Source organism: Falco punctatus (genome assembly GCF_963210335.1).
Source record: "Falco punctatus genome assembly, chromosome: 2".
Taxonomy (NCBI): domain Eukaryota; kingdom Metazoa; phylum Chordata; class Aves; order Falconiformes; family Falconidae; genus Falco; species Falco punctatus.
The window spans coordinates 102,435,526-102,902,805 of record NC_137581.1 but is presented as its reverse complement, the minus strand read 5'-3'; the positions used below and the strand labels follow the sequence as shown (position 1 = coordinate 102,902,805).

At 42.0% G+C, this 467,280-nt stretch overlaps 2 protein-coding genes and 1 long non-coding RNA gene across 10 annotated transcripts; 1 reads left to right on the top strand and 2 right to left on the bottom strand.

Moving 5' to 3' along the window:
* Positions 1-31,413: 31,413 nt before the first annotated feature.
* APP (amyloid beta precursor protein) lies at positions 31,414-260,683 on the bottom strand. Of its 5 annotated transcripts, none has more exons than XM_080374444.1 (17): positions 260,485-260,683; positions 213,361-213,528; positions 180,811-180,940; positions 147,428-147,540; positions 145,728-145,921; positions 127,184-127,386; positions 116,718-116,885; positions 104,090-104,223; positions 95,416-95,490; positions 94,178-94,336; positions 83,412-83,540; positions 81,220-81,319; positions 61,994-62,215; positions 55,074-55,127; positions 44,231-44,331; positions 41,000-41,146; positions 31,414-32,670 (listed from the first exon to the last, which is right to left on the bottom strand). In XM_080374444.1, the coding sequence occupies exons 1-17, from the start codon at positions 260,539-260,541 to the stop codon at positions 32,569-32,571; spliced, it is 2,256 nt and encodes a 751-aa protein (XP_080230570.1). In that variant the 5' UTR covers positions 260,542-260,683; the 3' UTR covers positions 31,414-32,568. The 5 variants fall into 5 exon arrangements, with proteins under 5 accessions (XP_080230570.1, XP_080230572.1, XP_080230571.1 ...); XM_080374446.1 differs by lacking the exon at positions 260,485-260,683 and adding an exon at positions 222,292-222,429; XM_080374445.1 differs by lacking the exon at positions 55,074-55,127.
* On the top strand, positions 44,338-50,872 carry LOC308058551. Its single transcript, XR_013925877.1, has 2 exons — positions 44,338-44,636; positions 44,672-50,872. It is a non-coding gene; the product is annotated as an uncharacterized lncRNA (long non-coding RNA).
* Positions 260,684-333,589: 72,906 nt separating the features above from the next.
* CYYR1 (cysteine and tyrosine rich 1) lies at positions 333,590-397,396 on the bottom strand. Of its 4 annotated transcripts, none has more exons than XM_080374468.1 (5): positions 396,724-397,396; positions 394,546-394,651; positions 347,303-347,380; positions 338,344-338,501; positions 333,590-334,591 (listed from the first exon to the last, which is right to left on the bottom strand). In XM_080374468.1, the coding sequence occupies exons 1-5, from the start codon at positions 396,812-396,814 to the stop codon at positions 334,458-334,460; spliced, it is 567 nt and encodes a 188-aa protein (XP_080230594.1). In that variant the 5' UTR covers positions 396,815-397,396; the 3' UTR covers positions 333,590-334,457. The 4 variants fall into 4 exon arrangements, with proteins under 4 accessions (XP_080230594.1, XP_080230595.1, XP_080230596.1 ...); XM_080374469.1 differs by having other exon boundaries at positions 394,546-394,648; positions 396,724-397,395; XM_080374470.1 differs by lacking the exon at positions 347,303-347,380 and having other exon boundaries at positions 396,724-397,389.
* Between the last annotated feature and the right edge of the window lie 69,884 nt (positions 397,397-467,280).

Genomic DNA, 467,280 nt, shown 5'->3' with positions numbered 1-467,280 from the left:
TTTGGTTTGATGCTGTATAATATTTTTTTCCTTTGGAAAAGTAATTTTTGATATAGATGATGCTAAACAGAAGATTACTTAATAATTAAAGGAAGGAACGATTGACTGGTTTTGTGAGTTGTAATGCAGAACGCGGAACATCAGACATATTATGGCTCAATTACATTTTGCATCATTTCAGGATTGGAGCCCGCAGCACGTAGTCAGCAAACTGAAGTTTTATCGCCTTGTAATTTCTGAGTATTGACATCTCAGCCATTAATAATTTGAAAGTAAGGTTAAAAAATGCTGAGGAGAAGGAACAAATACTGAGTGCTTAAATTAATTTTGGTTTCCAGAAGACCAGTTCCACAAGTAAAGAACAATTCTAAGTGGTGCTAATGGCAGTGGTATCAGAAGATGCATATGTAGCCCATGAAATGGATCTTACTTACCTGGAAAAGCAGAGGATTCTGTGGTTGGTTGTGGTCTGTCACATACCACATCCAAGTAAGTTCTTTTTGTAGGTGGTGTCACTGTAACTGGCTATGATGGGAAAGAAAGAATCCAAAGGTACTTAATTATTGATCATAGTTTTAAGCAACTTACTTATGTAATTACTTAATAAAAATGAAATCTGTTTAAAAGAAGAGATAACTCTTATTGCAAACAGCTGGAATACTCATGTGAAATAGTGATCTCATCACCAGAAACAGCTAAAACTACCTACAGTGCATTTGTTTTTAATTGTCCAACAGTTCCTGACTTACGAAACAACTGGACGCTAGACAGTAATAAAAATTCAGTTTGTAGTCTTTTTCAGGTTGCTGGAGTTGAAATGATTGTTCAGAAACAGCAGGAAAAATGGTTGGTTAGTTTAGCACAGATTTGTTGAGTGTGAAAACTTGCAGAATTGTTTAATTTGGTTATTGAATTGCTTCAAGTATTTGCTGCTAATGATCTAAATGAGCTGGGAGTCTTCAGTAGCAAAAAGACTCATTGTTCATAATAGATATCTTTAGGACAGCTTTTTTTTTTTCCTTTTTCTTCCTCTTACCTTTGCAACCTGCCTTGTAACCTAAATGGAAGAAATTAGGATTTAGGAGCCGTATTTCTAGTCCTGTGTGGGCTGCCTATCAGAATTCACTAGTCAAAGTAGGTTACCCCCATTTCAGTAGACAAAAAGCAAATTATATAAATTATATATATTACAAGAATATGTAATATTTATCAATTATAATGAAGCAAGCATGGATGGCACTAAAACATTTCATAGAAATTACAAGATCTGTTGTTTATTTGAAATTCTTCACAGTTAGGGAAAGATATTTTGGGATGAAAAAATGTTTCCTCCTCATCCCAGTGAGCTTAGGTTTTTGAATATTCTCATTTTCAAGGGCTACAGGAACTGCTTCATAGGAACTGGGTTTGTAAAAAGGTTCTGCTGCAAAAGACAATGAGAAAGCAGTATGTTTAAAAAAATATTTTAACAGTGAAATCTGCAAACTGTGCATAGGAAAAATTAGTCTGGAAGGGTGAGAATGCAAGAGATGAGATTTAATGACATTAGGGGGAAAGACTGCAGGCTGCAGTTCTTTAAACTTCAGGGTTAGGATGGAAAAGGTATTAATTACTGGGGTTTTCCCCATGAAAGCAATGTTCTATTCCAGAAGCTCAAAGCTGTGTTATTTCCAGAATGAAGCATGCTCGCTGGCACCCGAGGCATGCCAGTGTATCGGGCTTCACAGGAATGGCCCTGTGCAGGAATCCGTAACACCCACCTCCGGGCTTTGGCGTCCCCACGGAGACCAGCGAAGGGAGGGCAGAGACAGTCGGTGAAGTGCAAAACTTGCCATGTACCTTGAGTGTCTCCCGACTTGCCCGCTAAAAAAGCTGAGGGAGGCAAAACTGATGGGGAAGCAGTTTGGCGAGCAACCATAAGTTAATAAAATGACATGAACTGTACCTGCGAGGAGGTACAAGCTGTAACAGGAGCTTGAACTTGTCCTTGGGAATAATTCACCAGGCCTAAAGTGAGCTCTGTAAGAATGAGGGGAGAAAAAATTCAGCTGGGGAACACTTCTCGAGTAGAGGGGGTTTTGTGGAGAAGAGGTGTGTCTGTCTTTCCTGCTCTACCAACTTTCCAACCCACGGGCCAGTTACAGCTGAAGGGTTACAAACAATAAACGTTTGCAACCCTTGAGAAACTGAAGAGCTGAGTAAGTGCGATTGTGCTTGAATTAATGTGCCCAGGTAGGAAAATAAAGTGTAATTCAGCCTGTTTACAATCAACAATATGCTTTTGTAGACTGGCCGCTGGCTGACTTTTGCTGAGCAGGAGAAGCAGTTAAAAAAACAGGAGAGAGCTTTTCCCCAGAGCAGAAGGCAGGCCTGGACCAGGCTGGCAGGTGCAGAGGACAGACGGCCTTTGCCTGGATGCTCTGCCAGGGTCATCAAAGGGGCTTTGCACAGGACTGGCATAAAACATAATATTGGCCTGTGTAAGTGCTGTGCAAGTTTCTAATTATATAAATATATATACATATGGGGGTGGGTCGGAGTGTCCCCCTAGCTTTGCTTGGTCGGATAGTATTGCAGCCTTTGGACTTCACCATGGCAAACAGATAAGTGGTTTTATGTTTTTCAGACAGACTTGGCTGAAAAGAACGAACTGAGGGAAGAACTGAAAACCTCCTCAGAGGTGCAAAGGTGCTCAGAAACATCAGCTGTGAGGCTGTTCATGTTATTTAATAGACTGAATATAAACGCAGGTAGACATTGATGACGGCAGAAGGTGCAGGTAAGCCAGAGGTGAGGGAAACAGACCCATGACTAAAAAATAAAAATGTAGGGAAGCAAAGAAACTCTTGACTCAGCTGAAGTAGCTGTGAGAAAAACACCGTGAATGCCGTAGCTGTTGCTTGCTGGCACTGTATGCCAAGGGATTGTCTCCTGTTGGCTCTGTAGCTCAGAGAGCTTCTGTTACTAAAGCAAAAGCCGTTAAGGTAGTTCTTGATTATATCTTCACTAGCTGCTGACCAAAGCAGCCAACATTGATTATCTCCTTGGGCCAGGAAGAGTAAACAGATAAAGGCAGGTTTTAATTTTCAGCAGCATACATGTAGAAACACTTTTTCTCTCATTATTGAGTTTCAGTCAAGGGGTTTGAAAAAATTGCTCTAATTAAACTTTGGGCATCCTACGCAGACTTACTTTCAATATCGGCTAACAGATACATCCAGTGAGCTGTGATCCTGGGGAGCAGACAGCTTCCAACAGATTCTTATATTACAGCATTTTCCAATGAACCATATTAAATGACTGATTTAAAGACTTTGATCCTGAAGCCTCTACATGATGGAGGAATCCTGCATTTCACTTTTTTTAAACTGTATTTGGACTTGTGATCACAGAAGGGCTCTTGCTAGAGAGAAGCGCGCTGTAATGCTCTACACTTTTCCTGCAGTCTTCCATTGTTTGAGCTACCAATCACAAATTTCTTTCAACCAGCAGCAAAACTGAAGTTTGGCCAGAGTCTGCTGCAGAGAAACTCGCAAACTTCCAGCCAACTCAATCTGACTTTCATAAATAATTTGGGAATTACTGAAGCTATTTATTCTGGTAAGCACTTTGCTCCTTCCCTTTCCTTATATCATCTTGGAAACTCTTCAATGAAATGGAATAACTAAAGGTATAAAATATCCCTTTCTCCTGACAGTGGTCCCAGGGAGTGTGCCAGCTCAGCACCTGTCTCTTCAGCAAAGGGCACTGGTGCCAAAAGAAGTCCAGGAGTGATGCTCTCCTGGGAAGCTCAGCTTTTTCCCCTCTCCCAAAAGACATGCTGCGTGCAGACGGGTTTTCATCGGATATTTCCATTGTTTCTTGCATTATCTTGTGTCTAGGAAGTGTTTTTTCCTGTGATCTTCAGGGCAATTAGTTTTCTATATGAAAAAAGGGCAATTTCCCTTTGCAAGGCTTACCTTAGACAGTAAAAAAAGCCTGTCACTTGCTGGAACTACAAAACTTTAGTTACTAAAACAAAATCCTAATCAGAAGCCCTGCTGTCAAGGTTGTGGTGGTTCTGCAAATCAATAATAGATTTGAGAGTAATGATCATCACTGGTATTACCTAGTAAGAGCTCATACAGCTTCTTTTCCCAAGAGATGAGCTCAACTGCACCTATAGAGATTTTTGGCTGAAAAAATTCCATAAACATTAGTTTCCTGCCCCAATAAGAAGACGTCTTTTCCAGTGCTGATCCGAGTCTCCAAAGATGTCTTTACCTATCTTCCTCTTTGAGAAGGGTTTCTCCAACCTCACCTATCACATAATCAGAAATAAAGTATGATGCTTTCTTGCCAAAGAAAAAGTCTTGATATATTTCCTGCTCATCTGTGTATGCCAGAATTGTCCAAGGTACTTTACAGCAATTGTTTATATCTTTGAGAAGAAAATGTAGTCCTGATTTATGGCCAGGTCATATGAAACACATTAGGCTCTTGCATAGTAACGTGTATTCCAGCCAGAAGTAGAACTTATTACAAAAATGTGTTGAATCACGTATTGTTGCAACTGCCTTGCCTTTTAATGAGAAGCCTATAGTCTTAATACAACGCTAAATTAAAATTGCTAACACCAGAAGGACCAAAAACCTATCAAGCAGCCAGCCCTTCAGCGTGAAAATTGCTACCTCCAGCCCCCCAAGAGCTGATGCTGAAGCTTCATATTTGTGTGACTGAAAGAGAAAACCCCACTGTGCTCCACTCTGTCCCTCAATGAGGCTGGCTGCACTGTTGTGCTCTGGTTCCCTCTTGCTCCTTCCATGTATGAAGAATTTACTGTTAAAATGAATAATTAATTCACAACTTCATTTGCTATTAATTTGGGTAACGCTCTTGAAGAGGGAGGTCATTGGTTACTTTCAGTTTATGGAAAGTTACAATTTGCCTGGGATTTTTGGATTTCAGAAGAACTGAGGTGTACTGTGCATCATTGGGGGAACTTGCTCTTGGGTGGAAAGAAATTCCTTTAAAATAAAGTTCTGTTCCAGTACCAGCTTTCCCCAGCTGATGTCACTCTGACAATGAAATCTGAAGCACACCAGCTAGAAAAGCTGCACTCCATAAAATCTACTGGTGCTCCCGAGCAGGGAGGATACTCGTCCTTGGGGTGCAGGAAGGAGATGTACTGTCACACGTGGACACCAGTGGTCAGCTGAGCCCCACGGTGTCGCTTGGCTGCTGCGGCATGGCCAGCAGAAATGGCGTGGGGCATTTCCAAGGTGATGGGACCACTGATCGTGGCCACCTGCTGCCCTCGAGATTCTGCCCATGCTGGCCCTCTGGCTCACGGTGCCACACGGCAGAGGCCCCTGCAGCAGCCTGGCCACCGCCGCTGCAGGCTGGGGCTGGGTGGAGGACATGGCCAGCAGCCTGGTACCCCACATCCTTCCTGCGAGAAATAGCATGGGCAGCGTGTGATTGCTGTGGGTCTTTGGCAACTCGGTTGGAGAAGTTTCTTGTTGTCCAGATCTCAGTGATGTCATCAGGCATCTGTATCCCAAGTACGTTATTGCCAGCCAAGAAACACATGAATAATTGTGTCGAGGGTGTGGGCAAGATTAAATCCAGAGAAGAGGTAATGATGAACATACTCCAAGGCTTTGCATGTAACTTGGCAATATTTCACATCAAAACAAAGTCCAGAAAAATCTAAGATAACGTGCAGATCTACAAAGGAGCATAAAAAAAAACTGGAAAGCAAGTGAAAAAGGTTTATAACATGAAAAACAAGGAAGAAATTAAAAATGGGCAGACTTAACATGTGAGGTAAGCAACAGAAGATTGCTAAGCAATGGCAACTAGCAGGATGTTAAAAAAGGGGGAAAAAACCCCTTCATCTTCCGTAACTTGTCAAAACTCCCTCTTATATTACGGAAGGTAGACCATGTCACATGGCAAAGTTCTCTGTTGGAGACAGACTCCCCTGTGAGAAAGATGTTTGTGTTGGTTAATTACTTAACTGGGTGCCTACAAAGTGTCAAGGAGGTGGGGACCACAGTGACAAAGCACTCTCAGGGCCCCTGGTCTGAATTTGCAGGGAGTCTGTCACAATGGCACTGAGAAGTACGAGCCACTCACTTACTTTTACTGGATATTTTTTTTTTTTTATTGCTGCTTCACACTATTTTGTCACCAAGTCCAGCAGAGAGCTTTCCATTTGCTGCTGCTGCACCTCAGCCCTTCTGAAGCTGCCTGGTTGGGTTGCACCTCCTCGGGTGGATGCACATCCCTCCTCCCCACCACCTGCAGCTGCTGGCTGTGGGCACAGAGCCTTTGCCTTCCTCACTGCAGGCAAGACGTCTTCGGGGGCAGCAGGTAGTGAATGCAATGAATCAGCTAAAAATGGTCATTTTCAACCCAGGGTTTATCCAAGTATGTGAAAATTACTCCCATCCTTTCTAAACAAGCACTTTGTTTGTCCGCTATGACACATGCTGGAGATGGTTTGTCATGGTTTCTGAGCTTTGAGCTGAATTAGAGTGAAGATGGTTGGCTGAAAACTAAAATCCCAACACATCTCTCTTCCCTAGGGGACAAGCATCAGGGAGTAACATTCATACCAGCAAAACTGCTGCAGACAGGAGTGCTGTCCCTCTCTTCACATGTGATACGGTGGTGCATCAACAACACTCCTCTTGATATTGATTTGTTCTCTTGACATTTTCAGTGATGTGCTTGAAGCACTTCAACTGAAGTAATGCAAGCGGGGAAAAAAAAAGCAAGCTGTGAAGCTGTAGTCTGTGTAACTCCCATGTTACAAAACTCTGCTCCAATGCCTTTGCTGGAGAGGCACTCAGATTTCCCTGTGACAATGGGTGTTCCTGCACCTTTCCCTCTGCTAACCTTGCGTTGCTCTCCCAGTGTTTTGCTGGTAAAATCCTGAGTGTATGTGCCAGAAAAGATGGATGATGGGTATATGTTCTCTTAAGTGCATATCCAAATTATAGGGAGATTAATAGAAGATTACAGTATCAATAATTTGAATGAAAAAATTAGAACATCATCTTTAAAATTCCTACTCACCTGTGCATAATTCCAGCTTCCTAATGAGCTCTTTCTAAAGATTTATGATCTTTTTACCTCTGGCTTAAAAAGCAGGGCCTTTTTTATTAAAGAAATAATTTTCATTATGCTATCACACAACTTGATGTTTTAGCGCCGAGGAATGGGAAGCTGTGGGAGAAGCCAGGAGACTACTCTGGGGCTGCAGCTCACACAGCAGAAGAGATGCCCTGGCCTGGCCAGCCAGCAGCTCCGCTGCCTGTGCCTCTTCCCGAGGGAGGTGAGGCCCTTGCAAAGTGCACGGGCACAGCCCTTCAAGCTCCAGTGGCTTTTTTGGGAGGGGAGTGCTGGGAAGGAGCCACTGCCAACCCCTGCTCTGCCTTTCGGCAAGCACCTGGCCTGCCCACAGCCAGGGAGCTGAGCAGAATCAGAGGCATCTCTCATGCCTTGTTTCTCCCCATCATTAGGTCACAGACCAGACAGATGATGGAGGGGAGCGCTGGTTCAAATGGGTAACCTTTTGGGTGGCCGTCGTTGTCACCACCTGGATTTTGTGCTTGCTGGGTTAGCTAAATGATGTGTCCTGGCTACAGCCTGTGGGCTGCATGCTCGTGAGGTGAAAGAATCCAACTGGAGTCCCAGCTGGAAAGCAGTGCCGGAGGCTGATCAGAACTAGCAACAGCGCATGGCAGAGGCTTTGTGAAGTATAGTTTTGTTAAAAATGCTATGCTTCACAGGAAGGTAAGCCACAACAATGAACTCATCCAGGTTAAAAATGACAAGTTTTGTTGTTTGGGCAGGTATAGTAAAAAATATGAATATATATGTGTGAAAACATATCTAGTAATTATATGTGACATAATATATCATTATATATACCTAATATTTGCATAGAAAAGATAAATCATTTAAAATAACCCTCACAGTATGTTTGTCAGGGTTATTTTTGCAGCTGAATCAGTTCTGTGATCCTGTCAACTATGTGTACGTATAAGCTGTTGTATGGACTCAGTGGAGAAGATTGCATGGGGATAGAAACATACACCTGCGTGTCACAAGGGCCAGGCACTGCTCAGCTTGGGTTTGCCACTGGCAGCAACACCCTTGGGACCAGCGCCCAAGAGGCGTTCTCAGCTCTTAGCCCTGATCCCTAAACTTTTTCTTGTCAGTTTACTGGAAGTGCAATTTGCAAAGGGAAATGAAGGATCAGCCAACACCATGATGTGTCATTAGCATGCACAATATACAACTGCCCACATCTCCCAAACGTCATCAGCTACTAAAATTACACTTGGACTCCAATAACTGGCCTAGTGATGTTGCTAGACAATTGGAGGGGATCCTTCTCACCTCTAGTTTCATGAGAAGTGGTAGGCGGCTCGTCTCAATGTGTTGGCACTGAGCTGTCTTAGAGGGTGCCATGCTGTTGCATGTGCAGCGATTGGAAGGAAAGACCATCCTTCTCCATCAGATACTTTTTTCGTTTCCCCATTTAAAACCCAGGCTAATTTTTGTTGTTACGAAATGTCACTGGGATGATGCCAGAACATATAATTCAGTAGCCAGTGGCAGCACTTCTTGCATTCAGAATCAGAGCAGGAGGCTGTGTTTGTGGATACCTAAAGAGAACTTAAAATGGAATAGCTGTTTGCAGAGATTGATTCACTGAAGTGCCTCAGTAAGCAGTAATTTAGAGACGCAGGAGTCTCACATTTTGTAACCATTATGGTTTAACAAGATAGAAGGTCCCCCCCTTCCTTCAACCACCATATTAGTCTTTACTCTGTTAAAACTATGATATTTTTCATTTTCAGAGGCTTCCTACTGGTGTCTGCAATCACACCGAACCCCAAGACACCACATCATGGATTTTCAAGAATCCTCTCTCTCGAGACAAGCAAGGCCAGCAAACCCAAACAGATGACTCTGCATGTTACTTACATCGCTGCTTTCGGTTCGGCTCATGTCAGCAGTCTGCGCCAGCCTCCAACGTCAAGCAACACCGGCAGACTGAGGCCATGTGTGAAGGCAGCATGGTGCAGAAAAACTGATACTCACAGCATCTGTAGGTTCAAGCTGCTTGTGTCAAGGTGAAGCTTTTTCCCCTTCAACGCTGGCTGGGTAGAGGCAGCCTATAAGGCAGCAGCAAAGTAGCGTGAAATGCTGGCTTCTTCCTCACATGGAGCTAATAGAGCCTTGTGATACCTTTTGGGTTCAGGTTTTTTTTGCATGTGGTAACATGCAGATATAAATCACTACCCTACTCAACCCTAAAACAGGGGGCTATATGCGGTCAAGGTTATGCTGTTATCATACAAGTCTGTTATTTCTGACAAGTCTGATGCATGGGTGGAAGTCAGCAAGCCCCCCAAAGTCTTTCTGAGCCTTCCAAGACCATCATCTGCACATGCTGAAAAGGGTAATCTGAATATTTTGTCTGAGCAACCTGCTGCTGTATGCCTGAGTAGGGGTTACTCAGCAAAATCTTTGCTGCTGACACCTCTTAAAGGACATTGGGATAGCCTGATCCCTTCATCTTTTGTCATGAGAGTAAAAAGAAGAGCTAAAGGAATAATGAAATATTTTCCTACGCACACGAGCTGTCCATGTAATAACACCTATTATGCTGCGGTACCTGCTTTGAAATTAGTTTATATTATTGAAAAGGAAGATACGAATTATTTAGATGTAAAGGTTTGTAACCACGATAAATTGAGCATTGACTAAATAATGCCAAAAAGGCTGTGTAAATCATGCAAAAGCGGGATGATAAATACCGGTTGCCAGAGAGATTACTCCTAAAAGCATTTCCACCAACTGAAAGAAGAGAGGCAGCAGCCTGGAAATGTGTGGCTGGGGACCATTTCCGCAGGCTGCAAACAGAGTAGGTTTTCAGGCAGTGCCAAGACAAATAGATGAAGCGACCCTCGGCCTAAGGAGGGACCCTGCGTCTGGGCAACACGGATGCCCTTGGGCTGCTTTCATAACTGGGAGCTCTGTGAAAACTCTGTCCTGCCATAAGGAACTGTTCACACATATCTCCCAGCTTCACTGGAAGGCACATGGACATATGGAAGATGTCAGGAGTGCTATTTCATATCTATCTTTCATTGCGAGCATCGAGGAAAGAAAATCAGTAGCTTTGTAAATAAAGGGATGCAGTCAGGAATGCCTTGACCAAAGCAGTTTATGGATGATGTATCTTGTGCTGGCTCTTTCTTTTCTCTCGTTTCCTCACCCTGACGTGAAACCTGGCAGCTACACAGGTGACCCTGACAGTGCACCAACAAGCCTCGGCTTGAACTCTGAATTACCATTTAAACCCCTGCTGGCCTTATGTATGGGATTTGACTGAAGGTATTAGTGAGTTGTTAGTGAAAACAGCAGTTTCCAGTGGGCGTTTGATTAATAAAACTGCAATACAGGTTGTTAAAATTGCTGGGTTTTGACCAGGAAAAGCCCACACAAAATCAGAAAATCAGGGCTGCACTGAGACAGGTCAAGGACTGCTGTGTGCTGCTAGACCTTACAAAAGGAAATTAATGTCTGACACTAATACATCCACTTGTCTCCCTGTGTTCATGACCTCCAAAGTCCCCTGCTGTTATTAAGATACAGTGCAATTTTTTCTTAAGTGCGTGTTTTAAATTCAAGTGGGTATTATGGGCTTCCTGTGAAATGGATGGATTCCGCATGCACACTTGTCTGTGGAAACATCTGAAGTGTAAAAGGGTCTGTTAAATAAACCTCATTATACATCTGTCTGGTTGAATTTATTCAGGCCTTTAGAGTGCAAGAGACATCCTATGCCTCATTTTTCTGAGTTAGAGGATAAAAGGACATGACCAAAAAGGAAAGAAGAAACTTTTCCATGTCAGCATCAATGCTAGCGGAGCTCTCTGTCAGATTTAGGTTTTTGATTCAGGTTTTTGCTAACAGAAATTTTATTCTCTGAAGAAAATACATGGGTTTGGGCATGTCTGTCTTTCCCACTGACATCTCTGTGGGTCAGACTTCTTTTTTTTTTGTTTGTTTTCTAAACATGGACATATTTTGCCTGAAAAACCTGCATCTAGACTTTCAATGGAGAAAAAGAGTTCTACCTATGTGAGTCATTGCTGGAGAGGGGAAGCTATCTTGGGCCCACCTCTCCTGCCCCTCAACCCACTCTGCAGCAGCAAGGGTGGGAAGGACATTGCTGATGCAAAACGCAGAGGTAGCTCAAAGCTCTCACAGCATGGGCAACAGTGAATTTTGATGTCCAGAGGCTGAAAGCAAAATCCTAGTCCTTGCAGTAGCACTGTTCAGTGGCAGCTCACAGCTGTGCCCATGCCAAATATTGTGCCTGCTGGGTTTGTCTGGGGGATTTTCTAAGTGCATTTGGTCTAAGCAGCAAGAGCAGACAATACAAAGAGAAGGGAAAGCTGATCATGGGACCACAGTCCAGCAGGACGCAGTGGAGGTTTGCCCCACATCTGAGCAGGTCGGGATGTATTTGAAACATTTACCTAAAATAGCCAGAAGGAAGTCCTGGGGTCCAGCGTCTGGGGTGTAGGGTCTCCTTCTCCAGTTGAGCTCAGACAAGGTCATTTTCTTCCCCCTGGTGTTACACTTGGCTGAAAGAATACTTTTTTTTCTCCAGAGGATGACAATACCTGATACTGCATCACCAGCTTATTAGAAGTGACGGATGGATTACCAGGGAGGTATTTTCTGAAGCTTATTCTTTGAAGGGATTTATTTTCTTTCCAGTCTGCATAAATATATTGCTTTGGATGCAAAGCCAAAACCAGTGGGCCTGAATTTTATGTCATCGCATTCTTCCAGAGCAAGAAAAGTCTATTTTTTTTTAGCTTGTTGCTTTAATGTCATATGTTCATGGAAAGAAGATTGGAAACAGTACTGACATAGGCTGAAAAAACAGCTTTTCTGCCTCCCTCAGGCCTTCGCTCAGTCTGCTTAGCATTATTTCCAGCTGTGTTATTGCTTTTGCCACCTCTCCAGGGTACTCTGAGATATAGGTAAATAGTATGCATCACTCAGTGTCAGGGGTAGCAGTCAAGCAGTACCTCAGGCTCGACCCCGAGCCCCTGTAAGCAGTCTCTGCAGCCACACACCCTCCTCTGTCCACCCCTTCAGTTGTCACAGGGGCTGGCTGTTTCTCAAATGATAAAATTCCACTAAAACCAAATTTTGCTGTGAGCGCCTCGCTAACACCGCTTCCCCGCACAGGACAACCCATGAGGCTCAGCAGCCTATTTTGTGCCAAGGTGAACCTCTCTGTTAAGTGCCAGGGGACAACCTACAGCCGTTCGACCTGAGCATTGCTGTGCTTGTGTTTTCACTGTACCTGAAAGCTCATTCGTACTGTGTGTCCATCCCGCTGCTCTCTGATGGCTCTCCGGTGAGGGATGCTCTGCAGGGTACAAACATACACGTTGGTTTACCTCCTGAAAAGCAGGCAGAGAGGTGTAAATCTGATATCGTTGAAACTACCTGCTTCAATAAATCTTGTGATATGATTTGACTCTGGAGATTGTCAGCTGAAACTGGAGAGCTCTGGGATCAGTGTGAGAAATGTGGGTGCAGGAGAGCTGTCTCCCAGGGACAGGGTGGCAGGGATGGCCGATGGGGATGGCCGATGGGCAGAGGGGCTGCACCAGGGCAGGGAGGTTGGTAGTCATCCCAAAACCTTGGTTTGGTCTAAGCCTTTAAATGTTTTTTCTGCCCCAGGAGACACTGTCAGGACAAAGGAGAGTATTATACAGTGAAACATCCCAGAAGATTGGGAATAAATTGGGAAGTGCAATGTAAAACAAGAAAAGCACTGCCTGTGCCACCGCCCAAGTGCCGTTTTCCCAGGGAGCCCAGGGTGCATCCCTCGGGTGGGGTGGGTGCTGTGCTCCACAGGCACAAGCAAGGATCCCCCGCAGCCACGGAGGTCCCCGTGCCAGAGCAGGTAGGTATTTCCTGAGGGACTGCAGCCTATGGAGAGCCCGTGCTGGAGCGGGGGAAGAGTGTGCAGAGGCAGGAGTGGCAGAGGACTGACCACAACTCTCCATTCCCTATCCCAGTGCAACACTTGTGGTGGGGAGCAGGGAGAGGCAGAGAAGTCGCGGCAAAGGGAGTGAAGTTGAGCCTGGAAAGAAAGGGGAGTAACAGGAGGGTGCTTTAACGTTTGCCTTTGTTTCTCACCATCCAACTGCATTTTAATTCACAGTAAATTAAATTAATGCTTGCCTATGACAGTAACTGGTAAGTGATCCACCTGTCTTTGTATTGTCCCATGAGCTTTTTCATCTCATTTTCTCCTCCTGGCCTGTTGAAGAGGGGGAGTGAGAGGGCAGCTGGGTGGGCAGCTGGTAGCCAGCCAAGGTCATCCCACTACATTCCCCTCCCCTTTGGTTTTTTTTTGATGGAGCTATCAGTTCTCTGGAGAGTTAACAAATTTGACAGCCTTTAGGGGACAGGAGGGTCACTGCTCCTTTTCACTCAGCCCATAAATTGCTACTCCCTGCCTGAGAGGGCACACAGCTTCTGGCTGTAACAGCTGCTGGTGGCAGTCGCTCCTTTGTGTCTCTGTTTTTTTGTATGCGATCCCTGGAAGTATGCTGTCTCTCCTAAGCAGTTTAGTGAAAACTCCACTTTCGGGTGCTCCCTGCTTGCCTAACAGATTTATTAGCCCTCTGCAGGTCTGTCCTCACACTGTCTCCTAGTGAGTCATCTTGATGCTGGGATCAGTGAAAGCTATCATCCATTGCAGCCCACACGTTTTCCTTGGCCTGCTGCCTGCCTTTAGTCAGAGAAACCTGCTACTCCTGGGGCAACAGCCTGAGCTTATTGCTACTCAATTCCTTTTCTTAAAAACTTAACCAAAGCCATTTTAAGGGATCTATTTTCTTGAGGGTACTGCGCTATCCCTGATACAGATGAAACAGGATGACAGGTTGCTTTGGGTTTGCGTGGCAAGGTTCTGGTAGCCAGGGGGACTACAGGGGTGGCTTCTGTGAGAAGATGCCAGAGGCTTCCCCCATGTCTGATAGAGGCAATGCCAGCCGGCTCCGAGACAGACTGGCCAAGGCTGAGCCAGTCAGCAACGGTGGTAGTGCCTGTGGGATAATGTATTTAAGAAGGTGGGGGTTGGGTGGGAACCAAAACCCTGTGTAACAACAGCAGTGAAGAGTGAGACTGTGTGAGAGCAACAGCTCTGCAGACACCAAGGCCAATGAAGAAGGAGGGCAGGGGGTGCTCCAGGCACCAGGGCAGAGATTCCCCTGCAGCCCATGGTGAAGCCCACGGTGAGGCAGGCTGTGCCCCTGCAGCCCATGGAGGTGAGCAGTGGAGCAGGTGGATGTGCCCAAAGGAGGCTGGGACCACGCAGGAAGCTCCTGCCAGGAGCTGTGAACCCACGGAGAGAGCAGCCCAGGCTGGAGCAGGTTTGCTGACAGGGCTTGTGACCCCATGGGGAACCCACACTGGGGCAGTCTGTTCCTGAAGGACTGCGCACCGTGGAAGGGACCCACGCTGGAGCAGTGTGTGAAGAACTGCAGCCTGTGGGAAGGACTCACGTTAAGGAAGTTCATGGAGGACTGTCTCCTGTGGGGATACCCCATGCTGGAGCAGGGGAAGAGTGTGAGGAGTCCTCCCTCAAGGAGGAAGGAGCAGCAGAGACAATGTGTGATGAACTGACCACAAGCCCCATTCTCCATCCCCCTGTGCTGCTGCAGGGGAGGAAGCAGACAATTCGGGAGTGAAGCTGGGTGCAGGAAAAAGGGAGGTGTGGGGGGAAAGTGTCCTAAGATTTGATTTTTATTTCTCATTATCCTACTCTGATTTCATTGGTAATAAATTAAATTAATTTTCCCCAAATTGAGTCTGTTTTGTCCATGATGGTAACTGCTGAGTGATCTCCCTGTCCTTATCTCAACCCATGATTCTTTTGTTATATTTTCCATCCAGCTGAGGAGGGGAGAGGTAGAGAGGCTTTGGTGGGCACCTGGCATCTAGCCAGGGTCAACTCACCACAGAGGTACACCCCCAGCCACCCTGCCTGCCATGGACAGTCCTGCAGAGAAGACTCAAGAGAAGGAAAACCCTTGTCTTGTGGAAAGTTCCCCTTGACATTTTTTTTGTGGGCAGAGGTTCCTGTAGGCTCCCTGTAAGGATGGCTCAGATGGTGTGTTGCTACCTGGGCATTGCTAGTGCACCCATGTATCTAATCTGCCAGCTGCAACAGAGGCAGTAATGTCCACCTGACCCCAGATCTCCCCTTACCACATGGCATGTGAAGTCTAATCTACTGTGCCGGTGCTTTCTATTAAGGGCAGCCCAGGGACTGCCCTCCAAACTGAGCAGCCTACCTTTTCTATTCCAAGCCAGCTGTCACAGTCTTGGGCGCAGCAAAACTGTGACCACCAGAGCCCACGAGAGCCTGCGGACCCCAACCGTCTGGGGCTGTGAGTTGGGGTGAGCCATGCCCAGAGGCTGGCTTTAAGGCAGTCATGGGGCAGCTCGAGGCAGAGCCTGCAAGGCTACAGACTGCTCGGGAGGATCTTCTTTCAAAAAAGCATAGGAGCTACCATGATTTTTTTAACCGGTCATAGCAAACCACGACCCTTGCACGAGCAGTAATCGTAGAGCTGCACCTCTCCACACAGGGCATGATGCTCTGTCATCTGCCTCCTCCCTGTCCCAGATGTGGAGAGTTTTTATAACACTGACTATCAACTGCTGATAAACCAATTCATAGGGAGTATTATGAAAGGTGCTGACAGAAGAGGTATGCACAGATGTTGCCTGCCTCTCCTAGACTGCCGCAGCATGGGCTCTGGCTCCCTGTGAGATGGAGCTGCAACTGCACACACAGCCACCTACCCGCTGGGGAAGCTCACACCTCCACGGGCTGGACAGAAGGGGCGGTGGGATCCCAGTCTGAAGTAGAGAGGCTGTAACAGCACCAGCGCTTGGTGAATTCCCTCTTGTGTATCCTCACAGCACAGCCTGTTCCTGCCAAGACAAGCAGAGGCACTGACACTCCCTGGAGACAGGGTGTAAGGCTAAGTTAGCTTTTTTCGTTCCTTTCCTTCCATTTTTTTTGCGCACTTTTAATAACTTCATTCCAGCATTACACAGGTGATAGCTTTCATTTTCTTTCCCAGGGTTTCATTTCAGCATCATAAAAGCCACGGAAGACAAAGAAGTTAAACCCCAGGGAAGCCAGGGGCTCCCTGTAACTGGGGGAGAAGCGAGTGCTGGCTGCGTGGCCACAGTGCTCAGCGTGGAGGGAGGTGAGGAGAAAGCGCAGGACAAAGAAAAGGGAGAACAGCCCAGCTTAGCCTCTGCCACTGCCTTCTCAGGAAAGCTCACAGGAAATGTATGGTGTTAAGTTATAGGATTTGGTTACATGATTTTGAAGTGAGTTTCTCAGTAATGAATAGTATTATTTTTTTATGCTTATTTTCAGAAAGAGAGATTTCAGCTGGTCTGACAAGCCTGTTTTGCTGCCCACCTTTGACTAGAGCAGTGGTGTGTGAGTCCACAGCTTCAGCATCCAGCTAAAGTCTTCCTGTGAAGACAAGAGAGGGAGAGAAATCTGAAAGACTAGTGAGGACTTAATGATCTGCTGGCTTCTCGAACCTGCTCCTCCTTCCCTGAGGCTTCCATCTCCCCTCAGGACCAGAAAGCCTCCCCTGGTAAATCCGCTGGGTAAAGCCCAAAGGAGAAGATAAGTCCTGGCTGTTGCCTGGTAACTGCAGGTGTAGCATCCCACTGCCTTTAGGTAGCACCAGCAGAAAGACCTGTGGCTATCAAAAGGAACAAGTTATTTTCTTCATGTTCTTTTTGTAAAGCTGCTTTAGTCCTGTTGACTACAAACGTTATTAGAGCATGGGGGTCCTAACTGGGATTTGAATGCCACAGTACCTTAAAGATGGTGTAAAAAAAGTAACCCCACGTTCAAAGGCCCTTTAGTGTGAGATGGCACTTACTAGTAGGGAGAGAGCAAGTACACAAACACACACACGTATGAATCAAAAGTGACAGCCACATCACATAGTTGGGTGCTCAACAGGAGGGGTGCAAGCAAAGAAACATGGTCTGTCCTGCCACATCCTGAATGGTTACTTGAAGGCAGTTTTTTTAATCTCTGATACAAACTGTAGCATCACAAAACCCATCTGCAATGGCTGCTGTTCAGCAGCTGGTCCCCAACCTTCAGTGCTACTGGGTGGTCCAAGCAAGCTTGCACCCTCCCAGAGATCTCCACCTCGCACCCGTTCACCTGAGCGCCAACAGAGATCAGCCCTCCTTGCCACTGTTTGGTGACCAGGTGATCCAGGCCACAGCAGCTCATCTGTCCTCCTCTTCAGCTCTGTATCACCGTCCCCAGTGATACATGTGGTGGCTGCAGCAGCAGCAGACTGAGCCAGAGTGGCATGGACCACATCTGCATAGAAGGGAAAAGCAAACCATTTGCTCAGGGGTACCTGAGGCGTTGCACCCCTGTGGCAGTGCTAGGTATGCTCCTGTACTTCCCCCATGGCCTACACTGCTTGATTTAAATTTGATCAGTGAAGGCAACACCAACTGTTGGTACCCCTAACTCTCCCTGGTTAGAGTTTTCTCCATGTCAGCGCTGTGGTGTTATTCTTCTATTTCAGTACCCATTCCTGCTCCAGAATTGCCCTCATCTGAATTTTCATATTAATTTTCTAATGCACATAGAGCAGGAGAAAAGAGCAGCAAAATGACCCTGCCAGTGATCTCTGCTGTCAGCCCATCTGAAATATTATCCCCAGTGCTTCTTCAGTGCTAGCTGGCTGCAGAGACCTATCAGGGGGGATGGGCTTAAGAGTGTAAGCAGTTCCTGAGGTGGCCAGCACTGTCAAAGCTCCCAGGAGTGTAAATGCTCTTTGCCTCTCTCACCTTCCACAGTCACATGGAAGGGCTTTACTACTACTACTACACCCCCACCCCCCCAGGTTATTTGTAACATGGCAAATGCCCTCCTGAATCAGATTAATGGGCTATCTCAGCTGCCCAGCATCTTAACTCTGATAGTGCCAGCAGGAGATGCTATTTAAGGTGAGCATGTGAGCCTAGCTACCAGCAGCAGTCCTTCCTCCTTGCTCTCCTCATATTCCCAGGTATGCTACTGGGGCTGTTAGAGGGTACATCCTCACCTAGTCCCTTTGATATTTTTTTTATGGACCATTCTTCATGAATTTTTCTGGCTGATTATTGGACCTGATGATCTTGTCTGTCCCCTTGAGCTCCCAAGGCAATTAGTGCAGGCTGACTGCCTGCGGTTGTAAAGATGCACTTGCTTTTCCCCTGTGGGGTTCAGCAGATGACCTCAGGCTCTGGCTGTGCACAAGGTGGTGGGTAACAGTTCTTCATCCAGCATCATGATTTTGTAAACCTTCAGTTATACCTCCCCACCCGATGGCCTCTCCAAAAGATGCTTTCTGTGCTTTTCCCAAGCAGTTGATAAGCTCTTTATACGCTACATGATGGGGAAGGTTGTTGGCTTGTTAGTGTTAGGAAGAGATCATGCAGCTAATGTGTAGGATGTGTACGTGCATTTTTTTAGGAGGTTAAAAATAGGATCCTGAAATGTTGAAATCTCAAGTTATGCATATAGCTTTTTTTGTGTGTGTCTGTCTCCTTACTGAGGTTTCCATAAGTTGTCACATGTGACTGTTTCTGGTTTACTTCCATATTAATGTTGAGTAATGGTGCATTAGTCTGAAACTCTTCCTCTAATAAACTGGGCAGCAGAATGTGGATGCTTTAGATAGACTTTATTTTTCAGCTGTGTTTTGATTTGCTCAAAGGAAACAAGAACTTCTCCCTATCCCTCTTTCTGCCCACCTGTGCATAACACTGTTGAGTGCAGGGTTTGTTTGTGGCTCATTTAAGGACAGGTACCAGCAGGCAAAATAGTTTTGTAGTACAAGGCAAAATTGTTGTGGAACATCAGTTAGCTGGGATGCCTTGGGAACTGCAAGCCAATCTCAGTGGTTTCTGGTCCACTTCTGTCTCTCTCCAAAGCCGCAATCAGGGTTTCCTGGGCAGGAGCAAGACCTTTCCTGGCACTTCCAGCAGTACACTGATAGGCAGCTTGAACCCTCGGTTTTTGTTTTGATTGCCCCTTTGATTGCCTTAACATTTTAGATATTAACACCACTTTGCACCTATTCTGCAAAAGCCAATATGTTTCTTGTGGCATTTCTAACACGCAGCTGCAATTTAGTTACGACTGAGATATTTCTGAGTGAGCCTGGGATGCACTGTGCCCACAGATAGCATAGGGACTGTGCCTGCCTGGAAAAGGTTTGGATCTAGTCTCCTCTGTGTAACCCAGCCATGAGGGGGGGACACACTCAAGTCAGACTTCCTTGACTCACCCCAGAAGCTCTGTCTCCTTGCCCAAGGAGCAAGTGTGGGATGGCTGTCCTAACTCACAACCTGAAAACCCAAACCTTGCGTGCTATCATTTCTCGTCTGGTGTGATAAGCAGCATCCACACACCAGCTGTCTAATTGTTTGTAGGCATGAAGGTGAAGATGGTGTCCTACAGTCAGAATGGAAAAAGAGGAAAATGTTGCAGCTTTGCACCAATAAATGTTTATTGAAGAGTGAAGCTTTCTGAGGCAGTCATCAAAAGCAAATGTCCTCACTGTCTAGGTATTTTGAGCAAAAGGTTTAAACTGGTGCCTGTAGGAATACCTGCTTCTTTCTACCTTCGAAGTGGACTCCTTTGTCAGTAAATTTACCTACCGGGGTTCATTTCTGGCCAGCTGGTAAATGCACAGTACATTTATCAATGATTTACAAAGCCTCTGTTTTTGCTAGCTACTGCACGCTAATTTGGTACTTTTGCTCCCAGTTTTGAACCAGAGTCCCTGTTGTAGAGCTAGTGACCCCTAAAGTTAGCATCCCTACTTACTCCACCTTACTTCATTTTAAATCCCTATCACATAGCTGTGAGTAACACAGAGTGTAAGACCCGTGATGATGGTCAGTGGAAAGGCTGCTCAGAAGCAGATGTCTATGCTGTAGACTGATATAAGGAAGCAAGAGGAACCCAGAGTCTGGAAAGAGATTATTTTCTCCCATTCAGGCCAAGGTTATAATTCCCTGACTGGGACTTTTATAATTTGTACTGCCATGAGAGGCGTCTGTGACGACTGTAGCCCCACATCCTACCATGCTGGCTGTCTCCTCTCATTTCAGTCTATGGTGATCTAGTTTAGTATGCAATTCCTGTGACCAAATGTATAAATTTGGGGTTGAGATGATTCTTTTGTTTGACTTCACTGTCTGTAATGGATAGTGTAAAAGCATAAAAGCATTGACAAATTGCATGGCCTAGGCTCATACGACTGGGATAGCAGTAAGATGACCCAGTGCAGTTTTTGCTTTTTGCTGCTGTGCCTGGTGAATTCAAAGGTTTGTCCTGTATGCTTGTTAGATGGCAAAAGTAGTTATCATGCGCAAAGTCACGACACTCCAAAGGGTAAAAGAAATATCTGTAAATGTCTGTCAGGCAAAAGCAAATCTGTGTTCTTGCTGAGCTGACTTAGGTTCAGCTACTTTAACTTGTTCCAGATTAAAGATGGGAATAGGTGAAAAAATTACTTGGCGTTTGGAGGGTAGCGCTAACATTCTTACCAGGTGGGAAGGAAGAGTGGAAATGGAGAGGAGAGGAAGACAGTAAAGACTGACTGTATCTCACACCTGAAAAAGAGACACTGTGTTGACTCTAGTAGCTTGATTAGGAACCAATGTGTGTGGGTTTGAAACGTCTCCCCTGAGAGCCTCTGTTTCCCTTGGTGATGTGTTTGTTTCTCAGAGGGATTTTGGTGTATGTAAGATCGATCCCTTTCAGAGGACATGAACCTGCAAGATCTGTTTCTAAAGTGCATCGGTGCCTGATGGAGAGGTAAGGGCTCAAATCACAGAGGGCCAGGGAGTGTGTAATCCAAGTACCTGTCATGTGCTTGTAGATTGAGTGTTACTTAGGGGTGAGAGAGTAAAGCAGGAAAATCTTAGAGGAGGGTGTGTGAAGGCAAGGATAAACCACCTCTGAGGAAAGGGAGTGGAGAAAGATGACAGAAAGAAATATCTGGAGTCGTTTTGTATTGACATTACATTTACCACAATGACAAAAGCATCGGTGATTAAGTAAGTTCCCCACCCTGCCATGCAGTCCACTCCTGGTGACCAGTGTGTTTGTGGCCCTCGTCAATGACAGCCATTTGCTCCATGTGCTGGGTGCCATGGGAGGACTGCCACACTGTCAGTGACACAGGGCTCTCCTTCCAGCAAGAAACAGCCATTTGACTTCCACCATGCACGTGGTGAGGGCTCGAAAAGAAAGATACCAGCAAAGCTGTTGAATCCAAGGCTGGAAGCAGATGCCATGCAGGGTCCTTCTGCAGAGATGCCCATAACTGTACTGTGAGGGTCCACAGCAGTCCGTATGTGACTAGGCAGCCTTGGCACTCAGTGCAGTCAAGTCCTCCCTGAGCAAAGCTCAGGACAGGAAGGTGAGCAGAGCCAGCAGCTCCCGCAAGGGAAGAGAGCCTGAAGGATTGACTTGTAAACCCTGAGCAACACCTCACCCTGGCAGTCTTGCCTATCCCAAACTGGGTAATGGTTCACTGGCAGGACTTGTGTGGTGAGATGGCCCAGGGCAGTAGCTCCACTTCTGATCCTAGGGATAAGCTCCCAAAAGGTGACAAGGAGCACCGGAGTCCACTCGCAGCTGATGGCCTGGACTGTGGCCACTGGCATCCAGAAGCTGGATGTTTTGCAGGCACCCCAAGGGTGATGTGGTCCCATGCGTCCCCAAGGCCTCCTCAGGCAGAGGAGTCTGAGTGTGGTGGCCCACTGAGGAGGAAATTGTACTGTCCTCATCCTTTGGGGACAAAACAGCTCAAGACAAGAGACATCAGATACCCTCCAAGTGCTGCCTCAGGATTAGGCTCCCAGCAGGCATGCAGCCCCTGGCGGATCACACTGTCTGAACACAATCAGGGAAGTAGATGGAGAAGCCAGACTCATGATACCACTCAGGAGCAGCACCAGGAAAGACAGAAATGAAGATTTTTCTGGTATTAAACCTTAAAAGGGAGATGATGTGTATACAAACTGATGTGGGCAGTGACACATTGACAGAAGACAGATGAAAGGGCAGTGCGGTAGTTTCTAGAAGGGGTGGCAAGTGAGGGAGACAGAGTTTGATGGGGTCACTTGGCTCCTGAAAGTGCCAGACCGTACGTGCAGTTGAATTGTTTAGCCCTGAAGGCTAGATTATAGATACTCTGAAATAAACACCTTGAATTTAGGTCGTAATGGGGACATGAGATGCCTCAGGACCAAGTGCTTTGATCAGATCCCCACTTATTACACTGCATTAATTGCTAAGGTAGGCTGAGCCAGATGTCACACCAGCTTTCTTTTCATGAAAAGCAGCAGCAGCATGAAGTTTCCTATGTGTCTCAGCACTCATTTCCTGCAGAACAGCTTTTATATTTCATGGTTCCCCTGCTCTCTTTTCCAGTCACTTGAACAGCTCTGTCTAATTCAGCCCTGGAAGAACTTGCATTTCTTCTGCAATATTGAGACCTATGCACTATCAAGGAGTCCTGAGCTGAACGCTCCTAAGCTGGAAGTGATACAAAATGAAAAACATTACAGGTTTACAGAGACAATACTTTGCTTGCTTTTAAACTAATTAAGACCTTTGCTCACAGATATGAAAAAGCTAACAGTGCTTATTGGGGTCTAATTATTTATTATTGAAGTAGCACTGATTTTGGACCAGAGTTTCCTTCAGCTAAGTGTCATCAAAGCAGATTAGAAAAACACACTTTCAAAGAGTTCACAGCTTATGTAGTCTGCAGCCAGGTTGGAGGAAAATAATCAGAGCAGACTTATAAACAAATACTTGAGCTCATGTTCTTGTGTTGTGTAATAGCTGCAGCACTATAAAACTGAAGGAAACATTATGCAGTAGCAAAATGTTGAGGACTTGATTGTGTACATTTACAAAGCAGTTTAGTCAAAAGCATATGGAGCCATTTAAAATGCCATTTGGCTAACACTGACTTGCCTACACTGTGCATATATTTAGTGTTTATTATAACTATAGGTTCACAGAGATGAATCTACAAGTGTGTATTCTTAACACAGTTGACTGTGAGATAGAGGCCTATTTTTATTATGGCCTTTGACTTACAGCATTTCCTGAGTTGTGTATTTAAATCTGAAGTTTTAAATGTGGAAGTCTGTTAATGAGAATCTTGTGTATTTTATAAAGCTACAGAGCTGCGGACCTCAAAAACCTCCCAATTATTTCACGATAGTAATAATAGTAGCATTTTCTGTCTTCCCAGCCAGCCAGCAAGAGGAATTGTTTGATTAGTTATCAGCTGTGTTTGTGGTTTTGCATGTTATTGGGCTAAGAAGGGGAGTTTACTGGGAAAAAAAGTAAATCTTCATGCTCATTTCTGAGCCTAAAACCCTGACTCCTGGTGTCTTGCCTTGTATACAGGCATTGCATTTTGAACAAGTATGTATTTCAGGTATGCTGATTTGATAAGACTGATGACACAAAAATTGCTTGCCTTCACAAGCATGCTATGGAAGTGGGTTTGGGTTTATTTTTTTAAGGGCAATTTTATAATTGCAAAAGGGCAATATGATCTTTTGCTCTGTTTCAGTCTCGGCAGCATTAGGTATCTCATTTGGGCTGACGGTGGACTGGGCTAATCTCACAAGTATCTCACCTTGTGCTTTGGCCACAGAGTCACAAGCAGGCTGTAGTCCATGTGACTGCAGCTGAGCACTTGGAAGTGAGATGTGAGTATACCTTCAAGGTCCTGAAATCATGAGGCAGATAAGAATGCCTAATATATTCAAGTCTCAGGATCTTGCGTTGCCCAAGCACATGTTTTGAATGCATAGGACTGCTAATGCTGCCGAATGTTCCTTCTTTAAACTATACGTGGTACAGCTCTCACATATGGCTATCAAAGCCATATGCCAGGGCTCATGATTTTAGACAGATCGATAGAAGACTGATGTACATAAAAACTGTGGTGGATTTTTTTCCTAAACTGTTTTGTTCCCAAGCCATAGATGAGGTCTTACACTCAGGATAATGATTAGAAAGCCCTCTAGAGCAAACCAGTAAGAAAAACTGAGGATGTGGGTGTTTATTCTGTATCTTCAGGGCTTCAGAGCTCTGTCTCTGCTTCCTCTTAAAGTAGGGCAATAAATCCTCCCCAGAAAGTAGGCTTGTATATTTCCTCCTTCCAGAAACTGTGCAAGGTTTGCTCTTCTGTTCATAAAATACAGTTGAGGTTTTTGCCCCTTGCTTATTTTATATTAAGCTGATCTTTAACACAGAACTCCACAGCTTCCCTCATCTGGATGAAAAAAAAAACAAACCCTCATGATTACCTTACAGGAACCTTCTGAGGCTCTTTTTTTCTCCCAGGCTTGGTTAAGTTCATGCTGTAATATAGCTCAAGCTGGGCAGAAGAGCCTCCTCGCAGTGCTTAACAGCCGTCTCACTGCGTAGGCAGGCTGCTCTGCTGGGATAAATAGGAAAAGCATGTTTGAAACCTTTGCAGCTGAGGACTGGAGCCCTCTTGCCTCCCATATGCTGAGGAGGGCACCTGTCACTGGGCATATCTCTAGAAAATAGAAACCATGATGAGACTAACTCTTCATACTCTGAAGTCATAAATAGCTGCATCTCTTCATTACGGCATATCGAATAGACCCGAGTTGGTAGGTGAGCACGGGGCTGAGCCCATACTTCAGGAAAGACAAGAAGGAAAATCCCGGCTTCCTTGGCACGTCTGCCCGCAGGGAGGGGTAGGCAGGGAGGGGTGGACACTGCTTGCCTCGTCACCTCCTTGTATCTCTTCTGTCTCAGGAGCAGTGGTGTGAGATCACAGGCATCTTCCCAGAATGGCATTCACGTGGCTTTGCTGCAAGGACAGAAAGGACTTACAGACTCACAGAATTTAGCTTGGGGGGGGGTAGGGGGGAGGGCAATATTGGGTGAGTGAGGTGTGGAATCTTGCTAAACTCAAGCCCGTTTTTTTGACCAGTATCTGAGACTCGGTGTACACAGGCTGCTCTATTGTTACTGTGACAGTCACCCATCCAATAGATTTCTAATTGCACATACTTTTTTAAAGTGGCATTACAGAGAGCATTCCAAAATGCTACTTACTCACTGCCACAGCCCTGAGACTACTTTTCTGTCTCGAGTTGAGATTTGAAAGCTGAAGCCACTTTCAATCTGCATTTATATTGTTTAACTTACCCATGAGATAAGTAGCAACTTTGACTAGAATCATACTGAATCCTGATTCTCTAATATCGCCTGAAGGCTAGAGAAGGTGGGAGTTCTGCGGAATCTGTAAACTTAACATTCTGATTTGCGTTATATTTAGAGGTGGACTTGGCAGTACTAGGTTAACAGTTGGACTCAATGATCTTAAAGGTCTTTTCCAACTTAAACAATTCTATGATTCGATGTTGTGTAACCATTATGTTTAAGAATTATGTTATTTGATCAAAGTTTTTCTCAGAATGGCAAATCAGTCCTTTGGTGGGACTGGTGTATATTCAGACAAATTAAAGAGAATTAATTCTCAGCATGTCATTTGCCTAAAAGTGCTGGGTTTTATTCTAATGATTCTGTGTCACAAATGTGATTCTGCATTAAAATGTCAGTATTCTCAAAGGCAGTAACAGTTATCCTGGCTAGATACCTACATCCCATCAAAGACCCACCTTGCACTGCCAGGTTCTAGATGTGCCTATCTGGACTATGAGGTTTGCACCAGCTACCGTATGCACAGTCGCTAGCACCCTTCAAGGAGTCCTGACAAAGTGAGGCATATGGGGGAGAACGCAGTGGATACCTATCAATGTCTTACACCCTTCCTCAGCCTTTCCTTTTTGGTCACCGTAGGAAGCGGGATGCTGGGCTTAGGTGGACCTTTGCTCTGACACTTTATCTATTTGTGTTTCTGCTGTTCCTTACTCTTTCTGTTCTCCTTTTGGTTGACTTAGGAGAGTCTTGGTCATACCAGTACTATGCAGTGCAAATCAGACTTTTCTCTTCCCTACTTTGAGCCTCCATTGCTGGATCCTACACCCTTTGGAAGATGTCCTTTGGTCCCTGCTTAGGACACTGATTATGCATTGAAGAGGGTCAAGGTGGGGGTGTTGGTGGTTTTCTCAATAAACTACAGATCATAAATGGGATTGGGATCATGAATGAAACCATTTTGTGGCTCCAGGTGTTTTCCTCTCTCAGAAGAGGCTGAGAGTTGCTCCACTCTCTGTGGGCACATGAACCTTTAGTGTCCCCCAGTGGCAACAGATTTGATGGAGGATGCTCTGACACCTGCTCTGGACTAGGCCAGCACTGTGGCTTTAGGGCTGACCTTGCAGAGGGAGGCTTGGCCAGCCCTCCTTCACGGAAAGCAGCTCTTCCTTGCTGCCTGTCATTGGCCTGCTCCTCCTGACTTCCCCTTCACTCATGGGGGCCTTTAAGGATAACACCTATCCTGGGGCATTGAATAGAGAGTTTCATTCTCTATATCTAGTTTTTATATACCTTTTTTATATCAACCATGTAAAATTTAGGCTTTGCAAAATGCAGGCTGCTGACTGCTAGACTCTTTTGGCTACTGCGTTTTGGCAGCCTATAGACTTTCATAGCAGATTTTCTTTCACCCCGATTGCCCAAACCAGCCAAGTGCCTTGGCAATGAGCATTTTTATGCCAGAAAAACAAAAGGCAAACCGTATTACAACGCTCTGTACAGGTAATGGGCACAAATGATGTTTTAAAAAAGACTGGGCTAGCTGCAGCTCAGTCTTTTATTGCTCATTGTTTATGTCAGCTCTGGGGGGGCTTTATTCTGTTTCAGATAAGGGGGTTTTAATGCTCATACCTGCAAGGCAGGTGATGATCATCTCTTGTAGTGCTGTGTTGGAGAGCACTGGCAGCAGACCAGGGGCTCCATAATAACTCCCTGGGTGTTAAAGTCAGTTTGGCTGTAGTTTAGGTCCCCAGATCCAGCCCTCACAGTGCCAACAAGCAGAGTTCCTCCAGGGGGTCACTGGGCAGCATGCGTGTAAGGCACAGAGTGGGATTCCAGACCTCGCTACCACTGATACGACTTTGTCACACCAAATTTGTCATTATTGGGCTGAATCCTGGCTAGCTTAAAATGTTGGTGCATCCCTGTGTTGCCTGAGCATTACAGACACCCGCAGCTGTGTCCCTGGGCCATTAATGCTCGGTGAAGGAGCAGCGTATGCAACATGGCCAGCACGGGCAGGCACAGCCGCGTGGCAGGCCAGGCCGTGGCACTCGGTGCACTCCCTCCAGGCAGCCCTCAGAGGGGTGGCTGGGGTCTGCAGTTTGTCCTAGCTGGGTGCCACGGTGACAAGTGACTACTCGAGTCCCATGCCAGAGCCACCAGGCTCAGGCCCGCCGTGGCCTGCTGCCCTGGGGCCGACCCGCAGCCCGGCCAGCCAGCGCAAAGCACAAAATGCCCCTAAAAACAGACCTCTCCCTCCCCACCACCTCTATTTTTAATAAAGCTGATGGAGGGGCAAGGCTGCTAAAAGGAAAGTAAATGCAGATTCTTCAGTATTCATTTGTTCTAGGGTTTTATTTTTTTATTTTTTTAAGGGGTTCTAGAAGTCACATTGTGTTGCCAAAGCTTGGTTCCCTGCTGCCGGCCTGGCAGGGACCACTGCTGGCTGTAGCCTGGGTTTGCTCTCGTCTCTGTCAGGGCCTGCAGGAGGGCAGAGCTTTTCCACGAACCCTTTTTAGAGAAGCACCATATGAGGTAAATGGGATTTTATCTGTTTCTCCTCAGGCCTCATCCTAATTAAATGGAAAAAAGATCCTGCACTTGAAGGATCCCCAGCCAGAACCGCCCTGTCCCGGTTTGGATCCGCAGCAGCGCCGCAGCCCTTCCGAGGACCTGCCTCCTGCAGGGGCTGGTCAGTCAGACACCTGCTGGGGGGTGTCTGTCCTCTGCCAGCTAGTTTTGTCTCTCACTTCTTTTTAAAATTTATTTATTAGCAACATTTAAAGAGTAATGCCTACCTTTTGATCTAGGTGATATCCTGTCTGAAACTGGTATGGATGCTTTGCTCCATTGAGCTACCTTAGAGAAACTGGGTTACAAACACGGGAGGCACTACTTAGGGAGACTTGTTCTCTAATTCAGTGTCCAAATCAAACTTCAACTAAGAATCCCATTAAAGCCAGAATATTTTACCTCTATATTACCTCTATATAAATTCCAATACTTATATTTGGAACCTTAGAAGAATTTTTTTTTGTGTTGTCAGCCAAATAAATTTTCCACGACTATAGAAAGTTGCAGGAAGATTTAGTGCTTGCTTCTTCTAGGAGGAAGATGGAAGGGAGAATTACTGGGAAGGAACAAGAGAGAAGAGCCATCCTGGCCTGATCAAATTAAGACTCTCATTTTCAAGTGGTAGAAAAATCGGGGAGGAATGCAACCAGGTTGCTGCACACAGTGTTATTTGTAATCTGTTCTCATATATCATTAGGATATTTTCAATCTTGCTGCCTGGAGGCATTTTAACAGCAGCTTACCCACCACCACCCACAACATCCATTAGTTTAAACAATAAAAATGTGCCATTTGGCCACACAGTGATGGCCCTAAAATTGTTTTGGTAAATGCAGATGTGAGGATGGGGACTCTGGAGCTGTGTGAGGATCATGACAAACCTAATGGAAAATACAGCTGTTGTGAGATGTTTTCCATAATGACAACACCAGGCTTTGATTTGCTTTCCTAGACAGCCCCATAGCTGGAGAACCAAATTTAGCAAGAGGCAGGTACTGAATGCAGAGCCTGGCACATATATACATGTTTCTTAGGATGGCTCCTCTACTATGTGCCTGCTAATCTCTGAAGCTTCACCTTCCATCTGGTACTCATTAATCTCAGTGGGTCTGTGCAAACCAACCAAGAGTGGGATCACCAGCATCTTCAAAAGCTAGCAGGTGTGCGAGTGACTGAGGCGGCTGAGGCTGGCCCTCATCCCTGCCAGACGCTGCTCTCCCTTGCTGGAGACCACCTTCACCAGCTCCTTTGATGGACCTGCAATGTAAGCACTCCCCTAACCCTGTTCTGTCAAAATAACTCAGGCTAGACAACTTTTCCCATTAAATGTATCAACCCAACAGCCAAGGATATTTTATTTATTCCCCCCTACCCACCTCTGCAAAGAGTAACTTCCTCAGGGCTGGGGTGTGCAGCTTTTTTCCCAGCCCATAGCTGCATGCAACTGCCTTGCTCGGTTTATTGCTGAAGAGGGTGATACCCAATCAATCCCACGCTTGGAAGTGAGGTGCTTAGCTATGGTCCTCTGTCAGCTTTTCTACTTTATGAGCCTGTCAAACGGTTTTTATTCACTCCTAATATAATCTTTCCACAATAGCGAGCTTGCCTGGCTGCAGACAGGCAGGAAGCTGTCACTATTACCTGGGAACTGTGATAAATTACTAGACAGCTTTTGGGGTTACAGCAGCCATGGGAGAACTCCTCTTGAAGTTTCAGGAACTTTGTTCACCTCCTGTGCTTTGCATGCATGTCATGGTGTGCATTTATTGCCTGTCTTTTATGAGTGTGCCTGTGTGGAGAGAATTGTAAAAACTGATCACATAATCAGTGCATAAAACCGAGTGATTAATTAACAGTTCATCCACGAGTAGTAAGAGCAACACCATTGTGTCTCACTGGACAAATAACCCCACACCAGGAAGCTTGACGGGGAATTACTGTTCAAAGCAATTGCATTTTTCTATAACTGGGATTGCATGGGATTATGTTATTATAAATGGGATTTGCTCTAAAGGCCAGTGGCCCTCCGTACTTTACGGATTACTCCAGCTTCTCCTAAAAGGAATTTTGATAATGCTCCTTTAATGAGACTGTGATAAATTGGATTACGTCCTGCCTTCCCCCTGATGTGGGATCTTCTTCTATGATACTGAACATGTGCATAGGAGAGTTTTATGTATTCCTTTCTAGGGGGTATCTTGTGACCTAAATAACAAGACCTACACAGGCAGGAGCCTAATCCTAAATATTTGTAAAAGAAAAAAAATTTTGGTTGTTTTGGAGCAATTTGGGCCTGGAAGGCCTCTGCCCACTATCGCTCATTAATTATTCTGACCAAACAGTCCATCTTGACAATTCCAGCTTGTCAAACTACCTGCCCTGGCTGTCCCCTCGCTGAAGGAACATCCTTCACCACCTGACCAGCACGGCTGTCCCAGGCCAGCAGGTGAACTGGCTGAACAGGTGAGGTTTTGTGGAAGGTCATGGATGGGGAAGGATGAGTCAGTGCAACAGGGCTGGAAACTGTCTTCTCTTAGTTGAGGTCTGGAGTGAGTCACCCACTCACCTGAGCGGTGCAGTCCCACTGCAGCTGTGCTTCCTCTTGCTGTGGAGACAAAAGCTGCAGGCAATGCTGCAGAAGAGGCTGCCATGGCTTCCAGGCAGACCAAGTTAACAAGAGGCTTTCCCTGGATAGATCTTGCTGCCTTTATTCTACTCCTAGGTTCCATTCCTCAGTCCTGCTTTATCTAATGCTTTTGCTGTACAGAAACTGTAATTAGCTTTCCTTTTCACACCATGTGCACCTCCAGTTTTGCTCCATAACCCAGCTTGTAACTGCATCAACTCATCTCCATGCTCAACCTGAGAGGTCCCTGCTGTGAGCTGGGTACAGAGGCCATCTTGAAGATCACCAGGTCCACTCAGCCACTGCGGACTCACCTCTCTCGGCAGGTGAGCCCTGTGGCGTGGGTTACTGTGCTTTCCCTGCGCTGCAGGTGTGCCCCTGCAGGACCTGTGGCTGAAGAAAGCTCTCAGCTGGGCTTCCAGCCAGCAATGGGCAGAAGGTGCCCGGCTGGGTTTTATGTAGCACAGCTCACCAATGGTTTTGCCCTCTTCCTGCAGCTTTTGGGAAAAAAATACTGGTGTTGCTGTTTTGCCCTTCCTGGGCATCTGCTGTCACACCACAGTACCAGGCTGGATGGTCTTGCAGCCTGGGAGGCTCCTTCCTGTATTCACCTACGAGGCACGTTGCAAGGCCCTGATCCTGCCAGGGAGCTGACAGCGGCAGAGCTGGGGGGGCAAGGGAAGAGCTTGCCAGCAAGTTGCTCCTGGGGATGGATGGCGAGGTGGGAGGTTAGTCATTCACGCTGCGCTTCTCTGTGCGAGTGAGGGCAGCTGGTTGGCACAGAAACACACCACTACAACAGGGGTCCTCCAGGAATGTATTTATTTACATTAAAACACTATTATACAAACTGAAAGAAAGGAAAAGAAAAAGAGATGACATCTTAGAAGGGCAGATGTGCCAAAGTCTGTGCCCCTCACTCCCCGTCCTGTCTCACTGCCGCCTTCCTTCTGCTCTGGTCTGACTGCAAGTGCCATTATCCTTGTTGGAAAATCCCTTCCCAACCCCTCTCTCAGTGTGAACACCCATGTTTTCTGTTCAAGTGGCTTTCAGAAATCTCTTTTCTGGCTTCAAAGAAAACTCTTGCCCAAACGTTTTTTTCTTAATTTATTTATGTAACACAGTGTAGAAAGCTATCAATTCATAAGCAATGGTTCTGTACAATCATCCTGCAGAGGATCCCCGTTAATTTTCGACCAGCAGGCACTTCCCCCCCCCCCAAGAAGTGCTCACAATTAACAGGGATTCTTTTTAATATTTTTTTTAAAGATCAAAAAGATACATGGAAAAGAAAATAAAGTTTACCTTTCAATGCCTAAAGTGTGCACATAAAACAGGCACAAAGAAACGAATGTGTATTCCCATGATTTCTACGTCACTAATACAGCAGGAGCAACAATCTGTACAATAAAATGCAGCTGCAGAGGAAAAGAATTTCAATAACTCATCTGGAATACTTTTTAAAAAATGTTGTTTTACTTTAAAATGCATAGTGATCAGAAAAAAATGCTCAGCAAAGAGAAGCAGCTAAACCCCACAGACACGGAAAGCATCCCCCATCAATTCTTAAAGCATATTTCAATTAGGACTTAATTTTTGTCACAAATCACAAGAATAATATACAACTGGCTAAGGAGCTACATGATAAATAATTAGGAAAGAGAATCTATCCATGCACTAGTTAAATACAGCTAACCTCTTTACAGTACACAAAAAACATTCATTAATAATGTAGTGTAAAGACTGAAATGTAAAGAGAAAGAGAGAGAAAATACATTACTGATTTTATTAATTCAAGTTCAGGCATCTACTTGTGTTACAGCACAGCTGTCAAAAGGCGAGAATGAGTAAATAATAAAACAGAGTGTTTTTCTTTCTTTCCACATTATTCTATAACTGAACACCGATGGGCAGTGAAGCAATCATTCTGCTGTCCAACTCATGAGGCTGCTGTGGTGTCCTAGTTCTGCATTTGTTCAAAGAACTTGTAGGTGGGATTTTCATAGCCATTTTGCTGCATCTTGGAAAGGTGGCGCTCCTCTGGTGTCACTGCAGCATCCACCTGTTGTGGGATGGAACAACCAGAGTCAAATTCTTGGTTAACTCACCACATACCCCACTTTTACCCACTTCACAGCCATCCAACATACTCTGTACCCTCCTCTTCCCATGAAACACAAGACAATTTCTTTGATAGGTTCTTCCCTGGACCACCCCCCTTTTCTTCTTTTAGTGAAGCAGGGAAAGTAAGCCCAGTCCAAATCCCTAAGAAAGTCTAAAGTAAAGGTGGCTGGGAAGTGATAGGGACACTTCTCCACTAAACAGAGTATTAAACCTGGCCCCCTGGAGGCTCTCACTTTGTCTGAAGAGACAACAATCTCTGAAAACTGCTCTCCAAGTTTCGCAGGAGGGTGGCCACATGAACAAAATCAATAGACGGCACTGCACCTAGCAATACATGAGAAGCCAGTGAACAGTTTTAAAGAGCAACCTGCAAGAGACGGGCCTTCCAGCTTGGACAGTCAGAATTCATTTTTGGGCAGAGTAATATGCAGGAGAAGATAAGGCAACAGGAGTAACTCTGCAACTCATTTTTTTTACTGCAGGACTTCAAAACCAGCTGACCAAACTTAGCAGTACCAGCTTTTGTTTATGTTGGCTGGCTCAGGAATCATGCAACTCAACAAACTAAAGAAGTGGATGTATTTTGCATCTCCCCACTAGTCTCCCATTATTAGGTTTCCCTCCCCTAGGACATGGTTAGGTACCTATACTTGGGATCAACTGGATCTCGGAAGAAAAGAAAAACCTCACTAAAAAGCTGAAGGAAGTGGCTTGAGGCTGCCTTCTGTCTATACTGTGCTCTCAGATCTGTTGCAGGTGCTGTGGTCTCAAACCCAAGAAAAATTAACTAGAAAAAATAAAATGAGGGTAGTAAGGAAATGTCAGAGTAGCCAGGCACAAGGTGAGCAAAAAATCCCATTGCACTCACAGAAACAGAACCTTTCTGGCTCCAAGGTAGAGTTTGGTTCAGTTTAGTGACAAATAGCTTGATGTGTCTGCACTGGTTTAATTATTTCTGCTTAACAAAAATTGACCTTTCTTCATTACTTGGAAGACAGGCATAAAGACAGCTCGGTCAAGACCTCTCCATTGAATACCGGTGACTCCACAAATTATTTTCTTCCTTCATCGAACATTACAGTAATATGAAACTCCATCAGATCAGAGTGGGCAAGAACAGTCTCTAAACATTAATTAGGTATTTTACCTCTGCTGTATCAGCTCAATAGCTGTTGTGTGTTCAAAACCTACTGTACCCTGGCTGTCTTGCTAGCCATCTATGAAAACAAAGCTAAGAAAGCCTGCTTGTCAGGTATTTAATTTGCTATCTGATATCTCTAGTCTTTGACAGCTCTTAGAAGGTAAAAAGTGAATTTTACATTGTCAAAAATTTGAAATCAGGAAGGTGCCTAAAACTCTACAACAAAGTATTAGGTATGAACATTTTTCTGTGGATTCCTGTAACTACTGACCTTTAGGAAAAACATCAATTTACTTCTAGCATAGGAATAGCCTTTTGAATAATGGAAAGTGTATTGTCTCAAGAAGCCTTATATAGCAGGCTAACTTACCCTAACCTTTTAATAAAAAAGCAAAGGAGAAGCACGTATGTCTGAAACTAATTTTAAATCTACTCTACAACACTGGAAATAGCTTAGTGAGGACAGACTATGACCTCTGGTAAGTTGCTACCTGATACTCTGGAGAAAGATTAAAGGTATGTTTTTCCATGCTTGGGACAAATGCAGGCTGCTATTTTTGCAGCCATTCTTTTACTGCGGTAGGTTCTATCACAGTACCACCTCTCCCACAGTGCCACCAGAAAATGGTTCCTCTCAGAGCCATCTTCTGTCTTGATGTTCTTTTATTTGTTACTTAAGAGAAGAACTGGTTCTGTGTGTGGCACATGTATTGGACTGCTCAGATGAACTGCTAACCCCAAATCTGATCCATTTTCAGATCTGTGCCCCTTCTAAACCTCCTTGTTCACCTTCCAACTCTCCAACTGCATTTTCAATCAGCACTTCCATCAAATCTCTTATTCTTACACAATAATTAAACATTTTTGTGAAGTACCCAACTTTTAAGGGTCACATATTGCTTTTGCTTGCAAGTAAGTTATTGTGAAACTCTCTGTAGCTGGGAGTCCTGAGCGTTCCAGCAAGCCCTTGACTCCTGCCGGCAGGGAGCTGGAAGCCAGGCAGAAAGGACCACTGGGTTGCACTGACACGGTGCTGCCCTGTGTTTCTGATTTTGCAATATAACTTGGCCTTTTTTTTCTGTTAAAATACAACCACTCAAAGGCTTTCTCTATTTTTTTTTAAAGTTGCATTTGCATGGAATAATTCTCTTATGCAACAACCCCAACCTTCTGCAATTTCTTCACCTCATGTTACAAGCTCTCAGGCAGTGACATCATGTTTAGAGAGAGGTCGCTCTTGCTCTAAGCTGCTCTTTCCAGTTTTAGAAGGGGGGGGGGGGCGGGGCGAAGAGAGGAAGGAATTAGTGGTTTTCTTTCCCTGCCCCCCTCCCTCTCCAAAAGTGACAAAAGAAACTTTTTTTTTCCAGAGGATGCAAGCTTTCCCTGGCCAGCCCATGCAAGCAGTGAGTGCTCGGCTTGGCTGTCAACAGTCATTTTGATCCATCAAGGACAAAAGAACCCCTGGGAATTTCACAGCCCGTCTCCTCTTCAACCTCTGCACCCAAATCCCCAGGACATTTCTGTACAATGACTGCTCAGCAGCCAGCATACAACTGTGTGCTTGCATTTTAAAAGCGTTGCCGGTGCCTGCTGCTCAGGTCTCACCTATGCCCAGCAGAGAGGGCAGCGGTGGGGCTGGGCAGGAGGCAGTGATTGAGCTGCCACAACTCACAGCAACTAACAACTCTGCAACCATCTCCAGGGGCTGGGCCGCTTCCTGCTGCTTTCCCTGTCCTTTCCCCAAGGGTTGCCAACTTCTCCCTCCACAAGGATACACCATCTACATCCATACGCAGTGAATCAACTTCTGGCAATTCCTCAATGTTATTGCTGACAGGTAGAGCTGTTCGATCTATGTCATCAGTATAACCACAATAGGGCCTAACAAATCTATTCCATAGAGGTTTTGTACAAACATGTGAAAGGCCTAATCCCTGTCGTCCTGAGGACCATACCAATTTAACAGCATTAACTACTTCCATCATGACGATATTGCTGCATGCCATCTGCTGCTAAAGTTGTCGCTAACAGGGCTGTGAAAGGAAGAGAGGAACAAAGCAGGGAAAACTGCAAATGTCCCCATAGCCTTTTCAACACTTACAGAAAATAACAATAGAAACCAAGTGCAGAGGAAAAGCCACCCTTCCTTGCATTCTTGAAGGGGCTGCTGTAGCATCAAGTCATCCCCGGCTCCTGCTACCGGAGTATCTAAGTGCTTCTCCAAATCAAGAAGTGAGAGCCTCACAGTTCACAACTAAACCCACCGACACGTTCTCTTCTAGCATGAAATTGAAGTGCAGTATGAAGCTCTGGGATTAAATGATCAGGGATCTCCATGTATCAATACACGCTTGAGAGCATCTTCTTTTCTAGAAGGTTCCCCCCCCCGCCCCACACTAGGCTGGGATGCAAAGGAGGGGCAGGCCAGAACCTGCGCTGTACTTCTCCATATTTAAGCTCTAAATAACACTGTGGTGAACCCTGTCACCTGTTTTAGCTTAAGCCTCCCACTCAGCACTTCTTATTCAGGACTAGAAGATGTGATAAGCACACAGCATAAGTTGCTTGTGGGAAAGAAACAGGGTAATAGAACAACATAAATAGAGAAGAATCAAAGAAAATGCAAGGCAGAAGAGACTAAAGAACTGATGAGAAACTAGAGAAACTTAGAAGAAAATAAGGGTGGAGAAAGAGATTAGGAAAAAAATATGAGGAGAGACGGTAAAATCAGACTGATTTTTTAACACCCTTGCACAATATTCCATATTAAAAAGTCTCACTTTGATAAAACTATTTTATAGTGAAAGTCCAATAACCTCTGAAATATGGCATTTATAGATGAAAGGGATTTATCGAGGCTCCTACTTGCAGTCTTAGTCAATTTTTTAAATACATTTCCCCTTTAGCCTTTAAAATGACTAGTGCTAGTACTTCTCCTTCCTGTAGCTGTCTGCTGCAGGATAATCCATCTCACTGCCAACCTACGTGCACTATCACTCATCCTGAATGTCTTCTCTTCTACTCACTTTTACCCATTTCGACTGCCAAACTCTTCCTCACGTTCCTTATAACCTCTGCCCTAGGTACTGCTCTGCCAAACAACAAGCCTTGAACCCGATTATCTCCTTGTCAGTAAATCCCTAAAGCCATTTACCATTTTAAGAAGCTTTTTGCACCCATTATGGAGGTGGCCTAAGTTGAACACAGCATGTAAGAAGTGTGGGTACTCTGGCGCTGCTGAGAATCAGCCTCGACACTCTGTTCGATGTGATGTCTCTTGAGAAAACAGCTTGGTCAGGTAGATAACCTCTTTTGAGACTGTTTGTCCATCTATCCCCTTCTACTCCATCCTACGGATCTTTCATGCAGAAAACCCTGATGTGGAGTCCGGAAGATGGTAATGCTGCAGAAAAATTCATGTACTGCCTCTACACACATGGGGCAGATCAAAACCCAGACAGGAGGTGCTGGCAGCCCTCAGAGATGCACTGAACACAACACTGTGGTTTAAATGATGGTAAATGGATGCTGCCTAATATACAACTGCAGATCAGACTTTGAGAGTTGGACTGCAGTATGCAATCTGCTGCTGCTGTGAGCCCTCCTGCTGTCACCTCTCCCCCCCACGGTCTTGCTGGAGGTGCTTGTCTCTGTAGCAGAACACGCTGGAACAGGCTGACTGACAACTGGTGGAGTCACCGTGCCTGGAGGTATTTAAAGATGTAAATGTGGTCCTTAGGGACATTGTTTAGTGGTGGACTTGTAATATTAGAGGTCCTTTCCAACCTAAATGATTCTATAATTCTATGATTCAAAAAGAAGATCCTCAAAGAGGACAAGTTGAGACAGTCAGCTGTTGTCCAGAGCACAGGAGAGGTGAGAACTTCTCTTTTGCCACCTACTTCTATGGAGGAAGTAACCTCCTGCAGACAGCTGGGGTGGGTGCACCAGCAAAAAATACCTCCAAAATGTTTGTTGGAGCTCCTATATGCACATACAGTAAGTAATTTTCAGCCAATCAGTCATTTATTTACTTAACTGTGGAAGTCCTTTCTCTGGGGAGGCTGAACCACTTTGAAATGTTTTTATTCTCAGACTTAAGAGAAAATTATTCTGACACTTCTATATTCCTCCTCAGAGCTTCAAAAAAGGCTAACAGGATTTTTAATAACATCTTTTGTTGAAGAAATCATAGTGAAATGAGAAAAAGTACTATGGAGTTGACTTTTTGAAGATAAGAATACAGGTGGAACAGGACCTGTTTTGTAATCTTGCATCCATTACCAGAGAGTTAAATTCTCATGGCAACTTCTGACACGCAACATACGGGTTGCATGCTTTGTTAAAATACACTCTGTCAACGTAGAGTTGATGTACAGTTATTTTTACATCAAGTGGTTTTGCTCTTTCGTGCTTTTTGTGCACAGCATGCTAAAGGTGCACTGTTGCTAAATAAAGTAATCTTCTTTGGAATGGAACAACCTAGTTTTGAAGACATTTTACTGTTAAAACATCAATTGTATATGGATCTTTTGGTGTTCCCCTCTGCCACCCCCCAAAGTGCGTGGTACAAAATTTTCACCAACCTAAGACAGAAATAGATGTCATGCCTTTCTTGCAGGCAAGAAGCTCAGTGAGGCTATGCAGTCTGCCAAGACCACTGAGCAAGTCTGGCAGAATAAGGAATCCTGCCTGCCAATGCCAGACACAATGCAGCAAATCTACAAGGCAACGCCATCTACACTGTTGTACTATAAATCGACTAATATTCTTGGTACATCCACATGCTATAGCTTTATGGCATTATCTGTAAAATCTTTTATTCCCTAAGTGATGCTGTCATTTTGACATGAATTACTCGTTCAGCTTGTGCATGCTATTTCTAGTCCAACATTTCCAAGTTCACTCTCAACTGAGGAAAGCTCACAGGAATCCGGGAATAATTTTGCCATGTCATTCTATCAGGCAAAGTCCACCTGAAACTTTAAAGTCGTACTGCAATAGTGGTACATCCACATCCAATGTCTGACTTGGGGCTTTGGCCTAGCAAGCCTCCTGCCCTACTCTGTTGTCGCTAAACCCAGCCAAAGGAGCACCTCAGGTTGCACAACTGTTGGCAGCAGCTATCAGCTTGGTGGTTTAAAACCAATACCTCTTTCAATTTTCTACAAAATGGGCTGGAAACTTTCATATGGAACGTTAAAGCTGAGATTCTCGCTTACTCTTTTCTGCCTCTCCATTCAAAATTCTGCACAGCTTGCTGTCTTGCTCAAGGCTCACCCCAAACAGTTGGTGTTCTTCTGATCATGTCTCTTTGGAAAGTTTCAGACCACATGGGCAACCACAGCACGGACGCAGGGATGCACAAGCACAGGCTTAAGACAAACACTTACCCAAATATTTTTAAGACTCTTCACTGCCCCAGACAGTGGAATATATGCATCAGAAAGTATGTACATCTCCCGCAAGACCAAAGCAAGGTCCATTTGACTCAAGGTGAAACCAACATAAACCATGGACTTGAACAACACCTAGTTTCAATCAATAATGTGAAATACCAGTTTTGGAAGGCAAAACCATGTAAGTGTTTCAAGTCCTTGCTAATACAAGTACTATTGGGGCAATTTCAAGCACAAATACAGGCAGGGCAGAGAATGGACTGAGAGCAGCCCTGAGGAGAAAGAATTGGTGTGTTGGTTGACAAGAAGCTCAATATGACCTGGCAATGTGCGCTTGAGCCCAGAAAGCCAACCGTATCCTGGGTTGCATCAAAAGAAGAGTGGCCAGCAGGTTGAGGGAGGTGATTCTGCCCTCTACTACTCTGCTTTCATGAGACCCCACCTGCAGTACTGTGTTCAGCTCTGGGGCCCCCAACAGAAGAGGACATGGACCTGATAGCGTAAGTCCAGAGAAGGGCCACAAAGATGATCAGAGGGCTGGGCACCTCTCCTATGAAGACAGGCTGAAAGAGTTGGGGTTGTTCAGCCTAGAGAGGAGAAGGCTCTGGGAAGACCTTACAGCAGCCTTCTGGTACCTAAAGGGGGCCCACAAGAAAGCTGGAGAGGGGCTTTTTAAAAGGGCATGTAGCGTTAGGACAAGGGCTATTGGTTGTGACCTGCAAGAGGGTAGATTTAGATTAGCTATTGGGTAGAAAGTCTTTACTGTGAGGGTGGTGAGACACTGGCACAGGTTGCCCAGAGAAGCTGTGGATGCCCCATCCCTGGAAGTGTCCAAGGCCAGGCTGGATGGGGCTTTGAGCAACCTGGTCTGGTGGCAGGGGGGGGTTAGAACTAGACTATCTTTAAGTCTCTTCCAACCCAAACCATTCCATGATTCTATCCCCAAACCAGACACTCACACAACAAACTAGGTATCAATACACATGGGGGGAGAAGAGAGTTACATGAACACCCTTCCAGTTCTCATAATTTAAGTTTCTCTGTTTACAGAGATCTTGTCTTAAGTCCAAGCAACAGATGAGGTATTTTAAGCTACTGTAAACTGACTACAAATTAACTTGGTAGATTGGGAAGGGGCAATGGTTTTCATCTTCAAAATCCAATATAAGAGTGTCGTGTATTATTTGTTTCTCAAATCTATGAGTTTCAGATTAGCCATAAATCAAAAGCTGTTGGTGGCAAAAGAAAATCTTGTTTAGAGAACAAAAAGTAATAAAGTATCTGTATAGGGAAAATCCTTGTGTACAGCACAATCCACAGAAGACCTACCTCAAATGTCTATTTGCAAGCTAAATAAAGAAATCCGTGTGCATAAATTCCCAGCAACAGTAAAACCAGATCTTTCCTCTTGTGCAGCATATAAATTCCTCTGCTCATTGGCTGCTGTTAAATTTCCTATAAAATGAACTTTCACATTATGAGGTGATTGGTTTGAAATAGTTCCAGAGAGATTTTTGTGGTTTTACACCCAACTTAACAAGGTTTACATTCTGTGTGCATTTACAAAATAAGGCAATTTGATTCCACTCTACTGGATGCAACCACTCCAACTCTGAACATTAGGCCAGCCAAAAATATGGTTTCTTTGTTTGTAAATATATTTACAGAGCAGTGTGCTGACTGTGTTGTACATGTGACAGCAGTGGTGCTTGGTAGTCTTTTCTTACCTCCACGACCCCATGATGAATAGATGTGTACTGCTTCTTCTTCAGCATCACCAAAGTAATGACAATGACTGTTGCTATGACAACACCTCCCACCATTAGCCCAATGATGGCACCTTTATTTGAACCCACATCTTCAGCAAAGAACACCTGCAAAAGAAAAATAAAGGAAGGTGGCTAATAAAAAGCTCACTGAATATTTGGCTAACCTGTCCAGCTGCCACAGCAATACAAAGCCTACTGAAGTATCAGTAATCTAACAGTATTGCATGTCATCCTAATTATTCAAAACTGGATTGCTGCACCCCAGCTCTCATAGCTGGAGAAGAGCAATTTGGGAAATCTGTATTGCCTGTGGTGTAGCAGTACTGTGGCTAAGGGAAAGACTCACGTCAATGATTCTGCTTCACACAGGTCTTAAGACAGGAGCTGCTTTTTTTTTTCTTGGGTAATCGAGTCAAACTAATTGCAAAATGACTGATAAGCTTGTGGAGGACTAACCAGGGGGCATACACGTATATTTATTTTTAGAATGCTAATGATGAAAGTGTTTATAAATCTACAAATCTAAAGTTTGGACTGTGATACATTTCTTCTATGAAAGAGTGGTGAAGACCCGTAGCACAACAATGAAACTTGCACACAACCAGCTGGGATAAAATTCTCACACCAAAGAGACTAAGAGTCTAGCAAAATCAAGTGTGCCAATTTAAGTGACCATCAAGGGATGCTTCAGATACTTTTGCAGAGTAAAGGGAGAATGAGCTATAACAGGATCATGACAATACTCATGTGAGATCTAGATAAGGTAAAAGTTCTGTAAAAAACAGAAGATCTGCTTGAATTATATGTATTGATAAGGCAAAAGAGCGGACAGTAAGATGCTTTTACTATGCATTTAATAAGACTGGCTTTTCGCAACAGGAACGGGTGAGTGATTGTTTTAACTGTCCTGCTTTGTATTCAAGGAATATCCTGGATTATTTTACATCTATGCATATTTTACAAACCTATTGTCTGCTTGCCAATAGCAGGCTTTTATTATTACTATTTTTAATCAAAATGGGCAAAAAGGATTAGAGAATAAATTACATTCACAGAATTGTAAGACTATCTCACTCTGAAAGACTAAATACTTTGACAAGTATTTAACAAAAATGGAGAGGGAAGCAGGAAACCAGCTGAGAATTATAATGAGCTGTATAACATTTGCACTCTTTAAGAAACACGATCTTCCTCAGAGAGGTATTAAAGCATGCAGTATAAATATTTATATTGTTCCTAGTCATAAGCAAGAAATGTGTTTGAACAAGGTTAAGAAATCACTAGGAAGTACACACAATGGACAGCGTTGGCAGAAGCTGATGTGAAGTAATAATTTCTTCCATCAATTTTACCTGCCCAGGACTGAAATTCTGTTACCATACTATTTTGGAGCACTGTGAAATGCCCCAGCTAATATACATGTGCAACAGAGGAAGGCCTTAAGCACTCTAAGCCGTGAAAATCAACCTACTGTACAGTTAAAATGTGAACATCCGCATAAAGGAGAAAATAACTGCAATTCCAGCCCAATTCAGAAGTTTGTGTGTAAAATGCAATGTGCTGCTCAATTCAAAGTGATATCCTAAGGAGACTGTTTCAGTAAATCCTACCAGGGCACAGGAGAAGGAGAACAGATGAAAGTATTTTCTGCTTATTGCTTTTGAATTAAAGCTAATGGAGAAGGGCATTGGCTAGGATATGGCACTTGGTAAACAACCAATGCCCTGTACGTCATCAGTCCAGTACTTTCTCAGCAATACTGGACCCCTTGCTCAGTCTCAATTGGAAAGATAACCTAGAGGACAGCTTACTAATTTTTAAATAATGCTTGTACCTATCAGTGAGAAGTATGGCATAAAATACTTCAATAAGATGGAAAGGTCCCACTCTAAGCATGACACAGATTACCCAAGTGCAGGGATTGCAATGCATTCCCTATCAGCCACCATGGTAAGGATAGTTTCCAGCACCAAACTGCTTGGGATGGTATCAAACTGCTTAAAGGTTGTTGCTGGTAAGCGCATGACACAGGATCAGTTAAAATACATTCCTGCAAGTTCATTCCCTTCAGTAAAGTGCACGGGTTTACTCCATCAGGATGTTTAACCCATCTGAGCCAAGCATGTCGGAATTTCCCAAATTAGTGCTAATGCATTTTGGATTAGCTAGTCAAACTGGGAATTCTTAGTTCTCAGCATCAAAGAGATGGCAGAATATCTTTTCACACAGTGATTGCCTAGTCAAATGCAAATTTGAGTCCCATGTTAATTTTAATTTTCAGCGCTACTTAGCTTTAAGAATATATTAAGAAAAAAGTTTTCAAGTTTATTATCAGGATACTGAAAGTCATGGAACGGAAATCTCATCGTGTAATATACCTTTAAAAAAGAGGAAGCAGAAAAGGTCTGTAGTCAACACTGCTGTACGGATTCTTCATTACTTATTAAGGGACTGAAAAGAGCTTTTAGAAGATGCTTGTTCTTACTTATGTTGCTTTTGGTTGTTATTTTTGTGCTCATAAGCAGCATAGTTCAAACGAGGAACAATATTTTGCTCCTACCTGCCTTTCATCTATTCATAATTTAATATACCTTAAGGAACAAAACTCACAGATGCAGCCAAGCACGAATTAAAATTAAGTCTAGTGAAGAATCTCCTCTTATCCCAAGCAGGCAATCTTGTGAAAGGTTATGCTCCATGGAGTTTAGCCTCCTTCATGCACCACCACCATCTGTTTTGACAGAAAATGAATCTATTCCTGAAATGGTGTCACTCTCTCTCTCTTGCTGCACCACGCTGTGTGTCTCCATCAAACTTTTTTTCTTTTCTTTTTTAGCATATTACTTCCTCTGTATCCCTTGTCTTTGGTTACGAGACCATGACAGATGGACCGTGGGACAAGCCCATATGACCATGTCTACTCACATGGCGGTGCAAGGGCAGGAACTGTCAGAATTTCCTCTCGTGTGAGATTTAATGGCTTTCCATCCTCTCTGCTGAAGCTGTTCCAGGTTTACTCTCATTTAAGAAAGAACCAGAAAAATCATCATCTGTTCACATGAAAACTTTTTGTTGGCACTTTCAGCACCCACATTTCTTGGGGGAAACATGGCTGTAATTGACCCACTAGTTCAAGACTGAATCAGCAACTCAGAACTCACGTATGGAAAGCACTGTGTGTTCACTCACCAGCTTTTGATGATGAACTTCGTATCCTGAGTCATGCCGGAACTCTGCATCCATTTTCACTTCAGATATCTCTTCTGTTTTAACATTGGTCAACCCAGAACCTGCATTGCACCGCAATGACAATTCGTTAAAGACATCAACTCAATTACACTCTGCTTACCTCCACCATTACAAGAGCAGAAGGCAATGGTGTCATTCAAGCAGAGGAGGTGTGATGCAACGTGAAAGGGAATGGGGAGGAAAGTGAGGTACATCTGATGTTTAAGTCTCACTGAGGTGACACAGACTGAGCTGGTAAAATTTCTCCTCTGTTAAACATTCCTTAATCCACTGCAACTATGTTGGTACAAGCATCAAAGGCTTCCAGCATGAAATACTACGAAAACTAAGCTGCAAGGGACTAACAGTGGTCTCCTCAATCAGCTCACCCCATGCAGACAGATCTGCTCTGACAGCCTCTTTAGCAATGTCAAGAAAATTTGGTGTTTAGGCCGAAACCTCCCTCCCTCCTAAGCTCAGGCTGCTGTGAGGAAAAAACACATACCCATGGTGTGAGGTGGGGAACCCCAGATACTGTATCTTCTTCTTGTGACTCTGTACCTTTTGCGCAAACATGCACAAATAAGGGTTATTAAAATGTTCCTGAAGTTTACACAGTTATTTGTTTTCATATTTCAGACTGCTCACAATTATGATTATGCAAGTCTTGACTTCTGTCAGAGATGACAACTGCCCCCTTTGATTAGAAACATACAGTAAAGCAAGTAAATAAAGCTTGTAGTGATTTTAATTGTAGATAGTTTGCAGTCCTGTTCTCTCCTTATGAATGCAAAGGGGAGATGCTGCACTTGCCTAACTGGAAAGAAGGTCAGTATTTTCTCCTGGAAAACAGCTTTAGGAGAAAGAGCCAGACTTAAAACAGCTGAGCAGTGCATCCTGTATTGTGTTATCTATGAATGTTCTGTCCCGAAAAGCTGGCTCTGGCTTATAGAGACCATACAGGTATTCACATAGCTGGTCATTCTCCTCAGTACCAAGTGACTGACATATTTCTTAGAGGTACAAACACCGCAGAAGCAGGGTTTTATGAGATGTTATCTCCTCACCCTATCTAATGTAATAAGAACAAACTAGTTCATGTTCCTTGTCTGTACTTATTTTAGCATTTTAACACCCTGACTCCTCTCTCCAAGCCTTCATTCTCAGTATTTTGGGCTGACCTTAAGCTCTGACAGAGGAAGAACCTCTTTTAAAATTCTTAACACTACTGACTGCTCTCGTGCTCCACCATCTCTTTGGACTCTCAATAAATTCCTGAAGACTTCCACGTGCCAATGAGCTCCACAGTCTAAAGTAGCACTCAGTGTAAGAATTATTGTGCTTTTATTGCCTTTGAACATGCAATTTCTTTTTTCATTAAATGTCAATTTATTTTTGTATTATGAATCAGCAAGAACAGATGTTCCCAAGAACTTCTCTGGACTGTACAATCCCGTTCTAAGGTCTTGAACTTTCTCTTCATAGGAAACCATGCAAAGGAGAGAACAAGAATCATCTTTATGCAGTGAAGTATTTATGGTTATTTTCTTGAACAGTCTGACACTTTAAGCCCCATAAATTCTACTTTAGTGTCTTCTTTTAAAGAAATGAAGCACGTAAAATCTCAAATCTCTTTACAAAGAATCTGATTTTTGATGCTGCGTTACACTACTGACACAAGTATATTATAACATTTATATAAAAGAGACCATTTCTAAATGCAAGAACTGTAAAGTACTTAAACGAACTGCAGTTTGAAAACATACCATGATGTGCTGTCAATGAAATGCAGGAGGAAATGGAGGTGAGGGAAATAAAACCCACATGGTACCTGAAAAGAAGTTTAACCTTCTATCCCTGAAGCAGTTATAGTTAGTTTTCCAAATTAAAATAAGAATGAAACGTACTCTCCTTTGTGTATAATCTCAAAATAGCCCTTACACCTGTATCAACGGGAAGCAAAGAAAACGAGAATGTGTATCTGGCTGCACAGAGGCTTGTCTCTTCAAACCCCTGACTTTTTGTTTTTAGGATTAAAAGGGAGGGTGAAAAACCCAACACAGAAATAGTAGCGCTTCATATAGGTTAAATAGTTGGGGGGAAAGTGCTTTCCCAGGACTTGGTTCACTGCCCACAGCTGAAGTGGCTGAAGAGGTGGTGGCTCCCAGCTGCTCGCCACTGTCCGCGGCCACACTTGCTGCCCCACATGGAAACTCCCCCAAGGCAAGGGCCCGAGGAACTGCACAACTCTGGCACTACAGCTGGCAAATTCACTTAAGCTGTAAATATTGATTAGAACATATGCATACATATACGAGATAAATCAGTGATGAATAAACTTATCTTTTGTTGAGGGAAGTCCTGCCTCCCAAACCTCTTAGAGGTCACTGGAAGAGTTAGGAAGCACATGGGAAACAGTGATTTGCCTTGGAGTGAATCTGGATTTCCAAAAAGCCAAAAGCTTTTTTTTGAGAAGGTCCCTGATCAAAGCTCTGGCAGAAGCTACGATGGCAAAGACTACAAGCAAAAATCCTACACGACTTTCCATAACTGATTAAAAGATAGAAAATGAAGTGTTTTTTCACAATGGAGGAAGGTTACCAGCAGGGTCCCACAAGAATCTGTGCTGTGCTGTTTGTAAAGTGATCTGGATAAAGCAGTGAATAGTGATGTGATAAAGTTTACTGACAAAAAATAAAAGAAAAAAAAAGAGCATAGCCAAAGCAAAACCAACTGCAAAGAACTGCAGAAGGATATTACAAATTCTGAGTGCATAAAAAAAGGGAAATGATATTCAATGTTGATATAATGTAAAGTGGTGCTTGCAGGGATATGTAGCCCTAACTATACATACACAACAAGAGGCTCTAAGTTAGCTCTGTTCCACCCAGGACAGAGACCTTGCAGCCACTGTGGGTAACTCTGTGGGCAGCTGGCTCAGTAGCAGTCAAAAAGGCAAAGAGAAAGCTAGGAGTAATTATGAGGGAACAGACAAAACAAAACATTGTTACACCACTGTATAAATGATGCATCCTCATTTTAAATCTGGCTACTCATTCTGGTCACCCCAGCTCAAATAAAGGCAGAACTAGAAAAGGTACAATGCAGGGAGACACGGATGATTGATGGTATGGAATGGTTTCTGTACAAGAAGGACTAGACAAAGCAGGAATCTTCAGAATGAAGAGAAAACCGAGGGGAAACACTACAGAGGCCTATACAAGTGTGAGTGACAAGGAGAAAGTCTGCAGGAAACGGTCATTCATTACTTCTCATAAGAAAGTGCAGGACACAATCATGGCTATGACATAGCAGATTAAAAACTAACAAAAGAAAGAGTGTATATATATATAACTTGGCACAATGCAAACTGGACTGCGGAACTCATTGGCACAAATAATGAGGATGGGCAAAATACAAATGAACAAATGCAAAGCAATGTTCATCCAGGGTTACTAAACACAATGGTAAAAATAAAATTTCTAGTACTGAAATCTATCAAATGCCGGCTGCCAAAAGCTCAGTGGATGTGCCAGGAGTATAAAGCAGAGACGAAGTCTCTTGAGTATCCCTCATGCATCAGTGGTAGAGGTGGGATAATGGACTTGGGTACTTCTGCTCATGGGCTTTGACCACTTTTACTGAAAGCAGGCTACGATAGCTTAGACCGTGGGTCTTTGTTAGTTTCAGTTAAACAGAGCCAAATGCCAAAGGCAGGAGTTACAGCAGCGTTTCAGGGGCAGAACAGGTCAGGAGCCTTCACATCAATGAGCAATCGAGGGTGGTAAGTTCATCAGCTGTCTTCTCAGCTGCTGGAGAAATGCAGGCTTGGGCTTCCCTAAAGCTACATTTCTTTGAAGGTTCCCTTCCCTCTTCCCACTCCCATCAAACAGTAGCATGGGAGCTGTACTTCCAGCATGCAGCAGGTTAAACAATCTTTTGCCTTGATATCAGGCAGAAACTTTTTGCTTTGGGTCAGGTGACCAAGGTCTCGTGGTCTGCTTGGCCTTACTCACGAATCCACAAAAATGCCATGGGTTCTGAACATAAAGTAGGACCTGATATTAGGAAGTTAATGATGTTAGACTTACTAAAACTTGGTTTTGGCAGCTTGCATAGGAAAAAGGTCAGAAATAGAAAAATCTTCTGTTGCACTAACAAACTCTATAGCAATTTTTTCCTTCCTCCTATCTCCCTTCGAAGTGAGAAAAAAAAACTTTTAAAAGTACAACTAGGGTAAACTGGTGGTCTTCTGCAAATACTTGATTATACAGTAAAAGCAGCATGACTCCACACTGTAATCAATTAAATACCTGGTATGAGACAAAAATACGTATGGGGTTATTATATATGCCTTTCGGCTATGTTACATTATAGAATTCAGACTTTCTATTTAACAGACTTCTCTTTATTTCCAGTTCATTCACTTTCCTGTCCTGGTGACTGGGTATTTAGACCTAGATGACAAAATCAAAGATTTATTTTTCAAAGGTACTAACTGAAGGAGGAAAAACTTCAGGATTTTTCAAAAACTTCTATTAGAGGTATGTGAATCAGCAGACAGCTAACAGCTGTCTAATACCATTCTACTCTTGCATTCAAGACAAGCATACAAAGAAAAGTTAACTATATGACAAGAACTTAAATTCTGACACAGAATGATGTTTTTTCACTACAAAGTCTAAAATACACAATCCAAACACAAAAGCCAATGTAAAAGAAGAAACGTGAGAGAACTGCCTCACTGCACATTCACAAATGATTATAATTATTAGTGGTTTTTCTTCTGAATTACATACCGTCTTTAGGGAGTTACATTTTTAATTACTTTGATTTAAAAATGCTACAGTTCAGCTGGTAAATATATTAACTTGCAACTTCTTGGAAAAACTGACAAAACTATTTAGCTATCAAAAACACATGCTTAAAAGCATCTAGCAAATTCCAATAAAACGAGCTATGATGGGCTTCTAATTGTATTGCTGTTGATTAGCAAAGTTAACTGCTTTTATACATACAAGTGTACACATGCATGTACACACACACGCATATCCTAACATCAAAAAGAGCAGTGTATGCAAACCTTGTAGTTCCTTGCCCTTACAGGGGAGGCAAAATAAAATTGTATGGAGTTTAAAACTACTCATGAAATAAAAACAAAGTAGCTGATTTGGGGAACACTTTATTCTCAAACAGATGAACTTTTGCGTTTGTGTAAATATATACATTAAGCCTTTACGAAGGGTAAGAAAAAGAATATAATGAATTCCACCAAGGTCGCATTTAGGTGTCGTTATCTACTATACTGCTTTTAATTGCTTCATCTACCTGTTAAATAACAGCCTAGCAAGATTTTGTTTTCCGAGGATCTGAAACAATATCAGATGTGCCTGTGGTCTTCTGGTTACTTTCAGAGCTAAAAGTTTAACCTCCACTTGAAGCACAGTAGAAACCACCAGACCTGGGTGGTCTCTACATAGAGAAAACCAGAAGTAGCATGTTTAAACAACAGATATAATGACTGCATTCAGGAAAACGTTTAACTCTATGTCCATGAACTGTATTTGAGTAACGACAAGAACAAGAAAAGATTTATTGAATCAAGGCCTGTTACAAGGGTAGTAAACAGTTTTATCTGAGTAAAGCTTAATCTAAAATAAAAGGGGTGGATGGAAGGGAATGAAGTGTTTGAACAACTACCCAGGTAGACAGCCATGTGTTCTTACTAGAAGTTCAACTATTACTTCCATATGACTATCTGACTTTGTGCAGGCCATTTCATTCGGAAACAAAAGAAGAATGAAGATTGTTTTGTAAGGACGACTCAAATATCTTTGAGGAGTAAGTACATTTAAGACTGCACGGAACTAAAACTTTCTGGTCTCTCCATGAAACAGTGGTTTGCTTTTACTCCATGGATTACTACAGGGCTCTTAAACTGGAGAAAGCAAAAAACCAGTGCAAAAAAGAATGTTATCTTTTTAAAGAAGAACCTAATTGGAACTTAGTATGAAATAATTCTGAGAATACCAGGGATTATTTTATATGTGTGTAAAAATGAATAAACAAAACAAGTAAAATCTGGTAATCTTTCTGGCATGCCAAAGGAAATGCTGTGCACATGCATATATAATTGCATTCACAGGTAATAACTATCTGATCTATGAAACAAAGCGACCTTATGGAAAAAAAAATAAATCCATTCATCATTTCTATTTGGGGGCTGCAGACAGTTGGTTTAAGACAACTGTGTTGATCTAACATCACTAAAACAGGAGAAAAACCCTGGCAATTTCTGGCAAGGAAATCATAAATAATTCACTAAGCTGCTCTATGCCCTCACCTCATAGAGATTGCAGCCTATGTGCTAATGATTCTGCAGAACAGCCATTAGGCTTACAGAGCCTCTGCAACCATGTATAAAAAAAATCCCTCAACTTCCATATCATGTAATGAGGATGGACACGTTATGATTTATCAACGGAAGCACCAGAGACACAAATGCAGCTTTATGTGCAATGTCTCCTCAAAATTATTGACTGCAAAAACAATCAACTGACGAAGAGTTGGGAGAATGCAAAAAAAAAAAAAACCAACCCCAAACTATACTACACGGAGGAAGCTACCAGTATCATAAAATTCTTGCATTATGAATTATAGGCATCCTGTGAGTGATATAAGTACAGCTGTTAGCGGTATAATTACAGTTGCAACTGTGCAAAAGATGAGAATATGATCTACCCTGAACAGAGCACTGGTTATTTTCTTTATCACTTTGAATTTCAAGAAAATCTGCTGATACTCAGCAACATCCACTCTGGTGCAGGTTTTCTACTCTTCACTAAATTTCCACAAATCAGACCTGCTGAATTAACATGGGTAAAAAGGAGCTTGCTTATGAGTATTCTAAAGATGTTTTTATACAGGCAGTCCTGGGTTAATGGTTGGACTTGATGAACTTGATCTTAAAGGTCTTTTCCAACCTAAATGATTCTATGATTTATGTGTGTATATGTACACGCACACATACACACAAAGTTACCAATAAACACATACTCCAAATTCAGCTGCAAGAAATCAAATGTTTATCAAGAAAAAGTGACCTCGGGGGCACAGGTGAGAAGGAAACGCTACAGAAAAAGCAGTTACAGCTAGGCTATCAAGGAAAGAGGTACGCTCTCTACTTGAAACTTTTACTAAGGAAGTTCTCAGGCTGGATTGAAGCATTCTAACATCTCCCTGTATGAAGCAATTTATAAAGAGTAAGAAACATGTCATAAATGTCTCATCATTTTGTGTTGTATTAAAAAATAGCTCACTGATGACTACTTGATGCATCTATTTTCTTTCACTTTGACCTTTTATTATCTGTTTACTCCCCTTTCAGGAAAGAGCCAAGAAAGGGATTTGGGCATAATTCTTATTTTTGTTTTCCCACTTGTGAAGTAAAAGGGGGAAGGACAGTGTGTTGAAGCACTAGGCTCCTTTGCAAATACCGCAGATGATGTCTCTATGCTAGGAGATGGCAGCCCCTCTGAAATTACTCTCCTCCTGGGACTGAGGTAGATCAGATTCAAATTCAAGCTTCAACTGCTGACAGCCAAGGTGGAGTGCAACAGAGGCAGGGGTTTGGACAATTGGCTTAAATTTTAGTAAATGCTTTAAACTTGGTCCTTAATAAAAGCTTTTCTGCTCTATGGATTGGACAACTCTTCACTTTTCCTGACTTTGCTCATAGACTATTTTCTGATAAAGAAAGAACAATGTGCTGAAGTAACAAGATTCTAGTTATCACAAATACTAACAAGTACTTGCTCTTTTCTGTACTGTGACCAAACTACCTCTCTTGTGGGAAAGGGATAAAGATCACCTGCACGGTTTGATCTACTTTTAAGAAAAACTTCGTGATCATTGTAAGAATATTACGTGGGCCAAAAGTGATAAAAAGAAAATGGGAAAGAAGAAAAAGGGCAGGTGTTTGTATGCTTGTCTTAGTCCTTTCACAGCTGATATTCTTCAATGGTTTTGAGCATCTACAAAACATTCACTTGTTCTTATTCCAGGCCTGGACTGTGGCAGGTTGACATGAGGCCTGTATGTTCACCCTGAAGAAGCAAGTCACCACCTTTGTTCACCTCAGCAAAGCAAGCAGAAGCACTGACTGGAAAGTCAGGCCTATGAAGTGTGCAAATCTTTCAGGAAATCAACAAGAATCTAGGCAATAAAAACAACCCAAAAAGTTACAAGAAGCTATATGCATTAATCTGCCTCCAGGTCCCTTGTTAATACATTTTCTTTCTAGAATAATACACTTTTCAGATTTTTTTTAATAAAGAATAGCCCCAAACTGTAAAAACTACTATACTGAGAGTGACTGCAAAGAAAGTATCTCTTTTCCTTTTTTAACCTCTAACTTAGAAATTTTATTTATAATTAGCAATTAAAACAATTTTAAAGCACACATTATTAAATTGTCAGGATCTCTTTTGTATTTCACAGTTTAATTAAGCACCCATTTGCTTTCCTCTTCTGCTAGTTCATAAAGCTACTCAGATCAGTATCAGGTTTTTGTTAAGTTGAATTTTTATCACAGATCAATGGTTTTTAAAGGATGATGAAAAATCAGGGGGACATTTATTGTCAGAATTTGTAACAGTAAGTACAAATTTGCCAAGGTCTGGACAAGGTAATTAAAGACATAAGGAATTTAAAGTTTACCAGGAACAGTGAAGTGAGCATGTTTTACTTGCTGTTATGATACATTTAGCACTACAGTAAAGGGGCAAAACCCCCATCTCACATGCACATGTAAGACACTTTATGCTGTGAAAACTGGAATGCAGGCACAGCAGCGAGAGATTTCAATCTTTCCAGGGAAGCAAGCATCACCCTGCATGGAGGAATGCAGTGTGCATCCCTGCTAGGCTGGAGGGGTTCACTCTCTGTGCCAAAAGCAGACCACGGGCTTCTGCAGCACTTCAAATTTTGTGCTAAAAGTGACAGAGGCAGCACAGGCCCCTGGGCAGTGCTACTTTTGCACTTGAGCAGAAAATTGAGGAAATATCCCATGTGTTATTCATAGTGCAAAAGATAGTGTATCCACTGGAAATTTCAAACCTAATAGTCACATGCTGAAATACTTTTTATTGCTCCTTAATGGTCTACCATACACGTTCACAAAGATCACTCACGACCTATGCTAGCCATACTTTTGGTAATCTATGCATTGCCCCAAGTGACAAAGTGCTATGATACAGTGGACTAAAACACATCGTTTCACTTCGAAACTAGAGTGCGGCACCGTGAGAAAATCCTTCCTCTAGAGAAAGGACACCAAAGATTTCGTGTGTGTGTGTGTGTGTGTGAGGGAATAGGAGGGAGGCAAATATAACAAATATAGGCCTCCTAACAGATTTTTTCAAGATGACTGAAATTAAAATGGTTAACAATAACAAACCTTAGTATTACAAGAAAACTGCTAGATTGAACTAACATTACAGAATTCAGATTAACACATTCATGTTTCATGTGTGGTGGTACTTCTACTGCTCTCAGGGAAGAAATCTAATCTAGAAGGCAGAGACTACCCAGTATCAGGGAGATGTTCCCTGATCCTGTGATTTTTAGCACTGTTGTACAGATAGCTCTGTACCTGTTTCCAGGCTCTCTTCACGGAACAAATTAAGACTCTTAAACACAAGTAAGATGTCAGACTGGCCAGCCTCTATCCCAACTGCTATAACATATGAGCTTATTTTACTTGCAACTAGCAATTTCTGTAGTTGGTAAACACAGTGAGTTATCAGAAAGATTTAAATGCACTAGGAGGGTGTTGCCCAAAATGCTACCTAATGGATGTTTGGATGAAAAGATGAAGGAAAAAAGACAAGATTGCTCAGTTTTAAGAAAAAACCCACAATGACAATGCAATACTGATATAATTCTGACCCTAAAATATACCAATCTAATCTCACTACATGTTGGAGAGTAACCTCTTCTGAAATAAAAGGCTGTTTGTTCTTAATGGAACCTGCCATTTCTAGATAATCCTAAACAAAACCAAGGGGAAAACCAATCTAAAAAGCAAAAAACGTTCGTATGAAAAGCAATCTTTTACTTTTAAAAATTGTATTTGTCCCATTTAACTTTTCCAAACATTTGCAGCCTGACTCAAGCTAGTCATCTGCTCTTACTCTGAAATCAATAGGAAGACACAGGTACCTACAGAAGGCAATCAATCACCCCTCTCCATCCTAGAAGGGAATGAATAGCCATATAGAGGTGTCCTCGGTGAATCCAGAGGGAAAATATATGTATCGATTTTTACATATCTGGAGTTAGCTAATGTAAGTATCACAGCAAGAAATCCTGATGTCCCTTACAATTCTAAAACTGTACACATTAATTCTTTATTAGCCCCAACTTTGACGAAACTGTATACTCTACATAGAGGATTCGACACTTCTATCATACATTCCCACATTAAAAATACTCTCTGCACTAGGGGGTACCAGGTCTACCACCTCCTGCGTCTGCCAAAGCATTATTGCTAGAAGGGGCAACAACTTGAACATCAGTTCTGGGTGTCTGGGTCTCTCTGCAAGTACACATCCTGATCACCCTTGACACACGCAGACTCGCACAGGCTGATGGGATTTTGTGTGGGAACACTTCCCTGGTTCATGACAGAGCATTACATATTAAGAGAGGGTCACACCAAAGCAAACATAATCATTTCAGCTCAAGCAGACCACATGCACGCTGGGAGAACACAGGTTAGGTAAAAGCCATGCAAGTTATATACCTGGTCGTGTGGTCAGTCCTCTGTCTGCAGCTGGGCGGGCATCAACTGGCTCAACTGGGCATGTGCAGAAAAGAAACAAAAAAAGCAAACAAAATAAACAAAATCCCCCAAAATGATAAAGTCAACTGCTCTTCTGCTGGGACAGTGCAGAAGAAACATACCGCATAAACAAAGTTACCAAAGCAACAGCTAGAAAATACCAGCCTTCAGTTAATCCTGGAAATAAAAGGAAGGGATGGGTACGACTTCAATAGGAAAGCTTCACAGCTGATGTGCCAATTTTACATCACATTCTGGTTACTGCTTAAAGTAAGAATACACCAAGATCGAAAAATTTCTGTCTATAGAGCAAAACTATATTCATCACATGCAAACTTCTTCCAGTTGCCTGATCAGAACTGACAGCAAGAATGGACACGATGAGCTCTTGCAGCTAACTCTCAATCAGTGCTGACTTACAAACCCACTGAATCCTGACTACTTTTTTCCTGTCAACGTGGATTCTTTACAGCACTAGCTATAAGGTTTGAAAAAAGTAAAGTGCATTTTGAAAATACGATCAATATTTCATTCTAATACGCTCTCATTTGTAGACAGCAAATTTGTCTTCCAGTTATTGAAAGGGCAGCAAAGGAGAAACACCACTTTCTACTCACTTGGGTGCTGTACAGTTTTACAAAACTCTTGTATTACCACACAAAGGCTTTATCATCTGAGACCCAAGACTGATGGAGCTGGCATTCACAGAAAAACCTGATATGCAAAACCCTAAGAGCTGTTTCAGTCATTATTTACTGCCTCAGGTAAGTCCAAACATACGGAAAAATTCATTAAAAATTCAGATTCCTCCCCCTCTTTTTTTGTTGTTTCTCTCTTTTGCCACAATACCGTTGCCTTCCTTACCTACCCAAGTGCCAGTGTCAGAAAGAAACTAAATTCTGAAATAAAAATATTACATTGTACCTTAGAATTCAGAATTTTTAAAATAAGATGTTCTCATTCATTTGCATTTCTAGATTAAAGTACGAACCTTCTAATCAGCACCGAGCGAACTACAATAACACAGGAAATCTGACAAACCCACCGTTTTCAATCACAAAGAACTGCTCGCCGTTTCATCAGAAAAATCACACAAACCTGATGATACGGCTGACTAAAGCAACAGAACTGCCCATCTTCTCAGGAAGTCTGTGTCACTTGCTTAGCGTTCCTGTGGATTTGACAACCAGCCTACCATGCTTGAAAGTAGTAAGAGATCACATGGCATCCCTGCCCTTGCATACAGGAGAGGACTGCAATAGCTCCTGCCTCTACAAGAATACCAGTAAGTCAGCTTTATAGTAGCCGCAGACTAGAAGTGCATCGGCACATCTGACTTGCTTGTGTTTCCAGCAGGGAAAAATTTTCAGAGCTTGCTGGTCTGGTGCTGCAGAGACAAGCCATCAAACCGCTTTCCTTCACAGCAGTTCACAATGGCACTAGCAGACCATGTAATTGCTTTCCTTACACAGCACTATACAAAACCCAATTTCCATCGTTAACTAAAAGCTGCAGTTTTGAATATTTTCCTATTTACGTCTTCTGCTAGGTTTTCCAATATCGTCAGCACCAACCCTCAGGTAGGTCAGCAGTAATTCTTAGTGGAAAGGACTGAAGAGAAGAAACAACCAAGGACCAACATTACTCAAACTGCTCCTGCAGGACCCTCCCCCGTTGTCCTGGTCCCTGGATCCTCCCTAGAAGCCTGAGGGGTTTTATTTCCCTCTTGCTCGGTAATCCTACATGCCCACAGCTATGGAGAACTGAGAGAGCAGGTTGTGGGTAGCAATAAAAATTGGAGTAGGTGAAGGGAAAAAAGGATGAAGTTTCTGTTGTATAGTAGCATGGACCTGACCTCAGGGTAATGCAGTATTTGTGGGGTTAGGTGAAAGTATTAATAATGAATATTTTTTCCTGTTGTCTCTGGTTTTGGAAGCACTGTACAGGGAGGGGAAAACCAAAATGTGCCAGTGCTGTTTGCCAACTGACATGAAAGTGAAATGACCCGCTAAGGTCACAAACCAGTTGCAGGCCAAATACTGGAAGCAAAAGTTCAGAGCCCACGGTTTTCCAAAGCAGATTGTCATTGCATGTGCCTAAGCACAGCACGTCCCAGGCAGCATGGTACAAGAAAGGCTGCTTTCTGGACAGCCCTGAGCTGCCACCTTTTGAATTTCAGTTGCGTTTTAAAACCTGCTTACTCTTACCCTGGTATCGATGTATGCACAAACAGCACTTATCTCTGAAAATCTTGTCTGTGGGTTTCTTCACTGCCTGCCCCACTGGACCACCCCACCCCACAAGAGCTGATATTGAGGGGAGATGTTTAAACCTATTACAGCACTTCTCAATAATCAAAACTCTTTAAGACATACTGTGTATTATCATAAAAACTGCATTCATTTTGATACTGCAGAATCATACTTCGCTTGAACACACCTCCGTGTGCATGGAAGTACACAGAATTAAGACTGAAAATTTATTTTCCAAATAGCCTCATGAAACTCAATTGGTAGGTATCTGCTTACACTGACAACTCCAGCTTCATACAGACTATACACTGCACCTTGTATCTAACGCTAACACATCTCAGAAGAGCATGAGGGAATGTGGCTACTTCTCTTTTCAGAAATAAAAGAAAGGTGAATCAAAAAGCTCAAAAGCTGGTACAAATCAGCAGGTGAGGAGAGCTATGTGATGCTCACCTACCAAGAACAGTGTGGAAGGGAATAACTGGCCAAGTCTAACACAGAACATTCACAAAAATCTCACTTTAGATCAATACTTTGTTGCTAAGGCTAACTGTAACTACATGGTAAAATACAAAGGGTAGAACACTAAACCCAGTTAGGCACTGGCAAAATGCCCAGGGACCTTGGCAGTGTCAAAGCTTCACAGCTGTTGGGGTTTTGCCCCTACCTCTGAAGGTGTGTTTTTCATTGTTAAAATACAATTTCCTGACAGTTTGGTGGTGCCTCCTGCAGTGTCCTTAGACAGCATTTTTTGTTAACCTAATTAGTATCACAATTCGCCAGACATACGTTCAGTCATGCAAGTTGTGTAGTGTATTACCTGGTGTTTGGATTCATTTCTGTGGATATTTACAGGGAAACTACCTCAGGGAAACAACAAGAAGCCAAACTAGAGTTTCAAGGTCTTTTTATTTTTAGACTATTTCTCACTCATTCATCAGAAAAATCAATTTTAGTAAAATAAACTGTTTGCATAAACCCGATCCTTTTACCTAAACATGCAGTTTAGATTGGGAAAATCTGAAATGGAGTTATGAAACCTTGCGAGTATATAGAAATGCACCAATCTAACACAGCACTAATATCTCTGGGTGAAACCTGGTATTAGATCATGGCCACGGAAGAAAACAGGCATGGGAACTAATAACAAATTTAAGGTATTTTTTGTAGTATTTTAACTTCATTGCTTGTATGCAGAATAATGGATACTTTGAAACTAAGACTTAACAGCTGCATTTCCTTCCACTTTTTCCACAATCACGTTTTGGTTTAAGTGTTCCCCGAATGATTAATTAAAAACAAGTCCCCTCGCTGTGATTATGCCAGAAGGGGTGGGATCCCAGGTCCCAACCCAGCCAGCTCCAGGATCTGGTCAGTTGCCTCTCAGACGTCAATGGTTCCCTTAGAAATTTGGTTTGACAGTAGTGTAAATTTGCAATGAGGTAAATTATTTACCTGGTGTGGCCGCTCAGGACTGGAGAAAACTATCGCTTATACAGCGCAACAGTTCTTTGCAGTGAGGAAGTCAAGACTCTCACTCTACCTAGAAACTCACCTGCATATGCCGAGCTGTTACCACTCTGGATTTGTGCTCAGCAAGTTTCAGAAAAGTTGACTTCAGCTTTCAAACTAGACCAAACCACTATCAACAAGTGAACTTGTAACTTGCATGCCATCTGAAACTCCTCAGGTAGTCTCTGTTAGATCTGCTGGACTACTCACTCAGCAGATTTCCCAGACACCAGGCCATTCACACGGAACAGGCTGTGATTTTCTCAACGGTGCTGAGTATCCTCAGCCCTCACCCAAGTAAATGGGAGCTGAGATGTTCAGTTCCCTGACTTCTGCTGGCACGTTCAGCACCTCCCAGCAGCAAGAGATGCTGACCATCACCAATACTGCAACGGTTAGTCACTCTCAGTATTTGAGGTTTCTCTAGCACATGATTTTTGAACTTACACCTTTTTTTGATCAATTTTTTTTGTTAAGAAACAGCAATGACTTACTTAGTACTGCATAAAATATAAAAACGTCCCCGCAAAAGGGGAACGTATGGTGTGCAGGCTATTTAAAAAAAAAAACAAAAAACTTCAGTGGAAAGGGAGAGGAAAAAAGAGGAGAAAATTGTGTCAGTTGTTGTTCTTGCTACTTCCAAAGCATATTATAGCAAGACAGACACACTTTTTTGGAAGCAACTTAGACAAAGCCTGGGATTAGATCACAGCCACAGAAGAAAACAGGCATGGGGAGTGAGAACAAATAGCACAATTAGTCCTGGGTTTTTGGAACAAAGAGATGGGAGACAAACACAAAGGAAAAGGATGAGGCTGTGAAATTTCCCTTTGATACTATGGGCAAAGGTACAGAGAGGGTATCTAGAGGAGGGAAAGAAGGTATTGCAGGCGTGATCACATTAACAACATTGTGGTTTGGGTAGATGACAGAGAAGTGTAAGGGGAAACAAGAAGGACTTGAAGAGGTTGAAGTCATCAAGTAATTTCTATTTCTAACTGTGCAAACTTAAATGCTAATAATGGTTGGCCTAACAGAATTGTTTGCCGCAGTAACTTCATGACAAATACAATCCTGATAGAAAAAAAAATAATCCCTAAACCCCAAAAACTTGAAGGCATGAAAGTTAAAAAGATGTCCCCACAGTAAACATTAGTAAGTGCTGCAACAAAGCATGTAGAGCATTAAAATACACAGGATTCATAATTAAACAGTATGATATTCAAGGCAGGAGAGTTTTTGTTTCTTAGTTGCTGCCATATATTTTAAAGGAGAACAAAGCTCAATACATTTGGCCATGGCAATGCAGTGTTACATTGAAGTATGTACCTTTCTTTGTTAAATTCTGGGCTTAGCCAGGTTTCCGAAGGAAAAAAAGGCTTGTGTGATTGGATTGTGGGTATGTCTGGGTGCACCTGTATACCCAGTAACTTCTGAACTTGGTGACTGCAATCAGTACATTTTGAAAGCTAGGGGACAGACTTCAAAAGTAATTAATTCCGCCCAAGTTTCATGAAAGCCAACAGTGGGTATAGAAATTCATGTCCTGTATGCCTCAGCTACGGGAAGAAGTGCAGCGAGAGCTGTACTGGAAAATTCCTGCAGGACAGACACCACCAGCTGGGCTGTGGCCTGCCCCTGGCAGACAGCCTTGACCGCGCTACGGCGAGCTGCAGCTCACCCCCAGGGAACTGAAGTCCAGCCTGCCCGCCCGGCCAGCCTCAGTACTGCTCCCCAGCACCTGATGCAACCCAGCCAGCTGCTCCCTGCCACTCCAGAAGTCACTTGGCTGCAAGTGCCCTCCAGACACATCTGGAGTCTTGTCACCACGTCCTGTCCTCTGGCTCTTGCTGCCAGCTAGTCCGTTGAGTTTGCTCCAGCTCTCTCTGCGCTTCCACTTGGTCCCTACTTGCAGTGCTGACTCCCCGGCCATTTGATTTTAGCCCCACTCTGGACCAGCCTCTCCTCTCCCCCCTCAAATCTGGCACACTTCTGCCTTGCTGATTTGCTGACCTTTGCTCAGATCTTTTCCTTCCCCTGATCTTAGCCTTCTCTGACTCCTGGGGATGACCCCCTCTGATCACAAATCATTCTGCTTTCACCTGGCACCAACACCCCAGACCTGGCAGACCCATGGACATCCCCCAAGCACTCAGTTGCCCACAGTCACCACACTGCTGGAGCGAGACTAACTGCGTAAGGCTGGTCTCAAAACTCATTCTGAGAGCAGGTACAGCCTAAGCCAGTGGTTTCAAAAGACTTCTGGAGGATGTTAATGTCTGCGCAGTTTAGCTGCAAATCACAAATTTTCCTGAAAAAAGACATTTATAGCTCCAGCCTCTGTGAATCTACCGTAGCTTTGCAGTAACAAACTTTCACTAATGTGATTAACTCAGCAGTAATGACAGTGGAGTTGAACTGATAGAGAAAACCAAAAACAACAGGAGGAACTTAAATAACATGATTGAAGTCCCTCAGGTTTCTGATTAATTTGCTCTGGCACCTAAGTAAACTACCAGTTCCAGGTTATACATAAATTATTAAAGTAGTATACAGTTACTTCAATAAATTAGTCCATGAGCAACATAAAATACTCCTCAGGAAAAGTTTTCACTAGCCATTTGCATTGCTGAGTATGCAGGAACATTTCCGCAGTACATTTCAGACAACCAGTGTGTATGGAGGAATAGAATCAACTCTCATGCTAGGATTGTGCTGGATCTGTAATAATTTTCATGCCAGTAAATATAAAAATTTTTCTTAACTAAAATGCTCCTTTCATCATGGCACAAATCTAACAACTTACTGTCTCCCTTAGCTCACAGTTACGTATTTCGTAAGACTGCCACTCATTATTTGCTGGAATCTAGTTTGATTTGTTTTTAAAGGAAAGTAACCTCAACACTAAAATTTACTGTGTGTCTAAATTCCAAATTTTAGCCAGGATTTTCTGTTCCAAAGAGACACAGCTGACATAGCAGAGCAGTTCTAAACTTACATTTGAGAACCTCTATCCTGCTTGTATCAGAAAGATGTCAATTTTCAGGGAACAAAGCGAAGAGAAACCACAAAGCTGAACTCAGAATATTCTGTGGTTTCTCCCCCTAGTGTACATACCTTCATTTTCAGTATTGGCTGGAACAGAATCAACACCAAAGGGATGCCATGGCTGAAGGTCATCTAGGCTGAACTCTCCATCCACTGGAAGAAGTTCAACTGTGGTCTTGGTTTCCGTCAATGAAGGCATAAGAGCATCATTTCCATAGCTGATTCTGGGTTCGCTGATCATGTTGGCCAAAACATCGTCAGAATAGTTTTGCTCTTTCTGAAGTAATTCATCTGCAAGGAAATTTCAACACAGAGATTATCTCAAAGAGCCTGCATTTCTGAGAACCTGTTTCCAACACTCTTAAAGTAATAATGCTCTATTACGAGATTCTGTTTTCTTATGACAAAAATATAAAGGCTCGGAATAGTCAGAACTCTGTGATAAGTACTGCAGCTAAATCAGGCTTGAAACATCAACCAGACTTGTTCAATACTGTTTCCTACCCACATTTCCACCACAAAGAGATCACAGGTCTGCACTTTACAACTCCCTGGACTCTTCCCCACCACTTTTAAAGGAAGCACAAATCAATTCCCTTCAACTCAACACGTTGCCATAAGTCAACAGGCAAGACGCCCACAGGAAGGAATGTCTTCGTTATTTCCCCTTCCTCGGAAATGCTTGCTATCAAAGCTCATCACAGCTCCTAAATCACCACAGCAGTTACTGTATTAAATTTGGCTTACTGTAACACAATGAATCTGAAGAAATATTCACTCTTTTAACCTATATAACTTCACCAAAACACCAAAGTAGTTCTTTGCTTAAAATCTTAAGTAGTAATAGACATCTGTAGGCAAATTATTTTACAAGCAACCAGGACCTAAAACTGTGCTGTATTATCTAGGTTGGGTTTTGGTGGGTTTTTTTGGGTTTTTTTGTTTTTTTTTTTTTTTTGGGGGGGTGGGTGGGGTTGTTTTTTTTGTTTTTTTACTTGAAGCAAGGCGAGAACAATCAAAGCACTTTTCAGCTCCATCAGGTGTATAGGATAGACTGTCCAACTCAGTGTTAAAAATAAACTTGGAGGTTTTGTGTGTGCTTGATTATTCCAGCTCCCTTCTCACATCGAAGCTAATCTACTCCTGATCACTGCCGGTTTTTTTTTTCTGTAGGAGCAACACATGATTTGCAAGTACTTTGAGGGAACACGGTGCAAAAGAGCACATTCAAGCAAGCAAGCAAGCAATCTCAATGAAGAAGATAAAAACCTGCTAATAATACTCCAATGTAATTAGTAAGCAGAGCTAAATAGTTCAGAATTAAAGACTGTAAAAGTTACATTACTAGAGTGCAAGTGCTTGCACACATAAGCACACAACACGTGACAGCTGATAATACAAAAGCTTTTATTAAGGCTGGCTTCTCTCCACTTGGTTAATGACCCCCTGACTGTCACTGCTTCACATCCACATCTGAACCCTGTAGCAATTCAGGGTCAGGAATCACCACTCTACTGCTAGACTCTTCATGTCACTCCATAGGGGCTCACTTATTTCCTGGTATCATCAGTGAGAAAAGGCATCTCAATTTCTATATGCAGCAGAGCTTCAGAGGCCTCAGTAAAATCTTTTGAATGTTATTTCCTTCCCAACCTTATACTGTGCCGTACCACCAGAGACGTACACTGCCACCATGCAGCAGCTCTCAGTGAGAATCCTCACCAATTCATACACATTACAGCTGGCACTGTGTCAGTGCCGTGACCAGTGATGATGCAGTAGGACTCTGCTTAAAGACCACCTTGAGATATTTGACACAACTCTCCGCCACCCTAATACTACACAAAATTCAGAACACCAAAACGAAACAAAGTTGCAACCTCAGCACTAGGCAAACAGGGGGCCTGAATCTTGTAAAATGATGTTTCAAAACAAATTTTCCTGTTTAAACAACCATTGCTTTAGTAGACAGTAAGCCTAATGTGTATACAAAATTTCATTCTGTGATTTAATTTTTTCATTAGAATGACTTACTAGGACAGTATAGGAAGTGTAACACTGAATTGTTTTTCTCTTTGTGTTTGTTTTATTGAAACCAATATTATTTTGTAAGGTACCTACTCAATTTTCAGCATGGAAGGCAAGTCCAATTTTTGTCTCCCCACTGCACTTACACTAATCCTTTATCAAATTCAAGTGTCTCCTTGTATTAGAGAAGAGAAAGGTGAAGCACCTCGATGTTCTGAGCACACATTCTAGCCACATGACAGACGTTAATTTTCATTAGCTAGGGACAAAGAGATTTTACAAAAAAGGAGCTGGATCTTAGTGGTCTGAGTGAGAAGTCTGGTGTCCAGGTGCCTTGCCAAGAGCGACGAGTGATACCAGGTCAGCACGCTGTAATACCAAGTCATCACACGCTACAGGAAAGTGCATATTTATGCTACCACCAAACGTCTTGCTGCCTGCAAGCCTTTTGGACCCAGGAATCAGAAGGGGGTTTGGGGTGCAGCTCCTCTCGCTCCGGCTGACCTCCCTGTCCCCAGAGGACTGTGTGGGGCAGCGGCAGAGAGCTGCAGCCATGCAGCGGCAGCGGGGAGCGGCGCTGGGGGTGCTGTGCCCCAGTCGCCCCTTTCCTCTGCGTGGTGCCAATCCTCCGCAACTCCTGTCCATTCCCTGCTGCCAATGCACTCTGTTACCTGCAGACAGCTCCTGCCCTCAGAAAGGGAAAAATGGTGTATGGAGGGGAAGGAACAGAGGGAGAAAGACCTGAGCTCCAGCAGCGGAGGAGCGGCACCAGGGCTGGCACAGCGCTCAGCAGGAGGCCACGGTGCAGGCACGGCTGGGCCTGCCAGGCTGACAGAGAGGGGCACCCAACTCCCATCACGATATCGTAATTAATCCAACTCCCTAGAGGCTGGGAGGGACATATACACAAAGTCTCTCTCTCAACGCTACCCAACTGGGAGCACGTCGTCGCCAGCGCTTGCAGGCTCCATTGTTTCCCATTCAGCTGCGCTGCACAGCACGGACATTAACTAACCCACACAATAGCTCAAGCAAGGCAGACAGATATTACAACCAAGAGATTATGATCACATCCATTTTACAAGCAGAGAAACAATGGCCAAAATCAATCAAGCCCATCTGACATGATGAATCAGACACTGAATGACAGTGAGAAATTAGAAGTGCCTGGCTTAGGAACTGTGCTGGAGTCCATCAGACTGAGGCAGCTGTGTCTGCATTGAGTAAATGATTTGCAAACAATTGTTTCAATCTCTGAACTGCTAAAAAACTTTGCCCTAGGATTTCCCAGTTATCGACAGTAGCTGGCAAAGTCCAAGATCAATTTTTTGGTGTTGGTTTTGTTCTGAGTATTGATGGCTACTTGAACCATCAGTTACGCTAATGGAAAGCCATACAGCCCCGCTGTTGCCCATCGATACAGCGTTCCCTCCCTTTTCCACCGTTGCCAACTCAATTCCCCCACCCTGCAAAGACAATTCCCTAAAAAAGCTGGGAGTGCAGACACAGCTCAAGACTAGGATGTGCATTCAAGACTGTTTCACAGGTATTCTTTGTGTGGTGAATATCTTCATTATTAGGTGCTGAAAACAGAGATTCTAGGCTGCTCTTCAAAATTTCATCTCCTATCAAACCAACAGGACAAAAACTCCATGTCAGTCTTCCCATAATAAACTTTTTATTGCTCAGCTCATTATCTTCTTGTAGTGTGCTGCTAAGACCTGCCGCTGAGAAGAATAAGAAGGAGGTCAAAACTTTCTGTCCCTCCAAGAACATGTGCTCAAAAGCAGACATGACCTTGGGAACAATCCACGCTCAGCTGGGACCTCAAACCTCCCAGCAGCTCTGGATCTGGTGTGAGGGCACACAATTGCCACTTTTCCTTCAGGGACACAAATCCCTTCTTTCTCAGGATGAGAGACAGGCTCACGTCTGGTACTTCAATAAAAAGCTCCTCAGACTTATCATCATCCCTAAGCAAGTTTCACTCATTCTTGGACTCACTGAAGACACTTGCCCATGGGTCGTTACTACTTCACAACAGCATCTAGCAAAACTGAAATGAAACTATCGTTGGGGAACTAGATAGAAGGGTAATACCACTACAGCCTCCTTTCAAGCCCATTCTCTTATCCCATGAAGAGACATATGGCGCCAAAAGCAAAGGAGGAACAGAGGAAAAGAAATAAAATTTATTACAAAATCTTCTGGTGGACACTGGATTGTTAGAAGCCATTCATCCACAATGGCCGTGGACCACACTTGTACTGGCACAGCTTTGCAAAGAGCACTGTACATACCCTGACAAATCCCAACAGAGATGATGGACTCAGAGTGGCAACACTCAAGCTATTTTGTAACTTTATCTACTTCTTATTGGCGCACAACATTGTTTCCCATGTTGGACTCTGGGGCATACTTACCCTAGCCCTTAACTGGCATAGCTATAATGACAGTAATTTCATGTGGAACAGCTCCACTTGCTGCCCTGGAATGCCAGCAAAGCCTTAGTTATCTTTCAAACCATCATTTTTATTTAGTTCATTATGTAAAATTTCCAAAAGTAATTCTAACATTTGTTTGTTGTATTTTCTTTTCAAGGAGCCCATCTACTAGATGAAAAGCTCTGCAATCACTATTATGTGCAAGACTTTTGAAATTACTTGAAAAGCTGCTTAAAATTGACAATTGTAATTTTGGAAGTTCTAAAAAGCTATTTAAGGTCTTGAACCAGATTAGAAACAAAATGTACCCAAACCACCTCTTCTAAATACTAATTAAGACACCACCAAATTACATGCCATAGTTTTGACCCAACACCAAACTTCCTTTGTAAAACAAAATCTACATTATAGAATATATATTGACTCAACAAAGACAGGTTTGGGAACCAGCTCAAATAAGTTGGTACAAATGCAGAGTCTTATTGTCCCATATTCATCATCTTATCAGTGACCATTCAGTCTGAACATGTGTTTTTCCCAAAATTACTCTTGCTTTTGAGTATGTGCTTTCAAAATAACAAAATTAAAGTGTCAGCAACCTCCCTATTCTTCTTAATGGCAGAAACTAAGAGTGCGCGAGTCACAGTGATGGCTTCATTTGCATCTGCGCACATAGTATCTTATACCAGTTTGAAGACAGTTTAAATCACACCAATACTGTATGTCACAATTAGGATTCACCAAGAACATTTGCACAATCATTTATTACGGTGCATGTGATAACAAGTAACACGTTTAGATGCAGCTTTCAGTTGCACGCCTACTTTATGGCCTAATTCAGTATGTCACAGTTCGTAACATTCAACACAAGCGTGTGCCTAGAGGAGCTGCACTGGCAGAATGCAACCAGATTGTAACTGAATTTGAATGCCTGCATCTTGTCAGCTGTATGAATCAAAACTCCCCCAAACTAGTAAATATGAAAACAGGACCTCCTTAAAGGCTTTGCCTTGGTGAATAGTTTAAGACAAAACCAAAACATCATTTACCTGTACATCTGCATTTATGTAAGAGGTCTTACATAAACCGCCAGTAACTTGTAACCCACAGTTATGCTAGCAGCACCTCCACAAACTTGATGCAAATGTACAGATGTATTTCACATTCAGAAAGTGACTTCATTAACCCACAAGTCACTTCTACTGAGACGTGTTGTAAGTAAGTGTTTAAGTAGGGAACTTCAAAATACAAATTCTTAGTAGCACAAGTGAGGCTTTTAGAGAGGTAAACCCTATGGTTCAAAGGGCTTTCTGTACCTGCAATGAATGCAAATTTTACAGAATCAGAAAGGTCGTTAAGTCACTTTTATATCCTGTGGGTTCCATACATGTAACTTACTGCATCAAGCAGGAGTTCCTCTTCTGAGGTGAAAGAGAATATGCCAGCAAATACTTCCAGACTCTGTCCAAGTTGGAGGACATTTCAAATAGTTGCTTAAATTTAATCACGCTGAGGTCTGTGCCTTACCACAAAGAGTTAACTCCATTGAATTTCAAACATATTATCATTCTAAGGGTTTTTGCTGAATAAAGCATTATAAGATTATAAAGTTACATATTACTAGGTGTCAAAATTACAACATTATCAAGCTGCAAAACACAATTATGTGGTATTTAGTGTTGAACTAATTAATTTGTATAGTCTAGTCAAATACAATTTAGAGAGCAACTCTGATGAGAACTTTATTGAAAGCGACCTGCCTACTGGAAGGTGTAAGAGTGGTTTTGTTGCCTGTATGCTTTGAAGATGATGACAGAAAAGCAATATGCTCAATCATTACTATGGAATACTGGTAATGAGCCCAACCTGCAACTGCTCAGATCCATACTGACAGAGAAATGCGACCTCCCCACTAGATTTAAGCTTTCTTCTCTTGTGGTCAGTCTGTGAAATCACACCACAGGGCTCCTTATCTGGAAACTTTTACAGTGCAACGTGTCTCACGGGGTTAAACTGAGAATGAAAGCACAAGAACCAGGGAAAAGAGTACTTTATAGTTCTTATTTTCTGTCCTTTAGAGACATCACCACTAGGGCAAGAGTAAGTAGCAACAGTAGTTTTTCAGATTTCAGAAATTTCTTGCGTGTATGAAAATCTTGTTCAATAAGGTGAAAAGACTTTCTTTTTCAAGTTCTCAGAAAATGAACATTTAAGGTGTTATGAACCAGATGACCTAAGAAAAAGTTAGTAAGAGAATAACCATCCCATAGCCTTAGACAATACCTTCTCGCCTAAGAACCCAACTTCAGAAGAAATACACCTCTGAACTTAAGAATAGCTACAATATTTAGAACCATACTAAAAAGAACATGTTTCTAATTATTTAAAAAAAATCCCAACTTTATCACTTTATCATTTCATGCTGCCTCTTTTTCAGCTGTGTGGATTTCAATGTGTCCCAAATCACATCATAAAAACAATTCAAGTGAGTCTCCACTTCTAAGCAAGGTACATGTAATAATGTTTCAGTTAAGATTTTCCTGGCAGAGTATTTGTCTTAAATTGAAAAAAACCTCAGAGATGTTTAACTTCTATAGAGAACATTTGTCCTTTTGCAAGTACATCATGTTATGACAAGTCTTCTGGTAGTGAACAGTGTTCAAAGCATGGAAAGCTTGGAAGATCCAATTCAGGAAAGCATTTATTACCATGTAATGATTACTTTAAATATGACTTAAGTGGCTTTTTCGTTAGTGATGGACTTCAATGCCCATTTAGTTTTGTACACAGCTATGCAATTGCAGAGAGCTTTGAACAAATGTTCATAAGAATTTCCACTCTCCCATTTTTACAGCCCACTATGAACTCAAGGTCTTGGAATTTTGTCTGATTTTGTATGAAGGCTGCTAAGACACTTTTTACCTTAAGTGAAAGAATATTACAGTTACTACAGATGCTTAGCTACCTGACAGCTACACAGATCAGTTATTAACTAAAATTAAATATCAATATTTGGCTATAGATATGTGTACATTTATAATTTATTTAATATTTAACAGCCAGTCATCTGATTAATGACTGCATTGCCCCCTCAGTTCTAAGTAGTATTAAAGGAAGTTCGTGGGATGAACTAAGTCCAAACCCAGAAGCTTATGTTATCTCTGAAAAAGTTATTAAATAGAAATGAAAGACCTTGCTCTCCCCTTACACAACTTAATGCCCTTTTGCCCATTTCTGTGGTCTCCTTCCCTTCTCACACCCCCGCTCCCCCATCCAAATTCAATTTGGTTAAATTAATAATATTGTCTCAGAGAAATAATTAAACATTCACAGCCTCAAAAGCTCTGGATTAGAATGCAGAAAGATCCTACTGCCATGTTACGGCACTCTTTTGGGTAAAAATACTGGATGAAACACAGGTTTTTTGTACACTGAGCCCAATGTTTTCAAGATCGGCATCTCTCAGCTTCAGCATGTGGAAAGTTCCTCTCCAGGTAAGAGGATGGCAGGCAGACCAGGCAACATTAAAAAATGCTTGGGGAGTCTATACCATAACCAAGAACATCCCTTGCATGTCATCATCCTGGTCCACGAGGCACTGTGACAAATTCCCCAGGTTTAAATTTAACTCCACAATTAATTCCAAATTAACATATCATTAAGTGCTTCAAAATAGGTTGAAGAGCCTAAATTAAAACAAATAAACAGCCTCCCTCAATCGTCACTGACAATTCTGCCAGATGAATCAGCATTCATTATTCCCTCTCAGTCTTCTGTGAAGTAGAAAAAGCCAAGTACATTTCCATCCTAAATAAGCAGGTTATAAGGCTTGTAAGTGAAATTGTCCTGTAAAAAAACATTTATATGAAAAACTGCTATGGATTTTTACTCTTATTTTCTGAAATAATTATGTACTTTATTTATTTATAAGTTATTTATTGGTCTTATTTAATGATACAATGATCAGATTTATTTGCCAATTTTACAGTACACAGTAAAACTCAAAACTGCAGTAGAACCTAGAACTCGTACCACTTTCTAACATCTGAAGTAAGCCAGTTACCCATTGTTTTCTATAAATGCTTCTAAAGGTCCAAGTATGAATCCCACAACAATTTTTGATGTGTACTGAACTTGGAGGCAGCTCTGAACATAATTTGTTGCACCTCATTCTCTTGGTCAAAAGAGAGCATTTTTTATGTGACTCACTTTTAATAGTTTAAAACAGAATTAAGCAAAACTGAATTATGCAGCATCTGCTCCAAACAAAAAATATTTTGACTATTTATTAAAGGCAGTTTTAGCACTTCATAGGTCAACTGCATCCTGGGTTGTCCGAATAGTCTAAAGAGATGCATTTATTAAATTTAACAAATATATCCATTAACTGGGATATGACCTATTCTGATGGCTTTTATGCCATTTTTCATGTGCATGATCTAATAGAAGGAAGCAGAAGAGTGAAAGGACTGGAACCCCGCCTAGGTAGCACTATTCAGGAAAATGCATTTTTCAATTAAATTGGGCATATGAGAATCACACAGCAGGAGGAAGCTGTGCTGATGAAAGATTGCTTCATTTGTAATCCCATGCGCAATGGAACTGACTGTTAGGAGATTACTGCAACACTTCCATCAATCCTGCTGTTCTGTAAAATCACATATCCTCAGTAATTCTTTTCCGTTTTTATCCCAATAGTAAGAGCTTGCCTAGCAAGAACACGTCAGATACTCTTGGCCATAATGAGCACCTGTGATTTTTCACTCTGCACCATCTGAAGAGAAACTTATGCTTGAGTAACCCAAAACTTGGTACATCATTGGCATTAGAGGCATATTTAGCCCTCCCCTCCTCAGGATACACAGCAATGCACTTCAGACTTCAGTGATTGAATGCCCTGGATAACAATTCCAGAGACTGCTCTGGGAACAACTGACTGACACACTAGCTCTGTAATAGATAATATATGAAGCTATAAAACACAGGTTGTGCAGACAGTCTGTAACTGGTTCTCACTGGACACTTGGTTTGCTAGCATGTAAGAATTAAGATAATTACTTTGCTTCTTTCACAATATAATACTCCCTATTAGGAACCTGATCTTGGAGTGAATCACACAGAATGACACCACTGTTTCCAAACCAAGTAAATGGAAAAGAAAATCCATCGTTCAACTGCAGGTATGAAGTGGAAGCTGTTGTTGGGAGTGTCTGCACTGCTTCAGTACTTGTGGACACTGACAAAATTAATTTAAGACGATAGGAAGATGATGTATTCATGAATTAAATTACACATACATTCAGTGCATCAAGAACATTTTCCATAACTAAGCATAACGACATTTCTTTAAGTGGGCAATATTCCACCAAGCCAGTGCCTCCCCACCTGAATGGAAGCTACACATCCAGAAAGCCAAGCTCTATTAAGCTAACCTAGTCTCAGATCACATCTCTGAACTGGACAACTGCAAGATGTTTTCAGACTTTTGCTATCCATCCAATCAAAGAACGCATTTAGCACGTGATGAACTAACAGTTCCTTTCATGGTAGAAGCAATCATCAGGAAATACAAAAAGCAAGGCCAAGAGAAACCAAGCCACTTCATAAAAAAGTAAAATCAGACTTAAAAAAAATAATTAAATACCACCACATGCTTTACCTGTATCTTGTCAAAAAATGAATGCTTCAGCTTTTCTTTTCACTTGCACCAAAGACACAAGAGAGCAGGAAATCAACTCAAAGAGTTTTTTATGAACAAATCTGTCACTGTGACATAATCCTGCCCTAGGATGCTTTTTAAAAATCAAACATATCCAATATACTGATTTAAAGTAATACACTCACTCCTATATAGTCAATGTTTTCATACAACTGTAGCCTCTCTACCAGTAGAAACAATGGTCTTCAAGACAGAACAACACCTTTAAACCTCCCCTGCTAAAGGATGAAGTGTTTAGAATGAAAGATTTAAATACCCAGTGAAATAGCAGATGCCCAGAAAAACAGAAAGTTACTCTGTTTATCATCTACAAGTCAATAATTATTATCAGAAATTCCTGGTTTTCAAGTTCTAACACTTGGAGCACAAGACCAGATTTCCTTACAGGTACAAGTCAAATAGAGGAGTGCTTTTCAAACCACAGGAAAAATACTCTCTCAATAAACTTCGTAAGACCTTTTTATTCTGATGAAACTTCTGAAAAGCAGATGGAAAACAAGATGTCCCATATCTTTCCCTGACAAAAACGCCACCCCAATCCAAAGTCATGTGAAGCCATCTATCCTTTTCACAATATCTGTAAGATCTGGAGGAAGCTGGCTCTTTTACTGGCTGAAGTTATGTTCACAGTATTTATGAGATTAAAAGAGGGCTTGTGCACACAAAAATCAGGATTCACATCTTTTCTGAAGAACATTAGCGCCCATGACAAAGCACAATAGACCATTAGCTACAAAAGATGGGGAGGATATAGTATGCTACTAATGAAAGCATTTGAGAACATCAATGTCACTGAAGTGCATTTATATCTAGTTCAATCATCTACTATTCTCTGCCTAATTTTCTATGACAGTTAAATAATCTGGACAGAAAATAAGAGATGCTTAGAAGAGGAAAATGTTGGATCTATTTCCAGGATTTTTTTTTCTTTTTCTCTGAAGCTGCGGCAAAGGACATATTTTACTAGCAGACAGAGCAGCTGAGCCTCCAACAAGAAGTAACTGAGGTTCTTCAGCTCCTCCAAGCTCCTGAATGGCATGCGGAATTTACAAAGCCTCACAACACGCAACTGTTACTCCAGCTGGCAACTACCTTTGCCTATTAAAATATAACACACTAAGGCAGGGCAGTTAGTTCAACAAGAAGTGCAAAGTCCTGCACCTGGAGAACAATCACCTCATGCACTGGTATGTGCTGGGGGCTGACCTGGGGGTCCTGGTGGACACCAAGCTGAACATGAGCCATTAACATCCCTTGCTGCAAAGAAAGCTAATGGTATCCTGGCTTGCATCGGACAAAGCATTGCCAGCAGGTGGAGGGAGGTGATCCTTCTCCTCTACTCAGCACTGGTGAGGCCACACCTGGAGTCCTGCGTCCAGTTCTGGGTTCCCCAGTACAAGAGACACACAGACATACTGGAGAGTCCAACGAACCGCCATAAAGATGATGAAGGGACTGGAGCATCTCTTCTATGAGAAAAGGCTGAGAAAGCTGGTACTGCTCAGCCTGGAGAAGGCTTGCACGGTATCTCATCAACGTGTATAAATACTTCAAGGGAGAGTGCAAAGAGGATGCAGCCAGGCTCTTTTCACTGGTGCCGAGCAACAGAACCAGAGGCAGAGGGCCCAAACTGAAACACAGGAGGTTTCATCTGAACATCAGGAAATGCTCTTTTACTGTGAGGGTGACTGAGCACTGGCAATTGGCTCTGCATGGCCCTGTCTGAGCAGGGGGCTTGGATCAGATGACCTCCAGAGGCCCCTTTCAATCGCAGCCATGCTGTGATTCTGTGACATCAGCTGATTCCCCACATAAACAGAATACATCACCTTGCTCCAACAAATAGGTCAATGGACTTATTGAGCTATTTATGACATTTAAATGATTATAAAAATATTTTATAGAGGTAACAAAGCGGCAACACTGATGGCTTAGTAAAGACCGTAAGAAGCATGTGATGAAAAAAAGAACCACCAGGAAAAAAACCCAAAAAGCTGAGGAGTGTGTGTGTGTGTGTGTGTATATAATTATAAGGATAGCCAAATGCTTTAAAACCCAATGTCCTTGGGTGGAAGAGGTCTTAATTGCTTATCAGGCAGTTTACCTGGGCAGTATCACGTCAGTATTTAAGCATACAAAATCTAACTAAATGCTGCTGTGTAAAGCTTAACATAGAAATAATTTGTTTTTGTGGGAAAACTCTTGCTATTTTTAGCCACTGACCCAGAAATACATTTTTTGCTAGCGTTCTAACAAATCAGCTATTGAGCTGAATGATATGGGGCTTCCAGGGAGGACAATGAAAGATAAATAACCACAGAAAATTCAAACTTTGGAAAACTAAGGTTACGGATATGCACAAATATGTTGAGTCCATTATGGGGAGAAAGCACAGGCATAGTTGGTGCTGGAAGTCACTTCAGGGTACCTGAGCAAATACACATTCTGCGAAGGCTGCTTTTGACTGCTTGTTCCAATTGCATTTCCCTTAAGGGAAAAAACCCCAAACAACGGAGCAGAGTGGGGGAATGGTAAGCCTGTATGATACAGCACAGGCACACCAAACCATCTCTCGAAAACTAGAAGGTACGTTTTACATCTTTACCTTAGGGTAAGATGTACACATAATTGTACTACTTCCAGAAAATCTCTTTAAAGTTTACTGAGAAATTTCTGTATGGTGTAGATATACCCATCAAATCTGAATGGATGAGTTGCTGCCATGGAAAAATGTGCTGGTTTTAGAGAGACGAGGGTGGAAATTCAACGCTACGGTTTGGCAAAGATGACATTCCTTTCTGTCCAAAATTGAAGACACTCCCTCTCAAGTACTAGCCAAGCGCCTGGGGCAATTTAGAAACAACAATTCCAATAGACCTCCAAAATGGCAGAATGTATAAAACTTAAAAGGAATTGTCCAACCTTCCTCAGCTACAGATTTTTATAACTACTGCAGCTGCACACTGGATTTGAGGCTGTTTATTTTACCCTGGGTAAAAAGTTCAACTCCATTTGACTCCTTTAAAAAAAGAAAAAGAGTACTAACTGGAAAGTATGGATAACCAAAGCCAGAGAGGAACTGCTTTCTTCAGAAAGAACATCTCTAGTTTCCCAGTCCTCAGCATGCTTCTCTGCACCTCTGTCTACTGCTAGATATTGCTTGTATTTAACAACCAAGTAGACCTTTCCAATGCTTGTTCTCAGTAAGTCTGAGCCCTGCTTACACTAGCAAGTTGTGAAGTGGAACAACACAGTAAACGCAGACGACTGAGGCATTTGTTACCAGAATGTACTCCTATGTGAGCTAAAATGCTACTGCAGACAGATCCAGGAAGATTTACATTGACTGCATTAAGCAGGTTTGTCACCCGGTGCAAAACCCAACTGTCCTGAGGATGAGCACCACTGATGACCATTCTTCATCTTTCTCTATGCCACTTCACTGAGCTTGGTCTGTCCCAGTACAGATAAATCCTAGAGTGCTTATTCATTTACCCATGCTTCAACATCCCTGTTTTTCTTGACCAGAAAAAAAAATATTAAAAAAAATTAGGGCATTGGTAATCACTCTGATAGATGACATTAATTGCATCAAGCAACTGTTACCATTACTTTTGCCTCTAGTCCAAGAGAAAAACTAGAACTGCTTCCCTCCATGAAGTAGACTAGAACTGCCACCTCTGTGACCAACAAGCAATTTCAAGAATTTTCTAGTGTAAAATACAGCATTAGTCATAAGGTAATTACTGTTCTTACTTGATATGAACTATATCATCCTGTAAACCCCATTCCAAAACCACTGGTAACATTATGACATCCTTTTAACAAGCTACTGACACATTTAATGTATGCCAACTTCCCTTTATTATTCTGATACCTCAATATGGCAACCCAACTTCAAATAAAAGGTGCAGAAATCCTAAGAATCGCTTCACAATTTGAAATACTATTGAAGGTAGAGTTCTTCCCTTCCCAAATCTTAAGATAAAAAGTACAAAGAAGAGTTACAGAAAAATGAGACACTGAGAAGTTCCATTTCAGTCTTAAAGACATTACTAACTACATATTCAACATTTTAAAGGGACAGGATGAGGAAAGCAATCTAAAGGAAGTGGCACCAGACAGGATGCAGAATTTCCCTTTGCAAAGCCCCCAGGGATATGTTTCGATTTTGCAATATAAATCCCCAAACCATAATGGTTGTTGTTTTGGACTGCCTGCCTGCAGCAAGCAGCTAATGCCCTCAGAACTTCTTAAGGATACCACAGAACGAAAGGAGAACAGCATCCTAATACAACTCAGGGCAAGAAATGCAGCAAGGCTGTTGATTAACTACAGGTCAAAATTAGCAGCTAGAAATAAGAAATCAGCAATTACCTTATAAATGCTGAAAGACCAGAAGCAACTGAGGTAGCACTAACTTCGCCCTCCACAGATGCAGACTGACAGGTATAGGGACCTAACGGTTGAAGAGGAAAGGGTAAAGGAAAGCAAGTCTTCAGACATCTTTACTCTGCAGCTTGTCCTATACTTACAGCTTTTTCTGAAAATACTTAAAAAAAATCTTCACAGGAAGTTGTGAACCAAATGTCGAGAGGCAAATCTCTCTTGCTCAAATTCTGTCATGCTAAGCTGGAACACACAAATACTTGAAACAGCACATGACCCACAGCACACCATATGCATTTGGATGCAAGCAGTGATCTGGGGTCTGCTTCTTTCTGTTTATCCTCTCTCTCAGCTACATAATGCGCGTGTGGCTTCCAGAACATGCTGCAGAAGAACAAGATATGCACACTGGAACAGAATAATAAAATAACAATAGTTTGATTTTATTTGTCAAGAGACAAATGAAATCATATTGTCTTACTTACTGCTCATAACTGAATGTTTCAGAGCTATTACGATACTGCTGTGGTAGGCAGTGCTGAGTATTTCATCAGTGGTGGGCTAGAAAACATGGAACTCGGGACTCAGTTTGGAAACAGGAAAGACAGAAATAAAAATTCAGCTCGCTGCCTGCTCATTTGACTGACGCACAAAGATCTGACGTAGCTTCTGATTCAGAAGCTGTGCCTGCTGTGCCCCTCCTAGCAATAAATTGCCTTACATACATGGATAAGCAGTCTAATCAAATAAGGATTTAAAGCAGGATGTGGTCAAAGGAACTACTGATTTCTCTTAAAGCCTACCATTGGTGTCTCTGAGCCTTTGTACTTATTAAATAGTATATGAGATTTATCAGAGGGAAAATGTGAGTACAGATACCTAGGTAAACAAATAAACTGCTCGCCTACCGTTTGCAAATAAGTATCTCTTCTCAGACTTTTTTGGGCTATGCTCCTATTCATGGGGCAGTGCTGGTGAGAAATACCACTTAAGACCAAGTACTGCATCTGCTGCTGCCAAGTGGCCTGGTTTGTAGCACATTTACATCACTGCCCCTCGAGGAATCATTTGCAGCCAGAATTGCCACATGGTCTTCTACACAAATAGCCTGCTTACGCTTTCCATGCTTTGTCGGTCAGACAGACCTCTTTCTGCAACTTGTAACACTGATACTTTTTCCCCTGCCCCAGTAAGAGACAGCCAGCAGTATCTTGCTTACACATGTGTAATTTCCTGCTACAATACATGCCTGTCACCCTAACCGGGCATTTGCTTGCACATTACACACTGGTCAAATGCTCAGCAGAAAAATCCTCCCTTCAGCTAAGCGCTGCTTGCTACCCTTTGGAGTACTGTGGGTCTTCCCATGTATCTATACACTCAAACCAAGACACCTTCTATTTAAGCCAACGGACATCAACTGGTGATGAACACCTGCAGATAAGGTCTACAACTCTTAAATGTTACCCTAACTTCCTTCCACAATCTCTGCTGGAGTTCTGAAAATAACCAAAAGTTTTAAAAAGCTGCTCTCAGTGTAGAAGCTGGATTTCGTATTTTGGATTCCACACCCTAAAACTATGGCTGTAAACCTGCCTTTTGAGGCAGGAACTTCAAACATATCCTGTATTTTAAAGGAACTCCAAACATCCAACTGCTGGATTGTGATTCATCTGATCACCAAGCATTAACTCAAATATCTTCTGATTGTTGAAGAAAACATTCTCTTAAGCAGCTGCTATGCCCCAGGAATAACTCTAGATTCTATTTCATAAAATTAAAATTCATTGCTCAGCATAAAGACTTAAAAAATAACAGACAGAAATTAGAAGCGTGCACCTTATCTTCAAGCACATGTACTTTCCAATGACAGACCACCACCTGTTTCTCACAGATGAACCTTCGGTAGCAAACTCTCAGGAAGACATAAGGGAAATTCTAATGTGTTTCTAGTTCAGTTTCTAAAAAAATTAAAATAATTAAATACCAACACCCGAGATTCAAATTTGTCACAGCTAATAATCGAGAAACTGCAAAATAGGGCATAATATTTCTAGCAATGAGAAAATCTAGTAAAAACCAGCACCTTATTAGATATAAGAGGAATTAAATCCACAGTACCAATTCACAGAAAACTAGATCTCATTTATTTTGCTGTTCACGGAACTACTTGTTCAATTTAGGGAAAAACTATGCCAGAGCTGTGTCTTCTAAAGCAAAGATTATTCATTCCTCAATGTGAAAACTGTTCATGAAGAACTCTCTGCAGCAAAGCAAGGAACTAGAAACCAAAAGTATAATGAACAAAAACCCTGAACTAAAACAATAGTCATCCAACTTGCATCCCAGCCCAACAGAAGAACTATTTCCAACTATGCTTCCTTACATGTAATTTATTATTCAGATACTCTGTATGTGACATGTTCTTATCTAGGTTATTTTTCACCTTTTCCACTGATTCAGACTTTCTAAGTCAATGGTTCTAACAAAAGGTATTTAATGAAACTCGTCTTTTTAATGAGAGTTGCAATATTTCTTGGGAATGTTACAACGTGCAATTTTATTACTATTTTACTTCATGGCTGCTGCAGCTGCAGTAGGTTTCCTTTTCCATGGGTTTACGAAGAGTACAGAGACTAAGAAATGCAATAATTTCAGAATGGAATTTGAAACAGACTGATCCGTGCTCAAAGCTAGGATACGGTCTCCTTTAACAGATGGGAATGATCTCACCAAACTTTCATTAAAAGCAGCATGTGAAACCAAGTATACAGCCAATGTTACCACAAGAAGAATGTTGATACTGAAAGAGAATAGGCTTTCTTCTGATTACTGAAAAGTATTTTGGCTAGTATAGCCCAGATCCGATAGTGATTTTTTTAATTTTTGCTGCCTGGTAACTCCCAGTATGAGAACTTACTTCTCATTGCTTTAAACTCTGCAAGGCTTTGAAGAGTTTTTAGTACACCCAAAACCACAAAAAAAAAAAAAAACCAAGGTAGGGAAAAAGTACTCAGGAAACTCAAGAAACTATGATAGACTTCCTTTGAGATATCTTAGCTTCTCTCATCTTATTAGGAAATAATATCCTACTAATTTTATGTTCTTTTTTTTCCCCTAAAAATTAATATTACATTTGAGATTAGGAGTCAGATTTTTGTAAACCACCTAGCAGTTAATAGACTTTTGCTCCCATGTCACTTCAAAGCCTCTGAAATTCCCTCCGCTTAGGAGGAAGAAGAAAATTTAGAAGAATGTCCTCCTCACCAAGAAGCATTAAGATTACCAAGAACAGAAGAAATTGAAACTTCATGCAAAAAACCAAGGGAATGGTAGTGGTGCAGAAAGAAAACAAACTGAGCGTCTTGGAGGACTAACCGTATCAGCATGTCCTTTGCTACAGAAATGATATGCTTTCAAATGATCAATAAAGTGTGGGCTTCTTTCCCCCAAATGGCTATCTACAACTACAGACTGAGACTGTTGATTATGCCTTGTAACTGGGGAGCAGAACACATGGTGAAGGATAATTACTAATTCTGCTATCTTTTTGTTTCCTCCCAACCCCTCCTTCAATTTCCTGATCTCATTGCCAGCACTCTCAAGCTACCTCACAAGTAAATGCACATCTCCTTCCTAATCTGTGCTTTGGGCAAATGAATCCGCCACTACTCCCTATCCAAACCCTTCACATGTCCTAAATGCATCCTAATCCTACTGCAATGGCATGCCTCCCTGTCTTGTGTTTTAAAGAAATCAATAATTTATTTAGTCAGCTGAAACTGGTTATTTGTGAAACTAATCCATTAACTGCCATTTGGCAGAGTATTACATCTTGCAAAAAAAGCTGTTCCAAAGACAGTGATTGTCCCATCTCCAGCCTTTGCATTCAACCATGTATTATTTTTCTTAAAGAAGTACGTTAGGATTACGATGTCTAGAGCTGTGGCTGTATCTGAAATTAATATAGGCTGAGTTGCCTTGCTACAACACCACAGCTCACAGCGAAGTCCAAGTGCTGTGGATGGAGATCTCTCTGTTGTAGTAATGCCACAGCCAGAAGCAGGAACCTAAACTGGAGGAAAGACCATTCCCCCTCACAGCTATTTGCTGTGACAGCACTCGAGGAAGATGCAAACATGGGACTGTTGCTGTCTGACTGATCTGCAGCTCAGCCTATGCACTGGAAAAACAGTGAAAACAGGAGATACTCATCTGACCAACTAACCAAGAACTAAATGCATGACCATAAGATACTGCCAAGCCAAACATAGCAACTTCTAGTTGATACTTAAACTCTTCTCGAATGATTGGGTCTGCAACTAATTTTTTAGCTGGGGGATTTCCAAAATATCTATAGCAAATAATGTAAATACTCACCAGGTATATTAAATATTCAAACCTTGGAAGGATTTGATAAATCTCATTGTCAATAGCTGCATTGCTAAAGCATGAGGGCTCCAAATGTAAATTAATGTACTTCAGGGAAGACATTTACAACCATGTGACGATGTCACTGCACGGGTTATACGGGCTTTGTCTTCCAAGTATTCATTAATTTAATGTATATTTTAAGAACATTGGCAAGGTTACGCTCCTATTTTTCAGGTTGGACAGCGTATTGATAGGAGAAGTAAGATGCTGTATTTTAGCTTTTGGTGAAAATGTCTCATCACAGAAATAGTTCCCTTTTTCTACATTAACAGTTTGCATACCGACTTCATCCTGGATCTCCTCTGCCACAGCAGGCACATTGTAGAGGAAGGAGAGAGACTGGTTCATGCGTTCATATATCACACGTAGATGTGTCATAACCTATGGAAATAAAAGCATTTTAAGGAGGGGAATACTACTTTTAATTTGACACCACAACTGTTATAGGTTATAGAGAGCAAGATGGTTTTCACTTGTGTTAGGTTTAAGACTTCAGCATGCTCTGCGTACTGAAACTGTCAAATCCATTGCAAAAATTCACGTCTCCCACAGCTGCTACAAAAATAGTGTTCTAGAAGCTCTTCCATAGCAACTACCTGAAATCCCGTGGGAATACAGAAATTTAAAGCAGGAGTTTACATTTGCTGTGGGGCAGAGCATATACCCAAGCAGCTATTGTGGCAGAAACCCACAGCCTCATTTACCCTTTGACAACATTTACCTTTGCCCATACCTGTAAGTTTTTACATAACACACAAACCAAGTGAGGCGCAACGATTGCTGCATCAAAATGTTTCAGCTGTTAGGTTTTTTTTTCCCTTTATTCTAATATTGCAAAAAGAAATGGCGCTTTCTAGAATGAAAACCTTCAATTTTCTTGGTAAAAACATCTGCAAGCATTGTCAGCTGAAAACAAAAATATTTCCACTCAGATGCGTTACTGCATTGTCTCATGCGATTACAGCGCTATTGCCTCAGGTTCATGCACACTGCTATGAGTTGAGTCACGACATCCCATGATATATGCCTCCCCCAGGGTACTCTCCACAAGTATCATCTCTCTTCAATAGAAAGGGAAATTGAGGTGCATCTTAAAAGACTTAGAAAACTGACAGGGCAATTAGGTGCTAAAAGGAAAATGGGCTGCAGATAGCAATTTTAATGAAACAACAGTAGATTTCTTCAAATCCAAATACATTATTTATGCTTCTGAACAAAACAATGTTTTCCATTTTCCACTGAAAAAAAAATTCACAAACAGATCTTCCAGCCCACATTCCTCCAACCTTCTGACCAATTCAAGAAGCAAAGGTACTATAGAAATACTCATCCCTATGACAATATACTAAGCAATTCACTGTACTTGTATTTAAATGTCAGTTTCCATTTTTCACCTGTGCTGCCACACAACCTGTATTCTGCAAAATTTCGCTGGTTTTTGTTATTAAATAATCCAGTGGTTTAGAAATTAAAAAGTCATGTTGGATGCAAAAGGACATGCTTTAGTGTTTAAGACAAAGTAAAGACAACCATCACTGCAGAAGACTGTTAAAACTGCGCATTTTCTAAGCCTAGTAATTTCAAGACAGAATGATCTCAATGTACAAGTCTGACTGGAAGAGACGTTTGAGAAATCTAATACGCAAATTGTGCCATTCAGGGAGGTATATGGTTTTGATTTGGCTTTTAGTGATGCCAGCCAGTTCAGAAACTGTGGAAAAACAGTGCTTCCCCTTGTAACCTGCAGAGGGAACAGCAGCAGAACCTGCAGATTACAGCACACTTTTTACAGCTTATCCATTGTGCCTACAATTTTAATTGACATTTGGAAAGCCAGCTACAACTTCAATATTTATTTTTTTTTGCTTTCTCACCCTCCATGATATACAAAGGCAACGTGAAAGTTGTTCCAAAACATACATATTGAGGACTGGAGTAGCATTCAGCAGTTACAATGCTATGAACTACAGTGCCTATTTTGAATGAACATGTTTAACTTGAGGGCATCACAGCAATCACATTTATAGACACAAGTACCTCTGCAACGACTATAGAAAGGCTGGTTGCAGTCAGATGGCTGCACCGCTTCTGGTTCTGCCACTCAGCTGAGGGAAGCGTAACTACGTGTAGTCACTGAATCTATTACTGACGTTTTCCCAGAGGTATTATTTACAAAAGCAGTAATAAAGGCTCTGGGCATTAATGCCTTGGAGGGCTCCTCAGGAAACACCCACGACTGACCACACTGTCTAGATAGACAGAAACCCCGTTTTCCACTTCGCAGAAGACAAATTAAACCCACCCTATTCCTACATCGCTTTGCCTTAATCTTCTGCCAGAAAGCAGATTATTTTTTCTTGCATGCAAAGCTGTCCACAGAAAGGAGTCAGGTATTTTTTTAAAAAACAAGTTGACAGAAACTTCACAACAGTTACGAAAAAATACAACACCATTAACCCTCAGCTGGGATTACCTGAGATCTGATTTGGGCAGCTTTCTTCGGGTCTACCATGCGGACATGCTCGAAGTGTTTGAGAGTATGCTGTCTGTCTTTCTGCTCAGCACGCACATACTTCTTCAGCATGTTGAATACGTGACGAGGCTACAGGGAAGAAATAGGGAAAAAAAAGAATCAGTTCAGAACACCACATGTTTTATTTCCTTGCACTGGAGACATATCCCGAACTAAAAGCACTTGGCCAGTCAGTGCCTGCAGCTATCTTCTGAAGGCAGGTCTGACTGCTATCAGCAACATCCACTCACCCAACCTATTTGGTAGGAGGCACCTTTAAATAGTAGTCGTAGGTAGCAGGTAAGGTCCCTGGGGAGGGTGTTCAGATTTCCTCCCTGACCATAGGGGGGAGTTTGGTTGAGTTTTCTTATCTAACTGCTCTGCTATTGGCCCAACAAGACAGCAAGTGCCATCTTAGCCTGCTAGTTCACAGACACCCAACATCAATTTCTTTGGGGCTTTGTTTCCATTCTCCCCATCAGACTCTGCTTCTCCTCTCCCCCAACTCAGGAAGCCCCCATGATACAAACTCTCCATTTTGCAACCTTCACCGACACCAGGAAAATCCCCTCAGATCACCCCCCAAAACGTGGACTCCTGATTCCCGACTCCAACAGGAACATTACAAAGATTCCCAATATACACTCTACTATGCTGAATAATCAACCAGTACCAACATCTGTCAACTACAGTTAAACTTTAGCAAGAAAAAAGATTACACATGGTGAATTTATCACCAGTAAACAATGTACACATTCAGATTCACATCAAAAAGGAACCTGCCTAACAGCTGCACAGACCACGTGAATGAAAGCACTACTCTGTCTAGGCCAAGGAAGAATCATCAGGCAGCAAAACGTAAAAATAAATCAGTAAATCAATAAATAGAATTCAGGATGCTCCCGTCTCGTCACTACTGCTGTGCCACCAGGGAGAAAAGAAAGAAGAAAGGAATCAGGAAGGGAATGAGCTCAGCTACAGAAAGTACACATCCAGAATTCACAACTGACTAAAAAGCCATAAGAAAACAGGGTCACCTATGTGGTTCTTCTGAAGGTACTCAGCTTGGGTGCCTGATTTTATAAAAATCTCAGTCTATGTCTATACTGCAGGTGATTTTAATTAGTAAAACCTACTACATACATGCCTTAAGGCACATAACTGAATACAAACAAAGGAAAGGTCTGTACCTGAAGGGAACACGAAAACATACACACACTGGTGATAGAGCAGCAAAGACTAAGAAATGCTTATTTCTACATACCCTCCTATTCTGTACAATAATATGGTTCCAAAACAGGGAACTGTGTTCTCTAGCATTCGGCTAAGACATCCATTTTTAACTCGGTGTTCATGATGGATTCTGGAAATCCTGACCCCGCCACAAAGCTGCTGTGCTTTTGTGCACCCCACCTGAAGCTGCCAAGCAGTGAAAAGCGTGATGCTGAGCCAGGTGAGAAGAAAGGGAAAGGTGACCTTATTGTGCAGCAGATTAAAGAATGAGCAGAAGAGGTGAACAGCTGCTCTGGGCACTGGCAGGGACACAGGAAACAGGGTGGGGAAGCGACAACGTGAACGTCAGAGGCTCCATGCACAGCTTTCCAAAGCAGGAAGAACCGTAGGTGAAGTGGAAGTTTTAAGACTTAGATTCAAAGACAAATATAGAGCCTAAACTAATTTAACATTTACACGAGAGATGAATACTAAGCTATGGAGCTCAAACATTTCAGAATCTCTTCAGTTTAAGAGAAGCAACAGATTTAAAAATGTCTGAGGAAAGTAAACCAAAGGTTATTTGAAGAAGATCTGTCAGACAGAAATAGATGTGAAGCCATTGCCTGCCAGAGGATTAAACTTAGTGGCTCCAGGACTGAAGATTCATTCATGAGGAAAACAACCCCAAGCCCCCAAAGCCAAGCACCCTGGGATGAAGCTGCAAGAAACTGTGGACAAATACTGGAAAGTAAGTAATCCTCACAGCACTGCAATAATGGCCAATGCCAATGGTAAGCTTTACAGGAACAAAGGCTAGAATACCACGAAGTTTAATAATAAGAAAATTTTGAAGACAGACAATGTCATTGCCTTTCCTGACAAGTTAGCTTTCCATTACCCCAAGACACATCAAGACAGCAGGTTAGGGCAGACTAGAGAGGAAAGGATTAATTTCTATTTCTTCAAGAGATGTTCCAATTTAAGTGTCATGTCTAACACCAGAAGGGTACAGTTTTTGTTTTCCCTAAGTGTATTTGTATACACTGCAATACGTCAATGAAACTTTTACATTAAGAGTCTCAAGTAGATTTGTTAATAGGATAGCAATATTGAAAATACCTGTCAAATGCCACTAACAGAAGTTATCACTTGGGCAAACTGACAGCCCACCTTCGGTGCCTTTTCTAACACTGAGGAATGTCCTAAACTTATGACTATAAAGGAGAAATGGATATGCATGCCTGGTCAAGAAATCTCCCTGTGATGGCAGCAGAAAACCATAATTCAAGTTTCAGACAATGCAGAAAGAATATTAGATGCAAGGTGTTTCCTTATAGGGGCAGAGACTTTGCTTTTTCTCAAGCAAAAAATATCCCCAAACCTACCACTAATAACTCACTGCATACAGGTACACAAGCCTAGAGAGTTTCAGTGTTTTGTTTTTAAAACTAGCCATATGCACGTTTTAACCCTCATGGTAACTATTGATCTAGTGATCTCACACTGCCTAAAAGCTTGTGACATTAACAGCAAATGATTCAAAGCTAAAAATCCTTGTGAAGCACCCAGTCACCTTGCACAGCTGCCCAAGGCCCTCCCGGTCAGCAAGGCACCATGCTGCGCGCAAGTTCCTAGGCTGGATGCAGGCACCTATGGAAACGACAGGATTCCCTGAACATACAACATCAACACCTAAGATATGTATGTACCCAGGCTCTCCTGAAGTGGAAGCTGAAATGGGTTAGAAGTCCTAGCACATAGACTTGTTATCACTAAAAATTTCTTTATTGTTACCCTTAGGAATCATGCTCTGCCTCAGCTGTTAAGGTAATATAGCGGGTTCATTTCCACACTGATCAAAAAAACCAAACCCAAAGGTGGCGGTATCCCTGAACATCTGCGGAATGCTAGATCAGCTCTGCTTCCTCGCTGGAAGTCCCAGCCACACTGAATCAGGTCCAACCTCCAACTTTCCTAAGAACTCTGCAATGCTACTGCTGCTGGCCTTAGGGCTGTGGCCGAAGGTGAAGCTGTCAGAGCTGGTGACGGCAATGACAACTCTCCACCGGGCAAGCACAGGGTGAGGGAAGGCTCCACAGGCTTAGGGCATGCAGTCAGACCCTGTCTGAAGCTGGTGTATCCACAGCTGTCAATTATATCCACCCTAGGCAGGAACCTTCAGATTAAGTTATAACTGAAAGCGGTGCAATTTTCAGCAAATTAAGTTTCCAAAATCAGCTAAATTAAGCTCCCAAGGCCTCAGCTCTGACACTGCAGAACGGCAGAACGGCTGACACACCCCAGGGCCCGCTTGGCACTTCTTGACAAACTTCATTAAAAAAATGCTGGGTTTAGCTCTTGAAATCTGCTGCATGTTCTGCCAGGGAAAACTCGGTGCGTTCAGGTCTGTAGTCACCTTAACAAAAACCATCTTGCAGAGCAACAACCTTGTGTCGGCCACCAGAGGCTACCTAAGCCTCATGAAATAATTCCACTATTTTCAGTTGTATGCGCAGGTTTTGTTGGCTTGATTATTTTGGTCTTCCTCTGAAAGCGACCAGAATACTTCCAACATGACTTCTGTTATCCCCATGTTTTCAGTTACCCTGGCTGACGCTGCTGGGGACTGTCATTTATCCAGCATCAAGACCAGCCAGTGACTTCCTAAGCAACAGGATCCAGCACCAAATTCAGAATGCGTATTATTTCATTACCAGTGCCGTTTAGTTAGGAATAATATTGGCTAGAGAGTACTCCAAAACCCTGGACTGGCTGGCAAGAAGCTTAAATTCAGAGTCTTACGGCACACACTCATGACTCAGGCAAATGCAGAAAAAAAGTCACAAACGCTTCTAACAAGGTGCGCAGCCGGCAACGCAGGGTGAAGCAGTGTGAATGCTACCATGACACGCTCTTCCCGACTGCTTCAAGCACACACTGTCAAGCCACTCGCTTCCACGAAACTCACTCCAAAGCTCCCCCTTCTCAGCAGATTCAAACACCCGTTTTTTATCCAAAACTAAGCACAGATCGATTGCAGCCCTTTCACAAGCTGCTGTGACAGGCCAACAGCTGTACTCATGTCTGTGGGTATTTCAGTTGTCAGTTTAAAATCCTGTTTATGCTGGAGAACATTGTTAAAATATTATTTAATGTAGTTTTCATGAGTATGTTTGGACTTGCACGTATTCAATATATTTGGTACAAAGTAGACAGGTTTACAGACTACGTATGTGGTCTATACCGACTGTCTAGGTTGACAATGCACCATTACAAGCTAATTTTCTACCAAAACCTGTAGAGAATATGCCTTGTCTTTATTTGGAAGACTATTATTTCTGAGGAAGAAAAATAAATAAATAAATAGGTAATAAAAAGTGTGTGTGTGTACATATGCCCCAGGGCAGGTTTAAGGACCTGTACTGCACCCAGCCCCCTGGTTTGATAGCTCACCCAGGCAGTCCTGACAGCTGGTTATCAGGTTTCCCACTGCACAACACACAAACTCGAATGAAGCAGAAAATGCTGATGGCTCCTTGGCTACCTGGTGCTGAGTTCCAGCCCCACTGATTGTAATCCAGTGCCTTTATTTCAGGTGGCATCAGCACCGAGATAAGGTCACCCCCTTAAAGGAATCATATATGAGATCTAAAATGCCCCCTAAAATGGCTTCTAGCAAGTAATATATATAATGACACACAGAGAAACATTAATATAAGTATGAATATCTGTGCATGAAGATGCCCCCCATGAACTCCACATTGATCCTAGTCTACTATTTCAGATTATAAGGGAGTAATGAAATTGCATTTTCACTGAGCTTGAAAAATGGAAACATCAAACATAGTTTGGATTGCTACAAATGTAACTTATACTCTCCTCTCCTCATGGAATTCTGAAGTACTTACTACAGAGAAACACCACAAAAATCACATTAAAGTACTTCTAAGTATTTAAAATACAGCTTCCCATCTCTATGCCATGAAACTTCCACAGGAAATTCTGAGCTGGCTTATAATTTTGATCAAAATTCTCTCTGCATCAGAGAGGAAGGTTTCACAATGCTGTATTGTGCTATTTAATCTTGCTTTCAGAGAAAAATCAATCACCAGTCCTTTCTGATTACTGCTTTTGAAATGTGCAACAATTGCTTCTTTTCATTCACCTAGGAATACCTTGTGTACCATACTAGGTATATATTTTACCTGCTGTTATGAACTTGCAGGTCATGTTTCACACAGTAGTAGCAGCTCATTTTAGCAGCATTCAGGAAAGGTTGGCTAGGATAAATGCAAGACTTTTACTTATGGGTGAGACACAACTACACCCTCATCCAGCTACCATTCGTGTGGAGCTAAAAGATGCCTTCTCCTAATTTCTGCTAATTTATAAGAGAACACGTTACCCCACACATCACAAATAAATGGCTATAATGGTGCTCAAAACTTCCCTTTGCCTACCATCTCATGGACTTTTCCTGAGGCAGAATATAATGAAACCAGTATTTGATTCTATCTCATTATTTGCTTTTCAGGATTTGAACTTATTCAACTTTGACAAATTAAGACAAATTTTGTTTCTGCTTACTCTTTTAAAACTTTGCAATTTAGATATAATGAACCTGCCAGGGTTTTGCAGAACATAATACCTGTTTGGAATGGCCTCTTCCGTCTTTTGTTCACAAAAGCCATATAAAAAGCCTACTGGCAAGCCTAGGTGTATGACTATACCATCTGCTCAAGCCCACAGACTGGGAGTTTGGTTTTATTCACATAAAAGCTTCAGAAGCTGCTAGAAAACGGAGATAGCTGACCATGTTTCTTGAAGTCTGACTTGGTTTAAAAGCTGAGCTGAAATCCATGCTACTTCAAAAAAACCCTACAGAATTAAGTGTATGTGAGAAATTCCACAGCTGTACGTCTAGGGCTTTGTAGGAGCAGAGCTAAAGGGTGGAGTATTACAGCTGGACTGCTCTTTCCTGCTGCACAGGAGAATTTTTATCACTAGCGCAGCAGCAACGCTTTGGCCTGCCTCCAACTGCGTATTTCCACAGTAATCTGGTTGGACTCAGGAAAGGCTTCAAGATTCCCGAACGCAGAGGCACTGAGCAAGGGCCCCTGTGCAGATCCCTCTTCCACGTCCTCACAGCCAAACTCAGCTAGTTTCAGCCCACACTGCACTCCCTCTGTATCAACAGACACTGCTCCCATAGCACAAAGGTACCAGGGCAATTTCTGAAGGCAGTAAGAAAAAAAAAAATGGCAAAAAAATTCAACTGGATTAATGTACATGCTAGGGTTGATCTTAATGATCCTGCTCTGTTCAGCAATAACTTCTATTTCAGTAAAGTAGTGCCAAATTAGAAGACAAGCATTTTAAACTGATTTTAATGATTATATGCTCACTTTATGTGCAAAGTAAAGAGGTTAATTAATTACCTTTCAAAGTTTTCCTGTATGTTTCCTTGCTCTGAAACCCTTTATTTCACCACTAGGATCTGGATTTCTTTTCTGCTCCTCTTTGCCCCCTGCCACTGGCCTCCCACAGAGAATACGCCTCGCTTACCAACAAAGATTAAACAGAGAGACATAAATCCAGCAAAACTTGACATGCACGTGAAAGAGGGAATATAAGCAAATTATAGAATCAGTCTGCTCACGGAGAATGATGGGTTTGAATTCCTCTATTTAATTTGCAAAATGAAGGGGAAAATTTCCAACTGTTTTAAAAAATAGAGGCATATTGGTTCCAGCTGCCACTAATCCTCCTTTTCTGTAGTAAGGCCATCAAGCAGGATGAAACAATACAGTGTTTTGACACTGGAAACTGAACAGCTGCACCCCATTTTCAAAGGCAACAAAGTATAGCAGTGCAGTTAAGCTGCATCAGGAATCAGGGATAAGGATCAAAGTTTCTGGGCAGCCTTCATGACAGTGCTTCTGAGAACAGAACAACAGTACAAATATTTGGTTTTGCCTAAATTTATTTTCTAGTAGACCGTGAACGATGGAATTTCATCTCTGTACACTCCTTGCCTCCCTTGCTGCCCTGAGTGGTACTCTGAAGCATGCCTTTGACACTGGCACTGGGCAATCATCTGCATAACCTCTGAAAAACCCCTGCATTTAAAGTTTTTGGTCCAGTACAGAAGCTACTCACATAAAGGATTCCCAGACTTTTCTAGTTTTAGGTAGAACGGCACTGAAAACAGCTGATTTTCTAGGCATGTATAAGAATGTAATGACTACCCTAGTAGCCCAGAGCAAATGTTCCCCTAGTCCTGTATCTTGCTATCCTACAAGGAAAGCCTCCTCCAAAGGAGCACGTACATTATGATACTTCTCACACAGCCTTCCAGCTTCCCCCTGGTCTACAGCTCTGGGACCTTCTGAGCCCTGAGGAAGTTTTTCTTTGGCTCCCCTGAAGAGCCCACTGCTTGAACACAACCGTCACACAATTTGTACACATACAGAGCAGGAGTTTCCCAGTGGAACAGGATTTCGTCACTCATGGAGAACTGTGTGCCACATCCATCATCAGTCTGATGACACCGGCAGTGCCAGACTCACTGTACTCCTATGATAACTGATCTGCAGGCAAAGACTGGTCATTGACTTCTAGACATTCAGGAGTAAAATGAAATCCTGCTGCTTCAAGTGGTTTGCCAGAAGTAAAAAAAAATCTTGGGAAATGTTCAAATTCAAGTACAAGGCAATACGCCCAAGCGATTAAACAGCACATCGAAAATATTTTTTGCACACACATGTATCAATAAGTCTATCTATACATACCAGACTTACGGTAACTTTCCTAGCTGAGTGCAGAAGACATGCACTTCAATAAAAAAGTCTAATTTATTTTTAATTTAAACTCAAACTCTGTCCTTACAACTATAGAGAAAGAAAACAGCACTTCAAAATTCAGAATCTACTTTTGTAATAAACATACTAATAGTAAACCACATAATTTGAAGCTGGCTGGGGAAGTGGGTTCTTAAAAATACTTTGAGAACTCCAGAAAAACCTGCCTTTTTGTAAGATGACTTAAGTCAACAGTAAGGTTATGACTTATTCTCCCAATGACAACACAATTGCATCAAATGTACTTTTGGTTTACTAGGAAACCCACAGAGAGAAATATAGCCAGGGCATCAGAGCTGAATTTTCCATTAATGCCATTTTCTCTTCGGCTAGACAGTCTTGGTTTGGATTCACAGTGTATTCAGATTTCTGGCTCCATACCCTGCAAAGCAGTTAGTGGACTGGATTCATTCATTAGCCTGTTCAGTTATCATCAATCACTCCTCAGGTTTCACCCTCCGTTTCATGACAAAACCAGACAAATCCTCCTGCTGAATTCAAGGTCAGTTTTTTCATGTGCTTTGGCACACACTTGACCAGCAGCTCAGAGGCACATGTATGAACTGTCAGTAACTATGGCGCACACAACCAAAAAATGATGAGGCAAGGACAATACAATCAACAAGACTGGGAAAGGAACTGTTTAAAGACATCGCTTTCAGCTGTTCACCCTCATTAGTTTTGAGATGAGTCCCCATCTGGTAGCACTTTCAGCTGATGTTACCTCCATGCTTGTTACTTGCTGTTTTCAGAATGATTAGCTTTTTTAGGGATGCTATATAGGATGCACTTCAGACTTCTAACAGTACCTTCAGAACTTAGATCTACTGGAGTCATGTATCAAACGGTCTTCTCTGACACAGCCTTTCAAGCCTGATGCTCTCCCACCGACACAGTAAACATCTTATTAATTCAAATGTCCTGGGACTGACTACAAGAAACCCAAACATAAAATGCAGTTTTTTCTGGACTCAAATCAGTGTTAGCATTTTTGCCCCTTAGCGTTCTGCAGCTGAAGTTCACTTTTTTTTTTTTTTTTTTTTTTTGGCAGCGGATATCTCTGCATTCCACAAATCCAAAAGGTTGCTCCCTTGTGCTAGGAATGAAGTTGCACATTGCTCTAGAGACCATTCTGCTGTTAAGTGTGGTTCCCATCTCCACCTTCCACAACCTCAGATACCTGCAGAACCAAGCTGCCAGCTTGATCCACACACAACTTGAAATCAAATAATCTTTCTGGGATACTTTCAGACAGGATTATACTTGCATGAGGCCCAGCTCAACTTCGCAGCAACAGGTGACTGGCTAAAGCCAAATGTGAAATTGTATCTCAGGTCAACTAGCCAAAACCACACTGCAAGAGTACAAATGTGATCTGCAGCGAGTCTTTGCACTCACCTCACTCTCAGTTCTGCACCACAGACTCCAGTTTCCTAAAGGAAACTGCATCCCAGCCTGTAACTAACCGGTAATGCGTCCAAGCTCTTCACTATACTCACCACAGTCAGGGTTTACAATATGCATCTTGCACTTTAAACAGACAACATCCTCTACCAATTTAATACAGACTAACTTCATTTTCCACAAATTACTATGTTGCAAAATACAGATTAACTCCTCCTACAACTACTCTGAAGTCACTCCGTAACAATTTTACCTAAGTAAAAGATTTTCCTTTTACTTGGCACACACAGTAAAAACAAGAGAGTTTTGCACCACTGAGTGGAGAACAAAATTTGGTGATCATGAAGAACTAAGACCATGATCACTTCCATGCTCACTTCCATGCTCACTGAATATGCAGGTTTCTCTGCAGAAGGAAATCCACTTAAAACATGTAATTTTACCAGGTTAGCCATATTGATATAATTTCCTGTGAGGACAAATCCAGGATCTAACGGCTACATCTTACACTGCTGACCCCAAAGTCTTTTAGTAATGTAATGTTTTTTCCATCTAGGAAGTGTTCAAGAGGCGAGAGGTATATAAAACATTTGACTGTCTTCCCGCAGTGTTTGTGCAGATTCCCTTCTTCTGGAGGTCACAGACCAGTTATTTTGGTATTGAATACAAACATCACAGATATGGAGTCATTAAAAATTCCATTCAATCCACATTCTGAACTTAGTTTTTACACCCACGGATAGCCATCACATCTAACAGAGACAACTTTGCATTGCTAGCATGCTATCTTCACACCAGCCACCAATCCTCACAAGATCCTTCACCAAACATTTCAACAAAGAAAACAGAAAATCACAACCACCCTCATCCTTAAGCTCCATTTTGACACGAAGTATCCTACTCTGCATCACTTGGAGGGATGCTTCATTATCGTTTTGCAGGATCTGTGAATAGCTACAATTTCTGACAACCAAATCACTTCCATATTATTTATTTAAGTATCTTTATGTATGTATCTATCTATCTATAGGTATGTAAGGGGAGTGTGTGCTTGTGCCTACATTTATGTACACACACAGTCTAAACTTTTAATTTTCTAACTAGCTGACTACTGTAGTAGCTTTTGCACAGAGAACACGCTCACTGTTCCATAGCTGGACTGCACCTGGGCACACATTCTTTTTTCCTGGGATGACTACGGTACAGACATTTTGACACAGCTGACAGAGCTTGTGGTATTGCACTTACCCTGGGTGGGACAGTCTGCAGGGCTGTGATATAGTTCTCCAGAGCAATGCGGCGACGGTCATTCAGCATGGCTTCCACCCGTGCCATATGAGTCTCCACCAGCTGTTGTCTTTCATTCGCTGCTTCTTGTTCCAGTGATTCTACTTTCTCCTGGAAATGCTGAAAACAGGAACAGTGAAGACATGTTCAGAGACCAGTGGCCATAAACACCTCTGCCCACAAATCACCAAAATCTCGCCCCATGTCAGTACAGCTTGGCTCCCAGGAACTGGGCACTGAGCACACCTTCCACTGATTTCAAGTGGGAACAGCAGATGCCCTGTATTCCTGAACACCTGGTCATAATTTATTCATCTAACAAAATATTCCTGACATGTTCAGCACTACCACCAGTGAATCCTTCATTTGCCCCCGAGACAGTGGTTCAGCGCTAAAGAATTGTGCCTAGAGACGGGAGGAGTTCACAAGCACATGTCCCCTGCCATCAGGAACCATCGATGTGACTTCAACGAGCAAATTACATTGAGGGGGTGGGGGTGTTCCAACCTGATCAGTCACCGTTTCTTATAAACTGGCCACCAGGAAGAAAAACTGAGCCAAACTTATTCCAATGAAGGAAAAGACTGACTGGGTAAAATGTACTGAGAGCAAAGCTGTGGAATCTAATACGCAAAGCAATCTGGTTCTGAACTTTACCTTTTTACAGTTCTGCATCGAAAACATTCCAGCAGTACTGAATAATACCGGCACAGTGGGATTCAAGGAGTGTCTGGCTCGTCAGAATTTTTGAATTATAGTATAATTTTGGATAAAATGATTTTTGGCTGAGGATTTCTTTCAGATAAAACCGATGGAGATTCCTTCCTTAAATCACATTTTTCCATCTCTGCTTTGAGCTTAGGTCCGGCAGCTTTTATTAGTTGATCATGGCCTAGATTTTGAAAGGGGCCCATGGGAACTGAGTTCTCAGTTCTTATGGAAGGCAAATCTACATTCAATCAAAATTCTACCCCTCCATGAAGTCATGAGCAATGTCCTGCACAGCTGTTCCAGGGACTGGCTGCAAAGTACAGAGACACCCAGCAGACACTAAGAGCTGGAAACAAAAATAGCAACAGCAAGAGCAGAGAATAACATTAATCCCCACAGACGCAGGTTTTAAAACTTATTACACCCAGCATCCTTGTATTTCATCTGTGGTCCCAGTTAGTTAAGGTTGTGGCTGCATTTTCCTTTACCTGGATAACAGCTTTCTTGTCAGCCTTCGGCAAGTTCTTTGCTTGGCGTTCTGCCTCTTCCCACTCTCTCATGACCTAACGAACAAAACAAGGAGCATGACTTTTGTACTCTCCTCTCGTCTCAGGGCTTAGCAAGAACCAAGCACTGCAGCTCCCACAGTCATCTTTTTATATTCCTCTCTTCCTCTTATCTCTATTAAAAAAAGCAGTTACAACATTTAACAAAGGTAGGATCCTGTCATCAAATTAAACAAAAACAGTACTTCTTTGTCTGAACATCATGCTAACCTCTCACAACTCCACTGTGAAGCAACACAGCCGTTAACCAGCCCTCAAGTGACAGAGGTGGAGGTCTCTGTGGGTGAAAACACCAACTTCTTTTCATCTCAAACAGAAAGGAAACTGCTTCCGTCTATTTTATGCCCTTGGTCAAAATGAGTGAATTCCAACTTGTTCTAATTGATGCTTCTTTTGGTACCACAAAAACGTTTAGATGTATTCGGACTACACTGCTGGCCTTCGAGTAGGACAGATCAAGAATTACATGCAATTTGTACTATTTTATCCAGAAATAGGTGTCCAACACATCAAGTACAGAATGTATTTATATCTCAAGTATGATGCTGACAGAAAAATGATGTAGGAGAACTTTCAGTACCATTCCTTTCAGCAACATGAGAGGCTACCTCCTCCTGTAACAAAGGGCAGCATTTCAATAGTCAGGGAATGAGCTACTCTTTAACTTGCTGTCATAACATCTGAAACCTTCTTGTGTCTTTACTTAGGGACTTTATTCATTCCACACCGAGACAGCAATCTCCTCTGATATCACATTTTATGCAGGAACAATTGCTCTCATCAAATGCAGTACACACAAGTGACTTGTTTAGTTGCAGGATTAGTACAATGTCCTAAGAAAACAGAAGAAACCTAGAAGAAATTACTCAAAATGTGAATTTTCTTTCTTACCTTTCTCATACACTTTCATATTACTTAATAGAAATAGTCAAACATGCCCTTTCTAAAGGGGATTTTAGAAAAGCTCACAGTCTGCATGCACGACTGAAATTTTACCAAGACCAATACCAAAGGCAGGACAAATTAGACCTGCTGTGTCTCATGTCTGAAACTTGAGCCTCTACCACTCAGATCCTAACTCAGGCTCCCCAGATTTCCCATATGCTGGACACTGCTAATCAGGCTCCTTGATGGACAGACTGTAGAGCACTGGTGGTGCCTCAAGGTACCTGGCTGAGCCTGTGACTTTAAAAAAAAATAATCAACAAACCAAACCTGGGATCAAAGGAGACTTTTACAAGTCCCAGTCCTTAAAATCTAATACCCCCTCAGTTCTATACATGGTTGTAGACCCTAATGATTAACTAGCCTGCGGACACCTGCACTCAAGTTTGACTCAATGTATGGGATTTTGCTGTCAAGCAGTCATCTTCCTTTTGACCCAAAGCCTGGGAATGTGTTTCAAGACACCAATGAACCTGTCATAGTAAAAACAGATCAACTTAGTATCAATGAAATTATCTATCTGTAAGAGATTTTGGCCTCAGTAACAGCCCAAGAGAGTGGAAGCATGTATTTGGGGAAGTTAATGTGGTGCTGAAAACTTTGAAGTGGGAAACTGCTTTGTCTGCTTCTGGGTTTCAGCAGGGGTATGGTTACACAGCAGTTGTAAACACAAAGACCTGAAGTCAAGTACTTTGCAATCACAGTCTTAACCTCACTGTGCTTTTTTACCGGGAACTGTAAGCTGAAACTTAAGTCCCAGGAATTGTACTACAACCTACATAAAGTGGCAGCCTAAAAGTACCTCTTCAGTTTACATTATCTTCTTATCAGACAAATACACATTGGTTTGCAAATTGTAGCCAAGCTCTAAGGAGGCAGGAAACCAAAACTGCAAGGACACATGAAAATTCATCTGCAAGGGGCTGTAGTAGGAGCTGAGGACAGAGAACACAATGCGCAGCGTACCGAAGTTACAGGTTGCCCCACCACCAGCTACCTTCCCCAGTACTTTGGCAGGGGAGATTTTACCACTTCTCTGACAATGCAGGACTAGAGGACACGAACTGACACTACAATTTAGAGCACCGTGATGTGTTCTGGAAAAAAAAAACAACTTACTAATGCTCAGAGTGCTGCTGCGTATTAAATGCACATTAAGTATTCATCTCTTAATTGGATGCTTAGGTCGTATGACCGTAGTGACCAAGAAAACTACATTCATGTACACAGGCAGTACCTTTCTATAGACCTGACATGCCACTGTGCCAGGATGTGAATGTTACACATGACTCAGAAATTATGGCATTAATTCAAGTTATAAACTATGATGATTTGTTCAAGATTGAGCACTGGCCTAGGTTAGCAACTTGATGATTTTCTTCTCCCTCCTCTCCTTTTATGTCTTTAAATCACATCTCTGATATCTTCCTAATACTCTTTTTCACTCTGAATGAGCAGTTGATGAGTTTTCAGAACAGTTTTCTTGCCACCTTTATCCCTCAAACCAACCCTCTGCTAATCCTTATGATGAAAACAAGTATTGTGGGTAATGTGATAAGGAGACCTTTGGATAGACCAGGTCTCTCTGCCTGTTTTATTTCTCTAAACCTTTTAAGGCATGGAAGGCAGGATGACAAACTGACAGCCTACACAGCTAGTTGGGAGGGATGTAAATTTCAGAGTTCAGCTCTGGTGCAACAAGAGCGAACAGCCTGTGAAAAAACCCAGAATGACACGGCTGCTTTCACAAACAACATAAAGGTTGCTGTGCTTTGAGTGCTGATTTTTGCAACTGAGAACACTTCAATAGCTGAAAGCATTTCCATGTGTATGCTAACTAACTGAAGATACAGCTATCTATGGGCAGCCATTCTATCACCCAGAGAAAACTTCTCCTCTCACCGAAGGTCATCGCTTTAGAGAATTACGAATGACTAAGAAATATGCTGTAGCACTCTGTAGGAAACCGAAGAGCAAGACAGGGAAAAAACAATCCCCCAGATACGCATGTGCAGAAAAAGGCTGAACTTGGTCTCTATGTGCTAAAAAACCCTATTCTCCTTCTTTGACAACACAGACCTATCAAAGCCATACAGATTTACAGTTCTTCAAGGCCTGGCGGCTTTGTTCAGGGAAAACGACAACTTTGGTTGAGATTTAAGAAGCAAGCCATTTCAAAGTTGAACTTCTTCCGAACTCAGGACTTTGTGCCTGCCTGACTCCTTTTGAAATCGGGCTGCAGGGGACACCAAGAGGGAAAAAGTAAGTATGGAACATAGCATCACTCCTAATAATGAATGACAAGTACAAAAACCTCATTATATTGAAAAGAGCAGAATTTACTCCCATTTTTACACTGGGGCACCGAAGCATATCTGCAAGAGAAGAATTTAAGACAGACATTTGGGTTACAGGAATCAGACCAGCAGAGGTGCTTGCCTGAAGGTTTGCTTAGTTAGAAGGTCAGTTGTGCCAGTAAGATGCCTACATTTGTCATGGGCTTTTGTGCCTCACTTAAGTCTTGAGCCTTTTTCTGGTAATAACATCATTAAACCTCTCCAAAGAGCCCTGACTGTAACTGAGGGGGGTATTCCTACTAACCTGACAGTCAAGTTTCATGGAAGAAAATAGCCTCTCCACACACAATAATAGAGATGGTGGGATCTAGGGAATACAGGGACCAGTATTATGAATGCCTTTGTCACGGATGCAGACAGTGGGACTGGATGCACCCTCAGCAAGTTTGCGGATGACACCAAGCTGAGTGATGTGGTTGATACTCTTAAGAGGGACCTTGACAGGCTTGGGAGGTGGGCCTGTGCAAACTTCATGAAGTTCAACAAGACCAGGTGCGAGGTCCTGCACATGGGTTAGGGCAATCCCAAGCACTGATACAGGCTGGACAGAGAATGGATTGAGAGCAGCCCTGAGGAGAAAGAATTGGGGCTATTGGCGGATGAAAAACTGACCATGAGCCGGTAACACGCGCTCATAGCCCAGAAAGCCAACTGTATCCTGGGCTACATGAAAAGAAGAGTAACCAGCAGACTGGAGGTGGTTCTCCCCCTCTACTCCACGTTCATCAGACCCCACCTGGACTACTGAGTTCAGCTCCGGGGCCCCCAACAGAAGCAGGACATGGACCTGACAGAGTGAGTCCAGAAAAGGGCCACAAAGATGATCAGAGGGCTGGGGCACCTCTCCTGTGAAGGCAGGCTGAAAGAGTTGGGGTTGTTCAGCCTGGAGAAGAGAAGGCTCTGGGAAGACCTTACAGCAGCCTTCTGGTACCTAAAGGGGGCCCACAAGAAAGCTGGGGAGGGGCTTTTTACAAGGGCATGTAGCGTTAGGACAAGGGCTATTGGTTGTGACCTGCAAGAGGGTAGATTTAGATTAGCTATTGGGTAGAAAGTCTTTACTGTGAGGGTGGTGAGACACTGGAACAGGTTGCCCAGAGAAGCTGTGGGTGCCCCGTCCCTGGAAGTGTTCAAGGTCAGTCTGGGTGGGGTTAGAATTGGATGATCTTTAACGTCCCTTCCAACCCACACTGTTCTATAATTCTACGGTGCCACTGGCACTAAGAATCAGCTGGGGACCTCTCCAGTATGTTGGAACTAGTTGCATGCAATGATCCAAAAAAACCCTTGAACACCACACCAACTCTGTTTGGGCTGGTTGAGGACTGCAGTACTTTCAGATGATTTCTTTGGAAATGAACTTCCAAGATGCAAGACTATGCTATGAGACAGGCTATCATTAAGTTCCTATCATAAGTACTGTACATGATTCCTAAAATACTGTAAACAGCCAGAGGAAGAGTAAATTTAAGACACAAGGATGTCACAAGATGTTTGAGGAGAGAAATGTATAAATATACCGCTCCCTTGAGTAAAGGTTCAATATCTGGTTCTGCCAGGTTATTTAGCAGTAAGTATTTAAACGAGGGAGCTGTACAGGAGTTAACAAAGTGGAAAGAGGAAGAAGTAAAGGGGAATTGTACCAAAACAGGAAACAAGAACCACAGCATCCTGCAGTTTGTTAGCATAATCTCTCCCTGTTACACGTCAGAGAATAATGAACATGTAAAGGTTACACATGCATTGCTGCATGGCTACCCTGTTTGCATGGGAATATAGCTTTGTTGTCATTTGGAGCTGCATTAATAATTATTGGGAAAAGCTTAAAATTGTATGCCAATGTAATTCTCTTTACAGTACTGCCTAGGAAAGTTTAGAAGCCTTGTTGATCCAGGTGCAGTGCAGATGTAAAGGCAGAAAAACTTTGATGGCCTGTAGCCTAAAGGGACAGACACTTAAGAGCAGAAGCGATTAACCATTCTGAACCATAGGGGTGTCAGGTTATCGTACAGAAAGACCACATACTCCCATAGCAAGAGAGTTTTAGGAGCTGTGAACTATGAACCAACACAACCACTGACAGAAGCTGGGTCTCTGCCTGTGTGAATGTCTTCATGCAAGAATAAAAAAATCAAGTTGTCAGAATTTCATGGTAAACAAAGGGAAGTCTCAGAAAGAGGATACACAGAATACTTGCATCTGCCCTGATGTTTTGATCAAAATATTTAATTTTAATTTAATTTTTTAAGTGATAAACTTCCTTACTCCTTAGATGATTACATTTTATGTGAACTAGAATGCATCTGATTTTTTTATTAGTTAATTGGCTGTTGCTAAGTGTGCATCAAATCAAATACTGTTTTAAAACTTGCTGCTTTATTAAATAAAAGAAATATCTGTATTTTGTGAACAAACCAATTCATTTCAGATTATGACACTTACCAAGATTGAAGAATGACGTGATCATTTTCCTGAAACCACTGACCATTTCCTCTTTTTTCAACAGAATAAAAATGGGCATTCTTACTGCATTATAATCGCCCCCCCCCAAAAAAAACCCCAAACCCAAACTATGTCTAGTGCAGCTGAAGAACTTAGCTAGTGACTCACTTGTTAACTTTTTTGAAAAGAAAAACATCGACAGCAAAAGCTTACCGAGTTTATCTATTTAACAATATTTTTAACATTACAAGTAACAGCTTCAAAGTAATTTTTAATTAATATACATTAAGAACGTATCTTAAACATATTTTAAAGAAAATATAAACCACAATTTTAAAATAAATTGCCAGAAAAGGAGACCTGTGGTATGGAACTAAAACATATCAGAGTTCACATGAGGGAACACAGAATGGTAAAGTAGCTGGCTTTTTATACTTCTCTGTAAGATCTTCGGGTTTTAAAATATTTGAAATTTTAACTGGGAGAGGTTAGGTTCAATAGTGTATAAAAATTACGCATAGAAGGGAAAACTAAGTTTTAAAAATTTTGCTCTCTTCTTCAAAACTCTGCAGGGGTCCTGTATACTTCAAGACATACGTACTTTAAGCTGTGATTTCACAAGCAGCTTAAGCAAATTAAAGACCAAAGAGCTTTCTTTCTTGATGTACTTATCGTGCTGCTGTTTCCCAGGTCTGATTTAGCTTGCTGAAGTGGCCAGAGTTGGTTATTTCACTTTTTTTTGGAAGAGTGACACTGCAGTGAGATGAGGGAGCTGACCTGCCTCACCTCGCAGCTGTACACTCATTAGCACTGACAGAAAGGATGGCTGGGAACGTGCTAACGAGGGCAGAACACGCAGCATCACCAGCGTGATGTGCTAAAAAGGGCAGAACACATGGCAACACCAGTGTGATCTTCAGTCAAACCCCTGAACCACGGCCTTCATTTGTGAGGTTGCCCCAAATGCGCATGGCAAAACGTGCAGCGCGTTTACCCCGAAGTTTTCCGATGCTACAGTTCAGTGCTTTTCCCGGGTAATTTTGCTGGCCTCAAGCACTGATGTTGTACGTTCTCTCTGTATGACATTTTCTGGGCGCCACTGCATCTCATTAGTTTTTCCACAAACCATAAGCTTTGCAGAAAACAAAATACACAGTTCACCCGAATACTGCCCTTAATTACTAAGCTTAACCTTTACTTGCTGGGATTTTGGAGACAAACCTGAAACTGCAGTGAGAATCTGAGGACTGCTCCCGGGAAACGTGCCCTTTACACTGACTGTCCTTCACTTTGATGAAATCTGCTCCTACAGCATTTTTTAAAACAAGGCTGTTTCAAAGGGAGGAAATAACCAGCAGCCGTCCACGTGCCTAGCTGGGGCAGGATCTCTCTCCTCCATCGTTCCAAGCTGGCCCTTCCCAAACCAAGTACTACAGGCACACAGAGATTCGTTAGGGAGAGGACTGGGATGAGCCGCTCCCTAGGCAGGAGCGCAGCACACTGCTGCCTTGCCAGCCATTGCTCACCACGCTCCCAGCTCACCCCATGGCTTCATGCTGGCTCTGAGCCAGGTGCTGCACACACCCACGCTCAGCAACACTCACACCTCGGCCACTGGTTGTTTTAATGAAGTTGTTAACCTTCCAGAGGATGGGAAATGATACCACTTTAAAAAAGCATTACATTGGTACTATTTTCTCTCTTCATGAAGGAGACAGCTTGTTTGGGCTACAATGCTTGTCAAGCAGAGGAAGAAGAGGAGCACATGTTTTTCCATCTATTAAATGTAATATTCTCGGCATCTCATTTGCACTGATCAGATGACTGCTTCAGGTAAGATGCCCTGCTCCATTTATTAGAGAAGTGCCAGGCATAGCTACAGTGCCAGTAGACGGGGACGTATTCGAAGAGCTTAACTTCAGGCTTACTCAAACATTTCAGCACAGAGCTAAAGGTTAATGTGTCAAGTAATACACAGGAACACTGAAAATGCAACTGAGGAACAAAGTTACAATGAAAAACTACAGTAAAATAGCTACATAGATATATGGAGTGCATCTGAATAATACTACATTATTTTTTCTGTTTTTAAAAAAATATGCATCACAGGCTTTCCTTTAAACCTCTTGTATTTTTAATTTGTTAGCGCAGAACTGTGACAATTTTTTCATTTTTTAATTGGCATTGCTATTATAAACCTTATTTCTGAGACAGTGGATAGCTCATCCCTGTTTATAATTCCATGGGATTATAAACAGTGTACAGTTTCACGCTACACAAATCTTTTTGGTTAAGGGAAATAAAAAAGTTGATTCAGTTGGATTTCAGTTCAGTTCCAAAGCAGTGATTTTTGCCCTTTTCTTCAGCTTTAGATGCATTTCATGTTACCTTGAGGCTCAAGATCATTACAGGAACATAGGCGGTCTATATTACCCCAGGACATGGCCATGTATGTGTACAAACAGAGAACGAAGCTAATCACAAGCAATCTCTATCAGCTGCTGCAAAGGATGGATGACTAATACAGTGATCAAGATCTTTACTTTGAAACAAGAATAATCTCAAAACCCAGATAGTCTTCCACACAGAAGGCAGTGATTTTTAACCCTTTTTTTTTCTTTCTCCTTTTTACCAGCACAAGTAACTGTAGCGACTTACAGTTGCAGCTGTGACCCAACAGCAAAAGTTATGTCCCAGCCAGCTGAATTTCTAGACAGGGTCAGAAAGGCAGTAAATGGTGTATTTACAGCACTGTAACCAGGCAGGGCAGTGGGCTGAAGCTTTGGGAAATATGACTATTGTATGACTTGACAGACAAAACTCCCACATTCAAGAATAAAGAAATTTCCCCTTACCTGAGACATCCTTTCACGGTGCTTAGCTTCAAGTCTCTCCTTGGCTTTCTGGAAATGGGCATGTTCATTCTCGTCTCCAGGTGTCTCCAAGTATTTGTCAACAGCATCAGGAGTGCTAGCAGCTGTGGTAGGGACTGAGGTAAAATTGTGAGATGGGGAGAGGCAAGGGAGAGAGGAAGAAAATCAGAATTTCAACTTTAGTATAGGTAAAGTTTAGTCAGACCCAGCAGGCAATATCTGCTCTAAATTCCACTGGAATAAAGCCATTCATTTAACCTCAGAGAGATACAAAACCATAGTTTAGGTGGTTATGTTACACACAGAAAACACATCTAAATATACAAGGATTTCACCCCTGCCCCATTTTATAAACCAGGAGAAACTCCTCAGAGTGAACAAAGCAACGTTATTCAAACAGGCTAGAAACTGTTGCCAAAAAAAATATTCTAAGGAAAAGGTGCCTGGCAATGACTAAAATACATAAGCTAAAGAAAGTCCCTGGCAAAGTTACATGCTTTGTGTATTAGTTTATTTTTCAAAGGTAAATTGTAACACTTGAGTGCCAATGTAAATACGTTTTAAAGCACCTAAGGACCCCACAGTACTCTAATGAAATACCTCAAATCCTTCCCTTAGTGACAGCTTGGCCTCACAGACATTTACTTTATTAGCAGCAACTTTGATTAAGAAAACCACTCATGGATGCTGGAAATAATCAGCAAGCTTGCACTAATTGCTAGCTATTTCTGTTGGATAACCAGGTGATACCTATCACACTGGTAGTGGAAAGATTTGCATTTGGGGTAATACAAGCAAAGTGAGCAACAGTTCCCTCTCTACACAGTGACAGCCAGCAACCCCTACATTAACTCGAGTAACATTTCTGTGCTAGGGCCACACAGCAATTTAAAAAACTATCCAATGATGATCAACTATTCCATTTCAACTACATTGTCCCTAAATACTTTATTACATAATTAGTTTAATTTCCCTGGTCACACTTAGTACAACAACTGCAAAATTAAGTTTAAAAATTCTGACAAATTAACAAAGACCGTACAACTGGTTCTGCAGGATTTTTTTTAGAAAATGTGTTTGACTACATGTACTATAGTTCACTTACAGAGGCAATACATTTCAGTACATAGACTAATACAAGTACAGAAAAACCCAGGATCCTCACATCCTAAATATTTCTCGATGACTTTAACAAAAGCAAACTTTAATCTGACCATGAGAGTAAGTAACTAACATCCAATATTTATTTATGACTACTTCCCCCAAACAAACTGAAGCATAAACACACCTATGCTAAATCATTAAAAAAAGTTTTTGGAAAATCATCAGTTAGTACGTGTTAATCTCAAGGCAATACATCCTCAAATTTTATGAAAAATTTAACCTGAAATCCAACCTTTTCCTCCAATTTTCCCCTAGATGTATAACCCCAAAAGCAAAACAAAATTTCAAAAAACAAACAGAAAGTTTTTGTGGTTGGCTTCATTTGAGGTATCTCTACATATTCTCTGCAACAGGCATAAATCGTTTTGGCTGCTGTTGGTATAAACTGTGCAATGGATTTTTTTAAGTTACTGGATCAAAGGGAAGGCCTTGCTTGTCTCCACACAAACAAACAAAAATCTAAAAGCAAAAAAAAATATCCAATTCAGAAGTCATAGGCAGTGCAAATGATCACTCCTCCCACTGTTTTTAGATTTGTTTCATAAATATTTAATTACAAGTTTACATTTTGTGAAATTGTGAACTTTGTTACTGAAGTACTGTAGCAATCAAACAGGAACAAATAAGCTTCCTGACAAGTCACAAAAATCACAGAAATAGAATGCTACTCAGTATTTTCAGTGCTTACTCTCACAACTTCAGACAATTTAAAGTCTGTGATACTGTTATGAAAGCATAAAAATTCTCTTTCTTTTTAAACTCTTAATGATAACAACCTGTCTTCAATGTTAATGTGGTTTGTGCTGGGGTGGTGGCTGCTGGACAGGCTACAGCCAGTGTAAACAAATCCCCAAAACAAATCACCCAAAGCTCGGACTGACTGAAAACATTTCTGTAATGTTCAGAAGCATTCCTAAATATCTTTGCCTTTTAATCTCTCACGGACCAATTAATTTCATCTTCATCTTTCCTGAAGCTGCAGTTAAGCGTAGTACATTTCAGTCCCATTTAGAAAATGAAAATTTTATTTCAAACCAGGAAGGAATTTACGAGTGGCAGTCTGAGCAAAGGCCACCCCTTCCAGGCTCCCCTTTCCCGACAGGGGCTCACCAAACACCCCCAGCCAAAAGCAGTGAGTACCACACTGTTTAACTAACCTTGCTGGATTTTCTTTCCATGACTAATTGCTTTTCTTTTTAGGTTTTTTTTTTGTTATTCCCCAAAACTTGATGAGATGGTCTGGCAATGTGTTCCACAGTTTTATCAGGCTCTGTGAGAAGAGGATTCCCCTCTGCCCACCCCTTCCTCTCACTGCCTCTGCAGGACACAGCAGGGTTTAGTATGGGAAGACGAAATGGGGGGCAGCTCTAGCACATTTGATATCCTTCTCCATCTTTTACAGTTTTTTTTTTTTTTTTAAACTAAAGTCTGTATAAATGTGAGTGGAAAGAAGTGCTGATCTAAATAACTACCAACAAATTATGCAAATTTAACCTTTAATTTATTGAACAGGGAAAAAGGTCACCAGCATTTGCACCGAGATCAGTTAAGCCACCTGCACATTCAAGGTCTGATTTTCAAAAGCTCCCATCTCACATGTGCGGCTTTTACAACCCAGATTTTCAAACAACATGCCTGCTTCTACCAGGATGCTTGCTGGTGTGTTTCTGAACAGGTAAGAGTGCCTGGTGCTGAGGATGTAAGAGCACCGAGTCCCCTCTAAAGCTGCACAAAACCCAATCAAAGCAGCGACAAGGTGGATCTGGATGCCTTTGATGGCCAGGCTGTGCCCAGGAGCATGGGAAAGGCTGTGAGGAGCACACTGACAGCTGACCACAACCTGCTCCTTCAAGCTAATGCTATAAAGGGCAATGCTAATGAAGAATGGTTAAGAAGCCCCATCAGTTACACTCATCCACCAGGCAGTGGACTACTAATTTGATTTAGAAAATCTCTACTGGGAAAAGATTTCTGACAACAGCTTTATCGGAAAGAAGCAACTGAGGTCTGGTGGTTGGAGAACAAAGCTAGGCAGAAATAAGTCTGGAAATCCAGACCAGAAATAAGCCACCCACTTTCAGTAATAAGTGCAATTAAGTATTTGAACAACTTATGCACAGATATGCTGATTGGCCCCCAAACATCCTTGAAAACATCCTGCTTTGGCATCTCCTTCTGAAACCCAGCCAGTGAACAGGTGTGAAAATAAGGGGTAAAATGGCTGTTTTCTCCCTCCCAGCTTGCTGCTGGCACCGGTCCATGCCCAGCGCATGTCAGAGCTGGCTGCGCCTGCGCAAAGCCAGCCCTAAGGACTCAGCCCACCTACCGCTCCTGGGACATTTACTTGGCTGCTTGTGGCTGAAGAGTCCAAAACATGGACTAACAGAGCCTATAAAGACAAGTATGGCCTTCTGTCAGAAAAAATACATGCATGTTGGTACTGACTTAAAGAAAAAAAGTCCCCTGTACAGTAATGGTGGTACACTCAGGGATCACATCTGAAGCAGCAACAGTTCTGAGGCTTGGCGTCTCCACCTTCCATGTTCAGTCTCTTAGCTTCCAAAATTTTGTTAAACTAGATGAATGCTCCTAAAGTGGATTAAAAAGCATGTTGTTTAAAAATGTCTACTAGTTTAACTGAATGAGATTCCAGGCACAGGTGATGTGAAGAGACTTAACAGATGAAAGAGAACCCAGTGTTCCAGAGGGATGGTCTTTCCTTTCTTAATAGTTGGGTTATCTCATTGACTTTATTACCCATCAAGGCTCAAATACTTTGTCATAAAAGATTGCATTCAGTTTCTGTAATATTTCATAACTTGCATTAACAGTCAAAGAATAATTACAGGTCAGTGTTGCAACCTTGGTCTGAAAATATAATTAAGTGTACTGACATAGAGAAATCACATGTTTAGAAGTTACATTCCTTCTTCAACTTTACTTGCAAAGACTGATCCTATCTTCCTTTGATAGTCTGTAATTTAAATAGTTGGTATGGCATCAAAACAACAGGCAGCTTAGTAAATCCCTCACAGAGACTTCTTGGTAAGCAAAAAACCCCACATACCATACTCATTATTCCTTATCTATTGCCTTAACTGAAGTTGATACTTGGCATCTAAACTACATTTAAGTTATATTTTCTCATATAAGAATTCTTCTGTGTAAGAACTTCCTGACCATGCATAGCTAGAAATTGGCAATCATGCTTTCACTGCATCTCCATCAGTGCAACCTCCGTCTCACCAGCCCCAACAAATGCAATTTTGCCTTGCTCATATCCGTCCATTTGACACTCCCCTCAGCCTTTAATTGCTCAGATCAGTCCCCTTGGAGTTCTTTTATTCATTGTATGCTTGGGAGGAGGTCCCCAAAACAAACTTTTCTCAAGCATCTTTGCAATACTCTGCTTCAAGTTCATTCTCTTTTGATTTGTCACCATAAGTTTAAATATTTATGAGGGAAAAACCCCATTAAATTCTTTACTTTTTACATCAAATGAAAATAAATACAAGACAGAAGTATTCTCTTGAGCATGCCTTCTCCCAAGATGGTAAACAAGAGTTATCAAGTTCCACAGAGGGAAAATCAAACCAAACCAACAACAAAATAAAAAACCCCAATAAAACAAAACACCCCCCCCCAAAAGAGAACTGTGATTAGATCCAACAAAACAAATTACAGCAAAAACAGTGTCTACTGTAACACATTACATTAATAAAATTTACAGTGCTTGAAATTATCAATGGTCAAAATCTTGTATATGAAAACATTTGTATAATTTTCCTTTTGAATCCTAAACTGCACTCAGTTGCTTATGAAAAGTCCCAGTCCAACACTAGCTCCAGGTGTGGTTCAAGGGTGAAATGTAAGTGTGAATTTGTATTGATGAAGAAACTGTGGAAACAGAAATTAATCACTTGCATCCACTAAGGGCAATAGTCAAAATAAAAAATTTAAATAGATGATACTAGAACTCATCCTGTTACTTCTCCTAGGCACTGAATGATAAGTGCTAAGCACTCACAATAAGTGAAGAACTGCATAAGTGTGTTTTTCTTAAGATTTCATCTACGCTATTCAAATTTGGCCTCAGCTTCACCAAGATGCAAAATTCACCCAGTTTTCATGCCAGAGAAAATAAAATTCAGCAGATACGGGCAATTCATGCTGGAGATGGTGGGAGAGGGACACATTTATCAAGTAAAGTCTTGAGAGGTAATGTCCCCTTTACTGCTAATTTGGGAAGCAGTAAGACAACTGAATATAAAGAGCCTTTGTGATGAAGCAACAGGTTGTCCCAGTGTGACTGGCTTAGTGAATTTGTATAACAACTTGAGTTTTTTATGAATTCAAATAAAAGATTTCGTACTTATTACATGAAATGCTTTCTTGCAACATCACTACTTACAAAGGCAGATTTTTAGAATTTAAAATGTTAGAATTTAAAATACAGAAGCCTCGTGCTATCTCCTGTAGTACTGTGACAGATTAGTATTGTAGCTAGTTGCTGTGATTAATATTTTCCAGCACTAAAGGCACTGTCAAAAAAAACCAAACAAAAAGCATTCCTGGCATGAAGCAACTTGCAAGCCCTGCTGCTTTTATAGGCAGATGGCTGCCAACCCCCCCATAAAGCTCACAAGCAGTGAAAGGGCAGTATCACCCAGTCCAGGTGAACCTGCTCTAGACATGGCCTGACTTCCATCTTTGAGCCTCCTACTTGACCTGAAGCTCACAGAGTCTCTGAAATTGTACAGATAAAACAAGCAATCACCTGTTAAATGAAACAAATGATTAAAATGTGCTACCTAACTAAAAATTGAGTATACTTTACCATTCTGCTTAGAACGCACTACAGGTTTTTAATGCCTTAGACATGCTCTGGAAGTTGGCATGCAAGTTTAGATGCCAAAACATTTCACTTCATGCTACCTAGGCTGGTATCAAGATCCCAAACAAGGAACAAATGGATAAAGGAAATCACTGACAATCAGAGTATTAAAAAAGTACATACTGCTATTGGCAGGAACTCCGAACAGAAATTAAACTAGATACTGCAAAAAGCTCTATGTCATGAATTTTCCCCTCACTGAAAAGCATGACCTGGAAACACATTAAGAGCCATCTCATCAGTTATCAGTGACAGAGGGATACTGATCTGCATGCAAGCTGAAGTCAGCCTCTATAAAAAGCAGTAAGAGTGGGTCCCCCATACTGGTCTTGTGCACAATATTTTAATCTGTATTTAAGAGGGTGTGAAATCCCACGTATATTATGAAATTGTAGCGTTTAGTATGTTCCTTTTCATATGTTCCATTTGAAATTGAAATAAAGTATGTCACTTAAACATCACCGAAAGATCTAGCAAGTCTGTAAGTTTACAACATTTAGTCTAGAGAAGAAATACCGTTCTAAAATCACCCAGAAATCTGTGATTGTGCTTTAAAATGATAAAAAAATAAAACAATGCATGTTAACATTTAACCTTACAACTAGATTTCCAGGCTTTATGTAAGGAAGGAGGCAACTGACACCACCGAATCCTGTTGGCTACATCTGTTGTTAGCTGCAGGAGTTCAGTGCGATGATAGCCCCCCTATCTTATAAAAGACATTTTAATTATATGTCAGAGTTTTCAAAAACTGACTGTGCCACCAGAGTAGAGTTGACTCCTGGTTTAGATGCAGAACAAACGAAAACACGGCAGCATGAATTCCACTCTGCCCTGAACAGGTCACACTGCAGCTGCAGGAGCTGCGGGGAGAGCCGTCTTCTATACCACAGCTGACAGATAAAGCCCATTTCAGACAATGAATTTTCCCAGCTTTGAAGCTCCTTTTGTCCCCAAATTAAGACTTGAACATTAACGTAATTTCAAAATAGTTTTTGTTAAAAAAATAAATATATTTTCTATAGATTTAAGGATGTTTAACAAGCAACAATTAAGAGAGTGAAAAAAACTGTACAATAGATTATTCTTCAGTATCACAATAAGACAGAAATCATTCTTTCAATAATGGCAATTTATCATCTTCTGCTTATTCTTGTCAATACATAACCATTCTGAGGTCATTAAATCTGAATTAACTGCCTGATAGAACCTAATGACTTCCAAGGAGCCATTATGGCCAGTCACACAGTAGAAGTTTGAGTCCCTATATTGAATAGAAACTGTAGACAGTATTGAACACCCTTATTAAAAATCAACAGAGAGCAAGTATGTGGTCTGGCACGCTGAAGGAATTGGTAACAAGATCCTTGAAGCTTTCTACTTCTAGGACAATTATATAGCAATTCCCATGTAGCTGGATGATGAATGAAAAAATTCGACAGTTAGCTCCTACCTAATAGACAAATCATTTTTGTCACACCTCACAGCATCGATCAGATTTGTGGATAGCAAAAAGAGTCTAACGCCCTGCATGACAGGACAGACCCACTTTTTCAGATCAAAGCAAAGAGACTTCAGAAAGGAAGCAGAATAAAAAATCTTGGGGTTTTTTTTTTCTGTAGACAATGTGTTCAGGTATTAGTATTCAGTATTCATACTTTCAGTATTCGTAGTATACAAGTACTTGTGACAACAGAACATCCTCAGGTTTTGGTTCAGTCCAATTTCAATGTACTATGAGAAAACCAAACTCATATTGCACCCTTTCATCCTTTGCCCACTATTCAAGAGAAACCCAACTGCTGTCCGTAAAAACTAATTTGTCCTGCAAAGCAAACTACAGCTAGACAAAGGAAAGATGTGCTTTTAGCATCCATCTTGTCTCCTGCCTAAGAGAGGCTCACTGTTTTTTTATAGGACACAAGTGAGCAACAATAACATGAGCTATTTGAGATAACTCATATTGGAGAGAAAAAGAATAAAGAATGAAGTAAATAACCATGGCAGGGTGCAGGGGTGTGGTGACAGTTTATTAAATTGATTACTACTTAGGAAAAAGCCTTTGTCTTTAATTAGGGATCCCTTAACTTGGACGGTGAGCTCAGGGAGCACAAGGACAACTTTAATAAGCAGGTGGTGTTTGTCTTGAGCCCCCTGAACAAGCAAGATATGAGCAGGAACATTCAGACAATAAATATTTTGTGCAGCTGTGGCATGATGGTAACTCCACCACACTTGGGCATCTGGCCAATGTCCCTGGCATGCGTGAACCTTGTGAATCATGAGATATTGCATGCCTGCACTTAGCCTAAACTTAAAATGCATACACTGTGTAAACTATTTTGTTTTCTCACTGAGTATAAAGGCGAGCAAGATCTGGGACTGGGCCAGAAGCCTCACCTACGGGTGGACACGCCACATAGGAATTTTCCCAGTTACCAAGAAGCATGGTGCCAGCTGCAATGAGGCTTCCCAGCCAAAGTGTGGGCCTGGATAAGGTGTTAATTGGCGATGTATCCTTTTCTTAGTCTCTGTAACGCTTTGCAGTAATGATCTGATGCTTTGTTCCTATTGGTCTTTTATCCTATTGTGCATAATAACTAGTATTGTTACCTTTTACTATACTGCATGCTATTTTTCCTTTATAGTGTAATATAACAAACTGCATTTATTATATTTGATTTGGAATTCATTTTTGCTTGGTATCCAGTCAATCAGCAAAAGAGGGGGAAGGTGCAAAGAAGATAAAACAGAAAGACTAAGTTAAGGGTGAAGGGGCAGGGGTGAAGACAAGACAAAACAGGGGTGGCCTAGATGGAAACTCTTCTCCAGTTTTTCTTTTTTTCTGTGGGATTCAGGTGAGGGTGGTATCTGCACTACAGCCAGGTAAAAAAAGCCAAGCAACTAATTCAGCAACATTAGAAGGGTATCAAAACCAAGATCTCACTTAAGTGCTAGAACATAATGTATTCAGCACTTTAAATATTTTTCATTACCATTTCTATTCAGCAAAATGATGGAACAATAAGGAGAAACAGCATGGTGATACTGAAACAGCAGATGAAACCAGAGGAAAACAAAGTTATTTTATTAACAGAAATAACAGGTGTATAGCTCAGAGTATAGAACTCACTGAAATAGCATAAAAATACAGGAACTAACTACGTAACTAAAGTAGTGTGGAAAGTGTACCCTAAGGACTCAAACCTTTGAGAAACTACTGAAGGAAAAAAAAACAAACAAAAACCCCCCACCCAACAAAAAGGCAGGAAAAAGCCCTCTGGGATATCTATTTTAAAAGATCAACTCTACTTTTCCTCACGGCCAGCTGTGCAAATGAAGCCAAGCAGCTCAACCTAACTTTAGTTTCCTTAAAGAAAAAATTAGACCGAAAATTGGGAATCCCAAAGTAAACCAAGGTGTCTATGGAAAGGACAGAAATGGTAACGTTCTTGGCATTGTTTTATTGAACTGAACCTAGGGAAAAATACCAAACCAAACCCAGCTTCTACAAGATAGAGAGGAATCTCCCGGGCTTGTTGGACTATGTATTATATCTGAATGTACCTAATGAATATCATATATAGCAAATGTCGACGTTATTTCTTGCTTCATTTCTAATTCCACATGCTGTGAGAGAATAGCCAGTCTTAAAAGAGAAGATCATTTATTCTCACAAACAGCATGAGCTGAACAACTTTGGCTGCCAAGAGACAAGTCTGAAGACGACAGACAATCTGATTTCCAAATTTCATTCAATCCATAATATTCTTTTCCAAGATCCTAGCCGAGGTCACCCTTTGTAGCAGAAGATTTCCTGCAAAAAGGTCACTAGGTTGATTGGAAGTATAATACAGAAAACTCAACTGTATTGCTCTTATATATGCTTTCACCTACAACCTGTATATGAAAGGCAAAACCACTGCATTACTGAAGTAACAAATCAGAATCTCATCCCTCCAGATTTTACTGTGTAAGGATAATCCTCATCAAGTCTGTTTTGTGATGTGACTGCTCTTTTAGTCAGCAATACCATTCCCTCTGTGTAATAATTTTGCAGCACTATGAAAGCCAGAAATGAAACACTCCGGATTTGAAGTACTGAGTGAGTAACTACAGCTCTGTATGCAAGATACACGATCTTTGGAGATCTTTGAGTCTGCACATAGGCCCATTGCAGAACTGGGACAAAGAAACACATCCATATGGCTCAGCTTCAAGGGGAGGAGCCAAAAGCAAGCTGTAAAAACGTGATGTTTAACAAAACTGCAATCCTTCAAAAGTCAAGATCTACTACAAGTCCTTATTCATGCTGTTGTCCAGCCTTCATAAAAATATTAAGATTTTTTTAGTAACACTGACAAAGGCAGTAATAATCCTCAGTTCCTACCAGGTATGTGAAAAGGCTGACTTCTTCCAACAAGAACCAGAGTATGCAGCTTTTAGAAACTCTTATACTGACCATTAAATAAGATGCTCAGCACAAAAGGCCAACAGCTATTCTTCATTTAATCCTACTTTGTTGGACATGAAATAAGGATGAAGCCCCCCCCTGCTTTTTTTTAATTTATTTCTGGGGAAATAAACAGGTTCTCTCACAAGAGGTGTACTTTCAGAGGTAGACGACCTTCATTTGCCTTGTATGGACCAAGACAAATGCCTGCAGTATCCAAAGTTCTATGCAGGTAAAGAATGTTGAGTTGTGTCATTTTCCCCTGCTGAGGCTACTTAGATGCAAAGTAGTAAAAAGTTCAGTTTTTCACCTGTTTGCCATTACTAGTTTTGATGGTCACCATCTTGCCTGGGATCAAATAACCACTTATGCGTGATACTCACCCACATGTGACTGAAAAAGGTAATCATCCTTTACAAATTCTCTATTGGCCATAATAGTAAGGAATGAACACAGCCTCATCTTGGCTACCTGAAACTAAATGTGCAAGCGCTCAAGTGGCTTTTCTAGGCTTACCACTCAACATACACCTCTCTCTGCAGTGTTTTTCCTATGCCTCTAATCTGCATAAGCCATTCGTCTTCAGTTTACTTTTCTTTCCTCCTTCCATGTCTACAATATTAACTGCTCATCAGTATCACATACCTTGTATATTTCACTGCTTAAATATTTCTTCTTTAAAACTACCTTTTTCTTTTCCTACTGCTGTCCTAGTTTAACTTGTTACAAAGTCCCAGTTTTTCTTGCCTGTCATAGGGCATGCAGAGACAAACCACATTTTGCATCTCTGGAGACATCTTGCCTAACACAGCAATGCAATGGTTCAAAATTTCATTCTATTGCATAGTTCTTCTCTCTTCACTACATCTTTCGTTTTATTGCAGAAGGTGATCACTGTCCATGAGGTATCCTTCTCACTTGCCTTGTGGTAGACTTTCTCCGCATCCCTCCATGGCGTTTTGCCATGAACAGCTTGAAAAGATGCCGAGATTAAATGCAGCTGGAGCACCAGAGCAGCAATCCTGCCTCCACAACTGCATTTGCTCCTGCTCCAATAAAATACGGGTCAGCTCCTCTGTTCCATGACATAGCACACCTTATGAGGGCTCTGCCTGCATTTGCGTGTATTTTTAAGCCTTTCTCTTACTGCAAACATTTTTAGGCGCCGCCTGGAAAATATTTTACTGAAAGGAGCCTTAATGTGCTGCTTCTGTTCTGCTCCTCCATACTCTGTGAGCAGTCAGGGCAGTCAGATATGTACTCACTCTTTAACGTGTCAGATGTAAATGGCAGCTAATACTTTCCCCCCCAGGAGTACGTGCTGGCAAGGCAGATGGGAAGGGAGCATACATGAGGCTCCTCCTGAGCTCAAACCCAGCTGATAAATCCAGCATCTGATTTATCAGCTTCAATACTCTGTAATGGAGTAAGCCTTCCTTCTCAAACCAAAAATCACAGTGCAAACACTGTTTCTTCAGGGAAAATGATCATTAAAATATATGGTTCATTCTAAGTGGGAGCTGATTTACATCCATGTGTATCACAGCCCTTAGGGAAACCTGAAAAACCTGATTGTCATTTCTCCCCTTTTCTTTGCAAACACACACAAAGTATTCACTCAAACTAAAACCAATCAAACAAACAGAAAAAATACCTGGAAATAAAAATTCTGTTCTTCTAATGAGCTTATATTGCTTTGATTAAAAAAGGTCAGAAATAATACATGAAAAACCACTGTAAACACTATGAGCTATTTTTAAACTTACCTGAGGTTTCCCTAAGGTTTGTGTTTTTTCCTGCACATGCATTGTAGGTGCACACACAGACACACACAAACATGTCAGTACGCTTCGACAGAAAGTTAAGAGAAGGTGAGTGCGGAGGCCTCATCTAAGGAAGTGTTAGGCTTTCAGCTACCTACTTGCAGACTCCCCATCTACAGCACCACGCAGTCACCCACTACCATGCTGGGTTAGCAAGAGGCTAATGAGGATCTAAGCGGTGAGCAGAGGTGTCGGACAGACCGCGGCCGGGGGTTAGTGTGAGCCCAGGCTCGCTGCCACGCGGTGGGAGCCAGGGAGGCGTGGAGGGGCACTTACTGACACTGCCACAGACCGCCATGCAGTACTCCTCTGAGTCAAAGTTGTTCCGGTTCCCGCCGCAGCCGCCGTAAAAGAAGGGCGCACACTTTCCTTCGGCCACATCAAAGTACCAGCGGGAGATCATCGCGCGGCAGGGACCAGTCTCGGCTTGCTCAGAGCACACCTCTAGTCACAGGAGACCCGGAGGAACCACATTTAGCATGTAAATGGTAGCGTCTCGGTTTCCTAATTAGGTGCCTCTCAACATCCACACACGCAAGGGAGGAAGGAGGTGCACCAAGGAGGTGTTTCAGGGAACGGGAAACCCTTCCCTGGAAAACCACCCCGGAGACAACAAAGGTAAATTTTGAGCTGACAGATTCACGCCACTGAGTCTCCTTAGCCTGCCTGTACTTCTGTGGTTTTAGCTACTTTATCTGCACACACTGCAGGGTGTTGCCCCGAAACAAGCTCCAGTGTGGTGGCAGTGGAACAAGTGTGAGGTTTCATCTGCCTCCAGGCCAGAGGGGTACAAACACTGACCGTCTGCGGGGTCTGCCAATGGACCCAGGCAGATTCCTGCCCAAGCAGACTACTCAGTACCTGTCCGGAAGGGCAACATCTGAAAGCAGAAAGAGACACGTTTTCTCTTATTTTTTTTTTTTTTTTTTTTTTTTTTTAGCTATATACTACCTCCTCCCTGCCCAAACTGAGGTGGTTTCCCATCTTATACAAAAGAAAAAACAAAACTGAAATATGAGTTATAGAAGAAAACAATTATCTTCAGACACCTACTTATATAGTCACTGCTGAAGAAATTCCCCCTTGCAAGCTGCCCAGCACAGAGTTTCTAATTCATAGTTCAAGGGCTCACACATATGAAATTACTGCCATAGTTTTAACCCATCCATGGGAGGAAATCTCATCCCCAGTCAATATATAGGGAAAAAATTTAAATGGTTTGTGTTTGTGTTCACTGTGAGCTGCCACAGTCTCTGCCTACATCCTGCAACACATGAAAACCTGAGGGAAGAACCAAACCACAAAAATTAAAGGAAGACAAAGCAAATTCTGCCTGCAATTTGGAGTTCAGCCAATTACACATGTAAATGTATAGCCCTTTACCAATAATGTTCCAAACAGACAAAAACAGTTTTATCTTTCAATGTGCTGCATAAGTCATTTCAAATCTACATAATATTAAACACCAATACACCCCTCATTTGCTTTCATCCCACGCACTCCATCGGCAGACAAACCGGTATGTTCAACGACAGGCTTCTAAATTCTCTGCATATATTTGAATTTTGTGGAAGGCAGATCCCTAAGGGTTGAAAGGTATGAAGAAATATCAGTGCATTAGCACTGAGAATCCCCCGCATGCTCATCAGCTCTCAGATGTTGGCTACAAAGAATCCTGTTTTTCAGAGTCTCTCCTGATCCATCACTTCACTCTCCCCGGGAGCACCGCTAATTATAAATAGGTTTTATTCCACTTGTCATTGGCAGTCAGTATATACCCACATTTCCTTAAATATATAATACAGGTATAATTTTACATGGGTTTAACATTCACATATCGGATCCATAAATAAAGTCAAGAATCAATTTTAGGGAGCATACATTTGATCTAGGAGGAACAGATCCAAGCATACGCAACCATCAGGGATGTGCTACAAATGTCACAGTTCTGGGGGAAGCAATTAGGGGCAAAGGAACACCAGCTGTTTTTTTTTTTAACTTTAGAGAAAAAACAAGTATATTTAATTGTACAACACATTAATTACAATTAACTGTATACTACCATACGATTAATTATAGACCACATTTAGTATACAAGCACTTCTATTTATTTTAAAAACAAATCCAGCCCTGCCATCCACGTATACAGTCAAATCTCCACACAAATCCAGCTCTGCACAGCCTTGGAAGAGCTGCCAAATGTCAATTAGAGATGAATAGTGACTCTTTACGTTAGAGAGACAGGTATAATCAAGAGAAATTTTGCTGACAGGAAATGTCATTTCAAAAGACACAAAGATCTCAACAACTCAGTCTTCCTTAGTTAATGTTGACTACAGGCTGACCTCTACCCACACAGTAAGCTCCTTCTAGGTTTCCCTCAAAATGCTATTTCTGCTGTAACATCTGACTTATTTTTTTGCACTGTTAAGCGCTATCGGGATGGGAAAGGTTCACATATTTATGAAATTTCCCATAGTTACCTCTCTCCAGAAATAGCAGCAGAGATTTTTTTTTTTTTTGCATGTGCAAAAGCAAAGCTAATTGTCCATCAAATAACTGATGCTAATGATAACAAGGAATTGGCTCTTTGGAAACCAAAGTCATACATACACATGAAGATACACTTGAACAAGCATTCAGGAAAACCACAGGGCAACATATTAAAAAGAGCAAACCTGAAGCTCTGCAGCCCAGCGTTGTGGCCAGAGACCTGCCTCCTGCCTGATCTGTCATCTCCCATCAGGCCGGTGGCGACAGTGCAGGGCAGTGGAGGGACATCCTTCCCTCCAGCCTGTACAGCCAACCATACTGCTGTTGGGGAGACCTAAATGATCATTACTTCACTGCAGACAGAAATGGTCTACTGCGAACAGTTTATGACCTAAATGAAGATTAAGCAAGAGAGGGGAAAAATACTTCGGATTACTGTTTCACAGTTGCTCCGTTTGAGGGAAGTGTGTTGCTGGTCCAGTCTAGGAAACTTCTCAGTGCTGTCACCCCTTTCCCAGTGTCACCACCACCATCCACTACCGCCTGGTCTCTGTGTGGGGTGCTCAGAGTACCATTGCTTCATCCCTGCTTTGGGGTAAAAGTACATTTTTAAACCAGTTTCCATGACTAGGAAATGGTCCCATAGCTCCTGTTAGTGCTGTTGCTCCCCCTGTGCCTCTCTCCATATCCTCATCACTTGTCCTTACAGAAAAAAGCCACTGCATTTGATCCTCAGCTGTACCACCTCTTCTGAGAGGATGGGGAAAGGACGTGCAGAGATGGGAAATTCAACAGGTTTTGTTGGGCTATCAATCCAAATACCATTTCCCCACACATGGCTACAGTGTGGCAATTAATGCGTTATGATGGACGAGCTATGGTATTTTCACAGGTGTTAGCAAAAGGCAGGCAGTATACAATGCTAAATGATTAATCAAACAATTAAAAGCTGTCTTTGCTTTATATATAAATCCTGTTGCTGAAAACTGATTAAAAGATGAGTTACTTTTTGCCACTGTGTAATTCAATTTTACTTGATACCACAAATAATTTTTATCAAGTACAGCATTATTGGTGAGCTTTGCTTTGAGGAACTTGCGCACTCTCCCCCCTCTGAAGATGCATTTTTGCCTTTGGCTCCATGAAACTGGGTAATACTAGAGGACAAGCCTTTGCCACAACCCAGGTTCATAAGCTGTCTAAATTCTGTTTTCAGATGCTTACAGTTTTCAAACCATCCTTCTTCAATAGTAAAATTTCTCTCATCTTCTCTGTGCCCTGAATCAAAGATTACAGTTGCCAATACCCTCCTTCTCTAAAACCTTAGATATGGCAAATTATTTCTGAGATAACCGGGAAAGTACAATTCAACTTTCCTCATTCCAGGCATATTATACTTTATTCTAGCCTCTCGATGCCAAAGGAGCTATTTCTAACCAAGCAGGTAGATCATTCCCTGAAGGACAGTGCTGTGGCAAAGCCTTTTGCTTTGCTTTTAAATTAATAGTTAAAGTGACACACTGAAAACTAACCAGTTACACTGAACACCAGCACTGTCTGTGTTCTTCTGTCTTTGAAAAGCACAGACTTCAGCACCCTAGGAACTAATGCAGTCTTCTAGTATGTGGACATTGATTTATAGGGGCTTTACACAAAGTACTTCCACAAACACCCATTTAACAAAATCCTCAAAGTCGAGCTAATTAGAATTTATGTGCCAACACTTTAGATACTTGCAATGATCAGTTTTTACAGAGGGAAATATAAAATATGGTTCTGAGCGTTTTTTAAAAATTTTTCATTACCATATAAACTGTTCCTTTTCTGTTCCTTGAATAAAAACTATTTTAAATCAAAGTGAAACTGTAATTGCTTTATTCCAAAATCTCAACTCCATGCTTCTTCTTTCACATGGGACTAACACTTACTCTGTGAACAGCAACATTTTCAGTTGAGGAGACTGAAATTTAAACTTCTGATGTGGAAAAGAAATATTAAAGCTACATTTACATATTTCTATCATTGTAAACATCAAGGTTCCTCAGTATTTTCTTCAGGATTTGAATTTATTTACATGATCATGAGAACTAAGCTCATTTAAATGCTGGCACAGTTAGTCTCAAACCTTACACCAGAAATTAAATTTGAAAAGACTTAAGGAAAAAAAGGACCAACAGGAAGAGTTAGACTGCCAGCTCTGACTTGTCTTGGGAGTTGCTGGGTCCTCTATTTAGTTTACATTTCTGAAAAACCTCTTTATCTTAATGATACAGTAGAAAGTTACCATCATGCTGGCTTAGAAATACTACAAGTTCTTTAATTTAGCCACAGTAGTGGAAAGTACATTGTATTGCTGACTTTTTCTATACTACCAGCCCTTCAAGTTTCACGTTGATATTGTCAAGTACATACAAATAAATCATACTGGTGGCATGAACCAACTCACCAGCACTGGTACGTGTTTGCTTTGTCTGTGTTGCTGCTGTTAGTTCAACCTGCGTATCATAATCACAGTGGACCCAAACAAGTCTTAAACAAGGACCTAAACCACTTAGCTGCTTAAGTATATGGAATCACAATCTTATATTTTACCGTTCATATTTCACTAAAAACAGAGTAATCTATTAATGCAAGAGAGGTCAAAGGAATAAACCTCTCAAATATATATCATGAAGTATATGCTCCACTTTATCATGCGCTAGTATATAAAATATTGCAACTGTCGTTATTTTGGCTTCTGTGTCTTCAGGAACTGAGAACTATAGTTTGAGGATACTAATACACACATATCTATATTGGTCTCCATTTTTTAACTTGTTGAGAAATATTAGACAAGAGTAAATGCATGGTTTTCCTTTTAGTTATACTGTTGGTGTTCCAAAAAGGCACAATACTGTTTTGCTCAATGAATTAAAAGGGAATATTTAAAGATAATTTCATTGAAACAGAACTTCCTCATTCTGAATATATGGTTAGAACAGGCAGCCAAATTTCAGTTTTCAAAGACAAAAGCTAATTTCAGAAGAGGTTTTTGGAATTAGGAGAAGACAGCTGTGAAGCTGGCACATACTCTCAGAATAAAGTTTTGTACAAGCTACACAATTGCTAAGATACTTCCTACAGAGAAAGTTAAAAGAGCAAAATGATGACTTCTAAATGCAAAACTGAAGAACAGCTCTTCTAAAACTGTTAAATACCCTAAAATTGTAATTGCCGTCCTCAGCAATTAAGATATAATTTCTCTCTCTAATGTTTATTCTTTAGTTACTGGAGGGAAATATTTGGAATACAAGAAAAAATTAATTGTATACTTGGCTAGAATACAAAGCCTTACAATTCTTAGTGGAACAAGTATGTGAAAATACATTTTCTATTTATTTGTGCACAACATAACTAAATTTTTAAACAAGGTGCCATAGAGTTACTCCTGACAGCCAGAACCCAAACAAAAAGCCCGGTTTGATTTTAAATGTAGGTCAAAAAAATTTCATGAATTTAAGTGTATTTTAGAAAAGGTATCATTTCCACATAACATCATGATTATGCTAACAGGGCCAGACAGTGAATATGAGGATTAGGCCGAAAGTGCATTCCAGTCTTTTTACACAGCAAACCAAAATATTCAACTAATTATTGCTTCAATATAGTAAAATAACATTTTCTGTAGAGAAACAGATTCTTGGGGGATTTCTTCTGGCAACATATCTTTCAAATGAAACCACTCTCCACCCTCCAACCTTACATAAAACATAACTATTACTGTATTTAGTATTTCAGTACTTTTGCCCTTGACCCAAAATAGTAATAATATACTGACTGCTTTTCCATCAACAAGATTACTAGATCATAAAAAAAGATTTCTTCTAATTGCAACATATTTTTAAGTATTGTATTACAGTGGAATAGCTATGCTTTAAATTGTAATGTCTAATTAAAAGCTATCAGTTACTTTAATGCAAATCCATTAGGTTAAATTTATCAGCTCCTGTTCATATGTTAAGTAGATTATCATTCTTAATGAAGATCTAACAAAAAACCAGCAGTTACCACAATGTATACTTAATCATATAGCAACCTACCTATGTTTTCTTAATATGGAATACAATCACACAGTATCACTTTCCAACTAAAGCATACTGCACAGTCTTGAAGCAAATGAAGAACAGGGAACTACTATTTCAAAGGAAAGATAATAACCTTTCAAAGAAGGAAGCAAGGCAAAGCTATGGAAGGTGGAGAAAAGCCCAATTAATCTAGCATATACTACTAATGTTATTCCAAAATTTACAGCTGATAGGTCTAGCAACCAGCGTTACCCTCCCTTGCCTTAGGGTAGATGGTAGCTGTCACTGAATGGATCTAAAGCCTTTTAGACATAAAAATCTTCAGCAAAAAGACCTTATGCTAGGATCAATAAAACTAAGAGCTACCATACAAACATTAGGTTACTTTTCTCTCGCTGGGAAACCAGCATATGGCCTCTTCCTTGCAACTCCAGATTGTAAACACAAGTTAAAATGTCACGGCAAGCAGCACTGCTTAAATTCTTTCCTAACTGTTTAAAGAAATCCAGCTGAATTAGGGAAAGCAAAACCAACTGCTAAAGGGCAACATTATACGCTAGATGAGGCAGGTCAAGCTTATGCTGCTGAATTGCCCGCATCTGCTGATAGGTATGCAAAAAAGCTGCCAAATGTTTTCTGCCAGGCTGCTGCGCTGACCCTGCTGCTCTCCTTTAAATGAGACCCGATTGACTGCTATGTTGACGGGAAGCACTAAGCTGAAATTGCTTAGTCTTTGTTGTACGCCAAGAGAGACTGATTTTTCCTGTCACCTACTGTGCTGAAGGAGAACAGAAACAAAATCACAAACAATTGCACGTGAGGAGGGAGCAGCGCTCCTGCTTGCTTCAGTCACATGCTGGATGAATCACCTGGAGCCTGGATGCCTCAGGAGCAGCTCTGCAACCCGTGACACTGCAATGATGACAGCAGAAATCAAACTGCTCCCTTGCTTAAATCCTGGCCAGCAGAGTACCTCCCTTGCTCCTCGCAGAGAGAAAAGGCAAGAGCCACAGTCTCCCTGCAGGGCTTCATAAATGAGCCACACTTTCTTCAGCACAAATTTGGTGATAATATCTTCCAGTGACTGAAGGCGAAAAATGTAGATGACAGTAATCTCACCATCTGGATCCCTGTAACCTCAGACACACAACCTGCTGGATTTAACATGTAAAACCCAGCAAGAGCATATCTGAACATTTAAACTGGGTCTGCTGCTCTACTCTATATGACGTGAGAGTAAAGATGGTCCCTCACAAAAGTTAGGAAAGTGAATACTGGCATAGTATTTTATGCTACGGAAAGTTTATTCACATTTTCTAACAAACACTATAGCTTGTAAAAATACGGTTACTGCAGAAACTGAATGAAAAGATTGTCCTCCCGCCAATGACCTCTCTCATTCTTGAGGCAAGACTAACTTCCCTTTCACTGAAAATAAGTTTGCGAGTGGATTTACTATTGCTATTTTGATCACGATTCATTGAAATATGTATAGAAATAAAATTGCCTGAAAAATTGATTCTACAATAGCTCAAGTGCCTTTAAAGTATAACATTACACTTATGCTTTTCAATTATTTATGGTTGATGGCAATAATTTCACTGATTTGGGAGAGAAAGCGCTCAGTACCAGCCCACAATTACATCCTACTGTACGTGTTTAGAACAGTTGTTCTTTGTTGATTTCACAAACTCCTCTCAAACCGGGCAAACCCGCTCTCTGTGCTCTTTCATGCTAATGACATAATATTAGCTACAGCTTCACAAAGCGTACATAAAACTGGCTGTAAAGTGTCTGTGAAGAGCATCCTAGGCTACATTGTATGAGCTGCACTGGCTAATGCTTGGGAAAAGTAGCCTGAACAGAGCTCACGTCCCTAAGAATGAAGCTCCGACACTTAAATCCATCTGGAGAGGCCTTCAAGGTGTCTCCACAGAATGGACCACTTCTTAATACATACATTGTCTACAAGGTACCTCTGCCTCTTTCATATTCACTGACAGCGACAAACTTTTCTGTTTGCAACAGCAGGACAACAGCAGATGCTCACCACAGAAGTTCCTATGCTGGATCTGCTGGCTGGATCAGGAGCACAGGGACCCTGTAGGAAGCTTCCTCTCAAGTACAGCAAGGGAAGTAAAAGCAAGGGCCAAGACCGTAAGTTATCTGGACACTTCTACATTTAGAACTAAGCAAGCATTTTGCATAGTGCAGCTCTGTCAGACACCAGTTACACACATTCAGGGACTGTCTCTGCACCCCCTGTGCCCCAGGAGGGCTGGAGGTCAGAAAGTCCAAAGGGCTGTGGCAGAACCGTGCTGAAAACTTGTATCGGCAACAGACTGCCCTCACCTCCCTTGCAGAAACACCGATTTCACTCACAGTCTGCCAAGGTGGGAAATTTCAGACTGGGGGAAAAACAGCACAATAGCATTTCATTATCAGCTACAAGCATATACATTTCTAAAGGATTTTTAAAAGGTGGCTTCAATAGTTTGCCTCATCTCTTTTGTATTTTACATTCATATTATTCCACACAACTCTCCTGAAGGCTAAACATCTTAACCTCTTTGAAATGTCAACCTCAGTAAAAGAAACACGTTCTACCTAATTTGTCCTTATTTCCACTCATCCAAAATCCCATTAAAGTCAAGTGTACTACTTTTTTTTTTTTTTTTTTTTTTTTTTTAAATTCTCTCTCAGTATTCATTTACCAGCAAGAACAGGGCGTTTTATCCCCAGGTGGTGAAAGCTCACATATGGAAATATATTTAATTGGTTTAAAGATCTAAACATAATCTCCTTCCGCCCCCTCCTCACTGAATGGCTCTCCCATAACTGAGCAGAGCACTCAACACAGTTATATAAGACAGAAATGCACAAGACTGCATTGCCAGCCTTAGAAAGAAACATTTGCAAGTGATTTCAGCAAAGCATTAGCGCTTTTGATTAGCGAGCTTATCTGCACGTAGACCTAACAGAAAAACCTAAATGAAGTAGCATCCAAAGCATCCCCTGGGCATCCTTCTGTCCCCAGCGTGTGTGATGCACCGTGGCTGGCAGCCCTCTGCTCCACACCCGCTCCACCAAACGCTGGCACAACAGTTCTAGAGAGTCACATGTGAAACGGGAGACTCTGCTGACACTTCAGTCAAAGCACCCCCAGAGGCAGGGGGTGAGTGGGAAAGCAAGGGGAGAGGAAAGGAGCCAGAGTGGTTATTTTCTGTCTGGTTCCATGACTGCCCCAATCGCTGCCATTTTTCCTCTGCCTCCTGCAAGTCCCAACTCCTTTCTTTTCAACTGTAGCCTTTAATCTCATTTTCTGTCATAATCTCCAGCACTTACTGGGAAAGATGTAAGCACTGTAGAAAACACAGCATCTATCTTACTAAGATTTACACCGTATCAAATTGTACTTATTAAAATAGACATATAAGGACAATTTATTCAAATATGTATCACAGGAGAAATGTGGTATTTAAAAGCATGTTACTATGGTGTCCATCGACTAGGGTAAAATTCAAAGCTTAAAATGCAGTTATGTTAATAGCTACAAAATATCATGAAAAACACATTTTAGAAATTAAGAATTCTTTCTCCCTTCATGATTTCTTTTCTGGGCAATGCATTCCTATTTCCTCCTCCCCTGTTCAATACAACTCATTAGTTAAATTCACTTTTCTACATAATTATCTCTAAATTCACCTAGTTTTACTGAATTACTAGCTCACGGAGAAATACTGGAAACAGGTATATAACAGAAATCACACAAAATGACTAATCACTGTTGTTAATAGAAGACACCAAACCAGCTAGTGCTACCTTCTGCTCTGAACCGACACTCTCCATCCTTCTGCAGCACATGCACATGATAACCCACACACATACTCTTCCAGCGTTATTTGCCACGCATGGCAGTAAAATTTTATTTAATGTCCCTTTAAAATTAAACCAACCCTTCTGCTTCCATCCACATCATCCACAACCACACTTCATAGACACCTCCCAAGAATATTTGTAATGGGAAAGGGGAGGGGATCCAACATGCATATTACAGAAGCCAAAGCATAATAATGCTGCAACGTAAAATATTTTGCTGTTTGGAACATTTTTTGTTGTAAAGGGCAAACATGCAAAGCAGCAGGATCAGCTTTCCAGCCCCAAGCTAAATGCCCACAAATTTACCTCTGACAACCTCTTCCACAGACTCTGTAGTTGTGGTAGTAGTAGTTGCAATACTGGTAGTTCTTTCAGTTGCCTCCTCGTACTCTTCCTCTGTCTCTTCTTCAATTTCATCACCATCATCATCATCGTCATCAGCATCTTCATCTTCCACAACAGTTAGATCTTCATCTTCCTCTGGTTGTTCTTCTACTACCTTATCATCACTAAATAAAGAAATATATAATGATGTGTCAGCAACGAAATTATTTCAGGATAACAACAGAGAACACTTTGTTCAGAAACTCTGTAAGGACAAGAAGTTACCTGTTTCTCTGTCTTCTTCCCTCCCTTTAAATAAAAAAGAAAGAATCAGGGGCTCTGAAACATCCCAACAAGTAAGAAGTCAGAAATGCTAAAAAAAACCCCAAAAGTCAACATTAGCAATGCAGGAGAAAACTAGCAAGACTGGAGCTCCTCCTTTTGCACAGGGATGGAAAAAGAATCCCCATCAGCAATACCCTATTTTGACAGCTGAATAACACTCCAAACATGCTTGCTCCAAGCAACTGTCAACAAATCAATTTTTATTTTGAAAGCAGCTCAAATTAGCTCAAAATGCATTCGGTTGATATGCACATGGAAGCAAAAGAGCTCCTCAGGACTCACTCACCCAGGAGACATCCAGAGGTTCACTGTGGACTACCTCAGTATTCCTCTGTGAAAGACAGGCAAGTGCTAAAGTGATGTGAAATTGTCTACACTGACTGCTGAGTTTTTTGTTCTGTTGTTAAAAGTTTTGTGGTGAATGGAAAAGCCACTTGAACAAGAACCATGCAGAGTTGTCTGTTTTCACAAAGGACAGGACAGAGACAGTTGACACGTTGATGCTGCAGCTCATGCTTAGCTGATTGTTGTCTTTGAGGTTTTATCTCCAGCACAGCAAGCTCAGCTCAGATGTGCTACGCTACCAGCATCACTGTACAGTTGATGCGCAAGGCCTCCATGAAAGACCCATGGTACTGATGTGTACTAGGGTGGCAACACATGCATCCCTATGCTCACAAAGAAATCCCAAACTACTGGGCTAAATATTGTTGTCCATCATGGTGCTTTAAATTCATATAGCCGCCTAAAATCCACAGCCTTGGACAACAGGAGAAAATACTGAAGCTGACTATCAAATGCATTGGGTGGCTTAATAGGTTAAGGATTTTCTGGAATCACTCTTAGTTCTGAATGATATAGGCCACAAGCCAAAAACTGTACTCTTGGGTACTGCTACCGTTCTTTTGAATGCTTCCTAACTCAGTGCCCAGCTGTGGCAAGGTTTCAGGTTTGTTAATCTGATCTACTTGAAATTTACTACTAATGAATAAATGATCTTTAGATATTCAAACATGTGGTGACTCTTTGTCACCTTCATACGCAAGTGGTTTTGCATCTTTTTCATAGCATTGCATATGCTTGAACAGCCTTTTAGGTGAAGTTAACAACTGCTCTCCTTTACCTCGTTTTGAGGGTCAAACCTCTCATATTTCATTTTATAATATGTTGCCTACTACAACTTTGAAAGCAAACTCAGAGCAAAAAGGAGGGCAGTATGATATTTCTTAATAGGATATTAAGAAGAAGTTAAGAAATAATGATAAAAAACTTGTATGTCACAAGCCTGACTACTAGGAGAAAGCTAACTCTACTTCAGTCTTTCAAACACGAATGAATCCCCTGTTCCCTTCTCCCCCAAATATGTGGCCTCCAGAAACACATTGCAGATTTAAGATAATAGTGAAGCTCTCCACTGGGGGAAGCCCAGGCAGGTTATACAAATGGATGTGGCAAAACTACCTTGCAGAAGAGGCTGCATAACAGGTCATCTGTTTCCATTTACATGAGAGAAAGACTGAAAAAAGAGCACAAAGCCACTGGATTCTTCTCTTAATTTTTCTTGTTTTCTAAACTGATTCAGAAATCTCACCGTTGCCACTCTGGTTTCCCCCTGGAAATCTAATTTCAGTATGTCTGAAATTTCCAACTTTATTTTTAGTAACTCCTTTCTGAACAGCATATTTCTTCTGTTTTTATTTTTCTTACCACTTATTTATGAACATGAAATAAATGCTACACATACACCATTTTCAACTGCAAGAGTGAGGTGGATTTGTAAAACCCAGTATGTTTCTGATCTCTAGGTTAAGGGACATCTAGACTTGGCTAGCTAGACATTTAAACTAGACGTGCCAAGTATAAGACATACAAATTTTGATCAAGAGCATTAGACACCATATGCCTTTCAACACTGAAGAAAGCTGCTCTCTGTCTTTCTCTCACCTAAGCTACGAACACAGCGTGCTTTAAAAAACCTGTGATTATTTTTCCTCTTCCTTTCACATGAATGATCACTCTCAGATATTGGCAAGCTCATAAAGTTAAAGAAGGATAACAAAAACAAGCTAATAAACAAAGGAAAGTCAATTAGTCACATGGAAAGCCTCTTCAAAAATAATTTGTATGTGTGCATCCACTATCCATCTGTTCTTAGCTATACAAAAGCAATCAACTTGGCTATGTCAGTTCACAGTATTTTGCTGGGAAATTCTCAGCATCAAGGCCAAGATTTTTTTTTTTTTTTTTTTTTTTTTTTTTGGATATGATGGTGAATGGGGCAGGATGAAGGAAGACAATTCTCTGTGTGCACTGGTTGGCTGTGCCTGCCATCAGCGGGCCTTGGTTTCTTCTCCAGTAGCTTACCAGAAGTAAATGCTTAAAGGATAGCCCCCACCTACTTCCCTTTATGACTTGCTGCTTGCTGAAGAACTAGACATCTGAGAATGTGAAAAAACACCCCAGAAGTGATGAAAGACTACAACAACTTATGGCATCAGGCTCCTGAAAATATTCTAAAAAGTTAGCACAAAACTAGTAGAATATTCTTTCTACTACTTTGATCACTCCTAGGAAAATCGTTTTTCTGCTAGCAACATATTCTGCAAGACTCAAATCACAAGGGTAGTATTTCACCGGATTATATTTTATTACAAGTTTCAAGAAAAAAGAACAATGAAAACAGAAGTGGTTTTGCCTTAGATTTAGATACCTAAATGGAAATGAAAGTCTTGCTATATACTTAGGTGAATTAAGATACCTGAAATTGGGCTTTACAAGTCATTTCCCTATTTAACAGGCTTTAAAAACTTTCATTGTACAAAGTGTGAAGCTGTATCAGGTTCTGAAGAAGCATTCCAGGCTTTCTCTAAAAGTAATTATTTTTCTAGCTGCCTACTTTATTTTTATTTATACAGTGCTCAGTTAGTCTCTTCCCCTATTAGTGCTCTCTTCAAAAGAGAAGGGATGCTCTTTTAAAAAGTTTCTTCTTGAATGAAGCCAACTACCAGAAACTGACTGTCCTGGCATTATTCTGATGCTTTAATCATGCTCAGCTATGTCGCACAGTGTAACAGACCAAACAGCATGAATACACAACAGCCAGGGACGTATCCTAGCAAGGCCTAACAGCGACAACAGAACAGTTTCACATTGGTTATCAAGGCTACCCACTAAGTCACGCACTCCTACGAGTCAGTCACTGCTCAACAGTGCGAACAGAAGATGACCACATCATCCCAAGAGGCCACGGTTATGACAGACATGAGAAAATCAGCAATGCCAAGTAGTCCCTGCGCAGCGTTCCTCAGGGGCCCAGGGCCACAAGGAAGGAGGGGGGCTCCCGGTGTTTGTCAGTAATCAGGGGACTTTGAGCCTCATGCTTGAAGGCCCGCATTTAGTATAAACAACGCTACATCTTGCTGTGCTTCTGCTGCAAACAAAGACAGCAGGTGGACTTTGCATATTTTTACTATAGCAAAGGTACTATGTCTTGTAATAAACATGAAAAAATGTGCTTTTGTTTTCTTGGATTTAACCATGGCTACCATCCTGGCTCTTCTTTAAAAAGCGCACACACGAGAGGGATGATAGAGAACAACAGAGAAGGCAATTAACTTACACTACAACATCTGGAATAAAGCATCAGCTTTTCAAAGGGGGGCAAAGCACACTGCATTGCACAGCCTGCACAGCTGTTTCTCCCTGTCATGTTAAATGCTCTGGTACCATTCACATTTCTCAATTAGCACCACCACAGTGCTATTTCCCAGACAACACATCTAACTTTTGCACACCTTTCACCTCAGTACTCCATTTAAACCACTGTTTTCAAACAAATTTTTACTACCAAATGAGTGTGGATACTACCGTTTTTCTCAAAAGACTTGGAGGTTTATTTACTATGCACAGCAGGTGTGCTTACTTCTTGGTATTATTATTACATTTCACCTTCTTCAGTGAAGAAGTATGACTCAGTTTGTTTCTCCTGGAACCACAATACCTTGACAGCTTTTTCTATATATTCCCTTGATACCATCCCAGCCAGGGTTTTATTAGCACCACAGACTGCACTGTCTCGTTTACAAGAAATTGTTGACATTTCGCTTTATCTTAGTGGTGCTGATGACAGTGGTTTTCAAAGGCTGCTCAAAAGAATTACTTGATACACTGACAAGTTCACAAATTTGTAAAGCTGTATTACCATCATCTGAATTTAACAGTTCAGCAATAAACAGCAGAGGTAAACTGTTAGGCTTGAAGGCAGCCATGAAAATACTTGCATGCACACATGCACACATTAGTATCTCTCAATCTCCTGTCAGTAGAGCCTTTTGGCAAGGAGGGCCAGCACTTTACTTTCATGGTGGACGCAGAAGTTATCATGGCTTTGAACCTTCTGTTTCGATCTCCTCACCTACGAAATATTAACATCCATTCCCCCTATAATGGAAACCATGCTTCCCTTGAGCATTTAAGTAGCATACTGGGTGTTTAATACCAATCATCTGCACCCCTGTGTATGGTGAAACGAGGCATTTGAAGTTTGGTGGGTTTAGATACGTTTCCAATGCCATGGACACACTGGGGTTCCAGGCAGCCGTAAGAGGTAATTGATTCCACTGACTCCAACAGAAACATACCAACCATTCCGATGGCTGTATTTCTGCTTTTAAAACACATACCACTGTACAGCTCCTCCTAGTATGCACCTAAGCACACAGTTACAAGCAATGTTTAAATCAGGGGTCCTCAAACTACGGCCCGCGGGCTGGATACAGCCCCCCAGGGTCCTCAATCCGGCCCCCGGTATTTACAGACCCCCCTGTCCCCCCCGCCAGGGGCTGGGGGGGGAACCAAGCAGCCGCAGATGACGGCCTGCCACTGCATCCGTGCGCCGGCCCCCTCGTTAAAAAGTGTGAGGAGCCCTGGTTTAAATCATGGATCTTTAATGTTATCTAATAACTTCCTTTTCTCAATCCAGCACTACAGTTAAGAGCTGGTACCAATGTATTATTTATCCATTTCACTCAGAAGTGTGCATCATTCTGTTACTTTGTAAAGGTAAAACTGAAGAAATGATAAAGGAAAACAAAGCAAAGCAGATTGGGCTACCTCTTGCCATTCAAGAAATAAAAAAATGTTAGTAAATGAAAGCTTGTTTTCTGTATTCCAGTAACTTTCAACAGGGACAGAGGCAGAACACAGATGAGAATGACGATGAGTTTCCTTTCTAATGGTGTTTCAGAACTCATGGGGCATAAGCTACTCTCTGAGAGGTTTCTGTCTGCAACCATTAATTTCAGACAAAAATGTGGCAAAGCTTTCAATTTAGGATAACAGGTAACTGCCGACTAATTACTGCTATTAGGAAGCAGCTCATGCTTGTCTGCAGTAAATGCTCATCCATTTGGATGTATTTGAACCATGACTTTTGCCAAGTAACTTGAACAAAAACATATACCCCATTAGTGGGTGAAAAAAAAATATGAAAAGGTGTTCAAGACAGGTGTTTCAATATCTGGAAAGATTAGCATTCACTACACTTTGCAACTGTATTTTATTGCAAATAGATTCCATCTGGATTGCAGTTTTTATCAGCCACCAAGCCTGGGCAAATAGCTGGGTGGGGGGAAACTCATTCTAGGAGAGGAACCAAAACAGTTGCTGTCCGCCTACAGAGTGCAAGGCCATATATGTTGGCTCTAGATACTTGTGGGAATTAGTATAGGAGAAGCAACTACTACACATAACTTGCAACCCTACAGGCCAAGCTGACGCTAATTTATGTATCTGTAACTTTTACCCACTGCAGATGCCATCATCCCAGTTTCCAGCCCCTTGTGCTTCAGGTTCCCAAAAGTGCGCACACACACCCCCACCATAGCCTCTACAGCTCCTCCAAATTAACTCCAGGAAACATGTGATGGGACTGGGTCTTGCTTTGCTTCCAGCAGGTGATCCGATGAGCACAGATACATACTTATCCCCATGTACAGGAAAGCTCCAGAGCACAAAGTTCTTTAACTGTGGGAGTGGAAATGGACAGATCCAGCTGTGAGCCTCTATACACCTTAAGAGAAATGCCTTAAAAGAAAATGCACAACAGAAACAAAGAAAATTGCAGGAGTAGGACATATGCTTGGAACCCAAACAAGAACATAAATGCATTTGAGATGGCCTAATCACCAGACTTTTGGTTAAAAGCAAATCAGAAGGCCTACAGACAAGGGAATACATTCTCCATCAGCAAACCTACGCATCAGAGGCCTGGGTATTTTCCACCTAACTTTTTTCCAAACCTTGCATGCTAGAAAAAGTTCTACCAAGGGACAAGATTTCTCAGGAACCAGGTTTGATCCCACCACTGTACTCCTTTGAATAGTGTCACTAACTAAACATACGAGTCAACACAGGAACTACTTAGAGCTAAAACCTAAGCCAACAGTGCACTTTGGCACATGAGCACTCACCTCACCGTACTTTCCATTTACCTTTGGCTTTGGTACACTAGCTGACTTCAAGACTTAAGCTGAGTATACTAACTACATGAAACTGAGTATCCAGGTAGTAAATTTAAACACAAACTACCAAAGTAATTTTCACACAGTAAAAGAGAGGAAAGGAAGTCAAACGCAAGTGTGAAATGAAGATTTCAGCACTTACCTTGAAAGTCTAGGAGTAGGGGGCTGTAATAAAGTCTACTTTCCTGAAGCATGGAGGAGGTGAGAATGGACAGCAGGGCAAGAATTAAACTGCACTGCAGTTGTGACATTAGGCACAGAGCCAAGAAAAAGTGTTATGCCAGACCTCCAATTTATATAACTGATCTTTAAAATGGCTTATTGGCTTCAAAATCTGGAAAATTACAGTGATTTATAGAATTGAAAGTCTGACCCACAAGATATCCCAGCAATAACGTTTCTGGTCTGTCTGTTAAGTGACCACAAAAGCTGAAACTGCTTAAAAATCACCACAATTATTTTCATTAGGGTTGGATTATACTAGGTTAGTAAATCAGGTATCTCACAACAAGAAATAATGTGATACTGGGACACATAAACACCTATTAAAAGACTGTTAAACTTTTTAGAACTCAAGATGGGCACCTTCCATTGCACAGCAAGTCAGGACGAGCAATTCATACTGCCTAGCATTTTTCAGACTTAATTTTGTCACCTCTAATTGCTTTCCTTTTTGTTTTCCTTTACTGAAGAGGTTGCAGTTATGCTTATTTTCACATTTCCTAAGAGGAAAAAAAATTGAAATAAGCTGTTTGAAGAAGTGTCACATAAGATGTTTTTGAGCTCTTAGACCTTATCAAACAACTGAATTACATGCTTCAGACTGTGACTGTCTCTTTCCTTTTACAGTACTTTTATACAAAAGCAATACCAAAAATGTACTTGGTTTCATTAACTTCGACAGAAAACAAGACAAGTTGCACTAAAACTCTTTCAATCTAATTTTTAAATGAAATATTTATAAAAACCAAACATGCATTCCTTGCCCTGCTACCTCTGGTAGATACATTTATCTTTCCTCTCATATTTAAACAAGAAGGTATACTTCATACCATTAGAAATTTCTTTCCATAGCTGACCTGCTTAAAAAGATGGGCATACAAGGTAGCATGTAACATTTAATCTCATGCATTTGCAGAAGGTACCTGTTGACTGATCACAAGAATACTTTTTCAAAACTCACCTAGTCTTCTCTTTGAAACAAACCCTCTGCTGGTGTTACTCTTCTGACAGTTTTCTTTGGAAGACAGAGGATTGAGCAAGAAGTATGTCAGTTTTAGAGAAGGACAGAGTAATAATACATTTAATCCGTACTCTTTCTCCCTTTGTTTTTTTGTTTGTTTTTTTTTTTTTTTTTTTTTTTTTTTGCTAAAGAGAAACTTAAAAACTATAAAAGTAAACATCTGCAGAGACACAAAATCAGGTTCTGTGAGCCTGATGACAATACTAAATCCAAAATCTTGACATCAGAAATGCATTAAGACTGAATGTGATGAAAGTGGGCAGAGTGAAGGGAAAGCGGGCAGATGAAGGTCACCTGCCACAGCCAGCTTGAGAATCAGCAGAAAAATCTGGATCTGTTACAACACATTTGTTTCCATCCAACCTGCTATCCTACAGCTGATCTCAGGCAGACAGTGTGAACTCCGTACCAAACCAAGTACCTACCCTGCTTGTGGAACTCGTTGTCTTGATACCCTCACACAACAACAATAGGGTAAAACTGGAAGAGTAACTTTGTTTTACAATTGAGAAAGCAAACAAAAAAATACCAGAAGCATGTAATGACTGGATGTTCAATTTAAGACAGCGAATACCATTTGTCAAAGAATGTGCCATCTTAATCTTTAAATACAGTTGCTACCAGCAGCAGCTGCAAAAGGACAGGACTTCCGCAGAACAGATTATCTCCACTCATGCAGCCAGAAGAAAAAGGGGCACCTTACACACGAAGTTTTTTTATGGTGGCCACAGCACGCCAAGCCTAGCTGAAGACTTTCATGGCAGAAGCAAGCATAGACCCAGTTCTCCTGGACAAAAGCATTTTACTGTTTTAACCTTTTCTTCTTCACTCAGGCCACAATTTGAGTGTTATTTTTTTCATCAGCAGTGATCAAAATAGAGATCCCATGTAAAGAAATGGCGTGTCATCATGTAACCAAAGCCAAAACATTTGTGTTCAAGATGAGAAACCCTTTATCTCGCAAACAAAAAGCCCGATATGTTTTTGCTGTTTCACCCATGTATTCAAAGTGTGTAGCCTTTGTTAGAAGGCACAGGAAAAAAAGTACTTACTACACAAAATGCTTTACTACACTGCGCTGTTAACAGCAGAGCCTCACAAGAGGTCGAATTCTTCAATTTCCACAAACCACCCCACTGCTGAGCTCTTATTTCTAGTACAGACTGTAAATACCACTGCAAGGTAAGACAGAGCAGGAACTGCTAGACAACTTTATGGAGGGATAGCCAGCTATGCATTCACTGGCACACAGTTGTGCTGCTGTGACAATATGTATCGAAAAACCCAGCTGTAAATTTCTCAATTCCCATTTTTTTCATGCATTATAAATAGTACAGCGCTTGAAATGGGGTGGTATATATCACAATTTCACAAGAACTTCTGAGAACATTTTACAGACATATCAGAAGGGTTTTATAGAGTTGATTACTACCCAAACCTTTCCTTCCCACATTTCAGCCATCACAAGTCATTACAACTGACAGCTTAAAATTTTTGCCTATAGAATTTTTTGCCTACTACTTAAGGAAAACATGGCAGTTAATGGCTTGGTTTTGTGAGGTCAAAAACCCTTAACTTTTCTGAAAGTCAGCTTTTTACTAAATGTGCAAGTCTGATGTCATGAACCTCCTGAAACAAGCTCAACATTCACTCAAGTCCTATACAGGCAGCCTGCACAGCTAGCAAACTGCTTTTATTAGGGGTCACGAAAGTCTGGTTATCTTCTACTCATCACTTCCTCAATTAGATCAATTCTCTCCACCCATAGCCTCATCCATCACTTCAGTCAATGCTTTATACTCAAATGGTGATTGGATTTGCCAGCTCAGCATCACTGTAATTACCTCCCAAAGCAATGCACTGTTTCATCAAATCCATTCTAACTTTACTTGTCCTAAGAAGAAATCCAACACTTAGCAGCAGTCTTTCTAGAGTCACTAATGCTCCGGTGTTTCTATGCTTTCTGAGTTTTATTTTAACAACCTCCACATTAAAAAGCAAAAAAATTGTTATTAAAGACATACCATAAACTATCGGAATATTAAGTAACAGCCAACATGAGAGACAAACCCAATTACTGTAAGAATGTGAGACACAGAATATGCTAATAGCACATAAAGTATGCAAATAGAACAAAATACTTCTGGAGTTACTCAACATAAGCAGTAACATTATGCCTACAATTTGGTAATGCCTTAGTTTAATTTATAAAGAAAAGCAATTAGGTTTTATCATTAAAATACTTACAATAACACAGAAGTTCTTAGATAAGCTCTACCATTAATAATGTTTTAGAAGAGATATAAACCATTTTTTCTAATGGTTCTGCTACAAAAATTAAGAAGATATGAACTTCCAACCAATTAGCTGAAATATTATATTGCAAAACTCAGAACACCTTCCACACTATCTCCCCAAATTAATTCAGTTTCTCTAAAATACCAATTGTGACAGACAACTCTTAGTGCAAAATTAATCTATTTCAATAATTGGCGTTAACCTATACTGATGGGAAACTTCAGAGGAGGGGAAAAAAATACGAGAAAAATTAAGCAAGTTTCTAATTCCTAGTGTTCATTTTAGGGCACTGACTCCCAATTAGGAACAATTTGTATTAGGACAGCTGATGAGAACACTGCCTCTGGCTGCACCCTTTCCCGCTCCCACGTCACAGACTGCTGAACTCCCCACCAAGCCGACCCTGAACCACCGCCACAGGCACACCACCCGTACCGCTGCTGGCACAAGGCTCAGTTTTCCTTAGGTTTTCAGGGGTATGAACAGCCTACATCTCAGTCTGCACAGTATGGAAAAAGGGAATTTTTTTATCCATCCTAACACAAGTCATTTCCTGCTTCTAAGTCAGAACGTGCAGTACGGACGCTTTATCCACCTTCACGTCTGGTTCAGCTTTACTACCTCAAGTGCATGGGATTAGGGGGTGGATTATTTTTTTTTTCTTTTTAATGTTCTGGCTTTTCTAAAGAATCATTTAGGAGAGTCCCACTGGGGCATTTCTCACTGAAATTTTAGAACTGACTTTCCAATTTAATGAAAAATCTGGTATCAATGAGAACTCGTTGTCTAACTTGAGTGACAAGATGGCTCAAAAATAGATGATACTCAAAAAAAATGTTGATTTTATTTTTCCTCCAGTAAGCACGTTTCCAATGAAGAATTTAGCTTCAGCACTTTCCTTTTTCTTGATCAGTAACAGTTTTTCAGCTTTAAAATAGCAAAAACTTCAAAAGGACTCCAGATACCCCATTTCTACATTCTTCAAACAAATCTTTGGGCTCAGAGCTGGAATTCCAATTAAGCCTCAGATTTTTGACTCAGCGCTGTAAGAGAATATGAACAGTAGGATCAATGGGAGAGGAAGAGGAGGAGGAGGGAAGAACGGTCAAGAAACACAATGTCACTACATACTAGAAGTATGAGAAAACAGGCAGAAATTGAAGGATTTAACCAAGTAAGAATCTTGGAAACACCTGCACACCCCCCCTTCCCCCATGATTTCTTCCTCTCCAACTCTCCATATCCAGACACTGCTCAGGGTCTGACTCTTCCTCAGCCATGCGGCACTTCCCACCGCACGGGGACTGTGACAGCCCAGGGCACACAGGGCCGCAGCTGGGGTCAGAAGCCAGCCTCCCTGAAACGAAGGACACTCAGCTGCTGACCACCAAAACAAAAGGTAGGGCTGAAAGCCTGTCCATTAAGGCTCTCCGGGGACACAACACAGAAACCGTCTGTCTCTGAAATAGGAAGTGGCAATGCCTATCAACACCACCACTTAATCCTCCTAGTTTTCCCTTTTTCTTCCTCCATGTTCAAGCCATATTTGTTTCTTCCAGCTGTAGTTGAAATGCCAAAGAGACTAAAGTACCCGTCAGAGCAATAGGTAAGGAAGATTACAGCATTTTTTTGGTTACTTTTTCTTAATCTCCCCGGTCGGTTAACATGCAATGGCCAGAAATATGCCTGAGTCAAACAATCCCCTAAAGGCTCTACTCCCATGCTATATTTCCAAATACATTTTCTGGGGGCAGATGAAGAGATGTGCAGTGGAAAAAGAACGGTGAGAGGAACACAGGACAATGTAACAGGGAGAAACAGGGTAAGAGGATTTCATGTTTTGGATAGTCCCTGTTGATGAACACCATGAGCATAGAGAACACTTAAATGCTACAACCAGCACGGCGGTTCTTAACTGCTTTCATCTGCATTTGCAATTAAAATATCAACAGCTTCTCAACACTTGCCTGCATTAAATCTCCCACTGCTCTGGCATGCAGAGACCCAAATAAAGGGAATTCAGCAGTAGCTAGTCAAAGCTACACTTGCAAAAGGAAAAGAGAATTCCCCAAGTACAAGAAATTGCTAAACCCCATTAAATTTGACTTTTAAAATTCTTACATTGACTCTTGCATACTACTAAATTTACTTGCTTATGTGTCATTATTTAGACTCGGGCACTTTTCATAAACGTGCACCACAGGCAGACATCCCAGTTGCCTGCCTGCCTACTTTGTGTCAAAGCAGAAGCATGACATACCACGAGGACTCGGTGTGTTTGTTCTATCAGGTCAGGGCACTGTATGACCGCGGCCAATTTAAACACACCTTGTGAAAGCCTGATTTAATTATAGCACTCTGGGGAATTTTGATTGTAACTGATTTGGTGCTGAGGTTAACTCACAGACATTTCTGAAGGGAAGACCCGAGGTAAAACAAGCGGTACAAAGATGTCAACACACAAGTCACAGATAAATACATAAAAGCAGCAAGAAAGCTAAAGAAATGAACATACACTTCCTTCATGCCAAGCAAGGATCCCTAACTAATTAGTCGGCAAAGTAATTCTGTTGGGGCCCTGTGACTCCTCTTCCCCAAATGTTAGAACAAGACTGATAATTAAAAGCATAGGGTCTCACCTGGAAGCAATTCAGCATAACAGGCACATATACAACGCTGTTTTCACCATTAGAAAAAAATTGACAAGTTTTAAAAGCCTTTCAGGATTTCTTGCATTAGAGTTGGAGAAGGCAATTCAGAAAAAAAGTCAGTTTTTCCAGATACCATTGACACACACACACACAAAAAGATAAAAGTAAAAAAAAAAAGTGCTGTTTATGGAGACAAAAAGGATACCATACTTTTAACTGCTTTTTTTCAGCATTTGGGAGATGAGCATTCATCCCTAAGCTCAGTCTGGTACAGGGTTACAAAACCAAAGAACAACACGACTACCATGCCATATAGTACATATTTGTTTTAGTTTTACTTCACAGATGCCTAATTATCAGCACAAAGTGGACTGCATCCTTTTGGATTATTTATTGTTAAAACCCTACCATATTAACTCTTCTAATGGCACGTACAAACAAACTATAGAACTTTGCTTGGCAGAAGTTTATGGGAAACTGTAAACCAAACCCTCATAAAACATACTACCCCCTACAATATACTGCTCCTCACAACGCAACATTTACAGCACTACCCAATCATTACATCAGCCTGAACATATGTTTTATACATCGAACAGACAAAACTCATCTGGCCTAACGTGCTGAGCGAAAACCAGTAAGAAATCAAAACTCCTACTTCAGACCTTGAAAATATATTCAGATTGACTAGAAAAATGAGACTTGGCTGAAGTTAAGGCACTATTTTCTGGTCCTGAGCCACAGGACTTAAAAGCTTTCTCTTTAACTCTCAACAGTGAGACTTATCGTGCCTCAGTTTCCCTGCTGTGAAAGAAGGAAAAGGAGAGCAGCCTGTTTTCCCAGTGGGAAGGACAGCCCGGGAGGTCTCACACACTGCGGCAGGAAGATGAGGAGAGGCAGGCATGGGGCAGATGTAGACAGAGAAAACCTGGAATTTTCCAGCTTGGCCATCACTCCCTAAGTATGTTCAACTTTGGACATCAAGGACGCCAAAGCTTCCAGCAAGCGCCCAGGTACAGGCAGGAGGACCACGAGGCTGTGCCGAGTCTCAAGGGCAGCCAGAACTTGCAGGTCACTTGACAGTTGTAGCTACGCACGGAGAGCTCTGCATCTGTATTGAAAGCCAGAACCTGCATCTGGCTGTCCCTCAGGCAGTCTTCAAAGTAAATTTTAATTAAAGGTGTGGATAACAGCAAAGGAATGCCACTGCTGAAAAACGCTCGTGACCTCTTAGAGTCACCTGCTATTTCAGGACAAGCATGACATGATGCAACTTCAAAAGCACGGGTAGATCCTCCCTTTTGGCCTCGTGAACACAAACGGGGTGCACCACACTTGTCACCAAAATACACCCTCCCTCCTTTCCCGAAGTACCGCCACCACGTCACACCATGAGGCAAACCACATGCTTTTACACCCAGACCCTGGTGGTGGCTGGACACTGGGTAGGAAGAATGTCCGCCCGTGATGGCACCGCAGCGCAAGGTGCCTCCGCCTGCCCTCTGACGGCGTGGATACAGCGAGCTGCCGAGCTCTGCTTCCTCCTGCGCAGAAGGAAACACCCCCAACAAAACAAAAATGCAGTGCTCCACAGACAACTGATGGGGGTCAAAACACACCACAGCCTGAAAAAGGGTGTTTACAACATGTCTGGCTACAATGTGGTTTCTTCTAAATATTCAGACTCATAAATGCAAATATTTTAAAATTTAGATCCGAGTAGTTTCAGGTATAAAGTTACTTCAAAACACATCACCTACATTTGTCGGATTCTGCTTTGTCACAACAGGAGTGCTTTGAGAGACGAGGATATAATCATTTGCTTTTCAGGTTGGCACCTCTACCTCAAACAGGTCATCTTCGCTTTGTCCTGGGCGTCTCAGAGCAGCCACAGCTCTTGCGGAGGCCCAGGTGCCAAGGCATGCAGCAGTCACCATGCCGCCACACTGACGGAGAGCTTTGTGCCCAACATCTTCCAGTGACGTTTTACAGAGATGGGAGCATGAAGCAGCCAGCCTGGAGGTTTTGCTCCCCAGGAGTGGTATGGCAGGGAGAGAGACAAACCCACAGCTAATCGAACAGAAGGCTCCACAGCCAGATGTGAGAAACAGGGAGTATGACAAGCTTGCAGCTGGGGTCATTTACACCAGACTGTTTTCTGCTTAGGTGCGAGGAGTGGGTTATGTTCTAGCTGTACCACTCGGTGATTCAAGATACTGGTGACATTGAGATATGCAGCACGGTCAAAAGCATCTTCAGGGCCTTATTATTTGTACAACAGAACCAAACCTACATCTTAATGAAACAAAAAAACCCAGAAGGGCAATTACTGAAGTACTCATGAAGTCGCTAAAATTAGTTGCCAGAAATTGTGACTTCTGGGTAGAAACGGGTAAAAAAAAAAGTCAATCCAGTAACTGCTGCAACAGGAATTCTGTGGAATTGCTGCCACAAACCTGTGGTAGAGTAACAGCACAAAATCCTCCTCCTAAAGGACCGGTTGGTATCTTCTAATTTTAACAAAATTGTTTTCCAGTACTTATAACAGCAGCCACAAAAACAACTGGCAAAGCAAAGACAAGAATTCCTCAGAATGAGCGAGTGCCCCCACTTGAAATGCCCAGCCAGTGTCTCCTGATGTGGAGTGCACCCTGTGTACACTAAAAGCCATCAACTGGAAGACACCAACAACGTGCCCCAACTTACTCACCCAAGTAAAAGCCATCACGATGCCCCAGTGAGGAAAACACTTTGAGGGATACTTTGCCCAGCTGATCTGGTAGCAGCATACTCCCCCTCCCTGCCCAGAGAGAGGCTCCACAGAAACCCCAAACCTCTTCTGACAGAGGGCTCTGCCCAGGAGCTGCTGAGCAGGGGGCTGGCAGTGGCCACCACAAGCTGGCAGTGCCTTCTCTTCCCTTCACAGTGTCACAGCAGGGACGAACTTACACACAAGGGGATATTAAAACTCTCTGGAAGGCTTCAAAAGGAAGCAAGCATTCTCAGTGCGACAGCACCCCTATACAGTAAAAAAAATGGACTTTTGTAAGCACTTCAAACAAAGGTGCTTTTATATGCTATTATAGCAGAGAATTTTGGAAATTAAGCATTAGGAAACTGTCCTCCTACTTTTCATTTCCTTTCTCCTCCTTCCTCCCTCACAATCAGCTTAGGCCTAAGGCATATCTATATTTATATACACACAAACATATGTTCTATATGTATGAATACACACACACACAGAGTCACAAAATTTGAACCACCATCTACTGCTGCATAAGTAATGAGTAACCTTTTTTTTTTTTATATGACTAAATTTCAAAAGTATTTCTGGCTCCATTACACGCAGTTTAAATGCAGTTGGGAAGCTGAAGAGGCAGCAAGAAATATGAGTGAGTCAGTGTAAAAGAACTACAAATTGCTTGGCTCTTCATCTGCAGTTCAAGTACAAATGCCCCATAAAAGGACCATTTCATTTTCCTTTTGCATGCATTTTGGGGGGTGGGGGGTGGGGAGGGGAAAGTAATAAAATCAGTGTTTGCAGGAACTTCAGAAATGGATTCAAATGCAATTACAGGTCCTATTCCTAGAGGATAAAAAATTTATGAAGTTATTCTTGAACTCACGTCTTCAGATATGAAACTGCTTTATGATGAACAAAATGGAATAGAATAGTAAATTAAATGTTCAGTGACCAACATGAAAAAGACAGAAATAAATGGGATATCTGTCTTACAAACAGAACTACTCTATATACAACCCGTGAGCTTTTATGTAAAGTATTTCAGGAATCTTTGATCAGACAGATAAAAAACTTTTCTTTCATGTGTATTTTATGTATAGGTACATATTATAAATCTAAGATATATAAGACAGGTAATAGGTGTAAGGCAGATCTATGTATCTATATTATGTATTTGTGTATACACATATGATGAAAAAAAGCAAATTCGTCTCAATTAGAAGGTCTGCACTCAGATCTTATTCTGAGAGAACATATTCCAGTTAAAATCTAAACAAAATGTACAGAAGTGACACAGGAACAGTCCAAAGGCTGGTTTACTAATCCCACTGAAAGGGTTATAAATTATGACACTGACAGCTGTTGGAAGTACAAGTCAGAAAAAAGCCCGAAGGTATCAAGGTAGAAGATGCAATATTGATGCAGGGTTCTTGCATCAGTCCTGACCATTCACTCTCATTCATGAGAGAAAACTGGAAATTACAGTGGGGAAATATTTATTTTAATTAAATCCTTCCATTATTCACAAAGAACTCTTCCCTCAACACTCACTAATCCTTTGTCAGGAAAGATTTAGATGCCCACTATGACATGGCTTCTTATTTCTCACTGTCTTAATGCCATCTCTTTGCACCAAATTACAGCAATTCCATCTCTGTCCATTCCACATTGTTCCTGAGCTTGTTTCCTTCTGCACTATTAAAAAGCCCAAACGTAATGCAAATCAGAACTATTAACTTTCCACATTATTCACTTCATTTGGACCCCACTTTTATTTTCAGGGTTCTCCTTGAAACCACTTCTAATCAGCCCCAACTTTTGGATTTTGTAACTCATTTGTGAAAGATGCAGTATCGTCCCCTAAGAAGTAGAAACACTGCATTAACACAGTATAAAGTAATGGAAGCCTAGGGAGCACAAACACAATCTGAACATAGATCTTTTTTTGATTTTATGAAGATTTTAGGAAGAAAGCCATCTTAGCTGTTTGAATTCAGCTGCAAGGACATAACATTGTACTTTGTTCTCACAACTGCTAACACACTCAAGACAATGCTATGAAAAGGCTTTGACAGCACCACAGCACTCAGTTACAACACAGTTAGAACCCACACTTGGCTCAAAATTAGCCACGTGCACAGGGGATGTTGAAGGGTAAAGACAAGCACGGCATTTTCCCATCCACCACTGTCTTGCAAATGAAGCCTCCATGCTCCATGTTAACAGCAGTGTATTCATGAATCTGTCAAAGGCTAGATACTAAAACAAATTTGCTTTTAAATCATGTTTAGAAAGCAACTGTCAGCAGAAAAATATTCTTACGGTAGTAATAGCACAAAACTAATGCCTATTATGAATGAAGATGTTTCAAAATCTCCAATAGTTATGTTGGCTGAGTGTTTGCTGCAGTACCCCAGACTGCATGAGAAGCATCTTAAGAGTACAGTATTTACTATTTAGTTGTCAAAAAGTAAGTAAACATTTTCATTATAAACATGGCAATACTTTGCACTAAAGAAATGATGAAGGCATCAAAAGCGCAATAACTATGTTAACAATAAGCTTTTCTGTATAAAGTTAAAAATAAATGAGTAGAACACTGTTTTCAACCGCTGCAGGTGCAAGTTTATTTATAAGCGACTCTTCCAAACTGAGGTCTTTTAGACAGATTTTTGGCAGTTTTAATAAGATGATGATAACAAGTTGAAGTTCTTGTCACTCTTACCTTCCATCTGCATAGTCTGCATCTGCACCTCCCCACCAGACATCTGAATCATCGTCTTCAGCATCAGCTGAATCAAGATTGTCGCTTTCCTCTGCTAGTGGGCAACAAACAAACTCCACACCACGAAACTTGTCGATTCCACAGGGCAGCAACATGCCGTAGTCATGCAGATTCATACTCTTCTCACTACAGGACTACAGAGAATAGAAAGAAAACAGCAACAATGTTGTCATGGAGGAAGGCTGAAAAAACACCACAGACCTTGATTAGGGGCTGTGTACTGCCTTAGGAGGTTGAAGCTGGTGAACTGTATGATCTCAAGAGTTTTGAAACATGACACAGAGTGATCACATGTGCATTCACTACCTGCACTGTAGGTAGCACCCTACCTGTGTCTGCATGACCACTGTAAGCAACAAGTTCTCCCTTCCCCTGTCCTTTAGTCTTTCCCAGTACAGAAAGACTTGTCTCCTCGCACATACATGACAACTCCATATCCTCTGGCCTAAAAATCTTCACAGGCTTTGCCTCATAAAAAGAAAACTTGAAGGCAGAACAATAATTTGATGTATTAATCCTGATACTCATGTATTAATGCTATTGAAGAGTTCATTGCGAGATAGATTAACATTTAAAATACCTGTTATACTGGAAACATACTGTATTTGGTCTGACATCTCCGCCAGAACAGTACCTTCTAGCCTTGTTTGGAAAACAGTCAGTTGTGCATAATTACACCTTAAAGATACGGTGGCATAGCACAGAAAGATACAGCGATGTAGGACAGGTGAAAAAAGGAATATAGTTTAATGGTGCATAGTGATTATGTTCTTTTTAGGCTACGCCATTCCAAGTTTGCATGGACAAAACAGACTAGAATTTGCCTGCATGGAGTTTGGTGCCTTAAACACTTCATTTGAGGGGCAACAGTATGACTTAAGCAAGAACTGAAAATCTGAAAAGCTGCAGAGCACATTTCAATTTTGATAGCCAGAAGGTGGGAAACGTACAAACAAAGATGTTCCAAACAAAACAGCAGCAAGAAATCTTTTGAAGCTCATCTCAGGTTGTATTCCTACAACCTCTCTACATAAGGACAAAAATGTCCAAAACACATTAGCAATTATAATATTAGGTTTATTTCTGTTTTCAGTAAAGCCTGGTAAATTGTAAAAACTCTGTGCCTGACTGCAAAATTTCTTTGGTTAGTCCTGTGTCTTATCAGCTCTCCTAGCCCTTTATGCTGAATTTCACATGCTGCATTCTTTGAAGGTTTGATCTCTGTGAAGCACCTGTCACACCAAATATATTGGGGATGATGATAAAGGCAAAGCCTAGGCATCAGCGATCAATTTTTAGTTCCAGAGCACCGCTAACACAGGAAGCCAGAAAAGGAAGAAAACACAATGGGTGTGTGAACGGATGTGAGGAAAAAACCCAGTGCCATGAAACAAGGTCAATGTCCAAAGGTCAATGTTAAGTATCCAACAGTAGTCTCTGATGTGCTCAGCAGAGCAACTCCCATTTTCTACCTTATAAATCAGAACAAAACATCATTCACTCAAACATTCGTAAGTATTGCTTTTTGTTTTCCTTTCCATGTTTTCCATACACGCCACTGCTGTATTTAAACTTGCTCTCAGAAGAGTGATAGAGATCTAAAGAAGGAAGGCGGGAAATTTTAAGACAGATGAATATACCTCTTTAGCAACAGTATGCCAGTGCAGGTGAGTTTCACACACATCCATCCTTTCCTGGTGAAGGAACTTGCACTTGTCTGGTACCAGAAGAGCATCACTCACAAACTCTCCCACTGAAAGGAAAAAACAAGATAAACCCCAAAAATGTTAATTTTGCTTCCATCACCTCATCCTAAGTTAAATCTTTAGCTAGGCGTAGGGCAGCTTCCATGAATGAGTGGCAGGGTCTGTTTGCAGAGAATGGAAGAGCTTCTAAATGGTGCTTCCATTATCACCTTCTTCAGATTTTCCATTTGAAAGCAGCTCCTGTCTTTGATCTCAGACATGCATTAGATTATGATAACTTCCATATATCCACTGTGAAACTTGCAGGACCCATTGAAGACCTAGAGTACAACATGAATTCAGGAGTTGCTGAATCCAGCTCCTGGAAGGGGAATGCAGGGACAGGGAAGGACAATCACATTCTTCATCTGAGTAGTGGTAGGGAGAGGGTTTGAAGTGTTTTGAAATACTTAGTTTTCCCACACAAAACAAATCTGGCACCAACACATTGTTTCAAACAATTCAAGAGTATTTCTACTGAATTACAGCACTAGCAGCAACACAGTCCACTTAGCTTATTTTTGTTAATGAAGCCTCTTTATTGCAACCTCATTTCATCAGCCAGACAAATTCAGGTTAGCCCGGAAGGCTGATAAGCAACTGGAGCTCATCTGCTAGGGAACAGGATGATTCATGCATCACCTCCATAAATATATATTTTAAAGATATAAATATATATAATATAATTTAAATAAATATATAAATAAAGATATTTTTAAAAGGAAAAATTAGAGTACTTTCGAGAAGTCGATATACTGAACAGACACTGGATTGTGAAGGCACGCGACGCAGCTGGCATAAACCATCAGCACCCTGAAACGTATCTGTAACCTTCAAAAACTACAGACTGTGTGTGTTAAATGAAAAAATGAAGGTGGCCCAAAGGCTGCACAGATGTAACAGGTTAATTAATCAAAACAAAATGACTACAAGTTTACTGTTCAGTAGAGGGTGATTTCAGGGAGCTGATGAAGTGGCCTTTGAGGCTTACAATTAAAAGGTCAGTTTTAAAAATAATCAACGTCCAATGCACTGGGAGAAAGCAAAGTTTGGCCAATAGATGCATATACCTTTGCTAATCACTAGGATGTGTATTTCGCATGAACCTCCTTGCTGCGTTTCAGTGCTTTTGATCTGAAGCCTTTAAAAGCCAGTCAGTTTACTGGGAAAAAAAATGATTTTGTTATCTTAATCCTTCAGTGACATATTCTAATGCCTGCAAATTATCAACAGAAATGCCTTCTAGAGGTGCCCAAAATGAACTTGCAAAAGTAATGAGTTAAAATGCTTTCTTGTAACCAAAAATACAAAATCTGCAGCTTCTGTTAACAAAGTCTTTGCTTCCAGTGGTATCACACCCAAATCTTGCACTGAAATTTGAGTAAATTTGCACCTTGTTTTTAGCTCCACTTGTCTTTGTAGGGGACTATCTTGCCACATACCCAAAGTCACTCAGTATGTAAGTAATTGGTAATTGCTAATGGTTCAATTCAGTGAAGTACCTGAGTGCTAAGCAAGCACCAGTGCTTTACTAAAGACTCACAGTATACTGACTTCACTCTCCTACGACATACAACTTCATACAGAACTGCAGCTATACTTTTCTGGGTGTTCAAGCCTGCAGAACATTCAGAGCAGTCTTTATGGCAAAAATTTCTATAAAAACAAAACAAAATAATCCCACAGTGCATTCTATTCTACTCTGGCAAACTAAGTCTGATTTCTGATGCTAAGCACACAAGCATGTGTGTGAGCTTGCGTGATCTGTCTGACTTCTGACATGCACTGACACAAGAGTTGAAATACAAACACACCTGATAACCTCTGCACGAAACTATTCCACTCACCCTGTAATATTGTTAGAATATTGTGTGCGCAAAGTTTGAAGGCATTAACGGTATACCTCATTGCTGAAAAAAATAAGCCTACACAGTTTCAGCAAAAGTAATGAGTATGGATGTACCACTGAGTTACAACCACCAAATGCAAGGTGGAAAGCTGGATGTACAAAGTTCTGGACAATGCCGCTTGGGCTGTGGTATCATTAACAGTATATATGAGTATGTAATTAGTGGTTTTTTTTTTTTAAATAGTAATTTTTTGAGTGTCTGTATCAACCAACTCCTATCAATACACTAAAGAAATACCAGACACTTGTATATAACTAAGTACAGTATTTGATTCGACTTTTATACATAAAAATGTGCATCTGCTTTACAAAATCACATTCCTTGAAAATAAGGTAACAGCATACTCACAGTAACTAACCCCAGTTCTCATTTCAAATGAGGCCTCATTTTGCAACCAATTGGTCAATTTCACATAAATAAACAATCTGTTGGAACAGGCTGCCCTCTGGTTTTCAGAAGGAAAGAAAGAGCTGGAGAAGAGTGGTTGTTTAAAGTAACACTCCTTCAATATATAGAATTTATAATAGATTACTTAGGGTTGTGAAAATCTGGGCAAGAGCAATCACTTGCAACTTTGCATGTGATTCCTGTTGCTTTCAGTTCAATTTTTTTATTACAAATAAAATTTAATTCTGCCCATTATTTACACACATACAGAGCTTATGCCCTGGAAATTCTTCTCATTCATTTCATTATAATTATTACTGAAGTTTAAATCAAAGCTTTGAACTTTTGATCTATTTTTGTTATTTTGTAAATTTTTTAAATACATTAATGTTCAAGTGGCAGTTTGATGAACTAAACTGAATTTACTTGACAACTGCAATGTTTATTTTCCCTGAGCTAGTCTAACAAAAACAAATCCATCAGAAGAAAGCACTTCAAACACTTGCACACATGTAGACTTGCACACAAGCTTCTACCTGTATCACTCCAGTACACATCTAACTTTGAATGCTGCTGAATCATAAGACTTTGGGGATTCTTTGCTTTTTTGGACAAGTAACGCACAGAATACACAGGGAAAATAAGCACGTGTGAACAGAGAACATTCCTGTGCTTCCTAAGAGAGGGGGCCAAATGTGCATGGCTCTAAAAGTAAGAAAAAAAATGTAATACTAGTGTTTCCAGTGCGAGCCATGACTGAGGTAGCTGCACATTATTACATTTTTTCGACTGATGGAGCACCCCAGCACAGCACTGGTTATAACTTCCACTGTCAGGTGCTGGAATCACAACCCTTAATTAAACTCTAGTATTATTTTTTTCTTCCAATACAGCAACATACTGACTTGCACTGCCACTGGGCTATCCTTATGTCGTGGTTTAACCCTGGCCGGCAACCAAGCACCACACAGCTGCTTGCTCACTCCCCCTCACCCAGAGGGATGGGGAGGAGGATCGGAAAGGAATTGTAAAACTTGTGGGTTGAGATAAGAACAATTTAACAGGTAAAGTAAAAGCTGTGCATACAAGCAAAGTAAAGCAAGGAATTCATTCACTGCTTCCCACGGGCAGGCAGGTGTTCAGCCATCTCCTGGAAAGCTGGGCTCCAGCATGCGTAACCGTTACTTGGGAAGACAAACGCCATAATGTTGGATGTCCCCCCCTTCCTTCTTCTTCCCCCAGTTTATATACTCAGCACAGTGTCGTATGGTATGGAATATCCCTTTGGCTGGTTCAGGTCAGCTGTCCTGGCCGTGTCCCCTCCCAGTTTCCCGTGCCCCTTCAGCACTCTTGCCGGTAGGGCCTGAGAAACGGAAAAGTCCTTGACTGAGTATAAACATCACCCAGCAACAACTGAAACCATCAGGGTGCTATCAACATTGTTCTCACACCAGAGCCAAAACACAGCACTGCACAGCTGCTAAGAAGAAAATTAACTCTCTCCCAGCTGAAGCCAGGACACCTCCACACCCTGCCTGCCAGGCTCAAGCTGGATGAGCATTTCCTCAGGCAGCAGCGTTGCCTTAAAAGACTCCCTGGCCCCGTGCTGTCCCCTTGTCAGTATCAGCACCTGAACTGTGCTCCCCCGCTGCCAGTAAGCCACAGCTAAACCACGACCATGCCACAGACAGAAGGGCTTACAAAATTTGTACCAAATGCACGCCATGACAGGCTGGTATTATTACCGCCACTGGCACCACCGGTGTCAGGCTTATATTTATCACTTTTTGCTGTACTCTTTTGCCTTCTTCAGCATTTCTTGTATTTTGTTTACAACTGTACATGCATGCTCCGCTAAGGTACTCTAATAAGAAACCACAATGGCACAATTTGTCTTTTAGTGAGCTCATAAATTACTCAACTCCCTTAAGTGACCCAAAACGCTAGTATAACAGCTACTTGTTTTCCAGTAGCTGCTTACCCACTCTTGCAGGGAAGGGCTGGACAAAACCAGACCACTCTGGCTCTGAGGTTCCTGACCCATCTGGAGAAAACAGCCCTGAAGAGGAATTTGCATGTTACTGGAACATTGTGTCAGTGTAGTAAGTTGCAGCTGAATTTCACTTTCCAGATCTTGCCCCCTCCAACGTCAGTAATCCCGTTCCTGATGCCCAATTCTCCATGATGTTTCTAGCAGACTTCTTCATATTGCCCTATCCTGGTGTATCACAACAGGGTAGCAGTTCACATTTTTCAAAGACAGTTTTGACAGAGGTTATGACACCACATTTTGCTATTAAATATTTTTACTTTAGTCAAACACGCCCTATTCCCTGAAATATACTCCTGAAACAATAACAGATTTTGTGCTGTAAGACAACAAGTTCTGATTCAGAAGCTTCATGTTTCAACACAGCAAAGATTAAGTAAATACCATTAAGAACCAACCTCTAATAAAAGTTAGGATTATATTGAAGGCAACAGACCCCACACTTTGAAATCTTCTCTAGTAAGAAAAAGGCCCAGCAAGTGGGCATGCTCCTAAGAAGACAACCCCCCATCAATGGCAGATATGGTATCAGGACAAAGTACTTTAAAATAAAAATACAATATCCTGTGTGAGACACGGTCCTGATCAGCAGATTTTCCATTCACTATATAAACCAGATGGGATGGGAGGATTCAGCCAACATTGCACAGAAAGAAAGCAAAGATGATAAAGGTAATAAAACAAAATCCATGACAAAACCAAACACCTGCTAGCAGATGGTTAGGATCCCAATCAAAAAATAAGCACATTCAAATTATGTTCAGAGAAGCACTTTCAAACAAAGCCTGTGCTAAATTTTGCATGAGGTGGCAGCACACACGCTGAGGCTCTGGGACTCAAGGCTTCATTTTCCATGTCACTGACGACAACAAGGACCTTGCTAAAATGAATTCACAAGCTCAACTGCTTGCACCCTATGCATTTAAGAACATTCAGAGGAATGTATCTTTTCCCTGTGACCTTCCAATGATTTTCCTGAGCCATCACATGCTCAGCACGGTGCAGCAAGGAGCTGATCAGCCCTGCACCTTTCCCCAGCCAGCTGCTGTGGGGCTTTGCTCTGCCCTCCTCCCCAGGCACAATAGCTCAGCTCCCTGCAACACCTCTGCTAGCTCTTGTGCCCACCCAGGCACGTTTATTTAGTACATACTATGTTGCACATACATGATTACATTTATTTAAGCAGCCATATAACTTTAGGTGCTTTTATCAAGGGTGATATTTATGTAAGCCTTTATGTGTGATGCTTTCTCTTATTTATGACATTAGTAATTAAAAGTTAGCTGCAATCTGCGTCAGAGTACAAGCCAAACACACTGGCCTCGCGTAAAGAAACAATGTTTCATTGAAAAATGCATTTTCTTTTCTTCAGAAATCTAGAAAAGTAGAGAAGATACAAAGCACTTAAGATACTTAAAAAACACATTTTGTTTTTCAGTAAGATGATTCAGTAAGCACAACTATCTAGCGACATACTGAACCAGTCATAGCGTACTTTGATACTTTAGACTTGTTATCTACAGATGAAGAGGCTGTGCTGTTCAAAATCTGGTTTGAAGGAGGGTTTGCTCCTGTGCCCAGCCCCAAGGATAGATGCCTGCCGCAGTGATAGTGTGGATGTCCTCTGAACTTGGGCACAAGACATGTTAAACCGGACTGTTAAAGATTTCCTATCTATTTTAAAGGATTTTAGCAGCCTATAGTAAACATTGCGAGCAGTGTTGAACAACACTGACCCCACCTTGGGCAGTCAGTAGCGAAGGGCAGGCTGTGAAGGGGGCTTGCACAGGGGAACACCAGAGGGAAGGTGGGGAGCCTGGCACCTCACTGAGATCCCACTAGCCTTAAAAGCTCAAAATCACCTCCCTTGACCCCATCCCAAATGCCAAGTTAGGGGCTTCTTCCTAAAACCCAAGATCACCTAACAAAAAAGCAAGGTGGTGTGGATAAAACACAACATCTGTGTCCCAGCAGCTTGGACCATCCGTATTTTTCTGATGAGTAACAGACTTAACTCCTGTCCATAAAACTGCCCCCCAAAACAGCTCTGTAAGAAAACTGTCCCCGCTCCACCATTTTATCTGCAACCTATGGCATGAATTTCGGTAAGAGACCCATGGCACGGTAGAGGGACAGCAATGCAGACCCGAATTTGAAGGGCAGGAGCAGAAGTGACAGCATGACCTGCACTGCCACCTCTGGGACATGAAGTGGGAACAACTGCAGCTCTTCGGTCTTCCAGGGGCTCAGCCAAAAGCAATACTGACCCTATTAACGTGTCTCTGTATTGACTCTTTCATCCTCACAAAGGTCCAAGAAGTTATTTCCCATAACTACAGCTGGGGGGATTTATTATTTTTTGATCAAAGCCATTTGCTATGTTTTAACCATCTAAAAATAAGGCCAGTGGTTCTCCAACAGACATTTTCACAGCATCAAAGCAAGTGTCTGTTGTTTTACCATCTTTTCTGCTCCAAAGAAGTCCTTGAATGCTTCTGTATTCCTGCTTTCAACCAAACTTGAAAAGGTAAAGAGAGTACACCCACCAAGAAGCAGTTTATTGTTCCATTATTTAACATACATAAAACAAACACCCTGATGCATCAACTCTGCAGTAAATCACCTCCACTATTCACAACATTTATTGATTTATTAGGATACAAAATGCCACAGTTTGAGATGAACAAGGCTATTCTACTAGATTATACTAGATTAAAAACTGACTGGCAATTCTAGCTGTTCTACACCTTAGTGTCTTGACGCTCTTTCAATGATTTTGAGAAATCACAACAATTAAGGTACTTTTCACAAACACTGCGATGGCACATAACATACAACCATACTTGGGACGCAAGATCAAGGTAAAAGAAAACCCACTGTAATGAACTCATTGACTCTAAATATCCACACATGCACCACAACAAGGAGCTCCAGTCTTGAGGTATCATGTGTTCTACTGTGATTTTTTTAAGTTTAAATAGCTGACAAAATCCTGCAGTCAAAAGGCTAAAACTCTTCAGGTACAAGTACATTGGTCTAGATGAAAATAATGAACTATATACCACGAAATATACCTGTAACTCATGTTGCTTGTTACATCCTCATTTCCAAAAGGTACGATACATAAAAAAGGGTTATTCTCGAGCCTTCCTCCTCCTTCCTCTGTAGCTCTTTGATCACAGACATAAATGGAATTCCTGTTCACTTGTTACTTTTTTACCTGACTACATTTGCTGATAAAATTGTCTTACTTTCAAGACAGAATGCAAGCATCAGATTCGATGCATTATGCCAATAATGGACACATCAGTTTACATTCAAGAAGATTTAAATACACATTATCACACACTCTGGCATCTTTATTGACAAAGCATATAAACATTCCTTAAGTCTGTAGCACCTCAACAGTTCATTGAAGCATTAAGTTCATTTACCTATATCCTTTTTTCCCCCACTTGTGTCCCCTATCTTCAAGGAAAAATCTTGCTGGGAGTACAGTAAGATGCCTTTTGTGTCCCAGTCTTGCTCATTAATGCAATATAACAGAACTATGCTAAAGCCCATTATCCCAGCATCATAGGTTATGTCACATGCTGGGATTCTTCCTCTTGCCCCATCTTCCTAAAAGGCCCACAAAATCAAAAAAACCACCCTTCTAGAATTTGTTATCAGTGTGACCAGCAGCAAACATCACCTGAAAAGGGCTATCTGAAGGGTTTCCCCTTCAGTTTACTTTCTCTAGACATGAACTGCTCACACTAGCAAACTTTCTCTCCCTGCCCCACAAATCAAAATGCTGCCTCTAAAACACGATTTACTGAGAAGCAGGCCCAAAAGCAGGGTGTAAAGTCCAGCTCAGGAAGTTGAGAGATTTCAGGTTTCAGTTGCTCTCCCTTCCAATTCTTCAGTGCACTGGTGACATTTGCAAAGCTTCTGCCACAAAAGAAAGTATTTGCTGCAGATACAGGTCCCTGCCTCCCTGTTATACAATCCTTAGTAATTTCTTGGAAATGGTGAGTTAGGAAACAGCAGGAATAATACAAGTCTACAGATGTCACTCTGGATAGCTTGACTTTGTCCTGCCTCAGTCAGAACTTCTGTTTGACACTGCCCAAATAAAAACCTTTTTTCCTCCTCCCACACCATGCCTAACTGCTTATTGTTTCCTTCCCCTCTCTTCTCTGCAGCCCCAACAAACCCTTCAGATCCACTTTTTACTTTTCAGTCCATCATCACAGTAGTCCTGTTTGATAAACCTGTAACAGGACACAAGCAGCTGCTCTGGAGGGCTAATGAATGCATTGGGGACTGAAGCCCAGCTGCTTACAGTGGAAAAAGGTTTATAAAGTGAATGTTGCCACCTGTGGGTGCTTGCCACAGGGTCATTTGGTGGGAGGTTTTTTTGGTGGTTTTTGGAGCAAGGGGATTGCTTTTTGGGGATACCACATCCCATACTAAACTGACAGTATGTCTAGCTAAAACAGATCTTTCACAGTGCTATTAAAAACAAAAAAACCAACCCCCCCCAAAAAAAAAAAAAAACCAAACCCAAACCACCAACCAAAAAACAAACACCAGGCAATGAAAACTGGAAGGTGTTAGAAACCAAGGTAAGTTAGAAAAGCTGTTTGATTCTGCATACAGCATAACAGACAGAACTACTGGGGTCCTCAAATGGGAGGACAGAATAACACATGAATTTATTGGAAATCACTTAATCTACAGAAAACAGTCAGTAAAATTCACAGAAAGGACTAATCCTAAAAAAACAGTACTAGAAAACTTAAAAACCAAATTTTAAATGTGAAAGGTTTAAATGAGACCATTTTGTGTAGATTTAAGAAGACTTTATCAAGATTCCCTGAGCAGAATCCTGGGACAGTGAAAATTACTTCAACTATCCTGGACCACAAGCAAGCAAGGAGTAAAAAAATCAGGATGGAAGCAGGACAGTGGTCCCTTTAAAGGTAACAGCACTTACACTCCACAAAAAAGTATACACACAGGCTATTTACACAGCAGTGTCTGAAAGGTGCAGTTATATGCCTGCATATAACACGCCAGATGCTGTTCTGTTTGAAAAACTTCCTGTCCCTATGTAGCTTCTACCATAAGCTGCAGTAAAAGAAACACAGCAACATTCCTCAGAGCACTGACCATCTCAGCCTGGGAGGGAAGCACAAAGGACAAGAGATCAGAGTATCCTGACCACCTGTGCCTCAAAAGTTGTTGTGGAAAACAAAACCTGAAATGTTTTCTTCATAAATATTTCTTCTCCTTGAGAACAGTTGAATTCTTTTTCTTCCACACTGAAGTGCATACATGCCTGTCAAGTATTTAAGAGTGTGTGGGGTGTAGAGGTGCAAGGAATGGGAAATAAAAGGGAAAGAAAATCAAAAGATTTCTGAACCATGCCTCCTACGCTGAGAGCTTCTTATTACCAGAATGGTGCAGCAAAACAGACTCCAGGTATTAGGAATGCTCCTTTTACCTGGTAAGATTCCCCTGGTCCCACCCCCCTTCTCATGACAGTGTTGTAATACAAAGCACCTCTCCATCATCCAGCCTTTAAATCCACCAAAGGCTTTTGTTCTCCACACCCACTTCTTTTCACAGCGCTTAGCTAATAAAGCCATCATGGAGCTTGTCCGGGACCTCAGAGTCATTAGCCACTGAGTCAACTATGTAAAAAAAAAAAAAAAAAAAGTATACCACCAGAGACACCAAAAAGTATTTGGGGAACTGGCTGAATAGAATTCTTTTCTTAAGGAGGCACTTTCTCCAAGAAGCCCTTTTCAACAGAGGTAGACAGCACAACACTACCTGCACTCACTAAACCAGGCAGGCTCTGGAGGAGGAAACAGGAACGCTGCCCTGGCCTTGCCGTACACAAGGTGCTGCACGTGTTATTGGTAAAGGACCACCTATCACCTCCAGAAAGAACCCATTTCATTCAGGACAGAAAGAAAACAGTTGTTGGTAGACAGCTGAAACGGTCTTTATACCAGAATCATGGGCTCATTGTTTAGATATTGTTAATTCAAAAACCACACCACATCAGGGATACTAAAAAAAAAACAAAACAGCCTCAGGTGGGAGGAATTTTGATATTTTTTTGTGTGCCTTGTAGGCTTCTGACTTTTCTGAGATTCCCTTTATTCCTTGTACTCATGTACTTAAGTCCTCTCCCAATTATATATCTTCTCCTGACTGATAAGCTCCTTTACAGTTCTGCTCACGTGACCGCCAAGTGGGACATTACATAGTAGAGCATGGCATGAGTCAAGCACCAAAAAAAATACCCAAAAAAGCCTGTTGAGGGCAAAGTTGCTCATGGAAAGCCAGCACAGGCCACATGCCCTTGCTTCCCATGGCTGGTGACAGAAACCTGCAGAGCTGCACTGGATAACGCTTTCACGTTGTCGCATTTCCCACCAACTGGTCCTCCAGCTCCTGCCCCTGGCACTGGCAGGGGAACTGCCTGCCTCTCCCATCATCTGAACTCATGAGGAGCACCAGAGACGTGAGCCAGGGTGTGTATTTGGCAATCACAACATGGAAAGAAGAAGGGTAAGGAAAAGTTGAGGAGGTGTGATCTCCTCATTTTATGCTACAGGATCAACACATACCCTTCCCCAGACAGAGTACTTCTTAATTTATAGATTTTTAGTATGAGGTGAGTGTGCTGGACTTCTTCAGGGCTCTCTCTTGCAACATAATGGAGGTTCTCCATCAATAAACACCAGTCAGCACTAGCTAGACAACAAATAAAGAGAAATCCCCCTTGTTTGGTTTTAACTGTTTTCAGTCTGTATGTTAAATAGTTTATCTAAAGTATGAGTTGTTAACCATTCCCAGGCTTATTCAAGGCAACATTCACTCTACTCAGTAATCAGTAACATTGTAATGAAATTGGTTTTCTAAAAATGTCAAAAGAGAACAAAGCCAGCAGCTTTAAAAAAATTAAAAATTTCCAAAAGCCTTATCAGAAATTATTATAAAAAACGCACACCATGATTTGATCGAGATAACTGATACTCCAAGACCCATTTTAACATTCTTCCTTATATTTAAATATAAATACCAAATACAGTGCAATGATATTTCTCGAAAGCAGATACATTCCAAATTTTAAGGAATCATATCTTTGAGAATCTTACTTTTCCCCCAGCTGCCTTCAGGTTTTTACAAGCTATAATGCAGCTGAGTTTCAAAACAGATTATGCTTCATAAATGCTACCAAATGCAGTAATTTAACACTCCAGCTATTAACATCACGTGCTGCTGCTGCCGCTGCCGAGATGCACGCCAAGCTGGACAGCAGTTGGTACTGTTTCTGCTCCCTCCCTCACAGCAGGCAGCAGACATGTTTTGCAGCAAGATCTGCAAGTGCAAATCTCCAAGCGGTTTAAAATTTTGTGCCTCCCTTCTCTCTGAAGTAACACTTAATGCACTCCATTACATAAGATGTACTTGGAAAAATGGGCTCTGAAATGGAAACAGCATACAGGAAGAAGTAATTGGATTAATTAACACCCTGTGCACTCATACTAGTGACTTGCCAAAGACATCAATCAAACGGTAAGATGGCACAAAGATAGAATGCTTAGAAACAATTCAGCATATCTGGGACCAGTAATCCCACTGTGCTTTGCATTATTACACAATAAGATCTTTCTCATGGGCAATTCTTACTAAGTGGGGTAAAGCCTCAGGTACTAGGAGTAAGGCTAGAGAAGGCTCCACTAGTCACTGATTTACGTCAGTTTTGTTTTGGTGTGTCCTGCCCCCCCTCCCATACTGCATGGTTCTTTATAAAAAATTGGATTCTTTTTACTTCAGCAGTAACTTAATTCAGTTATTGGTTGCTCTCTCTCCTGTTGAAGAACAGAAATCACTATGAAATCAAATACAGGCAGTATTTTTTTATGCAATACCATCTTGTGCAAAGCCTCTGATGAGTGAATAAGTAACTCCATAAACAGCAGTTGAAGATCAACTTGGCAGAAATACCCTGCTGATTATTAACAACCTAAGCAATCACTTCCCATAACACCACTGAGCCATGAATATTCTAACTGGCAAGACCAAATTTCCACTCAAATTGTTACTGCTAGTGGGCAGAGCACTTTGCTGTATTACCAGCAACGTGGGAAAATAAGAAGTCACTTTCAGGCTTTCCAAAGTTTACAGGTAAGCAGATTAACAACTACCTGACAAAACACAGTTTTGCTCTACACAGAATAAACCCTTTAATCATCTTGCAGGAAGGATGGCAGGTGTGGTCTGGCAGCTCAGCTACAAGGCAGCTGGGATGGGACAGCTTGGGAGAAAGAGAAAAGCCAACTCAGGCACGGTTCGAAGATAAGCAGTCAGGTAGACTAAAGGCAATGTTACATTCTGCATTCAGCAGGCACCACTTTTTAGAAATAAAATGCTAATTATAAGCAATGGACAACTGACAAACACTGTCATTTCTTCATGTAAAGACAGTTCTGAATGTCTAGTAAGCCATGATTTTGAGCATTAGGGAAATAAAGAACTCCCTGAAATTTGTCTACAGCTATCATGTACCGGTTCTCCAAAGAACGTCTTCATCGTCAAAATCTTCATGTTGCTCGATTTATAAACCAGATTATGATACAAGGTTCAAAGCAAAACCTGACTGATTTACGCATCATCTATCAGCTGCTTCACAGCACTGAACTGCAGGAAGAGAGACTGGCCGTAGTCTCCTATGGCCACAGAACCACAGGAGAGGTTCCTACCAGGTATGTAAGGGGGGTGTGTCAATAATCACAAGGAAAAAAAATAATTAACCATAGAGGAAAAGCTGCCAAGAGAGGTTGTAGAATCTCTTGTTCTTGTAGGTTTTTGAGACCATGCCAGACAATGCCCTGAGTAGCCAATCAAATTTCAGGATCAGCCCTGCCTCAAGCAGCAAACTGGACTCTGGAACTCCAGAGGCCCCTTCCAACATGAGTGACCCCATGATTCTATCCATCCCTTAAGTCTTTCCCACCTCCCCATATGCTAGCAAACAAAAACAAAGCTGCAACAATCCTCGAATTAATTTCAGTCACACTGGCCTTCAAAACATCGTTATTTCTGTACCCATTGTTGCAAACTATAGTAACTATAGTAGCATCTAGAAAGCGGTGTCACCTAGTTTGCAGGCACCGTCACATACTGTGTTTGATCACAGATTAACTGAATAGCTTGTTTTTCTGTAATCTATCCCAAACAAGGGTGATAGCTGAGTCAACTTCATGAACAGACAAAGTGAGAGGCACACTCTCAAGTCTTCTGCTCACAGGAGAGGTTGCTCGCCCACCTTCTGCTGGCTAACGAGGAGGACAGTATGTTAGATCAGACAAATCACCTGCCTTATTAGGTCTACAAAATTTTTGGACTCACTGCGGACATTAGAAAATAGGGGTTTTTAAAAAAGCAAATTTCTGGCTTCTAACATTAAACATACTGACAGAGGAAAGGGTACAGGATCCTGTTCACCAAGATCCAACACGACATGTGCCACCTGCATGGTAAGATGTAAAGTAATGACTGCTACCAATGATGGGGCTGAGTTGCTCTGATTAGCTAAAAGGCAAAAGCTCTGTATTGTCACTAACCCTCCCATGAAAGGACCCAACAACCCAGAAGTCAGTGCAGCATACTTTCAGCATTTGGTGAAAGTTAACAATTTCTTTGAATGCAGAATGCCACATAAATATTTGATGTCTGTATTACTACATACAAAAAAAAACCCCCTACTTTATAACACAACTGCTTCTCTCTAGTTCTCGTTGCAAGAATTAAACTCTGAACTCAGCAGTAGTTACCTAGAACTGGTAGAAGGTCATGTTATAGCAAGTGATTAATTCCAACCTGTTTATTTTCTCTTCATCTCATTGTGGACAGAAACTGAGTCAGGATTAACATGCAAGATCACATTCTATTGAGAACTGAATCCTGTCCTTAAGGACTAATATAAACAGGATGTTACATGCAAATACTGAGGGCAATATAATAATATTATATTCGCTATTTGCACAGACTTTATGCTCAGAAATACTGCCTAGTATCTAAGTCTAAACCCCAACATCAGAATGAAGATTTAAAAAAAAAAATTCAAATACCTTGTATCACACCAACAGATTAAAAAACTCAGAGAGTAAATGGATTTTAGAGTAAGCTGAGCAACAGTGAGGAAGACATTAAACTCAACAAGGACAGTAAATACATCATATTGTAGGCCTACAGCAAGGACGACCAAATTATATTGACTAAATCAAGACCAACCAGTGGAATGGAACATTTCATAATGCACCTGAAAGGTCTACAGAAGCTTATTTTTTAAATCAAATCCTTTGCAGATTTTTGCCCCCAGTCAAATGTGTTTAGCTGAACCATCACTGAAAAGAAATTAATGGCAAGGCATCTGTCCCAAATGCGTAAGAGAACACAAGAATAATATTAAATAAATTGAACACATTTTATATTTTTATATACATTTGATAACGTGTATACAAATATATGAGCTGAAACACATCTAACGAGTACCCACACAGACAGAACAATAAGCTGGCCAAGTGTTTCATGGGCCCTACTCAGGAGAACCCAAATTCCATTAGGAGTTACACATGACACCGGGAAGGAGACAGCTTTAAAGAACAGGTTTGCTAGTTGTTGGTCCTAGTAATTGGTCAGGAGCAAAACTTTTCAAAGCAGCAGATGAAAACTGATGTTACTCTGTTCAGCTCCTCTGATGCTGGCAGTGAGGCAGCATTCCAGATAGATCACTGGCTGTACTGGTAACCAAAAATGGAAAATATACATAGAAAAGTGCACCAGCGCAGTGTCTGCTGGTGGTGCTGCCTCCTCCAGGTAGCGCCTCTGCCCCAGCTGCCCAGGAAGCTGCTCCTTGCTTTTGAAGTCAAATCGCTAACAAGGAAAATTTCACCTTAATAGGGTTTTATTCAGATAAGAATTTCGTACATACTTTCATGGTTAAAACCTTTTTTCTTAGATATATTGCTTGGACCCTATTGTCTAACCAAGGCTACAGACCACAGCTGCTGAAGGAGGTTCAAGGTGGGCCCCCCTCGGTTGCTGGAGCAGGGACGGTGCACAAGCACTTCTTGCAGCATGGCTGCTCTCACCCAGCAATGTGAACCTGGCACGTCAGATAAAAGGGTCAAGTGAGCTGACATCCCAGTTCAAAAAAAAAAAGCAATTTGCTTCAACCAGTACTTAAAAACAAACAACAACGCCCACCCCATCCCAAACACAAACCCAACCCCCCCCCAAAACCCAGCAATCAGTTTTGCCAAATGAGAGGCAACATCAATGAGTTCTTCGGCAGGTTTTCCCCAAAGGTGCTGTTTTACCCATTTCATCCCCAGTTGTCACATGTCAAACAGACATCTTGAGGGAACAATGGGAAATTCCATGAGCAAGGGAGGGAGTGCAAGCGAGGGAGGACAGTTCTAGGTATCCATGTCCCAAGATGGTAATGTCTACTCATAACCAACCTCAAAGAGGAATGTTTGGGCATGAGTTAGCCCACATCTCCTGGTGTGGCACAGAAGCCAAAACACAGTGAAGACACCATTCATACTTTATACTGTGGACATGCAGTAGATACGAGGATTTTTGGGCCATGAGCAACCTCAGAGACACCTTGCAAGCCATATCGCTGGAAGATGGGAGGGGACAAATGGAAAGAGGTGGCACCTCAGAGCACTCAGGAGACTCAGAAAGGCATCCTCCCACTTCTCCAATGCCCTTAACTAAACTAGCCTGCCACAGCAGAGCACATGCTATTTCAGAGCACATTTTTCTTAAGAGCTTTACCTCTGATAACGTACAAAAGCCTGCCGTAAAATTGATTCTGTTGTAACAGACTGGATAACAGTAATTGTACACAGCTGATTGCTCATACATAATAAAAATGGCATTAGAGTTTAACTTGAAATTACACTTTCCATTTTTATTAGAATTTAAAAGTTACTCTTGAAACACCTTGACATAGGAGACTTTTTGTAAATTACAAGGGCAGTTGCATAACTGAAAATTGAAATAAAACTTTACAGCTTCCTATGATTTTAGAGAGTTTTACAAAAAAGGAAAGATATAAGAGATTTCAGTATTACTCCTTTATGATATGCCAAATTAACTTGGAGGATCATTGTTAGAGCAAATGAAGTACTAAACCGGTTCTGGGTAGGCTACAGAAAAACATGTTTCAATCAGGTTTTAATCTAAAAAACTTGTTTCCCACAGTAACTGGGAACAAAGTGGCATATCAATATGTTTATGATTTACGGAACAGAGCAAAAGGGTATGTCGATGGGAATTTCACACTGTAACTAGGCTGAAGTTTGACTTTCTTTTCCAGAATGTGAAACAGGAAAAGAAACATAAAAGAATTATCACTTCAGTGCTCTACAACAATACAACGGTGATTGTGGTTTACACATTAAATGTTTTCTATTTTCAAAGCTGACCCAGTATTTAAGCATATAAACCCCAAGACAGTTAGCAAAACACACTCTGGGTAGCCAAATGTTTCACAGGCCATCGACAAGCTTGCATTTTCAAAAAATTGTGCGTACTGTAAATGTTGTTTTAGATCAGCTTAGGCCAACCCAAGCCAGTATTTCTCTCGAAAAAAGGGTGGCTCTACACTTTCCCCAGCACTACCACACCTGTGACCATGCTATCAGCAAGATCAGAGACCTGGGTTTTAAGACACTCCTTACTGAAAGGCAATTTTGGCATTATTTTGTCAGCCTGGCTCAAATTTCACCAATACTGTTTGGCATTTGATCCCTACAGAACAGAGATGAGCTGCAAAGAGGAAGGCTGGAGGGCAAGCAGCAGAAAGACAAATCCAGATCCATCAACCTCTGAATGCTTTCTCCAGCTCTGCTCCAGCAAAGCATTTATAGATGTCTATTGGCCTCCCTACAGTATTGCAAGTACCATCAGATGGACATCCTCCCCAAAAGATTTCATTTCTTCCCAGACTAAAGAAAAGCTCCATAATTCAATTCAAGCATAGCCAGGTTATGCAACAGATATAACAAAACCTGCCTGGTACACAGAGAGCTGAATTTGAGGTTGATTACAGAGCTTATAAGGGATTTCACTGTAAGAAGGAAATATCCCTGAAGGTTGCTTTCCAAAACCAAAACTACACACACACACAAAAGAAGTCCACGGTGTGCAAAGCAAAGTTTGCCTGTCTTATTTTCAGTACAGACTGAATAAACAAATCCCAGAAACAGGTAAAAGGAAACAGCTCCAGCTGTAGGCTCACACACACGATGTTGATCATTTCTTACTTGTACTGTAAGGTGAAATGCAGGCTTTTCAGTCACAGGGCAGGATGTTCCTGTGTTAAGTATCATTAAAAGTGTAAGATAGTCCTTTTCCCAAAGGGTTTTTAATCTGTTTTGGGTGGACTGGTTCCAAATAGCTGTAGTCACAGGGAGCTGATTGTAAATTATCAATAATCACCTAACAGATTAAGAACAGTCATTAAGAAAGGGGAAGATAATGACTTGACAAAATAAGCTATTCAGAAATTGCATCCTAGGTTAAACTGTAATAAAAAGGTATAAAACCTCATTATATATAAGACCAACTGAATGAAGAACAGCTGAGGGAAAAAACTAGAATAAAACCCAGTCTCCTTCAAAGCACAGAGAATCAGACTTCCGAAGCAGACACTGCTTATGTATTCACCCAAGTACCTTCCGGAAAAAGAAGCAGAAGCTGGTATTACTACAGAGCCAAAAATTAATTTTTGTTACCAAAATTAACTTTGATACAAGTTGTTATGATTCAATTTTCTGTTGACCTAGTTGCAATGATCTAGTAGAAAAATATGGGGTAATTTAAATATTTTACACATCAAGAACTTACTGACAAAGGCACTGGGAGTTAAAAGATAAAACTTATTAGTGCAGAAAGTAAATAGCTTCCAATAATCACGATTATCATTCATTATCTCTAGCACAGGGGTTTTTTGCTATCTTTCAGTATTTCAAAGTGAACAGTTGGGAAGCATTTTTAACGACCAGGTTAGGCACATCTGTTTGAGTGCAAAACTAAGATACAACTCTTGCCTATCAATTCTGCATTTTTAGGTACATACAACAGATTCCTGGGTAGAAAACAACAAAACTCAGGAGGTTAAGAAAAAGGGTTACAACTATAACGTCTTTTTTGAAGCATACTCATGTTCTACTAAAACGGGAAGTAATTTTTATCAGCTTCAGGTTCACATACTTTACTGGAATAAATCCCCCTTTAAGTTCCTTTTTTAATTAAGTTGAATTACATTAAGTTCTTTAAGAGAAATTTCCATATGATCCTGAGCATACTAGAAAATCCTACTATTATTTCTCAACCTGGACGTCAGTAAGAAAGTTCAAAAGATCTGAATAAAGTCTAAATCCACAGCAAAAGCAAAATGCAGACCTGCTCATATATTCACTAATACAGATGAAACCACTCATGAGGAAAGACTATACCATAACCAGTAAATCAGCAGCAATTCTTCAAGCTAATGAAGTATTAAAGCTAGTAGCTTTATTTTTGTTAACAAGCAGGTTGGGGCTATATTAAGTATTATGCTGGTATGATCTACACACAAATAGATCAAGTCCAGGAAGTTTAAAACCAAACTGGTCATGCACAACAGCTCTGCAGAACTAGAATTTTCAATTTCCATCACCTTCTAAATTCCTTACATGCTGGCATCTTCCTTCATTTTTTAACCCAATGAAGGCACAAGCAGAGAAGAATACAGTCCATTTCACATAAAACCAATACAAGTATTCCCATGGAGAATAAATAAACGCAAGCATAGGATTTGAACAGACACTTGCTTTGGTAAGTGAATGCCAGTCCATTCCTACCCCTGGGTACTGCAGTCTTCCTTTAGCTTCATACAAGAACAGGGATGAGTAAACTACAGAAACCTGTGATACCTGCTATGCTAGCAGGCCAAAGACTGGCAGGCAGGCAGATAATAGGAGGAGGAAAGTAACAGCTCACTCCGGAGAGGACAGAGTACTGCCCCATCAGCAGCCCCCCAGCTTCCCAAGGCAAAGCTGGCAGCTCCTCAGACCACCTACCCCCATTCTGACCACTTAACCCCCTCCACGCAGCTTTCTGAGCACAAAAATCTCACACAGAGCGAAAACTGTTCCTTAAAAAAAATACACTGCCGTTCCACTTGTTTTGGAAGAGGGGTCGGATGGAGGGTTGCTAGTCGTAGTCTACTCAGCTCTCAGATTTCAGGGCTGTAGACAAACCATGTGCACAGATCTGAAGAGCTTCAAGAGAAGCAAACTTTAAAAAAAAGTCACCAAAAGTAAGAATTGAGAGATTTTTGGGATGGTTCTAATAAAAACAAAACAAAACCACCCCAACAAAACAAAACACCAAATGCAACTTCATGAGAAAGTTCTTGGGTTTATGCTGCCACTCATCCCATGAGAAGCATATTAAAAATAGCTTGCTTTTCCAATTTCAAAAATAATCTAGTAGCTACGTGGCTTCATCAAAACTTGAATTCCTAGATGGTTAATGGATGCTTTTTTCTTACAAATCACATATAACCATTCTCAGCTTGTATTTTCCATTGCAGAAGTTTCCCACAAGAAAATAAACCCCCACATTTCCACACAAAATGTCTCCTGTTACACAGTAGTTTTTAGCATCCACCACAAGTATAAGCTTTCATATGGAAGAGAAAGGAACCCAAAGGGAATTTCTGCTTGCATGACAAAGATGCCTGTGCTTGTCGGTAAGGGACTGGAAGTGTTGAAGCACGTTTGACCTTCAAATGTCAGCATGTTCATCGTGCAAAGATTTCGGATGTTTACACAAGCATGGAGTGCTGTAACTCTTTCCCTAGGGAAAGACTCCAAGTGCAGCGATCCATTCAGTGGGAAGAGGGCTGGTGTTAGCCCAGCACAGCTCTGTGGACGCAGCCCTTGAATCCCAGCTTGCCATTTCACCGGAACGCTGCTGGGTCTGAGCCTGGCCAGCATGAGGCTGTACCTCTCCTTCGTCTTGAGGCTGTCAGCAATGAGGTCTGATGAATGAGTGTGTGCTAGACCTAAGCAACTTCTAGCACTTTGAGTACAGCCCTGTAATGCTGCCACAGAGAGGCCCTTGCCAGTTATGGGCAATTTATCCTTTGAGGGCAGAAAAACACTGAGGCGTTGTGCTGTCACATCGTAAGTACTACCTTTATCAGTTCTCTTTGCCTGAAGGGCAATGTGCCCTAAATGAGAAATACATTACTGAAAATTAACCAAGTTCTTTCCATCACTTACTAAAAGTAATTTTGCAAACACTTTTCCAAGGTTACAGATGAGCTCTCTGACACAAACTTTATCCAAAAGCCAGGCTGCTCATTGTGGCTGAGAATGTAAGGGCATATTTATAAACAAATATCTTAAGTCTTTTAATGAAGGACAAAATAACTTCCATGGAAAGCCATCTAAATCATTAAACACAGGGGGTTGCCTGCCTAAATTAAAAAAAACCACAAATATAGAGATTAATTCATACTAGCATTCTGACAGCAAAAAAACTAATACATATACTGTTAGTTATAGAACATATTTTTTTTAATTCTGTTGCTATGGTTAACAAATTAAGAAACATTTTACTGTGCTATTTAAAAAACAAACACATTTTTTCATGAAAAGTAATTCTGATGTCTTGGGAAAGTACTGTGACATAAAAATACCCAATCTAGAAACCACTGCAGAATTTAAATTTGAAGTGATAGAGCTGAAATGCAAGGCCACACCTCTAAATTACATGGGCACAATATGAAAAATCCAACATGGACATAACATACAACTCAAGGTGTACAGTAACAGCTTTTGTCCAGAGACTAATACCCTGGAAGCATTGCTAATTCATGTTTCATGCAATGAAGTGGTTCAGCTGTTCCCAGACCCAAGGGGACTCGCTGAAGCAGTAACAGACATATTCAATGACAAAAACCAAGGAACCATGCCCAGCATTCCCAAAGTATTCACCCATTTGCTTCTGCACAAACTAACAGTCAAGTGGAATCACTACCTTGCTCACTATTTCCTGCACACATGAGACAGAGGACAGTGCAGCCTCGGTCAAGAAATGTGTCTTTTAAAAGCACGTCACAAGCCTAATCCACTCTCCCACAAGACTTAGGAAACGCAGTTTCAATAGCATCACTCATAGCCAAGAGGCTCCTTCCCAAAGTTCTGCCCACTACCGTGGCTTCTTCTCCTCTGGGAACGTTATTATTCTGAGTTTCCCTGTTTTATTCAGGTGCAATATTGGATTTGATATTCGACAAAGGAAGGAAAACAATGCCAGCATTTTAAAAGACAACAATGTTCTTCCATCCTGCCTACAAGATAATGGACTTCAAACAGAGACTGAAGAAATCTTCAGCTCATCCAATGTTATAAGCCACATACAGGATACAGATGGGGGGTGGTGGGGGTGGATCTTAAGTCCAATGGCTATTTTTGTTATATAACACAAAGCCATCTTAGTTTAGCTAAGCTTTAAGTAGAATATCTCACAGCAGTTAGGTCAGCTGGCAGAGAGCAACAGGATCTTTCTTCAACCCAAACGCAGCAACAACAGAAACAACCTTCAGTCTGTGTCTCTAATAGTCATAACCCAGAATGCTTTAATAAAGCAAATTTTACTGCAATTTGTTGGGAAAAAATTGTATTTTTGTCACATAAAACGTGACAGATGTGCACAACCACCTTACTGCTCAGAAGCCAGAGCCTGTTTTTGCTGTAACGGAAGGTTTGGGTTTGGTTTTTTCCCCTCTCAAGTGCTTGCCGAGGTTAACCTGGCAGGCAGCTAAACACCATACAGCTGCCTGCTCACTGCCCTCCCCACACACACCCCACAGCGGGATGGGGGAGAGAAATGGGGGGTGGGTGTGTAACATTCATGAATTGAGATAAAGACAGCTTAATAGGACAGAAAGGGAAGGCAAGATAGTAGTAATAATAATAAACAACAAAAGAAGTGATACACAATGCGATTGCTCATCCCTTGCTGACTGATGCCAGCCTGTTCCTGAGCAGTGGCCCGTGGCCAGCTCTCCCCCTAGTTTATATACTGAGCAGGACATGCGGTATGGAATATGCCTTCGGCCAGGCTGGGGTCAGCTGTCCTGGCTGTGTCTCCTCCCAGGTTCTTCTGCTCCCCGCCCGCCCCCAGCCCCCCTCCCCGCCACCCGCTGGCTGGTGGGGTGGTTGAAGAGGCTGCAAAGTCCTTGACTTGTGTAAACACTGTTTAGCAACTACAACTTCAGTGTGTTATCAACATTATTCTCACCCTAAATCCAAACCATAGCACTGTACCAGCTACATTAGGAAGAAAACTACCTCAGAAAAAAACCCCAGGACAGTGCTACCTTGCCTTTGTGCTAGAACATACTGGTCTCATTGCTCCCAGGGAGGATCACAGGGTTTCTCTCCATTTGCTTCACTCAGCATCAGGCAAGATGTGAAATGAGATGACAGGAGATGCATGGCAGCACTGATAAAGAGCTGGAAAGCAGACACCAGTAAGACTGGCTTGGATAGCAGATGCTGTGAGGAGGCAGAAGAGTATGTGCTGAGAGGAGATGGATGCCAGGGTAGAAAGATGATTACTGGATTACTTGGAAGGAAAGGAGAGGTGAAGAAACATCAGCGCCTTGAGGGGAAACGAGACTTGAGTGAAATGGTGATGGGCAAGACCATAGCACCTGGTGAGCCAAAGAAGGGAGGAGTTAGGCTGGAAAACCTGGAGTGAAGAGACAGACTGGGTAAGAAAAGCAGGACAGCAGCAGGCTTGAGGGGATGGTGCTAAGAAGCCTGATGAAAAGCACTCTTTGATATGGGAAACGAACCCATGTAAGCACAAGAATGCCTATCTCAGTCCAAAAAAACCTTTTCGCTCAAGTGGTCAACAGCAGGTACCTAGAACACAGTATCAAAAAAGGATAGGAACTGTAGAAGAGCAGCAGTATTTTCCCAGGACAGTGTTTCACCACCACCTCTCCATACACAAGATTAAGATCCCTAACAACCGATTAACTGTCCTATTGTGAAATGTCCTGCTGGGCTTTGACCCTTTGTAGGCTCTCAGCATACACAAGACACTGTGGCAGAAGGCAGAAGGCTCACATGAACACTGTGCAACAAAATACACAACTACGCAATGACTTCTGTTTGCTTTGGAGCCTGAAGCTTGCTCATCTCATTTGATCACCTGGTCTTGTTGCAAAATGACTGTCCCTCATCCATCCTCTTCAAGCTACTCATGACTTTGCAGAGCACTGTCAGAACCTCCAGGCATCTTCCTTTCTATGCTGGAAAGTTATCATCTACTGTGTCATTTCTTCTACAAGAACCACGTAATTCTTAAAACACTTATCTTCACTCTTCAAATTCTTCAGTTTCTACTATATCCTTCTTATGAGGAAGGCCAGAGCAGCAAAAAGTGTTCACAAATACAGGTAAGTCCATAACTGACACAGTGATACAGTTGTCTTAATTCCCCGTTCCTTTCCTGATAATCTCTAATACTGCTTTTTTGACACTAATGAACCTGTTTTCACAGAGCTGTTAATACCCAAGGTCTCAGTCCTGAGAAGTTAAAGGCTACTCACAGTATCACCATATACAGTAAGATAAGATAAATTTATTTTGTGCTTTTCCCATGTATACTGCCTTTACTGCATTAATTTTTGCCTGTCATTTTACCTCCAGTCAACCAATATCAAAGACCAATCTGAATTTTTTTGGTTTGCCTTTATTAATTCTACCTTGAATAACTTAGTGTCATCATCAAATGGGTCACCTCACGATTTACCCTTTTTCCAAATCACTAATAATTTGAATGTCACTGGCACAAGAACTGATCCCTTGAGATTCTGCTCGTGACCTTTCTCCACCTTGAAGATGGACCATTAATTCCTGCCTTTTTTTATCTTTCTTCTTATTTAGCTACAGAAGAGTTTTCTCTTCTATTCCATGGTAGATTAATTTCTTTAATAGCTTCTGGTAATGGACCTTGTTAAATTTCTTCTGAAAAATCAAAGTAGACACACTATCCATTTGCCTACCTACTCCTTTAAAAAAAAAAAAAAAAAAAAAAAAAAAAAAGGAGCCTCTTGCTCAATATCATACTCACTTGTAAGTCCCAATATTCCTAGGGGCTCAACACTTCAAAAAAGCACCCCCACACCCCAAAACAGATTTACCGAAATGCATTTCCAGGATCTTTCCTAGCACCTTTTAGAAACATCCAGTGATTCCCATCACTGACTCTTCCTTTGCACTGAATAACTGCACCAAATCTGTGGGCAACATTCAATCCTCCTCTGAGACCAGAACATATTTAGCATGAGATCTTACCATGGCTTTCAGTTAGGTGACAAATCTGTGGGAAGATGCTTCATATGCAAATCAATTTAATGACATGTGGTAAGATGTACACTTCCTTTCTCTGCCTCTCCCCATCTTTCCTTCCTAAAAGACTAAGCAGACAACACACTTTAATCAGCAGAATTCTTCCACTGCAAAATATTAAGTACTGTATGTTGAAGGAAACACCAAAAAACCACAACAGGATTAATCAACTCTGTAGCGCTACTAAGATGCTCCGATGAAAGCTTCCTGGCTTCTCTGTTCCAAAAGCTGGATGCATACAATGAACAAGCTATGAAACTTAGGCAGTGGCTTCACGAAATACTCCCAGGTTGTGTGTGTATGTATGTGAATGGACACATTTATCAAAACCAAATACATGTATATGCTTCTTAAAGAATCCTTGGGTGCATGTGCACACACACTGTTTCAAGCACTTTACAATTTGGAGCCTGACTATCAACAGATGCATTTGGTTTTGAAGCTTCTCCCCAGCCTTTCTCCAGCCTTCCAACTACAAACTAGGGATGACGCTCCTAACCCTTGTGACCTTTGTGAAACTAAACCTGTCTCTCCAAAGTGCTCCGGTAAGGTTAGAGAAACTTCTAAGAGGAAAATTAAAACTTCAGGCAGGATCTGAGTGGTGAGCATTAACTAAGGCTGTGGGAGAGGCCGAGCCAGGAGGTCAGAAGAAAACACCGAAGAGCTCATTCAGGCACACACAGCGAGACAGGGCAGGCAGATGGGGCTGCCCTGCAACTGCAGCCTCCCTGATGCCCCTTGCACAGGAAGGGACCCACAGTCAGGAGGCCACCTCAGCTTCCCCCTTTCATAATTTCTGGGCTCTTTTTAACCTTACTAATACTCTTTTAGGATGTCTTTTTGTGGCTAACTCATTTTAAATAAAGCACTGCAGAAAAAGCAGGAAGATGCTGCTTTTAATCCCTGGCACACTCAGATAGCCTGGACAGTTACAGAAAACTTAGACCAACTAGCATTGGTCATTAAAGCAGAAAACTGATTTATCTTTTCAAGCTTCTAAACATTTAACAAAAAAACCCCAGAAACAGTATTTACTACAACTGGTAACAATTTTTACTGCAATTTTTAATAGATAGCTATGAAGATGACTTTCACATATCAGTGAACACTTCCTGTAAGCTGTTCCTATAGTGTATACACCACCTGTTCTCGTCCCCTTTGTCCATTGTAAAGAAACAAATTAACCCCTCATTTTCAACGCTTACCTATAAAGAATTCTTCTACTGCTTTAGGAGTATATCTGCAGAGCTATTGTGTTCAAGATCTCAAGAAGTTTTTTGTGTTGTGACTTGTTCCACAAATCCTTTTCTTATTAAAACCTTACTGCAGTCACCAAACAAGTAAAACATACATACACCCTAAAAATGCACAGAAATATGTAAGTTCAGATTTATTTCTTCTGGGGTTACTATACAAAAATAAGATGTTTTATATTTACTCTTAGTCATACATAAAGACACATTCTGGTCACCACCAGAATGCTGATTTTGCTTTATCTTTTCACTTCAAGGCTTCCATGCCTTCAGCTATGATTTGGCTAAACCAACAGCTGAACGAATGTTTGGCTCAAGTGAGGAGGTGGAAGCCTCCAGAAACAGGTTCCTGACTGCCTGAGGAAGTTTCCATGCTGCTGGTAGGCGATCTCATTCAGGATTTCTCTGCCCACTCCCCACCTCTTCCTCCAACTGATGATATTTTGCCCCCATGACCCACGCCAAAGGCCACTTTAACAGTTTACACAGTCCTCCTCTGCAAAAAAAGTACTTGGAAAGACACAGTTATAAACCACAAGGTAATACAGCTGCTCAGAATTATAATAAAAAGATAAACTCGTTACTGTTTGTACGAACAATTAGTAACCCAACCGATGCTTAACAGCCACTTTATTACAGAAGCTGACCATAAAATTTGGCCCAGCAGAGTTCAGGTATAACAGAAAACCATGTCTATTTAACAAAGCAGGTCAAGGCATGCTCCTAATTACACCGCTGCACAGAACTGCATTTAAGAAAACACCTGCAGAAGTGAGGCTCTAAAAGGTTGCTGCACTCAGCTCAGTCATGAGGATGCAGAAACAGGAGAAAACTCTTGACTGCTGGCACAATGCCGAAGAGCTGCCTGTGTGCAGCCAAGTGTGGTTTTGGACCTGGGCAGGGAGCACCTGCCAAGACTTTGCTGCAGTGGAAGGAAGCCAGTGTGTTAGGACACCTCATTATCCCTACAGTGCTTGCAGTTTTGCAAAAAAAAAAAATGTTTCTCATCCTTCTGCTAGCACTATACCAAAAATACCACTAGTAGGCAGGAAAGTTGTCTGTGAGGGAGCGAAGAAGAGAGATGAAACATTTCTTCCAATGAACAGTTGTGCCTTTCATTGTGCATAGCATTTCTCTACCTGTGGTCTCCCCACTAAGCCATTCAGATTGTCAGTATTTTTGGAGATACTTTCCTTCCTGTCAGCTAGCGCTGTCAGAAAAACTAGACATGTAGTTGCGTAGGCTGAAACTAAGTGCATTTTTTTTTTTTATTTTAGGAAAAGTGTGTGGTATGAGGCTTGTCTGCATCACTCACGTGGCTGAGCAGAGACTGAGGCAAGCTGGAGGTGGATAGCTAAACTAACAAGGACAGGAAAACCCCATGATAATTACTTAATGTCATGCTGTTGATTAGGTGCTGCATGGAAAAGCCAGTGGAAAGTGCTTCCAAAGTATTCAGAAGAGAAGCTTTGCCGTTGCAGTCAAACACGGGCACTAGACAGTGAGCTGAGAGGGGGGGAAAAAACAAAAAGCAAGTACTGCCATGTAGAAGTAAACAGGCATTTCACATACTTGTGTGAAAAAAGCTACAGTAAAAATTGCAAGTAAACTACCAGATGAATCAAAAGAACTGTCAATTACATAGATCTCTATTTAAATGATTAATTCCAGGCATAACCTTGGTGTTTTCTTTGGTATAATTGGCTAGGCATACATATCAAAACTTGAGTATGCCTTTTCTTCTGACATCAACAAGTGGTTAAGTTTACAAGCTTTTAGAGTAATAAAGCATGACAAGTTAATAAATATTTTCAAAGATGTTTTTGTTAAAAGCAGAAACAGAAGCCAGCTTTTCACTACATAACCAAACAGCAAAGTATACTTGTTATATAAACCTAATCCACTTGTTTATGAATAAACGATTGCAAGTAATCACGTTTTGATTGACAGAGGCTACATACATCGTAATATTCTAATACATCTGGATCCTTCAAACACTGAATACAGTGCTTAGCAGCATACATTAACAACATAATGAAACACAGTCACATGTGAATACGCCAGCAAGCGCTTTGCACAGCGCAGTTAATCAATGCCTTCCCCTTTACCCAACCTCGTAGTTGTTTCGTCTGCCATGCCCATGTATCGATTCACAAACTTCTGCATAATTTAGCTTCTCCTCTCTCTCCAGGGCTACGGTGCACAATGAGCAGCTAGGCTGGGATGTATTTCACCAACAGTAAATGAAATGTCATCCACTTAGAAAAGTATATCCATACATTTATCCAAGCTATTCAAACAATCATGGCACTGGGACAAGGATGTCCTGCTCCTGCTGCCAGCTGGGAACACAGAGTGAACTACCTCATTTCACAACCCACGCTGCACAAATTCGCCAGCTGCTTTTTTCTCAGGCAAGAAGTGAAGAGAAGAAAAAGCAAACCAGAACTGCTTATTGCCCACAGTGCCCCAATACAGGCAGAAATCCTGCCCTCCTGTTGTAGCCCGTTGCAGACCTCCTTCCAACATTAACAAGGCCAGGCTTGCAGCCAGGGTATTTTTCAAGAACAGTTTCCAAAGAACAAAGTGGAAATCACGGGCTCCTTTGCACTGCCTGACAAAATCCTGCAGCCGTGCCCCACAGCAAGCTTACTGTTACCATTTTGGAGGGCTCAGCCTCAAAAGCACCTGCTTTGTCCATGCTGCAGGTGTGGGGATGCCAGCACACACACGCCATGCAACACCAAGGAAGCAATGCAGACCACTGTTCCACCAGCACACCTCATGGCTCATCATCCTTGCCTGAGCACTGACACACATATGTGGCTCTTTGTCAAGCAGTACATACCTCACTCAAATATCGTAATTTAACCCTTTGACTCTGTATTACTAAAAAAACCCCAAAACCAACCACCCTCAAATCCAAGATTTCCCCCCCCCCCCCCTCCCCCTTGAAGACAGCAGTCTGGCACCATCATTCAAGAGACCTATTTCTATCATAACATGGCTAACAGAGCATCTGGCCATAAGAAGTACACACTGGAAGATACCGTTTTCTAGAGGAAGGAAGATAAGGATAGTTTTATGGCAAATGCCATCAGTGCGTTCAGAAAGGTAACTGAAGTTTACTCAACAATTTTCTTTTCACAAGAATTTTCCCCTCTTCAATGAACTCAAACTGTACAGTAATCCCCTGCGTCCCTGGAAGCATGTAACAAATACATCAGTAAATCAGACTTATTGCACAAGAACATCTCAAAGCTTGCAGTTTTAAGAACACTGCAAAGCCCTGCACACAAGCACAAAAGTAGATTTTTAAAATAAACCAAACCAGTAATACTGTTGTTCTTTGGGTTCAATTAGAACATTTTTAGGGGCATATTTATGTGGTCACTGCAAAGACACATGGCAGACTCAAATAAGGGGTTTTCATTTTGCCTTGTTTAAATTATTGCTTTTATGTTTTAGTTGTATCCACTTAAAATACAAAGCTGTGTAATCTAATAAATCCGATCAACAATTCTAAAGTATACTGCTACAAATAGATGCAGTAACTACCATCACGCACAAGTCTCAAAGAGAAAAAACTCATGGAGCAGCCAAGCGCTGCAGTGATACGCTCTCTACATGTCTCAGAGTGCCTCAGCTGAAGACTGCGACGCAAATGGACTGTGAAGATGATCTGGCCTGAAAGCAGACACATTTCTGTCACTCACTGTTTCTCACCTCTGTGGAAAATAAATGTCAAGATGGAAGAAACTATAAGCTGATTCAAGATACTGAAAATGATTTTCACAGCAAAGCGAAATTTGTAAGATTCAACCCTGCAATGAGCTGCCCACTACCAAAGTTTCTTTTGGCACCTTAATCCTTACCAGAGTCAACGGATTTAACGTTGATCTATATCAAGGGCCTATACTTAACAAAAATTACTAAGAAATGAGCAGTGCCAGTATCCAGTTCCTGAAATTTCCCACTAGCAGCTACCACACCAAAGATAGCTGGGGCACATGCAGAACTGACAGGCAAAATCCCAAGTTTACAAAAAATTATCTTTTAACATTGAAGAAGTATTAGCAGAAGAGAAAGAAAAAACAGCTCTCAGGACTCCTTAACTCTGTAAAAAACAAGATTTAGGAAAAAAGTTCCAAGACAGACATAGCACTGCTTATGGTGATAATTAATGAAATCAGTATCCTCATACTGAGCTGTTTGTGCAGGCTACAAGATTAGTTAAAACACACATACAAAAAAAAAAAAAAAAAGAAAAGGGGGGGGGGAGCCAAAACAAACAACCCAAAACCAAAGCACCCAACAAAAATAACAATATTGCATAAAATTATTAAAAAATATAATCTTTCAAAGCTAAGAGACATTGACAGACTGAATTCAATCAACTCCCTGCCTCCAGCCTACCCCTTTGATGTACAAGGCAGCAAGAATATTCAAGGTATCTGACCACAACTTTTCGAAAACACAAAAATCAAAGTACTAAATTAAAAGAGTAACTGTCCAACAGGAAAAGTAAATGAACAGTCTTCATTAAAAACCCCAAACAACACTTTTTTCCCCCCTTCAAGACCTCTGCTCTTTTCAGAGGATCTGTTAATTTCATGACCAGCTTCACCACTATGAAGGCAGCAAGCCAACAGGAGAGGACAACATGGGCTGCTACCAACAGAAGAACACCTGCTGCTGCATACTAAGCAAGCCCAACTTCCCACAATGGGCTGTACCCCTAGCCTCACATGTGGGAACATGACCCGCTCCCCTCCAGCCTTCTCCTCTAACGCTTCTTTACCACATGCAAGAAAGTCTTACTTTAACCATACACAACAAACAGAGGGCTGGTTGACGGAGAAGAGACAGATACTGGCCACGGTCACTGTTTTTCCTCTGGTGGCCACTCTTCTCCCAGTAAGCTCTTGGGAACATCAGTATCTAAGGCTTTTGTTTCTGTTAGTTTTATCCTAGTAAGGGTCAAAAGATGAATGGCAGCATAGAAGGATGTCAAACACACACAAGGCAGACACAACTGCGTAAACTCAATTACAAGGAAATAGTGTATGAGGGGATTTTAAAACAGAAAATAGGAGCTAAGGGGCAAGGCATTAATGGGCATGAGGTGCTTAAATGTCTAAAATTTTTGCCTGCAGCAAGCAAAGCCTACTTTGCTACCTAAAGATAGCAGACCTTAAACTCCCAATAATTTTTCATTCAAAACTAACTCCGGAAAGACACCTTAGAAGTCTAAGTTCAGTTCCTCACTCCTGCCGGGAACTGAATATAGCCCTGTTCACAAATTTATGAACTTCCTTCTAAATTATTAGACTTACTCCTTTTATCAGAAGACTGTTGGAGCTCCTTATTCTTGCAGAAACCTCCTTATAATTTCCAGATTAAATTTATTCATGGCCAATTTATATTCATTTGCTCTTGTGATGACATTGGCTTTTATCTTAAATTAGGTTGTAAGTTCTCCAGGGCACTGACCGAATCTGCATAAGCACAGAGAATCTGGAGCATAATAGTTCCATGATCATAATTCAGAGCTTTGCTTATGATGACAATACAATAAATAATTAGTTTTTATAGTTCCACTAGTCTGACCTTCTTCAACCATATCTCTAATCAGTTCAGGTGCACTTGCAGAATCTGATCAAATCTATCATGATGACGCTAGATGAGATTGCAGTTCTGCCTCACCTCTAACAAGTTGCTTATCTGGCTCTACTAGTACAATGATCCTATAAGTTGATGTTTTTATCTTCTCTATGGAAAACTAAAGAAAACACAGCGACAAATGGGGAGAAGAGTGCATTCCTTTTAGCCTTAGAACTTTTGGAGGAAGTGACCAGCTCCAGTCATGCAGAAGTCTGGAAAACACACAAAAAGCAGCAGGTTCCTTCCTGCAGTCAGGATTTGTATTACTAGAGGCAGGTCCATCTCTCTACAAAAAGTCCTGAATTTGGGTTCTCCTTTAACAATTTTGGCTCAGAACAAACTAGTCATTCTTACCTATGGTAGCACTGACTGATACGTTGCAGGTCTGGAAATACCTATTTCATATCTGTACAAACATACATCAGATCTAGAAACCTCACTGAACAATAAAATTTCCCTGATACTCCTCAGCACAGATTTTGCTTATCTGCTGTTTTGGCACCTTTGACCATAGTGGTAGCATACTTGTTACTCTGCAGTCCTATTTTTGTTAAGCTGGCACACTCACTGCCTGGACATCAGGTAGAGCGTGCCATTTATTTTACCTATTGCACTGAACAGAAATTCTAGAGACTGTATTTTCTGGATTTATTTCATTACTTATTTCATGGAATAACTGGCTTGAGTTGCTTTCCACACATTTTAGCTGCCCTGGCTTAGTATAAAAGCAAGTTCAAACTCAGAACTCCAGCATTTGAACATGAAACCAGGCAGCCGATTTACCACAATTCAAATGGCAATAGTAAAGTAACATATTTAAATAGCTCTTGAAATAATCTCAAGAAAATGTTGTGCCTAGAACGTTAACAAAAAGGACAAATTAATACAATTCAGTTTTCTGAATGCTGACAGGAGTAAAGCTTAACAAAAAAAAATAAGTAAGGACTGAACCTCCCTTTTAAATTGGTGAATCGATTCAAAGCACCCAAGGACACAGGAAAGAATAGCAAGCACCTGCAACAAAAATAGTTGCAGAAAGAAACAACAGAATTTATAAAGTAGCTTTTGCTTGCTTTCAATAAAAAACAATTCTCTTGTCTTTCACAGTAAGAGACCAAGTGCTAGATATTACAAAAACAATGGGGGTAAAAAAAGAAGTATTTCTTGAGGGATGAGTAACTTATGAACAAAAAACCTTGTAAACTGGGCGCACATGTGCGTGTCTATATGGAAGGAAAAAGAAAGAAGACGACAGATGATGACAAAAATGGGGGGAGTAAGCAGAAGTCTGGTTTTCAGTCACTCATGAAAATAGTATTGGGAAGAGCAGGAGTATTTTCTCTGTAGATAATACAGTTCCAAAGGACAGAGCAATTAGACAAAACCTGCCTCAGAGAAGATGATAATACAGAGGTTTAAAAGTAATTTATGTAAATTCTCTATCTTTTTCATCAAGAGACTAAAAAAATCAAAGAGCAGGAAAAACCACACTGAAACTGTCACTTACCCAAACATCTGTAGGGAACCACAATGTGTGGGTGACCATTGCACTGCTTCCGTCCCCTTTTGCACCAATTCTGGATTGTAACTGGCTGGTTGGCTTCGACAACATTGGTGATTTGTAATTCAGGGTAGACCTAGAGTTAAAAATATTAAAAAAAAAACGTCATCACAAGTATGCACTCTGGGTCATGCAATACTGTTACACATGTTTGTAACAGGGGTATCACAATAAAATACTCATTCTCCTATCTTCTCCCTCTTCTGAAGTGTAATGTATTAACTCTGTGGCATGAGTACATGCACTTACCTGGAAAGGTGGTGTGTTTGTTCATCATTAAAAACATGTGGCTGCCAGCTCACTGGCTGTAAAAATACAACTTGGCCAGTAATACTTGCTTAAGCTAAAGATCAGCTAAACAGGTGTTTCACTGTTGACCAAAATACCTGCTCCTCCATGTTTAGGCTACTGCTTTCTTCCAAAAATCCATATATGGGATGTAATCTCCATACATCTAAAATTAATACCATGGCTTTACGTTTATCTCAATCACTTTTAACAAACACCATTAATTCTTTCCCACTGCAGTGTGCATAGTGTTAACGGTCTGTTAAATCAGTTATTCATATTTAGGTTTACATCACCAGTATTTCCAACTTCCCTAAACTGCCGAGATCAAAATCCTATCCGTTCTTAATACTGCAATACACTTCCACACCCACAACCACACCACCAGCAACCTGGATGACTAATTTATTGGCAGGCCAAAACTTTGATCAAGCCACATATTTGGCTTTTTATCTCCCTCCCCACCCTTTTTTTAAATTTTACTATCAATAATAGCTCATCTGGCCTCTTTTGTCAAGGACAGGTCTTAACCACTGACCTCTTCTGCAGACCCACCACCCTAGTCACCTTCTGCATGTGCATTTCAGTTCACTGGGAGCCCACTGCTTTGCACTACGCTGCGGTTCATGCTGCGTAAGGATTTCAGAGTATGCAAACTGCATTCCCTATGGATAAAACTTAATAGGAATATGTGCTCCTGGAGCACACCTAACAACTGGTTAGTCCATGCCACCAGGCTAGAGCTAACCAAAGCACAGCCTGTGAAGCACACCCAGTGTGGATGCTGAGCCCCTGCTGCTTCACTTCACACTCGCAACCCTCATTGCACCACAGTAGTTGCTAACACAGCCTATGGATCTTGCTTTTGATTTTTTGAATTGGCAATCTATGAGCCTTAACATCAGACTCGCAAGGTACTAGTTTTCCTTAGCCTTTCTTCATGCAATCCTTAACAATTTCCAAGTAGGTCAGATCTGAGGATATATGTGGACTGAAAACTAGTCTACTCACACCTACCAGTGGAAAAGAAAAACAGAAATGGGAACAAGCCTGAGGGAAAAAAAGTAATTGGAGATGGTCCAAAAAACACCCTACGGAAAAGGAACATAATCCCAACTAAAGAGATCTGGGTTGAGACCGGGTGAATTTTGGCAGTCCAAAACTTATGTTTGGAAAAACACTTTAAGAACCTCGACAGCCTTGCCCCGAGGAAAAAGGATTCGTCTCAATCGCGCATCTCCCCCAAGCTCACAACATCCCAGTGGGCCAGGACATCCTGGCACTCCCCTGACCGAAGGTTTAAAATCTAACTATGGCAAAAATTAAACAAGCAGGCTATTTAACTGGAGCTTGAGTACAAATTTAAACTTCAGAAGACACCAACAACAAACAGCACAGCCTTTTCAGATTTGAGATCAGTAGTCTCCGAATGAATGTAGCCTGGGCCACAGGCATGGTAAAACCAGAAAATAATCAAAGCATTATTGGAAACACTTGAGAAGAATTTCTTACTTTCATTGAAAGACAGGAAGGGGCCAGTATAATTGTAAAATTGAACTATATTAACAGGTTAATGCACAAAACAAGGCCAGGTACAATAACAATGCCACGGAAATGACTACAGACAGAAACGCTACTTAACAATGTATTTTATGCTAAAGAGCCTGAACATCAACCTTGTCTTGTATTAAAAAACAGCGTTTTTTTAATCAGATACCTCATGCTTTGCATAAGCACTTCACAGAAGCCATCTGATACGTTTTTGCCAGCTTTGACAGCACCCTCAGCTCACTACAATGGACGGTTAAAGTGTGCGCAGAGGGCTTCAGATGCCACCTTCTGCATTAACCCAGCACACGATAAACAGTTCACTCCAAGAAAGTCCACAGAAAAGAAAACTTCAGAGTGAAAGTTTCCTGCACTCGGAAGACTGTAGCTTTGCTTTGTTCTTTTTGCCAGGAGATGACCAGGGCTGATGGTCATCATCTGTATTACAAATACAGCATCATTTTCACACTTCTCACAGAAATCAGCTCCAGAGGAATCTGCTGCTCCCCCTGCTCCAAAACCTGAACTCTAAACTAAAACAGCAAGGCTGCAAATTCAAGAAAAGCTCCCCTTTCCTCTTCAATCTCTATCTTTTCCCCCTTGGGTCTCCTCCATTCCACCAAACAGGTCTGCACATGCTCATACTTTTGACTTGTCACAGCACTGCCAAAATGGATTAGGAGGTCACCGTGGCAGGAAATTTCACACCTCAACTGCAGTGTAAATACTACACCACAGGGCACCACAGCACCCTCAAGAGCTAACAAGCAAGATGAAAGAGAAAGATTTTATTTTAACACTGCCTTCAGCATCATCATGCTGCACTCTTCCAAGTTCATACATCCATAGACATCACATCTGAATAATTACAGCCCATGGTTACGTAATACTGGATGCCGTCACAAACCATGCACTTGATATATCACAGTGTCACCAACAGATTCTCATTGGGGACATTTTAAGATTCCTCAGGGTTAAATGTCACTTGTCACATACAGAGGAAGTAAATGCCTTAAATGAAGACAACTAAAAAAAACTTCACAATGGCTGGGGCAGGAATGTTAAAAAAGGAAATTAAGAAAAAAAAAAAACCTCAAAGCAATTTATGCATCCACAGAAACATGTACCTAGCTTTACAGTGATAGAAAATAGGATTCTGATCTTTGAGAACAAAGGCACATTTAGTTGTTTTCCCGAGGTGAATTTCTAATGCGTGAGAGTGCATTATTACGGTAGAACCTTAATGAATCCATAAGTTAGAGAAGAAAAAAGTAATTTATTTATTTATTTTCTATTTCCCAAACCCACTGTTTTAACTTCTGGTTAGTACAGTGGACCAAATTCTAAGTAGTTAACAGTATTTGTCAAAAGCACACAAGGACGAAGAAATACAAAGAAGCCTCTTCTCCTGTTTCTATGTCATTTGCTGAACTCTTAATTTCCTTTGACAGCTCACACAAAGCTCTGTCCACCCGTCACAAGAGAAACAGGCTTTGAATTTCATTATCAATAGGTTAATGCCAGCAACGTGTATGCACTGAGGAAAGTTCCCCTCACTAGACTTACATAAGGTATTTGCTCTGAATTGAAGTGGAACCTACTTAGTGGCACAGAAAACTGAGCCTCGTTATTTATTTATAGTGTCCCTAATGAGCCACTGCTCCTTCTAGGGAGTCAGAGCCAGCAGCTCTAGAAAGTTACAGAAGATCCAAGCTTTCAACTTTATTGTACTTGGCTGCAAAGCAATTCCTTTACTGTATTTTAAAAGAAATGGGGGAAGAAATGGAAGTCAGTGTAATCTAAAAATTTTAACTGGCAATCAAAAGTTACAGTTAGATCTTCATTTACTTCCATTTTCATTACTAAGTTTCCCTATATACTGACTTCAGAAGCAAAAATATAAAAAACCTCTACATCCAGGCTACTCAGAGTTTCACATAATCATGCTTACATTCATGTTTACCACTACCAAGTCTGATAACATGTCGATTTAGGACTAAAATGCAGACGTGCTTAATAAAAGAAAGCATGTTTTGATCCACCTACATACGAAGGTGTAGATGATACAGTGGTGACAGCGTTACAACAAATTAGTCGGGTACATGTTACCTAACAGGAGATGAGGGATTTCTTTTTGAAACAAGCCTGGGAAAAACAAAAAGATATATATGGCAGAGGCAAACGTTAAAGCAAAGCAGCAGCTGGGCCATCACCCACAGGCACCCCTCCCGCCCACAGAAGGCAGGTCAGCCCAGAGGCCTCTCCACACAGCCGGTGCCGGCGGCTGCGTCCCCAGGCCTCTCCTGTGGGACAGGGGACTTCGGAAGGGCCAGCTGGGACAGCCGACCACAGGCACTGGCCAAGGCGAGTTCCCCGCGGCACAAGGGAGGCACAGCCCTCCCTGGAACGCCGAGGCCAGCGGTTCAGGAGGACTTGGGTAAGTTGGAAGGAGTCCAAAGGAGAGTCAAAGGGCAATGCCGAGATCACCTGTCCTGCGCAGGGGAAGCGCCCGACTCCAGGAATAGCCCATTTAGTACAGCCAAGCCTGGCTGCAGCTTACAACCACCTTCAGAAATTTAAAATTGATGAAGATCTTAATTTATTACCCAAAAAGCGAATGAGTGAGTTACCAAGCGTTGAGACTGAACAACAGTGACCCCAAAGCTGCTTCTCCAAGTAGCCTACCCACTATCAGAAGTGTCTCTTAAAACAGAAAACGCCTACCTAACACAGATACTCCTAGTCAGCCACCACAATGACACCTGGGAACATATCCTATGAATGACCTTAGCCACCTCTGACGATCACCCCGATCCATACAGAATCACAGATGGGTTGAGGTTGGAAGGGAGCTCCTGTTGCCCAGGATTGGGTCCAGAGCAGCTTCTGAATATCTCAGGGATGGAGACCTCTGGGTTACCTCTGCGAGCACTCAAATACCAACACTACATGCAACTGAAATACTCAAGAGAGATAGGTTTTTTAAAAATCAATTCCTGATATATGATTATATAAATAGGTTTCTCCACCCAGTCATACATGCTCAGCAGAAGCAACCAAACTCTCTATCCTGGTGCTATCTTGAAGTAATATTTGAGCATAAACATATGAGAGTCGTCTCCAATACTAAAATATATTTAGATTCAATAGTATTTCACCTCTTGATATTATTATGCTCCTCATCTTGTAAACTCTGACCATTCAGATTATTGCTTCTTTTAGCATATTTCCAAATAAAATTTTGAAAGCTTTATGTTAGATGACAACTAGGAGGTTAGTTGAGCTATTTCAATTTACTTCTGCATTTTTAATTACACAAGTAAAATAACAATAAAAATAGAAATAAGTATATGTAAATCTTAAGTACTGTCATAATGCATATGATTAGAATTAGCGGTACAGATTTAGTCTTACTTCTGCTTGAACTTAAAAGATCTTTTCCTGTGTATTCCAGAAGCAGAATCATCAAGAAAACAAGATTCAGTTTCAGAGTAACAAACGGTCTGAATTAGTAATGGAGTATGATCCATCCACTGAAACTGTTACACGGACACACACATGCATGCACTTGCACATACACACATGTACACACACCCCTTCTAAAATACAAGGTGGTGTTACACTTTAACATGAATTAATAAAAAAAAAAAAAAAAAGAGGAAAGAAAGGAAACAGTATCTTAGACCAAAGAATGTAAAGCATAATCAGGAAATGGTGCCATCTTCATCAACAAGTTGGAATGGCAGAGAACTTGGGCAAGAAGCAAAAAAACCCATTTCTTTAAGTGCAAAATTGACATATAATGAAATTGCCATTTTTTATTTAAACACCTTAGCATTTTTCTCCAAAGTGCATCCCACATCAGTTTGAATACTGCCTGTTCCAAACCAGAGATGTGTATTAGTTTAACTGCCACTGAACACTGTAGTAGTCTGAAGTACACATACTGTCTTATTATCGTTTCCCTCTATTCTTTGTCCTTAATTCTTCATTTTTTTGCTGTACCTACTCATGATATCTTGGCTTAAATTAGATCACACATTTGTTTTTTATGTCTTCCTTTTACCCTAAGGTTCAGCACCTGGCATGGCAAGACTTTGAAGCCAGCCTGAATTAAGTGTAATGCTCAACTCCACTTCCACAGTGAGAAAAGGCTGCTCAGTCTCCCCAAGAGCACACTGTCCAGTCTCTCTGCAATGTGCCACTGAAGAACTGGTGCTAATGCACCCCAGATCTGACAGGTATTTATGAGCTGGCATTCTGCTTGAAATCTGTCTCAGGTAGTCAGTGACAGCACCTGTATCACAAAATAAATGCAAGACTGACCATAGAAACACTAGAAAGGAATCTTCATACAGATAAAAGAAATGAAAAACAAATTACTGCTATAAATAGAATAAAAGTTAGGATGGTTTTAGTACTTCCATCTTTAGCAACTTGAATCATTTGAATGCTTTGATTTACTTACAAAAAGGGGAAAATAACTCAAACTAGGATACAGCTTGATTACATCTAGACACTCTCTGCCCGCTCTCCTCCTCCACCTTCCCCAAAAAAGGAAAAGAACCACCAAAGAAGTTGGTCTGTGGATATTTCCTTCCAATTGGACCATTCAACTTTGTACCTCAAATATTCTATACTTACAACATCAATGCTACTCTAACACTGAGAACAGTTTACTGAAATTATCAGACAATTTTCTTTTTAAAATTGTAAATCAAAGTCACAGGCGTATCATAGGTAACCATTTACCTCTGTGTTTGAAATGGACAAAGAAATGTTTTTATTATCTCAGTGAAGTAGTCTGCAACAGTTATCGCAAGCACAAAAGAATATACACATTTAATAAACAATGTTTAGGAAGACTGTGGTCTTACAACTCCTTGTGGTAAACATCCTTTGACAGCAAGTGTATCTGAAGGATGGCTAAATACTGCTTCAACTATGAAAAAAGGCCTTCACTTCCACATGAACAAAAGTATACTTGAATCAAAACTATTTCTATTCCTTTCTATGTATCTTTAAATAAATAAAATCCTTTTGAGATTTTCTTAACAGTGCAGAAAGCAACCTACATGTTACGAACACAGAAAGAAACAAATGATCAGCTGCTTAGCAGTATTTTGCAGATGTTACTGATGAGGGGTAACAAGCAGACACATTGCACTTATTTTCAAGCATTTGGCATGTCCACACAGAAGTATACAATAATTATTTCTGTGTATCCATGCACAGTATCTCTGCAGGCTTTCCAATCTATGACTTTGGAAGCAGCAACGTTGCAGACTCTCAGCTGTCCCAGATCAGCTGTACCAGTGGCATCACATGAGCAGCAATGACACAAGCATAACTTGTGCTTTTCAAATTCAAAAATCTGATAGCTAGTGAGGCTGGAGCCTTTGAAAACTTCAAAAGCCCTGAATTAAATGCACTGTTCTAAGCCTTGCAGTCTGTATCTGGAAAATAGACAGCTATATGCAGATTTAAGTTTTCACTCATGTCTCATGTCAAAATATTCTAGTTTATTACTGGGTTTTTACAACTACTTTTCTACATCACTACAGAGGGTCTCAGTGTAAGGCAATTTTGAACCTTCATTGATTAAGGTTTAAACTCAGAATTAGGACTCAAGAAATAGGAATTTTTAGAGACTTGGGTTTTGTTGAGGTTGGGTGTATGTGTGTGTTTGGTTTTTGGGGGGTTTAGGTAGGGGTTTTGGGGTGGGTTTTTTTTTCTCCTCTACTGCTGCAAAGTCATGTAACTTAAAGACCAAAAATTATGTCAAACTAAAAACCCTCATGAAAAGAAGAACAAGAGCCTCACAAACTCTCGTGGAAAGACATTCCCTTGAACACTCTTATTCACAAATAAGGGGAAAAAAAATAAACACACTTAACACACGCAACTATGGATGCTTATTACTATTATGTTCCCACCCACTTCAACCAGCTATCCTATTTTTTTTTGCCTGTTTCTTCAGTAAACGCTGGCCCAAGTTACGATTTTTTTAACCCTTGCTTTCTGTGCACCTGCTCTAGCTATAGCCTTGATTAGATCTGCAGACTAACCAGGTGAAACAACACCCACAATAACCACAAAGCACAGTAAACATCTGGTACATCAGCTCTGCAGTCCTCTTGCATGGACACAGAGTTGTCTGAATCGCCAAGCCATGTAGAGAACAGAAGGCATGAGAGCTTTAGAAAGATTTTAATACACCAACACAAAACTATGCTATGTGTAGTCAAGTTGACACCTCTGGAGAGCTCTAGGGGTCCAAGATCTGCAGACAGCAGTATTTCACAAGAGATGAACCGTATTGCCATGCTGGCCACCTCCTAGTCTCTTCCACTTTTCCTCGTGCCTGTTTACACAGTCAGTGCTGCCTAACGCCAGCCCACAGCTCTCCTCACAGCCGTCTCCTGGCCTCTCCAACCCAGCACACTCCCAGGGTCAGCAGCAATGCCTTTCCTTCTCTGCCACTTCTCTGCTCCTTCAAGCTATGCCCTGTCATGCCCAACCAAGCTCAGCCACTCATCCCTGGCCTTCTCAACCACACAAGCATTTCTAGACACAGTAGCAAAGCTACAGGGCTAGCTAGCATCCCAACTTTTCCTGTCATTTTCTGTAACCCAAGTAACTCCTTCACTTGTTGACTTTATACATTATTTTTATTTTTCTTTCCGAAGTTGATTATGGCCAAGGGAAGGATTTCCAAACAGTAGCTAATGATGTCTCCTGAGCCAAGCTGAGGCATTGAGGCAAAGAGAATTATGAGAGTCAAATCCAGCACCAGCTGCATCAGTTTCCAGATTCACTGTCATGGGCCAACCCAAGAAAGAGCGAGGCAACCAAGAAGGAACAGCTCTGCTCCTGTACCGCAATTCCCAGCTATCTGCTGCTGCCACTGAATCAGCATAACATTTCAGGTATTTGCACTAATTTCCAGCTGCCAACTGGGAGGAGGGATCCCTTTTAACACAACAGTTTGAAAGAAAACAGAAGTAATCAATTCTTAAAAGCAAAACCACACCCAATTACTTAGAATAAATAAATATTCCCAGGCTGAGTATCTTCCAAACTAGCCACAGAATTTTTTCTTTTAATTCAGACCCAAGGACAAGTTTCCAAAGACCTATCTTCAGCCACGTCACCTAGGATCCATCCATAACATCCTTCAGTTTTCAAAGGCTGCAGCCTCACTAGCTATCTGAATCAACCCTCAGCCTCATCTAGGAGTTTCACATATTGCTCTTAAAACTATTTCTTAGGGCCCATCTTGACAAACTATCCTTCTCCCTTCTAACATCTCAACTGCTTCAACATTACACACAGAGCTGCAGTTCAAGAGTTTCCTGCCATGAAACTCCTCCACTATTTCCACTCCTTTCACCCCAACTCCTGCCTCTCCAACCTACCCATTCTGGCATCCTGTTAGTTGCCTTTTCTATCTATCTGCCCACCCTGCGATTCTTCAGTCCCATGCTAACAGACAAATGCTCTGGCCCCTTCTCCTAGGCATCTTTCAAACCTCTTCATTTTTTCCTCCAAGCATACAAAGCCAGTATACATTTCAACACTCAACCTAGTTTCCTTCGTTACTGATCTTATCCCACAGAAAAGAAAAAACCCCAAACGGGTATGTGCGAGAGGAGCTGATGAACCTTCTAGGCATTATCCACAGGTGGGGAGAGGAGACAGGGGCAGAGAGGGAGAAGGGATCAAGGTGCTGCTGTGGTTTCACTCTTGGTCATAAGAGCATATAGTCACTGCCTTCCTGTGTGAGCAGGGTATACACAAAACCTGGTATGGTATCCCAAGTGTGTTTGCTATTGAGAATGGTAGAAACGTGAGCTGGTTTTATACAGTGGCCAGTTGGGTTGGTTCACCCACACAGAGCTGCATATGTACACAAGCTCTTCTCTTAAAAATCCTGGGATTTCATTGAAGTCTGCCACCTACCTTGTAACTAAAGCATTCGGAAAAAACTGCTAGACATGAGGTAGCCTACTCAACCCTAATTCATGCATAGGGTTCTCTGTGCATTACACAGGCTTAGTTGAACACTCCCACACTGGCCTTCTCTGAGTGCTATCCTCCGCACACGGGGAAGGCAGAAGCCTATGGAAACAGAAATAAGCCTGAATGGTCAACCACACTGTCCTCACTGCCTTTCAAGTCCTTGACTTTCTAACATAAATAGGTTTGCATGCAGTAAGAAAACCAAACCAAAAATCTTAGCCCTGCCAGGCAAAATCTGTTTACCGTATCAGGTCTCTGAAGTCTCTCTTGTGTAATTATGGAGGATATCCAGCTGCTCATACTGTAAAACCCCAGAGTAAACAGGGTCAGTTGGACTTACGGTCTTTACTAAGCTGCTTCCCTCTCCAACCTAAGCACTTACTGGTTTCAATGCAACAAGCACTCCCATTTCTCTGTAGGAAAAAATTTTTATTCACAGAGAGGCAGCAAAGTGCTTTGTCATACCACCATAAGCCTGTTCAGTTTTACTCTGAGTACAAACACAGAAGACTAGACTATACCTGTCTGTTACTCTGTGGCATTGCCAGAAACAGTTAAGAGTTTTGGGTGGGTGGTTGTTAGTTTGGGGGGGTGTATGTTAGTTTGGGGGGGTGTATGTGTGCCTTTTTTGTACGTTTGTGGTTTTTCAATTAAATTCTGCAGGAATAAGGTTAAATATTAAAGCAGTGCGATGGAATAATACCTATTCAAGTTAACAGGCTATTTTTATCTCAGGGTAGCATACCATGTACAAAGGGTAAGGACTGCTGTCCTCCCAAGAGGGGGAAAAAAAAAAAAAAAGGCAGTCACCAGTAGTTCCAAAAAATAACCTCCTCCTTTAGGTATTATACAAGATTTCATCCACTCCATTCCCTCTTTAGGGGTTGCCTGAAACACTGTGGCACCATATCAAGGAAAGTGGGATAGTCTAAGCAGCTAGAGAGGATGAGTCTGGTTTTCCAAGTTCTCCTGCAGGCTGCTATCCCTCTGACAGCACATATCAGTGGGAGGAAAGTGAGGCACAGTGCTCTCCTGGCAGCAGCTCCTTCCTTGATCACACTGAAATGCCAGTGATCTGTATAAGACAACTAATACACAAGGAGGGTGTTTAAACGAAATAGTCTTGGCTACAGTACCAGCATCCAGAGGATCACAATAAAGGCTTTGCTACCTGACATGGATCTTCAGGAGCAGTCCTTAGAAGGACTATTCTTTTAAAAAAGCAAACATTAAAAGAACAAAAAAACCCAACCAAACAACAATCTGACTTTTCTTTCTGTTGTATTATCATGAGGAGGACAAAACATCTCAGGCATAGTAAGTTCCAAAAAGGACTGGTGGGGAAGGAACCAGATCTTGTGCCAGCCATTTCTGCCCAAAGATGGGGTACTGTTCTGAAGGCATGAAATTAAGTTGTTTAATAGCTTTGTCAAAATCACTACATGTGGAAAGTTTAAATTTCCTTTTCCCCAGGTTTTGAAAGAAACTGTCAATATAAAAGGGCTGTAATACACATTTTAAATCGCCAAATTACCTACCTAAACTAGTTAGGCAAATCCCACATTTCTGTCAAACGGGAACATACGTGACTAGTTACTAAGTTGTTAGTTATGCCTGTTGAGTAGATCACAGTACAAAACATATCTAAGCAGTACCATACAAATCTATGAAAATATACTTGAAAAAAAAATTATTGTTCTCTATTAAACTATCACCAAGTTCAACTGCTTACGAAATGACCTACTTTATGTCAAAGTTGTCTTTGGAGCCATGCAAAAACTGTCACAAAGTAACAGGCCTGGGAACTCATTTTTAATAATCTAATTAGTTTATGCATTCTTGAGTTTACTGTGGAACTAGCCAAAGGGTAATTTATTAATCTAAGAGCCTAGATTCAGTTGTATGCATGCCCCAAGAGACAAATGTGGCTGTGATTTCCCTTTTCACAAAATCAACTTCAGGCTCTAGTACCAAGAATATGAAGTGGTAATATAAGGCCATATTCTGAAACAGTGATTGTACTCCATCATCCAGCATACAAGAAAACCATGCATGGTTTAGTTCTGTAGTGAAAGGAATACAGAAAAAGTGTGGGAAATCTGCAAGTTTGAAACAAGACTACCTGATGTCCTAAAACACAACTTAACCTTAAAAAAAAATAAATTAGAAGTTGAACATGAGGAACAAAGCTACAGGGAGCACGTCTGTAGAAAACATTCAAATCAGTAACAGTACTTGTTTGTGAACAGCTCAGGAATGCGCATTCAGCCTTTTTTATTTCATGCCTTGGTCCTTTGAAACAGGATTCCTACAGTAATTACCTTTGTAGCTCTAAGATGACACAGCTTTTTTTTTTTTTTTTTTTCATCTTCTTTTAAATCAAACAGCAATGTTTTCCAATAATTCCTTTCCTGTGCATCAGATCTACGTTATATAGACTGTAGCTTTAAAATACAAACACAGGACATTTAGTGTCAGTATAAAATAGGATAAAAGTTTCCTTCCTAAAGAAATCACATCTTTCTTCACATCATCTTCACACATCAAATATTTATAAATTTGTGTTCTTTCTCACAACATTTAGTCCAGAGTAATAAGAATTGACTCACCGGTCTTGCACAGATACAGCTATTCTGCCTGCAAACTGCTCTCTCAGGACAGTAACCTGGAGAACACATGACTGAAGCTAAATCAGGCATTTCTTCCATTACTAGTATTAACCGTATCTCAGAAATAATGAAGTTCACCGTTAAAGCTCATCTATTGAAACTGTCATTAAGCATCTCCTGAAGCCCTGTCTACGCGAGGGAGCTACAATTTAGAGCCACTACCAAGACAGAAGTTCATTTAGTCTTTTATGTTTTGCTTGTGCCTGTGTTTCAAATAGGGGACTACAAATTAACAATGCTCCAAAACTTAGACAATAAATTCCAGTACTGCAGTCTGAAAGTTGAATAAGCTGAACAAGTGTACTTCAGCCTAATGAGACCCACATGGGCTTATTCAGGATTTCATTTTAAACTTGCATTATACTTTAATCTGAAATAATTTTCAAATGCATAAAAAACTTCACAATATCAATGTTTGTACAAAGATATGCCCCCTGAATCCCTTAAAAAAAAAAATCACTGAGAAAGAAACTCTTAGAAACTTTTTAGAAATTTGGACACTACACTTTAGCAGACCAGAAAACTTCACAACACTTTCACTTGCTTCATATATTCAGCTTTGAAGTCAGGATTTTCAAAGAACCATTTTATTTTTATTTTTTAAAACACACCCCCTTTTCCTCCTTTCTCCTCTACAATTACTGTTGATTTTTTGTGAACTCCCGCACAACCAGCTTCTTTTAAGTCAGGAAAACAGAAAAACAGAACCAAAGCAGTAACCCAAAGAAATGCTTGGTTTCTAAAACAAGAAAACGTATTAAGAAGTTGCATGTATTTTCACAATTTTTTCCAATGTAATTGAGAACTTTGCAAAAGAATGAAATGATGAATTATGAACACTGCTGAGGCTTCTGCAGAAATCCGAGTCACATTTCCACATTGGGAGTAAAAAAAAAAAAAACAAACGGGGTGGGGGGGTGGGGGTTTGAGGGGGGGGCAGGGCTGGCGGGCAGGGGGAAGAGGTGGCAGTAAAGGGTAGTGAGGGTACCAGGCAATGGAGGCCTCAGCAGGTCACAAAGAAGGAAATCTGCTGAGGAAGCAGCTCATACATCTGTGGTGCATGTTCTGCTTTATATGGAATGGGATCTACCGCTCCTGTCTTTGATAACACTCAGAAAGTATTACTGAAATCCAGCATCCAATAGGATATTAAGAAATCTTCATTAACTTTTAAAAGTATTATGACTCCCCAGGTCACTTAGAATTCACTTCTACACGTAAATTGCACTTACTGTTTCTCTAACTGTGCTTCATGACATTTCAAATCCCCAGGGTGACAGAAGAGAGTAAGGGTATAGAGAGGTCTGTAACAACCGCCACCTGCAAATGTCTGCAAAAGCCTGGAAATGTGGGCAAGAAAGATATAAAAATTCTGGCTTATTTTAGTAAACTGGTTGGTGCCTTCATCTCCATTTGCTAAATTGGATTGAAAACCCAATTCCAGTTTCCTGCTAAATACTATAGCTTTTAAAGAAATAAGCCATCATCCTGAGCCCATGAATGATGTCCATGTGGGCATTTAACAGAAGGACCTCACAACCACCTCCCCGTTTGAGAACCAGGGCTTTCAGTCATCAGTCCGATGATGCTGTGCCCTGGAGTCCACAGGTGACTGCTGGTTTGAAAGCAAAGCAAGAAATGAAGTGGGCACCATAATTTGTGCTTTACCATAAAGTAAAGCTCTACCATCCTTTTACTGTAACAGACTTTGAAGTCTGCAGCACTGCACACATGCAAGCACAACACATGCAGTGGCAGACTGAGACAGCCCTGGGTCTGAAACAGAAGTACACATCCAGTGTCTCCCATGATGATTCACCTGCGTAACACTTGGTTTGCACTCGTTTTTTGGTAAGATCATAACATCTTATTCACTGTTTTTTTTCAGAGTGAAAATCCATGTATCAGAAAATCCCCCTCTATTGCTGCATTACCGCAGCAGACCCACCTAGCCTGGTTTATTTTCCGGCAGTGAGAACCTGTGAAATGGAGCCCACAGCCCCTCGGAGCCATGCCCCACCATTGCACATTCGCAGCAAGCCCCACTACTCACAAGCTCCAAGTTGTCCACACAGCACAGCAAAGGTTAGAGACTAAGCTTTTGAGTAATTTTTTCACTTACAGGTAAAAAACATTGCTACAGAGCTGGCTACTGAACCTTGTAGACATGAGGAGGAAAAAGGTTCTGACAGAAGCTGCTCATAAATAGGTATATAAGCACCAAATCTAGGTGTACATGAAGTTCCCAGTCATTGGGCTGTCTATAGGCATCTGTACAGTTAACAGAAGCAGCTCAAAAGCGTGCAAGCCAAAGAACAAAATGTCTTAACGCTCCACCCCCCACCGAAAAAGCAGCTAAACATTTTCTTGCCAGCCTTCTTCCTCCTGCAGTCTGTTCCCACACAGATGGCAAAACGGTTTCTTTTGAGGTCTTGTACTGCATGCTCCACTGAAGTCAATGGGAACCCTGACACCGACTTCTCTAACAGAAAGATTGAATCCACCAACTCAAAGAAAGCCAGAAAAATGAAAAGCTTTTTGTTTTTCTTCTCTTACAAAAGAACAATCTCAAAAGGATTAGGATGGTTGCCAAATGGAGAAACCAGAAGCACTTCAAATTGCTCCCAATGACTCAATTGACCATAGTGATGTTAATCCCCGGAGAACACCACTGTTGTGGCATAACATTATTAAGTCCAATCATATCCAACAAAACTTCCACACCAATATATGTAAGATCTTATTCTCAAGCAGAAACAAGACATGCATTTCCAAGTGCTCAAAGGCACGCTAAGCAAAGACAGTGTTAGAATAAACTTAAGAGTGTCCATGGTGAGTCTTCTGAGATGTGTCAATCCTGAATTTTAAAGGACAGAGTAAGGATGACTGTAATCCTGCATCTACTTTCCAATGCGAAACACTGCGCAGCTGGAGCACACCCATGCCCCTCTGTACCATCCATCTCATCAGCAGATCTCCCAACCCACCTGCACAACGGGCAAACACCCAGGCCAAGAGCAATGAGCACCCACACCAGCCAGACACTGTCACAGAGTTGAAAAGGCAACTATCACCACATATTCCCAGTCTATGTACTGTATGAATAAGGCTTTCAACATGAAACAAAAAGATGATGTTCACTTAACATGAGTAACAACAGGTTGCTGGCAGTGTGACACAACTACGTGCCAAGCTCTGACTCCAGCCCTGGGTGAACTGCTCTGTTACTCGAAATCTGAACCATGCTAGCTCAGTAAGGTGGTCCCAACACACGATACAAAACCAGTTTCTACCATCTAGAAATACATGACAGGAACAGGTAAATAGTTCTTTCATTTTTAAGAGCTTAGCACCAACTCCACTCCAGATATTTCTGAGCTTCACACACCTCAAAGCTTGTAGAATATTTTGCGTGAGGTTTCCAATAGGATTTAATTTCTATTGAAGCTTGCCCCCCGTTCTCACTGAGGCACCATCTCCAAAGAAACACAAAGACAGACCATAAAAAATTCTCTATTGCATTAACAAGACTCCAGGCTTCCAACTGCAAACCCAGCCATTCCTGACTGCTGGCACTCTCAGGTTGGTTTCCTGTCTTGCTGACTGTTATTTTTAATATATGCTGGGCCAATGGTACGGTAACATTAAAAAATCAGGAAAGAAATGCGACCCCAGTTGAACACTCTTTAATAAAAAGATCAAATTGAGAGAGCAGGTCTGAGGCATAGCATCAGTCCTTTTGCTGCCTAGAGCATTCAGTTATTCCTGTGCTGGGTATCAGTGCCCTTCGCACAGATGAAGGACAGGTTCCTCTGACAGGGTCCTACCAGGCAGATACACAAATATCTCTCACAGAGGGAACAGTATATGAAGACCCTCAGTTACTTTACTCTTACTGCTGGTAGCAGGGGTGGGGGGGAACGCACACAACAGACCCACAAAAAAGACATTTAGCATGATGCAGATTAACATTTCCAATTCTGAAGCTAAGAAAACAGAGGCTATGAATGTCCAGGACACCACATGCCGAGTACACCAACTGACAAAAGGTGTTGATGGAGTCTACCAGAGCCCACTATCATTTCTTCTTGTTCACTGTGTAACAATTCCCCAATTAACCAGTTGGTTGAGGCAACTAATTAACATGCAATTGTTGTGGCTGCACCCAACTAAACAAGCTCAGAGCACCTCAAGAACAGGAAGTTCTCTGTAGGAAAGGCCAGCAAAGCCATCAAGGAAAGAATAACAAGAAAGAGGTTTCAAGTACTATTTGGTAAGTACTATTAAACTCAAACTATTAAACCTTTGGCATCAAACTAACTTGCTCTTCCATCATCAAAAGTGATTACTACAACAGTATTTTAGATATTAGAATCGTGAACAGTAGCTAAGTAGGGAAAAAAAGTATTTTTTGTATTAATTGCTACACATCAGGTACATCTGGAGTCATGGTAATTGCGACTTAGGTGGCAGTAACCCAATCAAGTAATTTTTGTTCTTGATAATCCTCCAATTTGCTAGTTCCTCAAAATCCAGAAAGAACTGTAACATTAAACTAAGTATGATAATTTATTGTATGTCTCTTCTTCTACTTTTACTTCTTTACTGGCAAACAATACATTTAATTCAAAACAATCTTTAGCACCGTTTTTCCAACAGGAACAAAGTTCACTGAATTGGACTGAAGTAAAAATAAATAAAGTTTGACCATTCCAATCAAGTACTTCTTGATGGAAAGGATTTTCAAACTGATGAAAAAAGAAGAAACAAGAAATCCTTAACATTCCATACCACCTCGGCTCATCCTGGGAAAGAGATTACTTCTTGCCTCACAGAACTGCACCTATGCTTCTGCTGGAAGCTTTCAGAAACAAAAGCAGCAGATCAAAGTGTTAAATGCTTTTATCTACATCATAGCATAATCTTGAAATCTACTTTATTACTGACTCTGCGGCTTAGCAGTTTCTGTTGTTTAGCAGGGTAACTATTTCAGAGATAAGCTTTCATTTCTTCAGTACTCACAGAAGTGAGATGTTAAAGTAGACTGAAGTTCCTTCTCCAAAGACTAATCTAAGCAAAGTCAATGTAAGGATTTGCACGAACCTCAAATTATCCTGTATCAAACTCCTAGTGCAATGCGAGCAGTTTTGCACCCATCTGTTGCTGCAGCCCTGTGACAACCACCAGGCTGACCCTCTAACATCCCGTAAGACAGCACAGAGCTTCTCCCACAAGAAACCCTACGACATGGCTACACAATGTGATAAATTGATACACCTCACTAATTTGCAAGTATCAAATCCACTTTTACATTATGCTTAAGACAGGATTTTAGTTTGCTATACAACAGCCACAAAGAACCCTAATCTTTGATAACAGCACGAGACTGATGCTCCTGAGTGCAGCCACTCCTCCTTCACCTCCAGCTGCAAGACCCTGGCAGAAGCAAAAGCAACAGCAAAACCAGCATCAGTTGGGACTCTACATTTGAGATGAAGAGTCCAGATACTTTTTCTCAAAATACCTATGGCAGGTCAGTGGAAGAAGAGTTAGCGAATGACCCAAGAAAACTGATATTCAGATTGGATAACCACTGCAAGGATACTACATCAAATTTCTCAGTCTTTCATTCAACTGCCAATTTTCCTTTGTCATTCCTGGTGTCATCATTCTGCCCCAAAATAACAACCTTGTTCACATTTCTTTATTTTCACCTGCCTTCTTTTCTTTCCTTTTCTGCAGATTTTGGTATTTTGAATCTATTTGCTCTCCTCTTTTGTTCCTACTGCTACCCAAAATCAAATGATGGAGCCACATTTGCATCTCTGATTAATGTGTGGCCTGCTCTTCATTATGGGCTTGATTTGACATCTGTCTTGTAGACCTAATAACATCCATTTTTTTCCCCACCTGAACTGTTCATGTTGCCTATTGCCAGAGAAAACTTGCTGGGAAAATTCAGCTTTTAACTGGATGTGTTCTTCTGAAAATATAATTGAAAATGCCAAGAGGTAGAAAGCTGTAATGCCTTCAGAAATATCTAAAAAGCTTCCCCCTCACAGGCAGTTCAAACAGCACAGCAAAGCCATCACCTGGTCAGATGTCATAAGAAGGGAAAGTCCTGCCCTCTCTCTCCATCTCTCTCGTTAGCGCTTCAGCTCATCTGACCCTTGGTGACCTGGGTCAGACACAAACTCGTCCCTTCTTCGGTTTGTTTGGAGGGGTTAGCTTTGTGCCAAAACTCCCTAAATTTCCTCACTGCAAGATTAGACATATGCTAAAATCTGGCAGAGCAGAAATGAGGAGGAAGAGGGGAAGAAAACTGACTCTTTCTGCGACAGCATGTACCACTTAGGCTCAACAATTCTACTAAACCGCTCTGCAGCAGTACTCCTGTTAGTTTGGTAAGAAACTCTGAAATTAGCTCACACAACGTGACCGCCTGCTAGGAAAGACTGTTTGTTCTTCTACAGATCTTAAGCTAACAACAGCTCAAGATGCTAAAGTTGAAAGTATGCAAAAATGGGGACATTCAGGAACTTCAAAGCTGGCTGAATATGGGAGACATCTCTGTCCGTGTTGCTCCAAAGTACAAACCAAAGCAGTGCCCCTGTATGCAATACCTGGGGTAGAGGGGTGGGACTGTGTTACGAACACACCACAGCTCAGTGGAGCGGCTCTGATCTGTACTGGCAATAAAATCTTAAAATCCATCTTCAACACTTCAGCAAGTAATTGTCTATTAGCATATCCACTGATGTGTTCTCAGTAACAGCTCAAAATGAGAGTTTCTATGACAATCTCCTCTAAAATACTAAAAAGTATACACATATTAACTCACATGGTATTACAAGTTTAGCTTTAATAAGATCTGTCTTACCAAATCCCCTTAGGTTCCTTGTTTAGAAGCATAAATCTAATTCCTCCTTCCTGGACAATCCCTTCTGATTATTTTTTTTCCTCTTAGATGGAGTGTACAGGCTTGCCAAGCTGTGTGGGAACTTGGGACAAGCAATGGTAGTTGCAACACTTCACAGATGTTTAAAAAAAATATTCTAAATAAAATATTATCTTAAAAAAAAAGTCTGTAATTGGCTCAAACAAGGAAAAGCAAAAAAAATACTAAAGGATCTTCGTATCACCTCAAAAAATAATAATTGTTTCTCATGTGCAGCTCAGCAGCTGAATTTACAAAGCAGCCATTTATTGACCACAACTCTTTGGCTGAGCTGTCTTCCCAGGCCAAGTGGAGCAAGTAATGAATGGAGGAAATTAAGCATTTTATAAATGCTTAATTATCGCTGTTCTTCAAGAAGACATATGACAGGATAAAAACCAAATAAATTAAGTCACATTGGTTTATATTCTAATGGAAACATTGTGCAGTTTCTTCAAACAGCTGGAATTGGACCTCTTGTACATCATTAAATTTCCATGGGGTCAGTGCTTTTCTGACCTACAATGGTATTTATAGAAAGATAACTATGCTGGCAAGAAAAACATTGTATCAGATGATACTTCCTCATATCCAGGTTAGCAGATTCCTGTTTCAATATTCATACCCAGACAGAGGAAAAAAATTAAACATGGTTTTGTCATTACTGTACAAGTAATTCTCCTTTTTTTGTGTTAACGTACACAACAACTAGCGACACCCACAAAGCTGATACTTTAAAACAGATATTGTGATGCATCTCGTGAACACTACACGGTATCCTTCTAGCAGAAGCTCCAGTCTTCACTAAGGAGAAGGACAATTTCCCTTTCCCTACCAAGGATTCACCCTGAGGCTTCATAACAATTTGGAACAATCCTAGGGACTTCACATCCAATGCTCTGTTTTCAGTTTCAGCATAAGCCAGATGCCTCAAGAACTCTGAAAAAATCTAAAAATCTAAAATCCTCACCTTTTAAACGTTTTCACTACCAATTTTCAGCAACACCCACTGAGTGAAAAATCTCACCCTCCTCAAGTGGAAAAAAAAAAAAAAGCAAGCTAATTAACAGCTAAAATTCTGTTTAAACTATTTAAAAAAACCAACACTGTGTATATAAAGGAAAACGGTGGAAAAATCCATCAATAATTGGCTAGATATTCAGAAACCTCTCCATGATTATAATTAATCCACAACCATCTAAAACAATTTTCTGCAAGGAACACACATTATAAAAACAGATTATCAGTGGGATTTTTTATTAGCCAGAGGTATATAGTACTTGGAAGATTAAAGCAGGCACTCAGTACAGTACTACATAATAATTATAATTGGATAAAAGCTAACTGGATTCATTGTATGAATTAGAAAGCAGTGGTAATAAACTCCTCGAGAAAAAACTGAATGTCCCAGAAATCAAGAAGCATTTCCACCATCCAACCTTAGGGTATTGCCCTGCTATGAATTCAAGCAAGCATCACCTTTCTGACAGCTTCAAAGTCATGGACCAAAAGAAACTGTCTTTCCCTTTTTTATTTTTGCTTGCAAAACTGACATTGGAATCTATGCGCATCATGCCCTTTTACTTGCAAAAAGACAGACATGAACGTGAACCTACTCTGGGCTACCAACTAGACAGATCACCCCACCATTTGCTACTAATAAGCTTATATGCACCTTTACAGTGAAATAAACATGCCTGTAGTCAATATGCAGCCAAATTCCATCTATTTCAAAGACGACAGACAAACGTGAAGAGAAAAAAGAAATAATCCCCCCAAACTCGGTCCCCACCCCCAAGAAGAAAAAGGAAGAAAAAACCCCAGAAGAGAATAACAGGACCACCACAAGGAAAAGCAGTAAAATACAGCACAGGAAAGCTACAGAGCCATCCAAAAGGGGTGTGGATGAGCCCAAAAATACAACCACCACAAAGCGTACTGCCTACTCACACATACACAATCATGCACAGAGACTTGATGAAGACTAGAAAGAGCTGAACCACCTGAACGTTCAAGACCACCCAAACTCTGCAGCTAGCCTCTCAGCTCTCAAAAGTACCATCCCCAAAAAGGAGTCACACTTGCACCCACCCATCTGGCACAGTAACCCTGAAGATGCCAGGGCTGTGGTTTCAGTGCCTTTAATTGGACTCCAGTTTGACACTTCCAGGGGGCGATTCCTGCATTATTGCATCTCTTGCCCATTTACTGCTAACAACTCTCCAAGAGCCACTGCTAACAAGAAGCTGCATCAAGGAACTGACCTATCTCTGAAAACATCCCCCCTATGAATAAAAACTGCATCACAGTGGAAAGTGCCAGGAGTTAAAGAGGGCCCAGGGTGACCTTTAGCAAAAGTCGGAGAGATTTGTGCCAGACTGAAGTGTCCATGCAAGCATGGTCTGAAAAGCTGGAGGGAAAAAAGAAAGGTAAACTAGCATAGACATTTCCTCCTTAAAAGGGAGGAATATATGCAACAGCTGTGTATTTGTAACAGTCTTTTTAAAAAAAGGTAATCATTGCACTTTATAATTAGTACCTCTTAGGCTTATAGTATTTTTTAAGGAATAGCTGCTACCAGTCCACCTCAGAGCTACATAGTGTTAAGATGTGTTAAGATGTCCACTGGAAATACAACACAGGAGATCGGAAACGGCCTAAGAGGTTCCTGGAGTAGGTAATTTCCTACCTGTGGAAGGTAATTTCCTAACACAGCCAGTCAGTGAGTGAACTAGGGAAGGTGCCCCGCTGGGCCTGCTGTTTGAGGAGAGGGAAGGACTAGTGGGTGATGTAGTAGCCAGGGGATGTCTTGGGCATAGAGATAAGGAGATGACAGGAATTTTCAGTTCTCAGGGAAGTAAGGAGGGGGTCAGCAGAATGGCTACCTTGGACTTCCAGAGGGCAGACTTTGGCCCATTTATGAGACTGGTTGACAGAGTCCCTTGGGAGGCAGGCCTGAAGGGCCATGGGGTCCAGGAGGGCTGGACATTCTTCAAGAAGGAAGTCTTTAAATGTGCAGGTATATAAACACATATAGGTATACAAATATACCTAATTTATATTAGGTGTAAATACATAAATACTTAAAGGTATTATTGGGTGGGGAAGAATATCTTTAAGTGGGCCTGGCCAAACAGCGAGCTTTAGCTGGAACTCAGGGAAAAAGGCGAGTTTGCCACCTTTGGAAGAAGGAGCAGGGAGCTCCAGAGGACTATAAGGAGATCCGAGGTTTTGCAGAGTGAAGCTTAGAGAGGCGAAAGCCCAGCTAGAACTCAGGCTGGCCCCTGCCGTAAAAGGTAACAAAAAGTGTTTTTAAAAATACATTAGAAACAAAAGGAGGGACAAGGGTAATCTGCATCCTTTATTGGATGCAGGGTGGAATATTGCCATGAAGGTTGAGGGAAAGGCTGAGGTACTTAATGTTTTCTTTGCCTCGGTCTTTAATAGTCAGACCAGTCACCCTCAAGGTACTCAGCCCCCTGAGCTGGAAGACAGGGACAAGGAGCAGAATGAAGTCCTCACAGTCCAGGAAGAAACAGTTAGTGACCTGCCACTACACTTAGACACACACAAGTCTATGGGGCCGGATGGGATCCACCTGAGGGTATTGAGGAGGCTCGCAGAGGAGCTCACCGGTCCACTCTCCATCATTTATCAACAGTCCTGGCTAACCGGGGAGATCCCAGAAGAGCAGAGGTTAGCCAGTGTGATGCCCATTGACAAGAAGGGCCGAAAGGAGGATCTGGGGAAGTACAAGGCTGTCAGTGTGACCTCGGTGCCAGGGAAGGCCATGGAGTACATCATCCAGAGTGCCATCACACAGTGTGTACAGGATAACCAGGGGATCAGGCCCAGCCAACATGGGTTTGTGAAAGACAGGTCTTACTTAACCAACCTGATCTCCTTCTATGACAAGATGACCCGCTTAGAAGATGAGGGAAAGGCTGTGGATGTTGGCTGTCTGGACCTTAGTAGAGCCTTTGACACCATCTCCCACAGCATTCTGCTGGAGAAACTGGCTGCTCATGGCTTGGATGGGTGCACTCTATGCTGGGTAAAAAGCTGGATGGATGGCCAGGCCCAAAGAGTGGTGGTAAACAAAGGTACATCCAGCAGGTCACAAGTGGTGTTCTCCCCAGGGCTCAGCACTGTGGCCAGTCCTGTTTAATATCTTTATCAATGACCTGGATGAGGGGATTGAGTGCACCCTCACTAAGTTTGCAGATGACACCGAGTTGGGCAGGAGTGTTGGTCTGCTTAAGGGCAGGAAGGCTCTGCAGAGGGGTCTGGACGGGCTGGATCGATGGGCTGAGGCCAACTGTATGGGGGTCAACAAGGAGAAGTGCCAGTTCCTGCCCCTGGGTCACAGCAGCCTCATGCAGCGCTACAGGCTGGGGGCAGAGCGGCTGGGAAGCTGCCCAGCAGGAAAGGACCTGGGGGGTCCCGGTCGATAACCGGCTGAACACGAGCCAGCGGTGTGCCCAGGTGGCCACGGCAGTCAACGGCATCCTGGCTTGTGTCGGAACTAGTGTGGCCACAGGACTAGGGCAGTGAGTGTCCGCCTGTGCTCGGCGCTGGTCAGGCCACACCTTGCATCCTGTGTTCAGTTTTGGGCCCTGCGCTTCAAGAGGGACGTGGAGGCGCTGGAGCGTGTGCAGGGGAGGGCAGCTCACCTGGGGGAGGCTCTGGGGCACAAGGCCTACGAGGAGCGGCTGAGGGAGCCGGCGTTGTTAGCTCTGGAGGGGAGGCGGCTCAGGAGACTGAATCCCGCTCTGCAACTACCTGCAGAGAGGCTGAGGGCAGGGGGGGGTCAGTCTCTTCTCCCAGATAACTAGCGACAGGACAAGAGGAAACGTCCTCAACATAAGCCAGCGGAGGTTTAGACCGGATGTTAGGAAAAATTTCTTCACCAAAAGGGTGGTCAAGCATTGGAACAGGCTGCCCAGGCGAGGCGGTGGAATCGCCATCCGTGAAGGTGTTAAAAACCCAGCAACACAGAGATGTGGCACTTAGGGACATGGTTTAGTGATGGACTCGGCAGTCCTGGGTTAATGGTTGGACTTTATTATCTCAAGAGTCTTTTCCAACCTAAATGATTCTAGGTTTGGGAGACCTATCTGTAAAGAAAACAGCAGACAACTTACTTCAATAACGATGTAAGAAGGAAAAAAGAATGGTGTAATGCAGCGGTAGAGCTCCTCAGGGCACCTGCTATACAACACCACAGATGCAGGAGAGGTAACATCTCTACAGATCACATCCAACACTACACAGCCCTCAGAAGCTCTTGGGCTTCAGTAAGGCCAAGAGTTGGGCAAGTCAAGCTTCACTGTTCCCCCCTAGGCATCCAGAGACTTGTGCAAGGGTGGTTAGCCAGTTCTTTTGTAACCTTAAGGTCTGTAACTGCAAGCACAGAGCACAGCATGCTGATGATAATGTAACACATTTTCTTGTTGTCTGTTTTATCTCCAGTTTGGCAGGTGTCTTTTGACATCCTGATCACATGCTAAATGGTTGTCTGCTAGTTCAACTGTGAACCAAAAAAGGCAGCAGCACGACCCTGCACACAGCCCTGGCATTCGTGTATTTAAGAGAACAGAAGAAACAATAATTCCTGGCATAAAGACTATGCCGGTGGAACCCACTGCTTAAGTTGAGCCATTCATCTAGTCCATCATATCTCTGAAATTCAAAATTAATCTAGGGGAAAATGCAGCATTGCAGCTTCATTAAACACTGCAATACACATTTACCTAAATATATATTTATGCAGGCAATCCTCATCCGTTTTCATTCTGTTTCCTCCCTCAGCTTCAAAGCAGAAGCACCCTCCTTCCACAAGAAAAACATGTTACTTCAAAAGGAGTTGAAAAATTTATCATAAAAGCAACAGCATACTGAGATCCCGATATTTTTCATTTAATTTATTTTCAAGACATGCAAAAAAAGGTCTGTGTAGGGAAGAGCAGAGAGGGCCATTTTATTATCAACAAAAGAAAAAGCAGACATTATCTTGCAACATATGCTCCCCGTTTATAAGTCACTTGATTTGAAATACATTAAATTATAAACTACAGTCTAGGCTAAAAAGCCCAGGCTTCTTTCTCAAGAAGGTTATATGGTGAGCATACTAAGGTTTAACTGCAAGATAAATATACCATCAATAGAAGACTCTGCATTTCTAAAATCTAAGCCTTCATTGAAGCAAATGAGATTTAAGCACTGGCAGACAGAGTGAACCAATTCAACTTTTGCTGTGGACCAAAACCTAAGTAGAACAAAACCCCTTAACAATCAATGTGAAGAGTGCTAAGATACCATGCACCCAAGCTTTTAAGCATGACTGCACACATCTCAGAATATACCAACACACATTTCTCTTGAAAATGTCACTTGTTTTTAAGGACTGTCTGTGCTGCCAAAAATCTGTATGTTTTCCATGCTGTTTCATTAAATAGATTATTTTCCTGAGCAAGTTTCTCAGAGCAAAATGTATGGCTTTTTCGGCTGTTGAATTTAGAGTAGCACAGGTTTAAAATTCATTTCTTTTCTTCAATACAGTGGCTATTTGGTTTGAGAAACTGGAAAGAGCACATTATGCAGCCTAGATTAAAAACAATTCACATTAGGATGAAAGTGACAAGGTAACATGGAGAGAAACCATTATCAAAGCAGCAAGACCATTTTCATCTCATCTCAAATTCTCTAAAGAGAAGGCAAAACTATTTATTATTTTTTTTAAATCATCGGCATCTCTGGCAGTTCAACAAAACCTTTAACAAATCTTCAGGACTTCTTAACAAGGACAAAGACTAGAGAGGGAGGGAACCACTGCCATCAGTTCTGCCTGATTCTGCCTGGCATGGGCCCCAGAGCAACAAGCACAGAGGGATTATTGGAGACTGTGGCAGTAGGAAGCTGAGGAAGTAAATAAAAATGAAGATGGGGCAGTCATTTGTTGGCTGTTTTGGCCCATGTACAAAATAGAGGACCTGAAGACTGCTTTAAAGCTGGGGGTTGTGGGCTGAATTTATGTCAAAGCCTTGTTATGGTCACATTCCAGCTTATACTGGACCTGGCTAAGAAGCGGCTTTGGGCTTCACCAGCAACTTATGTAAACACATGGCATAAACACAGAAGACTTGAGAAAATGACAAGAACATAATTTTTGGAAGTATTATGGTTAGAGATTAGAAGTGTCAACACTTTTTTTTACAGATATAATGAATTACCTGTTATCTGAATTTATCCTACCATTTTCTGCTTCATGTAACACAGATATAGTTAAAAGCATAGCAGCATGCATTTATAATTCATTTTTTTTATTTCTGGGGAGGACTTCCGTAACAAGTACGCACCCAAGGCAAGATGCTCATGGATCTCAATGATGTTTACAAAGAAAGCAGACATGTCATGACTTTACAAAAGCCAAGCAGTCATGATGTGGTGGTTTCAGTGATGCCACGTGTAACACCTGCCAAAGCCAACATGCACTCTATATCTGAAAGTTATTCTAAGCATCTAGCCAAAGATTGCATGGTGAGCCAGCTGCTGATTACAAGACGCAGCTTGATCTCTGGGGTCCCAGGTTTATACTCCATCTGCTCAATCATGCATGTAATATCCAGACCCAAACTAGTTTTACTATAGTTTTGGTTTGTTCTTTGGAGAAAAAAAAAACAAAAAACCAACCAACAAAAAAACCTCCAACCAAATGCAACAAAAACCCCACAAACACCCCACAGTTCCATGGACACTTAAAATGGAGATGAGCACCTTCAAATTAAACTGAGTGGGGGGAAACTACATTCATTAGACAAGACGAATTTTTTGCCAGTTCTAAGTGTTGTTTTTACAATTAATTTTGGACACTGAGTTCAGCACAGATGGCAAAATAGCTTCAGTCCTTCACGGAACTCATATAATGTATCCTAATTACTAGACATAAAATTCAGCACATAGTATCTGTTCAAAATTGCTAATATAATAAAACATATACCAATATCTTCCATCTGAACACTCATTCTGTTTAAGCAGGGAACTAAGCACACCTAAATTATCTTCCTACTCTGCATATTCATGCGACTCTGAAAACACATACTTTGCCAAAGGGCAGTTTTATGAAAACTGTTTAGCAAGTCAAGGAGCTGATTGCCTCTGAAACACGTCTTCCTTCAACAGTAATGTGTCACCCTGGCACTTGAACATGTGTGGGTGCAGGTACCTGGTTTCTTCCACACAACAACAAAAAGCAAAACCCAGGAGCAGCGGTCCCCACCTGGTTTTGGACATCAGCAAACCACTCATCAGGGGCTGTTAGGAAGACACTTTCCCCAGAGGGCTAGTTATCCAGTAATTGTGTATGGCAGGGTTTTTCCAACATCCCTCTGAAACAGCTGGTACTGCAGTGTCAGCAGCACGACTAGATCGACCAAATCGACCAATGGCTTGATCTGAAGTGTCAGCTGGTACACTCACAACACCTTAACGATGCTGGCACACAAAGGTGTAACCACTCCCTTTACATTAATGCAGCATTCCATTTGACAGCTGTTTGCATATCAAGCCCATGTCATTCTACTTTGCAGTAATAAGTACAATTAATATAGCAACCTGCTAGCTAGTTTGACATTAAAAGAAACCACTAGTAAATTGTACTTCTCTAACCAGCATCTCATTCTACCCAAAAAAAGCTTGATTTTGCTGTATTTAAAAAAAAAAAAAAAAGAAAAGCCACCAGCTTAGGCTGAGCACTGCATGAAGAACATGCAGGTTTGAAGGCAGAGGAAATGGATGTGCTGTGTTTTCAGAACCACTTCTTGTGACTTCAGTAGCAGAGTTTACTGAAGTCAAGGAAGTTAGAAGGCAGCATTCAAGTATCTTGATTTCCTTTCAAATAAGCAATGTACAGTCTCAGCTTTGTCATCTTTAAACTGTGTGACGTGTCATCCAAATATAAATTCAGACAGTTCCTGTGCTGCACTGAGCTCCCACTCAAAAGCAGCGAAGCAACAAGCAGCGACATAAATCTTTAAAATGTGTAGGCGGTTCTGCTTATTCCCCATTCCTCCCTTTCTGCCCCTGCAATGCTCCTCTACCGATACCTCCTGCATCAAGACTTCAAAATCCACCTACACTGGCAGCAGATGAGGAGAGGCAACGATGACAATCTCAAGATACAAGGCTCCCAGTACATCTTCTCTGAAGGAGAAATATAAATCCTTCTGTACTCCACAAACCTTCCAGGCCAGTGCTGTGCCCACCACCCAGGCATCAAGCCTTGCATTGTCAAGAAAAGCTCTTTTTAAAAAGAGCTTACAAGGAGGCAAAGGAATGCACCTACTTGTAAGCACTGCTGAAGGGGGAGATACTATTTTGCATCTTCTGAAAGATACCTTTAAAGAAGAAAACAAAGCCAGAGAATGAATGTAGTAACATTTTGAATTAACAGTGAAGGAAGTGGAGTCTCCTGATAAAATATACTAACTTTGTAATTATTTTAGAGCCAAGGAGCCACAGAGTGAGACCTCCACTGCACTTGCTCCTTGAGTTGGCTCCTTTCAGTATGTCCCTTCTGTTCTTTCCCTGGTGTAGGATGAACTAGGTACATAGGCTAGCTCTACAGGATTTACTGCAGTAGAGCATCACCTCTTGCATTACAGCCATAATCACAATGCCTGGCACAGAGCCACATAAGGTATCTGCAACAAAACCCAGGACAGACAGATTTCTCATTAGAGGTGCAGGGAGGGAAAAGAAAAATAAATACCTTGCCTTCTCTTGCTCCCTGTCATTTCAGGGCTCTGCTCAGAGCTGAGGAAAAAAAAAACAACCCAGTACCTCAGCAGAGTGGTACTGACAGCTGCTGCTACAGCAAGACCAAAGAACCAAGGAAGCTGCCACGGTGCAAGGGAGCATAAAGAAAATAGATTCAGGAAGAGTACTTGTCTGCTTGATTAGCAGAGCATCTATGCTCAGCCTCTGCTTATACCAGGAAAAAAAAAAACAAGCCACCCCAAGAAGAAGCAGTTCTTTTGGGGAAAAAAGCATCATGAACAAGAGTGAAAAGGAAGGAAGGGAAAGGCTGTATATGGCAAAAGTAATCTAAATTGAGATTTTACCTGCATACTATTCCAATGCAAGAGGTACCACATCTCAGCCTTGGTTCTTACTGCTTCCTGCTAATGCAAAAATGCAAATTTGCCCCATTCCCTGATAGCAAGTGCTGACTCGCAGAAGGCAAGGGGAAAACCACCTCACTTGTTACCCACAGGACACTAAGCATAATCAGAGGATCAAGCAACAAGGGGTTTCCCAAAGATAAGAAACTAGTTTGAGCTGCATTTACTAGCACTCCTCTACAGATTCATTTCTTTAGTAGAAGTAGGTGCTTTTATCCAATCTGTTTCTCTTGTCAGGTCATGGGAAAGTTTAACAGAAGTAAAGCAGTAGTGCCCTTCCCTGGCCAAAGCCCAAGTCCACACAGACCTGGCTGCAGAGGCATGGGGAAGCAGGGAGGGCTATGGGGGAAGAGTCGTACAGAACTGGGAGCCTCTTTCCATGCTGCTGGGCTGGATCGACTTCCATGTGGCTTTTTTCTTTTAACTTGCTGTCAGCAGACCTGACCTTCCTAATATTTTCTATCTATTTCTGAATTTATTACCAGCATTAAAAATTAGGGTCTCACACAAGTCTTCCCCATGCCCAAACCAGCTGCTGATAGAGCATGCTGGTGCTGCCACGGGTACTTGCTCCCAGACCACCTTGCCCCTTCTCTACCAGTGTCCTACAGCCATCTGTGTTGTGCAGCTCAGGTATGTGTTGGGTAAGGATAGAACAGGACAGCCAGGACATCAGCAGTTTCCCACAAACAAACAGAAAGCATACTGGTGAGCACAGCCAAGGAAAGCAGGATTTTTAGCTAGATTCCCATGTTTAAACACACCACAGCAGAACTGCTTACTTGAAGTTAATGCACACTGCTTAATCTATGTTATTACATGTATGTGATTAACTAAAATCAGTAAGATGCCCGTCCCATTTTTAGGGAGCAGACCTGCCAGCATGTTGCCCCATGACAGAGCAGAACCCCCTAAGCTATACTTTTAACTGTAGCTAAAGAGACACTGTAAAGTCGTGACACTATCATCTAATAGTAAGCTGATTAACTGCCAAGCACACAAATCAAGGCTATCGCCACACTGGAGTTTAAATATTTACTCTTAAAAACTCAAGTAACAGAAAGTCTCCTCTGTTTCTCCAGTCAGGAGAAAATTCCAGATTTTAAAAAAAATAAATCATCAGGTTAAAAGGGACCTACAGAGGGCATCCAGACCTTCCTCTGCTCCAGCCAGGGCTTACATCTCAGCCAGACTCCGTTGCTCAGACCCTTGCCTGGTTTGGCTCTTCCAGTCTTGAAGTATTAGGACTCCACAGCCTGTCTGGGTGCCTGTATCACTGCATGGCCACTCTCATGGCAAAACTTTTCCTCATATGCAGTCAAAATTTTTATTATTTCCTTTGTCACCTAAAAATATATTGCTACCACTTTCTGACTGCTTTGGCTTTCCTCTTCCCTTTATTCTTAAGAGGGTGGGGTTTGGTTGGTTTTGTGTTGGGGCTTTTTTGTTTGTTTTGGGTTTTGGTTTTGTGGACCTTTTACTCCTGGGTGGGTTTTTAGTGGGGGTTTTTGGGGTTTTTTTGTTTGTTTGTTTTTTGGTTGGTTTTATTTTTTTAATGCCACCCAAAATTTCAGTCAATTTACATTCAGCTGAGATTTACAGCTCTGAGTCCTTGTTCTGGAACTGTTCCTTACCTGCAGCATTTGTAACTGGCCTGCCATCCTACTGAGCTATTTATTTATACCTTAAAACCCTCCAAACTTTCTGCTCTTACTTCCTGTAAATTTCTTCCTATAACTTCATCTAAAGAGACTTACTACCTTGTGGACTTTTACTCACTGATTCTCTACCTCCATCTTCTTACTCCTTTCCTCACCCTCAATAATTCCACTATGCATAAATCAACTTTATTTAGATAAATCAAAGGAGAAAACAGAAAACCAGAAGAAACCTCTGAAACTTTACAGAGGTTAGGTTTGGTATTTTTGTTAACGGTAAACAAAAATATTATGAATTTCAAACTAATACTCTTAATGAAAAGACAACGCTACTGGTGAAGAATCAATTTTAATAGCCATTACAGTATCTTCCTTAAAATGAATATCCTAGACCATAAAACCCAAACACAGAAAAAACTGAACAACACACTGCAAGAAATAGAAGGAACAATCAATGGATTAAAGTACAGGAATGAAAAATGCTAAGGCAACAGAGATCTGAAGAGTGAATTACCTTGCTTTCTAAAGAGTCATTTTCACAGAAACTGATTTGACATTTAGGAAGCAAGATATACTGCTTTTTTTTAAAAAAAAAAAAAAAAAGAAAAAAAAAAGGCAGAGATGTTATAGAAAGACATAAGGACTGAAGCAACTCAAGCCATGTCCTCTTGTTTCATGGCATGAAACCCACATTTTCTTTTCAAATTGTCACACACTGGTACGAGGTTATCACGCTATCACAGCATGGAAACAAAACAAAATTAGATCCACAATCTGTTCTTAGGACCTAAGTGAGTGGGTAATAAGTTTCTGCTCTCAAATATGAAATCAGTCACTGTGACTTCATCTGTAGGGCAAGCTTTTCCTATTAAGAAACTCTGAATGGTTCAATGTGCAGCAGAGACCAGTAACTCTGGACTGTCCCAGTGTACTTCAGTATCATGTCAGGATGACAGAAGACATGTTACAGCTGACTTTCAAGAGTCCCAGTGACCACCCCCAGCAACAAATTTCTGAAGCTGTTTTAACAGGCTCTGGAAAGAGCTTCTTTAAAAAGGACAAAAAGGCAATGGAGCAGAGGAGAGGGGAAAAAGAGACAGGGGAAGGTCCCTACAGACTCAGCTTTCCAGCACATGCCTGCTTCACGCTTCAGAAGAACAACCACCATAGCTGTCCCCGAGGACACAACTTACTTCCTGGCAGTACTGGAGAATCCCTTCCTTTGTCCCAATGCAGGTCTTGGTGCCAGAGGGGTCGGATTCCCACTTTGCGTTCTGCACGTTCATGTGCATGTTGAGTTTCCCACAGAACATGGCAATTTGAGGCTCTGCCAGCAACCCAGCGTTTCCATCAGCAGGCACCTGGAAGGATAAGGGGAAAAAAAAGTTTTGATCTCGTGTCTTAAGAGTCCATCCAAAGCAGGAACAGCTCAAGCAAGTCTGAACCAAATCCTACATTTACCCACCCATGGCAACAAGACTGAAATTGTTTGATTCAGGCAGATTTGAGAAATGTAAATTAAGTCTTCACAGAAATCCAGAACACAGATTTTAAAGCTGTAACCAAACTGTTTTGAGGCCCAAAACTGTCCTCCTATCAGCTTGGGCTCAACCTAGAACAACATGCATACCTGAGGCGTAATTACAGAAATTTAATTTTCCATACCTACTTAGCATACCAAGGGGAAGGGTTCGCTAACAATTAAAAAAATTAAGTTTTCCTCAAGCATTTCCTAAAAAAAAAACCCCACCCAAACAACAACAAAACCCCACAAACAAACACACACCAACACCAAAATGCCACAATGTACCCTTTTTTCAAGCCCCTCTCTACTTCCTTTAGTATCATTCCTTGTAAAGATGGTGGGTTAAAAGCACCAGCTTCCACCTATGCTGTGCTTTGAATGAACCTTAAAATACAGTGGCTGGCGTGGTATCAAAATGGGACTACTGAAGGTCTAGCTCACAGCAAAGTATTAAGAATACCACCTAACATTAAAGTACCCACGCTTAAGACAGGCTGCCTGGCGTGCCTCCCCACCGCCTCCTGAGGCACGCTGCCCTCAGCACCCCGACCTCCCCAGCAGCACCCCGCTCCCTCCCTCCTCCTGTGCCTTAAATGCAATCCTGGAACATCTGGGAGCTTCCTACCTGCATTTATAAACCAACTAAATCTTCCTCCCCCACAAACCTCAACATTGGTTTAAATGCCTCCTGTGGAACCACAGCATTAAGACAAATAAAGAGCTCTTTCTTTCAGTCCTCTTCCCTCTGGTGCAGCCAACCTCAGAAGGTATAAGCTAAAAGTACTCACTTCAGTTTTACCATATAAGAAACACCATGAAAAACCAAATCTCCTCATTGCATTAGGTTTTTCAAGGGAAAAGCCAACGGCTCTCCATTGCCCCTCACGCTCCAAAGGAGCATGATTAAACAAACACAAAAAACCTTCATGAATTTTATATGCCTACAGTAATAAAAAGTATCACACCAAGAAACACTGCAGAAGTCAACACCTAACTACCCTAACACATTAGCTTACAACTCTAAGTTAAAATGCCATAATTAAACCAAGTATTTATTTTTTTGTATTTTTTTTAGAGAGAAGGAGAGAATATTTTCCTGCCTGCTTTAAGATGTTAACATGTTACCATGTTACCACAATTTAGCTTAAAAATAAAGCATGAACACTGCTGGCAGAAATTTCCTTTTACTATTTCAGTTTCTCTTCTCCTGTGGAATGAATAAACTGTACAATGCAACAGTAAGCCATCACTGTCTTTCCACTAGGTAATGAGAGAATTTTCCAGTAACTGGGATGACACCTTGTCTGGCTTGTCTTGATCAATAAAACTATCACACGCTTACTCTTTCTAACATCTTCAGAAACTCTGGAGAGCATCTCAAACATGACACATCTATAACACGTAATTGCAAAAAAATCTTCCAAATTAATGAATTTCCCTCCCCTATAGATGCAACACAGCCCTATCAAAATTTTAATAAAACCAGAAGCAAGTCATTCCACAGGCAATGTGTGAATGTGAACTCTATTCACAGTCAGCTTCTCCAACTGAGATCTCTATTAAATTAATAAAGTACACAGCAGTCATACTGTGGCACATTTAAAATTTTTTTTCACTCAACATCATACATTGTAAATTTATGGAGATCTTGCCTTGTGGCTTTATAATAGGGAGCTGTTTGGTATCCATAGCCAAGATGACAGCTAAAGCTGGGGGGGGGATAAAAGTGGCTGTTTACTTGGAGTACTATCAATTTAACTCTTAACATGATAACCTATGACTGTCTACTTATTATCTCATTCCCTTCAGAAAAAAATATGACATCTCCCAGCTTAATAATATTACCAGAGCAAGTCATGATCACATTTAGCTTTCTATATTTCGAGCAGACAGGGGCACACTAATGAACTGCTCAGCACCGCACTTCATCTTATTGATTAGGCCAGCTAAATGTTTCTAATCATAAAGAAATACTGGAGCAATTAACAGACACTGTAAACAGAACTACAGCATTTAGATCACTATCATGAATAATTCAAATACTCAACTTGTCAAGTTGAACTCTGTTAAGAGTGTCCTTAAAGCAAGGATAGTAGGTTAATGGATTTGCCTGTTGCATCTTAGCTGGAGATATAACACTGAGCTTTCAAATTAACTTTCTGTAAACAATCAGATTGGAAATAACACCTTTTTAAACAGTTTAGATCAGGGGAGGAGGACATTGAATTATTTAATGTCTGAAGGCAAGTGCTTGCTACCACCGTGTAGTCCTGGTGTTTAAACTGAAAGCCTCTCACCTTGAGTAATAAGCAGCAATTTTATACATTCCACTTTCAGCACGGTACCTGTGAGACTTGCAGTGACACTGTGAAGTTTTAACAGGAGAACAGACTCATTGTTGAGACAGCCTTTGTGTTATCTCCCTGCTCCTTCTATAAATATACCCCTAATTCAAGTTTTGTTGCCATTTGATATTTCATTTCTGAAGAAAGTAAGCAGCTGACCTGCTATGGCACTTCTTCCGATGAAAACTGGCAGCTGCCTGCCTGTCAAGAAATTACTCTTACTGCACAACCCACAAAAACAGCTAACACTGACGGAGGCTTTTCTGCAGAGATGATGGCCAAAAACACAACAGTCAAGCCTAGGAGCACTTTTTGATATGGTTACCTATATCCTACATTTAGAGCTTCTGCTGGGCCTCTTGACGGTACCTGAGCAAGACACCCCTATTAACAAGTGTATGACTAAAAGATTTCCCTTCACTCAGTTCTGCAAGCATATGCTTCACAGCATTGTTACTTCCATTTACCCAAGAGTGAATGTCACACATACAGTGACTGGCAGTTAATTCTAACATTAAAAAAAAGAAAACATAAATTTTTCAGATCGTTGGCCAAAACCCTACAGCTGCTGCATTAAGGACATATTGCAGTGTGTTCTTCTACATACTGTTTTTCTCTGCAATCATTCAGACTACAACAAAGTTTGCAGGAAAAAGCCAAAATCCATCAAGTTAAAAATCTGTTCCTGGTCCAAAACAGCTAATTATACTAAATAATAGGTAGTTAAGAAGAGTATTTCTGGTAAGTCATTTTCTGATTTCTCCCCATTTCTCTATGCAGCCCTCTACAGCAAGCCTATGTAACACAAAGCCCTTTGTTACTTATACCAGAGTCAAGTAGCAAATCAAAACCTGGCAGCAAGATGCACCACGCTGCCCTTCTTGCCTGCGCCCCATGACTGAACACAAGAGCATTCCCAAGGCACCTGCTGAAAAAGGTGCCTGGAACAGATCAGTTCTCATAACCTTGATTTTATGGAATCTATTTTAATCCAGGGGACATTCCTAAATTAAGAATAGTAAGGTAAGAAATTAATTCAAGAAAGCATTGTTGTAATTTATTTTTTATAAGGCTGATTGATAAGAGAGGACGAAACCCAAAAAACACACAAAGCCTCTCAGGTTCCTTTGGTCCGGACTGGTGCTGGTGGGGCTCTCCAACACTTACTGTCCATGCCTCCTCTCAAACCTGGGGGTCTCTCCCACCTACACAAATCTCAGTTTTATAAACACTTCAGTAGTTCCTTATGTTTTAAAATGCTCATTATGACAAGTAACCCTGAGCCGGTAAGGCCTGCATGCCAATTTCCAACCCTGCATCATCATTCTGCTCAGGTGTTCAGCACGGCATCCATTGGTAGGAAAAAGCACAAAAAAAACCAGTGAAGCAAGGGACAGTACAAAGTTATTGCACACCATTTCACCTCTCACGCAAACGTTCAGAAGTGTTCACCTCCAACATGCTCACCTGCCTGTCTTGTGTGTTTAAACAGATCTTCCACCTTCAGCTCTCATGGCAGCCTCTGACAGGGAATTTTGCCCCTCCCAAAGTTAACAGCTCTTATAACTAAATGATGAAAACTTCTCCAGCTGATTTACTTGAAGCACCTCTAGGCTATGCTGCCATGTGAAAACTAAGCTTCACCCAACACTGCAACTATATTTTCACTAGGATGGTGCTAGAAAAGATTTCCAGAGAATGAGAGGTGGGCTAGAAACTGCTGGTGAGTCTATTCTGAGATCTCCAGGTAAGCAACCAAGTGTCACTTACGTATTGCTTATTACACCAAGAGAAAGAAACAATTCAGCCCTCTCCCTTCCCATCGAGTTTGTACCGAAGGCCTCAAGCATCACAGCACTTGGGGAAGAAACACAGTTTGGTTTTCTCCCCAGGGACTGCATTGTGACAATGCTTCACTATTAAAGCCAAGCCAAAAAAAAAAGATTAAACTTAGCCGAGATAACGAGTTTCAAGAGAGGTCTCTAGTCTGCAAAAGTTACTGATAACATAAAGCCAATGAATTATTGCCGATGTTAACAGAAGCATCCAACAGCAGTTTCATCACAAAGGGGACTGAACAATGGGGAGGAAGTCACGGAGCAGCACTTGCTTTAAAACACATATGCTTAGGAAGATGAAAAACAACTCAAAAAAAAGGCAGGAGAGTGAAATGAGAGTAAAACTAGATGCAGTAATAAGCAATTTGTCCCATACATGCTGTTGTAACATGAATTCATGAAACACTGGTTACATCAAAGGTATATCCAGCTAATGTAAGTCAGTTGGTGAAGAATTTTATGTATCATTCAGGTTTTTTGTTGTTTTTTTTTTTTCCCACAGCCAAGGGTTTAATTATTTCCATTCCCTCCCTGCCAAGAATAATTATCTGCATTACAATGCAATTAAATAATCAAGTGCACCGATCTACACAGATAAGCAGCTTCTATACAGTAATGCTGAACAACATAAAGCTACAGTCCAGTTTGTTACAATAACGCCTGTAGTGGCAAATCTCTCCTTGACTAATCCTAAAGCTCTCAGGCAGATTAGTCTCCCAAAGAATAATTCATGCGACACAAATTACATTAACAGCAACTATTTGCTTTATTAGTATTCTGCAAAAGTAAAAACTCCAAGCATATTCATGAAACTGTAATCACATATTATTTTGCCTGTTTTGCATATGACCTCGAAGAAATAGCATGTGCTTTTTTTCCTGCCTCTTGGCAAATCATTAAATAACAGTTAGACCAATTAGCACGCTGTCTCAAGGTTACTCCAAAAGTTATGCTGGGATTTTCACAGTATATCCAGTTTTCAAAGACCAATCAAAATACTACTCATCACTCTTACAAGACATCTGGATCAGAAATCAATTTCTAGAATGGGAACTACCTAAATGTGAAAAATGACAACTACAGGATTCTGAAAAACATTACCTTAATCAATCATACACTACTTAGAGCTCTACATAAATACATTAGTCTAGTATGTCACAAAACATTCAACACCAGCCTGACATTTTTGATACAGAAAACAAAATTATTAAGTTGTTAGACATGTTTTAATTATTAACTTTCAAAAGTGAAGTAAGGGTACAAGTTCTGAAAGAAAGGCTCGATGGCCATGGTAATGCTCAGTGCTACAGCAGGTTCTCCCTCAAAGAGTTTTACCATTTCAGAGGTCTGTCTTCCAGTCGCAAGACTCATTTCACCTCCACTTGTGTACATCTTCCTGCGTGCTCCTATGTCATGCTTCCTTCTTATGAGCAGCTAAATGCTGAAGTGCTTAAAAATATTATTTGACAGTAAAGAAATGTAAAATACCTTTCAAGTACAGACTTTCAGTATTTTGCCTACTCTCAAAAGAGAAAGCATAATAAGAACTCATTCTTTAGGTGAGGATACAAAAAAAAAAATCCAATCAACACTGAAGACTGGTATGAGAAGACAACTCTGGAAGAGAAAGCCCACTGGGTAACTGCTTATTGGTGATAACTGCTTTGGATAAGGAAAGAAGAGGGATATAATTCAGCTGTTTTCCCACCAGACTGTGTCAAAGAAGTATTTACAAAACTGGTCATATTAGGACAACACAAGATAAACCCTAGCAAAGCCACCTGAATGACACTGTTTAATTACTGGAGGCTGTATTTGAAAATAAGTGTGTCATGGAATTTTTCTGTTTGTTTTGTGAGGCGAAACAGTTATTCCAAGTATTTATTTGATGACAAAATGTCAACTTAAATACAACACAGAAAAAAAATAAGGCATCATGCAAGCATTAAAAGACTTCCCATGTTAAGATGTAGTACAGATCCTCTGTAGTACAGAAGCCTCTGCCTTCCCCTCTTCCAGCCCTGGTAACTCAACACATCTATTTGAGGAGAGATTCAAAGGGTCTTTAGTGCACCTGTGCACTCCACATCCACATCGCATGCTGGATGCCATTTGTACGATTTCCAAGACACTCAAAAAGGATTTTGGTAGCAGAGTACAGAGGACTGAAAGAAGTTTAGCTAATTGCAAATTCTTTTTTTTTTTTAAAATAAATTTAGCAAAAAAAAAGTGTTTGGAGATTTTTAGCTTGTTACCATTTCATCTTAATATCAAAAGACCTTTTCCTACCAAGTTTAAGACAGAAAGCATAGCCTTCTCCCCATCCACTTTTCCTGTCATTGCTTTCTGCAGTTACAGAAGTAATTAGTGTATTTGCTAACAGTTCTCCATAATCCCTATTTCAACACCAAGTGTTGGCTTTGTTCACAGCCAAAGCTATCCTCAGAAAACATAGGCTGCAAGGTTTTACCCTCAAGAGGTTTTCCATCAAGGGACCAAAGTAAACACAACTTCATCCAGATAGCTCTGCTATTAACTTATAATTAATGACAACAACATAATATGAAAATAAGCATCAAACCTTGTATGTGCTATTATGAAACATCAAAACATCAAAAAAACATTCTCCAGAGGTCCCCAAGACTGCTTCTATGACTTAGGTTGTTTTATGCTGCAAACACTAACCTGAAGCCACTTTCATAAGGCTTCAAAGTGTATTTAATTTGTATTAATTGTTTCATTTGCAATTACTTTCAAGGAGAGGCCATTCAATAACAAGCTCCATATCTATAACCTATTCAAGAACAACAAATGCTCTCGTTTTAGGAAACAATTAAAATAACTCCTCCCTGCTTTCCATTTTTAACACTAACACCAGTTCCAGCCCTTCAACCGAGAAGTCAATGACTACAGTTGTAAGGTTTAACAGCTTCTGATGAGAATTATATATATATATATATATATATATAAAGGGGTTCAAATATTGTGAAGAATTAAGCATACTCAAGTAACACGTCACCCTTCCAACCCATGCCTGTGCTTCCTCCAAACTTTCATACCACATTCAGGTTGAAATTTGAGGTTTCTTGGTAATTGGTAACTAAAGTGGCACGAACTTGCATGCAATGCAGTTTGCTTCCTCTATGACTATTAATATAAGAAATTTTATCTTTGAAGTGGGGCTGCTCATAGCTATTTTTTCCTGCAAAGAATAGAGGTAAAAATAAAGTAAGTGTTGAAGGGCTCTCTGCTTGACCTTACACATTTGCTGAGCAAAACATGAGATAACCTTGTTATCCCCAGTGGAAAGACCAAGTTTCTTCCACCGGACTATGTCTGGTTTGCTGCACCCTACAAGTGCAGAGCACTGCTCAATTCCAAAAGTCTACAGTTCAAACCAGGCAAAGACCATGCTAATACAGGCTTGTGTTACCAGACACAAATCCATGGGTTCTTGCATGTTGGTTAACCATCAACTTTACCACAGAGTGTAGCAGAATACAGACTGCCAGACTTCCCATTTAAGCTGTAAACTACCAGTTGTCCTCCTAGTTTTGTTAGGTATCTACACAGAACACAAATGTATTACAGACTACTTATATTTAAAAACCTGCTCGTGTAGGCAAGTAATGAAAAACTATCTTCCTTTCTTATAAATGCAATAAGGACCAAAAAAAAAAATTAAATAAAGCAACCAAAATAGAAAAGGAGAAATTGCCAAATTGTCTCCCCACAACTTTAAGATGGCTCTGTGTCAAAACCAAGAAAAATTTTCCATCACCCAACTTCTCCTTAGAGACAAACAGTGTTGCAAGACTAAGAGGTTGTCAAAATCAACATGAATAATTTAGAAACAGTATTTTATTGTATAATGTTAATATAGAAACAGCAGCAGCAATTATCGTCAACAGCCTACAGAAATAGGTCAAAAAACATTTTACTGATTGCTCAGTAAAATTGCTCTGTACGGTTTCTTCCTCCTGAAAGACAAATGTTTCTGGCAAAGAGTAATGAGAAAGGCCACATCCCTAAACTACTTCCCCTGAGAAGACCCGCATCTCCTTTACAAAAGGCCATCAGCTTTGGAGAAGCTCAACCACCCTGTGAACTAAAAGGCATCTGAAATTTGGCTGACGAACAGACTCCATTGAGGAGGTCCTGCAAAATCAGAGATGTTTATTTGCCCTTACTATAACCTATTTAACCCAAGTGTAAATACTTGTGTGCAGTTGTCCTGGCCTGCTTCATAAACAGTGATGCCAAAATGTCATCACAACAACACACCACTCACCTCTCCACAGCAGCTCAAGGATCGCCTGCTCCACAAATATATTAAGAGCAAGTCTGTCTCCGAGGCTGCAGAGGCAGCAATAGTATCCTCAAAATTCTCTCCTGGCAGCCAGCCATTCTCCTTACCTGCACCCTTCGCAAGGTCCCGAGGCATATGTTGTAATTATTGCATGCATCTTAGTTCTAACGCTTCCGCCAGGTCATGTTCCAAGTACCAGCAGAGCGCTACCTGAATCCAGGCCCAGGCATCTGTCTCCCCTGAAATCAAAGTATCAAAACCAAACCAAAAATACGCCAGGACTAAGCGCTGAGTTTACACAGCTATCTCATGGAGCAACTGGGAGGTAAGTAGTCCACTCCCCAAAGAGCTGAGCAACCCAGCAACCAGCTGCTTACGAGAGATACTTGCAAAACTTCAGGACAAATTTTATTATCATATCTGTAATGAAGAACAGACCTACATACACAGTGCAAACACACCCCCAAGAGGGGAGGGACTTCCACAGCTAGGGCCCCTGGAAACACTAGCAAGCAACAGAGAGACCGCAAGAGCAGTAAAATTCTTGCTCATGTGCAGAGCCTGTCCAGCTTCACCATGCAAATATTTTCATGCTCCTGTGACAGAGACTAAACCCCAAATTTAGCTACAGAAATCTCTGAACATGGCCGTAAACGAGGGACGTACTGGGGGCTGGGGTGGGGGAGGGGGTGGTCCAGCAGTATTCCTAGCAAGTCAGATAAGGTAGATTTTTGTTTCAGCTACATGAACATAATAAAAAGACATTCATCCACAACCAAGTGCAGTGTCAAGAGTTTCTTACTCACCGCCAGCACTACAGAGCCCCCTACCAGCAATGTGGCTGCTTCCAAAAAAATCCCTAAAATCCACCCTCCCAACTTTCAAGTTCAGTGCCTTCATTAAAGATGTTAAGGTGCTTGAATTCATCCAGGAGGGCAACAAAGTTGGTGAAGGGGCTGAAAAGCATGTTCTATGAGGAGTGGCAAAGGACTCTGGAATTCTCTAGCTTGGAGAGGAGGCAGCTGCAGGAGACCTCATTGCTCCCTGCAGCTTCCTGAGGTGGGGAAGCAGAGAGGGAGGTGCTGAGCTGTTCTCCCTGGTGTCCAGTGATAGGGCACGTGGGAACGGTTCAAAGCTGCACCAGGGCAGGTTTAGACCAGACATTAGGAAGCATTTCTTTACCGAGGGTGGCCAAACACTGCAACAGGCTTCCTAGAGAGGTGGGCAATGCCCCAAGCCTGGCGGTGTTTAGGGGGTGTTTGGGCAATGCCCCAATATATAAGATGTTTTAACTTTTGGTCAGCCCTGAATTGGTCAGGCAGTTGGACTACATGATCTTTGTAGGTCCCTTCCAACTGAAATAATCCATTCTAGTCTAACCTCTACATAACTTTGGTCATAACCAGACCAGCAGCACAAGCAGATTGATATGCACGATGATGTCCCCCCTGCCTTCAGTGATGCACAACAGGGGAATGGGCACAACACTGACAGACCCAGCTAGGTCTCTTTCTTAAGAGTCCATAGTCAAATTCATTGATTTTTCAATTAGCCATCAATGTAACAGTAACTGAAAACCCTTATGCCTACCAGATCTCCCCAGCCTGCAGGTACCTCCACATGGTTTAGTCTCATTTTATTACAAAAACTGCCGTTTTGGCAGGAAGAAAAATAATGACAAGCAGGGTGACCAATATTATCCAAGACTGGCATGACTTTCAGGAAAACATTTAAGTCTAGTGCAGCACCAACACTTAACATAGACACACCCCAGAAAAAAAAAAAAAAAAACCAAAAAAACCAACAACAAAAAACAGCAAAATTTTACAAGCCAAATAAAAAGTAGAAGTAAAAAAAAAGAGATGATCTTGCTCCCAAGCTGTTCATTTAGATTTTGAATTTTGAAACAGTCTTGAAAGAAGTGTTTAATGAGACTGATAAATAAGACAATTGTTATTTCTTTTGGTATGCCTACACATGCACAAATGCTATCATACTGCATTTAAGTCTCATCAACTGAAAGTCTGTCATTATGCCAAAACAAACTTAAGGCTGTTTTTCAGAACCAAACTAAGGTTTTGCACTGAAATAATTCACTGTAAACCATCTAACTCCAGCACTGTATTTTCTATTCCAGCTCTCAGCACCACCATCACTTATTTAATCTTAAATAAATACATGAAATAGAAGAAAAAGAGTATATTTCACAGCAACACAGGACTACAGAACTATTCCAAGCTCAGTAATAATTTCTACACTCCTATTATACCCACAAAATTCACTCCTGTAAAACTGAAACTACAAGATGAGAGCAAATACACCAAAAAAGCCCCAAGTAAGGTATAGTTTTTATTTAAAGCACCTTTTCCTTGGAAAAGGGTACCCTAAGAGGGCATAAGTTATATTTTAAACCATTTCAATGCATGTGTAGCTGGGAAGGATGTGAAAAGGAAAACTACTATAAGCAGAGCCAGACTCCATACCATGAAAAAAATTTAAATTGTATCTGTCAGGTCAAAAGCTGAGGAATAATCGCAGTTCAACAAATTTGATAAACAACAAGTTAACATTTGAGCAATGTCAGTTTCTCAAATGAACTATATCACTCAAATGTCAGTGCTCTGTAATTTATTGACTTATTTTAAAAAGAATAGCAGTCTTCAGTTTTCAGAAATCCATCTGAAATAGCTATCGACTTTCAGATAGCTTCACATCTCATTCATCACATTTCCAGCACCTCACTCACTTAAGCATCCCATGGAAGAAGAACTCTTCTGTGTAATAATACCTTCACTTCTTTTTTTATGTGATTTATTTTTTCAACTTTTCCTGCTAAAACTGGGCTACAAAAGGATAGTTTGTAAGAGGATGATATTCCATTTGAGGGATTTTTACATCTTACCTCCATTCTATAAGATTTATTAGTACCCAACTTCTCACAGAATCTTTACCTTTAATTTAGAGGCATTTTGAAGAAGGAAAAGTTATTCAAATTACCTCTTCAGCACTGATTTTATTCTTTTTAGATCCTATATGGGATGCCCATATGGGCAAATCAGGACACTGTTTACAGTACAGTCCCAGAGCAGATGAAAATATGAATTCAAGCACCTCTGTTTAAATGTTTGGACTTGTAACTTCCTAAATAAATAATAATAAAAACTTTAAAACAGTTTGAAAACCAGAATACTCAAGTTGCGCTTCCAAACTTGACTCTTACATGACTGATTTATTACACAGTGCTAACACCCTATAATTTTTACAACATAATAAAGTGAGTTAAAGTATATAATGCACCTGAGTTTTCCTGAAACAAACTTCCTTGAAACTTCCTGATTTGGAAAATCCTGTAGGCTTGCATTGTTTTCCTACTGTAGAAAGACAACACTAATCTAAACCTACAGAATTATTACTGCAGTGGAGGAAATGCAGCGCATTTTGTAAGCTACTCCAAGAAGGAGCAGAAGATGCAACCCATTTGCTCAGCAGATTTTTCTTGCGTTACAGCCTGAACAAACCCTTATCTACCCAAGCAGAAATTCACCATGGCCAAAAGACCTGAAATTTTTCTTGTGAAACAGGGCTCCCACCCTCCATGCCCTGAATTTCAAAGGAAGGTCTGAGGTTGGTATTTTATTCTCATTATTATTTATTTTGCATACAGTTCGTTATCCACCTTCAACCCAGAGGCACAGCCTACACTACTGAAGTAAATTAACACGTTGTTTATGTTAGTCTGCTCACTGTGCAGGATGGTATCCTCCTCTGCTGCCACTTGGCTGAACCACAAACATCTGAACTGAGCCATGTGAGAAGTCTGATGTAACTCACTAGTTTTAACATGAAGTGTTTCAGCTATTTTGCACTGTTACAGCACTCCATACATATATGCCAAAGGTCCTCTCGCCTTCGTTTTATGCAGAACTATTCTCTGCCCCAGCAGCGAGCCTGTGACTCAGTGTCTTCTCTGCAAGTTGTCCGACTGGCTGGCTTACTAAAATTATTATTGTAAGTAAAAATAATGATTTCCCAGTTTCATTCCACTAAATGTGAAGATGAATTAACAAGATATTTCTGGCATTAGCTGACTTTAACCATCAGTGAGTCCTCACCTTGCCAAACACCAACTGCTACAAGGAAGAACAGGTCCTAAGTTCCTTCCTGAGATACTATTTATGCTACCCAAAATGCCACCACGTCTCTAATTAGACAAACAGGTTTTTAGCTCACAAAAACATCAACATGAGCAACCCAGAAGGAACTAATCTGTCAACACTAGGATTAAACAACATAGCAAGTTACCTGGATTACTTTCAAGGCATGTACAGAAGCCCGATACTAGTAGCCATATGACAGAGTCAAATAGATGGCTGACAGATTTTGATTGGTTTTGGGTTGAATTGAAGGTCTAGTCCTCCATAGAAATGTATGAAGTTCTACCTCTCCAGAACAGCAATACTGTGATAAAGGTATTAATACATTACTAGATATCCCATGCTGAAACAGATCGTGCCCTGGATCTGTTTTTAGGGTACTTGAGTCACCCATTACCGGGGGGTGTGTGTGTGTGTGTGGGGGGGAATCATACCCAAACCCTACTGTCCCACTAGAGAGACAAGCTTTACCTACATCACTGTGCAGCCAGCTGCTCTTTTTTGAGCATCTACTCCACGTTCAGTATAGGGTTTTGTAATAAAAATTGCAAGTGTTACGATTTTTTTCCTGATAATCATGTTGCACTTCAGAAAGAAATTCTGGCTTTCAACCTCTGATGCTATACCCAACTCTTACTTTCACCAAAATGAAGCCACTTCTCCATCTCTCCGCTTTCTGGCTCTAGTAGATGGAGACAGCTTGCTTAACTTCATCCACCACACCAAAACAAAACCAAAACCATTATTATTGTACACATAAAATATTAATGCTAAAAATCTAAGTAGTAAAGAAACAGACTTTCAGAAGTGCGTTACAGAAAAAGGCAGAGGATTCTACAGCTTTGGAAAGAACCACAATATTCTGTCATTCTCTCAACTGGGCACATTTCATGTTTCTCCTCTACAATCTGCACTTTGCATAATTTTTTACTCATTAAAATGTACGACACACGCAATACACATGAACTTCATGTCATGGTGCTAATACTCAAAACCAAGAACTTCTTCCTTCCCAGAACTTGCGAGCAAGAAACAGAAGGAAGGAAAAAGAACAAGCAGATGAAGGCAGAGGGAAGTCCTCACAAAAACAACCCTACAGGCTTTGTTCAGCAGCCTAGGTAATAGTAATACCAAAAATTATGGGTCACGGCACAAACTGTCCCTTTAGCAGGGATCACTCAACAAGTTTATACATACCCTCCGCACAATCGCCACAGTCACACAAAGGCAAATCATATAAGCCAGGAGACTTAACCTTATCAGAAATAATAAACCAAAGGAGTTACTGGCTTGACACCACAAGCCAGTTATTCTACAGAACACAACTCTTCTGCTCGAAAAACTAAGCAAAACCGCCTAAAACTGGACTTAAGAGAATTCAGTCAGCCTCAAATCAAATACACTTCCAATGATACAAGAACCAGAGAGAAAAATAATTACGATAAACCTATAACTTCCCAAAATCCGTTATGCAATTCAAGACAAAAAAACCCCAACAATTAATACACAGGAAGCAATACGGGACATGAGAAAAAAACCCTCCAAGCTACCCAATACATGAAGGCCAGTGTCACAAAGTACATTACTTTTTTGATTTGTGCATTTAAATTTTCAAACCCTACCTGTGGTATCCTACAGCAACTGTTTTTTGTGCCTAAAAGAAAAGTATGTTTAAAGACACAGCCTTCATCCAAATTCTTCCACTGATGGTCTTTGCAAAAAGCCTTCAATGTTTTGAACATTGACACAGAAAAGACAGCAGAGTATCCTGTTGATGTTCCCACTCTTTCCTATTTGCAATAAATATTACCACCTTGGGTTACGGATTTTTGATCTTATGGAGTACTGTGGACTACCTGGAGTATTGCTTAGGTCGGGGGGAAAGACTAGATACTGTAAATCCAAGGACTTTCTTCCAGCATGGTATTCTTATAATAACGGTCTAGTAATGCAGCAGTAGGTATCTCATGCAAATTTAGTTATGCACGACTTTGAAACATGAGAACAGTTGCACCAGACAGCTCTTGCTTTTTCACGAGATGACATGCTGTTATTATGGTTAAGGAAGCTTGCACAGCTGCCCCACATACAGACAAGGACACAGAGTAACTGATGGAAGAGGTGCACCAGATGCCAAAATTCAGAATGGGAGTTTCTTGTTTCTTTAACTATATATCCTAAGGACTCCAGGAGTCCTCTGCTAGGTTCACTTACTAACAGTAGCGGCTCTCAGTCTTGACAACCATGAGAAGAGATGCTCACATGCATTTCATTTGAAGGGTTATGAGAAGTACTGCATTCAAGAGCAGCACCCTTAAAGATTATTTTAAATTCAAAGCAATTGCATTTAACAGACTTCTACAGAAGAGGTTAAGATGAACTCTGAGTCACTTTTCAGATCCTCAAATGATGCAGATAAATGAGATTATTCATTGTTAACTATTGTTACTAGATATGAGAGAACTGATCCAAATAAGATGACATAATAAAGACGAAGTGCTGTTTCCTTACCAATAAGTAGAAGAAAATCACCACAGATCATTAAGTATAAAAAACCCAAAAGCATTAGCGAGGGCTCTCTTTGGAGAGGGGGGGAATGTCTGGTTTCTTTAATCATGTTGGAACCACATACTCTGAGACAAAAACACACTCACTTTTCAATACCTCCATTACATTATTGCTATTTTAAATATATAAAACCTTCAAACGGTGGCTTACTTGTGGTGATTTTTTATTTGTTGTCTAAATGAGTCATCTGAAAGATTAATATAACATCATGCTTTTTAAAACTCAGCAGCTGTGGCATCTTGATAACCACCACCACAAACGAAGAAACAATACTATGCTTTCCCACCTCCCGCTTGTTTTATTGAGATGTAATAAGAACGAGTTATACCATGAACGATGTCACACAGTCTCCAGTGTCAAAGGGGAAGAATAATCTGTATTTGGTTACTGAGCCTGAAGCTCTGCTACAGAAAGGCCCCCTGAACACTAATGATGCCCCGTAAGGAGAGTACAGAAGGAAACCAGCATGTAACAGAGAAACAAGCATGACAGCCGTCAACTTTTACTTAAGATTAGCCAGGTCACAACGTACTGTGAAACCAGAAGGAACATTTGTTTTATTTCATTTGATGCAACACCTAAGGACTCTAAGCAGGGATGCTAACACCTCATGGGGAATTTGACCAGAGTACTAGGTGTAGAGCACAAGCTGTACACAAGCTGTCCATGACCCAAACAACTACACAAAGTGGCAACACATAACAGATTATTTCTCCTCCAGTTCTCCTCACAGATATATATGCAGATATTAAAAATCTTATGACCTACATTGACAAAACAGTTGCCTCAAGCTGCAACACAGCCTCTTCTCTGGATACTTTTCCTCTTCTGAAGAATGTGTTCTCTGAAAGTTGCACACATTCATTTTCACACTCTCAGTCTCGGGCAAGAAACCTTTAAATCTGCTATGCCTTATACAACTAGGTTTCACTTATGCTGAGAGGTTGAAAGAAACTGCACCACTAAAAATACAGCAGAAAAAATGCAGCTGACATCACATATTACCTTAAAACCCTGCTGTTACTCCATGTACAGGCTAAGACATTCTAAAGCAGCCTACAGCTGCCTTCCCATTTCCTACCTTCAGAAGACTCCCTATTTGCAGCCCTGTTCAGTTGCTGAAAGAAGCAGCAACTCAGATTACCAGCCACAATAACTTTAGCAGAATTCCTTGAAAATGCCAAGGTGAAGTAAGAAAAGAGTAAAAAGATGACCTGAAAGTGCATCACAGAGCTGAATGTCCACGTAAGGAAGTCTCCAGCCTCTCCAGCCTTGAGACCACCTCAAGCACTACCTTCACACAGAAAGTCACCGAGAATTGCCTAGTGCTTTCAACCCAAGCTAGCTGAAAAGGTCAGCAACTTGTGCTGCAGTTTGGAGTCCTTCTCCTTCCAGGTGGTAACCGCCGCCTTCCAGCCACAGACAAGCCTGACAGCTATAATCAAGCTGCCTTCCCCCAGCAATCCCCTTCCAGCCCACGAGCTCGGGAAGGCAGGCACAGCTTCCCAGCATTTGCTGACACATCAGGAGGGTTCAGCTTGAAACAGCAGAGCAGCAGCACAGTTTTTAGCTCCAGAAGGGCTGGCGACACACAGGAGAGGACACAGCAGCTCCTTTCCTTGTGCCCCGCCTAGGCTTAGCCAGGCTAAGCGTTTATCATCATGTTTAGTCTGCAGCAATTAATACTCTATGCAATGCAGGACCTGAAACTGAGGATTTATTGAAAATAAAGCAATTCCTAGTGTTACATTCCCATATATACACATGCATACCAATGGGTCTCTTGATAGTATATAGCTCTGTATCGACAAATCACCCACAACCACATTCCTTTGAAACTGAATCATTTTTTAAAGTCCCTCAACTCAGTGCAACCAACAGCACAGTTTTCCCTTTTGCTGACATGGCCACATTATCTTTCACCCTCCCCCTCTGGGGTCAGCCAGTGTACATTATGGGGCTCTTCCCCCTGCTAACACAGTAGAGAATACCCATTAACGCTAGCATTGCTTTTTACTTGCATTATTAAAACCATGAGGAGAGCTGAAGTTGTTTCAAGGTAACCAAGAGTATCATCAAAAGAACTCATACTTAGTTGCAGATATACTTTTCTTTTGTTACATAAAGGCAGAAAGTAAGCTCCAAATCTAAACTAACAAACTGAGGTTAAAAGACAGTATGAAACAGTCAAGGACTACTAATATTTCAGACAAGCTGTAAGAATAACCACTTGAAGTACCCCCTTTGCTCTAGATGCACACACTGCAGATCACACAGCCTTTAGCACTGACCTCAAGGAGACATTCACTGGGTCTCATGTACCCATCTCAGTGCCTACTGCGGGCACCTGCAAAGCCTTACTTATGTCCCTTAAAGACATACACACTGTCACATAAAACATACTATTATTTTCAAACATGAAAAGCATATGAAGTAATCCATCACATGATACAGGCATCAGTCAAGTGTTTTAATCCACATCAACATAATAAAAGGTTTTTGAACAGAGAACTCAGTCGTGTCAAATCACAATTAAACCCATTTGCTACATTTCAGAAGTAAGAAGTACAGCAATGAACTCATTCTGAGCTCTAAAGAGCATTAAGTATTAGTAAATTATCATAGGGATTCTTCCTCCTCTCACCATCTCTTGATCTTTGCAAACATCTGTTCACCTTATTGATTCCAAAATGTGAACTACTGCAAGAATGTTAGTTCTTATACAGTAATTTATCAGCTTTTAATAAGAAAAACAACTTCTGTTTTCACCAGGTGTGTCCTTACACATTCACAGTGAATTGGATTCCACATCCATGCCTCTCACCATCTCAGTAAATCTTCAGGATGTTTGCCTGACAAATTTAGAGTCTACAACACATATTCCTTCCCACACTGTATAGCAGAATAAATTAAATGCAGGTTTGTTTTAAATGTCAAGCTATCAGTTCTTAGTCTTTTCAAACAAGCAGGGGATTTTATACCTTTTTTTTTTTTTTTATGTTTGCAAGATTTCACCGTGGTCATGTCACCGGACCTTTTCGGTCTGCTTTCACAGGACCTGAAAAACTCTATTCCTTCACACAGATTACTATGTTCTGTCTCTAGCTCAGGCAGCTTCCTTCTTTCCAAGGTACAAGCTGTCCAAACACGCATCTACCCACTCTTGATTAAAAACTTTTTATTAAAACCTGTCAAAAGCAATTAGCCTGAGTAAACACACATTTTAAGTCCATTTCAACGATCACACAACAGATGCATATGATTATTATACATACAACAACATTTGAAGCACTAAAAAAAATGGTTTATCTCCTGTACAAGGGCTTGCATGAAATAACAAGGTACAGGAACAGCAATATGAAGACATTTTCAGAGGCAGCTATAAGGGAGGGAACAAAACCACCACTAAGTTTCTCTTCTAGGTTCAGGACCATTCAGGTCACTGGCGAAGTACTTCTGCATTGAGGGAAACAGAAGAAGCTTTAACAAGAGATGTCCAAACAACCTTCTGAACCACTGAAAAGCCACCACTGCCATTGAAGAGAAAACTGAGGACCTGCAAGAGTTTAGATCATACTTTCTGTGTTTGCATATTACCAAAGCACGCTGAAAGTCTGGGTCAGAGCTGTAAGGTGGACAGACCTAGAAATGTTCCTACAGTAAGATTCCCAAAAGGGTGTCCCTCCTGCTCCCCCAGAACAACATTACATTTTACTACAGAAATTCAGTATTCATTTTTAAAAGTCCAGATACCACAAAGTGTCCGGGCCATTGCAGAGGCTGGCAGGACACTGTGCCTGCAGGGAGCACGGCCATGCAGGGCTCACCCCACCCTCCCTCCCAGGAGGGGCATCTCTTGGCGATGCAGACTTCATTAATTCTCAAACATTATTTCACGGTACAGTAAGTACATTACTCTGCTTTCCACATCAAGGTGGCAACCTCATTAAAAATGATCAGTGCTTTTGCCCCATCCACACTTGCCCGATATTGGCATCGCCTCACTTAAAATGCACCCCTGAGGAAGGTAGAAACCTTAACCAGAGGTATTGAAAAATCTTTAAAAAAAAATATTATTTTTTAGATAAATCTAGCCTAGGGGATATGGAACTATTTTTACTGTACTATCTGTACATTAAAGTGTTTGCAACATCTGTAAAAAAAATATCAAAGTTATGATGCAATTTATTACTGCTAAAATTTGATATGAAGCACACTTGAGAGTTAACAGTGAACTATTACAAAAGCAAACACTCCAAATCAATTTTGTTTACCAAATATCTTCTTCAGACCACCATTCAAGCACTCCTTCCCTCTTTTTTTTCTTTCTTTCTTTCACTCTTTATTCTAGTGAAAACAGCACATGGCTACAAAATCTGCACTGTCCCAGCTGCCATTCAGTCTTTCACAAATCCCAGGTCTCCAGCACAACACAAATAAATCCAAGCATTTACTCTTAGAAGGGATCAGCGTTACGTGGCTGATGTTTTCATTCTGAACCTGCACATGCAATTTGTTTCTACATTACCATATAAAAAATACATGTATGCAAAGGAAAGATAAGAAGTTCTTCCTCTCTCTTTGCACAGGACGGTTTACAAGGGGCAGAAAGCTACAACAGGACATTTCTTTTCTTGCCATTAGTAAAATGGCACCAGCTGTAACAAAAATACCCCCCTACAACACCAGGTCCCTTCAGAAGTAACCAATTCAGGCTCTTCTCGGAGAGAAAATGCACAAAGGAAGAGGGGGACATAACTGAGGGGACACCAGAGGCGCTGAGGGGAAGGGGAAGGACTCCCACTTTTTTCCTCTTTTAGCCCACTCCAGCTTCACGCCTTACCCAGGCACTTAATGAAAATAATTTCCTTCCCAAACTGAGCACCTCATTTTCACAAACTTATTGAGACCATGAAACTAAACCTAGTTTGAAACTGCCAGCAATTAAATCCTTGCTTTAAAGTTTTTTTAAAAAAGCACATCACATACAACAGCTCTACCAAACACCCACAGAAAATCTTTTATTCAAAATATTCATTTGTTTTCTTGGATCTGCATTCTCCCTCCACATCCCCCTTAGCTGATCTAAGAAAGTTAGTTACTTTTAATAACAACAAATTTGAAGAATCAAAAGCCGTATTACTCCGTATAAAAATCAGTACACAGGCTGTCTAGAATACTCATCTTAGAGCTTTGGACATGGAAGAAGGGAGAAGTAGATGAAAAGGAAGAAAAAAAAGACGACAACCTTTTATTTTTCCAGCACAAATGAGATTGCTATAATGCGTATGCCAGTACAGCAATGACAACTCCATCTCAATACATCAGCTAAATCCACTGGGGAATATGTATCTCTAGACAGTTTTCCAAGGATGCAAGTTAAAGAGTAAAATGTGGAATTATTTTCTCACAAACAGAACAAGCAGTAACTTCAGGATCATGACCCACACAAAACCACAGGTGAAGTGTGAAATGCTCCTCACCCAAACAGATCAACACACCAGTGAGGAGCATCCCTTGCTATCCTGGAGCAGAACAGTGCTTCCCCATAAAACCAGTTGCCACTGAAGCTACAGAAAACACAAACCAAAATGCTCATCTCCAAACAGACCAGCTCCAAGCAGATTTTCTGTTGACTTCTTGTTCTGAAGGACAATATTGAACATTAGACAATCCTAGGAACTGCTAGCTTCTTAAAGTCAGGACAGCGATGAACTGGGCCACCAGCCCAGCCAGGGAGCTTGCTCTTCCACCAGCAGAGTGAAGGGTCGAGACAACTTATTTCGAGCTACCACACAAACGTAACTGAAGTACACATACACATAGATCACACAGATTTTTATTTTTTTTTACAGTAATGTTATTCCATTTTCTAATTTTCCATTCAGTTTATCACAAGCAAATTACAAAAAGCAGAAAATAAACTTGTCTGCAGTCAGGCAGACATCAGAACACTTGGCATAAGCTACAGGATGCGAGTGTAACAAGATCACGCAGAGCAACATTCGATCTGGTCACACCAAGGCCAAATCGATTAAGCAGCAACCGCAAGTGCCTGAGCTAGCAGTACCTGAGACTAAGCAGCCATAGCACAGCAACACACTGCAAGAGTCTGTGCAAAACCCATCTGTCAGCAAAACCGACATACAGCAGTAGCCTAACTAACATCAACTTGCAGTAAGGACAAAACCCAGAAGAAAAAAACAAGCATGCCTCACACACGAATATGAAAACAGAACCTTGAAATAACCAGGAATCTGAAAACTGAAGCAAAATCCAAGGTAATGAAGCAAGCTAATCCCTGTGTCCCCTGGTAATACCATACCACCCTGTCTGTCCCCCCAGGACCCAGCCAGGGTCTCTTCCTGGGACTGCTACACCACAAACATCGCACTGTGCTAACTGCAGGCTGCATCAGCTGCTAAATGCACAAGCAGCACCACAGCATCAAACTCGGGCTTACCCAGCCACCCAACAACCAAATCAAATGGAGCCTGCGTCCAACTCCGAGCCATCATAATGAAGTTTCCTATCCTGAAATTTCCATTCGCAGAAATTGTTCTGGCAATAATCCTGTGTGTGACCACCTGAGGTTTCAACCTGTTTCAGAGAAGACACAAGCTGTTCAAAAAAATCAAATGTTTTACGCAGCACTTATTAATATGCAGACTCGTAGGCTTATACTGCCATGGAAAAGGGAATGTGTGGGAAATCCACTAAATCCACCAAATTAATCTAAAGACAGGCTTCTGCAGAGTGATACAACTAACTAGCTGCGGCATCATCCCTTAACACACTGGTATGAACTATAAGTACGTACAGAATCAAAATCATTTAGGTTGAAATAGACCCTTAAGAACATAAATAGTCCAACCATTAACCCAGGACTGCCGAGTCCATCACTAAACCATGTCCCTAAGTGCCACATCTCTGTGTTGCTGGGTTTTTAACACCTTCACGGATGGCGATTCCACCGCCTCGCCTGGGCAGCCTGTTCCAATGCTTGACCACCCTTTTGGTGAAGAAATTTTTCCTAACATCCGGTCTAAACCTCCGCTGGCTTATGTTGAGGACGTTTCCTCTTGTCCTGTCGCTAGTTATCTGGGAGAAGAGACTGACCCCCCCCTGCCCTCAGCCTCTCTGCAGGTAGTTGCAGAGCGGGATTCAGTCTCCTGAGCCGCCTCCCCTCCAGAGCTAACAACGCCGGCTCCCTCAGCCGCTCCTCGTAGGCCTTGTGCCCCAGAGCCTCCCCCAGGTGAGCTGCCCTCCCCTGCACACGCTCCAGCGCCTCCACGTCCCTCTTGAAGCGCAGGGCCCAAAACTGAACACAGGATGCAAGGTGTGGCCTGACCAGCGCCGAGCACAGGCGGACACTCACTGCCCTAGTCCTGTGGCCACACTAGTTCCGACACAAGCCAGGATGCCGTTGACTGCCGTGGCCACCTGGGCACACCGCTGGCTCGTGTTCAGCCGGTTATCGACCGGGACCCCCCAGGTCCTTTCCTGCTGGGCAGCTTCCCAGCCGCTCTGCCCCCAGCCTGTAGCGCTGCATGAGGCTGCTGTGACCCAGGGGCAGGAACTGGCACTTCTCCTTGTTGACCCCCATACAGTTGGCCTCAGCCCATCGATCCAGCCCGTCCAGACCCCTCTGCAGAGCCTTCCTGCCCTTAAGCAGACCAACACTCCTGCCCAACTCGGTGTCATCTGCAAACTTAGTGAGGGTGCACTCAATCCCCTCATCCAGGTCATTGATAAAGATATTAAACAGGACTGGCCACAGTGCTGAGCCCTGGGGAGAACACCACTTGTGACCTGCTGGATGTACCTTTGTTTACCACCACTCTTTGGGCCTGGCCATCCATCCAGCTTTTTACCCAGCATAGAGTGCACCCATCCAAGCCATGAGCAGCCAGTTTCTCCAGCAGAATGCTGTGGGAGATGGTGTCAAAGGCTTTACTAAGGTCCAGGCAGCCAACATCCACAGCCTTTGCCTCATCTTCTAAGCGGGTCATCTTGTCATAGAAGGAGATCAGGTTGGTTAAGTAGGACCTATCTTTCACAAACCCATGTTGGCTGGGCCTGACCCCCTGGTTATCCTGTACACACTGTGTGATGGCACTCTGGATGATGTACTCCATGGCCTTCCCTGGCACCGAGGTCACACTGACAGCCTTGTACTTCCCCAGATCCTCCTTTCGGCCCTTCTTGTCACACTGGCTAACCTCTGCTCTTCTGGGATCTCCCCGGTTAGCCAGGACTGTTGATAAATGATGGAGAGTGGACCGGTGAGCTCCTCTGCGAGCCTCCTCAATACCCTCGGGTGGATCCCATCCGGCCCCATAGACTTGTGTGTGTCTAAGTGGAGTGGCAGGTCACTAACTGTTTCTTCCTGAACTGTGAGGACTTCATTCTGCTCCTTGTCCCTGTCTTCCAGCTCAGGGGGCTGAGTACCTTGAGGGTGACTGGTCTGACTATTAAAGACCAAGGCAAAGAAAACATTAAGTACCTCAGCCTTTCCCTCATCTTCTAAGCGGGTCATCTTGTCATAGAAGGAGATCAGGTTAGTCCAGTAGGACCTGTGTTTCACAAACCCATGTTGGCTGGGCCCCTGGTTGTCCTGCATGTGCTATGTGATGGCACTCAGGATGATCTGCTCCATATTGTTCCCCAGCATTGAGGCCTGGCTGGCAGGCCTGTACTTCCCTGCATCCTCCTTCCTGCCCTTCTTTTAGATGAGCACCATACTGGCTAACCTCTGCTCTTCTGGGATCTCCACGGTTAGCCCAGACTCATGCTAAATTATTGGAAGTGGCTTGGCAAGCTCTTCCACAAGCCTCCTCAATACCCTCGGGTGGATCCCATTCAGCCCCACAGACCTGTGTGTGTCTAAGCAGTGCAGCAGGTCGCTGACCATTTCCCCTTGGATTACGGGGGCTTCATTCTGCTCCTTGTCTTCCAGCTTGGGGCGCTGGGTATCCAGAGAACAACTGGTGTTATAATTAAAGACTCAGGCAAAGAAGGCATGAAGTACCTCAGCATTTGTTACTATGTTTCCCCACAACATTCAATAAAGGATGGAGATCCTCCTTAGCCTTCCTTTTGTTATTAAAGTATTTATAGAAACATTTTCTTATCATCGTTTACAGCAGCAACCACATTAAGTTCCAGCTGGTCTTTGGCCCTTCTGATTTTCTCTCTGCATAACCTCATGACATCCTTGTGGTCCTCCTCAGTTGCCTGCTCCTTCTTTCAAAAGTGATACTCTCCCTCTTTTCCTGAGCTCCAGCCAAAGCTCTCTGTTCAGACAGATGGGTATCCTACCCACCGACTTGTCTTTTGGCACATGCGGACAGCCTGCTCCTGTGCCTTTAAGATTTTATTCTTGAATAATATCCAACCTGGACCCCGTGGCCCTTCAGGCCTGCCTCCCAAGGGACTCTGTCAACCAGTCTAAGAAGTCTGTCCTCTGGAAGTCCAAGGCAGCACTTCTGCTGACCTCCTCCTTACTTCTCCAGGAATCAAAAACTCGATCATTTCATGATCGCTATGCCCAAGTTGGCCTCCAACCATCACATCACCCCACAAGTCCTTCTCTGTTCACAAACAGCAGGTCCAGCAGGGCACCTCTCCTGGGTTGCCCCAGACAGTTTGTGTCAGGGAGTTACCTGCCACACGCTCCAGGAAACTCCGAGGCTGTTCGCTCTCTGCTGTGGTGTATTTCCAGCAGACAACTGGTAAGTTCAAGTCCCCCATGAGAACAAGGGCTAGCAATCATGAGTCTTCTCCCAGCTGCCTGTAGAAATATTTCATCTGCCTCTTCATCCTGGCTGGGTGGTCTATAACAGACTTGCACCAGGATATCTGCCTTGTTGACTCTCCCCCCAGTTCTTACCCATAAACACTCAACCCTATCGCTACCATCATTCAGCTCTAGGCAGTCACACACTCCCTAACATACAGGGTTCCCCACTGCCTCCCCTTCCTTGCCCACCCCTTTTGAAGAGTTTCTAGCCATCCACTGCAGCACTCCAGTTGCACAAGTCACCCCACCATGTTTCCATCATCACAACTATGTCATAGTTTCCTCGTTGTACAATGGCTTCCAGCTCATGCTGTGTGTTGCCCATGCCCATGCGCACAGGTGTAGATCACTTCAGTTAAGCTGTTGATCCCACCACCTTTATGAAGGGCAGAAGCCCTAATTCCTATGTGACCACTCTCAGGCCCTTCTGCAGCTTCTGACAGATCAACAACCCTTGCATCTTTGCTGCCACATGGATCTCCATCCCCACCTCCACTGAGGTGGCAGAGCGAAGGACCTCACTAGCACACCATCCCTCAAGCACCAGTATGCTGCTCCCAGGCTTATCTCTTGAAGCTTGGTTTTATCCCTTTCCCCCTTCAAATCTAGTTTAAAGCTCTTTCAGTGAGCCCTGCTAACTCCTGTGCAAAGACCCTTTTCCCCCTTTGAGACAGGTGTACCCTATCTGTCACCAGCAGGCCCAGTGTTGTGTGAACTGGCCCATGATCAAAAACCCCAAAATTCTGCCGGTGATACCAGGCTTGGAGCCAGGTGTTGATCTGCTGGCTTTTTGTTTATTCCCTCATCATTCCCTGCAACTGGAAGGACAGAGGGGAAAGTTAATTGTGCCCCTGATCCCTCAACCCGTTGTCCTGGAGCCCTGAAGACTCTCTTGAATACCCTAGGACTTCTTATGCAGCTTAATTGCTGCCTCCTGAAAAATCACCAACAGATAGTAAACTGAGGGCCATACCAATGTCAGAAGCTTTCTCTTCACATCTTTAGCCTGAGCCCCAGGGAGGCAGCAGACCTCTGTGAGAAGCGGGTCCAGTCTGCATATTGGGCCTTCTGTTCCCTCCAGAAGAGAATCAATCTCCTGTGACAATGAGCTGTCTCTTTTTTCTTCATGAAAGTAGTTTTGATGCAGGGCATAGGCCAGCTTAACCTTGACAACATCTCCAAGCTAGCTGAACCACCATCCTCATTTATTGTTCAGTCCCACTTGCAGGGCCTGGTACCTTTTATGAGTGGGCACCTGGGGAGGTGGGGTAGTCACAGAGGAGATGTGCCTGCTACGCTGGGCAGGAACTTGTCACCATTGCCCTGGAGCTGCTCACCTTGGTGACCGAGGTGATCATTTATAAAAAATTATCCTCTTGCAGCAAGAAAACAGAGACTAAAGCCATCCAGTCTCTCACATTTACCTAAGGCTCACTTCTCACCTGAACATTTTTCCTGTCTGTCTTCCTCAAGTACAAGGGAGGAAACATATAATGGTGACGTTATCAAGCATTTCTGTGGGAACTATTACCAGGCACACATGGAAATTCACAGTACGGTAAAGCAAGAAATCTCTTTGCCTTCTTGTCCAGATGCAAGACTGACTACTGCACTAAGAACGGTAACTGGAAACAACTATTTTGCGGGTTTTTATAGCTGCAGCATTGAAAGTGAAGTCAGTGACAGAAAAAAAGCCTGATTTTGGCTGCTCTTTTTATTACCACTCCTGACTATAAACATGATCCAACATTTTATTTTTATCCCAACTCAACAGAAATCTTACGATACAGCAGCAATAATAGATGGGTCTTCCGAGAAGGATGATTCATAAATGTCAGCTGTATAAAACGCCATCCACCTCTAGGCACAAAACAATTTTGAATGCTTGGTAGACAAAAAACTTCAAACAACTCCTAGTACTTCTCGTTTATGCTCATTTTAACTGCAGCTATGGCAGAACAATAAAATTACTAGTAATGCCTGCTGTAGAAGTGTCAGCTAAACCTCAAGACTTAAACCACCTTCAGTTCTTCTTCTTCTTGCACAATTACTGCATCCCACAGGACCCCAAAACTCCCAAGCTTAAGCACAGCGTATAACCTTACACACAACGATGCTCTATTTTCAGGGCAGTTTCTTCCTATTTCAGGATGAACTTAGAACAGCAGAAGTGCAGAAAAGGACAATTCCCACACTGGCAGGACCCTCACCTGCCTTCAAAGTTGACATGCCTATTTATCTCACACCCCCAAAACTAGCTGCATGTGGTCTCTACTATCCAGGATGGCTTGTATACGATACTATTCACTCCTTATGTAGCAGAGATCTCTGAAGCAGCATGTGCACGCCTGACAGACTGGGACCACCTCAGACCCATGCACCCTTCTCTGCCACCAGGCCTGTACCCGTCAGAGCACGTGACTGATGCTATTTGCCTCATTTAACATTATCATAAAATATAGAGCAATACCCTCAATATATCACAAGTGCTGAAGCCACAAGCACAGTCTCATGTGACACATTAAAGCCTAAAATGAAAACACTTCCTATTCATATTTCATGTCAGATAGAGTGCTGAGATTCCAACATACTTCGATTTAGGAGTTCAGCTACCACATCAAACATTTCCCGTGTCATCAAATTTCAGATCTGTTTTTTCTGTCTCTTGAATCAGAAACAACCTCAGTCTAGGTTTCACTAGGCTCTTCAAATCTAACTGGAGCAGATGGACAGTGTCACAGACAAATATAAACTGATCATGACTCCTGTGTAAAGCCCTTCCCTCGGTCTCTTCACTCTTACAATAATGCAACAGTGCCCATCAATACTGAACCTTAATAGCTTCACGCTATTCATACAACAGCAACTACATGAACTTGAGTTTGGAAAATTTCTGTTCCCATGAATTTGCAGAGACCAAAGATCACTCTCTAGAGAACCAACTTCAGACCAAAGCCAGTAGCTCTAGCTTTCATTAGAGTTAAGAACATCTCCCTCCAAAATGGGCAGTACATGTGACTTTCCATCTCGTCTCCATTCAAGAACAGCAACTCAACATTTGCTTTTTGTCAGTCACCTCCATGCATTCCCCTTTTGCTGCAACAACAGCAACTCCAGCAAACATCTGAAAACCATGAGTAAAAGTAATGCTTTGGTGAGAATATTTGTGCATCCATTAAGGTTTATTATACTTTTGAAAACATTGCTTTCCTTCTGCAAAAGAAAAGCCTGCCAGCCAGATGTAAGCTGACATATCCAGCTGTTGCTCTTCATACTTTTACAGCCCCAACCTTTTCTCATTTCTAAGGCCTTGACGTGCAGCAGAACCCAGCCTAGCGTCATCTCTGTCAGCCTGATTTATTTGCAATTACAGTTAAGACAGAAAGTCTCTTCCAATAACAATAATGACCGAGGAAGACACACTGGAAATTGGTGCTCCAGTGGCTGGACACGTGTGCATGCTGTACAAATTCACAGTTTCTGTAAGTACATTCAGCTTCAAGACATGCTAAAAGCATAGTCAACGCAGTACATTCTTTAATTATACTTGGTCATTTATTCCATCTGCAAGACCAGATTTGCAGTTGGCACTCATTTAACTTCACTGTTTTAAGTTATCTACCATTGGAATACCTGATACCTAAGTTGCAGTGAAATACTTCACACAGAGAGAACATATCCCACAAAATGCACATTTATACCTTACTCCCAGCAGACTAAGAAGTGAAGCTTTCTTCTAGGTGATTAAGAAAAAAATAGCATATTTAGCGCCAAAAAATCAAACTGGGACGATCACCTAGATGACAACTGACCATGGTGTGTTCTTCTCACATTGTGTACGTTGATTGTTTTTGCACTTCCGAGCATGTTGGGAACTTTCCCACATCGGGAAATATCTACAGCAGCTGTTGAAGGAAGACATTGCAGCTCTGTCCAAACATCTCCTTTCAAGATCTTTGATCGTTAAATTCTTACAGAATGCTACAAAACACTTCCATAAAGGGGCATGAGCAAGTTGCTCATCAGAAGTTTTTGAAATGACAGAAACTATGACAGCTATATTCCTTCTTAATTTTACATAATAAGCAAATCAAGAAAAATCTAAAATGGCAGCTGGAAACTCTTAACAGATTGTCAGTTTAAGAAAAACACAAGAAAAGATAAGTAGCATCTTAATTAGTTAACTAAAAATTCTGAAAAATACATGATGCTAGAGCATTACTATCAACTCTTCTGCAAGCCACCTGAGTATCTGACCATAAATTATTTATATATGGGCAATTTTAATAAAAGGTGATTACAAACTACCTCGGCTAAAACATAACATCTAAGCTGTGCTGCTAAATCTGACTTCTTAGGAAGAAGTAAAAGATAAAAGTTTAAGAATAACTCAGAAGCAGAAGACATAGCAGTGTAGTACTGTATAGTGAAGTAATTTACCGGCATCACAACTTGCAGCAAAAGAACACAAAAAAATACAGATACACTCTTGGAAACCTTTAACAGAGCTATATGAAAAAAAAGTCAGGGTAGGTTTTATTTATTTTTCCAATTGAGTAACATTTTCATTTTCTTGTAATGCTTTTGTTTGTTGGGTTTCCCATTGAGTGCTGGAGCATTCAACCCCACACATGCACAGTCACTCTTACGATTTTGCCTGATGGCATGAAGCTGACATTACATTTGCTTGTGCAGACAAACTGGCAGGGCAAAAAAAGTCACATCTCTATTATCTGAGGTGCTACAATCCACCTTTCATTTTATTACTCCAGAGGTAAGCCTTAGCATGGTATTAGCAGGGTGAAAGGGCAGGGGAAGGGGAAAACTGTGACAACCCCAAACTTACGTTTTCTACTCAAGCTAGCAAATACAAATTCAGAGATACTAATGAGCCCTGTCCACCTGACACTCCCTTCAGACAGGCACTCTACAGCTAGCCATAATTAGCATTAGTTATCTTCAGTATGCATACACGTCAACATACAAGCACACTGTTTGCAACCTCAACAGCCCACAGTGCCATCTCAGACTGTTTGGATTTTACCTACAACAGGCTTTGTATTTCCACCCTATGATCATTACCTCTTTTAGCAAGGGTCTTCTTATTTTCACATCTATGAAGCTGTTAATCTTTTCACCAAACAGGTAACAAGGGAGATGACTTGGCAAGGATTTTAAAAAAACAAACTACAAGAAAACTAAACAAAAAAAATCCAAGCAAAAACATAAAGACTAGGTCAAGTTAAATGAGCAATAATTTATGTGAATTTCATTAGAGATTCCAAATAGTCAGCACTCGGGGCGGGGGGCGGGGGGGGGGGGGGGGGCGGGAAACAACAACCGAAAAAACCCCCCAAAAAAACACAAAACCACCAACCAAAAACATACATGCAGATGTACTGGTTAGGCATTGAGCTTTGCCAGCTTTAGCCTACATCCAAATATATCATAAAAACCCCATCAAAATGTTCTTAAAACAAGCACTTTGCAGCCAGAAGAGAAAGCAGCAGCTATCCCAAAAGAGGCAGAAAACTGTTTCTTGCTCTTGAACTCCTTTAAACAACAAAGGCCACAACAAACCCCTTGAGGTTAGGGAGGGATGCTCAGGGAGCCTGGGTCCCAGCCACATGCCTGCTCAGCACATTTCCTCAGTGCCAATCCATTTGAAACAGCGGATGTGACTGTACCCTCGAAGGAATGTGCTTGCGGATTACATGAAGGAGTCACTAAGTGCTTTGTAAGAGATATGGATTGCTTTAATAGGTCTTTCCCAAATGGCCACATACCATTTCTTGCCCCCATTGAAAGGAAAGAGGTAAAAAAACCCAGGGTTTTTTTATCTTCAAGCTGAACTTTTCTTTTTGCAAACACTACTTAAGACCATATCCTCCCCATCCCCTTCATTTGGAGCCGTAACAGAAGGCCAGTAGTGCGTAACCGCAGCTGCTGGCCACAGATGCAGGGCCCAGGCAGCTTCATCATACATTATACACCTGTATAGGTGGCACTGGGAGACAGGAGAGGCAGCAACGCCTTGTGTCACAGCAACCGGCCACAAGGAAATTTCCAAAGCAGCCTGATACTCACATTTTTCTTTTTAATGTGCAGCTATATTTCTGACTACAGTTCAGCAACTACACTACCTTAGACAAACTGAGTGACCCTACAAGCTGTCATGGCTGGAAGATATTGTCCCTCCCACCACCTCTGTGGCTATGACTACATTAGACGTGGATAGGACCTGTGGAGCAGAACAGCTGCATTTCCACCCATCCTTTGTGCATTTCACTTATTATCACACCTAGCCCAGCTACATGGCGTGGGTGTCTGCACGGGGCCAGCATGTTTCAGGCACGTTCCTGGACAACATTTTCTGGTTGGGTTCCAACTGTGAAAGAAGCCAGCCCACACATCCCAAGGCCCCCATGCAGCACAGCCCAGCGAGTCCGCCCATCAGCACCTCCTTGCACAGACTTGTGATTTGAACAGAAATGTTAATACCGATGCAGTATAAAGCCATGAACTTTAACCAAAAGGGCTCAGACTCACTGAGCTTCCTGAAACCAACCCACCCTGTACCACGACATAAACCTACCCCATCCCCTACGCCCATGTGGTGTAGCCACTTCAAGGCTTAACATGCCTTTTCAGTGAAGTTTATCAACTGATACCAGCACATGCACATAGCCAGACAAGGCTCAGCACGATTGCTTCCACCTCCCAAAAGGCTCTAAAAATAGGTGCACAAAATGGACATCCTAGTCCAAAAGTACTAGGCTTATGGAACCTGGTGTGTTTTCTTTGCTCACTTTTGTGAAGTCATTAAAAATAGCCCACAGACCTACCAGCCCTGCTAGCAAAGCGACAACTACTGCCTTGTAGTATAAACTCATTCAGAACTGGTATCTGTTGGCAGTGGGGGGAGGTCGTCTCCCTCAAAGCCATTGCAACTGTTCAAAGCTGTTAGGAGTGCCTCACCTCATAAAGGTATGAAAGCAAAGCTGACAAAAAAATGCAGCTAGTAGAGGAATTGTAGTGCCTTGCCAGAGCCTCCTCTTTGGTCCAGCATCACTTCCCTAGGAGAAGGTAATCAGTACACACTCACCCCCACTTCAGGAGAACATCATTTTAAGAACTAAGCTTCACTAAGAGAAAATTGTTTCCTTCTGACACCTCAGAAAAATTATCTGTGTGGGAACTGTATGTGCTCACACACAAAGGGAAAACAACAATCCAAGTTGAGTACACCCACATGCTATTTGCAATCAAAAATTAAAGCAGAATGGCAGAAATGTCATCCCTGCGGAGGGCTCAAGAGAGGTGCTTCTGGAAGACAGCCATGGCATGTAGCAGAAACCCGTGGCTCACACCACAGCTTCAAGGAGGAGGACTGAAGGGAGACAGAGGCCAAGAAGCAGGGGAAGCAGGGGCAGCAGGCAAAGCGACAGTGCAGAGGGCATGCCAAGCAGACTGAACACAGATTAGTAAGACTTTCCAGCATCAAAGCCAACACAGGCATATACTGAACATCACCTTTCCTAGTGATTCTTATTGCAAGCAAGGCATGTAATTTTAACTCATCTTTCCCGTCCCATTATTAAGAACTGGGAAGAGAGAGAAATTCACTCTGAGACATAGGTGTGCCTGCTAACCCAACATTAACGAAATATTTGTTGTATGTGTACCTTCAAGTACCATTGGGTACATACTTTGAACAGTTTCAGGCAACCAAATCCATTCCGTAACTCAGAATTAGCTCTGCAGATAACTCCAGCTACTAAATGCATCATGGCGGGGAAAGTGTTCAGGGTTTATGTACATACATCTAACAACTCACCTGGGAACAACAACAAAACCACCCACAGTAACTACCACCGTTGCATAAAAGCATGCATTTTTATTAAAAAGAAATAAACCTCTGTGTATAACAAATGCAGTATCTATATCCATGTCTACCATTAGACAGCCTATTTCTGCCTATTTTTAAACCAGCCTATTTCTTCACACAAATCATAACATTCCTTGCATTAGCATGGCAACAAACTACAAAATTACAAATTTACTGAAGACTGAGGGGACAGTAGAGCCTTACTGAGATGAAGCAATCTTATTCCATAAGACAAGCTCTCCTTCATTAATATTGCATTTTTTACTATATCTAAACAAAATTTCATTTTCCCAACACACTCGTGGTATGCTGTGAGCAATTTCTCAAAAAATCCCAGCTGCCTGTTTTAAGTGCCAACAATCCAACAATTATGACAAGCATTTCTGAACACCTAATCAAAACAATGCACGCTGTAGAACTGCATTATTTACTCTATTCTGCAAACACAAATTCATAACCAGTGTGCTTCTTTTGAAAATAAAGCCATGATATCCTTTCCATTTCTTGGGTTGTTTTGTTTGGAGGGTTGTTGTTTTTGTTTTTTTTTAAGTTATATTGAAACTCATGCAATTAACTTGTCAATTGTTGATTTACAAGCCATCTGCCCACTATTGTTATTTGTAAGGGCATCTAGCTTGCATGCTTAAACCAAATCTAGGCACAGAATATAGCAAACACCATGTACTGTACATAAACCTGGCTAAGACCAAAAACAAAAATACCAACGACATTTACTATTCTGGGCACCAGAAACACTATTTAATACAATACACGTGATCTGACAAAGACAGAAGAATCAGTCTGGGATGCTTCAATAGTATTTTTAAAGTATGTCAGAGAGGGAGCTATGAAGAGGTGGGGGAACACCACGAAAACCATACACACGAAAAGCCCCACCAAAAAAGAACCTCACCAATTAAAAAAATCATTGTTTTATTTGGTTGTTTTGTTGTTGTTGTTGTTAATTAAAAAGCTTTAAGTATCATTTCAGGTCTGAGAGGAAAAGACAGATGGGTGGGAAAGTTTCTAAGCTGACTGAACCAAACCACTAGCACAGATCTGTACAAATATGTTTAAAAAGACAGACAAGGTTTCAGTTTAACTCTGTAGGAGCTCAACCCCTACTTCACCTCTACGCTCTTTCTGTCTTCTGTTCTTGATACTCAGTGTTACCAACTACAGAGATAAAGCCTCTCTGAAAGACAGAGGGGTGTTGCCAGAATACCAAACTTGCAAACGGTGACACCTACCTCTCCCCACCTCCAATTTAAACAGTCTCCAAAGTAACACGTCTAGCAACAATAAGCATTACTTTAAAGGAAGTTTTTCAGAAAGTTGTGCCCTCCCCAGTTTCCTAAAGGAAAAGGTAAAAATCATACACAGCAAAGCATCTCTTACAGACTTAAAAAGCCACATCTCAACAGGGCACCCCTCTTGCCCCAGATGCATTTTCTCCTTTCAAATCACAAGGGGACATGGCACACACGATCCAAAGCCTTCAATGTTCTCGACATTGTACCAGTTTAGATGCCCTAAGTGATTTGACTGCATAGGACTGAAAACACAGACACTTCCCAATGGAAATTATATGTGGGTTTGTCTATGACATATAATTGAAGTAATGAGAACCGTTGGCTAAAAATACTCCCTCTTTCTTTTCTAAAGATTTTGACTCAAAAACCCATCCATTCTGGATTTCTGTATCACCTGGTTTAGCTAGAAAACTTGGTATCCTATGACATACACTGTTAATTCAAACAAAGCAGTAGAAGGTTGAATCTGCTAGGTACGTGTTACCAAAATCTACAGTGGTGTCATTAGGAAGTGCTAAACCACATAAAGATTGATTAGCAATTCTAAGGCTTTCTCCCTACTTTTCTATTTGATTCTTGCAGCAGACTGACTACATTTCCAAAAACACTTAGTAAGTTGTTTACTGCCTCTTCCCACCAACTGGGGAAAATTATTCAGCCTGGTTTTTACACCACACACCACAGCAGCATATAAAGTCTTCCCATTTTAATTCCTCTGTTGATCACCTTCAGGCAGACCAGCAGTTTGGCTGCTGACATGATTAAAATTAGTCTTTGAATTATGAAGCCAGTGACACCACATGGTTCTCAAAGATAGCTAGGGTGAGAACTGAGGATGGTGGGTGGTGTTTCTTTGGAGCATTTTTTGCTGGGTTTTATTGATTTATTTATTTATTACTAGATGAACTTTAGACTGCATTGTTTCTCCTGAAACAAAAATTAAAACTGTTCAAGCAAAACAAAAGCAGCTCAATACAAAAAAAGACCTGACAAACAGCAATGACCCGAAGACAAATCTAACAAGAATTCCAAAGGAGTTTATTGACGACATGGTAAATAAGAACAGGAGTTTTCATTTGTGTGGAAGACACCCAAAAGCCCTCAGGCCCTGGGGGTATGGCTCCTGACAACACCTATCAGCCACACTGGGCAGAAGATCTGCAGAACAGCACCAGAACCACAGTGCTCAGCAAGGGGAGGGAAAACCCAAAAGGTCTTTGAAAAAGGCAAATAAAAGAATTCAAAGCAAATATTTCAGACAAGCACATTATGAACAAAACAAATGATACTCGGGTGGAGTGGTGAGATAAGCAAAGAGACCCACAATTACTTCAGTTTTCTTCCATCTCCCTGGACAAGCTCACATCTTGCCAGAAGCCTCATGCCAGGAAGAGCTGCTGGCTGCGGAGGCAAGGGTACTGAAATTTAACTTGCAGATTGCTCACGTGCCCAGTTCCTCAAGTTTTAAATGTTTTCCTTACCCAAATTCTTCTCTGTAATTAAAAATAAGTAATGGATGTAAACAAAGCCTGTGCTCCAGCTTAAACACAGCACTCCCCAAAGGCTCATGTGGCCTTTTATACCAGCCTCAGCTGTTGCAGAAACACTTGGGAGCTATTGCTCCTAAGATACATTATTTAGTGATCATCGTCCCAAGGTTGGTTTTGTTTTTTTTTTCTTTTGCAGGCTCAGACATTTAATAAATGAAAAGACTTGAAATGCATTAAGTATTCCTTATCTGTTATGGCCATTTACAGCTCGAGCCAATTCCTTAAAAACTCTTTCCTTCCTTCTTTAAAATTTGTTGGGGAGAGCCACAGAGCTGGGCTGAATGCACAGAGGAAAGACAACCGTAAACATAAAATCCAAACTTGCTTGGTCCTACCCAGCAGCACAGGAAATAATCCCAACCAGCCCAGCTTGCCAGGTCTTTTGTTTCAGCAGGACCAATAAAAAAAAAACCCTATATCCTTTCTTTCAAAAGGTTCAGAAAACTTGTAAATCGCTTTTTCTTGCAATTTAACAGTAAGAACAGGGATTTTCCAACTGTTTCATTAAACAGTTCTGCAAATATTAATGCATTTTTACCTGTGAAATCCCAAACCATACTAAGCAGTTTGTCCCAGAAAATGCTAACTCACAACAGGTTTAAAAAAAAATAAATAAGGCAAGTTTAAGGCTTAATTATGTTTTGATAACACCAAAACTTTATCCTAAAATCAACAAGCAAACACCTTCAGCTGTATTTGCCATCAGTGTTAGTGTCTACAAAACTCTGCACAACCAGACACTGCTGTATTCTCCTCGGGGTGTGTGTTTCAAGACACTGGGAGTTCCCCGTGGGTACAGATTTTATATCCCATGATCTGAACAGAGCGTATCTGATCTGACCTCCTGCACATCACAGACTATTACATTTCTCCCATTTACCACGATGAAGCCAAACATCTTGTATTCATCTCTTTAGAAAATTGGTTGTGCGGTCTTCACATCTGGAGGCAAAAAATATTATTCCCTCCCCTGCTTGTGCCAAGCCCATACTGTTAAAAACATGTCCCAGGTTTCCTATCTGAATGCCTTCCAGACAGCAGCACTCGGCATGCCTTTCCTTGCCTGGCATTTCCTCTTTGTGAAGGGCAGCTAAGACGATATTCAGTCTTCCTTTTGATAAATTACTGGTTGTTCTTCTCATCTAAAAATTCCAGCTCTGGAAGTAGAACCAGAATTACTTATATCTATCAGGGCCATTAACATCCCTGTCCCAGCCCTCTCCTCCCTGAGCCCACATGGGCTCAGCTCCCCAAAACCTTACCTAGCACACAACAAGGTAACCTCAAATCCATGCCGAGGTTACCTAAACTTGCTGCTCAGTTGCAGGGTGTTGGCGGGCAGGAGGTCATGGCAGAGGAGCAGCCCGGGGCTGGGAAGCCTTGCAGAGCACAAGGCAGGTGCCCCTGGCTTGGCCCAATGTTAATCCTTCCTATGGCCCATTTTCCATATGGTCTCCAGGCCTCAATGTCCCTCTTAAAAATGAGGAGGCCACTTAATTACCGGCCTCAATGTCAAAACAGAAAACTCAGACCCTTGCCCACTACTACCAAGTCTCACAAGTCGAAAGCACTGTGTAAGTCACATTTTTCGTCCTTCTGCTTATCAAAGGAGTAAGTAACAGCCTTTTGTTACTCCACAGTTTTCTTTTAAGTGACAAATTAATTAAAGCTTTCTTTCGCTTATCAGTTAAGAGAGACAATTTTCTTCAAACACAAACATTTATGCATGTATTTATATTCCAGCACAGGTAGCCCCACTCACACTAAAGGAGACAGTTCAGATGAGCCAAGCAACATACGAATCAAGCAACATGCGACAGCCCCCATTTTCAGAGCCTGGGACTTGACTTTCAGTGGTTTTGCCCACTGCCCACAAGAGTTTTGTTAGATTTAAACAGAAACTTAGTAGTGTAGAATTTGTATTGTAGCTATAGTTTAATTAAATCTGTTTGACAAATCCTAAGTCTCATTTAAATACGTTTTCAGAAATAGTTTAGACTGCAATTTCAAAGCAAAATGCTTTAATTTTACCCCGCTGTTTATCAGAGATTACATTTTGTCTCCAAACTCAGCCATTCACGGGATTTTCTTGCAAACAACTTCAGAATGAGTTAGCGCCTCTGCCCAAAGGAAAGCCCCATCATCATCAGAGCAGGAGCTTAATGCCTGTTGCCCATGGTGTGCCAGCAGCTCGGTGCATGGTGCCAATGCAAACCGATACCATAACCCTCCCTTCCCCACCGCACAGCAGGACTGCCCACCACGGGCACCTACCCCTCTCCCACCAACCCACCTCCTCTTTACCATTCACCAAAATAAAACAGTTTGTGACCCAGTCAAGCAAGTGCTGATTTTTAGCAGTGTCAGCCTCAGCCCGCATTCAAACAGGCCCAACAGGCCAGCAGTGGCAGGTGGAACGCTTCACCTCAGCAGCTCAGATGTGATCACGATTATGAAGAATACTCTGCACGTGGAACAGGAGCAACTGGCTTTTCAAGTGTTAAGGCTAGCAGGAAAAAGGAAAAAAATCCCCAGAACTTACAGTACCACTATAAGAAATGAAAGACAACAATGCCGAAGTAGAAACAAATATAAACAGAATGGAAAGAGACTGCCAGTGTCCAGGTCCCCCTTGGAGACCTTCAGAAGTCTTCAGAACTCCCTCAAACACACATACACTCTGGATCCTCTATTTTGATCTTTGACTTTTTAGGCTTTCCAACTCCCCTTCTAACTCTCCTGTATAAAATTTAAACTATACCTTCTAAACTGGGGGGGGGGGGGAGAGGCCTGCATATTTTTTTTTTAATTATGTAAAGCTGATGTTCTCATGGTAAGTTGTACTCTTCTGGATGCTGGGACAATCACTCATCTGTAAACTGTTCGCAGTAAGTTCTAGGAGCTACACAACACTGAAAGGAGGACAAGTTGGAGCTCCAAAATTCACAGTTTAAAAAGTTTGTTGTTGAGCAACTTCAGATCAGCATTCCCCTCCTAAGACTTAACGGAACCGAAGACAGAACTGGCAAAATGGAACAGTGATGAAGTTAGGATACTGAAAGACATGTCACTAAAAGCAATTTTATTCCACTTCACAGTTAAGAGAAGTGGGCAGAGGACAGACGAGGCACATACGGCAGAGCTGCAGATGAATATCAAACAAGCTTCAAAATAGCCCAAGAGCTTAATGCATGCTACAGGTCTAGATGCTTACTAATGCTATGCACACACAAACCCCCTCAGTTCCACACCAGTACTCTAAGCACTCAGCAATTAAACTAAGATCAATCATCATTTAGTACATTCAAATTTACAACACCTATAAAGAGAAAAAAAAAGGAAAATACACAAAATAGTAAATGCCATTTTAAAGCCACTGCCTTTTTCTTGCATTAACAGTTTTATTCTCTTCCTTTACCTTCCCCTAGATAATAATGTATTTTTTACTGTTTACATAAACAACCTTACAGGCATTATATGGGATCTACATTGAAAAGAGCTTCCCCCCCCCCCCCCCAAGAAAAAAACCCCACCAACCCAGCCCCAGAAGCCATGACTTGATTTATGAGGAGCTTCAAAAATTAACTACAACAGAATCAAACTTTTAACAGTAACACATGGGGTGGGTGGGTGTGTCTACGTCCCCATGTTTTCAGGTGAGATACAGGGATCAAATGCAGTTTTTCAAGTTACCTTTCAAACGGTAAGAAAGCAGAATGCAACAGAAGTACTGTATATTCCAGTACTCAATATTCCAGATCCAAAACTGCAGCTACAAGAGTAAATTCACATAAGCACAGAAAGAAGATAGCTGTTTAACTCAGACCTGTATCATGGCCCCTGACAAAACAGGTAGGAGGAGGAAGGGGGGGGGGGGGGGGGGGGGGGAGAGGAAGGCCCTTTGCAGAGACCATAATTTAGAGAAAAAAATCAATTTTACAGGGTCAGAGCTTCAGAATGAGTAATCTCTACCTTTAAAATGTGCTGATATGGTAAGGGAAGGTTTGCTGTGTGCACAAAAAGGATGCCATAGCACAACAAGGAGATTGTAAATAACTCCAAAATCCTGCCCCATCTCCATTTTTTTTCTACGTGTGCCCACTGCCTACTGCTTCTAAATTTTGGAGGTGGCTGAGGAGGCAATTTTCACCCTTACCACAAGGAAAAAAATTATTGGTATACTTCAATCTATTAGCACCAAATAACTATTACCTAAATTTGAGCTATGTATGTGTACACTCCTGTTCCATAGTTCCAAAAACCTTCAAGTCCAATATTAATATAGTTCCCAAACAATATGGGTTTTGCTCCCCCCTGCCCCCACCTTAAACCCCTATTAGACATGCGTTTTGTTTTACCAACTGCAATTCCAAACAGAAATTACATAAATCACACTACGTATGTAAACTGCCATACTAGATCACACTGGTAGCCTGTTCTGAAAAGAAGCAATTTTTAAATGCTTTTATTAACAGGTACAACCAGTTTTGCCCCATTCCTGTCATATGTTATCTGTTGTGGTTGAATAGATAAACTCTGCTCTGGGGGAAGACAGACCAGAAAAGGATGAACAGAGAATTTCTATCTGGATTAGCTCAAAATGGGTCAGTGGGATCAGAATGGAGTTATCCATCCCTGAATGCAGCTCCTTGGGGACTTTTGCCTTTTGCAGAGACTTGACACTAACTTTTAACAATTGGGAACCAAAGAGAGGTCAGGTGCAAAAAGACTGTTTGCACCCTGCTGCAGGTCACCAGAGGAAGGCAAAGGGACACCTTAATTAAATGCTATTACACAAACTTCTGCAAATGTGGTTTCAGAGGTTGACACTCTTCCCCAGAGAAGGTGCCTGCTCTTTTAGCTAGGCCAGTTCGACTGCTTGTGGCCTTTTTCTGACTCAGGTCTCCAAAGCCAGAAGATGACACCTACTAAAAAATGCACAGCTCGTTTCTTTCAACATGGCACAGGATCACAAAGCCTAGAGAGGGGTCAAAGAGCACTGAAGAAGCTGAACTTACAAAGCGGTGGCCACCAGTGGAAGCAGGAAGAGAACAGTTTTTAGCAGCTAGCCCTGAGCTAGGTCAGTTGCCAGCCAAAGAGCAGTGTTTAACTACTGTCTGAAAGGAGCAACCAGATTACGAAACCACAAAGCTCACTGGCTCACCTGCTCCTCTGTTTAAAGCTCGGCTGTCCCACAGTTTGTAAAATGCCATCAGCTGACCAGAAGGTTTGTTTCTTTTGGAACTCTTCATGTATCACTGCAATCTACGCTTATCTTTGAGTATTGAGTCCTCGGGAGAACATCAAGGTCTCCTGAACTTGCCGGGAGGACAATCAAGAAAATACCCGAAGTCCTGCTTCTCAGCTGAAATAAGTCCCAGTGCTTACAAAGTTGTTACACTGGGAGCTGCAGTAAAGAAACCAGCAATATCTGTGTCTATCACTCTCTCCTGTTTCTATTCATTGATGCAGGGCAAGAAACCTGCAACGCACAACTGTGGAACAGTGGTGTCCTTACCATAAGTAGCTGGTTTAAGGTTTTCCACCCTTCTAAAAAGCATCACTTATTTTAACCTCTTTATATTCATACACAAGCATGTGCCTGTCACCTGGAAAGAGCCACCGCAAGATACTTGCATTAATCACACACTGTGGAGTGTACTGCCCTTTACCCATATTGCCATCATGTGAAATTGTGTCCTGTAATTATTTGAATCATTGCAGCATGGTGTTATTTCTTTACTAAACACATATATACATACACACTTATGTCATTCAATTTGATCCCCTGGGTCATTATCCCCATTTACTTTGTGTCTCTTTTGTTACGTTACTAAATTCTTACCTAGAGCGACAGCAAATTTGGTAACTGGAGGCTTCTCCAGAGCTTTTGGACTCTACAGCAGAGCACAACAAGATTTGATAATCAGGTAACTCTCTAAAGGCTTTTAAATCAAAATGAACAAAACAACAAAAAAAGACACATATCCAGATTCCTGAACCAATGTCACATTACAAACAAGGGCTACAATCAAGGGCAGAAAAGTGACGTATTTACAGCTGAAGACTCAAAAACACACACCAGCCATTACTGGTTGATATCCTCAGCTGGTTTGATATCACCAAAAGGGATGGAAAACGTGTTTTCAAAACCATAACTGTAGGCATTTCTGAAGGAGAGTCAGGGCAGGAGAGCAGTTTCCAGATCAAGTTGTGAGAAGGGCTCAGACCGACTGCACTCAGCTTTAAACAAAAATAAAAAGCGGGTCAGAGCAAAAGTTTGACTCCTGTGAAGAGGAGTCCTTTATCTCCCAATCATTCCAGGCTCGTGCTTCTTACCAACATTGCTTTTAGCAATTCTCAGTCTGGCAGCAACCGTTGTAAACTCTCATTGCAAAAGCATGCTCTAGCAGTTCACCAAGCTTACAGAAAGTCATTTGCTATTTTTTCAATTTGCTTTACTTTTAATCTTCTTACACCACAGGATATTTTTTTTTTTTCCAAAATCCCCAGAATTTCAATCCAATAACACACAGCTTCTAGACTTAAGTGTTAAAACCACACCAGACAGTTCGCCTAACAATTTCAATGAACCTATTACCATATGTAAACCCAATTACATTTTCATCAGTAGCAGTCTAGAACTTCCTTCATTGCCTGAATATAAGGAGGCATGTAAGCGACCATTGGTTTAATACAGCCTATACACTAACATAATGTATATACACAGATGTACACGTGTGGTGATTCTAATGTCACACATTCGATATGCAAATATATTGGGGATCTCTACATATATTTGCACACATATTGACACATCAGATGACTAATGCATTACATGTATGCATTCATGTGTATACACACACGGACATTTGATAGGTATGAATGGGTTTTTATTAAACCCAAATACAATTTTTTCAACTCTTGGTTATAACATATTTTTTTGGAAGATGTGACAGATGTCAAAATGACACTCATTCAGTGTATTCAAGATAAGGATGTAAATTAAGCCCTGAGACACTGCCTTAAAAATAATCAAATAACAGCTCAGGATGCGTTTCAACAGAAGGCTGAACCAACCACACCGTGGATGGAGCAGCTTGCCACCCAGCAAGGTTACACAGGCTCTGTCCTTGGAGCATCATTTTCAAGACCCAACTGCAGAAAGCCCTGAGCAGCCTGGTCTGATCTCAGAGCTGGCTCTGCTTTGGGCAGGGGGTCAGACCAGAGACCTCCTAAGGGATCCTATGATCCTATCTACTGATTTCTTGATCAAGTTTCCACACCCAACAGCTCGTGTTAATAATTCTACTAAGTCGCTAAAAAAATTATTCTCAAAAAAACAGCTGCCAACTCATCAAGCAGTTATGTGAAGTTACTACGCTCTTAAGCCATTTTGCTAAACTTTGTATTGGAAAAGGGCTGCCAGTTAAAAGAAACTGTCATACCCTTTCGTCATGTAACCTACAAACCAAACTGTTTATTATCCTTTACAGTTTATTAAACATAAGCAAAAAGAAAGTCACAAAAAGACATCAAAGATGACCTATACTTATTGTAGGTTTGCCATAAAATTCAACAATGATTAATTAAAACTGATCATGAAAGATCACTTGCATCTGTCACACAAAGAGTTCAAGGAGAAAATAAAAATTAAAAAAATCTTGTCAGCTTCCTCATGTTTTTATACAAGTTCTGTGAAAAAGCACAGCAGTTGACCACTTTTTTTTTTTCCCCCAGGATAGACATTTGGAGAACACCAGTTTCAAAACTGTCTGTTGCTCATTAATCAAACAAAAGACAAATAAGAAGCTCCTTTTTTTTTTTACTGTTTAATTTGCCCACCTGGCTGCCAAGGCTCTTGGTTCTGGTGTGCCATCAGGGGCATCTGCCCTGTCCTGCCCTGCTTACCCACGTGGCTGCTGACCCCAACACGGCAGCATTTCAAATAAGAAGCGCAAAAGGAACCCTTCAACACATGCAAAGCCTTTGCCAGGGGAATTCAGGAACGGAACAGATGGGAAGAGAAACCCGAAGTCTGTAATGGAAGTGAAAGAAAAGGCCTCATCCGTTCCCATGTTGCACAGTCATTTCTGAAGATCTGCCTGAAAACTAAATAATGAAAAAACAAATACTTGGGGTCATCACAAAAAAAAAAAAAAAAAAAAAAAAGATCAAAATAAGAACGCATAAAACACTACCTTACCCAGTTTTAAAAAAAAAAAAAAAAAAAAAAAAAAGCTCTCAGGTAACACACCTTTTGTTAAGTAACCTTCTGAGGGCCAGCTTGTATGACACCAATGTCTCAACAACTTGGTTTCGGTCAGCTAGTAAAAGAGTCTCGCTTATAAACATGGAGCTAGAGCAGTGACCACAACAAGCATGGAAGTCAGTGTGCTAATTAGGGGAAACCCTGATTTATAAACTGGGATCACTCACACAAATCCACAAGGATATTTACTGTCACATCTATCTACTGAAATCAGACAATTAACAGAAAGAGATTAAATGGAAACATACCTACTGAAGAATATGACAGTTTTACAAATTATGAGAGCTCTTGGCCAATGGATTTCTAAACCCAGTAAGTATGATTCACATGAGTGGCAAAAGCAACACGCTAAGCAATCACAAAACCACCAAACGTCACTAAGGAATATTTCCTTTAAAGTTGCATAAATAAACATTAATCTACCTGTAATTTTAGAAAGGAATTTTTAATGTGTAATATACAAGAAATTTTTTTTGTTCCTGCTTTCCCTCTTGGTTACACTATTCCCTGTGAAAGCAAAGTACTTTGTACAAAGGTTCTTTGCTGCTCTCCTGAAAGCATTTGTTAAAAACGGCAGGAAAAATGTTTCATTTCAGAAAAGAGATCTAAAAATAATCTAATTCAAGCATCAAAATTTCACGCTTTAGCATATGAAGACAGTTCAAGTGCAGTAAATGCACACATGCAATTCCTATTATGAAATATTTTAGTATTATAAAAATCTGTCACTTGTTCAATACATCAACCTTAGAGTATAAAGACCGACAAATGCCTGATCACAATATGACCAGGTGTTAAAACCGACCCCGCTATTAAAAAAAAGGATAAACGCAAAGCTTCTAATGTTGGTACGGAATGAGATCAAAAGCTTCTGCGGAAACATCAGTGCCCATTTAAGCCAACGGTTTGAGGCAAAGGATGTCTCTGAAAATTCTGGATATCACCAAGGCAGACACCATTGCAGAGGTGTCTGCACGGACTCTCCCCTAAATGGCTTTGGTGCAAAATCCAAACCCCCTTTCTTGCAAGCACCTTCACAGCGGTAACACCTACATCCCCATCTGCAAGGCCAGGGCTGCAGGGACCCGACAGAAATGCTCATCCCTCTGAGGTCTATCCTGAATGATGGTATCAATTGTAAAATCTCATTTTTTACTTCAGCTGTGCACCCAAGGCAGAGATTTCCTTCTACTGCGTTCAGACAACAAGCAGTTGCATCAAGCTGATAAAAACCCAAATGAGTTTTGTAACTGGAAGCTTTAAGCCTCTGAGCATCTTGACAACTGCTCAGTTTGATGTACCCTGCTCAACATTGACAAGATCACGCCTCGAAGCGAGAGCCTGTGGCTCGCAGCCTTGCCGGTGGGGATGGAGAGCCGTCTCCTGTCCTCCGCGGGTACCGAGGTCCCTCCCAGGAAGGGCACCTGAGCCGCAGGCTGCAACCCCCTGCCCAACGGCGAGCAGGAGCTGCAGGCTCCGTTCCCAGGCTACATGTGGGCACCCACCTCAGCCCCACCGACCGCGAGCCCCCCGTGGCGGGGGGGCAAGCTGGGGTCTCAAGGCCAAGGTCTGGCAGCCAGGGCCTGAAGGAGACGGGAGGTAACTCCCCCCTCCCCACCCCCAAGAAAAAGGTGTGGGAGGGGAGAGTTAAGCACCGACACTTGGCCATGTCGGCTCCACCGAGGTCGGGGGCTGCGCTGCCCCCCCGCCCCCCCCCGGCGCCGGCAGGAGCCGCGGTGCGCTCACACCGCCGGCCGGAGGCGGGGTACGGGGGACCCCTCCCACCCCCAGCCCCACCCAGAGGGGCCCGGCGGAGGGTGCCGCCAGGCCGGGCGGGCGGAGCCGCCCCCGGGGAGGGGAGGGCAGGGGCGGCCGCGGAGGGGCGCGGGCTGCTGGCGGCCGCAGCGCGCACGGCGGCGCCTCTCTGCTGCACTGCAGAGGCGCCATCTTCTCGCCTCTCCGCGCCGCTCGGCACCGGCCGCGGGGGGGCACGGCTCGGCCCGGCCCCGGCCGCCGCCCCCTCCCCGCACACCCCCGCGGACGCCGCCTTCCCGCCTCCGCAGGGCTGCTGCGCCAGCCCACGGGGAGCCGCCCGCCGCCGCCCCGCACACCTGCGCGTAGGTGCGCGATGCGGGGGGCGCTGCCCTGCCCGCCCGCAGCCCGGCTCCGCGCCCCCGGCCCCCGCCCCGCGAGGGGAATGCCGCCGGCCCCCGCGCCCCCGCCCGCACCGCGCCCACACGCGGGGAAAGTTTTCCCTCTCCAGCCCCCGGCAGGGAAGGCCCCGCGGGACGGACTCGGCCTCCCCGGCCCTGCCTCGCCCGCCGGCTGGCGGCGCCGCCGCCGCCCCTCCCCGCGGACCCCTGCGGCGCCAGACGGCTCCGCGGGCGGCGGCCGAAGTTAACGGGGAAGAGCCCCGCAGCGGCAGCCGATCAGCGAAGGGCGCCGGCCCCGGCGGCAGGGACGGCCGCGGACACGCGTGGCGGGGGCGGGGGGCGCCAGCCCCGGCCGCTCCCCGCCCGCTTCCTCCGCTCCCCGGCTCGCCGTCCCGCTCGGCGGGAGCGACCCTATTGTTCCGCGGCGGGAGGGCGACGGCAGCCGGGGAAGGAGCCCCTTAGACCGGCTGCGTGACGGGGGCCGGCGACTGCCGCCCGCCCCACCCCGCCGCGGGGGCGGCTGCGGGCAGACAAAAGCCTCGGAGAAGCGGAGGAGGACGGCGGGGAAGCCCCCGCCTGGCCGCCCCCTGCCCCGCTTACCTCGAGAGCCCGAGCGGCGCCGGAGGCCAGCAGCAGGAGGGCTAAGTGGGGCAGCATCGCGGCGGCCGGGAAGGGGGGAGGGAGGAAGGGAAGGAGGGACGCCGGCGAGACGCGGCGGGGTCCGGCTGTAAATCCGCGGGGCCGCGCCGCTGCCGGGGAGAGCGACTGAGCTGCGGCGGCACCAGCCGAGCGCCGCGGCGGGGCCGGTCAGCTGATGGCCCGGCCCGCCCCCGAGCGGGCGGTGCGCCCGGCCCGGCGCGGCCCTCCCCGCCCCGCGGAGACCCCTAGCGGCGGCGCCCGGGCGGCGCAGCGCCGACGGCCCGGCCCGGCCCGCCCTTTCTCCTCGCTGCCCGCCGCGCCGCGCCGCCCCCGGGCCGGGCCAGCGCGGAGGGAGGCCCGAGCGGCGAGAGGGCTGCCCGTGGCCGCGGTCGGCGGCTCGGGGCGGCCTCGGGGCGCCTCCCAGGCCGGCCGCAAACCAGCGAGGGGGTTGCCCTCGTACCGGTGGTTCGCGGCAGCAGCGCCCCTGTGCTCGGCCGCCGGGCACCACCGGTAGCTGCAGGAGCCCCGCGGCCTGGACGCACCATCCCCGCTCTGAAGTGGCGTGTACAGAAACGCAACCCCCACCATTGCAGGGCGTTCCCGAAAAAAACCAACAATCCAAACATCCGTGTAATTTAGAGGCAATTTAACAAATTCTGCCTTTCCCGGCGAGGCAGCACACCTTCCGCTGGGATCCAGGCGGAGGGGATGAGCAAGCACAGCTGCTTTGCCTGGGGGCCGTACCTGACACCAGCGCAGGCTCCTGCAGCCGGGGGCTCCTGCCCATCGCCTGGGGGGGCAGCTGTGGTCTCCACTTATTCCCCCGCCCACTGCTAACTGCAAGATGGGTGCAACATTTGTGGGAGTGCTATCAAAAACGAAGGCACCCAGGAACATCGGCAGAGTTGAGGCTTAACAGCCTCAGAAAAGAAAGAAATCAAATTAAAATGTAGTGCTTTGTCAAACAGCTTGTAATCAGGAGGCCGAAGCAACCTTACTTTCTTGCCTTCGCAACAGCATTGTAATAATTGGTATACTAAACCTGTCAGGAGAGCTAAAAATGAGTTTCATGCTGAAACAGCTGCTATTGTAGCCAAAATTCAGCGTGACACAGCCTGCCCGTTCTGCCTTTGACCTGCAGGCTCGGTGGCAGCACCTCTGCTCCCACTGGGGCTCCCCATCGGCAGCTGACAGATCCCCTCCCGGCACAGGGACCTGCAGCCAGGCTGTGTGAGGGGCAGGTGGTGGACACCTCCCCAGCGTACAGCTCCATACAGAATCCTGGGCTGCACTGTCCTCGCTGCCACTCTCATACCCATCTTCTACTGAAGTCAGAACTGAAATCCACTGAGAGTCTTGGCCAAAGCTGCAGGCAGATGCAGAGGGATGTTTACCCAGCAAGAGCAACCTGGGCTGCTGTGTCAGGCAGACTGTAACGTGCCACGAGAGACCTTAGTGCCACAGCGTTCTGCCCCCACAGCCAGGCCCTAGAGACAGAAGACTGTTTGCATGCAAATATGAATATTCTCATACAGGTGAATGAACTGGAGATACATGAAAGCTTTGGGGAATTGCTTGAGTCACACTTACTGAATTTGACAGGTCTCTGACAGGCAGGGAACAGATGAGGCTCATCCCTCCCCGCCAAACATACAGATGCAAAGTATATTCAACAAGTGCAATTAGTAGGCACCTTTAAGAAACACACACTCATGACACCACACAACCTGTAAATTAAAATTAGTTGAGCAGCAACAATGCCAGGCTTAGCCATAATAATTTAATACTGTTATCTGCTTGTTAGGATAATGATCACATGGCTTTGAGGGGTTGGAGGAATTTGCTGTGTTTCTAAACTCAGCCATTGGAAAGACAGCACTGCAGATGAGCAATATCCTGCTAAAGCTGATGGAGGTCATTCAAAAACAATTCTTTCCAGAAACAATGGAGGCAATCAGAAGGAAGCTCATTGCAAGTTCTGGGAAAAGAAAAAAAAATAAAATTAGGCTTCCAGATGGGATGGGTGGAAGACCAAAATAGACTCGTGTAGCCCTTCTATTACAAGTTGGCTTGGTAGTTCTTTGTATTCTCTCCTTCTGGTGCTGAAATCAAACAGTGTTTCAACTTCTGTTTCTCTGGATGAGCCCAGACTGCTTCCTTCCTCACCGTGGGCAGGCAGGCAGGCTGGAGGTCCCTTTTACCTGTGGCTAGGAGGGGGGCAGACCTGTGAGATGCACACCTTGGGGGAGAGCAGGGAAGGCTCAGGTGAAAAGGTGGGTAAAAGCTAACGACAGGTGTTCCCATTTACAGCCAGTAAAACTCAGTGACAATATCCAAAACCCAGTGACAATATTTGCTAAGGTTTCATGAAGTTAGGCATGCTGGAAGTCTTAACCAAAAACGCTTTTGAAAGCTGTTTGCGAGGCCTACAAAATTTGGAGATGACCTGCTGATAGGAAAACCCCAGAGATTGTGTCCTATTTTTCACTTTGTATCTTCTTTCGGGATCTGTATAGAATGTCAGATACACGTTTTCCCTTGTTTCCTCTGTCATCTTAGTATAGAAACCCCGCTTTAACCAGACCTGGGAAGCTGTCACAGCTGGAGCACAACGAAGCCTACTACAACCTCACTACAGGGCCAATGACGGAAATCATCTTCCTGAAAAGAAAGCAGCCCAGGTTGGATCACAAAATGATAGGGCTTACATTTGGGTCTAATAAAATACGTACAGCAAATAATCCCAAACTCTGTTGAGATGTGATTTTCCCTTTAAATGCTGGGCTTTGTTATTCAATCTTAATGTCATAATTTTCAAAGCGATGACCAAGCATGCATGTCAAGTTTCATTTTTTGGCCACTTCTGTGCTCTGCCTGTGTATCTTGCAAATGATTTCTAATGTTATTTCACAGCCCTTTCATTTTAATATATTATTTATATGGTAACATTGTTCAGGCATACAGTTTCTCATTGAACACTCATGAAGCAAGTGGACCTTATCCACAAATGCAGATATTACTCTACAATAGGCAACAAAACATGTCAGTCTGCTTCATAACCTAATGAATTTCAGTGGTAAATAAGTCAAGGGGTATTTCACTCCACCTGTGTTTTGTGGCCACGCTTACCAAAGCACCACATTGTCAGACTAGAAGGATATTTCGCCCTGAAAAAGAGCTACTCTTTTAGTGGAGAAGCTGCCTCCCTCCCAACACAATAGCTAATTGAAGGTGTTTGCTGGGGGAAACAAAAGCAGTATTGCAACCCTTGGAACATTCTTCAGTTACCACTAAGCCATAAACTTCCCCTTGGTGCCCCCCTGGATCTCTCAGCAGAGAGTTTTAATGGGAGAGCTCATACATGGTTTCTGAAGGGGGACAGGCAGCCTAAGACACAGGCACAGTGACGGCATTACCAGGTATCTCCAAGTATGTAAAGTGGTTTTCTAGAATACATGCAATTTACCAGTAGTGTTCACTGAATTTCTGATGGTGGAGGCTTGTTTCATTCACACCAACAAAATTAGCGTTATTAATCCAATCGCCAGCTGTACTTTATTCATATTAGGGATGATTCTTCACACTGATTCTTTCAGTATGGTACTACAGCCCGTGCTTTCATGAAGATTTCTCCATTTGTTCTCAACTCTGAGGAGAGGGCTCCAAGTTGGCAAGCTTGAGTTTTGGTCCAGACTTTGATGCTGACTCACTGTCTCCTGCTGGAGTTGCTTCGCTTCAGTGCTCACCATTTTCTTTATCGGGGATAATGCTGTTTCCCTGCCTTTGTGATTCATGTAGGGAACAGAACAAAGCGCTAGGGTTAGTATTTCTGAATGAACCTCTGCAAGTTAAAGACTTGGATCCTACTGAGCTGGTACCTTCTGTGTTAGTCCCAGTCAAGGAGTTTTTCTGTACTCTGAAAACTACTAGAGCGTAAATTACCAGATTTATTTCAGACAACTCCAGCAGGAATTTGTATTTTTGAATAGCACAGAATTAATTTTAATGGGAAACTTTTAGGTTTTATGCTGCACCTTGAACGACTGCAGGTATAATTAATCTGCTCACTGTCATGCAAGTGTCCTCTAGAGACGTTTGTTTCCTTTGGAGTCAGCCTGCAGCCCTGAGAAAGAGGCTCTCTAAATATTAATCCAAAATAGGAAGAGAGAGATTGTACCTAATCAACCCTACACAAGTACATGCTGTTAGCAACAACAATGGATACGGATATGATTTCAAATTGTGAACAGTTGATCCTTGTCTAAATTCTGCAAAACACCTTCAGTTTTTGGCTTTTACAGATGCAGTACACAGTTAGGTAGCCAGTAGCCATAGCGACCTACTCAAATGCAAATGATTTGTTCTGCATAGCACAGGAGTATTAAGAGTCGATGATATCTACTGGAGCAGGTACACAATACAAATGGCACAGCCAAGTGAATAATGAAATCACAGTCCAAAATCCCAGGAGTGCTCAGCCAAGGAAATGAAATGGAGATGCGAACAACAGTAATTGCTCCAATGATTAGGATGTGAACATACATGGATATCACTCCATACCAAAAAAATACGGTGCTGTTATGCCTTCTCCTTTTGATGACAGAAGTTGTTGTTTCTTGCTGACAGTTTCAGTAAAGAAGAGATCTTCAGGGTGGCAGCTTCTTCATTTGATTCGATACCCCTGATTTTGTTTACCCAATTACTACATAACGCAAACATTCCTAGCAGAATCAGGGTTTAATATTTATTCCTTCTTTTTTCCACTGCATGTACTGAATCTTGCTAGATATTTTTGGCCTCATGCCCCATATGGTCAATTTACTAGTGAAGTATAGCAGGTACAGGCTTTCTGGTGTTGTTTTTCCTCACAGTCCTATATGCAAACAACTTAATACTAACATGCTTCTCCCAACAAATAAAAAAGTCACTCTACAGTACAAGAGGCCAATTTCTTTTCAGGAAATTCATGGCTGGCATTGCTCAGAGAACAATCAGCATTTCTGAACAATTAAAGCCAACCCTTGAGAGCATCTAACTGCACAAGAACTCCAGAGCAACTATGCAAATAACACTTAGCTATTTGCACCCCAGTAACTGAAAGTTATGACGTGTTTTTTGCATGTTATGAAGGCCACCAGCTGAGATCGTTGTGGTCCTCTTGGCCTCTTTTCAGCAGCTTGTTCTACTGCAATTTGTCCTCCCAGATAAAACAAAATTGCAGTTTGTGGTGTGAATATTCCCAATCATAAATATTTAACAAAAATAGAGGGAACTAACAGGATGTCTTTGATTTCTCTCAATATCTGAGTGCACTAGTAATTTTTTTTAGCACTACTCAAAAGTCACTAAGTAATATTTTTTGCTGTCGAAGATTTACTTTGGGGTTTTATCTCCTTCTGTGTTTCCCCAGTGCTTTGTCCATCTCTCCACAGACACAGCTCTCAAGCTTTGTCCACATCAGGTTCCCCTCCATGGGATTTAGCTCTTCTGTAGCTTTGTCCAGAGCTGTCCTGCTGTCTGACATCTGTCCAGCCCTCCCCAAAGACCAGAAACCCCAAACAGTCCTCTCAGCTTCTGGGTTCTTGTTACCTCCCCTTCCATAGTATGAGATTGAACATGTTAATACACACCTGATTTCCCGTATAGACATTGTACATGACAGAAGGGTGCCACTGATAAAACCAACTGTACTTGTTGTTGGCAGTGAAGTTATTAAACAAAACCCTTGGTATTTTTGAATCAGCTTCCCCATTTTCCAGGCCACACAAGCCTTCCATGGATGCCTGAATGGAGCCCAAGACAAAAAAGAAGTCGCTAGTTTGGCAAAAGGAGCTGTCTGTACAAAGTTAGACATGGTGCTTTGTTTCAACACTGTCTTGGAACTGAAATAAAAATTAGAAACAGGATATTTAGCAGAGTGTGTATGTATATATATATATACACAAAATATATCTTAGATTCTGAGTTCAGTTAACTGAAGACACTTGTACAGAATAAGAAAACACACTGTTATTTTGATTCTTTCAGCATAGTGTTTCAGATTCTAAAATGCCTACTTAATTGCTAACACAGCAGGCTGGGATGTTCAAAGACCCATCCTACCACCTGTTGCTAGAAATACAATGCTCAACGAGCTTTTGAAAGGCCCAGCTAGTTTGCAACAGTGAAATTAAAACCAATACATTTAAGAACAGTAGCAGACCCTACTTAATACAGAAGAGCTGTTTGCCAAGAAACTTTAACAAAAGCATACCCAATTCCTCAACTTGCATACAGGAGGCTTAACTCACCAGATAATTTAGCCTTCCCTAACTGTCCCTGAAGAAAAAATATAGTAGCTTTTCTGAAGGCTGTGAAAATCTGAAGCAGACAACAAAGACTAAGAGGAAGTTAAGAGGAAGTAAAGTCTGAGGCCTTTATGTTATAAAATGATAAATCCAGCTGGAACACAACACCACCAATATTCAGCAGGTGACAATGAAGTCTCTTGAGACATAAGCCTGCGCTTCAAACATGAACAAAAAGCACACAATTCAAGACAGTTACGTGGGTGCAATGATATCAGCTGGGTGTGTAGGTGTCAGAGGTACCCAAAAGACTGTGGGTCCAGCTGGAAGGATGGAAATGGGAGCTATAAACAACAGTGATGCTGCTGTAGCCCCAGATGCTCTCCCTGCAAGTGACTGGGACTTTCAGTATGACAGTTGTCATCACCATCCACAGTGCTGGTATGTTTGCATTCCCAGCGCCATGCTGCAGCAGCATTTGTGGTGGGAGGAGTGGAAGGCAGAGGCCAAAGTGTGCACCTGTAACTCTCGTAGCTCCCTGTTTGTAAATTCATATTAGGAGACTGTGGAAGAATGTCATGGAGTAGCCTGTGCAGTGCCATGTGTAAGGCTGTTATTAAAGAGGAAACAAAGTGGAAAGAAAAAAGAAATCTCCCTGCATTCCTATTACCAGAATCTGGTAGTTGTTTTCCTCAAGACCTGTAGTTCAAGCCAAGTGGTAGACCTGAAAATAAAAGAAACATTAGTTTTAAATTAGAAGTACTGCTTCTTGTTGGCTTCCTATATTTTTACATGCTGCAGAGATTGCTAATGCCTCCTATGGTTATCATCCAGAAGTAAATTTATTTTGCAGAATAAAATGTAAGTAGGGGGAAGAGGAGGAAGCTTCAAAATATTACATCCTTTGCTGAGTCCTGTTATGGACCCTCCCTGCAGCTGTAATTCACATTTGCCAGATGAGCTGACTCAGTGTCCTCAGAAATTCACATGCAACTGTAGAACGTGAGCTCTCATATATTAGCTGGTGCTCAAAAGAATGTGTCTAGGCTAACATGCACACCTGAGAAAGTACAGATCAGATGGCTTGGTGAGACAGTTGATACTGTTCTGGGACAAGGACTGGTATCATCTCACATGGCCTTGAAAATTGGCTATAGGGTAGCTATCAGGATTTTGGTATCACAGACTGCTATCACAAAGCGTAGTGCACAGTGCAGCTAGGCAGGTTAGGTGATGATCAAAATATAAATGAACTCTTCCAAAAGATTAATTTCTCATAGTAAGACTGAAATCACTGATGAGAGACCAGGAGCATAATAAAGTGGCTGCACAACAGCACAGGAACAGACACACTCAGTCCATCTAGGAATTGCAACCATCTTTTATAAACCACTCACTGTATTAGAAGCAGGAAAGTTTGATCACAAGCACATGAATCAGTGACTGCAGGAGCCTTGTAATGGATGGGTTTTGTGTTGAAGAAGCTGGGGGGGGGAGGGGGCACAGATTGCAATGAAGAACCACAGACTGTTCTGTATACAAGAATACTGCCACCCTTAGATCCTTTGTGTTTCATAACCACCCTGCAATTTCTCTCAGCAAAAAAAATTTAAAATAGTTGTTCAAGCTAATTTGGTGTACATCTGCCTGATTCCTTTACACACACAAAAATGGACATATCTTTCCCTGACATACAGCAGAGACACAAAAACATATTGAGAGTAGGAGAGTAGGTGAAATTTCTTTCCCCCATAGCAGGATTTGTGAAAGGCACTCACTGGTACAGACGAGGTTGGCTCCATCGAAAAAGGCTATAAAACCAGACTTTGCATACTGGCAAACTAAAGCAAGGCTCCTCTTACCAGCTGCTAGCACACAGATCCAGTGTCGTAACCCAGTCACACCGGCTGTGTAGGGCTTGTACACGCTGCGCCTCCTGCCTCAGCAGCCCACGGGGCTGGAGGGCAGCAGAGCTGCCCCTTCCCTGCCTTTGGGCTGGGGGCTGGGTGCCAGGCAGCCAGCACCTGTGCCACTCACACTGTGCGTTCACTCAGGCACCCGTCAGCAGAGGTGTGAACGTCAAAATATTCATCGTAACAGACATGCTGACATTATTCTTTACATTTTTTTAATGAGCTACCAGCGAAGCACTGAAAGTGATGTGGCTGCTTTTATATTAGCATGGAAATATGCAGAGTTAAAGAGGATCAGTGTCACGTTAGACATTTGAAGAACCATCTATATTTTTCAAAATATCAACACAGTGCAGTAGAGAGAACAGATTCTGACACCTTCGTATGAAAGCCTATCTTTGTATACAAAAGAAAGACCTCCCCAGGAACTAACTCTCACTTCAGTTGATTGTGAGCTACTGCACTACATAATCATAGAGGGAATCAGATCAAGCTGTAAAAGCTAATATCCAGTTAAAACGCAATTCATTTGAAGTCGACTTAATTTCATTTAAAGTCACTTTTGAAAATGTGAGAAATTACTCTGAAATCACTGAGGTTATTTCAAATACATCACCTGACATATTTTACTTACACATTCATTGCCCCAAATGGGGCCTCAATTGCTTTTCAAATTAAAAACACAAAATACATTTTTGAAAAGGAGGTAGGGGGTTATATAGCACAGCTGAGGTAGCGAATATATCTGTCTTTTGCTCTCAATTTTTGAACATAATACATTCAGGAAGCCTCATACAAATTCAGTTTTCAGAGATAGAAGGAAAAATTCTCACAACAGGAAATGAAAAGTTCTACTAGAATTAGCAGCATCTCAAAACATAACGTGCAAATATTTCTATCATAATAGCCATACAGTATATCTACTAAACCATGGCTATAAACCTAAATATATTGAAAATAATAAACATATATAAATAATGATGTTCAGCCTTTAAAGTCCCAAAAGAAAAAAAAATAGCAGGAAATTAAGCAGATAAATCCAGCATTAGTGGGTCCAATATCTAAGCTGTTCCTTTTGGCTTCTTGTGCTTTTTACACCAAATGTAGTACAGCTCTTAATGTCACAGTGTGAAAGCAACTATTCTTTCCCCTTCCTCCTGGCCCTTAATGTATCAATACCCAGACATTATTTCTACGCTATGTTAAATATATGTAACTTACATTGTTACATAAATATATATATATATAATATGATACACTCACTATGGTGTATTTTGTAGCTATGTATCTGTTAAGATAGTTATTGATGTAACTATACCTCTACATAAGAAAAACAGTCCTGACCGCCATTAATCATGTGGGCTGGTGGAGGTAAGACGTTACCATTGCAGCAGCACTGATGACATTCAAAACCAACTGAACCATCACTGATCACTTAATCTTACAAAAAGTGTCAAGAAAGCAGGATATTTGTTGTTCTTATTACATGCTTATGGGCTAATCCAGGTCTCATCGTGATCAACAAAAGCCCTTCCGTTAATTAGCAGATACTGGACAGAATTTGAAGGGAACAATCCTACAGTCTCCAGTTCACATCAGAAAATACTGAAGGTATTCTGGTGCAATTTCACAGCCATTTAAACCAACCTGTGTGAGGGTGACCTGTGCCCCTGCCTTCAGCCAGGCTTCTCCAGCTTCTGTTTTATTCCAGCACCGGTATGTAGGTAATGAGTCCACTCAGAACCAATTTGGCTGAAATACATACACACACATATTTTTTGGTGAGGTTTGTTTCTGCAGTCATCTCAGTCTAAGTAGGCTTAAATTATCACGGAACCACAGTCTCATTCTTCAGGAAACATCTGGAATCTGGTGCGAAAGAGGCATTAAAAATCAGTGTGCTTAAATTACCAAAATACATCTGTCCATGTACATATCTATGAACATAGGTATATAGGTATAAGTGGGAATTACCATAAATATTGATGCATTTCCTATTCTTGCAGAGCTGTCATCTACTGTCTTTCATCAGTTGTTAATGGTATACTGCTCAAGCTCAAATATAAATTACCTAAATTCCTTCAGATGTCTGCATTCAAAAAATAAAAAAGGAAAGGAGTTAAGGTTGCAAATGGCTGATATATTTCCAACACATTTCAGGTAAACTTTGTGAGCTACCTAACAAGTCATAACAGCAGCTTGAATTAAGCAGCAGTATCTGTAGGAAGTATTCGGCTTCTTCTGTGGTATGTCTCTGCCTGTGCAGACAATGCACCCATGTTAATGAGAAAATGTGGACTGAAAATATGGTGACATATTTAATTGAATATTTTGACTTCATTTCTTCAGGATTATACCTGGGCAGCATTTAGTCAAAATTATGCTTCAGTTAGGCTTTTCAAAACTGTTCAAAGTTGACATGGTTCTACTCCCAAGTAAAAATCAGTAGGAGTTTTACTGCTGACTTCCACAGAATAGAAGCCAATGCTGAACACTTCTGAAAATAGCTTTCCATCTGTATATTTATTTAAATGAGTAGGGACTGTTAGTAGAAATAGGAACTGAAAAGATCAGGCTTTTAATTTTAAAAGTTAAAGTTAAATATAGGTTACTAGACTAGAAAACTAAAATACAAGAAATACCCAGACAATCTTTAACACTTTTTGCTCTCATTTATGGAAGGAATGGATGGAAAACAGCTCCGTTGTCCCAGGTGAGACAGCCCCGGGATTTCTGAGGTCATTAGACACCATTGACCCTTTAGTAATGGCATTTCACACTTCCAGTGGGCAGATGAGAACTCTAACAGAGCCATCTATAAGTTAGTCCTATGTAGTCAACCCTAGTCAACCCCCCTAAAAGAAATTATTGTATCAGCCCAAGTAGTCACACCCACCCTTTTCGACATTTAAATAGATTTCTACTTGCCAAAGCAGCCCTTTCCTTTTGCTGCTAAACGTAGTTGCTTTCTCTAAAGGAATAGCCCTTCATGACAAATGCCTGTTGGCTCTGAGCCAGCACAACATTTACTGTAGTCAATATTTAACATATGAATAATCCTACTGACTGCGGAAAGGCTGCTTGTGTACTTGAAGTTAAACAGCTATATGAGCATTTTGTTGGCTCATGGCCTGGCTACTGCAGAAGCTGGCAAAGTTCATGGTAAGACGTGGTAATATCACTTTTTGGTATTTTAGGTCCTCTTAAGATTTGGTCCCTTTAGGTCTTTCTCACCTCACTGTGCTTTCAGAGTTCTTTACTGGTTGAAAGGTCAGCTTTGCTTCTTGCTCCATTGTGTACCACTATGGACAAAGATCTACTGGGCTAGAAGACAAGCATATATATATATTGGCAGGAACCTTATCAGCTGCAAATTTAGCTCCTGAAGTCTTGAAGGCTCAGTTCTGAACAGCGATGCAGTGCAGGAAGGAGTACCTACGCGACACTGCTCTCGGGAGGTAGCAAGAAGCAGCTGTGTCTAAGCAAGATCATTCTCCATCTCCCTCTCGTCTGGTGAGCAGGACAGGTTGCTGCAACTCTGCAACCAACACTAGGTTCTCTTGCTTTCAAATTCTGAGTAGGCAAAGCACTAAACTCCAAACCAAAGACTCCAAAGTCAGTGCAAGATGGCTACAGGAAATCTCAGCAACACTTGAATAACAAAAGCAGAGTATAGTCGCAGTCTCCCATTTTCTGATTCTTAAGCTTAAAACATACCAGGCAATAGAAGAAATAACACCCTTTCTGTTTGTTTTCTTCATCCTTTACTTTTTTTAGTCATAACTTTACACTTAAGTATTGCTTTGTTTTTGGTGTGGGTTTGTTTGTTTTTTTTTTTGCAACAAGAAGTGCCTGATGAAGTTAGTCTTTTGCAAATGAGAGAAAAGCCCAGAGACTAGGAGCCTATCCTTAAGTTTTCATTGGATCTCAATGGTGGAAGAAAAAAGTCAAAGCTACTCAGCGACATTCAAGGCACGGGAGGTCAAACTGGGTCTCTGCTCCACTCAGAGTAGGATGGTAATTGCTATTGCCTATTGCTTTTGCAGCTATTTTTTGTTTGTAGCTGGTCAACAATTATCTACTTAGAAAAGTCACATTTTCTCTGTTTATATTTGGAATGCAAATTCCTGATCCAATTTTGGTAAGACACTTACTGATTTTAATTGGGGTTGGTTTTTGCCCTGTGTAATCTCTGACTTCATGAGCATTCAAATATGCATTTTAACAGAAGATTATTCAAAGTCTGGCATGTTTTAAGAGTTTTTTTCTGGTTAGAGGTTTGAAATACTTCATGTACTCTGTTAAACTACCCAATTGAGATTTAAGTATGTCCTTTACTGATTTGCTTTCCCAGATGGCACCTCTGGTGTTATGTTTTGGTTTTGGGGTTTGGATTTTTTTTTTTCTTTCTTTTCTTTGAATAGGTCTTTTAAAAGAAATCAGAAAGTCAAGGAAAGTGGAGATAGTACTAAAGATGGGATAAGCTTATATTCCCATGGCACTCAGAGCTTGATGATCCCATGTTTTGAGCGTGCTGGGTTGTATTTGTGATCTCAGAAAATCAGTGAAGCTCATTCCAAAATCAAGGTCTACAGAATGGAATTAGTTTTGTTGTGGGTTGGGGTTTTTTTCTTTGTTTTTTTAGATGCTGTAAAGAACCAATAGTGCTTTCAGGTTGGTGCTAATAATTGTTCTCTACCACCAAAGTACAGAAAGCCTCACATCTAATGCTTCACATGGAATGTTTCTGCCTTGTGATCAGTATAAAGTTGACCTAATTCAAGCTGAAACTATCCTAGTCAAAGCTTTTGGCTCTAGAACAGGGAACCCAAATGAGAAGATGGAAAAGAAAGTACAATGGTGAAATATGAATATTGGTGCAGACTTTAGTCACTCTGACTTTCCACAGACTATTTCCTCTGTTCTAGAACTTGTCCCTCAATCCAACATATCTTAAAATTACCCCAGTGCTCCTTGGGGTTGGAGTTGAAGTCCGTGGCTCACAATCCTGCTTCATACTCAGCAGTGTTCTGCTGTGTGAGTACCACTGTGTTTGGGCAGGAGACACAGATATCAGAGGCTGCTCTGAATTTGTTACTGGAGATTCTGCAGAGACTCATAAGACTTTGTTCCAAGTGCTAGGAGAATTTCTTTGACCTGTGTTCATTTCTATATAGCAACCAGTAACACGCTCACACGCACAAATCATTCCTAAAACCCCCACGGTGCCTGCACATTTTGCAGCCTGCAGAAAGAATCATATTTTGTGTTGGTCACTTATGCTAAGGAAAACAGTATATAAGCACAACAGAGTAGAAAAAAAAGGCATCTTTCACTAAAGAATTGTTTGTTTCCTCTCACCAATGTTACTGGAATCACTACAAGTGGACATGTTTATTGACTTCTGTTGATGAGGTAGCAGTGCTACGTAAACCTCTTCATCACAAATCAGATCGTTTATCTACACATGTCATTTCTGACCTTATTGTGGAGTGGTTTTCAGTCTTGCTGGGTGTACTTTCTAATGTCTTCTATAACATGCGGTAAGTTATGAGCAGAGCTGGAAAATACTGCATTGCTAGATCTACAATACAATCCGTTATTGTTTCAGGATGTGATTTAATAGAAGTTCTGTTCCTCTAGTCTCATGCACACATCTGCCAAAATGTTCAATTTAAGTAAATTGTGTTAGGAATGAAGTCATACTGTCATACAATATAATAATGGAAAGTGGCTGATTACATTTTGTACTATAAAGACCTGGGACTCATCATAGCAGGAGATTCAATGCTTTTCAAGAAAAAAGATTGTCTGAAGTAATGACATTTAAACATTTTTGTCAAGTAAGAAAATACTGGAATATATCCTTTTAGGCTCAAGTCCACATTAATCTCAATATTAAAAAAGAAAAGAGCTTATCAACCTAAGCAGACTCTCCCATCTTCAGAACACCAAATCTGAAGACAATATTACATCAATTTCCTTTTAAAAAAATACATAAACATAACAAACCAAAAATATCCACAACCAAAAGATGCCCAAGCATACACAGAGAGTTAAAATCAAAGGAAGTTAATGTTGGCATGAGCCAGTAAACATCAAAGGAAGATATGATACATTCATGCCAATAAATTGGTAGTGACGCAAGAGTTTTATGAGCCTTGGCAGTCCTGTTAGCCCAGACATTTTTTGCAGGCATAACAAACTGAAGATATTATCTCTTACTATTACTGAGATACTAATATTTAGAGCAATGCGTGTTTTTTTTCTTTCTTTAGGGCAGACTGAGTTCACACTGAAGGAAGTACTGTGTTGAGCTAAATAACAGAAGTGAACAGAAAGTCAGAAATAAGCCAAGAAGAGTGAATATATTTCACAAGTAATTCATCTTCTAAAATCAGTGCTTTGAACAGTCCTCCACTTTCTAGATATTCCCACCTACAGTTAGTTGGATCTAACTTTGTAGATCATATTTTGCTGTGATGCTAAAAGCTATGCATATAAAGATGAACCAAAATGGACAAATGCAGTTGAGAAAAAAGAATGAGGTTTTGTCACTAAAGTTGAAAACGCCAGTCTAAAGTGCTATGGAGTACCTTTGTTTTGCTACTTTTGGCATTTGTATTGGCATCCAAAGATTTGTGGAGACATTTCTGACTGCTTGCTGAGACGCTGGAGAGCAAACCCAACCATTTGTGTGAGGAGGAGTGCAGCCAAATCGGAAATGACCAAGTCAACCGAAAGAATGCCATCTCAGAGTTTTGATTCAGGGAAGCATTTAAGGAAGTGCACAACTGCAAGCACTGAACAAACCCACTGAAAAGTACAGCGTCTGCTCACGAGTAGGTACCTATCTCTGAGCAGCGAAACAAGGAGCTTTGCTGGGTTCAGTAAGACTGCATGTTGGTGGAGAGGCAATTAAATCACCCTTGCCCTCCCTGAGCTTGTAAAAATATAACTGCTTCAGTAAAAGTCACCCTAAGCTCCTGCAGTCAACAGAACAGATGTAACATTTTGGAAATTTTTTCTAAAGAACTCTCTCCTGATAAAAATGTTTTTAAGTTGCATAGCTTATCTAGTTACTGGATTTATTTAGATCAGCTGAATGACTGAAATGATCCTGCAGAGTGTTTAGCACCAATCATAAAGTCGAACTGAAAACCTGAAGTTCCTGTCCTGGCAAATGGAAGTTATGGGTGGAAGGTCCTTTATCCAGTCCGGTCATAGACCTTTGTCTATTTGGCAAGTCCTTATTTGAGGCAGAACCATCCGTACCATAAAACTTCGCTGTGGTTGAGTGTTGAAGTGGAAACTGATCTTTTAGGGCATTCTAAAAATGGGCAAATTTCATTGTTCCTGTCAGTACGTGACAAATGCTTCTAGAGAATGTAAATGTTTTATAGGTTGTTCCAGTACCAGAATGGCACGCTTAATGAATTGCTGACTTCAAATTACATCAGAAGTCCAATATTCGGAGTGAGAATCTCTGGATTTTAATCTTTCACTTTCTCTCTCTCTCTCTCTCTCTTTTTAAGGTTACAAGGGACAGTAGTAGGGTTGGGGAGTCTATTGGAGGCGTATGCACGGTACGGATACATTTTGCTCCGTCAGGTTCTGACAAGCATTCTTTTTGAAGGTGATTATTGATTTTCTGCCTCCACAAGAAGAAATGACTCAAAAAAACCCCCAACCCGAGAATATAAATCATGGCTTAAGGGAAAAAAAGTAACTCCTTATCTTGGTCTTTTAAAAAATGTATATATCTTAAAATAGGAATGGGGAAGGAAATAATAATGCAAGTATTTTTTACAGAAAGTGTTGCTCTGAAATAACGCTTTGCAATACTTAACTAGGTTGTAGAAGACTTGGACATTATCAGACGTGGCAAACCAAAGCTTCTTAGGGTATAATTGTCTTTAGGTGGATGCTAACTGTTCGTGCTTAACGCACTCTCTGACATCACACAGGTGATAGTCATCTTTGCTGTGGACTCTTGACTTTGGAAATGAAACAAAATGGCTGACTAAGTATGGAGTGATAAAATGTATATTTTACTGTCTGTCACAAGGATTTACAAACACGGCAGCCTTGCAGTGTTTTAAGGTGAATTATGTCTGTTCTTTGCTGTAGCTTTTATGTTCCAGTCTCATCTCAATAGCAGCTGTACTTGAAAAGAGGATGAAAAATTGAACAAGTCGTCAAGATTTTGACCCTGTGGATTTGTGTGTTCGGGACAGTAGCATTTTTGCATTACTGGTAACATTTCTTTATATTGTAGAGTATATTTGTTCTCTTTTTCTTACCTCCATCCAAAAATGTCATAAAAAAATACAGAAGATATCTAGGGAGGGAAATATTCCAACTGAAGGAGAAGAGCACTCGAGTATTGGGTTTTTTTGCTAGTACATCCAGGACAATATGGTTCTACAATATGATGAGACGTTTGCTTTCTCTCGTCATATAGTTTAGATCCTTGGTACCCAAGGTAGGTAGAAATAAATTAGGAGCTAGCAGAAGGTTGAAATCAGGAGAAGGTTGAGAAATTGATATGGAGCATGGAATGCAGATGGGGGAAAGGTACATGAGGGAGGCAGAATAGGTGGGAGGAAGAAATGAGTAAGAAATTAAAAAACAGAAACAGCAGGAATAAAAACTGGAAGGGCAAAGACAAGGAAAAGGTGGGGTGGAGAACCCCCAATGGCATAGCAAATGAAACACCCTTTTAAGGCCTTCCTTTCAGGTCAGGATAGAAGAACCCCAGCAGGAAACAGATGAAATTTGTGCCTTTTCAGATTTCACTGAGAAGTTCCCACGCTATTTTGGCAACCTTTTTAAACACTAAATTTACTTCAAAATATTTCCCTGCCCCTTACTCCCAAAGAAAATGTCAGCTGAGAGGAAAGAGAAAGTCTCATCCCAAACTTCTGGTAGTCAGGAAGTGTAAAAGTGACAGGGATGACTAATATCACGTACATCAGGCACACTGAAAACAGAAGACAGGAACAGCAAAATAGGAAGATGAGTGTCTTGTGGTCTATTTGAAGTGCTTTAAATCTGTAGTTCATAAAACAGCAGGTGGGAATAGGTGTCTAGAAATAACTAGCCAATGGATAAAATACCAAAGGATTTTTTTTTTTCTTTTTCCCCCCAAACCATATATTGCTTCAAGGATAAAATACAGCTATTTTGGTACAGAGCGCCACAGAAACCACAAATAAAAAGTTCCAAACCTCAAACCATTAAAACCATAATCCGGCTGCCACCTGCCTCCTAGACATTGAAAGTTTCTCTTCTCCAGGCAAATACTAAACTGCTTGTCTACCACAGGGCAGTGGTTTTTTTCTCATACAGATGCCCACAACAGTGATATTTATACCACGCTTGTCCTGAGAAAGAATGGCAGATCCTAGAGAAACGTGCATTGGACACTGAAAGAGTGAGCAGAGCTCTGGGGACAATGCTGAACCACAGGAAAATAGCATCTGAAGCAACACTAAGGCTATCCGCCTTGTCTGCTCTTACCGCTCAAATTAAAGAGAAAATACCATTATTTACTGATCCATTTACACGTAAGAGGCAGTCCCAGGAGTAGGAACTCAGCCAACAGGAGTAATACCAATTTAGGACAGAATCTTCCAGCCTGGTCCTACACCACTTCTTTCATGCTATGTTACAGATGAAGTCAGCATGTTATTGAATCCACATTTACACTCCGTCAAGCACTACTCTGAAATAAGTGCTCCCTGCAAGCAAGGACAGCTAGTACATTCACTGTGCCTTACATCTGCTTATGTTCAACCCTACCTATTTTATGCATCCCCAAATGAAAATAACCATAAAATAATTTATGCTGGAAGGAGCTGTTGAGCACTCACTCAGTTGAATTGTCCACATTGTAAATAAAGCTATTAACAGTCTTGGCTGTAGTATCGATCTCTGAGGCATGCCACTAGTAATCAGCTGCCAGCTGGACTTTGTACTGCTGATCACTACCCTTTGAGCCCAGCAGTCCAGCCAAATTTCCACCCACCTTATTGTCCACTTATTCAATCTAGATCTCACCAATTTGGCAGCAAGAATACTGCAGGAAATGGTGTCAAAGGCCTTGCTGGAGTCAAGGTATACAGCACCTGTGGCTCTCCCTTTCATCACGCAGCCAGTGATCTCATCATAGAGATCATGCAGGCTGGTCAGCCATGATAACAAAATATTTCTTCTTCAAATAATCTTTGCTTCCTCTCTTTTGGGGTGTAAATTCAACAGAAAAACATGTAAATCCCCAATGTAAATTTGCCCAGTAAATGTGCATGCAATGCATCATTACAGGCATATATTACTGTAATACTCAAAGTCCTAAATTCAAACCCAGGGTACTATTACAGAGATATGAAAGAATACTAGCTTTGCTCAAAGAGAATCCACAGTCAAGGAACAAACTTTAACATAAATGACTTCTGACTTCCTGTTACCAGTGCAATACTATCTCTTGGGAACAATTGTGTAAAGTATTGCTTGCTAATAAAAGGTGGTTTAAGAGTCAGCTTACAGTTTTGTTTACCTAAGAATTCACAAAGCTAATAACCTTAGAAAGAATTATCAAAAGCTACATTTCCACTGTATGTTATAATCAAGGGTATAGCATTACACATTTTTGCATACCTATGCAGTAAACATTGTTAGGCAACAGAAACTTGTGTTTGAAGGACTAAGGCTTACGCTTCAGCTAGATGCTCGCCCAAGCTTTCCCAAACACCAGAATCTTCAACAATCTCTTTCACACATACAAGCAGTATTTTAGAGAAGAACAGATTGTTTACCTGTACGATAGATGTGTTCTGCCCTCGGATGAACACAAATCATTACCATTGCTATTCAAGGATGATCTCCAGGATTCAGGTAGTGAATTCTTTCTGCAAAGGTTTTTGCTGGCTCCATTGGCTTCTAGGGAACTCAGCAGCTACATGAGTGCTGAGAATCCACTGCAAATCCATCACCGTTGGAAAATTAATTCTAAGATAGCAACAAAACAAAACAAAAGTTATTTCCTTCTTTCTCTCCCTGCTCAGTCAGAGAACATCCAAAATACAGCAAACCCTGTAGAGAAAATGAGATAAATTGGTTTCAGATTACTTGTCCCTATAAATCATCTTGGACCTCAATAACAGAAGTGGACATAAAGTCTAAGTGTTCATGGATGCTAAAATACCGCAAAGAAATTGCATGCCCAATTTCAGCAGAAATGTTTCTTGGCCTGTTTTCTTCAGATCATTCCTTATTAATGCAAGTTTGGCTAAGTCAAAAGTAAATGACTTTCAACCACATCTGATTCTGCCTTAGAAGTTTCACACAATTTCTGTTGCCAGAGCTCAGGGGATGTATCCCATAGGGTCATCTGCCAGGATGGACTGACAGCAATCTGAATCCATTTGTAAGTCCTGACTCATTTTTGCACAAGCAAAAATAGGCCAAAATTCCAGCACGTTCTTAAAACTGAGGTGTTCAGTATACTGGGTATATCCCAGCTCCCTGGAATGCAGCCTGTACAGATAGGGCACAGCACTAGCCTCCAGATAATATAACTGCCTACCAGTGGATGTTTCAGTTTTAAATCTTTCTTGGAGATGGAAGCAGGTGTTGCATCTGAGCTGCAGCCAGAGGAATGGTAGAAAGGGCCCGGCAGGTGTCTGTCCCACTCAGGCTCCGCCAATGCGCAGGATGAAGATGGCAGCGATACTGTGCACAGCTTCCCAGGCTCTTCCTTTTAAACATGGCGATGCCACTGGACAGCTTGCAGAGCTGAATGCAGAGCTTTGGCAAAGGGAGACAGCCTGGAAGGGGTTCTGCGCTGGTTCGAGTGGGAACTGGGGCGAAGCCTTTTTAGTTTTCAAGGAGTAAGGGACAAGTGACTGCACTATGATAAGGGAGCAGTGACAAGTTGGGTCATCGGTTTTCCTTCTCAAGTTTTGGAAAAGCAGTTTGCAAAATCAGAGTCTGGAAGTACACATCAAGCAAATTCAGTTCTTCTGTAGACAAAACTGAAGTAGCAGGACATAGTGAATCAGGCCTTTTCCTGGGTTATACCTGAAATAAAGTGCTTATAAGCCTGTTGTAATAGGGAGAACTATGAAAGATTATTCACTGTCAACAAAGACTAGAAATGAAATGCTGCAAGAACAGTGCAGACGGTTAAATAAGGGTTTCTCATGTAACACTGCCTTACATAAAAGTGTTCTCCTCTGTCCTCCAACGTCAACAGGAAACAGTTGCATGCCCTACAGCATGGCTTGGAAACATTTTTATAGTACTATCCTGTGTCGGTGCTTTTAGATTTAAATCATATGCAAAGCTGAGGGCTCTACGATGATTAGGAGATTTTTCTATTGAGTTTGTATGTTCACTTAATTCCAGAACAGGAAGCCATTTTATTTACTTGCTTAATACAGCATCAGCATGATGAGCAGGATAGCTTTCTAGCTGCAAATTAAAAGGTTCAGAGATTAGCACTTTCCCCCAGTGGATGTTATGGCTCATGTACCAAACAGCCCTGAATGGAGATGCTGAAGATGTTTCAGACCTTAAACCTGTAAAACTGCGTGTTAACTCAGATGAGTCTCATATTTTATTATTAGAGATATACCATACAATTTAATTAAATGGGCACCTATAAAATGTAAAGTTCAGTTAACTCTCAGCTTTATTTTAATACAACCTACATTGGTAACTAATGGTAATGTTATGTAAAGACTGAATAGCTTTCCAAGTCATAAAACACCTTGGAGCTATGTTGTTTTCTCAATTTATAACAGCTCCAATTTTGAGCTCAGTTTCTGCTCACATCATCACTTAACCCTTCCTCTTCTATGCTCCTCCTCACTTGTCTACACAGTTTATCTTTAGTCACTATAATAGATCCATTACCACAGCTGTTTTCTGTATCATAAATGTGAATTTCAACCTGTATGCATCCAAACCCAAGGCTGAATCTTAAACAAAAGAATGGGTATGTAGTGTTACAGTCAGAACATCAAGAGCAGCAGAGCTGTTGAAAGTAAATTTGGGTATGCTTTTTACCTGGGAGTGTATTTTAAAGTCAAAGGACTTGAGTCACAGGATGTTATTTTTGTATGTGTAATCAGGTACCTCAAGGATTCATCTTTTACTTCAATGCTCAGTCAATTATTTTGGGGTTTGGTTTTTTTTTTTTTTGGATCAACAAGCCTGAGTAGGGTGCTTTTCATCCTGATACTGATATGACTTTTAACTTCTGTTGTCAAAATAAAACCTAAAGCATTGCTGCTGTGGAAGCATATATTCATATGCACTTAGCATGGTCAAGAGACCTGATCTTCAGCTGGGATAAACAGAAGAAAATGAAAATGCTACAGTTGTTTTGAATTAAATCAGCTGATGAGCCACCCAAGATCTTGCACCAAGTACTGTACTATTTACTATCTACCACACATTCAAAGTACCTTTCCTGAAAACAAGAAGCATAGGCTTCCCTTCTCCAAGACACTGCTTTTCTTTGCCAAGGCAGCCTTAGAATATCCCCTTTCTGGATACTCATTCTTCAGCAGTATCTTTTCAGAAGTAAGAGTGGTATTTCAACTTCAATAAATAATATTGGAGAGGGTTGGGGTTTTTTTTGAGAAACAACAGTTAGCCCAAATTCTCCCAAATTCAGTTGCGCATACTGAACACCATGTCTTCTGTAAAACGGGAACAAAACAAAAGCAACGCTACTCCCTGAGGAAGTAAGTAGTACATTGGGTGACAAGAGCAGTTTATGTTGTACATCCTTTTCTCTGATATAGGATGCTTCCTTAGCATATTCAGTAGGCAGCATCTCTGAAGCACACCTTTTTTTCTTCCTTCACTTCTCTTATCTGTGCTTCCTCTCTTATGCCTGGCTGGTTTGCAGAAACCCTCAGCACACAGATCATCAGTGAAGAGCTGTAAATGCCAAGAGCAACAGAAACAGTAAATTCAGGTAACACAGTACAGAAACATTAGGCTGCAGAAGAGGAAAGGAAAAACAAGTCAGAGAACATGGTGCTCTGCCGCTCCAGGGTTTGGGGTACTAATACTCCCCCTCCTGCAGCTTTCTTGCTCAGGACCAGGTCCAGCAACTCCACCTGGCACATCATTACAGAGCACCGGTGTAACACCAGGGGCCTTAGTGCCCAGAGCAAAGCTCAGCGCCGGGTGTTTACATTCCCATTGGAGAAGTTTTTGCTGGCCAAATGCATGCATGGGGCAAATCCTCTCCTGCACTGCCTTGAGCTCACGCCCTAAGAGTTGGTGTCACCCTCACACCCCAGACTTCTTAGTTTGCTCTGGTTTAGGGAAGCTGTTCTGACACGTGGCAGCGTTGCCTAAAGGTATGCCTCTCCCTTTTTTGTCATGCAGAGGTGAGCCACAGTAGAGGCCTAAGGCAGCTGTAGAACTGGCCTTTTGTACAGATTTATGAAGTGTAATTACAACATCATTTATTCTTTTGGCTTTTAGACATTCATTTGTTTCTTGCTGGTTTACAACATTTTTTGCCAATGCAATAATGCTGATTGACTCAAAGAACGGTTCATCAAATAATATTTTTCTTATCTGCCACCCTGCAGATTAATTCATTAATTAATGTTTAATTAAGTTAATGAGAAGTAGACTTAATACAGTTTACGTGATAAAAGAGATGTTACTTCATTAATGAAAACATTTTAATTGGCATTTGACAGATGTTAAAGGAAATGCATTCCAAGGCTATTTTTTCTGCATTATTTTTTCTATCCTGTAAAAAGACCAGTCATCAAATTATCTGCCTTGTGACAGCAATAAAAATCTGGATCTTTACAATATGGGAATTCATAATTTTTTAACTGTTACTCTGAAGGCACACTAAATCTTTCCCCAATCAAAATCATTGGACAATTTAGAACATCGTGTCTAGAATCGTAAAGAAATTTTGAAGGCTCAAACTTTGGTTGTAAGCTGAAAAAGGTCTGAAAATTTCCACTGAATTTTGGGTAGTGCAAAAATGTAGAGACAAAACCTGGTTTCTGTCAGTGCTTCATAAATGTTTAATTTCAAACTTGTGAGAACAGCTTTTATTGATTTACCTTCCCTCTGGTGTGCCTTCCAAACCAACCATTCGCACACATGCACAGGGTTAGGGAAACAATTGTAGTATTGGATAAAATCAGTGTTTTCCTTGCCCTCTGCTTCCCGTTCCTCACCAGGCCCTCCCTGTCTGCCACCTCCCTAGCGGCAGGTGATGGTGGAATTAAAACCAATTAGAATGAAGGGCACATGGATTTTTCCATCCAAACAGAAAACAGTTTGTTAGAACGATCCCAAAGGAGAAAAGAAATCTATGTGAAAAGCAATCTTTTCTCCCTTGATGTTTCACGTGGAGAAACATTTTCCGCCAGTTCAGTCCTAGCATGTTTGCACGTGTATCTTTAGAAACAGACTCAACATTTGGTCTCCTGATGCCACCTGCTCTCCAGAGATTCAGGTTTAGGTTAGAGAGGTAGTAAGGCACAACACCTAGAAACAGATAGCACCCGCAATGATCTTAATTTATATAAATGAAAAGGAACATTTTACACTGTGTTTAAATGGGATGGCAGAATTTTTACTCCTAAATCTGGCTTAGGCTTTTGTTTGAATGTCAATAATATTCTAAAGTTATTAACTTTTGCCACAATTTGGTAGTTTAGTTTTTTGTAACTGTAATTTGAAAATTAAAGATACACACTTGTTTTCATGGGAGCAGAGAAGGCTAACACTGAAGTCTTCTCCAAATCTTCATGCTTTGAGAATAGGGACAAACTTGCTCTCATCTCTTTGGTGCCCAGTGTACACAGTCTGTGTCCATCCTTACTGACAGGACACCTGACTAACATTTTTAGCTTATTTTGCAAAGAACAGACTAAATCCTCTTTCTTTCGGACAGAACTTAATCAGCAAGAGGGGGACTATATATTTTATGAAAACTCTAGCACAAACTTCACAAAAATCAGCACAAAAATGCTTTCTTGGTGCTTTTATCCTGATCTCAACAGCTCCGTGTTTATACTAGATTTTTTTTTTTTTTTTGCTTTTTCCTATTATTTTCTTCCTCATGTCTCTTACATACAGAAGGGCAACTAGGATGCTGCTTGAAGGCAACCATCTTCAACAAGATTTCCTTAGAGTCAAACATTTATAGAAACCCTAATGAGGTCATACATAAAGAACTGCATCTCTGTCTTCTATCCCTTTTAAATATACATTAGGCACTTCATAAACATTTGCATGAAGAGGCAGATCATGAGTCTGGTATTGTAAAACCAAAGACCAAAAATGTCCAGGGATCTAAGGTCTTTCTAGCAACATCTCTTTTTTCTATTTGGTCTGTAACAGAGATGTGCAAAAGCTAAGTTTACTTTCAGTTGGACAGTGAGAGAAGAAAAAATGTTGCATGCACATATAGTTCAGATAAATTTTAAGATCTTTAGACCTTTTGTTTACAGGAATGAAAATCTTCCACAGTGCATTTCATTTCATTCAAAACACACCACTTGATTCTGTTTGAATTGCTAGTTGGCTGGGCATGGTACCACTGATGCTGTATTACCCAGAAACACGGGGTCAGAGCGTTCAGAGGGAAATCTGAGGCACTGCAGAAAAAGGCAACACTACTGTTCCCCTCAGGTCTGTGAATTTAATTCCTCAGTTTTCCACTTCTGCCCTTCTCCCTTCCCACCTGTCCAAAACTATTTTGGTTCAGCCACAATGCACAGCTCATTTGGGGTAACAAAAAACCCCAGGTGTTTCACCAGATTTATTCTTCAGTGGAAAACATTCAGTGTCTCCTGCAGAGCAGTGGACCAAGCGGTCCTCCTTGTCAGACTCATCATAGTATCCTTGGATACAGAAGGAAAAACGCTAAATACCCTGATTTTATGGCTACAGACCAGCTTAAGGATCAGGAGACAGCAGATTTCTCAGTTTGTATTCCCAATACTGGCTAAAAGAAATTTAAAAAAAAAAAAAAAAAGTCAACATGTTGGCAGCCAGCCTGCCAGCCAGTGCAAATGGGCTGATGTATTCAGGCTGAGACCCCTGCCCGGGGAAAGAAACGGCACAAATCCATGCACATGGGACGAATGGCGATCCCCTGCCCAGGGGAGGCACGTAAGGGCTCATCCTCCCTCACACGAACCCCACACTTTTAGGGAGGTTCCCCAAGTGTTCGTGGTGGGACTGGGATGCAGACAGGGGTTCCCCCCAGGAGGCGGGTGGGGTGCTGCCTCTGCTGGGCCGCGCCACCCCCACCCCTGAAGGTCCCCTCCAGGGCGCCCCTGCCTGCCCCACCTCACTCCTGTCACCATCTGGACCCAGCAGAGAACAGATGTGGCAGCCCTGGCAGCCGGGGTCTCCCCCACCCCACAGCAGGGCACTAGCAGAGGGGGCCATCCTGCCTGGGTGGAGATACGGGACCGCAGCACACCCTCAGTGGCAGCATGTCGCATCGACCCCCGGGCTGTGCCGTGCTTGAGGGGGAACCATGCTCACCACAGGGGTAGCCTCAGGAGCTTTCCTGGTCCTGCCTGTAACCTTTCTGACACTCGTCCTGGTGGAATACAAGGCCTTAAATGGTCCACGAGCTGGCAGCTGGGGACCACAGTTTGGGCAAAGCCAGGAGCAGGTCTCCTCAGGACCTGCGCTTCTGCTTGGAGGCCAAGCAGGGTGTCTCAGCTTTGAAGTACTGAGTCTCCGCTTTTTTGCCGGGATCCCAGCTGTTTAGGACAGGTGGCTGCCACCACAGCACCCCTCCCACACGTACACCCACCACCACTGCTTGGAGGTGAGGAGGAAGGGCAGGGAGGTTTGCGGTGGGTGAATCCTGGAGACTGACACCCAGAGCAATCAAGCCAAGGTAGCCCTTAATAATTTAATAGGACAGCAAAGATCTTCTCAAAACTATCTTTCTAAATCCATCATCCCCTGCTTTCTGCTCTGTGGATGCGTACCTAAGTATACACCATGCTACCAGTAATCACAAAATAATTAGTATCTGTCCATTAATACTAGCAACACACCTGCATGTAACAATATTTATCTCTTGTCTGTGAAACATCTGAAATGATTACATGCCTAGTGCCAAGTAAGTCTATGAAATAAATGTCCCGGCTAAGGTTTTCTAGATGAAACACGCTAATCTTCCATTATTTTTCACGGAAAATGTATGGCATACCTAGTCTGAAAACCCAAACCTGTGTGGCTATGCTGCAAGGAAGCAGATTTGAACTTCGGGGAGGTGCTGAGAGTAAATAGAAAGTGACCTGCAAGGCCTGAGCAGCAGCCACAATATTGTAAAGGCAAGCTTCAATTCATTAAAACAAAATTTTAAGTAGAAAAGTAAATTTTGCCGCTGCTAACTAGCATAGAATTTTCCAAAAGTTTTTCTTAGACTGAGAATTAAAACAACATAAGAACAAAATTCAACAGCCACATTTTTCTTAATTTCATATATCATTGCATTTATATAAATGACTGACTCATTCCTTTCTCTTGTAGGCAACACAAAATTCATTTATCTATTCTTTTCACAGAATCACAGAACAGTTTGGGTTGGCAGGGACCTTTAAACATCATCTAGTTTCAACCCCCTGCAATAAACAGGGATATCTTCCACTAGATCAGGTTGCTCAAAGCCCTGTCCAGCCTGACTTGAAACACTTCCAATTATGTGGCATCTACAACTTCTCTGGGCAACCAGCTCCAGTGGCTCACCAACCTCACTGTAAAAAAAATTGTTCTTATCTGATCTGAATCAATTAGTTTAAAAGTGTTATGTCTTATTCTGTCACTACGGGACCTGTTAAAAGGTCCCTCTCTTTTCTTATAGGTCCTCTTTATATATTGAAAGGCTGCAATAGGGTCTCCTCCAGGCTGAACAACACCAACTCTCTCACCCTTTCTTACCAGGAGAGGTGTTCCAGCCCTCTGACCATTTCTGTGGCCCTTCTCTGGACCCACTCCAACAAGTCAATGTCTTTCTTGTGCTGGGGACCCCAGAGCTGCAGCACTTCAGGTGGGGTCTCACAAGAGGGGAACAGAAGGGGACAACCACTTCCCTCAACCTGCTGGCCACGCTTTTTTTCACGCAGCTTTTTTCAGCTCCTCCTTGTCATGTGACAACAGCCCAAGAACATACTCTTTCCTTTATCATCTTACATGGTGCTGAACAAGTGTCCACAGCAAAATGAGAACAAGAGAATTTTCAGTGCTGTTTTTCTTTTGTTTGCAAGCTTCTTCCAGAACCCCACATTGTCCCTTTTAAAGTAGATTTCTAATTTCTATAAGAACAAAACTGAGGGTATTAAATCTTTACCAGAATACCTCTAGAAAACTACCAAATACAAAAATGTTATTTTTATAGCATTCATGACAAATACTTGGTGCATCTCAGCACACAAGTGCTCCTGCTGCAAGTAGTCATCAATTTTCACTGAGAATATCAACATGGGGACTATCAAATCCAAAAGCTTATCTGGGCCCCTGGAAAGTATTTTCACAGAAGATATTAAGGCAGTTTTGGGCTCTAATAGTTAATAGAGATATAACCATATCATAAATCCCTCGAGGCAAACTGTACTGGCCACAGAGCAGGGACAATGACTGTTAATAAGACAAAACACAAAAGAAAGTAACATTTACTTTTTTTCTGCATAGTATTGTGAAATTTAAGGAAAGCCTTACTCAGAAGATTGAAGATAATGTACTGCCTATGGCTTACAACCAGGGCCTCATGGTAACAATGGTGTTTATTAGGATGTAGCAAACAAACCATCCTCAAGCCCATAAAGACAAATACCCATGTATTTATAATACAAAATACAAATGTTACCAACTGATAAGCTTTAAGGAAAAAAAATACAGAAACAAGTGCACGTAGGAGAAGATAAGAAAAAAAGCGTGCTGCTTTAAAACTCACTGGATCAAATGCATTACTGAAATAGCTTTATTAAGATCAATCCAGTCATATCATGAAGTGGTTAACAGAAATTATGAGGAAAAATTAGGCATGTCTTTTTTTGACAGAAGTAAAAAACAAGCTATCCTAAGTAAAGAATGCACAGAATAAAGAGTGGGAAAAGTGGGAGAAGCTTATTCCTTCCTTTTTATTGAGTGAAAAGGAAAACATTAGTTCTCTAAGCTGGTCACGATACAACCTGCTTGCTTACACTTCACAAACCCTATGTCCACAGGATCTTTGATGAGCTCTCGTTAGACAGCTTCTCCACTCAAGTGCATTCCATGAACAAAGCAAAACAGAGGTGGTTGCTTGGAGTTTAACTGCACCGAAGCTACTCAACTAGAAAACACCCTCCTATTGCAGAAGGTTATAATCCATAATGAATCATTTGAGTAATGCAATCACGAGTTACTGATCACAAGTTACATCATAACAATTCTATGCCCAACATCTGAAAGCTTAAGTCATGAGAAAATTAAGTGTAAGAGGCAGAAGCCGAGCAGCTACTCAGACTTACTTTCTTAAAGAAAAAACAGTTTTGTGAGTATTGAAAAGATGTAGCATAAAAAGCTATTGTATGACTCATCATTATACGACGTTCATCAGAGGTATGAATAATTTCTTAATAAGCAGTGAGAAATCAAGCAATACTAGTAAGAATTCAACAGCTGCACCAAGCACAAAATTTCTGTACTTTGCACAGCATACAAGTCAGCAGAATAAACAGATTCTGATGTACATAGTCCTTAAATCTATTAAAGCACTTGCTAGTGCAAGAGCACACATGGAGGCCTGAGACCAGAGGTATTTGTCTTCTTCCTTCAGCACACTCACACAGATGGTAGGACACACAGTAGGTATTGAGGTTCTTCTGAGCTGTTTCATCCCTGTGCTACACACAGAGTACACACAAGTCAGAGATTATCATGAGTCCTGTGCTGATCCAAATCTCAAGCAATGGGAAGATAAGGGCAAGCTGGGAAAATCACGTGGCACAGGTGGTAGCATCATTCCAACAGACCTCCACTCTTCAATTCCTAAACTATTAATATTAAACATTTATAAGTGTGTAACAAATGAAATTGTTATTTGCAAAGTCTTTTTTTCCAGCTAAGCAATTTAATACATTGATGAAATAGCAAACAGAAGGAAACAGAAAATAAATTAGAACATCATACTTGTGTTTACATTAAATGGTCACTTGTATTAATGTTTAGAGCTAGTTTATCTAAGGCCAACATCCTATAATTCATTATTCATCAATATTAATGAACCTTTTGTCCTTTAATTTTGATAAAGGGGCTTGCCCATAATGTAACTTGAGTACAATTTTTGAAGGATGTTTTGAGAATGTCAAGGAGCTGAAAGAGGAGATCATTGACGAGAGAAGAGTACGTTAGAGAGATGTGTCTGTATGTTTGTAAATAAAAACATACAGTTAAATACCAACAGAAGTTATTTTATCTGTTAGCATTAAATCAGCCATGAAGCCAAACCTTATCTGCACCTCCTGAAACCCGTACTCCAGCAGACACGCTCGGAAGGCACGTGACAAGCACTGGCAGATCTGGGTGTGTTAAGAGACTGTAGTAGTGGCTACAGGCTTGGTAAAAATAGTAGGATGCTGCTACTACCCCTTAGCCACGTTAAGAAGGGGGGGTTCCTTGAACCTATTATTTGATCAGCCTGTCAGTTTCCCAAGAAAGACAAGACCCTTGTGCCCAACCAGCCTGCCCACCACCTGCGTTTTGACAGCCCACTGTATCGGAGGGTGATTCGACTAACCTACCCAGGGACGTTTGCTGACACTGTCACAGAGTCAAATCCCTTATAACAATGACTCAAATCTCCGGAGACTTACACAAAATGAACTTCAGCTGAAGATGTCTATTATACAAAATACAAGTTTGTGACAGAGTAAGGTTCAAGGATTGCCAGTGATAATACAGTGACTGCAAAAAAAAGCTTAAGATAATACACTTAACAGCTAGCATGAGCTGGTCCTCGAATAAAGTTCTTACCCAACAGGTGTCCTTATGGGGGAGAAGACAGGTTCAGCCTGTTGACTGATCCCAGAAGTTACAATGGAGTCTTCCCTAACTCCTCCCCCTCTGTTGCTCACTTTTACATTTCATAGTACATTGCATATTCATTATCATACACAGGATTAGTTGAAAGTTTCTCGCTTCCAATGTAAATTAGTATGTATTCTCAGACGGCACTATTGAAGTTTTTCACTAACTACACATGCTCCTCAAGTGGGGTTTTGCCCTCTCTTGGGGGGGCTGTTAGCATCAGAGGTTGTAGTCTCCCACTACCACAATTACCTTTGCCCTACTTTCAACTAAGTTTCTGTGGATGTGAGGGGGGTCATGACACCTTACCAGCTTGTCAGCCAGAACTTACAGCTTTGGAGGGTGGGCCAGCTTGACCTAACGTTGTGACACTAAATCAAAGTGCGGTATTTGGGGAGTTTAGACAACAATTTACCCCCTTTAGATTTATTTCAGTCCAGAACCAGTCAATTTTATTTACATTTAGGTGGAGCTTGAGTGACTCTAGTCATACATATTGTTGTTACCGATTGGTATCATGTACCTAGTGAGGTGTAGTAGCACCTTGAGGCAGATAACTCTGAGATGGAGGTGTACATTAGTATTACAATGAGATTATTTCATCTGAGGAAAATCATTTTGCCACAATGGTCGGCTCAGCAGCAGACATCATCCCATATATTCTTTATATGACAACTGCTATACAGCTTCTTAGACCATCAGGTCCCCCTTCCTATAGGGAACACAACAGAGCCTGGCCACACTCCACTCCACCCTCTGTCACTCTGGTCAGCATGTGCTGAGCTGGCAGGGTGTGCTGCCTGGGGAGCTGTGGAGATGTAGATTCTGTGCATGCCAACCATCCTGAAAGTGATAGCTGTATTTTACCCTAAAAAACTTTCTGTAATACTATGCTTCTACTAGGTCCCAGTTTTCTTTAATCACCCCTCAAAGTAATTTTCCCACACCTTTGTTATACAAAATATCATAACTGCCATTTTTCTGGGGCCTGTTCAGTCTGTTTACTTCAAGAGGGTGGTCTGATCACCAGGATAATGGCTGTCAGCCATGGGAAAGGAAAATAAATCTCCACTGATGGGGATTTTCAAGACCTGTCTGAAGAAAGCCCTGAGTAGCCTGGCCTGAGCCCAGAGCTGGCTCTGCTTTGGGCAGGGGGTTGAACCAGAGACACCCTTGAGGGTCCTTCCCATGCAAATGATTCCATGAAAAAGGAAGCATCAGAACAAGGAGCCATAGTCCCTTGTCCTTTTGCTAGAACTGTGAAAGATCTGAGAAGCACCTAGATGTCCAAAGTAGCCATCTCACAGAAAATGAAGAGGACCCGTGTACATTACCAAAGACCTTCCATACTCCGCAGTTAAAACTTGCAACAGAATACACAAAAACTTTTATTGAGCGACGCTTTAAAGGAGAAAACAGTCCTTGATCTATTCTTGCAAGAAAACGAAAAAAAACCACCCTCCTATTAAACACAGGTATTGGACTTGGGATCCTAACTGGAGGAAAACATGGAGCCCCAAGTAAACTCCAGAGCCCTAAAAAGGCAGAATTTGTGAGATACCCTTATCCTCATTTTCTTTAAGATTATATTTAGTCAGAATACACACTGAGGAGCTGTAGTTTTTGGATCTCTTCCGTGGTATCCAACTCTTCCTTATTACAATGCATGAGAAGCCAGCACACACCACTACCCCACTAAGGCCAAGTGCATAGAAATTCACTGTGGCAGTATCCAAATTGTGGGGGCACTGCAGTCTCAGTGCTTGACAATAAAACAAAGATTAAAAAAAAGAAAGGCAGCTGTGTTCCTTTCACTTGCAAAAATAATTTTTATGCAAAACAGCATTTATGTCTAGTCTGCATAGGTAAATAGAAGTAGGAGCTTTATAATCCCAATTTTAGGTTGCATAGAATAGCTTTTAGGTAGCTAAATTACATTCTGAAATGCTAAACATTGCTATGTTTTTCTTATACAGGGGCTGCTTAATTGGATTCCCTGTACTACAGTGGCCTAGCTCTGAAATCAGAGGTGACTGCTGTTAGAACATCAGAAGGTAAAGCAGTTTTTCTATATAATATATAGTACCTCAGTGATCTTTTTGCTGGAATGAGATATAAAAAATCCTATTTAACCGACTCATGTGATGTCTGATAGCTGAAGTTAAAGAAATTCAGGCAAAAAAGCACATCTTCCTAGATGAAGGGTATTTATTCTCTATCCAAACAAATCTGTAAATCAACATTAAATGCTTTGAAGATATATTCAGGCAGAAGGTAAGGGTTTGATGCAAAAAAACCCCCAACATTTGGTAAAGTTATGGACTGAGCTCTGCAAGATGGCAAATTATTCCAGTAATGCCTTCCAGGGCATTAGTCATTTTGCTAACAGCAGCGTTACCACCACCAGGCCACTGTCGTTAAAACCTGCATGAAACAGAATTTCAACTTGAAACCAATAATCAGGCCTTTTCTTCACAGCCTGAACTGTTTTTCAGGATCTAATCTGTGAAACAAATAGATCAAATCTCCTCTTGTTTCATCCTTTCTAAAGCCTCTTTTCCTCATAAGGGGTCCATTTCTATTCATTCTGTGAACATCTCCAAATAGATCTCCTAGCCAAGGAGTACAAATATTCTTCTACTCTTTTTGTCATCTTTTTTAATAGGGCTGTGTGATGGCCTTTTAATTGAGATCCAGTCTCCCTGCAAACCGCCACCTTGTTCCATAAATGTTTGTCTGGGCGGCCTTCCATTATTCACAGCTTCAGGTAAGTTCACCTCCATTAGCGAATATTAAGCCACAAACAGGCACTTCAACAACCATCGTATGGATTCTATGTCTCTAAAATGTTCTTTTAAGCATATTTTGGCACTTTTGTTGTGCTCTTTGTGTGCTAAGATTAAATTCTGACTTAGGGGCAGAATTCTGTTCTTGCCTGCCCTGTTAAAGAGAACTTTGATTGCATCTTGATATTTTTGTAAAATAATCACTGTGTAAGTACCAAAGACATCAAAGCTGTCAGTCCTGTTTCAACTCAGGGCAAGACCATTGCTCTTCAAAAGCTCTTCTATGCTAGGATGAGATATTATAACAGTAAGAAAATTCTTTAAAATTATCACAGCATTAGGCCTTATTAGTCATTTGTACTTAACTCTGAAGAACTCAGCCTATATGCTTCTGTTTCCTAATGTTAAAGTTGGAGATACTTGATACAGGCTTTCATATTCTGTTACAAAAGGCAGTCTGCAATGATTCGTTCCTTTCTTTTATGTTCCCACTTTCTTCAAGATTTCTTCTTGCTGTCCCATTTAATCTGAATATAGAAAATTTGTAATGCCAACTCAGTGGCTATGCTTCAAGTTTCCTAGTTCATATAGCATAAGGTAGAAGTTAGAGACCTTGTAGATAAGCTTTGGTTAAAACTTAACATTATGTCCTAGACATAGTGACTTTAGGATAAAAGACCACAGTAGAGATTTCTCAGGATGTAGAATACATATATTTTCTTCGGTATTGTAGTGGACTGAGGTGTCCCTGGATCTTCCCATCTCCACTGCCAGTTCCTGTTCTTGCACCATGGTTTATCACCATCTCAGCGATACCTATGCAATGTGAGATCATGTTGCAATCCTGATAAGCACAGCAATCCACTTTTTACAGAAAAAAAACCATCCCTCTCTGGTGCTGGTTGGCAACCAGTTGCACTGGCATGCCTGAAAAGGCAGTCAACTTCAAGAGAGTATATAGGGCAAGGGAAGGCTTAAGCCTCTTAAAACTGCTTTGCCTATAGAGAAAATGCAGTTTTAAAAGATGTGATTTAATCTGAATTCCTCTCATACGGTGTCTCCAATACTATGAATCAGCTGAAAACATTTAAAGTAGGAAGGTAAAATTAGAGTTTAGAACCATCCAGTTCAACAACGGTGTTTACAGTAAGATGCAGGCTACCTCCTTTATCCCCACTGCTGTATACCAGTAGAGCTGCTGATTTAGCAAAGTGATTAAACCATGCCTAATTTTAAGCATGTGAGGAGTCCCATTGGGTTCAAAGAGATTATTCATATGCTTAAGTACATTGCTGAATCAGTGCTGAAATGAAAATAGTTACATAATTACAGGATTATATGAACATAGAGTTGCAAATGTGATGTTTAAAAGAGAAAGGCTAATTTACAGGATGATAGGAACATTTAATTGCAGTATAGAGATGGAAGGAAATCCACAACCATAAATGACAGTACAAAACACAGCATGTCTTTTACAATCACTGTGGCATCTTTAACTTGGAAAGCTTAAAATGAAAACCCAAGCAGGTGTATGAACAGCACAGTGCTGCAAAGAAATTTTCACGTACAGCCTCTGTATATTCCATTCTGTACCTGTATACTTCTATATAAAAATACCTGCTTTTCAATATTCTTAGCTTTTTACTCTACCCCAACACCAGTTTCACTGCACTGTAATACCCAGGTCATAACTGAATCATTTCACAAGCCATTCCTTTATCACAGCTACAGAAGCAGAAATCTCTAACAGACTACTGGGTTATATTGCCTTTTTTAAAAAAAAAAAAAAAAAAAATCATGTACCACTGATTAAACCCAGCATCTATGTCCAAATCCACAGGTTTTAGGGACTTATTACCCAGACTAGGATCCAGAGCTAGGCACCAAGTCCACCAACAGTAGAAGGCAGCCCTGCCTTGGAATTAGGGACTACCTCATGTTGCAATGGTGGGTGGCCATAACATCCTTCTTTTATATATATTTCCATTTTTTTTCTTCCTACAAGGGAGAACAAGTTACTCATGAAGCTTCTGAGCTTTTACTGCAGATAGCAACATGATGTGTTCAGACAAAATCTTCACATGAACTGCTTCAGGCCTGCACAGCCTTGATGAAGTGAGGGTAGATGCATCAGCTGCTGACCCAATATAAGTTGCCCTGTTTGCAATGCAGAGCTTTCAGAGGTGGCCTACAGATCAGAACAGAAAACCTTTGTGTGCCCGAGTCCTGTCCCACTCTGGATTTCACATCCCTCAATTATGACTACAGACAGGTTTCTCCTACTCTTCCATTTATAACAAGCAGGTTCTGAAGGGAGACATCTGCAATTATCCACTGAAAGAATGGCCCTGGCCTATCTTCCGAGTCATCTAGCTGGCCACATGCTGTTCTCAGTCATATCTAGTTAAGTCAGTGAGGTTGCATCAATGCAAGTCTACAATTTGACCTCAGCTGTGCTGCTGTGCACACCCAGCTTCCTCAGCTGAATAGCTGGTGACTGTAGAGGAGGTTAGCAATGCCTAACGATATTAATGAAACTGGAAGCTGTAACTATATATAACAAGTTGGTAAGGCTTTGTTCACATGGCTGTTTCCTTCCTTTCACCACTGCTTAACACAGACACCATCCTCCCAGATACAGCCAGTTTTCAAGGGGTGGCAGTTCAAATGTGGACAGGCCGCTGCTCTGCTTTGCAAATCAATACAGTTTGGAATAAATCTCAATAATCCATGTCTGTGTGAGGGCAGAATAAGATCTGCAAAGCCCACAAGAAAATCTAGCACACAAAGAGGAAGTAATGAAGACACTGTGTTGGTTGGTTAGCAAGGCAGAACAAGTCTGGGGCGGTTTTATGGGAAGGCCTGATGTGTGGTACTTATTTTTATTTGTTCTTCAATTCCATTGGGTACTTGCTTTAAAAGAAGATAGGGCTATCAAAGCAGCCCCAAACAGTAAACCGGTAACAACTTCATAATAAAGACTTAAAAACCAAATGAATGTGAAATATATTTGCAGAAAATCTTGGTAGTGTTAAGCTATATCATGCCTCACAAAATGGTTTCCCAAACATATAAACCTGCAGAAATACTAGCACAGATCACCAACATCAACCAAAGTAGAGACAACTGTTTTCTGTGGTAAAACAGAAATACTCAAAGCTTGCTGACAGATACAATATATTATGCTTTACCTGTTAGAAGAGCATAGTGTCAGTTTCCCACCATTTAAATCAAAAGTTTTTGAAAGACAAAAAGCCTGTTTTTAGAAGACAGAAACAAGTTACTTTCAGAGTACAAATCTGGCATCAAAAGTTGTGCTTTCATAGTCCTCGTTACACTATTGTGATGTTAGTACTTGGTACCCTCTGTTCCCGAGATGGAGGATCACATTCATGCCTGGAAGTTTCTGGAGTTACAGACTCACGACTGTGCTGTACCAGTCAACGCCTGTGCTCTATACTCACTGCGTCATGTAAGACTAGATGATTAAGGGTGCATGCAATCTAGTCAATGTAATCCCAGCATTAGGAATAGTTGTGGGCACTTACCTCTGCTGAAGAGCCGTTTTGCTAAGGTATGTGAGAAAAGGTTTGACGCTTTTCCTGGTGGACTTTTAACTCCTAAGAAATTAGGTTAAGTCTGAGAATCTGCATATATGTGACTTTTTGCTGTTTCTCTCCTCTTGACTCACCTCCTCTAAGCAGTGCAAAGTAGCCAGTTTTGTTAGGAATAAATTGCCTATTATGTTTGCAAAAATAATCAAAGCCAGACTTGAGCAGCAAGGGTTTCTCAGCAGGGGAGGACTGTGGCCGTGGGGGGCCACTCAGCCCAGGCCTTCTGCCAGAACCCCACAGCAGCTCCCAGAAACAGCCTGGGATTTCTCCAGGCATCCATGCGCACATACCAAGATTTTTATCTGAATGTGATGAAACCCCTGCTTACATTTTAAACTTGCACCCAAACTAAGAAGTCTTAAAGCAGCCTAACCTGCGCAGAAACAAGCCTTGGGGGAGAGCAAAGGAAATTATTTTCAATTTTAAAAGAATTCCTAATCATCAGATACTGTCCCCAACAGAAACACAGTGGCAGCACCGTCATCGTGATTACAGAATTACTACTCAAGCAATGGGCAAAAGAAACAAAATGGCATTGTCTTGTCAGTCAGGAAACAAGGGGACAGTTCTGAGATCAATGGCAGCTAACCTCGGCGGCTCAAGTTTAAAGCACCAAATAACAATGCCCTGCAGCCAGAGGTCTGCAAGCACTGGATAAAATTAAAAAATGGAAAACAGTTCACTTGAATTCATTCAAGCAAGATGTTTCTTTTAAAAAAAAGATGTAATGTTTACGTTTCATGAAAAAAAGAAGCAAAGCACAATTTAATGAGCTTCACATATGAAATAAGTGTGATTTTCACATTGTGAAGCCAAGGGTACCATGCCTTTGTAGGTGGGCTCTGATGTCAAATACTCCCTTAGGCCAGTGTCACTGTTCTGCTGTCCCAGAAACATTCATCCCAGTAAGAACCTTAGCAGCTTGGTGGTTTAAAGGCAAGTTGTAAAGTTTTTTTTGTTTTTTTTCCTAATTATTTTCTGGAAGTTAAGAACATATGCTAGGTCTTTATGCAGTAATAAAACACACTCTTCATCTTTCAATTTTTTCTAGCGCTACCATTTTTTAAAAAAATTGCAAATTATTAAAGAAGAGGTATTAACAAAAATTGGCAAATTACAAACCAATCACTTAAAGCCACATATGTTAAGCCAAGAATATGTACAAACATCATAGCTTTGCAATTCTTCAGTTTATTTCAGTAAACTGATTCAAAGCTTCTGACACACTTTAAATAATTGGTTAAAAGAGTTGAACAGTCCCACTACCTTTTTGCAGTCAGACATACTAGAAGTAATTTCTATGACAAAAGTATTAGCTGAAGGAAGAAAAGGAAACTCATCAGTTAAAATTATCTTGCTCTAACTTGGAAATACCCTTTGTACATAATCCCATCATAAAGCATCAACAATCTGATTACCGAACATCAAAGGTTCAACATAAACTACCTTCCTTCTGCATAAAAGTTATATTTTCTACTCTTGGATTCAGATAAATTTTTTTTATAAAAAGAACAAAGAAGCTTTAAGAAAACTGGTATTTCCGTTTTTAGTGAGCTTTCCTCAACCTCATCAGAATGAGCCTGCAAAACACCAACTGACTGCAAAAACATTTAACTGATTATCAGTGAAACCCTCCTAACTTTGCAATTACTTTTGATTAGCAAAGGGCACTTAAGGAAACATGATCACCAACTCTGCCTAGAAATCTTGCTCTAGATTTCAGCATGAAAGAAGCGAGCAGTGCACCAGGAGCTGAAGAACAGCAAAGGAAAGTATTGATTAAAAAATAAAATAAATAAAAATCAAATAATGGTTTAGGTTGGAAGGAACCTTAAAGATCATCTAGTTCCAGCCCCCGTGCCATGGGCAGGGACACCTTCCACTGAACCAGGTTGCTTAAAGTCCTGTCCAGCCTGGCCTTGATCACCTCCAGGAAGGAACACCCACACCTTCTCTGAGCAGGGACACCTTTCACTAGATTGGGTTGCTCAAAGCCCCATCCAGCCTAGCCTTCAACACTCCCATGGAGGGGGTATCCACAACTTCTCCAGGCAATCTGTTCCAGTGTCTCACCATCCTGAGATGTCAACATAATAAATATCAATAAAGAATGTTTTCCTAATATCTAATCTAAATTTACCCTCTTCCAGTTTTATCCCAACACTCCAGTCACAGGAGCCATGCCACCACATCTCTGTGATGCCAGTAAGATCATAGCCCCGTTAGTCCTTATAAATTTGTTGGCTGTAGGTAGGCTGGTTTTCTCCATTTTTACATATCTATTTTAAGAGATTAAAATCTTCATGAGATAAGACCTGATGAGAAGTAAATAAACCCCTTTATCATCTCTGGCTACATCCTGTCTCCTTAATCATACTTCCATTTCCAGCGTACATCTGTCAAAGATCAGCTGCTATCTCAGATTAAAAAAAAAAAAAAAAAAAAAATCAAACCAAAAAACAAAACAGCCTCCCCGAACCAACAGAATGGCTGATCGTACAGGTTCTCTGTATTTGTGGGCTCCAGTGAGTTTTCTTTCCCAGCTGCAAGTGATGGATTAACTGCGGTTGCTGCAGGGCTGTGGCAGACCAGGGATCAAGGGCAAGTGCAACCTGAGCATTTCCCAGGAAGAACAGTTGAAGCTTGTGACAAAGTTCCCTTCAGCAAAATACATCTTAGGAGCCAGGAGCTCTCCCTCTGAAAATTCAGAGTCCATCTTCCCTCATTTGTAACAAACTATCAGCATTCTTCTGGCCTCATATTTCGCTGCATAGCAGCATGTTTGAGAGCTACATTAAAGCTCTGACCACACCTAGTCAGGAAACAGAAGGTGCATAAAATGCCATAAAATCTTATGAACACAGTGATGGGCCTTGCACAGGTCCGTCTGAGCAGCAGGTGAGAGCTGTGAAGGATCTTGGTATTCTAGCTGGACTGATCAACAAAGCTATCCCCATCAGTCTGCAGACCTCTGGGTGTCAGAGGAAACCGAGGCTCTGCAGGGGCAAGAGAAAGTCTGGAGCTTCTTCCAGCCACCCCTGACTGCACTTCAGGGATACGGTTCACATCCTTGTCTTTCAGGAAAAATGAAATAATTTATAGGTAAAAGAATATAGTCTATGAGCAGAGTAAAGATTACACACTGCTATAATATGCTTCTGTTCTAGGGCAGCTCTACGATGTACTTTGGGCTCTCCTCCCCAGCCTGCACCCCAAATCCCAAACTGAGGTTCCTTCTCTGAAGCTTTCATGATTCTCTCCTCATTTCTTTCTTCTATCAGGCCACACGTTGAAGTAGTTTTGCCTATCAGCAGAAAGCAGCATTCCTCAATAATCCGTTTTACTTTGGATTTCATTTAGGTAGATCTTCCAACAGCTCCAAAGAGCTCACTCTTGCAAGAGATAGCTCTGTGTCTCAAAACATGAGTGAAGACTGCTACTCCAAGGTTTCTCACAAAATTCTAGCATGATTTGTAGTTAATTTTTTTAATGACTGCTGTTTCTCAGGCATGGAAGAAATTACAGAATTAGTGAGATGTGAGCAATGTTTCCTTGGCTGTAATGGTGACAGAAAAACTACATAGGCTGAGCATCTATATATCACAGAATATTGTGGATTCCCTGCTGATTCACAATACAGTAAATCAAGGTTATCTACTCATTATTGTTACTTTGAACACCTATGGATTTTGGAAGCCTTATGCCCCTCTACAGCTGAATTAACATCGTGTAACAAACTAGAGTATTTGTGTGCAAAACACCTGGCGCCAGCCAAGTCAGTGCAAGTTTTGGAATGGAGCAGGAGTTTTTTTGGACAGCCAAGGTTTCACCCCACTTTGTACTCCCATTAGTATAGACTAAAATAGCGTCAGAGCCAGCCTAACTCCATAGTCATATATTAATACAGAGCTGTCCTATGAAAGCATTGCACAAACAGGAACATCCCGCAGAACTGGCCAGAAAGAAAAAAAATACTATACTCAAGTGCGAAAGTCCCTGAAGTAGCACTCGTAAAAGTTTGGTCAGTTTTCTCTTAAGGTACAGGATTACAAGTCGGGAGACCCTCCTTTCAATGGCTGGCTAGTACAGATTTCCAGCAACATTAAGTCACATATCCTCTTGGTTCTTCAGCTTTCCTCACTACCAGCTGTCAAAAATGCCCATCTCACAAGCACACTGAGAAATTAAACTTGTTTTTCCAGGCATGCGCTGGTCACAGAACAGATGGGATGTGTGCATGGTGACTTGGTTCACGCAAGTTGAAAATAGGTAGCATGACTTCCTTCAAAAGTACCCAGCAACTGTACTCAGTTTGCGTCAGTCCTAATTCCATGCAGATCATACATTTCTTTGTTGCAGCTTGTAAAGAGTTAATAGTTAAACCAAGAAAAACAAACACTAAGAAAGAATAACACTATTATGGCTACATTATATCCTTTAACATACTTTTAGGAGGGCGAGTATACATATCTGAAGGAGTAATTTTCAGACCATTAAGTACAACGCCTTCCCAAAGAAAACATTCTTTCCTGATCACTTCTAGAAATAGCTGATATCTGAGGCTACAAGAGCAAATTGCCATGGATCAGGTTAAAGTAGGATTTAAAACCAGTCCAACTAGACTAGTGAAAAGGCTATATATTCACTCCCATTTGGAATTAAAGTGGATTTTAAAAAAAAAAAACCCACAACATAATGGATTGAAAGTCTTTGCTCCTTAGTAAGGAGGTATCAACAAATCAGAAACACTAAATGCAAAACATTTCCTGAAATTTATGAAGTAGGTTTTCTCTGCAACACATTAGGTGTAAAGTGGCATATAAAACCACATCAGCTTGTACAAGACTATCTGGCATTCTAAGCCTTTTTTTGCATTATGGATTTAGGAAAAATCTAGTAGGTTAATTTAAAAAAATGTGTAAGAAGGGTTAACACAGTAATTAAATACTTTAGTTGTCATTTTTATAGGCTTACTCCTCTCTTCAGTTTTGTGAGCAGTGCTGGAAATGCTGGATTATGATTTTGTTATTTTGCAGCCCCTCAGTGTTTTCCCTTTCCCCCAGGATAATTTTATTTGTAATAAGAATTCATGAGAGAAATCCCTCAGTAAAGCTAACATTTTCAAAACATGCAGTTTTGGATCCTACAAGGCCTTCATCAGGCATCTCACTTTCCTGCTGAGCTCAGGAGGAAAGCTGCACACATGGTCAGTGGGAAGATTAATGTTCCAGAAGACTTTTTTGAAAAAGGAATAAGCCAGATATTGGCACACATTTTGTATCTGTTTGGTTTAACAATTAAGATAAACTCAATAAAAGCTTATTGCACCATATGTTTAAAATAAAGAATTTAGCATTAAAAAAACCTTGGTATTACTTCAACTGGGAAAGCATACCCACCTCTATCACTGTGTTCTACGCATGCATATGCAGAACACAGATCTAGCCGGTAGCTGAAGTCATGCTGTGTCAAAAAGACTACAATACTACATTTATTAGATTTCATGGATGTAGCGAAGGTTTGTTTTTCTGGGGAGCTATTTATAATATCTTATAGTGAAGGTAAGAGATTCCCTTCTTTGCGATCATAGAAATATTCCTTCAGAAGGATTAAATCCTCTGAATTATAACTCAGAAACACCGAGCTCTGCTCTGAGTTTGATGGCAAGCCTGGCTTTGAACACAGTGTTTTTGTATCTCGGTGGAATAGCTAAATCAGTCACATTTGTAACTCCAGCTGCCTTTAGGGTTTTGCAGAGTTGGCTTTGTGCTTCCATTAAACAGAAGCTGTGGGTTTCTAGGTTCCCGACAGCCACTTGAAAGTCAATTTGTAGTTGTTTATGCCTATTTCACTGGAGCTGCTCCTCACGGTGTTAGCCAAAGGGACAGCAGCAAACATGAAATGTTGTGCTACAAGTGGCCCATGAAAGGGAGGCGATGGGGAGCTTTACAGGCTGTTACTAGCAGTCCTGCGTTTCCACCTGGCAGGACTTGTATGCACACAGAGAAATTCATTTGCATGTGGGGCAAAAAATCGCTAAGAGCTGGCCTGGCTGAGGATTCCCTGGAAGATCATAAAAATAAATTGGTGTCCTGGATTTACTCCTAAGATTCAGTCTGTTTCCCTCCAATACGTACTGTATTTTAACACTTACACGTTATTCCCCTTAAGGCTGTCCAGCCACCCCCATTTTACACTTAGTACATTTTATCTTTTAGGGATGAATTAAACCCAGCAGCTCTACCTGAAAATAAACCCCCGAACATACTTATAATTGCTTTTATCTTCTGAGTTTTACCTATCATATCCTTTTAATTCTCCAACAAGACACTGCTGTTGCAGTCTGTGGTGACACTATATTTGGTTCCTGTTCTCATGAGACTTCATGCTTGTAAAGTCTAACACAAAATCCATTTTACTTCCTGCCAAAGGAATACACTGTAGTATACAAGCTAGCTTTAATTTTGTTACATTTCTTGTCTATATGGTGTGAGGTAAACTTAAAATGGAATAGTATAAACAGATGTAATGATTCCTCTGAGCTTGTAGAGAGGCTGAAAAACACCTAGGGTAAGAAGCAAGGACTGAACAGTTCACTTTATAAAGTCAAACTGACAATTATGAACACGTTATTCTCACTTAAAACTAACCCTGTCTTTTTTCAGGCTATGTCTGGCTATTTGGTGTTTGACTTCCACAGAACACCAAGTGCATTGTCTGTATTTTGTGCCTTTTAACATCACCCACACAGTCCATGTGGGACACCACGTAACACTGACCCAACATAGGGGAAGAGATAGTCCTGCATCTGAAGAGGATAATGTCTCATAACAATATTAAATACACTTGCATGCATGTGGACCCCCCAGACCCAAAGGCCCCACCAGCTGGGAACTACATCCAAGCTGGAGGGACCAGGAGTATCTGCTGAGCTCTAGGTTTGGATGCACATCCCACTTGCATCCCACGTTCATCATGTGTTAGACTGCAGTGTAGATCACTGAAAAGAGCCCAGTATGTTCATGAGGACAACAACAACAACCCCTCTGTGCTCCCTCACCTCCTCCCAATCCCCCATTTTGCTTGGGGAGTAAAGCTTGAGGGTGAACTGCAGCGCACAGCTGTACCACTCTATCAACATAGTGTTAATGTGCCTCTAGTTAAAAATACATTAACACATCAAAGGCACAAAAACTCCTCCTACGATCACCTCCCATAGAAAAGGCTGATCAAAATAAAATAAGAAAAGGTCATAGTGCTGGAGAGACAGAAGCAAGTTTTTGCATACAGTAAGAATATCCCAAGTGGATTCACATGAAATAGAAGTACATTTAATGTAGCACTGTGGTACACATCATGAAAGAGGAGGCCTATCAGCGATATCAAGCCATCTTCTGTCATTCCTGAAGACAGCATCTAGAATCAGTCAAAGACTGGGCTAACAGTTCAGTAGTATATCAAAATAAGCATCACATACGCCATGCTCATTCCTGCCCTGTTTGCTTCAATACTTCAGCTCAGAACCCAGCTGTTACAAGAGCAAATCTCACCATCTCCTTTTCAGGAACCGGAAGCTTGGCAACAAATAAAACAGTAGCATTCATTCCTGAGTGAAGAGTTACACCAAGGTTAAGGGATACAATCACTATGCTGCCAAAGCTTGATCTTGGGAGCATTTCAAAGGCCAACTTGTTACCTCTAGAAGTATATCTGTCCTCCAAGATGGACTCAGATTGTCTACATTAAACTCCTGCTTTTAATCTGCTTCTAGAAGATCCAGCCTCTAAGACTATTTTGAGTAATTTCTTATCTTGGATGTAATGTGTCATTTTCTTTAATGACTGTCCTACTAAAGGGTTGGTCTTCCCTCTAGGCACTTGCAATTCCAAGTTTTCTTCGGTATTTAATGGTGCTTTCAGCTTAATCCAATATTTCCTTTTTTCCCAAAGCCTCGTTTGCACTGGGCAGGTAAACTCCAACTTCAGATTCAAAGTCTTGATGGTTCAAGGGGAAAAAAAATTAGGGAAACCTTCCACAGTGCCTGGTCAACATCCAAGCATATACTTTGAGTAGATGCTTAAGTTTCATTAAAGCCTGCTTCTCTGTATATAGATAACGGCTCGGAAAGTTTCCTAGCTTTGTGGTTTAACCCCAGCTGGCAACCAAGCCCCACACAGCCGCTCACTCACTCCCACCACAGTGGGATGGGGGAGAGAACTGGGGGGGTAAAAGTGAGAAAACTCATGGGTTGAGATACAGTTTAACAGGTAAAACAAAAGCCACGCACACAAGCAAAGCAAAACAAGGAATTCCTTCAGCACTTCCCATGGGCAGGCAGGAGTTCAGCCATCCCCAGGGAAGCAGGGCTCCATCACGTGTAATGGTTACTTGGGAAGACAAACACTGTAATGCCAAATGTTTCCCCCTTCCTCCTTCTTCCCCCAGTTTATATACTCAGCATGACATCATATGGTATGGAATATCCCTTTGGCTAGTTTGGGTCACCTGTCCTGGCTGTGTCCCCTCCAAATTTCCCATGCCCCTCCAGCCCGCTCGCTGGCAGTGCCTCAGGAACTGAGAAGTTCCTGATTTAGCATAAATATTACCAAGCAATAACCCAAACCATCAGTGTGCTATCAAAACTGTTCTCCCACCAAAACCAAAGCACACCACTGCACCAGCTACTAAGAAGAAAATTAACTCTATCCCAGCTGAAACCAGGACAGCTAGTTAAGTCCCTCAAACCAGCAGACCAGCTGCTTCTCTTCTGCTTCCAAGACAACATGTCAGGAAGTACATTTGATCAACACATCATACCAGCTTTGCATTTAGAAAGTCTTCTTGAAAACAACCTTTGCATGCACTGTGAGAACTAAAGCCACATGACAAGACTTCTTTAACCAGTGTTTGGGAAGAGAGCCACCCCCCACACTTGTGATGCTATACACCTATTCAATACAAAGATGTAAAGCTGGAAATTTGCTTTTAGAGAAGAACAGATTATTTTTTTCCTCCAGCTATACAGAAAAATCCTCAGGTTTTATTCTAGGACAGAACAGAGACTCACAATACACATCTTTTTAAATCTAGCCATGATTTTCAGCACTGTGTATAGCCAGTATTTAAGGAGTCTGTTCCCATTTATTGAAGAACTCCAATGGTTATTTGCATTGAAGTACTTTCTTTGCCTTTTTAATCAAGTCACATATAACAATTGTATATCAAAATATTAAGTGAAATCTCTGTACTTATGTATTTTATGCTTATGTACTGTGCCAGTTTTTGCTGGAATAGAGTTTATTTTCTTCATAGTAGCTAGTATGGGGCTACATTTTGGATTTGTGCTGAAAAGAGGTGAGGACACAGGGATGCTTTCATTACTGCTGAGCACTGCTTACAGAGTCAAGGCCTTTTCTGCCTCTCACACCACCCACCAGTGAGCAGGCTGGGGTTGCACAAGAAGCTGGGAGGGGACACAGCTGGGACAGCAGACCCCAAGGGGAGGTCAGCTAATACACCTGTATTATCTCCGTAATATATCCATTAGTAAAGGGATATCCCATACCATATGACATCATGCACAGCATATAGACGTGGGGGAAGAAGGAAGTAGGAGGTGGGTGCATGAGTGTTTGGAGTGGCAGCATTTATCTTCCCAAATAACCATTACACATGACGGAGCCCCGCTTTCCTGGAGATGGCTGAACACCTCCCTGCCCATGGGAAGTGGTGAATGAATTCCTTGTTTGGCTTTGCTTGTGTGCACGGCTTTTGCTTTACCTATTAAACTGTCTTTATCACAACCCATGAGTTTTCTCACTTTTAACCCTTCTGATCTTCTCCCCCACCCCACTGTGGGGGAAGTGAGCAGCTGTGTGGGGCTTGGTTGCCAGCCAGGGTTAAACCACGACATATACGAGAGACACCCCACAGCAAGTAAGGGGCTGGACTGGGCCACAAGATTAAAGCTGGTTAATGATCTGTGCATCACGTCCCACTTCAAGATGATTTCTGATTAAAGAAATACATTTGGACTAATCCAGTTTTGTGCTGCCAATTTAGTACCTGACAAGTCATCATTAAGGGCTGAAATAGTGAAATGCTAGACAGAGGAACACAGAAGTAAAAAAGCCACCTTTAACCAGAAGGCATCCCAAAATGATGACCAGAAAGCAGCAGAGGCACCTCAGAGGGCATGCCCTAACAGTTCAGACAGCCAGGAAAGTGTCCATTCACTTTGCCTGTCTCCTGCAACCCCCACTCGGTGGGGAGCAGCAGGCAGCTGGGGATGGTGCCAGAGACAGAGAAGAGGCAGCCAAAGGAAAAGCCCTGCAGGACCCCAGTCACGCTGCTTGCTGCCTCTCCAGCAAGCAGCAGGGATGACTTGTAGCAGGGCTCTAGTGTGTCAGGGTGCCTCTGTGGGGGCTGCCACCACCACCTCCTTTGTGGTCTGCAGGGCTGTGACCCTTGCACCTCTGCGCTTCAAGGTGCTGGCAGCACTTGACATAACAAGGTGGATACTCTTGGCTGCTCGTGCATTTTCCAGAATAGCCACTAATTCCCGACCAGTACAAAAACCTCAGTAAGTATGAAATTCACATCTTCGGAAGGTTTATCTTTTATTCATACAAGCTACATCCCAAACTCACATATTCCAGTAGTCATTTAGAAAAAATCCTTTTCTACTTGAATTAATATGCTATTGCCCTCCAGAATGATAAGGTTGAAAGATTAAACCCAAGAAGTGTTTGTCCCTCTTAATCTAATACATACCAGAAACACCAAAACAGCAGTCATCGTGCAATAACTGGCTCCCTGAAACACAGAAGCTCTGATGTGGGGCTGATCAGAAGAATGGAAGAGGCGAGTGTTTCCTCATTGCTACCGTTAATAAACATTCTATTTTAAATATATAAATCTTTGGAGCCGGTTCACGTTTCATCCTTGAAACCTGAACAACAATTCCATTTACTGCAGGGAGATTAGGCATTTGAGAAATGAGAAGTGCCAGGAAATGAATCCAGAGTTAATTTTAATAGATTCATTGTTACCTGCAGACACAGACTAAGCAAACATTTCCTTTAGCAATGAAGTCAATAGCAGCCTTTCCAGCCGCTGTAATAACTGCCTTTTTTGACATCTCGGTTGATAGTTGTCTGCTGCATATTAGTTTGTTGAACTGACACCCACACAGTAACAGAAAACTGAGATTGTTTTAATTTTAATCTGTACGCTCTAAAGAGATGAGCGGTTTCCTCACATATTCATGGTATAATTAAGAAGTTATATCAAACAAAATGTGATTATCAGACAGGGAGCTGAATTACCCAGCACTCAGAGATCCATCAGGCAGAAGCCATCAATGGCTGAGGACTCACCCCCGTGCAGGCACACAGCTCCCCGGCACAGCCCATGAAGCTGTCTGCAACAGGGCACAGCACTGAAGCTCTGCTGAAGTTGTCAGGGTTTTGCCACGTGGTAGATATTTACTTACACTTGCAGCTCACTTCTTGTATTAAGAATATTCAGGGGCAATACTAGGCAGTTGAAGAATCAAGAAATCTTCCTGCCACATGTTCTGTGAGCTACTACTGGATTTGTTCCACAGTTCTCCCTCCCTCTGGTTTTGTCTGCTCTCATTTTATCTACTAGCATACTTTACATCAGAAGTGCAGAAGCATGAAGAAGTTACAGAAAATGATAGTGACAACAAAAACCTAATTTTCCTATTCCTTGAACTTTTTCTTCCCTGTGAATGCTTACAGGCTGAGAAGTATGCTGGCAAGTGGTTCACCTCCCAGCTGTAGGGATTTTCCTGTGCATTTAAATTGCTGTGCTGCTGTGATGAGAAATCATTTATTTCTGTGCCTTTCTGACCCCTCTCCAGGAGTTTTACACACTCAAGCACAAAGGCACATCCTTGCGCACATGCACATATGTATGCATAAATACACACTTAATGCACAAGCAGGTCTTGTTTCTGTGGCACTACAGCAAAAAGACTCTACTAGGTATCAGAAAATAAAACCTGGCAAGCAATTATAGGTCTACAGCTAAATGAACGACTTGCTACTCCAGTGTGTAAATAAGAAGTCTTAACGGATACTGCAGCCAAAGCGTACATGGCTGAGGAATTCCAGAAGCAAAAGTGTTGATCAGCAGGATACTATTAGCATCACTGCTCCAGCAAAGGGTCGGATTTAAAAACAAGTTATTGCTTTCTTGAAACAGGAACCTCAAGAACTTCACCAGTTCAGGAGTTCCTGTAGATACAGTAGTGCCAGAGAACCACCACAGTTTATAGATGCACACACCCCCCAGCTGATTTCATTGCCATCACAACAGTAGAGCTCAATGAACGTTATCCACAGCTACAGGGCATGGTAAGAATAAGTCCAGAAATTGCCATAATTCTTTGCAGCTTAGAGCTTGTTTTTTATCACATACTTAACGAAAGACTTTTCTCTACCGTTAAACAATCAAGAGATTTACATTACTTTTCTTGTCTTTCACTTGAAATTTCAAGAGTTGCAGATCTCTTATCAATACATATTCCCCAATAACACGGCGGGTGGGGTGGGTGGGAAATGAATGCTCCCCTCTGCTAACCATAGCATCCTAGGTATAAAACAGTAACAAAGCCAAAAACACCCATATCATTCAGGTACCCTCAGCCGAACCTACCTGCTAATTCAGAAGATGCATGGATCTACTGGTCCCAGGTCATCTCTGCTAGCCCTACACCACCCTTCCAAGGAACCTGAAGAAGCTGAAATAAGAGGAGGACTGATATTTAAGCAACTAAATCCCACTTCAGGTGTTTAGACTACACATTTTCTCTAGGATCCATCTGTGGGCAATGAAGAGAACAAGGTGTTTTCAGCAGGTGATTAATCTAACTTAACAGCTATCCTGTAATGGGTAGTATTTTCTTCAGGAGCTCGGAGTCTCAGATGGCCTACATGTGGCATATTTTAAGAGATGTGCCAATACTTACTATTGCTATGAAGGTCAGTAAGTTTCATATTTGTCTATCTTAGAGATAGTAGCAAGAAAGAAAAAGAAAAAAAGCCCAGACCCTCAAAAAGCAGGGCATGCTTCCTTTTCTGATACTCTTTTTTTTACAGGCAGTATTGTTCTCTTCCTAGCAAAGTACTGAAGTCAAGAGAACAATGACGGCATAGGCTGTCAGATATCTGATACCCATAATCACTTCTGTGGTTTGGTTTCCCTTCTCATCAATATAGTTTAGGCAACATGACAGATGTAGCTTTTATTTGTTTTCGTGTTTACTTTTGTGGCATTAGGGTGCTTGCATGAAGGCCATTGCGTTGGCCTTTAAAAGAAAAAATAAGGTGGCAAATCAACAGTGGCCTGAACAAAAGGCAGGAACCAATTATTCTGCTACCACATATCAAATGTTATTTTTGTTATATTTGTTATCATGCATCCCTGGTGTCTTGGTTTTGTCTGGGATAGAGTTAATTTCCTTCTTAGTAGCTGCTACAGTGCTGTGTTTTGAATTTAGTACCAGAGTAACGCTGATAACACACTGATGTTTCAGTCGTTGCTAAGCAGTGCTTACCCCAAGTCAAGGACTTTTCAGTTTCCCAGGCTCTGCCAGGGAGCAGGTGCACGAGAAGCTGGGAGGGGACACAGCCAGGAGAGCTGACCCCAACTAGCCAAAGCGATGCTCCATCCCACAGAACAGCATGCCCAGTGTATAAACTGGGGGGAGCTGGCTGGGAGGCACTGGTCACTACTTGGGGACTGGCTGGGCATCAGTCAGTGGGTGGTGGGCAACTGTATTGTGCATCACCTATCTTTCTTGGGGTTTATTTCTCTCTCTTTTTTTGTTGTCTCCCTTTTCATTATTATTATAATATTATATTGTATTTCAGTTATTAAGCTGTTCTTGTCTCAGCCCATGGGTTTTACCTTCTTTTCCAATTCCCCTCCACTTCCCACTGGGGCAAGGGGTAGGGGGAGCAAGCAACTGTGCAGTACTTAGTTGCTGGCTGGGGTTAACCCATGACACCTGGGAATGTAAACCTCAAATTATGTGGAGAATTTCAAACAAAGAACCAAAAATCCCTGTTTACTCAGTGCATATTTACATATATCTATCTATCCCAGAGAAAGGGCCTACTCACAGACCCCAAATCTATGGCAATTTCTGGAATCAAAGCCAAAATGCATATGTTGGAGGTGTACTAGTAAATCGGACCTGTCCTCAGCTGTCCCCTGGCTCTGGGCCCAGGAGCCACGGAGCACCCTGAGCCACAGCTGCCCCGTGTACCCTGGCTGTCGATGGGCTCCCTGGTCCATGCTAATGTCCATAGTCGTACCCAGGAGCTGTTAACGGGCTGGTGTGAGGCTCAGTGCCCCTCTGGCTACCACATTGAAGGAAAGGCTGCGGAGGTAAAGCGGACCCAAACTGCTCCTGTTGAGCCCTGGTGCTGGCAGGGCTTCTCTCCATGAGAGCCAGGCATCTGCAACAGGAGCAAGGGACCTGTTGCAGGAGCATCTGGAAATAGAGCAGCAAGATTTTCCTGAGGAAGATGAGGATCCAGTTGTGCAAAGGGTAGAGAGCAGTATGCTGGGGAAACAGGAGGTTCTTCACGCCCTGAGACGCAGCGGGGTGCTACCCAAAATCTCTAGCAGTACTCGGACATTCAGCATTGGCTAGAACTGAAGGGGAGCCAGCAAAAAAGACCACAGGTACTGCTTGTGCTCAAAGATGATGAATGAGAGAAAGGAAGTTTTGAATGAAATCTGTGACCGGGTTGAAGACAGACCCACAAGTTCTCTTCAATGTTTTCTAGAAGTGCTAGTATGTCAAGAACACCTTGGGTTGTGTTAAGCCTTTTCCTGACTCTTTCTATAGCTGCTTCTCCTGTTTAACAATCCCAGGGATGTTCAGTTCTTGCTGTATAGGAACACCAGGATACTAACCAGAGCCCACAAAAAATTTTCATATGTGTGAGCTGTACTGACCTTTTGCTCACTGAGACTGGGATTTGGGGGCACACGCTGACTATTAAGACTAGAGAAGTGCTCTAAGTGTTTAGCAGAGATGTTTTATTTAACCAAGAAACTGCTAAGAGCCAGTTATTTTAGAATACTTTATCCCAGAATTCACAGAAACTTTGCCATCTTTATTTCCAAAATGTTAATCAATTCTGCAGCATCCCATAAAGAGGATGCTGCTTTCTTCTATAAATGTGCAATCTTATTCAGGAAGCAGGCCCAGTTATTTATTTTAGAGAGACAATACAAAGCAAAAGCTCACCATAACAGCTCTTGCTTCCTTGGGCTGCTTATTTAAAACAAGGCTTGCAGTATAAAGCAAGAATATAAAAATACCTATGTTTGGAGTACAATTTCAGGCAGGACAGAGAACAGCAGGATCACTTCTAATAGTGTTCCCTCTTTTAATGTGCCTTTGAAAATGTAGTAAAGATATCCTGTATCCTTTCTCTTTCTCAAGCAGCTGAGGGAACCATTTTGGTCATAGCTTCTCAGATTTTTGACATCACTTATTAAGTAAGTTGAGACACAGAGAGATATTTACAATGATACCACTCTTCTAGGTTCCAAATGATTTGTTTATTACATAATAATTTATGGCTAAAAAACCCCCAGATGTTGAAATTAAATCATTTTGTATATAGCACTGTGAATATAAATGGACACTTTGATCACTAGCTGACACAATGGATTGTCTCCCTGAGAATAATTTGGGTATTAGACTTATGTGTGCTTGCCCATCATCATGCCTATAATAAGTTAAGCTACTTAATATGATTAGCTTCCAAAATGAAATTTACCGAATCAGAGAAGACTGCAGAAAATGAGGAAATAAAGTTTTCCTTACTGCTGAGTACTACAAATACTGCATGTCATTTTGGCTATGGGAATCGGAGTTTTGTCTTGTTTTAATTTACGGTACAGAAAGAAGCCACATGGACACTGTCTTCTCTTTAGACGACAGTTGAAGTGATAGGGTATAAGAAGCTCAAACTTAGATTTGGTTTACGAGAAAATCACCCAGTATGTCAGCTCTACCAGAGGTATCGTACAGAGATTGAAGACTGTTGGAGTCATGGTTGTTGAGCTGTTCTAACAAGGTCTATGTCCTCTGAATCCCCAGAGATAAATGTGAGACCTGGCTTTTGTCTCCGGTTTAGTATGAACTAGGATCTTGTTGTCTGCCTGCCTTTCTGCAGAAGGTCAAGAACCATGGCTGTCCCCGCTTCCCCAAAGAAGCAACCTTCTCTTCGTGAAAAGACTGACAAGTTATAGTGCAGGGTTCTGCCTGATGCAATTTCAGAGAGTCCAGACAAGAAATTTCTGTAATGTAAAGAAAAAATAAAAGACTTTCAGCTTAACTATCACAAAAAACCGCAGGAGAAACATTATTAACTATAGACACTTCCACTGGCAATATTGGTATTGGTATTAATTAGTGTTGCCAAAACAAGCAATTGATCTTACAGTCATTAAAAACTTGCTAAAGTAGCTTCAGTGTAGTAGCCTTTAGCATGGAAAGGATGGGGCAGATCCATACTGGGAAGGCATTTAGCTGTAGAGATGTCAGCTGAGCTGTGTGTGGTTGTACAGATCAGACTCTGGTTCCTGCAGTCAGGAACGAGGAAGCACAGTCTTTTCTTTTGAAGGAAACCAGTTCTGAAAAAAGGCATAAAACTAGCAGGAACGCAAACTTCATGAATCCCAGGGCATAACGTTTTATGCAATATAAGTAATGTTATACTTAGAATTAAGTTTCTGGAGTTATTCACTCCCTGATTAAGCTGTGTGAAGAATTACACCAATTAAATGGAATAGACTGCGAGAGAAAAACTTTCCTGTTGCAGTGTTTTACCTGGTGGCTGCATTGGCAGGAGCATTTCAAGTAGTTGCAAACTTCTTAAAAATTTGTGTTCATTTATTCATTTTTCAGTCTCAACAATCTTCAGGTGAAGGCAAATGTGAGGTCAGGGATACATGGATGCATAAAAATCAAAAGCTTCTAGGCAAGCACTGAGGTTATCCCTTCTTCTAGGAAAGGCAGGCAGCAACCCTTTATTTTTATCAAGACAGATATAATTGTTGCAGATCTCTTCGTACAATTTTATTGGAGATTCTTCTGAAAAATCGTAATAGGAGGGAGAAGAAAAGATGGCCTTTCACCAAAAGCTAGGAGAACCTGAAAAAACTCTTACTTATCACTGCATAAGAGGAATACACTGTTCAAGAGATGTCTGCAAGCTGCCCTCCCACTGGCTTGAGCCAAATTTGGTTGGAGAGAAACAGAAAAACAGTGGCCCTTGAAAACTCAAAATTGCCCCGCAAAAGCCTGGTTTAATGTTAACACGGACCTTCAGCTGCCATTGCCACAGTCAGATGTTTCACAAGTATTGATTTTCTTGTACTGATGATAAAATGTTATGAGAGTATTTGTGCAGTGAGTGCTTAGTGGCTTTTTTTTTTCAAAGTTAAGTACATTATCTCATCTGTTTCAGAACACTTTCAAAGAAACTGTATGGCATTAGACTGCTGTGAGTATGACTGTCTGCCAAGTCTCCTTTGTCTCTTCAATATTTAATTACAAGTCCAAAGAATGACACAAACGTAGGAAACTATAGTCTGAAAAGCTGTGCTTACTGCAACCCATTTTTCTCAACGACGAGAACAACCAAGTCAGAGCAAGGTTTTTGGCCTAGCCGAACAATGAAAACATTTTTGCATGAATATTCATTCATATTTTCTAAGACTTCATCTGGTTACACTGGCTATCACGTGAAGGATGGGGGTGTGGGGGATTTTCTCGACCCCTCGTGTTTGATCTGTCTGTGGGTGCCCCAGGAAAGCCCAGACCCCTGTGCCCGACCAGTCTGTCAGTGTCCCGTTACAGGGACCCTTCATTGAACAGTCCCGCTGGATTGGAGGGTGATTGGACTGACTTGTTCAGGGAAACACACCAGCAGCATCAGGGGGACCCCTCAGTGGGTCTGCCCACTTTATTCAAATGTTACCTGCTGCCGGCAACTGCAAGCACCCACAATGGACTCAAACTAACAGTTTACAGAATAACACTCTGTGTTAATATAAAATCATGACAGAATAAGGTTCAAAGATTGCCGGTGATAAATACACTGATTGCAAGCAAGCTTCAAACAATATATCTAATAGCAGCTAGCATAAGTTAGTCATAGAAAAAGGTTCTTACCCAACAGGCATCCCTATGGGGGAGAAGACAGGTTCAGCCTGTTGACTGATCCCAGAAGTTACGATGGAGTCTTCCCTAACTCCTCCCGTTGTCCACTTTTATACTTCATTGCATATTCATTTATCATACACAGGACTGGTTACAAGTTTCTCGCTTGTAATGCATACTAGAACACACCCTCAGCACTACTGAAGTTCTCTACTAACTGCACATGCTCCTCAAGCGGAGTTTTGCTCTCTTTCAGCAGGGCTATTTGAGTTGGAGGTTGCAATCTCCCACTACCACAATTACCTTTGTTCTGTTTTCAACTCTCATCCTTCCCACTGCTGACACCCTTGAATAGAAACCCCTTAATTCATAGCAACTTAGAGAGTGGGCCACCTTGATCTAACTTAGTGAACACTAAATCAGAGTTGGGAAATCCGGGAGTTTTGACAATTCCCCCTCTTTGGACTTATTTCAGTCCAGGACTGGTCCATTTCCATCACATATAGGTGGAGCTTGAATGACTCTGGTCACACATATCGTTGTTACTGACTGGTAGCACGTGCCCAGTGAGGTGCGGTAGCACCTTGCAGGCAGGTAACTTTGAGACGGAGGTGTGCGTTAGTATCACAGTAAGATTATTTCATCTCAGGAAAGGCATTTCACCACAACGTTTGGCTCAGCTGCAGACATCTCATAGATTCTTCATGCGACAACTGCTGTTCAGTTTATCAGCTGTGTGGTGCCATCGAGTTCCCGTTCCTGCAGGGAGCAGGACAGACCCTGGCCGTGGTGTCTCCACTCCGCTCCACCCTCCATCACTCCGGTCAGCATGTGCTGAGCTGGCAGGGTGTGCTGCCTGGGGAGCTGTGGAGATGTAGATTCTGTGCATGCCAACCATCCTGAAAGCGATAGCTGTATTTTACCCTAAAAAACTTTCTGTAACACCACGCTTCTACTAGGTTCCCATTTTCTCTAATTCCTTCCCCCTCTCCCCAGAGAAATTTTCCCACACTGGTTCTGCCTGCCTTTCATGAATTTCAGTTTCTTGTTGAGCAAGTTCATCCTCGAAATGAGGTCCCATAGGAGTTACGCCAACCTGCGTAGCCAAATGTCCCATGTGGCATGGCTGTGGGTGTAACTCCACCTCTGTAAATCCACAACTGATCTCTCCTCTCCACCAAACTGCTGAGATCTGCTTCTGGAGCACCTTCACACTTGTTGCCACTTTGGCTGTGCACTTGACATGAGGGTGGCGCATATTCATGATGCTGATCCAATGGATCTGCATGAGTTCAGGCATGTCCTGGACACCCCCACGATATGGGGGGTCTTCCCTGTATGGTGTGGTATAACTCAAAGAATTGTTCTGAAAAGCAGGGTCAACCCATTTTGATATACAGAGAAAGGTCTTGAGAACAAACCATCCACATGAATCGCTCTCTTACATTAAGAAGCTCACCATGAGGTAATGTACCAGTCTGGTCCATTGCCTGATCACCTTCCTGGAGGGAAGATGGAATTTTAACATCTGTCAGAGCCCTCGTATTCTTCCCTGTTTCTGTTCTCTGGGCCATCAAGAAATGAGCTCCTGCAGGTTCAGAGGGAGACTGAACCAGAATCCAGAAGCCTTTTTTCCCCCTTTCTACCTGTTTCCTCAGACTCTTTGGGTGATTTAAGCCAACAGAGTCATGTGGCAAACCATTTTACAGTGCTCATACACAGCTACAGAGCAATCCCCAGCTCAGGAGGATGTATGTCCTACAAAATACAGTTTTATTGTTATATGCCCTGCCCATTATTTATGCAGAATGCTTTGGTTCTGAAGGAAAATTATGGACAATAAGACAATTAAAATAATAACATAGAGTTAAAGAGAGGAGGAAAAAAAAATTGCCCCAGTAGGACTCTTAAGGTCAAGCAAAACAAGGATATCTCTGGTTACCCTCCAAGCAATTCTCCCAAAACGCCCACAGAGCTGCACCATCTTTTGTTAAACCCCCTATCTTTGCCCTTTTTATAGTCCTGAAGAGTAATTTATTCCTGGACTGGCTGAAATACTAAGTCCCTGCTGTTGCCACTACAATGCTTAGGCAGAACGTACTGCAAATGTCAAACCACTGCTTGTGCGTGCAGTTATGTGTGTCAAGAGTGCTGAGAAGGAGAGGAGGGTTTTTTGAGGAGGCACATCACTGTATCGATCTCAAGTGAAGCAGGAGACAGCTCATCACAACAGTGACTTACCTGGCCCCAGGAACTGACCCATGAATCTGCTTTGCTGGTGATGGGGTTTTGCTGGGGATGGGTTTTCTTAGGCTATGAGCTCAACTCAGTTTCTCACTGGGGAAAGCTCAGTTACTTCTTCCAACACCGATACTCAAGTCTTTCATTTTACTCTCTACATGGGCAGCCTAGGAAAGCCATTTTAGACCCAGGCCCTCCTGGCCTTCTAACACTCCTCTGGGTGAGAGATGTCCATCCTAGAGGGAGTGTCCTGAGGCAAGACAGGGCTTAGAGGGAGCTTCACGGGAGCTTGCAGAGCGTCATTCCGTTTTTACTGGGAAACATTATTTCCTCTGCAAAACCCCTCCACCACCCATAAGCCCAGTCTGGGGAGTTCACAATTATTTTTTTGTCAAAAGCAATTTTTTTCAAATTGCCAGAATCATTCCACTTTTATCTATACCCGCAGGCAGGTTCCTACAGAGGGCTATCCACCGTTGCGGTTACAGCCACAGGTCTTTTCTACTTTGTAAAGATGTCTGTACAGTCTGTCTTTCATGAATACACAGACAGACACGCACACCCACCCACCCCCCTCCACAGTCCCTTTTCCCTGATTGTTACAGGTAGTACAGACGATGTGAGTGGCAGTCTCCTAAAAGCTTTTTGGCAAGCAGACAGGGACACAACTCCATTAATCTATTTAGGTTCTTGAAGAGCCTCGCCAGAACTACACCTGAACCACCTGCCGGCTTTAAGTGGTTCTGTCTCACAGTGCCCCTGTGTTAGAGAAACGCCATCCCGACCTTACAGGCAGGGAACCAAAGCACAGCAAAAATTAGATGTTGAAAATCACAGCTGCAGCAGAGTTATGAGCAAAAGCAAAGTACATCCCAGGTGAGTGTCCTATTCATTCAGCTATCCTATTAACAGTTATATATTTGGAGAGGAAAATGAGGGTAAAATAATGAAGGAAGGAGACGGTATTAGAAAGAAAGGAACTACGGGAAAGAAAGATTTATCATCAACTGATTTTACTGCATAATCAGGCAATTGCTCTCCATTTTGACTGCCTGAGAATGTCCCCTGTTGCGTAACTAAAATGGCATTTGGGGCAAATTTTCACATTTCATTTACTGCTGCTGCGCATGTGGGATGTATGGGAATGAGAAGGGCCACTGGATGAGGGAGCAATACCTACTTTGACCCAGGGCCCCAGGGGAAAATAGAAAAGAGAAAAGCACGACAGTGAGAAGAAAACCTCTGGTCTGTGGTTTCAGAATGTGTCCTGTAAATAGGTTAACCGCTGATCACTGGCCAGCTGCCTCTGAACACTGCAACCCATGCAGCTCCCAGCACTGCTCCCTCAGAGGCACTGGGAGTCAGATTTTTCTTCTGAGGAAATGGCTCAGTTTCAGGCACTCAAGTTTCAGAAACTCAGGCCAAACTCAATTTGAGCATAAAAAAAAAGGAACAGAAAAATAAGAAATGGAAAATGAGCCATTCTGCAAAGTGAACTAGAGCCACTGTCCCTTGGGTATCTCATAAATAGCATCATCAGCAGATACTCACCTTTGGGAAGCTCTTTAAAACTCAAATAAACTCTGTATTGAAATAATTATATAAACTATACTTTTTCTAGACTATTCCTGCTCCCGTTTTAATCAAGGGGTTTTTTTTGCAATAAAACCAAAAATGTAGACACTTAACTACCATCTCCCGAGACAATGCTATTATTACAAAAGAAAAGCAGATTTAGAGAGTTAATAATAAAATATAGATTATATTTACTTGAACAAAAAGAATCACTTCATAATATATTGCTCGCAATAAGAACTAAGCCTCAGATTTCATGCAGCAATATTAATTACCAAGGAGAGAAAATGAAACAAATCACGTCAGATTAAGATTCTTCTGAATCACAGCAGAGAAGATAGAGTGCATCTTCTGAATAAACAGATTCTGTTACAGGGAGTAAAATTAGCAGGCAATCTTCAGCGGTGCCTGCCTCTAACAGTTCTCTATATGACTTCTTGTGGGCAGGCCCAGGGGAGAACAACTGATGGCAGAATGATTATTTCAGCTTCCCGTGTTATTATTCTGCAGCCCTTCTCAGAGCAAGGGGATATTAACTATTCCACCTCTTCTCTGCGCTGCGGAGAAATTAGGCTTCGCATCAGCATGTAAGGTATGTGTAACAAATAATTGTTTATCGCAAAAGCTTTTTGATCTGAAACTATGAGAAATGGCACGCAGAAGAGAAAGGACTTTGTGTATTACTGCTGGAGGAACGATGCATTTCAAATAATTGATGTAAAATAAGATTGCCATCAAGAAAGCAATGTGCTAAGCACAGGTTCTCATACATGAAAGACCAAGGTTTTACAGGTTGCAGTAAGAATGTTTCCACGGATTTTGGGAGAATCAGCCATTCTCCCATGCTGACCAGGACAGAGTACTTGACAGAGCAGCCTCCCCCAGGCAGCACAAGCCAGTGTCACCAGCACTGAGCCATTCCTCTGCTCTTTGGCTAATGCTGCGTTTTAGGAGCTGGTTCTTTAATTAACATATACACATTTCATCCCTAATGGAAACAAGGTTAGTGAAGGCCCTGGGCTCTGGAGCAGTTTGTTGCAGACTGCCTCTGCAGAAAGCCTGGTTTTCTGCCAAGGTGGCAAGAAAACTAATGACATCCATGGTGCCAGAGCCTGCTGGTCCACATGTGTCTTCCTGAGCCCCTCCTGAAGTCACCAGCAACCCAGTAGTTACCCCAGCTTTATACCTTTGAATGCTTCAACCTTGACTTAATACTCTTCTCCAGCCTGCTGAGGAAATTGAGGGACAGACCAGAAATCCTCATAGGGGTCCATGTTGCTGAGATACATCCTACATACGCTGCCACACCTGAAGGACTGCTGGTGTTGGGGCACTGGCCCAGTGCTGGGGTGGTGGGAGGTGGGAGAGATGAAGGACCCCTCCACAGGCAGCTCATGGAGGATGGGGTGCCTGTGGAGCATAAGGAGCAGGGACACCAGCAGGAGCATGAGCAGGCAGGCAGCCCCCGTTGTAATGCCAGCTTGGAGGCAGGGAGCAGAAATGTTGGCCCCCCAGCTGTCACGTAGAAGGGCTGGGGAGATGAGTACCACATTGCCAGCCCACCCTGGATGCCAAAACCTCTTGCCCATGTGTGCCTAGTCAACAAAAGCTGTTATTAGGAGTTTACTTGTAATAATCTCCCTTATCCTAGAAACCCTGTGGGGAATCCATATTAAAAAAAAAAAAAAGAAAGAAAAAAGAAAAAAAGGCCTTGAAATACTTTTTTCTTAAAATGCAGTGAGGTTACACTACCTCATGCCTATGTGGTGTTCTCAGAAATCTGTCTCCTTTTCTTCAGCTGAAAAACTCTTCGCTTTGCTGAGCTGTGCAGAGATCTTCAAATGCACTATTGTTATTTGGTGACAAGAATGGGGTCAAGCATGAGAGAAGCCCTTCATCCTCTGAACCTTAGAGGTACTTTAAAAAAGTCATGGAGTTAACTGTCCCTTCTAGAGACAACTGAAATAAAGGTACTAGGTTTTTATTCAGAGCTGGTGGGTAGACTCTGCTGTACGCTGTCTGTTCCCTGCCCTGCAAAAGGCACTCCTTCCGTGCCCCTGTGGTGGGCTAGGCTTGCCCATGCCCATTTATGACACAGTACCGCTGTTAAGAAGTCCTATTTAGCCTAGGTGTTCCTCCAAAGTTCCATACAACAATGAAACAGCAGCTGCCCAGAGATAATGACATAATATCTTGCCTTTTGGGAAATACCACCTAAAAAGAATTTACCCACTCTTTGACAAATGGCTAAAAGAACATTATTTTTTTTTCTAATAAAATTTATGCTTAAATCCCTATTAAGTAAGAGATTGGCATATATTGTGTACCTCATCTGGTGTGTATCAACCCAAAGCCACTGGAGGCTGAGCTGCCTTTGGAAGAACAGATGACCATGTGAACTTGAACTCCAAACAAGGCAAGCACCTCTCTGGAGGAACAGAGGGATTCTGCCTACTCCACCACTTGCCTTGTCCCCCAGCACCACCATGCCTCAACAAACTCCCCTCACAGCACTCTCTGGGAATGAGGAGCTTACAGAAAAAAATTCACAATAAATTGCTATTAGTGATAACAAATATTTTCCTTTATTTCTGAAATTCTGTCATAGTTCCTCATTATTTCTGCACTGTTTTCGCTGTAAGAGTCAAACAATCTTCAAGGCAATGAGATAGCTTTTGTGCTACCTTATGTTTTCTCAGTTTGTGTCTGCCAAGTCCTCTAAAGGGGAAAGGGCTCTGCCTTGGAGAGCAATGTAAGAGGGATGTACAGAATTTCCTTGCCTTTCTGAGAAGCATTTGCAACTAAATGGTAGACAGTACACGTAAGCAGTACAACTTTCCTTTGCTGTAACTACAGTATAAGATACTTGATTCCTACATAGTTACTCCCACCCTGGAAAAACAGTGTGAAGTAGTCAAATGAGGCAACCTCATGCCAATAGAAACCCTAATTATATGTTGTGGAGTGGAAAAAAGGGGGGAAAAAACCCTCAGTTACTAAAGCAGTTAATAAAATAGGAATGTTTCACCTCAAGATGAGACATGAAGCCAGAAGATATTTGATGGAATGGAGAACTGGATGCTGGATTACAGGTAGCCCCCAAGTCACAGACCAGTGGGCCCTGCTCTGCCAGAGCAAACATGCACTGGCTGTCATTTCTTCTGGGGATTGCCGTGATTTGGGCTTGGGCACCCATGAGCAGAGGGCCTGGTGACAGCAAATAAGCACAGGTCTCACTATGTATTTCCACCTGCAAGGGTTTTTTTGGTACTTGTGCTTGCTTTGATGTGACACAACGAAGGACCATATCGGTGGATGATCCAGCCATCTTGTGTTGGGATTTCACCTATCAACGCATTCACTGCCCTCTCTCAAAAAAGACAAAGGAAGGGCTCAAAGCTGCTTACCCTACTGAGAGGTGGAATTACACCCAGATCAGAAGAGTTGGGGCCAAGGGTCTTTTACTCACATACTCATACTTCTGCTCAACAGGCAGCTTTCAGAGGAAAGGGAGAGGGAACTGATGTGTGAAAATCAACTACGGACATAAAAAGCTAATTTGCTAAACTACCTGCTGACTTCAGTCTCATTAAATTCACATTTCCGGCAGTATTTCGTGAAGAAGCCGGCATATCCCAGCTGGACATGAGGTGCCAGTCACCAGGGACAGAGGCACTCCCCAGAGAAGGGCTGGCAGGAGCACCCAGCCCGCCGCAGACCAGCTTCACCACCACCCCTGCCCCAGAGTCCCCAGCACACAGGGCCCCCCACCAAACGCAGCTGCCGACAGCACCATCACAGAGACCAAGGCACTGTGGTGCTGTGCCTTGTTGCAACTGGGCAGCCATCAGGATCCAGCCCAGTTGGTGCATAAAAATTGAACTTACTGCTTTTAAATGGGAAGGGAGCTCCTCCCTTCCTCGGCTCAGTTGAGATTTTTTAAAGACTGTATCTTCCTGATGTGAAAGATGGGTATTTGCCTATGTTTTTAAAGCTGTGAAATAGCTAATTATCTTACTGAAAAACTGGGGCGGGGGTGGGTGGGTGGGGAGTGACTCCTGTTCTTTGCAGAGTGTGGCTGAGGAAAGGAAAGTTGCTGTCAATATTGAAACAAACAACCCTGACTGACTTCCAGCTGATTTTGCAATAAGGTAGCGAGGACTGGTTATTAGCTTAGCCTGTGGTAAAACCTTCTTTTCTTCCTTTTTTTTTTCAGTCAACCTTTATTTAAGGCTGAAGATTTCCCGGAAAGAAATATGAATGCATGCACAATAAATCTGAATTTTCTGGAAAGCTCTGCAAAGATGCAGTAAATCTCCTTCAAATATAAAATTAATCTACCACAAGGAGCAGGCCATCAGCAGCAGCTGAGCTGAAGACCTCTCTGCACCTTCCCAGACCCACCTGGCCTGCGGGGTGTGTAGGCAGCCACGCGGCAGGCAGCGGCCGTCCTGCCTGTGACTCTCGCATGGTGGCCTCAATGGGTCTGCTGTGTATTCCCAGGAAAACTCTGGAAAGTCCTTAAAATCTGCCAGGAAAAACCCTCTGGGCTGATAAGGAAGATATAGGAAAAATGCATGAAAACTTGGAGATGAGGTTGTCTTAGCCCAGAGTAGGTGGAAAGCTTTCCTCTGTTACGGTGACTCCATTACTTTTACCTCCAGATCTTGGAAGTTTATTCAGCATCCAACAATCCTGGAAAGCAAAGAGGGGAAGACCCTCTTCTTTTCCCAAACCACAGGCCAGCTGTTCATTTCAGGGTAAACAAGCTGAACAAATGCTATCTTTTTTTAGTCCCATCTAACTGGTATTCACTCTTCATTTATCAAAAGACAACCTTCTCGTAGGCTGTCTGTTGTATAACCTACAACATCAGGTACAAAGTTTAAAAAAGACATGCCTCCCAACCCACTTAGATGGTTTTAATATCCTCCTGGTCCTGAGGACACTGCTGCAGCATGCACAGGGGTACCAATGCTTCCTTCCACTAAGGAGTTTAGGGCAGGCGTGATGGCCTGCAGTTATCACAAGAACTCATAGCAGTGGCATGGTCTCAGCAAAACGTTTAGATATGTAAATCTCTGTATCACACTCCAGCCTAGCAAAAATAAAATTTCAAGATCAGTGGCAGAACCAATGGTGAGCTTTAGCCAAACTCAGAAGTACCACACAGGTAATAGAAAACATGTTAATTGCCAGTGAAGCCAAATACACCATGGGATCTTCACCTTCCACATTAATGGGTACTCAAGCCAAAAGGTTTCTTAAAAGCCATTACCTCTCCTAGCGTACTCTGTTCTCATGCTGCCTTTGGTGGGTTACCAGATCTCACTCAATACACCCAACTCAAATTTACCAGTAACAACATGAGCAGCAGCAAAGACATAGGAGCAAGGACAGCAGTGGTCTTGGAATGGGTGCAGTCTCTCCAGAGCCTCTGCACCTCCCCCCTGCAGGTCTGACTGTTGTGTCCTCTCTGCTGTCCTCCCAGGTGTACCATGTGTGAAAATCACACTTGCACGTTGCCACACAGAACTAACTTCAAGTCTTGCTGACACATTTCAATGAAGAATGCTCCAAGACACTTTAACTGTCAACCTTGTATTCAATATTTCCGAGGGCAAAACTGAATATTTTGTCATGCCCCATTACATTTCTAAGTTCAAGTCTTCACTCAGACCTGAACTATATGTTGAGTAATTTTCTTCTTGAATTACACAGACTAGCAAATCATGTAAAGGAAACCATTAAAAGCAAAGAAAGCTATTTTGTGATTGTGTTGTCTCTAATAAATAGGGACTGTGAAAACGTATTATATTCAGTATCAATTATTCATATTTCCAACAAGTACCTGACACATCCTCAAGTTATGACTTCCATCCACACTGGCTATAAAATACCATTTTCAGTATGATTGGAATGGCTGTTACTGGCTGTCAATTAAAATATATATCATGTACCAGGCAATAGAAACTGACAACACCAGGAAGGAATAACACTTGACAGCCACTTGGGAAATATATAGGCAAGAGAAGACTGAAAATTGCTGAAGATCTTTATCTACAGCTTCTTACTTTTAAACACTGACCTCCAAGATAAAAAGAACAGAAAGATTTATCTGCACTTGAAGATTTCCCTTACCTCCTGTTGTTCTGTTTTCTTTTCATAACCAGGATAAGTGAAATATTTCTAAATCACAGATTGAATTATGCATATTTTAAAAATGCGGCACCAAAGTCACTCCCACTGCCCAGGATGAGAAATTCCCTTTAGCAGAAATCCTTGGCTGTCATTTTCTAGCCCTTGTACTCAGGGTGGACTGGAGCTAATTACCTGAAGCGAGGAAGTCTTCAGGTGAAGCCCAGGGAAAATTTATCATTTTATTTGTTTAGCTCTTAGACCAAATGGAACTGGCCTTTCATAGCAATATATCTTTCATGCAGGACGGAGGATTATTTTTAGAAGCTGGGAAGTCAGACCAAATATTCTTAACTCTTGGGTAGGCACCCAGATGTGGACAACTTATGCAAAGTAAATACATTGTCTCAAATATTAAGTCTAGAGATTGCAGAGTTGGCCATACGATTGCCTAACAGTTCCCAAGGCTGGATGCAGATGCTCAGAGCTGTGTCCGATCCCTCTGTCCACACTGTCACCGGGCTCTGCAGGAGGGCAAGGCCAGGCAAAGCTACTGCCAGAGGTCAGCCTGCACTCCGCTTCCTTACTCACGGGGCATGGAAGAAGCAAGTGGCAGAGACTTAATTGCCCTTTTCAGTTTTAAAGGTTGAAAATACCAGTTCATCAAATTTGATACAAAATGAGTAAGTGTATTTCTGGATGTAGATCCCGCTTTGCTTAATCCAAGTTCATTGTGCATGCCAGCCTTATGTGAGGGCCATGGTGAGCAGGGCACAGGGAAAGCAGACACTTCGCTCTCCCTAGACCAGAATTTCTTCCATCCCAGACAGAACTGATCACTGTTGTCCTATTTAATTTATGAAAACTCTCACCAGTTATCTAGACTAGCATGATCAAAATAAAGCCTACTATCCATGGATAGAGAAATGCTTTAAAACTTCACTGAATCTTGAGCTCCAACTAGTGGGATGCATTGTTTTCCCTCATTTCCCGTAAGCCAAGATCTAAGATCCGAATCAGTCCCTCTTATTATCTGTATTCGTGTCAGAAGGATCACTGTCCAAGCTTACCACCGAGTAGATAAGGCTTAAAAACGAAGTTCTCTGCGCTCAGCAGCTAGAGAAAGAATGTATCTTAGACTTCTGATCTTTTTTTAAATGAATATGACAAGTGTGGAAGGGATAGGAATGTCAGGATGCTACTCTTCTGGCTTTAAAGATAAGCATCAATAAACCTACATGTTTATGTTGTGACTTTTCCCAGGCTTTTTGATTATCAGGTTGATCTTACCTTTCCGCAGGACTCCAATCCTTGAGACATACAGCATCCCCTCTCCGTACCACATCACTAGTCACAGCTTGTCCTCAATCTCACTCACAGAAGCTGACCAGAAATTACAATCAGCAATAAACATAAGCAACCAAAAGGAAATGTGGATCTTAACAACAGTTTTTTCAATGAGAGTAAGTATTGGATCTTACCGAGCTGATTTACTAATGTGTCCACCGTTCATTTTGCTACCCCGTGGGTGCCATACACCAGCCCCCGCGGAAGGGGGGAGCAGCCGCTTGTATGGTGGGACATGGGGACTCCTGGCTGGGAGAGGGAGCCCTCCCCGGCAGGGAACACTCACCGAACTGCCCTAGTCTGATTGTCTCACATAGTGAGAGCTGGTGGGAACTTTGTTTTACTCTACCAGTCTCTCACATGTGTCAGGGACCTTTCATACCTCGCCATAGTCTCTTGTAGATTATGAGGACGGATATACAGCAACAGTAATAGCTGCAGCAGACCTCTTAAATCTAGGTTCACAGTTTGTGGGTCAGGAGCCCCAGTCTATCACCCAGCTGGGATGGTTTATCTCCAAGCTCAGCACTATGGGCACACACATTCATCAGCTGATTTCCCAATCCTGATTCAGATGGCTGATCCTCCTCCCTCCACCTCAGAGGAAGAGCACCGCCAAATGAGGAACAGCAATGGAGCACATAAGTATTTGTTTTCATTCCTAAATCTAAAGAATTTACCTGAAAAGGTCTCAGCTGAGGCACAATAGCAGAGACTGTACTACCACAGCGCTTTTCTGATGAATGCCCACAAGAACACTGCCTTGTTTTTTAAACACAGAAATAATAATGATAATTGACAAGGGCAGCCTCAGATGATTTCATAAATTCTTGTTATGTCAGGTAGCAGGTCCAGAAGCAACCTTGTCTCTTATATGTCAATAAACGGTAGGTACCCTGGTATCCCTTTATGCTTTGCTAATAATCAACCACCCCAAGCCCATTCCTATAATGAAGTGGCTCACTGCAACCATGCCCAGCCTCAAACAAGGGTCAGCTGCAAGTGTACGGATTTACTGCATGTGTATGTTCTGCCTATCCTGCCATACAATCTATACAATCTGTAGTTGTCGAGTTATGGTTCAAGTTTCTGGATATAATGAATGAGTTTGAGTCCCACTACATGGGTTTACTGGATTCCCAGCCACAGATTAACATTTTGTTTAATTAAGCACAGCCTAGTAACCAACAAGTTACTAAATAAAACCAAGGGACATTAGACATCTAAAAATTAAGCCAGGATGCATATTATACTTCAACAAAGCAAAAGTTGAGCAATCATTCACAAAGGTCCAGACACAAAGCAGAGGGCTGCAAGTACCAAAATCACAAGGCAGCCCCAGGGAATGTGTGGGCTTTGCAGTTGCACAGATGCCCATAACATACCCTCCCCTCCTGTTAAAGATGCTCTACAGCGAAGGGAAACATAAACATTCAGTAAAGAGGAGACATGCCATCAGCTTGATAGCTGGCAATACACAGGGAAAAAGACAACCCTCAGACCTGAGCTAAACCAGAAAGCAGATGTGGGCATGACTGCTTTTTACATTTCCTTTTCTTCTTTCTAAACTTACTGACAATATTAGAATTTTTGGAAACAGAAAGGGGAGCCTCATCACAAGCAAAGCTTGGGCTGAGGATGATCACAGGATAGCTGCCAAACAGCTGGCCTTCCTCCCCTGCAGAAAAGGCTGTTTGAAACCAGGGCACGGCTGACTTGCAGAGCTCAGCCTCCCCAGGCAGCTCCTAGCTGATGCAGAGGTGATGCAGAGAGGCAGGGGAAGGGGTCTGCTTGGGAAGTGTTTTCTTGTGACCAGCGCTCTTCAGAAAAACTCTTTGGCAAGCAGCAGTAAAACAAGGACACAGCCCTGAGGGATCTTGAGGGAGCATGCAAAGTAAGGACAATGAGATGAGTCTGGTAAATATGCTATAATATAAAAAAGAATAATTTGGATAAACTGGGGAAAGGTGGTACCAGTCTCCAGATTAGCGCCTGTAATGGAGAACTTCCCATCAATACAGCATGGGATCTATTGTGAGAAAACTGGGCATTACTTACTGGCCATGAAAAAATGGTTTTGCCCATATCCCTGAAAAGCAACATATCATAGATGTGTTGTGAAGTTTATGTGCTAAGATAGCCAGCTTGACATTAATGCCAGAAAGGGGACTGCCTTGAAGTCTTCCCCCCCCCCCAAGCAAGTTTCCTGCAAGTGAGTGGAGGGGTCAGGTGAAGTCTCAGACCTGGGGAAAACCAGCATTACACAGTTCCCTCTTCAGCCTCCCTCCTGCAGGCTTCAGCTGTTTAAAATCAGCTGCCTTTGCTGGCAGTAGGCCATCTCGCCTCCATGAAGGAACTGGCTCCATATGCTAGCCTGACAAAAAAACCCCACTTTCTCTTCAAAAACACCTAAGTCTTTGGCTTTCCTTTTGTTTCTGTTGGCTTTAGTCCATTCTTAGTCATTACTGTGATAGCAATGGCATACAAAGCCTGCCCTTTCCTACTCTCCAGTAAAATACTAAGGGTGCATAGCATAATGAAAACAATTAACATTTTCCATTTCCAGTGCTGTGTAAACATTGACCATCTAATCTGCACAACAAACTGGACAGACAAGCATTTCTACTCTAGTTATTGCCTCCAGCACCTTGAGTTACATGATCCCCAAGCTGGAGCTTCCTAGATCCTTCTCTGGTCTGTTCTCCGGATGGCGTGGCAGCTCCTCAGCATACTCTCCATGCTCATTGCTTTTGCTCTTCCACGGTGAAAGTCACCAGCACCAGCGAGCCATTCTCTGTAGGAGGGCAAAATCAAAAACCCTTGACCATTTTAGTTTCCCCTTATCTTTCTTTTGCTTTTGTAAAGTGAGGAACCATCACTTCTCCTTTTAGTCCTCTGTTCATCTCTTTCGGCTGCACACCAAAATCATGACAGAGCAGGAGTGTTTTTACAGTAGGTGCACTATAATCCAGGCGTGGACTGGGGCTCTGCTTTTTGGACCTCAGGCATGGCTGCAGTATAAAAACCACCACTAGACTTGGTGCACCCATTGGAAAGTAAGCATAAGGACCACTGGATAAAAGGTCCTGGTTGTTATTTTCTCAAGATGTTTCATCCAAGCACTGACACTTTAGTGAAACTGAATAAATATATTCAATTGTCCTTAATTCTTTTGTGCAGCTTCTGCCTCGGGGTGTTACATACTATTACTGTGTGCTGTTAAATACCTGTTGCTTTTTATTCCAAGGTGACTAAAATAATTATTTTTCCAGTTACTAAAACATTTGGAGAGCTTCCAGGATGAAAGTGAATACAGGAATGCCAAACATACTGCTCTAACAGACAGCCATCAGTGCTTTATGAACTATCCCATTACATCCAAAAAATATCATTGTGATTTCACAAAAGGTCTTGAGAACATTTGATTTAAATTGAAAGACTCTATTTCTACTATACCAGTACACTGTTAATATTGATCCAGGCGCTCTATGGAGCAATCTAATCTTTTCATTGTGGCACTATTGAAAATGTGGTCTAGTACACTGGTAAAACTGCATCTTTCAAAGTTACCAACATTCAAAAAGCAAATCATTACATTTTTCATTAATTAAAAAAGGCTTATAATAGCATTAACGATCCTTTCTTGGGAGTGTGTCATTTAGGTAATGGCAGTCTGGCACATTAACTTCCCTTGGCTTTGTCTTGGCCTTTTAACTCCCCCAACTGATTATTACCTAATTTGTAAAGTCTCCCAAATGGGTCATTAGCTCTTAAATAGATTTCTCCTGCTGTTTGGTATATACCCTGGAAACAGCAGGCCATCAGAGAGAGAACTGGTTTCGAAGTAGCTCATTTTTTTTGGGGGGGAAAAAAAGTTAAGAAAATGCCAGATTAAATTAAGTTTGTGAAATGAATCATGGCTTGAAATATTCCTGATACATGATTAACTAAGACATCACACAGAAATTTTTTTTCCCATAAAACAGGACTGGCACCAGAGCATGTGAAAACATATGTGCCCTTGTAAGCACCTGCAACTCCCGCTGCTTCCAATCCGTAACAGCAAGTGTGCAACCAGGCAGTCATCTAATGTGCTAAACTAGGAAACCAAGGAGAAAGGCTCACGGGACCAGGCCCTGTACTCCTGACACAGTGACCTTCCTTCTCTGCCTCCCCAGCTCAGCCTAGAAATCATGAACCAAAAGCAGAGGGACCTGAGACCAGAAGAAAATCAGTTGCATTTGGTCCAAGTATACGAACTGCCCAGGGCAACGTTACAGTCACCAACCAAATTACTGATAATGTTCCCTGCCAAGTGAGAAAAGCGAAAGATCGTTTGGCCTTTCTCAGCCATAGATTTAATTTCTGTATTTCAGTTCTTACTCTGCAATGCAATGTAGGGCATGAGGCTGAAATAAGTCAGTGTGACTAAGTCTCTTTGTACTAACCCACTCATTTGCAAGCTATTCATGTGAAACAGAACAAGTGACTACTGGCCGGCAATGTCTGCACTGCAGGAACTTTGAATATGGAAGCGTTGAACAAATTATATGTTTCCACACAAAGAAAATAACACTTAAGGTATAACAGCACTTCAACTTTTTCAACCAAACTCAACTAATATAACTTTAGTATTAACAAATGCTTCCCTATGTTTATGTAGCAACTTCTTTTTCCATTCTTTCACGTTTATATATCTTTCAGACTCCCTCCTCTCTCTGGCTCTCTCAGTTTTACTTATTTTCAATGCAATCATCACCTCTTTTTGAAAATAGGTTACTCTCTGCTAGTTTTACCTGGTTTGCTGAAAGGGCAACACCTTTATTTTTATGCCTTTAGCAAGGACGAGATGCGGTGTCCTCTGAGATTAAAATAATTTGTCTGGTATGGCCCAACATACGTGGATCTGCAGAGCATTAATTAACATACCAAAAATCAATGTCCTGACTAGTGTTTTTATAGCAACAACCAGCTCTTCATCACTATGAAGTTCTCCATTTCCTATCCCCATAGTTTATCCCCCTGGAATAAGTCGTGTATACATTGTAGGTACTTTGGTCACTATGAGTGCCATCAGAGGCTACACACAATTGCAAAGCTGAAAACCAGAGAACTCTGTGATTAAAGACTTATAGTTGTTTTCCAAAAATGCCTTTACATTTAAGAAATCTGCTTTCTAATTTGTTCTGACAAATGTCACGGCTGGAGAAATTCTTCCTCTAAGGGAAGATTTATGATCTATAGGATAATTCTCTTTCTCTGTATTTTTCAGGAGGCTGGATTCATCAAATGCAAACTGCTCTTTGATTTGTGTGTCTGCATGCTCAGTACAAAGAAATGAAATACAAGAATGTGAAGAATGACAACACTCTTTATCTATAGGTAACTTTTTGGAACAGAAATACCATCCGGTGTGATCAGCTGGAAAGTGCTGAGGTACTAGCTTAGAATGATGTGGTAGGAACAGGATTTCCCGCAGAGAAAACTATGCTTCCTCTGTTCTTCACGCTGGCCACCATGTTGGCAGGCACATCGATACCCCAGCAGATGGTTTTGAGCAGGGACTGCCAAAACACCGCATGCAGAAGGTTGCCCTTCCTTCATGGGAGGATTTCAACTGAGGAACATCCGTCTCTTGAGAAGTCAGGGTACCAGCTACTAGCTGAAATGTCGCAGGACACAGCCCAGAGGAGAAGTAATTGTAAAGACAACCTAGTTCAGGACTTGTCACCTCTGAACAGCAAAATAGAAATGAGAATGTAACTCTCCTTCCTTGGAGAGGACTCCAAGGAACCCGCAGCAACCAAAACTTGTGACACAGCTGTTTTCCTCTGACCAGGTTACAAATGCCTGGGTGGCCAATGGGCCTGTGATTCGAGGCTCAGTTTGGCCAAAGGCCACAACACAGATCGTCTGAACTTTCACTGGCAAGGACTGAGGCCATTCGTGCTTTCAAGTGGGGTTTCAAGAGGATAAGTTATATCAGCCTGGAAAGGTTGAAACTACAAAATCTGATCAAGAGCAGTCAATAAGGGCTAGTTTACAAGAAAGCCTCTGAGTAACTTTTGTGCTCAGTTAAAACGATGCTTGAGTTCTTCCCTGAATCATGACAATGCCAAAAATATCAGACTGAGGGGGTGACGAGAAGTTATTAGTTGACTTCACTGCGATACGGTACCACCTTCTGCAAGCTGCTTTTTTAGTCATTAATACACTAATACACCTGAAAAGAAGATGAGGGTCACCCTGGAAGACATTTAAATGTGTGCTGATCTCTGGGAATCAGTGGTAACCTGCAGACTCTCCCTCTGAAACGGACCTGATGCCATAGCTGTCCTGAGCTCTAGGTGCTGTATTTTTGACGCCTTCTGCTATTTTGGCTGTAGCACTTTCAAACTGCCTAGGCACCCAACTCAAACTAAGGGCATTCAGCACTTTCAAATCCCTGAAAAGAACCACTGTCTTTGTGGTTCATGAATAAATCTGTGAAAAATACTAGTCTTACCATGGAAGGATGATGCTTTAAGGTAATGGAATACTCTGTTCTGAAGTCAAATAGCTTCTGCTGATTTACAGTTAGTCCCATAAGGATACAGAACATTTTAAATCATAAAGGTCTGTAGTTTATATTGTAGAGATAAAGTAATTTTGAACAATATGTGTGACAAATGCAAAAAGTATTACAGTTTTAAAATGCCCAAGACAACATTGAAAAGGAGTCTGATGCTTATAGTCTCTATGTTCATCTCTTTGGTTAGGCTGAATATCATTATTACTGGTAAACAATATGTTTTGGTTTTTCTTTTTTTTAAATAGTCTTTATGCAATCCAACTGAAGACAAATCAATGATGTTTTAATATTTGGTTTTTATTTCTTCTCCCATTTGTGAGTTTTCCCAATGCAGTATTTTTGTAAAAAATCAAAGTTATCATTTGCTGATAAAAGAGGCACTGTAGCATATTTTTAATGTATACAGTATTCAAGTCCAGGTAAAATAAATCAGCTATAAATTAGAGTATTTCACATATAAAAATGCTCTTTGTTTATATTTTAGGCAACAAACTAGTTTCAAACTGTTTAAAAAAAGGCACTTAAAACAACCTGCACTCTGCCAAAGATAATATCCATAATTTTTTGGTTACTGAATAGCTCCGATAGCATTTCTCCTTGTAATATGCTTATCAGACCAATATGCACGGCTGGTCACTCGGTATTACCAGACTTAAGAAGAAACTGAAAATAGCTTCAGTCTTCCTTGTTCTTTCTTATTCTCCTCATTTCAAGGAAAGATGTAACACATACTTGACAACAGTAGTTGGAGTTTTATCCCAGAATAAGCCCCAGCAGGTGCCTCTTGTGCTTTCAAAACAGCTTGTTGAAACATGTGCATGACTTGTATGTTCTTACACGGGAAGACCTCCACTCCCACACGCTGTAACGTGTTGCAGCTGAAGCTAAGCACTAATACTAAGCACTACCCATCAGGCACTAACTTATAGGAACTGTTTCTTTGGTCACATGTTTAATCATGAAAAATGATGGTCTGGAGTGGACAGTATTCTTCTTCATCCTGAGCCATGGCAACCCCCACAGGTTATTTCAACACCTGGCAGTAAATGTTGATGCAGACCCCTTCCTATCTGTCCCTGAGCCGATAATATTTGTCCCAATGGTGCTGGCTGTTTCAACAGGCTATCTGTATGAAGCCATATGATTACTTCCCTGAATAGCCAGGGTACGGAGGGGGTGGGGGGTACTGTATCGAAGTCTGTGGGGTTGGAGTATAAGGTGGAGGTAGGTCAGCTGGGTATTCCATTTCATATTCGTAACTGTATGGTGGTGGAGCCACTGAAATTGGAGAAAAAAGAAAACATAGTTAAAAATATTTTTTTCAGATGCAGGCCCCCAAGTATTTTCTAGTTATCATTCAGACCTCCATACAACAGATGTTAAGCCTCCCGGCAATGCACTCACTTTTTTTCCCCAACTGTCATTATACAGCCACTTTATGTTAGTGCAAGTCCTTCCTCATTGCCCTTTCCTTCACTGCTTAGCCGTGGGCACAGAGACACGTTGTGCTTGTAACAGTGTTTGGCCATACAGCAGGTGGGTCTCCTCGGTAATTTAAAAGTGCTGAATGCCCCTAGTTTGAGCTGGGTGGCTGGCCATACGGCCATAGCAGGGTGATGTGGCAGAGCTAAACTTTTTCAGGAGAGGACAGCTGGGTTTTCATCATAACCATTCTCTGCCGCCTCTTTCAGCAGCAACATGGATTTATGCCATCTCAAAATGATGGGGTAGACAGGGCTTTCGCTGATCTCCACAGACCTCTGAAACACTCCCTGGATGCCGAGGAGATCTGTGACATGCCATGCCATGACAAACACAGCAGTATCGCACCTCCCAGGGCAAATGCCAGACATCTTCCCAGGACATTCCCAGGCCTTGGGCTAAGGAAGAACAAAGCTTTCACCTTGATCACTCCGGCAGAGACATCTGAAGAGAGCCCAATGTTTGTCATTCAGGAAACAACAAATAACATTCACTAACAGCTGAAAACATTTTCTCAACTACTTCTACTAATCTTAGAGAAGAAGAGTTAATTCAGTGATCAAGAAGATGATAAATGCCGCATAATGATAGCATGGTGGGAACGGAATGTAGGCTCCATATCAAGACCCCATTAGAGTAATCTCTACAAATTTTAAGGTCTGTATCTGCTCATGTCACTATGTTACTGTTAAGGTCCAAAGTCTGCTCATGTCTCTGTTCACGTCACCACGGATGCTTTCCTATCCCCTCCCTAGATGTCTCAAGCAGACTGGCAGTGAAGTAGCACTTGAATGGAGAGGAAACAGAAACCCAGGATGTTTGTAATGGGGGGAAGAGACTCAAATCCCAGTGTGCCACATGCCACGTGTCCTGGTTTTGTCTGGGATAGAGTTAATTTCCTTCTTAGTAGCTGCTACAGCGCTGTGTTTTGGATTTAGTATTACAGTAACGCTGATAACACACTGATGTTTCAGTCGTTGCTAAGCAGTGCTTACCCCAAGTCAAGGACTTTTCAGTTTCCCAGGCTCTGCCAGGGAGCAGGTGCACGAGAAGCTGGGAGGGGACACAGCCAGGAGAGCTGACCCCAACTAGCCAAAGGGATGCTCCATCCCACAGAACAGCATGCCCAGTGTATAAACTGGGGGGAGCTGGCTGGGAGGCACTGGTCACTCACTACTCGGAGACTGGCTGGGCATCAGTCAGTGGGTGGTGGGCAGCTGTATTGCACGTCACTTGTTTTTTTTCCCCTTGGGTTTTATTCCTCTCTCTCTTTCTCCTTTTCATTACAGTTATTATTGTTGTTATTGTTATTATTATTTTACTTCATTTCAGTTATTAAACTGTTTTATCTCAACCCACAGGTTTTACCTTTTTCTGATTCTCCTCCCCATCCCACCAGGGTGGGTGGGGAAGTGAGCGAGCAGCTGCACGGTACTTAGTTGCTGGCTGGAGTTAAACTGAAATTTCACAACACCATGAAAAACACTCTCTGCTCCCTGAGAACCCGGCTGTTGGTGTGGCTGAGGCAAAGGAAGGGCATCCCCTTGCCTGCCTGCTTGCCGCTCCTGTCCAAAACAGGTAATGGCACAGGGGAGGGTTGGTCACAAACCCGGTGGCCAAAGTCAGGTCACTACTCCAGAAGTGTTCATGACAGCAGGCAACACAGAAATCATTTCAGAGCTTCCCCATCCTCCAAAAACTGCTGCTGCTGAGAGGAAGAACTGCTCAAAGTAATGTTTGCATGGGGAACCAGGAGCGTGCAGACTCAAACTGCCTGGAGGTGGAGAGAGAGGGGTGAGTCACTGCAGGAACAGACTTGGGGAGGAAAAGGCTACAGCCCTGGAGTCTTCATTTTGCTCTTGTTTTTACAGCTTGCAGTGACTACTAGATTCTGAAGTAGCTCTTCAGCAATTCATGGTTGAGAACACTGCAGTCTTCTTTCATTACTCATCTCTCTATGCAAAACAATGGTGCAATGATAAGGATGATTATAGATGGTTTTAGTTTAAATGGAAAGTAAGACCACGAGGGAGAAAACAGACACTGAGTGCAGTGAAAGTGATAAAGGAACACATAAAAAATATTGCATTTCTTGCCTGTGAGTATAGATAATCCACGTGGGCATTGCTGCAACCTTTGCACCAGGAGGGAATATAAAGGCAGGGGATCTCTAAGAGTGGGATGAGGGGACTTCATCCATGAAACACCATTGCCTTTTATTACAATGAACTCTCAAGTTATCCCAAGGCAATCACTCCTGGATTTCTAATTAACAACATCACTGAAGCAGAGACATAGCTGCATTGCATAAACACCATTATGCCGTTTCCAGGGTCAGTTTTGCTCTTCAACAATGTGGCCACTTTCACATGGTGGGGAGTCCAAACAAAGAAGCCTTGCAGACCCCAGCTAGCTCAGTGCAGATCCACCTTTGGTGCTCCTGTACCCTAATCCTAGACTGGCATGAATTGACAAATGTGGTGCAGGCAGAGTGGCTCTGCACAGAGCTAGCTCAGGTACAGCCTGATGTACCAGTTCCCACTCACTATGGGCACAACTGCACTGCAGCAGACCCACGAGGGGTCCCTACTGTCCCCTGGGGTGCCCCAGAGCCTCTGACAGCTTATTAGCTCAGTGCCAGATCTGGCTTAGGCTCTGTGCCTCCCCTGGTGCCGCCCTGCACCTAAAAAAAACGTTACACCAAAACAATGTTAACTCACAGACAAGCCCGCACTGAGCACGTCCAATGCTCAGCTAACTCTGACCAAGGCGCAAGGGGCCTCTCTGCACCATGCTCCAAGTTCCTATCAGATCAGGCACAGTGCCAGACGGATGCAGAGAGCTAGCTCAGATCCAGCACCACGTGCCAGCCAGCAGTCCCTCCTGGGACACACAGCAGAGAACACCCTGCAAAAATGCCCACGTGCCTTTGTAGAAATCATCTGGGATCCTGCAGGGGCTTGTGAGCCCTGGCCAAGTACCAGCCAGTTTGGGCTGCTTTAGATTCCACATGGCACCACTTGAAGCCTTTGTGCTATGATCCACAGGCCTTATTGTCCAGGTTTTCGCCTTTCTGTGGTATGCCAGGCCCCCATTATATCAGACAATGAAAGGGAGCTGACTGCATATGAACAAAAGCAAATACAAGAACCAGAACACAAAAGAAAAACAAGGGATCCATCACCAGAGAGCCTCTGGCACAGGGAGGTCTATCCTGTACAATGCAGCAGTGCCCCGAGTGAGGTCTCAACATGCTACTGCAGGCACCACAAGCCATACAGCTGCGGAGTATGGCACCTGGCCAGATCTCATCAGCCTACTGGAGTATCTGAATAAATTAGCCCAAGCAGAGTGCTGCACTGACGAACACTGAGCACACTGAGCTGTCTTGCGTTTCCCAGCAGGGAGTCATGTTGTTCCCCTCCAGACTGAGAAGAGCCTCCTGCTGAATTCACATCTCCCATTAACTGTGGAGCCATAACTATCCAAAGATACACTCCTACCATGAACACAGGCACACTTGAAGGAGTGTCATTTTGCTTCCTTACCTGGGTATGTGCTGATAGTGTTGATGTGTGTAGTTCGGATGACCCCTACTCGAGTCCCACGGTTGTTCTTCATGCACATGCAGATACAGATGGCAATCCCGGCAATCACTCCCATTATAAATACTATACCAAAAACAATTCCAGCTATCGCTGTGCCTCTGCAAGGGGAATAGAAACATGCATTCAGTCTCAGCCAAATAATGTTTACAAAATAAAGTTCCTTTCTCAGAAGTGGCTCCCATTTGAGCAAAAGGAGTACACATTGATTACTGTAAATGCTGCAAACTTTGATCCATCAGGGCATCTCAATAGAAGATATGACAGATCTCCAAGACCAAAGTAAGTTGCCTTTGCAATCATGCCAGATCACTCTGCTGATTTACTGTATATTAAATCCTCCCATTCCAAGGTTATGTGGATTCAACAACTTTTCAATATTACCAAGAATAATTTCTTCCCTTTCCCCTCATCACACAAGACATTTTCTTCCTAAAGGCATTGGTATGATTTTCTTTTTAAAAGAAAGAGTAAGTTATCCCCAGTAATATATTCCAGAAGCATCCCAAAGTGCCTGCATGCTGTGCTTCCACAGGAATGGTTTTGTCATTGTTTTATCGTTGGTCAAAAAGTCCTTCTTCTGTGCTTCTGAGCCCACAGGTTAAGAAGAAGCAAAGTGAATGCCCACTCTTTCACACATCTGCTACTGCTGCCAGTACAAGTATTTGAGGCTTAAATGATTTCTTTTAAAAGGGTCCAGAGGAAAGAATTTAGTTCAGCCTCTGAAGTAATGAATCAGACTTTCCTTGAAATTTTATAGAGAAAGGAAAGGAAGCCTTACTGCACTGACACACAGGAGACAAACCTCACCAAGAGGCACTGAAGAGCTCCCAGTAATACTGAGGGCAAAATCAGCTTTTCTGATGAACCCTAGTTCACTCAGGTTTGTTGTCAGGCACAGGCTGTAAAGCATATGTTATATGAAAGGTGGTATTTATAGCCTACCCTTTTAGGAAAAAAAAACCCCAACCTAGTGACGTACCAGAATATTCTGTGTTCATCGCTTCATCTTCCAGCAAAGATTTCAAAGAGCAACCTTGCTGGCAACTTTTTTACTGAACATTTTAGTCAATCCAAACTGATAGTTTGTCAACATGAATAAGCTCCACTAGGAATTATTACAATGCAGAGAATAAAACAGGCACTGCAATACTACGAAGACAATTCTTAAAAGGAGTCTAAACCACAGTTCAACTTCCCCATACAAGCATGTGAACCCATAGCAGGCCTGATTCTCAAAACGCTATTGATAGCCTGTTGGCTTCCAAAAAGTCAGCAAGAGTCAGGACGGATTCAGTATTTGAAAAATCAGACCTTCTGTTTAGGAACCCAAATATAAATTTAAGAGCTTGGTTTTAGGCACCAACTATTCAGGAACTTGGCCAAGATTTACAGTACAATTACTGAATTGTATAGCATAAGTAAACACAGACAATTTGCTGTCTTACTCAAATACGCTGTCAGGGAGCTAAATTGCTCTCCGCTGTTATGTAGCAATGATGAAGAGTATATAGGGAGAGTAAACCTGTTAATATTTTGCAGAATATATAAAGGCCTAATTTACAAAACCCTAACTCATGGCAGCAAGCACCTGGCCATAAAACCAGTAGCTCAAAACACTGACGTGATCAAGTGCCTTGATATTAACCACGTGGAGAAACTGAAAAACACCTCCTCACCTCCTCCATATCCCCCATAGTTTGCATCCAACAACAAAAGTGTCTGATGCTCTTGGAAGAGGTGACCAAGAGACCTCCAGTTTTCCCATCCTGCTCTTTCTGAGAACATTATCAATACCTAGAGAGAAACTGCCATGTGAGAAAACAGTTTGATTCAGGAGACACTTTAACACAATACTCTCTTAATTCCAGAAAGTTTTCTTATAATGTCACAATTTAAAAATCAGGCACAGTGCATGGTATCCCTATTACAAACAACAATGAATCACAACTGCTTTTGCTACATCTATTTAGTCAATGAATCATTGTGCCCTTCGTTGGGAGCACTGCATCACAGAGTTGCAGGGAACTCTTGTTATATTGAAATCACCCCTGTCCCATATGGAAGAAGCAGAACCAGTCACTGCTGACCACTGGCCACAGGTCCTGCATTGCATTTCTGCTTTGTGCAAGGTCCACTGCTGCCCAGCTCCTGCCTCCCAGGTATGCTCTGCCTGGCTGACCTGCTCAAATCCGAGAAACCACAGCAGTTTCTTGCACTTTTAACAGCTGCACCCTGAGGAAAACCCAATCTCCATCCTAAAGCCTGACAGAAGTGCCGACATACAGCATGTTAGCTTCCCAGTGCTAAATTAAAAATTCTATATTAATAAAGCCCATTTTAAGCACAGTTTTAAACAGAGTTTGTCTCAGCTGTCTCCAAAGGCAAAGGTGTCCCATTTGTTTCCAAAGTGGTCAGCCAGGTGCCATTTGGTCATCTGCCCCGAGTGATAGGTTGCACTCTTCATGCACCAGTGCCTACTGGACACCCCAGCCTCACACCCAAAGCCTGTTCCCCTTCTGCACAAACAGCAACTGCTCCAAAGATTCCTAATGACTCTTTGGCAGTGTTGGCTGACTGGCACTACCTTGCCTCTGCAAAGAAACAGCATCAGGATAAGACACAGCTGTGGAAAGCCCCTCTGTATCTGCCTGCACCTGAAATTCAAAACCATCTGAGGTCCACTGGCAAAACTTCCAAGCTGGAAAAGGACTCTCAGTCTAAACACAACTATACTGGAAACCAAAACCCACTTGTGCCAGGCTAGCAAACCCAGGTCAATAAGCAAAATAAGAAATATCTGCTAAAGCATTCTTTTGCTGGTCCCCACCACAGCTCTTTCTGGTATAGCCATGAACCAGAAACAAAAACGGTCACCAATGAACACATTCACCACCTAGCTTTCCTGACAAAACTGGTAAGTGCAGGTTTTGCTCGTGGTTCTGAAATCAGGACAAAAAGCAGTTTAAATAGCTAGACCCACCACTGCTTGTGGATCCAGGTTTTCACACTGCAGGGGTAAATTTAGACCACCTATGGATGGTTATGCAAAGAGAGACTGGGATATGGAGCAAAAGATGTAGGCCACTTCTTAAATCTGGCTACAGCCTGACTGTGTGCCAGCAGAAAGGTGCTCACTGGTCTTGGTGGGCTTCAGAGCAGACCCAGTGCCACGCATGTGAAACTGTACCAGGAATCACATGTTTGAGTTGAAAAGGATCAACCTGAGAGGACTCCAGATGTACTTTCCCAAATACCATGGAGCGTAAACCCATCCTGATTGGGAGTCCTGCAGCCCCTGCCACTCACAACAGCCCCCTGTAAAACTGGGAGCACTCAGCCTGTAAACATCAGGCTGCACCTCCTCAGCACCAAATCCTGGCAGGATGACGGTCATGGAGTAGCTGTTCCAGGCACACAGCACAAAAATAAATGCTGGTTCTTTTTGTGGAAAGGCTATGATATGACTAGAATGTAAGAAGAAAAATAAGCGTGCATTTTTTATAAAATAGGGAAGTTTCTCCTCATGCTCTCAGGGAATTTTTGAAAATAAGTGTCCTATAAGTAAATACCTCTTATTTTATATTAAAAAATGCTTGCTTTGTCTTTCTCTGGTATTTTAGACTTCTGTCTATATAGACACAGAGGGATACAGCGATTTTTTATGCTATCACCACCATAGAGCTGTTGAAGGGAAAGTGCCTAAGAGAAAAAGGACACCGTAAAGGAAAAGAAGACCTAGAAACCACAGAGCAGAGTCACATAGCAACTAGGAAGTTTGAAATAAAGGGAAAACTTCGAAATGGAACAATGTGAATGAAAACATTATGCAAAGTCCTTTACAGAAGCAAAGCCAATGAAGAGAAAAAGACTGCCACAGAAAAACAATGCACTGAAAGGTGAAGATGGGGGGGGAGGCGGGGGGGAAGTAATTTTAAAGCTGTAGAAATGTCATGAGACATTTTCGGGGTAAAAAACAGATATTCAAAGAAGCAGCTTTGCACCTGCTTTTAGCAACATCCTGCTGGAAAGAATATAAATCTTATTCACAGCTTAACATTCATGGCCCAGCAGAACCCTGTGCAGGGATCAGGCCTTTTGCTGGGTGGCACCAAGGCCTTGGCAATGCTCAAGCCAGGCAGGGCTCTCACTGCTCTTGCTGCCAGCACGGCTGAGCCACCTGGGGTCAGAGAACCTGTCCCTTGGGGGAACTGGCAGCCTGGGTGTTTTACACAAGCGGCAGAGGCATCACCAGTGGTGGCTCCAGCCTGCAGTGGCTAGGGTTGAGATGACTAGAGAAAAGGAGAGAGACTGAAGAGCAGCCCTGCTCCTTCAGGCCTTAATAAGTGGGAATGGAGTTAATTTAGTTCCCCTTCCCCCCTCCAGAAGGCTAATACTTTGGGAGTTAGGCAAGCAAAGTGGATGTCAATCTTGCTCAAGATGAATATGACTTTCGTGGTCATGCCCACTTTGGGGACAATGCCTAAAAAATCTTATGGCTCAACAGATTAGTGTTTCCTGAAAGAAGAATGATTACTGACTAGGTATCAATTTTTAAATGCATTGCCAAAATCTGGGTAGCAGGTATACATGGCCTGCACTGCTGTATGCCAGGGACTTTGTAGTCTGTTGGCCTCTCTTTTTCTTCTTGAGTTCTGCCGTAACTTCACAAGTGGTGCAGTGTGGAGCATAAAACTTTGCCAGGGAGTCTGGTTTATTAGTACAAAACTGCTAAGAAAAGAAAAAACCTTTCAGTCAGCTTTTCCAGAAAGCCCACAGACTGGAATGCAAAATGTTTTAATCCCACTGCGACCAAGACAGACCCTCCTGAGTCTACCTGCTCCACCCCTGCTTCCCACCCAGGGAACAGCAAAGTGCATGTTCCAAAAACTCTCTGCATCACTGTGGCCAGGGGATGCTGTGCAGCATGCCCCTCCCCCCCCAGCCTCCTCCTGCCTCTGAGGTGTCCTCAGCATGGGGGCACGCACAGGTCTGGCTCTGCTTATGGGTTAGAGCAACCCAGGTGGGGCACAGGGGTATACATGCCTGCCAGCCTGGCCTTGCTGGACCAGAGACCTCCTGCCATGCCCTTGCACCCCAGTGCTGCTTCAGCCTCGCCCAAACCCCTCCTGCTGAGGCTTCGGTTGCCCTCCCCTTATGTTTGGACTCATGCCTCCACACCTGCACCTCCTTGGTGTGCAAGACAGCCCCAAGTGCTGGCACCATTCTCCTCGAGGATGCCCTGGGGACAGTATCCAATTGCACGTTCTACCGTGTCCCCACCTAGCAGCACCCCTTACCCCCTGGGTATCTTAGAGGGAGGAGGTGCTGCCCAGTGCTTTGCTGGCTGTCCCCACATCCCTGACTCTTCAGCTTTTGGCTATGCACCCCTCATACCCCTGCCCTTTTTGCATTTGTTGTCCTTCACAAGCAGATGATTTCTCTTGATTCCTGTTTCCCTTCAGCCCTTCCCCTCCCTGGGAGGCCTTTAAAGGCTTTCTTAAACTAGAGAAGCCACTAAGGGCAAGTAGCCAAGAAGATGCCCTGGGAAGAGCGTAAGAAAAGGGAGGACACTTTCTCCTCTGGCCTCCTTCAGTGATTTGCAGTTCAGCAACTTTCTGACCCAGACAGGTTGGTTTGTTTAAGTTTATCACTCGGTGGATTTCTCCTCTGCAAACCTGCCCAGCCTCATCCTCAGTTCATGTGAATTTTAGCATCCGCAGCCTCATGTGGCAAAAAGCTCCCCAGCTTAATTACATATCTGACGAACTGTCTCCTCTGGTCTTTTCTGAACTGAACGCCCAGTAATTTCACCTGAGCCTCCTAGCTCTCAGCTCTTCAGCCGCCAGCTACCCCTTCTGCACTGCCCATGATTTTACAGACCTTTAGCATTAAGCCTGGCAGCCAGCTCTTCCCTGTCCTGCAGGAGCCCCATCCTACATGGCTGTCCTACACAAAGGGATCGCTTCACCCTCTGATCACTCCAGCCACCCCTCCTTGCACTTTTCCTCATCCTTTTGTGTTGTTTTCTGAGAGCTGCAGCAGAAGCACATATGACAGGGACATAATAATGCTTGCTGTTTTCTTCTCCATTTTCTTCTTAAATAATCCACAGTATTAGATCTGTTTTTTCTTAACTGTCAAAGAGCTGGGAACTAAGGTTTTATGGCACTATTTACCATAGTACCAAGTCTCATTTCTGAGAGGTAATGTCAGCTCAGATCCCATCAGTTCATGTGGGAGTTTGGGTTCTTTTTCCCTGTATGCATCACGTAGTGTTTATGGGCTCTGGATTTCCTGCCACAGTGCCTGGACTCGTGTCCTCTACTGGAGGACACAGGCTAAAGCTAGCACAGGTGAGCTGAAGCCACCCGTTTTTCCAAAGCTTAGCTCACTCTGTTAAGACTGTATCAATTTAGGAACTATCACTGCAGAAGTGACAGAGCTCCACACCAGAGATGCATTTATATTGGCATAAAGGTCTTTTCATCCTGTAATAGCTCACGTTAGCAATTTTACAGCAATTTGACCGGGTATAGCAAGAAGTTGTTAGAAGCATGTGAAGATCAGTATTCCTACTCTGCCTTTGCTATATTTCATTACCATATTAGTGCAAGAAAAATGTGCCATTCTCAGTCTTTACTTTGCTCAGCTGATCTATTTTATCTCATCATCTTTTCTAATTTCCAGTACTGTTTTAGTTTTCCAATTAATTTATTGCCAACTCTCTGCATCTATGACTTGCTGGCACTACATGTGTAGAATAATATTAATAATAATGTATGCAATACATTTTGGAATACTACTGCTAATACTAATAAATACCTTTTAATTTTTTCCCCTTTCAAGCACTCAAAAAGAAGCTGATAAGGGATTTTTAAAAGCTCATTCTCGGAGATAAAACTACCAAAAAAAAATCAATGATCTTTGATCTTCTGATTGAGCCATTGCCGTTTTGAAAAAAGTACTCTTTGGACTCTTAATCAGACTTGATATTACTTGGAGGGTGGTGTTGGGCTATTTATTTAATTTGGTTGGCAAACCCTGGTTTACTTGAACTGCCAGCAGAAGTGCAGCAGGGTTGCACTCCGTTTTCTCCTGCCTCTGCTGGAGCAGGCAGACCCATTCTGGGGGGTCTGTCCCTCTCCACAGTTGTCCCTTTATTTTCATAAGGACAAAGCCATGCAGTGAGTGATCCTCTAAGAGACTGGCTTTGCTCTCCAGGCCTTTTTGGTTTTACGGCTGGGGTACCTTGAGAACCCCATGGCAAAAGCTGATAGAGGAGTGACTGATTGAGCCAAGGTACCCCATGGCTGAACCGGTAGCCTTCTCATCACAGTGTTTTACAGCCCTGGAACACAGACACCAGGGCAGTGTGGTCTGAAGAGCCATTCAATTTGAGAATCAGTTAAATAGTCAGCTAGTTGATGCCTCCCGTTTTAAATTAAATAATTAATTTACAGAGTAGCAACTCAAATGGACCAGGCTTGCCTTTGAGGCTTTACTTTGCAAGTTGTACTTAGACAAATTTCTGACTAGTACTTCCTTTAAATACATACCGCAGGGAGGAAGGAGATGGTTGTCTGCTTCCATAAACAAATCTCGCCTGCTTGTTAAAACTCAATACAGACTGTACTTGGACAGTATTTCCCTTCTTTTGCTCCTATTCCATCATATTTAAAGTGTGTTGTTAATGTTTAATCCCTTCCAAATAGTTTCCTCTGTGCCTTTCCCTCTTTACCTTGTTATACGCACCAAAATATCCTGAGTAGCAGCTGTACAATGAAAAGGCAGTGGGTGATCATCCCAGTTGCTGACCTCCCTCCTCCCAGCTCCTTGTGGACAGGTCATCACTTTGAGACTGCTCCATATTGTTAAACTACATCATCTTGCAAAGGGTTAAAGGACAGTACTTTCCGTCTTTTAGTATTGCCAGTGCCTGAGCAATAGGGTACCTTCTACAGCTTGTTAAAAGGCTGCTGAGCCACTGAAGCGTAACTGTGGCAGGCTTGCAAAACCAGAGAGAAAATCACATGAACTGCAAACCAAAAGGAGATGTAATTACAGCTTGTTCTGGTTTGGGCTGTCATTGGACAGACTTTTCAGACAATTTGCCTTTTGAGAAATATGTAGACATTTTATGCTTTCTTCCTTTATGCCAAACCATACGCTTTTCTCCCCACCACTGCTGGAGGTGCTGCTTGGCCAGTAGTGCCGCGAAGTGTTTCGAATAAGCAATCTGGAAAGGCCAATGTTGCTGCTATAGTAAAGGAAGAGTACAGAAAGCGAGCTTTTCCTCTAGCTGGGTCCCAAACTGGTTCCCCTGCCTGTGTATGACAGGTCTGAGAGCCTCCTGCTGCCCTAGGCAGAGGGTGGAGGGAAGGATGGCATCACTTCCACCCTGCTTTGGACTCAGCGTAGGGCTGGCTCACAAATAGTTTTATGGACACAAGGAATGATGCATGAAATATAGCCGGGAGGTGCATGCCACAACATCATAAGCACAATGCTTAAAACACAGTTGGTGATATTAACTGATCACAGCTAAGCAAACACATTTTGATCAGTCCCAACCTGCCCAGCATTTTCATCAGCCTATTAAGTGCACACATACAGATGCTGGCATTGAAATACGGAGTCCATCTGTTTGTCAGTTCAAAAATTTCAGGATATTTCCAGAATATGAATAAAACCCCCACAACCCAACAACACATATGTAAGTTAAAACAAGAGATTAAAAAAAGTCAAACATAGAAGTAATGGGGGGAAAGCCTTTTTTTTTGACATTTTCTGTGACAGATTTCTGATTAAGATACTGCAAGGTTTCCAGTTACCACTTCTCACCCTCATGCTCTCCTGCTGCTTCTCTGTCCTTGTTTTGCAGCAGCTCCTCTCGCCCTACCTTTCCCTCTCAGACATCCTGTGCTGTTCCCTGCAGTCATGACCTTGTCTCGCTCTGTAATGTGCTTCACATGCTTCCCTGGAAAGGAAACAGAAGCCATAATGCAATTTCCACTTTCCAAAACATTTCTCATTGTGCTCACAAATCCAAGGCCCAATCTGACATTGACTTAAACAGAACATTATGGCACAACTGTACCTAATGTAGCCTTTGCTTTAATTTAGGGATTTTTATTCTTTTTATGCCTGCAGTTTGCATCGCTGACTGAGGCTGCCATTTAAAACATTTTCTGAATCAACAGCAATGGGAGAGGCTGAAATTGCTGCCCTACTTCCAGCCCTTTGAGCATCAAAGCAAAAGAGGTCAGGACAATATGGTGGGCTTCCAAGAAGACCATAAAGTTAGTAACCCCCAGTAACAGCTCACTTTTGGCAGCTGCGTTACTGAGTATTAACACTTAGAAGAATCCCAGGAATATTATCTTTCTGGTAATTCTTAACGTACTTTTTCTGAGTGATTTTATTTACACCAGCTTCTGCAAACACTTGACTTTGCACACTCCATGGGCTCAGCCCAGGAGAATCCCGCAGCTCTCCTTTCGGGAAGCTCTTGCTCTAGGAGCCCGGCTTACTGTTGTGACTTCTGCACCTCTTGCCTGTGAGATCCTGAAATCTCTGAGCTACCAACAGGCAAACCTGCCTAAGTTTTACCCAGGCATGCATTTAGAGTGTGTTTTTACCTGGCCTGAAGCCAGGCCTGTAGAGTCACAGTTGCCAGAAAGGTTATTTTGGCCTGTTAGCATGCCTGCTGCCTGCTTTGTGCCTGTAGCAAACCCTGAAGCCAGCCACGCATGATGCGATTGTGATGTGCCAGGGAACATCCCGCACAGGGCTGTTTTTTGGTCAGTGAAACAAATGAGGAGACTCCAAGGGAAAGGTCCAAAAGATAGGGCTCAACTCTTTCCCTGTGAGGCTGAGTAGCACAAAGGCAGGATGGAGGTGACCCACATATTAATTAATTTTAAGAGAAAGAACCATGACGGCTGTAATTAAGAAGAGCAGTTCCTCACAATTCCCAAGGCAATGGGCTAAACAGAGATGAAAATGCTAGATATGGAAACCAAAGGAGAGTTCTGCCATGCTTCAGGATGTCTTTTTGTGTCCTCCCTTCATTTTCTTGCTGTTGGCCTTGATGTCTGTCTTAATAGTTTCATACCACTCTGCCCGTTCCAATCAACTTCACTTGCAATGTTTTGCACAGTGAAGGCTGGTCCTAATTGTATTTAATTTTCTCCATATAAGACTGTCTCCTTCTCAGCTAGCCACTGCCCCAAGCACTTCAGCATGAGCTGTAGCTGCTGGCAGAGCTGTGAGCTAATAAACATCCTCTGCTGCCACATTCACTTCAGCTGGAACAAAGAAACCAATGAAAGAGTGAACTGCTTCTTGGCAGAAACCCCTCTACCCCCTTAACATGACAATCACACCTTTTATTGCAGTGGCTGAAAAATAACAACGAAAACAACAACAAAAATGGCAGTAGCACTCTGTTCATTCGGGTGGCAGGGTGAAAGAGGGCTGGCGTCAGGGTGACTTTCCTCAGCTGTTCAGAGCTGGGACCTGACTCCTGGACAAGGCATCCTCCAGGCATTTCACACAAGTGCTCGCACTGGCACAGCAGAGACCTGGGCCAGGTGACTTGGGAGGGCAGTGCTGGAAAAGCCTTCCCCTGCTCATTCCTGGTGGCAGCACAAACTCGTATCAACCTCAACTGACCGTGTATCTGTGGCTGAGTGAATTGAGGTAGAAACACGTTATTTCCCTGCCAGTTAAATCCTTTCCATGACAGGATTGTCTTTGAGAAGTAAAATGCCACTGAATTTAACAAAGACACTGTTATTATTTAGATTGCTAATGAGAAACCTGTTTGTATTGTGTAAACATGGCTGTGACCCTGGACTTTCCAGGTTCCCTCAGGGCTACCAAAGGCGGCCATGGTTCAAGCATTCGGTCTCAAAATACTCTTAACAGAGGCAAAAGCCCAAACTTGGTATCTTGCATTCAGTCCATGCTTCATATAAAATTGCATGTTGCTGACTCAAGATCTCCTTCCCAATTATGGAAAAGTTGAGGCCAACAGAAACATTTTTTTCCTTCTTGGTGGTCAGCTCTGAAGACAAAAGTAACCTAGATGCCAATCTAGTAGCTTATGTAAATTGCTAAGTAAAACATATTTTTAATATTGGAAGATTTCTGCCTAGATTCAGTGTAGCCCCTAAATAAACATTTGGTGAATCACTGCAAAGAAGTGCACTATCAGCTCCTGACAGAGACAGCACAAGCCAAATAAGGGCTGTCAGAGGAATGGCCACAGAGTGCAGAGGGAGAAGCCACCAAGCAAATGCCACAGACCAGTTATTAAAAAACCAACTGCAGCTCTTTCTTCTGCAAACTGAATTGGAAGAGCATCATAGAGACTCTCATCCCTGAAATGCTCCCTGCTCATTCAGCCCATTTTTCAGGAGTCCATCATTCTCCCTCAAAGAGGATCGCAGATCTCCCTCTGGCATCCTAGGATATATCCTCATCATCTATTTAAAAGATGCATGGGACCTCAGATCATTCAGAGAAACTTCTTTACAGGAACACACAGTTTCTTCATAAATTGCCTCTCTCTGAAGTAAGTACTGTCTTGAGAGAGATCAGTAGACACCTGAACACAGCAAAACCACCAGTGCAAACTGTATTTATCCACAACATCACTGGAAAAGCATCTGAAGAATATAAATAATTGGAGGCTTTGGCTCCCCCCTGTACCTTCTGGGAAGACCAGCAGTGCTCCTACTTCTTTTAATGGAATGTCAGAGGAGCACTGCGACCCACTTGCTGAAGCAGTGCCAGGGCTGGTCCCAGTTACACAGTGACTACACCTGCAACTAGGAAACTAGCTCTGACAGTGAAAAGCCAAGCCCCTTCCAGTTCCTGCAAAGCTCAATGCATGTGACATGCAAATCACAATCCTCTCCTAACTAATAGTACTGTTTCACTTGTACTCTTTCACTGACATTAGTGAGTTAGAAATTATTCCTGGAGAAGCTTATTAACTCTACTTTTTTTTTTTTTTTTTTTTTCTAAATTCTTGGAGATGGAGGGAGGATGAAGGAGATAATTTTGCCATTTTATGCAATAAAGAGAAGGAAGACTGTAACCAAAAGTACTTTTTCACAACAACAACAACGTGAAAATAACAGAATAATAAGACAAATTAACAGATGCCTGCAAACCCCCCTACTTTATGTACCTGAAAAAAATGTTGTTGACTTTTTCAGAAATCTGATTCTCAGAACATATACATTGTGGCCCCAAAATGCATTTATGATTTATTAAATTTCAACTCAAATTGAAGGATTTTACTGCTTTTAGAAATTCTGCCTGTTACAGAAGTGAAAAAGATGTAGGATTTTTTTGACATTTAATAATCTGAAGTGGTTCCTGGAAGATCTGGGAGAAACAGTCTGGATTAAGAGATTAAAAACCCAGTGTTGTAAATTATTTGATCCCATTTTAAAAATAAAATCATAAATTATGTGCCTTGCCTGAGTAACAGTGCAATAGCTTTTTAAAAAGGCAGTTCTAGCTAGTACTGTATATTTTGAGTCTAAATAAATCTATCTGGGCTTTGAATTATCCAGCATAGGGATTTTTCCCTCATATCTTCCAATAAAAATAATAAGACACTGAGAGTTTAATTTTAGAAATTCTGGAGCAGAGTGAAAGGAAAAAAAATGGTTTTCATCTTCTCCTTCTATCTTCTTTTTCTAATGTATTTTAATATTCATCTCTTACCCCTGTGAAAGCAATAAAAGAGCCTCTTCTGCATTCTTTTCTGCATCAGATTTATAGCACCAATTCCATTTCCTTTTCTCATTCTCTCTTCCCAGGTGCTGTGTCAGAGCTTATGAGGACCACAAAGACCTGCTGAGTCTAAGCCAGTGGACATTCTGGCTCTAAATCACCATTTGCAAAAGCCTACAATGAACTTGAAAAGTATTTACAGAAGTCTTTGCAGGATTCAAACCTTATTACGTAGCATAAGCAAATTATGGTTTTAGTGGTTTGGAATACACTCATTAAGCATGCATGAAGTGCCATTTACAAATGTAAAAGGAGTTAAGTGCTTGAGTATATGAATCATTTTATGTTTCTGGAGAAAAGGACTATGAGTCAGAAAACTAAAAAAACCTGAAAATTAAACTGTAGTTACAAAAACATGCTGTGGCTCTTATAGGTTCCATAAAGTGATGAAAGTCCCTTTATCTGAAGGCAGCTATGCTGAGGATGCAGAAGTCACCGCAGGATAAAAACGTGCACACGCTACATTAAGTAATGTTGAGCTAGATCTGACCTCTTCCACCTCAGGAGTTGTCTGGGGGCTGGCGAAGAGCCAGTTGTGATGAATCAGCAATAACTTCCCTTGCAAGTGCACGAAATCCTTGCTCATCTGCCTGCACGGCCTGGACGAAGGACAGGGAAACCCCACTGAGCAGCGAGGGAGAGCAGACTGAGGACCCAGCCCCTTCCTCCTCTTTCCCTGGAAATGGGACATTGCTTATTCCTGTAAAGCTGTGCAGAAGAGACACCCCTTTGCCCTGGCCCTTCCTTACAGTTTCGGTGTTGCTTTGCCTTGCTTTTTACGCTAATGAGATGTAGCCCTGACTTCCTTAGGCGCGGAGCCCAATGCCCCTTCCCCTCTCACGCAGGGAAGGTGAGAAGTGCCCTACCCAAGGGCCTTGCTTGGAAACCTCAGGAATGAGCTTAAACATATGCTTAGGTTTAAATATCACACTCCCAATGAAGTCAACAGACTTCATGTGCTTTGCTGAATAAAAGCCTAAATCCACTGTCTGTCAGACAATTAAAATGTTATCCTTCCATTTCAGTTTTGCCTAAGGTAACAGCTTTGATGCTCGCTCGACTATTTGAAAAGAAACGCTCTGCTCCCTCCTCTCCGGAACGCGAGGAAGCCTGGCAGAAGGCTCTCCCATGCTGTGATTATCACATTTGACAGCAGTTAAACACAACCGGGAACACCAAAGCACAGCCAACCTTCAGGTGTCCTTTGCCATACTGCACGCTCTGGTAAGTTCATGCTCTTTTACAGGTCTGAGCATTCATCATGGCTCTGAAACAACAACACGCACAAGCCAGAAGGGCTCATATCCATGCAAATATTGCTGGCAGCAAAAATGGAGATGTAGCGACAATCTGAGCTACTTTGACAGAACAATCTGTAAACATAACATTTATCGAAGTTTTCCTTGAGGCTTTAAGTGCTGCTGTTATGTCACGACCTGTTACTAATTTAAACTTTACATCACTTTGCAACAATGGGAAGAAAGTGACTAAACACTGTTGTATGCCTTGCCAAATATTCAGCATCAAAAGCATCCACAACCACTAAACCACATATTAATACAGCTTTCATTAAGATATATGCTCACAGGGTCAATTTTTTTCCCAAGTGTCACAGTCCATTACAGTCATTTCAGACATACATGCAACTGTTGGAAAGACCAGACAGGTCAGTCAACAGTGCGGTGGAGTAACAGAGAAAAACATTTTCCACAGGAAAATGGACCAGATTCTGTCCCTTGGCATAAGTGAAACATGTACCCCACTGATCAAACAAGAATTACACTCTCAAATCAAGAACCGTACTTTAGCCTACACAGCTAACTAATATACTGAACAGGAACACTGTGATGCACAAGGACATATACTCTGCCACACAGCAGGTCCCCAAAACAACTCCAGTCTGGAAACATCATCACTTAAGAAGGGATCAAAAAAGCTGTTTCACAGTTTTATATCAAAATGGCATATGCAGGGTCAGTTCAGACATACATTACTAGAATTAATACACTTGTAGAGGAAGCTTGCAAAAGAAAAGATTTTCAGTGATCAGAAGAGTATGGCTCTGGAACAGCTTTCCAGTAGATGCAGCAGGGGTTAGCTACTTGAAAGATGTGAATATTAAGCTTGGCACATTTATGAAAGCAATCACGGGATGAGTTGCCTGCGATAGCAGGAGCCCAGTCGCAGTGACCCAGGAGTGCAATGCAAGCAAAAGTCCTGAATTCAGAGCCACGCTGCAGTAGGTAAAAAAAAAAATAAAAATACGCAAAGACATCAAAAGGAGTCACGTCTCTCTGAGTCAGTGCTAAGTCACCAAAGCTCTGGGCAAGCTCTGGGCTCAGAGATTGCGAGGAAGATCCAATTAGCAGCCTCCATCCCATACTTCTGTACATTTTCAATTCTTTTCTTTCTGAAACAGCTGCATGCATCAACTGTTTCCATCCAGCACAGATATTTTTATCTCATCAGGACAAAGGGAGGTGAGATAGTACGCTCGGACAGGTCTCATGGTGTGGGAGTGGCATTCTTGGTCACCTGCCTGATGGTACCAGAAGCATGTCATGGACTAGCCAATCTGAACTTCCAACTCAATTAAGCAAATTGTACTGTACAGCTAATTTTCTGAGGTACAAAGTAGAATTATGCTTCCCAACTCTGGGGAAGAAAAGTGGTAAATGAAAGAACAGAGTGATGCGAAGCAAAAAAAGGCAGATGGTACAATAGGCAAAGAAAGTAAAAAATGGGACTCTAACAGCAACTACACTGAAGAACCAAAGAGACTAATAAAAGAATTAACTGGTCCTCCCTGCGCCACTAAGGATTTCTCCTTGTGCCTTTCAAACTTCAAAGGCTACTTGGACTCAAACAGGACGAGTTGAATGCAAAGGTCCTGACTCAACAGAACACTTCATCACTTAGAGTTGAGCATATGTTTAGATGCTTTGTGGCACCAGGACTCCAGCGCTTAAGGGGAATGAAGAAAGCAGGAAAAGAAAAATAAGTGGCAGTATGTTGGACTTGGCAGAAGCAGCAGAATAGACTGCGCCTAATATGTGACATGAGCTGAAACGGAAGGAGGCTGGGAACAGAGTTAAGAGTTAACAGGGTTTTGAGTATGAACAGCCTAGATGACATAATGGCTGAGAAGGTCTAATCCTGAAGTTAAATTGAAGCTAATGAGGCACACTGATTTCTCTGAAATGGATCAGAGTTTTACAAGCAGTGGTGCTCTACCTTTGGATTGCACCTTGCTTTTAAAACAATGGCCTTGCCACTTTCACCCTTTATGTGAATAGTAAACATTTCAACCAGACTGAAGGTTTGAGACAGGCATGCTGTAGGAACAGGACAGCAAGAGCACACGCAACGTGGAAGTGAGAGTGGGGGCAATGGGTGTCACCTGGCACAAGGGCATCCAGAAGTACAAGAAACACACCAGAAACCCGTGGCTGTATCACCTGGCACACACATACCCCCATCACAGAGTGAGATCCTTTCATGGTAAGCCACTACGTTTTGGCCCCATGATGAACATACACCCAGGCACAAATAGCAAAAAGGGCAATGGAGAATGAGAACAGCAGTCGAGTAAGGTGTCAGCTGCATTAATTAGCAAATTAGCCACTCTCATATTTGAGGAAGTTTAACCACCGCACAAAAGCAAAACGCAACCAAGACACTAAAGAAGGATCTCAAAACTTCAAAAAAAAAGGAGGAAAGCAAAACATTACTGTCTATAATGGAGAAACCAGAGAAAACAGGTAAAAATAGGAAGGTGTTTAATCATACAGTTCTCATTCTCAGGCTTTTGCAATGGACAGCTTACATGCTTGAGTGACTTTTTTGCAGTTTCACTGTTTTATACTTCAGCTATGTATATCTGCCTGAACGAAAGACATGACTTAAAAATCAGGTAAATGTATTTATAGCTATCTATCTTTAATGCTACCCTCTTGTCTACAGCACTGAATAGAAGGTAAAGTCAATATGAAACCCATAAAGCAAGAGAATACAATGACTGGTGTATATGACTTCAGCGTATAATTTAATGGACGTAACTCCTGCCATAGAAATGCACTTGTGCCTTTCTTACAACCTGCCAGGTTCTGAAAAAACAACTATGTGATCTTTTAGCTACTTAATTATTGTAATGTTTCTGTAGTTTGGGTTTGCTTAGGAATTATTTAATAATCATTTTTTCCACACTGTGTTTTTACCCTGCTTTATCACACAGATAATTACAAAGAATTAGATTTACAACTTCTTTTTTTTTCTGATCAGAAAACTCATATGGCTAATGTAACATACATGGTTTCATGTTTTATAAAACCTTAATTTCAAACATCAGGTTATCACTTGATTTTCAGCCTTCATCTCCTGCACTCAACAGAGACAACAAAGCTTCTAACAGGACTGCCTGCATCAATGACAAATCACCATTATTTTGAAGAAGCAATTTGCATTTTTTAAATCGTATGTAAGAAAATAAAATTAAAAGTAGCCTTTCTGTATTTCTAACATCTGAGATATTTATTTCAGAACTACTGTTCAGTACATGCCTCATAGTATAGTCACCACAGTAAGATATAAGTATTGCAACTGCCACAGAATTCAGGGAATCATTTCAGTCCCACCGTGCTTTTGCTTTCCCTTATCAGCAACTTATCTTGAAAGGTGTTTCATCTATTTCAAAATGTTTTTACAACCCCCTCATTTCTTTAATGGGTTTGGGGATTATGAACAGAGCCTCTCACCACAAGGGAATCAGATAATTCTCAGATAAACATCTGTTTAGAGACTGAAGGTTGTGCTAGACCCATTACCAGATTACGGGTGGTCTGGAGACCCTGTTGTAAACACTAACTTTTGGGAAGCAGAGGAACAGATAAATTAAATCCTTGCATTTCAAACCAGCAATTTGACAAAGTGCTTTTCCCTATTTTTCCCACTTCAAAAACAGGGTTCAGGAGATTTCAGAGAAAAAGGTTTTCCCTACTAATGAGAGGCTTAGCTGAAAGCTCGTATGATTTAAACCATGCTGTTCCTTTCTTCCTATTTAATTGTCAAAGGCAACAGCCATGTTTTAATTTTGCCTTTTCCTCATTTACTAATTGCACAGAAAGCTGTAACATTTAGCTTATTTAATTCCTTACAGAATTAAACTCTACGAAACCAAAATGTAAATCATGCTCAGTCATTGACAGTTTAGATTACTGGCAAGCAGTTAGGTCTGACCTGATTTGAAGTGAGAGAGTTTAAATGCATATCCAATACAGGTCATGACCAAATACTCTCTTTTCCTAGTCTTACAGCTATGCTAGTTTTCCAGAGATGCATGCCAAGACAGGGGTTTTGACTGCCTTTGACTGATGATTTGCACCACGCTTCTGGTCCCACTACCCAGCCTTCAGCCTCAGGTGAGCAAGCCATCTCAGGGTGATGGAAAGGAGAAGGTGGGGAGACAGATCTCTTTCCCAGCTTCCTAAAGAGAGCCTCACCTCTTTTTAATTAATCAACACCATGCATGTGTGACAATATTCACAATATGGAAAATAGCTTCTCCTTTCTTTCAGAGGACAAAACAGTTGTTTCAGATCCCCAGCTGGCTTGAGAGAATGTAGGCCTATGAATGCTGAGAAATATTAATGCAGATACACCAGCCCAGGATCTCGCTCAGAGGGTTTCAGAGTAACTTCTACCCAGCAGCATTCAAATGACCTGTACTGTACTTCCTCCATGTAAAACTACAGTCAATGAGAGAAGAAAGTTTATCCAACTCCCACAGCACTACACTGAGCAGGTACTCACAGTGCAGTCCATTAAGGAGCAGATGCCGGAGCAGGGAAAAAGCATGAGGAGGAAGAGGCAGCCGAGATGAGCTTTTATGGACACATCACATTTCCCAGTCCCCATCGCCTCTGTGTCAGTCAGGGGGAGGCAGACGAGCTGGGAATGAAGAAGTTAAGTTGAGCCTGGGATAAAGACCAGAGGAGGGAAGGTAAGAAGGGGAAGGTGGTTTTGTCTTCGTTTCTTTACATTTGATTGGCAATAAATTAAATTGTTTTTCCTCTGGTCAAGCCTGTTTTGCCCATGATGGTAAATGGTAAGTGATCTCCCTGTCCTCATCTCAGCCCACAGGGTTTGCCATCTTAGTTCCTTTCCCTGTCAAGTTCAGGAGGGGGAGTGAGAGAGCGGCAGGGTAGGCATCTGGCAGCCATCTAAGGTCAAACCACCACAAGCAGATAAATAATCTAGACCCCTAAATCTAACATTCTTCAATGATTCAGGCTCTCGAAGAGAGATGTTTCAAGAGATCCAAGTACCCAGCACCTGTGCCAGGTTTTCAGCTAATTAGGAAGGAGGATCCATCTTAGAAGCCCCCAGGACTGGCCTGTAGCTGCCTGCTCCACCTCCCCAGGGATACCCATCCACATTCAGGTTTCTGCCAATTACTCACTGAACTGCCACCAATTACAGCCTGATGTATTAAGAAAACACCATACTGGAACGAGTTTACCTTGACTGCATGAAGCCTGACTGTCATTTTAGGGCAGGGGACACAGTTTTTCATTGAATGTCTGGTTGTTTTGGGAGTTTGTTGGTGGTTTTTTTTTTTTTTTTTTGGTTGTTGTTGTGTTGTTTTGGAAATGTTAATGTGACCTCTGAATCAGGGCAGAAGAAAGTTCTGCCTTTTCCAAAATTTTCTGCTTGGTGAGAACAAATACAAAGCAATTCACTATACAGATATCAGAACTGGCACAGACCAGCAAAGAATACATTATATTTAAAAATGTAACCCGCAGGTGCTCAGAGGTTAAGCTCACCTATTCTGGTCTCAAGCTGACATGACATAAAATCAGAGGTAGGACGGCTTTTGTGAACTGAGCTGAGGGAACAGGCCATTCATTAAAATGTCATACTGAAACACTGGAGAGAAGTGACAATGCTTAAATGGAAAGCAAAAATAGAATGAGGGGCAAAAAAATCCCTATTTAAGCAGTCAAATGACATTTAAAGAGACTTGATAGTAGCTGATTAACCATCATATCCAGAAAAACAAAAATCTCCATGATTTAATGCAGGAAGAGAAAAATAACAACAATACCAGCACTACAAAAGAAAACACATTCTCTGTCTTTAAGGCTAAACTCAGCAACCAGCTGTGTATCATGTAAATTTATGAAGAAAAAGCTAGATCACACATCTCAGAAAAAGCTAGATCACACATCTCAGAAATACTTGTGCCCACCCTACTAACCTTCCACAGGGAAACCTTAGGTACTTTTTTTAGTATGTGTGCAACATACTATGTGGAGCTGTGAAGAAATTAGTCAGTGCTAAGAGGGCAAAGCTGGGAAATGCAGCCAAGAAAATCATAGCCTAGAAGTTACAGCGGTGGCGGAAAGAAAATTTGCTGCTCTCCTGGAGCTAGCAGGGAGAAGTGGATGGTATTTAGTCCTTTCCCACTCTACCAGTCTCCGCTCCAGGGGACAGGATCTGAGCAAGTTTAACTGAAGCAATCAGGTAAAATGGAGATGTCATGCTGGAAGGGATGGCATAGCTGGACAAACTAGAGGTCACAGACAGGATTTTGCCTCCAGTGGCTGTCTTCACCATCTGAAAAGACAAATGGATTCTTCATACATTCAGTCCTATGTAGCAGGTCTGCTTTGCCAAGGTAAACACTAGAAATCACATTTTTCAAGTTGTTGAAGTTGATGATGATGTTCCTAACTACATTTTACAAATCTTGTTTAGGACAGCAAATTACCTTTATAAAAGCACTCCTGTAAGGTAAGTAAACGACAACCCCATTTTTAGAAAGGAGGCACAAGCTACCGAACTGCAGCAGTTCCTCAAAAAGAGCCCAGGACTTCCAATCCCCATACATACTTGCTGCTTCCCACAGCCATCCATCTCCCTATTGCAAAATAAAGCTTTATAATTTCCAAATGTTCTACTGCACTTATGCAGAGACACTGAGAAGCAATGCTAGAGGCTTCCTCAACAGTCAAGAGCACAAAGATTCAGAAATGCAGGGTTTGATGCGGGCTGTAGGATACTTTCCTTTCCCTTAGTATATGCATTCAAAGGGTCTAACACATGAAGATTGTGCTCCAGAACCTGGTGCTGAGCTGAAGAGCCCTCCAGTGATTCAACTGGATTCCAGAATTGAATTTCCTTCACTATTTGCAAGGAGTTCTTGCCCAAAGAGGCTGGCAGTCATAATTAAATGTACAGCAGTTTGTGGCTACCAGCAAATTTCCATGATCCGTTAGTTTGGATCTGGGCTAAATATGTACTGAAACTGAAGAAGTTAACGAGTCAGGGCACTGATGTAGAAGCAAGGCTGGCAACAAATGGAAAAGTGCAGCCCCAGAATGTACTACCTGTAGTTTCAATCTCATCCAGGCATCTCTATTAAAAAACAGACTTTGGGTTTATTGGGAGCTTCTTCTGCCTCAGGCGCTGTGGCAAACAGACACGTACTGAAACACTAACCCTTGATGCGCTCAATAAGTAAGCATTGAGGGCTGCACATGAGCTGCATGTAGCTGCTGGAAGTAGTGAACTTCAGGCATTTTCCTGCTTCTGTACAGTAACCCTTAGATTTATTGACCCCTTTGACTGGAGGATGAAAGGAATGAGCGAATCCAAGGCAAAGAGTTAGGCTGTAGGTTTGCTTGTTGTGCAGAAGGGGAGAAAAGGCCTCCAGCTTTCCTGAGGTCCAGGTAAATACAGAATACTTCTTTTACTTGGCACTATATCATGAGGCAACAAGCCAGGTGGAATGGAGTCACTCCCCTGGAGAAAAGACATAGGTCTTCTCACCTATCTATTAATAAAACTGAGAGAAAAGTCTGGTAGCGCATCCCATTCTTCTTAGTGTTCTTGCAGTTTAGTTTGGTCATTTACATGCATGCGAAATGACAGCAACAAAATCTGCAAATTAGAAGGGCAGGAGTTTACGCTCACTTTGCTGCTGTATAAACATGCAAGATGAAGAGCTGGGGGGGGGGGGGCGGGCGAGGGGAGTAAATGGGGCATTCATTGTAGAAGTGGTAGGAAAAAGGAGATTGTAATACTTCCGTGGAATCCTTACGGCAGACTGTAAAAGAACCTTTTAGGCACAGCACTGAGACCTTGCTATGCTGGGACCCTGTCAAGCCCTACAGGCTATGCATGGCCCTAGGCCCCTGCCAGTCTCTGTGATGCTCCTTCTTTCACACAACTGGTGCTGTAACAGAGGGTGAGTTATTTGACAAGCAGCATGCATTTCTCAGTTCATTATTACATGCTCAGACCTTAAAAACCAGGAGTGATTAGCGGCACCAATGTTATACAAGAAGACAGTACCCGCTCCCCTGGGAATCTTAATGGTACTGCTGTGCACTTTTGAACTAGGCGGAGAAGTCAAGAAGGTATGTAATGAAATATAAGTGAGCTTTTGTAGAACGAGTCTGATCAAAATCCCTGCCAATGTGTTCCCCTCCCTTCAACATTTCAGTTCTTTTAATCTTTGTCTCAGCTTCCCCATGTTTCAAATAAACCAGGAAATATTAATGCAATTTCTTTCACTTCAGGAACAGGCATGCTCTTAGCTCAGGACTTGATGATTGGAAACAGTTATTTTGCCTCAGCATTGAGTCTGCGTGAACATAAAATGCTTTGGAAGCCATGATGGCATTAGCAACATCATTCTTTCAATGTTATCTATGTGGTGTAAATCCAACCTTTTTTGAAATTCATTGCCAGCCAGGCAAAACTATTCATGCATAATACATATCCTGGAGTTGGACACAAGATTACTGACATTATAGTACTCCCTATTTCCTTTGTCATGGAAGCTCTGCATTCCTGGCAAATGGGATAAAAGTATCTTACATCTCTTATAAAGAAAGACCTCTCAGCTATGTTTTTATTTATCATTTCTGAGCACTGACTCAAAGTTTGGCATCAGTGTAGGCGTTAATCCCGTTCTTCCCTTTCATAAAGTTTTTAATTTGATTGCATTGTTCATAAACTACCTTCAAAACGACATTAAGAGCAAGCATCTTTACAACAAGCACAACACAAGTAACAGCATGTGTTATAAAGAAGGTATGTATCAGTCATTCTTGGGGTAATTCTAGCCACAACAAAATAAAAAATGAAGCAACTCTGAGGTAAGTCTGTAATTTTCCTCTGAAAGCTGGAAGTCTACATTCTGCTAATACTCTTCACACTTCTATAAGGCAAGACAGTGTCACATTTCAGCTTTGCTTTGTCATCTTTTTGAACTTGTTCCCAGGAAGAAATATGTGTGTACGTAACGTGCTGTACACATGTGGTAAGGGCAGTGCATCCTGGACACAACAGGGCTGTGGATATTCAGGAAAAACAACCCCCAACCCTGTGTCAATGGTATAATGCCTGCTTGTGAGGTTTGCAGACTGTGGACATTTTGGCCTTACTGTGTGCGGTTCTTGCCTCTGAGCACCAATGATCAGATTGACCCCTGGAGTGTTCGCAGTGGAAATCTTCCTGGTTATGGGAAGTGCCAGGACACAGCATCCAGTCTGCACTAACACAGCCCACTCCTACCCCTCATCTCCATAAGCATGACAGAAGAATGTCCAAAGATGGGTTTGACAGATCATAGAATCATACAATGTTTTGGGTTGGAAGGGACCTTTAAAGGTGATCCAGTCCAACCTCCCTGCAATGAGCAGGGACATTTACAACTACACCAGCTTGCTCAGAGCCCCATCTAACCTGATCTTAAATGTTTCCAGGGATAAGGCATCTACAGCCTCTCTGGGCAACCTGTTCCAGTGTTTCACCACGCTCATCGTAGAAAATTTCTTCTTTATATTTAGTCTGAAGCTATCCTCTTCTAGTCTGAAACCATTCACATAATTTCTAGGGGATAGCAGTGGGTCAAATGTAAAAGAAACTCAGCCTTTGAGATAATTAAAGACAGCCTGTAACCATGTTCTTCTAAGCTGTCCCACTGGCCACTGGGAGTGTGACTATTCACCTGATCAAAATCATTTTTAAGGTGTTTCCAAGAAAGTATTTTTTAGGAAGTCTGTATGATATAAACTCTTGGCTTTGTACTAGGTAATAGTACAGTGAGTATGATAAATATGCATAATTAAATTGTGGAGCAGAACTCAAGCTGGCAACAGCTGCTGGCACAGACCCACCAAACATTCAAGCCTCTGACGCAGGTGTATCAGGTTCTTCCCCCACTGTTAATCAAATGCGAGTCAATATTTCTTTCCAGGACTATATGGAGTATGATGATAGTACAAGGAGTACAATGACAACATTTGTACTAGCAAATTATGCAAAATATCACGTGACATTTTCTTGACAGTTTCAAAATAAGGAAAAATAGAGCTAAAAGGTCTTTAGGGTAGCTTTCCATTAGTGACAATATGTCCACTGATGGAAGGAAGTATTTGGTTTTCCCATCTCACCACTGTGATTTTTTAAATAGAGTAATTGTTAAAACCCAGTCTGCTTTCATTTCAGAATCTCAAATGACAGAGCTCAAAGATTTCTTTGTTGCTTTAAGTTCTCCTTTATTTCACTGTACACCACCTTCCTCCTGGTTTATTATCCCTGTGCATAGGGTTTGCTCAGTTAAAGCCTAAGATAGAAAGACGGTATTTCTATTTCATGGGAGCTAATCAGTGAAGGCAATCTTGGGTCTGCATATCACAGCTGTGGAGGGCCGTGTCTGTACCACAGCAGCAGCACGTAAGGGGAATTTGCAGGCTGCAACAGTGCTGCATGCCCTGGAAGCTCCTGTGCTCAGTTCTGTGAGGGTCCTGGGGTAGTGGTGCTAAACAGGACAGAAAGGCAGTCAGCATCTGAAAGCGTCTGCTCCTGTATGGGGATGGGCTGCAATAAAAGCCACTGCTGACTGGGGTGCCTGCCACCTCTGCAACACCTCTGAAAACAGTTTCATATGGAGAGTCTCTAGAGCTTTCCAGAAAAAGTTACTCAGTTTTTCAAAGTATGAAGCAACAGAGTGCTGCTGCTGCCAAGCCAGGACCCCTCAGTCATGTTACCCAAGCTGTGGCTGTGCCCCTGGCTGTGGGAAGCAAATTTTTCAAAGCAAAACAGTCAAGTGATGGACATGTGGAGAAGCAAGCCTTGCAACCCTGAACAACACCTTGCAGCAGGGTGAACACATGGTTGTAGCTATCTGGCACACATTTTCTTTTCTCTTTGTCAGGACCTAAACAACCTGCCTTTGGGAGCAAGGATGAAGAAAAACAGTGAAGAAGACGATGACCAGGGCAGTCTGCAGGAAGACACAAACATGGTTGTCAGAAGAGGAGAAAAGCACTTGTTACGTGCAAAAGTTATTTTCTATTCTATTCAGAAGTAAATTTAGTCTTGTATCAGAAATCACTTTAAATACGTGACAGTCCCTGCTACCATTCTGGCAAAAGTGACTTTTCCTTCTGAGCAGCCCTTCAGGATTATTTTCATCCTTCTGGTTTCCGCATCTGGCCAGGCTGATCTTGTGCCAAGGGCTGCTGCTGAGCTCCCCAGCCCTCTGATCCTCAGAGAACCTCTATCAGTCTTGCCTCTCATCCCAGGATCAGGAACAAGAGGGTGGCCTGACAGTCAGCCCCGGCAGAAGCCGACCTCCAAATGCATCGACCAAAGGGAGCCATGACACTGCCAAGGGCCAGCAACAAATCAGGCTCCATTGCCTCTCACATGTAACCGTTTAAAGTCTCCAGAGAAAGAAAAAAACTTTCCTTCCTACCATGTCCAGTAGGACATTTCTTGCTGACAATCTAGGCTGAAATAAAACACCAGGACCTATGCCAGCACAGGCTGAAGCAGAAGCAGGTGCAAACCATGCACTGTTCTTCCAGGGTTCTTCCATAAAGTGACACAAAACCCAGAAACGCAAGACCAGAATTTTCCATTTAAAAATTATGCCAGGATTTGTAAACCTGATAGAATGACAGGATTTTTACTGTTCTGATTCATAAATCAGCGATATCCATCCCAAGGGCAAAGAAAGGATTTATATTTGAAAGCATATTTAGGATTTATTGGCAGGATTTGTACCGTAAAGGCATGGAACAATTTGTAAATCTAATTTCTGATTTACAAAAGCTTTTGAGGATTTTTGTGTGGTAAATCCCATTAATGTAATTTTAATGTCATGATTAAAAATCAGGTAACCCTGCCCCCTGAATGTGGAACCATGTCACATCCTTATCAGTGACAGCCACTGGAATAGTAAGGGTGCCCTGCCACTGAGCAAGGTTGCCTGGAAAAGCCTTAGCTGCCTACCATGGAGACAGGGGAGACAAGAAGCATGGCTCCTGGGGACAAGGAGCATGGGTGCTGGAGAAGAAGAGACACTGATGGCACAGAGGTCTCCAACTGTTTTCTCAGTACCTTCTTTGCTTGCTCATCACCACCTCTCCTGAGCCACGGCAGGTCAACAGCCAGGGCTCTCAGCCCCAGAGAGGCCGACAAGCGACAACCTCCTCCTTTGGACCCAGCTGCATCCCTTCTCCCAGCTCATCCAGGGCAGCAGACAGAAGGGAAGGAAAGGATCTGGGTGATCAACCCAGTCTGGGGCAGCTGTCTTGTGCAGCATGGCTGTCTCCAGGCTGATGACCCCAACACCAGCTCCTGATGCATGTAACTCTGATGGAGGTCCCTTCCGCATCTATCCCCGCCTGGGTCAGGGCTCCCCCTCACACACCGAGCGACAGCTCAGTTCACAGCACTGCTTTCCACCGGCTCATCTTCACGCTGGAGATGCTCATGCTTCGGTAAGGACACTACCTACCGTTGAGCTTATTGCTGCCTGAGAGACCAGGCCCAGACACTGCTAACCCTTGCAACGCCAGCCTTCCCAAGCTGGACAAGGTACGCTGCGTCACCTCTGCTGGGCTTTGAGGACCTAAACTAATTTAGATCCCAAATAGGCTTCAGGTTTGAATCTCTACAGGGCGCGGGTGCGGAGGGTCTGTCAGGGGCTGGAGGTGGCCCCTGTGGGGAGCGACCGGGGCTGCCCCGTGCCGGGCACAGCCGGTTCCAGCCAGTTCCAGCCGGCTCCAACGGCCCCAGCGCAGGGCACGGCCGGGCCCGCAGCCGCCATGGCCGCCATGGCCGTGGGGAAACCTGCGCGAGGGAGGGCAGCGCTGCCGGCGCTGAGGGGGAACGGGTCAGCAACAGCCCGGCCGGCCCGAGGGGAGAGGGCAGGAGGGGCTGCAGGGGGTCCCTGCTGGGGCAGCTGCAGCCCCTGGAGCGAGCACGCTGGAGCAGGTACCCACACTGCAGCTGTGGAGGCCCCCACACTGGGGCAGAATATGCCCTGAAGGAAGCTGCAGGGCATGGGAAGGGCCCGTTCTGGAGACCCATTCTGGAGCAGGTTTGGCCTGAAGGACTACAGCCCATGGAGAGCCCACACTGCAGCAGGGGGAAAGCGTGCAGTGGAAGAAGCGGCAGAGAGGAGCTGTTATGGACCAACCGCAGTCAAGTTGAGCCTGGGAAAAGGGGGGGGTGGCGAGGGTAGGTGTTTTAGTTTTTGCCCTTGTTTGTCATCATCCAACTCTATTCTAACTGGCAATAAATTAAATTAATTTTCCTCAGGTCAAGTATCTTTTGCCCATGGTAACTGGTAAGTGATCTCCCTATCCACATGTTGACCCACATCAGCTTTTTCATCTTTTGTCTTCCACCTGGGGAAAAGCGGGAGTGAGAAAGCAGCTGGGTGGGTGTCTGGCAGCTGGCCAAAGCCAACCCACCACAAAAACACAGGAGGTGCTGGCACAAATCAGGCTGCTGAGGTAGCAGCACCTGTGCTATCCTTTTTCCATGACTAAAGCTCCACATTTCATAATTCTTCCTTGCCAGTCTGTCAGTACTTCTACTTGTTAGCCTAATGAGTTTACATTTTAGAGAAAAACCACCACCCTGTTCCTGATGTTTGAAAAAGCTAATACAAGACAAAAGAATTCCAACTACTAAATTATCCCCCGCCCCCCCCCCAAAAAAAAAAAGTCCATTACAGTAACGTTAAAAACAACCAGTATCACATATGCACTTGGATTTTAACCAGTCTGTTTTCTGCATTCAGATTTGCCAATCAGTTTCTAAGTCTCCCATGTCAGGAGCCAGAACAGCCCGTTCCTTTTCAAACAATGAAAATAACTTTTAAAGAAACGGAATTCCAACTTCAGGGCCAGCTGTCTGCAGGCTAAGATCAGGGACTGACTGCATTTGCTATGCCAGGCCCTGCCAATCTGCATCTGGTAAAGATTTGCATAGAGATGCAGCTGGTGGAGCAAGGGACTGGATATCAGGAAAAATGGGTTGTGAGTGGTGATATAATCCTATCCCTTGCTTGTTTAAAATGTTTAGACAACTCAGTGCATCTCATGGTGCCCTGCTGCAAACACAGGGCGAGGGAAAGAAATGATTTTCTGTTACTTCCAGAAGGAGCTGTAAAGCAGTATCTGATTCCTAGCAGCTTTGGGATTGTGGGCAGTATAAAATGTGGAGGTAATTCTGATTTAATTTCACTCTTAAATTCTGTCAAAGCACATCTGGTAAACAGGGAATATTCTTTATTATGACTAACGGTACCACAGGGTTTCAACCAAGACTATGAACATACTCAGCCAGGAAAAAAAAAGAAAACAAAAAAGCCTGTACGCACATGCTCACAGATTTGGGAACAGTTGATTCCTTCAGTGTGTTTATACATGGAGCTGATGACAGCTTGCACAAGGCTGCCCAGGACGTCAGTGCCAGAGCCAAGAATTTACCTGTGATTTTCACTAGTCCTCATCCAACTGAATTCTCCCCTTGATATTTTCACAAAATGAGCCAAGAGGGAAGAAATCCCAATATTAGCTGAGATAATTCTGATGAATCACAAAAACTATAGTCTGGCTGGAACAAGTCTTGCTCTCCCACACATCAGAAGCGGGCACAATGCAGATAATCCCCAGCAAACCACTGGCTTAGTAAAACAATTAATTACTGACCTTATAAAGGTTTAACAGGATAAAAAAATCCTGCTAACAGAACAGCACAACGTACAATTAAGTTTTATCTTTCAATGGAGAAACCTCATTTGTACTAAAATATGGGGTGATTTATATTTTCTGTTTCAACAGATCATTTAAGATTTAACAGATTGCTGAATAAATTGTTTAAATATGCAAATCGTCTGGGCATTTTGCAATATTTCTCCAAGGGCTTTTTCCCAGTAGTTCTCACCAGATCATGCAAATTACTAGTGATTCAGAAAAGGAAGCATACAATATTTTAATTGACAAGGGTGTTTATTTCAGCTCCAGTTCTTTTAAATCTTCCCTCTCCGATAACTAGAAACATATGACCTCCAGGAATCCCTATATACAGTGGGGTTCATGACAAAATCAAGTATTAGGAGAGACAGAGCACAGGAAATTGTTTTATGTAGATAAAATGAGCTGACTTGGGGAATACAAATCGTACTAAATTACACTATATAGTCTGCCCTGTACACCTAATTTCCATGATAAATGATGAGCTGTGATGGGCATTCATGGATTCCTTGCACAGCATCCCCAGAACTTCATTTCACCTCTCCCCACACCCTGCTTGGAGGCCGGCAGCTGCCCCTTCCCAGGGGTACGGGGGCAGCCCTGCGAAGGGAGTGCCAGCTGTCAGGCTCGCCACCACCTCAGTGCTTGGGGTGGGGGCAGCTCACCCACCCATGACTGCCACCACCACCACACGCTGCTGCAGCCAAACCCCGTTTCCATGAAGCACTCCCAACCTGATGCTCAGGGAATCCATCTTTCCACCCCAAAGCCATAAAAAGGAAAGGAGGTTTTCTCCTTCTTTCCCATAACTGTCTCCTGAGACTAACTCTTTAATTACCCTGCTAAACCACCAGCAGCCCAAAATCTGAACCTCTGGGCCAGAAAAGGGGAAAAAAAAAAAGAAAAAAGAAAAGGGGGGGGGGGGGGGGGAAACCCAGCTTTTTTTCTTAATGAGTCATGCACTGATTTCACTTACCTACTAGCTGGTGAAAAGGGCTGGTGAAAAGGTGAAATGTAATTGCATTACAGAAAAACATTAGGCATAATATTACTTTTCCTGTTTTCTTAAAGCTTATCCTTGGTACCAACCTACAGATCTCACTCAGTCCCCGCCAGCCACACGGTTTCCCTCATATGCTTCTGCTAGAAGGAAACCCTGCAGTGGCAGATTTGGGTACGCTGGCTTCAGCATATGCACAGTTCCCCAGTGATCCACTTCAATCAGAATCCAAAAAGAGCGATTTCAGCCCTGCAGCATGGTGTGAGCTCTGATACCTCATGCATTATTTCAGCGTGAAATATTTATAAATTGGAGAACAGGAGCAGGCTCCTTCTCTGAAAAGTGTAATGAATTTTTTTTAAAACGTTTGAGCACAACTTGTAAGAATCTGCAACTTTTTTTTTACATCCTCAGTTTAATAGCCCAGTCCCTACTCCTCATCCATACAAAAGGAGCTGAGATTTCACCTTGTAACCAATTTATCTTTAAAAATTGAATCTGAAATAAGCAGGTGGTTTGGTATCTTAGGGCTAATTTTGCTTTTCTTTACATTAGGTCTCAACCCCACACCTGTGTATTTTTTTGTAGAAAAGAAGAAAACAACAGTGTTTGTATCATAATTATCTTTCCCCTGGCAGCAGTTTATATTCTGAAATTAAAATTGTGGTCACAGTTTACAGCGGCACACTGTCACAGAACTGGTCCTTAGAAAGCCACAGTGGACTGATAGCAGAAAATCTGACAACTTAAGGGCCAAACCAGTATTCCTGTAATACAAAACCATTGGTGGAAAAAGCCTCTGACAGGTAGATTCCCTCACTCTACCAGATTACACCTGTAAAATGTAGCCCCTGTTTTAGTTGGAAACCAGAAGGTGGGACTTCAAAAAAGCTGCAGGTAAACTGGTCCCCTGTGGGCACCGGGGTCCTGAGCAAGTGCAACAACCTTATAGCTTGGAGGGCTTGGGGCTGAAAAGCACAAATCTCTGCAAACTAATCTTCTGCTTTGACGTGTTACTCCACTAACAAATTCTGCAGATGCAGTTACACAATTGACCTGTTCTCTGTAGCACTGATGAAGCTTTTTTTTACCTACAGATTTAGAAATATTTACCAGCAGAGAACTAATTGACTCTCAGGAGAACAAACCCAATTTTGCTTCTTTGAAACATCAGGAAAATAATTCCAGATGTGTAGCATCTCACAAGCAGGAATACAGCAGTTGTTGATTTCTGAAGTAATTTGATTAAAGAATAACTAATTACTTCTATTTTTCATGAAACATGGGAGTGATTTTTTTTTTTCTCCTGTATTTCCTGTTTGGCAAAACAAAGGTTAACTGACCCGTCTTCCACTCAGCCCTAAAACATGTGCTATCTCTGTCAGCTGCCAGTATACGCCTTAATTTATATTTCCTTCAAGCCTACACTATAAATAGACTTCTATGGAGGCACTGTGTGTGCAGAAATCCTTATAAATGCCAGGACCACTGTGAATCCAGCCCAGGGAGCCAAGAGGCAGGCATGGAGCTGAGCAACTGACCATGCCATGCAGCCTCTGCCAGCAAAGGGGAACACAGATTTCAGAGGCAATGGGCAATTCCTAAGCATCCTTGTTTAATAAACAGACCACAAAAAACGTCCAGTGACAGGACACCAAAAGTTACAACTTGGATTATCTGTGGAATTTTAAACTCCTGGTTTGGAAACTGCACAGTTTAAACATCAGGACAGATGCACCACAGCTAAGTTAGCACATGAAAACGCTCTGCAACAAGACATTTGCATCCCCTTCATAAAGTGATTGCAGGAGAGTACTTAAGTGAGTTGCTAAAAAGATTAAGCTTTTAGTTTACTAAGGGTAGCTGGTCTGGCTTTAACGATTTACCTCAGTACAAGGAATCTTCCAGGAAATCAACCACTTGCTCAAGTTGATAACTTTTTTCCCACCGGGGGTCATCACTCTCCTTTGGTCATTCATTCCTACAGAGCATCATCTCCTTCACTGGCAGTTACTGCAGTGAACGGTACTGTGTGTGGAACAAAACTCTGTACTTAAACCTATTTCTGTCTTGTTGGATATATCCTTACCAACAACAAAAGTTCCATTTCACTCAGTGCAGCACAGGCTGTGCTAAACCTGTGCCATCTGGTGCAGAGGCACACAGTAAGTACCTATTCAAATTTAGAGAGCAGTTACAGCACGACCCGCAGACCATGGCAGTAGATATCCCTGTCTGAGCAACATTAGGTGTAGAGGAATGAAGGCAGCGGGTTGATTAGCATTGATAACATGCAGCTGTGGCCTTGCCTCAGAGCAGTGGGTTGATTGACATGGATGATGTGCAGGTGTAGCTCGTTCCTGCTGAGTGGTTAAATAGCCTCGAGGATTGTGGGGGAGGGGGCTGGATGGAGGAGGGGCAGTGTGGTCTGATATCTGGAGCAAGGAGAGACAGCACAGACAGTAGAATCTGACCAAGGGTAAAGCCTTGTTGCAGCCTACTGGTTTGATTGTGCTACAACAATTGGTGCCCCATGTGAGGCTGACTGAGTTGGACTCTGACAACAACAACTGGTGCCCAATGTAGCTGAGACAAGCTGGAGAACCTGCAACCTGTAACAGACACCATGAGGGATGAGCTGTTGCAACTATTTGGTATGGATCTTACTGCAATATTTGTTATCTATCTTGACTCAAATTGCAACTTTTGGTACTGAATGTAGATGGGGACTAATTGTTATGGGTACAGAAGAAGAAAGTTCCACTTTAACAATGCTTATAGATACATTTGAAAAAAGAAGTGTAAAATATAACAAGAAGACAATAAGAACTTTGCTAGGAGGGTGCAAAGTAAATGATGTGCTAGTTATGCTGAAAAATGTCTCCAGTGTTTGGATATGGCAGAGTGCTGGACAACTTCTTTTTGAGGCTACCTTGAGGGGCAACAAAATAGCAATGTAGCTAACAACACGGAGATTAGTCTTAGACTTACTAGAGCAATTAAATGTGGACAGGGAGACAAATTCTGTATTTGCAATGCTTATGGATATATTTGAAAAAAGAGGTGTAAAATATGACAAAATGGCAATAAGAATTCTGCTAGTGTGGTGTAAAAAGTATGATTTATCAGTTACAGTGAAAAAGATTTTCAGCATTCAGATATGGCAAAGCATTGGAAAGGTACTTTCTGAGGCTGCCTCGAGGGGAGACAAAATTGCCATAGCTTCGTTAACAACATGGAGATTGATCACAGATTCACTAGAACAATCACATGTGGACAGAGAAATAAACCCTATATTAACAATGCTAATAGACGTATTTGAAAATAAAGGCATAAAATATGATAAGATGGCAGTAAGAACTCTGCTAGGGTGGTATAAGAGGAATAACTTGCCCATTACGGTAAAAGTCTCCAGCATTCAGATATGGCAAAGTGCTGGATTGTTACTTTTTGGGGCTGTCATGAGAGGGGACAAAATTGCTACAGTGTCATTGACAACATGGAGATTGGTCTTCAATTTACTAGAACAACCAGAAGCAGACAAGGAGACAAAGGCTGCAGTTGAAATAGCCTCATCCCCAGTTGCAGAGATGATGCCCAATAAGGTACCTTCGGTGTCATCGGATTCTCTGCCATCAACTGATTCACGCAGTCAGGGCCAGCAGGAGGAGCAGAGCGGTGCCGGGTCAAGTGGGCAGAGTTGGTTCCCTTCAGGGCATCAGGAAGATCTGGTCATCATCCCTTTGCCTGTCTGTGATCCCGAGCCATCTGTGATAGGTTTATCGGAGGAGACCTTGGGTCATGTTCAACAACCAGTCCAAATTACAGCATCAGGACCAGATCCTGCCAAATTCTGGAAAAGATGCAGGAGCAAGCACTTGCGGAAGGGGATATCGATGCTGCAACCACCATGGGGGCAGGGTGTTAGCCTGCCCGGTGCTTTGAAAACATGCTGAAGCTCCCCCTGAGTGGGGACCTTTTAACTGGGGAGTGATAAAAGTCAAGATCAACCTGTGTACAGTATGGAACAGGCTCACCTTATGCTCAATTGTTGTTACATAGTATTTTCACAGCAGAGCTTACCGCTCATGATTGATGTTCAATTGCACAAATTATATTGACTCCTATGCAAATGTTAATGCTTGATTCAAATTGGAGGTGCTTGGCAAATGAGCAATCACTGATGAATTTAGAATACCCCCAGGATGAGCCACACTTTGGGGCAGGGATTCCACAATTGATGGGGGAGGCTCCAGGTAACTCTCCTCAGTTACAAGCTGGCTTACATCCTTTAGTCCTGCAGCAGGGAAAAGAATTAGCTCTCCAAGCTTTACTGCAAGTTCTGGATCATGGCGCTCCACAATAGTCATGGACCACAATAAAACAAGGTCCAAATGAGGGATGTGTGTCATTCCTGGATAGGTTGAGAGACGCCTTGGACAAGCAAATACAGAATGGGGCAGCTAAGGAAGCATTGTTACTTCAATTAGCTAAGGACAATGTGAATGAGGATTGTAGAAAGCTGATTGCAGGCATGGTGAATCGTAATCCAACTTTAATTGAATTAATGGATGTATGTGGGAAGGTGGGAACCGCTGCCTTCCAAATGGAGCATCTGGCAAAGATCTTTGCTGATGCAGTCAGGGTTGTCCGCTGTTGTTACACATGTGGGCAAGAAGGTCACCTAAAGAAGGACTGTCCAAAGAGATCGAGGCCGGGAAGGGCTGGTGGCTCTGGCTTGGTATGCCATTGATGTAACAAACCAGGGCATTTTGCAAAATACTGTAGATCTAAATTTAACAGTTACTTGTAGGTGGCAACAGAAAGCAGGGAAATGTGAGGAGGAACCGCATGATGATACAAATGAATCCTCTACAACAATTCCAGGCTTATGCAGCCAACTCGCAGCCTGAACTTCAGGGAGCGCTGGATTGGATGTTACCACAGCAGCTGCCATCACAATAGAGGATGATGAAGTACATACGGTCCCGCTGAATGCTGTGGGACCCATCGGCAATAAAATGAGTGCGCTGTTGCTTGGACGTTCTAGTGTAACATTACAAGGTTTGTTCGTCTTACCAGGAGTCATTGATGCTGACTATATGGATCAGATTCAAGCAATTGTGTGGACCCCCACCCCCCCCACCCACCCCCCCAAGTCAATTCCTGAAGGTAGCCAGATTGCACTATTAATTCCTTTCTGGGTGCAAGTTAATTATGCCCATGACAGAGTCTGGGGCAAAGAAGGGTTTGGTTTGACAGGAACACCACAAATTTTCTGGACTCAGTGTACAAAATGCTCAACCAACTCTAACCTGTAAAATCACCTTTGCCAAAGGGACTCCTTCTGCAATATGGGTGACCAGAATGATTGACACAGGAGCAGATGTAACTATTACATCTGCGTACATCTGGCCTCGCTCTTGGCCTGTCTGCTCGGCAGGTTCCATATTGGCGGGAGTGGGTGGTGCAACACTGTGCCCAAAGTCAGTATATGGTACAAGTTCGAAACCCTGAGGGCCAGACAGCAACAATCCGTCCCTATGTGCTTGATGTCCCTATGAAGTTGCGAGGACAGGACGTTTTGGGACAGTGGGGGGTTGTTATTGGTACCCAGAAGGATTTTTAATAGGGGCCACTGTGATGGAGGGCGTACAAAGACCTACTCTGCCTTTGGCTTGGAAGACAGATACCCCTGTTTGGGTGGAACAGTGGCCCCTTCCTGAGGAAAAATGTGTAGCCCTCCAACAATTAGTCAAAGAACAATTAGCACAAGGTCATCTAGAACCTTCCCATAGTCCTTGGAATACCCCGTGTTTGTGATAACAAACGCCATTTGCCTGATTTCTTTTTTACAAGATTTAAGGAAAGTAAATGATATAATGGAGGGAATGGGAGTCCTGCAACAGGCATGCCTTCCCCAACGATGATCCCACGAAACTGGGACATTTTGGTAATTGATTTAAAGATTGTTTTTTCAGTATTCCTTTACATGAAGCTGATAAATGTAAATTTGCTTTTTTCAATACATAGCAGAAATAATGACTCATTGTAAGCGATACCAATGGATGGTGTTGCCGCTGGGTATGAAAAATAGTCCTACTGTATGTCAATAGTATGTAGCAAAGGCATTGTCACCTGTGCAGGAACAATTTCCACAACTATATTGTTATCATTATATGGATGATATTCGTGTATCAGCTGCAAATAAGGCTGAACTTCAGCAAGTGTATCCAGTTTTGCAGCAGTCGTTGGCCACCTTTGGGCTATGTATAGCACCAGAAAAGATTCAACAACAAGCCCCGTGGAAATACTTGGGAGTTAAAGTGCTAGATTAAACGCTTGAGCCACAGTCTATCCTGCTCTGAGTAAATGTCAGAACCCTAAATGATTTGCAAAAATTATTAGGGACCATAAATTGGGTAAGGCCATACTTGGGCCTTGCAACAGAACAACTGAAACCACTCTTTGATCAATTGAAGGGTGACACTGATTTAATGTCTCCCTGATCACTAACTAATGAAGCCAGCTTAGCCCTAGAGAGGGTGGTCAATGGTCTGCAACAAAGAAAAAAGTACACTGTATAGACTTAGAAACTCCGATAAGTTTATATAGTCATTGCTAACTATCATCCCATGGGATTGTTCAGCCAATGGAATGAGTGCTGGCAAGATCCGCTACATGTCTTAGAGTGGTTATTTTTATCTGTACAACCACAGAAGACAGTAAGCACTCAGAATGAACTAGTATCAAAAATCATCACCAAAGGACGTACATGGTGCATTCAGCTTATGGGCCAAGATCCCAATTACTTGATAATTCCCGCTGAATGTGATTATGTAAGCTGGTGTTTGGTGAATGGTTTACCATTTCAGTTGGCTCTGGAAGGGTTCAAGGGACAAATATCCTATCTTCTTCCCAGTCATAAATTATTAGAAACTCATTTGGACATACAGATACTTCAAAAGCTACTGGTAGCAGATAGCCCAGTGCAAGGCCCTATGGTCTTTACAGATGGTTCTGGGAAATCGGGAAAGGCAGTGGTCACTTGGTATGATGGGAAGCAATGGCAAGAATTGATACACTTGACACCGGGATCACCTCAATTGGTTGAACTTAGTGCTGTCATTGTTGCCTTTAAAACATTTTCTCGATGTGCTGTAAACATTGTTACAGACTCTGCTTATGTTGCGGATGTTGTGTGATGCATTGACGGTGTGCTGATTAAGGAGGTAAATTCAGAACAACTATTTTTTTATTAAAAACATTATGGGTAATAGTGAGCCAATGTACACATAGATATTACATCCTGCACGTCTGCAGTCACATTGTATTGTGAAGGAAATGCCTGTGCTGATGCTCTTGCAGCTCCCACCTGGACTCCTCCAGTGCCGGATCTGATACGACAGGCCCTCATGACTCATCAATTTTTTCGTCAGGGGGCTTGGGCACTGGTCCGTCAATTTAAAAAATCTTTTGCGGATGCAGAATCAATCATCGCCGCTTGTCCAGAGTGTCAGCGATTGGGTCCCGGACTAATGTTTCCATGAGGGGTCAATCCACGCGCATCTCAGTCCTTGGATCTGTGGCAAACTGATGTTACACATGTGCCTTCTTTCAGTCATTTGCAGTACGATCATGTCTCCACTGATACAACTTTTGAGAAGGTATGGGCATCGGTCCATACTGGGGAGAAGGCTCTGGATGCTATGTCACATCTTTGACAGGCTTGGGCTGCTCTGGGGGTTCCGAAGCGTCTCAAGACAGACAACGGACCAGCATGTTCATCTGCACACATGGCCAAGTTCCTTCTCTCTTCAGGGGTGGAACATGCTACTGGCGTCCCGCATTCCCCAACTGGCCAAGGTGGAATGTGTTCATCACACTTTAAAGCAACTTCTTGAAAAACAAAAAGGGGGAATGGGTTCTGAGACTTCGCATGCTCGTCTATGGAAAGCTGTGTATACATTGAATTATTTGACCGTGCCAGCTAGGAAAGAATGTGCAGGGAGGTGATCCTCCTATCCGAGCAAAGGTTTTAATGCGAGACCTACAAATAGGAAGATGGACAGGCCTGTGGGATTTAATTACCTGGGGACAGGGGTATGCTTGTGTCTCCACAGATGCAGGGCTGTGGTGGCTTCCAGCTAGGTGTGTTAAGCCTGTTTTAGATCCTAGAATTGACAAGAGTTCATCAGATACCGGCTCTTTCACAGAACCCTTGAGAGGGGAGTCAGAATATCTGGGTGACCCTGACGCAGAGGCTGAATCAGACGTAGCTTTGTGCCTTCTTAACTCAACCTGAACAGCCTTTCCACATATCCTGCCAAGGGCCCTACAATAGATGATAGACACAGCCTTTTTGGTTAAAAACAGAAAGGGGGAATTGTAGAGGAATGAAGGCAGTGGGTTGATTAGCATTGATAACATGCAGCTGTGGCCTTGCCTCAGAGCAGTGGGTTGATTGACATGGATGATGTGCAGGTGTAGCTCGTTCCTACAGGTGCTGAGTGGTTAAATAGCCCTGAGGACTGTGGGAGAGGGGGCTGGATGGAGGAGGAGCAGTGTGGTCTGATCTCTGGAGGAAGGAGAGACAGCACAGACAGTAGAATCTGACCAAGGGGAAAGCCTTGTTGCAGCCTACTGGTTTGATTGTGCTGCAACAATTGGGTGCTTCCATATCACCCTGCCTTTTAAATTGAGCCCTAGAGCTGACAGCGTATTAGCTATTTTTGCAGGCGTGGTCCCTGTTACACACTGACTTCTTGGTGGCAGTATAACTAATCCACTGGAAACTGCCAGACATGGACTATACATTGCAATGTTTGTTGTCCTGCTTCCTGGCATTAAGTGAAGAGATTCAAAAAGTATCAACCTCACATCAAAGCACCTCGCTTGGAGTCAAACTCTGCAATCTTGTGCTAAGTATACAACTTTGCTTCAGGTTCTAAACAGAGATTATGCTGATTTTACATGTGCTGCTTGACAGCTTGAGACATCCAGGGTAGCTGTAATAAATTTATATCCATGTGGTCAGTTCAGAAATACTGCTGTAAGATCAGCAGCAAAATGAGTTGATAGCTTGAAAGGGATCCAGTTCCCAATAACCAGAACTGGCTCTTAAGCCACCGTAACTGGTGCCAGTCATGATGCTGACTGGTCAAGTCAGCAGTAGGACTGTGAAAAGCAAATGCCATTTCTGCTCAGATAGATAAAGAGAGGATGGTAATTACCCCTAGGAAGGCGGCAGTCCTCCAGTACCTTCCACCACAGTCCACGAAACACAGCATGAAACTTTCTGCTGATTCCCTGGGAGCTGAACTGGGACCCAGGTTACAAAGGAAGCAGATGTTAAAACCAGTTCATTACAAACTAAACAAAACCCAAAACACCTACGTGGGTTACAGCAAATCCATATGCTCTCAGCACAATTGCTTGTACTTACAAAATAAATGGTATTTTAAACAACAGCTTGGCCCTTGTAAAATGATCCAAGAAATGTTACAACATGCATTAGCATAAAGCTACTCTGGTTCCCACTAAACACAAAGGCTTTCAGAAGCTTGTACCAGTGTTGGAAAGGTTACTTAAGCTTACACTTTGCTGCATTTTGCAGTAGATGCTTCTTTCTTATGCCTCATTCCTTGTGAGAACCTGCCCAGTAGGCGATCTGAAAGCACATCCCCTCCTACTTTGCTGACCCCACTAAAGTAAAATGACACCTTCTCCTCCTCTTCTTCCTCACTGCCCTGGTGAGGGGGGTGGGAGACCTTGAGGATGGGTGGTCATCTCCATGTAGGCATGGGTAAGCTGGGCATACAGAGTGAGCTGCCTTTCCATGTGCTGCTCATGCAGCCAGAGTGCCAGCAACCTGGCAGAAAGAGGAGATGGTTCATGGAGCAGCCTCAGACTGTTTCTCATACACTGAAAACAAGCCGGCCTACCAGGAGAGGCGTTACTAGGTGGATTACGTTCCTCCACAGCCCCTTTCAGATCTTAAACCAATCACTTGACAAAGCTATTCAATGGCAAGATACAGGCAACAACTGATTTGCCAGTGAATAATCAAAGACTTTGAGAACTTAAAGAGAAGCAAAACAGTAAATTCACCCTGACTTTGGGTGGGAGAGGCTTTAAATCAGGGCAATGTCTTTTTAAAGTTCCTAAATCCATGCAATAAAACATGGGGAAGGAAGTCCACTTCAGCAGACGGTCTCTGGACAAGTTTCTAGAGGCCATTTGCTGTAAAAAGTTGGATGGTAGGACATCCTGGTTCATGAAGAGATGGAAGAATGACATGAAGATTCTATGCTGATAATGCATTGCTATGATGATCGGGCTCCAACCATCACTTCCACCTATTTTATTTCAGAGTTTAAAATGACACACATGAACCATGCATCAACCACCACTGTGCGCATGGACCAGAGGCATTTATCGCCAGTCCAGTTCTACAGCTTCAACAAGATTCCTGTTGACTTGAAGATAAATTAAGTTGGCATTTGCATGACCATTGGAAACATATTCAGACTGTAGAAATTAAGCTTGAGACAGACATATAAAAGCAGATTTGAATTTTTTTAGGAAAGTCTTGAAAATATCTTGCTAAAAATACAACTAAAAAAATCCTGTCTCATAGATTAAATATAACACTGCTATCAAAAATATGCTAAGTAGCTTAAAAGAATGAATATATTGTTACTGAAATCTATTTCAAACAGGATCGAGCTTATTTTCACTCTCTTCTTGACCTTTATTTAAGAAGATGCCCTTAAACTCTAGGTATTTACATCTGATGGCACTAATTCAAAGGAGTTTCCAACCAATACTAAACTATCAAAGAACACAGCGCAACCCAAATACCCCCTCCCTCCCCCATTTAAATCACCATCTTGGACAGCTTTCAAAAACTGGAATGCAATCACATCTGATTAAGACTTTATTTATTATATGTCATGGTTTAGCAGAAATAATGTAAAGATGTTGGAAAGTATGGAAGGATCAAGAATCAGAATAATTGAGCAAGCAGCGAATGCAAGAGCTTTTTGAGGTGTACGGGTGTTTTCCTTTTAAAAAAAAAAAAAAAGGAATAGGAAAGAGCTATGACGCCAAGACTAAAAAGTCAGGAAGGGCATGCACTGAAGTCCAATGTACACAAAGATGTACAGTTTTCCAATACAAGGGGGTAAAATTTTGGTCATGGAAAGCAAGTGTCCCAAAAGCCAGGGGAGACTCCACAGGAAACCACTTGCAGAAAGTCTGAGTCTTCTGAGGCCTCCCTGAAACTTTCCTCTGGAAGTAAGCCTCTCACTGCAAACATGAAAATGGGATCTGGGATCCCTATACACTTTTGAACATAGGGGCTGGAGAGCACTTAGTGATATTTTTAATTAGGTTGCACAGATAATTTCTCATTTATTGTCACTGAATTCCTGAAATACCACAATAAAAATGACACATAATTATATGCTGAAATCTTAATTGACTTCTCTTAATGTGCTGACATCACAGGAGAACACATCTTGCTTGTGTTCAGATAAGTTATGCCACTGAAAACAACAAAAAACCATCCCTGCACTGCCTTGCCAGTTGTTGTTTGTTCTGGCCAGCAGGTACCGCCTCTCCAAGGAGAGGGCACACTCAGTTCTCTGGCCCTTGTGCTTCTGGTTTGAGCTATCCAACTAATATTTTGCCTGGCAGCAGCTGTAATGAATTTTGGTTGTTATCAGTAACAGCTGGAATAAGGCCAGCAACATACTTTCATATGAGCCGATAAAGAATTTTGGCCATCCAAATCCCAAGCCACTTACAGCTCTGAAATCTCCCATATCAAGACCAGAGAGGGCCTTTTGTATTACTACATGCAATATGCGTTAAGGGGGCAAGTTTAAATCTGTATAGAGATGTACATGCCCTTGTGCATTAAAAACATGTCCACGGAAAACATGTATGAATATTACAATCCCACTGTTCCGGGAAAACGATGTAATTGAAGGCTGTACCACAAAGTATACAAAAGAGGAACAAATTAAGGTCACAGAAACACCCTTAAATATATCACCTGAAAACTTCCAAAGTGCATTAATTTAAAATATATCTTTCTCACACACACACATTTACAAGCAGGGATTTTGCAGCTACATCCTAAGGTCCTGACTGGCATTGGAAAACTTTAGTGCTAGCGCTAATCCCCCAAGAACCTCACTGCAAACATCCCTCATTACACCGTAATTCTCTCGCTGCCTCCACTTTTTGACATGTCAGACAGTTCTTAATCCTTTTAACTTCTTAATGAAGAAGCAGTTTACACAACAGCAGTGTCCTGCGGAAGGTTACCAATCTGTCCCTTGAGAGGGTTTCCCTGGCACATGGCATGGAGAAAAGGGCTGGGACCCTGGTCACAGGGATGGACAGCTCTGGGACGCACATCTGTGTGTGGATGGGATGGGGCTCCCAGCCTGGAAGATGCAGCAACAGGCATTTAGGGCTGAGGGCTAACACCTCTACAATGCATAATTTCCTCTGAAGAGATGTCCTGCCGGCAGCTGAGCTCCCTGGGCAGAGGCAGTGACAGCTCCCAGCCAGGGGCTACAGCCCAACCTTCTTTGGGATAGCTGACCTGTGCCTCCGCACATCCCTACAGCACAAGGGGCACAGCATTGTCTTCCCAAGGAACAGCAGTGATGATGCTGAGCCTACGTGAAGAAAAGAAAGAAGAGCTTTTTCCTCTAAACCGTTACAGTTCTGTGGTGGACAAGCTGCACTTCCTAGCCCAAACTGCTTTTGTTTTGGCTCCTGGGACTGTTTGGAGCTGCTACAGCAAAAGAGCAAATGCCTGGCAAGGGGAACTATTCCAAGCAATGAGCTCGCGGCCAAGGCTTTTGTGTTGCTGCAGTTGTCATGAGGGCTTTCCAAGTCCACTGGCAGACCAGGCAGGTGGGACAGAGACAAAAAGTAAAATAATCTAGCTATTTTAGCAGCAGCTAAAACCCACAAGAATAAAACAGGACTGGAAACACTTGGCTACAAAGCAGGGGCCAGTTTGAAGTTCAGCCTCAAACAACTTCTTAACTAGGTCAGAGCACACAACTCAAAGCTGAAGATTTGAATTCATGGGTGGAGAAACCTCCAATCCCTGGTTTATGGCACAGGAACCCAAATATTCAAAAGGTTTGTGTTGCTCTTCAAAAGCCAATATGAGAAGGTATTTCTCGCACCAGAGGAGCACAGGGAGTCCTTATGGTGGCAGAGGTGCTGCAGTGCTCTTCTCTGTATGGGCTGGAGACAGCCCGAAAGATTTTGTCTGCCAGTTTTGGAGGAAAATCTCAGTTCTTCTCATGCTGGACCATATTTTCAGCCAGTGCATGTCAGTATAAATCAAGTGACTTGAGGATTTTGCTGAGTTAATTGACAGTTTGTATCTCATGACACAAGCTGGAAAAAAAATGAGAGTGATAAAAATACAGCAACAGCTATGGCAGTGCTACTGGTGGTTACGAAGGAGCTGTTGGTTCTGGCAGTTATTAAAACCATTCAACGCAAGTGACAGATAACAGTAATAAATCAGCTGAGTTGTTTCACATATCCACACATCCAGTGTTTTTGTGAGCACAGCAAGTATTCAGCCTGGAAAAACAACAGCATCTCATTACAAAGCCCCATCAGCAACACAGATTAAATTATTGACACATAATGAAGCTGAAGTGAAAACCCTCACTTGAGGGGTAGCTCCTTCAGATTTAAACAACGGCTGCTAACCAGTAACTTGCTTTCCAGTTACTAGTCTCACAAAGCAGTAATTGCTTTTGTATTAGCTAAAAGATGTACTGCATTTTCTCCCGACACAAGGGCTGTATCCAGATGGAGTGGCCTTGGGAGCCTCCTGGGAAGATGTAAGAGGGTAACTGCGGCAAGAACATGTCCTCACCACCCGAAGGGCCACTGTGTCCTCCCCATCGAGGTCTCAGCCTCTCCCAGGAGGCCCCTCTGGCTACCCTGTTCTTGCCAGGCAAAGGCTGAGCACCAGGCTGGATCAATGCACCCAAAACTGTGCCCTCCCCAGAGCACAGCACCATGGGCAGGACAGGGAGGACAAAGAGCAGATGTCCACCAGTGATGGGCACCAGGGGCAGGCACCTGCCAAGCAAGTACACTCGGGATAAGAGCTCATAGCTACCGAGGTGCAACCTGCCCTTTTCCTTCAATTACAGAACACAAACGCCATGAACAATTCTCCTTTAAACCCCACTATATGACAAGGCATAGAAAGAGAGTACCAAGCAGGAGTTTTCCATCCTTGACACAGCCCTGCTCTCCCCCATGCAGTCCAGGCAGCTGGAAGCTCCTCAGGAGTCCTGGTGATTTTCTGGATGAGCCAGCAAGCCTCCGCCCCCCTGGGGAGTAACCTCCCCACCTTTTAAGCAACAAGAACTTCCAAGTAACACAACTTCTTCATGGAAGAGATGAGTCAACCTTTAAGGAGGGTATAACCTAGTTACTGCAAGTTCCTGGGGTGATTTAGGATTGCAGGTAGTCCTGTGATGACAACAGATGTCTGGAGGAAAATAAATCAGAAGTATAGAGAAACTTAACTGATGCTGTTTCAAAGGTACCTGATGGTAACTGTACCTGACAGATTTCAAATGGCATGGAGATAAATTACAGGCATTATTTTTCTGGACTCCTAAAAATACCTGATGATCTAGTGGACACTCAGAAGAGAGCCCAGGGAGAAGCCCTGGCCTAGCAATCACAACAGACTCCCTGCAGCCTCCCACTGCCCGCCTGCCCAAGTGGGACCCCCCAGCAAGGCTTCCCAGCCCTTCAGAGGGGATCATAGGGCTCTTCAGGTGCCTACGGAGGCATCCTTCTCGATACATACTCACATAGAAAAAAAACCTTCTTTGTAGGGGGTAAAAAAGACCCTCCTTCCTCTAAACAAGGGTCCATGGCTCAAAAACCAAAACAAAAGTTGCTTTGTAACTTGCTAAACTGGAGTGATGTAAACCAGGGCTGTTTCTGTACCAGTGCACAGGCCAGTTCACAGGCAGAGGTGACTGTCCCCGCTGCATAAACAGTGCTGCTCACCACCTGCTGTGCAAACACTCGCCTGGAGGTCAGCTTGTAAGCAGCTGCTGTCAGCCTGTGACTGCAGAGGAATATGGGAGAGAGACCTCGTACCTACCAGCTTGCCGAGAGCTTCAAAATGTTTGATCAGCCGAGGCCTGAAACAGAACAAATTCTTCCTTCTGTGGCTGATGTGAAAAGTCCTTCCTAGGTCACCAAATCCATCCCCTGCTCACACAGGCTGCCACACCACAGAGGTCATTTCATCCTCACCTACTTCAGAAGAAAGGAGGGCTGGTGAGGGCTGTGAGGAGCAAGCAGGAAAAATTTCCTCTCTTGATACCGACTTTTAATGCAAAATAACTTACGTTAGAAGATAGCAACAACAAAAGCTTACCAAATACACACAATAAATATATAGCTTCCCTCCTAATCTCAGCATGTTATCTGGATGTAGCATATTATTCAAAACATAGAGCAGACATGCCACTATATTTACAGCACCCCTGTCATATAGAAATTTTGAAAGCATTATTGTGAAGCTGACATTTTATTACCTTTCTGGGAATACACTAATTCAATCGTTAAGTTTTGTTCAACAGTTGAAGAGGCTCAGGAACAAAGATGCATTGTGCTTTACTTCATACAGTTTTAAATGTTGTTGAAAATGGAGAATGAAGGCCATAACTTTTCATCCATCCCCCATCCCTTTGAAGCTCTATTCTTTCACTCTCCAGTGGAATTTAGTATCAAATTATCCTTACAAGGAGCCACTGGAGGAAAGCAATGCAAGGTAAGCACATTGGCGATCCTGTCATCCATTTTCATAATTTCAGTTTATGTAAATAGGCCATCCATTTCCAAGCCAAACACAGGGTTACTGCCGTGAACTTAATAAACAATATTAGCTTTCAGCCACGTAAATATATCGGCTATCGTCGGACACAGCCTCACTGAGGTCTTCAGGGACTAGGACCATGCAGCGTAGCAAGTGCTCAGCACACTGCAGTGCGGGAGAAGCTGCGCCCCAGAGCAGAGATGTCGGCAAACAGAAAGGCAGACAAAAATAACTTGCCTTAAAAGAATGCAGTGTTTGCACATGACAAAACAGGTTTGTGGGGAGGTTACTAATTACCTACATTAGGTTAACACCAAGGCTTCTCACTCACAGCTGAGAGTACTTTTGTGCTGGACATGGCACACACAGACTGCTCACATGCAAGGCCGTTTCCATCCCAAGAGGTTTTCATCTAAATAAGCTTACCCATGGCATATTCAACGTCTATATTCAGTCATCGAACTTTGGCTCCAAGTAACAAAAATTCTGCCCATAACTCAAACAAATCATCTTTATTTGTGGTAGTTTATATTGTTTTTAGAATTAAGCAGCCCATCACCTGGAGAAGCCCACTTTCAGGGGATGGCAGACCGGCAATGCCCAGAGACTGTTGCCTTGCCTGACAGGATATTGTGAGTGTAAGACTGAAACAACTGACAATCCTAAGTACTTCAAAACCCTCAGAAGGGAATATGCTACACAAGTGGAAAGCAAAGATGATTACAAAAAAAGCTGTGTTCTTTATACAAAGTAGTGCACTAACAAAATTCTTGTTACTTCTCCAGGAAAATCTAGAAGATTCCAAGAGATATATTTCAATAAGGTCTTGTACAAAACTCTTAAGAGTTGCTTCAGTCCCAACAATGAAAAGTAGAAGTGTTAAATTTATGCTGGCTGCTTATTTTCTCTCCTCTTGGTTTACACTTCCAAAGCAGCAGATGAGAGGCCCAAAAGCTCAGGAACTTGGAGGATTTGAGCCAAACAAAAGAATTAAGAGCTGCTGTCATATACCATTTAAACTCCATCATATTATAAGTGCTACTTATATGTAAGTAATTAATTTTGGATGTCTCCACTGCTTGTCTTCCATTTCTAAATTCTCCCGAGTCTGCTATCAGAATATATCTGATATATTTTTTCTTTTTCTCCCAAGGTCTATCACAGAGGCATCACGGTACAGGAACAAGAGCGCTGCAGCTGTCCTCCCTTCTCCCTGCTCACCACCCCACCAAGGTGGCAGAGACCAGCCAACCTGGAGCGCTCCCAGCAAGGGGGTCTCACAGGCTCCATGGTGCCTCGAACTCTGAATGCTGCGTGCTGCTGACGGGTGCCACCAACACGGTGCTTCAACAATACAGATACAAGAGCAGGATCATAACACCAGCCGGTACTCTAGAGATGGTTTTAGTGTTGTAGAAAAATGGCAAAAGTAGAATCTCAGAAGACGTATTATATTAATTGTGTGTATACATACACACACATATATACACATGTATATACATACATACACACATCATGTAGCAAAGATAATAGGCAGCAGCCGCAATTCCCTGACCTCTCCTTGACAACATTCCTGTTCTCTCCAGTTTATGTTACTTTACCCAGAGGGCTGCAAACTGCTCCTGGGGGATGCTGTCCTCTGAAGTGCAGGGCATCTGCTGGTGAAGCTAGTGCCTCCCCCTCCATGGAGGGACATGTCTCTCTCAAAGGCTAACTGCTGCTCTCCTAATAGAAATTATTATTTCTGTTCTGTTCCTTTTACTGGGGACAAGGAGGGAGCACCGGTGGTGAGAGAAAGGAAGGAAAGGAAGGGGCACTGCTTAGAACTAAGCCCAGCCTTACCCTGCTATTGGAAGGAAAAAGTCAAATGCACAGGCACAACAGGAATAATCAGTACATCGTCTCACAGACCAAAACTGCAGTTAATGTGACAGCACAAGCACACACATTTGGGGTCACATTTTGTATGTTATTCCTAGTTTACTAACGCTGGTGCCCTACAGGCTGCTCAGCAGCTGGAAATAGCTACAGGGCAGCAGTACCCTAATTATGCCTTCATTAGATCATCTGGACCATGGACTGTAAGGAGGACTGGAGTAGAGATCATTTGCACAGTCCCTTTATACTTCAACAGCAGCACAGCAAGTCAACAAGACACCTAAAAAATAAGGTTCAGTGCATCTTGGCTCATGAATAGATGTTCCAACAATAGCTGTAGATCCTTAGTACCTCTTGTGCTTGTGCCAAACTGTACCACAGGCCTCAATAAAGAGAGAGAAGCTGGAACATTCAGCATGAAACCAAGCCTCCCTTGTGAGCAAAAGGAATAACTCCATTTAATGATAGCAGTAAAAATCTCTTATCTGTGTGGATAAGCCAACAGAGGGAGACACAATGATGAAACATGCCTGCCCGGTTTGCGGTATTAGTACCTTTCCATCCCATACTACATACTTACATATGGAGTAAGTCCCAGAAGAAATCTTGTATTTAAAAAAAAATAAAATCATTACAGGGGAAAAAAAGGTTTTTATGATAGTGATTAGATTTCTTTAAAGATCGTGCTAGCTGTGGAATTTCTATCTCGTTGTGGTTATAAATCCCAAAGAAACTTGTGGCTGCCCTGTGAATTAATAGTTCATTTCCTTTAATTTTTAATAACTCACTTATATATGCCGAACTTTGTTTCTGTCCCTTAAATAAGCGTATTAAGATTAGAATGAGAGTTTATCTTTCTAGGACAATATTGTTCAAATATTGAAATAGTGCTACAGGTGTTATTTGGATTGGCTGCAATTACACTGTGTGCAGCATCAAATGGCCCCCTTGCACAGCTTTTGACCCAGAAGTATCTTCATTAATAACCCTGCTCTGAGTTGCTGTGATATTACTTACTCCAGAGCAACCAGTATAAAATGCAACAAACTAATCCTCTGAGAATCCTGCAAGCGCAGTGAAATCTCAGAATTGGCCAATAAAATGGAAATTCTCTAGCTGGGAGTAGGGGAGACGTATGCATCGGGTGTGCAGGGAGTGGATGAGTCAGATGTGAGGGGATTTGTCCTGTGTAACTCCTGACCCTCCAGGAGTGACACACCTTCTTAAGCAGCGCTTGAACTGAGAACAAGGATCATGAAATGGCAATGAGCATGGACGGCACCATGGTGATTGGAAAAAAAACCAGAAGAGAAATAAAAAAATGTTTTTTTCTAACACTTGGATTCAACAAGGTACTTCATCTTACAACTTGTCCCATTAGAGCCAAGTGCATGAAATCCCCACTGAAGTAATTAGCTTATTGATTTCCACAGAATGAGGACTCTATCCATTGCATCCACTCACCACCTTGAAGATACAAATGCATTTAACTTCTGTGCTGAACTGAACTGCTGTGCCTAACAGACTATCTGAATTCTCTCAAAAGCTTTGGATGTACACATGACTGAAAAAAAGTTACAGATTCTTATCCAATTCAGAGGTGGACCTTTCCCCAAATTCAAAAAGGGAAAGGTGTGTGAAGGGGTATAAAAGAACAGACAGAAGGTAAAACTCTGGCAAAGAAAGGACAGTCCTCTTCTGATCAACGTAATTCCTCAGGCTCAGTCTTTACATCAGCCTTACTAAGTGTTAAGAAAACATTTATCTTTTACATGACCAAACCTTATGGGAAAATCCTGCAGGCTTCCAAACCAGACCTCCACAAGTGATAAACACAAAATTATCTCTCCTTTTCACTAAAAAATCTTTTCAAAATAGTGCAGTATAAGCAAGCTAATTTCACTGAATTCCTTACGAATGTTTGTTTTTCCCCCTTAGAGTTTTCTGTAAGTCACAGAGAGCATTTCAGTGATTTATACCTTAATGCTTCCATTTTCAGGCCAAATTCTAACAATCTTCCAAATGATGAAAAACAGATGACCCACAGGGATGTCAACAATTCAAGTTTTAGTACCAAACTGTGCTAGCCTTTTTACTTATGAACAATTGAACTTGCATGTTTACAAAGACTTCCAGTTTTCACTAAAAAGGGTATTCCAGTACTTATGGCTACCTACTAAAATAACAAACCCTAAACTTCCAAAAATGATCAAACAAACAAAAGAACCTGATCCCATTACTCCCAAACATTTCGAAGCAGTTAGACACCGGGAGACTTGAATTGGGAGCTGTCTTTTGAGAGCTGCTGTTTGGCAAGCAAAACAGTTTTTTCTCATTTTGAGCTGCTTGTCCCAACACGGGGTCAGAAATAAAAACACAAAGCGCTAAAGAAGAGGCAGCCTGTGTTTTAATTCTGGTACTGACAAGGGCTTCCTCTGCAGCCATCATCAAGAGCAGATACCGCTCTGGTCGTAAATCTGATTGCACATTCTCTGCCAAAGGATATCAACTAGGACAATAGGCATGGAACAAAAAAACAACTCAAAGTTCCAACACTTTGCAAAGGTCACATTTCAAATACCGGTTCTCTCTCCAGCAGATCTTTCAATGAAAACATGGTCCTAGATCTTTCTTTAAGCTGTGGTTAATCAACCCACTGCACGCGGAGAGTTGGGTTGCAACTCTGGTTGCAACCTTGCAGGTCTCCCCAGGCTGACGCACGATATAGCATGCTTCCACAGGTACCCCAGATGCTGAAGACCATGGATTAAAAGGCTGAACTGCTATTCAACTTTTATACAGAATGAAAGGGAAATGAGTTTAGTCGAATTATCAGAGTCTTGCCCTTACTGATGACATGTTTATAGCCAGCCCCAAGCATTCAGCACAGACATCCTCAGGCTTTACTTCGTGTGCTCATTCAGGAAGACTCTACTGATCAGAAGCCACAACTCAAGCCAAATGGAAAAAATAATTATTGAACCAGGCCTTTGGCACACCTCTGGGATCATATCAGAAGCCACAGAGCCACAGGCACGAAATGGCAACTGCCAGGTAAATCGTAGTTTTACATATTGTCCCGAAGTGCTTCAATCATGGCAAATCTTGAACATTGCACTGATGAGGAACACAGTTTTATTTTAAGCAGAGTACAATACAACTGTCATGCAGACACAGAACCATGCCCAACCCATATGCTGCTTCACATATTTACTGTGGGATGCCTGAAAGTGTCTAATTTTAATTATTTGGAATCTACAGTGAATGCCAAGCTTCCTGATTTTTTTTTTATTCACTATGAACTGCAGAAACTACATCTCTGTATTCCTAACTCTTAAAATGTAAATTCTGTCCTTTGGTGGACTCCTCTTACACACCCACCCTCTATCCCATATTCTCCTATCAAGTCAATCAGCTGGGACATTCTTCCTTTCACAAACGTGGCATTCTCTGAGGTCAGCTGCTTTTCTCAAAAGTACTGCTGGATATGAAGTAATCGACGTGAAATGCCAGATGTAGATACACTACACACGGCTTTTTCTTCAGTTTTGCAGGCTGAGGCATGCACACAATTTTTCTGCCTCTTTTCCTCCCATTCTCTCTGTCTGCCTTCCTTCCTTCCTGGCCACATTGTGCAACCTCTATAGACTTAAAACAAACCAAACCAAACCACCTAAACCCTCACCCCCTCCAACATACATTAAGTTCATGTAAATAACACCTGATATTTCAGTGGTCACCAAACAGGCTGTTACATCCTCACCATCTCTGGTAAGATTTTTCCACCTACTCTTCTTGCCAATCACCATCCACTACCTATAATGAGATCGCAGTTCTCTAAAGCTTTTATTTACTTTTTCCTCCAGTTACTTTTGAAGTCCTCGGAATCATGTGTTTTGTTTTATCTTGTTTTGTTTTTCTAACTAGAAGTTGTCTTAGAGTAAGACATTCTGAAGATATTTACCAAGAAAATTAGCTCACAAAAAATCCACTAGGGTAAACATGAGGGCCAGACAATTTGGGGCCTCCCAGAAGAAATACAAAAAGCACTGTTAGAAGAACACACTCAAATTTGTGTTCTGCAGAAGAAACCCCTTTCATACCTATTCCCACCTCTAAGGAGCTCTAGGGTTTGATGCTGGAGCTGAAGGCAATAACCAGATGTCTCTAACTCCTCTAAATGATGGAAGGCAAAATCCTGCCAGTCGGTTAGTTAGGGAGATACTGTCGTTGTGGGCAAGACTGGGGCACCTGTCATGGAGAAAACGTGCTGCAGTTCTCACAGTCCCTAGCCTGGTAGCAAGCTGCAGAAGCAGATGCAGCACAGGAAAACTGATAAAAGGTCCATCACAAATTATTCAGTAGCTTAGAAACTAGCTTGAGGAGGAGGGAAGTTTGAGTTTCTCGACTCAAAGGGCTGCGATGATGCTGAAGGCCGGGAAGCGTGCCTCCAAGCTTTCTTCTGGTGGGAAGTGAAAAGGTGGGCAGGAGGAACAGTCTGCGCACTCAAGTATCCCTACACCTTTTCCTTCGTCCCACAGACACAGCTCTGTTATGTTGCACAAGTCCAAACACAAATCTGTAATTTGTCCAAGAAAAAAAAACCAACATTTTTAGAAGGGCTACTAAGCACTAAATGCCAAGCAAATAAACAGAAGGAAATGCATATGCATCAGAGGAAATAATGACAGGCTGTAGCTATTGAAAACTATAGGAAGGGAAATCTAACTGGAACATTAATGCTCTAGCAACTTGTCTGAAAGGGTATCATGAACGGGAGAGAGGAGAAGGACGGATGTGTTACTTCACATTAGAAATGCTCATGAGATTACAGATGACTCAGTCACAAACCTTGAATGCTTACAGATTACAACTGTAGTCCAAGTAGAGATGGACCTACTGGAACATCTCTTACAGGCCCTGGAATCCTAATACTACAGCGAGCTGGTAACTCTGCATCTGTTCCTCATGTGTGGAAAGAAAAACCAGCTAATCACAGATGCACACAGCCTGGAGGATGTTTGCTGAAAACCTCATCTAACTAAAGAAAAAAAATTCCCCAGTGTCCTAAAAAGATGATGGTTTCCTAAAATAGAAAATTCTAAAACCCTACATGGAATATCTCAATGTTGAATCTCATTTTAATGAGTGAAGAGAGTTAGTTAATAACCTAAAAGCCACAAGCAACTTACATATCAATGATCATGATCTAGTCAGACTAACTTTGTTTTAAAATCAGTATATATATTATTGCCTGGTGTTTATAGTCTGTTTGCACAATTGCTGGCATATGGATCTAGAAAGGCAAGAGTGAGAGGCATGAAACAAAACAGAGAGTACTTTAAAAAAAACCTACTGCACACCAAAAGACTTTTTGAAGAGAAAACATTTTGCAAGAGAGAGTAAACACTTGTGAAAAAAAACATACCAGAGAAGACAGACAGCAGAAACTTCAGAAAGACATGCAGGTTTATAAAGAATGAGGAGAGCAGAGAAATTAGTGGTAAACAACTGAAGGAGCACACGCAATCTCTAAATAAGCCAGAGAGCAAATACAACACTGAAGACTACTAACAGTGTTTAGGAAACTGAAAAGGCACTTCTGAAAGCACCCACCGCAGATCAAGTCCATGGTTTGGTGCAAACAGTAGGATCACACATGATGAAAAGAAGGATATTTAAAGAAAAGCATTACATGGAATTATCAGGATACATAGTTTGTGTAATTAAAAATGGTTCTTTAAGAGATTTCAATACACAGCAGTTAACAGAAAGATACGAGCAGATAGGTTGTTAGTGGCCACTTCCAGATTGCAGAGGTCATCTCTTCTTGTAATGCAATTTCATTGTTTTGTCATTTGAGGGTGAGGCAATATGCAACTTCTGCAGGAAAACCTTGCATGTGAAAAAAAAACCAAACCCCAAACCAATATAGTGCCAAATAATAAAAAGGGAAGGTGATTCTTATGGAGCATAGTTAAAGTCACAATAACATCTTTTGCAATGCAACTAAACGCAAGGTAGTAATCCTAGCAAAGAACACTTTGCAGGCTTAACGCAGCAGACATGCTTTGAAGACTGTGACTTATGGACTCAGAGCTGGAACAAGCTCGCTTGTATCTTCTGTGATCATCACAGATAGCTGCTTCAAAACAAGTACTCTAAGAATGATACAGGAAAAAATAATCCTAGCAAGGCTTCTGTCAAAGCCCTGTGCTAAGCCCTGCTAGCCACACTTCAAGAAGGAAATAAAAATATTGGAGCGAGCTCAAAGGAAGGCCAAAGAATTGACCCCTGAGCAGGGCAAAGCAAAACAAAGCAAATCTTACATGTGAGGCTGACAGAGTTCACCCAGCTCAGCAAAAAGGTTGAGAGCTGTCATGATGACCATTTAGGGCCACATTTCAAACCTGCAGATAAGTTAAGAGCCGACAGTAGGAATTTCAACCTTTGTTACCCAGCAATGCTAGTAAACGAACTATAGAACAGTTTACCAGGGAAGTTGATCAACTCATTAATGCCTGAAGTTTTCAAAATGAGATTACACATGTTTAAAGAAGACACACCCAAAACAGCTTTGAGGGGAAAAAAAATATATATGGCTCAATCATGCAAAATGTCAGGTCAGAGGAGTATAATGGCTTTTGACTGGTCTTCAAGTCTATGAATTGGAGTACTTAACCATAAAAAATTAGGAGAATCAAATGTCTCCTTTGAGACATGTTGTGGCAAACAGCACTTGTAAGAGCCCCTTCCAGTATTCAAAACAATCCAGATACACACAAACCCTTCCAATGTGTCAGAGCCACTTGCACTCAGCTCTGTTTAAATGTTTACATTTCTTAAATAAACATAAAAAAGACTAGATGGCAACCTGGCACTGAAGGCATGGTTTGAACATTTCAGCAGTCACTCTAAAGAAACCTCTAGCAGATCCTTCCCAAAGCACAGATCTGACATTGGCTACACAAATGCCAGTGATGTATTCATACGGAAGTGGGAGACAAAATTCACTTGCTCTACGGGAAACTTCCTTCTTATAATGTGATATCCTACACTATTGTGTCCATCATCCCTAACCATACGCGAGCTTGAATAAGGTATTCAAAAACAGCACCTCCTTCCATGCATGTAAATGGGAAAGCAATTTTGGAATGAGAAAGCAAAAAAAAACATCAAAACAGACATTCCGCAGGTGAGCAGGGAAAAAAAATAACTTGTCATTCTCCAACAGTAATCAATCCTAAGTACACACTTTTTTATTTCCAAAGAAATGAAGGATTCTGGTGCTCTATCATCATGTTATTTACCTTAGCCCAGGAAGTGTCTGATCTGCTTTAAAAACTGTGGATCAATTCTGTATTAAAATACCATCACTCTGCCTACTCCTTCAAAGTGCTATAAAACACACTGAAGGGAACACTGGCATGTTCCCCAGGTACCATGGCTCAAACAAAACCTGTGACAGAGGAGTCTTTTTAGAAAAAGCAGCTACCACCTTCCCACTCACTCCTCCCCAAGCACCAAGCGGTCCGTATGACATACCTCTTTTTCCTTTTCTGGTTTTAGTCAAGAATATAAACCAAAAATACATCACAGACTGCATGCCAAAGGTTAAGGAAATAACCGGTGGGGTTGAAGAAACAGAAGGTAAGATGCCCTGTCTTGAAGAACAAAATTTTATGGTTTTGTTTGTCCTTGCACATGAATGTAGTACATACGGGCTCTCACTTACATTAAGCCCAGAGCCTAGAGTCAGGTCCACTAGCATGCAAGCTTCTCTTCTTCCTCACTGATGCAGAGCTGAACAGCTGCACTGGAGTCTGTGTTTTTAATCAAGTTTGCTCCTATATTTTTCTCTAGATAGGAAATATTCATAACCACCCCATTTCACCTGCTGTGGGTTTTTTTAGCACTGTGAAACATTCTGTTCATACCACAGCATAAAACAGTCAGATTACCCTCACCTAGAATCTATTCAATAAATTCCACCAAAAGCCAAAACACCATTTAACAAAACCAAGTAAGTCAATAAAAAGAAAAGGAAAAACAAAGTACTCAAAGCAAAAAGAACCTCAAATCCAAGTAATTTGAACAGTGGTTTTGACTCAGATATTGTAACAAAGCTTCTCAACAAAAAATACAAGATTTCTATTTCCTGCCCTTTTCATCTGAAGAGCTTGAAACAAAGTTCTCTCTACCTCTGAAGCTTACCTGCACAAATTACACTCTTGTGCACAATCTAGGGACATAACCCTCAGTTTTTAGCAAGCTTTCTGGTATGCTTCAAAAATATCTGGACATGAAACTTTAGAGGAATATTATTTGTTGCCAGCAAGGAAAAAAGCGAACAAAACCAAAAGCAAAGAACCCCAAACCCTGCCACTGTTTATTGCCAAAACAGTTTCCCACAATCAGAGTTTACAAGTCCATGAACGCAGCACATCCATTTTTCTCTAAAGCGCAGATATACTTACGAAAGGACATTCCCAATGTAGGCATAATACGAACAGCAGTAGGGAGTAGTCCCATCACAGCAGTAAGCTTTGCAGTCATTATCACACTGAGCCAGACAATCTTCTGCTGAATAAAAATAACATTCATGCGGTCAAACGACTGCAACAACAAAATGCTGTACAGCACAGCTTTAAAGAAAATGCAATCTAACAGTTCTGTACAATCACAGGACTACACTCGAGGCGCGACCTGATCTTGTAATCCTAATGGCAGCCCATTCCCACTCATTCTGCATTTCAGTACGAAGTTCAAAGTTAGCTGTTTTGTGTATGGGTATTTTGTAGCTGGCTGTATCAGTTCCTTCTCATACTTCATCTTTTAAAATAAAAAAGAGCATTTTGAAATGTCAAGACACCACAGGATCACCTTTTTCCATTCCAGTAAGAAGCCCTGAGAGAAACCTGAGGCCAGGCTGCCCGTCCTGCTGAGCTGCAGGGTGGCAGGAGAGACAGAAGCTGTCTGGGAACTGACTAACTCCCCCAGTCCCTGCCCAGCCCTAGCCTAGGGTGCAAATTAGAGCTGCCTGGGGCTCCCTCATCCCCTGCCAGCTGGCAGCAGCTCTGCCCTCTATCCACTCCAGCTCCAGGGCCATGGCCAGCACAGCATGGCAGTGCCCAGCATGGGGGGCCAGCGATGCCCTCTGTGCCCCACTGCCAAAGACTGTCCTCCCCAGCTGGAGCCACAAACGTTTCCAGCAGCGATGCTCTGCCAGGCTGAGGAGCAACGCAAGTGGTTAAACAACAGTAAGAGAGCTGTTTACAATCAAGAAACATGGAAGAAACGTATCCTTTTACTGCCATGAGAAGCTATTTTAAAGCTGTTGACCTCCGGTGCTGTTGCAACTCAGTGTTTTCAAAGTCCTAAGTCAGGTCCCCCAAGGTGAAAACACCGTACAGTCTCTGGGTACTGCCACTACACTGTAAAACATCTGCTGGGATCCCACACTTCCTCCATCTCATCCCAGGCTCTCCTTCCCCACTGCCAGGACCTCAGCTGTGGCCTGGATGAATCCAGACAGAGTCTCTGCCTTCACCTTTGGTGACCTCTTTGGTCACACACTGCCACAGCAGAGACCTGAAAACAAAGATGGCAAACTATGCTTCTGCGCTCCCGATGCACTGTGGCTCTTATTCCCCAGGCAGATCATGCGACAGATCCCATTCCTGCTACTGCCTTCCATCCGTGCTGGCCCATCTTTTGGCGTGCGGGGATCCAGGTGACCCTACCTCATCCCAGTGGCTGCCGCACCCCCGTTCCTGCCCCACCTGCAGCCGCAGGCTCCCACCTCGCACCAAGGCTCCTTTGCACACTGACTGCACGGTGAACGGCTCGCGCTGCCGCTCCATCCCAAAACCTCAGTCTCTCGCCCATCAGATTTTAGCAGGTCAGCTCTCTGAACCTGCTCGTGCTTGGCCTCTGCTTGAAAACAAGCACCAGGCGAGGGTGAGGGCCGGAGCGGGCTGTGCAATGCAACACACGGGGCAGTTCACGCAGCTGCTCCCCAAACCTCGCAGCCACACCTGTGTCAAAGGAACGCACGCACACTGAACCGGAGCCCCTGACCCATCGGCCTGGGTGCCAGCCTGCCCAGCAAGGGAGCCGGGGCGGCCGGCACCCTCCGGGAGCAGAGGGGAGGCCCGCGGCCGGCACGGGCCCTGCTGCGGTGGTGCCGTGCGGGCCTCCCCGCGCAGCCGCTTCCTCCCACGGCAGCCGCCTCAGGCCCTTGCTCCGTTACCGGTCCCCTGGCACCGGCACTCGTGCCCCCGCTCTGCCCCCAGGCGCCCCGGCTGTGCCCCGCTACTCCGCCAGGAGCAGCCGCCTGAGGCTCCCGCTCCCTCAGCGACGCCGGCGGTACCGAGGGGTGTCCCGGCCGGCCCGGGCCGCGGGGCCAGGACACCTCTGGGCGCCTCCCCCGCAGGGCGCGGGTGCCACCCCCCTGCAGCCCGCCAGGGGCTCACGCACCGCACGCCCTCCCCCAGAGGGGCTGCCGGGGCACCCCGGGCGCCCCTTCCCGCCCCGCCTGCCAGTGCGACCACCGGCGACACGGAGAAGCCCCCGCGCCTGCCTCGAACCGCCGGGCCCCGGCCCCGCTCGCCCCCGCCGCCCGCGGCTTCGCGCCTCCCCCCTGCCCCGCTGACCTGCCAGGAGGAGGAGAAGGAGGAAAGGGGGGCGCAGCACCCCCAAGGCGGGGCGCCCCTCGGCCCGGCCGCGCCGCCCCGCTGCCTCCATGCCGGCGGCGGGCGCGGAGCCGCCGACCGCCCCGTCGCGGCGCGGGGGCGGACCGGGGTGGGGAGGGTGGCGGTGGCGGGCGGCGCCGTCGGGGCCGGGCCGGGCCGGGCCCGCTGCCCCCCGCCGCGCCGGGGCCGCCCCCGGGCTGGCCCAGCGGCGCCGTGGGTGGCGGTGGCGGGGCAGCCCCGTCGCGGCACGGCCCCTCGCGCTTCCCCGCCTCCTTTGTCCGCCCGGGGCCGCTCAGCCGGGCCGGGCCGCGGGGGGAGCCCCGAAGGGGTGTGAAGGGCCGCGCCGCCGCCGTGTTCGAGGGGGCTTCTGCGGGGTTTGCTTGTAAACGGGGCTTGAAATCGCCGTTTGTCGGTAAGTGCACGAGCAGGATCAGTGCGTGGGACTGGGCGCGGAGCTGCCAGGCGTCACCGTGCCGCCAGCTGAAGTCCTACACACACTTGTCCGTGCTGCTCGGTATTAAAGATTTTCCATGCCCAGGCCAGCACCATACTCTGAAGTATTTTTCAAGAGTAATTTTTATAGCTCTCTAAATGCTGCCATGACTAGCTCTGCGCAAGAATTCCCACAGACGGGGCCCAGAGGCCAAAATACTTACCCCATGGTCTCACCAGACAAAAAGGTTAGCTCTGGCTTTGCACGAAGAGCTGCAAGTTGAGGAATGCCCTTGGAAAGGTTGAAGTATGCACGCAAAAATGAGAAACATCCACAGGTGTTTCTGCTCATAAAGGGCTTCCTGCTGCTGGCAGCTTAGAGGGGAAGGCTGACACCCAAACGTACAATGACTTTTTTAATTTTTTTTTTTTTTTTAAGGATGTAGCTGTTTTACACTGGCATCAACAACAAAACCGCAAACCGCCAAGCCAAATAATTTGAAAACTGGTTGCTTTATCAATGCATAACCGAGTGGTTTTTCAAATGCACACCAGAACCTGACTGTCAACAAAGGCAAACAGCTTCTTATGTTTTTAACTACCCTGCACTGTGTTTTCCTTAGTTTATGCAACAGCCTGAATTGAAAGGGTAGAAGGAAATTTCAGGGGTTTTTTTTTCAGAAATTCAGAAATCTCAGCTGGTGAGAGTAAAACTTGGACCAGGTGGGTAACTTAATTTCAAAGGAATTGCATCTGCTTCCTGTGTCTTAGCCTGGTCACAGGCCACAGTTTGCCCCTGAACAAAAGCTTCAAAAAATAATACGGTTTTGCCAGTAGATAATATTGGTAGTAAAAGTAAAGAATTTATCAGGTAAAGGAGACTCAAATCTGGTAGGTCAACTCACAGAAACTCTGACATCTCCAAGTTTTTTATTTTCATCAGTCATCTTCGATCACCATGCCAGCCTGCCTTAGAAAAGCCTTTTGTTGGTATTTATTTTCTGTTCTTCCATTTTTGTTGCTGATTCCTTCCCTTGCAGTCCCCTCCCCTTCACAGCTCTCTTGGCAAGTCACATTTCAGTTATTTCCCAAAAACATTAGGTAAAATAGCCCAGTAGCTGTAAGCCAGCGTAGCAGGCTTGACTTCAGTAGTGATTTGCACTTAACAACCTTACAGACCTTCTGCAGCTGTCACTTTTTCTGTCAGCAGGGGACGAGTCCTTTGAACCTCTCTAACTCCCCCAGCTCTATTACTTCCCAAGTACTGTCCTTTGGACAAACAATTGAAAGGTTCATCTGACAAAGGGAAATACGTCTTCAAAGTAATGCTGAAAATAATCCATGAGAAACTTTCAGTCCAAGGTTCTACCTGCTTCTCCTATGGATTTTCCCTTGGAAGAGAGGAGGGTGTGTGGGGAAAATCACAAAATTAATCCTCTGGCATTCTGTTACCAGCCTTTAAACCGTGCCCATGAGTAATCTGGGGTAAGAGAGCCTGTGGGGTGTGTGGTGCTGCTGCTGTTACGGGCTGTCACAGGCAGTGCCAGGGGCTACTCCAAGGCGGCCCCTTGCCCTGTGGGAAGGGAACCCAGAAGAGGGAGTGTAGCCCTGGGCCTGCTCCTCATTCCAGCTCTACTTTCTGCTCTGAAAAGAAATAAATCCGCTGGAAGAAGGCATGATCAACTTGCCTCCTACTCTGCCCTCTTTTCTACTGCTCCCAGCATCACGGAGGACATTTGTAAAAGGCTGAAAAGAGGGAGAGCAGTGTCAGGGCGGTACCGTCTGGTTGTGCTGGGGTGCAGTGAGGGCCTTCTGGGATCAAAAACCTTTTTGTTTTCTCAAAAAGAGATTTTAAAGAAGACTAATTCATAGCAAAGAACAACAGAAGATTATAGCTAAGGTCCTAGCCATGATGATGCTTTGTATAAACCTCCAGATCAGCACCACATGATAGCAAAATCATCTCTTATCAGAAATGTTTTTTGAAAGATGGTTTTGAAAAGCATGTAAGATTGATAACATATTAAGTGTACAAGCCCTGAAGTGCTAATTTTCAGGCACAGTTCAAGGAGAAAATCCCACTGCCAGTGCACTAGTCTTTTGAAACTCGCTATAATCAGGCACCTCTGTCTCCCGAAGCTTAATTAGCAGTTTAGAAACAGTGATTGCACATGTACAGCACTACAGGAAACTTAATCGAGGAAAAGGCACATGCTTGGGACAAGCATTTAAACTGTACCTCTAGACTACCTCTAGAGAAATCACTTCAAAATGATTAACAGAATCTCTTATATACGTACTAAAGATGTCTCTTGTTGAACTGAAGCCGCTAACTGGATCAATATGAGGAATGGTAGGTCTTCTACATGTTTTCCAGTGTGTTACAAGCTGATGAACTCCTGAGCGTGTGCAAAGGAGCCTGGACACACTTGGCAGCAGCGGGAGAGCTGCTGAGTCAGGCAAACCCCTGGTTCTCAAAAGGGTCAGCTGGGAAGATGTCTGCTCAGCTCTGCCCCGTGTTATCCTGTAATGACATGGAAGGGAGTCTCACCTTCTGAGCATTAGTCACCTCTGAACACCACATTTTCCTCCTGGCTTTGCAAGATTTGGATGCCGTGGTCCTCAGTCAGGAGCGGTGCCTGGTATCTGCTCTGGTACCTGGGAGAAGCGTAAACCCTTGTTTTCCTGTAGGTTCCTCGTGTTGATGTCCAGCAGTAAGGGATTACAACAGATACACTTATTTCAGATGGCAAATACCATTTCATTGCACATTTCATTTAGTATCTTCTCTTTTCCTACACCATGAAAGAAGAATCAGGGTTAGCTGACAGAGGGCATACTCCAGCCTCTGCTGAAGTTAATGAAAGGCTTCCCAATGACCCCACTCTTAGCTGGACTTGGCTTTTAATTTCTGATTCCTTTCTGTCTCCCTTTAAGTACCTTGCCACTACTCAAAAAGGCTTAATCTCTTCTCCTCCTTTAAACGGAAATCTTTTTGCATTTCTAATCAGTTTCATTGCCACTTTGGGATGCTCTTTCTGCTAAATCTTTTTCTGAGGATGGTCTGAATATTAAATGCAATATTTAAAATGGATTTTCAATATCAAACTCTGTCCTCCTTTGACAGAGTGCCATGTCTTTCCCTGACCACTCCATTAGCATGCATTAGGTCTGTTGTAGTATTGGCATATAGTTGTACTGTTAATGACTATAACACAAAAAAATGCATGCTTGCTTACTTTTTCAAAAATGTTGTCTATGATTACATTGCTACTTATCCGCACACAAACTACTTTATTATCTCCTTCGGGGTTTCTGATTTCTGCTGGTATCTTTGACACTGGAGAATTTATCATAGAGCTCCTAGAAGGCTACGAGACAGTCTTGTTCTCTGCACAGACTGCCGATCCCTGTTACATGAGGAATGTACTTAACACTCCTGCCTGTTGCTGTGTAAAGCTCAAAAAAAGCATAATGCAGGAATGCCATTATTCTTAGGCAGCTAAGAACATCTCTTACAGCCCCTTCAGTTATATCTGTCATGTTAAGGTAGATGTAACCTCTGCAGTATAGCAGTTATATGCTACAGAATTATTCTAATTCTAGAGGTAGAAATACTTTGTTTTTGTAGGCTTGTGTAAAAGCTAGTGAAATCTTTACCTTTATTTTGCCTCCAGAAAAGATCAAGGCAGAAGAGAAGATAGGTGGATGGGTTTTTTTAATTATTTCCAAGGCAGACATTTCCCTGTTCATATAATCTTCATGTGTTTGCCTACAGGAAGAGAAATAGCAGAACACCTTCAGCATTATTTCTATTAAGAGCAAGGAGTGTCTCAAAAACATCGTATCCTTTCTGGTAGAGCACCAGACAGTGATTTTTAAACCTATGCTGACAGTAGGCGTCTGCTCAAAGACTGAATTTCATTCAGACTCCATAAACACTATTTAAAACTACAGGCACTTGTGTGCTTTACTGATTTCCTTAATAAAACATTTATTTAATAAACTAATTGGTAGTGCTTGGTGAAGCTTAGAAAACAGTAACAACATCTGGAGAAAATTCACTAACCACAGAAGTCTTGGGTTTAGGTATTAGCACTGATTTTTTTCTCTTCCAAACGCCATCCTTCCCAAATAATGATATTTTTTTCATAATTCAGTATGAAAAATCAGAATTGGAGTGATGAAATGGTCTTTCTTAAATATCTGTATTGCTTTTGAGGATGTGTGGATCAAAACCAGAAATATAAGAACCTAATCCAAACTAGACTTTTCTTTCCTTTTGAAACTAAGCATTAGCTATTAAACACTCATGACATAAAATCCCTGGCTGAAGTGTGTTAACTATCAAAGCAAAAGGTACCAGGACAGCCTAGCTTATCTGACTAATAATCCTTTTTTTTTTTTTTTTTTCTCATAAATTTCAGGTGTTTTATTTTGAAAAATTTATCCTGCACATGGTTTTAGGGGACAATGGTAAGTTTCTGTGAACAGCATCCTTTTTTAGGATGACAGTCAGTGAGGAAGGTACGTAAGAGGATGAGCAACAAGCTGAAGATTACCAAGCTAAAATGTGATATCAACGTCCTGGTAACTGTTATGTTTCATATTCCTTCTACAGAGCATTTTAAATGATCAGCCAAACTTTCAATTATGTTGGAAAGCACTGAAATAGTATGAAGAGCTATGTACCAAATGATCTCAGTGCCAGGAAAAGTGATGCACCCCAGAAACCAATAAATCCCCATAGTTTGTCAAGGGCTATTACCAGCAGCCAAGATTTAGCATTATTCTAACAGTTTTGTGCCTTAGGAAAAATGCAGCAGCCCAGGATTCAGGGAACCATGAATATGACTTAAATCTGTCTCTCACATTGATTCAGGGATGCCATACCTAAGAATTTGGCCTGGAATTTTAAAATTATATCAAATACTTGTAGAAAATATTTAGAAAATACTAAATATAATCTTCTCTTTAATAAAATCAATTGTTTACAAGTATATATTACTGTGTTGTAAACATCATAGGAAGTGCTGGCCTCTGCCACATTCAGTGCAAGCAAAGCAAGGCCTCTGAAGACGTGGCAGAGACTAACATTAAATAATTATTTACGAGGAGCAGATGAATACCCCCACTTAGAAAACAATGACGTCAGTGAAATTCAAGTTTTTGCTCCAAATAGAACATTTTTCTAGTTTTAAACTGAATCATTCAGAGCACAGTCATGACGCCTTCACCATTCAATGCTGAGTGGGATTTTAAAAGCTTACGTTGGGGATAGGTAGATGAAGGTTTCCTTGGATCAGCAGTTGCTGGTGAAAGATGCATTAGAGTCCAAAGAACAGCTCTGTCTGGTATGGTACATTTTCTCTTACAAAGTCTGGTCTTTCTTGTGCTTTCCCAACACATAATGTATTATCTCATTTGTCTTTGTTGTTTAGCACCTATTATAAAAGCAGAATGAAGGGATGGTAGGAAGGTCTCTGGGTTTAGGGAATTTTCCCACCTCATATAACGAACCTACCAAAATTATTTTTCCTAAGAAATGTACAGTGCGACCAGCCAAATGTCACTTTGTTCTGCAGCATCCAGCACACAGGGTGAGTAGCCTCAAGTTCCCATGTCAGTGTCCGTTGTAATTACTGATGCTTGGCTGGTATTTGTGACCTTCAGAGAACTTCTGTGTGAAAAATATCGCTAAATTTACTTTTCTTCTTTGCTAAACAGATTTACATAAGAAAACATTTTATAGAAACAAACACAAGACTATATTCATTTCAGTCTGCTGGTAAACTGAATTACACTTACATTAATACACTTACTTGAATAAAGACGAAATAGCAATTAGCAGAAACCATCTAAGACTAGTGACAAATGAAGAGGAGCACACTGGGCAGGAGTTGTAGCTTGTTGTATTTGGGGGGAAGGAAACAGTTAATTCTATATTTAGAAGGGAGGAAATAGTTTTTCTACTGATGCTTTAGTCTTCTGTGCAGGTAGTCTTCCCTAATACTCTTCAATATTTGCTTGGGCAAAGATAGCTATTTGCTGTTTCTAAAAGGCCATCTTTTGTTTAACATCCTTTTAATCCTCATGGTTGCAACAAAATATACATGACTCTCAATGCTTGTCAACATTGCATGACTTGGCAGGAACCATTACATGGGAGAAAGCTTAACCTTTCCTCTTGAATCCTAAGGGAGTATAGACACAGCCAATCTGAAAGGATGGCAGTCTGACACGCTGCTCATGGAAATGGTGGTAGAAGATCACTAGTTCAGCAGACACCCTATGCTAACAGGCCCTGGTAATTCCTTTCAGTATTCTATTTCCATGGATTGAAACAGGAGAGTAGTATTTGATAACATTTTATTAAACTCTCACAAGAACCCAGTCCCTGTTAGCTGGACACAGTGCCTTGCCTTTCAAAATTCTTCTGGCCTGTATGTCTACACCTCAGTCTTTTCTGTAAAGTGGTATGAGGGACAGCAGTAGTCGATGAGGAGTTGGTGAGATGGGGAAGAGAGAAACCCAACTACCATAATCACAATTCTACAACTATGAAAGGGCTGAAAGCCATGTGTGTGAAGGTGGCCACTTTTATGAGCTTCAGTATTAGAATTGCTATAGTCAAAATGCAGTTGCTCTTCCTTGAGCGACTTCAGGATGTGGAAGCAAATCTTTGGCCATTTCTCTGTCTTACATAAGCATACTTTCAGAAGTGGCAGTGTGCTTTCATTGAAAATCCAAACAAAATGTTCTAAACTTTTCAGTTAAAGAAGATTACAAATGTTTTGGAGCCGGGTATAACTCATTCAAGTTGGAGGCAGAGAGAAGGGTCGAGACAGCACCATCTATATTCAGCAATGTTCCTAATCATCATGACCAGTGGTACTGGAATTATTATTCAGACTATATGCTCATTAGCACCTTGGCAGCTTGCTAGTTCCCTAGAACTGGCAATAGAAACAAGTGATTTGTATTAATAAACTGCAGGGAAAAATAACATCTTCACAATTGCTAAATGTTTTTGGCTTCCCAAAAAAACCCTCAGCTGAACAACTTGCATCTTCTATTTTCAATGCTGTATGCAAGCATCTTTGTATCGATCCCCATGAAGTAAAGTACATTAGAATAAAAATAGTGTCAGTATTCTTACAGTGGTATTCTCTTCCCTGGTCTGTAAGGAAATAAGGTAGAGAGACTACATGACTTTTCTAATCCGCTATGAGAAGGCAGTGGCAGAACCAAGTTTTGAATCTAAATGATCCTGAGCTCCTCTTTCAATTGCGGTCCTGAATGATATCCTGAATACAGCACTAGAAATATTAGGTAGGCTGGTTTCATCAACAGGTTCCGGTGAGAAAATTAAGACCAAACTGTCTATGACGCTCTGGCCACACACATAAATGAAAAAAAGCTGCTTTAAGAACAATGGCTTTGCTCTGATTTAAAATGCAGCAGCTGTGTAACCCCATATAAAAGCTATAAACATGTTCTTCTTCCTAATAATACACCAAATGCACGCATATGTGCATATACATACATGTATAATATATATGTGTGTAGATATAAATATTATTCATGCATGCATACACACATATATATATGTATATTTAAAATCGGGCAATAAGCCTGAGTTCTGCTAAACAAACATACAAAAATACACAGCCGTTTGGAAGTTTGGTGAAGCTGGATGGAGTAAACTGAAGCGCAGTGCAGAATTCATACGTGTCACCCATGTCATAGCTGAGGAGTGGTTGGGTGTCGCAGCAAGAGGACAAGGGGCACAACCTAATGGTATCCTCTTCAAATTGTTCTGTTAACTAGGCGGTGGGTATCCGCAAACCTTACCTGTCACTTCCAAGCCTCACCAGACATTACAGGAGGATTTCAGAAGAGTGAGTAATGATGGATCCTCCTTAGCAGACGGCAGGAAACACCAGAGCTGTTTGCTCTGGTTCTTGGCAGTTTGGCCTTTGAGTGCAAGAGTGGCATAAGATGCTCGTCATGGAGACCCAGTGCTTCTGGCTAAGGCTAGGAGGCAGCCTTCATAGGAGTCACTGGATTCAGAGGATGAAACCACAGCTGTCAAAGACTGTCCCCATGCTCTTCTGTGGTGTCACTGTGTTCTGGCCCTTATATGAGGCAGCCACAGGCTTCCTCCTCAGACTGAGGTCTGACATAGTTGACAGTTTTCAGGTCCTGGGGCTAGAGACAGAGCAAAAGCACAGGAATTCAGAAGTAAGTGCCAAGAACTAATATATGGAAGATTAAAGGTCATCCTTCTGAGAAATGTCCCACAGACATCTCACAATGACTTCTTGCCATAAGAACTTACTGGGATCAAGGAGCTGTTAACACAGATAAAAAATACCATTAATAACATGTCTAACAAGTGACAAATACACCTTCTTTATTCTTCCTAGACACTGGGGTCTTTGGAGGTCCTGGTCTGTCTGACAGACATCAAGGCTCAAAGGCTTTTGTTTAAGGAATAATTTTTGAAGTGTAAAACATTTTCTAGAGATTTCATAGCCAGCTACCGTAACAGTTCAGGTGAACCATTTTCAAACAATGGCCCCCTCTTCATGGGATGCCTTAATTTTCGGGGTGGAAGGTTTTCAATCTCCTAACATTTTTTTAAGGCTTTTTTTTTTTTAATTGGGACGCAGCTTGCATGCAATGTCACCCTTGCCAGCAGCACAACAGCTGTTAATTGTGTTCTGCAGAGTTCATCATTTGGTGACACAAGATGTGGAGCTGAAAAGCAAAGGGCTGGAACAGCACAGGCTTATAATCATAAGGGGGGACTGTTACAATCAAGCCATATACATTCCATTTTGGAACTGAAAAAATTATCTTTTCAGAGTGATGAAAGACTTGGTAAATTGGATTGTAGGAGTTGAGCCAAGAGATTACTAACTTAATCAGAAGAGAAGACATCTCTGTGTAGATTTAGTTTTAATTCCAACTATCCAGAATTATCCTGTTATAATGGATCACACAATGGATTACCCAGTATACAATTAGTAACTATTTTTTATAAAGGGTAGGGAAAAAGTGAGCTCTTCCTTCTGGTATTAACCCATGTGCACTGGATGCAGTAGGGGCAACATTTGACCAAGTACTTCAGCCTGAAGACCCATAGGGACATTCTTTCTGAAGCTCCCATTTAGACACCAGAATGGTCAGCTTGTGAAAACTGTTGTGGCTCCTGAATTTGTCCTCATGGTGTCATGAAAGTAACAGTCTGTGCAGATTTATTTATGGACCCAGGAAAGTGGGTGATGGAGGAGGAAGGGACATAAGGAAACTCTTCATCCATGTATTGATGCTGAGTGGCTAAAAATCTGTTCTGTTGGAAAACTGTGTCTCTGCAGCTCTTCAGAACCTGGCTTGTCCAAGTGCCAAATTTGATAGGTATGGAATTTTACTGAGAACACACCAATGCAATCATGTAATTCACTTACAGGAGAGCTGCCTAGACTTTCCTAGAGCTCGGGGCAATCCCCAGGAAAACCAAGAACATTATGTCAATACGGACAGCTGTAACTGAGCTCAGTCCTGCAAACAACTTACACCACAACTTCCTCTGAAAGAAGCCACTTCGTTCTGTACCCATGCTCCCATTCTGCTCCTGGTATCCTCTTTTCTTGTTCTGGTTTGGAAATCAGTGGGGTTGCCTGGTAAGGAGGACTGGGAAACTACTCTGAGTTAACCGTTGCTTACTTTTCTTTTAAACTATGCCAGTTCGGTGATTTTCTGAGACCAAATTTGCGCCAGATGTCGATGGAAGGCAAAACACGTGCAATGAGCATATCCTTTCCATTTCCTTTGTTCTATCTGGCGTCCCTGTCTGTCTAAGATAACAGCCTTCTACATTGTATCCATTATTTCTCTTCCTGTTGGATACTCTTGTAATAAAGCACGAGCTTCAAATTCTGTTCGCCTGTTTACAGTGATCAGAGGTAATTACTGTAACTGGTTGATGACCAATAAGGGTCACTTCAGGGAAATCAGCTGGAAAACTGAAGCTATGAAAGGTCATTTTTAATCAATTCGTCTCCTGAAAATCTTCTCTAAAGGTCTCTTTTGGTTGTATACTCAGCTAGTAATGCAAAACTGATTACAAAAAACAAGGGAGCAATGAATACAAGTAATCTCAAAGATGTTCTGCAGCCTATGTGTAAGTTTATGTGTCATTATTTACAATAAAGTAATTGTCAATGAAAATTAAGATTTGCACTCAGTTGTCACACAATGACTGATATTTTCTCTATTCAGAGCAGAAAATATTTCTACCCATAAAAAAAAGCTGATATCTTAATTTTAACCACTGTATTGCACCAGCTGGCCACATGCATTTTTACTAAAACATTAAAAAAGATGTTAGCACGTATAATACATATGTGTTCACAACCATAACTCTGAAAACAAATACTGTTTGAGCTTCTTAAGGGCAATATTATGGTCAATAATAACTGTGTCCATATGACAAGCAGGCAAGGAGTGACCTCTTCAGGAAACAGTGATATCCTAACTCCTGCTTGACAGAGATATCCTTACAGGGCCTGATGGCACCTGGGATAATAAAAAAAATCAGAAAATACCCATAAAAAAATCAGTTTTCTTGAGGATTAGGTAAATCCTGCTTTAACATTCAGATTAAACCCCCCCACTAAATTCATGAAAGATATTTGAAACGTGCCATTTATATTTGGAATTTGTGATTAGAACCTCCGCTGTTGTAAACTGCCATAGAGAAAAAATAAATGCAAACTTGTAAACTGGGAAAGTATTGAACCGCAGGATCAAGTCCCAATTACCTTTTGGGAGCCACAGTGACAAAGAACAAGAATAACAGAGCTGAAAGCAAAAAATGAGCATTATTCTTGGAAGTGGCAAGGATTTCCTTTGTGAGCTCCCTAACCTTTGTATTCCTTGTTTATCAAACTGTAAATGAAATTGATCCATAACAGCTACACACAGAGTGCTTAGATCACTATTGTTTTGTGAGATATGTTGAAAACCATCAACAAAATCTGCAATAAAAGGTAAATTATATCTTACGGTTCAAATTCTACAGGTTTAATAAATGATAAGTAAAAAATTTAAAAGTATAACACTTTGTCAGTGTCGGCATGACAGTAAAAGAAAGAAGGATATTTTTTACTACACAGATTGCTGATGAACTTGTGCTATAGTAAGAAACATCATAACCAAAATTCAGAGAAGAAAAATCTTGGTCACTTGCCAACAGAGAATGTAAAATCAAGGCATATGCATCTTTTCTTATTGTTTGTTCCATTATTATACCCAGATAAAATAAGTCTTTAATAGTGTGCTGTGCAAGTGAATGTATAGTTCATGGTACCATACACATCTGAAGACTGGAATGTATTTGAATACATCCAAGGACATTTGTTATTTGAAGGAAGAAAGAGAATCAGCATCATCCACATTTTCAGGAACAGAGGTCATCTTACAGTTTTTAACAGGCTTGGATTTTAAAGCTCTGTTTCCTACAAGAACTGCTTTTTTATTGCCATTCTGTTGAGTAAAGAAAAAAAGCATTACTCTGAGCCCAGGGATTCCTGCTCAGTAGCTTTTTCACATTCTACAACAAAGGCCACCATCACCATCCTCCTAGCTTCAGAAACACTTGTTGCCTAAATTCTGTGTTCCACAACAACCCTTAAAAAAAATCCCTGTAAAAAATGCAGCTGGTTATGCTGAGAGAGGGCAATATTAAAAATCTACAATGGTACTTCACTTGTTTGTCAAAAATAACTGCTTTTCTTTCTTCTGACAGTGAACAGCTTGTCTAATTATTGTAAGCCATTTACAGGTATCTAGGGTATGATGAATCTGGGCATTCATTAGGGCAAACTCTTCTGTATAAAACTAAAAAGAGGAAAAAACTAATCTTATATAATTCTAGGAGTGGTCTCATTACTTCCACTAGTATGGGACTACCTGTTTGGTAAGGTTAAGCCTGTACTTAAAAGCATTGCTGGATCAACACCTAAAAGTTGTAACTTTTACCAAATTGTTTACTTTTGCAGATCACTGCTCATGAACCAATCTGTTTACAATGGTTGTCCTGCATATTTTATAGAAAATTAAACTCTTTCAAGTGACATTTTAAAGCATTTTAAATTGCATACATAACACATAAAAGTATAATAAAAACATTTTAGAGTCTCTAGAAGTTATTTAAAAGAGACGACTCTTCAGTGTCACTGTTTTCAACATCTATATAACTGAGAACCTGCTTAAGCAGAGTGCTCAAACCCATCCTAAATATTGGTTCACTACAAAGGAAAACAATGTGTGTGTTTGCTAAATAAGGATGAGCTTAATTCATAAAAGCTTGGTCCTGAAAACAAATGGAAAAGCCTCGTGGCAAAGCTGGGATGTTCCTTGTTGTGTAGTGTAAGGCTTTCACATCCAGCTAGTATTAGCTGTATTGCATATTTATCCTGTCATTACTCAGGACCAGAATACCGTAAAAGCAAATATTTTTTTTGTGGCAGATTTTATAACTCTAGAAATGCTGATATATGCTTCATGGTAGGGATTTGGGAAGCTTGGAGAAGCCCCAAGAGATGCAGCAACAGGCAGAAGGTAAGTGATGCACCCTAGATGCAATTTTTTTATATGACTTAGACTTTCATGACATGTTGGATAACATACATTTCTTCATGCACATGCCACTAACAACTCGAAATATATGTTGAGTTCAGTTGAATAAATGAAACATTGTTGCATAGAAAGATGAACAAGAGTACTGTCTGTAGAAAATTTAATGGACTTGAATGAGTGTCTTAAATGGTAAATAAAAATTTGAATAAAAGGTATAATTTCCTGTTTACCACATAGACTAGAGTAACTTCTGTATTATCATTCTGCTCTGCTGGGTACATAGTATGCTTTAAAAAGGCTTAATTACATACTTAGCTGGTAGACTGATAGCTCTGGTGGGAGTAATTTTGCTCTATTAAGTATGAATAAATATGTATTTACCTAAGATGGAGCATTCCTAGTCTCCTGAATGAAAGGTATGAATTGTTGGTTTCTACCCAAACATGAAAGAATAATAATTAAAAGAAACCCCAAACCAGAAAAAGGGCAAAAATGAGGTATTTTTACCTACTAAAAATACTACATGAAAATAAATACATGAAAAGATTTCACAGACAATAAAGCATTGAAGTAACACTTTTCCAGTCTCTCCCCGGTGTTCCAAGTATAAACATCCACAGGTGAGAAGGAAACTCCCCTTTACAACTTTAAAATGCCAATGGCCGTATAGTAATTTCCCTCCTTGCAGGACAAATTGTGCTACAGGGGGTTCATAGGCCTGGCAGCTGGGAGGTATTTATGTTCCATGGGGCTTGATAGACATCAAAGAGAGACCTTGAGGAGAAAGTTCTTTCAGATGCTCCCAGCAGCTGCATGAGCAGCTCCACACCAGCCTGTTCAGCACCCATGAACAGGTGCGCCCAGTTCTCTTGGAGTATGCTAGAGAAATGCCCAGCATCTCTTTGCATCCCAGGCCAGCTAGGTACTGTAAGTCTAATTCAACACCCTGCTCCAAGCAGAGCTAACTTCAAAATCAGATTAGGTTGGTCAGTCTTTTTACAGTCACGTTTCAAATATTTCCAAAGACAAAGGTTTTGAAAAATCACTGGTTTATTCACCTGACCTAGTGTGTGAACACCATAATTGTGATCTTTTCACCTTACGGTTGGAATTGCTCCCTTTGTAGCTTGTGAACGTTGTCTCCTGTCCTTTTGCTGTGCACCTCCAACCATTCTGAGCCTGTTTCGTCTATAAACCACAGAAAATAGCTGAAGATAGCAGCTGGTCCCCTGGCCACCTTGAAAAGCCATCTTTTCTCCAGTCTGAACAAATCAAGTTCCGTCAGCCTCTCCTTGCACATCACGTGCACCAGCCCCTTAATGTCCCAGTGATCTGTCCCCAGACTTGCTCCAGTGTGTTGGTGTTTCTCTTGCCAGTCCTCCAGCTGGGGTCTTAAGAAAGCCGCATATAGGAGAAGCATCACTTGCCTCAACCTGCTGGTTACGCTTTTTCTAACTTGGCCCAGTATGTGGTGGGCCTGCATTGCTTCAAGTGTGCACTACTGCTGGTGTTTGACCTGTCGCCACCAGCACACCCAGCTTTGCAAAGCTGCCTCCTGACCAGTCAATTCTCAGCCTGTGCTGCTTCACAGGCTTGTTCCATCCCAGGTGAAAGACTGCATTTGGTGTTGTTGAACTTCAGGAGGCTTTTTTCAGACTGTTTCTCCAGCTATTGAGGGCTCCCTGCATGCAGCTCTCTCCTCTGCTTTGTCAGCCACTTACCCTGGGCTTGGTATTGTCCACAAAATTGGATTCTGTCACATGGACCAGGATCACAGGTGGAGATGTCAAACAGTTGGTCTCAGTACTCAGGCCTGATGAACGCTGACAGTAATCAGCTGCTAGCTAGATTCTGAACCACTGAGTACTACTATTTGAGCTCAATGCTCTTATCAGCTTTTCACTCATTTTACAGTCCTCCCACCCAGTCCATACTCTTCAAATTGGCTATCAGCATGAGAAATAATAATAAAACGTTTTTTGCACTTTGTCACTCTTGAGTCCATACTGTGGCTTCATACAGATTCTGAGTGGAAAGAGAAGGAAATGATCCTTGTGGTAACCCATAACTGCTGAATGCAGCTTGCCATCCTCCATATACATTCAGTACATTTCTGTATTTTGGTGCACACCCTTGGACATAGGTGATTTTTCTAATGAAAAACTACAGTACTGCATGACCAAGAATGAGTTATTGCATAGAAGCTCAGAATGATGAAAATAGCTCTGCATCATCATCAGGAAGGCATATATTAAGATTTTTTAATCCCTCTTCTGGTCCAAATCTAGATTATGCCCTGTCTAAGATACATTTAGACAATACAAAGAGTATATTTGCAGCTGGCCTTTGACTATTTCTTCCCAAGAGTTTGCTATGGAATGGCATGTACAACACTGACAGTAGCTGGCTAGAGGCAATGGATGGAGGATTGGCTTCTCCGCTTGAAACTGTCCTGTTGAGAATTTAAAGTTGAAAGGTGTTCTTTCCTTGTTTTGATTAAGAATTGCACCAGGAGCTCAGGAATATTCTTCAATGGTCAGAAAGGGAATAGGCTAGATTTGTAGCTCAAGGATCAAGACTCTTTAGGGAAAGCTAATATCTTTTAAGAGCAAGCATATACAAAACCAGGATAGTGATGGTCTGTCTGTAGAGGAAGCACAGGTCCATTCTACAGAGGAAAACTTGCTGAATGTGTGTATTATCCCACTTCTAATGTGGCGGAATAATGGTTTAACATAAGAATGTCTGGTCCAGGCTAGGTTGGATGCCTACTTTACTCAGTACTATGTCTCTGAAGGTGACTAGAAGGGAAGCATAGGATGGAGAATAAGGAAGAGACAAAACCACATTGCACTGTCTCTTCAGTCTGAGAATCAGACTTGTTTTGTTTGATAATCGTTGAAGGACCTTTTTTGTATGAATGTGTCTTAATTTCTTTTTGAACACGTAAGAATGCTTATAGCCCTCACAGCCTCTAGCAGTAAGGGAGCTATGGATTGTGTAAGAAGGTGACTTCTTTTATTTGCTTTGAGCCTGTTGCTTTTATGATTCATTTGATGCCACTTTGTCCTTATACTGGGAAGCAGTGAACAATCATCCCTTGTTTACCTCTGCATTATCATGACTTTATAGATATCATAAAGGTCATTTATCTTCTAGGCAGAACTGTTCTAGTCTGCTTAATCTCTTCCTGTGTGGAAGCCCCACACCTTAACCATCTGCTTTTGCTTCACTTTTTCTAATAGTACTGTATTCTCTTGAGATGGGAGATGAAGGTTATGCATCCTGGTTATTCATCCTACTGAGGATACAGCTACCATCTAGAGCTATACAGCAGCCTAGTGATGTTTGTTCTTCTGTCCTTTGTTCTATTTGCTTTTTTGACCGCTGCCAAGCTTTGAGCTGACACTTTTACAGAACTACTTATTATAATTCCAAGATCTCTTTTCTGAATGGTAATTGCTAGTTTGGAGTCCATCATTCTATATGCAAAGTGAGGATTGCTTTTCCTCTTGTGAATCACCTCACAAACAGTGAAATTCATATGCTGTTTTATTCACCCATCATTCTTCTAAGAACCTTCTGTAGCCTGTCACAGTTGACTTTTTCATTTCTTTTGACCATTGCCATGCCCTGAAAAAGTTAGTATCACCTGCAAATTGACACTGCACTCTCTACTCATTTTTAGATCTTTTAGGGATATGTTAGACAGTGTAGATCGTAGCACCAATTTCTGCAACCTCTCTCCCCTTTTGCAAAAATGTCATTTATTCCTACCTTTTGTTTCCTGTCTTTTAGTAAAATCCTAATCCATGAGAGGGCTTTCTCCCTTTGGTCTTTAGCAACTGAATCTCTTGAAGAACTTTCTGCTTGGGGAAGAAGAGGAAGTCTTGCTGAAAGCCTTCTGGACATGAAGTAGACCATGAGCCTGTGATGCTTACCTGTGTGCTGAGTCCACTGAATCCACTTCAGAGGACTCATGTGGATTTGTGAGGCATGACTTGTCTCTACAGAAGAATAATGTGATCTTCCCCAATATCTTATTTGTCAGTGCATTTATGAATTTAGTTATTTAGGGCAGCTTCTGTCAGTTTGCCCTACACTGATGTCAGGCCTACAGGTCTTCATTTGCCAGCATAAAAAGAAGAAACAGCAAAAATGATGCTACTAAAAGCTGTTGGGGAAAGGAAGTGGCCATGTTTTGTTTTCTGCTCTGATTCATTTCTGGTAAGTTCTATGTCTCAGTAGATATATATCCTGCTATAGTGTATGATAGGGTCCTACAATAGCTATTCTTCCCTTAAAATGATAATCTGAGATACAGTTAATGAGAAGAATGAGGAAACTCCTCATGCAAGGACATAGACGACCTTGGAGTCCTCATGCAGATCCTAAACCACCCTGTCATGAATAGAAGTTTTGCACATGCAAAGACTGATTAAAAAAATCCCACCAGTAAAGACCTCAGATTTGTTCTGGTTATTTATGGACACTGCTATGTATTGATGTTTACTGAAGCACACCTTAATATGTCTTTTCCCCTGTCCTTCAGTTTTTTAAAAAGGTAAATAGTAGTTTCATAGGATACCTGGAGCTTTACACATGCCATATGACAATAAGGTTGCCATGGAGATTTCTCATCCTTGAATACTGCTGTAATTAATGTAGAAGAATTCAGCTCCTTTTATCTGCGCAAGAGTTACAAGACAGTCTCTTTTTTGTTGACTTTTTTTTGAGTGAATATGCATGCTTTGTGTAACAGAGCAAGGCATGTAAATCTAAAGTCTCCTGACCTCTGAAACAATGCAGAAAATATAGAAATACAATATTCTCTGTTGCAAGCAAAGACCAAGATTACAGCCTATGTGAAAAAGCATCAGTAATAACACAACAGCAGCTACTTGCAGTAGGATGCATACAAAGCAGGAGAAAAGACAGAAACATGCTGAATCACAAAATGGCAGCTCCCCTCCAACACTCCTCTTCCTTGTAGTATCAGTATTAATTTTTCATGTATGATATGGAAATGTATCTTTAATTTATTCACTGATAGCTTAGTAGTCACCCAACATACAAAAATCTGACCTGGAGAATTTCTTTTACCTGACCCCACAGAAGTAAATGTGTTGGTGTTTGGAGATTATCACCAAAAGCAACATGTGGCATTGGCAATGTAATGTGTTTTGTTTTGCTTTTTTAAAAAAGCTGCATATTTAAGAGCTATTGGATGAAGAAAGGGATTTTGGCTTTAAGTCAGAGGGAATATTCTCTTACAGTTCTGTATAATTCTTTATTTACATTTGGGATGCTCTCCAAGGCTGGACCAAAGTTAGGCTGCCTTATTTATTAAGGCCACTTAGTTTTTTGCTTCCACCCTGGCTGTCATTAAGGGTTCAGATCCTACCTGAACTGGATGATTCTTTTCACTGCAGAACTAATGAAATCATGACTGCATGAGATGCAAGAAAATGAGCTCTTACAATGAAATAGGGTTTCTTCACAACTGTTTAAAAGTAATTTCTGTTTTGCTTTTGTTAACACCTATTTAATTTCAGCACCTCATGTTCTGTATAAATCAGCAAGGTTCTGTTAAAATTTCTACACTTTCAACATTTCATTTAAAAATTTGAAGAAAACAAACATTAGACTGTCTCCCAATAAAAAAACCCCAAGTTATTTCTGGTTTTATATATTCCAGGGTGTGCCATCAGTAGAAAGTCATGTATGTTCTCAATTCATGTTAATTAACTCAGCTCAAATGCTGAAAGATAATTTCTTATGCTGAACTTACTTAATGCGCTTTTTTTCCTCATGGAGACATAAGCTAAGGTACAAATCAGGCAGAATTTAAGGACAACTGTAAAAAATATAGAAAACATCACATTTCAAACTCTTTGATATTCCATCTGATATTCAGTAGAGCTTCCAGTGGTCACAAGATTTCTTTTTTCACCTGTATATTTTCATCCTTTCTGCTATTTTTGAAGTGGAAATACAAGAAAAGTAGCTATTGATAAAAGCCATACAACTCAGTCCTTGAATTTTTTTTTTTGGTAAGTCTAATTGAGGCAAGCAAACCTCAGCTTTCCCTTCAGCACATTGTCCAGTTTCACAATGGCAATGAAGTTGCCAAGCGGACTTTAAAGTCAATATACTTCAGGAGCAGCAATCGCTTCCAGCACACAGGTAAGAGAGGCCAGACCAAGCCACAGCGCTGCAGCAGGCAGAGCACTACCACAACCAACAGGCTGTTAGTAAAACATACTTTCAGAGGACATACCACTTTGCTACCTGCAGCAGCTGGCTCTTAACCAGAAGCCCTTTGAGCAGGGCCTGGACTGGAAAACAGAGGATGTGATCTCAGCTTCTGGCTCCTTCACAGGCTTCTTGGGGCCCATGTACTCAAAGGGCTTTCAAGGACCAGACAGGTAGTGAACAGAGGTGCCCAAAGACCTTGAGGACACTGGACTGGAGTCCCCTGTCCATTAGTAAGTCTGTTCTCATCCTCTTTCTTTCAACCTCTTGTTCATCCTGTCTGTTAAGACTGAAAGAGTAATCCTTTATTCTGTACCTTTTAGAGCACCTTATTTAACTGAAAACCTGCTCTCACGTTATGGGTAAGTTAGTAGATGAGATGTGCCCACAGATGATGTGGCTGGCACACTGTTCCTTGTCTTCTTAGCAGTTCTTGTGAGCCAAATGTCCCCAGAGGGGTGCCTCCCACTCATCTGAGCGAGACCTTACGTCGGCTGCATCAGTGGGAAGTCACAGAAAGGCTGAAAACAAACCTTTCTAGGAGATTAAAGCTGTCAGACCTCTCCACACAGGGCCGCATTAAGTGTGTTGGACCCTAATATTGTAGCTACATTTTCTGTGGGAACGTTTGGTGGTAAGCAAGAGAAAGAGAGAGAGGGTGAGGAAGAGTGTCTCTGCATCTATGCGCGGTGTCTCTGTGACTGGGGTGTTATGAGATATCATAATCTGACACCAGACATACACCTTGTGTCTGCTCTTGATACTCTTCTGATGTAGCCATTAAGAAACTTAAAACATCGGATTCTGATTTCTGGAACCTGTCCACAGCTTGTTGTAAGTAAGCTCTCGTAGAAAATGTACATACCTTATATTTTCATTTCACCTTAGGGTTAATTCCTAAGGGTTCTTCTATCCTAATTTGCAGAAATCTCTTGAAAATTATTAGAAAATGATCCAGTAAACAAGCAGAGCCAGACAGAGAGTGCCTGGCACCTCTAGTGAGATGAGTTACAATGATCCATATGGAGTAAGAGATAGGACAGATTTTTCTATCTGAGGGGATATTACTGACAAGAGTTTTAAGATGTCATTTTCACTTGCTGAAAAACGTTGTCAATAGAAGCAGATCTTCTTGTCATATGTCTAGACAGAAAGGTTATTAAAAGCATTTGTTGACAAACATTGCAGGTGGTGAGCTCAGTTTGGGATTATTATGTGGTATAATTCACTCTATTATTTTTGGCTCGCAGAAGTTGAGCAGAAAGAGAAGCAAGAGTTTGTGCCTACCATTGCTGCGTGGAAGGCATATCACTGTGCCACTGCCAAAGTAGCAGGTTGGCAATTACACCACAAATGCCCAGGTAATGCTACTGCACTTTAAATGGAAGCCCATGCAGCAGCAAAATTTTATTTAGTGAGCAAGAAACCTACCATACAGGCTGCTGTGGGAAGTCAGTATCAGATGGGACTGCAGAGAGACCGTGGCTTGCCTGAAGCACAGTTTTGTTCCTTATGGGTTTTATGTTATGCATGTGACACTTAACTCTACGTTGCTGTTGCTCTGATCCTGAGCAAGGTTCTCCTGCACAATTCCCTATGTTGCCATACCATATGTTTTAGAAAGGAAGTCGGGAATGTTGAGAATACCCTGCAGTGAAAAATACCTGCCTTTGTGTGCTGTCAGCATTTGTCAGTTCTGCCCTTGGGGACACTGGTGTCCCAGCTGGGCTGGGCTTGCCCTGATGGGGCCTGTGGGATGGGACCTGGCTGGAGGAGGGCACTGCACTGCCCTGATGACCCCACATCCCCCCTTCTTCCCTGTGCAGTCGTTGATGGAGGGTATTTAAGTTACCCATTGTTTTTTTGGTTTTTTTTTAATCTAAAAAACCCCAAAGTGTTTGGCTCTCTGACTGTAAAGCCTGCCTTTTTTTATTTCTAATCAGAAAGAAGTACCTCAGATTTGCAGGCGTCATCAATACAAAAAATGGACATTAAAGCAAAACCCCAAAATCAGGTGTATCTCCTACTCCTCTCTACCTCAATGACACAGCCAAAGATTGCAGTGGCTACATCAGGCTGTGTGATTGCATGTTCAATGAACCATCTGCTACCATAGTCTCCAGCTGAAGTGTGCCCTCCAGTCCCCACTCCCAGGTGTGTGGCTGCACTGTGCTGCATCAGGAGCGAGGCAGTTTGCTAGCTTGCCTCCCACTTACCTGGATGACTGAATCAGTGACTTCATCCTTTCTGCTTCTGGCTGCTGCCCTAGAACTCATGTTCACTGCAAACGTCTTACCTATGATTTTATAGAGCCTTACAGGTCACATTTGGAATGTTAAATAGCACAAAACCAAGGCCAGCAATAGAGAGATCTTCAGAGAGAGCCAGCAACCCCATGACTTGTCCTTTTTTTCAATTATATTTTGAGGTAACATCACTGAAGACAGTTTAGATCCTTTTAGTGAATGCCAAGTCAGTTTTAAATCATTCTAATTTCTTGACTGAAATACAGAATAGTTTCCACTAAGGCAAACTGCACAAGCCTAAATATATTACCTCTCTATGTTCTTGTTTTATTAACAATATTTATAATGTCCTAAAAAGTGGGTTTTTTTAAGAAATAGGTGTGTGTAGGCTGGTGTGCTATGTCACACTTTCAAAGAGGTGCAAAGATATACCACATTTTTCTGGTATGGGTTAAAGACAGCGTTCCTACTGAGGAATTTATGTTTGTATTTTGTCTGGTATCACTTTGTGGTATATACCTCTGATAAACTCTGAAGCACAAGGTAGTTATCTGAAAGATCTGGGATATTTTGGTTTTGCTTTTCAAAAAGTATAATCCCAATTCTGCTACCTTCAGCCACACTCAGACATTATTCCTCAAGCATTTACTTGAATTCATGGGGCATTCACAGATTAAGAGCACACTCATTGCAAGAAAAAATGTCAGGATACAGTTCTAAAAAGTAGAAATGTACGAATGCATATGGTATTTGAACAATTGCTTTGAAAGTAAATGACAGTAATAACCCATTAACTGCCCGAGAACAAGTAGAAGTGACCAGTATTATCACAGGTATAATATTTTTTCCTTCTCCATGGGTCAACTCTTAAGAAACCATCAAGCATCCCTCTGAATTTTTCTGTCCCTGCCCCTGTCCCCAAATTTAAATAACTGAGGAACACTTCTGAAGTGATCTGCTGAAGCTTATATACCATGTGCTTTAAAATCAGTAAGGGTGTGAACTTTCTAATGCTGCTTGATTTCTCTTACAGCATCAAAATATTTTTCAAAAGACAGGTGCAAAGCACTCACCATGGCAGAAACAGAAAAAATATAATCATAAAATCAGTTTCTTATAGCTAACAATGTTGACAGGCAGACACAAATTCAATATAGATCTTATGTTTTCCCAAAGCTATGCACTGCATTTTATAGTTTCAAAAGTAGGACCTTCCACAATGAAAAATGAAATGAGTTTTCTCCTGATGTTCGCTCTTCTCACCGTGAATTTCCCCATTAACTGCTGCTTTCTTTGCCAGTCAGATTTTACTTTCTAAGAAGTAAGTGGCCATTTTAATAGAACAAAATGGACTGTTCACAGAGTAAACTACTTAGAAGTATGTTGAGATGGTGTCTGCCCCAACAGGGTCCTCTTTTTCAGCTCCCTGCTCTCCTAAATAGTCTTACTGGAATAAACAGGATTGCTTTCATTGCAGGGTTTTCCAGAAATATGCGTAATTGTTCCTATTGCTTGGATACAGTTGTACAGTCTCTGATGCTGAGGATGAAGAAGAGTGCTGGATCTGAAAAATAACAGTCAAGTCCCTGTGGCACAGGAAGGTCTTATTCCAAGGAGAAATGTTTTTGAGCATCCACTGGGTAGTGCAAAACATTGACAGTGACAAAGCAATAACAGAATAATATTGCTAATTGGGTTTCAGTATATTTTGATTGGTTTAAAAGCCATGAAAACACACACTGCTAAATATGCTTTTGGCCATTCCAAGTCATCCACAGAGCCCAGGAGGATTAGAGCTAGATTTCTAATGTTCCCAGAGAAGTCTTTTTTAAGCTCGCTTCTCCCCTTATTTCTATTAATCACAAAGATTGTACAATGCTTATTTCAAAATTACTTTTAACAGCCAGTTCAATTCTGACAGCATGCTGTTATCCTTTTCTAAGGTATTATCTTTTTGTATTTTATGGGTCACAGACTAGGATATATGAAAACTTTCCCTCATGCTGACAGCACAGGACAGCCAGACACAAATCCTTGTATCTATCTAAATTAGGCTACCAGACCACAACGTTTTGGTTTTGGTTTATTACAGGTACTCAGCATCCTGGCATAATTCAGAAGCCATTCCAATAATTTTCTTCACTTGATTCTCCCGTAATTGTTAAAAGAGGGGTTGGAAGAAGAAACCACAGTCCTCACTGTAACAACATGCTGTTCCCTTGCCTCCGGGTGCTTGGAACACTAGTCTTGGATGCAGGTTTGAGTTTCCCATGTGGTTTTCCACCGCTCTGGAGGCTTTGGAGACCTCACTGAATCTTCTCATGCCTTGGTTTCCCAGCTGTTCTAGTAAGATACAAATATTGCCTCCCTTGTTGGCAGAGTTAAGCAGAGAGAGCTCCAGTTGTAGTACCAACAACCAAATTAGGAAAACCCATCAAAGATATCTTATTTGTAACACCTGGCTCCAAATAGGTCTGAAAGCCTTTCAGCACCTTTACTAATAAGATGGACAGACAGCATATTCATAAAAGACAGTAAGTCACTACCAACAGAGATGAACAGGACATTAGGGTGTTTTTACAGAGGAAGAGAGCTGATGGATTTTTTTCCCCATTTTTTTCTGAAACTTGAGAATCGAGTTTCAGTTTAAGTTAATTGCCAGTCAGAAGAGCTACGACAATTTTTTCCAGCTGAGAGGTCTGCCCACTATGGCTTTAGTGTGGTCCCTGAGCTGTGCAATGCACTGCTGAAGAAGTGCAATTTTAGGGCTAACATTAAGTTCTTTTATCACAAAGCTGTTGTCGTATCAAATACAGTATCAGCATGTGTCAAAGGAGAATCGTGAGAATAACAACACTGAAAAAGCCCCATAATTCTATTTTTAGTGGGAGTAAAATCTCTTCAAAATTATTCCAATTCCAATGAAATGCAGAAAACTGAGTCATACTGCAATGATTAGAAAGATATTCCTCCTTCTGATGAAAGTTCAGAAGCAACTGGGATTACCATGACCATGTCTGTTCATTTAATACAGGCTGGCTACAACAGTCTTTTGGACTAGTTTACTTCATGATTCAAAATCTTGCCTGCTGTAACTAGAAGCTATTAGCCATCCCACTCACAATCCTGCCATTTAAAACCACTCCAGCTCAAATCCAGGAGGTACTGGATAAGCCATGTTAGTGGTCACCAAGTTTATGTCTGGTCCCTGAGGGCACTGATGGGCCTGACTGTCCCTGCCCAGCCCGCTGAGGCTCCACCACCTGTCCACAGCCCAGGACCCCATCTCAGCCCCCCAGGGCCACCACCCTTTGCCCCAGCGATGCCGCAGCAGGACCAGTCTCCATCTCCCCAGAGCCCTGCCCTGCCCGCACATGGGTCCCCCACGCCAGGCCCATGCCTTAGCCCACCCTCGGCTCATCCCCAGGGAGGTGCCCGATGCTGTGGCTGGGACTGTCCCGTATCCCACAGTGTCCTGCCACTGCTCCTAACTGGGGCAGTGGGACAGGCCCTGCCATCTCAGGGGAGTCCCCACCATTCCTAGTACCCTGGTCCCCATGGAACCAATGACCCAGGCAGAGCCCTGACAAGGTAGGGCCAGGGTCAACTTTCTGAATAAAAGTTCTATATTAAAATCAATTTTTGGTCTGAGTTTCAGATTTCAAAGTTAAGGAAGATTTGCAAAAATTTCTCATCACTGCTGAACTGTTGAAACCATAAATATTGAAAAAGTAGTCCCCAAGTCTTCAAACTGTCTAGGGAAATTCCAACTAGGCTGTTCTTCAGTGCTTTAATAAGTGTGCTTATTCTGGATAAATCATGCAAAACACTGCCTATGTTAGGAGAAATCTAATGTTTCAGCTATGAAACATGTAAACAGAAGTTTGTGCTTCATCGCTGAGGTGTATGCTCACACACGTGTGTGGTGATGACAGAGCAGAGCTTGGAATCACTGCTGCAGAGCATGCAAGAGGGATCCCATTTCCCCCAACCAAAACCAACAATAAAAAGTATTCCTCAATAAAATTCTTTGACAGCAAGGCAGAGACACATAAAGAAAGGAAAATCTGCAGAATGGTTGTGATCATATAGGCAGCGGCCTCTTATTAGAATATTAATCTTCATGAGGGCTAAACTGTTTTTGGAATAACTTCTCCCTTCCCCACAGTTTTATAGTTCCTTGGAGAGAAGGAAAAAATTCTCATAGGGTACATTTCAATACTCAGCAGTTTCTTACTTTATGTATTAGTCTTTCCATGAATCAAATAAGTGTATAATGGTTTAAAGGGAAGACTTTGTGTGGGCTGAGTATTGTCAGGAAGCTGATACTGCAGAGGGTTTCTTAATGAAGCGACAAGCATCCACGCAGTAAAACACCTAATAGCAAACTTGTGGTCAATAATGTGTAACTTCAGCTGGATGAAAAACACAGAGGAGCATAGATGTTTGAGGGAGAAAAGCAACCACAAATGTTATAAGCAAGAATATCGTTAAGCAAAACCTAAACATGCAAATAGAAAACATTCACTACACTGCACTACTTCTCGATACAGGTCAGTCCTATAACACAGGGAAATTAAGGTGTGGGAACCTTGCATGGTGTTAGTGTGGAGTCACACTCATGCTTTGTTTGTTTACTCATTTTGTGCTTGGCCTGGAACATGCTGCTTCAGAAAGAGAAATGCCTAACAGAGCTTCCACTTTACAAACACATATGCTGCCCTATTATTTTGAGAGCTCAGCACGGTGCCCTTTTCCCCAAGCTGGATTCCTTCCGTTAGACAGGAAACACCCAATATTGCCAGTCTTCATTACCCCCTGCACCTTTCGGGGTGGTTCCAGGGAGGAAATAGATAGCAACTTTTCCACTCCACATAAATCAGTTTCTTATTCTTTTCATAACATACTGTTTTTCAGGGAACAAAGGATCGATTCCTCACCAATTAAAGAAAAAAATGATGAAACCATTAACTTCATTAATTTTATTTAATTTAAATTTTATTTTTCATTTATTTTATTTAGTTTAATTTTTATTTAAATTACGTTTATTTATATATAAATTATTAATTTATTTATCAAATTCTCATAGTTATAAGAAGGAATCAGATTTTCTTATGCCTACAAAAAGCTGTTATGAAGACCATCAACAAGGATGACCAAGGATAGAAGAAAATCTGTAGGAAAAGAGAAAAAACACAAGGATGCAGGGCTATTCAGGTATGAAAGGGAAGCTGATGTTAAATTGTTAACGGGGAGAAGTTGTGTTTGAACAGGGAGGTGGAGGCACAAGATGACTTTGAGGCAGTTGGCATAAGGACAGGCAGTCTGCCTCATCAGCAAAAGAGAAATAAAAAGAAACCTCACAAGAACCTAATCAGAAACTTTGTGAACAAATGTGTAAACCTGTTCGTTCATTTATTCTGTATATAACTATGGTCTTTATTCAGACAGAATTTTCAACTAGCAAGTTAGAGCATGGCACCAGGATCCATTGATGTACTGCAAATGACCAACGTGTAGAACATGCCTTATCCTAAGCACCATGATAATATTGAATTGCAGTATTGAGTGATGATTTTTTTAATCCCTTTAAAGTCTGTTATTTTTTTTTCAGCCTTAAATTAGTTTAACTAGCTTTTATTTTGGGTATTGCAAGCAAGCATCAGAAGTCACTGTTAGCTTGTCTTTTATATAGCTCTTGTCACTGGGAGGTTTTGTGTAGACATCAGAGGTGGTGAGGTAGTAGGCAAAAAATTATTCTGAAAGACTTTTTCCACAGTAAACACAGACAAGGAGAAAATACTGAAATGCACACAAAAGAAGCTGCCTGATAGGCTGTGCTGGTGGAAAATAAACTAGTCTAGTATTTTCAATCCATATAACTTCTCCCTAGGAGGCCAGAGAGCCTTGCTTGCCTTTAAATCTGAGCACGTGGACAGTAGTACATGGACCACAGGTAGAAAATAGTGTAGATACTTTTCCTCTTCTTTCTCATTAATTTCTCAGAGAATGAAGTGGCAACTGCACAATAGTAAAAACATCCCTACAGATTCAAAATAATCATTATGTACCTCCACCATAACAACAGATTGTTAAACCACAAAAGAACAGATGGGAATTTTGTAGCAACTTAGAAATGAAGCAGGAATAGGCCAATGGGCCTTAACAATAACAAGTTTTTCAGAACCTTCTAGGCAAGGATCTCAAAAGTACTCTAACGTTATACTGCCCTTGAGTCATGCTTTAATATCTTAAGTAAGTATGCAGAAAAATGGAAGTACCAAGTATTACATGACTGAGATAATGAGCAAAATCAATAACAGATCTAGAAACAGAACCCAAAGTTTGTAACTTCCAACACTTTTTTTCTTAACAGTCTCTAAAATGGAATTGTTTGCTTGAGTAAAAACAATCTAAATGAACATCACCCCACATTAGGTCCTGATAGGTGTTTTGTACAAAAATCACCTATTCTAGCTTTCTGTCCATAATTAGAGTAACAAAAGTCTGCATTGGCAGCATGCCAGATGAGGTAGGGAGAGTAATCAGTGTCTCAGAAGTACCTACCACAATACTGGGGCTAAAAAAAATTCAACAGGGAAGAAGGAAAACTTATGCTCTTTCCTGCCCTATTAATTTCGCATTGTGTTGGGTTGAAAGTTCATAATCTGTTTCAATTTATTTCAATACCTAGAATGGCATATTTCACAGAATTAGAACCATGCAAACCTCAGTCCTGCCAAAACACCCCAACATATGCTGTCATGGGGAAATCTACTGACGTCCACTGACTTGTTATGAATATAGCACTTGTCTAACTGCTGCAGGTTAAGAGATTTTGAATAGTTTTGATTAATGCACCTTGACTGGCCGAAAACAAGGAAAGAATGACTTTATATTTAGATGATCAAATTCCCTCATAAAATATAAATCAAAACATAATAAATTTATTACTTGTCATAAGAAGGGAGATAAAGAGTCCAAAAGATTACTTGCATACTTATTGTCCCAAATCCTGTGATGTCTAGCAAATTGCAAAAGATTCCAGGCTTTCACCAAAATGCAAGTCAGATTAAAATGTGAAACCTTACAGTTTACTGGATATAAAATTTCATAATCCCTTTTTAGTAGTTTGAGATTTATTTCAGTTCTATATTTCCTATTAATCTGCTGAAGAGTAGAGCTGTAATCTGGAAAGAAAATAATGATATTTTTAATTCATTGTATTAAATCATCTTCTGGCTCGCTGCTCTCAGTTTCAGTTCTAAAACTCCAGGAATTACATGTGAGACATATAGTTCTAGATTAATTTTTAAAAATATCTTTCCCTGTAGTTCTTCTTTTAAAACCAACCTATAACATATACAGTTTCTTACCCCACAACTTTCAAAATTCATTTGAGAACCAAAAAAACTACGCAACAACTAAAACTCTATTCAAACTTCTATAAGGAAGCATCCTATTAACTGCTCTATTAACACATCCTATACCTTGTGTTAAGATGGCAGCCTGTTCTTGATTTTATAGATTAGAACTAAATTCTAAAAGCTATACAGAAACATACACTTACTGTATCTGATTTTGAGATACAGAAGTCTAGCACAGAGTTTGGATGTCAAAGGAAATGTCTGTACAAGTTGCAGCCCAATGTTGAGACACACTAGCTATTTTCAAACAAGAAACAACAAAACTGAAACACATGAACCTCTATGCTATCCTGGCTGCCTGCTTCCAAAGCCTGACCTACGTTATTTTATGTTACTGAAAACCGCCTGTAATATTACTGTAGTAATGCTATGAATGTAGGATATTGTAAATCTTCTCTTTCGTTGAAAATTGCAGGGGGAGTCATACCACTTGCCTTCAAAATTGTGTGTTTCCTTGCAAAATGGTAAATAAATATTAAAGCGTTGGGTTCACACACTTCAAATATAATTACGTTCAAAATTCAGAAAAAAATCCATTCAGACATGATCTGCAATAACACAGCAGAGAAAAGATAAATCAGTCTGGCCTACAAAATAAAGTAAATCAGAAACTGGGAATTCAGAAGAACTTAGAATGTATATTAAAAATAGAACAAATAAAATACCACCTTCCCATACCCAATCAGTGATGCACACACAGCAGAAAAGAACTAACTACTACTAACTAATATTTCTTTCCTTCTCAGGCAAGAATTCAAATGATCTGCTTGAATGTGCAGGAGATTCTTGGGAAGGACAACAGCCCTCTCCTTTTCAACATATTCCTCAGAGCTCCTCATGAGAACAGAAGGAAAATCACTAGAGCTATGAGGAACTTCCTCTCTGTTGTACTCCCAGAGCATGGCCAATATTATATTCCTTTAGAGATTACCCCCTCAGAGGCATTGGAGGATAGCATACAGCTCACGTACTCCAGCCAGTCCCTCTACCTTCACTAGTGTCACTACTGCAGCAAGGACATAATTTATACTGGCTTTATAGCCACGTGTGCAAAGCACAGCAGAGAACGTACACCCAAAGCACTGATCTTCACTTCTCACCTTAAACAAATAATATCTAAGGATGGTAATACTGGATCTTTCTGATCCAAACCCTAGGAAACAGTTTTCAGCACTTAATCCTTCCTAGAGGTTTATTAGTGATAATTGACCTTGCTGTAGTGAAAGCTGCGTGCCCTTGATTCAGGCTTGCAAAGCTCAAGTGCTCAGCTCAGTCAACTGTATTACAGTAATGTTGATGCCATCATGTTTTACTGTTTGAAGATACTGTCTGCCACTAAACATCATCAAGACATGCAGACTGTCACACATGAGCAGTCAGTGGCTGATGGCCTGTAATTCTCAAATTACAATAAATCTAAAGGAAAGAGTTATTCTGCTAAATATTAGCTGAGTCGCTGCTCATTAAAATACAATGGGGAAAATGTGAGGCTGAATTTTTTGAAGGGTTAAACACAAACCTCAATAGATCTATTGTGTTTACAGTTCAATCACTTTTGAAATCTGAATAAAGAAAACTAGGGGGCAAGAATACCCATCATAGTCTTTCGGAATGTTCAAATACTAAAAAAATATGTAATATTTAAAACAATTTTAATTTAACTTGTCCAAAAAGCTTGGAATAAGGTGTTATTCCCTGCACTACATTTGAGACCATTTGATCTTTGATCGTAGTGAGACTGAACTTCTCTTAGCTGGAAAGAAACAGGATTCTCATACCCTCCACAGAGATTAAGCATTCTGGACTCAATTAATGTTCTTTCATAATGCCTTGAACTTCAAAAATAGATGAAAACTCAAAATACAAAAATTACTCTTCTGAGAAATAGGATATTATAGTTCACCCAGAATATGTGCCAACCTACTGGGTCTTCTTCATCTCTAGCATGCTGGTTGCACCTGAACCCTGGAGTCCTACAGACCAGCACTTCTTCCACATTGACAACTGTGTGGAAAGGGTGGTGACTGTCTTCTTGGAGCTAATCCCAAAACCCTTTTCTTGCTTTTTTCACTTGCTTAAGGAAAGGTAGTTTGCTTTGGCCCTATACCAGAAGAAAGCTGTAACCATCTCCTGTTGGTTCAGCCACACTAACTTCTTTAGTGGAAAAGTGAAAAACAGGCCTCTACATCCTCTCCACAGTTTCCCCTGCCAAACCATCAAGACTCATACAGATCTTGGCTTGGGTTTATCTTCGCGCAAGATGGTATTAGGATGCTTCTGGTACAGAAAGGCTTCCTCCTCCACTTTCCTTTTAAAATCTGCTTTGGGTTTTACTGCAGTTAGTTATGAGACCAAGATTCAAAGTGTTATAAGCTTAGATGAAAAGCCAGAATGTATTATAGTGCTGGTCCCAACTCAGATTTGTTAATGGAAAGCTTACTCTGCCAGGTTTTACCTTACCTCACTTCAGATACTTACACGTTAGATGTCCAACCATACTCACTGTCTAAATTCCTACTGTGGTCAGTTGATAAGACAGGCAGCACTCAAGAATTATTTACTCCATGTGACTGAGATGCTGGCTGTGGAGACATAACATACTGCTAGAGGATGCCTGTCTCCCTTGACTAACAGATTCAGTGCCTGACTCCTAGACAGGCAAACAGATGGATCCTACCCCAGGGAACATCAAGGGATTGGATCAGCTTCCTAGACATTAATACTTTTTATCTGCAGAAAGACTCTGCAGATAAAGTTTGTAATTAAGTAAAGGACTTGAATTCAGTAGTCCAGGTGTTGGAGATAGGTAGATTTTTAAGTAGAAGGTAATACTGCATCACAGTGTTGCATATTTAAACATCCTGGGCTGAAACGTGCTGTGCTGTCTACCCGTCCCCTACACCTGATCATTTAGAGTCACTCAGTTAATTCTAAAGATATCAAGAACAAAGATGTTGCCTGGTTTATACTAAAAAATTCCTATAGAATACTGCATGTGAAGTTGTAGTATTTTTGGAGCTCCAAGTTCAAATGTGGTGAGGAAGATTCATACACTGTGGGTTGGCCCTTGCAAAGTCTTACCTAAATTTGGCCAAATTATATGCCTTTGGAAACTTCAGTTCATATTCCTCATCAGAGCATCTGGCAGCTGCTAATCTCTGTTAATTCCATCTGCTGTGGATTACACCCTAGTGTAGTTCCTTCAAGGGCTGCACAAAACTCCCCACTGCAGCAGGGAGGTTACAGAGGTATTTGTCCTGTGCTGTCAGCGATCCCCACCCTATTCCCAGCAATACTCACCTGCTTAATGGCGCCCAAAGAGCTGGGTTAGAACTGAGAAAGAGGAAAGACTGGCACAGAAGGAACCTGGGACTAAAATTGAAGAAGGTCTGGCAAGGGTAGGAGAGGAGAAAGGAAGAACCTGTTGATAAGGCCAACAGTGGAGGGTGCAATATTCACCAAAGCAGACTTAGTGTCTGGATGGGGCGCTAGGATTCATAGAGGTCAGTGTTAGCCACTTCTCAGGAGGTCAATAACCAGGCAGTGAAGGCTAGTACCTCTCTCACTGTCAACTAAGAGTGGAGGGGATATTCATGCCTGGAGAGTTGGCATGGTTCATCCTGGCTTTTAGTTACTACCCTATATAGGACTGACAGAAAAAACCTCCTAAAGAATCCTGCTCCCTCCGCAAATCCCCTGCATATATTTTTATGTGAAATAACAGGTTGTACCATGTTGCAGCACTCTCTAAACTACCAAGCTACAACAAGGTCTTTTACCATCTCATACCAACATACTCTTCATGCCAGTCCCTCTGCTGCCCTTGTCTTGCCTCATCCAGGGCCCACTCTCTCTTCTCTTGCTTCTTCTTCTCTCTGCTTCTTCCTTGGCTGCTCTCTGTTCATTGGTTCTCAACCACTTCACTTAACCAGCCACAGCTGCACCTGATCTACATCAACCAACCTACCACCCCTGAAGCCAACACACAGTTGTATATTATCAATGATAACTCAGCTTCATTCCTCTACAATTCCTCCTTTTTTTTTTTTTAAGATTTCATACCTCATGTTTTTACCAATCATCACAACTTTTTCACAAATAAACTTTTAATACAGTCCAGACAATTTGTCCCTGAACTCATACACATATCCCTTCTTCCATTTTATCTTGGGCTTTTCAGCTTCTGGGGGCTGATCACCTTTCTTCTCATCTCCTTTCTTGACCTCTAGGATTTTGTTTTCTTCAGAGTGGGGTTCTGATGAGCTTATAGTACCTCGTCCTTTCACCTCTTGGGTCACACCGGACAGTAACCTGAGTGAGCTTTCAATAGCAGATCTAGGATACAGCTGTAACACATTACTCCATGCTCCAACAAGCTTCTCAATATCCTTGTGGTCACTCCTTTCTTCTATGACTGGAGACACCTTCAACAAGTATATAAACAACAGCAAGAATACCGCCAGGCCAAGCAGCAGCAGCAACGGCAGAAGCCACCCATGGCACCACGCTGCTCCCGTGCCTTCCCCCGGCACAGCCATCACCTCTGTCTGGCCGGACCCACCACCGCTGCGGGCTGCTGCCATGTCTGGCCACATACTCCACCGCTAGCGCCCATTACCCTCAGTCTCTTAACTCCACAGTAGTCAGGCTTCCATCTCTTTGATCCCACCGGCTTTACCAATGTCTGATCCAGATCCCCAGGCTCTTCCCACCTATCTCAACATGATCTGGATCACAGGCTATCCCCAATTGGCTCTGCTACATTGGGCACCGCTGTCAGTGTTCAAAACGTCAAACATCCCCATCACAGCCATCACCGCTCATTACACTCAGCCTCATAACCTGAAGGGCCTCACAGGGGGCACCAAGTGTCGCAGCACTCTCCAAGCTATCAGGCTGCAACAAGGTCTTTTACCATCTCATACCAACACACTCTTCATGCTAGTTCCTCTGCTGCCTTCACCTTGCCTCATCCAGGACCTGCTCTCTCTCCTCTTGCTTCTCCCTTGGCTGCTCTCTCTTCAGTGGCTCTCAACCACTTAACAGCACCAGCCACAGCTGCACCTGATCTACATCAGCCAACCCGCACACCCAGCCCCTGAAGCCAGCCCACAGTTGTATATTATCAACGTTAATTAACCCAGCTTCATTCCTCTACAGTACCACACGTGTCAGGTCATGATTCAGTCCTGCAATCTTTTGTCATATGGATTGTACCTGGAAAGTAGAGAGTACTTGGAAAATCAGATTAGAGGCAATAGACTAGAATTCGAAATCATTTGAGTTCTCTTGCTTTTGCCAACCTAATTATTCAGGCATCATAAACATAGCTCCACAAGAACATAAGAGTTTAAAAATAAAATAAACAGAGCATTACTTTTATTGACCTTCTCATTTTCTGTTTCCACTATCCAGACATCAAATATTGCTCTGAAAAAACTCTTGTTTATAAAATTAAGAAAAAAAATATTAAGCTGTACCTTTCACTTAGTCACGTGAATTAAGAAACAGAAAGACCTTGATGAAAAGAGAGGACTAACTAATACTAAACATGGACCTGGGAAAGAATGGCAGTACAGCAGAGGTCTTCTCGTTGCTTGTCACAGCTGCATTTATTCCTGTCACATGAATTATTATAGAAATTGTGCGTAGCATATTCTGCTTGAAAACTAGGGAGCAAGTATAACAAAGCATAGAAAGTATGTACTTTCAGTGCTCACTTGCTTCTATCTGGTTCTAAGAGCAATAAAAAAAAGATAAATTTTTAACCTCCTTTCTCTGCCTCCTATCTTCTTCCTTATTCTTCAGTGAAAGAAGAGGAAGGGGAAGGAAAGTTAAAAGGTGAAATTGTTTTGTGCCCCATCTTAGAAATTAACTAATCCTCCCAGGCCCCTTCTTATAACTCCAGCTGCCAGGTGAAGTCTTTTCAACTGCTACTTCCAATACAGGATTTTCTGAAGCAACATGTTACTCTGTGGCACCTTCCAGATTCTCATTGTTAAAATTTACAAAGAGAAAACAAAACACAGCTTTTGATATCCCCTACTTGCCTTTAACCCTGCAGTAAAGAATAAAAAAGCCGTAAAACGAAAGAATTCTAAGGCTTCCTGCCACCCCCCCTGCCAACTGCTTTTAACCCAAACACATTGCCTGCTACCATGCCTGAGCTTTTTTCCTCCCTTCTCTTTTGTTTGTGACTGCAAATCCAAATCTGCCAAGTTGAACAGTTTATATTTTATGGAGTGACAGAAACAAAGTGTTGAACAAAAACGCCACTCTCCTGAAATTGTTGACACATTGTTTGTTGTTCATAGTTGAGGACTCTGTAGTTATATGTGCTTTCAAGGTCAGTGAGTGACACAAAATCATGGGAAACACTGAGTTAAAAATGTTCAACCTGGATGTGAAAATGCCCTGTCATCCTCCTGTATATGAGCTGATAAAGTGCTTATAAATGTTAATGCCGCAAGTCCGTTAAAGTTAAAACTATACTTAATATTACAAACCCATGCTAATAAGATACACTCAGGGCGGCCCTTGATAACATTACGCACTGCTACCCTTAAGACCTGAAGAGAAAGGCATACATTAGTTATTTAATGTGTCTTTTAGGTGCCCAATGAACCTTTAGGTGAAGCAAAATGTTTAAAGCTCTGATCCATCACTGGGACTACTGGGATAAGTAAAGAGTGTAGAACCCAGCCATCAAAGAAGAGTGCTAGAGCCCTGCTGGTTGGTCCCGTAAAATGTGCATCTGGGTGCATTCAAAGGGAAGTGATCTGCAACCAATGCCTTGGGAGAAGAGCTGACGGATCTGCGTATCCTAGGATCAAACTGGGGCTTGTTTGTAATGTAACCCTCTAGGACTGACTAGTTAAAAAATAAAAATACTAACATATCTGCCTCATTCATTTTGCTTCTCTGTGATCAGCCTATTTGCATTATATTTTTAACACCCCTGCCAGCATAACTTTTGAGAATTACTTTCTCTCAGTATGGTGATGCCCTATTAACTCTTCTTGAGGAGTGTAGTCAGGTGGTGGTGCTGCTTGCCCAGGCGGGGGCCACCTGCATCTCCTACACCACAACCTTCTCCCTGGGCCTGTGGACAGAGACTGCAGATCTCAGGCTGATGACAAAGTAGCCCTTGCACTAAGGGTGCTCCAAGTGGGACAACAGATATCTTGGTCCAGGGTCCATCCCTGAGGACAGTTGCTGACATTCAGAACAGATATTGCTTGCAGGCATCAGTTCAGCTGTAATTATCGTGATCTTTAGGTTATGTTTTAAGACTCTGTGGCTGAGACTGGGAAGGCTTTGTAACAGCCATGGCAGAAAGAGTGCCCTCCCTTCATGGTCTTTTCTACATTATGAGTGCATAAAGCTGTACCAGGCCTACAAGTGTTACATATAAATTGTTAAATCAACTGGCTTAGCTGAATAAGGACAAACAGGAATAAAGTATTCTGTGATTTGTTTATTGCAGTGCACCCTATGGGAATTGTTCTACTGATTCCATTGCAGACACTTCTTCATTTAAGTGTTTCCTACACCTCAAAGGAATATACTACCTAAGGAACCTAAAAATACCATAATCTATCTTTTCTAAAAAATGGCTTCACTGTACACACCCTAAACAGTCCCTGCTGAATAGCTGTCATAACTGGGCAAGCAGCAGGATACTGGGGACAGTATAGTCTTGTTGCTTGTATGTTTATGTTTTGTGACTAAAATAACATAACATAAACATTTTAAAATGTTTCCTTCCTTTACTTTGAAAGGCTATTTCAGCATCATTTCCAGGCTATTTCTTCTCATAGGGAACTATTGCCCTTTAAAATGTAGCTACTTTTAAGAACAGTTAGCAGCTTGTAGAAGCTATAAATTATTACAGATGTAACAGAGTGGTGTGAAAAGAGTGGTAATTAAGGCACAATGTGGCACCTTAATTGAGCCAAGTGGCAAATAAAAATGTCTACTCAGACTTGAAGTGGATCATATTTACTAACTCCAGGCTTCATGGCCTCTTGCTCCCCTGGATGCCCAGCTCCATGTTAACATGGGCAGAGCCAGATCAAGTGCACTGAGAAATATGAAATATAATGCTACCGCCAAGGTTTTGAATAGAAATTAAACTAACCCTTTCCTTAGTGTACATTGAACCAGAAGCTAGTGTGCATGCAGAATGCAGTTTTCAGTATCTCAAAACAAAGAACGGGATGGGGCCAGAACACAGGCCAGATGCATTAGTGGCACTCTAACTATTTTTTGCAGCACATTTCACAATTATTTATTCTAGGATCACAGGGAGCTTTAGAAAAAACAACAGAATCATCATTTTGTTAAAATCAACTATATTCATAAAGTTTGCTTTCTTTGTTCAGCCGCAGAATCAGAATCAGAAGTGAGGACCCTTCTTTTGTCGTGTCAGTCATCCCAGGTCAGGTGAGACTCCGAGACCGGAGTACAGCTGGCAGGAGAGACAGGGCCAGCTATATTTAACAGCTGGCCTTTTTTCTCTTCTTTCAGGCTGAGAGTGCATCCCTAGAGCATGGGACTATTGAGCAGGATTGGACAACATGGCTCAGGTATAATCACATCAGAATGCCAGAAACACTTTCAAATCGGTAGTCCAGAGTGGGTCATATACTTGTTATACATTTCTATGATATCCTATTTTCCTAATCAGTTTGCATGCATGACTGACTATACTTAACCAAAAAAAAACCCAAACAAACAAAAAACCAAAACACGAAACCCCCCTGACACTTCATCGCTGAAGAAAGCAATAAAATGGCAAATGATAAAATTCAGCATTCATTTATTACGTTTTTTGCAGCTGAACAGCCAGATAATACACTTTTCACAGAGTTATGACACCAGAAGCCTGCAGCATCTTTTGGGTGTCATATTGGTATGAAATAACACGTATCTTTCTTCTAGTGTAGACAAGGCTATGAATCATGCATATGTTCTAAAATTTCAGGTTCTAGTATTTCAGATTTAACAGCTTGGTAATCATGCTGTTAAATGCATTTACTTATGGTAAGTTCAAAATTACTTGCAACTTTCAGTCAGTGAGGCTAATTACACGAAGGGAAAATGAACATATTTATTTCTAAAAGCACAGATTAAACCCTAAGTAACAAAAGCCAATGTGGAGGATCTTACTGAGACTCACACTGTAACCAGTGACAATTTTGCTGGAGTTACAACAAGGGAGACAATGGGGAAGTTTACAAGAACATGATAAAGGAAAGATTCCTCATATTGTTTTAGAAATACTGATGTCTGTAAAATAATAAAAGCTATTCATAATGTACTGGAAAAATAGCCTCAATTAATTTAACTAATTGGCATCTGTGGCCAGCTCCTTCTCTCTTTTTTTTTTTTTTTTTTCCTGCAGAGCCAATGGAAAGCAACATTGGACACAAGGGTACCTTAGCTTGGAGGCAATGGTTCATTTTCTCAAGAACAGCATGCTTTTTGCTCGAATCTGTTCATTATTCAGCTTGCCCTCAGACAGTTTATAAGCAGTCTCTTGTGACTCCCTTACAATCAAAATTCCATCAGTTGTGCTGGATCTCACTACCGAAACCACTTGGGTGAACATTTGTGGCCACAGAGACTTGAATGCAGGATCAAGGCATACACTGCTTGGTCCAGACTGGATGCATATCCTCAGGGACTCTTTGCTCTTTATATGTTTGATAAGTGTAATTCTTTGACTTTTTAATATTTATGAATTCAAACATCATTTTCATGGGTATCTTCTATAACTGCATATAATTGTAACACCGCAATGACTGTTCCCACTTGTAAATCCATTTACTAGAATATCCATGGCTGCAAGCATCTGAATGCAGGTAAAGCTATTTCATTTTTTAAAGGCATTTTCCCGGGTCTTCCATTCAGTAATTTGTTAACGAATAAGTGCTAAAATGTTTGATATCCAACCGATAGGAAAACTAAAGCAATCAATCAGTAACTGGCTTTGTGCTGTCAGTCTACACAAGAGTTTTGCATCCCTCATTTGATTTTGAACTTCCCAGCTGAAAGTGGTGAGTAAATTCCTCCTGCCCCTTCTTTTCCTTACATCCTTTGCTGGGCAAGGCTCCAGGCCTGCATCACGCTCAGATGGATGCACTGCTATTATGCAAGGAAGGGCCTCAGCTGTTAGGGAAAAGCTGATTCCTACGGATGTGGGAGATGTGAGGGAAGGAAGACAGGAGCAATATCTCCAAAGGTGCCACCTCATTAAAAACATCTTAAAGTTATATTAACCAATTCAGGAGCTATGAATTCCATTCTTACTTCCATTTTCAATATCTTGTTTCCTTTCTCTCACTTCAAAAATAACCAAATTAGACTGCTAAAATAATACATCTTCAAAATCATGTCTTTCTCCTGTTTGATTGAGGCAAGTTTCTCCCTGTTGCTAGGAATCCTCCCTGTCTTTGAAGGAACAGAGCAGAATACTTTACATGAAGACTTTTATCCTTCCATGTAAATAGATTATAGAAAACATCATATAATTTTTATATCACTGATACTATTGCTTTGTGTTTCACAGATGAATTAGCACAAAGCAGAAACTTATAGATTTAATAGTGTAAGGTGTCATGTATATTTCCAGACATATAAAAGCATAATAATAATAATAATAAATTGTAATGGTGGATGTAGAAACATCACGTAGGCATGACTGGATAAAGCACACTTCTCTAACTAGGGACAAGTTATTATCTCTAGACATTCGGATTAGTCATACCTGAGTTCATCTCTTCTCCCACAGGCTCACTATGTTTACTGAAATTAATCTCAGTATCGGTCAGGCAGTCAGTCCTAGGATCACTTTTGCTTTAAAACTTTTTCTCATGCCCATTGCCCCCAAACTGAATAACTGAATGTATCCTAAGGTGTCTCTGACTGAGGAAAGTTATAAAGTTGACTAAATTTCTTCTCTTTTTAATCATCTGTCAGCTTTGTAGGTGAGTTCTAGTATGACATGAGCTTTACACAGACCTTGTAACACAACAGTGTTGACTGCTGATAACTTTTCCAAAACAAGAGGTAATTTACAAATTTATTTTTTCTTTCCAGCAACACCCAGTATCAATACAGGCTAGGTGGAGAATGGATTGACAGCAGCCCTGTGGACTTGGAGATGCTCACGGACAAAAAACTCAACATGGCCTGACAATGTGCATTTGCAGCCAGAAAGCCAACTATATCCTGGGCTGCATCAAAAGAAGTGTGACCAGCAGGTGGAGGGAGGTGGTTCTCTCCCTCTACTTGGCCCTTGTGAGACCCCACCTGGAGTACTGTGCTCTGCTCTGGAGCCCCTAATATAAGAAGGACCGGCAAGTCCAGAGGAGGGTCTGGACAACGATCAGAGATCTGGAGCACCTCTCCTATGAAGACAAGCTGACAGAGTTGCGGTTGTTCACCCTGGAGAAGGCTCTGGGGAACCTTATAGCAGCCTTTCAATACTTAAAGGGGACCTATAAGAAAGATGGGAATAGACTTTTTACTAGGGCCTGTAGCAATAGGACAAGGGATAATAGTTTTAAACTAAAAGAGGGTAGATTTAGATTAGATATTAAGAAGAAAGTCTTTACTGTGAGGGTGGTGAGACTCTGGAACTATCCAGAGAAGCTGTGGATGCCCCATCCCTGGAAGTGTCCAAGGCCAGGCTGGATGGGGCTTTGAGCAACCTGGTCTAGTGGCAGGTGTCCCTGCACATGGCAGGGGAGGTGGGACTAGATGATCTGTAATGTCCCTTCCAATCCAAACCATTCTGTGATTCCTTTACATCACTGGCCTCCATGACATTACTGATGAATCTGATAAAATCAATAAAGGCCATGACTACTTTTTAAGAATTGTGTTGTCCATGTCTCCTAATGCTTTATTTTAATCCTACCATTCATCCTAGAAGGTCCAAGATCATTGCTGTCAGCTAATCTCTCCCTATCACTGGAAAGTAGCTCCCTCTACAAAGTAAACTGCTAGTCACTGCACTGTGCAGCGTTATGAGAGGTGGGAGGACAATCAGAATTTTGTACCCAAACATTAAAGTTAATGATGCTCTCTTGTAATTAACTCTGTTACAGGAACTTTAATAACTATCTTAGAAACACAAGAGCTAAAATATTAAAATCTCTTAAAAGTTCCTACTTAACAGCTTGGAATGGAATGTCTCTAACCTTAGAGGCAGGCATGAGCTGGTCCTGCAGCAATGTGACAGCATGGCTTCAAGGACATCTTCCCTTGGACAAGGTTGGGAGGAGTGTCACTTTCTGCACATACCTATTCTTGCTGATTAACACATTTGTATTATTGCCAACTCACCTTCTCCTCTATCCCTACCCCTTCATTTTGTTCATTTGCTCTGTGTCAGCTTTATGGTGGTCAAATTCCTTTGGTTCTGTGTGACATGTTGTGCAAGTTAACTTAAAGTTAGTTTGATTATTTGGAAAAAAACAAATCTGAAACAGTCAGCATCTCTGATGCACACACAGCTGAGGAGGGAGGGCAAGAAGTTCTGCAGAAGCTAACAGCCCTGGCCAAGACAGGCATTTGTGTGGGTGGGTGGATGCCTTAACATAAGGGTGTCTGTCTGATCTGCCGTGGCAAGAAGGTCATTCAGGAAGAAGGAGCTGGTTGTAAGAAAAGGGAATCAAAAGTTAGCGTTAATTAAGCACACTTTCATCTGCTTCTGCTGTGATCACTGCCCAAGAGTCCTGGCCATTCCCAGCCAAAAATGAAGCTGCCTCATGGCAAGTTCATCCAGGAGCTTTGGCATGTGTCCCAGCAGCAAGCAGTCCCAAAATATGCCTGCTGTGTGAGAGACCTGACTAGAGCATCCCCAGGAAATGTTCCATGGCCACCAGGTCCATGGTGTTACAAATGCCAGAAAACTTCATTGTGGGTACATGTGTGGGTCCTGGTCCTTTGCCACATAGTAGTCCAGAATGAGCCACAATAGGAATCCTATGCTCTCAGCCGGGGCATCAGGCACAACTAGAAGTAATTTAAAAAATTCAATTTTTATTTACTTTCTTAACTGTTGGCTCAATGAACCCTTGTGCTACTTTATGTGTCTGAGAGAATCATAGGCTGAGTGCAGGGAGATACAGGGAAGCACACTTCCCTGTGCAAACTTCCCTTTGAGAGGAGTCTTTTTCCCCTCTGACTGACTTTTAGACTGTAGAGTTGGAGAATTAAGAAGTTATTCTTTTGGCCACATCTGCCTTCCACACATATTTACCAATGCCTGAATACAAATTTTAAAAACCATGCTGTGGCAAAACCTGCTTTTAATTGTTTTTTCTTTGGTTGTTGTGAAAATTCTCAAGCTAGCTCTGTTTGACCATGGATGCTGCCATTAACTTTATTACCAGCAAGTATCTGTTCCATGCTACGTAAACAAAGCCCCTCACACAGCCCCCTACGCAATCATGCTAACCATGTCTTGAAAGTTTACAGCCATATCGGACAGAAATAAAAATGGGGAGCACAGCCCAGAAAAGCAAGGGTGTGTGAGAGAAGATGCAGAAGATGATTTATTATGATGATTATTTCTTGTAAAAAAAACACTGCTTAAAAAGGTTATTTCTACTCTTGTGTTCACAGGATAGTTCCAGCAGTGTATTAGAAATTTCCAAAATCTCTTATAGCTCATATGGGATTGACCTCATCTCACATATCCTTAACGGGCTATCATTTTCACTCTTAAAGAAATGAATGAAGTTAGGAAGAGAAATAGAGAACAGATAGTTCTACACATTGGAAGTTTTTCAGTACAAGGACTAACTTGTTAGTGCTTTTCACCTGTATCCGTGTTGTGCTCAGCACAGTAGGTCCTGCTACCAATTAGAGCCCATGGGTGGCTGCTGTAGGAGAAAGGCAGAACAATAGCAAATGATAATAACACAGGGGTAAGGAAGGGCAGTAGGGGAAAGAAAGAAAATTGAAAGACATTATTTCTGAGGAAGATATTAGAGGAACAGCAGGAGGGTGCTTAGTACTGCTTTACCTGTGTGCCATTTTTGGTGCAGGGAATAAAGTAATAATGCCTATTTATAAGCTTCTCTTTCTCACTAAGCAGACTAAATCTCCGAACAGCCAAATTATTTCTTTAGCAAAGAGTTAGAGATTTGCACAGACTTGACATACAGCAATTAATCTTTATTTCTCATTATGACCATATGAAAAATTTTGTCTAGCCTGCAGTTTGGCCTTGCATAGGCTAGATAGCTGTGTGAGTATGTGCTGGTGCTATTAATTCTGCCACAGGGATTCAGAAAGGCAAAGGAAGAAAGAAGAACCACTACAATGCTGCAGCCTCAGATCTGAGTCTTTTCTTCCCTGCTTATACTCATTACCCTTCTGTTGTATTCACCTAACTTGTGAAAGAACAGTGCCTGATACTCACTAATCCCACTGTTGTGCAAACAACTAAGCCTTAAAACATGTTCATTTGTTGAACATGGCATGGTACGACAAATAATAATTATGGTACTAATTTCAGAAAAGATCACACAGCAAGTACTACCCTACAGCAACAAAGCATTTTATTTCCTAGTATCTTTTCTTTTTTTCTGTACAAGCTATACTAAATGACCTAAATTAAAAGCTCTTGATGAAATAAAAAGTAAAACAAGAACCCTAGACAATTCAAACAGCACACTTGAGCTATTTCAAGGCTGGAAAAACAAAACTGAAAGCAAATGGCACCATACTGAGCAATGTGAAACTAGGTTGTTTTACTTTAAATAGCACTCAACTGATCCTTCTGTTTGTTTGTTCTGGGTTTGCAAATTGCCTTAGCTGTATGTGGTTTCACATTAGGGTCATCAATCCTTCTTCCTAAATTCTTTTTTTACCATTCGTTGCATTTGATGTGATTATTTTATCTCTTTTTGTTCTCTGTTTATTGGACTGGGAGTGGGAGGAACAGAAGAGAAGTTAGGCTCTGTAATGTATCTTAGTAATTTTTTACATGGGACAAAGATATTTCATCTTGCCTAGACAGACAGAACATGGAAATTTCTAACTATGAAGTGCAGATATAAAGAACTAACCCACCCCAGGCTATATATTTCTAATTGGTGATTTATAGATTTTATCAGACATTCTCGCAAGCCAATTGGCATTCACTTAGAGCTTTTCTTCTTAGGAAACTGAATTGTAAGCTTCAAATCAGCTTTCAGTTCTGCTTTTAAGTACTTGTTACCTGTAAATTTAAAATCAGTTGTCTCTGTTTCTCAAGCACTGATGAGTCTTCATAGCATGCCTGTAAGGTAAAACACGGTGTTTTTTTCCTTGGAACTCAACCGCTTGAGAAGCGCAAAATGGCAGAACTTGAAAAGAAAATTTACATTTTCAACATGACCTTGCAAATTTTGGGACAGAACAACACTTTAGCACAAGAGCTGATTTTCACTGAAGTGTTAGTGGACCAGCATGAAATATTCTACTTGAAGAGAAGAGTTTTGTCTGAGATCAAGCCTCACCTGTGAGCTAACAATGATTTATTAAGCTCTTATTAGAGATTTCTTGACCTATCTGTATCCAGTGCGTACTGACTTTCTGAAGTTGTTTAAAAAGCATTTCAGGTTCAAGCAAAATTTATCAGCAGATAGCATAAGTTCACACAATTCTGTTTCACAAGTTTGATGATCCTATCATACGTGATCAGCAAAGCCCTTTTTTGAAAGAAAGGGAGAAACAGAATTACAGTGACAAACTGACCCAGCTGAGGGAAAAAAGAGTAATCAGATAAAAAAGTAATTTTCTCTGACTGCCTTACTATTTCTATCTCTGTTATGGTGGCCTTGTATAGTTTTGCTTTGTGTAACTGTCTCAGTTTTGGGGCTATCTTAAAAATAATGTGAGCAAAAATTAGAAATAAAACAAGTCCTTGTTGTGTAAGGAAACTTCCTTTCTTTTCCTGACTCCTATTAAGTAAGTGTCTAGAAATGATGTGTTTTGCTTTCCACAGCTTTTTAAAGGCTTTGGGAACTTTACATTTTCAGTCATATAAATCAGTAATAGTTAGGCACTCACAGGCACTCATTGCTGACCTGCCTTGCTGTCCTGGCAGCTTTGCTGTCGCTGGGAACTCTGATCTGGAATATTGTTGAGGCTCACCCATTGCTATTACATGGTGCTTATACACATGGGCACCAGCGAGACTGCTGATGGTGATCTGGAGCATATCAACAGTCGCTACAGAGCTCTGGGGGCTGATAAATGGGTCCATAGGTACATTCAGGCCCTTTTATGATTTCCAGTGCGTCTCCACACTGGACAGTTGAAGGGAATGGCTAAAAAGATGTGGACATCAGTGGCTTGAAAATCTGCATCAACTCACCCATTTAAGTCTACTTTCCTCATTTAATGGAAGTAAAACACTCAGAGAGGAGGGCACTGGGACTGTAAGAACATAATAGTGTCGCACAAGTTCAATTCTTTCCTCTTGTCTGAACAGATTTATGTTTTTATTTACAGTGGATTGTTAAAGAATGTTTGTCAAAAGCCCCCAAAAGGGTTGAGAAAAAAATAGGAATGATAAGTCAGCATCTGGAGCAAGTTTATAATATCAATACTCCACACCACAGCAGACAGAACTAAGAGTACCAACTTTTTATGGTTTTGTAAATAAATCCTTTAAAATCTGATCTTTGTGAACATTCTGGGGAGGCAAATACTCCCGTGGAATGAATTTCTAAGCTTTTTTTGTGCTACGCTATGCATAGGTCCATTTTTATTTTTTCTCTTCAAATTTACTTTCTCTTCACTTCCATAGCAAAATAAGAAAAAGGGAAGAGGCATGGCAGAGAATGCAAGAAATGGCAGAGAAACAGCTTCTTCCTTCCCTCCAAATTTCAAAAAGTGATTAGTTGCTATCTGAAATGTATTTTTTTCTTTTCTTTTTTTTTTTTTTCCCACAAAAAGCCCTATTTAAAGAAATTGCCAAAGCCATGGCATATAAAAACCTTGATCACAAACTAAAACGTGAGCATCCCTCTGTCATGCACCGTTTCACAGGTGGAATCTGGGGAGAGTCTGATACTTCATGTTCCTGCTTTGCATTCACACAGACACTCTATCGCTTTCCTTTTCACCCTTATTATACAAGTCTTCATAAAAAAGCAACAACAGAATTTCCCCAAACCAAGAAGAAGGGGAGGCTGGATAATATCAGTTCTCCATATTTGAAACCACATTGAAGGGAAACTCTATGGGAGACAGTTAATCCATCATTGCTTTATAATGCCAGAAAGAGTTCACAGCAGGAAAGGTATCTCCTGGAAAAAGTGTGCAATGCCATAAATGGCTATGTTAGATTTAGACATCATGGGATGATATACAGAGGCACTTCTGAAAAATCAAATAATGCTTCTGATACTGTCCTACTGCAAGCCTAGAGGCCAGATTTTGCCACTAGCACAGTGCATATACTACTACCAAAGTATGTCACAAGGGCTTTCCTATTGTCTATAAAACTGATTTTTTAGATAAAAATGAAGAGACAGATCAGTGAATTCTGCCGTGGCTGTGACACCATTGACTTTCTCCAGAAACAGTTTTTATGCCCAGTTATGAAAAGTCTTCTATAATCTGCACATATTTCTGCACTTTATTATATTGCACTGCTAGCACAATATTTTTTCCAAAAATCCATATTACAATGCTTGTAAAAAAAAGATAGGGTTTGAATATAGTTTCATAGACTCTTTATTATAGAGAAATCACATACAGCTAAAAAAATGAGATAATAACATGTAATCCTGTTCATTCAAGTATTTAGATGGAGGGGTTTATTCTGGAGCTGTATTCCTATTTTCTGTTATGTTCTTCTGCCTGTATTTTTTTTAATGACTGGTAAAAAAGTCATAGAAAGGAGCCTTCAAATAATAGAGTCAATTTTCCTTTAGTAAAAGTAATAACTTGCACGTCTGAAACATTTTCAATACCTTAACCCAAGCCAATACAGGTAAGACCTCTTGAGAAAATACTGAAAAAAACACAGTGAAATAGTAGTCTGGACAACCAGATATTAATCATTATTGTCTCTTCCCTCTGTGCAAGTGATATTTTGAGGAGGTTTACGAGCATTCAGTGCAATTACTTTCTGGACTGGTTATCAATCAATAGACATTGCAATGCCCTCTTTCTATAACCTCCTGAGGTACTTCTCTTTCCAGCCTCCTCAGATACATCTCTCACCAAAGGAAAAAAAAAAAATTCCTATGTTTAATTCATCTTAGGCTGCCTGCATAAGACCAACATACGCTGTAGAAAAAGAAAAGAAAACAAAATCCCCTCCCATAATAGAGCTTTGAACCAAATATCTCACATTTTTGTCTTCTAAACAGGCAAATGAAGCCCAACACCCAGCTCTAAGAAATGTTATTTCAGTCTTTCTAATTTGAGTCATGAATTTATACATTCCTACAGCCACATGCCCTTATGTCCTTCAAAAGGAAAATGTAATTATTTTATGTATATTAGTAACTTTTTGGTCTTTCTGTTTCCTTAAAAGGAAATAGTAAAATGTGTTCTTACTTTCTGGTTTCCTTCTAGACTCACAAGGTTTGGAAATTTTTATTTTTATGAATGAGATTCTCATATCCACATGATCCAGGAGGTATGATATGATAACAAAGCAAAAAATGAAGCCATAAAAAACTCAGTAAGATTGGTGGAATCAGTCACAGTATTGTCTATCAAACAGCAGATATGCTTACAAAACTAGTTAGTGTGACTTCCTAAATGCACTGAGGTGAACCGGAAAAGTGTGCTATAAATCTCTGGTGCTTTTAGGAATAATGTGTCTGGTCTGGTTGCACTAAGTGTTGCAGAACCCTTTGTCAAAATGAACAGAGTTAAATGAAAGGTGCTGTACAGGATTTACCTAAGTGCACCCCTAGGGAAGGTAAAACAATGGACTCCACAAGGACGGTTCCTGTACAGCTAATACCCCACTTATATAACCTCAAAGAAGTCCTCCGCCTTGCCCTGTGACAGTCCTGATTTACCTGAGAGAAAGAAGATCTAAGTGATCTGTTAAAACTTGGCTTTGTAGAAAAGAGGAAGCTGCAGGTAAGATCTGGAAGGCTTGCAGAGGTTTTGCCAGGGGAGACAGTAGCAAGCTAGGAGGCAGACGTGGGACAAGACAAACCTACCTTAGTTATTGCTGTAGCATTCGGCTTAGGAAAAAGGAATTATTAACCTTATTTTCTTACTTTGTGCTGATTTTATTGTGCTTTGTTTTGAGGAAGCAGTCTATACCAGCTAGCCAACTGTCATAGCTCCAAAGGGAGGACCTGCAGCTGAGGCTGGAAGCTGCAGGTGGGGAGGGAGGAAGGTGCAGCCCAGCCCCGGATCGGACAGTGATGGAGGAGGCGTTCAAGGCCCACAGCCAGGGAAGATAAAGGGATGCAGTCTTGTGACTGGAGACGTGTTGTGGTTTAACCCCGGCTGGTGATTAAGTTCCATGCAGCCCCTTGCTCACTGCCCCATCACCCAGAGGGATGGAGAGGAGAATCAAGAAGGAAAGTGAAACTTGGGGGTTAAGATATTACCAACCATTTAATAATTGAAATAAAACAAAAATGAAAGAACAATAATAATAATAGTTATAACGAAAAAGAGGGAGAGGGTGAGAGGAATGAAATTCAAAGGGAAGGGAAGAAAGAAAACAAGTGATGCACAATACAATCACTCACACCAAAGACAAACCACAGCACTGCACCAGCTACGAAGAAGAAAATTAATTCTATCCCAGCTGAAACCAGGACAAGGGCTGTGTTTGATGATATTCAAGGAGCAACATGCAACACCTACTGTGCTTCTCCTGTTATACCAAATATTCAGAATTTTTGCAGATTACAATGTTTAACTTTCTTTCAAATGTGAAGCTGCCAAATTTATTTTGTTGATGCTCAGGTAAAACAGAATAAAGGGCCAGAAAAGTTGTTCTTTAACATGGTTTTAATAAAATGTTTCTTCACCCCTCAGGCAGCCTAAATGGAGTTGCCTCCACAAGGCACCCTGTAGCCAGAAAAGCCTAGCAAGCATAGATGGAGAGACTCTGTGAAGTGCAACACAGACATAACTTCAAAAGAAATTTGATAGTGAAGTAACAATATTCACTAAGGATATAAAAATCAACTTCAAGGTAGTTAAAGAGCAGCAGAGGGATCTCATAGCATGGTGATTCAAAAAAATGGCAGATGACATTCAATATAAATGAAGTACATGTAAAATGAATTGACTCCAACAATACATGTACAGTGATAGGTTCTCAAGAAAGAAACAGTAATTTCATGGAGACCTTATAGATGGTACAGCTGGTTTCTCTAAATATATCTCATTGCTGCACATTGACCAGAACATGAGCACAAGTTGGAAAATTTTAGGAAAGAACGGAGAACAAAACCTGAGGATACTGCTATGCTATTGTTCATGTTGTTGGAGAGAGGAAGTGCAGCTTAGAGGAGAGATGGCTGGAGGGTGACACGATAAAAGTCTATAAACTCACAGGTGGTACAGGCAAAGTGAATACAGAATTAAAAAACAGTCACAAGAAGAGCTAGGGCGCACCAGTGAAATTACAATGTAATTACCAAATAATTTCTACAAATAATCAGTGAGCTTGATATACAACCCAATATAGATACCCTTCTGGTCTGCAGCCTTCCCATACTTAAAGCTTACTAACCAGCTTCAGAAAAATAATTCTGCAAGACAGAGAGCCACATCTCTTCCTGCAGGCATAGATGTGTGTCTGCCCTTAAAGTCAGCATCTTCACCAGAGGTTTGGCAGGTAACACAGAGTAATGGGTATAGGTTCAGAATGACCACCTCCCTGGCCAATTTGCTGTGGTTCACAGGTCCTCAGCCTCATGCACCTACCCTTCAGGACTCCTGGGAAGGGAGAAGGTGTTGAGAAAGAAAATGACCCTGAAACAACCTGCTCGAGGTCCAGTAAATGAATAATAGTTGGGATATCTTTCTTTTAGCTGTTCTTTCCTAGCTAGAAAGGCTAGCTCCATGCTCTGCCTTCTCAGGCAATGTAGCAGCAGATTGCACAAAAATTCCTCAGGGTTATTTTGGATCTAGTTTCACCTTCCCAAGCAGAAGGGAGGAAGAAACTTGGCACAAGATTCCCAGTGTTTGCCAGGGCAAATTTTCAGATACTTTTAGTCTCAATGAATATCAGCATCAGATTCCTTTGTTAAGAAACTAGGGCTGTCATTGTGCTGGTATAATCCATCTGATTTGTAAAAGTCATTCTCTATATGCTGAAAAACATTTTATTTTCCAACATACAACAGAACACAAAGAAGTCTGTGACCTAAGTTCCAAAGTAGGAACTTTTTAGCTGTAGTTTTGCTACAGTTTAACTATTTCAAGAATTACATTGTTTCTTACTAATAACATCAACGTTTAAGATGTCAATTTTACCTATATGTAGAAGTCATATATTTTATCCTTATGTAGAAAACCACCAATACTGAGCAAGAATTAAGAAGTGTCTAATAATCACAATGCCTAAATGCAAACAAAAATCCTAAATCAGAGGGCAGAATATAATTTTTCCATGGGGCAAATAAACATAGAATCACAAAAACATAGAATAATTTGGGTTGGAAGGGATCTCTGGAGAACATGTGGAGTAATACTTTGCTCGGGGCTATCTTCTTACCTGGCAGTGGTTGCCAGGACTATGCTTTAGTGCCCTGATCATCTGGTTTAATATCACCAATCATTCAGGAGAACAGTACTGATATTAATAGGTTATTTAAAAAAAATAGCAGGGTGGATGATATTCAATATAAAGAAAGTGGAGCAGATGGAATATTAAATAGCTCCACTGATACATACACAATGATAGCTCTATAAATACCTCAGTGCAATGGTAGGTACCTAAAACAAGTGGATCTAACTTGATTCTAGCTCATTCACTCTCTAAAAAGTAACTTTAGAACAGTATGAGTTGCAAATGGGCTAAGTAGCAAATGTGTCTTTTCTGACTAAGCTTTTCAAAAGCACTAAAGCTTGGACAAATTCCAGTCTGTCTGAGATATCCAGTAGCTTCCCACTGCAGTACAATGCTGGCCAACATGGACCATTTAGCAATATTTCAGTAGGGGGGAAGAGTATCTTCACATTTTATAAAAGATCCATTTTGTAACTGTAAGAAGATTTTTCAATAAGCAATGTAATAAGTCTTTGCTGTATATCAAAAAATACTGCACAAATTACCACATGTGTTTAGTTTTAGGATATCATTTACTGTTAAATATGCATATGAGGTGACTACAAAGAAACACACTCTTTTAGAGTAATAGCTGTAACAAATAGCTGTATTTTCAGAAACAATGAACATTGTTTAATGCTATCACTTAATGCAGTCAATATCCAAATCCAAACATATGTTAGTACTTATTAATATTATCAATCTAATGGTTTCCAAATGAAATTACAATAATTTCAGAAAAGACCATTTAAAAGAGAGAAACTATATTGGTAGAAACACTGAAAACAGAGCTCTGCCAGCTTGAATGCAAATCTGTCTCATAAAGCAGGAGAGAGAGATGGGATAAAGCTGTGTCATGCAGGCTGCCTGTACAGAAATGCTAACGTGGCTGAGGCAGGCAGGCATGCTTTGCCACTGCTCACATAAGGCCATTAGGCTGCAGTCTCTGTAGTCGACCCATCCCAGAAGGAAAGGCAAACATTTACAAGCACCAGAGTCTTTCAGCTATTTCCTACTTGGCTCAACAAATAGAAATGTGGGGCACCCCCTCCTCCCACCATATAAGCTCTGATAAGGCATGGAAGGCAAGTGTGAAATCTGCCGGCAACATCCCTGCCTCCATCCCGAGCTGCGCCCACACTGGTCACACAGCCCAGGCCCACACTGCACATGTACAACTGCCCTACCCACGCGCAGCACTCGGCAAAGCTCTGCTCTCTACAACAAAGCTCTTCTCTCTACTTTTCTCATCTCTGTTTTATCCATCGTACTGTTTCCCCTGACCACTGACAGAGATGCTGTAATTAAAGCAACCTCTCAGGTCAGTCATTTCATGTGAACGCATTCAGTGGTCAATATTTACCAGTTGAGGCTGCACTGGACTTGTGATATTTATCTGGCATTCGCTGTAATAAGAGGTGGTATTTAATGCTCTATTGATCACTGCAGCAACAGGTGTCCTTCTGAGGAGAGGGACGGTATCCCATTTCACCCCCTTCAGCCAAGTTTGAACATTGTATGTAGTCTTAATGCTTAAATATATGGGTCCACTGGTGTGTGTAATACACTGAACACAGCAGATCAGCCTTGCTGTGGTGAAGCTGGAAAACGTATACACTTCAGGAAGGGAAGCTGATGAAATTAAAGAGACTTGATTTTGTTTATCTACATTGATACAGCATGAAATTTACCGTATCTGCCTACTAGTGTGGGTTCATTTTTATTTCATTGAACTAATGCAGGGCCTCATCCTTAGTCCTGATATCAGTGGGAGGGTTTTCATTGGTCTCAGTGAGCACTAAATCCACAGTTCCCACTGTGCTTTTCTCTGCCAGAATAAAGCAGCTGCAGATACTAGACATTCTGCAAGGAAGGTCGTGGGGCTCGGCATAGCATCTCTTGTGATCAGTTGAATATGAGAGAATGGTTCAGCTTATAAAAATAACCTTCCTGTAACACAAGGATCATTCTGTGTATGTGTGTAAGCTTCAAGAGAGTAAAGTCAACCTTCATCTGAAACCACGAGAAAGGAAGATTTTCAGAAATTAACAGGGGAGTTTTGCAGTATTTTCCATGAGAAACAGCTAATTGTCTTGCGAAAAGTAGCATATACTTTTAGGGGTACATTTCAATTTTCTTTCCCTTCCATAAGCTTTCCATTCTGATCAAATTAATCAGCCATTTTACTAATAAACAGCTGTGGAAAATATCCTTACCTTCATTTTCAGTATTAGTCAAACCTAATTAATTAGTTTTAACTTCATCTCCACCACAATCCTATCAAATTCTCTTTAAAAAATATTTTTATCTTTAATATCTGTCTCATTATGTTTAAAATTATTTGTTCTCATCCATCAGAAATTTATACTGGGACTCTTACGTATTTGCTTGTTTAGAAGTCAGTCATATAAGTAACCCTCCGAGATATTAAATGGGACTAGATGTGACCTGACAGTTTCAAACTGCCAATTTCTTTCTTGAGAAAAGAGATTTTGATTAAGCAATGCATTTATTTTGCCTCCCAATTTGGAACAAAGTTGTCTCTTTGTACCTGCCAAGTTAGAAAAACTTTCAGAAGGACTTCTCTCAGCTCTGCTGATGTAAACAACTGGAGTGCCAAGAAGAGGAAAGCAATTATTATAAGAAAACTTAAAACATCTTATCGAACTGTAGAGCCATTTACCAAAAAGAAGAGTCAGACACATTACCAGAGTCATCTCAGTATAGACTGGACCAAGCATTTGAGAGTTTACAATGTGCACCAAACTTTCGTGATGGGGTGGCAAGTAAGGAAATAGCTTCATACACCCAAGTCTTCAATATCTGCCTGTCAGTATAGTCCCATGTAAGTTATTATGCAGTTTATTTCTGTAGGCATGTCTCCTATGTAATAAGCTTGAACATGGATGATGTAATTATCAAACGTTTAGAAAATTATGAAGATATTTAAATTCATTACACAATTTTCTTGTAACTTACAATCAATACTAGTGTTGCTCATGGCAGTGGAGAGGTGAACAGGGGAAAAGCGCTTCCCAACAGAACACTAACATTTTCAGGTGTTTCATTACCATCCTCTCTGCTGCTAACTTTTTTTCTGATGGTTTCTATAGTGCTGCAGAGAGAGTATATTAGTCCTCTGAATATTACTACTGCTGGGTATGTACCAGGGACACCCAGCTTTATCATCAAATCTCATATTTCAGCAAGGAGCTCTCAGTTTCCCTTGTGTCAACACTGATAGCACCTTCATGGTGACGGGCCTGACAGCCCCTATGTAGATTGATGAATAGGAGTTTGACGGATTAGTTGTTTAGTCCAATGTTAAATTATTCCTGAATGTCTTTGTATGGAAGAAATCACCACTCCAGCAAGAGAGTAGGTTTCATCTATCACTTAGTCACTTTTCCTACAGCTCCAAACAAGATCATCTAATAGATGCTGGGTAAGAAAGGTGGGGATTGACTGGTGGCCAGCATTAGTGGCCAGTTAGCAAGGCAGTGGAGGTGAAAATAAAACTTTCTGAGATTATTTTACCAAATATAGTTTCAAACTGAAGAGTCAAAATATTTCATTTTCCATTTGTCAAAGCAAATTATAAATTCTTCCTTTCCACCTTTGGATTCAGAAATACTTGAAGTCTCCATGCAGTAATTTTTGGGACATGGGGGACATGAGAAATTTGATACACAATTATATTTTTTATTTTTACTTGGTTATGTTTGCTCCTGACAACAACAGATAGTTCAAAAGCTAGCTCATACATTAGCTAGGGACAGACAGAGGATGAGATGACTCAAGAACAAAAAGTATTACTGCTGTTCTGCAAGCTTTTTAGAATAAAGCAGTGGACTCAGTACACATAATTACTTGTTTACTTCAGTTAAAAAAAATGCAGTGGCGCCTAAGATGGTCATGAACTATGTCTAGGACCTAACTACCGTGCCACAGGATGTCTACCACCTGTTGGAATGGATTGAAAAGGTAATGTTGAACTGCTAACAAGTACAGAGAATGGCTATCAGTCATCTGTTACTTAACCTATACACAGTGAAGCATGCTCACACAGGATAAGGACTTAGCACAAATGGTAACTGAGTCTAAAAGAGCAGGAAAAGTGTATCTTAAAAAACTGTAGTTAAGAAAAGAAAAAGAAAAAACAGATCATAGAAACACAGAGTGGTTTGGGTTGGAAGGGGCCTTTGAAAATCATCTAGTCCAACCCCCCCGCCATGGGCAGGGACATCTTCCACTAGATCAGGAAACACAGATAAAATAAAGGAGTACATAAGGTTTTAGGATATAATTTCTCCATGGGAAAATCTTAATGGAAGTGTCTCTTGCTGTATGCTGTTCCTGAAATGCAAGCCTGGGAAAGTGTATATAAACTGGCAGAAAGGCATAACCTTTCACATAACCATAATTACTATAGAACGTGTCACCATGCATTATTTTGCAGTACAGATGCACCAAAAAAATAAACCCATAACCTACTCTAAAACTGAAAGGGAGGAAAGCTGTCCTTCAGCTTTGAAGGTCTTTTACCCTAAATACTTTCCTAAGCATCCACATTACAGAGAGCAGTCCCAGCACTTAAGATAGGAACCCCTTCAAAGCTGATATGCACCTTTTGGATCTCCCAGAAGGCTACTCCTGAATGTTTTACTCCATTATTCTTTTAAACCCTTCTTTCTTCCCTAGCAGTAGTACCTTTGGTATTTAGAAAATTATTGCAAAGGGTATGGACTAGCTAAGTTTTTACTATGCATGACCCTACAGAGTAAGTAAACTAAACCCCCAGAAGTCCATGCCTGCTGATCAGCTGTTATACTTAATTAGCCAATTCACTCAACTGGGCTAAGGAGGCTGATATGACCAGCTTATCTAAGATGAAATGGGCCATCTAATTATGCACTTTTATAGCTCATTATACCTCATTTTGAACTTGCAGCACCAATTAATTCAGGGGAATTCAGTGGCTGTGTTAAACTGGAGGCCATGTTATTTAATATTGGAAGTCCTCATTTATATTAAAAATGTGTATATCTGAATCTATCTTAAATCAATATACCTCAACATTTAGCATTACTATTCTATTTTGAACATTTTCTTTGAGCCAGCTCTTTGAAGCTGCAGTCCAGGGCATCCCTGTTGATGCAAGTGTCGTCTGAACGTGCCTGGCTGCTGCAGATACATGCAGCCCCTGTTCCAAAGGGCAGCCATTTGCCACTAAGTGGCACTGGAGAAGGAAGGCCAAAGGGAGGGAAGGAACCAGGGAGCAAACCGGGCATCTCCCCATGACTGTGCAACTCCCAGACACTTCCATGTTAGCTTAGTGCTTGTGCAATGGGTCAGGCAGGTGTCGCTGAGAAGCCAGTGGGGTGGCCAGCTGCCGCCTGGCCCTGTCACATGCCAGGTCACTGAACCCCACAGACCACATTCCCAATGGGGGAAAAAGTGAGCTTCCCACCCCTTTGGCACTTATCCCCTGCTCAAGTGGCCTGTTCAGGGAAGGGGTCAGCCATTTGAGGAGGGGGACATGAGCAGCGGCCATCAGCCCTGGGACCAAGAGTTAGCAGAGGACTTGAAGAGTCTGGTGGACATGGAGGAGGACTGCCCTCTAGCCTCCACTGCAGAAGGCTCCCTCACTGTTCTCTGCACTACTGCAAGCTGAAATTCAGATCCTGAAGAGACCCTGATGCAGGGGCTTTGGGCCCAGAGATACCTGGGGTGGCTATGGGCTTCCTCCTCTGCCCACCCAGTGAGGCTGTGCCCACCCAGTGGGGCAGGGGATGGGCTGCGTTTGCTGAGTGGCCCGGGTCTCACTTCTCTGCCAGCAAAGCACCCATGTCTCCTGCAGGGAATACACAGCCCAGTCTGGACCTCCAGCCCCAGCCCCAGGTCTGCTCCAGCAAAGGTGGTTGGTGTGTTTATATCAGGCAAACACCAACAAAGCTGATTTAACCCATTCCCGTTTAGATACATAGTAGTATAAAACCAGACTCTATTAGAGTGCTCAAAGATGTAGCGCTATCGGATACTAAACCACGGATTTTTAGATTTGGTGAACGATATATGAGTGGATTGTCTTCCCATCAAGTCAATTAGATGTTTCAATGCAACTGAAAGCCCAAATTCATTTATTTACCTTTTGCAAATGTGTACTTACATTTACTCAATGCATGTAATGTTTATCAGAATTTTTTACATCAGCTGGACTAAGAATCATTCTAGCCATTATTCCAAAGGTTTTTGAAATGCAGATGGCATTTGTCATGTTAAAGATGGGTTACAAAGGAGCAGACCAACCCCATGAGCCAAAAGATGAGATGGTGGGAAAAAAGACTGGCTTGGATGAACAGAGAGCTTTGGCTGGAACTCGGGGGAAAAAAGGAGAGTTTACTACCTTTGGTAGGAGGGGCAGGCAGCTCCGGAGGACTATAAGGAGATCGCGAGGTTTTGCAGAGTGAAGCTTAGAGAGGCGAAAGGCCAGCTAGAACTCAGGCTGGCCTCTGCTGTAAAAGGTAACAAAAAGTGTTTTTAAAAATACATTAGAAACAAAAGGAGGGACAAGGGTAATCTGCATCCTTTATTGGATGCAGGGTGGAATATTGCCATGAAGGTTGAGGGAAAGGCTGAGGTACTTAATGTTTTCTTTGCCTTGGTCTTTAATAGTCAGACCAGTCACCCTCAAGGTACTCAGCCCCCTGAGCTGGAAGACAGGGACAAGGAGCAGAATGAAGTCCTCACAGTCCAGGAGGGAAAGCTTAGTGACCTGCCACTCCACTTAGACACACATAAGTCTATGGGGCCAGATGGGGTCTGCCCGAGGGTACTGGGAGCTCACCAGGCTGCTCTCCATTATTTATCAAGGACCTGAAGGAGGATCTGGGAAGCTACAGGCCTGTCAGTCTGACCTCGGTGCTGGGGAGCAATATGGAGCAGATCATCCTGAGTGCCATCACATGGCACATGCAGGACAACCAGGGGATCAGGCCCAGACAGCACGGGTTTATGAAAGACAAGTCCTGCTTGACTAACCTAATCGCCTTCTGTGACAAGATGACCCATTTAGTGGATGAGGGAAAGGCTGTGGATGTTGGCTGTCTGGACCTTAGTAAAGCCTTTGACACCATCTCCCACAGCATTCTGCTGGAGAAACTGGCTGCTCATGGCTTGGACAGGTGTACTCTATGCTGGGTAAAAAGCTGGCTGGCTAGCCGAGCCCAAAAAGCGGTGGTAAATAGAGGTACATCCAGCTGGCAGCTGGACACAAGTGGGCTCAGCACTGGGGCCAGTCCTGTTTAATAGCTTTGTCAATGATCTGAATGAGGGGATTGAGTGCACCTTCAGTAAGTTTGCAGATGACACCAAGCTGGGTAGGAGCGCTGATCTGCAGAGGGATCTGGACAGGCTGGATCGATGGGCTGAGGCCAATTGTACAAGGTTCAACAAGGCTCAGTGCCGGGTCCTGCCCCTGGGTCACAGCAGCCCCAAGCAATGCTGCTACAGGCCTGGGGCAGAGCGGCTGGGAAGCTGCCTGGAGAAAAGGCCCTGGGGGTGCTGGTCGACAGCCAGCTGGACATGAGCCAGCAGTGTGCCCAGGTGGCCCAGAAGGCCAACAGCATCCTGGCTTGTACCCAAACAGCGTGGCCAGCAGGACTAGGGCAGTGACCATCCCCCTGCACTTGGCACTGTTTTGGCTGCACCCTGAATACTTTGTTGGGTTTTGGGCCCCTCACCTCAAGAGGGACATAGAACTGCTGGAGCGTGTCCAGAGAAGGGCAATGCAGCTGGTGAAGGGTCTGGAGCACAAGGCTTATGAGGAGCGGCTGAGGGAGCTGGGGTGGTTTGGTCTGGAGAAAAGGAGGCTCAGGGGGGACCTTACCAGTCTCTGCAACTCCCTGACAGGAGGCTGTAGGCAGGTGGGGGTCAGTCTCTTCTCTCAGGTAACAGGACGAGGAAACATCCTCAAGTTACACCAGGGGAGGTTTACATTGGATACTAGGAAAAATTTCTTCACCAAAAGCGTGGTCAAGCATTGGAACAGGCTGCCCAGGGAGGTGGAATCATCATCCCTGGAGGTGATGAAAAAAACCGCGTAGATGCTGCGCTTGGGGACACGGTTTAGTGATGGACTTGACAGTCCTGGGTTAACGGTTGGGCCTGGTGATCTCAAAGGTCTTTTCCAACTTAAATGATTTTACGATTCTACCCTTCACACGCGACTTTTTGTATAAAATAAAGACTGAAATAAAAAAACGGGCTTTCTTCGGCGGCGGCAGCAGCGGCGGGGGCCGGGGCTTGGACGCGGCGGCGAGGCGGGAGCGGCGGGCGGAAAGCGCGCGCTGCCTGCCACCGCGCGGCCGCAGGCGGCAGCACCGCCCCGCCGGGGGGCTGAGGGGCGCCGCGGCTGCCGGTGGGGCTGGGCGCTCGCCCGGCCGCCCCCCGCCGCAGGGAGCCGCTGGCGGCCCCGTTCGGAGCTGCTGGCTTAGTTTTTTGATTTAACTAAGAATTCTACGTAGGTCTTAAGGGAGCACCTGCGGAGCCAGGGAGGTCCGTGCCACAGCTCTTGAATTAACGGTCCTCTCCTACAGCAACTTGGTTTTGGAACATAAAATGCTATAGACGCAACCCTCCGCCCCTGGTAAAAAAACCCGGTCAGTCAGCTTCTTGAGCTGAAACTGTGACTGAAGTGTCTTCTGCGCACATGAATTTTATATTTATTCCTTCTGATTAATTAGATCTGCGCTGGAGGTAATTAGAGAAACGAGTGGGTTTGGTTTGCTGTAACATTTAGCTGATTCTACAGATTAGAGGCTGCTAAAACGGCAAACGCGTCACCGCTAGAGCTGTGTGTGCACGTGTGTCTTCCTACGATTTTCCCCCCCCATAGCTAAATGTGTTGCAGCCATCCTTGCCGAGACACCAGCCAGGCCCATTTCAGCGAGGTTGCACGTAGGTGCCTTGGGCTAGAAATTATTACCTGCACATTGCCTATCTGTCCGGAGGGCTGCCCGGGACTTGCCCTTTCTCCTCTTTGCCATGCAGAGCTGGCGCCAACGTATTTTATTGGTTACATGTCGCAATAACAGAACGCAATTGTGACCGGATATTTAAAAATACACAGGTAGCCAGAAATTTCAGAGGCCTAAATGAAAATTAACCGGGAAGATCTAGATGTCCACCTTGCAAGTTAAGCATTTTTTTTTTTCATATTTTATCTAAAAGCCGTGCTGCTACCATTAACTTCCCATGCAACTACCTCAGAGGCTGAAGAGCAACCACCTCAGCAAGTAGATGCCAATGAGCAGAAATTAATAGAACATCTGTCTTTCTTAACATATGCTTTCTATTCATAGCCAGGGGTTTTGTGCTGTTTGTGCAGTTGTTCAAGCAGATAATGAATCAAACTTCAGTGGGGAGGAATCTTTTGCTTTATTTACCATTTTGCAAATCATGCAGAATCTTTTATTTTCATAAAATAAACACCGGATGCTGATGTTTACCAAATATCCTGTATTCAGATTATTTTGCTAAATATAGCTACAAAGAAAGAGCATCCATCACTGGTCGTGATTAGTCTGACAAACCTCCACTTGGCTGTAGCAGATGACGCTGCCTCTGAAACTCCAGATGATCCTTTCAGAACCTGCAAACCTCTCCACAGCAGCATTGTTATTGTTAACTGCACCCAACTCCAAGGTGCTACTGAATTAGGTGCTATACCTAAACAGCTAATGATGGCTGTGCTGCACTTTGGTTTATTAAGTAAGGAGGGATTTGCTGTCCTGGCACTGCTGAGGGGAAACCAACCAACATTTCCAAATTTGTTCAACCTGCTTTTGAGTAATAAGCTGAAGCCACTTAAGTTCTACTGAAGTTCATTGTAAGTGATAAATCTACACTTGGTCTGAAACTTAATCCAAAAAAATCACCTGAATCCCTGTGCCTTAAACTAATTTTTAAAGCAGTTTGTTTTTTCCTGAGATGTACTTCGAAGCCAGAAATAAAAGGCATTCATTCCCTGTCTCGTACCCAAATGAAGAGCCACCTGTGACTTTAGGGACTTGCAACCTGCTTATCTACAATTCACAGATGTTTCGTCAGTCTGACCTGGGTGAACAACTCACACCACAGTTTCCGTTAGTCAGTGAATGAATTACTTTATGCCAGGTGGGCTTTTCTGTACTAGAGGTGCTGCTGCCTCCCTCACTGCTCACTACACAGTAACGTGGCCAACAAATGTCACTGAGCAAAAGCACTGAGATGACAGGGACTGCCACAACACCATGGTACAGCCCTTGTTCTTTCTTCTCTTCTCTCTCAAAAAAAGAACAGGGTTGACTTTGCTTTACTTTGATGTATAAGTACCTGTATCTACAAATTAAGAACTCGGAACACCTGCTCAGTTAGTTGATTTCTATCTATTCCCAATAAAAAAAATTTAAACCCTAATAACCGAAACCCCACAAAACATTTAATGCTGTCTCAATCTCCTATTCTGCTCTTTCAGAGCTCTTGATACTCACATCCAAAACAATATACAGAATATTGTTACTGACTGCAGGTAAACAGCTAAAAAGAGAAGTCTAATTAGTCAGATTTCTAGAGATGCATTTTTGCCTTTCAGGTGAAACATATTTCTCAAGGCTTTTACTGTAAAAGTTAGAATCCTTTTAAGATGCACTTAAAACAACCCAAACAAACACACACACATGCACGCACACACACCCCCAAACCAATCCCCACAACCCAAACCTCAGACAACCTAATTATGGACCTGTGCCTGAAATTCTTTAAGACTTTCTGCTACTGTTGAGCCCAGGTTTCTCAGGCAACAGCAAGAGAAACCTCTGAATGCAATCTCAGCAAACTGGCTGTTCTAGAAGCAGCCTGTTACTTCATGAGAAAGGAAAAGATACAGCGAATTAAAAACGAATGCATGTATGGGTATTTTTCAACAGATCCAAGGAGTCAGCACTTCAGCTTTTTTACTTTCTCATTTTCTCTTGTCTTCCAGTTCTGTTTTCTTTCACAAACAGGTTTGTAGTGGTCCTCCTGTTGAAAACTCTGCAGGTAGCCTCTTTCAGCTTACAGCAAGAGAGGCATTGGTCTGTCAATTAAAACAAAAAAAATGATGATGCAGGATGTTCTTTGAAATCCATGAGAGAGATGTCTCTGGGCACTGTGCTTCTTCCATCACATTCCTGTCCTAGTCCCTACTACATGACATGGTTTGGCAGAAGCAAGGCAACCTCTGGCTTTTCTCAGCTAACACAGAATATATCATCATTCTCCACAGATTCCTCCGCTTTGTATAACTAACAAGCTTCCTCTCTGAAAGCTTACTCCTATCACATGCATAAAGTCTTCCACCTCATGGAGAATGGAAGTGGAAAATGTTGTCTCTGTCAAGGAATAAAGACTCTGAGAAGAATTCCCAAAAGAAAGGAGAAGAAGAAAAAAAAAAACCCCAACAAGTATGAGAAATTGATAACACAGATCTATTCCCCTTGTTATGTTCCTGCCTGCAGAATTTGCTGCCCAAAGTTGAATGTTTTAACAGTGTCAGGTGGATGGTCCTGCCCTGACTTGTTAATGGTGCAAAAAACAACTCTCACATTAACTTTCTGAAGTGTGCAGAAAACCATAAAATGCACATACATCCTAGAGGAATGACTTAAGAGCCATTTGCTTACCCAGGCTAACAGATTATGGTAATAAACTATCATCTATTTATTCCTTAAATCTTAATAAAAATAATCCATTTTTCTAAAATGCTGAAGCAAAACATGTGATAAACATTTTCAAGTCACATTACAGTAAAAAAGGCACACATAATATTACTTATATGCAGATACAGATCCATGATGATTTATGAGGGTAGAAAAGGCTTGTTGAGAGAGGCCGTATCTTTTACTACAATAGAGAGCTGGGAAAGACCCACACAGGCTCTTCTTCAGGTTTGAAACGTGTAAAAAACCTTTGCAGTTCTGACTAGCGTTGGCAAACTTCTGCCAGCAAGTAATTTATTTGTCGAGAAATGTAGTTTTAGGGCAGACAAAACTCTTTGCCAAATCTGAAGTATTCACCATGAGTTACAGCCAAGAAGAGAAAGAGCTGGAATGTCTAAAGGATTTATCTTATTTCTTCTGAAATGGAAACAGTGACTGAGCTCATAAACAAAAGCCCTGACACAGACACATGCACACAGTTCACATTCCATTCACAAAATAGCAGGCAATCCTCCATAACCTAAAGCAGGGCATCTGGGAAGTTTGGGGTCAAATGTCCCTCTCACATTTGGTACATCTGAATTCTCCATATTCTAGAGAGCATCCTGACTGTCTTTTGACAGTGCTGAGGTACAGCTTTCGTGCTTGCACTGGTAACCTGTGTTATATTTTAACCTCACGAGACCAGTGAAGGGGACTGAGCCCAAGTCAGATTTTGTGTGACAATATCCGAGGGGTGTGTGGGGGTGGGGAATAAAAGGAAGAGGAAAGAAACCAGATTCCTTGCATTTCCATGCCACAGCTTTTTAAAAGATAATCTGACTTTTAAAATAACAACAAAGTAAAAGTTTTTTTATACTTCAACTCTTAACTCCCTTAAGTTCAAAATACCTGTTTTGACATGATGTTCTGATATATGTGCGACCAAACACCCATATACAGCAGTATTTCTTGTCAGACTTAGCACTAAATATTTCTTTTTGAAAAATGTCCCATTTTCAAGCCAATATAGGATCTTGAGCATTTTCATGTGATTAGAATCAAAATGGAGCCAAGGTGAGCTAAGAAACAGCGTAAACAAAATAGATGCTTAGATGACATGATTTATTAAATGAGACTAAGTGATTTACTGTTTGCAATTTATCAGAAGGAAAACAATCACAACAACATTACAAATCTTGATTTCCAGTGTATTTTTAATCTCAGGAGATAAATGCTGTACAAAATGAACTGAAATAAAAACATGGCTCATTCAGTAGTGAAGTACAGCTGCTTCTAGGATGGGAAGCAGCAAATGCTGATGGGGACAGTAAGAATAAACCTCAGAGGACAACAGGCATGGGGAAACTGTGCTTTATGTGGTGACATCTGCTTCCATGGTACAGAATTGAGGATGACTCTGTTAAGACCAACACTAACCCAAAATGCTGGCAGTGTAGAGGTAAACTTCACTCCTCTTAACTGCCCGCTTTTCTTTCTCACCTAACGCCTGTCCCAGCTCCAACACTAATGAGGTCTAGAAGGGATTAAATGCTCAGGAACACAGATGCAAAACTGCCTCATGGTTTTCCCTAGGAAAACAGCAGGAGAAACTGCCAGGGATTATTCCTCACAGCTCAGAGGGTGAGACTGTGAGCATCTTCCCTGGCAGTGAGAGTGCCAGATCCTCTAAGGACAGGGTTTATGACCTGAAAGGTGTTTCTAAGACATGCACTCGCTGCAGTTGAGCCCCTATCTCCTTCCCACCATCCCAATCTCCAGCTGGACCTATTTAACACACCATTTTTCAGGATTTGCAAGGGATCAGGTCAAATCTGTCTCTCTGTCGTGTAAGACTTAGCATTACTGGGGAGAAGATCTTACCATGCTGCCATGTGGTAGTGTGAGAGGAAGAAAGGAGACGACGGAAATGGGACACCAGGAAACACAACTGATAGATCGGTTACATGCCCAGTGTCTTGCATGTGCCTCTCCCCTCCTGTGCGCTGGCAGGTGCCCTTTGGATACGTGTGTTTGTGGTGCACGTTCTTTTCCTTCAGGTTAAACACTTACATGATAAGAGCACAGGAAAGTATCAGTTAATAGAGTGCGCTGCTTGCCTGCCTGGCAGTTTTGCCCCAGAGTTTTCTTGGCCTCCAAACAGCTCATTATCAGAAGGTAGAGCAATGACTCAGCAGCTGCGCAGCAACATCTTGCTCTCAACACCTCCAGCATACATCAGATGGGGAAATCAGTGTGCAATAAGCAGAAATATTTCCTGACCCAGATTCAGGTATTTTATAAACTTCGAGCCTCTTTGCAGCTGTACAGATAAAACACTGTGCTGAAGCAAGAAACAGTGATAGCTGTCAGAAACAGACGTCTTTGCCATCCCTCACTGTGCATGGCACAACTGTTAAGGAAATTTATATGGGATTTCACAACAGAAATGAATGTGTTTTGGTTCTGAAAGCCTCTCTACTTGATTTGTTTCATTGTTTCTGCCAAGCAGTGCAGCGCTGACTGCAAAGCTGTGCTGCAATGCAAAATGTTACACAAGTAATTTGCTGAGTGCTGTGACAAAAAGACACCTAAGTGGAGAAATGGCATCCTCCCAACTTACCCTTCTGCAGGAACTCCCTAGTGCCTGCGGGCTTACCAAAAGGCTCCGGCAGCACCTCAGGCTGTGCAGTGCCCATCTTCACGCTGTGTAGCTGGGAGCTCACAGGGAGCTAGGCAGGGACTTCAAGGCCTGTGGCATGAAGCACCTCAGTAACATCCACTGTGGCTACGCAGAGCACTAACTTAGGAAAGACAGATAAGTCTTTGAAAGACTTTTTATTTAAGGGTTTAATTAAGAAAAACAAAAACAAAACAAAAACATCCATATTAAATAATCCCCATTTAAACCCAGATAACAGCATTCTGCAAATCCCCAAAATACAAATCACACGAGACTATGTTGTACTTTGTTTTGAAGCTAGGGGATAAATTTAATTCTACCATATTAAAAATTTCCTAATGTCTTCTCAGAACAGATGTCCACTTTTCTGAAGAATGCAACACGGTCCATTATCACCCTTGTTCGTTACCCATAACAAGAAGGTCTTTATACATGGCTACAACACAAATGCAAACTGACACGAGAGAGTAATATTGCTAGAGGCAGAAATGATTGGAAGTGCTACAGAGATATTTTTTTAAAAAACTAATAAAGCCTTCTGTATTTATTTATTTTAAATTGAAATGATTTCTTATGAAATTCTAATGACATGATGGTACTTTCTCCTAGATCATGCACCTCAAGCAAGCAGGCATGCAATTTTAGTCACACTGTAGAGTGACTGCTCATGGGACACATTTCATGGCATCAGTGACACTGGGGTTTCTGCACCTGACACTGTGCCCTCCACTCAAAAAAAATGCAAAGGTGATCAAAGGGCAATACTAGTTTCAACCCTAACTCCAAATTGCTTTCCCTAATTTAAAGGTGTAGATGGTAATGTAGTAGCAATGTTACCAAGGCATCTGGTATGCTGAATGTTTTCTCCTGTTGATAAAGTAAAACCTACTCCATTATCTAAACCAACATGAATGATAAAGTTTGGTTTCCCAGTTCCACATCCTCCATCCTTTTCTTTTCTCCTGTTGCCATTCCCCCCCACATCTGCCCTGTCAAGTCTTTCTAGCTGTTACCAGTACAGAGAGCCTGGGCTCAGATGCTGCCGGAGCCATGGACAGCGAATTCAGCAGTCTGGGGTCCTCCCGGCATCTCCGCACCCCTTGAAGCAGCCCAGTGGGTTATGCAGCCATGCACCATGAGGCATGAGCCCAGCTCTGCTTGATGGAGGTGGGGGATTTCCTGGGCACTACCTCTCCCCTCCATCCCTGGGTGGCCAAGGCCTGCCCAGCTCACTCTTCATCCTGCATGGGCTAAGCTGGACAGCCCTTGACTGGCCAAGGGGAGCCGGTGCATTCTCCCAGCCCCTGTGGGGCTGCCTCTGTCTCCCCTGCCCATGGTTTCCAAAGGGAATCCACCAGACTACTGAGCCATGAGGGTTGCTGGAGCAGAACCGTGAGTCAGTGTGATGAGAACTCCCTTCGTTTTCTCCACAGCAGGGCCACGTATTTTAATAAATTCAGTTAAAAACAAAAAATGCAGCAGGGGTTGAAAATGTCCCAGCTGAAATAGTATAATTGGATTTGGAGAGGGGAAGCCTGTTTCAAAAGAAAATTCCTGGGATGCTTGTTTTTAAAGTGGTAGCAGCAACCTCAAGAAAACAGCAAGGCATCTACTAGAAAACAAAGGATAACACAAGGTCTCACCTCAGGAGTTACCCTCGAGCAGCTCTTTGCCCTGTAAATATCTCACATCCCTGAAAGCAAAATTGTCTTCAGCACAAAAAAATCAAGGTAATCGCTCCAGACATTTCTGAGTGCAGTTTGCCAGACAGTGCAATTCCCATTGAGGTAAAAAGGACATATGTAAAACTGGACAGGAAGACAACTTTCAACCAACTAAGGTGGGCAATATTTTGTTGGGCAACTTTTTAATACGAATTTTGAGATGTTAGCAACTTAACCAAGTTCCGATGCTGCTGAAAGCAGGTTGTCTGTAATTGCACTGTGCAGATGAAGGACAATGTTTATATGCTATATATATATGCTATATGCTAGCTTCAGCTGAGCCTGGAGAACTATCGTGCTAAACACATTACAAACCACACATCACACACACCCCCCCCCCGCGGAATACATTATAAGTCTGAACACAGAAGACAGGCAAACCCAGTATTATTAACAATGATTTGCCTTCAGAGAAAGAGACTGTGACGGAGCCTGTCTTGCATCTACATCAGAAAGCTTCCAGGAGACTGCGTAGTTTTGTTCATAGAGAAATAGGGTGAGCCAAAATTAGAGACAAATTAAGAGATGACAAACTGCTGAATGTCTTTATTACCCAAGCGATTTCTTTGGAGGGCCAAATTATTTCTAGCCTCTGGGGGGATTTGGTCTACCCTACATTATCCATATTCTGTATGACAAAGCTACAGTTAAAAGCTGCCTTGCTGAGGGGTTTGATGAATGCTTCTGCAGATCAGTGACTTTTTTTTTTAAGTCGAAATAGTTGCTTTTGTATTGGTTGACTACTTTCATCAGATCACATGTTAACTGTAGAGCTTTTTTACTCTAAGACTGTATATGAAACACACATAGAGGAAAAATTTTGTTGCTTTTTGGCTGAATAAATGTAGAGAAAGACTGAGTTTTCCTCATTACATTCGTTCTCCTGACACTTGCAAGTCAAATGTATCTGATACAAACTGTGCAAGTTCATAAAGGACATGCAAACGAAAGAATTGCTGCATAGCAGTTTTCAGTCTGGACATGAAGATACCATGTGTTATATAGTATTTAATAGTGCCAAGAGCCAGCAGTGAAAGAAAAAAACAATAGACAGGAATACTGCAAATACAGACATGATAAAAAAGAAAAGGCTGATAAAATCTCTGGATGCCAGCAGTCCCAGTATATGGTTTATGTTTAATTTCTACTACACCTTCTTCCTGTTTGCCTGAGAGATTAACTTCAACGAAAAAAACAAACATTGTTTAAAGTCTGACTCCCACAAAAACAAGGACAGGCAGAGAAGGACAGGAGAACTCCCATTTCTGTACGTTCTCTGATGTCTTACAAATGGGGTAACAATGTTGAATGAAGCATTACTTATATCTGAACAAGTGATGATCTGCAATTGGTCAAATCAGACTTTTTTTTTTCCTAGAATAGGATCACTTTTTACATATGTAGGTAAAATTTATCACCAATTATACATAAGCAAACAGTTCATACTAGGTTACTTGCAATGACTGATAAGTGTTCAGTATCCCTAACCCTCTTTTTTCTCTATTTAGGCTGGCATATAAAGTAGTTTTTTTCTTTTCTTTTAAGATCTGAGTGACATTTTACATCAGGCACCTCAGCAAGCTCTTGTACTAAGGATTTCAATATTTACTTTCCATAAATAACCTCTGTAAAATTTTCTGTTTCTTTGCACTTCTCTGCAGGAAAAACAATTTGCTAGTATCAAGCATTAAGAAAAATTTGCACAAGGGCAGGAAAAGTAAATCTCTGGGTTTTGTTCAAACAAGACACTCCTTTCCTCAGTTTTCAACCTCCTTTCTTCGAAGACCCATAAGCTATAAAATTCAATTTACGTCTTTCAGGTTGAATAAAACAGAATTTCTCATTTAGCACTTCCAAGTACCCACATTCAGGAGTAACCACATAGAGGTACGCATCCAAGCATCTCAAAATTTATACAAAAGCTTCACTTCAGCTATTGCATATTTGTCTTCAATGGATTTACTTGTGTATAAAGGGGTCCCAAAGCACTTAAAGAATCAGAGATCTGAGCTGCCACTGCAAAATCATACTGCAATGTGACTTTTCTATTTGCAGTCCCTTTGGTAGGTTTGTTATAGAACACATTGTGAAAACACCAAGATACTTCACCAAGAATGAAAAAAGGGTTTTAAAAGAGTTCTGCACTCTGGTTAATTGGATCATTCATCACTGAAATCTGTCTTTAGAGCATAGTTAGTATTTGCTTCACAGCTGATCATTGGTTATTTTATGGGGATGAATAAATTTATTAAAAAATATTATTGGCTTATAGTTTCACAGATTTCTGCATGCTACCAATTACGTAACTGGTAAGTTACTATTAATAAAACTCTCTTCCATAAATCAACCAGCTTGAAAAAATATTTCAGTCCAGCTTCTGCATTTTAACATTTCTAATGCTTTTTTTACTCTGCATTTTTGCAACCTCTGTTTTTGATGGGGAAGGAAAAGCAGGACTCTGGCCACATAAAACACATTTCCAGAGTTGTGATAGCTAATCCCTTTAAAGAACAACCTAACTGGTCAAGGCAGTCCTACAGCAAAGTGAAGACTTACTATGCCAACTTCATGGTGCATCTAGCCTCATCAGTTCAAGGGGCAAGGGACCAGAGGTCATTGCTGAACCTTAACCTCTCTCACAATGGCATGCAGAACTGCCTGGCCAATTTCCTCTGGGTTTTATTTAGCAGGCATGTGGCCAGCATGGGAAGCAGCCTTTCCCACAGATGTTTAGTATAAAAGAAGATATTTATCAGTGTGAGTTATACAGTCAGGCTGTGATCAGAATAGATCAGGCCTCTATGTAACACAGCAGTTCCCATGTTCTCTGAAACAATGGGTTACAACAGCTAAATTAAAACTAATCTGTGCCTGACGTCTGTTTTCTTGCATTATTCTCTTTTAGAGGACACGGAATTACACCCATTTCTCACCAAGATTGATGTTGCCTGGGAGAATGTGAAGGGTCACAGGGCAAACGGTGGCACTGTCTGAGGTGACCAGCTGAACGGTCCTCGGACAAACATCAGGGCTTTCTGAAAGCCCAAGTCCTATCTCTGCTAACTGTTCCAGCAGTTTCCTTTAATACAAGCATTTTTCTTCCCCAAAAGCCTTCTAAAATGGTAGTTTTCTTGCTTTGCTTTCAAAAAAACGCAGCAAAACAGGTATTAAGTCAGTCTAGGTTGCTTTCCCAAAACAATTGGACTGCATTCTTTCACATATTTGCCATTTGTTAGAAGTACCACTGCACTTGTTTCATGTGCAAAAGATACCCCAGACCTAAATCATTAGGTTCTTCTGGGCCCATAGATATTAATCCATGGTAAATTGTCAGATTAGACAAATTCTCTGTTAGGTTTATTGAATGTCTCTGAATCTATGACTTCTCTCTAATGTAATAAGACAGACTGATTAGGTATGTTTTTTGTTTTATAACTTTGCAGCACATGTGAAAACATTTGGATTCAGCCTGCACTCTCTTCATTGATTTATATTTACCTCAGACAGACAATTTTCTTCCCTTGCCATACCTGTGTGAGGGCAGTGGTCTTCAACAGCCTTACAAAAAATTATTAGCATCTTTGTAGACTTGAACCATTGCCTTGAGT

What these genes read in the sequence shown, in the direction of transcription:
- APP (XM_080374444.1), bottom strand. Translation starts at nt 260,541, where the DNA reads ATGCTGCCCCACTTAGCCCTCCTGCTGCTGGCCTCCGGCGCCGCTCGG. An exon ending in GGTTCCCTACAGATGTTTGG is followed by an intron (nt 147,541 to 180,810) that starts GTAAGTGACAGT and finishes TTTTCCTTTCAG; the next exon opens with TGGGAGAGTTTGTGAGTGAT. An exon ending in CTGCCCAAATCAGATCTCAG is followed by an intron (nt 81,320 to 83,411) that starts GTAATCCCAGCT and finishes TTATTTCCATAG; the next exon opens with GTTATGACACATCTACGTGT.
- CYYR1 (XM_080374468.1), bottom strand. Translation starts at nt 396,814, where the DNA reads ATGGAGGCAGCGGGGCGGCGCGGCCGGGCCGAGGGGCGCCCCGCCTTG. An exon ending in TACATTGGGAATGTCCTTTC is followed by an intron (nt 347,381 to 394,545) that starts GTAAGTATATCT and finishes TTTCCTTTCCAG; the next exon opens with GGAAGCATGTGAAGCACATT. An exon ending in CACTATCAGCACATACCCAG is followed by an intron (nt 334,592 to 338,343) that starts GTAAGGAAGCAA and finishes CTCCAATTTCAG; the next exon opens with TGGCTCCACCACCATACAGT.